Source organism: Schistocerca serialis, chromosome 7 (genome assembly GCF_023864345.2).
Source record: "Schistocerca serialis cubense isolate TAMUIC-IGC-003099 chromosome 7, iqSchSeri2.2, whole genome shotgun sequence".
Lineage (NCBI taxonomy): Eukaryota > Metazoa > Arthropoda > Insecta > Orthoptera > Acrididae > Schistocerca > Schistocerca serialis.
This window is the reverse complement of record NC_064644.1, coordinates 490,373,296-490,893,061: the sequence shown is the minus strand read 5'-3', so window position 1 is coordinate 490,893,061 and position 519,766 is coordinate 490,373,296. Positions and strand designations below refer to the sequence as shown.

Genomic DNA, 519,766 nt, shown 5'->3' with positions numbered 1-519,766 from the left:
GGGGTCAGGGATTTTCTCTGCCTCGTGATGGCTGGGTGTTGTGTGCTGTCCTTAGGTTTGTTAGGTTTAAGTAGTTCTAAGTTCTAGGGGACTGATGACCATAGATGTTAAGTCCCATAGTGCTCAGAGCCATTTGAACCATCTGATTCAAGAGATTGAGAAGATCCAAAGAAGAGCGGCAAGATTCGTGACTGGTACATTTAGCCATCGCGAGAGCGTTACAAATCTCATAGAAAGTTTGAAGTGGGCCACACTTGCAGACAGACGACGCGCTAAACAGAAGGGGCTGCTCACTAAATTCTGAAATCTAATCTTCACCGAGGATGCAGAGCATATATTATTACCACCAACTTTCAAATCGCGTAATTGGACCTCGTACTGAGGCGTTCAGACAATCGTTTTTCCCTCCCGCGATCAGCGAGTGGAACGGGGGGGGAAATACGACTTTGGCGGGAATTGTGCCCTCCGCCACACACCTTACAACTTTTGTTCTTACAAGACATCCTAGGGGAATGGGGAATGTCGAAAACGTTTAATTTCTTTTAGTGACTTTTATGTAACACTACTAGCGTGAACGAAAAGTGCTCAAAGAAGGATGGGGCATACAACAAAAGTTGACAATATGCATCATTAAAATGGGACAGTGGCAGCAGCCTAGAGTCGTTGAATACGCCGACTCTCATCACATCACCGAAGATAAGTGACGTCGAGCAGTACTCATACTTGTACGGGTAACTGCATGGGTACGCCACCTGCTGTTGCCTGCTGTCCTTTTGACTTCACGTCAGACGGGAGGAGGTATGGCGCTGTAGCATTCATGGTCATCGGACGCTGCGTCAATGTACTGCATCCTATTTCAGATCTCTCCAAAGTATCTAATGGAGTAGCGTCACGTGACACTGTTTATGGCGATCTTAACCCATTATGTCCCAGTGTCCTATTTAGACGACACTACATATGTTTATATATGAATCTATAATTAAATGCGATTTTCTTACTCTTACTGCTCTGTGTCATTTATTGGTGTTTTTTACAGCAAATTCATGTTTACTAAAGATGAAAACAGAAGATTATGTCCTTAACTGCTTGTTGAATACTGAGCCACACTGTTCGATATCACAGGTATTTACATTATTGATAATATATGCATATTTAAAAAAAACGTGGCAATGACCTTTTTGTGAGTATTTGTAAGCAGCAGTCTGACTTCTGAACTCCTTGCAGTGTTAGCTTGATACCAGCATTGTAGCAAATTAACGTGTGCTCTAAAAAGGACACATATTTGGCGTCATCATTTCAGTTATTCAGTGATACATGTTGGTGTCTGTTAGTATACCAAGCAATTTGCTGAAACATTTGTAAGACGTGTATATTTCTATTGTCTATTATCAAACCACAATTTATGAAAGATGTTTATATATTATCAATAGGATTAAGTAGGAATAATTAATATTTGTCATGTTGTAAATAATTGTGGTAGCAGGGAACGTCTGCACTAAAGTATTGTTGGCAGGAGAGACCGCACATTGATATAATTTTTAAAAGGGCGGGAGAGACCGCGAATGGATACATTTTAAGAAAAGAGCGGGAAAGACCGCGCATTGATACATTTTGTAATGGTAGCAGGGATTGTCTGCACCAGAAAGCATTGTTGGCGGGAGAGACCGCACTTTAGCGTTCGTAGGAAGTCAGTAGTAAGCGAGAAGTGAAGCGAGTCGGTAGCAGGTCTGAAGCGAGAGGTTGAGAGGGGCGGTGTGCCTGCCAGCCACCAGCTATGATTTACAAGAGATTATAAACGGATGTAAAGAGACATCAGCTAACTATTATCATAAGAGGAACTTTGCTAAGTTTTATGTTGATGGTTTTTGGGATGAATTATAATCAGTAATGCAATATTGCTGGCAAAAATTAATTATATTCTGAATGAAATGACTTTACAAATGGGACTTACTTTTTACAATAATCTCACAACTAGCATTGCTCAAACATACCTTCAGTAGTGTTGAGTTTCTCAAAAAAATAATTCAACAATATTAGTTAGTTATTGTGGTTTGAGAAGACAACAGAAATATACACGTCTTACACATTCACTATATTATTTTCGTGTGTATTACTCGGGCCAGAAAGATTTATGTACTGTATTCATAAGGACATTGCACAGTACATTGAACCAGCACAGACACCGCAATATAGTATTTCTTGCCTAAAAACAAGGCCACGAATTTGATCATTCGTCTATCCGTCTTAGGGTTAACAGTATAACAGTATCTGTGCGGGTATAGGATGCAGGCAAAAGACTGACGTATGAAATTTGTGATCTGTCTGGGGTGCGTGATAAGGAAGCAGAAGGGTTCAAGACGACCACTCGCGTGAAGCGGGAATGGGCGTTCAAGTCCCGGTCTGGCACAAATTTTCACTGTCACCAATAAACTGTGTAGCTGGATTTTCACCATATTCGCAAATATGGTTACAATTCTTGTATCTTCTGATTTATCTCAGACACCTGCGTTACCGTGCAATTGAGACAGAGAGAATCTAGGTGGCGATTTTCCACTTTAGAGATGCAAGTAACTGTAAAGGACAGCTCAAGATGAATATGACTCTCAGTTCTACAGCAATAGTGAGGTCTTATTTGTTAGATGGAACGACACTAAGTGTTTTACATCTGGTACAAATGTTTACAGCGTTGAATCTTTAGTAGCAGCTACCAGATACAATAGACAAGCAAATAAGGAGACACAAGTGCAACAACCTGCTATTTTAAAGTCATATAGTGCGTACAATATAGGAGTTGATCACTATGATTAGTGGGAAAATTGCTATTGGGTCCTACTTATGTTGGAAATGACCCTCATTAATGACTGGCTTCTCTACAGACCAGTGCTTGGAAAAAATGCACTGGCGTTATTTGGTTTCAGACATGGTGTTACAGTTGCATATCTGAATCTAGATACTGGAAGAACAAAATTTGGACATCCATTAGAGTCTCCATCTAGTCTGTTGAGAGTGATACTTGGCGTTAAGTTTGATGGCATTGATCATGTAACTGATCAAAATGGAAATTTGTAGTAAGTTCTATGGGACCAAACTGCTGAGGTCATCGGTCCCTAGGCTTACGCACTACTTAATCTAACTTTAACTTACGCTAAGAACAACACACACGCCCAAGCCCAAGGGAGGAGTCGAACCTCCGACGGAGGGATCCGTGCTAACCGTGCCAAGGCGCCCTAGACCACACGGTTTTCCCGCGCGGCTACTGGCCAAAGAAACACAGACAGGAGACATGTAACAGCTGAATACAAACGGAAACTAAAACCGTATTGCGTTAAATGCCCTTTGACACAGTATGTGAAATATTTTGTGCCGTATCATAAGAAAGGACCAAACGTGAATCCAGTTTAATATGCTAGACCGATACTTATAGATCCCAGTGTCGTATTTGGAGGACAGCCTTTATGTCAGTACGCACAAATACCCTTATGCGATTTTCGTATTTATAGTGATTCATTCGGTATAGGTATTAGAAGTAAGGAACAAAAAAATCTGATTTCAAAAATAGATAATTTGGACTACGTAGGTTGAGCCCGGCCGCCCCAATTGTGCTATTTGATATGGGGTACAGGTTTCACCCTGTACCTTCTCTAATTGTTATCCAACAGAAGCATGATAACACACTGCATGCACATTTTAAAGTCACTACACTCTTCAGATACACTTAAACTCACAATTCTCACATTTAGTGAAAGGAAGGTGCCATTGTACGCGAGATCAGAAGAACATGTCGAGTTAGCTGGCTAAACCTGTCTTGCATAACTCCCAGCCAACAATGCCACACGATTCTACTTTCTAGAAGGAACATTGTGACACATACGTATGCGTTATTGTCAATGATTAGCGAATTATAATTATTTGAGCTGTGTGTGCATATCGCCATACTAATGTTTAGAGCATAAAGATGTTATTTTGTAACAGGACAGAGATTTAGAACTTACTTGATGATGCGCGATGAATTAGGTTGTTTTGTTACATACGTTAAGGCCATTACACCTCTCCACTACATACCTATTTGTAATGTTGCTAAAGTCAAAAAACGCCCATGAAATATGTATGAAAATGTCTGCGAAGATTTTTTTGTAGACTGCAGCCGTGGTCAGGTACACAGTCTTTGTCTGCATGATCAGCAAAATTGACTGCATTTAGCGACTGAGTTGTAACATCAAATTCTCAGTGCGGAAAAGAAAACAATATCTTAATTTACAATCACGTACAGCGTTTCCTTTCCTCATAATTTCAAATGGAGGAAACTGTGAACCCATTGAAAACAGAGTAGTTCTTATTTTCTACGTGGGACGGACGAGCTCTTCTTCGTAAATGTTCGTTTCTTCCCGGCACACGTCATGTACTGAATGGTGTAAACATCCCATGATGGCTGAAAACAGGTGTAGGGAACTATTCCCGAGGTTTTCCTCTAAACTTAGTTATCCAGAATGAATATTTTGCTCTTCAACGGGGAGTGTGCCGCTATAAAACACCTCTTGGCATTAGGTCACTCCGAACAGTTTAGTTATTGTGCAGTTCTCCTACTTTCCAAACTTGAGAGCTGGTGTTTCATTCCTGGGATTTAAATCCTGGATTAAAAGATACAACCAGGAGTTATTATTGCCACAGCTTAGCGAAGTATTCCTAAAATGAATGCTTCACTTAGCAGCCGAATATATGTACATTTGTGTACTTTACACCTCGAGCTGTAGCAACCACCTTTAGAAGTCTAAGGTCTGGTCAATTTTAATACAGTTGGTCATATATCATTAGTGCAATGTTAACGAAGCGTTGTTTATGTATAAGTGACTTCTTGAGACTGACGGAAACCTTCCTTTACTTTCTGAAAACTGTCGTTTGCAGCTTCCAAAACTGGTGCCTTAATTCGCTTCCTCTTCCAGTTATTTCTGGACGTTATTATGGCTATATGGATGTTTCTCGAAACGCTTGAGTTGTTTACATAATTTACGTTTCTTGGAGGACGCTTCTTGATAGTAAAGTGTCTCTCTGCATTAACCATGACACAGAGGCAGGTTTTTTGACCCCCTACATTGTTACAGAGTACAGTTTCATTAATTTGGATGGGTTTTTTAAACGTGGTAGAAATTTAGTAAATTCACTGCGTACAGTCTTACAGTGACTAGATTATACAGTTAATATCGATCCTCACCATCATTAGAGTATCGCATTTCATTGCAAATTGATGTCAGTCACAGAGGTGGACACACACATGGGTCAGCCAGTGAGTACGGTTACTGTCGGCTGACGCCTTCCGCTGGTCACTGATCTTATGGTTTCTACTGCATCAACTGTACAAGATACCAAGTCATTACGTCGGGCCATCTGGAACCAAGTAAATGTTTCTTCGGCCGATGGCAAAGACTTTTGGGACTTGGTTATATATACTAAAGAAGAAGGTTTTGTTCAGGTGAGGATTGCAGATCCAGCAGCACTAGCTGTCCTACAGTTTAAACTTATGTCACAATATAAAGTAGAAGAATATCATTCGACAGTTTTGGCCTGAGTGATGGCACCTACATAGGATAAACTTTTGTAACTTTCATTGAAGACAGAATCGAAGAAACACATCCTCGTTTTAAAAATAAGCACTCAACATCCTTTTAATTCACGTCTTTTGCAAAAACAACTTGCTCATATCGAAACGTAGCAGAACAGATACGAAGGAGAATCGACACTGTCAGGGCCCACAAAGTCTTTAGACATAGAACCAATAGAATACATTTACTGCTGATTAAGCTGCCTCAGGAATGTACTAGAGAGACTTTTTGGGAACACGTTTCTTCCAGATTTTGGACCACGTATTAAAAATAAGAAGCGTGGCACCTTCTACATCTTTCGACCCACAACATCAAGAATCAAGATTTGGGACTTCGCTATCGGATAGACATTTAAAACTCATTTTGTTCTGAACATGAAACAAACCGACGCTTCCCATCGATACTGGGAGGCGCATTAGAGTCGCGATGAGCAGTGATTCTGTAAGCTGACTACAGCTACAAGTCGCCGGATACCTCCTGTAGTGTTAGCATTACGGTATTTAAACGAGAGAAAGATGTTTCCCATACTAGGATATAATATGGGATTAAATAACGCTAAAATATAACGCGAAACAGAATTACGCTACGGTATAAGTGAAAGAAGATGGCCCATATTTATGTTTGAATAGAGAATAAAAAATGATACGAAATCTAAGTAATGGAACTATTTACAAAATAACTTATTCTTGATGTTTTGAGATAATAAATTATATATTTAACCAGCGGGAAGAAGCCAAGCTAGCGTCTTTGACGAGAACCCTTGACCCTGGCTGTGTGCAACGCACTATCGCAGCGACATTATCTAGCCATCATTGCTCTTATAAATGTAGTACAATCGACGGAAAACTGGTTATTGTACGGGTCTTTCGATAGAGAAAATGTGTCATAGCAATTAATACTAAGAACCTCTCATTTCTGCAAATATCGCCAACGAGTAAAAGACAAGTTACATAAATTTGTGAACTAAAGGTGGACATTCATAAAAAAGAAACAATATTTAAAAGATGCAACACATACACAGTTTTGAAGATATGACAATGACACTGTGTACCAAGCTTTACACAAAATTAATACATTTACCGTTAAGTTCCTGGTTTTATATATATTTAATGTTTTTTATGAAATTTAAACATATTATTTTGAAAAAATAATGTGTGCACCATTGTCCCAGAAACTGTTTAAGAGATTTCTGCAAAATTTTTTGTGTTTGATATCTTTGCATGTAGTAAGCTTCTCTTATCCGTTTTTTTATATATCTAATATGATAATTTTGATAATTTTTAATTATAATTCTGTAAGTATAATATAAAATTCAGGCAGAATTCCAAGCACTTTTCCACATGTCACATCTTACACTCATAATTTCAAAATTTACTCTTGAGACAACATTTATTGGGTTTGTAGTAATAAGCATACAAAATTACATAATTATAGCCTTCATAGATTCTGAAAAAAGGCACATAAACTTTACAAAATATAACTTTCAGGAAACGCAACTTAATATTCAACCTAACGTCTTTCCTTATGTCAGCTCTACAGATGGCCTCTTTCCCTTCAAGGTCTCTCTTCTTGTTTCTTTTTTTATGCATTCTGTCGTTTACCAGGTCGTCAGCTGACTTTTGAGCTGCAGAGAAGCACTGTAAATCTTGAGCGAAATGCTTATGTTACATCCCGGTCTATCCAATACTTAGATCCTCCCTAGGGTCTCGTCATTGTTGTTGTTGTGGTCATCAGTCCTGAGACTGGTTTGATGCAGTTCTCCATGCTATTCTATCCTCTGCAGCTTCTTCATCTCCCAGTACCTACTGCAATCTACATCCTTCTGAATCTGTTTAGTGTATTCATCTCTTGGTCTTCCTCTAAGATTTTTACCCTCCACGCTGCCCTCCAATACTAAATTGGTGAACCCTTGATGCCTCAGAATATGACCTACCAACAGATCCCTTCTTCTAGTCAAGTTGTGCCACAAATTTCTCTTCACTCCAATTCCATTCCATACCTCCTCATTAGTTATGTGATCTACGCATCTAATCTTCAGTATTGTTCTGTAGCACCACATTTCGAAAGATTCTATTCTCTTCTTGTCTAAACTATTTATCATCCACGTTTCACTTCCATACATGGCTAAACTCCATACAAATACTTTCAGAAACGACATCCTGACACTTAAATCTATACTCGATGTTAACAAATTTCTCTTCTTCAGAAACGCTTTCCTTGCTATTGCCAGTCTACAGTTTATATCCTCCCTACTTCAACCATCATTAGTTATTTTGCTCCCCAAATAGCAAAACTCATTTACTTCTTCAAGTGTCACATTTCCTAATCTAATTCCCTGAGCATTACCCGATTTAACTCGGCTACATTCCTTTATCCTCGTTTTGCTTTTGTTGATGTTCATCTTACATCCTCCTTTCAAGGCGCTGTCCATTTCGTTCAGCTACTCTTGCAGGTCCTTTGCTGTCTCTGACAGAATTACAATGTCATCGGTGAACCTCGAAGTTTTTATTTCTTTTCCATGGATTTTAATGCCTACTCCGGATTTTCCTTTTGTTTCCTTTACTGCTTGCTCAATATACAGGTTGAATAACATCGGGGATAGGCTACAACCCTGTCTCACTCCCTTCCTAAGCACTGCTTCCCCTTCATGCCCCTCGACTCTTATAACTGCCATCTGGTTTCAGTACAAATTGTAAATAGCCTTTCGCTCCCTGTATTTTACCACTGCCACCTTTAGAATTTGAAAGAGAGTATTCCAGTCAACATTGCCAAAAGTTTTCTCTAAGTCTACAAGTGCTAGAAACGTAGGTTTGGGTTTCCTTAATCCATTTTCTAAGATATGTTGAAGAGTCAGTATTGCCTCACGTGTTCCAACATTTCTACGGAATCCAAACTGCTCTTCCCCAAGGTCGGCTTCTACCAGTTTTTCCATTCGTCTGTAAAGAATTCGTGTTAGTATTTTGCAGCCATGGCTTATTAAACTGACCGTTCGGTAATTTTCACATCTGTCAACACCTGCTTGCTTTGTGATTGCAATTATTATATTCTTCTTGAAGTCTGAGGGTATTTCGCTTCTCTCATACACCTTGCTCGCCAGATGGTAGAGTATTGTCAGGGCTGTCTCTCCCAAGGCTATCAGTAGCTCTAATGGAATGTTGTCTACTCTCGGGGCCTTGTTTCGACTTAGGTCTTTCAGTGTTCTATCAAACTCTTCACGCAGTATCATATCTAACATTTCATCTTCATCTACCTCCTCTTCCATTTCCATAATATTGTCCTCAAGAACATCGCCCTTGTATAGACCCTCTATATACTCCTTCCACCTTTCTGCTTTCCCTTCTTTGCTTAGAACTGGGTTTACATCTGAGCTCTTGATATTCATACAAGTCGCTACTCTTTTCGCCAAAGGTCTCTTTAATTTTCCTGTAGGCAGCATCTATCTTACCCCTAGTGAGATAAGCCTTTACATCCTTACATTTGTCCTCTAGTCATGCCTGCTTAGGCATTCTGCACTTCCTGCCGATCACATTTTTGAGACGTTTGTATTACAATTTAAAACCTGGTTCCTAAATCTGTCTTATCATTATATAATCTATCTGATACCTTCTAGTACATCCAGGCTTCTTCCATGTATTCAACCTTCCTTGACGATTCATGAACCAAGTGTTACCTATGATTAAATTATCCTCTGTGCAAAATTCTACTGGGTGGTTCATTTCTTACCCCCATTCCATATTCACCTACTCTGTTTCCTTCTCTTCCTTTTCCTACTATTGAATTCCAGTTACCCATGACTATTAAATTTTTCTCTCCCTTCACTATCTGAATAGTTTCTTTTATCTCATCATACATTTCATCAATCTCTTCGTCATCTGCAGAACTAGTCGGCATATAAATTTGTACTACTGTGGGTTTCGTATCTATCTTGGCCACAATAAAGTGTTCACTATGCTGTTTGTAGTAGCTTACCCTCATTCCTATTTTTTATTCATTATTAAACCTACTCCTGCATTACCCCTATTTGATTTTGTATGTATCACCCAGTATTCAAATGACTAGAACTCTTGTTCCTCCTGCCACCGAACTTCACTAATTCCCACTATATCTAACTTTAACCTATCCATTTCCCTTTTTAAATTTTCTAACCTACCAGCCCGATTAAGGGATCTGACTTTCCACGCTCCGATCCGTAGAATGCCAGTTTTCTTTCTCCTGATAACGACGGCCTCCTGAGTAGTTCTCGCCCGGAGATCCGAATATGGGACTATTTTACCTCTGGAATATTTTATCCAAGAGGACGCCATCATCATTTAACCATACAGTAAAGCTGCATGCCCTCGGGAAAAATTACGGCTGCAGTTTCTCCTTGCTTTCAGCCGTTCGCAGTACCAGCACAGCAAGGCCGTTTTGGTTAGTGTTACAAGGCCCCTGGGTATATCGAGAAGACAATGGGCCCCTGCAACTACTGAAAAGGCTGCTGCCCCTCTTCAGGAGCCACACGTTTGTCTGGCCTCTCAACAGATACCCCTCCGCTGTGGTTGCAACTTATAAAGGCACATTTGCATGCCGTGCGTGAGTTTCCTCGGAAACGCGAAATCTTAATTAAATAATTAATCTCTGACAAATAAATAAAGCCTATTTCACAGAACTGCAGGTTGAACGGTGCACAGATAACTTAGTCTTGGTACTGACTTCCTTCTTGCAGAAGAGAGTAGATCATAGCTGAGCACTCACTGCATTAGCTTTGCTACACCTCGCTTCCAGTTCTTTCACTATGTTGCCATCCTGTGAGAATATGCATCCTAAGTACTTGAAACCGACACCTGTTCTAACTTTGTTCCTCCTATTTGGCACTCAATCCATTTATATTTCCTTCCCACTGACATTACTTTCGTTTTGGAGATGCTAATCTTCATACCATAGTCCTTACATTTCTGATCTAGCTCTGAAATATTACTTTGCAAACTTTCAATCGAATCTGCCATCACAACTAAGTCATCCGCATATCCAAGACTGTTTATTTTGTGTTCACATATCTTGATCTCACCCAGCCAGTCTATTGCTTTCAACATATGATCCATAAATAATATGAACAACAGTGGAGACAGGTTGCAGCCGTGTCTTACCCCTGACACTACTCTGAACCATGAACTCAATTTACTGTCAACACTAACTGCTGCCTGACTATCCATGTAAAGACCTTTAATTGCTTGCAAAAGTTTGCCTCCTATTCCATAATCTCGTAGAACAGACAATAACTTCCTCCTAGGAATCCGGTCATATTCCTTTTCTATATCTATAAAGCATAGATACAATTCCCTGTTCCACTCATGACACTTCTCCATTATTTGCCGTAAGCTAAAGATCTGGTCCTGACAACCTCTAAGAGGCCTAAACCCACAATGATTTTCATCCAATTTGTCCTCAACTAATACTCGCACTTTCCTTTCAACAATACCTGAGAAGATTTTACGCACAACGCTGATTAAAGAGATACCTCTGTAGTTGTTACAATCTTTTCTGTTGCCATGTTAAAAGATTGGTGTGATTACTGCTTTAGTCCAGTCTGATGGAACCTGTACCGACTCCCACGCCATTTCAATTATCCTGTGTAGCCATTTAAGACCTGACATTCCACTGTATTTGATGAGTTCCGACTTAATTTCATCCACCCCAGCTGCTTTATTGCACTGCAATCTATTGACCATTTTCTCCACTTCCTCAAATGTGATCCTATTTCCATCATCATTCCTATCCCATTCTATCTCGATATCTGAAACATTACTGATCGTATTTTCACCTATATTGAGCAACTCTTCAAAATATTCCCTCCATCTGCCCAAGGCATCCACAGGATTCACCAGCAGTTTTCCTGACCTGTCCAAAATACTTGTCATTTCCTTCTTACCTCCCTTTCGAAGACTGCTAATTACACTCCAGAATGGTTTTCCAGCAGCTTGACCCATAGTCTCCAACCTGTTTCCAAAGTCTTCCCAAGATTTCTTCTTGGATGCTGTAATTATCTGTTTAGCTTTGTTTCTTTCTTCAACATAACTTTCTCTGTCTACCTGAGTTCTAGTATGTACCCATTTATGATACGCCTTCTTTTTCCTTTTACAGGCTGCCTTGACTGTGTCATCCCATCAAGCTGTTTGCTTCATCCTACTTTTACACACTACTGTTCCAAGACATTCTTTAGACACTTCTAGTACTGTGTCCCTGTACCTAGTCCATTCCTTTTCCAGTGACTGTAATTGACTACATTCAACTAACTGGTACCTTCCTGAGGTCGCTGTTATGTACTTGTGCCTGATTTCCTTATCCTGAAGTTTCTCCACTCTTATCCTCCTACATATGGACCTGACCTCCTGCACCTTCGGCCTCAAAATCCCAATTTCACTGCAGATTAAATAATGATCAGTGTCATCAAAGAATCCCCTGAATACACGTGTGTCCCTCACAGCCTTCCTGAATTTCTGATCTGCTATTATATAGTCAATGACAGATCTATTTCCCCTGCCTTCCCAAGTATACCGGTGAATGTTCTTATGTTTAAAAAAGGAGTTTGTGATTACTAAGCCCATACTGGCACAGAAATCCAAGAGTTGTTCCCGTTCCTGTTGGCCACCATATCTTCTCCAAATTTACCCATAACCTTTTCATACCCTTCTGTTCAATTTCCAATCCTGGCACTAAAATCAACCATGAGCAGAACACTGTCCTTGTCCTTTACTCTAACAACGACATCACTGAGTGCCACATAAAAACTATCCATCTTATCTTGATCTGTCCCTTCACAATGCGAATATACTGACACAATCCTAATTTTCTTGCTAGACACTGTCAAATCGCTCCACATCAGTCGTTCGTTTACATACCTTATTGCAACTACACTGGGTTCCATTTCTTTCCTGATGTAAAGCCCTACACCCCATTGTGCTATTCCTGCTTTGACTCCTGACAGGTAGACCTTGTATTCTCCCATTTCCTCTTCTTTCTCACCCCTTACCTGAATGTCACTAACAGCTAAAACGTCCAGCCCAATCTTACTTGCAGCCTCTGCCAGCTCTACCTATGCAATTTGATATACCTATGCAATTTGATACAATTGAAATCTCACCCACTTCTCCCTCTGAAATTAGGAAACTAATAAACTTGCTTAAAAGCAAAAACTCACATGGAATTGATGGCATTTCCAGCAAAATACTAAAAGCTTGTTGTCAACAGATAAGTAAGATTCTCAGCCACCTACGTAATAGCTCTCTGGAACAGGGCATTTTCCCTGATAGACTGAAATATGCTATTGTTATACCTTTGCATAAAAAGGGGGATAGATCTGATGTCAGCAATTACCGTCCAATCTCCCTTCTAACAGCTTTATCCAAAATTTTTGAGAAAGTAATGTATTCAAGAGTAGCTTCACATATCTTCTGTAAAAATGAAGTACTAACAAAATGTCAGTTTGGTTTCCAGAAAGGTTTTTCAACAGAAAATGCCATATATGCCTTCACCAATCAAATTTTGAATGATCTGAATAACCAAACACCACCCATTGGGATTTTTTGTGATCTCTCAAAGGCTTTTGATTGTGTAAATCATGAAATTCTGCTAGACAAGCTCAAATATTGTGGCCTGAGTGGGACAGTGCACAAAAGGTTCAATTTGTACCTAACTGGACGAGTGCAGAAAGTTGAAATAAGCAGTCCTCATAATATGCAAAGATCAGCACATTCCTCAAACTGGGGAACTATCAAGAATGGGGTTCCACAAGGGGCAGTCTTGGGTCCTTTGTTGTTCTTAATATATATTAATGACTTGCCATTCTATATTCATGAAGAGGCAAAGTTAGTTCTCTTTGCTGATGATATAAGTATAGTAATCACACCTGACAAACAAGAATTAACTGATGAAATTGTCAATACTGTTTTTCAGAAAATTACTAAGTGGTTCCTTGTAAACAGACTCTCACTGAATTTTGATAAGACACAGTAGATACAGTTCCGTACAGTGAATGGTATGACGCCATTAATAAATATAGACCTTAATCAGAAGCATATAGCTAAGGTAGAATATTCCAAATTTTTAGGTGTGTCCATTGATGAGAGATTAAATTAGAAGAAACACATTGATGATCTGCTGAAACGTTTGAGTTCAGCTACTTATGCAATAAGGGTCATTGTAAATTTTGGTGATAAACATCTTAGTAAATTAGCTTACTACGTCTATTTTCACTCATTGTTTTCATATAGTATCATATTTTGGGGTAATTCATCACTGAGGAATAAAGTATTTACTGCACAAAAGCGTGTAATCAGAATAACAGCTGGAGTCCACCCAAGATCATCCTGCAGACATTTATTTAAGGATCTAGGGATATTCACAGTAGCTTCTCAGTATATATACTCTCTTATGAAATTTGTTATTAACAACCAAACCCAATTCAAAAGTAATAGCATTGTGCATAACTACAATACTAGGAGAAAGGATGATCTTCACTATTCAAGATTAAATCTAACTTTGGCACAGAAAGGGGTGAATTATACTGCCACTAAAGTCTTTGGTCACTTACCAAATAGTATCAAAAGTCTGGCAGCTAACTAACAAATATTTAAGAAGAAATTAAAAGAATTTCTGAATGACAACTCCTTCTGCTCCATAGAGGAATTTTTAGATATAAATTAAGAAAAAAATATACAAAATGAAAATAAAAAAATAAAAAAACACAAGAAAATAAAAAAGTTGTTATATTAACTTAAGTATGTTGTTAAATTAACTTAATTATGTCATGTATTGGAAAATTTGACTCGTTCCACATCATTACGAAATATCGTATTCATGATCCATGGAACTAGTATTAATCTAATCTAATCTAATCTCATCCCAGAGTAGCTCCCATTGATATTAATAGCTCCCCATCTCATTACCATTTGTTTGCCAAGTCGTAATTTAGGAGTCCCTGGTTTGTCAGTTAGAGGTGGGTCTCCGTCACCTCCAAAGGTCCGAGGCATTTTGCTCTGATTGTTGCCAGCATCATATTTAAAGTACCAGGGAAGCAGGTTGCTAGCCTTACTTGCGCCAAGTCCCATTGGGTTTTACCCCTAACGGTTGAGGGACTAACCGGTGGATTTGGTAGTCTTTACCGTATGAGCACAAAGATGACTACGCCTCAGAATATGTCCGAGATGCCCAGCTTTATTCCAAAGTAACTGGTATCGTGACTGTCGGGACCACTTACTTGGCCACTCATACGTTGCCCGTTGTTCATGAACTAGGACATGACTACAGGAACCCACACCATGAACCACAAGCAAATATTAATTACAACCAATCACTATCATAAATAATTAATAATTAATATTTTATTTTATTTTATTTATTTAGTTTATATTGGCGACTGCGTGTCGGACTTGTTATTTTGTCATTTGTTACATTGTTCTCTTTGTTTCATGTGAAAAATCAACTTTCTGGACCTGGACTTGAATACATGAGAAATAACAAAAATCTGAAGATACTTTCCAATTCAAAAATTTTGCGGGAAGACGCAATGAAGCTTCCAGCAAAATAAGGTAAGACGCAGCATCTTTGCGTTAGCAGGCTTGACCAGACGCATAATTCAGTGTATTAGCTCTTCAGTAGATTCTGTAGTGTTTCTTTCGCGCGTAGCAGTTTTCAGTGATAAATTTCATTCTCAGTACTTTTCCTTAAACAATAACTTCTGCAACAATACCAATACACGAGTGTACAATATGGCCGACTTCTGTATGATACGTTGTAACATGGCCAGCAGCCATTAAGAATAATCCGGTATTCAGTTTAAATTTTTAAATTAACAAACAGCCATTGTTGCTACGAGCGATTCATATTCAACTGCATTTTATTTTAAAACCAGTGTCAAACTTTATTTTCTTGAAGCATATCCTACGTGTGGCACGATCACAACTAGAAAACAATACGCAAAGATGGAACAGCACAGACATACTATTCAGACGCAATCCGACTCGGACGAGAGACAAATGTCAGAAAATGACTCTACGTCAGCAACCGGTAGTGACGATTCATCAAATCTTGACGCAAGTGTTAACGGAAATTTTGACAATAGGCCGTCCACCACAAATATTTCAAAGTCTCAGTCAGAGCCCATGTTAATACATGACGTCACGTCCAATGACGCGGCGGGGGCAGAGACATTGCAAACAGTAAACATTGCCAACATGTTACAAATGGTAATAAAACAAAACGCAGAAAATATGGCAACCTTAAAGACACAAAATGAACAGTTAAAGACACAAAATGAAAAAATTAAATCTGATCTCATAGCAATCAAGACATGTAATGACACTTTATGTAAACGTGTGGAACTTATAGACGCCACACTGACCAAACAGATGACTGAACTCAGTACGAAATTTTCCAAGCTTAATACGATACAAGAAAAGACTACAAATGACGTAGCACTTTTACAGACGCAAGTAAAAAACCTTAATGTCACGTGTGAAGCTCTTACTGAACAAATTCAAACATATTCTTCAGTACATGACAACCTTGAAAAACGAATTATTGACGTGCAGAATAAATTTGACGATGTTGAACAACACCCGACTGACAGATTACAATGTGATGCCGCAGCTCATTTTCAAAATATTAATAAAGAATTTCATGATTGGGTAGAGAACAAAGACAAACATTTTGATAGATGCATACGTGAAAATTTACCAACAATTGTGCACGACTCCGTAGCGGAATACATCACTAATAACTAAACAGCTGATTAGTGACGCAGGACAGTCTGTCACTGCACCAATGAAAGAATTCACGGATGAACCACAGTCTGAATGTAACGAAAATATCAGTCAAAATGTACAGTTTAGAAACCAATATACATACGAGTATGACGCACACATACCGCACACGACAAACACACAAGAACAAAACACACCACGACAACAACAAATACCACGTCGTGCAAACACAAACACAAGCTATTATCATGGTAAACCACAGCAATATTATCGTAATTACTCGCCATCTGAACATTACAGTAATTACAGTGGAACAAATCCATATCATAATGCAAAGGAAGAAGAAAGCTTAATAAAACACAGGCAATTTCAGACTTTTATCCCAGAAAAACTAAACATTCATCCGCTGATTTTTCTTAAATCTTTTAGTAACGCATTTCCACGCACTTGGAGTGACCGGAAAAAGATTTAATATATTGTCGGTTACATCCAAGGCGATGCAGCTGTCTGGGCATACAGTCAAGCTGACATATGTACCACGCACAGTGAGTTTGAGCGTGCCTTTCTGAACAAATTCTGGTCGCAATCCGTCCAGGAGCGACTCAGAAGACAAATTTTAGAACCTGAAACTTTTAACAGTAAAAATGGTAACTTACGCAGATATTTTGAAAAATACTTGAACTTGGGACATTTTTTGGACGAATCAGTCGCAACACGTGATATACTCCATGCGTTGAAGGCCAAATTGCATTTCAACATTAAAGAAAAACTCTTACATACTCCGTATGACGAGCCAGATTATTTTTTTAACAGCTTTAGATTCGGTTGACATGTTACTAGAAGATCAGCGCTTCGCGCGGCAAAACAGCAACCACAATGTTTATATTAGTGGTATGCGAAACATGCAGGCTTGCCAACTCAATTCTGGCGCGCCCACAGTTGGATACGCGGTACAGCAGAAACGGCAAACTCACAGGCCGTCTCAATACGGAAATCAAAATCAACACGCGTATTCCAATACAAACAACAGTTACAACAGTAGTAACACTTCATGCGGCAATCCATACAAAAGGCACCGCGGTAATAACAACAACAACAACGGCAACAACGGATACAAATGTAACAACAAAAACACAAACAGAAATAGAAATGATAATAACTACGAGCTAAGACAGCATCAAGGCTGGACTCGTAGCGATCAATACTTTCATTCAAACACTGCTATAGCACATCAGCCACCAGGACAAAATAGGAGCATACCTTACGACCGACAGGTAAGTCATAATGCGCAACAGCAACAACAACTGCACAAGTTTGGAGATCACAACAGGCAATATCCGAATGTGAACATAATAGAAGTGACACCTGATACACAACCTCAATCTGTGTCAGTACCTAATACAAATGCTAATCCAACAAACTAGAAACAGTCACTTCTATGCCCCGGATCGTGGCTGAAGAATTCATGGGGGGCGACTTCAATGTTAATCAGTTATTTGACACCGCCATTGAGCAACAAAATATTGATATGCCTAATAGTTGTGAACAAAAACTACCTGTTTTGTTTATAAGATACAACCACAATGAGAATATATCAGATGAACTTTTGCAAGGCAGTACACAATGTCGTTCAAACACAAATGAAATTGTTTTAGCGTCTACTACTGGTGTAGTAGGTGGGATTCCAACTACTATTATCTTAGATACAGGTGCAGCTGTGAGCGTTTTGTCTTTTAATTTCTATAAAAAGATGTGTGAATTGGAGCCTGTGCCTGAGTTTCCCGCCCAAAACTGTAAAATAACTACTGCTCTAGGTAATAAGTCATGTAGGGTTAAGAAGCATGTTTTTGTAAACATTAAAATGGGTATGGGAACCGTACAATGGCCATTCCTGGTTGTACAAAACCTTGCAAATTGCATATTAGGATTAGATATTAATAGCGAGAAGGACTGCATTATAGACTTCTCCAAGGGTAAATGTATTTTAAATGATAAAGATAGTATAATTATTTTTGATTTAGACAGGAGAACTCTAAAGCATGACAAACACTGTACAGGGTACAAGGTTCAGTTAGTACTTGACAAAGACATTCAAGACACGCACACACACTCATCTGACACAGAGCTAATGGACTTGAAAACATTGCTTGATCATAAGATAAATGAAGCTACCGCTCTCAGTGTACATGAACGTCTGAAACTACAGGAAGTGTTATCCAAATATTTACAAGTTTTTACCAAACGATTAGGTTTTATCAACACGTATGTGTACAAGATTGAAGTTAAGCCTCACAAGATCTACCACAAGACATATAACGTACCGTTATCTCAACGACCTGCTGTGTGGCAAGAACTAAAACAAATGTTAGACTGGAAAGTCATTGAACCATCCACCTCACCTTACTGTAGTCCTCTACTTGTTGTCAAAAAACCAAATGGTAGCATTAGTCTAGTGTTAGACGCACAAGCAATTAATGAAATAATTTTACCGGTTCACACAAAACCCAAAAATTTAGAAGAGCAATTACAGAAAGTTCTAGATGCAAAATATTTTTCCACAATAGATCTCGCTAATTCATTTTGGCAAGTAGGTATCAACCCTGATTCTCGGAAATATACTGCATTTATATTCGGGGGGCGAACCTATCAGTTTTGTGTTCTACCCTTCGGATTGAATGTCAGTTCTGGAGTATTCATTACAGCCCTGGATGCCGTGCTTGGCGATGATTTAGTTGAGACAGTCACACACTATGTAGATGATATACTGATAGCTACACAGTCTTGGAATGAACACATTGACACACTTCAAAGAATTTTAGAAAAATTTGCACAAGCTGGAGTCACAGCCAATCTTAGAAAATCAAAATTTGGTTGCAGTGAGATAAACTATTTAGGACATATCATTAATTCACAGGGCATACGTCCTGATTCCAGTAAATTAGATGCTATCAGAAACTTTCCTAGCCCTCGAACAAAAAAGCAGTTAAAATCATTCCTTGGGTTATGTTCATTTTTCAGACGTTTTTTTATCACAACCACTTTTGAACAGTAAACATCTGTTAAATCTACACAGGAAGAATCAAGTTTGGATCTGGGCGGAACAGTGCCAGATTGACTTTCATAAAGTTAAACATACATCAGTGAATGCAAACATATTGAGCCATCCAGATTTCAATTTAGATTTTTGTATGACTTGTGACGCTTCATGTTCTGGCTTGGGCTGTTGCCTATTTCAAGTTGTAAAGAATAAAGAAAAGGAACAGATAAGAATTATTGGTTTTGCAAGTCGTACTCTAAGTGAATGTGAGCGTACATACTCCACTACTGAGTTAGAAACACTTTCCATAGTCTGGGCATTCAAGAAATTCAATTATTATTTATTTGGCAAACATACAGTAATTTATACCGATCACCAGGCCCTGGACATTTTGTTAACTTGTAAACTTGTACATCCTAGACTATCACGATGGGCAGTTACTCTTCAGAACTACTCTTTTGAAATTAAGTACATAAAAGCTAAGGACAGCACCATTGCCGACGCTTTGTCTAGACTTCCACAAGGTATGAATGAAACCAACAGGGACTACTATAAATGACTACAGGATTCTCTTAATGCAAGACAAGCAGTATCACCAATATTATATTAATATGTGCAGAAATATGGCTAAATTACAAAAATTTGATCCTCACTGGTATAAGATAATAACATTACTGGTAGAAAAACACAATCATCCTTTGACTAAGTATTACAAGTTACACAATGATGTATTATTTTATTGCCAACATCCAAATGCTACTAACTGGTGTGTATGCATTCCCAAAGAGTCTGAACATAATTTGATTTAGCACACACACTTAGTTTGGGGTCATTACGGGACGAAAAAGTGTTTGGCGAAGCTCAGCACATACTGTTATTTTAGTAATATGAGAAGAAAAATTTACAGAGAACTGAAAACATGTGACGTATGTCAAAAATCAAAACCTCGGAATTTATCCACAAAAACAGATTTACATTCTATTTTACCGAGTAAACCCCTGGAAATTCTGTGTACTGACGAAGTGGACCGCATCCAGCAAGCTATGGAGACGTCAAATATGTCTTAGCTTTTTACGATATATTCTCTAAACACGTAAAACTTTATGCTTTAAAATCCGCCACTGCAAATGCTATAATACGAAGATTCTCAAGTGATTACCTGACGCACGTGGGAAAACCTAAAACAATTCTGTCAGATAATGCAGCACTCTGGGTACAAATGGAGAAATTTCTTGAACGACAATAACATTAAAAGTATATTTATTTCAAGATTTAGTCCACAATGTAACGCGACTGAGAGATTTTTCCGAGAACTAAACCGATTCATGAGGACCTATATTTCATCAAAACATACTAATTGGGTGTCCTACCTAAGTCTTTTCGAAGACGTACACAATAACTTAAATATTTACAATACAAATTACACACCTAACGAAATCAAATTCAATTGCAAACAGAACGACAGAACGATCAATGGATAGAACCATTACCTGAGTTGTCAGACAAGGAAATCACACCTGAACAGAGAACAAAAGAAGCATTGACTACACTGACACATCACGCACAGATACGAAACAAACATCACACAAACACAATAAAAAGAAAACAAAAATTCAAGGCAGGAATGTTTGTACTACTTCGTACTCATCATAAATCTGTAGCACTCAAACGACGCAATGCTAAGTGGCGTCTGCTATATGAAGGACCTTATATTATTGTTAACATACCGCATCCTGGTGCGTATCTGTTACAACATCCTGTAACTAACAAAGTTATTGGGCTATACGCACACCGAGATCTTAGAGTATTTCTTGCTAAAAAATGTCAAAGTCATAGCCATGAAAATATTGCTAAGCAACTCGCAAAACTCTGTTTGCTACAACATAGATAATAAGTAGTATAGAAATGTTCATTTCAGCTGTTCCAGTGACGCAGTTGAAGACAGAAGAACTTTTCTTTCAACGCCGCGGCACTACCAAGAAGACTGAATATTAAGGTAAAATTTATGATTATGTAGCAGTGAATGATATATTTTTCACGGAACATTTGTGACTGTAGGTACCACTGACTTGGTATGACACCTGACGAACCGACAGACGTCATCTGTGAAGTGATCTTTTACTTCGAGAAATAGATTAGACGCACATCTCTCAGCAAGAAAAGCATCTACCAGCAGCCAAGGCCACACAGACACTCTACACACACGCACAAAATGCGAGGAATCTAACAGTTTTCCGTCTTTTATTATTTTGAATATTTATTAAGTAGTGAAAACGCCTGGTCTTGCCTACTGATGTAATGAATGTTGTGTCTAACCTATCTTAATTTCAGATGACATCACAAAAAACATCGATAAAAACCCAGCAAAACCGTTAAAGAGAATGTAAATATCTGCAATTCATGTAATCAAATGTGACATAATGTAATAATTTATAGCTATGTAATGATGATGTAAACATGTTTATGTGTAACTGTATTATGTTTATGCTAAGAAAATATGTTTTTAAAAAAGTGATGCATAATGTAACTGTTACTACATGAAAATTTGAACGATAACGAGTACCAAAATGTTAAAAACTTTAAAAAAAATTGCCTAGTGAACTACTGTTCACGGACATTAACGTACATTGCTAAGTCTGCAACTACGCAGAAAACTATGAGAAAGAAACTGTTAATGATATTCATCATGCATCGTACCTTTGTAAACGTGATGAACTTTTTCTTTGATAAGTAACTACAAACATTTAGGTGAGCTATATTTAGAAATAAAAACTGAAAATGTGAAGTGCATAATTGGTGCATCGTCTAGTGACATTACTACAGTATCTAACTTCAAGATGTTAACTGGATTAAATGGTCACAACGTGCCTGTTCAGAAAACAACACGACGAGTGGAAGAATTTTGGTTGGAACTTCAGGGAATGGAATGTTCTCGAAATGTGACGGACACACGTACCCGGACTTTCCAAGGATCAACGCCAGCTATGTGCCGTCCGAGGTTCTGCAACCAAGCTTCCACGGAATATTGAAAACGAACTGCATTGGACCTATTACTCGACGCGTCACGTCCGACCTGTAATAAACAATGCTTGTTGTCGCAACGAACTACATCACAACGACTATAATGGAAATAGGAAATGGACGTGCTTATGTATCAATTACGTTGTCATACACCGATGTTACTGTTATCAAAAAACTTTACCACGACACTAACCTGTGAAATATTACTGTGCAGCAGATGAATATAAACTGTAATAACGACACGATGTGTATAGGTCAACGCACCTAAAACAAAAAGACTTTTTTTTTTAAGCATTTCAATGCAATACTATGTAACTAAGAATATTCAACAATCTAAAGTTGTATTGATTATAACAAATATCGTAATTTTAAAATTAAGTTACCTGTCGTAGAATGTACTCTTCACATGTAATCTTGGTGGAATATTTTCTTTATGCAACGGCTAAGAAACGCGCGCGCACACGAACAATATGAACTGCAATACTGTGCCGCGTGATCTAAATTTACGATACAAGTCTCTCTGTTTGACTCAATGCCCAGGCGTATCAAGGCCGTTATTACAGCCAGAGGTGGTTGTTCTGGGTACTGATTTCTCATGATCTATGCACCCAAACTGCGTGAAAATGTAATCACATGTCAGTTCTAGTATAATATATTTGTCCAATGAATACCCGTTTATCATCTGCATCCATTCTTGGTATAGCAATTTGAATGGCCAGTAGTGTACATGAAGTGGATCTGAACGAGCCATTTCACCATGAATTCCTCGAACGAATTTTAACAGATCCACCCTCCGGTGTTTCCATGCCTGTGGGAAACGTTTTTAAATTTCATACTTATTGAGCGCCAGCTGGAGTGGCCGAGCGGCTCTAGGCGCTTCAGTCTGGAACGGCACGACTGCCATGGTCGCAGGTTCGAATCCTGCCTCGGGCATGGATGTGTGTGATGGCCATAGGTTAGTTAGGTTTAAATAGTTCTAAGTTCTAGGGGACTGATGACCTCAGATGTTAGGTCCCATAGTGCTCAAAGCCATTCGAACCATTTGATCCTTATTGAGCTTATCATCAGTGTTTTTAGTAGAGAAAAATACGCTCATACAGGTGACGAATGTTAAGAGTGTTGGATGTCTGTGGAGTTTGTTTAATGCTGCTGGAACATCTGAGGCGATGATCACAACACAACAACCCCGCAAGATGTGCATGTGCAGCTAATCGTCATGTGTAGGACTTACAGAAATCATTGGCATGACGGACATATGATCTTAATACAGACAGATCACACAGGCAGCTTGCGGTAGTATAGTGACTACAGAGCGTGCCAAGAGCGTATGCACCGGCTCTACCAGGGCGAATGCGACACGAGAATACCGTAGAAGTAATAGCCTGTCTGTGAAGAACAGACAGACCACAGCTGAATCGGTGCGGAACTTACGGATGGAATGTCGGTCGAACCGCTGGGAACTGGTTACTGGAAGTTGGGTTGATATTGTGGTATAGATAGTTACGATTCCACAACGTAGGTACAAGTTAGTAGGTTGGCACTACGATACCGACACCGACGACGGCTCCCTCTAGCCGGCGCTCCAGATTCAGCCCCATTTGTTCGCGAGCTGGCGACCAAACAACATTGTTTCATCTTCATGGTGGGCGACCCACAACAGATTTTGCCTGTGTTAGCTTTGATACATCCGACTTCGCACCTACGTGCTCATCTTTCCCAAAAATTACGTATATGTCATTGACTAATATTCTCTATTAAATGTACTTTTACGTTAAAAGCAGTACCGAGATTTTTACCTCACCTACTCCTACTCGCTTCTTACATTCGGCCTACGCTTCAGTTTACAGAAGGAAACCCACGCGCCGCCTTCCAGACGGGATACAAAACATATGTAGTCTTGCAATGCGTCGTTTATCATTCGTCATTGACACTTTACCATAGACGAAAGAGACTTGCTTAGCCTAGACACAGAGACTGTCAACTGAGAAATGCAGAACCATTCAGCTGTGTTTGGCGACGAATCCGCTTCTACTTGTCCACATGAGGTCCATAGACCGGCTCATGAAAAGTCTCGAGAAGCAGCGATTCTCGAGTACCCATACCTCTACAACTCCTGTATACATAATACGCGGAGTTGGTGGCTATGGCAATAGGACTCATTTGTCGCAAGAATGGTAAACCCCGTTGTCGTACTGATATGTGCCAGAGCTGAGACTGGTCTCAGATGCTTGACCGCTTCCTACACTATATTCCTGGTTCTCTTTTCTGTTAACAATGGACATAAATTTCACCAGTTTATTTCCATGTCAGCTATCTAATATAAAAATCTGCCTTTTCCCTCCGTGGATCAAAAAATTTGAAAATTTGTGGTAGGATCTTATGGGACCAAACTGCTGAGGTCATCGGTCCCTAAGCTTACGCACTACTTAAACTAACTTACGCTAAGGATAACACACACATACAAGCCCGAGGGAGGACTCGAACCTCCGACGGGGGGCAGTCGCAGGGACCCTGACAAGGCACCTCAGACCGCGTGGCTACCCCGCGTGGTTCCTCCGTGGAGCAAACTCTATGGCCCTTTGTTTATTGTAAACTTACTGGTTGTCATATTGAGTATTTCCTAATTTGTTCTCTGTGGTTCTGGAAGTTAATTACAGTTGAGAGTCAGGTACCACCATTGTACCTGGGGTGAGGGAGAAATCTGAAACATAGATCGTCTATACTGGAAGTACGCTCAGTTTGTTTTGATTTAGAGATTTATCTGGAGTCTGGAAACAGTTTTTTTCTCTGGTAAAGGACAGTAGCGGAGGGAAACGTATCTGCACCAATAAAGCTGAAGTTTCAGCAATAGGCGAGCGCTCTACGAATCGACTGCGACTGCAGTCGTTGGCGATAAGAATTTTGTTACATTTCCATCTTTGAACGTCAGTGCGGCAAACGGCAAATTATTATAGCAACATTGTTAGTTACAAAATCGCCTTGTCGCAATTGTAGTCTATGAAACCAGAAAAATAAATGTTTGTCCTACATAGACATCTGTTTAAGGAAATGTAAGAGAAGTGAGCTATTTTTTTACGTGTAAAAAATACTTATGTGATAGTGCACGACAGTTTCAGGGAACCGCGGTGCCATTTTTCGATGCAACAGTTAAGCAACAAAAGCAGAACGCTATGACCAGAGATATACAGCATCTCAGCCTTACGTAATCTGACGGTGTGCGGCGTGAAAGATATAAATGAGGACAACATGTTTTCAGCAGAAAAAGAAATGAGTAACAACGGTCTGTGAAATTAATTTTTTATGTACTTATGAACCTATCTCTACTGTATGTATAGAAAGGATCGAGCCTGCCGAAAGCATTGGGTATATCGAGAAGACAATGGGCTCTAGACTGGGAACTTGTCAGTGATATGAAGAGCAAAATATCGGGATATGTGAAGGGCACTTGTGGACACAACACAGACTCACAAAGACGATGACAGACACTCTTTAAGTATATTATAACAGGTACATCTGCACATGCAGCTTCAACACGATACCACAATTCATCAAGAGTAGTAGTTCTAAGTTCTAGGGGACTAATGACCTCAGAAGTTGAGTCCCATAGTGCTCAGAGCCATTTTTGAACCATCAAGAGTAGTGACTGGCGTATTGTGACGAGCCAGGTGATCGGCAACCATTGACAAGACGTTTTCAATTGGTGAGAGACTGGAGAATGTGTTGGTCAGGGGAGCACTCGAACATTTTCTGTATCCAGAAAGGCCTGTACTGGACCTGCAACATGCGGTCGTGAATTATCCGGCTGAAATGTAGGGTTTCTCAGGGATCGAATGAGGGGTAGAGACACGGGTCGTAACACATCTGAAATATAAGGTCCACTGTTCAAGGTACCGTCAATGCGAACAAGAGGTGACCGAGACGTGTAACCAATGGCACCCCATACCACCACGCCGGGTCATACGCCAGTATGGCGAGGACGAATACACGCTTCCAATGTGCGTTCATCGCGATGTCGCCAAACACGGATGCGACCATCATGATGCTGTAAACCGAACCTGGATTCATCCGAAAAAATTACGTTTTGCCATTCGTGCACCCAGGTTCGTCGTTGAGTACACCATCGCAGGCACTCCTGTCTATGATGCAGCGTCAAGGGTAACCGCAGCCATGGTCTCCGAGCTGATAGTCCATGCTGCTGCAAACGTCGTCGATCTGTTCGTGCAGATGGTTGTTGTCTCGCCAACGTCCCCATCTGTTGACTCAGGGATCGAGGCGTGGCTGCACGATCCGTTACAGCCATGCGGATAAGATGCCTGTCATCTCGACTGCTAATGATACGAGGCCGTTGCGATCCACCGATTACATATTCTGCTAACAGTCATTAGATCTCGACCAACGCGAGCAGCAAGGTCGCGATATGATAATCCGCAATCGTGATAGGCTACAATCCGACCTTACACGAGGCATCACAACAACGTTTCACCAGGCAACGCCGGTCAACTGCTGTTTGTGTATGAGAAATCGGTTGCTCATTAGAGAACTATTTCACTACTGATCGTTCTTTTATGGGAACCGTTCATTTTTACTCGTTCATCGTTCATTTGTGCTTTGTGTATGGTTCTTACGAAAAACTGAAAACTAGTAGTGTAGGTGACTGAAGGATCGAGGGCACCAAGTTGGGGGCACTTGCCTCCCCCCTGAGTATAGAGTTTTTATTCATTACAGATTACTTACACACTTTTAGAAGTGATTTCTGTGATTCTGCAGAACCTCTCGTATAGCCAACTGTAGACTTGTGCGGCTGATCGCAGGGAAATAATATAGGGGGGCGCACGGAAAACCGGCCCCGAGTACAGACTGCTCGCCAATTACGGACGATGTGTTGCCTGTTACGAGCAGATAGAACAAACAGACAAACATGTAATAATTAGGCAGTGAAGAAATAACTAGCTAATTTAAGCAACAATTGCGAAACAATCGATGACGACGTGTAGAGAGCTGGAGAAGAGAACATGAAAATCTCACGCGACGCGTATCGGCTATAGCTCATGTAGTCTTGTAAACCTGTTGGCGGCTGTTTCCCAACTTCATAGACCACAAGTGTCTTGTATAAAATTCTTCGTTTCGACTTCCACTATGTAGCTATGTTACGATGTAAACAATAATCGTTTACACCCTATATATAATTCATGTTGTCTCTGAGTTCGTAGGCGAAGTAGAGACATTATGGAAGCATAAAATTAAATGTGGTTTTCTCATCATACTTGCGTCACACGCTTAGTAAAAATTAGCTTTTTACGTTGCATTATTAAAGTTAATGCAGCAATAATAATAATAATTAAGTTCGCAGTAATAAAGTTTTTGGTTTGAAAGCTCCTTCTGAACAAATGTTTGTGATAATGAGTAAATACGATTTTATGGCAATCTATGTCTTTTCAAATGGAGAGGCACCGCTTTTCCCACTGAGCCAAAATGACCCACAACCCACATTTTTGTTTTTTTTAGTCGAAGAAACCAAACTAGCAAGTAATGCAAACGACCAAATTTAAAAATAATTATAGCCTTCCTAAATGTAATGTTTTGTATATGAAAGGTACGCGAAAATCGTTATATATGAATTTACTTACACTAAAAATTAAGCAAATTATTGAAAGTCAGCTGCTAAATCAAGTCGATGAAACCAAAAAATATATGAATAACAAAAACACTTGCCTTGTTATAAGTATGTCTTCTGCTGTTCATCGATATAATGAAGTGAGCTGATATGCCCTTTTGTTACCTGAAAAGACGTACCTATTACATACAAAGTAATTTTTATGTAATTTACGTAACCACAAAATACTTTTTGATTACCGGTCGTGGACGCTGAATAGCCAGAACCAAGTGCAAGAACAGTTTGGAACACATGTAAAATAGGGGAGCGCAGTGAACGAAACGAACAACTGGATACGGAACTAACTAGCAGCAGTCGGCAGTGGAACTGAGACAGATGGTCATGCGAATAACGGCGAGTGCGGCCGAGGGAGACCGAGACTGAGACGAGCACGCGACCGAGGCTTGAACGAGAACTGCCGAAGTGACCGCCGCGACCGAAGTGAACTAGTGAACTATGAACCGATCGTTCCTCGTTCCCGGGAACTATAAGTAGACCGCCGCGACCGAAGTGAACTATGAACCGATCGTTCCTTGGAATTCTTCCTCGGTCCTTTCGTTCATCTTGGTGAACCGTTCCTTTGCACCCGTTCGTTCGCGAACTACCCATCTCTATTGCTCATGTCAGCACGTTGTAGGTGTCGCCACCGGCGGCAACATTGTGTGAATGCTCTGAAAAGGTAATCATTTGCATATCACAGCATCTTCTTCGTGTAGGTTAAATTTCGCGTCTGTAGCACGTCATCTTCATGGTGTAGCAATTTTAATGGCCAATAGTGTACGAAAAACTTTTGATTAGAGTAATATCTGAAATCACCATCAACTGCTGCCTGTATCTGATGGTAGCAGTCCCCTTGGATGGGGGGGGAGTTTTTCTACGCGTCTGCTGCAATTATATTTGGCATTTCTCTTACCTCATCTTGCTACGTTTGCCTCCTCGTGCGATTTTGTTGTTGATTTGAGTCTGAAATTTTCGCAGGTGATAGGTGACAGGAATCTGTATGGTGTATGACAGTTTTGCCAACTTGAGGTGGTGTACACAGGAAAGCAGAAAGATTGACCCATGTGGACAGGGCAAACGTGTGTTGTGTGGGGATAACGTTAAGTTGGCAACTGGCAGAAATGTGACTTTCTGTTCGTCTGCTTCCCCCTCCACCTTCTTCAAAGCAGCAGTGCAGAACATCGTCTGGCCCACGTCACTCCTACAGTAGTGGTGGGCAGGTCAGCTGCGTCCTGCAGACGCTCTGTCCTGATATGGAGTCAGATGTTTGAATATTTCATGTATGAGTTATAACTATGTTTATCATTTCTTTTACAGCCTTTGCTGTATTAACTATTGTAACTGCCTTCACATAAATTACGCGTATGAAAGACAGCGATCGATTCCGGAATACCGTGATCAAAACCAAACTACAGTCACATGAAATGCTAGGACAAAGGATCTTGATCTTTCTCAACCGCTCGTAAAGCTATATAAAATGTTCCAGATGATTCATGGGGATTTGTGGTTTATGTGCAAATAATTCAGTTTCCCGTTTTACCGATCTAGAGCTCTTTTTGTGCCGGAGCTTTTGTTTCGGTATCTTAACGCATGGTACATGGAATTGACCGCACCTTCGGCTCTTTCAGTTGAATTAAATGACTTCAACTACAGCGCACTATTGCTATGTGTATGTATTATCCATAGCAGTGTCTCTCTTTCACTAGAAGAGTTTGCCTTTAGTCCAGCACGCGCAACGAAGAGTCCCTCAGACTGTGCACTTGTTCTTGTGTCTTTAGATGCGTATGAGCCGATGTATTCCACGGATAATATGCAGCCTTACCATAGGAACAAATACTTACATGCATGGGTAATTTCCCGGTATTTCGTAAAAATAAATTTAATAATACTAGAAATTCAGTCTCTTGTCTGATAATCACACTTTTATCATGCAATATAACAGTGCCCATATAAAGTTAATATACAGTTTAAACAAGTTTTCTCAATTTCTCACGAATGTTAAGGCGTGAACTTTGAACAAAGAAAGTCACAAAGATAAGATATGCGCTATCACATGATGTCATACATTCGATACATAACTGGCACACGTATGAATGCTGGTGGCAGTCTTTACAACATGACGTTATGCAGTTTCTTACCAGTCGTAGACTGACTTTTTTGGTGTGGTGGTTGGCCTTACAAACCGTATAAGAACCCCGTTATGAACATATTGTGATTTTCGAAACTACAGTTTGGTTTTCAAAACGACTTGGTTAGAGTTTAGTAATTTAAAGGCCTAAATGTTACGATAGTATCTTACCTTGTAATATTTGTAACATTTTTGGAAAATACAAATATGATGGAACACTTTGCTCATCGATGATGGGAACAACACATTTATGAGCACGGTCGGAGTTTTTATAACTATAATCACTGGCGCATATTGATGCAAATTCTTAATTAATGGCTTAACTAATTATTGTAATGTGTCATGTCTTTAGGGAAAAATAAGATAAAAGTACAGTGCTAAATTATGTAATAATCTAACAGATATAATGGTAGAAATGGTGAAAGTACATTTGGGTGCACTGGAACTTTGATTACAAATATTTCTTAAGTTAATTAGTTTCACAGATATTGAAATACAAGATCGGAATGCCATTCTTTCTAAGGAGTATTTCTAATATGCCCAAATCGACTGATTAGCCAATGAAAAGAAAAGTCTGAATAACAAATCCAAGTGAGTTGCAGCCTCAAACATTATAACAAATTTAAGTGCACATCATCGTTAAAGCATCGAAAAATAGAAAAAGAAAAATTATTAGTAGTGGTAAAATACTTACATCTGGTAGGATTCTAGCTTGTGCTGTTTCAACCTCAGTACCTCGTTTCCCTTTATAGCTTCCTCAAAAGACCAACCACGATCTTCTGATATCTACATTTACGTACAAACTACGATCGTGCGCCGATCCATCAAAGAGACTCGTCACAACAGTACAGCAGAAAAAGATGTAGGCAGTAAGTGGCGAAGTGTGGATAGTGACTGCTCTTCCGCTTTCTTGTAAATGAAGTGTCCTACAGGGCAGCGAATGGAATGTACCAGCATTTAATCAGTTCTAAGAATATACTGATTGCTGGTCAGAAAGCGAATTAGACTTCCTGGTACTCACAGAGCAATCCACAGCGACGATATTCAGATAATTATGTATATTTGTTCATTCATAATATAGTGTAAGAAACAATTACGAGGTACTCAAGAAACATTTTTTCAGATTTTTATACGAGTTTGGTGTGTCTGAAGCAGGGGCGATATAAAGACAGCAAATGAAATTAAGTCAGGAGTACTTCAAGCACATTCTTTGATTAAAATTTTAGTTCTGTTGTCAAATATATGCAGGTTATCTGTAAAAAAAAAGGAGTAGATGCGTTGATTTATTTATTTACGTGCAGTAGGAGCAATGGTCAAGTAAAACTCTGATAAATACCAATATTTCTGTTTCATAGTTACATGACTCATCTCCCAGTAAATTACACTATTTCGACATTTCTGTAATCCGAAAAGATTACTTTTCTCGAACAATTTTTGTGTAGAGTGTAATTTTGTACAGGAAATATCGAACAGTCTTCCCGCTGCTGGCAATCTTCCTAATATTCTATTGTCTATGGCCAACTGCATGTACCTTTCTGTCGCTTATGAAAACATCTAAGGCTGTCGTTCGGGTAATGATCGTGAGACAGACCCACACAGAAAGAATCTTCCTCTGGGCCTTAAACTTTTAAATCTGTCTATTTCATTAAGAGCTACTGAGTACATTAGTCTCCACGGCCTTTACTAGTTTCACTTTATCCCTATCAGCTCGATTCCTCTCCATCAAGTTTAAATCTAAGATAGTCCGGTGATTGAGGTGAATGCTCAGGAAAAGCAGCGAACCTTTGAGTGCCAGCCTGTCACAAGCATCCATTGCTAATAACGTATTTATTCCTTTTTTCCTACATGAAGCCGTTTGTGTTATCAGTATACGTTCGTTTACGTCTACTGTAAGAGCGATGATACAGAAATGTAATCCGTTAGATTCATAATGTCATAAACCCACCTGTGGTTTGGGTGATAGAATGGTGTAGCCCCTTGATAACTACACTACTGGCCATTAAAATTTCTACACCAAGAAGAAATGCAGTTGATAAACGGGTATTCATTAACAAATATATTATACTAGAACTGACATGTGATTACATTTTCACGCAGTTTGGGTGCATAGATCCTGAGAAATCAGTACGCAGAACAACCACCTCTGACCGTAATAACGGCCTTGATACGACCTGGGCATTGAGTCAAACAGAGCTTTGATGGCGTGTACAGGTACAGCTGGCCATGCAGCTTCAACTCGATACCACAGTTCATCAAGAGTAGTGACTGGCGTATTGTGACGAGCCAGTTGCTCGGCCACCATTGACCAGACGTTTTCAATTGGTGAGAGATCTGGAGAATGTCCTGACCATGGGCATCAGTCAAGCATTTTCTGTATCCAGAAAGGCCCGCACAGGACCTGCAACATGCGGTCGTGCAGTATGCTGCTGAAATGTAGGGTTTCGCAGGGATCGAATGAAGGGTAGAGCCACGGGTCGTAACACATCTGAAATGTAACGTCCACTGTTCAAAGTGCCGTCAATGCGAACAAGAGGTGACCGAGACGTGTAACCAACGGCACCCCATATCATCACGCCGGGTGATACGCCAGTATGGCGATGACGGATACACGGTTACAATGTGCGTTCACCGCGATGTTGCCAAACACGGAGGCGACCATCATGATGCTGTAAACAGAACCTGGATTCATCCGAAAGATTGACGTTTTGTTATTCGTGGACCCAGGTTCGTCATTGAGTATACCATCGCAGGCGCTCCTGTCTGTGATGTAGCGTCAAGGGTAACCGCAGCCATCGTCTTCGAGCTGATAGTCCGTGCTGCTGCAAACGTCGTCGAACTGTTCGTGCAGATGTCCCGATCTCAGGGATCGAGACGAGTCTGCACGATCCGTTACAGCCATGCGGATAAAATGCCTGTCATCTCGACTGCTAGTGATACGAGGCCGTTGGGATGCAGCACGGCGTTCCGTATTACCCTCCTGAACCCACCGATTACATATTCTGCTAACAGTCATTGGGTCTCGACCAACGTGAGCAGCAATGTCGCGATACGATAAACCGCAATCGCGATAGGCTACAATCCGACCTTTATCGAATTCGGACACGTGATGGTGCGCATTTCTCCTCCTTACACGAGACATCACAGCAACGTTTCACCAGGCAACGCCGGTCAACTGCTGTTTGTGTATGAGAAATCGGTTGGAAACTTTCCTCATGTCAGCACGTTGTAGGTGTCGCCACCGGCACCAACCTTGTGTGAATGCTCTGAAAAGCTAATAATTTGTATATCACAGCATCTTCTTCCCGTCAGTTAAATTTCGCGTCTGTAGCACGTCATCTTCGTGGTGTAGCAATTTTAATGGCCAATAGTGTACAATCTTGTGTGGTGCTTGTTTTGTGGGGTACAACAGTCAAAAGCCTTACAGGATGTCGGGTATAAAACGCAGTGTCAGTGTCGACAGGTGTGATAGAAAGTGCCAGGTCAAGGTATTGGTGAAAATTCCGAGACATAGGACGCGTTCCTTGCACACGAGCGCATAGTTGACTAGGCTAGGAGTAACCATAGAGCAATTGGACTGAAATTTCCCCTTACGTGCGTGACGAAATTTTCGTTGTCACCTATTAGACAGCAGTCACCACACTACTAAATGTATCATTAGTTCGAGGTCTTTCATAATAATACCTAAGCATTTTTCTATTCTTAAACCATTCAGAAAATCAAGACTGAGACGGGAATCGACTCGTTCAAATTCGACGCCGGGGAGACCAGCTGGCTTCCACAGCCTCCCGTTCTGAGAACGGGGGAGATGAATCGGGTGCAGTACACACTGGACTACTTGAAGTCCGCCGCCCAGTTCGGGCCGATGGTAGAGGCTCGCGTCGGCCAACAAAGCCAATAGTTTCCGATCTACATCCGCATGCTCGACAAGGACAGAAGGTGGGGTTTCGACAACGGCCTGGCTTCGCTGGTAACGACGCTGCTGCAGATGAACATGGTGGGCTACCCCTTCGTCCTGCCAGACATGGTGGGCGGCAACGGGTACGGCAGTGACTTCCCCAACAAGGAGCTCTTCATACGCTGGCTGCAGGCCACCGTCTTCATGGCGACCATTCAGTTCTCCTACGCACCCTGGGACTTTGACGGCGAGGTACGTAACTCTTTGCGGACTCTCTCTCTCTCTCTCTCCCTCTTTCTCTCTCTCCCTCCCTCTCTCCCTCTCCGTCTCTCTGTCAGTTCACGAAAATCATTCTACATTACTTTCGACATACATTATGACCGAAGAAACTTGGTCAGAGCTGGAGGCAGATTTATTCTCCAGGAAATTTAACTGCAGTGTGTGAATTTTACTGAAAATAATTGCGTTATGTTTGGGCTCAAATCCTACACAGGCAAAGTAGAAAAACAGAGGCTGACTGTATGCTATCTGACGATAAATATCCGGTCACCCTTAAGGGGGGGTAGGACGTCAAACGGGCCGACTTGGAGCAGGAGAGGCACCACAGGACATTTTATTTTCTACTGTCTATACTTTTACAAACAAATTCGTAAAACTTTGTCAGCATGACCAGGAAGGATTCGGGATTCACACTCACAGCAGTGGAAGTTCAAAAACGCAACAAAATAAATTTTTTTACATGTGAAATTTCATCATTTCTTCGCTCACCATTGCTGCATTTGTTGCTATAGGTACATTTTTCTTCACAAGTGAGAGAGATTCTTTGATGAATTTTGCACAGCATGCAAACCATGCTTACAGGTGTATGAAACTCTAGAATTTTCCAAATCTATTAAAAACTTTGGTAAAAATTGAGATAATTAACTACAAAATTTGATTTTGTTCTAAACAAAGTTTAAAACGTAACATCTCATTCATTTTTTCATAAATTAAATAGATTGTAGAATTTCAGGCACCTGTAAGTATGGTTTGTATGCTGTGCAAAATTCATCGAACAGTCTCTCTTACTTATGAAGAAAAGTGTACCTATAGCAACAAATGCAGCCAATAGTAAGTGGAAAAATGATGAAATTTCACATGTAAAAAAATTATTTTGTTATGCTTCTGAATTTCCGCTGCTACAAGTGTGAATCCTGAATTCTTCCTGGTCACGCTGACAAAGTTTTATGAATTTACTTGTAAAAGTATATAGACAGTGGAAATTAAAATGTCCTGTGGTGCCTCTCCTGCTCCAAGTCGGCCCGTTTGACGTCCTACCCCGCTTAAATAACGCGGAATTGACAAGTATGTGTGGCCAGAGGCAGACACGCCAGAATAAAAGAAGACGGGAAGTATTGTATTGTCATTATAGATGCAGTAACAACAGAACGAGACACCGCAGTGAGTTCGAAGGCTAATCATAGGATTTATAAGGGTAACAAATCCCTCAAAGAGAATTTAACCAACGAGCGAGTTGGTGCATTGGTTAGCACACTGGAATCGCATTCTGTAGGAAGACGGTTCAGACCTGCGTCCAGACCTAGATTTTCCGTGACCTCTAAGTCGCTCCAGGAAACTGCTGGAATGAAAGGACACGGCCGATTTCCTTCCCCATCCTTGACGCAATCCAAGCGTGTGCTCCGTCTCTAATGACTTCGAAGTCGACGGGACAAGAAACCAATCTTCCTTCCTTCCTTTCTGTTAATGACGTTACCATGAATTGGAGACATGAAGGCACAACCAAAGATAAACAGAGACCAGGCAATTCTCCTGAACTGGTGAACAGAAATCTTCGAACATTGTTGAGGGTAGTTGTAAAACTGGTATGAAATCTGCAGGAGAAATCACTCTAAGGTTCCAGAGTGCTTCCAGCAGTCCAGCTAGCTCAGGAACTGTGCGTAAGAAGTTATAATTGCGAACAATGGTCGAGCGACACTTAATAATCCGCATATTTTTGAAGTCAATGCTAAGGATGCTAAGGAACACTCTCATGACAAAGGGTGTCATTGCTACTATTTTAAGAAATATGCAAAAACCTTTCTGTCGATATCTAAAGATGGTAACAGTAATTACCGAAACCGATTATCGACAATAAAGGTTATTATTAGCGAACTTGGAAAAGTAGTTTATCTTCTCTAATAGACTTACTTAACTTGGTGCCATACTTTGTCACAGGATTACTTGAATATCTACCCTGTAATTATCTATTAAAGCATCGCTTGAGTTACATATATATATATATATATATATATATATATATATATATATATATATATATATATATACTCGTATATAGGGTGTTACAAAAAGGTACGGCCAAACTTTCGGGAAACATTCCTCACACACAAAGAAAGAAAATATGTTATGTGGACATGTGTCCGGAAACGCATACTTTCCATGTTAGTGCTCATATTATTACTTCTCTTCAAACCACATTAATCATGGAATGGAAACACACAGCAACAGAACGTACCAGCCTGACTTCAAACACTTTATTACAGGAAATGTTCAAAATGTCCTCCGTTAGCGAGGATACATGCATCCACCCTCCGTCACATGGAATCCCTGATGCGCTGATGCGGCCCTGGAAAGTGGCGTATTGTATCACAGCCGTCCACAATACGAGCACGAAGAGTCTCTACATTTGGTACCGGGGTTGCGTAGACAAGAGCTTTCAAATGCACCCATAAATGATAGTCAAGGGGGTTGACGTCAGGAGAGCGTGGAGGCCATGGAATTGGTCCGCCTCTACCAATCCATCGGTCACCGGATTGTTGTTGAGAAGCGTATGAACACTTCGACTGAAATGTGCAGGAGCCCCATCGTGCATGAACCACATGTTGTGTCGTACTTGTAAAGGCACATGTTCTAGCAGCACAGGTAGAGTATCCCGTATGAAATCATGATAACGTGCTCCATTGAGCGTAGGTGGCAGAACATGGGGCCCAATCAAGACATCACCAACAATGCCTGCCCAAACGTTCACAGAAAATCTGTGTTGATGACGTGATTACACAATTGCATGCGGATTCTCGTCAGCCCACACATGTTGATTGTGAAAATTTACAATTTGATCACGTTGGAATGAAGCCTCATCCGTAAAGAGAACATTTGCACTGAAATGAGGATTGACACATTGTTGCATGAACCATTCGCAGAAGTGTACCCGTGGCCGCCAATCAGCTACTGATAGTGCCTGCACACGCTGTACATGGTACGGAGACAACTGGTTCTCCCGTAGCACTCTCCATACAGTGACGTGGTCAACGTTACCTTGTACAGCAGCAACTTCTCTGACGCTGACATTAGGGTTATCGTGAACTGCACGAAGAATTACCTCGTCCATTGCAGGTGTCCTCGTCGTTCTAGGTCTTCCCCAGTCGCGAGTCATAGGCTGGAATGTTCCGTGCTCCCTAAGACGCCGATCAATTTCTTCGAACGTCTTCTTGTCGGGACACCTTCGTTATGGAAATCTGTCTCGATACAAACGTACCGCGCCACAGCTATTGCCCCGTGCTAATCCATACATCAAATGGGCATCTGCCAACTCCGCATTTGTAAACATTGCACTGACTGCAAAACCACGTTCGTGATGAACACTAACCTGTTGATGCTACGTACTGATGTGCTTGCTGCTAGAACTGTAGAGCAATCAGTCGCATGTCAACACCAGCAACGAAGTCAACATTATCTTCCTTCCATTGGGCCAACTGGCGGTGAATCGAGGAAGTACAGTACATACTGACGAAACTAAAATGAGCTTTAACATGGAAATAAAGCTTTTCCTGACACATGTCCACATAACATCTTTTCTTTATTTGTGTGTGAGGAATGTTTCCTGAAAGTTTGGCCATTTAATTTATCAGCATGAATTTTTCTTTTGTTAGAGCATGATTCTTTGATTCTTTCTCTCGCGGATATTATCTTTTCTTATCACTTTTACTTACGTGCATAAGTAAATATGAAACGGGTTACTGAAGGGCCGCAGTTATTCATGTACCAACTTTAGTTTTTGAACGTGATGACTAAAATATAGTTGCCGTTAACTGAATTGAACGTAATTTCGTTTATTTCTATTTATTGATTGCAAAGCACGGCTCGAGAGAATTTCGATTGTTGTCGTGGAGCGGCCAAGATAAAACTTACTGAACTCATGGAAACAGTATAATTTAAAAAATGAACTTTAACGTAAATTAATTATCTGTTACAATTTAGAAAGGTTCTTACAACGAAATCTCTCGAATTTACAGTTACTGTTAACGCTTTGAAAAATAAATTAATACTTCGGCGCGTAATGGCCGACCAGAGGCTGCATCGGAAGACGAGCTTCCCGCAGCACAAATTACCGAAAACATGCTTATTAAAACTAATTAGCCGCTGCGACCATTTGAGGTGGCAACTATTACAAAGAAATTCATTTTGTGATAACAATAATTAGTTTATTTTAGAAGAATACCGAATAACTTATTTAAATTATGTGTAGCCGCTCAATGGCTGACTTCCGTATCGCGAAACAAAACAGTGTGTGCACCATAAAATACGTCCTTCCTCCTCGGCTCTACAATCGCGTCTCCTTACGATCTTTTTTTTATTTTCGTAGACATGTTTTAAATAAAGATGCTACTTTTAAATCATCGCTGCATATCTGTTGATTCAAGAACATTAACTGTATCTTTTATACTAATTATATTCATAAAATACGTTAACTACGGTTTACAAGCGATACAAATGTCAATATTTATGTGACGTACCGTCAGACCTAGTCGATGGTATTCACTGCTTCAGCTGGGCAGAGCACACCAAAGTTCTGCTTTATATTGACCTCCTTGTGAGGGCGCCTCTGTGCAGAGAGAGGATGCATCTTCTTCAGTCTCTCTCATTCGTCGTTCCAATTAGCAGCGAGACATAGCTAATGTCTTTGATATCGGTGTGGCACCGCGGTCTTTGGGCGACGCCACTGATTTGCGGGTTGACGGAAGGTGCTCGTAGTTGTGAGAGGTCAGGTTCTGTCGACAACCCTTTATCACCCGTGCTGGGACTATATGGCGAAGAACAGAATCTTGCGTGCTACCACTGTGTTGCGCCCAGTTGTACACAGCCTGTTCGAATGCGAAGAGGAAGTTCCGACGAAGCTACGGCTGAAGTGGTCACTCTATTGTGCATACCATCGGTGTAGTACACCTGAATAAAGTCCGCCCCGGTAGCTGAGTGGTCAGCGTGACAGACTGTCAATCCTAAGGGCCCGGGTTCGATTCCCGGCTGGGTCGGAGATTTTATCCGCTCAGGGACTGGGTGTTGTGTTGTCCTAATCATCATCATTTCATCCCCATCGACGCGCAGGTCGCCGAAGTGGCGTCAAATCGAAAGACCTGCACCAGGCGAACGGTCTACCCGACGGGAGGCCCTAGCCACACGACATTTCCATTTTTACCTGAATAAATACGCCAAAACTTACACACAAACACGGGAGCTCATTAGCCACACTTGCTGCCACTCCAAATACTTTCTTTTGCAATGTACCTAGTTAACTGCCATATGCCAGGGCACCTTTCTCTTACGCCTAATGGTGGTCAACCAAACCCCTTGTTGGAACTTTAGGTCCTCCCACACTTTTGACACACATTTTGTTATACTGTTATGCCTGTTGTGCTACACACCACCAACACCCATATATTATTATTATTTTCGATTATTCCCTTTTGAGAGAGCGACTGAACTTGAGTAGTCATAATTTCTTCTTCTTTCTTCGTTCTTTCCAAATTCTCTTCATACGTTCACTGTGTTCTCTCTTGCATGCTTCCGACCATCTTTTTCCCGTTCTGTTCTCCGTGTGTTCTTGTTTAAGTGTGTGTTCCTGTATGATGTTTTTAAACTGTTCTCTATTGTTTATGTTGTCTTGTGTGATCCCCAGTTCTTTAATGTCTTCTTCTGCTTCAGTGATCCACTTTGTCTTGTTTTTGCTCTTTTTTACTATCTCAAAGATTTGTCTTGTGAGCCTGCTTTTGTTCATCCTGCTGATATGTCCGTAAAATTTCATCCTTCTCTTTCTAATAGTGTCCGTTATTGTTTCTATGTCTTTGTAAATCTCTCTAGTTGGCCTCTTCATCCAAATTCCTACCCGTTACACTGATCCATATATTTTCCTGCTTTTCAATCTCTCTGATCTTAGTATGACCATGAATCACTGTAGTTTCTGCAGCATTAAGTGCTCCTGGTAGGACTAGTGTGTTGTAATGCCTTTGTTTTGCATTGACAGAAATAATTTCTTATTATAGTGATTCCGAGTGAGCTTCTATGCTTTTTGTAATCTGGAGATTCTGTCTTTATTGGCTATTAAGTTCAGTCCTGATGGTTGGATTATCTCTCCCGGATATCTGAAGTGTGCAGCTTGTGCCACTTTCCCGTATTGAGTAGTAATGGGGAGATTATCTACAGGTTTGTTTTCCATATACTGTGTTTTCTCGTAGGAGATTTGTAGCCCAGTTTCCTGTGAGATTTCGTGTGGTTTTTCCAATGCTGGTTTGGCTTCCTTTCTATTGTTCGTTAGAATGGAAAAATCGTCCGCGAAAGCCAGACACTTCACCCTAGTTCTCTGTTCTTTTTTAATTCCAAGCTAAGTTCCTTTTATTTCCTTTTCCCATGTCCTCACAATTTTTTCCAGAACCTTATTAAACACAAGGGGGGACATTCCATCTCCCTGGCGAACACCAGTATGGATATGAAATGCTTCTGATGTTTCTCCCATGAATTTAACTTTGGAGGTTGTATCTGTTAATGCCTGTTGAATAACTTTGTTTCCCTGTCGGTCCTGAACTCCTCTAAGGTGTGAAATAAGGTTTGTCTATCTTTTGAATCGTAAGCCTTTTTAAAATCGAGAAAAGTTACCACAGTATTCCTACATTTTTTCATTTACAAAATTGTTTTTAAGTTCCACATCTGTTCGATGCAAGATCGACCTTTGCGAAACCCTGCCTGATACTCCCCTATTAACTGGTCCGCTTGTTCCTCTAGTCTGTTCAACAGGGCCTTTGAAAGAATTTTGTATATTGCAGGGAGCAGTGAAATTCCCCTGTAATTATTTGGATCGGTTTTTGCACCTTTTTTGTTGAGAGGGTGAATTAATGCACATTTCCACTCTGCAGGTATTTGTTCAGTTTCCCAAATATTTGATATAATTCTGTGGGTTGCTTGTGTGAGATTATTGTCATTTAATTTCCTTACTTCTGCTATGATTCCGTCTTCCCCTGGAGACTTGTTGTTCTTCAAAGAGTTGATTATTTTCTTTACCTCTTTAAGTGATGGTGGATTTGAATCGGGATTGGATGTGGGTTTTTCGAAATCTAGTTGTTCTGTCGGAGGCTCGCAGTTGAGAAGTGAGTGAAAATATTTAGCTAAAATTTGACAGTTCTTTTTAGGGTTGGTTTCCAGTGATCCATCGGACCGGCGAAAGCACAGATTAGGTGGTTGATACCCTGTTAGGTTTTCTTTGAAAATTTTGTAAAAATTTCTGGTGTTGTTCTTGATAAAGAACAGAGAGACTGTTAGGCATCTCTCAGTTGAATAGGTGTCGAAGTCTCTGACAGGTAGATTTTTAAAGTGCTCAACGAAGGTTTGTGCATGGCACTGAGGGTGTTGCTGAGCAGGTGTCATAGACGGACCCTCTACCGTTTTATTCAAGGAAATGCCAGTGTTCCACCTTTCTGTGATAACACTGAAGGATGGTGCGAACCACAAGGGCTGAAAAGCGTGACAGGTCCGAAGCTATTCTACTGCATACTTGCAGCCACCACCATTCTCGAGTAAGTCATTCCTTTTACTTAATAGCTGTTATGACGGTCACGGACGTGATGTGAGAGAAAAATACACAAATAGAGATTATGTTCATCTCAGTTGCCTTCCCAGAGAAAGTAGCAGCACTTCAGCAAGAGAATGCATCATATCACATTTATAGAGAGCATTTTAAGGATCTAATAGAAGACAATTGAATGCGTTTCAGACCAACTATACTGTCCCAACTAAAGTGGAAGTGATATGTGAGGGAAAAGTAACTGAAGAAAATAGGATCTATCACAGTTCGACAATTTCTTCAAGAGGACATAGCATTGTACCAAATAGCTTTATTATGCATACTTTGTATTCATGTTCCATTCAACTGAAGAGGCCGGCCGCGGTGGTCTCGCGGTTCTAGGCGCGCAGTCCGGAACCGCGCGGCTGTTACGGTCGCAGGTTCGAATCCTGCCTCGTGCATGGATATGTGTGATGTCCTTAGGTTAGTTAGGTTTAAGTAGTTCTAAGTTCTAGGGGACTGATGACCACAGCTGTTAAGTCCCATAGTGCTCAGAGCCATCAACTGAAGAATTAGATCGTACAGAAGGGTGAATCGCCTGAACTTCCTGTTTCTTACTAGAGTTTCCCTGAGAACTGTACTTATTCCTCCTCTGTGAAGTTTGGGTGAACGGGACAGTCAGTGCTGGGAGTGTTCGCTCTGTTGCAGACGGTGGGGCTGAGCCGGCAGCTGACAGCACCACAGTCTAACATAACAGTCGCGACACTTCGCCTCGATTTTGTTGCCTTCAACGCCAGCAGCGCCCCAAGCGGCCGGTAGGTTGAACTGTGAGTTCGGCGCGATCGTGAAAGCGAATAGTGATTGTTTATTTTGATTTATACAGTGGTTTTTACCATCGGGAGCGTTTGTAGCGCAATAAATTGCAGCAGCAATAGGAGAAAGACACCACAGCTGTCTTTTTTAGGTTTCCTAAGGATCCTGAAAGGTATATACCATCATGTTACTAAACTTATCGTCAGGATTCATTTGCAAATGTATGTGTATAAATCATGAATGTTTCGTTTTAGGAGGAAAAAATGACTAGTTAATAGCAGACGAGAAGACCTTATGAAGAAATACCCGGTTTACCTGTATAATAATATTGGGTTTTGTTCGCTACATTTCGAACAAAACCAGGTCATGAACGCAGACAATAATAAACTCGTGTGGAATGCAGTATCCACACTGTTTGACATTCCAAATAAGCCACCTCAACTGACAATGAAGAAGAAACTGCCACAAAGATTCGACAGTCAATCTAAAGCTGTAAAACAGTCCTATGACACAGAAGCAGCTAGTTCAACTCTCCATTCATTAGTGCCAGATTCGTGAGAATCATCAACACAAGACCTGCTTTGACGATGAAGTGGTTAGATTAAGTGCAGCTGTTCGTGTCTTACAAAAGCGTGTGAAGTGTCAGAATGTGCAGATCGCTAGACTTCGAGCGAAACTACACTCCTGGAAATTGAAATAAGAACACCGTGAATTCATTGTCCCAGGAAGGAGAAACTTTATTGACACATTCCTGGGGTCAGATACATCACATGATCACACTGACAGAACCACAGGCACATAGACACAGGCAACAGAGCATGCACAATGTCGGCACTAGTACAGTGTATATCCACCTTTCGCAGCAATGCAGGCTGCTATTCTCCCATGGAGACGATCGTAGAGATGCTGGATGTAGTCCTGTGGAATGGCTTGCCATGCCATTTCCACCTGGCGCCTCAGTCGGACCAGCGTTCGTGCTGGACGTGCAGACCGCGTGAGACGACGCTTCATCCAGTCCCAAACATGCTCAATGGAGGACAGATCCGGAGATCTTGCTGGCCAGGTAGTTGACTTACACCTTCTAGAGCACGTTGTGTGGCACGGGATACATGCGGACGTGCATTGTCCTGTTGGAACAGCAAGTTCCCTTGCCGGTCTAGGAATGGTAGAACGATGGGTTCGATGACGGTTTGGATGTACCGTGCACTATTCAGTGTCCCCTCGACGATCACCAGTGGTGTACGGCCAGTGTAGGAGATCGCTCCCCACACCATGATGCCGGGTGTTGGCCCTGTGTGCCTCGGTCGTATGCAGTCCTGATTGTGGCGCTCACCTGCACGGCGCCAAACACGCATACGACCATCATTGGCACCAAGGCAGAAGCGACTCTCATCGCTGAAGACGACACGTCTCCATTCGTCCCTCCATTCACGCCTGTCGCGACACCACTGGAGGCGGGCTGCACGATGTTGGGGCATGAGCGGAAGACGGCCTAACGGTGTGCGGGACCGTAGCCCAGCTTCATGGAGACGGTTGCGAATGGTCCTCGCCGATACCCCAGGAGCAACAGTATCTCTAATTTGCTGGGAAGTGGCGGTGCGGTCCCCTACGGCACTGCGTAGGATCCTACGGTCTTGGCGTGCATCCGTGCGTCGCTGCGGTCCGGTCCCAGGTCGACGGGCACGTGCACCTTCCGCCGACCACTGGCGACAACATCGATGTACTGTGGAGACCTCACGCCCCACGTGTTGAGCAATTCGGCGGTACGTCCACCCGGCCTCCCGCATGCCCACTATACGTCCTCGCTCAAAGTCCGTCAACTGCACATACGGTTCACGTCCACGCTGTCGCGGCATGCTACCAGTGTTAAAGACTGCGATGGAGCTCCGTATGCCACGGCAAACTGGCTGACACTGACGGCGGCGGTGCACAAATGCTGCGCAGCTAGCGCCATTCGATGGCAAACACCGCGGTTCCTGGTGTGTCCGCTGTGCCGTGCGTGTGATCATTGCTTGTACAGCCCTCTCGCAGTGTCCGGAGCAAGTATGGTGGGTCTGACACACCGGTGTCAATGTGTTGTTTTTTCCATTTCCAGGAGTGTATTATGGGACAAAGAAAGTGCCTACAGACAGATTGTTTGAAAATTATTCAAATATTTGGTTTTTCGTGAAATGTAATGTAATCAGCTCATTATGTTTTCAGCATATTTCTCCCACTATTTGTCAGTTGCTTGTCCCACTTAGAATAATATAAAGATGAAGGTCGTGGAAACAAGTGACAATGACAAACACAGTAGGCCTACAGGACCATAAACGAGCTGTCCATCGCTTTTGCATGTACAGGTACATGTCTGTGCTTCTTACATGTGAATCTGTGTGTTTATATTCTTTTGATATCAACGTGGTAAGCTGCAATTCTGTCCAATGTCATAAGTGTTTCTTCACGAATGCGTTGTAGCTTGCCACTCTATTCATGGTTTTTGTCCATACTTGCGCTTATTTTAGAATCATTTTTAGAAACATATATGCCTTCTGATACTACACAAACTCTTGGAGGCAAGAAACTAACTCTAATAATTCGGAAATTTCGTAGGAAATGGATGCAAACAAACATTATGCTTACGACGCGTCTGACGTTCACCTTACCTGCCGCTCTGAGCGCTAGTGTCGCTCCATCTGTCAAACGGCACCAACTTTTACAGCAGTGAGTGTCGCGACTGTTATGTTAGACTGTGACAGCACTGCACGCCCGCCACGCCCCGCGCATCATAGACCTGATGAAGAAGGCAGTGAGGGACGGCAGTCCAGTCAACCCCCCAGTCTGGTGGGTCGCCCCCACCGACGAAACGGCCCTCGGCATAAACTCAGGTATGGCGAGAGAGTCCGTCTTTAAACTGCGTGGTGGCCCACTGCTACACTTTCCTGTCTACCATCCTTTCTGCGTCGATTAGACACTACCATACCTCTTGAGTCTGAAAGGAAATGAGTAAATTTTAAGGTGCAACAATATGATCCACAATTTTGAGGGAATTTTTGTTTCCTTTATTGTAGTTCGGCAACGGCCTTGCCGCAGTGGCTACACCGGTTCCCGTGAGATCACCGAAGTTGAGCGCTGTTGGGCGTGGTCGGCACTTGGATGGGTGACCATCCAGGCCGCCATGCGCTGTTGCCATTTTTCGGGGTGCACTCAGCCTCGTGATGCCAATTGAGAAGCTACTCGACCGAACAGTAGCGGCTTCGGTCAAGAATACCATCATAACGACTGGGTGAGCGGTGTGCTGACCCCACGTCCCTCCTATCCGCATCCTCTACTGAGGATGACACGGCGGTCGGATGGTCCCGGTAGACCACTCGTGGCCTGAAGACGGGAGTGCTTTTTTTTACTGTAGTTCAATTCCCCATCTGGGGCTGGATGGCAGCAGCGTAGGCGCTGCTCTTCAGCCATAAGACATCAAGTATATAACAGAAGACATTTAAACCGACATAAAAGAGAAAAATATGGTGGTATATAGATAAAAAAAGGGGGTAAGATAATGGAAGAGAGCATGCAAGAAGGGGGTGAATGTAAAAATGGAGATAAAAATCCAAAAAAGTAAATTACACAAAAAAACACACTGTAAGGATTAAAAGAACACTAGGCGAAGTACGGCCGGGGCATAAAGGTTGCGATTGGTGGCATAGCACAAAACGATCACGGACAGCAGCACTATGTACAAGTCAGGCACACGATTAAAACCATAGCACTTGACGTCGTTGTAGAACAGCACCGAACACAACACTGACGTACCACGCTGATCACGAAGAACAAACTGGGAGGATCTGACCAGGGTAGGGATACGAGGGAGAAGGTAAGAAAAAGGGGGGGGGGGAGGAGAGGAGAGCCGGCCGCGGTGGTCTAGCGGTTCTAGGCGCTCAGTCCGGAACCGCGCGACTGCTACTGTCGCAGGTTCAAATCCTGCCTCGGGCATGGATGTGTGTGATGTCCTTAGGGATCCTTAGAGAAGGTAAGAAAAAGGGGGGGGGGGAGGAGAGGAGAGCCGGCCGCGGTGGTCTAGCGGTTCTAGGCGCTCAGTCCGGAACCGCGCGACTGCTACTGTCGCAGGTTCAAATCCTGCCTCGGGCATGGATGTGTGTGATGTCCTTAGGTTAGTTAGGTTTAAGTAGTTCTAAGTTCTAGGGGACTGATGACCACAGATGTGTTTTGGCACAACAAGATACTAAAATACAAGGGCTCGCTAACAGGGAGGCAGAACTATCATTTTCAAAGGATGCCAAGTAGATTAAAATAATCAAAGTAAAGATACAGTCATTCACCTTTTACAATAACTAACAATTTTAAAGCCACGTAATTTTAAACTTAACCTTTCTAAACAGTGACCAAAAACAATCAGAGTAAAATACAACCATTTAACATTTTACAATAACTAACAACTTTAATACCATGTCCTACCACCAAAATGTCGTGGGATAGAAATAATTAACCGACCGGATGTAAGGGCGGCCACAACTGTCTCCCGAAGGATGCTCAGGCTACAAGCGGACTAACAGACCCACAACGCCTCACATTCAGCAATCACATCGACCTCACGCGAGGCCAGGGGAGGATGAGGAATCAAATCAGGAACCATAATCCCTGACCAAAAATATACTTCCTCCCAGGTAGTACTAATAAGAAGTCAAAAGATCACTGTCTATAATTACACCGGCGACAGGGACAGGAAATCCGAACGCAGGAGGCCACAAGGCAGAAAAAATTTAATTTAAAACAATAATCCCTGCCAAAAATACACTTCCTACTGCGCAATACTAATAAGAAGCGGAAAAGATCACTGTCTATAAATACACGGGCGACAGGGACAGGAAACCCGAACGCAGGAGGCCACAAGGCAGAAAAGACGCTGGTTGCACAAACCAAAATTCTTCGATTAACATCTAAACCTTTAACCAACTTAACTTACAGTTTATCAGAGAAACAGCAGGTGAACTCAGATGCAAAGGTTCCTCACACCCGACCGTGTACACGTGTACCCAACTGGGCACAGTCACGCAGCCACGCGCTCTGTCACCGGAGCCCTCGTCTTCTCTGCACCCACGGCGGCGAAATACCACTCCTCAGGTTAGGCGAGTTACTAGTTCATCATTGCCGCCTCCAGACGGACAATTCAGAGACATCTGTTGCCGCTCCCGCCAAGTAGTGACTCGGAACCACAGCCGTGGCCCCCGGGTGTTCACAGCAAGAGCTTACAGCCTTGTCCCGTCAACTCGTCCCACTCGTCTCGCACCGCCAGGATAGACCACCCGGCTTCCCGGAACAATAGCCAACTCTCCATCGCCACGCCACGCCGCGGTCTCATCGTACGACATTCCCTAATTCGCGATTTTAAAAACCGACCGACCGACTCGTCACCGCTACGCAACCAACCGGCCATCCCCCCAAAGATCTTATTCCCTTACACAAGGCTATCAGGAAGCAACGACTCGAAGATCGATAAGACCAGACACGCCGCCAGAGGGGAATCTCAACAGAATCGCACGCAGCATAGCGATAAATATGAAATAATCAATTAACGATGGAAATAAAGGACTCAGAACAATCTTAACAGCGCGATATATGTTGAGAGCCGACACACGGCTCAATATCTGTGTGGAAGTATTTCAAAAGGACACATTTTAATTATTTATATGAATCCACGGTGTGTTTCCTTTTGGACACGTCTGAATGGACAGACACCATGCCTTTATATAACCGATTTGTCTCAATGTGCAATGAATCCACCACATTCAATGCCGATGCACAATTACGTTCGACTTCCTGTGAGAATCTCAAAGTAGCGAGCATGGAGGACATGCATGGGGACTGCTTATAGGTGGCGCTGAATGGGAATGTGAGTCGGCCTGGAGGAGTGCAGAGAGAGTAGTGACGAACACTGTGTCTGCATGGCACAGTGTTTACGCAACTGCCTAGGAAGCAGGCGATCCCATATTCGAATACTGGTCTGGCACACATTTTCACTCGTCACAGCTGATTCCCGATGAAGCTGACGTTAATAGTTCTTTCCCTTTCCTTTTCTTTCTTCCCCCTACTCCCTCAATTTACACAATATTTCAATTACTATTACATTGTTTGCTTAATTGTATTTCCCGTCATTACTTTAACTTCTGAACATGCTGCTTAAGCGTATTTTTGTGCCCTTGCAGACAAATACAGTGTTAGACTTGAGCTGCTCCTGGCGTATCTCATTTTCACATAACTTTCGGGAATGTAGCTGGATGACGTCGTCGACAACCGCCGAAATTTTGACAGGAGACCAACCTATCATTTTCAATTTTCAAAGCAAAGTTTCAACAGGAAGACGCTGTGCAAGGAAATTTCAAACTTAGATTTGCAGAGAAATTCCGGAAAGATAACATAAATAAACACACACACACACACACACACAGACGCACTGTAAACAGTTTCTTCACCACACAAACTAAAGATAACCGACGCCGGCAGTCATTGAGTACGTTCAAAAGATTCAGTATTTATTATCAGATTCAGCATATCGGTGCTGAGCTCAAGAAAAGAGTTGAGAGAAAGACTGAAATAAAGAAAAATTGCTTGTCGCTGGAGCGTATCAACAGTCGTAACACTTACTGCTCCTTGGTTATATGGCCTTCCGAAGATCCACAAAGAATGAGTTCCTCTTCATCTGATTCTGAGTAATATTGGTGCTCCGACATATCGGTTACCAAAACACCGCCGGCCGGTGTGGCCAAGCGGTTCAAGGCGCTTCAGTTTGCAATCGCATGATGGCTACGGTCGCAGGTTCGAATCCTGCCTCGAGCATGGATGTGTGTGATGTCCTTGGTTAGTTAGGTTTAAGTAGTTCTAAGTTTTAGGGGACTGATGACCTCAGATGTTAAGTCCCACAGTGCTCAGAGCCATTTGAACCATTTTTGAACCAAAACATCTTGCTAATCTGTTGAGCCCACTAGTTAGTCGATGTGAGCATTACGTTAAGGATAAGGCAGATTTCTTGCTTTGATTAGAAGCAATGCGTATGAAATACTCAAGTATTCTATTAAGTTTTGATGTCGACTCTCTCTTCACTCGTGTTCCTCTGTCGTTCGTCGCGGTTCATAGAGGTAGGTTTAATGTTGAATTACTGAAGCTATTTCGACGTCTGTTGACTTTCACTTACGCTTTATTCAGCGACCAGCGCCGTCCGGGGTGGCCGAGCGGTTCTAGGCGCTACAGTCTGGAACCGTGCGACCGCTACGGTCGCAGGTTCGAATCCTGCCTCGGGCATGGATGTGTGTGATGTCCTTAGGTTAGTTAGGTTTAAGTAGTTCTAAGTTCTAGGGGACTGATGACCTTAGAAGTTAAGTACCATAGTGCTCAGAGCCATTTGAACCAATCAACGACCAGCACAATTAGCACACACATGGAGGCGCGATAGCCTGTTGTCACCTTTTATTGAAAATTTCCTTTGACATACGTCGAGGGACATGCCTTGGAATTAGCGGCTTTGAAACATGAGTGGTTTTTTTTGTTTTTTTTTTGTTTTTTTTTTTAGAACACCTGAAATTCCATGGCTCCCTTCTCTTTCTTGATGTGTTGGTCAGAAGGGCAGATCAAACGTGTGTTGCTCTATTGACCAACCGTGCACCAGGTGAGTGATTATAATACACCGATTTGGCAGCGATGTCTGTCTTATGCCTGGAGCATTTCCAGTGAGACTGGTCTTGTTTTGGGGAAATGTCATGTGAAATGTGTTTTCCTACCTCCATCTAGGAGTAGGATCTTTTTAGGTTTCGTTAAGGGTGATCTTGCGCAAGGCACGCGTCTGTGCCATTTCCTGCAGTTGTGGCATGTAGTATATTGGTCAAACTATCAGGACCGCGGGGGACAGATGTACTGAGCATAAATGTCTCACAGGCTTTTACGGTCGAGCAAATCGGCTATTGCTACTGTCTTGGCACCGGTCAGCCAGTGGGATATGACAAGATGGAAATTCTGGCATGCAGTTACTGGGCTAGTTTTATTAAGGATGCAGCTGAAATTAAATCAGGAAGTAACCTTCCAAATAGAGATGCAAATTTGTTCTTAAATTCTGCGTGGAATCCTGCTCTCTCAAATGTCAAAAAACAGAGCGACAATTCTACCTCACCCATTGTTCAGTAACTTTCGCTGTCGATAACTTATGGTGTCGTCATCTTTGGTTGCTGTGTGGCACCAGTGTTAATTATTTATGCACGGGCTATCGTAACGTCAGTCACAAACCAATTTTTCCACGCTTTTTATCTCCATTCTTTGGTCATTAATAATTCTCAGACACTAGTATCTACTGTTAAAAACCCGGATGATTTCGATGGACAAACAGTAATTCCTCCATCACAGATGCAATTTATGCCATAGATCAAGTAGTACTGGGGTCTACACCCACTTGTGACTGATACTTATAATTGTTTTTAATTATGTTGCATGTGGCGATGATTCCTTAGTATCATAATCTGATGGCCGCTGTGGCCGAGCGGTTCTAGGCGCCTTAGTCTGGAACCGCGCGACCACTACGGTCGCAGGCTCAAATCCTGCCTCGGGCATGGATGTGTGTGATCAGGTTAGTTAGGTTTAAGTAGTTCTAAGTTCTAGGGGACTGATGACCTAAGATGTTAAGTCCCATAGTGCTCAGAGCCATTTGAACCATTTGAAGAGTGCTTCACGCGTTGTGTGTAAACATGCGCACGCAGCGCTGAGGCGCTCAGTCTTGGCTTGGCAGCCGTTGAGAAAGGAGCTCCCGTTGGATGTTACCGCCAAGAGCGAATTGCGCGCAGTTATTCGGTTTTTGAACGCAAAGGGCACTGCGCCGATTGAATCCATGGCCAATTGATGGAAGTGGTGAGTCGTGCATGGATGTCAAAAATGTTCGTAACTGGTGTAGAGAGTTTGCAGCTGGTCGGACCGAAATTCACGACGAACAAAGGACCGGGATACCGTCAATTTCTGAGGAGACAGTGTTGAAGATTGAGCAAAGCATGCGTGAAGATCGGCGGATCACCCTGGATGATCGCTGCACGTTCGTTCCTGAGGTTTCCCGACGCGCCACTCACAGAATTTTAACGGAAACATTGAACTACCGGAAGGTGTGCGCAAGATGGATGCCACGCATGCTGACTGAGGACCACATGCAGCAACGATTTCATGCCTCCCGCGCATTTCTTCACCGCCTTGCAGCCGAACAGGACAACTTTCTGTACTCAGTTGTCACGGGTGACGAAACCTAGGCATACCACTTTACATCTGAGACCAAGCAACAGTCACGCCAGTGACGGCCTCCTTCTTCGCCAAAGCCGAAGAAATTCAAACAAACCCAGACTGCCGGTAAAGTCATGACAACCGTATTTTGAGATCGGAAAGGGGTATTGTTGGTCGACTTTATGCCCACTGGGACCACAATTAACGCCGGCAGGTACTGTGAGACTTTGAAGAAACTCAAACGGGCAATTCAGAACCGGAGAAGAGGAATGTTGAGCAAGGGCGTACACATTCTCCATGACAACGCTCACCCACACATCGCTCGGCAAACCGTTGCTCTCCTGCAACTTTTTCAGTGGAACATAATCACCCACCCACTCTATAGTCCTGACTTGGCGCACAGTGACTATCACCATCTAACAATACCACCACTTGCAAAGTAGGTTAGAAATCAGATTGCTGCCCTATCTAACCCAATCAGATTAATAATGTTGCTCACGCAGCATATGTTCGCTTTATCGGGCAACAACAAAGTTATTGACTGTGGATGGTATCGTCAGAATGGAAATAATGCAGTCACTGTAAAAAAATCATTAAGTTTGGCACTTATCTTGAATGGATTCCCACGTAGATTTCGTCGAAGTTGTTATGGCTCATCTTGTTGATTCTAGGGTGATTCCACTTTGACTGCTAGAAGGTCCAGATCTGTATTTTAACAGTAATTGAAGACCTAACAAATGTGTTTTTCAGGAAATTCTTAATGATCAAACAATCCTAGATTAGAACAATGGTACGGTAGAAATAATTTTTGACTTGGTGTTCACGATCCTCATTTTTATTAAACTTCTTGTAAATTCACATATACTTCTTCTTAATTGTCACATCATCAAGAAAACAGTTTTGTATCAATCTTCATATATTTAATTTCCACTTTAACCAAACACAGTACTTGACTGTTCTTTTACAAAGCGAAATAACAACTTAACTTCTGCAAAGTGAAACAAAGACTGCTCTGTGCGCATTCGCGCCAAAACGGTTACAAGTAAGTCAAATATTATGACAGTCTCGCAGAAATGAATACACACAAGAACCATATCACTGTAATATATCGGTACATCGGAGTACCTATACATTAATAAAACCAAATGTGAATATTGTCACAAAAATATGTCTGTTACTTCGCAGAAAAGTAGTACGATATTACTGGTATCGAGAACTGGGGTTGGAGTGCCGTAATGGTCACGTAAATAAAGAGCCACTACAACCTGTTCCCTAGGTTAAAAGAACATTTGGCCAGAAAGCGATTCAGCTCCGACGACGAGGTGAAAGAAGTGGTTCATAACTTTCGGAACAGCATGGCGGCGAGCTGGTATGACATGGGCATACAAAAACTGCCACAGTGTCTACAAAATGCATCGACAGAAATGGTGATTATGTCGAAACATAGCTAAATGTTCAAGCTGTAAACTGATGTAAACCATTGTAGAAATAACCAGGTCTATGTACTTATAAAAAATAGGAGACCTTACTTTTGGGTTACCCTCATAGTGAGAGCAGCGTAAGACTTAGAATGAGTTACCACGGAAAATACAGTGAGATATTTTGTTAAAAATGTCGGAATGAAACAAATATAACACATTATTTTATAGACTGATATGTCAACATCACAGACTGTAGATTACGAAGCTGATCAAATAAACGCACAAACTCAGCACTTAGTAATGAGTCTCGTGTTTCTAGCCATTGCCTCAGTTAGTATTGACCAGTACAGCACTTTATACAGGACATTTTAGAAGAGTGTTAAGCTCATTTTAGGCCATGTTTCTTATCCTTCAGTGAATTTACGTGGATTGCATGTGTCCCTGATCATCATCTTCCAGAATCTATTTCCAACGCCACAAAAATGTTATGTCAAGATTGATGGTTTAGATTTACCCGAGGCCTTAACTTGCTCCGTTATTCTTCTGCCCCTTTTGTGAGTCAGAGGCGTGCGTGTCTAACCCAACGTCAGGAGGACCAGCGGCTCGAGGGAGACGAAGCGACGCGTGTTATGTGATAATGAGCACCAGTGAGACTACCGGAATTGCCTCCAGTAGTAGGAGATACGTTATAATCAACTGAGCACTGTTCTAGCAAGCACGTACGGGTAGTTTTTAATGAGTGCAAAAGGCATCATTACTAATCAATAAAACAATAACCATCTCAGCCGAAATATGACTCAATTTGTACTTCAGCCCTTCCTGGTAGCATGTATACGGCAAAATGTCGTTGCAGTTAGTTAGTTCGATTTGTTGACGCGCCTTATTCATAAACTTTAGTAAAGAGCTGATACTCGCTATTTGCCTTACTGCAGATTTAATGTATCATCGCACCAACTGTTTCATTTCACTAACAATTTAAGTGGTACTTAGGGTAATATTTGTATAATGTATACAGATTCTAACTGAATTTTGTTCTATTCACTCAAAACTTTTTTCTGTCAGCACATGAAAAGCTGGATACCTACTTCCTCCACGGCTTGTGACTTACGTGAAGGTGATGAAGTAGGCAGAGCACAGGAGGCGCTATAACCAACCTCAAATTAAAGATACAATTAGGACTCCAGTAAGAGAACATCAAAAACTGGATTTGAGAATACTGGACTGCGTAGTTTGAGACACTGGGCTGGTAAATGCGAAGGGAGACATATGTTATTTTGTGCCTTCACTATGTCAGACATTTCTACACCGCGCTTTTGATGCTAAAGAGACGGGACTTTGCCAACGTTTGTGACGTGTTCCGTGTTTTCCGCGCAGAGTTCCTGCTGGGAGAGGACCTGTTGGTGGCGCCGGTGCTGGAGGAGGGCGCCGTCAGCCGGGGCATCTGGAGGGACGAGGCGGACCCAAAACACCCAATCATAGACGGCCCTATCTGGCTCACCAACTACTCGGCGCCACTCAGCGTCCTGCCTTACTTCACCCGACTCTCCGGAAGGCATGACTTATAATCTTAAGACCTCTACCTCACGTGAGAAATACAGATTCTTATGAAATGCAACAACATTGCTACAACATTTCTCATAAACTCATTCCGTTTTTCAGGTTACCCTGATCTCCCTGCCAATGGGGGCTCCTCACAGCTTCGACTGTTCATTTCTGCAACAGCTTGTAGTTGGATCACCAACACTGTAGTTTTCTTCATTTGTTTGACTACGTTTCACCTGCTATTTACATAATTCTCTTGTCAGTCTCATTCAATAATATGCTATCAGTATCAATTCTTATCTTTAAAATGATGCTGTGAGTGCTTTAATCATTTTTTTGTGTGAGTTCTGTTGTGTTAGATACTAAGTTTTGAATTTTGGTAATCTGACCACTGACTATCTCACTTACGTTATCTTATGTATGAGTTTGGAGTAATTGAATGTAATCAATAAATGTATTTAATACTTGTTAAGGATTTACGCCATGCAACCCGTAGACACCGTCCACTCTCACAATCTCCTGTGCCACAAGAACAAACAGAAAATACTGCGAAGACGAAGGGATAGAACTGTAGGACACGTGTCGTCAGGGAATAACTTATACGGTAGGGGAGACTGGGTACAGTTGAAACACAGGACGGTTGAAACAAAGCTAATATCTCTGGTACTGTTATTCATGGAGTGGGGGGCCTAATGGAACAAAAGAGCGGACGACAATTCCGAACACGAATCTCAGTGTTGCGCTGCTCCCCGTGCATTGTCGTCGCGTACAGGAGACCGTATTGTTTTTCTACACAGAAAAGTAAGAATTTTTCTTCTGGCTTTTATGCTAATATTGTGTATTTTATTTAAGTCAAACTACTGAGGGTGTGTTTGTGCCTTTAATGAAGCTTGTAGAATTCGGAATAATGACTAGTTTTAATGCGTTATTATTACTGCCGTTCCTATAAACTCTGCTGTTTCAAAGGTGGGGCTGCGGACGGTTGAAACAATTTTTGTGGGTACGGTTGAAACAGTAAACATATTATTTCGTTTTGTTTTGTAGATGCCGAGGGTTAGGGTGAGGAAGACTTCCGGAGGGCAGGTTGATTTGTCGAAGTATAAGGATGCATATGAAGAGGAGAAAGCAGGAATCTCACTACGTAAAGCAGCGGACAAGCATGGAATAAATCTCTGTTCCCTACTCCAGACGAAAGCGAGACGCGATTGGTCAGGACGATGAAGGTATGGGATACAGAGCCCCCAACAAAGCTTTTAAAGAAGAACAAGAACAAGAACTATCAAAATATTTGATGCGATGTGCTGATATATATTTTGGTCTGTCTAAAAAAGAGGTGAGAAAATTGGCTTACGAACTTACAGTTAAGTGTAATTTATCACGACCTCCAACTTGGGACGACAACGAAATGGCTGAGAGGAATGGTTTCGGATGTTTATGAGAAGAAACCCTGAACTGTCCGTACGCGCTGCGCAAGCTACAAGCCTATCAAGGGCGACTAGCTTTAATAAAACTAACGTCGATGCTTTCTATGACGATTTGGCCATTGTCATGGACCGTCATAACTTTGAACCCCAATACACATATAACACCGATGAAACAGGCATAACCACTGCTCAAAAACCAGACAGAGTTGTAGCCAGACGCGGTGCTCGTCAAGTAGGTTCAGTAACTTCAGGTGAAAGGGGTAGTTTAGTGACCTTTGCAGCAAACGCCATTGACAATGTTATTCCTCCATTCTTCGTTTTTCCACGAGTGCGTTACCAAGACCATTTTGTTAGGGGTGGGCCAGTAGGGTCTGCTGGAACTGCAAATCCCTCTGGTTGGATGCAGGATGAATCATATATGAATTTCCTGGAACACTTCAAGAAGCACGCGAATGTATCTCCGTCTCATAAAGTGTTACTCATTCTTGATAACCACTCCTCACACATTCATATTGAGGCACTGGATTTTTGCAAGAACAATGGCATTTTCTTACTGTCTTTCCCTCCCCATTGTTCTCACAAACTCCAGCCACCCGATCGATCTGCATATGGCCCTTTCAAGAAGGCTGTAAACTCGACCTGTGATGCGTGGATGCGAAACCATCCAGGAAAAACAATGTCAATCTACAACATTCCGGGGATTGTAGCGTCTGCTATGCCTCTCGCTCTGACATCTTCCAACATTCAAGCCGGCTTTCGCAAAACGGGAATTTACCCATATAACCGGCAGCTGTTTAGTGAGCTCGATTTTGCTCCTGCATTTGTAACAGATAGGCCCAATCCTGAAAATACAGCCGAGTCTGCAGTTGTTCCTGTAATTAATGAAAATCCACCTGAATATGAAACACCACCATTAGGCCTGTCGCCTTCTCTTTTTAACTGAGTAACTAGGCCTAGTAGCAGAGACAACAGTTCAACAACAGGCTATTAATAGCTCACCAGTTCCATCAAACCAGCAAGAAAACGTTGATGAAAGTCAAGAAACTTCGAATAGACCTAAAACACCTACACTGTGCAGCAGCATTAGGCCTATCAATCAGGAAACTTCACCGAGACCCTCTACAAGCACACAAGCAATTTCTAATGATGCTATTGTATTTACACCGGAAGCAGTGCGGCCTCTACCGAAAGCACCCCCGAGGAAATGTAATAGGCCGAAAGGGTGAAAAACTAGAAAGCCAACAATTTACACTGACACCCCAGAGAAAGAAAATGAAGCAAGATTGAAACGGAGAAAAGCTAAGCAAGTGAGGAAAAGATTGGATGGAAGAAAAGGAAAAAAAATTTTTCAAAACGAAAAAAAAAATTATACTCAGCAGGAAATTTCATCAGAAGAGGAAGACTGCTGCTGTATTGTTTGCTTATCGCCATATTCAGAGAGCAGACCCAGAGAAAAGTGGATTCAGTGTATTACTTGTAAACAGTGGGCTCACGAAGAATGCACAGAAGGTGGACTTAGCTATGTTTGCCATAATTGTGACTCTGAATATTCAGATTGACCCCAAGCAAAAATTTTATTATGTAAGTTTATTTGTTTGAAGAAATGTTTCCTTTTAGTTTTTTCGTAATGTTCATTACTTGTTAAATGTTATTTGGAAATGTCTTTATAGGTATTAAAACCTTGAAGACTGATTAATTTTATCATACTGTGCCATAATTATGCATATCACTAGAATTAGCCTACTTTTAAATAAACCAGGTTGCAATATTAGTCTATATTTTGTGTTATTTGTATGTGTTTCAACTGACCCCAATCACTGTTTCAACCGCACCTGGTATGGGGACGTTTGAAACAAATCGGATATTCTCTTTCTTTAATTTGTATAATGTAAAATATGCTTTCCAGAAAGAAAAGTGCTATAGCCGTTTTGTAGGTAGAACCGCGCTCTTGCATTGGACATATCATTATTGTCGATTGGTTTATAAACAACAATAATATGAACGATAAAAGCCAAATTGTTTCAGCTGTATCCAGTCTCCCCTACTAGAGGGAGCAGTAGCGGGTAAAAACCGTGTGGAAAGACAGAGATTGTATTACATAAACAAATGATAAGGTGCAAATACTACTCTAAATGCTCAAATGTGAGTGAATTCCCAAGGGACCTAACTGATGACGTCATCGGTCCCTAGACTTACACACTACTTAAACCAACTTAAGAACAACAAACAGCCACGCCCGAGGGAGGACTCAAACCTCCGGCGGAAGGGGCCGCGCAATCCGTGACGTGGCGTCTCAAACAGCGCGGCCACTACGCTCGGCCAGATACTGCTCTAAAATTAAGAGATTGGTACAAGAAAGAAATTCATGGGGAACTGCATCAAACCAGTCGGAAGGTTGATGACTCAAAACGCAAGAGAAAAAACAAAATAACAATGGTATATCGGCATAATTGCTTCGGGATGACCTCCTTCGCAAACACTCGAAGCATATATAGCAGTGAACGCTGGACCCGGACAGAGGCAACTGCAGTACTCGGTGAATGCCCCACTCTTGTTTCTTTTCTAGTTGGCCTGTCCAAGTGGTGGACAAGCCTCTCACAACTTCCTGTAACGCTACTCGGCTTTTGCACTCGCCTGAGGCCACGTCTATAAGACTTGCTCAAATTTTTCAAACAGTATCTAACGATCCAAATTGAGATGCCACGTGCAAAACTTTCATGTGCGCATAAATGAGAGGAATCCATCTTGCTACCAGATTCTCTGTGTTAGAATTTCATGAAAGCTACAATACGTGATAAGTGAGTGAGTAGGAAATATTTTAAATCGGTATTTCATTTTCGAGGGATAAAATGTAGTCAATGCTGAGAGAGTTGTGGGAATGTGCACAGTGTGAGTTTACTGCAGAGGTCGAAACCATCGTGTAATGTTTCGTCAGACCGCATGGACTGTTTAGCATCCTCACTAGATCTGGCTCACTAAGTCGCCCTCAGCATGCCAGTAACACGGAGGGTCACTGACGTTAATCTTACGGACATAAAGAAGAAGGTAATTAAGCTACAGTGGTGCTTAATCTCAACGAACTTTCTGTGAATAGCTTCGCACAAAAGTCTGAAACGAAATTAGTAGGAGCACAAAACACAGAACAGTTACTTGCTATTCGCTGGCTATCATGCCCTCGCTTACAGCCGTGAACTTAAACCGAGGGCATAATGAAACGTGTCCGGTTTACTACCCGACTCGTTTGATTGATACATAAACATGACGCCATCATGTGTCACCCAGAGAGGCACCCACTTAGACATGCTGGCATCAGTTGCGCACAGTCTTGAGCAGATCTTTGGTCATGTCAGACGAGTGACTGACACGTCTCGCAGTAATGGCTAAATAATATTGAAAAAGAAAAAAGAAGTCTTACAGGGAGCTCTTAGTTTTTGGCGGCCAATCAGGCGCTTGCCGCCATAAGAATGCACTCTGAACTCGGCCTGGAGTGGTCCCAGATACTCTTGTAGCTCGTCTTGGTTCTGCTCAGTCTAGCAGTCGTCGATTGCTGTTTCACTTCACATTGCTGCAAGTCTGTTACTGAGATTGCTACATGCTATCCGTCTAATAAATGCAAGCCAGATATAACTGGCTGCATTCATGCAAAACGAATTTAGGTTTTGAATGTCACAGTTACAAAAGGCAAACTTTTATTTTTACTTGGCATTCTGACTGAAAACAAAACTTACTTCTTTCTGGATGGGTTTGAGTAGTCTGTGGCCATCCACGAACATGCTACATACTAAAACTCCCTTTCATCCAGCGACAATCTGTTAGATTCCCTGACGTCAATAATGTGTGTGTCCTCCAAACTGATCGACTTCTTTTCTGCTTAGAATGCATTTAGATGTTGGTTAATGACATCATTGGATATCTGTAAAAGGTGTGGTTTTCTAATCGAGAAAGTTTTTAACAAATCTGGTGTGTATGTGATTATTTTTGAGAACCTTCTTTTTTTACTGTAATAGTATGCTTATGTAAGCTCTCTGTCTGCAACAGGGCATACTGCAATTCCATACCCCGTATAATTCTACCAACTCTCACGCATATCCCAAAATTCCCGAACGCCACGGTTATTATTCCATATCTGCTGATGTTTCAGCATTTTTAGGTAGGTAATCAAAATTCAGGGAGAAGAAATAAAACTTTGAGGCTTGCCGGTGACAATGTAATTCTGTCAAGACACAGCAAAGAACTTGGAACGGAAGTCGAGCGGAATGGACAGTCTCTTGAAAGGAGGATATAAGATGAACATCACAAATCATGTCAACTGAAGCGGAACATAGGCGAATTAAATCAGGCGATATGCTAAAACTAGAAGATGAGTTTTGCTATTTCCACTTTAAAATAACCGATGATGCCTGAAGTAAACAGTATATAAAGTGTAGACTGGCTATCGCAAGAAAATCGTTTCCGAAGAGAAGAAATTTATTAACATCGAATATACGAGGGTTATTCCAAAAGTAAGGTCCGATTCGCCGTAACTATTGAAATTTGGCGCCAATGACAAAACACGCATGCGCGCCGACTCCCGGCAAGCCTTGCGCGTCAAACGCCGCCATTCGCTTTGTTACTGTTGCTGAGTGTAGTTCACAGTGTCACTTTACAACGTTTAAGACAATTGATCAGCCCGCCGATTGTGAAGTAAGGGCAGTGATACGGTTTTTGTCTGCAAGAAACAATTCAGCGGCGGAAAACCATCGGCAGATTACTGAAGTGTACGGTCCTAACATAATGAGCGACAGTAAAGTGCGCAAGTGGGTGCGAGCTTTTAATGAAGGACGGGATAATGTGCACGATGAACCACGGTGTGGCCGACCATCAGTGATTTCAGACGATTTGGTCAATGCGGTTGGCAAAAAAATTCGTGAAGATCGCCGATTCACTATTACAGACGTAGACATGCATTTTCCGAATGTGAGTAGAACAACTTTGTACAGAATTATGTCTGAACATTTGAAGTTTCACAAATTGTGTGCCCGTGGGGTTCCCAGGCTGCTTACTGAGCCCCAACGAATGAAAAGAATGGCTTTTGCTCTTGATTTTTTGGAGCGATATCATAAGGAAGGTGACAGTCTTTTAGACAATGTTGTCACAGGGGATGAGACATGGGTTTCTCACATCACTCCAGAGTCTAAACGTCAGTCAATGCAATGGCGTCACACGTCATCGCCAGTCAAGGTCAAGGCAAAGCAGACAATCTCAACACGTAAGGTTATGGCGACTGTGTTCTGGGATAGACCTGGAGTATTGTTAGTCGACTTTATGGAGAGAGGAACAACGATTAATAAAGCCGCCTACTGCGCTACCCTGACTAAACTTCGACGTGCAATCCAGAATAAGCGACGTGGTCTTTTGTCGTCTGGAATCTTGTTGTTGCATGACAATGCCAGACCCCACACTGCAAATGAAACGCAAGCTCTGATCAAGAAATTTGGATGGGAACGGATGGACCATCCTCCTTACAGTCCGGACCTGGCGCCAAGTGATATCCACCTGTTCCGTTACTTAAAGGAGTTTCTCGGCGGAAAGCGCTACGACACAGATGATGAAGTGAAAGAAGCAGTTAAGGACTGGTTATCGTCACAGGCGGCCGATTTCTATAACATGGGCATTCAAAACCTTGTTGAACGATGTGACAAATGTTTAAATAAGTATGGAAGTTATGTAGAAAAATAGATAAAGATGTAAGGAATGTAAATAAAACAATTGGTTTGAAAAAACATTTTAGTTTTGATTTTTTTTTTTATAACCGGACCTTACTTTTGGAATAACCCTCGTATATTTAAGTTTTAGAAAGTCTTTTCTGAATGTATTTCTCTGGAGTACAGAATTGTAAGGAACTGGAACGTGGACAATAAACGGTTCAGACAAGAAGAGAGTGGAGGCTTTTGAAATGTGGCGCTGCAGATAATGCTGTGATTAGAAGGATAGATCATATAACCCATGAGGAGGTACTGAACATAACAGAGAAGAAAAGAAATTTGTGGCTTAACTTGAATAAAAGAAGAGACCGTTTGATACGAAACATTCTAAGACATCATCAAGAGATCACAAGTTTACAACTAGAGGGAAATGTGGATGGTAAAAATGGTAAAAGGAGAACAAGAGATAAACTCAACAAGCAGATTCAGAAGGATGTGGGTTGCAGTAGATATTCGGAGATGAAGAGGCTTGCACACGTTACGTACAGTAGACAGACGGCAAAGGCGGCAGCACGGTCAGTACTTACTGCAGGTCACATTCAATTCTCCGACAAATACTCGCTTTGTGTTCAAAAGTTAGTGTTTGGTATTTCAGTAAGGTTCAAAGACGTTTCAGATTATACAAACTGCAGAAACGTGGATTGCACGGACGATACCCTATAAGCCGACCTCAGTCACACTAACAGTTCATAATCTGTGCACTCCTAGATGACTTACCTCTTTTTGTAGTAATAACTAATCATTTTTCTTTAAACTCACGAGTCTGTTTTCCGGGTCGCTACCAAAGATTAAATGTAGTAGCGACACAAATTACAGCCTGATGTGTCTATGATAGGGCTTGCCGGAAAAAACTGTTGTGAACGCTTATCTGTAATTGAAATTTTTGTTTGAAACATCAAATATATAAAGACGACCGTGAGCGTTAAATGAAGACAGCTGTTAGTTATCAGTATGAAGGACACAAAGAAGAGCATGATGAAGGAAGATGACAGTGAGATTAGGAGTGCTGTCTGCTACCTGATTCCCCTAGAATATAGAGGAGTATTGATCTAAGAAAGAAAAATCATGTGAAAGTATCAAAAGACAGACCCAAAAACATTAGTATTACAAAGTGGTGAGAGTGGAATGAGCTGCACTAACTACAACCGCAAGCTACGTATGGCGAGAAGCAGGAAGGGAAGGCTACACTCCTGGAAATGGAAAAAAGAACACATTGACACCGGTGTGTCAGACCCACCATACTTGCTCCGGACACTGCGAGAGGGCTGTACAAGCAATGATCACACGCACGACACAGCGAACACACCAGGAACCGCGGTGTTGGCCGTCGAATGGCGTTAGCTGCGCAGCATTTGTGCACCGCCGCCGCAGCCAGTTTGCCGTGGCATACGGAGCTCCATCGCAGTCTTTAACACTGGTAGCATGCCGCGACAGCGTGGACGTGAACCGTATGTGCAGTTGACGGACTTTGAGCGAGGGCGTATAGTGGGCATGCGGGAGGCCGGGTGGACGTACCGCCGAATTGCTCAACACGTGGGGCGTGAGGTCTCCACAGTACATCAATGTTGTCGCCAGTGGTCGGCGGAAGGTGCACGTGCCCGTCGACCTGGGACCGGACCGCAGCGACGCACGGATGCACGCCAAGACCGTAGGATCCTATGCAGTGCCGTAGGGGACCGCACCGCCACTTCCCAGCAAATTAGGGATACTGTTGCTCCTGGGGTATCGGCGAGGACCATTCGCAACCGTCTCCATGAAGCTGGGCTACGGTCCCGCACACCGTTAGGCCGCCTTCCGCTCACGCCCCAACTTCGTGCAGCCCGCCTCCAGTGGTGTCGCGACAGGCGTGAATGGAGGGACGAATGGAGACGTGTCGTCTTCAGCGATGAGAGTCGCTTCTGCCTTGGTGCCAATGATGGTCGTATGCGTGTTTGGCGCCGTGCAGGTGAGCGCCACAATCAGGACTGCATACGACCGAGGCACACAGGGCCAACACCCGGCATCATGGTGTGGGGAGTGATCTCCTACACTGGCCGTACACCACTGGTGATCGTCGAGGGGACACTGAATAGTGCACGGTACATCCAAACCGTCATCGAACCCATCGTTCTACCATTCCTAGACCGGCAAGGGAACTTGCTGTTCCAACAGGACAATGCACGTTCGCATGTATCCCGTGCCACACAACGTGCTCTAGAAGGTGTAAGTCAACTACCCTGGCCAGAAAGATCTCCGGATCTGTCCCCCATTGAGCATGTTTGGGACTGGATGAAGCGTCGTCTCACGCGGTCTGCACGTCCAGCACGAACGCTGGTCCAACTGAGGCGCCAGGTGGAAATGGCATGGCAAGCCGTTCCACAGGACTACATCCAGCATCTCTACGATCGTCTCTATGGGAGAATAGCAGCCTGCATTGCTGCGAAAGGTGGATATACACTGTACTAGTGCCGACATTGTGCATGCTCTGTTGCCTGTGTCTATGTGCCTGTGGTTCTGTAAGTGTGATCATGTGATGTATCTGACCCCAGGAATGTGTCAATAAAGTTTCCCCTTCCTGGGACAATGAATTCACGGTGTTCTTATTTCAATTTCCAGGAGTGTATATTAACTGTGAGCTGCCTTTAGTGTCCGATGAAGAGATGGCGAATTTGAGAAGAGCAAGCCGACACCTAATGTTTACGATTCCAATGTGCTGCAGCCACGGAAACTCTGCCATTAAGCTCAACGTCATACAGCGACTTAAATCACAGATTTCTTTCGTATGAGTGATACACTATCAGCAGGTAACTTTGTGCAAAAAGCTTATCAAACTCAGTTACGAATTTCCTGCAGACATTACCACGAGCATAGCGGAAGAAAATTCATCTCTTTTAATGATCATAGACATTTTCACAGAAAGTGACCTGAATTTATACATTTGTAACGAGTCCAACGAAGAGCTGCTGCTGCACACAAAGGGCCATATCTTCGCGCTGCTTCACCTTTTCTTCGTAGAAGTTATCGCACAACGAGATGACAATGTCCCGAACTGCTTCAGACACATGTGTGAATTCCACTGCTCTTCACCTCAGTAATGTAGAACAACAGCAATTTTGTTGCTTGTTATCACGATCTATTACGAGCTACTAAGTGCTCTATATGTATTGACGCAAATTTGTACCACTTACAAGGTGCTGCTTTCAAGCTGTGTTGAGTACTTGCCCATATCAATACGTTCCTTAGAATGCGAGCAGCTGGTACAAGGTGTGAGTAAACGACTGCGTCCTAGGCCGACCGCTGCAGCCATCGCCGTGGAGAAAGCGGGTTGGTTGGCTTCTGATGTGACATTACTGTGGACCATGTGGCTATAACTATTACTCGTAGCCAGAACGTTACAGGTCAACGAGAAATATTTCGAATTAACAGTGAAGAAAAAGAAATGCCAACAATTTGTAGTACATTGTGAGAACGATTACCTCTGATTCTGATTTCATGGTTTCTCAAAAAAGTTTCAGGAACGAGATACCTGATACTGAAAATGTTGAACTGCCTTTCTGTTCAGTTTGTAAAAATGTTTTTATATGCAGAAGCAAAGCGATCACAAGAACACCTTAAACACCACTTTCCCACTGGGCTATAGCCCGCTAAACGATATTTTACCCTAAACAATTAGTTTTTAGGAAGTTCAGGACAATCTTGTGTTCTTTCGAATTCCCTGTAATATATTATGGTCTAAGGTTACAGGTAAACTTCCAAGATATTGGCCTACAAGCATTCTTATGTTGAAGTCTACAAAATCTCTCTACTTGAGTACGTTTCGCATTTATGAGAAAAAAAGCGAACATTGTATCCAACTACATTGTATCCTTCTTCGTCAACAGGCTTATAAGGTTATGTGATGAAATGGTGTAGTTCATAGATAACAGGACTGAATGTTCGGGAGGCTGCGCGTGGGTAAGGAATAGGAACAGGAAAAAGTACTAATCTCTCGGTACTGCAAACACGGTTTAAGACACCTTTACTAGCGGATAACATACGCAAACATACACTCCTGGAAATGGAAAAAAGAACACATTGACACCGGTGTGACAGACCCACCATACTTGCTCCGGACACTGCGAAAGGGCTGTACAAGCAATGATCACACGCACGGCACAGCGGACACACCAGGAACCGCGGTGTTGGCCGTCGAATGGCGCTACCTGCGCAGCATTTGTGCACCGCCGCCGTCAGTGTCAGCCAGTTTGCCGTGGCATACGGAGCTCCATCGCAGTCTTTAACACTGGTAGCATGCCGCGACAGCGTGGACGTGAACCGTATGTGCAGTTGACGGACTTTGAGCGAGGGCGTATAGTGGGCATGCGGGAGGCCGGGTGGACGTACCGCCGAATTGCTCAACACGTGGGGCGTGAGGTCTCCACAGTACATCGATGTTGTCGCCAGTGGTCGGCGGAAGGTGCACGTGCCCGTCGACCTGGGACCGGACCGCAGCGACGCACGGATGCACGCCAAGACCGTAGGATCCTATGCAGTGCCGTAGGGGACCGCACCGCCACTTCCCAGCAAATTAGGGATACTGTTGCTCCTGGGGTATCGGCGAGGACCATTCGCAACCGTCTCCATGAAGCTGGGCTACGGTCCCGCACACCGTTAGGCCGCCTTCCGCTCACGCCCCAACTTCGTGCAGCCCGCCTCCAGTGGTGTCGCGACAGGCGTGAATGGAGGGACGAATGGAGACGTGTCGTCTTCAGCGATGAGAGTCGCTTCTGCCTTGGTGCCAATGATGGTCGTATGCGTGTTTGGCGCCGTGCAGGTGAGCGCCACAATCAGGACTGCATACGACCGAGGCACACAGGGCCAACACCCGGCATCATGGTGTGGGGAGCGATCTCCTACACTGGCCGTACACCACTGGTGATCGTCGAGGGGACACTGAATAGTGCACGGTACATCCAAACCGTCATCGAACCCATCGTTCTACCATTCCTAGACCGGCGAGGGAACGTGCTGTTCCAACAGGACAATGCACGTCCGCATGTATCCCGTGCCACCCAACGTGCTCTAGAAGGTGTAAGTCAACTACCCTGGCCAGCAAGATCTCCGGATCTGTCCCCCATTGAGCATGTTTGGGACTGGATGAAGCATCGTCTCACGCGGTCTGCACGTCCAGCACGAACGCTGGTCCAACTGAGGCGCCAGGTGGAAATGGCATGGCAAGCCGTTCCACAGGACTACATCCAGCATCTCTACGATCGTCTCCATGGGAGAATAGCAGCCTGCATTGCTGCGAAAGGTGGATGTACACTGTACTAGTGCCGACATTGTGCATGCTCTGTTGCCTGTGTCTATGTGCCTGTGGTTCTGTCAGTGTGATCATGTGATGTATCTGACCCCAGGAATGTGTCAATAAAGTTTCCTCTTCCTGGGACAATGAATTCACGGTGTTCTTATTTCAATTTCCAGGAGTGTATTACATAACTTGCAAGGTGGTATGAAGTTGAAGCGAAGTGTCCTGGCTGTCTGCACCTGATCAAATGGGTATAACCTGTAGCGATGCTCGTAGAGCTCTCCAGCGCCGGCTAGAGAGCGCTGTTGTCGGTGTCTGTCGTAGTGCCAACCTAAGCAGTGGCATCGTAGCTATCGATACCACACATGTCGCCATGTCAGTTGTGGTAATTAACTGGACTTACGTAAATCAATGTAAAAAGATTTTCTATACAACTACCAAATTAAATTAATAGGTCTGGCAAGACATACTTCGATCAGTAAAACAATAAGTGAAAATAACTATTTCACAATGAAACAAAAATTAGTTAATATTGAATAATACCAGGTCGTCAGCAGTGGAAGTCGCTGGTCAATAATTATCCATAAAACTCTTTACTCCTTGGGCTGTGAGTAGACCTGCCTACTTTACACGCATAGATTCTAGTTTTCTTACTCTAACACTTAGATTTATGCGAGATATCGTCAAGCGCCCATTCATGGAGCTTGTATGTTCACACAGAATTTGCAATAGTTTATAAATCTTACTTTCCAGTTTTATATTCACAGCACCCTATTAGACGGTGTCGGTAAGGGCTGCAGCTAATCCTCGGTAGGATGACGTGTCTTTAAACTTAAACGTAAACTCGAGTCTGTAATTCTGAAAAGGAAAAGAGGGGGCGTGGGGAACTGTAGCTGGAAGACCCAGACGAATGATGATGAAGTTATGGCATGTTACAGTCTGCTAGAATGTACCTTATATGTTCTTAAAAGCTGCATAAGTTTTCAGTAATAATAATAGTAATAATAATAACAACGCAAGTACACATCTTTCTAATATGTGTAATTTGCGTTGCTGTCTGGCTAATATATATTTCTGTTCTACTTTCATTAGTTTCGATTTTAAGCAGCCTTGAGGTTATGTTCCGCTAGTGGTGTATAAACTGTACTCTTGTAATCAGACGATCTTTAGGAGATTTTCAGAAATGGTGCACTTCATTAACAACTAGTTTAGGGGAGGAGGTGGCGATGCACCATGTTTCACCAGACGCGTTTCGCTTTATTGAGGTAAAGCATCACCAGTGGTCTGTAATTAACTTTTTACATTTTGACTTGATTTTAGATCGAATATTCTGCCTAATGAAATGTGTTCACCAAAGATAACTTTATAAACCAGAACGAACTGAAATTATTGACAAAACATTACAATTACACTATTGTTGTTGTTGTTGTGGTCTTCAGTCCTGAGGCTGGTTTGATGCAGCTCTCCATGCTACTCTATCCTGTGCAAGCTTCTTCATCTCCCAGTACCTACTGCAGCCTACACCCTTCTGAATCTGCTTAGTGTATTCATCTCTTGGTCTCCCTCTACGATTTTTACCCTCCACGCTGCCCTCCAGTACTAAATTGGTGATCCCTTGATGCCTCAGAACATGTCCTACCAACCGATCCCTTCTTCTGGTCAAATTGTGCCACAAACTCCTCCCCAATTCTATTCAATACCTCCTCATTAGTTATGTGATCTACCCATCTAATCTTCAGCATTCTTCTGTAGCACCACATTTCGAAAGCTTCTATTCTCTTCTTGTCTAACCTATTTATCGTCCATGTTTCACTTCCATACATCGCTACACTCCATACAAATACTTTCAGAAACAACTTCCTGACACTTAAATCTATACTCGATGTTAACAAATTTTTCTTCTTCAGAAACGCTTTCCTTGCCATTGCCAGTCTACATTTTATATCCACTCTACTTCGACCATCATCAGTTATTTTGCTCCCCAAATAGCAAAACTCCTGTACTACTTTAAGCATCTCATTTCCTAATCTAATTCCCTCAGCATTACCCGACTTAATTCGACTACATTCCATTATCCTTGTTTTGCTTTTGTTGATGTTCAAGACACTGTCCATTCCGTTCAACTGCTCTTCCAAGTCCTTTGCTGTCTCTGACAGAATGACTATGTCATCGGCGAACCTCAAAGTTTTTATTTCTTCTCCATGGATTTTAATACCTACTTCGAACTTTTCTTTCGTTTCCTTTACTGCTTGTATACAGATTGAATAGCATCTGGGAGAGGCTACAACCCCGCCTCACTCCCTTGCCCACCACTACTTCCGTTTCATGCCCCTCGACCTATTTTACCCCTGCCGCCTTCAGAATTTCAAAGAGAATATTCCAATCAACATTGTCAAAAGCTTTATCTAAGTCTACAAATGCTAGAAACGTAAGTTTGCCTTTCCTTAATCTTTCTTCTAAGATAAGTCGTAGGGTTAGTATTGCCTCACGTGTTCCAACATTTCTACGGAATCCAAACTGATTTCCCCGAGGTCGGCTTATAACAGTTTTTCCATTCGTCTGTAAAGAATTCGCGTTAGTACTTTGCAGGTGTGACTTATTAAACTGATAGTTCGGTAATTTTCACATCTGTCAACACCTGCTCTCTTTGGGATTGGAATTATTATATTCTCCTTGAAGTCTGAGGGAATTTCGCCTGTCTCACACATCTTGCTCACCTGATGGTAGAGTTTTGTCAGGACTGGCTCTCCCAAGGCCGTCAGTAGTTCCAATGGAATATTGTCTACTCCCGGGGCCTTGTTTCGGCTTAGGTCTCAGTGCTCTGTCAAACTCTTCACGCAGTATCATATCTCATCTACCTCCTCTTCCATTTCTATAATATTGTCCTCAAGAACATCGCCCCTGTATAGACTATATACTCATTCCACCTTTTTGCTTTCCCTTCTTTGCTTAGAACTGGGTTTCCATCTGAGCTCTTGATATTCATGCAAGGGGTTCTCTTTTCTCCAAAGGTCTCTTTAATTTTACTGTAGGCAGTATCTATCTTACCCCTCGTGAGATAAGCCTCTAAATCCTTACATTTGTCCTCTAGCCATCCCTGCTTAGCCATTTTGCACTCCCTGTCGATCTCATTTTTGAGACGTTTGTATTCCTTTTTGCCTGCTTCACTTACTGCATTTTTGTATTTTCTCCTTTCATCAGTTAAATTCAGTGTCTCTTCTGTTACCCAAGTATTTCTACTAGCCCTCGTCTATTTACCTACTTGATCCTCATTGTTTCATTCCTCAAAGCTACCCATTCTCCTTCTACTGTATTTCTTTCCCCCATTCCTGCCAATTGTTCCCTTATGCTCTCCCTGAAACTCTGTACAACCTCTGGTTCTTTCATTTTATCCAGGTCCCATCTCCTTAAATTCCCACCTTTTTGCAGTTTTTATCTACAGTTCATAACCAATAGATTGTGGTCAGAGTCCACATCTGCCCCTGGAAATGCCTTACAATTTTAAATCTGGTTCCTAAATCTCTGTCTTACTATTAAATAATTTATCTGAAACCTTCTAATATCTTCAGGGTTCTTCCATGTATACAACCTTCTTTCATGATTGGTGAACCAAGTGTTATGCTCTGTGCAAAATTCTACCAGGCGGCTTCCTCTTGCATTTCTTAGCCCCAATCCATATTCACCTACTATATTTCCTTCTCTTCCTTTTCCTACTGTCGAAATCCAGTCACCCATGACTACTAAATTTTCGTCTCCCTTCACTACCTGAGTAATTGCTTTTATCTCATCATACATTTCATCAATTTCTTCATCATCTGCAGAGGTAGTTGGCATATAAACTTGTACTACGTTGTAGGCGTGGGCTTCGTGTCTATCATGGCCACAATAATGCGTTCACTGTGCTGTTTGTAGTAGCTTACCCGCACTCCTATTTTTTTATTCATTATTAAACCTAGTCCTGCATTACCTCTATCTGATTTTGTATTTACAACCCTGTATTCACCTGACCAAGAGTCTTGTTCCTCCTGCCACCGAACTTCACTAATTCCCACTATATCTAACTTTATCCTATCCATTTCCCTTTTTAAATTTTCTAACCTACCTACCCGATTAAGGGATCTGACATTCCACGCTCCGATCCGTAGAACGCCAGTTTTCTTTCTCCTGATAACGACGTCCTCTTGAGTAGTCCCCGCCCGAAGATCCGAATGGGGGATTATTTCACCTCCGGAATATTTTACCCAAGAGGACGCCATCATCATTCAATCATACAGTAAAGTTGCATGCCGTCGGGAAAAATTACGGCTGTAGTTTCCCCTTGCTTTCAGCCGTTCGCAGTACCAGCACAGCAAGGCCATTTTGGTTATTGTTACACGGCCAGGTCAGTCAATCATCCAGACTTGCCCCTGCAACTACTGAAAAGGCTGCTGCCCCTCTTCAGGACCCACACGTTTGTCTGGCCTCTCAACAGATACCCCTCCGTTGTGGTTGCACTTCTTCTATCTGTATCGTTGAGGCACGCAAGCCTCCCCACCAACGGCAAGGTCCATGGTTCATGGGGGGGGGGGGGAGGGGGGGCGAATCTGAGTAGCCTCGAGAAAGAAAATAAATTCAACAGAGATTATGCTTCCCAGAGAATGAATTCAAGGATAGACGGTCCTTTGATCCAGTGGGAACAAGGAAATATCTGCATTGAATACAGGGAGTATCCAACAATTATCACTTAAATTACCTGTACTACAGTATGATAACTTATATATGGAAAGTCTAAGAGAATTTATTTTGACTGTATTTAGAATGAATGGGAATGTGATGTGTGAAAAATCTATGTGTTGTTTTCATTTTGAGAGATAACTTATTACCAACTAGACTAATTGAAAGTCGTTAGAGACGTTGAATCTTGGAGGAATGTAAAGAATCTTACTTGTGTGATAGAGCAGGAATGGAGATGTTTACAACCAAACAATCAGCTGATCTAAACATGGGCGAGTCAGTTCTTTGATGTAACGAAAAGGAAGCTGAGATGACCGGCAGAAAGACCTTGTGTGGAGTCTTGGTATGATGAAAGGTAATATGCAGTTCCATTAATTTGTTTCCTTTTTTGTTACTCAGTCGAAGGAATCACGTGTCTCTTTCAAGTCAAATGTTTTCCTTACATTATTCGACGCATAAAGACATTCCACGCCTATCAGTAGTAGGAGTAAAGGATACCTGGAATGCTTGATCTTCTTGTAATGGTGCTATTATGTACGGAATCACGTGTTACTTCTGTTTAGCCACCGTAACATGGGTAACTGTAAATTACGATTTCAATTGCATAAACTTTTATGTCAATAACTGAAGATAATTCACGGACTTCTTAATTATCATGCATGTCTGAGAACGTAATCATAAGATGGTTACTGACGAGGGTAATCTGAATTGTTGTGATGGCAAATGCCAATTTCTTGAACAAGAATGCCCCAGAACGCAGAATACCGGTTCTCCTCACGTTTTTGCTGATGTAATGTTTGAGCCTATCTTGAGGTTAGCGCAGGAAGCACGGAGGTCTGTACCATATTAGTGGCACCTATTTATGTAAAGTATTTATATACACTACGCCATCAAAAGTATCCTTTTACCCGGCTGAAAATGAAAGTTCGTGGAGCCCTCCATCGGTAATGCTTGAATTCAGTATGGTGTTGGCCTTGATGACAGCTTACTCTCTCGCAGGCATACGTTCAGTCAGATGCTGGAAGGTTTCTTGGGAAATGGCAGCCCATTCTTCGTGGAGTGCTGCACTGAGAGGCATCGATGCAGGTCGGTGAGGCCTGGCAAGAAGTTGGCGTTCCAAAACATCCCGAAGGTATTCTATAGGATTCAGGTCAGGACTCTGTGCAGGCCAGTCCATCACAGGGATGTTATTGTCGTGTAACCACTCCGCCACAGGCCGTGCATTATCAACAGGTGCTCGAGCATGTTGAAAGATGCAGTCGCCATCTCTGAATTGCTCTTCTATGGTGGGAAGCAATAAGGTGCTTAAACCATCAATGTAGGCCTGTGCTGTGATAGTGGCACGCAAAACAACAAGGGGTGAAAGCCCCCTCGATCAAACACACGACCACGATCAACACCACCGCATCCGAAATTTACTATTGGCACTACGCACGCTGGCAGATGATGTTCACCGCGCATTCGCCGTAACCACACCCTGCCATCAGATCGCCACATCGTGTAACGAAATTCGTCATTCCACACAACGTTTTTCCACTGTTTAATCGTTCAATGTTTACCCTCCTTAAAACTTGCGAGGCGTCATTTGGTATTTACTGGCATGATGTGTGGTTTATGAGCAGCCCTTCGACCATGAAATCCAAGTTTTCTCACCTCTCGCCTAACTGTCATAGTACTTCCAGTGTATCCTGATGCAGTTCTGAATTCCTGTGTGATGATATAAACAGATGTCTGCCTATTACACATTATGACCATCTTCAACTGTCGGCGGTCACTGTCAGTCAACAGACGAGGTCAGTCTGTACGCTTTTTTCCTGTACGTGTCCCTTCACGTTTCCACTTCACTATCACATCAGAAACAGTGGACCTAGAGACATTTAGGAGTGTGGAATTCTCGCGTACAGACGTATGACACAAGTGACACCCAATCACCTGATCACGTTCGAAGTCTGTGATTTCCGCTGAACGCCCCATTCTGCTCTGTCATGGCGTCTAATGATTACTGAGGTCGTTGATGTGGAGTACCTGGCAGTAGGTGACAGCACAATGCGGCTAATATGAAAAACGTATGTTTTTGGGGGTGTCCGGATACTTTTGATCACATAGTGTATATTCAAAAATAATTCAAATGGCTCTGAGCACTATGCGACTTAACTTCTGAGGTCATCAGTCCCCTAGAACTTAGAACTAATTAAACCTAACTAACCTAAGGACATCACACACATCCATGCCCGAGGCAGGATTCGAACCTGCGACCGTAGCGCTCGCTCGGCTCCAGACTGTAGCGCCTAGAACCGCACGGCCACTCCGGCCGGCAGTGTATATTCCTTCTTGGGACCTCAATCATGAGTAAATTCATTTAATGTGGTAGCTAAGGCAATCTTGAGTTACAATATTTGTATGTTAATAGTAGTAAGTTTTGTATAACGTTTCCTCCCGTTTTGTAAAGTCATTTAACAGGAGGTCATTCAATTTTCATTCGTGTAAACTAGCTTAGGATTCTTTGCTGAGTTGATGCTTTTGTTGTCACTGCAAACATCCGTGATAAGTGGCTACGACTTTTAACATTCAGTATGTACTAAGAAGTTTGCGTAAGGAAGTTAGTTCAAGCTTGTGTCCTGATGTCTATGTATGTGTTGTGAAAGGCTCATGCAGCATAAGGGACGACAAGGCGGCTTACGGCGGCAGCTGAAGGGCGCCGGCTCTTAGGCGTGCTACCTGTTCAGAGCAGCCCCGACCATTCATCGACACCCGCTACCTGTTCAGAGCAGCCCCGACCATTCATCGACACCCGCTACCTGTTCAGAGCAGCCCCGACCATTCATCGACACCCGCTACCTGTTCAGAGCAGCCCCGACCATTCATCGACACCCGCTACCTGTTCAGAGCAGCCCCGACCATTCATCGACACCCGCTACCTGTTCAGAGCAGCCCCGACCATTCATCGACACCCGCTACCTGTTCAGAGCAGCCCCAACCATTCATCGACACCCGCTACCTGTTCAGAGCAGCCCCGACCATTCATCGACACCCGCTACCTGTTCAGAGCAGCCCCGACCATTCATCGACACCCGCTACCTGTTCAGAGCAGCCCCGACCATTCATCGACACCCGCTACCTGTTCAGAGCAGCCCCGACCATTCATCGACACCCGCTACCTGTTCAGAGCAGCCCCGACCATTCATCGACACCGGGGGCGTGCGACACATCTCCGCCCCAGGTGGTATTCAGGAGTGAGTGGGAACAGCTGACAGTGGTGTAAATTAACAGTGGTGACGTCAGAGCGCGCCAAAAGGTCCAGCGGCCGCGGGGTGTTATCCGGAGCCACATCTTGCGCGTGGCCAGCCAGCCGCGAGTGTTGGAAGAATTGTGAGAGTGCTGACTGCAGTGCGGGGCACTGGCCTACCCACATGCGCTCACGTCAGCTTGTACCTGAGTCATCTGCAGTTGTCGATTCATACAAAACGTTTATGCTGTAGCTATAAGCTCTAGCACGTCTCATTCTGGTTAGCTGAAAATGTTTCACAGGCTTGTTATAGAAAGAGGCAGAACATTTACAGACATTTGTTTCTGCAGTTGATTTGACAACACAAGACAATTTGTAACTACGAACCTTACGAGTCTTCACTCTATGTGGTTGCAATTTCTTCATATACGATGGTCGTCAGATAAGCAATGCATATTATGACTTTCATTTTGTTGTAGTGCATGTAATTAAGCTGCAAATTAACTGCTACAGAGGTTACGTGGCATAATAACACTACTGGTCACTAAAATTGCTACACCACGAAGATGACGTGCTACAGACGCGAAATTTAAACGACAGAAAGAAGATGCTGTGATACGCAAATGATTAGCTTTCCAGGGTGTTCACACAAGGCTGGCGCTGGTGGCGACATCTACAACGTGCTGACATGAGGAAAGTTTCCAACCGATTTCTCATACACAAACAGCAGTTGACCGACGTTGCCTGGTGAAACGTTGTTGTGAGGCCTCGTGTAAGGAGGAGAAATGCGTACCATCACGTTTTCGACTTTGATAAAGGTCGGTTTTTAACCTACCGCAATTGCGGTTTATCATATCGCGACATTGCTGCTCGCGTTGGTCGAGATCCAATGACTGTTAGCAGGATATGGAATCGGTGAGTTCAGGAGCGTAATCCGGAACGCCGTGCTGGATCCCAACGGACTCGTATCATTAGCAGTCGAGATGACAGGCATCTTATCAGCACGGCTGTAGCGGATCGTGCAGCCACGTCTCGATCCCTGAGTCAACAGATGGAGACGTTTGCAAGACAACAACCATCTGCATGAACAGTTAGACGACGTTTGCAGCAGCATGGACTATCAGCTCGGAGACCACGGCTGCGGTTACCCTTGACGCTGCATCATAGACAGGAACGGCTGCGATGGTGTACTCAACGTCGAACCTGGGTTCGCGAATGGCAAAACGTCATTTTTTCGGATGAATCCAGGTTCTGTTTACAGCATCATGATGGTCGCATCCGTGTTTGGCGACATCGCGATGAACGCACATTGGAAGCGTGTATTCGTCATCGCCATACTGGCGTATCACCTGACGAGATGGTATATGGTTCCATTGGTTACACGTCCGGTCACCTCTTGTTCGCATTGATGGCACTTTGAACAGTTAAGTCCCATAGTGCTCAGAGCCATTTTGAACATTCTCCAGATCTCTCACCAATTGAAAACGTCTGGTCAATGGTGGCCGATCAACTGGCTCGTCACAATACGCCAGTCACTACTCTTGAACTGTGGTATTGTGTTGAAGCTGCATGGGCAGCTATACCTGTACACGTCATCCAAGCTCTGTTTGACTGAATGCCGAGGCGTATCAAGGTCGTTATTACGGCCAGAGGTGGTTGTTCTGGGTACTGATTTCTCAGGATCTATGCACCCAACTTGCGTGAAAATGTCATCACATGTCAGTTCTAGTATAATATATATGTCCAATGAATACCATTTTATCATCTGCAATTCTTCTTTATGTAGCAATTTTAATGGCCAGTAGTGTAGCTACTCATGTACGGGGTTCAGCTCTTGGACAGTGATATATGGGTGACTAAAGAGAACAGTTGAGATGTAATCTTGTCATGATGAACTCACCATAATCTAGATCCATGACGCGTAACAAGCTTATTGAATGTGAAGTGTGTTTACTGTAACATTAGTTAGATGTAGAATCACCATTTAGAGCTCTGTCAAACAATGTTATAGGAACAGTTCTTAATCGGCTTTCCACTGTTGTTTTGATGTTGCATGCTATATCTGGAACACCAATAGTCTTTCAAAATTTTACTTTTCCTTTATTTACAAGTCAAGTTTCATAGGACCAAATTGAGGAGCAAATCTCCAAGGTCATGGAATGTGTCAGTACATGAAATTACAATATAGAAATAATGTTGTTGTTGTGGTCTTCAGCCCTGAGACTCGTTTGATGCAGCTCTCCATGCTAATCCATCCTGTGCAAGCTGCTTCATCTCCCAGTACGTACTGTAGCCTACATCCTTCTGATCTGCTTAGTGTATTCATCTCTTGGTCTCCCTCTAGGATTTTTACCCTCCACGCTGCTCTCCAATAATAAATTTGTGATCCCTTGATGCTTCAGAACATGTCCTACCAACCGATCCCTTCTTGTAGTCAAGTTGTGCCACAAACTCCTCCCCAGTTCTATTCAATACCTCCTCATTAGTTATGTGATCTACCAATCTAATCTTCAGCATTCTTCTGTTGTAAGACCTCGCGGTCTCCTTCATTGCTTACATGTTCCGCCTTCACAATCATATTCTGCACATCAAGATGCTTCATTCGAACCCAAACTCGATAAGGTAAAGTCAATGTTGTATAAATTCATGTACACGATATGCAATTGACAAGTGAGCACACCGTGGTTGAAATACTCGAGGCTGGCGTGCACACATACATACGAGACATGACGGTCACAGAGGCTTTTAGTTTGGGAGAGAGGCCACACAGTGGGACGCCAGGCCCTTCAGAGGACGACCCAGCCCATGTCGGCCGGTGACCACCCGTAGTGGACAGTGCGTGGCCGAGTGAAACGGGGGAACAACCCCGTGTTTGGCTTAAAAGCAAATTCCGCTACACTGTGTGGGAGAGGCCAGCCTACGCATTCTTTACACATAGCACGCAATTTCAGAGATTTTCACAGGGAGACAGCAAACGCCAAACGCCAAAGCTACAAATTTTCGGATTGGTCGTCTTAAACGAAACGTCATTCTCCCGTTTTAGAAGAGCAATGCTGATTGGCGGGCGATATTTCTGATGCCTTGAGCTGAAGGAATAATGGAAGAGACCGAAAGATATACCCCTTACAACTGGTGTGGAGAGGCACCGTTCCGTAGTCGCCCTTGAAGCGAGAACATGTAACAAGAGCATGCGCACTCGTACGTCTACTCGAAAGAGCGAGGAACAAGTCTCTCCTCAGTATTTTACTGGGAGAGCACCTCTGTCGAGAGCGAATCGAAGTGATACTCTATATTGAATCCTTGTGATTAAGCATTGTTCACTGTGTTGGCCGACACACTTCTTGTGCGGTGTGAATGGACAGAGCTATAGTTAAATGCCTGCGAGCGAATTTTGAGTGGCATCTGACAGGTGTACCACGCCAATAGTTACACTAGGGGCTAATAGGAATCCTTGACTTCATCAAGGCATAGGGAGAGTTTGATTGGCGAAGGTCAATCCAGATAGAATGAGAGTTATCTTATTTGGCAGCAACGAGTGGCACAGACAGCAGTCATCGCAGCTTACAGTATTGTGCACTACAGCTATTGCGAGCCCCATATTTCCTCCACAACAGTACACTTCACTGCATTTCACATGCGACAGCCTCGACCGTACCTAACAACATTCTAATTATTCAAGTTGAGTAGGCACGCCTCTCAGCCATTCTGCCAAGGCAACAAGTATCTTAAACTTTGTACAGAAATTTCATTAGCAAATCCTGTCCTTGAAAGGTAACTTCACATTCCGAAAAGAATCAGGATATAACTTATTCAATTCATAACTAAAAGTATCATTGTGATACACGACATCACTCGCCTCAGATTGTGTATCAAATCCGTATGTCTTTGGCCCTTAAGGCAAGAGCTCCTTAAAATGTGCACAACTGAAGGTGAAACCAAGACAGAAGGTAAAAGGGACATTCTTGTTGTAGCAGTGCTGTACCAATTCTTATGCCATGTGTTTGTTGCTCGTTTCTATTCCCATTGTCACTAAAATATCACTGATCGCTTTTCGCATTTCCTATAGTAACGCAATATTTCAAACAAATGCAAATTTTATGAATAAAAATTGCTCTAACGCGGTTTATTTAAAAACGAAAATTTTAGTGCTGCGGCTGACTTTTTTTACTCGGTTATTAGTAAAAAATAAAATACACAAGTTAGAACTGAGACCAAATCAACACCGAAAAAGTCAGCTATTTATAACTAAAATACTGCATCTGTTTCAACTAGGCAGTTTTTCCCATCCATGAAATGCTGCGTCAGATTTATGAATGAAGCAGTTCGTCTAATGGGCTATGACGAAGCTCAGCGTGGAGGACGATAGGCTATTCTGCGTTAAGTCGTACACTAAATGCAGTTTCATCTTTTAAGAAGTTTCTGTGAACCTCAAGAACTGCTTTCAGGATTCCACGAACCCATCGCGCCTTCACGCTTCCCTGTATATTACGTCGAGGAAGTTCCTGGTATGTGAAACGGAACTCCCTAATTATCGATGTGTTAATGTAGGTAATCATATATTTCTACAGTTCACAGCGTTAGTATCCTTTAATACAATGAATAGGTTCCTCTGCCACATCAGACATAATTTGATGAATTACAACTTTTCCTTTTACAAGACATAATCCGAAGAAAATGTCATCAGTTAATAATGTGAGGGTAATACTCGTTTCACAACAATTCCTGCAAACGTGACGTAGTTTTGACGTCACACGCAATGTCAACGACTGTACGATCGCCTATCGACCTTGTTACAAGGAAGAATATGAATATTATTTCTCCTCGATTCACTCTCAGCAGTTTAAACTGTCCTCTTAGGTTCTTGCTTAACCACACCCTCAAAAGTCGCTACACATAGGGAAATAGAGACAAATATGTATGAGAAGCAAAAATACAAATTTTATTGCAGCCAGTTTTAGCCGCAACAATAAAGCTCTACTCTTACCTTCCAGCCTAACCACACACTCATAAATCGCCACACATTCGGAAATAAAGAGCCCAATTTTAGTGAGAAGGAAGAATATGACTTTTGTTGTTATTCGTTTCAACCACAGCAATTTAAGTTGTCCTCTTGGGTTCCTGCCTAGTTAGAAGTAGGGAGACAAACTTCATTCTGGCAGATTGTTGTAATGCTGGTACATGACAGGCAAGAGTACACTCAGGTGCAAACATAGTGTTCTGCTGGATGTCAGCTGATAATACAATGTTCTCTTTTGCTTGACGGGTACTTAGCCTATTGCTATACACCACTTTATATCAAATTGGCATCACATTAATTAAATTATGACAGCTGACTAATTTATGACTCCCTCATCCTCCCCTTCACCTATTGTTCCGCTAAATGGTTTGTGACCCGCTGCAGATAATCCATCCTTCCGAGAACGTCGCCTCCCCTTCACCTCCCCTACTACGCGAACTCCCCTTCGCCGATAAAAGCACACTTTCGCGTCTCAGTTATTCGAGTGACCCTCCCACACTATAATTTGCTTGATAATTAATTAATTAAATTAATTAATCAATCAATTAACCCTCCCCTTCCACCCACCCCCACTCATTTGGTTGGCTATTGGGCGGGAAATCAAATTCCAGTGTATGGAATATTGTCTAAACAATTTCTGATAGACAAGGCAATGAGTGGATAATCGTTTATTTAAACAGTTTATTGAATATATGGTGGTCTTCATCTACATCTACATGGATACTATGCAAACCACACGTAAGTACCTGGCAGAGGGTTCATCGAACCACCTTCACAATTCTCTGTTATTCCAATCTCATGTAGCGTGGAAAGAATGAACACCTACATCTTTCTGTACAAGTTCTGATTTCTCTTATTTTATCATGGTGATCGTTCCTCTCTATATAGGTCGGCATCAACAAAATGTTTTTGCATTAGGAGGAGAAAGTTGATGATGGGAATTTCGTGACAAGATTCCTCCAGAACGAGAACCGCTTCTGTTTTAATGATGTCCACAATAAATCCTGCATCATTTCAGTGACACTCTCTCCCCTGTTTCACGATCATACAAACTGTGCTGCTCCTCTTTGGACTTTTTCGATGTTCTCCATCAATCCTATCTGGTAAGGATCCTATACCTCACAGTACTACTTTAAAAAAAGATGGACAAGTATAGTGTGGGCAGTCTCCTTAGTAGATGTATTACGTTTTCTAAGTGTCCTGCCAATAAAACAGTCTTTGGTTAGCCTTCTCCACAAAATTTTCTATGTGTACCTTCCAATTTAAGTTTTTCATAATTGTAATACCTAGGTATTCAGTTGAATTTACAGCCTTTAGATTTGACTCATTTATCGTGTGATGGAAGTTTAACGAGTTCCTTTTAGCACTCATGTGGATGACCTCATACTTTTCATTATTTAGGGTCAATTGCCAATTTTCACACCACACACATCTTTTCTAAATCGATTTGCAGTTTGTTTTGATCTTCTGATGTCTTAACTAGTCGATAGATGACAGCGTCATCTGAAAACAACCTAAGATGGGTGCTCATATTGTCTCCCAAACCGTTTATATAAATAAAGAATAGCAATGGACATATAACACTAACTTGGGAAACGCCAGCAATCACTTCCGTTTTACTCGACGGCTTTCCATCAGTTGCTTTGAACTGTGACCTCTGACAAGAAATCACGAATCCAGTCACATAACAGACGATATTCCATAAGCAAGCAATTTCACGACAAGACACTGTTGTGTACAGTGTCAAAAGCCCTCCAGAAAAACAGAAATACGGAATCAATTTGAAATCCCTTGCCAATAACACTCAACATTTCATACGAGTAAAGAGCTAGTTGTGTTTCACAAGAACCATGTTTTCTAAATCAGTGTTGACTGTTTGTTAATAGACCGTTTTCTTCGAGGTAACTCATAATGTTCGAACACAACATATGTTTTAAAATCTTGCTCTATATCGTCGTTAATGATATGAGCCTGTAATTCAATGGATTACTCGTACTGCCTTCCTTGAAAATTGATGTGAGCTGTGTAACTTTCCAGTCTTTGGGTACGGATCTTTCGTCGACCGAATGGTTGTATATGATTAAGTATGAAGCTATTGCATCAGCATATTCTGAAAGGAACCTAACTGTTATACAGTCTGGACCAGTACACTTGCTTTTATTAAATGATTGAAATTGCTTCACTACTCAGAGTATATTTGCCTCTACGCGTATGTTGCCAGCTGTTCTTGATTCGAATTCTAGAATATTTACTTCGTGTTCTTTTGTGAAGGCATTTCGGAAGACTGTATTTTGTAACTCTGATTTCGCAGCACTGTCTTCGATAGTATCTGCATTGCTGTCGCGCAGAGAAAGCATTGATTGTGTCTAGCCACTAGCATACTATACATACGACCAGAACCTCTTTGGATTTTCTGCCAGGTTTCAAGACAAAGTTTCGTTGTGGAAACAATTATAAGCATCTCGCATTGAAGTCCACGCTAAATTTTGAGCTTCTGCAAAAGATTGCCCATCTTGGAGATTCTGCGTCTAAGTTTGACATGTGTTTTTCGTTGTATCTACAACAGTGGAAAGAAGAAGGTAATGAGAAGTAGTAGAAATGAGACCAGCGAGAAACTTAACATCAGGATTGATGGTCACGAAGTCAATGAAGTTAAGGAATTCTGCTACCTAGGCAGTAAAATAACCAATGACGGACGGAGCAAGGAGGACATCAAAAGCAGACTCGCTATGGCAAAAAAGGCATTTCTGGCCAAGAGAAGTCTACTAATATCAAATACCTGCCTTAATTTGAGGAAGAACTTTTCTGAGGATGTACGTCTGGAGTACAGCATTGTATGGTAGTGAAACATGGACTGTGGGAAAACCGGAACAGAAGAGAATCGAAGCATTTGAGATGTGGTGCTATAGACGAATGTCGAAAATTAGGTGGACTGATAAGGTAAGGAATGAGGAGGTTCTACGCAGAATCGGAGAGGAAAGGAGTATGTGGAAAACACTGATAAGGAGAAGGGACAGGATGATAGGACATCTGCTAAGACATGAGGGAATGACTTCCATGGTACTAGAGGGAGCTGTAGAGGGCAAAAACTGTAGAGGAAGACAGAGATTGGAATACGTCAAGCAAATAATTGAGGACGTAGATTGCAAGTGCTACTCTGAGATGAAGAGGTTAGCACAGGAAAGAAATTCGTGGCGGGCCGCATCAAACCAGTCAGTAGACTGATGACAAAAAAAAAAGTGGTCTGACCCGTTTTGTGCACCAAGGAGGATCAGCTCCGTCGTTTGTTAATTTTGTGTGGTATAAATCTCTCAATTACCGCCGATACTATTTCTTTAAATTCATGGCCCATCTGGTCTACACTTATATTGTGTTATGGTGTTTGAATATAGTTTACTTATTAATTTAAAAAATTTGTCGAGAAATTGACTGTAGTGAATGGAATATTGTTTATTTAAACATTCTGTGGGAGACAATGCAGTACGGAATATTTAAACAATTGCGGCACTTTTCTTCTGATCGCACAAGGAATACTGTCAGTATAACACCACCCATCATTACACTGTTAAAAATCTTTCACACCAACAGCAGATATATAGTGTTAAGAGATTGGAATACATCAAGCAAGTAATTGAGGACGTAGGTTGCAAGTACTACTTTGAGATGAAGAGGCTGGTAAAGGAGAAGAACTCGTGGCAGGTCACATCAAATCAGTCAGAAGACAGATGACTGAAAAAAAAAGTGTTAAGCTTTCTGGTAGAAATGCTGTCTGCGATTTGGAATCAAGTCTATCCATTCAACCACATGTGTTGAATCCTATGGAGATGTCTTTTAATGATTACAGCCACTGATGAATCATATGCATGGTACTATCTCGAAATGAGTTACCTTTTTCGAACCTATCTCCTAAAAAAGCAAAACTTCAACGAGGATTTAGGCAATCCCTCTGTAGCTTGTGACTGTTCCTCAGTCTCTGCCCCACACTCCCTGCAGCCCTTTCCATTTGATCCTCTCAGTTTAAGTCGAAACTGAGCGGAAGACTCAGAGTGCTGTATCTACCGCCTTATGCATCCCATGCAGAAACACAGTGAGCTGTGTTATCGCGTCAGGACCATCTTTTGACAACTAAGTGGAAATGGGAGCATGTTGTGGTAAGTTCACAAACCATGCACAGCTGGTAAGGCCAGCGCCAATGAAGCTTTCTCCTGCAACACAAGGTAGTAGAAAAGACATTATGATGGTGTTTCTTATCAGGAAGATTAGGAATACCCCACATCATATGAGAACTGGAAAAAGGACGAGAATTTTGCTACCGCATTTCAGCAAATTTCCAGACTACATACAGGTTCTGCAGTCTGAAAGGTCTGTGTTCTTCAGAGTGCATTCATCTCTGTCACACAAACATTTCCTCTATCATTGTTATTGTGTACCATCCAGCAAAGAAAAACTATAAACTGTCCTTAGGCTGGTTAGGTTTAAGTAGTTTTAAGTTCTAGGGGACTGATGACCACAGATGTTAAGTCCCATAGTGCTCAGAGCCATTTGAACCATTTTAAAAACTCCACTAACGTCACCAGGTAGAGAATTCAATAAGTTATTACCACATATCTTTCTTCAGATAGAACGAAAACAAATACAATCTATGTGTTGACATTGAGCTTATGTGGCGATCCTATTAATTATACAGGCAGATGGCCTGTTCAAATGGTTCAAATGGCTCTGAGCACTATGGGACTTAACATCTGAGGTCATCAGTCCCCTAGAACTTAGAACTACTTAAATTTAACTAACCTAAGGACATCACACACATCCATGCCCAAGGCAGGATTTGAACCTGCGACCGTAGCGGTCGCGCGGTTCCAGACTGTAGCGCCTAGAAGTGCTCGGCCACCTCGGCCGGCAGGTGGCCTGTGATCGAAGTCACTTGCACAGACCAGTTCATTCCTACTATAGGAGGATTATATCCCACATACTATCGATTGCAAGAAAGGGTTCCTGTGTTGTTCTTTCATAAGTAGTTTGATACATTGCTTTTCCGCTGTAACACCTACGCACAGAGTATGATTACAACTTTGCACACCATCATACATTTTCTTTTTCCGTAATCACTTCAGGGTCTGTGTCAGGTGCTAAACCGACATTAAATCATTAATCCATATGCTCTCACAGGAAGCTGGAGAATGGAGGGTGTAAACTATGCTGGTTCCACAACACACAGGATAGTTAAAGTAACAGAGAGAGGCGGTGTTTCTTATTTAGAAAAATATGAAAGACATTGCAACAAATGCAAAATGGAAGAGTGTTCTGCATTGTGGAGCGTTTCCAAACAGCTGCCCAAGCTATGACCATTACATTTCATCTCATCGTTCTCAGAAGCGAGGTAACAAAGTCTGAAGTTCCATTTCAAAGAGACCAATAGCACTATATTACAGCCATGTACGTGATCATTGTTTTGGTGCTGGCTATCCCCAGAAGGTGTTGCTTCCACCAACACTCTCTCCACCTCTCCGGGGTTCACCACCTTGAAGTAGCACTGTCCGTGCAGGTGGGGAGTCTTATGTGTTCGCGTGAAGCTGAGAGCTATATCGGCTGTGGGAACCACCTACGGTTAGTAAGGTCTTGGCTGATGGATGTGTGAGGTAACGGGCGAATTGTGGCACCCTGAAAATATTCTAAGCTGGAGTTGGCGTGGCTGCACGGGCCGCTCGGCCAGCCAGGGCCTGGCAGCAAACACATGGTACCGAACGTTAAAAATGGTTCAAATGGCTCTAAGCACTATGGGACTTAACATCTGAGGTCATCAGTCCCCTAGACTTAGAACAACTCAAACCTAACTAACCTAAGGACATCACAAACATCCATGCCCATGGCAGGATTCGAATCTGCGGCCGTAGGAGCAGCGCAGTTCTGGACTGAAGCACCTAGAACTGCTCATCCACAGCGGCTGGTGCCGAATGTTAGCAGAACGAGAGTGGGAGTCCCAGTGCATTGTCCAGCCACATGGCTGAGAATTCTATTGTGATGCTGTGTCGCTGGGAGTGCCAAAGATGGCGGACTTTGTGAAACCTTAATGGCAGACATTTCACAGTTCATATAGAAATTAATAGTGGTCAAATGAATCATGATACCTCAAAAAGAAGCATGTACATTGCTATTATTTGCATGATGATTCTGATGGTGTAATCAGATTTTCAATATATTTAGTAGTTTAAAGTTTAGTATCTCTCGATAAATTAGCCAATACAAGTAACACCCAGCAACGAATTTCCAAAATCTAAGCAGTTCATCTGATTTCGTCGTTATATGTGTCTTTAGAAAGCTATTAGTGTAAACCTAAATTGGTATGATTTACAGGCATGTAATTTAATAGTACATGAATTATTGGAGGTCGAAGTGGCCGATTACTATCAATTGCGTCAGGCCATAAGTACTCCACAGTTACATGAAGAAATGGTAACAGCATGCTTATAAATATATTTATTCATCCATGTCTGTTTATATCCGATTCATGAAGAAATTGGTTAAATATTTACTGTGTTTTAGAAAACACAGAGACATTAGGCTACTGGCCTACCTTTTGTTGCTATTCCTTTGATATATGTTTATTTAATTTGTTTATGTATTTAATAATGTGTGTTAGAGCGTGTTTATGGTCCAGCCATAGGAATATTTATTTAATTTCAAGTTTATTTAATTTCAAGTTTATTTAATTTCAAGTTATTTAAAAGTATATCCAGTATTTCGTATGTGTTTCAATATGTTTGTGAATGCACGGGGCTTGGAGACATGGAGGGAGCGCTGTAGCCAGTCACAATGGTCATTACTAAGAGAGAAATGTGGAGTTTGGGGAGGAGCACCGTTTCCGGAGAGGACACGGGGGAGTTCTGGACAGTACGGCACAGGACACAAGAGTGCTGGACGTGAAGGCACTAGACGCACGGTTGCGAGAGAGACTTGGAGTGTGGAGCGGTTTGCTGGTCAAGGATCCAAATTCAGGAGAGTCTGTCTGGATCACGGTGCTCTTATCTTTATCTGTGAGTGTGAGGGAGTGGGTACAGTGGACTGGCTTAAGGAAAAAGGTACCCCTAATTTCACCACGGGAGGATGTGAAGCTCTGGGTAAAGACAGTAGCTGATCTCTTCAAGACCGCAAAGATGTTAGTCTGGGTGCCAAAACTCCTTAAGGATACCTCTCCAGAGACTGATTGAGAAAATTGGGTCTCAAAACCCGAAAGTCTCAACAGAGGATTGCACAATATTCAACTGGAAGGTTGCAGCAAACGGCCAAACACTTGTGATGGAAGTCGGAGAGAAGTCCCTGAAGGCAGTGCGGAAACAGGACCTGAGACTATTCTTGGGGTTCTTACAGGTTGCTGTCTGGGTAATCAAAGACATAAGAAGTGACATTGGTGGCAATATGGAGACTGAATGTGCTGCAGATAAATCTGCAACACAGTAAAGGAGCCACTGCTTCCCTGAGTTGTCTTTTGGGAAGACAAGAAGTGGATGTGGCCCTGATTCAGGAACCCTATTTGTATAAAGGGGGTGTATTGGGTCTCGGTGGCATGAGATGAAGGCTGGTTTGTGCTAGAAATATAAGAAACTCTAGAATGTGCATTTATGTAAAAAACTGAGTCCCCTTCATGCTGACAGCGGACTTTTGTTCTTGGGACTTAGCGACCATCAGGATGTGGCAGCATGAGGAAGGTATCACAAGGAAGTTTGTAATGGCCTCGGTATGAGGACAGTGCTGCTCCTTTTCTTGAGGTGAAGCGACTGACAGATGCCTGTGCACAACAGGGTGACCAGCTATTGGTTGGATGTGATGCTAATCCCCACAACTTAGTGTGGAGCAGCACTGACACCAATAGTAGAGGTAAGAACCTTCTAGAATTTCTTCTAGCTAATAGCTTAGAGATCCTCAATAGGGGCAAGGAACATACATTTAAGAATATAAGGGAAGAGGTAATTGACATAATGTTCGGTTACACTTTAAAGGGTAGTTATGTCAAAGGGACGTGGTTTTAGAGCTATCCTCACCGGACCACATGCATATTAAGTTCAAAGTTAAAATGGACATTAGACAGACAATGGCCTATAGGAATCCCAGGAAAATGAACTGGGAGGCATATAGGAGGGACCTCAACTCAAGCCTTTCGGGAAGTTAGTACTTTTATAAAGAATCCAGTAGGGTTTAAGGAGGTAGCAGACTCAGTGACCTCTGCCATCATGACCTCATATCATGACAACTGCTCAATCACAAAGAAGTGCACGAACAGGGATCTATCTTGGAGGGAACAATAACCTGGAATCACAGAGGAAACAGGTATGAAGACTGTTTAACCTTGCAAGAAGGAAAAGACAACTGGCAGAATATTGGGAGGTCCTTGTCAAATACAGTCTTGCAGTTAAGCAAGCAAAGTAGGTACCCTGGAAGGTATTCTGTGAGGAGGTAGAGGGTATGGCTGTTCAAGCCAGACTTCACAAAATCCTCACTAGGATACCAACTAATCCAGGAGGAACTTTAAGGAAAGAGCGTGGGGATTATTCAAGGACAGCACATGAAAAGCTGGAATTCCTATTCAAGACTTATTTTCCTCAATGTATTCTGACAGACAACATAGACCAGGCTGAGATCCCTGTGAGATATCGGTTTTCAGGTATTTGAAAGAAGAACTGGGAATCTGCCAGAGAATGTATTGACCATAGTAAAATCCAAAGGGCAGTGGGAATTGTTCCAGTGCTCCTGCAGCAAGCAGGAGGTCAACTTAATAAGATTCCTATGTAGGTTATTTAGTGTTAGCTTAGCAGCAAGAATCATTCCTAACATCTGGCTTCATTCCAAAACCAGGGAGAATTGATCATACCAAGGCCAATGGTATGAGGATATGACCAATCAGCCTGTCCTTTCTTCTTAAAATATTGGAAAAACTGGTCAACATGCATGTTAGGGAGACGAGGTTAACTAGGGACCGTCTACACATAAACCAACATCCATATCAACCACGAAAATCGTGTGAAACTGTACTCCACCAACTTCCTGGAAAGTTGGAGAAAGCACTACACATTCAGGAAATAGACCTCTGCATCTTCTTGGACATTACAGGGACTTTTCATAACATGACCTTCGAATCCATGGTTAAGGCAGCAGAGGTGCATGGCTTGGAGACCACCATTTGCAGGTGGATTAGAACCACACTTAGTGGTGGAAATGTAGAAGCCACCATTAGGCAAGAAAAAATGGTAATCAACACCACCAGAGGCTGTCTACAAGGAGGGCTCCTGTCCCCTCTACTGTGGAACCTAGTGGTGAATGAACTCATTGTAGAAATAAACTGTAGACGGTGCTTTTGCCAGGGATACGTGGATGATCTTGTTGTTGTAATACTTGGCAAATTTTGAAGTACAGTCAGAGCTATGGCACAAGGAGCATTGAGGATTGTGCAAAATTTGTGCAGGAAATAGGATGTAGGAGTCAGTACTAAAACGACTATTGTACTACCATTTACAAGGAAGCAGATCCAACACACATGTTGGAATCTCAATCTTCTTGATGAAAATCTACCAGTGAAAGGGACCATGAAATATCTAGTGGTAACCCCGGAAGATAAACTATCATGGACCCCTCACATAAGCAGCACTTGTTGCAAGGCGAATGGTATGGGTACCAGGAGAGCTTGTGGTAAAAACTGGGGTTCAAGCCCAAAGAGTATGTACTGGATATACACCACGGTAGTAAGAACTATGATCACTTGTGGGGCTACAGTGCGGAGGAAAAAGGTAGAACAGCAATTAACTGCTAAGGATCTTGTTGAGGAGCAGAGATTGGCCTGCTCTGTCATTACACTGCTGGGATGGGAACCATATTGGACATGTCCCCATTACACCTGTGGGTAAAGATGGAGGCAGCAGCTGGAGCACACTAGTCAAAGACTGGTAAAAACTGGAACTCACACAAAAATACTGAGTGAGGTAGACATAGGTATGACTGGGGAAATGCCGGCTGACTATAAAATAACTCCCAGCTGCTTCAACAAGCCTTTCAATGTAATAATTGAAAGTAGAGAGCCATGTGAGAACAAATTTCAACACCATACTTGGGACGTAGCCCGGTTCACTGACGGTTCGTAAACAGAACAAATTGTTGGGGCCAGGGTATATGGGGTGCACCAAGGCTGAAGAGTGCAGTCTCTCTAGGGAAGATTGCCACTGTGTTTCAAGCAGAGATATCTGCTATCAGGGCGTGTGTGGAGGAGAATTTGTGGAGGTGCTATAGAGGTCATAGCATTTTCATTTATTCAGACAGCCAAGAAGCCCTGAAAGGACTGGCAGCCTCCGCAACAAGGGGAAAACAATAGAGTAAACCTATTGTGTGTCCCTGGTCGCTCAGGGATTAATGGTAATGAGCAAGCCAATACATTGGCCAGAATAGGGTGATGACACCATTTATTGATCGGAACCTGTTCTGACAATCACCAAGACTATGATCAAAATAAAAGTAAGAGACTGGACAAGGAGACAGCATGTAGAATATTGGGCTAAGGTCCTAAAGCAAAAACAAGGTACTGATGCCGAAGCCATGTTCTAAGAGAAGTCACTCAATCCTGGGCTTGAACAGGAGAGAAATGAAACTCATTGACAGGCCACAGGAATTTCAAAAAGCACCTACAATTATTACAATGGTAATAACAGAAGACTACCCCAACTGCAGGATGTGTGGTATGAGCGAGGAAACCACATCACATTTGATCTTCGAATGCGAGGCACTGGAGATTAAAAGACACAGAATATTCGGATCAACCAGACCTGAAGAAATTGTGTCTAGCAAAGCACTGGTAAAGGATTACTTTGCACTCTTCAAGGGCATTGGTTGGCTCTACTAGACACACAGGGAACAATACCGAACAATAAACTCTGTTTCAGTGCGGGCAGCAGCGGGGTTGCCCAGTGTTGTTTTTGCTTCCCTGATAAAATCAAATCAAAATCAAATCAAGACTGTCTCCATCTCAAACAAGTGGTATCAGTCAAACATTACATGGTAATAAAAGTATACTAGTGGATGCATGGAGGGAAAAGACATCGTCAACCAAACTGGTCAGGACTTGAAAAGGAGGAATCTTTTTGGAAAAAATTGAGACAAGAAGAAGTTGAGAGTGCTATAGCAACCCTTAATAACAAGATGGAGAAATTGGTTTGTAGGATTTGATTAAGAAGATTTGGGTGTGGGAAGGAAGCACTCCTCACACACGCAGTAACCAGCCAACGTTGACGCAGAACCAACCGACGCCGACACAGTAACCAGCCAACATTGACACAGTAACCAGCCGATGACGGCGCAGTAACCCACCACCGTTGCTGGTTGCCATTTGAGTTGCTGACTTCACACCCGCCGATGCCACGACAAACGTTCGACGCTACCGGTGCTCATGCTATTCACTGGTGCTGATTCTATATTTCACTGACGCAGCTTAGAACTCTATGCCGGATGAGCTAAAGACAATAACTATTTGAAGGTAAAGTAGTGTGGTTATTATTCACAGAGGTGATTTTTTTAATGATCACAAGGTCAAAAAAGAAACCTCTGAACTCTCCATGAGATTTTCTGAAAGGGGTGGGTAGTGTAGGCACAAACATGACTAAAACTAGACACACACATCCCACCTTTCAGACAACCCCACAGACAAGTGTGACTGATTTGTCACCATTTGCTGTTCCATAGGAGTTGCTAAGATCTTTCTTTGGGGACTTCAGATATGAAGGTGAGAATGTCCGTCCATTCTGCAGGAGACGTTTAACATCATACCTCCTCCAGCTTCTCACTCAAGGATCTCACTCCCCCAGATCCTGGGGAAGGGGGGTTGGAAGGGTTTCCTGTCTTTGGGGCTATCTTCTCTCACTTCTTTGATCTTAGCAATCATTTCTATTTTTTCCTTCCTTACTTCTCATTTGAGTACCGGTCTATCTCTCCCTCTTTCCATATGCATACCCCTCTATCGCTGAAGTCGTCCTCAATTTCTGTGCTTTTCTATAAACTTCAACTTATTTTACGTAAGCAGGCTGAAGAATCAGGCTGCACAACTACCCATACACATACACACAATGAAACACAAAGACACAAACAGAAGAGACAATGTGAGAACCATCATGTGTTGGAGGGGAGAAAATTGTGCACATAATGATGGGTATGCACACATGGTTATGTGAGGTGATGGTTCCACATCACATACAGGTATGTACTGGAATATATTTATGTACATAAGAACTAGAAGTATTCATGATTGTTATGATGGTACACATTGTGGTTCATTATGCTACATGGTATACCTAAGTGTACAGAAATATACACTCCTGGAAATGGAAAAAAGAACACATTGACACCGGTGTGTCAGACCCACCATACTTGCTCCGGACACTGCGAGAGGGCTGTACAAGCAATGATCACACGCACGGCACAGCGGACACACCAGGAACCGCGGTGTTGGCCATCGAATGGCGCTACCTGCGCAGCATTTGTGCACCGCCGCCGTCAGTGTCAGCCAGTTTGCCGTGGCATACGGAGCTCCATCGCAGTCTTTAACACTGGTAGCATGCCGCGACAGCGTGGACGTGAACCGTATGTGCAGTTGACGGACTTTGAGCGAGGGCGTATAGTGCACATGCGGGAGGCCGGGTGGACGTACCGCCGAATTGCTCAACACGTGGGGCGTGAGGTCTCCACAGTACATCGATGTTGTCGCCAGTGGTCGGCGGAAGGTGCATGTGCCCGTCGACCAGGGACCGGACCGCAGCGACGCACGGATGCACGCCAAGACCGTAGGATCCTACGCAGTGCCGTAGGGGACCGCACCGCCACTTCCCAGCAAATTAGGGACACTGTTGCTCCTGGGGTATCGGCGAGGACCATTCGCAACCGTCTCCATGAAGCTGGGCTACGGTCCCGCACACCGTTAGGCCGTCTTCCGCTCACGCCTCAACATCGTGCAGCCCGCCTCCAGTGGTGTCGCGACAGGCATGAATGGAGGGACGAATGGAGACGTGTCGTCTTCAGCGATGAGAGTCGCTTCTGCCTTGGTGCCAATGATGGTCGTATGCGTGTTTGGCGCCGTGCAGGTGAGCGCCACAATCAGGACTGCATACGACCGAGGCACACAGGGCCAACACCCGGCATCATGGTGTGGGGAGCGATCTCCTACACTGGCCGTACACCACTGGTGATCGTCGAGGGGACACTGAATAGTGCAAGGTACATCCAAACCGTCATCGAACCCATCGTTCTACCATTCCTAAACTGGCAAGGGAACTTGCTGATCCAACAGGACAATGCACGTCCGCATGTATCCCGTGCCACCCAACGTGCTCTAGAAGGTGTACGTCAACTACCCTGGCCAGCAAGATCTCCGGATCTGTCCCCCATTGAGCATGTTTGGGACGGGATGAAGCGTCGTCTCACGCGGTCTGCACGTCCAGCACGAACGCTGGTCCAACTGAGGCGCCAGGTGGAAATGGCATGGCAAGCCATTCCACAGGACTACATCCAGCATCTCTATGATCGTCTCCATGGGAGAATAGCAGCCTGCATTGCTGCGAAAGGTGGATATACACTGTACTAGTGCCGACATTGTGCATGCTCTGTTGCCTGTGTCTATGTGCCTGTGGGTGTGTCAGTGTGATAATGTGATGTATCTGACCCCAGGAATGTGTCAATGAAGTTTCCCCTTCCTGGGACAATGAATTCACGGTGTTCTTATTTCAATTTCCAGGAGTGTATTTGGATTTGATGTCAGTCTAACAACTATTCTGACAAATAGTAGGATAGTGGGAGAAGTAGAGTATAGGTAAGAGTATATATTAAATAATATTTCCAAGTGTGGTGGCTATTGGAAACTTAGGACTGGAAGAGTAAGGGAGGACTCTAAAGGATTAAAGAAAGTATTGAGAAGCGAGTGGGAGGGGTAAAGTAGAGTTTTAGTTTTTCTAGGAGATAGTTTTGAATTATAGTGTACATAAAGATGTATACTAGGGCAATTGACTATGAAGCCTACTCAGGAAGGAGAAGGAGGGTGCACCCAGCATTGATTGAATGGAAAAAGGCAGGTAGGCAGACCCAAGAATTGCTGACCTATACTGTGCTGGCAGGGGCACCAAGAAGGGGACTGACCTCTACCATAGTATATTAGGAATTTGTTTAAAGGGGCATACCTACCAAAACAGAATGAGGAAATGCATTCATAATATCAACCCGTATGTAAGGTATAGGTGCTGTGCCTAAAAGGAAAAGGGCAGTATCATGACAAAAGTCACACATTTTGTAGAGATGATTCTGGTAAGTTTGAATTCTCTTTTCCACTTGCATTAGGTGTTGTGTGAAGTTAAAAGGGTCAAAAAGAGCATGTTTGTTTACCCAGAGTTCCTCCAGATTGTAATAAGCAAGCAATAAATAGATATTTAGAAAAAGTAGTAAGCAAAGTAAGAGCAAACAAAAGAATATGCGTGGGTCATGCACACTTTGAATTTATGGTCGGAAAAGGGAACGGAAAACAGAAAAATTCTTGTCTTCATGAATTTTAGATTTTGAAAAAGGTTCAAGTTTTATAATTATAGTAAAAGGAGAGCTATAGATTAAGTAGATGATTGTTAAAAGGAATGTCAGGCAATCTGATTGAACTATAAATTAATGTTATATGAATACAATATTGATGTACATAATAAACATGTAAAAATATCGCATGTTCAAGCTAAGGGGAGAATTTTGGGGTAAATATAGAGACACTTGTATTTCCACCATCTCAAACATGCATTATTTTAAAGGTGAGTGTGTGAAAGTGGAACTGTGTCTACTGCACCATGATTATATGTGTGCAGGACTGGTGTGTAATGGACGGTTGATTGGCACAGGCAGGTAGTCGCAGCGCTTACCTCAGAACAATCGCAGCTGGCTATCCTGAAAAGAAGATCAGCGAAACAACTCCACGTAAGCTCAATAATAGAGTGGGAGTGAAAGTCTGGCACACCAGTACCACCCTGCCCCCTCTAGTCACCAGAAACCACCAGAACTCCACGTGTGATCTGTCAGCAAGCTGATATGTGTGCCAAATTTTAACTTAGGCTACAAATATCTTGTGGTTGCCACTCTTTATTTGCTGTAGTGGATATCCTATTTATTGTCACTGTAGTGTCACTATACTACAACATGTGATGTCTTCCCCTTTTACTGTGGGTGGGCACTAAAAGAGTGCTTCGATTTATTCAGGATATTAAAATGATGTAATCAGTTTTTGCAATAATACTTCTGTATTACACTCACAAAGTTTTCACTACACACTTTCATTTAAAATTGTAGGCGATACAGATCTCACAGGTCAGGGGGGACATCTGTTATGTAGCTCAAAGATAGATCATAGTGTGTATCGCTGTACTGATTTGACACATCAGAATGACAGTTCTCCTTTATTCTTCAATTGTCCCCCCCCCCCCCCCCCCCAAGCTTTTCTCCATGGCTTTCAAGGCACTAACAAGTCACAAATACCAACGCATTAGCAGCATTCCGCAGCAGGTGGAGACACTCACTCACCATTACTGCTTATCGATGTTTTGAGCTGATGCCTTTTACACTGAATGTGCAAATATGGCAAACCATAGCGCACACAGTAGGATGTTCCACATGTAACAACTACTTACACAATATTTCCAGTTTCCATGAACATCTTTTGTCAGTCTGTGTGACTAGACATGGAACATGTTATTCCACAGAGTCTACTTGTTACATTAAGAGTGGTATTGGTGTTTGACTAAAAGAAAAACAAAAAAGGATAGTAATTATAAATGATAACACAAAAGAACGTATATAATTGTCCAATGTAACTTGAACTAGTAGCTTTTAAGAAGCAAAGCAAAGTGATATGAATGTTTGAAGTAGAAGGATAATCAATTACTGAAAACATGAATACAAATACAAATTATGTTCAAATTTCTTAATTATAATATTTAATATCTGAATTAGCATTAATTAAGATCCTGTAGAGCCGTGTTCTGCAAAGAAGAAAGGGAGGGGATGTTGTTACAGCTAGTCAGTATCCTCTGCCTACAACACAAATGCACATGTGGATTAATATGGTTCTTTATTTAAGTGAACTGGAAACTTAACTTGAATAGAGTCGATGTGTTGAGGTACTAGCTCATCATAACAGTAGTCCTCTTGCATACTGATGTTAAGTACTGGTCTGCTATAGTTACAAACCCGGTCACTTTGTACTGTTGTAGCCTGTGATGTACTAAGCCCACTCTGTGAGTATAATGACAGACGTCAAACTAGAAGAGTGAGTCAGTGAGTGAGTGAGGTCTCTGGTCAATATCTGTGGACTAAATACATCTGTCAAGAGGGTGTTTGCGGTGTGTTGCTTGTGCGAGTGTCTCTGGCCTCTCTCATGATAGGCAAGCTTGATCCAGCACCTACTACTAGTCGATCTTAACTTTATCTTTGCCAACCTGTGTGCTGGCAACAGCTTACACCAGCTCAGAACCAGTAACTCGCTTACCCATTTATATGAGGTGGCGTGTTTGAAGGTACAGAATCTTTGTATTGTTGAAGTCAGGCTTTTTCTCTTTCAAGTCAAATGTGCAAAGCTCTCTGTACCCTAATAATTGTATTTAAATGAGTAATCATGTTATTTATTAAAGTTATTTTAAAGTCAATGCAATTATAACTTGTTGTTGTTTTTTTTTTTTACATATAATATTACATGTTTTCTCCATTACAAATATTTATTTGTGTTTTCTTATTATTATCTGTTTGAGATACTCCAGTTGGAATTTGCCAACAGTCACCTTTACATCACAGCAAGTGTGGTGCAGCACTATCAATTCTGCATAGATGGCATAAGTACTCCCTCTGAATCAGAAATGGCAAAGCTCATCAATGAAAACTTCATGGAACAATTTATATGTAAAAACTCTAACAGAAAATCTGGTATTTTGTTCCAGTATTGAAGATGCTTCCACAATGACAACATATTACACAAATTCATGCAGTAAATGTATATGGATACACAACCCAGTAGACAATTATTTAAATCATCGAAAAGAAAAATGTAAATTGCTAATACAGTGAAACAGAATATATACTGGTGTGCAAAACTTGAGATGAGCAACATTTGCAGGAAGCATCACTGCCAAGTAAGATACCATGGTGAAACTTGGATCACACATAGAAAGAACTGCTGCAGTATAGTACAGATGGTAACTGGCAAGAGGACGATGTCTACTCATCACACTGATATTGTCCAACTTAATGGAGTATGCAGGGCTTGGCCAGAAATTAAAGTGACAGAAATGGGAACTACAGACAGCCAAGCATTTAAAGAAACTTGCAGTTTTGTCACAGGTCAGGCAAGGTATCTGGCATTTACATTAGAGTAGTTTCCAGGCAGTGGTAGGCACAGTGGGAAAAATGCAAATAAACCTAAACAATATTCAGTCTATAGTATTTATTAATATACTTATAAAAGGTATCAAAAAAAGAGGCAAAGCAAAATGTGTGATTGGAACTAAATTTCCAGTAAGTAATTATAAGGCATATAAGACATCTTTGTAAATGAAATTAGATACTTTTATTATTTTACAGTTAATTGTTTACACATGCTGTGGTGATATTCATCATAAAAACAAAGAAACCAGTAATTTTCTTGGTACCTTGCACACGTTACAAATGCCGCATTTTAGGATTACATGGTTGGCTTAACAACAATGTAGGAAAAGATAGATTGCTACTTACCATAAAGAAGACTCATTAAGCCACAGAGTCGCACATTTAAAATACATTTACATAAAGCTTTCAGCTACAGCCTTCATCAGCAAAAGAGACACTCACACCATTCATACACACAAGCAAGCACACATCACGCACACATGACCACCAGCTCTGGCCTGCCTTCTGGTCCTAGCTGCTGGAGTTCTCTCTTGATGAGATAAGAGCAGTTTTGAACCTTTCTGACTGAATTATTTACCTGATGATAAAAATAAATATCACAGATTTGAACTAGGGGAGTGCATTTTGGGGAAACACATGAATACTTTACAACGGCAATCTTTCATCTTGAAAAATCTCATCATAAAGTACAGGCTTTGTTTGTATTTTCTACAGTAAACTAAAAGATGAAGTGATGGACATTCCCACATTTAACTGTGTACTCATCCACGATTTTCTAAATTGTCGGTCTAAATGAGTCCGTGCTCTCTTGTAGGCATACGTAAACTATTGGCAATGTTTTCCCATATTTTACGGTATATGAGTGGGTTACTTTGTCCATATCTTGGTTTATTTACAGTGCAAGTAATGTAAAAAAAGAAAATTTTAAAAAGTAAACATTCCAACGCATAGGGACTTAGCCCCATCACCCTTGCATTACCTTCTCTCATCTTTCTACTGCACCAACCTCTGGTTGAAAACTGCACTGACAGAAATTCCTGATGCCTCACCTTTCCCATGTGAAAAATGCTGTATTTTTCTAAACACTTAGCCGCCTGGTGCACCCGATGTGATGAAGCAAGCTGCAATAATTTTAATTCTCTTCTTGTTTTGCCATCTGCCTCCTTAAAATTATTGTTTTTAATTTTAACAATTTATCATCAGCATTCATGAATATAATCTGCATTTGCATAATAGAGAAAGATTGGCCCTCAATTTTAAAGAACCAGATCTAATTTTGTGATTAGTTTTATGTATGTAATTGATTTTCTAATTTATTTTGACTATTACTAGTTAGTGTCTTTCATTACATGGTGCAATCAGTAGTTGTTTCATAACTTAAATCCTATTGTTGATATGTAAACAAATGTAAATTCTGCATTAAGTATAAACATTTGGAGAAACAACTATTAGTAATTTTAAAGGACCTATTTGGATCTATTCGAAGACATGTTGGCAAAGACAGCCCTTAATTAATTCCAAAGTAATTAACAGTTTTGTCACAAGTATTGTTTGCATAACTATATATGTTAATTTCATTATTTAAACAAATAATTTTGCTTAACCCTTGTAGTGGAAGAAACTGTTAAAAAGACAATTTATCAACGTATTCCATTAATTTAATGAGTTAAGTTTAAATTGAAATTTCTGTAAATGAAACTTAGAACAATGTGTAGTTTCAGCACCTATTATTGCAAGGCTATATAAGGGTCCAATTCTTGGTCACAAGACATTCAGTCCATGGCCGAGTTTCAGATGAGGAACCTGTGTTGCTTAGAACGACAACAATGCATCCGCTTAACAGTGAAATAGGCCATGTGTTAAAGAAATGACAGTAACTGTTCAGTTTATTTGAAGGACTGTCAACTATGTGGTTATGTTTCTACTGCTTGTAGATATTCAACAGAAAACTATTGTAGCAGTACGTGGAGGTTTGCCTACAAACTATTAATGAAGCTTATGGAAAATTTAAACAATAATGCACTGGCCATACACATATAACTGTGTATTATTGGGGGGGGGGGGGGGGGGGGTTGTGTAAACAGTGGAAGTGAATGAGACAGTGCAACACAACTGTGCATATGTCAGCTACATTATTTACAGTAGTCAGTGTCCAAATTACAAACCCCATTTTTCAGCCAGTGTAGTGATGCAGTACATTGACACCAAGGACAAACAAACGACAAGATAAATAAAGCAGGAGGAACTGCTACACCACTTTTGTCATTTTCATTACTGACCAGATCCCTGCACATACCAGAAATATGGACAAAATTGGTCATGATGCGTACACACACTCACCTTGTGAAAGAATTATGCAATGAGATGCACAGAAATGACACTTTTATTCAAAGACAATAATTATGTTGAAGTCACTGGGATTCATTATGGGTCCCTGGATGTTACAAAAGATGGGATATAGTCCTTAATAGTGTGTGTGATCACCACAGTTGACTGTGAATGCTCTGCAAAGTGCTTCCATGCTGGCTACAAAGTTAGTAAGGAGTTCTCATAGTATGGCATTCCATTATTTCACTAGTGTTGGCCGTGCGGTTCTAGGCACTACAGTCTGGAACCGGGCGACCACTATGGTTGCAGGTTTGAATCCTACCTCGGGCATGGATGTGTGTGATGTCCTTAGGTTAGTTAGGTTTAATTAGTTCTAAGTTCTAGACGACTGATGACCTCAGAAGTTAAGCTGCATAGTGCTCAGAGCCATTTGAAGCATTTCACCAGTGCAGTTGACAACTAGTTAGCTGACTGGGGGTAAGGGAGCAAGTAGTGAGGAGTTGTTCATTTGGAGGCAACAGCAATCACCAGGAATGTGCTCAGGATGGGGAAAGTATGTAGGAGAGGTAAAAGCAATGCACTTAAGAGAATACTGGTATCAAAGCTGGAAGTCCATATACTGAGTATTAAAAATATGTGGATTGGATTGTTATGTAGGTTAGAGCAGACAAATGGTCTCTTTTTGCTCAGCCATGCTAAGAGAAACCCAACCCAATTACAACACCAACCAACCCACTCAACAGTGAAGACAGCTGCAGAGTAAAAGATGCCTCCTGGTTAAGAGATCCAGGACAGTACAAGCAAAAGGGCTAAAAATGTAATGGACATCAGTTCAATTACCAGTAAAAAAACAAGATGAGATACATAGTTAAGGCTGTGCATGAGCATCCGGCTCTGCATGCAAAGAGGGAAGGCAATCTCACCACCATCCCAAGCCCAATCCATCATAGACAGAGTGTTAAAGAGGAGGAAAGCAGCCACTAATCTACAGAGTACCGCTCCTCTAACAGGAAACCAGCTCAAACAAAGGCAAACCTTTTTGTTGTTATGATTACTTCAGTCTCTGACAACACTGTTGACTTGTCAGTAAATTCTCGTTTTGTTTCCATTTTTTTATACCACACACTTTATCTGATGTTTTCTTCTCTTGTACTGTTCACTTTACACATTTCACTAGTAAAACCTTCTGTATCTGTACTTTTAAAGGAACTAGCAAAATTCACTACCACCAGTGCCTGTTAATGGTCAGCATGGACTGTAATTTCACTTTAGGTTGTTCTGTCTGTAACACACAGTGGTTTCTGCTCTGAAATTAAAATTGTGCTTGTCATTACTGTTATATACACTGATCTACACCCACATGATAATGAAATTTGCTTTATTAGGTGTAGCCAGGACATCACTTAATTTTACAACAGATAACCTTCTTGGGAAAATAAAAAGGCTTTTCTCCTGCCCAAAACTTTAGTACCGAAATACGAATATAAAACCTCAATAAAATTTTATAACTAAACTGATTTTACATTCCTTGGTAGTGCTCTCTTGATGCTCTCCCACGGATGCCGAGGAGTTAGACGGGTGCCGCTTCCAGGTTGAAGACTGGTGTATTGAAGACGGGCACCTGGTTGATCCGGCTGCGACAATGTTTCCTCCTGGTGGCAGTCTGTGGCAGGTCTAAAGACGCCTGTTTGCTTTCCTGCCAGCTAATTAACCCGGTGGCTCTAGTCTTCCTCCGTGGATTCTGTCATGAGTATTGGTGGCCATTGGCGATACCCTATTGGAGGATGGTGATGTCATCGTATTACCATCCGCGTCGAAAAAAGGGGTCGCGCGCGTGCGTATTCCGTGGCTGCTTTCATGTTTGGCGGGCAACACCTCTAGTGCCGGCTGGCAGAATGTGCCAGAACTACATTGCAGGTGCGGCTTATTCTGCAGCTGTAGCCGCCCATTGTATTTGCATGGCTGTGCGTGCCACAGCAATTACCATGCCATGTTGATTACCAGCATCAACCATTCAGGGACATATTCCGCACTGAGGTTAAAGCTGAAGCTCAAAGTGTCAACAGCAATCAACAAATGTGAAATTATCAGTTAATCTGTGTCTTACAGAATATGGTCTGATAGCTCACTGCAACAGAAGAAAGTAAAAGTAGCTGTGTAAGGGCTTTTCATTTTTTGTTCCCCTCCCACCATCCCCACTTAAGTGTCTTACATTGTATTCATATTGGATACAGTAATGATTTAATGACAATGAGTAAAGGGAAAAAATATAAACATAGATTGAGCGTTTGTGTTCTTCAGAATCCTGCCTTTTGAGTTTTTCATAGTCTTGTCAGTTCTCTTCTTTTTTATATATATATATATATATATATATATATATATATATATATATATATATATATATATATATATAGAGTTATAATAAAGGGAAACATTCCACGTAGGAAAAATATATCTAAAAACAAAGATGATGTGACTTACCAAATGAAAGTGCTGGCAGGTCGACAGACACACAAACAAACACAAACGTACACACAAAATTCAAGCTTTCGCAACAAACTGTTGCCTCATCAGGAAAGAGGGAAGGAGAGGGAAAGACGAAAGGATGTGGGTTTTAAGGGAGAGGGTAAGGAGTCATTCCAATCCCGGGAGTGGAAAGACTTACCTTAGGGGGGGAAAAAGGATGGGTATACACTCACACACACACACACACACACACACACACATATCCATCCACACATATACAGACACAAGCAGACGTATTTAAAGACAAAGAGTTTGGGCCATATATATATATATATATATATATATATATATATATATATATATATATATATATATATACCTTAATAAAAACTATCAATTACAGTAAGTTTTTTCCTTGTACTATCCAAGGCTAACATATTCTGTTTAATAACATGGCTGAAGAATCACGCTACACATATTGTTCTAACAATTATGTTGCAGCACCCAGATAACCTACCTGGTAGACTGCGAACAGGCATTCCTGATCCTTGAACAGCCCTTACTCTTCATACCTTGGCTCTCCATTTTCCAGCTGGGAGAGCAGTTGGTGGAGGTTCTTGATGTGTCTGAACAGGTATTGGGTGCCATGTAGCACACTGTAATGCTGATATCTCAACTGTGAATTGCTTATGCTTCAAAAATGTTCAACACTGCCCACAATAAGTGCTCTTAGATGAAGAGGAAGTACTGAAATCATGTTTGCATTTAAAAAGTTCCACTTTTTCTCTATGGAGGCAAAGTCCATTTAACCACTGATCATAAGCTGAACAGCCTATTCACTTCAGTGGTGGGCTCTTTTTCTAAGCAGATATAACAATGAGATTGATTACCAAAACACTATTCAGCATGCAAATGCTGATGCCCTTTCATGCTTCCCCATGTGCCCCAATGTGGCATTCAATCAAGATGAGGTATTTTGTTTCTACTTAGATGATGAAGCCCAGCAAGCCATCTACCACTTTCCCATCACCAGATCCTGTATTGCAGGTGTCATGGGCAAGGAAGCAACATTACAGTAAGTGTGCCACTACTTCCTATGGGGATGGCTAGGCCAGATCCTCGGTCAGAACTCAAATGACTTACAACACCATTTTCACCTCCATCATATGATTGTTCTTGTGGATGAAATAATTTTGTTAACAACAGAGCACAGCTGTCCACACATGGTCCTTCCAGAACCCCTTTGGCCATATATTCTGTGTCTCTTACACCATGGACGTTGGGGGGTATCTCATACAAAGATGCTAGCCAGGTGATATGTCTATAAGCCCAGCATTGACAGGCAGATTGAGCACCTCAGTTGGAATTGTCATAAATGTGAAAATGCGAAGCTCAGCAAGTGGCACGTCACTGGTGCATCTCACCCTGGCCAGTGGCCTTGCAACCGACGGAGAGAATTAATCTCGATTTCACAGCCCCTTTCTGAGACTGTTTATAGCCTTTCCACCAGTGTGAAGGCCACTATCAAGGCACTCACTAGAATCTTCACCAAAGAAGATCTTTTCTGCATGACTGTATCAGATAATGGGACACAATTCTGGGCACAGCTTTTTGACACTATCTGCCAGTAGAATGGCATTCAACACATCACATCACCACATTTACACCCCAATCCAAAAGCGAAGCTGAGAGACTTATGCACACTTTCAAAAGACAGATGAAGAAATAGGTCAATGATTAATCTACAGATGACACTTTAACACTTTTATCATGTTCATACAGTGCTACACCAATTCTAGAGAAAAGTGCAGTGGAGCTCCTTCATGGTCACCAACCACACTCACTCCTGCTGTGGATTCAGTTGTGCTGTCTACTCCATTGTTTCCACACTTCTTGCTGGGATCCTGAGTATGCGAATAGGTTTTCAGGAGCCAGGACAAATGGATCCTAGTTGGTCACCTGGCATTAGAGGAAATGCCATATGTTAACAATGGGTGCAGATGACAGGATAATGATCCATCATCAAAATCAAATTTTTTAAGTGTGTTGGGAAGACAAGTCATCCATCCCCAGTCATATTCCAGGGAGCTCCTTGTGGTGACATTCCTCTACTTCCCCACGTCCCCTTTTCCCACTACCACTCAAAAGACTTTCTTTCCTCCTTATCCATAACCCAGCACACTTCCGTCAGCTGTATGCTCATCACTGACCTTTTCTAGGCCAACCAATGATGACCAGATGTCTGTGGCATCACAACAGGGACACTGCCACACCTTTCTGAACAGCACCTCGAGCTGAGGTGCCTTCACCCTTTTGAGCCATATGTGAAAATATAGAGCCCTCCAGCAGCCTCTTACACTTTGCTGCAACTAAGGTGCCACTACCATGCAGGCTTCTTTTGGCTGTATGCCTCCATGCAGGCCAACAAGGAGCTGATCAAGACTGCATGCCTCTTTGGAACTTTCACAGATATCGCTCTTGTCTAGTGTACCCACTAGGTACCGTGCTGCACCACACAATACTGCTCTTCTCCCCTGAAAGGGGGATGGACTGAGGTAACTTGCTACCCCCTCTTCCCCCCTGCCCCTCTTTATAAAAAACCATTGATTCCAATGCTGCATGCTGGTTGCAGTTATGACTTGTCTACTTATTGCTTATTCTGTTCCCCACTAGTATGGGGCTCATCCGACAAAAAGAGGGACTACTGTAAATCTGCCATGCAGCAAGTCTGTAGGTTCTCTGCCTTAGCACCCCCTGCACCAGGCTTCACTACAGCCATATATGTCTGTAGCTGCTGCAGGTACTCAGGCCTTATTGCCTTTGCTCACAATACTATGCACTTAACATTACCTAAATATCAAACTGTATGCTGCTAAACTGGATTATTCTTGTGGCTTGTTCTTTTGGACAGTGTACTACACTTATGAAATTTGTAAAGAACTTGGACCAAAAAATATATCATTGATTGATGTGCCATTCTGTTATTTATGTTGCAAATCACAACAAAAATGTGTGAACTGTGTTGTATTTCAGAATTCCAAAACAAACCCCAATTGCAAAATTTTAACACCATTATTCCTTTGGCATTTTTGTGCCATTAAAATAATACCCAATTTTTGAAAAATCTCTTCTAGAGAAAAGCATACCTAAAATACAAATCTGACGAGAGAATTTATGGAAGAACTTCTGAGTTCAGATTACCTGTACTTGTAAAAGCGAAACCTATGAATTACATTGTTGTTGTTGTTGTTGTTGTTGTTGTTGTGGTCTTCAGTCCTGAGACTGGTTTGATGCAGCTCTCCATGCTACTCTATCCTGTGCAAGCTTCTTCATCTCCCAGTACTTACTGCAACCTACATCCTTCTGAATCTGTTTAGTGTATTCATCTCTTGGTCACCCTCTACGATTTTTACCCTCCATGCTGCCTTCCAATGCTAAATTTGTGATCCCTTGATGCCTCAGAACATGTCCTACCAACCGGTCCCTTCTTCTTGTCAAGTTGTGCCACAAACTCCTCTTCTCCCCAATTCTATTCAATACCTCCTCATTAGTTATGTGATCTACCCATCTAATCTTCAGCATTCTTCTGTAGCACCACATTTTGAAAGCTTCCATTCTCTTCTTGTCCAAACTATTTATCGCCCATGTTTCACTTCCATTCATGGCTACACTCCATACAAATACTTTCAGAAACGACTTCCTGACACTTAAATCTATACTCAATGTTAACAAATTTCTCTTCTTCTGAAACGCCTTCCTTGCCACAGCCAGTCTACATTTTATATCCTCTCTACTTCGACCATCATCAGTTATTTTGCTCCCCAAATAGCAAAACTCCTTTACTACTTTAAGTGTCTCATTTCCTAATCTAATTCCCTCAGCATCACCCGACTTAATTCGACCATGTTCCATTATCCTCGTTTTGCTTTTGTTGATGTTCATCTTATATCTTCCTTTCAAGACACTGTCCATTCCGTTCAATTTCTCTTCCAAGTCCTTTGCTGTCTCTGACAGAATTACAATGTCATCGGCGAATCTCAAAGTTTTTATTTCTTCTCCATGGATTTTAATACCTACTCTGAATTTTTCTTTTGTTTCCTTTACTGCTTGCTCAATATACAGATTGAATAACATCGGGGACAGGCCACAACCCTGTCTCATTCCCTTCCCAACCGCTGCTACCCTTTCATGCCACTCGACTCTTATAACTGCCATCTGGTTTCTGAACAAATTGTAAATAGCCTTTCGCTCCCTGTATTTTACCCCTGCCACCTGCAGAATTTGAAAGAGAGTATTCTAGTCAACATTTTCAAAAGCTTTCTCTAAGTCTACAAATGCTAGAAACATAGGTTTGCCTTTCCTTGATCTATTTTCTAAGATAAGTCGTAGGGTCAGTATTGCCTCACGTGTTCCAACATTTCTACGGAATCCAAACTGATCTTCCCCAAGGTCAGCTTCTACCAGTTTTTCCATTCGTCTGTAAAGAATTTGTGTTAGTATTTTGCAGCTGTGACTTATTAAACTGATAGTTTGGTAATTTACACATCTGTCAACACCTGCTTTAAAAATGGCTCTGAGCCCTATTGGACTTAACATCTGAGGTCATTAGTCCCCTAGAACTTAGAACTACTTAAACCTAACTAATCTAAGGACATCACACACATCCATGCCTCAGGCAGGATTTGAACCTGCGACCGTAGCGGTCGCGCAGTTCCAGAATGTAGCACCTAGAACCGCTCGGCCACCACGGCCGGCAACACCTGCTTTCTTTGGGATTGCAATTATTATATTCTTCCTGAAGTCTGAGGGTATTTCGCCTGTCTCATACATCTTGCTCACCAGATGGTAGAGTTTTGTCAGGACTGGCTCTCCGAAGGCCGTCAGTAGTTCCGATGGAATGTTGTCTACTCCCGGAGCCTTGTTTCGACTCAGGTCTTTCAGTGCTCTGTAAAACTCTTCATGCAGTATCGTATCTCCCATTTTATCTTCATCTACATCCTCTTCCATTTCTGTAATATTGTCCTTAAGTACACCGCCCTTGTATAGACCCTCTATATACTCCTTCCACCTTTCTGCTTTCCCTTCTTTGCTAAGAACTGGGTTTCCATCTGAGCTCTTGATATTCATACAAGTGGCTCTCTTTTCTCCAAAGGTCTCTTTAATTTTCCTGTAGGCAGTATCCATCTTGCCCCTAGTGAGGTAAGCCTCTACATCCTTACATTTGTCCTCTAGCCATCCCTGCTTAGCCATTTTGCACTTCCTGTCGATCTCATTTTTGAGACGTTTGTATTCCTTTTTGCCTGCTTCATTTACTGCATTTTTATATTTTCTCCTTTCATTAATTAAAATCAATATTTCTTCTGTTGCCCAATGATTTCTACTAGCCCTCGTCTTTTTATCTATTTGATCCTCTGCTGCCTTCACTACTTCATCCCTCAGAGAATTACATTACCACATAAAAAATTGATTACATAAATGTGGAACTAGCTAATGGAAAACTATAATATCTGATATGTTATCATTAATATTGTTCTGTTTTAATCATCTGCGTAAGGATCTAAAATGTAATCATTCAATTAGTGTGGGTGGTTATTCCACCATTATGGGGCATTTCTTCTTGACAAATCACAATCTGTTTGGATGTGCTAATGTGCAGACATGGATGTAAAGTCATGATTAAGTACTGCACAACATTATCATTCAATGTGTGATGTATTATCACACTATGCAGAAGTTTTCTACCAGAGAATAAGTAACCATTAGCAACATAATTTTATGGCCAGTGTTTTTATCCCAAGTAAAGTAGTGCATATAAACATAATCTGCACAGATCAAATGAGAATCCTGGGAAAACTGAGATGCACTTCAACATGGAGAAGATCAGCATGACATAAGATAAGTAAAATTTTTTTGGACCATTTGGACATTCTTGAAATTACAGAGTTTGCTGCACTACACTTTTTCTGTTCACATGGTCTGCCTGCTGCTCAGTGCCTACCCTGTGTGCTGAGTACTGACTCATACGTAGAGACATTACTGGCTGCTATGCTGTTGCTTCAGCACAAACATCAAGCTCCTAGACCATTTATTTGATAATTTGTAATTCATTAATTCCATTAAAAAAGATTTTGGTGTGATTGGCTTTAAGTAATACTATTTGAAATTTGTTGCAAATAGCATCATTTTCCATGTGATCTGGGATTCAATCTGATGTGATCTGGGATTCAATCTGATCCACAAACAATGAAATCTGAGCTTTTAAGTACTTCTCCGCCAAAAATGATGTTGAGCTTCAAAGTAAAATGTACTGATCTCTATCATTAATATACCAGTGTTTTACACTATTCCTTTATATTATGTGCATTAGTATCTTTGTGGTTAATGAGGCCATGATAAATTACATGTCACCTACTAAATGACTTTGTACTTTGTATCTACAGAACAGTAAAAGAATGATCCTTCCAGAAGACAAACACAGACTTTAACAGATCAGTGACAGTTTTATAACAGCTAAACAACTAGTCCTGACTTATGCCACCCACTGCATCTAAAGCATGGTCCACAGCACTGTTTTGTTGTCAGTCTTGCATGATCATGCCAGATTTGTCAAATAAAATTTTACATGTGGACAGAAGTTTAACAGTCTTGCATGAACAGAATGAAGTTTGAAAGACTGATTGGCTGGAGCTTTGTGTACATGCAAGTCTGTCAACAAGTCTGTGCATACAGAAGCACATCAGTATTATCACTCAAACCTAGCTCTGCTCCAGTCTACTATCTGTCCATGATAAGACCAAAATAAATGTACCACTGGAACCTGTAAACACATTTAATTGGCACCGCCAACCATGGAAGTGCGACATGAATATACCAATTGATTTGTTTCACCAGAAGGGAAAATCAAATGGTAATACAGATGTGTTTAAATTTTGGACCATTTTTTTTAACGTTACCATAAACATTTTGGTACACTGTATTGAATATTTGAGTGTACAATACGCAGGAGATGATCGAAATTTGCATACAACAGCCTCTGAAAGATTTTAATTTAAGTGAAGACCTCCAATTTTAGTTTATTGACAACGTTTCTTGATAACATGAATAGGTACTCCATTGTATCCATTTCTTCAACCTAATGTTTCTTTATTTCTGTTTCTTTATTGTAGTGTTTCATAACAAATTTTGTTCATTAATAATAATGCAACAAAGTTGGTGACTGCTCTGCTTTGTAAGCATGACACCGTAAACTTCCACTTGTCTATCTCACAACATGACTGTAGTGGAAACACTTCTGCAACTAGTACTTACAGCAAGTTCCTGAAATTAACTTGCTCCAATGGCTTCAAGAAGAAGACCTGAGTAAGTTTCTGTTCTAATATAAACACCTCAGAAAATGCTTGCAGTAGTTATTTGATAGTAGACACAAGCCTTTCAATGTGTACTATGCTTCCAGGGGCATCTTAACGTTGACAGCGCACCCTGCTGGTGCGTTGGCATTGTGGAGGACGGTGTTATAGTGGGGAACTGAGGAATTTTATGAAAAATTGTCACAAGATAGCTTCAAGATTCCGAAAGCAGAGAAAGTTTCAAATCGTAATCAAGTACCTCCCTATGCATTTGTTGGTGATGAAACCTTTGGACTGCAGTCTGATTTTCTTAAACTATATCCTAGAAGCAGCTTAAACCAAGACCCCTGAATTTTTAATCAAAAGCTTGTCAAGAGCTCAATGTGTCATTGAAAACACATTTGGAGAAATGGAATCTCGTTTTTGAACTTTACATACTGCCATTAACTTGGAAGTAAAAAATATTGAAATTGTAGTGATGGCTTGCTGTGTGTTGCACATTTTTTTTAAAGAAGACTTTGTTGTCAAAGCTGTTTATCACCTGAGATACTCGATGAAGGAAATAGTTCTGTATTAGGAGTGAGAGTTAACTCCAAAATTATGCATGATCTGCAACTTAGCAAACATGGCCTGGTTCTAAATGTACAGGAATTGTAAGGGACAACTGTAAAACATACTTCAACAATGAGGGATCAGTACCCTGGCTAGACAAAAATATCGTGTAATTTAAAATGTATGTGAAATGGTGCACTTCAAATGGGTGTTTACATGTCACATTGAAAAAATTTACTTATTTTGCTTTAAACATCCAGGCACTAACTAGGAAAAAAAGAAAAAAACGCTACAGAGATTAATTTTGTCTGCATTTCGTTACTAAATATGCCACATATTATTTTCATTTGCTGAAAATACTCGAGAGCCTCATTGTAACTTATGGGGACGTAGAACCACTGGCTCTACTCCCCAGTAATATTGCTGCCCTACCACAACAAGAACGACTGTAGCTCTGCCAGATCAGTTCTCTGTAGTACAGGCTCTATGCTACACGCATTGTGTTTATGCTGCAAGAATAAAAGTATTCATAATACGTGACCAGAATGTGAGTGATTATTTATCATCCTAATTACCCTCTACCTGCAGTGGTGACCCTGTTATTTTCTTTTAACCGCACTGTGAAAGACCAAGTTATACTCATGCTTGCATGCTGCCGATCACTATGGGATACAAACTTCATGCCACAAAGAATGCACCCCATGAGGGTGCTTCATCACCTGGCATCACTACAGACAATTTATTTGTGCATCTATTTTGTGTTCTCGCTGATTCCCAGATGATATAACCAGTGCAACTGTGGTTCTTGAATGGTCAACAGTGTTCCCATTGGTTAAACAACTGCCAAACCAGGGTGTCATTACCTCTTGCCAAACGGACGAACACACTAAATTGCGAATCAAAGACGATGTTAGCAGTGAAGGTGGTGAGACAAAGTCTGCCACTCCCTTAATTAACTATGCTACATCAACAGTGATCATACACAATGAACAATGGCTGCCTGCTGCCATCTCCACCCCCCCCCCCCCCCCCACCTAACCAGAGCTACTATTATATCGATCAGTGACAATGTTAATGAACTATACTGCACTCATTTTCATTCTAATGACCCAGCATGTATCAAACTTCCTTATGCAATGTATCAAATTATGGACACCTGCCAGAATACCGCAATTGTTGACAAACAATCCGCACTATATATGACGCCTTCCACAGCAGAGAACCAATATTTACAGGTTATTGTGGGCAAATCTGTCCTACAAGTGACCTTCCTGTGCCAGACCATATTTTTTCCATTGTCTATGCCTGAACTTTACGTTCCGTGCAATACCATATGTTATCCAGGTGAATCACATTTGGTACAGCAGTGCTGCAGCCCACGCCACGTCATAACGATGACGTCACATCCACAGTAGCTGTGCTATGCTCTGGGCCATGCCTGCCACATGCCATCACTCAACAAGCAGGCAAAACATGTCTACCTGCAACTGTGCAGGGTTTCCACACCTCATGAGCACATCATATCAATACGGTGAGCCTGATCACAACTACAACCAATGCATCATGGGAACACAAGGAGTACCTAAAACAGCTACCGTGTTGGGTGGCCTAGACTAATGCACCATATGCTATGATTGCCACCAAGCAGGACCTGTCCACCAGACCTTTGTTCCAACATCACAGTAGATAAATTGACTATTAGCATTGACAATTGCCATAAGTACAATGCTTTGAGTGTTTGTGTAATTAAAATAATACAATCCATTATGCTTTGGTGGTATGATTTTTACATGCACCCCATCAATTCCACCAAAGCAATGGGGAAACTGCCATTACATGTTGAAATCTTCAGCTGTGCCGGCCCATACTTTTTCAGTCTTTGGAAACTGAAAACAAAGGCAGACTGGACCAGTCAAACAATAGTGAAAGTTAAACAAATGTTTTATTTTGCTTCTGTTTTGTGGAACATAAAAAATAAACAGATTTGTTTTATTTTAATTAAGAGGAACAAGAATTGGCAATGAAGATGAATCACCAACAGATGTTGAATTTTGCCCTTATCTAGCATCAGGAGAAGGAAGAGTGGAACCTACAAGAAGAAGTGTATCAAGCTGTGACACAGCACTGTGCAGTGACCAATTTTCTGTCAACAAAAAGAGAAATTAGTTTAAAAGCAGTGGGCCAACTACAGATGAACTTAAACTAGCTGGTTAGAAATTGGAAGCTGTTCATTCTGATGATGAATTTGATATTTATGGGAAGTATATAGCACATAAATTATGTGATCTTAAAGGGAACCAACATGTTTTTGTGAGAAAGCTTACTAATTATGATATTTTTTAAGTTGAACTGAAAGCAATGACAAAAGGTTGTGCAGTTGTTAACTAACTATGGTGGTTCTTCCAGAGTGCAGAGTTTAATGCATCAGTTTTTTTCCTTATAATTATCAGTTTAATCTCCCCTGTAGCGCAATGAGCAATTCACAACCCAGTCACACTGTTCAGCCCATTACTAGTTCAAACAGTAATTTAATAAATATAGGCAATTCCTCAAGCTTACCAAGAATTTCTAACTACCTGGCACATTTCAGGAGTGGTACCTAAAATTATTCAGACCCTAATCTAACTATAAAATATTTCCTGAAAATTTTATTTTTTAATTTAATTTTTCAAGCAGTTAATGTTTACTTAAAATTTTTGCTTAAAATTGTAATCTGTTAATGTCATTCTATTTTTGTCTAAACTTCATTTATTTTCATTAAACTCTTTGCTTTCCAAAAGCAAAATATTTGTACCTTTCATTTACTTACCTTCAAATATTCCTTTTTCAGAACATCATATGTAGCTTCACAGGTTCCTGGTATGATGTGGCTCAAAGCTTGTTTTGAAATTATAGTTATATATTCCATGTCCTTGTAGTTCCTGCCAGTCGCTAAGAACCTTAGAACTGAGTCTCTCATGGTGGCTGATAGCTGCCCTCATAACACTGTCTCCTTTTTCCATTTCTGAGGTTACAAAAGATAACAGTTTACAGTCTGTTTCTATGTCCGTTTCTATGTCCATACGTAAGTAATTGTACCAGTCTTCTGTTCCCTGCCATAGTTCTCAGAGAAGATTCACATGGGAGATTGTCCCAATCTTGGGACCATCATGAGTGATGCAGACCTTCTCTTCTTGTTCAGTTTAAGAACACATAGTGCAATTGTCACCACTAGAAGTGTTTTCTCCATGATGATTTTGGAACAACTGAGCAAAAAACTCGGCTGAAGCTTGAACGGTGTAGCTGCATGATTTGTATCAGTCTTGTCATCAGTCTTGTAAGATCATGAAGACTGATGACAAAACATTATGTGTAGACCAAGCTTAAGTGATGTGTAATCTGCTGAATTGTTCTTCTGATTTGAAACTATGGATGGAGGTTATAAATTTTTTGCAATGTTCCTTTATTCATACATTCATTAACTACTTGGCCACCTGCAACAAATGTAGATGTAAAGTAATTTTTTCATTCTACATTTTTATTGAACTCTACAGTTCTGAATCAATACACTTTAATACATTGAGCTGACAAGGTCATGTGATGTGATATGTACATGTGCAGATGGCTGCAGTATCTTGTACAAAAAGTATAAAATTGAATTGAATGGAAAACTGAATTGCCAGAGCTGTCATTTGTACTCAAGTGACTCACGTAAAAAGTTTTCTGGTGTGATTATGGCCACAAAATGGGTATTAACAGACTTTAAACATGAAATTGTAGCCATAACTAGATACATGGGACATTCCATTTTGGAAGTCATTAGGGAATTCAATATTCCAAGATCCACAGTGTAAAAAGTGTGCCAGAAATGCCAAATTTCAGGCATTAGCTCTCACCACAGACAACACATAGCTGACAGCCTTCACTTAATGACAGAGTAGTGGAGTTTGCATAGAAATGTCAGTGCTAACAGACAAGCGACACTGCATCAAATAACTGCAGAAATCCAAGTGGGACTTAAGATGAATGTATCCATTCAGACAGAGTATTGAAATTTGGCATTAATGGGCTGGGGCAGTAGACGACTGATACAAATGCCTCGGCTAATAGCATGACATTGCCTGCAGGGCCTCTCCTGGGCTCATGAAAGTGTTGGTTGGTCCCTGAATAACTGGAAAATTGTGACCTGGTCAGGTGAGTCCTGATTTCAGTTGGTAAAAACTGATGGTAGTGTTTGCGGGTGGTGCAAACCCCATGGCGCTATGGGTTTAAGTTGTCAGCATTGCAGTGTGCATGCTGGTGATGGTCCCATAATGGTGTGTGCTTTGTTTACATGGAATGGACTAGATCCTCTGCTCCAGCTGAACAGATCATTGACTGGAAATTGTTATGTTCAGCTACATGGAGACCATTTGCAGCCATTCATGGACTTCATGTTCACACATAAGATGGAATTTTTATGGTTGACAATGCACTATTTCATGGGGCCGCAACGGTTTGTTTTGCCACCCAGATTGTATGACATGAATCCCATTGAACATTTAGGGACATAATCAAAAGGTCAATTCATGCACAAAATTCTGGACCAGCATGTCTTTCACAATTATCAATGACTATAGAGGCAGCATGGCTCAAAATTTCTGCAGGGGACTTCCAGCCACTTGAGTCCATGCCACATTGATGTGCTGCACTGCACCAGGTGATAGGAGGTGAGACATGCCACTAGGAGGTATCCCATGACTTTGGTCACCTCAGTGTGTAATGTTACTTTATTTACATGTATTTAAAATACTTATGACTGCACACTTGGTGCTACAGCAATAGCTTTGCTTTGAGTGGCTGCCACTTAAAGCAGCTATATCAGTTATCAATGTAGGGATTCAGTGCTACTTATTGGCTCCACTAATTGATTCTTTGTGTATTATAAAACAAATTGTAAAATGAGTTAAAGCCCACTTCTTCTTCTAATTCTTCCACTTTTTCAACTTCATATGATCTAATATTCAGTCATTCACAATTCATAATTGTTTATTTGTTAAGGTATGATATTTTCATGATACAACAAAAAATGTTATCTTATGTGTGTATTCCACTTTAGCAATCTGAACTGAATCTAAAAAATATAAAAAAAATTGAGCTTTACATCACCTCCTGTGATATACAAAATTAATTCAATAGCCTTCAGTTATTTTACTGAAAGCCTTAAACTCTTTTTACCATTAAATTTATGTTGTGTTCAGCTTCACACTATTATGTGGTGTTCTTTATTAATCACAAAATTCAATTATCTGATTGTTTATCACAACACAAACTAGAACCTGCATTCATTATCAAAGTTTGCTAAAATTATTATGAGAATTAACACTGTCATCACCAGATAGGACAGGTGAGTTGGGGTTCACTGTAACTGAATGTATTCTTTGCAAGTATTTTACTTGTGGTCTACTTTTAAGATTTTTATGTTTGCATCCAACCATTTTTATTTTCGGAGGCAGCAAGTAGTATTTGTCAAAAGACATTTTGTTCATAACAAAAAATTAACTATTACACTGATATTAAATACTATCATTGGATACAATGAGGAATGTTAACTGATCTCAGCACTTGGGCAACTGAGCAGCAGCCCACAGCATGAGCAACCTTGACAGTTTGTATGCTTGTTTCCATACAATTCTAGAACATGAACCAACAAAAGTTTGTAACATTTCAAATTCTTTCATAAGCTTCAAGTTACAAAGCCAAGATTAATGATCAAACCAATTAGCTTCTCATTAAGAACAATAAATAAGACATTCCTTCTTAAACTGAAAATTTTACTTTTAGAGAACTTATCTGTGGAGTTGTAGTTATAAAAAACAAAGTAACTGATTTCTTTTATTATAGAGCTGTAGTTCTTGCAATTCCCTTAACATTATAAAGGAGCAATAGTCTTTAAAAGTAAAATTGAGTATCTAATAGTTTAATACTCTCTATACTTGTCAAGAAAACTTCTAAATTCTGATACTTTTGTAAATGCAACATAGTCTTCCAGGTTGCAAGTACCAATTTGACTAGAACCTCCACTTGTGCTAACAATGCCCTGCACAAAATAAAGCTTACTTGAAGGTCCTAATGGATTGAGTTCATGTATGAAGGTGAGCCCTCCACCACTGTCTCCATTACACGCAGTTGTCCCTGTAAAACAGAAAAGATTCATTAACTTGTACACTACAAGACCATCAAGATCAAAATTTCCTTAACAAAATGTTCTGTTACACTACCTATCTCAGAACTTATGAAAACGATAGATTGTTACTCACCAAATAGAGGCTGCACTGACTGGCAGACAGGCATATTGAAAAAGGACTGCAAGATATTATTAGCTATTAGACTAAGTCCTTTCTCAGACGTAGACAAAACACACACACATTCACACATGCATAACACATGCCACAGCTATTGTCATCTCTGGGTGCCAAGTCCTGACTGCAACAGTGTCTCAGGTGAGCAGCAGTCTTTGCTGTGGTGGGTAGTAGGGGTACAGAAGAGAAATGTTGGTAAGTATGGGGAGCGAAAGCAGGTAGGGATTGTTGCCTGTGAAAATGTGCAGGGACATGCTGAGGACATGATGGTAAGCCATCAGGCAAAGCACTGGGTGGCTGCTCTTAGGAGAAATAGGGGAGACGAGAGAAGCAGAGAAGGGGAAAGGATTATGCAAGTGTGCTGGTGAGGTAGAAGGCATGTGTAGCACTGGGACTAATAAAGGTTAAGGCTAGAGGGGTTACAGGAATGGAGGATACTTTGTAGGGAGTGTTTCCAACCACATGATTTAGAAAACCTGTAGTTAGTGTGAAGAACCCAGATGGCATGGGCCATGAAGCAGCCACTGAAGTCAAGCACACAGTGCTCCAGAGCATGCTCGGTAACTGGATGGTCCAGCAGCCTCTCAGTCACTATTTGGCATGGCCTTTAGCATGGAAAAACAGCTTGTTGCTTAGAGACAATGTAAAATGTTGCTCAATAATTTCTGTTAAGTTGGTAGATCACATGGCTTCTTTCACAGGTGGGTAGGGTAGGAGATTTCTGTGGCAAGACTGGAGCTGGCAGTAATGAGAGGATGTAAAGGGCAAGTCTTTCATTTAGATCTACTAAATTGATATGAGGAAGGGGTTGGGAACAGGGATGATATAAGTGTTTACAAGGATACTGCAATACTTGGGCAGATGATGGAGCAACACTGTGGGAGGGATGGGGAGGATGGTGGAGAGATTATTTCTCATTTTAGTGCATGACAGGAGGTGGTGTTGCTCTAGTCTTTGATTGTATTAGGTTGACATAGATACAAGACCTACACACATCCTCCCACTACTCCAGTTCTGTCATGGGCACCTCCTACTGCATCAAAGCTGTGAAAGCAGTCATGTGCTCTACCAACTTAGCTGCACATACTACACTGATGTGACAACCAAAAAGCTCTCTGTCCAGATGAGTGGTCACTGGCAAACTGCAGTCAAGAGACAGGTGGATCACCAAGTTGTGAGCATGCTGTGCAACACAATGTGCTTTACTGCAGTGACTGCTTCACACACTGAGCCATCTGGATTCTTCCTCACAACAGCAGCTTTCTGAATTGTGTGGGTAGAAACTCTCCCTGTAATATATAAATACTTCATTCCTGAACTCCCCTGTCCTCAACCTTCACTAGTCCCTGTCTTACACCTGCCTCTATCCCCTTCCCTGCTCCCACTCCAGACCTACACACATCTTGTAACCCACCAGCACACCTACATAGTCCTTTACCCACCTCTGCTTCTTTCCTCTCTCCTTTTCCCCTTTAACACAGCTCCCAAATTCTACAACTAACAGACCACCATCCTGTCCCTGTCATGTCCCTGCACTCTCCCACAGGCAGCACTAGCATCTACCACCACCCCTACCCCACCCAGCATTCCTCCTCCTCTCCACCTCATGCCACTTCTGTACCCCCTCCACTCGCTCCCACAAAGATTGTTGTTCACCACAGATGCTGTTGCAGTCAAGTCATCACCCAGATCCTACAATGCCCCTGTGTGTATTATGCAGTTGTGAATGTGTGTGTTTTTTGTCTACATCTGATGGAAGGTTAAGTGTTATAGCTCATAGTATCTAGCAGTCATGTTTAATGTGCCTGTCTGCCACTCAATGCCTCTTGTTGTTCTATGCCAGATTTTTCTACTGCTTCATTTTAATAAATGATTCTTAAATAATTGAAGCAACACCAGTTACTAATAGAATGTTTTGTGTTTGAAGCTAATAATGACTTATGATGCTTTAACACTGGACATTGAGTCTTATATCCAAAAAGTAACATCTCAAACAAACAATATGTGAACAATGCCATCGGAAAATTTTTCAACTTGTCAATAAGATAACTATACAACAGAAGGAAATAGCTGCACTAGACAGTCAGCAAATTCAATAAAACATGCCTTGTATAATAATAATAATAACAATAAAACCCACGGAGGCCCGGGAAAAGAATAGGCCTCCAGTATGTTCTGCCAGTCGTAAAAGGTGATGAAAAGAACAAAGCACTAATAGGGCTAACCCTCCTTTTTAGTGTGATTAGTTGGTTCGGGACAAAACTAATGAAGCGCTGTCATGGTTGGAGATGACGCTTGAACCCTATGCCCGTCCACAATGGTAACGACACTGCTAGCCACACGTAAAATGATTTAAATCCAAATGGAGGTGTTTTGCAGGATATGCTTCCTGCAACCACTCTAGAAGGAAAACAAAGACAGAGGATGAGATGGTCAGATGAAGTTAACCGACACCTCATGTTCTGTTATTACCAAGCAACAAACTTAGGAGCCAACACAACAGGATACAGATCACAAGTATACACAACATTTATTACCAGATACCCAGAATTAAAATTTTTAACGGAACAACAACTAGCTTATCAGATCCGTGTAATAATAAAAAATAACAGGATACCCCAGTCAGAATTAGAAAACATCAAACAACAAGTGCAACAAATACTGGAACAAAATAATGTGCAATCAGAAGAAGAAGAAAATACAGTAATGGACTCAAACATCCCAGAGCAAACAAACAAAGAACAACACGCATCAATTAAACAATCAGAGGAAAACAAAATCTTAAGACAGCCACCAGAACAAGCACAAACAGAACACGAAGTGACACACATGTTAGATATAGAAGAAAAATTTCAGCTGACATATATAGAATACAAATACACAAATACAGACATTAGACCATTCTTGCATAGACCACCAAATAACCCACAAGCCGAAACAACAATAACAACTATCAACACAATCATACAAAACAAAATAAATGAAAATACAACTATGGAAGAGTTACAACTACTGGTTTATATAGGAGCACTCACTACACTAAATATACACACTAGGGTGATATCAGAACCAACCAACACACAGAAGAAACCCACAAAACCAGCATGGCAACACAGGCTACAGATCAGAATAGAAAACCTGAGAAAAGACATCAGACAGCTAACACAATTTATAAGAAATGAAATATCAGACAAAAAATGAAAAAGGTTAGGTAAAATCTCACAACAAGAAGCAATAGAGCAATTAGATGAAAAGAAGCAGAAATTACAAACATTGGCATAATGACTTAGAAGATACAAAAAAAGTGAAAATAGAAGGAAACAAAACCAAACATTCAACACAAACAAAAAGAAATTTTAGCAGACAATAGATAACACACACATTAAAATAGACAATCCACCAAACATAACAGACATGGAACACTTCTGGAGCAACATAAGGTCAAACCCAGTACAACATAACTGACATGCACAGTGGATACAAGCAGAAACAGACACATACAAGATGATACCACAAATGCCTGAAGTGATAATTTTGCAACATGAAGTCACCCGAGCAATTAATTCTACGCACAATTGGAAAGCCCCTGGAGAAGATAAAATAGCAAACTTCTGGCTAAAGAAGTTCACCCCAACACATTCACATCTAACTAAATTATTTAACAGTTACATTACAGACCCATACACAGTCCCTGATACACTTACACAAGGAATAACTTATCTGAAACCTAAAGATCAAGTAGACACAGCAAACCCAGCAAAATATCACACCATAACATGCCTACCAACAATATGCAAAATATTAACTTCGGTCATTACATAGAAATTAATGACACATACAACACAGAACAAAATTATAAATGAAGAACAAAAAGGCTGCTGCAAAGGAGCACGAGGATGTAAAGAGCAACTGATAATAGATGCAGAGGTGACATATCAAGCTAAAACTAAACAAAGGTCACTACACTATGCATACATTGATTACCAAATAGCTTTTGATAGTGTACCCCACTCATGGTTACTACAAATATTGGAAATATACAAAGTAGATCCTAAATTGATACAGTTTCTAAACATAGTAATGAAAAACTGGAAAACCACACTTAATATCCAAACAAATTCAAATAATATCACATCACAGCCAATACAGATTAATAAGGAGACTCATTAAGTCCTTTCTGGTTCTGCCTTGCTCTGAACCCACTAGCCAACATGCTACATAATACAAATTATGGATATAATATTACTGGAACATACCAACACAAAATCACACATTTGCTATACATGGATGATCTAAAACTACTGGCAGCAACCAATCAACAACTCAACCAATTACTAAAGATAACAGAAGTATTCAGCAATGATATAAATATGACTTTTGGAACAGACAAATGTAAGAAAAATAGCACAGACGAGGGAAAACACACTAAACAAGAAGATTAAATATTGGATAACCACAGCGATTGCATAGAAGCAATGGAAAAAACAGATGCCTATAAATATCTAGGATACAGACAAAAAATAGGAATAGATAATACAAATATTAAAGAAGAACTAAAAGTAAAATATAGGCAAAGACTAACAAAAATACTGAAAACAGAATTGACAGCAAGAAACAAGCAAAAGCTATAAATACTTATGCTATACCAATATTGACCTACTCATTTGGAGCAGTGAAATGGAGTAACACAGACCTAGAAGCACTCAATACACTTACACGATCACAATGCCACAAATATAGAATACATCACATACATTCAGCAACAGAAAGATTCACATTAAGCAGAAAGGAAGGAGGAAGGGGATTTATTGACATAAAAAACCTACATTTAACCATGATTCAACTACATTATGGACAGGTAGACAATTTAAGAAAATTCTTTATAGAACAAGCAGAAACTAGCAAAATACACAGAGCAATCACTCATATAAATACATCGGCTACACCATTGCAATTTCATAACCACTTCTACAACCCTTTAGATCACATAACATCAACAGATACAAAGGAAGTAAATTGGAAAAAGAAAACACTACATGGCAAGCACCCGTATCATCTAACACAGCCACACATTGAACAAGACGCATCCAACACATGGCTAAGAAAAGGCAATATATACAGTGAGACGGAAGGATTCATGATTGCAGTACAGGTTCAAACAATAAACACCAGATATTACAGCAAGCATATTATTAAAGATCCCAATACCACAACAGATAAATGCAGACTTTTCAAACAACAAATAGAAACAGTAGACCACATCACAAGCAGATGTACAGTACTAGCAAATACAGAATACAACAGAAGACATGACAATGTAGCAAAAATAATACATCAACAGCTTGCCTTACAACATAAACTTATAAAACAACACGTCGTCACATACAAGTATGCACCACAAAATGTACTGGACAATGATGAATACAAATTATACTGGAACAGAACCATTATAACAGATAAAACAACACCACATAACAAACCTGACATCATACTCACAAATAAAAAGAAGAAATTAACACAACTAATCGAAATATCCATACCCAATACAACAAATATACAGAAGAAAACAGGAGAAAAAATTGAAAAATACATCCAACTGGCTGAGGAAGTCAAGGACATGTGGCATCAGGATAAAGTTGACATCATACTAATTACACTATCAACTAGAGGAGTCATACTACACAATATCCACCAGTACATCAATGCAATACAGCTACATCCAAACGTATATATACAACTACAGAAATCTGTAATTATTGATACAGGTTCAATTACCCGAAAGTTCCTAAATGCTATGTAACATATACCGTACAGTTAAAAGGAAGTCACACTTGATCAACATCCACGTCATTTTCCATTTTTAACCAGACATAACGTCTGAGAAAGGAAATAAAATAATCATAATAATAATAATAATAATAATAAATATGTACTGACATATTGCAGTACATCAATGCAATATGTCAGTACATCCAAACTTATATATACAACTTCAGAAATCCATAATTATTGATACATGTTCAATTACCCGAAAGTTCCTAAACGCAATGTAACATATACCGTACAGTTAAAAGGAAGTGACGCTTGATCAAGGTCCGCGTCACTTTCATTCCGAACCAGACCTAAGGTCTGAGAAAGGAAAGATAATAATAATAATAATGATAATGAACCCCGTGGAGGCCTCCGGTATGTTCTGCCAGTCGTAAAAGGCGACGAAAAGAACACACCACTAATAGGGCTAACCCCCCTTTTAGTGTGATTACTTGGTTCAGGACAGAACTAAAGAAGCCTCGGACAAGCGCCGTCATGGTCGGGGACGATGCTTGAACCCTATGCCCGCCCACAATGGTAACGACACTGCTAGCCAACTGGAAAATGATTTAAATCCAAATAGAGGTGTTTTGCAGGATATGCTTCCTGCAACCACCCTAGAAGGAAAACAAAGACAGAGGATGAGATGGTCAGATGAAGTTAATCGACACCTCATGTTCTGTTATTACCAAGCAACAAACCTAGGAACCAACACAACTGGATACAGATCACAAGTATACACAACATTTATTACCAGATACCCGGAATTAAAATTTTTAACAGAACAACGACTAGCTGATCAGATCCGTGTAATAATAAAAAATAACAGGATACCCCAGTCAGAATTAGAGAACATCAAACAACAAGTACAACAAATACTGGAACAAAATAATGTGCAATCAGAAGAAGAAGAAAATGCAGTAATGGACTCAAACATCCCAGAGCAAACAAACAAAGACCAACACGCATCAATTAAACAATCAGAGGAAAACGAAATCTTAAGACAGCCACCAGAACAAGCACAAATAGAACACGAAGAGACACACGTGTTAGATATAGAAGAGAAATTTGAGCTGACATATATAGAATACAAAGACACAAATACAGACATCAGACCATTCTTGCATAGACCGCCAAATAACCCACAAGTCGAAACAACAATAAAAACTATCAACACAATCATACACAAAAAAATAAATGAAAATACAACTATGGAAGAGTTACAACTACTGGTTTATATAGGAGCACTCACTACACTAAATATACACACTAGGCAGAGATCAGAACAAACCAATACACAGAAGAAACCCACAAAACCAGCATGGCAACACAGGCTACAGATCAGAATAGAAAAACTGAGAAAAGACATCGGACAGCTAACACAATTTATAAGAAATGAAATATCAGACAAAAAATGAAAAAGGTTAGGTAAAATCTCACAACAAGAAGCAATAGAGCAATTAGATGAAAAGAAGCAGAAATTACAAGCATTGGCCAAACGACTCAGAAGATACAAAAAAAGTGAAAATAGAAGGAAACAAAACCAAACATTCAACACAAACCAAAAGAGATTTTACCAAACAATAGATAACACACACATTAAAATAGACAATCCACCAAACAAAACAGACATGGAACACTTCTGGAGCAACATAAGGTCAAACCCAGTACAACATAACAGGCATGCACAGTGGATACAAGCAGAAACAGACACATACAAGATGATACCACAAATGCCTGAAGTGATAATTTTGCAACATGAAGTCACCCGAGCAATTAATTCTACACACAATTGGAAAGCCCCTGGAAATGAAAAAATAGCAAATTACTGGCTAAAGAAGTTCACCTCAACACATTCACATCTAACTAAATTATTTAACAGTTACATTGCAGACCCATACACATTCCCTGATATACTTGCACATGGAATAACCTATCTGAAACCTAAAGATCAAGCAGACACAGCAAACCCAGCTAAATATCGCCCCATAACATGCCTACCAACAATCTACAAAATATTAACTTCAGTCATTACACAGAAATTAATGACACATACAACACAGAACAAAATTATAAATGAAGAACAAAAAGGCTGCTGCAAAGGAGCACGAGGATGTAAAGAGCAACTGATAATAGATACAGAGGTGACATATCAAGCTAAAACAAAACAAAGGTCGCTACACTACGCATACATTGATTACCAAAAAGCCTTTGATAGTGTACCCCACTCATGGTTACTACAGATATTGGAAATATACAAAGTAGATCCTAAATTGATACAGTTTCTAAACATAGTAATGAAAAACTGGAAAACCACACTTAATATTCAAACAAATTCAGATAACATCACATCACAGCCAATACAGATTAAGCGTGGAATATACCAAGGAGACTCATTAAGTCCTTTCTGGTTCTGTCTTGCTCTGAACCCACTATCCAACATGCTAAATAATACAAATTATGGATATAATATTACCGGAACATACCCACACAAAATCACACATTTGCTATACATGGATGATCTAAAACTACTGGCAGCAACCAATCAACAACTCAACCAATTACTAAAGATAACAGAAGTATTCAGCAATGATATAAATATGGCTTTTGGAACAGACAAATGTAAGAAAAATAGCATAGTCACGGGAAAACACACTAAACAAGAAGATTACATATTGAATAACCACAGTGACTCCATAGAAGCGATGGAAAAAACAGATGCCTATAAATATCTAGGATACAGACAAAAAATAGGAATAGATTATACAAATATTAAAGAAGAACTAAAAGAAAAATATAGACAAAGGCTAACAAAAATACTGAAAACAGAATTGACAGCAAGAAACAAGACAAAAGCTATAAATACTTACGCTATACCAATATTGACCTACTCATTTGGAGTAGTGAAATGGAGTAACACAGACCTAGAAGCACTCAATACACTTACACGTTCACAATGCCACAAATATAGAATACATCACATACATTCAGCAACAGAAAGATTCACATTAAGCAGAAAGGAAGGAGGAAGGGGATTCATCGACATAAAAAACCTACAGTATGGACAGGTAGACAATTTAAGAAAATTCTTTCTAGAACGAGCAGAAACTAGCAAAATACACAAAGCAATCACTCATATAAATACATCGGCTACACCACTGCAATTTCATAACCACCTTTACAACCCTTTAGATCATGTAACATCAGCAGATACGAAGAAAGTAAATTGGAAAAAGAAAACACTGCATGGCAAGCACCCGTATCATCTAACACAGCCACACATCGATCAAGATGCATCCAACACATGGCTAAGAAAAGGCAATATATACAGTGAGACAGAAGGATTCATGATTGCAATACAGGATCAAACAATAAACACCAGATATTACAGCAAGCATATTATTAAAGATCCCAATACCACAACAGATAAATGCAGACTTTGCAAACAACAAATAGAAACAGTAGACCACATCACAAGTGGATGTACAATACTAGCAAATACAGAATACCCCAGAAGACATGACAATGTAGCAAAAATAATACATCAACAGCTTGCCTTACAACATAAACTTATAAAACAACACGTTCCCACATACAAGTATGCACCACAAAATGTACTGGAGAATGATGAATACAAATTATACTGGAACAGAACCATTACAACAGATAAAACAACACCACATAACAAACCTGACATCATACTCACCAATAAAAAGAAGAAATTAACACAAGTAATCGAAATATCCATACCCAATACAACAAATATACAAAAGAAAACAGGAGAAAAAATTGAAAAATACATCCAACTGGCTGAGGAAGTCAAGGACATGTGGCATCAGAATAAAGTTGACATCATACCAATCATACTATCAACTACAGGAGTCATACCACACAATATCCACCATTACATCAATACAATACAGCTACATCCAAACTTATATATACAATTACAGAAATCCGTAATTATTGATACATGTTCAATTACCCGAAAGTTCCTAAATGCAATATAACATATACCGTACAGTTAAAAGGAAGTGACGCCTGATCAAGGTCCGCGTCACGTCCCATTTTTAACCAGACTTAACGTCTGAGAAAGTAAAGAAATGATAATGATAACTGGAGTGCTGGAAAACAGAACTATTTCTTGGTAAAGAAAATTATGGACAAGTCAACATCAAAAGAGATATTTTTCAATGAGTTCCTTGTGGAGTGGGGGAGTGGTCATGTACATAAAAACAGTATTCTGCTTGAGTACATAGACATATCACGGTGCTGCACTGAACAAATATTTGAATGTTGTGTAGGGGCAGTTGAATTTAGTGAAAGTAAACTTCTAATTGTTGTTGTTTATAGGTCCCCTAACTCTGACTTCAGAGCATGTCTGCTCAAGCTAGAGAATATTCTTGATTCATTTTATAGGAAGAACCAGAAATTCGTTATATGTGGTGACTTCAATATTAATTTTGTAAATGATTGTGCAAGAAAAAGGATGTTGGAAGATGTCCTTAAATCATATGATCTGATGCAGACTGTGCTTTTTCCTACCAGGGTGCAAGAGAACAGTAGCACAGCCATAGACAACATTTTTATTCATTCTTCATTACTAGATGGTCATTTTGGTAGTAAAAGGGTGAATGGCCTTTCGGACCATGATTCACAAATTTTAACACTAAAAGGCTTTTCTATTAAAACAAATGTCACATATAATTACAAACTATGTAGGAAAGCTAAACCAATGACAATAGATGGTTTTTTAAACCTTGTCAAGGAATGAGAGTGGCAGGATTTTTATAGTGCTGATAATACAGATCACAAATATAGTGGTTTCCTTAACAGGTTTCTCATGCTCTTTGAGAGTTGCTTTCCATTAGAATGTTCTAAATTGGGTACTAGAAGTAAAAGGCAGCCTGGGTGTCTGACTAGTAGGATAAGCATATCATGTAGAATGAAGTGGGAATTATATCAAAAAGTTAGAAGTAGTCACAATCAACCTACAGTAGCCCATTACAAACAGTATTGTAAGATGCTTAAAATGTTTCAAGGAAGGCAAAGAGTATGTGGTACACAGAATGGGCATATTAACAGTGAAACTGAACAGTTCTAATTTCTAGATGTTCAGATGATAGTAAACTGTCATGGAAAGCCCATGTGCAGTATATTGTTCAAAGACTTAACGCCGCTGTTTGTACTATTCAAACGGTATCTGAGTAAGTGATTGTTGACATGAAAAATTAATCTACTTTGCTTCTTTTCGTTTGCTTATGTCATATGGTATTATATTTTGGGGAAACTCTTCCCATTCTAAAATTATGTTTTTGGCTAAAAACAGGCAGTTCGGGCAGTAAGTGGCGTAAGTTTGTGAACCTCTTGTTGACCCCTGTTCACTGTCTGGGTATTTTGACATTGGCCTCTCAATATATAAATTCTTTACTGTCATTTCTTGTTAACAATATCAGCTGATTCCCAAGAACAAGCAATTTTCACTCAGTTAATACTCGGCAGAAAACTAACCGGCAGTTGGATCAGACTTCCTTAACTCTTGTGCAGAATGGTGTGCAGCATACTACTGCATCCATTTTCAATAAGCTACCTCAAGAATTAAAAAATCTTACCAAAAATCCACGCACTTTCAAATTGAAACTGAAGAGTTTCCTCATGGGTCACTCCTCCTATTCTGTTGAGGAATTACTTGAAAAATTAAGCTGATTCTTGTGTTATGTTATTGACTGCATTTACTTGAACTTATGGCTTGACATTTTTGGGTTTATAAAGATTTTATTTGTGTCTATTATTACTTTTATGTTGTAATTTCACGTACTGACATGTTCCATGACCTTGGAGATTTGCTTCTCAATTTGGTTCCATGGAACTTGATGTGTAAATACATAAATTAATTCAGGGGGACTCATGCCCATTGTTGTTCATGATCACCTTGATTCCACTGTCAACCATCTTGCAGGAAACAAACATGTGCTATCAAACAGCAAGAAATTCTCAGAAAATATCCAAACTACTATACATAGATAACCTGAAGCTTTATGCACAATTTAAATTGAAATTCAGTCTCTAACAAATACTTTCCAAATCTTTGGCAATGACATCAGAATGGAATTCAACTTAGACAAGTGTGCCACAGGCACACTAAAGGAGAAAATCTCAGAAAATGAAGGCATCAAAATGCCAAATGACAAATCAGCAAGAGTTGTCAATCAGAAGCCTGCAAATAGCTAGGCATTTTGCTGTTGCGCAACATCAAGCATGGATAAGTAAAAAGTGTGGTCAGCAACTTTTACACCCAAATGGTCAGAAAAATTTTGAAAAGCAAACCAAATGATGACAATATCATTAAGGCACTCAACACCTGGACCATACCCATCACCAAACATACTGCCAGCGAGTAGAGCTGGTTAATGCAGACAGTAAAGCAAGACAACTCCTGACAACTGAGACACAGACTCCTTGCTCACAGTTACACTGATAGGCTGTACTTGCCCAGAAAAGCAGGTGGTAGAGGACTCCTGAAAGTGAGACAAAACTGTAAGAAGAGAAGCATGCATTGACAGACTTTGTGAAAGACAGCAAAGAACATCTCTGACTGAAGTCAGCAACAGAAATCTTCTCAGAGTAAATTAAACAGAGAATCAATACTGGAGAGCTGGACTTTAGTACCAGTTGGCACCCCTACACAATAAAGCATTGGACTGGCAGCTTTCAGAGAAGCTTGAAGTCAAAATAGACAAATAACTGATCTTGGCTGATGAATGGAACCCTAAAGAAGGGAACTTAAAGACTGATTTTTGCTGTGGAGAAACAAGCCATCAAAACTGAAGCCATCATAGCCAGAATCAAGAAATCAGCAAAAGAATTCAAGATTCAAGATTCTTTATTAGCCATTGATCATGCAAGATGAAATAGGCTTCGTCAGTACATAAAATAATATTAATATTCCAGACACTATATATAAGGCATAGATATAATTAGCATATGAGTAACTTACAAATAACATAAACCTTAAGCAGGTGACTACAATGCTTAATGCATATTCTTGTTTCAGATACATACAAAGGTACCAAAAATGAGTTACATTGTAGTAGCAAACACAGTAGTTACGTAACACATCATAACACTGGCAAATAAAGTAGTTACCTAACACAGTTGAAATACAAAGGTATTAGATATGAAATATTTTGTAACAGTATATATAGTAGTTAATTAAGTTAATTATGCAATTACAGGTTTATCTCTGTGCTACTCAGATCATAATATTCTTGCATAGAATAAAATGGATTGTCAGATAACCAATTGTACAAATTTTGTTTAAGAATTTTTGTGGGCATGTCCCGAGCAGATTGCGGTAGTTTGTTGAATATTTTTAAGGTATTCACTTTGTGTGAGTTACTACTTTTTGTTAGTCTGTGTCTTGATATATCATAATCTGCCTTCCTTCTAGTGTTGTAGTTATGAATTTCTTCCCTGACAACACCTTCCATACCATTGTTTTTAATGTGTAACACACAGATATAAATATACAAGTTTACAATGGTCAACAGTCTTAGCCTTATAAAGAGAGGACGACAGTGCTCCGTGGGACCGACTTTACACATTATGCGCAGCATTCTTTTCTGCATCAACAAAATTTTGTTACTGTGAGAGCTGTGCCCCCATATGAGAAGGCCATATGTAATATGTGACTGGAAGAGTCCACAGTACATTGTTCTCAGAAAGTTCATGCTAATCATGTCCCTAAGTTTCCAAAGGAGATAGGAGACTCTTGAAAGCTTTTTGCAAACCTGATTTACGTGTTCTTCCCAATTAAGTTTGGAATCAATATGCATTCCTAATAGTTTTACAGTTTTGTTTTCTATGGTTTTGGGTAACCCTAAGAGAAGCTGTTGTGTTTTCTCTGAGTTACACAGTAATTTATTGGATGTGAACCAGTGGATGGCTGATTTGAGTGATTCCTGTGTGTTATTGTCCAAAGCTGAGATGTTCTGATGTGAGGTGAGGAGGGTTGTGTCATCTGCATAGCATATGGTAGTACTATTTATGTGATGAGGTAGGTCATTGATGGCTATGATGAAGAAGAAGGGTCCCAGAACCGAGCCCTGTGGTACACCAGTACTAACTGCTGCTACAGGGGAGTAATTATTTTTAACTGAGACAAACTGTCTTCTATTATGAAGATATGACTCTATTACTGCTAATGCTGGGTTACATACACCATAAAATTCTAGTTTTGCAACCAGGGTGCCAAAGGGAATGCAGTCAAAAGCTTTGCTCAGATCACACAAGACAAGTGACACCATATTCCGGTCTTCAAAGGCTGTTAATGTCTGGTCAACAATTTCCAGGATGGCCGCAGTGGTATTTCTGCCCTGTCGGAATCCGAACTGACTATTGCTCAAAAGGTTGTGTGTCTCAAAATAGCTACTTAATTGAGTGTACATAAGTGACTCAAATACTTTAGAAAATATTGGCACAATTGAGATTGGGCGATAACTTTTAGGAAGATGTTTGTCACCCTTTTTAAACACTGGAATAACTTTGGAAATTTTTAGGGAGTTGGGAAACACTCCTGACTGTAAACATTTATTAAATATGAATGCCAATGGTTTAGCGATCGAGTCTACAGTTTTTTTTACTATGTAATTGGAGAGCCAGTAGCAGTCCATACTTTTAGAATTTGAAAATTTTGTGACTGTTCTTTTAATCTGAGCAGGTGTGATACTATACCAGTTATACAGACCCAGAGTGCAAACTTTGCAAAGAAGCTGACTAAACAGTTGACTATATGTTGAGATGTCACAAAAACATCACTCAAACTGATCACAAGCAGAGGCACAGCAAAGTGGCATAAATGATCCACTGGAACATATGCCAAAATTACCCTGTGCTGGTAATAAGGAACTGGTGGAATCACAAAAGTTGTTGGAAATATATGTGCCAAATTACTGGGGGATTTCTACCTTGAGACATATCAAATGCTAGAGCACAATACACCACACATCCCAGTTATAGAGGAAAAGAATTTGTGGATTACTGACACTGCCATCATCTGTGATAGAACAATCAGTGAGCAACAAGTGTAAAAATTCAACAAATGTGAGTACTCAAAAACTGAATTATAGCCACTAACATAAATCAGTAAAGTGGCATGGAAATTCTGAATACTCTGGGACAAGATCTTATTGATCACTCAAAAACCACTGGCATTGTTTTAAATATCTATTTGCCAATTACAAAAAGTCACTTCACTGAAACCTGCAATAATTATCTGCCAATATGTCATGCAATGCTACTATGCTGTCATAGTGAAGAGAGAGGTGGCAGAATGGGAGGTCCTCATGGGCTGGCCAGACAGCACTGACTAATGCCAAACATCAGGCTTTCTCCAGTGCTTACAGTCTTGGCAGTACCTTGTCCAGTGTGGAACATTGCCAGTCCTAACCCACAGTTTTTTGACTGCCACAAGCAAAGTTCAGCCATAACTACTGCCCGATCCACTGTCATCTCAACAATGTGAGTGGGCTTTTGGATTCTGGGAACCTGCCCTTATGTATCAGAGACTCTGAGAAAGATTGGATACAGACACTGGATTTTTTTTTTTTTTTTTTTTGCAACTTATGACTCAACCACCCTTCTTGAAACCAGCAACTAAAAAGTGTCACCAATGCCTCTGGTATGGACCATGGCAATTTGGAAAACAAGACTCATGGACTAATGTTGCTTTGAGCCACGAAGTTATAGAATCTTTGTAGAAGAAATTGAAAAATGTGTAGTAAAAACTGTTCTGCACTTAGGCACAGGATTTATTGTCAGCACAAAAAGTTTGGTTTCGATTATGGACTTCAGCTCCCCTAACAGCTGAGTCTCTTTGTTACCATAGTGCAAGTAGAATTTACACAATGATGAAAGTATCTGCACTGATCAGTCTACCAAATACAGATGACTCTGAAGGAACAGACACATTCTGGGAGGAACCGGAAAATATCCTCACAACAAACACATCATTTGTCCACTTGGGGATTCTGATGCCCAGCTTGTTGAGGAAAGAAAATATCTGAGGATTCTTGGAAAATACCCAGCTCACAGGAGAATCAACTGTGATTGAGAGAGATTAATGGAGTTACACAAAGCATTCAAACTGATTCTAGAATTAGCTGTTTTCAGACAACAGTCCAGGAAACAGAAGATCTGGACAACTCCAACTTGATGAATTCTAGATTGACTGTGCACCACTACACAGACAGCACACGAAATAAAAGATACAGAACATGCCAACCAAGACTCAGATCATTACATTTTAAAGATGAAAGTTACAATAGTTGCAAGAAATATCAAAAAGGTTACATCTACTAAGAGCTATAAGTTTTACTGTGACAAATTAAGGAGAAAATATGAATTCACTTCCAATATGAAAACTAAATTGGAAGAACAGGTAACAGCTAAAAGAGGTTATAATCAGAGCAGCATAGAAAGCAGCTCACACACAAAATCCAGAAAACATGCTTGGTGGGATAATGAATGTGCTGCAGCAATACAACTAAGATAGGTTGCTTGGCACAAGAGGAACTGCAAGAACAATGAAGTGAACAGGGTCAGCTTCCTCGATGTGAGGAAATCTCCATCAAAAACTGCCCACAGGGTGACAACATGCACATTTGATAAGAATCAGTTTGTACAGATTGAGCAAGATTTCCATGGAAGTAACACATGTATCTTCTGTGAATCCTTCATACACAATCTGAACCAGTAAAACTTCCCGAGCCTGCAGTTCAGATTCACAGCAAACTAGCCCACAGTGACATACATAATTGACAAGTTCTAGCAAGTTATTTTGAATGTCTCCTCAACTGCATGGCTCCTGAGACTGCATTCACTTATGAAAACAATTGAAACATCTACCAAAATTTGCCTCAACCCATGAAGAAGAAATCCAGAAGATGGTCCAAGCTCCGAAAGATAACAAACCACCTGATGACTGCTGAACTCTGGGAGTATGCAGGAGAGAAGGCAATCAGTGAAATTGTTACAGTTATTCGAGAGATTCAGGAAAACAAAAAACTTCCAAGTAGATGAATCTCTGCTGTAATTCATCCACTACTTAAGATTGGGAGAGAACAGATATGAAAAACTACTTGCCATCTCCCTCCTGCTAATAGCTTACAAGATACTCTAAAAAGCTCTACAGAATAGAGGGGAACAACAAATCAGTCCACAATTGTGGGAATATCAAAGGGGTTTCAGGAAGGGACAATCATGTTATGAGCAGATAATGGCGCTGAAAACCACCTTTTCATACACAAAACTGATGAGGAAGAATTTGTTGACATCAGGAAGGCATACAATTCAACTGATCAAATCATACTATTTTAAATTAGAGTTTGGCTTAGATAACAACACAAAACGAATTAGCCAACAAACGTTAACCAACACCACCTCCAAAGTGAAGTCCCAAGGAGAGATGTCTCATCCATTTTGGAAACAGGACAAGAGTAGGATAAAGAGATGGATTATCATATCTGCTCAGCAACTTTGTTTTCGAAAAGGTCATACACAAATGGCAAAAAGAAATGAGCAATTCAAGGGCAAAAATTGGGCAAGGCTAGGCTAAGAGTATATGACTCTTGTTATCAACTGTCTAGCTTTTTCAAATGGCTTAGTAATCTTTCTAGACTCTGTAGATATAACAGCAAAACACCTTAAGCAACTGAAAACAGGGGTGCAAAGGCTGAGCCTCATATCTCCTTTGAGAAGATGCACTTTATGAACCAGCACCAAGAGAGCTAGAGGTCAGACTAGGAAAAATTAAACAGGCAGAAAAGTTTAAATAGCTGGGTGAATGGCTAGAGCCTAACCTATCAATGAAAGAAGCCCTTGTGTTACCCATTAACAAAACAGAAATGACCTTCCAACTAATTTTTACAGTAAGAGATTGATGTCCTTAAATGCCAAAAGCAGACACATGGACTATTGTTTGACTAGAGGCTCTACATGTGGCAGAAACTTTTATAATGAACAAGAAAGGGCTAATAGAGAAGCATAAGGCCAACAAAAAAAAGCTTTTGAGAAAAATCTTGAAACCCATCAAAGAAAACAGTGAGTATGGAATTCATCACAACTGTGAACTATATAAGTATGCAGAGAAGGTAAGTGACCTGATTCAGGAAAGGAAGATTGCCTTTTATGGTCACGAGTTATGAATGAGTCCACAAAGTACATCTAAAAGGATATTAACCTACTTTCAACATAAGGAAATGAAAGCAGCACAATTCACAGAAGCTGAAAAAGATGCAAGAAAGTTGGAAATTTCTTCTAAAAATGTCCAGCAGCATGACCTACTTAAAGAAAAACTATTAAAACACAAATTTGTAAGGAAAGTTCTGGCAGGATGTATATAATTTAAAAGTAAAGTTGGCCAGTCACCAACTAACAGCATTGAGTCATTAACAAGCACCCACTAAAGAGTAAGGAAACCTGCTGGCTTTTGAAATAAATCCTTTCCTGAGGTAGAGTACACTTACACATACCCATAGCCCCCCCCCCCCCCTGCCCCCACCATTTCCCCGCAACTCTACTGTGCGCTGCCTGGTCACGTAAGGCTTGGATTGCACTTCAGCAGGTGTTCTGGGGCAGGATGCAGATTATGTTGGGTGGTGTGAGTTGCGAGAGGAGGGGGTAGGAGGAGAGAGAAGGGAGAGAGAAGGGAGAGAGAGAGAGAGAGAGAGAGAGAGAGAGAGAGAGAGAGAGAGAGACAGAGAGAGAGAGAGAGAGAGAGAGAGAAAGAGAGAGGGGGGGGGGAGGGGGGTGCAGGAGGGGTTGAGGGTGTGCATGTACAGGTACCAGAGGCAGTGAGATGCAGTGCAAGATGATGGTAACATTGGACTTGGATTGGGAGGGATGCAGAAAGAGGAAGGCAGAACAGGCAAAGAGGAAGGCAACAGTGTGGAGACAAGTGGTTAGTGGAGGCTGTGGCCAGGAGGATTATGGAAGTGAAGAGCGTGTTGCAATAACAGCTCATACCTATGTTGTCCATAAAAGCTGGTGCTGGTGGTAAGGATCTGGATGGCTTGTGTTATGAAGCAGCCATTGAACTTGAACGTGTGTTCAAAGCATGTTCCCCCATTGGGTGGTCAACCTGGTACTTAGCCACTATTAGGTGCTCTAATGGGCAGGGGGTTGTTTGTCATACTGACATAAAATGCTTTGCAGTGATTGCAGCAGAGTTGTTATATGATACTGCTGCTTTCACAGGTGGGCCTGCCTATGACACAGTAGGATAAGCCTGTGACAGGATGGAGTAAGAACTGCTGTGTGGGTGTATTGAGCAGTTCTTGCACCTGGATCTTCAACAGCGGTATGAACCCTATGGCAAGGGGTTGTCAGTTGGAGTAGCTTAAGAATGGACTAGGATAATGTGTAGCTTGGATGGGCTACAGAATAATACCTTAGGATTGGTGGGAACGATCTTAGAGAAGATGTCCATAATTTATGGGTATGATGATAGATACACAAAGTTTTGGAAAAAGATGTAGTTCAGTTGTTTCAGTCCATGGTGATACTTGGTGCTAATGCGTTAGTAAGATGATTAATTGTATGTGAGGATATGGCATGGAGAATATTTTTGGACTAAGTTTGGAGAGTCATGGCTGTCTGTGAAGGCCCTCGTGAGACCTTCAGCACACCGGACAATGCAATTCCTGTCGCCGCAGGAATACCATCCATAGGTTGCCAGGTTGAGCGGGAGTAATTTTTTTGTGTGGAAGACATGACAGGTGTTGAAATGCTGGTACTGTTGATGGTTAGTTTGTTCAATATGAACAAAAAAGTGTATGGACATATCAAAGAGGTGGAGGTCAATGTCCATTAAAGTGGCGCATGGTGTTGAGTAGGACCATGGCCTGAACCAGACAAGATGATTGGATTTAAGGGAGGTTAGGAAAGTTTCTTAGAAAGCTCGGCATAGGAGGGTGCCTCACTGGTGCCCCTAGATGTGTCTTAGATTTGTGTGTATACTTTACCCTCAAAGGAAAGGCAGTTGGGTAAGATGGTACGGTCCAGAATCGGGAAGGATGTTGGGAGCGGTATCATGCCACAGTGGCAAAGCCATAGACATGACAGATGTTGGTATATAGAGAGGTGACATTAACAGAAATGAGTTGGGATCTGCTGATAAAGGGGTGGGGATGGTAGAAAGCCATGAACGAACTTCCTAGATTTGATGTGAGAAGCTAGGCTTTGGGCAATTGGTTGATCAACAGGAGTGGAAATTCTTTCAATAGGAGTACAATAACCAGCTACTGTGGGACATCCAGGATTGTTGAGTTTGTGGATTTTGGGAAGCATGCAGAAGGTTTGCATGTGGGGTGTCATTTCAGTGAGAAAGGAGATGAAGACAGGGGAGAGGTTTTGAAATGTGCTTAAGGATTTCAGCAGAGATTGGAGGTTATCTTCGACTTCTAGGATGGGATCACTACAAAAGAGTTTGTAGGTGGAGGACTTGGATGCTTGGCAAAAGCCTTCTGTCAGGCACTCACTGCAGTTCACCACAACTGTGGTGGAGTCTTTGTATGCAGGAATGATGATTAGGTCATGACCTGTTTTGAGGTTGTGAGTGGCTATCCTTTCTTCTGTTGAAAGGGTAGTACTCTTAAGAAGGGACCTGGGAAAGAATGGTGAGCCATGAATCCTGGTTCAGGCTCACTGATGATAACATCATGATCTGGGCTCAGATCCAAGACACCCTATCATGATTCCTCCACAACCTCAGTACCCTCTTCCTCATCTGCTTCAGCTGGTCCTCCTAAGTCAACAATGCCACATTCTTGGAGGCTAGTGGCTCCGCCCACCCTCTCTCTGTGTTAAGCCCACACCACTAACAGTACTTGCATTTTGACACTGTCACTACCCTGTATACACACAAACATCACTCCTATACAGCCCGTTCATCCACAGAGAGCACTTCTGAAGTGACGAGAACTTGCTTGTTCAATAAACTGAATGTCTCATTAGGGCCTTCACAGAGAGGCAATGTACCCCCCCCCCCCCCCCCCACACTCCTCCTCCAAGCCTGGTCTGTAAACAGATTTCCTGTGCCATATTCTCACACACTCCCAAGAATTAGCTACAAAATGTAGCCCCCTTGTCATCCAGTATTATCCTAGACTGAAACATCTGAGCCATACCCTTTGCCAGGATTTTGAGTATCTATTATCATGTCCATAAATCAGGGACATCCTACGCATCACCATTCCCATTTCTCTTGAAGTGGTACCCTGTTGCCTACCCAAGCTACACATCATCCTGGTCCATCACTATGCTACTCCCACTCCCAGTCCATACCAAAAATAGCAAACTAAATATAAATAGTCTGCTATGAACATGAAAGTTGCATCACTACAGGAACTCTAAATGATCAAGAAATACAAATAGTGGCATATAAGAAACAAATCTAAGGAAAATGCAATGGTTTTTGGGAACTGCAGACTTTTCAAAAGTGAAACAGACAAACAAATATTGAAAAATGCACCACTTTTAGGGGTCGCTTTTGCAGTCAAGGGAGATATTCACCTCTGTGAATTCTGTAAACAACAGAATAAGTGCAAATAAAACATGCACACTAATTAATTAAACATACTAGTCAATGCTGAAAATAAAACTAACCATTAATAAGATATCCAGAGACATATTAAGTCTCAGATTTAGCTAGGACAATGAATGCAGGCTGAAGCAACGAAATAAAATTTGTACCAAATTGTGAATCGAGTGTGTATTGGAGTAATTCATAAAGATGTGTTAGCTTTGGTGCCAGGATGGCGCAATGGTTAGTGTGATCAGGACTCCTGGGTTTGAATACTGGCATTGGTATAAATTTTAATTCATTGCTTCAGCCTGTATTCATTATCATAAAACTAACTGGGAAAAGATTGGGAAATCATTGGAAACAATAGAAGAAATAGTATCTAAAAATCCACAAATCCATGTCAAAATCCTGCTAGGTGATTCCAGTGCACAGCTAAGCAAAGAAATAAAGTACAAAAATACACTAGAAAATTCCCAGCACATAAATGAACCAACCAGAATAGATGTAGATTATTTGAACTTTACAGGATATTCAACCTTAAAATCATGTCAGCGCACTTCAAAACGAATCCATCAAAATTTGTGACATGGAAATCACCAAACTGACTCACCAGTGAATTCCATATTGACTGTGTAGCAATCTTTTATTCAAGCCACAGAGAAACTATTGATGTTAAAGTCAGAAAGGGTGCAACCATAGGCTCAGATCATTACCTGACATGTTTAAAACTTCAGAGGGTGACAAAAAAAGAGGACACATTCATGGAAGAACTAGAGAAAAAGCAGTCAAAAATTGACAACAACAGAAAAGCAAATTGATTGACACAGTACAAACACTAATTCCTCTGCAGAAAAGAAAAAAGCATCATTGATGGAATGAGGAACATAAGTAAGCAATTCAGTCTCAACAGGATGCATGCACCTGGAACAGCAGTAAATTAGAAGACAACTGCAAGACATTCCCTATAGTGAAGACAGCAATAGCCAAATTAATCAGAAAGAGCAAAAGAAAATATGAAAAGTAACAACTACATGAAATTGAGAAAGACTTCGAAAGAAAAACCACACAAAAACTCTACAATAACTTCAAAAGTAATCAATAGGCTATCAAACACAAAGTGTTGGTCAGTTTAAAATGGGAAGGGGGGGACCAACACAAAGGGGGGGGGGGGGGGACCAACACAAAGTGTTCACTTCAAGAAAGAAAATGGACAATTGACTCTAAACAACCAACAAAATTTAAAGGACTTTGTCATACATTTCAAAGAACTAGTTAACTCTTCAGAACCAACACAAAAATTCACACCACCTGAGAGCACTAATCCAAAGTCATTACTGCCAGATGAAGAAGAAATAGATGGACAGATCAAAAGACTAAAAAATAACAAAGTCCTGGAGAAAATGGAATTATAGCAGATATCCTCAAATCACTGGCTCAAACACCATAAGAGAAGTCATCAAATTCTTGCAAGGTATTTGACAAACAGAACAAATTCCAGAAGATTGGAAAATTCACTAATTCACACATTACACAAGGAGGGAGAGAGAACAGGTATAAATAACTACAGGAGAATCTCACTAATATCAGCTGCATACAAAGTTCCATCTTATTGTCTTCTTGATAGAGCACAGAAACAACTTCAACCAAAAATAGGATAATATCAGGGCAGGACTCAGGCCAGGACATTCATTTCCAGAGCTAATGTTGAACCTAAGGCTAATCCTTAGATATCAGAGAATTTGTAGGAAAAATTTGTGTCTGCATATTTGTTGATTTCAAAAGAACCAACAACTCAGATAATCATGAATCACTCTTCATAATATTATAAGAACAAAGCCTAGATCTGAAAATACTTCCAATCATAAATCAAACACTGACAAAGTCCAAAGCTAAATTTATGAGGGAATTCTCAGATCCTTTTGAAACCAAAACAGGAATAAGACAGGAATGAATGTTGGCTCTATTACTTTTCAACTGTGTCCTTGAGAACATGATACAGGAAAGGCACAAACAGAAATCAATCCTCAAAACTGACCAATCAATCACTTTAGGCAGAAGAAAGTTATCTACAGATTGCCTAGAATTTGGCAAGGATTCAACACTATTAACTCATGACATTTCGTTAGTCCAAAGTCAGATTGAACTCTTGAAAGAAACAGCAGAAAAACTCCCTCTCCAGATATCTTTTGAAAAGTCAGAATACATTACCTGCAACAAAGAAGCACCAAAGTCCATGCATATGAATGAAAGAAAAAGCAAACAAGTTTTGAAATTTAAATATTTCAATGAAACCACTCAGGAAAATTGAATGTAAACAAAAGCAAACAAAATTTGGTGCAAGAATCTGAACACAGCATATTGACTTGCCCATAATATCTACAACAAGAAACGTATTCCACACACACAAAACTAAGACATTACAATATAGTGATTAAACCAAACTGTCTTTGTGGATTAAAAACACTAATTCTGAACAAAAACAGAAATTGAAAACACTGAGAAAAAGGAAACATTCAGAAAAAGCAATGCAAAATTGCATGACGAATTCTAGGATCAGAACTTGTAGACAAACAGTTCTGACTTAGAAGCAATCAGGAAATCAAATAATACACAAATATCCATAGTGACATTAGAAAATGTAAATTAAGATTCTACAAACACATTAAAAGAATGAACCCAGACAGACACATAAAAAAATAATTGATTTTTATGACAATAGGAGCAAAGCCAATGCAGACACAACCAAATGAGCTGGTGAAATTAAAATTGATCTGAAACTGGCAAGAATTACTTCACAAGATGTCCAAAACCATGATATCTTCTGGTCTAAAATTAGCAAATGGCAGGGTGACTAAGAGGAAAGGACTGGAACAAGACAGTCTGAATAGAGAACAGAATTGTACAGAATTGTCGCCATAATCCTAAAACTCAATTTCTGCACTACTAATATCCAAGAATTTTCTTAAACTGTGTAATGAATTGTTTATTAACCAGTTATATAATCTACTTTTGAAATTATTGAAAAGTGTATTGATAGTGGAATCTGGCAATTTATTAAAAAATTTCAAACATTTCACTTTTTGAGAGTTGCCTGTTATGTCGGCCTATGCCTAGGAATGTCAAGACTCACTTTTAATAATTAATAATAATGCTGATAATAATAATAGTGAAGTTTAGTTTTATTAATATACAAGAACTCTGAAATCAATTAAATGAACTGTAATGAAATTGTATCATTAACACTTTGCATCCATATTCCAGATGTTCTACATTTTCTTCACTCAGATCGTATCCACTCAGAGATACTTTTTTGCTATTAATGATGCAATTCATTCAAAGGGCCTTCAATATTCATAGAGATTAAATTAATGAAAATGCAGTAACATCAGCCATACTGTGACAATGAAGTGCTGCTCAGGTAGTCTAAATGTTAAGGCAATTGCAATTTGGGTTCGAGTCCCAGGCTGTCACTGTGTATACCACTCAGTGACTGCAGTGTTACAATTTACAGGCATTTAGTATTTGTAAATATGTTGCAGAATAAACATCATGTATGAAGTACGAACATTCGAGTTCTTTCAAGGAAAAGGGTATTGTTAATGTAATACTTTGTTACACATTTTACACAAATTTCTAATTATTTTGCATGAAAGAATATAACTCAGAAATGAACAGGATATGGATTGAAGTTCATTGAAGCATGCTTTAATTTGGTACCAGGTAGGGGTATGGTAATGTGTGATTTGTATTTTTGCAAAATCTGTCTTTATGAGTAAAGCTAAATTCATCTGCATAACTGTATTCATGGGTTTTCTGAGTGTGACACACATCTGCAGCTGGTGTCTGCATATATGGTTTCACAACTTTTATGCTCCACATATTTTAATATTGGCCATTGGGAACGTGACAGTGGATCTTCCTAACCATACTGCAATGCATGGCAAATTGCTGGTAGTTATTATTATAAAATATGAAGATAAATGTTTACATAAAAATAATTTTAAGAAATGTTCAGTAATACCATTTCTGTATCCAGCACAAATCTTATCACTTCCAAAGTAGATCTGGTAGTTTGGTTTAATTTTCTTGAGACATTCCCGATATTCAATTACAGGAAATTCTGCAGAAAGGAGTTCTTCACTTGGTTCTCCTTCTTCTGTTATACCCCAACCTGCAACCTACAATATAGTTATACAATAATTACACAAGCATGATAACAGATAGTAGAGATCAAACGGTTAAGAAGTGTGGAAGATATATGGGAACTTTGAACTACTGGAGTATAAAATGGTGTTTTCAGTTATTATTTTACACTGGGACAAATCAAAAAGAAAATGCTGCAGGTAGAGCTAGATTACTGTTAGTCACTTTAAATCATGAAAGCTATCACATGTTTATATTTCTTTTGCATGACCTTACATACTAATATTCCTAAGCATGTGTTGAAGGTAAAACTATTTCATGACACTATACCTATATAAACTACTCAGGAAATGTTTTGCACCTGTTGTATATCTGCAAACATGTGTGGCCTTATATTCAATGTAAGCAGGGAATGAATGAATAAACCTAAAAACACCTTACAGTGAAATAAAATCAAAACAATAACCAATATAAAGGAAGTCAGTTAAAAGTGCACAACTTTGTACATCAGTGAAACCAAAAGCCACTGCAGAGTAACACTGGATACTGTGCCTGTGCACCATAACATGCAGTGATATTCAATGGCAAGCCACAAAATGGGTGAGATGCTGCTGCCCAGTCGTGCAGGACCTGTTCCCTGACATTGCAGCTACACATCTACCCAGGCAAGCCACCTTATAGTGTGTGGTGGATGGTATTTTGTGCGCCACTGTCACCCTCCCCCCCCCCTCCCCCCCCCCCCCCCTCTCCACTTTGCACTTTCACCTTCCAGTCAAGAATGGCCCATATGAAGGACAATTGTTAGTAACACTTGGTGGGAACACAAATTTTACCTTGTGGTCTTTTTGCACGATATACAGAGAAGGAAGCAATATATTGGTTGGCTCTACCAGGAACATACACCCTCAGAATTTTATCAGTAAATTCACTGTGATGCAAAACACCTCTCTTGTAGTACCTGCCATTGAAGATTGATGAGCTTCTCCATGATGCTTCCATGTTTACTAAATGAACCCGCAATGGGCTTTTCTCTGGACCTTCTCTAATTCTTATATCAATCTTACATGGTACAGATCCCAGTCTGAGAAGGAATATTCAAGTATTTGTCAAATGAGGAGCTTGTAAATTATATTTTTTGTGAATGGACTACTCTTCAAATGAATCTCAATCTGACATCTGTCATACTTGTAATTCATTTTATGTTGGATTTCTATTCTAAATCGCTCTGTATGCATACTTCAAGATATTTTATGGATGAGACTGCTTCCAGAGATTGCAATCACATGGTATCTTGCTGTCTATTCATGTGCAGTATGTTACATTTGTTTATGAGCATTTGACTACATTTAAATCATCAGTGAAGCTCTCTCTGATTTTGAGCAGCTTTCTAACACATTTGTCGAACTACACATTTCCACTCTCTCACAATTTTGCTCAGCATGTAGTGGTCTAAAATGAATTATTATGAAACTCTTGAACTTTGGTCATTTATGTTCAAAATTTTAAGACCTGCTGATGAATGCATCATGTTGACTACTCAAGTACTCTCAAATATGTTTCTTGTCACACTTGCTAAGCAGAAATATCTTCCCAATTTTCTTTACATTCCTATCTACAACCATATTCAGTGATGATATAATGGTCTTATGACAATTCATTCCATTAACTTAGTCAGGAAGTTCAGACCTGTTTGTAACCAGGAGATCAAACGGACTTCTGGCATAGATAGTCTGGGAAGGCTGAGGAGCAGACAGAGGTTCTGGGAATCCAGTGGGCCTTAGGATGGAAAATTTACCTTAAAAGGTGGAAGAATCAGTAATGATCAACTGCATGATGATGCGGAAGGCAATGGAAACCACTGGGAAGACACTTAATCTGTATCCACAGTGCATATGGCCAGCAACCAAAAAAGTGTCGTCATGATCTCCATTAGCAGAAGATTCCAGATTAATCCCCCAGTCAGGTCCCTGGGAGTGGACTGCCAAATGGGAGATAACTATGAGTAAAATATTGAATAATCAACGAAAGGGTGGAATTCTACAGGTCAGAAGTCTGAATGTGATAGAAGAGCTAAAAAATCTAAGAAAGGAAATGCAAATCCTCAGTATAGGTATAGTGAAAGGTCACTGAAGTACAGGTTGATCCAAAAAATTTAGGGCAATATCAACAGAAACGTAAATTGTCATCATGAATAGGAAGGTAGTTCAGATAGGAGGTACTCTGAACAGTTTGGTGATATTATCATTCTCATCAGAATCACCAGTAAACCAGTATCAACAACAAGAATTTAGATGTACATGCCAACATCAGAATCAGACAATCAAGAGATACAAAGTTTATATGAAGTCATTGAACAGCTAGCTCAACGTGTAAAGGGAGACAATAACCTAACAACCATAGAGGTGCTGTAGTATGCAAGGAATAGAAGATTACTTCCATTTGACAGATGAAGTCATCCATTTTCAAGGTATGCAACCATTTATATTTGGCATTTAGTAATTCCTTGGAAATGTCTTCACTGCTAAATACTTCATTTATGTTGTGTTTTGAGTAATTATCATCAAATACCTGTGGCCAAAATTGACACAAAAGACAAAATTAGAAATGCTTGTATACTGATACTGCAGAACCAGTGAAACATCAGGTCTGAATGTGTACACTGAGTACAAGCACTTACAACATGCTTAAGAAAACTCATACAGGTGAGCAATACAAAGAAATGTACATTCATCTGCAACTGCCATTAAGCAAATTTTCAAAAGATGTCACTTCAAGATGTCGCATACCAGACTGGAGGCATTGGACCTGAGAACCATTTTACTTTGACTTCATGCAACATGGCACTGATCTCAAAGATTGAAACATATCATCATAAATACCCCTCATTACATTACATCAATGTAAAGTCCATCATTATAAAGGAAGACAATATGCATCTTTAAATATTTTCAAACATAGCAAGCAACTGTCTACCTACTGGGAGCACAGATGGGACATGTCAAAACAAACAAAGCATCCAACATGTTAGGATGGACTGGGGATACATAGGGGAGAGGGTGGATGCTGGGTGGGGGACACTGACGGCAGTGAAGGGGCAAATGAGTTGGAAGTGGGATATAGTTGGGAGGGGGGAGGCGGAATTGAGGAGGAAAATAGGCAAGGGATGGTGGAGGGTAGGGAGAGGGGCTGAAGGAATGAGGAAGTAGAAAGAAGGCTGTAATTACATCTGTGATCTATAGTTTTTAATATCTTCTGTATCTGCTTTGTGTAACTTGCAATACTTGCCCCATATTTTATGAGTTATTTGATGACATTAAAATTACACCTGTGGTCTTTGGTTATTAATGTTTGTCTCTGTAACTTGCAACACCTCCCTCCTTCCTCCTGCTCATGTAAGCTGCATCTCAATATTGAGAAAGATGGACTGTTGGGCTGAGGGGGACCAGATGAAGTGAATGGGGGAGAAGATGCTGAGGTTCTAGAGGAATGTGGACAGAGCTTCTCACCCTTAGTCCTGATCATGAAGATTTCAACAGTAAATCTACATCCACATACACTGATGAGCCAAAACATTATGACCACTGTCCACTGCAAGATAGTATGCCTCCTGGTGGTGTTGCGAGCACATGTTGGAGCAAGGAAGGAATCTAAGGGAAGAGAGAGGAATGAGCAGTCATCATAGTAGAGATATAGACCACAAATGCTGAAATCGATTGATATAAGTTGTTTTAACAAAGGGCACATTGTTGTGGCACTGTGGCTGGAAACAAGAATTTCTGAAACAGTGAAGCTGGTGGGTTGCTTGTGTATTACTGTTGTGAGCACCTATAGAAAGTGATTGAAAGATAATGAGTGGACCATACGGTATTGGATGATCCAGCCTCATCAAAAAATGTAGAGGTCAGAGGAACCCCCACTGTATAGTCCAGGACAGGCAGCAATCTGTGGCAAATCTGACATCAGAGTACAATGCTCATACAGACTCAAGTGTTTTGGAGCACACCACTCAAATGCCATTGTTGAGCATTGAGCACTACATCACACGACCACTACGTGTTTCTGCTGTTGACCCAACAACATCGTTACTTAAATATGCTATTTCCCTTTGTTAAAAATATGGTTCAGACTGTTGTTATCCTGATTGATTACAACATTTAAATAGCATTTACAGCCAGTATTCTCACAAAATATGTGTTATTTTCATGTGATAATAAAACTTGAAAATCATTAAATATCAAGATCTGGTCATATGATTGAAAATGCTCTGTTATTGGCTGATGCACTGGTGATGTCACAGACTAGGAATAAGACGAAGCTATACACTTGCCATAAGAATGTTAATCAAAGTTATGTGGCTTTTACATACTTTTTCTGCAAACAGTTTAGCTATTTAGTGATAGAAGACACAATTACAACTTTTAAATGACAATAGGAAGGAATTTTGTGAACACTGATAGTGGAAACTTCATGAAAGTTGATACATTTATGCTCCACTCATTTACAATGGCAATATTTTGTATGACTGACATTCTTTTTCCCTGCTCCCTGCAACATCATTAAACTGGCTCAAAACTAAGGCAATGTAGAACTTTTGCAAATGGATCCATATATTATAACTAGATTGTCAACTATTACTCATGACCAGTGACCCAAAGTCCAATAAAATTGTTCTTGGCAAAACTTGGAGATGATTTCCTTTGCAGAAGACACTCTGCCGACATCCTGCATCCTGCATCTAGCATTCGGTGGTGCAATGGATAGTGCTTCCAACTACAGATTAAGGGGTCACAAGTTTGAATCCTGAAAGGGTCACATGTTTTTTAAAAGTTTTACATGAAAAAATAAGATAGCATTAGTAAGAACTGATAGTAGCAGTTGTTTCAATTGTGTGATGTATTATATGTAGCTACACACTGGTCTTAGTCTGAAAAATGGACAACAGAGGATATACGCATTTTCATTGCCAACAAACAATTCCCTTTTCTGGAAAGCATTGCTATTAGTGAAGATATCACCATCCACCTACAGTACAACAAGGTGTGGGACAAAGAGGTACAACATGCAGGTGACATAAACATAAGGGCTGTGAGGTTTGAGAGTGTAAACTAATTGAAGAAGTAAACACTTGAAGAGACTTACTTCAGCGTTATGTAAGACGATGAAACTGCGAAAGGTTTAAACAATAAGGATCCTAGCTGGACAATACAAAGGTAAAATCATTGTTTCTAATAAAGTAAAAGCATGTGGTCACATTAACTAGAAAATCTTTTTGAATGTGTTGTGTGAAAGGAAAACACAATAATATTCTGATTCTGACTGGTGTGGTGAAAGTTTTGTAATTTTGATTTGGTTTTCATATGAGAGGACTGTCAAGTCATTTTACAAATAAGTTAAAATGTTCTTTTGGATTTTTTTTGAAAGATTGATCTATAGATATCATCTTATAAAATCGATGGTGTACTGCTCTAACAACTGAGCTACTGAATGGCTGAGGTGAAGTTGGGTAAAATGACAATTTTCTTTAGAAGTGTAATTTTGTTGAGTGATTCTTTTCTTCAATGAAACAGTCAGTTGGTTGGTTGGTTGGGTGGTTGATTTGAGGGAAGGGGACCAAACAGCAAGGTCATCAGTCCCTAACATTGGGAGACCATATCTTGGAGGTAAGTTAATGTTAACTTTACAGTCCAAAATATTTTTAATTAAGTTAGTGAACTTGTGCATTGTTGTGGTAGCAATTTGCCAGTACAGTGCAACCACATTTTACACATCATCTCATTCTCTGGAATGCTCAAAAACAACTTTTCAGGAGCTTTTATAGATGTATTGGTACAGTATGGTACTACACACCATTTGTAACACATTTTCTGAACTGTAAATTCTAAAACAAGGCATCACTGTGAATTAGCATAATGACAGTAGAAGCCGAAAGCCAGCCAGAGACATCACAGGTACCACATGACAAATGGAGCACTTCAGCAGGTTTCAAATTATTCGAATTTCATTTCTGTTCTTATGAAAAAATACTAAAATTCAAGAGCAAAAAAAGAATGTTAGTACCACAAAGTTTTTTAAGACAATTTCCAAAAAAAAGAAAAGAAAAAGAAAAACAGTAAAATGCCCTATTGCAGTGGGCACAGCATCACTGAGTTTTCACTGCCATATGAATCACATTTCTTGTTACACCAGGTCAATGATTGAGTCCTTACACACTGTCTTCCAGGCAAATGGCTACCTGAAACATACACTGAGCCACAGATTCAGGCCAGTGAGAGCTGAATTGTGCTATGGGGTACATTGAGTTGGGCTTCTATGGGACCTATGGTAATACTCGAAGACACCATGACAGCAGTGAACTATGTGAATGTTAATGCGGACCACCTGCATCCCTTCATGATTGAAGTATTCTCTGGTGGTAACATCTTCCAGCAGGATAACTCTCCATGACACACTGCCAGAATCGCACTTCAGTCATTTGAAGAGCTTGATAGTGAACCCACACTGATATCTCAGCCAGTAAATACCCCTGATCTGTACCAACTAGAACACACATCGGGTGACAGGTGCATGTCCACAAATCACTGTCCCATAATTTGTTGGAATTTAGTGACCTGTGAGTAGATATCTGGCGCCATATACTTCTGGAAACCTAGCAGGGACCTGTAGAATCCATGCCAAGCAGAATCACTGCTGTACTTTGTTTGAAAAGTGGACCAACACACTATCAAACAGGTGGTTGTAATGTTTTGGCTCCTTAACATACATGTATACTCCATAAGCCACTGTATGGTGTACATCAGAGAGCACCATGCACCACTACTAGCCATTTCCTTTCCCATTCCACTCACAAACAGAGTGAGGGAAAAATGACTGCCTACATGCCTCCATTTGAGGCCTAATTTTTTTGCTTGTCGTCACAGATGTTATGCAAAGCATCTGTTGGCAGCGGTAGAATAGCTCTGCAGTCAGCTGCAAATGCTGGATCTCTAAATTTCCTTACTAATGTTTCACAAAAGGAATGTCATCTTACTACCAGGGATTCCCTTTTGAACCCACAAAGCATCTCCATAACACTTGCGCGATATTTGACCTACTGGTATCGAGTTTCACAGCACACATCTGAATTGTTTCAAGGTCTTCCTTTAATCCAACACTCTAGCAATACTCAACATTGGGTTGCATAAGCATTCTTACACGCAGTCTCCTTTGTAGATGAGCTTCATTTTCATAAAACTCTGCCAATAAACTTAAGTTAATCATTTGCCTTCCCTGCTACCACCCTTGTATGCTCATACCATTTTATTTCACTCTGCAGTGCTAGACATAGATATGGATGTGATTTTGTCAAAAAGCATATCAGCAACACTGTATATGGGCATTACAGGATTGTTTCTCCTATTAATTTGCATTAACTAACACTTTTCAACATTTAGCTGCCAGTTATCACACAAACGAGAAATTCTGTCTAAGTCATCCTGTATCCTTCTACGGTCACTCAGTTATGATACTTTCCTGTATGTCTCAGCATGATCAGCAAACAGTAACAGATTGCTGCTACTCATCCTATCCATCAAATCATTTATATACAGAGAAAGCACAAGATACTATCAATCTTTGTTGGGGCACTCCTGACAATGCCATTGTCTCTGATTAACACTCAACATCAAGGATAACGAACTGTGCTATACTCTTTAAGAAGTCTCCAGACCACTTAATATCTGGGAAACTATTTGATATGCTTGGACTTTCATTAACAGTCTGCAGTGTGGCACCATGTCCAATGCTTTCCAGAAATCTAGGAATATGGAATCTGCTTGTTGCCCTTCATCCACAGTTTTCAGGATATTGAGCAAGAAAAAGATAAGCTGAATTTAGCAGGAATGATGCTTGTGCAATCTGTGACAGTTTGTGGCCAGAAGCTTCTCTGTCATGGAAATTTACTATATTTGAGCTAGGAATATATTCAAGAATTCTGCAGCAAAGTCATGTTAAGGATGCAGGTCTGTAATTTTGTGGGTCTGTACTTTTCCTTTTCTTACACACAGCAGTCACCTGCACTGTTGTTCCAGTCTCTTGACCACGTTGGGCATTTCAGGGGTCTGTGTGGTTAAGAAGGGCTAGATGGCCGTACGGCAGATTTGTTTTAGGTGATGCCTTCAGAAGAGAAGTAATTATGGGTGATGATATAACATTAAGAGAATTTTTTGTCATATTTGTCAGAACATGGTTGCTGTTGTTGTTGTTGTTGTTGTTGCAGCTCTAATTCAACACTATCCTGTGCAAACCTCTTCATCTCTAAATAACTACTGCAACATACATCCTTCTGAATCTGCTTACTATATTCATCTCTTGTCCCCCCTCTATGATTTTTATCCCCACACTTTCCTCCAGTACTAAATTGGTGATCCCTTGGTGTCTCAGAATCAGAATCTGTCCTGTCAATCAATCCCTTCTTCCACTCAGGTTGTACCATAAATTTCTTTTCTCCCTACTCCTATTCTGAACCTCTTCATTAGTTGATCTACTCATGCACCATATTTCAAAAGCTTCAATTATCTTCTTGTCTAAACTGTTTATCAGCCATGTTTCACTTCCACACACATCTACACTGCATACAGATACTTTGAGAAAAGACTTCCTGACACTTAAATCCATATTCGATGTTAAACAGATTCCTCTTCAGAAATACTTTTCTTGTCATTGCCAATTTACATTTTATATCCTCTCTACTTTGGCCTTTGTAAGTTATTCTGCTGTCCAAATAGCAAAACTCATTTATTATTTTAAGTGTATCTTTTCATAATACAATTTCCTCAGAATCACCTGATTTAATTCAACTACATTCCATTATCCTTGTTTTGCTTTTGTTGATGTTCATCTTACACCCTCCTTTCAACATACTGTCCATTATGTTCAATTGCTCTTCCAAGTCCTTTGCTATCTCTGACAGATTTACAGTGTCACTGGCAAATCTAGAAGTTTCTTATTTCTTCCCTCTGAACTTCCTACTACAAATTTTTCTGTGGTTTGCTTTACTGCTTGCTCAATGTACAGAACAAATAACATTGGGGATAGGTATGACGTTGTCTCACTCCTTTCTCAACCACTGCTTTGATATCTTGCCCATCAACTCTTTTTATCTGCCATCTGGTTTCTGTACAAGCTGTAAATAGCCTTTTAAACCTTGTATTTTACTCCAGCTATTTTCAGAATTTTAAAGAGAGTATTCCAGCCATCATTGTCAAAAGCTTTCTCTAAGTCTACAAATGCTGCAATCATAGGTTTTCCTTTCTTTAACATATCTATTAAGAGAAGTCATAGAGTCAGTACAGCCTCAATGTTTCTGCATTTCTCTGGAATCCAAACTGATCTTCCCTGAGGTTGGCTTCTACAAGTTTTTCCATTCTTCTGTAAAGAATTTGTGTTAGTATTTTGCAACTATGGCTTACTAAACTGATAGTTCAATAATAATCACACTTGTCGGCACCTGATTTCTTTGAAATTGGAAGTATTATATTCTTCTTGAAGTCTGACGGTACTTTACCTGTGTCATACATGTTGCACACTAGTTGGAATAGTTTTTTCATGGCTGGCTGTCCTATGGCTATCAGTAGTTCTGACAGGATGTCGTCTACTCAGGGGTGTTGTTTCAACTTAGGTCTTTCAGTGCTTTGTCAAATTCTTCTCACACTATCATATCTCCCATCTCATCCTTCCTCATCTACATCCTCCTCCATTTCTACAATATTGTCCTCAGATATTTTTTTCTTATATAGACACCCTATATGCTCCTTCCACATTTCTGCTTTCTCTTCTTTGTGGTAGTTTTCCATATGCACTCTTCATATTCATACAGCTGTTTCTCTTTCCTCCAAAGGCCTCTTTAATTTTCCTGTAGGCAATATCTATCTTTCCCCTCATGAAATATGTCTCTATATACTTAAATTTGTCCTCTAGCCATTTCTGCTTAGCCATTTTGCACTTTCTGTCAATCCCATTTTTTAAATATTTGCATTACTTTCCACCTGTTTCATTAACTGCATATTTAAATTTTCTTCTTTTATCAATTAAATTTAATATCTCTTGTATTATCCGAGGATTTCTACCAGGTCTTGCATTTTTACCTATTTGATCATCGTCTTCACGAATTCATCTCTCAAAGCTGCACATTCTTCTTCTACTGTATTCTGTTCCCCTCTTGCTGTCATTTGTGCCCTAATGCTACCTCTGAAACTCTTGAGAACCTATGTGCTTTCAGCTTATTCAGGTCCCATCTTATTAATTTCCTGCAGTTTTGGAATTTCTTCAGTTTTAATCTATTGTTTGTAATCAATAAATTGTGGTCAGAGTCCACATCTGCACCTGGAAATATCTTACAATTTAAAATATGATTCCAAGATCTGTCTTACAATTAAATAATCAATCAGAAACCTTCTGGTGTCTCTAGGTCTCTTCCACATGTACAACCATCTTGTGTAAACCATCTGTTAGTCATGATTAAATTATTCTCTGCACAAAATTCTACAGAGTGGCTTTCTCTTTAATTCCTTTCTCCCAATACCTAGCAGCCAGCAAAACAGCCTTGCTGCATTACTACTGCAATCGGCTGAAATCAAAGGGTAACTACAGGCATAATTTTTCTTGAAAGCATGGAGCTCTACCATATGGTTAAATGATGATGGCTTCCTGTGCAGAAAAATATTCCAGGGGGTAAAGTAGTCCCTCATTCAGATCTCTGGGTGGGGTTGCTCAGGAGAAACAAAACTGGCACTCTATGGTTCAGAGTGTGGAATGTTAGATCCCTTATCAGGCAGGTAGGTTAGAAAATTTAAAAAGAGAAATGGATAGTTTAAAGTTAGATATAGTAGGATTAGTGAAGTTCCATGACAGGATAAACAGATCTTCTGGTCAGGTGGAAACAGGGTTATAAATACAAGACCAAATGGGGTAATGCAGGAATGTGAGTAAGCTACTAGGAACAGCATAGAACATGCATTGCTGAAGCTAAGACAGACACAAAGCCCACATGCACCACAGTAGTAAAAGTCACAACATTATAAGAATATTACACAACAAAGACTTTCCTAAGGTTTTGCAGAAATTACATTTATTTGGTCACAAATCGTCTTTTGGTTTCTTAGATCATTGTCGGGTGACAATTGAAGGTCGTAAACACAGATAATATAGAAATACTTGAGAACTTCTGTTAACTTGAAACCACTCATTAGATTTATAAGGGCTGGTCACAGACCAACATCTCATTGATCATCAAAAATAAAAAAGTACTTGTATCCTCATGGTGCTTGCATGACTGGAAATTGGAAAATGACACTTGAAGGCCTCAGTGAGTCAGTCATCTCTCAGTTGCATTCATCAGTGTCTAAGCAGCAACCAATGGTAAGGTACATTCTGTTATTCCTACAGGCAGAAGTAGTCAATGCTGCTGAGGTTTGCCAACGACTGTGTAGTGTGTACAGGATAGGGTTATCAGTGATGATGGTGTGAGCGAGTGGTGCAGAAAAGTTGAGACTGGTCACATAGCAGCTATGCATGCCAAAAATGATTGACATAGGCATTCAAGTGTGACTGTTGAACTTGTGCAGTGGGTTGAAAACTGTGTGTGCCAGGTGTTCGTTCATAATTTCCAAACTTTCTGATGTGTGCCTAAGGTTTCAAAGACAATAAAGACAGATGACTGTGACCAGACCATATGACAAAAGGAGTTTTAAGAGTAGAGCATATAAGAGATATAGTGGGTAGGGGGGGGGTGGGAGATGGGGGGGAATAGGAGGATAAAAGAGGAAGGTGGAGATGAAGGAGGAGACATGGAGGGGGAAAAGAAAGGGAAAGAGGTGGAAAAGGGAGTGGAAGGGGAAGAGGGTGTGTGTGTGTGTGTGTGTGTGTGTGTGTGTGTGTGTGTGTGTGTGTGTGTCTGTCTGTCTGTCTCTCTCTCTGTGTTTGCGAGAGAGAGAGAGAGAGAGAGAGAGAGAGAGAGAGAGAGAGAGAGAGAGAGAGAGAGAGAGAGAGAGAGAGAGAGAGAGGAGAGGGAGAGGGAGAGGGAGAGGGAGAGAGGAGAGAGAGAGAGAGAGAGAGAGAGAGAGAGAGAGAGAGAGAGAGAGAGACACAAAAATTAGTGGAGGTTTAATTCAACCTGGCCTCGCCATTTCACAGATCCCTCCCCAGTGAATTCAACATCACTCCTACGGAACACACAGCTACCTTTAACCTGAAAACTAATCCACACCTTATAATCCTCTCACAGACAAATGGTCCATCACAGATGTCATTAATCATAGTGGTTATGTGACGAGGGTCTCTGTCAACTTCTTGAAACCTCTGCATACGAAGCCTTATAACCACAATCTCATTCCAGAAGACCAACAAGACAACCAGCAGTTCCTCAAGGCCTTAGGTCCATCGTAAAACCTGACATCTTAATCGATCTCAGTACTCACACTAACAACCTCCTGCACACGTTCCTTTTACCTACTCTGCAAACACCAACCCCACAGGTCTCCCTGCTGGTCATCCCATTGTGTCTGGGTACCATGCTCCCACAGAATAAACCTCTCCCTTTGTTTGTCGAACACCTCCAAATTACTGTCTATAAGCTCCCACCCTACATTCAAGACACTGCTCATTTCCTTCACTGCCTTCCCATAGTTCCTATCCTGTTACCACCAAACCCTTTATTGGTCACTGTGTATGTGACATCCTTATGCGCCAACATCCCCCACGCCCATGGTCTTCTATCCATGGAACACTACCTTTCCCAGTGTCATGATACCAAACTCACCACCTCTTTCTCAATCCTCCTAGCCAACAACACACTGACCCCCATTTATTTCACTTTTGAAAGCCAAATCTATAAACAAATCTATGATATTGTTGTGTGTGCTTGCATGGCACCATCCTATGCCAACTTGTTTATGGGTCATCTGGAGGTATCCTTCCTATCCAGTCAACACCTTAAACCATTGCATGGTTCAGTTTAATTTATGATATTTTCATGATCTGGACTTAATGGTAGGGACAATCTTTGCTCTTTCCTCCATAGGCTTAACACATACTGCCAAACCCAACTGACCTGGTTTGTCTCATCTCAACAAGCCATTTTTGCAGTTTTGATCTCCACCTCTCAGATGCCTGCATAAATATATTTGTTCATATCAATTGCATCAACCACAGACAGTCGTAAATCCACTTTGATGGCTGTCACCTGTTATATGTCAAAAAATCTTTTCCTTACAGTCTCATCACTCATGGGAGCTGCATCTGTAGTGTAAAGCAAAAGTTGTCAAAATATAGCAATAATCTTATCAGAGCCTTTGTTGACAGACATTACCCTGTCCAGCTCATCCATTAACAGATCTCCCATGCCATCTCCACCTTTGACAGCAGCAACGAGCACTTCTCTGATCACCCAGTATCACTCTGACCTTGAAAAGCTCAAACACATCCTCCATCCAGGCTTCGACTACCTCTAAGTGAGTCCTGAGATGAGGGGTATTCTACCCACAACACTGCTCACATCACCCACAGTGGTGTTTTGCTGTCCACTAAAACTACAGAATGTCCTTTTCTATCCCTACTGCAATTCTGAATCCCATAGGTCATACCATTGTGGCTGACTCAGGTGCAAGACTTGTTCCATCCACCCACGCACCACCTCCTACTGAAGTCTGGTCACAGGAATTTTCAATACAAGGAATGGCAGGGGTACACTATATATCTGCTATGCTGCAACTACAGTGCAGCACGTTGGCATAAAAATGTAACCGTCTACACACATATACGGCCACCTCCAAACTGTCGTAAATCACAAACTGGAGCATCAAGTTACCAAACATGCTGGTTTACTCTGTGAGCCATTTGGATAATCCTAGCATAAGTTTCTCTGAAGTATGCAGGTGGGAGTTGTCTTTCCAGCATATCCTGAATTCTCACATGCTCCCTGTTCTCTCTCTCTCTCTCTCTCTCTCTCTCTCTCTCTCTCTCTCTCTCTCTCTCTCCCCCCCCCCCCCCATTTTTCATCTGCCTGTTTCCCTCCCCTGTCCACCTTCCTCTCTCCACCTCTTGGATGCCCTATCCTCTCAGAACCCCTTTCATTTCGTTGCATAGTCACTGCATTATCTGTCTTTCCCACTTCTGCTACCCTTTCCCTCCCTCCTGTGTTGTTCCCTACCCCCACCATCCATCACCCCAGGCAACTGCTTTCTAATAATTAGTGTCACTGTGTTGGTAGTATGTGTGTGTGTGTGTGTGTGTGTGTGTGTGTGTGTGTGTGTGTGTGTGTGTGTGTGTGTGTGCGCGCGCCACAATGTCTAATAGATGTCCACAAAGACTGAAAGAACAGATTCAGCCTTAACATTCTTTCAGTGCTTCCATGAATAGGGGGAAGAATTTCTGAATAGGATCAGGTGACTGGGATGAAACATTGATGCAGTACATGAACTCAAACTTAGGAGCAACCCAAACACTGGATGTACCCTTATTCACCCAATAAGTCCAAAAATGTCAATCAGATATTGCAAAATGATAGTTATAGTTCTTTGGGTCACAAATGAATTTTGACAACAGATTTCATGAGAGTAATGTGTGATGATAGTGTAACATTGCTGGTTTATTTTCATAGTAACACAAAACTCTGAATGTCAATCTAAAACAAATGATGTGGGATGTTTACGAAAGGAATCAGTCTCCTCCACAATGATGTACGACTCCATACTCTGAAGGAACTCAAAGTTTTTGACTGGGAGATTTCTCATCATCCTCCCAAGTCACTTTCATCTCAGCTCCAAGATGAAGGCCTGGCAGGCTACTTGTAACTCACGACCTAGCTCAAGGACTCCATCACTACTGGCTGAAATACATGGTGTCACCATTATTTGTGGAATGGATAAAAGTCCTACTGTCATGGTATGACAAATGCTTGTATTTGGGTGGGGAGTATGTGGAGAAGTAATGTAAACTTATAATTAAAGATTGTATATTAGAAGATTTTAACTAGTTTTTATTTCCTTAATAGTCAATTTGAGATTAATTTTTGAACATTCCCCTTAGATTTTTGAGTTTTACATACTGTTAAAAAAGGGACCCTACTGGAAATACTTGAGATCAATAAAAGTATGACAAAGAATTACAGGTTTCTATTAAACAACCAAACTCAATTTCCTTTCTCCTCTTTCTGTTAAATTAAGTTTTAGTTGTACAAATATAAATTTAAATTATATTTTATGCCAGAGTTAAATTGTAGACATGATCTTGTTGCTAGATTACAAATATTGTAAACTCAGCTTTATTTCTCATATGTTGTTAAATATAATGATATCCACATAAAAACTTTGTTTTCCATTTTTAATTAAATTTATCTATTTCTGCATGATGTAAACATGAAATGCTTTCCTCTGTCAATGCCCTACATGTCATCATTTTTGTTTCTTCTGTATCTTCTTCATAAGTGATACCAGTGTAAGTCATATATTATTTTAACTGTTTTGGCAACATTCAGTAGTCATTTGACAATGGTCTAAGAAGCCAAAAACTGGTTAGTGACCAAAAATATAATTTTGCATAACATCATGAAAGTGCATAAAAAGTTCTCGGTTTACTTGCCGCGTCACATTTGGATAAAATCCCAAGCTTTTGATGACTACCTCCATCATCTTCATCAGGGGTAGAACTGACTGTCATAGACCGGTGAGGCTTTGGCTTTTATAAGCAGTGGACAGCTTCTCATTGGCTGGGTGACATCACAGTGAAAACGGTGCGTATGGAGGTGGCAGCCTCTATGTCCATAGATTTTGTTTGCGCACTTTATCCAGGGTTGCTTGCAGATCCATCCATCACAACAGGCAGAGAACTGTGAGGAATGTAAGAAGTCTCCCTCTGTGCTCTTTCTTTATCAACTGCACGCTTCCATGCATTGCTGAGTGCATATCCTGAGTCTCTGTTGAAATTATTTTCACATAGTCTAACTTCAACTGCTTCCTTGATGACAGAGTCCCAATAGTTTGAAGCGTGGGCAACTGTTCTTATTTCATCAAATAAAATCTTATGTTTATTTAACAAACTGTGCTCAGCCACCACTGATTTTTCTAGATACCTGTATTTCAGGTGACTCTGATGTTCCACACGGAGATCAGCAACAGTTCTTATAGACTGGTCCACATAATTTTTGCCACAGTTGCAAGGAATGCTGTAAATTCCTGGTACTCTGATTTTTCTAGATACCTGTATTTCAGGTGACTCTGATGTTCCACACGGAGATCGGCAACAGTTCTTATAGACTGGTCCACATAATTTTTGCCACACTTGCAAAGAATGCTGTAAATTCCTGGTACTATCAGGCCAAGATTATCTTTCATGGGTCGCAGAATTTCCTTAATCTTCCTGGGTGGCCGGAAGACTGGTCTGATTTCCTGCCGGCTCAGAACTCTACCTATCTTGCTGGTTGTTGCTCTGCAGAATGGTAGCCAAATTTGACGCGGCAAGGATACCAAGAATTTTTTATGCAAGGACTCCATCGCGAAAGACTTCATAGTCATGTCATGAAAGTGTTTCCTATGTAATATTAGTGAGGATATAGTTGGTCATAGTGACCAGGAAGGAGGTGATTGGCTTGAAGTCAATAAAGCTTTCAGTGGCAGCAAGGCCACACATACTGGAGATGCTGGTGTAGAGGGAGGTGGCATCAACAGTGACAAGAAGGGCACTAGGTGGTAAAGGAGTAGAAAATGTGGACAGTTGGTAGAGGAAATGGCTAGTGCCTTTTATATGGGATGGTAGGTTCTGGGTAATAGGGTGCTGGTCCGTGAATATTATCTCTAGGAGGTCATAGTACCCAGCCACAGTGGGGCATACTGTGTAGCTGGGTTTTTTATATTTTAAGAAGCATGTAAAAGGGAGGAGTTCAGCGGGTGATGGGAGTGAGGATAGAGATAGATTCAGGGGAAGTGATCAAGGATGGACAAACAGATTTGAGGAGGAAACAAAGGTCATGCTGCACTTCTGGAATGGGGTCACTGTGGCAGGGATTGTAGGTGGACATGTGTATCGTCTGGAAGAGGCCATCTGTCAGGTTCATTACAACTGCAGCGGAAGCATTGTCAGCAGGCAGGATTATCAGGTCAGGATCTGCTTTTAGGTGGTGGGTTGCAATTCTTTCTGCAGGTGCGAGGTTAATCTCCATATTGAGAGATTTGAGACACAGTGGTGAGGTGAGGTTTAAGGATTGGAAATTCTGTAAAGGGAGGCAGGGGGATAGGGGTGCATCACAATTAGATGGAGTAGTAAACTGAGTAACAGTAGTGTTCAGTATTGGTTTTAGGTTTGAGTCTGATTGTTAAAGTTGGTGATGAAGAAGTGTTTCCATTGTAAGGACACATAGAGGAAATCTTTAACAAGCCCAGCATGATTGAATTTTGGAGTGGGGCAAAAGATGAGACCTTCAGAAAAAGACTGATACTTCTTCAACACCGAGGCTTTTTGAGGAGAGTTTCATAGCTGCATTGTGGGCTTGTTTAGGTTCTGTCTTCTGTAGGATGGAGGATAGAGTTTTATAATGTGTGGCAGATTAGTATATCTGAAAGTTAGAGTTTGGAAGTTATGAGTGGGCTTCTGTAACTTTACCATCAGGCACCATGGTCATCACTTTTGATGTCCCCTCCCTCTGCATCAACATCCCTAATGTCCATGGCATTGCTAACATTGAACAGTAATTTTTCCAACACCCGACTGATTTTAAACCCACAACCTCCTTCCTGGTCACCATGACCAAAAACATCATCACCCAGAGTTACTTCTCTTTTGAAGGTCTCATGTACAAACAAATCCATCATATAGTCACTGGCACCCACATGGCACTATTCTATACCAACCTATTTGTGTGTCATCTGGAGGTATCATTTCCAACAAGTCAGAATCCCAAAATGCCAAACTGGTTCAAATCCGCAGATGACATCTTTGTGATTTGGACTGAGGGTGAGGACTCCCTATCCACATTCCTCCAGAATATCCACATTTCCCCCATACACTTCACTTGTTCCACCTAAGCCCAACAAGCACCTCAAAGATGGCTCCATCAGTATCTTTGTCCATATAAAAACCACTAAACACCAGGAATACATCCATTTCAACAGATGATACCCATTACACACCAAGAAGCACCTTCCATATAGCCTAGCCATCCACAGTTGAATTATGATGAGCATTCACTCTCAAAAATAGCCATGGGCCTTGCTGGGACCTTCACAGACTGAAGTTATCCTCCCACTTTGTACAGGAACAGATTTCTTGCATCTTGACTTCCGGAGCACATGTCAACCTTCCAACATAACCACTGTCCAGTGACTCGGTAGCCTCCAGGACTGGAGTAAGTACATCACATTCCCCACCAGGATTTTGACTATCTCTTGTTGCATCCTGATATTGGAAAAATCCCCTCCACATGTCCCACACAACCTTCACAATATCCTCATCCATCCCTGCCATGCTGCCCTTGCCCCAGGGCTCATATCCTTGTAAAGACCTGGCTGCAAGACCTGTCCCACACATTCTCCCTACTACCGACTCTGTTCAAGAGACCACGGAACCATTGAATTGTAAGGCACACCCTGCAGCATCAGCATGGTGTACTTGACTTCAGTGGCTGCTTCACAGCCCGTATCATCTGGATTCTTCCCTCTGACCCTCCAAAATCAGGTTTTTTTTATTTTATTATTTTTTTTTTTTAATACATCCTTCATTTCAGAAGCAGCCTGGCATCAACATTCGCTAGTCCATCTACCTGTCTATCTTCCCTGCTCCCTCTCCAGACATTTGTCCTTTCTACTCACTGTCACAGCCCTTTCCCTTTTTCTGTTTCTCTCCTATTCATTCCCTCCTCAGCACAGCCTCCTGCTGCTGCACCTATCAGTCCACTACAACCATGTATGCTCCCACAAGAAGGAATACAGCACCTTCCCCATCTCTACCTGACTGCTCTGCACATGGCCCATGCCTCTTCTGTACACCCATTACCACCCCAGTCAAGGTCACCATTCACCCCATTGGAGAAACAGCACTTGCAGATAACAATGGCCATGTGTGTGTGACCTGTGAATGTATGAATGTGTGTATGTGATTCTCCACCTGACAAAGGACTTCATCTGAGAATTAAAACTCAACAGTCTACTATTAAATGTGTCTTTTTGCTGTTCAGTACTTCCTGTCTATGGAAGTAACAATCTTTCCTAATAATCATACTGTTATTTCATCCCAGATTTTGTGTTGTTAGATTTTCCCATTATTAATATAACTTTTCATTAGGCTTTCTTTTTATATACCACAGTTATTAATTTAACAATGTAAGGAAAAGATAGATTGCTACTTATCATAAAGTTGACACATTAATTTGCAGACAGGAACAACTAAAAGTTATTTGCACATTAGCTTTCAGCCATGACCATCATCAGGAAGGAAACACACACATTCTTCACACAAGCAAGCACATCTCAAGCACACATGACTGCCACATCTGGCAGCTCAGATCAGAATTCCCTCCATCCAGTCTGCCAGAGATGGTGGTCATGTGTGCATGAGGTGTGCTTGCTTGTGTGAATGAAAATGGGTGTTTCCTTTTCTGACAAAGGCTGTCACCAAAAGCTAATGTGTAAGCATCTTTTAGTTGTGGCTGTCTGCAGCTTAACAGGTCATCTTTATGGTAAGTAGCAATCTATCTTATCATTACATTGCTGATATTTCAACCTGGAGTTACCATTGTTTGACAGGCATTAATTTGAAGTACTCTGATAGGTGGATTTGTTTATTAATTTTTCTGTCTGTGTTACTAATACAGAACTGTGCAAAGGCATTCTACTATGTTCCTATGGACATGATAGTGTTATACATCTAGTCATAATCTGCACTATTAGGAGAGCCAAATAAACTGATCATGCTATCAAGTAATAATAAATTCATGATGCATATTTAATTTCACTGTCTTACAGCTAAGTAAGACATCACCAGTTCTTTCCTTACTGGGTTCAACATACATGTCCCTTATCACCTGGTCCAACATAGTAAAGATCATCCCAGTCCACGCACACAGGACGAATCATCTCAGTTAGTGGAAATGGGGAATCCATGACCAGTACAGCAATGTCATCATGATAGGCCATAGATGCCCCTTGGAAACTTTGAGGAACATCAATAAACTTTACCTGCAAATATCAGAAACAAACATTATTTCAGTTTATGTGAATACAAACAAAAATTTTCTTTTCTGTCAGCAAATAAGATTTTTACTGATGTTTAACGTTAGTATAAGTAACAAAATGTAGAAGCAAATGACTCTAAAGATATAAAAAAATACAAGCACTCATGTTCATAAATACTGTCAAATATTACATGTAAATAGTATTTATTTTATTTTTTACTGATCTTTGATGTACACACCATACATCTTACTGTAGATCTGATGATTAAAAATATTGCAGTACGGACATATGAAGGACACAACAGATGAAATGGATCACAACATATCATATTAACTGACACCAAATTTAATTCTTTTAGACTGATGGAAACAGGAAATAATTAAAAAATAAAAAACTACACAATCTTTTGGTTATGTGGTTATTTACATTATACAGGCATTAAGCAATATGTAGATACAGCACTATTGCCTGAAGTCCATTGGATAGTACAGAAGATTGTAATTGGTCACCTTCCTCTTGTCTACTACCATTTTGTGTATAAGTAAACATTCTCGACTGTTTAACTGAATGAAATTCATATGATTTTGTATACGATGTGTTATGTTTTTGGCTAAAATATGTAAAAAGAAATTAATGTGTTTGTACTCTGTATGTACAGTTAAAGTTGCTCTTCTTTTAAAAATATTTGAAATTATGAAATTTCTAGTACACTTAAAATTCATATTATTAATTCCACAATCTAATGCTAATTATTAAATTTATTTCCATACTCATTTATATAATAATGTTATATCTTGATGATGATTCTTCTGTTGTCAAGAAAGTTTGTAAACTCTTTTGTTTTGCAAACTCTTTGGATTTTTGTGAGTACTGAAGAATGTTAAGTAGTAGTGGGCATGCCTCTGAGGAAAATGCATGTATATTTCTAACTTTGTCAACAACAATGTGAATTAGTGTTTTGAAGTGAAATTGTGAAGTTGGTGTGATATAAAAGAATGGGATAAAATAAGCAGATATTCCTAGCAGCAGTCAAATCTTGATCAGTTATTCAGTTCAACAAGAAGCCGCAGCATTATAAAACTTACAGCTTCAAGAATGTACCCCTAGACACAACAAGACTTGGAACAACAATGAGATAATGAAAATAAGTAAAAAGTTTTCTTTTATATATATTGTATGCCTCTTCAAGCTTTATAAACTTTTATAGACAGAGAATTTTAATAGTGATAAGTGTGGGAGGGTAAGATTAGAAGATGTACATGGAGACAAACACATGAGTAGGATACAAGCTCCTACAACTTATGGTTCTGCTATTTGTTTTTATTGTCTTATGTGAGGATAGTGGTGTTACTACTGGGAAATTTGTGTTTCACACAGCCCCCAGACACCCCCCCCCCCACCCCCCCCCCCCCACCCCCAGACTCTTGTAGAAAGTGACTATGTTTTTTCTCTCTCTCTCTCTCTCTCTCTCTCTCTCTCTCTCTCTCTCTCTCTCTCTCTCTCTCTCTCTCTGCAGCAGTCTGATGTGGTGGTGGTTGTTGTGATTCCTTTGGGGCTTTGTGGGGCTATGATAGTAAGTATACTTTCTGCTGACAAATGTGAAGATACAGCCACATAGCTGATGATCTTTGGTAATTGATATGTGTGTAGCACGACAAGGAATCTGTCCATCAGCAGTTGCATAACAGTCATCATAGCCATCCACTATCAGGTCATTCTCTACAGACTTCACACTGATGTTCTCTGAATTGAAAAACTGCACGTTACATATGACGATGACCTGTGCCTTGGTGTTTGGGTTGGCTGTCTGCATGTTGATGGGTAAGTGACCACACAAGTTGTCATCTGTATCACACACAGCTGTGTATTTGCAAAGAAGGCTTTAGATGACTTCTTGTGACCATAGTTGATTTTCTGGTGAGTGAAATGTCAAATGTGTGAGAGTCATGTTTTAAATCTTTGTATGGACCTGCTGAGGGTAGCTGTAAAGCTGGCCTGAATCTTAATGTTCCATAGCATTACAAGTTCACAGTTATTCAGTGCTTTGTGCATGAAAACTTTCAGAATGGTATGCAGATTAGGTGGTGAGAACTGTGTGTTGTTGTTATCTTCTTCACCTGCAGGACCAGTGCTGGTAAGTCTCTTAGTTCTAGGGGCTAGGTTGGTAGAACAAATTCTGTTGGAAAGATGAAGGATTCTCCATACAATATTTTTTATAGTGGTTCATGTATGTCTTCTGTGAATGCCATGTGAATGACAAGTAAAACACAAGGTGAATCTTTCATCCACAGCCCTCCGTGGCACACAGGTACTGCCTTGAGAGTTGCAAGCCACCTCTTGACAGGCCTGCTACTCTGAGGGTGGTACACAGTTGTACAATTGCATGTAATGCCTCAGAGGTTGCAGAGCAACTTGAATAGTGCAGATTCAAACTGTCATCCCTGATCCACCATTATCATTTCATGGCTGCCAAATCGAGCTACCCAAGCATCTATAAATGGGCAAACTATTGCCTCTGGTGTTATGGCTTTTATTGGGACTGCTTCTACCCAAAAAACTCTGTCTATAATGGATAGTCAGTATCTGTACCCTTTTGATTCCAGAATGTTACCTACAAGGTCTAGACACATGTGGCAGAAACATGTTCTTGGTATATTTATGTGACCTAGTTGAGCATGTGTATGATCATCAAATTTGCTGCACCGGCACACCAGACAGGCCTGTACCCAGGTCTGACTCTTTTTTTCTTCAGTCAAACGAAATTTTTAGTGATGAACTGTACTGCTTGCCTAACCCTGTGGTGCACCAGGCTGTCAACTGTTTTAAAACTGTGTGGTGCATGGATGTGGGAAATAGTACCCGAATTCTGTTTTGGGACACATCACATAATACCTGTGTGTTAGTCCCTGGAACTGTCTACCACCTTATGCAAAGATTGGTGGAATCTTTTTCCAGTAAGTCTGTAATGGTCATGGCCTGATGCTGTTATTCACATTTGTCATAGTCTAGTTGAAAAGAAATGGCACTGACCCATCAGAGGTAGTCTGCAGCTATAAACAGACGCTAATAAAGCAATTGGATACAGACAAACAAGATGGGAAATAAAAAGAGTAATAGTGGCCATACTGTGCAAACTACACTAGACAAATGGGCCACGAAGTCACAGAGACGAAACACAAACCCCCTGACCCCTCAAAAAGGTCAGGAACCTGAAAGGATCAGTAATGTGATGGTGAACATTATCGAGACATCCCTCCAAAATGTCAATGTGATGCCTCAACAGTGTGAAGTGCATGTGGATACTTTTCAGGCCCACCTGGAAGATGAGATGGCTGCCAAGGACGACCAACAGAACCAGCACAACTGCTCAGAAGTCAACATACCTGGAATACAGTACAATTTAAACTAAAGGTCAGTGACACAGTAAATATGACTTCGAGCCCCCTGACTAAAACCCACTCAGACGTGAAAATCTATTATCACAATGTCCAATCCTTGAGCAACAAAACTGATGACTTAAGCATTTTGCTGACCAGTGAACTCAGTGATATCTCAGTAGTATGCCTAGCAGAGCACTGGCTCTGCACTGATGTGGTTAAGCTAATCTCACTACCCAACTTCAAATTGTGTGAACACTACTCCAGATCAAATGATGGACATGGTGGGGTTGCCATCTTCATCAAACAACACATTGAATATAGCCCACTTCCTACCCTAAAGGAAACAGGAACAGGTAAGATCTTTGAATGTGCAGCCATAAATCTTACAGATCAAAATCTAATTGTAGCTACAATCTACCATCCCCCCTCCAGTAGTATTAATGATTTTCTGTTACAAATGGACTTGTTTCTATCCAAAATAAGTCGGAGGAAACAGGATGTGATTATATGCGGTGACTTTAATATAGACTTTCTCACCCACAACAGAAACAGGGAAACATTGATTAACATTGCAAAAACTTATAATCTGCATGGCCTTGTAAACGAGCCCACTAGAATAACACTCACATCCAAGACAGCTATAGATTAAATGTTTGCAAATATAAATAAACTTAACCCAACTCTAGAAGTATACAATGCAGGATTCAGCAACCACCAAGCTGTCATTCTAAAGGTCGATGTTAGCAAAGATACCTCAAACCCAGTCCCACCTAAAACTTTACGAAGTTTTTTCACCCAAGAGAACTTGAACAAGCTAAATGCCCTCCTTAGTAAAGAAAAGTGGACAGAGCTGTACACAGCCAATGATGTCAACATGAAATTCAACATATTTCTTGACAAAATGATCCACCACTTTGAAGAGGCCTTTCCACAAAAACCAGTAAGAATAAATAATAATAATAATAATAATAATAATAATAATAATAATAATAATAATAATAGAAACAAGAGTTGGATTACACCAGCTATAAAAATCTCTTGCAAACATAAAAGAATACTCCACATGTTATGTAAACAAAGTAGTGACTCCCCCCAACTAACAGAATACTATAAAAACTACACATGTATCCTAAGAAGAGTGATAAGACAAGCAAAAAGGATGCAGAATGATGAGTACATTGACAAATCCAGCAATAAAGTGAAAGCAATGTGGAATATCATAAAAAGGGAAAGAGGGGAAATGAAAGCTTCACACACGAACATAGAAATCAAACTCCACAATGAATCTATATCTAATCCCGAAGTTGTGGTGAACTCATTCAACAATTTCTTTACAAGCATAGCTGAAAAACTGGTCCAAAGTAATCCTAACACAAATTACCAACCAGCAAACCAAAAATATCACACATGTGCAGAGTCAATTTTCATTACCAAAGTCACTGAAAATGATGTTGCAAAAGCCCTCAGAGAGTTAAAAAATTCATATTCAGCTGGAATTTATGGTATCTCAGCAGCTGTAATCAAAAATTTTGAACACACAATTGCTGAACCATTAACTCACCTCTGCGACTGTTCTTTCCAGGCAGGTATCTTCCCTGAAGCTCTGAAACTTTCTAAAGTAATTCCTGTCTTCAAAAAAGGTGATAATAAAGATATGAATAACTACAGGCCTATCTCAACCTCATTCTGCTTTTCTAAAGTTTTTGAAAAAATAATGTCCAAAAAAATGATGGACTTCATTGAAAAAAAAAAGATTTACTAAGTTTAGCTCAACATGGGTTCAGAAGAAACAAATCTACTGAAACTGCAGCATATGATTGCATAAATACGCTCTTAGAACTGTTACATAGAAAACAACCCATAACAGGCATATTTCTGGATCTGTCAAAGGCTTTTGACACTGTTGACCACAAAATATTACTGGAAAAATTAGAACACTACAGTATCAGAGGAATTCCAAACAACTGGATTGCTACATTCCTAACCAATCGGATGCAGAGAGTCAGCATGAAATATACTAATAGACAAAGCAACTCAATAACTGAAATACTATCAAGTAATAAAACTGTAAAGCAAGGTGTTCCACAGGGCTCAGTATTGGGACCCCTACTTTTCCTCCTGTATATTAATGACTTGAGCATGAATGTTGATGCACACAAAACAATAATATTTGCTGATGACACAACTGTACTCCTCAAAGGGGAGAATACAGAGGCTGTGTAAAAAGCTGTGAACTTGGCTACTGATCGACTCAGCAACTGGGCAAAAATCAACAGATTAACTATCAACACCAAAAAGACAGATTCCATGAACTTCCACACAACACAAAATGCAAATTCCTGTCGCTATAAATAACCAGTCAATAGATACCGACACTGTTTTCAAATTCCTAGGTCTGTGGGTTCAAGATAACCTGAAATGGAATACACATACAGGAAAGGTAAATGCCAGGATTTGTACTGGCTGTTATGCATTGAGTGTACTGAAAACATGTGCTAGCCTGAAAACATTAACCAGTGCATACTACGCTTACATACAAGCCCACCTAAAATATGGTGTAATATTCTGGGGAAATGCTCCAACTGCTCTGAGCACATTCAGAATCCAGAAGAGAACAATGAGGATTATTACTGGGAGCAAACCCAGAGACTCCTGCAAACCCATCTTCAGAAAGTTGGAAATCCTTACACTGCCTTGCCTCTACATTCTTGAGACTCTAAAATTCTTCAGAAAACACATAGTGCCAACTGACCCCAGCGTCGTAAAAAATAATGAAATACATGAACACAACACCAGGAAAAACACAAACCTGCATGTTATACGTACAAACACTCAACTGTGTAAAAAGGGAGTTTTCCACATGGGCCTCCAACTGTTCAACAATCTTCCCACTAGTATTAAGTCCATCGAAGACAACATAAAATTTAGCAAAGCCGTGAAGTCATATTTGTTGTGTCACTGTTTTTACTCTGTAAATGAATACTTAGAACAGTAATCTTGCTGTTTGTGTTAAATTGAAAACATTGAGCAATATAATACATTAGGATACTATAGGCTTATGTTAATATATGTTAACAATGTTAAATTATATTTTCCAACATCTGCAACACACTGTGTACCATCAGATCACATGGAATAAATAAATAAATAAATAGCAACATGTAGATGACAAATGTCCATTGTATGTTGTGTTCTGAGATTGAGATGATAACCATTTGGACTGCTAGACAGTGAAATTCTTTTTTTTTTTTTTTTTTCTTTTCTTTTTTTGTAGAAGAAATAAAGTGTTTGTACTTAGCCAGCCATAGCTTCTCGTAAGACCACTCTGAGTGCTTTATCACTAGCGTCTGTTGCAACAGTGAGTTGAGCACTGGATACTGCATGCACCACAGTGATCACTTTACCAACATAATCTTTGGCTACTCTGAATGCTTTCTGCATTTTGACAGTCCATTCTAATGTCCTATTTCTTTGTGTATTCAGCACAGAAAGAACGTCTGTGAGAGCAGCCCTACTGCTGCTGCATGTGCTGATAGAATTTTATAAAGCCTAGAAAGTGGCTTAGTTCTTGGTAATTCTATGGAGGTGGTGACTGCATAAAGAGTTCCACCCATTCTAGGTAGGTTTAATTCTTGTTGCATTCAGTACATGTCTAAAGAAGATCACTTCATTATTTTGTTATTGTGAACATCCTCATTCATGACCATGTCTGTGTCCTGCAGGGCAGGAAGAACTAGTTCCAGATGTCATTTGTGATCATATGGGGTGGCTGAAAATAGCAGAATGGCATCCAGGTAAGCATAACAGAAACTGAATTTGAATATGATCCTGTTGATGAACTGTTACCAAGTTTGAGCTGTATTCTTTAAACCATAAGGAAAGAAAAGGAACTTAAAGAGCCCAAAAGGTATTATTATTGCAGTCTTTGAGACGTCATCTGGAGTAATAGGTATTTGGAGGTGAGCTTTCTTGCAATTAATGATGCTGAAAATAGTGGCACCTTTGAGAGGGTGTGTAATATCTTTAATATCTGGGATAGGATAACTGTCATGCATCATGTATGAGGTAGTTTCTGACAGAAAAGGAGGGAAAGGTGAATTGTCTAGTGTTGTGATGTGGTAGTGCTGCAGTTTTTGAATCAAGTGAAAGGTGAAAGTGCCCCAGGCAGTCAATTCCTCCCACTGGTACACTCACATCTGTAATGAAGAAGTTCCATGGAAATTGTTGGTCGGAGCTTAATTCCAAGGTAAAGTTAGTCGTTCCATGTATGTTGGTAGATGGGTCATTTGCAGTGGAGAATTGTAGGGATGTTGCACCAAATAGTGTTGCATTTGCAGCCTTCAGTACTACACCAATGTCTGACCCTACAGCAACAAGGAAGTATTTACATGTATCAGTAGAGTCTTTCTCCGAATGGAGGAAGTGGTGCAGATGATATTTATTCCATTTGTTGTGGGCATTGGTGGCTTGGTGTGTCAGCATGGGTCAGTGCACTCACTGCATCCTACATTTGGAGCTTGGAGGAGCTGTAGTAGTCGCAGTGGGCTGCCAGTTCCATGCAGTGCCACTAAACTGAGCATGATACCAATAACTCTGTGACCTTGAAGTGGTGCATCATTGCCATCTGGGACAACAGTGGTATGTGTATTGCACAGGTCAGTGTCCTGCCTGGGTGCAGTCACATCACCATCATGCATTTCTGGCACAGGTCAAAGCAGTTTGGTGTGACCGGCATTTGGCTGAGATGCAGCATTTTACTGTTCACAGCATTGATGTGTTGTCTATGCTGTAGCACAGTGAACATTCTGTGTTCGTTGGTTGGTTTGTGGGATTAAAGGGACCAGACTGCTATGGTCATTGGTCCCTTTTTCCAAATACTAAAAACACCCACAGAGAATAAAAACGATTAACAGAATAAATCACAGACGAGACAGAACAAGAGAAACTTAGACAAAGACCAGACAAAACGAACTAAAATCACACAGAGTGTGACGGTGGTTGGCCGACCATAGAAATAAAAAAGGAAAAGCCAACCACTTAGAAACACATTAAAAAATCAGTTTAAAATCGTAGGCCAAAGGCCAGAATCAACACAAAACAATAAAATAAAACAGAAACAGATTAAATGAGAAAAACCCCCTGCCCAAATAAAACGTAAAACTAAGTCAGCCATAGCAGAGTCATCTGTTAAAAGGGCAGGGAGCATGTCAGGCAGTGAGAACGACTGCCTGAGCACAGCTGAAAGTGGACAGTCCAATAAAATGTGGACCACCATCAAAACAGAGACGCAGCGACATAAAGGTGGGTCCTCACGTCGCAATAGGTGGCTGTGCGTCATCCATGTGTGCCCAATGTGCAGCCGGCTGAGGACAACAGACTCCTTGCGAGAGACCCGAGAGGCCCGAAGTTTGTTTTGTGAAGGCAGGGCGCGCCATTCAGTGTCCCAAAGGTCCAGAATTTTGCTGCATAGAAACGCTCACAAATCTGTCTCCGGGAGGCCAATGTCCAGAGATGGTGTACTGGTCACCTCTTTCGCCAGGCAGTCAACATTCTCATTGCCGGGTATCCCAACATGGTCTGGGGTCCACACGAAGACCACAGAACGGCCGCAGCATGCAAGAGTATGCAGGGACTCATGGATAGCCATCACCAGACGAGAATGAGGGAAACACTGGTCGAGAGCTCGTAAACCGCTCAGGGAATCGCTGCAGATCACGCAGGACTCATCTGAGCAGGAGCGGATATACTCTAGGGCTCAAAAGATGGCGACCAGCTCAGCAGTGTAAACGCTGCAGCCAGCCGGCAAGGAACATTGTTCGGAATGGTCCCCTAGAGTGAGCGCATAACCGACACGACCAGCAACCATTGAGCCATCAGTGTAAACAATGCCAGAGCCCTGATACGTTGCGAGGATAGAAAGAAAGCAGTAGCAGAAGGCCTCCGGAGGGACTGACTCCTTTGGGCCCTGTGCCAATTCCAGCTGAAGGCGAGGGCAAGGCACACACCATGGGGGTGTACACAGAGGTGCCCAGAAAGGAGGCAGAAGAGGTAAAGCCCCAAGCCCAGAGAGAAGCTCGCTGACATGGACCGCGATCGTACATCCGGCCCTGGGCCGACATTCTGGCAGATGCCCGAGCAAGCTGAAATCATGGGCAGCATAAGCGGCCAGAGAATGTTGGCGCCGTAACCGCAGGGGAGGGACACCTGCCTCCACTAGTATGCTGTCCACAGGGCTGGCAAGGCGTATCCCACTGTGGAGGATAGGGTCCAGTACCCGCAGCGCAGATGGGGATGCTGAGCCATAAGCCAGGCTCCCATAATCCAGACGAGACTGGATTAACGCCTGGTAGAGCCGTAGGAGAGTAGATCAGTTGGCGCCCCACCTGGTGTGGCTCAGGCATCGCAGAGCGTTCAGATGCCGCTAACACATCTGTTTAAGCTGCCAAATATGAGGCAGCCAAGTCAACCAGGCATCAAAAACTACACCCAAAAACCTGTGTGTCTCAACCACAGCAAGACGTTCGCCATCAAGATAAAGCCGCTGCTCCGGGTGAACAGTGCGTTGCCGGCAGAAATGCATAACGCAGGTCTTGGCAGCCGAAAACTGAAAGCCATGTGCTGCAGACCAAGACTGCGCCTTATGGATAGCGCCCTGTAGCTGACGTTCAGCAGCTGCAATGCCAATAGAGCTGTAGTAAAGGCAGAAGTCATCAGCATACAGGGACGCTGAGACAAACGTCCCCACCACCGCAGCGAGCCCGTTAATGGCTATTAAAAACAGGCAGACACTTAAAACAGATCCCTGGGGCACACCGTTCTCCTGGACTCGGGAGGAACTATGGGAGGGCGCAACTTGCACGTGGAAGGTACGATACGACAGAAAATTGTGGATAAAGATCGGCAGAGGGCCCCGAAGATCCCATCCATGAAGCGTAGAAAGGATGTGATGACGCCATGTCATATCGTACGCCTTCCACATGTCGAAAAAGACAGCGACCAGATGCTGACGGCGGGCAAAGGCAGTACGGATGGCCGACTCCAGGCTCACCAGATTGTTGGCGGCAGAGCAGCCTTTACGGAACCCACCCTGAGATGGAGCCAGAAGGCCCCGTGACTCCAGGACCCAGTTCAACCGCCGGCTCACCATCCGTTCAAGCAACTTGCAAAGAACGTTGGTGAGGCTAATGGGACGGTAGCTGTCCACCTCCAAAGGGTTCTTCCCAGGTTTCAGAATGGGGATAACAATACTTTCCTGCCATGGCGACGGAAACTCACCCTCGACCCAAATGCAGTTGTAAAGGTCGAGGAGGCATTGCTGGCAGTCCACTGAAAGGTGTTTCAGCATCTGACAGTGGATGCGATCTGGCCCAGGAGCGGTATCAGGGCAAGCGGCAAGCGCATTATGAAATTACCACTCACTGAATGGAGCATTGTAGGATTCAGAATGGTGGGTGCAAAAAGAAAGGCTCCAACGTTCCATCTGCTCTTTAATGGGGCAGAAGGCCAGTGGGTAATTGGAAGAAGCAGAACTCAGAGCAAAATGCTCTGCCAAGCTGTTGGCAATTTTGTCGGAGTCTGTATAAACTGCTCCATTCAGTGAGAGTGCAGGGACGCTGACAGGGGTCCGATAGCCAAAGAGGCGTTGGATCTTGGCCCAGACCTGCGATGGAGAGACATGGAGGCCAATGGTGGACACATACCGCTCCCAGCACTCCTGCTTGCTTTGGTGGATAAGGCGCCGGGCTCGCGCACGCAGCTGTTTGAAGGCGATAAGGTTTTCGATGGAGGGATGTCGCTTGTGATGCTGGAGCGCCTGCCGGCGATCTTTAATCGCTTCAGCGATCTCAGGCGACCACCAAGGCACAGTCCGTCGCTGAGGGGACCCAGAAGAACGGGGAATAGCAGATTCAGCGGCAGTAACGATGCCGGTGGTGACCGATGGAACCACCGCATCAATGTCATCACTAGAGAAAGGCTCAATAGCAGCAGTGGAGGAAATCAAGTCCCAGTCAGCCTTATTCATGGCCCATCTGCAAGGCCGCCCAGAAGATTGACGCTGTGGCAGTGACAGAAAGATCGGAAAGTGGTCACTACCATACAGGCCGTCATGCACACTCCAGTCAACAGACGGTAAGAGGCTAGGGCTGCAAATCGAATGGTCGATGGCGGAGTACGTGCCATGCACCATGCTGAAGTGTGTGAAGGAACCATCATTTAAAAGCGAAAGATCGAGCTGTGCCAATAAATGCTCAATGGCGGTGCCTCGACCTGTCGCCACCGACCCACCCCACAGAGGGTTATGGGCGTTGAAGTCGCCCAGTAGCAGGAAAGGGGGCGGCAATTGGGCTCTCAGCACAGCCAGGACATGCTGCGCAACATCATCATCCAGTGGAAGGTAAAGACTGCAGACGGTAACAGCCTGTGGCGACCACACCCGAACAGCGACAGCCTCTAAATGTGTTTGTAGAGGGACATATATGCAAACGCCACCAGACACCCTTTCATAAGCTGCCCGGTTCTTATAATAACCCCGATAGCCATGGAGGGCGCGGGTTCACATTGCTGGAAACCAAGTTTCCTGAATAGGAATGCAGAAGAAAGGGTGAAGTTGGCAGAGCTCAGCTAGATGGTGGAAGAAACCGCTGCAGTTCCACTGGAGGATGATATTGTCCATGGATGGGAAAGGCGTGACGGGACTGGGAAGGCAGATTATGTCGCTCGGTCACCTGCTGCCTCCGATTGAGCACCTGTGCTAGTGCTTTCTATGGCGTCGGAGGGACCGGCGAGATCGAGGTCCTCAGCGGACGCCAGAATCTCCACCTCATCCTCAGACACAGAGTTGGAAGGTAGCGGCAGGACAGGTGCCACCGCAATGTCAGGATGCTTGGGAGCGTTTTTCTTCAACTGCTTTGCATGCTGTGCCTTTGGAGGGTCTGGCTGGGAGGGCCCCACTGGGTCAGTCTCAGGGACGGACGACTGTGAAGACCTATGACCAGTGACTGGTTGTTGTTTCAAAAATTTGCGGGTGTCCGCTTTAGCACTGGGCAAAGCCTGGGATGGGAGGGCCCCAAGGGACCCCTTCCTGGCTAGAGTAGCCAAAGAAGTCTCACACTTCTCCGACTGGGAAGGGGGAACGAATGTCCCCAATGGTTGGGGTGGTGTTGCTCCTGAAGTAGATGGAGCAGGAGCAACAGAGGGGGAAGTGCCCCCCACAACCAAGGGGGCTGGTTCATTCTCACATAGCTGAGAGGGAACAGTATGTGACGACACAGGAGAGGATCGTACCGGTGTTGCAGCAGCGGCATAGGTGGATGACATGGGCACAGGATGGAGCCGTTCATATTTCCGCCTTGCCTCGGTGTAGGTCGCAGTCCAGAGTCTTATATTCCATTATCTTCCTTTCTTTCTGTAAGATCCTACAGTCCGGTGAGCAGGGGGGAATGGTGTTCTCTGCAGTTAACACAAAAAGGAGGCGGGGCACATGGAGTATCGGGATGGGAAGGACGGCCACAATCTCAACAGGTGATGCCAGAAGTACAGTGAGATGACATGTGCCTGAACTTCCAGCACTTAAAACACCGCATCGGTGGAGGGATATATGGCTTCACATCAAAATGGTAAACCATCACCTTAACCTTTTCGGGTAAGACATCACCCTCGAAGGCCAAGATAAAGGCACCGGTGGCTACCTGATTATCCCTCGGACCCTGATGGATGCGCCGGACAAAGTGAACACCTCGTCGTTTGAGGTTGGAGCGTAATTCATCGTCGGACTGCAGAAGAAGATCCCTGTGGAATATAATACCCTGGACCATGTTGAGACTCTTATGCGGCATGATGCTAACTGAAACATCCCCCCAACTTGTCACAATTGAGCAACATCTGTGACTGGGCACAGAATGCCGTTTTGATGAGCACAGAACCAGAGCGCATTTTGGACAAGCCCTCCACCTCCCCAAACTTGTCCTCTAAATGCTCCACAAAAAACTGGGGCTTGGTTGACATAAACGATTCCCCATCAACCCATGTACACACGAGGTACCAGGGTGAATAGTCTCCACTGCCTTCTTTAGCCAGATGTTCCTCCCATGGAGTGGCCAGGGAGGGAAACGATCTCTGATCAAATTTCTTCCCGTTGAGGTTAGACCTCGATTGCTTAGAGACTGCTGGTGGAGGCCCACTAGTGAGAGATGATGTACCACGCTTCATTGTGGGTCATCCGCCCTGATGCCACCCACTCCGACCAGGGGCTCTCCCCATGGGCGCCACCCAGCCGCAGCAAAGACCACCTGGCAGGATGGCCTTTGCTGGGAGTCCCGATGCCCCAGAGGGATAGGCATCCACTCCTCGGCATACATGGGGAGGTAGCAGCTCAGGCATCAGCAGTGTGGTCCCTGTGTAGTCAGGGGGCTACCACCAAGAGGGTACATGACAACCCCACCACAACGGACAGGCTACCGTGCTGGAAGTCGGGAGTCAAAATATCCATGTACATCACGAGGGCAAAGATGGAAGTGCACAATGGAGGGAATGTATGCTACCCGGAACACACTGCAGCCAATGTGGCCGGAAGCTCGATGGAAGTCCAACTCCATGACAATATCGGGTGTGCCAGATCTTAGGGCAAGATGGATATATAATACACCATGTAAGGCGTCCTTCCCCAAATAGTACGCACTAACAGAAAATTTTGAAAGGTAGTGGTCAAACCCCTTAGGGGACCATCACATTAAGGCCGAAATGTTTGAGACTCCTTTTGGTTGCTTCTTACGACAGGCAGGAATACCGCGGGCCTATTCTTACCCCCGAACCCACAGGGGGAGAACATTCTGTGTGCCAGGCATAACGTCTTTTGTAGTGGCTCTGTCTTGTGAGTAGCCATGCCAAGTCATAGGTGCAGTGGAAGCTCAACAATCCATAGAGTCCATAATGCCACATCTGGCAAGAGGTTCCCATTAAATAGCATCTGTAATCAGTGCCATAGCTGGGACGCTGTTTCATTGGCAAGTTGTTCATCACAGATTGCCTGTTTCAGTTGTTGGTCATGGGTGTGGGACAAAAGTTGAAATAGGTGGATTTTGTCACTTCATATTTGTTTCTTTTGGTTGGTGCAAGGATGACATCACTAATAATGTTGGCAAGCTCTGCTAAGAGGCAGATTAATATCATAAAATGAGAGTTATCATCCAAGATACCAAATGAAGTGAATACACAGTCCACTGTTGCGAATCAAAGTGGCAATTATTCTGGGTGGAATGACAGCAGCTCAGGCTGTATGCTGGGACCCTGGCCTGAGGTATGACCCATTTGTGGTTGCACTGATATTGTCAAACCAAATGGTTTAAACAGTGAAGTATCATGAAACACTCGTGGCATGGTTGTAGATCCGGTAGTTGCACTGTGCAATATTTGGTGGTTGTATTTCTGAATAGCATCAGCAATGTGGTTGATATGGGAATCACATTATTGTTCATATTTTCTCTGATTTGTCCTACTGGATTGTGAACTTATCCTGGTCAAAGTACAACAGAAAATCATTTGGTGGTGGCCACTGTCATGGCATGCCACAACATATGTCATTTTGAGAAGCAACACTCATAGTTGTATTTATTTAGTATTTGAGCACTGGTTGAGAGTCATTACACTAGCAACGCTAATGATGCATGTCATTCATGTTAATCCATGAGGCACAATCTCAAGGGGCTGGTGATGTGGTGTAACTGATTCAAGATGGATGTAAAGTTACTGTGTATTATCATGGTATGGAATGAATCATCTGCATTACATTTTTGTCACAGGTCACAAATGTGGTGGATTTGCCTACTGGTTGCAGAGAACATACCAGTAGTATTTGTATAGCATGTGTAGGCGACTTGCCTACAATAAATAATTGCATAGCCATCCAGTATAATGAGTTAATGAAAAAATATTTATTCGTGAAAACTCACAATGAGAAGAAACTGAAAAAAAAAAAAAAAACAAACAGAGAAGTAACAACAACTAGAAGATTCTATAGTCTTACGGCAAAGATAAAAAACAACACATGACCAAAAAAAAAAAAAACTCTCGCGCACTTTTGATATCACTTTGCACCAGACATGAAAAATATCACTGCCACACAGCCACTCCCCCCCTTGAAGTGCGGAGCCCCAGGGATATCTTGATACTTGAATTTTATTTGATGTCCAGCTATGGAGTGCATCGGGTGTCTCGGGGGCGATGACGTTGTTGTTTGTGGTGGTGATTCACCTGTCTCGGACGATGTACTGAGCGGTGTTTCGGTATGCTCTGCATCTATCATGTGTTGATGCACAGGCATGGTGTCAGAGGTTGGAGAGGGTAAAACCCATGCTGGCTTGACACGTTCAATCGATACCTTTGTCAGAACACCATTATATGAGGGTTATTCCAAAAGTAAGGTCCGGTTATAAAAAAAAAAAAATCAAAACTAAAATGTTTTTTCAAAACAATTGTTTTATTTACATTCCTTACATCTTTATCTATTTTTCTACATAACTTCCATACTTATTTAAACATTTGTCACATCGTTCAACAAGCTTTTGAATGCCCATGTTATAGAAATCGGCCGCCTGTGACAATAACCAGTCCTTAACTGCTTCTTTCACTTCATCATCTGTGTCGAAGCGCTTGCCGCCGAGAAACTCCTTTAAGTAACGGAACAGGTGGAAATCACTTGGCGCCAGGTCCGGACTGTAAGGAGGATGGTCCATCTGTTCCCATCCAAATTTCTTGATCAGAGCTTGCGTTTCATTTGCAGTGTCGGGTCTGGCATTGTCATGCAACAACAAGATTCCAGACGACAAAAGACCACGTCGCTTATTCTGGATTGCACGTCGAAGTTTAGTCAGGGTAGCGCAGTAGGCGGCTTTATTAATCGTTGTTCCTCTCTCCATAAAGTCGACTAACAATACTCCACGTCTATCCCAGAACACAGTCGCCATAACCTTACGTGTTGAGATTGTCTGCTTTGCCTTGACCTTGACTGGTGATGACGTGTGACGCCATTGCATTGACTGACGTTTAGACTCTGGAGTGATGTGAGAAACCCATGTCTCATCCCCTGTGACAACATTGTCTAAAAGACTGTCACCTTCCTTATGATATCGCTCCAAAAAATCAAGAGCAAAAGCCATTCTTTTCGTTGGGGCTCAGTAAGCAGCCTGGGAACCCAACGGGCACACAATTTGTGAAACTTCAAATGTTCAGACACAATTCTGTACAAAGTTGTTCTACTCACATTCGGAAAATGCATGTCTACGTCTGTAATAGTGAATCGGCGATCTTCACGAATTTTTTTGTAAACCGCATTGACCAAATCGTCTGAAATCACTGATGGTCGGCCACACCATGGTTCATCGTGCACATTGTCCCGTCCTTCATTAAAAGCTCGCACCCACTTGCGCACTTTACTGTCGCTCATTATGTTAGGACCGTACACTTCAGTAATCTGCCGATGGATTTCCGCCGCTGAATTGTTTCTTGCAGACAAAAACCGTATCACTGCCCTTACTTCACAATCGGCGGGCTGATCAATTGTCTTAAACATTGTAAAGTGACACTGTGAACTACACTCAGCAACAGTAACAAAGCGAATGGCGGCGTTTGACGCGCAAGGCTTGCCGGGAGTCGGCGCGCATGCGTGTTTTATCATTGGCGCCAAATTTCAATAGTTACGGCGAATCGGACCTTACTTTTGGAATAACCCTCGTACATTATGTCAACGGTATGCTTATTTCTACTCAGCACCTGAAATGGGCCCGTATATGGTGGATGTAAAGGAAATTTGACTGAGTCTGTTTGCAACATTACGTGAGAGCAATTGTACAAGACTTTGTGTACAAACACCTTACGGTTGCCATGACGAGAAGGTGGCAGGCAACGTATATTTGTGCAGTGACATTTTAGCTGCTGGACCCAGTGTGTGAGGCCCTCTGATCCAGGTAGTGAGGTTGGGAATAAATAATCTGCAGGAATCCATAGCGACTCACCGTAAACCATCTCGGCAACTGATGCACCAATATCGGGTTTGTGAGCTGTCCGCAGGCCTAACAACACTAACGGTAACTATATATACGAAGACAGTAACTTGTTCTCGAAAGAACAGTTACTGTTGATGACCGTGCAGCTTTTACCCTGGAATAAATTATGACTAACTGACAACCTAAGCTGCCGACAGGTGTTGTTGATATACCTCGATGTGGACAGCAGAAAATGTGTGCCCCGACCGGGACCCAAACCTGGGATCTCCTGCTTACATGGCAGACGCTCTATCCATCTGAGCCACTGATGACACAGATGAATAGCACGACTGCGGGGACTTATCCCTTGCACGCTTCCCGTGAGACTCACATTCCCAACTGTCCACAATTCTCCATATGTATTGTACCTTATAGACATTTGCCCACCCACTCATTACTCGCACTTATAGTTAAAGGCTACCCAGCCATTGACCTTCATCTGTGCAAATGCGCACAGGTTGCCCAAACTCTTACGGGAATCGCCAAAGTGTGCGCGAGTAATGAGTGGGTGGGCAAATGTCTATAAGGTACAACACATAGCGGTCTGTCAGCATCTTGATTGTAGCGTTGGCTCCTGGGTGCACTAGTGTGTGGACACTGTTGAATGCCATCTTGTGCAATATTTCTGAAATGAATGGTCTTGGTCTGCCTTGAGAAAAGTCGTACCACAGCTTCTGCTTGACGTTAGGCACCAGAATTTGCTCGAACTTCAGACCTGTAGACGAGTCGTTTAACAGCTGTCGTAGCTCTGCATCCTTGGTCTGTTCCACTGCAAGTTTATCATAGTCTATAATTTCTGAAATTCCACAAATACGTGAAAAATAGTCAGCCACTAAATTTTCTGCACCTCTTAAATGGCGTATATCTGTCGTGAACTCCCATGTATCGTCGTAGCTCTTGGTAGTTTGTCAGTTTCAGAAGGGCCTGTATCACTGTGATCTTCTCTGGCAGAGGCAATATACCTTCTGATGACACAGTATGGCCGAGGAAAGTGACTTGGTTCTTGTGCATGACGCATTTATTTTTGTTTAAAATGACTCCGTAGTCAGATAAACGCTTGCTAAGTTGACACAGGTGCTGTTCATGTGTTTGACTATCCGGTTGCAATTACGGGCGCCCCCATTCATGCCTTCTCAGCCACACGCATTGTTTGCGATCTACGAAGCAATTCGATACTTCCGCCCACAAATAGAGGCTAGACCAGTGACTGTGTTTACAGACCACAAACCCATAACATCGACTTTTAAAAACACCAGTGATAAGTGCTCACCAAGACAGTTCCATTATATGAGTTCATAAGTCAGTTCACGACAGATATACGCCATTTAAGAGGTGCAGAAAATTTAGTGGCTGACTATTTTTCACGTATTTGCGGGATTTCAGAAATTATAGACAATGATAAACTTGGCAGCATTTTATTGATGAGGTGATAAAGGGATTAACATTTTGCTTTGCTTATTTTGATGACATCTTGGTTTTCTCTCCGGATAGTCAAACACGTGAACAGCATCTGTGTCAACTTCGCAAGCATCTATCTGACCACAGAGTCGTTTTAAACGAAAATAAATGTGTCATTCACAAGAACCAAGTCACTTTCCTTGGCCATACTGTGTCATCAGAAGGTATATTGCCTCTGCCAGAGAAGATCGCAGTGATACAGGCCCTTCTGAAACCGACAAACTACCAAGAACTAGGACGATACATGGGAGTAATAAATTTTTATAGACGACACCTGCCAGCAATGGCTACGGTGCAAGCACCACTCACTGATGCACTCAAGGGATGCAACGCCAAAGGTCAATGAATAATTAAGTGGACACAAGAAATGGACAAAGCATTTAATGATCTTCAAGCAAGCCTCGGCAAAGCAATGTTGCTCGCTCACCCAGTTCACTGCACACAGCTAGCTATTGTGGTCGACGGGAGCCAGTCAGCAACAGGGGTGGTGCTGCACCAGCGTACAGAAGGAGCATATTGTAGACTGAAAGAATAATTTCTCAGTGTGTGAAGTCAGTCGACATCAGAGTCAAACAAGTACTGTACCAAGAGAAACGGGGAGATAGGACCCCGTCAGAATACTGGCGTCATTTACGCAGCCTGGTAGATAGTTTGACAGTCTCTGATAGACTGTTACTCCACGTATGACAACAACAGCTACCAACGCAAGTAATAACTACACTAGCTATATACGACGAATGATCAGTTGACAAACTGCTGCTTGTTGCAGACAGAATCTACGAGATGCATGAGCCTACTGCAACAGTCGCAATGACATCGACAGATGCCACGTATGGTAACTACCATTACCAGCAAGTCCAAACTGATGATATAACAGTAAAATGTGCCGCGGTCGCAACGTGACAAACAACAAAAAGTTCAAACGAAATTAGAGATTTAAAAACTGCAATAGAGGATTTGCGAGTGCAGCTACGCACGCTACACTGACCACAAGTTATCTTTAAGTGCAGGAGATACTGGGCTTGGCGTGCAACACGAAGTCAACAAGAGGACGAGCGTAAGGTGTGTTGGTACCATAAATGTTTTGGGAGAGATGCCACAAGATGTACACCATTGTGCGCCTACTCAGACAACCAAGGTATGTACAGAAACAGTGCAGTGTTTTCATGTCAGTGACAGCAACTGTCAATACAAATGCCTCCTGCTTCAAAAAGATTGTACGTATCAGACGTACTTACGGGTACAAGGGTTTTGGTGGATACCGGGTCAGACATTAGTTCACTTCCTGTCAGCCATGCGCCACACAACGAAAAAGACATACAGCCACGTTTGAAGACAGTGAATAACTCAGTGATTAACATGTACAGATGTGAAGTGTGCAAGATTGATGTGGGTTAGTTCTCTGTTGTTTTTTTAGTTTCTTCTCATTGTGAGTTTTTGGGAATAAATATTTTTTCGTTAACTCATTATACCGAATGGCTATCCAATTATTTGCTGTTGGCAACACTGCCACACATGTTATAGAGCACACCAACCCATTCACAGGTCTAAACTGAACTACCTTGGCTCTGGTTCACATAGAAATGCCACCCATCCACCTCAGTCTCAGTTCAGAGATGTTACTGATTTTGGCATCCACACAATATCAATGTGATGTTCTCAAGAAACATACTTGTCTAATATTACACCAAGGAAAGAAGCTTTGTCATCTAATTTCATTTGTGTTCCACCATCAGCACAATATTCCACCGCATCTTCATCAGGATGGGGGTGTAGTACTTGAAAGTTTTGTTTGTGAATGTTAAAGAGCTTCTAATAATAAATTAAATTGGGAGGAGCACACCACAGAACTGCTGAAGCGTCTTAACAAATCTCTGTTTGCAATGCGAATTTTGTCAGACGTAGGGGATATAAAAATGAAAAAGCTGGCATACTATGCTTACTTTCATTCCATAATGTCATATGGGATTATTTTTTGGGGTAATTCATCAAGCCAAGCTAAAGTTTTCCGGGCACAAAAACGTGCAGTAAGAATTATATGTGGTGTGAACTCAAGAACATCCTGCAGAAGCCTGTTTAGGGAACTAGGGATACTAACTACAGCTTCCCAGTATATTTATTCCTTAATGAAATTTGTCATTAAAAATATATCACTTTTTCAAACCAACAGCTCAATTCATGGAATCAATACTAGAAATAAGAATAATCTTCACAAGAATTTAAAGTCACTTAGTCTTGTACAAAAAGGTGTGCATTATTCAGGAACACACATTTTCAATAACTTGCCAGCAGCCATAAAAAGCTTAACAACCAATGAAATTCAGTTTAAGAGAAGCCTAAAGGATTTATTGGTGGCCAACTCCTTCTACTCCATTGATGAATTTCTTAGTAAAACCAACTGATTTGTATATAAGTACAACATAACTTCTGCACAATTTCAGTGCAGTGATGTGTTCATTGAAAATTTGTGTGTGTGTGTGTAAGTATAATCTGACTTCTGCACCATTTCAGTGCAGTAATGTGTTCATTGTAAATAAGTATTACAGTAGTTGTATTACATGTTTATTACCTTATAAATAAATAAAAAACGTTTTTTATTTTAAATTCAGTGCATTAGTATTTGTAAAATGACTCTTAGTGTTCATTAAAAATGACGATCATTCCACTTGGGACCTGTGGAATGGTACATTAGCTTATTTGTTTTAGTTGTAAATATTTGTCATGTATTGTTGTTTTTCTGACATGTTCCACATCCAGGAGGACCTCCTCACTACGGATCAATTGGAATGAAAGTAAATCTAATCTAATCTAATCTAATAAACAGAAGTGTCTTATATTTTTACTTCCTGTGTGCATTTTAGTCTACCATATTAAATTTATTGCATATTTGTATATCCTTGCAACCACAGTACTGCATTTTAATTACTGTCTGCTATCTGTAGTAAGAATACTGACTGTGATTGTTGTGTTCAGATACAAGCTGATTCAGAAACCCATCACTCAACTCCAGCAGTGCTGATTTTGGTCACATAGCTTGAGGATGTTGCCAATGGGCATCACTGTGAGGGGCTGGACATGAGATACACAGCATGTTCAGCAATTCTACATGTCCTCTAAATCAGTCCACTACTGTGACCACCCTCATTAATGTCTGCATTGAGGATGACCCTTCACCTGTGGTTGAGTGGGATGTTGTTTCAAGGTGTGCCAGGCAGCAAAAGACTTTCCAGAGGGCTGATATAACAGCCTTCCCAGTTTGTGTGATGAGCAGGCTTCAGGCAATATATGTGACTGAAAAAAATTGTGAGCTGGATGTAGTCACTCACCCTCTTCCGGAGTAAGCCTCCCAACCCACAAAGATCTGGGCATTTACTCATAGTTGGGAGCTCAAATGGAGTCTTTTAGTGATGTTGGTGTCAAGAAGAGGAAGAAATCCAGTGTGCATTCAACATGAATACTGAGAAGAGTCATTCCAGATATGGAACAAAAGTTTCTGAATGCCATGAAGAGCACACATGCAGCCAACTGCAAGTGGTGGCTTATGCCACTATTAACAATGTGAGTTGTTTTGGGTCAGAGGAGGCTCTCTCTGGATTCAAGTGGCTAGATGAAGTGTTAATGACTGCCAGTCTTGCTTGCAAGATGAAGGGAAAGGTCACCATTTGTAGCATCATCAACAGGACTGATTGTGGATCTTTGGTACAGAGCTGAGTGGAGGATCTGAATCAAAGACTCAATCAGTTCTGTGACCACATACGTTTCAGAATCTCGACTTGCACCACAGGGTGATGTGGCTTTAGGTTCTGCTTAATCAGTCAGGTGTCCACTACACACAGGAGGCTGGTACATGGGTAGGAAGGGCTGTGTGGCATGGACTGGGCAGTTTTTACATTAGAGAGTCTCTGAAATTGGAGAAAGGGCTTCAGTTTCAAAGGATAAAGGACAGACACTGGAAGAGGGAAACACTCATTAATGTAGTTGTAAGCTGTCATAGCTGTACTGGGGAAGATCCAGAACTCCAACTCTTAATAGAAAGCACTGAAGCTCAAATCGTTATAGACGCTGATAGCTGGCTAAAGCCAGAGATAAGTAAAGCCAAAATTTTCACAAAGGACCTAATGGTTTTCAGAAAGAATAGATTGAACAGAGTTAGTGGTTTATGTTGTAGTAAAACTAAAGTAGGCAGTCCCTTTGCGTTAGAATTGGTCGAGGTTATACTTGACAGCTGGAATAGATTAATAACTGGTTTCTTCCCCCCCCCCCCCTCCCCCCTCCCCCTCACCTTTCCTTCTGGCTCAGATGATTCAGTTGCTGAATTGGACTGATGACCTCTCTGGTCCCCTCCTCCAAATCAGCCAACCAAACAATCAGTTGCTGAACAGCTTAAAGAAAACTTGAGTCTCATTTCAAATAGGTACACATTCATATAATTATAATTACAGTTGGTAGTAACTTCAGTCTACCCTTGATACGTTGCCAAAAATACATGTTCAAAGCTGGTAGTAGAAATAAAATGTCATCAGAAATTGTACTAAATACTTTCTTACAAAAATGTTTTGAGCAGTTAGTTCAGTAGGCCACTCGAAGTGTAAACAGTTGTGAAAACACACTTGACCTCTTAGCGACAAATAATCCTGAGCAAATAGGGAGCATCATGATGGATACAGGGATTAGTAACCACAAGGTGGTCATAGCAAGGCTGACCAGCAAAACACCCCAATATACCAGAAGTAAAAGCAAAATATAAATAAACTTAAAAAATAAATTTAAAAAAGTGCCATGATGTCTCCCTAAGAGACTCTGAACATTTCTTTTGAAATAACTACGAAAGTGCACACCAGATGAGGCTCGAATTCAAAGAAATGGTTGAACAGTTGGTTGGTTGGTTGGTTTAATGATTAAAGGGACCAAACTATGAGGTCACCAGTCTCTCCTACTCAGAACAGGCAAGTCAACAAAACTACACACCAAAGAAGGACCTAATGCGCGAAACCCTTCCAGGGAGCATCCAGAGGACTCCAAAGGCACAAATTGTGATGAGGGACATACCCACCACACCACCCCTTACTCGAAGCACCCCTACAAAAATACCCAGAAAAGACTAGTGACACTCACAGGGTGAGACATGCATAGGAAAACAGAGGAAGAACACCATGTCAGACAGAGCACATGAGAAGATGGTAGAAGAGCAAAAGAGTGGGTTTGGTAATGACTGGGCACACCACCAAGCACAGACAGCCACTGCTCATTCAGGGTAGAGAAGGCAACATGGCATCCTGCCAACCCCACAATGGACTGACAAGGCTGAGGTACCCTCTCTTAGAGAGAATGGTAACCCCCCCCCCCCCCCCCCTTTCATGGATTAAGCATAACCCCAGGTCAGCTGCTGGAGGCATTGTCTAATAATACTAGAGGAAGATTAACAGGGTGGGTAGGTAAGGACAGTCCAGTAAAATGCAAACCACCATAAACCAGACACCACAACAATAGTGGAGCAGATCTTCATGTCAGAGGAGATGACCATGAGTCAGCCACGTATGGTCTATGCAGAGCCGGCAAATGATTGAGACCTTGCTAGAGGCCCACATGTAGGGTCTCCACAAATTTTTGGTCTCCTTTATCATCCATTGTTTGTTTGGCAAAATCAGAGTATGTCACTCTGTACTCCAAATCCTTAGAACTTGATGGCATAATACCAATTGAAAGTCTGAGCCTGGAATACTGATATCAAGAGGCAGCTTGGCAGTAGAGCTTCTGTAAAGTTTGGAAGGTAGGAGACGAGGTACTGGCAGAAGTAAAGCTGTGAGTACTGGGCGTGAGTCGTGCTTCGGTAGCTCAGTTGGTAGAGCACTTGCCCGCGAAAGGCAAAGATCCCGAGTTCGAGTCTCAGTCGGGCACACAGTTTTAATCTGCCAGGAAGTTTCATATCAGCGCACACTCCGCTGCAGAGTGAAAATCTCATTCTGGAATACCTGACATGCCTCTCATCTTTTCTTGTGATGCCACCAACTGGTAATGCATTTATACTTAGTGGATTATTATTTACTTGACTCTTGTGTTCAGCTGGGCTCCACAGTGACCAGCCCAGCTTCCAGAGAAACTCCTGGAAAACAGCTACAGGGCATAAAGAATAGCAATGGGGCTTGCTTGCTGTAGACATACTTCTCTTGCTGCATTCACTGCAACTTCGATAGCCAACAGGAAAATTGTACCTACTTTCGAGTATTTCTCCCTGTGTGGAGCTGGCTAGAGACAGTCCCATCTTCACCAGCCAGTGACTGATGTGCCATCACTGTTTGGACACTGCCTCGGATCAGATGTCGCATTTGCCTTGTGAACGGCTGTGCTCCCATGATCTGTACTCAGAGCTGTGAAGTTCTGAGCTATGGACAACTCATGCTGCTCACAAGGTAGAACTTTGAATACATACATTGTTTTCAAGACAGAGCTTTCATTGATCAAGGGAATGTAATCTATACTTTCAAGGATCTGAAGAACAATTGAAGCGTGCGCACGAATAAAGCTGTATGGCACATTTTGACATTTCGTAGAATCGCGTGGAATAATGCTGTATATGGCAGTCTGCATCACCTGCTGATATAATTGACATGTTCACCATCCGAGGGCAGCACTAAACAGCGATGAGACGTGTACAGTTTTCGCGCCTCTGCGCGAACAATGCTGTATGTTACAAGAATGGCGGAGTGCCGCAAGGTGACGCTTACCGCAAGTGGTTTGAAATGTGCAAATAATGCATGGAAAAGGAAAATTAACATTGGTAGTTGGCAGGATATTAAGAGGAAAGGGCTTCATGATGCTGGACTGGAACATAAATTACGAAAAGGAAAGGTAGTTCCTGCGAAACAGCCTCCAACACAGGTGAGTGGAATAATGCTGTATTGGTTTTGTAAAAAGGTGTATGTCTTTAGAGAAGCATATGTGTGCTGTAAAGGGGCGACATGCCCTGTAGAGTACATGGCTCTAATGACATGTTATGTGTATCTTCTGAAAACATTACAGTAAAAGTATGTAACATGAATGAAATTCACTACAGTTCTGTAGTTATCATTGGTGAAAAAATAGAATACTCAGTCTGAGTAATGCTGTATTATTAAAAAAGAATGTGAAATTTGATAACCTAGTAGAATATTAGGTAGTAATAGTGATTGTTTTCGTGATTCAGGATCGTGTATGCAATGCAGAAGTGTGTTCAAAAGAAGGATGCAAGGACATAAACCTGGAAATGCCTTAACATATCATGCCTTAACATAGAATGAGCAGTCCATATACTTAATAAAATCTATGCAAATAGGCATGCCAGCCAGGCGCAAGAGAGGTAAGACAGACGATACTTCATGGAAACAAGCTACTTTCAAACACAAAGTTTACTCAAAAGAAGTGTGTCAAAAAAACATTGCTTGAGATATTCTCCATCACCCAGTGGCAAATGCAACTGTGCAATGTAAAGTAAAAGGTGGAATAACCACTCCTAAAGACGGTAGAGGAAAACACTGCAGTAGGCCACATTCCATATTCGGCAATACATATCGAGTTTCCCAAAGCAGATGAGCCATTACAGCAGGAATAAATCCTCAAAAGAAAGTCTGCACCCCGATCTCAACCTCTGTAGAATGTATCGGTTATTTACCAAAAAGTTTCCTGATAAGTCAATAAGCAGGTCATACTATCAAAGTGTGTTTCAAACAGATTTTAATCTTCGTTTCGGAACACCTACATCAGATACTTGCAGACTGTGTGATTTTTTGTTTAACAAAATGATTGCAGCTTCAGATGAAATAGAACTGCATAAGATCGAAATTGAGAGTTGCATCATTCAAGGGCAGACCAAGCATACAAAGCCCTAAAAAATGATACGGAAATGGCTAAGAGGAATAATAATATACATGTTATATGTGTTGACCTACAACAGGTTTTACTTTGTCCTACATTGGCTCATTCCACAGTATTCTACCAGAGACAGCTGTCGTCGTATAATTTCACGATTCATGACATTGGTGCTGGAAACATCACCATAAATTTGTGGGATGAATCCACCGCAAGGAGAGGTTCAGCCGAAATAGTTTCCTGTCTGCTTAAATTTGTGATGCACAATTATGATACGCTTGAAGAAGGTATGGAATGAAAACGGATTGTTTGGTCTGAGCACTGTGTCGGGCAGAACAACAACTGGAGAGTTTTTGCGCTTTATTTCTATCTGATCAGCTACAAGTACTTTACAAAAATACATCAGAAGTTTTTATGTTTGGGTCACAGTTTACTACCTTGTGACAGGGATTTTGAAGTCATCGAGAAAAGAAAGAAAATGTCAAAAGTTATGGTTTCTTCAGAATGGAAGCACATCATTGCTGAGGCCTTTGTTGATCCTTCAAAACTGACCATTCATGAGATGATGATGAAAGACTTCAAGGACATAGGATCCATCGAGTTGCTTTTGAAGAAGCCGCCTGCTTTGAAAATTACTGATGTACTTTCATTGAAGCTGTGTAGTGACAATCCTCAAGGCTTAAGCGTGCGCTGTACCCACAACGTGCTTCATCCATGGGAAAGACACTGTATTGTAAAGCATAGTTGTGAACATCAAGTAAAAAATTGTCCATTGCCTTCTGAATTCTGGTTGCTCTATAACGGGACACTGAAAGTTCATAAGCAGAAGAAAAAGGATCTATTGGACATGACGAAATATATGGAACCAAAATAAAGGCAGTTTTATAAAAAACTGCAGTGTGACAACTGACTATAATGTACTAGATTTGAGCCTAAACTTGATAAAGAATTTTTCGGGTTTTTTTTTAAAAAAAAAAAAAGATCAAGCAATTCAGTTTACAATAAATATTATTTAGTATCTTGTTTTAAATCTCTTACTTACTATTTTTGGATTCTAGACACCTTATAATTACAGCAGAGCACTGGCTGATCTGGAATAACACTGTATATCCATTGCCATACAGTCTTATTCCATTTTAAAACTTACTTATTTTCGAAAAATCTGTGCTTAGCGCAATTTTAAAAACCAGAAATTAGTATTTTCCACAGTCTGTATGCACCAACAATACATATCTGCTATTACTTTATTATATCATATTAATTCTCTGGAACTAACAGTTTTTGTCAATTTCCCAACAACTGCAAAATGTGCCATACAACATTATTCATGCACATGCTTCAATTGTTTGTGACAAACTTTTCTTTCACACTACTGAGGAGAATTTTGGGAGAATTTTTATCTTCTTTTGTGGTACTTCATCAGAAACAACAGATTGTTGTGTTTTCAAAGTTTACTTGTTAAAATAAGCAAAGTCTAATTACAACTAGTTGCAATCTTGTGAAAGTACTCTGAGTGGGGCACTTCAGTTGGTGACAAGGTACTTCAAAGACTTTCCAGGTTGTGCTTTTGTGCCATTGTTTTGTCATGGCAACTACTGATGAGCAGGTGTACATTACTCACCCTGTCATCCTTCTGCCGCAGTGTAGCCAGCACACTAATGCACTTCTTATGGAGAGGCTTGCTGTGCTCCCACAGTCAGCACCAGAATTTGTGGGACACCTGGACCAGATCCACTCCTCAGTCCTCAACTTCCAGTTGCCACTACTGCCATTCTGTGAGTTCAGTTGCAGCATGCAATCTTGGTTCTGTTACATAGTGTGGGTGGAGCAACATTTCCTTGTGCACAGAACAACAGATGATATGAAGCAGCACACCTAACTCCTGGCCCTCAATTTATAAACTGATCCAGCGACTATATCATGAGACCGTACCAGACTCTCCTTCTTATACGATGATAAAATCCAGTCTTTTGGACTATTTTGACTTTCAGGTTCATGTGGCAGCTGCATACCACAAATATTTTTGTTGCATTAAAATGCCCAATGAATCTTATTAGGAGAGGATCACACACCTGCAGGGATGCTCATGTGACTGTCACTTCCAGTGCACAAATGCTCAGTGCAAACATTCCTATGCTCTTCACTGGTGTGTGACATGGTGCTGGTACATTTCATAGATGATGCTTTGCCATGACTTTTCCAAAGTGAAAGATTCTGTCCTAGAATCTTGTGTCCTCATTATTCAGGCATTTGAGCAGTGCTTGCACTCGTCCACAACTCTGTAGGACCCATCTTCAGTGTTCACTTCCTAACCCTCTCAAGGGGAACTCTCCTCCCCCTCCAGACTCTGGCAAGGTACAGCAGGGCGGGCACCGCCTGCACCAACTACCCTCATATGGTCAATGTTTCATTCACCATGAACAGCAATAGTGTCACTTTCAACGTGTGAAGTGCACCACATGCGGAAAATAGGACTACAAGATGGAAGTGTGCTGCTCCTCCCAAGCCATGTCAGTCAACTGGGCAATCCCAGATGCCCTCAAATCTGGAGTTCCTTGTGGGGAGGTCACATCACCAGACGTTTATTTTGTCCAATTCATCCTTCCCCATTCAAACAGGTTCATGTCTTTCCTGGTGTTGGTGGACTGTGTCCTCATCCAACTACAAATTGACATAGTCCCATCCACCAGTACCATATATTGGCAGACCTATCAAGCAATTGGGGCCCCACCTCTCCAATAATTCAGCACCTCAATCCATAGCTTCAGAAACAATCTCATTTCTGTGGCAGGTGCCTTCTTTGCCTGCATCCAGTTTAGTGCAACATCAGTCACAGGCCATGTTCTGGTAGTAAACGTTGCTGTAACTTCCAATCTTCTTAGTTTGTTGGTTGAGGGAGGAGGCCAGATAGTGAGGTCATCGGTCTCATCAGATTAGGGAAGAAAGGGAAAGGAAGTCGGTCATGCCCTTTCAAAGGAACCATCCTGGCATTTGCCTGGAGCAATTTAGGGAAATCACAGAAAACCTAAATCAGGATGGCCGGATGCGGGATTGAACTGTCATCCTCCTGAATGTGAGTCCAGTGTGCTAGCCACTGTGCCACCTCACTCTGTAGTCTTCTTTGTCTTCACCTCTCCAATGCCCTAGGATTGGGCTTTCACAGTACTGACCTGCTCAGAGAGCCAGGTGGCAGCCAGTTCCTATGCTTCCGATTTGTTTGCCAATTATCCTGCCGTGTTCTCGGTACCCTTGTCTGGCCCCTGAGGTTTCAAGGCTCATATTACCCTCCTCTCTACTGCTGTTCCTAAGCTCTGAAAAGCTCACACAGTCCTGTTTCCCCTCAGGAACAAGCTGAAGCAGGAACTTCAAGATTTGCAGGACAACAGCATCTTTATGCCTGTGTCCAATAGTCATCGGGCGTTGGGCTACCCCCACTGTCATCGTTGAAGAACCCACTGGAGCATTAAGCTTGTACGGGGATTTTAGCACAACAGTGAATTTTCAGTCTGTCACTGAGTTGTACCCCATTTCAAAAATGGAAGAGATATTGTTCAAAATATGCAGGGGCAAAGTGTTCACCAAAATTGACCTTTGTGTTGCCTACCTCCAGCTTCCTTTAGATGTAGCCTCATGGAAATTGTTGGTGATAAATATGCCATTTGGCCTCTTTCAGTACAATTACCTTCCCTTTAGCACAGCAAGTTTACTGGAAATATGTCAATGATAACTTGAACACTTACTGCGTGGATTTCTGGGATGAACTGTATGAGATATTAGTGACTGGAGCATCTGCAGACGACATTGTACATAATCTTGGCATCTTGTTCTCAGTACTTGATCATGCAGGACTCTGGTGTGACAAAGACAAGTGTGCCTTTTTGTGGAACAAGTGGAATATCTTAGGCATGTGCTCAGTATTTAGGGCATTCATCCTATTCCTCAAGACCTGGAAGCAATACAAAAATTGCCTGTCCCTCAAAACAAATCCCAACTGAAGCCATTGTTGGGGCTCCTAAATTACTACTGGCATTTTATCTCACATCTGGTTGCCATTGCTTCGTGTTTACATCACCTACTTCACAAGAATGTTCAGTGGCAATGGTCCCCACAACTCGGCAGGGTGTTTCAAACTCTAAAACAGGCTCTCCTCCAACCTGTGTGCTTGATGATGTGTGATCCTTCCCTACCTCTCACCCTTGCCATGGATGCATCTGATTATGGAGTAGTGGCAGTACTTTCTCATGTGGTCAATGCTGTGGAATGCTCAATTGCTTTTGTGTCTCTCAATGAAGACCAATGCAGTTATAGTGAGATTGAAAAGAAAACTTTAGCTATCATCTTTGGCATCAAGAAATTTAATGCCTGTCTATGGCTGACCATTGACTTTCCTCACAGATCATAACCCACTGTTACCTCTCCTCAAGTCATCAGCATCAATCCCGTCCAAGACAGTATACTGCCTGCAACAGTGGGCTCTCTTTCTTTCCAGTTACACTTATGGGATAAAGCTTTGGCCCACCACACAGCATTCTAATGCAGACCTACTTTTCAATTTATGAGTGGGGCATGACCCAATGTTTGATACTGAGCCTGAAGTGAACTCTCAGCTGGATCTCAACTCATAAGCTGCCATCACACAGCTTCCCCTCGATGTGGGGCTCATCTGACGGCACATGGCAAATGACATCATTCTCTGTGATGTGTTGCAGCATCTACAGCAGGGTTGGTTGACCAAATGAACAGCCTTGGCACATCCAGATCTACAGGAATTCTGGGCAGGTCAACAGGAGCTCTCCTCATGCGATGGCATCATGCCGGTACAGGGTGATAACAATCACACTCGGGTGGTCATTCCCAGGGGCCTCCACACCTATATCCTCCAGTCGCTACATGAGGGCCACTGGGGGCTTGTCTTCACAAAGTGACTGGTGAGACAGCATGTTTACTGGTGATTTATTGATTGATTGAACAATTGAGGGGGGTTATGGGACTAAATGGTGAGGTCATCAGTCCCGTGATTCCAAAGTTACACACGGAAGACAGAGGGTCCATTAAAAGGGAGTCAAACTATTAAAAAAGGAAGTTAAAATACATGAAGGAGAAGGTATAAAATGATAGCCCAAATCTGAAAACTGGGAGAACAGAGGGGCAAAAGAGTGGTCTTTGCAAGGGGGAGTGGTTATGGGTCCCAGACTGAGAAAACATGAAGAGAGGTCCCAACCTCAACCATACTATCCTTGCTCCAGGAGTAAAGCAAAACCTTATATCTGAGAATAAAAACCACTTTCATGGAGGAAACTGAGGACCTGTTCAATCACCCATGAATCATCTGCTAATATTAAATTTAAGTAATCTGGAAGACTATACATAGTTCAAAGGGCTAAAAGAAGGGGACATTCCACTAACATATGGGGTACTATCAGTCTGGCTCCACAACCATATTGTGTGGGGTGGTTCATTACACAAGAGGAAACAATGAGTGGGTCTGATGTGACCAATGCATAGATAGCAAAAGACAGTGGACTCCTTCTTAAAGGAATGGAAGGAAGAGTGCAAAACCACAGCAGACTCCTTGATTGTGCAGAGTTTATTACTGAGAGCAGTATCACAGCAGATTTCATTCTACTTTTGGGTAAAGAGATTTTGACACAGAGCCATAAATCGGCAACTGGAATCGTGAAAGGGAAAGAGTGAAACAGTCAGCCAGTTCATTCCCTGGGATGACCACATGACTTGGGACCCAGAGAAAGACAACTGAGCAGGCGGCACAACTAAGGGCAGAGAGAAGGTCATGGATAGCAGAGACTGAAGGGCAACAAGAGTAGCATTGGTTGATAGCCTGCAGGCTGCTCATTGAGTCGATACATATTAAAACACTGTGGAGGGAGGCGTGAGATACAAAGTGGAAGGTCCTGTTGATGGCTAGTAGCTCTGCTGTGAATGCACTACATGTTCCCAGCAATAAATGATATTATAAACAAATAGGAGACTTTAAAGTGTATCCTGCCTTATGTATCATCTTAGAACCATCAGTGTAGAAGATGGTGGCATCCCGGAACTCTGCTAGCATGGAACATACAAGACACTACGGAGACCTTAGGTTGGTCCTAATCCATGGTCTAAGTACCATTCAAGAGGGGCTGGATGGGGGGGAGAGTGGGGGGGGTGGGGGGGGGTGGGGGAGGAAAACAAAGGGTACATTCCAGTGAGTGTAGATGTAGATTCCGACAGGGGGAAGTGAGATGCATCCCAACCAGCAATCCTACACATGGGCAGCTATCAGGAGGGAGACATCCCTCATTTGCAAAGAGGACATGAGTGGTGATTGCATAAGAAATCAGGAGTTGGCTCCACCATATTTGTAGGGGGAATGCTCACTTCTACGAAGAGACTGACAATGGGACTAGTGTGAAAGGTGCCCACAGCCAGACACACCTTTTTCAGAGCAGAAGGAGCCACTGAGCCATAAACCTGACTATAATAATCTAGTCTAGACAAGACCAGCACAAGGTAAAGCACAGTCTGCACCACAAGATGTATGGGCCAGGAGATGGAGACCATTAAGCTTCCACATGCACGTAGTCTTCAGGTGGCAAAAATGCAGCAGCCATGCCAGTTTTTTTTATCAAAAATAAGGCCCAGGAAATGGGACTGTGCTACAATATTGAGGACCTGGTCACCTAAATAAAGTTGTGGATTGGGTATCCTGTGGGTCAATGACAAAAATGTATAACTTGCATTTTGGAGGGAGAAATCTGAAAGCCATGAGAGGTGGTCCACGCAGAGGCTCTTTGGATGGCACCTTTGAGCCAGCACTCAGCAGATGCTACTGAATGGGAGCTATACCAGATGAAAAGACCATCGGTGTACAATGCCGGAGTACCCACAGGCCCAACAGAATTAACAAGTTCATTGATGGCGATGAGGAGGAGTGTGATAGTTAATACAGAACCCTGTGGGATACCATTCTCCTGAATCTGAGGAGTGCTGAGTGAAGTGCCAGCTCAAACCTGGAAGAGATGGTGGGATAAACTTTCACAGACAAAAATTGGGAGGGGGCCATAAATCCCCAGTCATGGAGGGTAACTAAAATGGGATGGTGCCAAGCCATGTGATGTGCCATATGAAGGTCAAAGAAGACTGCGACAAGGTGCCAGCAGTTAGTAAAAGCCTGTCAGATATCTGCGTTCAATCTGAGTAAATGTTCAATTGGATGTGGTCCTTCCCAGAAGCCACACTGATACGGGGACAAAAGGTCCCGAGATTCGAGTACCCAACATAATGGGAAGCTAACCGTCCTCTCAAGCAGTTAACAAAATATGTTGATCAGGCTAAGTGGGTGGTAGCTTTCAAGATATGTTGGATTCTTCCTGAGTTTAAGGACAGGGATAACTATACTGTCTCATCATTGTGACAGGAAAGCACTCATGAGCCAAATGTGGTTGAAGACCCTGATTAGGTGTTGCCTCTAGGTAATGTCCAAGTGTTGGATCAACTGGTTGTGGATGTAACCTGGGCCTGTGGCCATGTCATGTCAAGTGGTAAGAACATGCAAGAATTCCCATCCAGCAAAGGGTTCATTATAGGATTCAGCGTGGTGGGGGTTGAAACAGAGATGGGTCTGCGCAACTCAGTGTTTCTGCCGGAGAAAGGCAGCAGGACAGGACGAGAATGCTGATGCCATTGCAAAGTGTGTCACAAGGTGTTCTGAAAGGACCAAAGGACCAGTACAAAGAGCACTTTGGAGGATAAGACCCTGGACATTTGACTGCTGTTGGTAACCCAGAAGGCTATGGGGCATCGACCAAATATGAGGGAAGAGGCACACATCCCCAGGGAAGAAGTATAAAACGTCCAGCATTCCTTTTTACTCTGCTTAATAATGTAATGAGCCTTATCAGGGAGTTACTTAAAAGTGGGGAGGGTGGTCTGCGGAGGGTGTTGTTGAAATTGCTGCAGCACCTGTCAGCAGTCATGGACAGTGACTGCTACATCCTTGGTCCACCACAGTACCGGTCGACGATGGGGGTCATCTGTGGATAGGGGGCAACAGTGCCAGCAGCATGAAGAATAGTGGCAGAGACACCCTGCATGACAGCAACAATGCAATTTGAGAGAGAGGTGTCTAAGTGCACAGCAGAAATATGTATACATACAAAAAAGGCCAATCGGCCCTATGGAATGCCTAATGTGGGAGCCTGTCTGCCTTGTGGTGGCATGGAAATGATAGACTAACCAGAAGGTAGTCACTGTCACAAAGATCATCAAGGGGTGACCAATTCAGTGAAGCCATGAGGGCAGGGGAGAAGTAAAGGTGCCCTGAGCGACACTGAAGTAGGTAGGGGACTGACATTGAGGAAACACAAACCAAAGTCTACAGTAAGTTGGTCAATTAGGAGTCCCTTAATACCCATCAAAGTGGCACTCCCCCACAGAGGGTAGTGTGCACCAAAGTCCCCAAGGAGGTGAAACAGGGGCAGGAGTTGCTGTATTAAGGCAGACAGTTCAACATAAGGAAGTATGCTACCTGGAGGGAGTAGACACTGAAAACGATGATTGCTGGAGTCATTTGCATTCTAACCGCTATTGCTTCCAGGTTGGTACAAAGGGAAAGCCAGTCACTGATGACATTGGAGCAAACCAAAGTGCAGACTCCTGCAGATTATATCCTGAGGCCGGAATGATTCTGACAATATGCCCAATAATCATGAAACATTGAAGAGTAGTCATCATGAAAGTGTTTCTTGAAGAGCAAGATAGAATGCAGAATTGGAAGAAAGAAAGTGTTGTATTTCTGGTAGGTGACAAGAGTATCCATTGCAATTCCACTGGATTATCATGTGGCGAGTGTCCATGTTAGACATAAAGAAGCCGAGAGGAAGTCGTGTCACTCAATCAGCGGTCGTCACTGACAAGAATGGGGTGTCATCCATGACTCAGTATATGAGGGGGGAAATGGCACCTCTGGGGGCATCAGGGGGTGGGGGTGCCTTGTCCTGGGACTTATGTTTAATCCTCTTTTCTTTCAGAGGTGGGGGAGGACAGAACATGGAGGAGATGCAAGCTTCTGCAATATCCAGAACTGAAAGAGAGCGAGCGACCTTGGGGTGCACAGATGGTGCATCTCGTGGCCGAGTTGTGGAGGTAGGCTTCCAGCCTGACAGGTGCCAGGAAGAGGGTCCCCCTTGAATTGCAAGGGTGGGGGAGGGGAGAGTAGGACAGGGCTGAGGTAATGAGGAAGTAGGAGGGGGAAAGGATGGGACAGAGGCAAAAGTTGAAGAAAGTGACAGTTGATGGAGTGTCTCATATTTTTGGTGAGCCTCAGCATAAGACAGGCGACCCAGGGTCTTGTACCAACAGATTTGCTTTTCTCTCTTGTAAGCTGGGCAATATGGTGAGCAAGGAGAGTGGTGGTCATGACAGTTGACACACGCTGGTGGCAGAACACACGATTCCCTTTTGGAGAGGGTGTCCACAGTCACCACACAGAGGGTCTGCCATACAATGGGAAGACATATGCCCAAAATGCCTGCACTGAAAGCACCTCATGGGTGGTGGGATGTACAGCTTCACATCACATCTGTAGCACATAACCTTGGCCTTCTCTGAGAGGGTACCCCCCATGAAAGCCAGAATGAAGGCACTGGTATTAGTATAGTCGTCTTTGCAACCCTTCTGCACACATCAAACAAAACGAATACTGCGTCACTCCAGATTAGCCTGGAGTTTCTCATTAGTTTGCAGGATGAGGTTCCTATGAAAAATCACTCCCTGGACCATATTCAGGGATTGGTGAGGGGTTATAAACACAGGGACATTGCCAAGATGATTACAAGCATGAAGAGCTGCAGACTGTGTGGCAGAAGAAGCTTTCATCATCAGGAGCCCAACCACAGCTTACTGAGGACTGCACTTCACCAAACTTGTCCTCAACATTCTCAAAAAAAAAAAAAAAAATAAATAAATAAATAAATAAATAAATAAAAAGAGGCTTTGTGGCAGTGAATATGTCCCCGTCTGTACTAGAACAGGCAGGGTAGTGGAGAAAATGTTTCATCCCAAGATGGCGAGCTGGGCCCTCCTCCCACAGTGTACCCAGGAAAGGGAAGGATGCTGGGTCATACGAAGCAGCATTCGGAGAGATGGCCATTTGAGAATGGCCAGATTTTTGGAAGACAACCAACCAGTCCCTGGTATACATGGGGTGGGAACAGCTTAGATACCGGTAGTGTGATTCCTGTGGTGCTGGGTGGGTCAGCCAGATGGTTATATAACAGCCTCACCACACAGACTGGCTACATGTGCTCCTGACGTAGCAGGGTGGAGGGGGACTATGGTGGGGAAGGAAGAGTAAAAGGAAGGGAGAAGAGGAATCCACACCACAGATGCTGAGGGGTGGGGGGAGTTCTTCCCCTAATGGGTAAATCTAAAGACAGAAAATTCAGAACTGGAGGTCAAACCTCAAGCGAGGACCTACACACCAAAAAGGATGAAAGAGAACAGGCAGGGGGAACAAAATTGCAAGCAAAACAGGGAACCAGGAGGACAGACAGGTTGACATAAATCAGAACACAGAGACAGGAAGCAGGGGACAGCACGGAAGGGAGTAAGAACAGGGAGGAAAGGGCAGTGTGAAGGAAATGCAGCTGGGGAAGGAAGATTGGACTGCAACAGCTCGGGACCTTGTGTGTTTACTGATGAGGTGGTGAGGTATGAATGCCACCATCACAGTCCCTGTTACAGCCTGCCCTACGTGCCATAGCAAGCAAGCCACTATGAAATGCCAATAATTTCCTTGGCCAAAAACATCTGCCCCCTGCCTCCACCTTGACTTTGCCAGATCGTTCCTTGGTTCCTCATCATGGATGCTGGCATTGGGTTCCAGTTTGTCTTCTGTATGACTTCTACCTCCACCACTCAGATCATTAAGGCTCGCTCTGACACAGAGTTTTTTTCTGGAAGGACTCGTCCAAACTCTGCCATTACCATACCTTCTATGTGGTCATCGCTCTTTTCATAACATCATTCTGAGCCACCCCATAGGATCGATACTCACTCACAGAGAGGCTGCACGACTGACCTCTTTGATCTTTGCCATCCATATTTCACTGTCAGAACAAACCTCACCCTGCCCCTCCCTCCAATTGACACAGGTTCACGCCCAAAGACCCTGTCTGGGCTATGAATTTTTCTGTGGACAGCCACATTGGCTTCCTGGGCATCCAATGCCACAAGAATCTCTATCAAATGTGCCCTTACCATGGTACCTTTCCTCCACCAGAGCATGTTACAATATGCTCCGATTCAGATACATGGGGTACAGTGGGGTCTCCTGCTAACACTGAGGACCTGGTTTTGCCTCCTCCCAATGTGTCACTTTGACAGGCATCACCTCCACTCATTCCAGTGGACATTGACCCTTCAGCACCTCAGTCATGACCCAGCAATAACCACACAGACAGCAATGTCACTGATGACTCAGACGCTTGCCCCCACTTCTCCTCTGTTGCTTTCAAAGGGAGGGAAGAAATGACATTTCTCTCAGTTTCGCCTTCAACACCACCAACCTACAGCACATCTGTACTTATTGGTTTATTGTCAGCTCGACCCCTGCTCTCAGGCTGGTTTCTTCAGTATCCAGCTCAGCCTCCAAGTGCCTCCTGGTAATGAGCCAGAGGGTGCAGAAGACAGCAACAGGTATCACTCCAGACATGCACCTCTTGCTGCATCTGCCTTCCACCACACGAATATTTCCACCCGTGCTGGATAGAGCCAGATCCATCTTTGCCAGCCAGTGACTGATGTACCATCACCATTTGGACACCACCTTCGATTGGACTCACCTTCACCACCTGGACGGCTGTACTTCTGTGACCTGTGCTCAGAGCTCTGTTGCTCTGCACCATGGACAAGTCATGGTGCTCGTATGATAGGACTTTGAATATGTAATTTTGTTTTGAAGACAGACTTTTCATTGGTCAAGAGAATATAATATATACTCTCAATGATATATTTTTGTCTCATTCAAGAGCAAATGTTTGTGATGAACTGTTCCTTCACATTACTAAGAATAATTTCTGGAGAATGTTTATTTTCTTTTATTGTACTGCAGCAGAAACAGCAGATTGTTTTATTTGTGGAGTTTTCTTGTTAAAATAAACAGAGTTTAATTAGACCTACTTGTGATCTTGCGAAAGTGTTCCGAGTGTGGAATACTTCATTGATCATAAGCTTTAAGCAGATTGAAACATACTGCAACTAGGTGTTGATGGCAGGCAAAGGCTGTTTGGATGGCAGACTCTAGGCACACTAAATTATGTGCAGTAAGGCAGCCTCAGCAAAAACCACCCTGGTTTGAAGCCAAAAATTCCCAGGATTCAAAGATTCAATAGAGCCTTTGACTCACCATATGTTCAAGTAACTTACACAGGACATTGATTAAACTGATCAAAAAAACAGCTGTCCATCTGAAGAGATGGTTTATCCAATTTTGAAACTGGAATAATGACACTTTCTTGCCATTGGGAAGAGAATTCCCCCTAGCTCCAGAGACAGTTAAAAAGTGATGACGTTGGCTAGCCATTGGTAAGTACTGAAGCACTTGGTTGTGATCCTGGTCTGGTGCAAGAGCCATTTCAAGGCAGAGAGAGTGCAATGGTGAATTCCCACTTCCTTTATAAGGCTCCAGACAGTGGGGAATGAAAAATAGAGTGAGTCATTCCAAGTGATGTTTGAGAAGATGCTGCTGAGGCCCATGTGAAATGTTGAGCAAAATGCTCAGTGATAAAGTCTGGGTTGGTGAAAAGAACACTTCAGGGAAATTACTGGGACACATACAGAAGGACGGCAGCCAAAAATTCAACTAATCTTAGCCCAGACCTGTGAAGATGGAGTATGTGGCCCTATGGCAGTGACATATTGTTCCCAAAAAATCTGTTTGTGGCATTTAAGAAGATTACAGGCTGAGGCATGAAGCCGTTTAAAGGGCAGTAGGTGGTCAAGACATGGATGCCATTTGTAGCATCAGAGGGCATGATGGCAGTCTTAAATAGCTGCAGCAATTTCAGAGGTCCACCAAGGGACAGTCTTTCAATGGGGAGAACTCAAGAAAGAAGGAATCATCAAATTAGCTGCTGAAAGGATTGTGTCAGTCAAACTCTGTACAGACTCATCAATGCTGTTGTGTAGTGGAGCAGACAGGATGACAGCTGAGAAAAGGCATCCCAATCTGCATTAGTAAATACCACCTTAAAGGGCATCCAGGCAAGTGATGCTGAAGAAAAGATAACAAACAGCCCCACCACATGGGCTGGCTACATATACTGGTAACCAACTGAAAAGGGGGTGGGGGGTGAGGGGGGGGGGGGGGGTGGGGAGGAACCCACAGAAATGCTAGGGATTGAATTCTTCCCCAAATGGCTCACACTACAGAAACAGAATTTAGAAAGGAAGGTAAAAAAGCAGATAGGATGGGGTAGAAGAGTGGGAACATGAGGCACAAGGCTGAAAAGGAATACTGGAATAAAAGGAATAGCCAGATTGGGAAGGAAATACAGACCAGGAGAGAACAAAGGCTGCAGTAACTCAAAGCCCTGTGCACACCACACATGTACCCACAAAAGAGCTGTGGCCCCTCAGGGAGGTGTGGGGGGTGGGGGAGGAGGGGCAGAAATAGTATCTGAGTCAATTGAGAGATTTATACCAAATAAATTAATACAATATGGTACTGAGCCCCCATGGTACACATAACGGGCCAGAACACTATTGCAGAAGCAATGATGAAAGCACACCAAATATAAAAGAACATGAGATCTCCAAGATTGGTTATGTTTTACTCAAGCACAAATCTTAGCACATACTTCAATGTGAGGTGCCGTTAATAGCTTCCGCATAAAAACTCTGTCTCGAAATCTGGCAGAAAATCCAATGAGATTCATATATAAAGCACACCAATGGCAAGACACATCAATATCTTCACTGCATGATATCAACAATTGTATTACCTATGACAGTGCAACTAAAGCAGTGTTATTGAACACAGTTTTCCAAAATTCTTTCACTGAAGACACATTCATTATTCCAGAATTAAAATCACAAACACCTGCCAACACAAGTAACTTAGCAGCAGATATCTTCAGTGTAGTGAGGCAGCTTAAAGCACTTATTTAAATGCAAGTCTTTTGGTCAGATAGAACACCAATTAGGTTACCTTCGAGTATATTGATACAACAGAAGCCCACTTAGCAATCATATACAACCACTCACTCAACAAAATATCCATGCGAAAATCCTGGGAAATTGCACATGTCACACCAGTATTCAAGAAAGGAAATAGGAGTCATTAGTTGAATTACAGACCCATTTTGTGGTGTTGTGTGAAGAGCAAGGCTGGTACCTCACAGTGTAGCTACAAGAGAAGGTAGCTACTGCAAGCAGCATTAACAAATGAGTGATGCAGTTGTGAATACTCATAACATTGCTGTGGAAAGAGTATTGTTTAAAGTTAAACGATTCTACTTATATATGTTGTAATAAAGTGAACCAATATCTTATGTGTTATAGTATCCTCTGTGTCTCCTCCTGATGCAAACCAGAAAACTCACTGTTGTATCAACAAGTGTATTTTGAAGCAGGATTTTGAAACATACACATTGTCTGAACATTATGAATTACTTCAAGGGTAGTGGGATATTGACACATATCAGCATGGGTTCAGAAAACATCATTATTATGAAACACAACTAAATCTTTATTCACAAGAAGTGATGAGTGCTATCGACAGGGGATCTCAAATTAGTATCAACAATGTATGGCAACTCATTTGCTCAGAAATTGAAAAGTATTCCTATTCCTAATGACACAGAGCATAGAAGAATTTCAGATGTTTCTGATTATTTACTTGAGGAGTTAATGATAAACAGTATAACAGTTTTGCATTTCCAGTGGACAAAGTGACAGTCCTCGAGTGAAACATAACTGATTTCTGGCATTCTCCAAAGTAGTGTTATAGGCCCTTTGCTGTTCCTTATCTAGATAAACGATTTGAGAGACAATTTGAACAGTTGTCTTAGGTTGTTTGTAGATGATGCTGTTGTTTATTGACTAGTAAAGTCATCAAAAGATCAAAACAAATTTAGAAAAGATATCTGTATGGTTCAAAAATTGGCAATTGACCCTAAATAATGAAAAGTGTGAGATCATTCACATGAGTGCTAAAAGGAATCCATTAAACTTTGATTACATGATAAATCAGTCAAATCTAAAGGTTGTAAATTCAACTAAATACCTAGGAATTACAATTACATACAACTTAAATTGGAAGGAACACATAGAAAACGTTGTGGAGAAGGCTATACAAAGACTGCATTTTATTGGCAGGACACTTAAAAAATGTAACAGTTCTACTAAAGAGACTGCTTACACTATGCTTGTCCATCCTCTTTTAGAATATTGCTGTGTGGTATGGGATCCTTACTGGATAGGACTGACAGGGTACATTGAGGAAGCTCAAAGAGGGATAAGCACATTTTGTATTATTGCCAAATAGGGGAGAGAGAGTCACTGAAATGATAAAGGATTTGTGGTGAACATCTTTAAAACAAAGGCAGTTTTTGTTGCAGCGGCTTCTGCTCACAAAATTTCAACCATCAATTTTCTCCTCCCAATGTGAAAATATTTTATTGACACCAACCTACATGGGATAAATGATCATCATCATAAAATATGGGAAAATAGGGCTCACACAGGAAGATACAGGTGTTTGTTTCTTCTGCACATTATACAAGATTGGAATAATAGTGAATTACTGTGAAAGTGATTCAATGAACACTCTCCCAGGCACTTAAATGTGATTTGCAGAGTATCCACGTAACTGTAGATGTAGAATGATATTCATTGTTGTTGTTGTTGTGGTCTTCAGTCCTGAGACTGGTTTGATGCAGCTCTCCATGCTACTCTATCCTGTGCAAGCTTTTTCATCTCCCAGTACCTACTGCAACCTACATCCTTCTGAATCTGCTTAGTGTATTCATCTCTTGGTCTCCCTCTACGATTTTTACCCTCCACGCTGCCCTCCAATACTAAATTGGTGATCCCTTGATGCCTCACAACATGTCCTACCAACCGATCCCTTCTTCTGGTCAAGTTGTGCCACAAACTTCTCTTCTCCCCAATCATGTTCAATACTTCCTCATTAGTTATGTGATCTACCCATCTAATCTTCAGCATTCTTCTGTAGCACCACATTTCGAAAGCTTCTATTCTCTTCTTGTCCAAACTATTTATCGTCCATGTTTCACTTCCATACATGGCTACACTCCATACAAATACTGTCAGAAATGACTTCCTGACACTTAAATCAATACTGGATGTTAACAAATTTCTCTTCTTCAGAAACGCTTTCCTTGCCATTGCCAGCCTACATTTTATATCCTCTCTACTTCGACCATCATCAGTTATTTTGCTCCCCAAATAGCAAAACTCCTTTACTACTTTAAGTGCCTCATTTCCTAATCTAATTCCCTCAGCATCACCCGACTTAATTAGACTACATTCCATTATCCTTGTTTTGCTTTTGTTGATGTTCATCTTATATCCTCCTTTCAAGACACTGTCCATTCCATTCAACTGCTCTTCCAAGTCCTTTGCTGTCTCTGACAGAATTACAATGTCATCGGCGAACCTCAAAGTTTTTATTTCTTCTCCATGAATTTTAATACCTACTCCGAATTTTTCTTTTGTTTCCTTTACTGCTTGCTCAATATACAGATTGAACAACATCGGGGAGAGGCTACAACCCTGTCTTACTCCCTTCCCAACCACTGCTTCCCTTTCATGTCCCTCGACTCTTATAACTGCCATCTGGTTTCTGTACAAATTGTAAATAGCCTTTCGCTCCCTGTATTTTACCCCTGCCACCTTTAGAATTTGAAAGAGAGTATTCCAGTCAACATTGTCAAAAGCTTTCTCTAAGTCTACAAATGCTAGAAACGTAGGTTTGCCTTTCCTTAATCTTTCTTCTAAGATAAGTCGTAAGGTCAGTATTGCCTCACGTGTTCCAGTGTTTCTACGGAATCCAAACTGATCTTCCCCGAGGTTGGCTTCTACTAGTTTTTCCATTCGTCTGTAAAGAATTCGTGTTAGTATTTTGCAGCTGTGACTTATTAAGCTGATAGTTCGGTAATTTTCACATCTGTCAACACCTGCTTTCTTTGGGATTGGAATTATTATATTCTTCTTGAAGTCTGAGGGTATTTCACCAGTTTCATAAATCTTGCTCACCAGATGGTAGAGTTTTGTCAGGACTGGCTCTCCCACGGCCGTCAGTAGTTCCAATGGAATATTGTCTACTCCGGGGGCCTTGTTTCGACTCAGGTCTTTCAGTGCTCTGTCAAACTCTTCACGCAGTATCTTATCTCCCATTTCATCTTCATCTACATCCTCTTCCATTTCCATAATATTGTCCTCAAGTACATCACCCTTGTATAGACCCTCTATATACTCCTTCCACCTTTCTGCTTTCCCTTCTTTGCTTAGAGCTGGGTTTCCATCTGAGCTCTTGATATTCATACAAGTGGTTCTCTTATCTCCAAAGGTCTCTTTAATTTTCCTGTAGGCGGTATCTATCTTACCCCTAGTGAGATAGGCCTCTACATTCTTACATTTGTCCTCTAGCCATCCCTGCTTAGCCATTTTGCACTTCCTGTCGATCTCATTTTTGAGACGTTTGTATTCCTTTTTGCCTGTTTCACTTACGGCATTTTTATATTTTCTCCTTTCATCAATTAAATTCAATATTTCTTCTGTTACCCAAGGATTTCTACTAGCCCTCGTCTTTTTACCTACTTGATCCTCTGCTGCCTTCACTACTTCATCCCTCAAAGCTACCCATTCTTCTTCTACTGTATTTATTTCCCCCATTCCTGTCAATTGCTCCCTTATGCTCTCCCTGAATCTCTGTACAACCTCTGGTTCTTTTAGTTTATCCAGGTCCCATCTCCTTAAATTCCCACCTTTTTGCAGTTTCTTCAGTTTTAATCTACAGGTCATAACCAATAGATTGTGGTCAGAGTCCACATCTGCCCCTGGAAATGTCTTACAATTTAAAACCTGGTTCCTAAATCTCTGTCTTACCATTATATAATCTATCTGATACCTTTTAGTATCTCCAGGGTTCTTCCATGTATACAACCTTCTTTCATGATTCTTAAACCAAGTGTTACTTATGATTATGTTGTGCTCTGTGCAAAATTCTACCAGACGGCTTCCTCTTTCATTTCTGTCCCCCAATCCATATTCACCTACTATGTTTCCTTCTCTCCCTTTTCCTACACTCGAATTCCAGTCACCCATGACTATTAAATTTTCGTCTCCCTTCACAATCTGAATAATTTCTTTTATTTCATCATACATTTCTTCAATTTCTTCGTCATCTGCAGAGCTAGTTGGCATATAAACTTGTACTACTGTAGTAGGTGTGGGCTTCGTATCTATCTTGGCCACAATAATGCGTTCACTATGCTGTTTGTAGTAGCTTACCCGCATTCCTATTTTCCTATTCATTATTAAACCTACTCCTGCATTACCCCTATTTGATTTTGTGTTTATAACCCTGTAGTCACCTGACCAGAAGTCTTGTTCCTCCTGCCACCGAACTTCACTAATTCCCACTATATCTAACTTCAACCTATCCATTTCCCTTTTTAAATTTTCTAACCTACCTGCCCGATTAAGGGATCTGACATTCCACGCTCCGATCCGTAGAACGCCAGTTTTCTTTCTCCTGATAACGACATCCTCTTGAGTAGTCCCCGCCCGGAGATCCGAATGGGGGACTATTTTACCTCCGGAATATTTTACCCAAGAGGACGCCATCATCATTGAATCATACAGTAAAGCTGCATGCCCTCGGGAAAAATTACGGCTGTAGTTTCCCCTTGCTTTCAGCCGTTCGCAGTACCAGCACAGCAAGGCCGTTTTGGTTATTGTTACAAGGCCAGATCAGTCAATCATCCAGACTGTTGCCCTTGCAACTACTGAAAAGGCTGCTGCCCCTCTTCAGGAACCACACGTTTGTCTGGCCTCTCAACAGATACCCCTCCGTTGTGGTTGCACCTACGGTACGGCTATCTGTATCGCTGAGGCACGCAAGCCTCCCCACCAACGGCAAGGTCCATGGTTCATGGGGGGGGATGATATTCATAAAGATGCTCATTGATGACTTGTACTCATTTTGTTGAGGAGTAAAACATTCTGTGTGAATGGGCACACTTTGCCCAAATGCTTACGGGAATCATCACCTTAGTTGGCATGAGTAATGAGTGAATGGGCAAATATCCTTTAGGAATGTTACGAATGTAGGTTATGGACAGTTGGGATTGTGTATCTCATGGGAAGCATTCAAGTGGTAAGTCCCTGCAGTCACACTGTCCTCTGTGCCCTCAGTGGCTCAGATGGATAGAGAATCTGCCATGTAAGCAGGAGATCCCAGGTTTGAGTCCCGGTCGGGGCACACATTTTCAGCTGCCCCCATTGAGGTATATAAACAACACCTGTTGGCAGCTAGGGTTTCAATTAACTATCATTTCTTTCTAAAGAAGCTGCATGGTACCTGAATGTCATCATTGGTATCTGTTCTTTTGGAATAGTTACTATTCTTCAAATAGTTAAAAAGGCTACCCAGACATTGACCTTTTGTGCGAATGCGCACACTTTTCTCAACTCTTACGGGAATTGTCACCTTAGTTGGGGTGAGTAATGAGTGAATGGGCAAATATCTTTGGGAACATTACGAATGTAGGTTATGGACAGTTGGAAATGTGGGTCTCATGTGAATACAGTGTCTGCCATATAAGCAGGGGATCCCGGGTTTGATTCCCTGTTGGGGCACACATTTTCAGCTGTCCCCATTGAGGTATATCAACAACACCTGTTGGCAGCTGAGGGTTTTGATTAATTATCATTTCTTTCTAGAGAAGCTGCATGGTCATCATTGGTATCTGTTCTTTCAGAACAGTTACTATTCTTCATATACATTCAAGAGGAATTTCTTTTCTGAGAGCCAGTACTGAGAACAGCTACAGCTCAAAGCTTTTCTGATATGATAGATACTTTTTTGGATCAAAACGGGTATCATGAAATAGCTGCATTAGAGTATACACAGATGGAGCTCATTCAGTGAACGTAATTCATGGTGGATTACAAGTGGAAGTTAAAGTTGTAGCTCCTGATGCAATATGGACACTCTGCATGCTACATTTGAGGCTTTAGCCACCTTCATGAAGCACTGCAAGCGGTTATAGAAAGAGTTAACATTACCAATGGAAAATCTATACATTCAACAATTTTTAAGGTGACATGTGGGGAGATGGGTGCTGAGTGCACAGAATTACTGTTTCCAGTGATGCTTCATGGCTTTCAAGGAGTAAAGAACTAGAAAGAGTGTCTGAGTTGAGGTATTCTGTTTCTTAAAAGAGGAAAGTCACTCTCCGGCAGGCTACATAAGCAACGAATATTTTCTATTTAAAATGATTTACTTTACTGACATTTTTGAGAAAATTAATACTCTTAACAATTCACTTCAAGGTAATCATGCTACCGTACTAACTTAGGGTGAAAAAGTAAAGGGAACATAAATTAGTTAAAGCTGTGATAAAACCAAATGGGAAGTGGCATGCTAGATACGTCCCTACTCTAGTGTCACTGTTATGGGGCAGAAGTAATCCAATACTTCCAGTTGAGATAAAAGCCTGCCTCCTCCATTATCTTACAACACTAAATGTTCACTTCAAAAATTATTTCAGTGATGATTTTGAAAATATTAATTGGATTAAAAATCCATTCAAAAATGCTCCTGGGCTTTCATGTGCAAATACATAAGAGCAAGAACAATTTATTAGTCTTACTTGTGATACTTCGCTTAGAGTGAGTTTAATGAAGTGACTTTGTTGGAGTTTTGGATACATGTTAGCAAGGAATTCCCAATGCTAAGCCAAAATGCAATGAAGATCCTGATTCCATTTGCAAAAACATACTTGGGCAAGACTGGCTTTTCAGCTTTGGCAGCTATGAAGTCTAACTAATGTTCAAAGCTAACTCTAAGTGAAAAACTTTTGAGTTACTGTTTCTATTAGTACACCATGCTGTGAGAAACTTTCTTCCAAAAAGCTAGCTCACCATCAAACAGAGCTTTGTAATTTAAATATTTAATGCTCTTGTAATAACACTGGACTCACATTTGGGAGGACGGCAGTTCAATCCCGCGTCCGGCCATCCTGATTTAGGTTTTCCGTGATTTCCCTAAATCACTCCAGGCAAATGCCGGGATGGTTCCTGTGAAAGGGCACGGCCGACGTCCTTCCCATGCTTCCCTAATCCAATGAGACCGATGACCACGCTGTCTGGTCTCCTTCCCCAAAACAACCAACCAACCAATCTTGTGATAATTGTTTTCTGAATTGTAAATACTGTTAATTTCATAGTTTTTTAAAAATGAAAATGTGATAAAGACAAGCAATTTGTTCTGTATTTTTATTATAATAACTCACCTAGTTCTGATTTCTGTTACATAAAGTCCTAGATTCAATTTGTTGAAACTGGGAATAAGGTAAAGAAAATATAAAAAGATGACTAGTTTCATTAATAAAGTAGGCTGGGGAGAGTGGAGCTTATACTATTTTGTTATTGTGAAGGGGGGCCCAGAGGAAATAGGTTTGAGAACCACTGGTCTAGTAAAGTCACCAGAAGATCAAAGCCAACTGCAAAATGACTTAGACATGATATCTCTGTGGCACAAAAAGTGGCAACTGTCCGTAAATAAGGAAAAGTGTGAAATCATCCACATGAGTATGAAAAGAAATCTTAAATTTTGGTTGGTTACACAATAAACCACACAAATATGAAGGCTGTCAATTCAGCTAAATACCACGGAATTACAATTGCAGATAACTGAAACTGGAATAATCACATAGATAATGTTGTTGGGAAGGCAAACCAAAGCAGAGACTACATTTTATTGGTAGAATACTTAGAAAATGCAACAGGTCTACTAAAGAGACTGCCTTCACTGCATCTGTCCATCTTCTGCTAGAGTATTGCTCTGTAGTATGGGATCTTTATCAGATAGGACTGACAGAATACATCAAATATGTCCAAAGAAGGACAGCTAGTTTTGTATTATCACAAAATAGGGGGGAGAGTATGACAGATATGATAAGCAAGTTGGGGTAGCAATAATTAAAACAAAAGCATTTTTTGTTGCAGTGAGATCTTTTTATGAAGTTTCAGTCACCAGCTTTCTCTTCAGAGTGTGAAAATATTTTACTGTTCTCAGTCTACATAAGGAGAAAGAGAACTCACACAGAAAAATTTAATTGTCATTTTTCTCATACACGTTAAGACGGTGGAACAGTACAGAAATAGTCCAAAGGTGGTTAGAAGAAATCTATGTCAGGGACTGGTGTGTGAATTGCAGAGCTGTGATGGTGACATTGATATAGACTTATTTTACTAAGGTTTATGCTTAAGCAATTGTTTTGGAAGTAATTCTTCAAGCCAAGTAAGACACCAGAATAATTTAGTGTCGCACTGCTGCCATTGTGTTCCCAGTTAACAACTGTTGTGTGATCTGCATAGTTAAGTACCTTGCTGTTGTGCACTGTAGGTAGATATCTAATATATGATATGAACAACAAAGGCCCCACAAGTGAACCTTGGGGGCACAACACACTTTACTATAGTTGAACTGGAGCTGCACTTCTTAATAATGTTACCCACTTTGTGTGACATTTGTGCTATCTGACATCTGTCTTGTAGTATGACTGCAAAAGACTTTAGCTATTCTTCACAAATTTTAAGTTTCCAGTTTATCATGATATGCACATAACAGATCTAGGAAGAAACATAACTACCCTTTCTTTCTCATCTTATTTCATTAATATTGTATCCACTACATCACATTTGGCAGATTTTAAGTAGATTTTTCTAAAACCATGTTGGGTTTCTCTTAACAGTTCTTCAACATTAAAATTTCCTAATCTTGGTGCAATAATTTTTTCTACTACTTTGCTTATGATTAGAATTACACAGATTATTTGTGAGTTTCCCAGTTTGTTGGTAATACCTTTTAGCACTGACTTGACTTACAAACTTCAATTCAAATGGAAACACACTGCCGCCGCCACCACCACCACCACCACCACCACCACCACCACCACCACCACCTTCTCCTCCTCCTCCTCCTCCTCCTCCTCCTCCTCCTCCAAATTAGGCCAACTACAGACAGTGGATGACCTAACGCTTCTTGGTCTTTCTTTTTCCTCTCTTCCTTTTTATTCTTTTACTTCTTTTCTTTCTCATCATCTCAGAAATGTAATGCATGGACATAATTTTTAGTGATTTCACTTCAAATGATCTTATGCTGTTGACTTGGCTTCTGAGTGTTTCTCTGTTTTGGATTATCTCTAATGCTGCATTATCTTCTTGTACATCTCTTTTGACATTTTCTAGTCACTTAATAGGTGAACTTCAATGTTATGATGTAATTGAAGATCTTTTTGCTATGACAGTTTTCTTCCATTCTTAAAAGGTGTCCATAACATTTCAAACATCATTTCCACAATGTGTTCATGGCCTTTTTGGTGTACTTGCAGAGCATGTATTTTCCTTTTTTTTTTTACAAGTCCATTAGTACTCTTCCAGGAGCCCCAGAATTTTCCTGAGAATCTAAAAATTTTAAATAAGACACTCCAAAGAATGGGGTCCTTCTGACTTAGTAACTTAGTGCCAGATTTTGGCCTTGTAGGATATCACTGGGTTTTTCTACCTGTTCTGCATTGGTTTGTAAGTGAGGTCTCATTTTCTGATTCTGATTGCCTCTTTATCCAATCATTGGTTGGATTCATTCTTTTAAGTATTTGAATTGAACTGTCCTTTTAATCTTCCCATATCCACTTGGTGTCTGTGTCCCATAATTTTGTCTTTTCATGTGAGACTTTGAGACTCATTTTTCCAGTGACTTCATGCAAGATTTCCAGTATTCTTTGTGCAGCATTCCAGTTACTGGCCAAAAGCAGAATGTGGTCTTCAAAAGGTACACATCTCATTTCCATTTATTTCTGTTCTTCTCATGGTGTATTCCACTTACACATCTTTATTTAAACTTTCATTGAAAAGGTGAACCAGAACATGACTGAATTAGTGTTTGCATCTTTTTAAGATAATGCACAAAAATTTAGTCCACCAAGTAGAGGCTTTGTTCTGCATTTTATTTACAATTATCTGTATTTCAGTTACACCTGTTTTATAAATAGACACTACTTTTTGTTCCTGATAAGGGGTTCTATTCAGAAGAATCAGAGTTCACATAGCATGCCTGGATGTTCAGTTGGTAAAGGTATTATCTGTGAAAGGAAAGGGTTCACATTTCAGTCCCTGTTTAAAATTTAATTTTAATCTTTCAGGAAGTTTCAAAACATTGCAAACTCCACTACTTATTTGGATGACAATGATTCTGATGAGTGTTGTTAATCCTGTGGCAGCCAGGCTGAAGATAATTATGCCAGTGGGTGCGTGCGGCACTCAGTGCCACATAACATCAAATACCATTTAACTGACAATCTGTTTAGTTTTCTGGTAGAATTTATACAAGGGGTTTTGAACTACAAATAAGATCATTATAACCACAGATTTCAATGCTATTATAGGTCTTCATCAAAGCAAGTTTTACAAAAATGCACAGTATAGAGAAATGGGAATACTGTATAGTCGAAATAAAGAACAAGACATCCATTTAAGGAAAAAATATCATGGACATACATCAATAATCACATATTTCATTCCTCTTGAAAAGCTTTGTAGTCATTACAAGTCACTATGTTGTGGCTGTGTTGCTTGCAAACAGGCAACTAAATCACCCCTTGCCAAGCACTGTCTGCAACTCAATTATTCCATGAACTATGATGAAATTAGGATTATGACACAGACCTCCAGGTACTTGGATATTGTTATAAGAGAGTTTACAAAGGTGACATTAAACCTCATGAACCAAGACTCCAGGCACCAACACAATAGAGCCTGGGATCCTGCACTGGAGTACCTGAAAACACAATGGAGGCAGCAGAAGCACTCCACAAAAGATGAACTGAGTGTGCGGACATGAGGAACAAAGCCCAGTCAGAGCACCAGGTGCAATGGACTAAAGACAGAACATGGTAGGATATTTCTAGAGGGAGAGGGCCACAGAGAGAACACCTGGAACTGCACCAGATCAAAGACAGAATGCCACCACACAACCTGGCACACTGGTCTGAAAATGGAATGCCTAAGGATGCAGCTATTAGGAGTGGACTGCAGATGGAAGGTGAGAACCAACTAAGGAGGGGGGTGGGGTGTGGGGGGGGGGGGGGGGGGGTGTTAGGTATTAATACTGGATCCTTCCACTTGATGAACAATTTCATGTAGCACCTGATGAAGACAATGAGTCATATTGTTGAGATATCTAGCAAGAATATCCATATTCTGAAAACCATATGAAGTGTATGGCAAAAGATATTTCTCATTATACTAGTTATTAGGTCTATTTGACCTTCATCACATATGAAACACGGAGAGAATGAGAGCTTAAACACCAGTGTGCACACAGGAATTAGTCTAAGATTGTTTTTGTAATCTGTGTGAAATCAAAAAATAGGGGACTGTTGTATATTCCTAGATTCATCACTTAAAGTAAGCTCTTGGAACTGTGTAAGTAGACTTTCACAGGATGGTTCATGTAGTTTTAAGTGTCTGCCAGTTTATTTTTTTGCAACATTTTCATGATGCTCTTATGTGGTTCAAACAAACCTGTGTTCATTTGTGGTGCTTTTCTTTGTATTGATTCAATATCCCTTGTGAGTCCTATTTGATATGGGTTGCCTGTATTAGTGAGGTGTGCTCTGATGATGTTTGCATCTGGTATGCACTGTCGTAGTTGTCTGACCATTGGCAAAATATATTATAAAATTGTGTAGTCCCAGCTCATCTTTCACATTGCTCATTAGTTCACTTATTTTGGTAGGTGGACAGGACACACACTTGATGTTATGGTTCCTGAGACTCCTGGTGATTTTGGCAGAAATAGATCCCACATAGGGCAGATATGCCACAGTCTTTGCTTCATGTTGCTGTTCTTCCAGGTCATGTGACAGAGTGGCTGATTGAAGGCCCTCCTGAATCTGTTTGGCTGTATATCCATTCTTTCTGACCACTGATTGTAGATACTCTCTTTCTGCTGCCAAACTATCTGGATCTGACAAGGTGTGTGCCCTGGGGATCAGTGTCTACAGAACTCGATTCTTCTGATCTGTGAGGTGACAGCTGCTGGCTTGCATGCATAAATCATTGTATGTAGGTTTGCAATACACACTGTGGCCAAATGACCTATCTGCTCCTCTTTTGACAAGTACATCCAGAAATGGCATCCCTTTTTTAAAAAAAAATATTTGGGTAGCATGAGTTAAGAAGTTCTAGAAACTCACTCAGCCTCTCCCTGCATGAGTGCTCGTCACAAATATATCAATCACATCTCTTCTTGAACATATAGTTAACCACTGGAGACAAAAGGTTGCCCATGGCTGCACCTTCTGTTACTCCTAATATTGGCTCCCTTGCTGAAAATAAGTTGAGATGAGTGTATGCCTGTACAGGTTCAACAGAGCATCAGCAAATTTCTCTGCAATCAGCAGCAGCCTGGTGAGCTGGGGTACCACACCAAAATGGACCATTATATCAGATCCTATGATATGTATTTGCTGGAGACATTGCAAGAAGCTTTCTGAGTTGCAAATGTGGTGAATGCACTTGCCCACATATAGGGAACAGCAGTTTCTTCAAGAACTTGGCAGTTGGGTATATTGATTGACCAATGTTGCTGACAACTGGGTGCAGCTGCACAACCTCTTTGTTCATTTTCAACAGCCCAAATAGTCCGGGTGGAACTGGCACTCTCGAATGTAGTTGTTTGATGACCTTGTCACATATACCAGTTTCCTTTATGAGAATGTTGGTGTCATGTCAAATTTGTCTGTAGAATCACATTGCAAAAATATGTGTTCATGGTCTTGCAGAAGTTGATGCACTTTTTCATCATAATCAGCCAGCTGCAAACCAGCTGTGGAATTACCTTTGTCTGCTGGCAACACCGCAATGCTTCTGTCTTCCCAGAACCACTGGAGTGCAAGGCTTTGTCCTGGTGAGTGCCATGCAGGTCTCCCATTAATTTTTTCTGCCATATTTGGTGGAAGTGTGTTGGCTTTCTCCATTGCACTGATGAAACTTTAAATGGGCACATTTCTAGGAGTCACCATGAAGTTAGATCCCTGCTGAATACAAACCATATATGTTGATGATACCTTTGTAATTTGAGCCAGTGGTAGTAAGAGGATCAATGAGTTTCTGGAACTTCTTAACCTATGATACCCAAATATTAAATTCACCATGGAACTGGGAAAGTGTGGTCAGCTGCCATTTCTGGATGTACTTGTTAAAAGGAGTGCATATGGGTTGTTAGGCCACAGTATGTATTGAAAACCTCCACCTATTGATTAATTTCTGCAATCCAGCAGTTGTCACTACACAGGACAGAGGAATGGAGTTTTGAAGATATTGGTCCACAGGGCACACCTTGTCAGACCCAGATAGATTAACAGCAGAAAGAGAGCATCTATGACCAGTGTTTTGCAAGAATGGATACACAGTGAATCAGACTGAGAAGGCCCTTCAACCAGCCACTCTGCCATATGATCTAGAAGAACTGCAAGATGAAGCGAAGACTGGTGTATCTGCCCATGCAGGATCTATTTCTGCCAAAATCATCAAGATTCTCAGGAAGCATAACATCAAATGTTTATGTTCTGTTCACCTAACAAGATAAGAGGACTACAGGAAAATGTGAAAGATAACCTAGGAATATGAAAATCAGGGATTTATAATAAGTAATGCTAATGTGGGGAGTCATACACTGGCCAAACTACTAGGGCAGAGGACATCAGATGCAAACAACATCAGAGGCACACCAGACTAAGACAGGCAACTAAATCAGCTCTTGCCAAGTATTGCCTGGTACTCAATCTTTCCATGAATATGGTAAAATGAGGATTCTGACAGAGACATCCAGATACTGGGACAGTGCTATAACAGAGCCTATGGAGGTAAGAATGTTAAAAAACCTTATGAACTGTGACACTGAGCACCATCTCAGTAGAGCATGGGATTCTACATCTGAGTTGCTGAAAACACAATGGAGGTAGCAGTAGCAGCAGAGCTCTAAAAAACACCACAGAGTGCACAGTGTAGACATGTGGAATGAACCATAAAAGAGGTAACATCTAGAAACACACCAGACTAAAAATGTAATGCCAGCATATGGACAGGTGTACTAGACTGAAGACAAAACACCAGCACACTGTCTGGAGCACTAGACAAAAATGTGAATGCCTATGGAAGCTTCTAGTATGAGAGGACCGCAGACGGAATGCCTGAAACCAACCATGGTAGGGGAATGCCACAGGTATGAATACTAGCCTTTAACTCACGAGGTGTGGTGCCTCAGACCACAAATTTTTGAACTTGCTCTCCAAGGCCAGTTGTGGTGGAATGCTTCTATACTCCGCCTATCCTCCTTAAACGGCCAAGCCTATGATGGTTTGTTGTTGGTTGCATTATTGCTTTCCTTGTTTATTGTTGAAATGTTTTATTGATAGGTGTTGGAGTTAAAATCGTTCAAATGGCTCTGAGCACTATGGGACTTAACAACTGAGGTCATCAGTCCCCTAGAACTTAGAACTACTTAAACCTAACTAACCTAAAGACATCACACACCCATGCCTGAGGCAGGATTCGAACCTGCAACTGTAGCGGTCACGTGGTTCCAGACTGAAGTGCCTAGAACGCTCAGCCACACAGGCTGGTGGTGTTGGAGTCTCCTAGACAGTGCCTCATGAACTACATATGTTTTCTTTAGTATGGTTCCATATAGCTCAAAATGTGTTCACACGAATGTGTCAGTTCTAACTTCCCTGAGTTTGATGACATTTTAGTCGGTCTACGGAAGAAGTTCCCAGTGATATAGGTCAAAAAATAAATGAAAAAGACAAAGATTTTACATTATCCAGTGATCACAGCTCTGCTATCGAACAAGAATATCATTCAGAGGATGAACTTCAGGAAAGTTGTGATGGGGACCTGTTGGTTTCTTCAATGAAATACTTAAAGTGTCTGTTAAAATTGAATGTGTTCAGAGTTCTGATAAGAAAAATGTAGTTCCCAGCAATCCATGTGAATTTGACAGAGTTTCTTTTTGTAGCTATCGGGTGGAATTTTTATGTGTCAATTTAAACCCTGGAATTTAGTTCTATATGGAAATTTATTTGCTACAGAGATTGTATAATTTTTCAGAATGTAAAACTCAGTACTCTAACAGTCTATTTATGTGTACTATTTAAAATAACCACAAAAAATTAAGTGTTTTTGTGTGATAAATAGTGAAATGCTGCAGGCTTTGTTTAGTGCAACAAAATAAACTAGAAGCAGTTGAACAACACTTAAATAATTGTGGAAATAAATGTTACATAGCATAAATTAAAAAATTCATATGAGTTTTGCCTTAAATCTTGGTTTAAACATAGGGATCCCAGAGAGACCACCTCGTGGTATAACTTACAGAAAAGTCATCTCACGGGTTAAGGACTAGAACTGTTCCACCTGACGAGCAGTTTCAGGTAGCACCTGATGTAGATAAGAAGTCATCTTGTGGAAATATCATGCATGAATGAAGCTGATATTCAGTGGAATGCCTAATTTAAAAGTTACAAATTAATAATTGAACTCATTACTCCAGTACGGAATAACAGATTTTGAGTAAAATTTAAAGTTTGGAAAGACGTACACTTTTCATTGCAGATTTTGCCATTGTACTAATTAGATTCCAGATCCTGCTGCTCAACTTCTGTTTCCTTAATTTTTATGAAGTGAATGACACTAATTAATTAATTAAGCTACTGATTGAGAATTTTCTGAAATTAACATAAATTATAGTAAGTCTAAATATGTCTGCCATACTCGTACACATGTAATTCATAGTGCAGACACACAAAATAGTTCTGCAAGCTTTAGTACATTCTGCAAGCTTTTGTACATTACTAACTGTTCATTTTATATAATGAGTCATTATTCTAACATGTAACTCAGTCCAATCGTAAAATCTAATGAAGCAGTTTTTCAAACCATTACATAGTTTCAGAAATAGCAGTATGTTCATATGCCATCTTTATGTAGTCAGTTGAGGCCTAAAAATGTTGGAGGAACAGCATACAAGCATCTATCACATGTGGAAACCAGTAATCAGTTCAAGATTAGAGTCAACTTGTAATTTTTTAACTGCTCTTTCATTTCTGTGCATTTTTGTCAGTCATTATGAAACTGTGTCCACTGTGTAGTTTGATACCTACTTTGGAATGTCCATCTATCAGAATTCATGTATAAAAAGGCACCATTTTTTCCATTGTCACTCTGGTTAGCATGATATTGAAAGTTCCTGCCTGTGGAAAACAACTTATGTGAGAGGTGGAATTAGTCATCATAGGGTTAATAGTGATGATAACTGTGGAACATGTCATGTTGATCAGAAGTTGTGCAGTGCACATTAGCAAACTATTTCCAATAAAGCCAGTTTTAGAGCAATCCTATGAACTTCCATTCATAAGATACCAAGAGAAGAATATAAATCACAGGTAGGTAACCTTTCAGGATCATGTGAGTGTTTTGTCAGCTATCTCCTGTGTAAACTGATTGTGTGTCTCTAATATTCTGTCAACGAATTGAAGTCTGCTAACTTGAAGAGCTTTTCTTCCACTGTAGCACTTATTTCCCCTCTGCTCTAAACTGTTACCCTTCAAATGTTTCTGTGTATTGTACCCCAGATGGAGCCACATTACTAGGTGATTCCACCAGACATATGGACAAAATCACAGACCAGCATTCTGTGATTCCCCGGCACAAATAACAACATTTTCCACAGAGGTGACAGTAGAACTTTATGTTATGGTTGTCATGCAAGTGTCGGCATGAAGGGGCTCCACTTCTTCAAAGGAAAAAATTGCTTTATCTAAGACTGAGCCTATGTGATCATTTCATGTAACTAGAAATTGATATAACCCTGTTACTTGTATGAGTTTACCAGTGCTAACAGTAAGCCACTAATATTTTAGTCAAATGACACCACATTTTATTTTGTTTTGTTTTGTGAAATGCACAATTTCAAATTTTTGAATATTTTTAAATCTTATCAAGATTTGACTGAATACATGTGTACCTTTTCAGAGATGGTGCTTCATTATAGATAACTGTATTATCAGGAAGAAGTCATAGATTACTATTAATATTGTCTGCATGAGCATTAATAAACAATGTGAATATCAAGAGTCCCAAGATGACTCTCCCTCCAAGATAACATGCTGCGACCTCCCTACCAAGAAATCCTCAGTCCAGTCACAAATTTTGCTCGATATCTCATGTTTTCAGAACCTGTGCTGGTTGGCATGGAGAAAGTCATCAAGATATCTCATTATTTTTTAGGTCAGAGTATGTTCTAAGATTTTATAATGAATTGATTTCAAAGATATAGGATGGCAGTTTTGTCGTGTACTTCTGCCAGCCTTTTGTACAAGAGGTATGACCTGCACTTTTGTCCACACAGTGCATAGTTTCTTGTTCAAGGGATGTGCAATATATTATTGTTACAATAGGGCTAACTCAGCTCCAAATTTGTTTTAGAATGTCAGAGCTATTTCACCAGGCCCTGGAACTTCACTGAACTTAAACGATTCCAGCTGTTTCTCAATGCAATAAGATTTTCTAACACCTCATATAACAGTGACAGTGAATGTTTTCACCATTAACTTACTGCTCGTTCTTCTTGGCCAGGATCTTTAGTGGTGTAGCTCTTGTGAATTTTTCCAGCTATTACTCTGAAAAGGTCCTCAGGAAATTTCTCATTTTTTGCGTTGTTCCAGAAGCAGTGAGCAGCTGAAGAAAATAAAAAATCAGATTATTTCACTAAATCAAGAAAAATATCCCAGTAATCTCAGTAAGCATGATTTATTAATTAAAAATATTGTCAAAATGTTACATCCATGATCATCATCAGCAGCAGCAGCAGCAGCAGCCGCCGCCACTGCCATCACACATGCCACCATCAGAAACCATTGAGTATTTTCATAACAAAATTTAAAGTTCTTGCTAGTTACAAAAGATTTTACGTAAATTTTTACTTGTATACAGGTTAGTAACAATAATTAACACTCATGTAAACAAACAGCTGCACTAAGAATGACAGAGAAATAAAAGAAAATGGAGGAAAACAATGGGTAAGTAGGATGCAGGCTCAAGAGACTGTAGTTGGATGGTTGAGGGGGGGGGGGGGGGGGGGGGGGAGGGGAGATGGAAAGTGAGAAAACAGGATAAAAATGGCAGATACAGTGGAAATGACAAACAATGGGAAAGTGGGCATATAACGAGTAAGAACAATAAAATCAAACACCTAAAGTAACAGCTAAATTAAAATACATAGATAAGACACATCTGTACTGCAGGAAAAGTAGAGTTATACCAAATCCTGGTGGAGAACAGGCACAAAAAGTGTAAGAAGTACAGTGTGGAAAATAATTCATACTAAAAATAAGAAAATATTAGAATCACCAATACGTACCTGATAGTACAAATGTAAGAGAAATCAAAGAACCTCCACAAATGTTTGCATAAATATCTCCTACATTTTTATATATTCCCACATGCCATGGAAATTCTCCACCTTTTACATTTGTACCATGAGCTAGAAGAGGGGTATTTCCAGACCGGTCCTTTCCACATGCTAAACATAGAAATTATGCATATTAAAAAGTAGAAGAAATTATACATAATTTTCCATATGATTTGAAGCTAATTACAATTTCATTTTTCTGAATATCAATTTATATCCATTAGAAGTGTGTGGTGATGTTCCATAGTTTTTATAACAATACTAATATTTAGTTTTGTAGTAAAGGTTATTTTGTGCTTTTTTTTAAATTCTGAAAGCTTCCTTCTGTAAAAAAAAAAAAAAAAAAAAAAAAAAAAAAAAAAAAAAAAAAAAAAAAAAAAAATTGGTGGATACATATGGGGTATGGGGGCACGCAGGGCACCCCCCCACTCCCCTTGCGGGGCTGCCCACATTGCCACTCGCACTGCCCCTGCCAGTCAGCCCGCACGCTATTCGATCATTTCTTTTGTCAGTTGACTCGTTTGAATCAAGTTATCGAGTAGTTGTACTTTCTTACATAGCAAGTGTGTCCACGTCACTGTTTTTATACATTTCTGTCTGGCACATAGATAGCTAATACATATCTACGAGAAAAGCTGTGGCCATTCTAGTGATCTTGATATCATAAGATGGCACTGTCTTGTATATGTGTATAATCAGTTTCAATAAATCTTTCTTAAACTTTGCATGTGATTTGATTATTTTTTATTATGGTAAACGTAAAGGTAGCTCAAGACATCTTTAGCGCCCCCTCCTTGACGTTTTTCTATATCCGCCACTGGACAAGGGCATGGAAAGTTTTGCTCATTCTTGTTATATTTTGTTTTTAGGGAATATAACATACAAAATAAATATGAATAAATAGTAAAACACCACACAATTGAAAGTATTTCTAGAATGACTGTCTGACAAAAAAGGTGAAGCATCCAGAGGGGAAGGAGGAAACATAATGAAACTTGTAAAGTTATTTCAGTGATTAGAAAAGCAAACCAAATTTACAAAGAACTCAGAAGTATGAACGCCCTTATTATTATGATGTTGCACCATATCTGGCATTGAAGCAAATACTGATTTGGTCATAAACCGATATATCCTCTCCTGAAGCAAGCTCATCCACAACTGTTGTCGCTGGTCCTCAATATCCTGCATATTGGCACTGGCATTGCTGCGGAGCTGATGTCAAAGCTGGTGCCAGACATTTCCCATCAGAGACAGACCTGGATATCTTGCTGGTCAGGGAAGTCGCACAACAGTTTGCAGACAGTTCCCAAAGACATGTGCCGTGTGTGGAAGAGCACCGTCCAATTGAAAAATGGCACCACAATGCTGTTGCATGAGGGGTAGCACACGATGACTTACAATGTCTATGATGTTGCATTGTGCCACAAGAGTACTACCAGCCATCCCCTGATGTCATTTCTGAGTGTGCCCCCATACCGTGACACCACTGTACTTCTCCCAAATATTGGAAGGATGGGACCCCTGCCCAGGTCGCCATCATACTCGCTGATGATGATCGTCTGGGATAGTGTGATGAGGCAGCTTAGAAATTCTGATAGTTGTTGGAAACACCATCTCATATAGGTGCACAGCATCTCTGTGACCTTCACGATGATCACTCAACATCTGATGCTGTTCGTGTCCATTATATACACTATCTGCCCTGGCAACAACACTAAACACAAACAACACTAATCTGTTGTAGTGGCTGCTCTACCTGTAACATTAAACTCTAAGTTCAATCAAAAATCTAGGAAAAGACAGATTGCCACTTTCCATAAAGAACACACATCAAGCTGCAGGCAGGCACAATTAAAACATAATTGTGTCTGTCTGCAACTTGACATGTCGTCTTTACAATAAGTAACAATCTGTCTTTTCCTGCATTGCTGATATTCATATTTGGAATTTCCATTGTTTGTAACTCTAATCATTTACATCCCCATCCATAGTATGCATATGTATGAAGTTACATTCACATCAGACCATGTCTTCTAGTTGCTCCATTGTTTTTTCTGTGGTATCTGGAAAGAACTTTCAAAAACTGACTTCACCAACATAACATGCATACAACTTGTTCAATAGGAACAATAATAACACTGCAAACCAGCATTCCATTAACAGGAAAAAAAGGGTCAACAAATGTGTACCATACTGGTTTAAAAAGTTCTCAGTTTACTTGCCACCTCAAATTCAGATACAACCCCAAGCTTCTGATGATTGTCTACATCAGTGTCACTGGGGGCTACGTCTGACTGTCATGAAACTGGCAAGGTTTCCATTTAAATGCCCATATGATTGCATCTAATTGGCTAGCTTATGCCATGATGACATCACGGAAATGGTGTGTACTGAGAAGGCACTCTCTACATTCATAGATTATGTTTATGTTCTCTGTCCAGTGTTGCTTGCAGCACCATCCCTTGCATTGGGTGGTGAACTGTGAGAACTTTCCTCTGTGCTCTTTCTTTCTCAAATGCATGCTTCTGTGCTAGGTGTATCTATTAAAGTTGTTTACCCATAGTCTACTTTCAGCTGCTTGCCCAATCACATGGTCCCAATAGTTTGAAACATGAGCAAGAAACCTAATTAGTTCAAACAAAACCTTAAATTTATTTAACAGGCTGTGCTTAACCACTGCTGATTTTCGTAAGTTCCTACAGTAAAGGCAATGGTGATGCTCAACACAGTGATCAGCAACAGTCTGTACAACCTGGACCACATAACTAATGCCACTATCATGATGAATATTATAAATCCTTCATACTACCCATCTGAGATTATCTTTAATGGGTCCCAACAGATCTTTAATTTTCCCAGGTGGCCAAAAGACTTGTGTGATTCCCTGCCTGTTTAGGACACTTCCTTTCTTACTGGTTGTTGCACCACAGAACGCAAGTCATTCTATGTGTTGCTCCCTGCCTCAGTTGAATGGTTTACTCAATATCATGGTTTACTCAATATCATGGTTTACTCAATATCATGATTTACTCAATATCATGATTTGAATAGCATTTCTTCTTAACACCATTATCAGATGGTTAATCTCAGAGCTTGCATGGCCTTTGTCAGAAATAGTCCTGGCTCTGTGTAAATAGCATTTCTTCTTAACACCATTATCAGATGGTTAATCTCAGAGCTTGCATGGCCTTTGTCAGAAATAGTCCTGGCTCTGTGTACCAGAGCATTCAGCCTAGCTCTTTTCCGAGCTGAACAGTGAAAGCTATACCCCTGTAATACAGGACAGAATGCCTTTGTTTTCTGTACATGTAATGACTGAATCATTCATTTGATTTCTGTTTGACCAACACATCTAAGAAAGGTAACTTCCCACTGTAAATCTTATGATAGGATGTATACCATTCATATGGTGATACTGAAAATGTGTTGTCAATGTATGGGAAAGAGTAGAATGGACAGAAGGGAGCACTTATCATTGCTTGTTCTTCAAAATCCTCCATGAAAAATTCAGCTATGACTGGTGACATTGGTGAAATCATGGCTGTTTGATCAGCCATTACATAACAATTTTAACCATACAAAAAAAAGTGCTTCTCACAGTGTGCTCAACTAAATTTAAAATTTCAGGGGAGAAATGGCAGGGCCAATAGTTTTATTGTGCATGCCACTGGTGCTTCCATAAAAAGAGAGATCATGTCAAGGCTAGCCAAGATTTCAACTGAGTGTCTATCCTGATCTGTTTTATAACACCAACAAATATTTCTGAGTTTGTAGTATGGCGTCTGCAGTGGCAAACTATAGGTGCCAGTAATTTAATTATGTTTTCTGCTTGTGATATTAAGTTACCACCATGGAGGAAAACAAGATGCAACACTGTTAAACTCAGCCAGGGTGATCAACACATAGTGCAGATTGCATTCTACTGTGCAACACCTAGTAAGAGGGGTAAAATGCAACAACTAATAAGGTAGGTAGAATCCTAAACAGGCAAGGAATTGGTTCAGTGTTGTAGCCACCCAGTAAAATTAAAGAAATGTATTGACCCATTAAAGATAATCTCAGCCTGAAAGTACCAGGAATTTATAATATTCCTTGTGAGTGTGGCAGCAGTTATATGGGCCAGTCTGTAAGAATTACCATTGATCACTGTGTTCATCAGTATCACCTCAAATAATAATAATAAAGATTTTATTGTCTTTAGGCCATTACAGCAATTGACAACGTCAAATGAAGTTACAATTTATAATACAGTGTGATAAGGTACTGACTACTGAAATATTTTAGCTTATATTATAATAAATGTACAGTGGGTCATCTGTTGGATTACTGCATTTTACAGTTGAAGAATCCATTGATATCATAGAACGGGTGGGCAATAAACCATTCATGCAGTCTTTCTTTGAATGTACGTTCAGGAAGATCCTGTATGGCATGTGGCAGCTTATTAAATAGCTTGTGCCCTGTGACTTCATAGCTATTTATTGATTTTGATAGTCTGTGGTAAGGCGTGTATATGTGTTTGATGCTTCTTGTGTTGTAACAATGTACATTTTCTCTACGTTTCACATCTTGTAGGTTCTTCTTTGTAAAGATTAAGACATTGTATATATAGAGGTTTATTACAGTCATAATTTTTTGTTTAGTAAATAAGGGTTTGCAGTGAGCCTTATGTGAAGAATTTGTAATTATCCTAATGGCTTTCTTCTGCAATAATAGGATGTCATGTATATGACTACAGTTACCCCACAAGATAATGCCATAGGATATTATACTCTGGAAAAATGCAAAATAAGATGATCTGATGTATGTTTCAGGTACACAATTTCTGAGTTGTCTTAATAAATAAATTACTCTAGATAGGTTACTACTAATATAGTTTACATGTTGGCCACAGGATAACTTTTCGTCTAAATAAACTCCCAGGAATTTAACAGAAATAGTGTCATCAGATAGTGGCTTGTCTCTTAGAGTGAAGATTATCTGCTGAGTTTTATTTTCATTTAGCAGGAAACTATTTGCTCTGAACCAATATGCTGCATGAGTGAGTGTATTTTCAGCACAGGTTTTAAGATCATTAAGACTGTTACTGCTATGGAGAAAAGTCGTATCATCTGCATACAATACAGTGGTGCATCTAATAAATGAGGGGAGGTCATTGATCATTATCAGAAACAGGAAGGGCCCCAGTACAGATCCCTGATGCACACCTACTTTAACATTTTCTATGTTTGACATTTCCTTACCAACACAAACTACCTGTTTACAGTTGTTGAGATAAGCTTTTAATAGTCTGAGACTGTTTTCTTTGACGCCGTAGAATTCTAGTTTCTCTAGTAGTGGCATGTGCTCAACACAGTCGAAGGCCTTGCTTAGGTCACAGAATGAGACCTGAGCAAAGCCTTTGTTCTCAAAAACTTTGAGGATGTAACTGACTACCGTGTTGATTGCATCAATGGTCGACAGATTCTTCCTAAACCCGTATTGTGTAGCATTAATTATTCCTAGATTCTCAAAGTGAGATGATAATTGTTGGTACATGATGCATTCTATTACCTTGGAGAATGTGGGTACTATTGAAATAGGCCTGTAGCTAGATGGAGAGTCTTTATCTCCCTTTTTGTATACTGGGACGATCCTAGACAGTTTTAAGGTTTTCAGAAATTACTGCAACCAGTCGCCTTTTATGTAGATGTATTTTATTTAACCATGACCGGTTTCGAGCTGCCTAGCAACTCATCATCAGATGGTATATACATTTAGTGCTTTTTTGTACCCATTGTGTGGGTGGTTGAGTATCTGTGGCTAGACAGAAACGAGAACAAATAATCGCTACATGTGGTACAGTAACACGAAATATTTACAGCATAATTTATGTTTAACGTATAAGAGCAAATAATCACTACATGTGGTACAGTTACCTGCAGAAAGATTTATCTGTAAGTAACACCTCAAAACGTAAATTAAACTGTAAATATTTCGTGTAACTGTACCACATGTAGTGATTATTTGCTCTTATACGTTAAACATAAATTATGCTGTAAATATTTCGTGTTATTGTACCACATGTAGCGATTATTTGTTCTCGTTTCTGTCTAGCCACAGATACTCAACCACCCACACAATGGGTACAAAAAAGCACTAAATGTATATACCATCTGATGATGAGTTGCTAGGCAGCTCGAAACCGGTCATGGTTAAATAAAATACATCTACATAAAAGGCGACTGGTTGCAGTAATTTCTGAAAACCTTTTCACACCACAGTCGCAGTGTTCCACATCCACAATGGATAAAAGTCCTAGACAGTTTTAACTCATCAGGAAAATATCCCTCAAGTAAGCACTTGTTTATGCAATGGGTTAAGGGGTAGAGAATGCAGTCACACACTTTTTTTAGCAGGTTGGATGATATGCCATATATATCTAAGCTATCAGATGATTTCAGTTGTTTTATAACCCCTTGTACATATCTAGGCGATACTTCGGAGAAGGTTACCATGCTTGTATTTAGTGACTGTCTACCCCAATTTTGGGAGAGTAACTCTGATGGACTAATGTCTGGTTTGATAATTGCGTCTCCTATTTCTTTCACTGAATTAATAAAAAACTCATTGAGTGTTTGTGGTGGGATATTAATTTTGTCTTTTTTAGTATCTCTGGCAGCACTGTTAATTACTTTCCAAGCAGTTTTGCATTTATTGGTGGAATTATGTATGCTGTTGGCATTGTAGGTTTTTTTGGCTTGCAGGATGGCTTTTTTGTATTCATTCCTGCATTCCACATAGGTTGATTTGGCACAGTCAGACTTCATACTATTGTATATGTTGTACAGTAACAAAACTTGTTTCTTTAGATCTGTCAGCTGTTTAGTGTACCATATATTTTGTCTGTTTTGAGATCTGGATTTGTGGCTGCTGTCCATTATTTTGATTTTCTTTATGGGAATAGTATGGTTAAATAGAGTCAAGAATGCATTAAAAAATCTATCAAATATTATTTTGGCTGGCAGATCATTACTTGATGTGTAATGTCCATCGACACTACAATTGCCAAACCAGTCTCTGTCAGCAAGGGAATTACGAAATGTGTTAATTTTATCCTCAGTTATGGGTCTGGTAATCACAACTGTTGGGACAGGTCTGTTTGCATTGCTCCTATTGAGGGGAATTTTACTTGCATAATTTAGAGATACGGAGTCATGATCAGAGAATGGGAACACTACAACTTCGCATGTGTTTTCAGTGGTCTTGAAGTTTACAAAGATGTTATCTAAACATGCTTTGTTTCTTGTGGGCCTGTTATTAACATGATATAAATTGTATTGTCTTAGCAAGTTTTCCAGATCTGCAACACTACCCTTACATTTAGTAACATCAAAATCAGCATTCAAATCACCTCCTATTGCAATATCATAATGTAGCCATTTAATATTACTTAATTCACTCAATAGCATGTCCATTTTTTCTAAAAATATGTTAATGCTTCCCTTTGGTGATCTGTACGTGGATACTACTATTAGCTTATGACTATTAATGATTATACCCGTAACTTCAAAGTGCTGTTCATCACACAAGGAATTTAGGTCTAGTTTGGTTATTGTGCAATTGAGTGACTGGTTGGAATAAATTGCCACACCACCTCTAATGTGCTTTTTCCTACAGTAGCTATTTACTATACTAAAATTGTCAAATTTGGCAACTGCAAGTTCATTCTCATTAGCCCAGTGTTCACTCAGACAAAAAATATCAAACTGGTTATCAAGTCCAAACTCATTTATGATAAGTTCTTTATCTTTCAGTCCTTGAACGTTAAGGTAACATATTTTAAGATCCATATTCTTATTGCTAACACACTGAACACTATGGTGATTGGTTTTCAAACGTTTTTCAGGGCTTATCTTTTGGATTTCTGCCTCTTGTTGCCTTTTACTAAAAAATTGTTCACTTGGAGTGGTAGCACATCTACTGTCGTATACCTACCCTTCCCTCCTTGTGATGATATTGTAGATGAAGCTGCTACTAGAGGAATTGATGTAACTGCTGTTATGGTGTCTGGAGACACTGTTGTGGCATCTGGTGACTGAGGAGATAAGGTGGTTGCTTCTTCTTATGCTGCTGTTGAATCTTGCTGGTGAAGTGTGGTAGGTACTACTGCTGCTGCTGCTGCTGCTGCTGCTGCTGCTGTAGGCATTGTTGTGGCAACTGGTGACAGTGGAGATTTGGATGTTGCTTCATCTTCTGCTGCTGTTGAATCCTGTTGATGAAGTGTGGTAGGTATTGCTGCTGCAGTATTTGTTATGTGTGTAAGTACAATTGCTGCTTCCACCTCTACTTCTACTGCTGCAATAGAAGTAACCATTTCTTCAGGCTCTGCTTGTGTCAAGCAAGGAACTGGAAGAGCAGCAATTACTTCTTGGTTGTCAGATGTTTTCAGTATCATGCTGATGTTTTTGCACAGAATCTTCTTGCCTCTGTTATTAAGGTGCATGCCATGTCTCGTGTAACAGTGTCTTTGCAAGGAGTCCATACTTATAAAATATGCATTTTGGTAGGCCCTGCAAATCTTTGAGTATTGCCTGTTTGCTTTTATGATTTCCACGTTCACACATGACCATTCCGAAAGGTCATGCCTATGTGGAATTCCGACTACAAAAACTGATTTCTCTCCTGTTGAATTTAGTATTCCTTTAAGGTTTTGTGTTGCACTGTGGAGGTCGTTTTTATATACATTATTGGCTCCTGCTATGACGACAATATGACGATCATTTTCAGTTTCTATGTTTCTAACGAGTTCTTGGATGGGAGCACCTGGTTTGACAATACTAGTTGCTTGTATACAATGACTGTAACATAGTATTTTTGCGATCTCACGTCCATGGCTATCAGAGAATATTTTCACTTTGAGTTTGTCTTCACCTTTATTGCGGAAGTTTCTGCTCATGTGCTTGTCACTATATAGATTCGGCATGTTGTTGTCGTCACAGTTTTCCGTGGATTCCACATTTATATCTGAATCTAGTGCATGAAAACGGTTTTTTGTTACCACAGTAATTCTACAGTCACTGAGTTTCACATGACCAACCCTTTTTGGCCTAGTAAACATATGTTGCCTTGTTGTTTCTGCCTTTAGGCCTATATCCACTTCAGAGCACTCTTTTATTGTAGGTAGGACACTGAAACTGCTTTTATTGCCGCAGTTCATTCCATTTGTTGTATTTATCACCTTTTCGCTTCTCTCTTCTGTGATCATGCTAGTCCTGTGCTCCCAGTTCCGTGTTTTACTTGCTTTGGCGATTGGGATATTACGCGCCTTTTTCAGTTCAGCATTTTCATTTTCTAAATGCGCAGTGTCCCGCCTTAGTACATCTACAATTAATTGCAGGCTTGATACACGTTCATTTAGCTTCACTATTTCACTGTTATAATTTATGTATGTTCCGTTTTTCACCACACAACTATAACTTTTGTTCACTTTCTCACTATAAACAACTGAACCGGACGCCATGTGGAAAGTTTAAGAGACAGGAATTTCAAAAATTCAGCAGTATCTGGGCACAGGCTATTAAAAAACACAAGCTTTTGTTTGGATTAGAGAGAATCTTGCTCACACATCAAGTTATTGGGACTCTGTGATTGGGGAAGCAGCTGAAGTTAGACTATATGACAACAACTTTAATGGACACCCAGCTATGCACTTAGCAACACATGGAGAAGTGAGTGATGGCAGTGCAAGTGACACTGGATAGAGTGTGCAAATGTAATCTATGGATGCAGTGGGCACCACCTCTGTGTGTACCATTTTCATGATATCATGATGCAGTCCAGGCCCACAGATCTTGTCCTCTATGCACAAAAGTGGGAGCTGTGCAAATTTCATGGCAGTCAGACAAATCCCATGATAATGATAATGGTTATGATGTAGGCAGTCATCAAAAGCCTGGGATATTATCTGAATTTGATGCAGCAAGTAAACCAAGAACTTCTTATCTAAGGACTCTGTTGCAAAAGACATTGTAACCACATCCGTCATACTGTAGCAAATATAAGTAAACATGTAACTTGGGCATGGTTCATGTATCTAATATTATGACCACCATATCAGTTCTCTAAATGTTGACCTTGAGCACCAAGACTTCCATGAAGTGATTCCATACAGACAGTAATCCTCAATAAATTTCATCTGGGCTTATTACAGCACATGACTGTTTTAATTGGCATTAATTGTCTTTGGGAGTCTGTGTTTCCTTGTAGACTCATTGTTTTAATTTTTCAATTTTTCCCACACACAGGAGTCCAGAGATATTAAATCTTGTGAGTTTGTAGAGCATTTTTCCATTTTGTGTTTCACAAACAACTGATCCAACAAGCCCCAAATATTTTGTTAAGAAGGTCTGTAATTATCTGTGCAAAATTGGTGGGACATCCATCATGTCAGTACAACATCAATTTGTTTATGGCCAATGGGATGTCTTTCAAAAACTACAGATGTGTATCTGTTATTAACTGAAGATATTATGGCAATTCAGAGTCCTATCAATAAAAACAAGGATAAACGATACAATTGTTGAAAAGGCCATGCCTGTGTTGATAGGCCAATTTTACTATTTACTCATTTCTCTCAGCCTGCATGGATTTTCAACTGTCCAGTAGTGCATACTGCAAAGATTATGTCACCCATCGTTCTTTAATGATGATTCATTAAAAAATCTTACATAGAAATGTGCATCATATGCACTGTTTGGAGAACTTTAACTGATTTTGAAAGTCATTGCCACCAAGTTGTTAATGGAGAAAAATGTGGAAAGGATGAAGTGCCATGCAATGCAATATTTACAGAACAATCTTTCAGCTGGTTACAGTCCCACACATGAGCCGCCTCATAGTGAAATAAAGTTGCTGGTTACTACTATTGAAATGTTGGATGCCTTCTTTCATCAATTGCTGTTCTTTTTGAGTGGAAAATTTTATTCTTCACACTGACATTTTCTCAGATTTCTTTTACAGTATTTGCAAAGATAGATCATGAGGGCTCAATATGATCAGGATGCTTTTTGGAATACAACTGTGCTGTTGCTCTAACTGTTTGGTAACATTTACAATAAAGAGATATCTTATCTACTTTATTGACTGAAGTTATGAAAGCCTGAATAGCTTCAGGAGTGACTTTTCTGATCACTATGACAGCAGAGCACTTGACTGATGGGCTTGAAATACAGAAATAAATGTACCTGAGTCACTTGCCTGCTTACATTTTGTACAGAAGAACAGATGTCTGTGGGACCTCCTCTCCTGAGGGTGGAAAACTGTTTGCAGTGATGTTATCTTGTTACTGTTTGATTTAGCTCCACCAGTTACTGTCTAAGTTCTTTTGTAATGATCTTTCCAATGCAACAGTTAAAAGAGTACATAGTTCCATTAGCAAGGTTGGCATTACATTGGTAGCCATTAATGTTAAAAGTTACGTTGTACATCAGAAAATCTGCCACAATGTCCACTATTGCTTAGCTACAATTGCACCTAAATGTATTTACTTGTGGATATAGTCTGTCCTCGCTGCCTCACCTTATCAAACATGAAACTGAATACAGTGTTCATAACTTCCTGAAATACCGGCTCCTTCTTCAAGTTAGAAAGAGGAAATAACTGGTGGAGGTTTGAAAGGTTAACCCTCAAGATGGCTTAGCCCAGTGTGGATGACAAAGTACACAATGCCAGCTACGAGGTCATTACAACCTGCTTTCTGTCAAACTCATTTGAATCAGCAACTTTTCCTCATTCTCAGTACATTATGTTAAACAAATTATTTCTTTTTATACTATACCTACTCTTACTCTGTTCTTAGATATGAGTTTTAAAAAAAATGAAAAGCACAAAGCTTGCAATACAGTTTTAAATAACAAAAAAGGACCATAACAATAATAATTAGAAATAGTAGTCATGCTCATTGGAGAGAACTATTTAAAAAAACTGGGTACCCTTACTGCAGCAACCAACTACATCTACCAATCTTGTTCACTTTTTACAATTGGCATAGAATTTTTTAAAGCGCATCATATTTGCTATTTACTGTAGAAATTAATTATTTCCAAACTGCAGTTTCATCATCAACGCCATTATCAGGTGGTACTGCAAAAAATTTTGCTACATGACATGTGGTAAAGAAAAATCTTTTGCAGTAGCACTTGAAAATGTCCATAAGGCCAAAATTGCAATTGTGAATAAATAATCTCTACAGTCAGTGGTGAATATGATGTCCTTTAAAAAAGCAATCAGTCCGTCCGTTGTCCATATCAGGGAAAACATTAATATTTCATAAATAGTTCTACACATAATCAAAGAACAGGATCCAGTTTTAAGTTACATTTATCAAGCAAAATAAAAAAAACTTAGAACAGCATTTTATATCAAAGAATAAAATTGTATAATACATTGCCCAAGGAGATCAAAAAGATTACTAAAATACGTCTGTGTAAGATGGCAGCTAAAACAGACTTGATAAGCAACAATACCATGGAAGGAAAGTTGCTGCTCACCATATAGCAGAGATGCTGAGTCATAATAGGCACAATAAAAAGAAGATTTACACACTCATAGCTTTTGGCCATTAAGGCCTTTATCAGCATTACACACACATACACACACGCACGCATACACACACTCACGCAAACGCAACTTGCACACACATCTGCAGTCTCAAAGAACTGAAACTACACTGTGGGCAGCAGCACCAGTGCATGATGGGAGTGGTGACTGGGTGGGGGTAAGGAGGAGGCTGGGGTGGGGAGGGGGAGGGATAGTATGGTGGCAGTGGCAGACAGTGCAGTGTTGTAGTTTAGACAGAGGGCAGGAGAAAAGGTGTGGAGAGGGGAGGGGATAAGTAGCGGAAAGGTGAGAAATAAAAATAAATTAAAAGACTGGGTGTGGCAGTGAAATGATGGCTGTTTAGTGCTGGAATAGGAACAGGGAGGGGGCTGGATGGGTGAGGGAGTGACTAACGAAGGTTGAGGCCAGGAGGCTTACAGGAAACTAGGATGTATTGCAGGGAAAGTTCCCACTTGCGCAATTCAGAAAAGCTGGTGTTCATGGGAAGGCACAGGCTGTGAATCAGTCATTGAGATGAGGGGTATCATGTCTGGCAGTGTGTTCAGCAACAGGGTGGTCCACTTGTTTTTAGGCCACAGTTTTTCGGTGGCCGTTCGTGCGGACAGACAGCTTGTTGGTTGTAGTGCCTACATAGAATGCAGCACAGTGGTTGCAGCTTAGCTTATAAATCACATGACTGGTTTCACAGGTAGCCCTGCCTTTGATGGGTAGGTGATGACAGTGAGCAGACTGGAGTAGGTGGTGGTAGGAGGATGTATGGGGCAGGTCTTGCATCTAGGTCTATTACAGGGGTATGAGCCATGAGGTGAGGAACTGGGAGCAGGGGTTGTGTAAGAATAGACGAGTATATTGGTAGGTTTGGTGGATGGTAGGAGGGGTGGGAAGGATAGTAGGTAGGACATTTCGCATTTCAGGGCACAGTGAGAGGTAATCGAAACCCTGGCAGAGAATGTAATTCAGTTGCTCCAGTCCTGGATGGTACTGAGTTACGAGGGGAATGCTCCTCTGTGGCTGGACTGTGGGACTTTGGGAGGTGGTAGAAGACTGGAAAGATAAGGCACAGGAGATTTGTTTTTGTACAAGGATGGGAGGATAATTACGGTCAGTGAAAGTTTCAGTGAGATCCTCGGTATATTTAGAGAAGGCCTTAATGGCCAAAAGCTATGAGTAGGTAAATCTTTATTGTGCTTATCATGACTCAGCATCTCCACTATATTGTGAGCAGCAACTTTCCTTTTCTGGTATTGTTACATCCCATCTGGATTTTCCATTGTTTGATTTTGCCTGACGGCTTTTCTTCGATCCTAGCCCTGTGCTGTTTTTCTTTGTAACTACTTCCTTTCGTATCGCTATACTCAATGTCAAACCTTCTTTCTTTCTTTTCCTGTGTTTCTCTTGTTGCCTTACGAACAGCACTGCACCCTCTACTTATGAGCCACACTGTATCAACCGACTTGGCCGTGTGCAACAGACGGCCTCAAGACCACGCTGATTGTTGGTGCAGCATCTTATGTCCCTCATTACTCCCACCAATATAATTAAGCCTGTACCTTCAAACTGATCACGCCCCTTGTGTCAGTTCCCATATTTCTTCGAGTTATCTCCCACATTTTTTCAGTGCCACATGATCTTACATCTCTAACTATGAACCCCTTTGCACCCCCCACACTTTCTCCATTCTATCCCTGTTCGCACCCACTAAATCCACCTCATCCAGTCACATCTGCCATCCCACTTCTTTATGCTTACCTGCCCTCAAACCGGTTACCCACAGTAATATATATTATTTATTACTGATTAATTATTCTCTACTGTGACCTTTGTGACTTCTCGCCAATTTTAGTGAGTATTCGCCTTCTACTATCATCGTCTTCCTCAGACTGCCTCTCTTTTCTAACACCTGTGCATCCATTTCGCCCTTTTCACATGTATTTAGGTGTATTTTTGCGTAATTTTTCAGACATAATACTACTTTCTTATGTAATTTTTCGCATTTTTGCACCACCATGGATCCTTGCTCCTTCCATCTACATTAATACAGAAAATTTCCTTATCCCTAACCAGATCCCAGCCCCACGTACTGTTCCTGCATTGTTGCTTGGCTCATGAAATCCCCCCTAATGGCCTTACCATCAAATTACCCATCTCTGGGTGCCACCCCTCCTTCCACAATGACCTCCACCTGTTCAGATTCTGCCAATACTTAGCCCTCACCAACATAGTCCTGCAAAACAACATCAACCAAGCCCAATCCTACCAGCAATACCTTATCTCCATCCACGAAATTCTCCTGCTGTGTAATCTCAAATTCTTGGAACCCATAACACACACTGAAACTCTTGCCCTGCAGGAATTTGAGCAACATGCACAACGCCACCTCAGAAAGCTCTCCATTCTGCTCACTTCCTGCTACCGCCTTGGAGTACCACTACCTACCACTTCTACAACAACCTCCAAAACTCCTTCCCACCACCTCACAGAACCCAAAACCTAATCAGACCCGCAACACAGTCATGAACCTTTCCTCCAGAAGCCTTAGTCCGACAGAAATATCAGTCCTTTCCAAAGGCATCACCTTTTGCCCCACTCCCAAATTCAACAATGCAGGACTAGTTAAAGACCTCTCCTTCTCCCAGTCCCTACTTTTTTGCCACCAACCCGACCAATGAGACTCAACCAAAGACCAATATTGAACCTTGCCTAACTCAGTTCACTCCTCTATCCAACCGTGATCCACCCCCACTGCCTACAAACCACCCCCTGTTAACTCTTCAGAATTTCTTATCCTCGAACCTTGCCTCACCATCATTTCCCAAATCCCTCAACATGCATACTAACCTTACATCTGCAGAAAGAAAAACTGATCCCAATCTTATAATCCTACCTTCAGACAAAGACTCCACCATCATTGTTTTGAACCGTAAGGATTACATGACGGAAGGACTCTGTCAGCTGTCAGATACTTCCACCTACAAACTATGCCACAGTGATCCCATTCCAGCAATCCAGCAGGATCTCCAGTCACTACTCAACTCCTTAGGCCCTTCCCAGAACCTCTCCATAGAGTCCATCTCTCTACCCACCCCTACCACAATCCCCGCACGCCCACCTTCTACATGCTCCCTAAAGTTCATAAACCCAATCACCCAGGACACCTCATTGTGGCCGGTTACTGTGCCCCTACTGAGAGAATCTCTGCTCTTGTAGACCAACACCATCAACCTATTATCCAGAACCTATCCTCCTATATAAAAGATACCAACCATTTCCTCGACCAACTCTCCACAGTACCTTTCCCTTTACCACACGGCGCCCTGCTCGTCACTATTGATTCCACCTCCCTGTACACTAACATTCCTAATGCCCATGGCCTTACTGCTATCAAACACTACCTTTCCAGATGCTCTATGGATTCCAAACCAACAACCTCCTTCCTAGTCTCCATGACCAACTATATCCTCACCCACAATTACATCTCCTTTGAAGGCACTACCTACAAACAAATCCACGGTACAGCTATGGGCACCTGCATGGCACCATCCTATGCTAACCTATTTGTGGACCATCTACAGGAATCCTTCCTAAAAACCAAGAATCCTAAACCTCTCACCTAATTCAGATTCATTGATGACATTCTTGCTATCTGGATTGAAGGTGAGGACACCTTATTCACATTCCTCCAGAACCTCAACAACTTCTCCCCCATTTGCTTCACCTGGTCCTCTCAACCCAACAAGCCACCTTCCCAGATATTGACCTCCACCTCAGATATGGCTACATCAGTACCTTCGTCCAAATCAAACCTACTAAACACCAGCAATACCTCTACTTCGACGGCTGCCACCCATTCCATACCAAGAAGTCCCTTCCATACAGCCTAGCCACCCATGGTTGTCGCATCTCCAGTGACAAGCAGTCCTTCTCTAAATATACCGAGGGTCTCACTGAAGCCTTCACTGACCATAATTATCCTCCCATTCTTGTACAAAAACAAATCTCCTGTGCCTTATCTTTTCAATCTCCTTCTATCGCGATTCAACATCTCCGCTATATTAATTACTTTTGAATACATTATGGGAGTGGCAGTGATAAATGTCTTACAAATACTTACTATTAAAAACAGTCTTGGTCACGACTTATTTATCAAGATGACCGGTTTTGACCACTTCTGTGGTCATCTTCAGACCTACAAGTTGTATACAAAGCTTTAATTAGGGGGCTACATACATTAAAGAAAATACATAAAGTTATAAAGCTATAAAACGATGAATTACCATTGAGTAGGAACCTCTTTCTGTTGGAGAATCACTACTGGAGAAACCTGTGCACGTCTTACTATATATATAATGGAGGCTCTGCCCACTTATGATGGCATGATGTCATTACTAACCAATGAGATATAAAATTTTTTAGTTAAAAGAACATTGTCAAGAATTAAAAATAAACACACACTAAACTTCGCTTATTAATCAGCTATTGTCAATTAAAAAATATTTAAATATGTAGGATAAATGAACTTCGGTTTGGCAGTACATGGGTTGCCCTCTCAAGGCCTGTTAGTGAACCATTTGGAACCACTGGTTTCCATGGTGAAGTTGGACGCCATTCCAAAGATGAGGCAGCAGCCTTCTTTCCACTGAAGTTGTTCTTCTACATTAAAACAGATAGCAGTTGCTAACAATTATAATTCTGTTGTGTACATAGTTCCGCGTAGTCAGCATGTACACAACTTTCCCACTAGAGCATGCCCTGCTAAGCACAACAGCGCAGGCACAGCGCTCATCCATCTCCGCACTACGAGATGGCGCTGTTATAGCGACAGACCAAATTCTGCTTCCGTCGATCCACGTATTAATATGTAACGCAGCCAATGATATTGCTGCTAATGTAGAACCTTTTCTCCTCGCAGATCACACTCGCGCAGTGATACCTGAACGCTCGAGGTATTGTAACGAGTGTACAGACCTTCGATTAGTCAGTCTGCATTAGTCTGCATTTGTCTGTACCAGTCTATAGTCAAGTTTCAGTCTGTGCCTAATAAGATTATCATATTCCTGTACATATCCCTGAAGATAAATGTATAGACACTTTGTCAAGTATCAGAGATATGTGAGAATAAGATTAATGTACCAAGACCCAAGGAACTTCAGATTGTCAGTTGTAAATAGCATCCAGAATCAAGTTAAGTAAGGTTTATGATTTTTATTATTTTAATAAATGTGTGTGAAAATTAATCAAGTTCTGTTTAAAGTTGGCCCCGTCAATCTGCTACTCTAAGCATGCAAGTGGCATTTCTATCGTCTGACCTAACAGCAGAAGATAAACATGCCACGATAAGACCACGAGACATATTGCTGACACTCGCCTACTTCGTTAGAGTGACAAGTCAAATAATCTGATGGTGTGTGTACCGAATGTCTTACAGTACGCACACCACAAATTCCCATCAGGTTGATCTGTTATATCAATAATTACAAGAAACTAATGGTGCTGTTATAAATTCTAAGAAGAGATTTACAAAAATGACATACATGGGACCTATTTCAGATAAAATAAATAATTTATTTAAGAATACAAGTGTGACAATAGCATTTAAAACTAATAACCCCCTACAGATGAAACTGAAACACCAAGAGTCAGGCGTTTACAAAATAATATGTAATGACTGTGAGAAACAGTATATTGGCCAAACTGGCCGTAACTTTCTAACACGTTTTAAAGAACATACTACTGGTTCTGCATGTACCAAATCAATATTTGATCAACATCTTGATGGATACAATCATTCTGAGGGTTGCATTTCTAACAATTTGAAAATATTACATACTGTGCCAAAAGGACCACTGCTAAATACTTTAGAAGAAATTGAAATCTTTTCACTTCACAAAAGTAATCCATTATCTGTTTTAAACGAGCAACTTCAATTCAAAGACAAACATTTCTTTGAGCTTTTCGATGATCTGCTTTAGAATGTTTACTCTTCTGTTTTTTCTAAATTATAAATACTTTTAGGAAATATTTTTATCCTTACATTGTAATTTTATTTCAACAAACATTATTTTATGACTGACTACCTGTTTTAGAATTTTTGCTTACATGCTTTTAGACTGCATATTGCTAATTCACATCCTTTTATTTTTGACACTATGGCTCATCGTATTATAATTTAAAATTCCATCCATTTGCATTATTTTTATTTGTTTATAAGACTGGCATATAACTTAAGGAATAGCAATGCCTTTTAAAAATTGTCACATTTAATTTACATACGAACTTCATAGACTATATTTCATATATATGTACAACTTCTTTGTATTGTATTTGTGCAGCATGTAGTATACATGTCAGCCTACTCATTGAAAATCATTTCAATAAAGATATGTTGCTGCTCAACAATACATTGTCTGACGTGACAGTCTTTGCCATTCCACTTTCGCAAGAACTTCATTAGAGAGTAGCCTGCTGCCACATCTTTGCACTGGTGTTTGTCCTCATCATGGCAACCACTAGTTCGCCTATCAACTTTACAACAACTTCAGTGGAAAGAAGCCTGCTGCCTCATCTTTGGAATGGCGTCCAACTTCACCAGGGCAACCAGTGGTTCCAAATGGTTCACTAACAGGCCTTGTGAGGGCAACCCATGTTCTGCCAAACCGAAGTTCATTTATCCTACATATTTAAATATTTATTAATTGATAATAGCTGTTTAATAAGCTAAGTTTAGTATTATTTTAATCCTTGACAATGTTCTTTTAACTAAGAAATTTTAAATTGTTATTCAACTTATAACTCACTGGTTAGTAATGACATCATGCCGTCAGAAGTGGGCGGAGCCTCCATTATATATAGTAAGACGTGCACTGATTTCTCCAGTAGTGATTCTCCAACAGAAAGAGGTTCCTACTCAATGGTAATTCATCGTTTTATAGCTTTATAACTTTATGTATTTTCTTTAATGTATGTAGCCCTCTAATTAAAGCTTTGTATACAACTTGTAGGTCTGAAGATGACCACAGAGGTGGTCGAAACTGGTCACCTTGATAAATAAATCGTGATCAAGACTGTTTTTAATAGTAAATATCTCTGCTGAATGGTGAGCAGCAACATTCCTTCTCTGGTATTGTTACATTCCATCCAGATTTTCCATTGTTAGACTTCATAAGTAAAGCATACTACAAAATTAAAGATTACTTAGAGGACTTAGAGTCATGGTGAATAATGAAAGGGGACAGCTACAACACCCTGTCACATTACTGAGCAAAATGCAATTCTTTTACAAACATGTCCCCAGCTCTATAGTGTATGACAGTAATGTCTGTCATTTTTGTAAACTCAGCATCTGACTCACTCATGGGGCATTGAAGCATGTTAAGGACCTGGAGTCACCTTTCCAAATAGATGCAAGTTCTTGCCTCAAGAGTCACCAGTGGTGTCCAAAGTGTGTGTACATTTTATAATATAAATTATTGTATGAGCATTCTGTCTCAGTTCTGCAAGCACCACTGTAACATTTCTGTTTAGTGCAAAACCAGAGTGATCAAAACTTAACAGTATATATGATTCACTTTGATCTTTAACTTTCTTGTCACAAAAATTATCTTGGAGTTCATAAGCAATTCATGCTAAAATCTTGTATGTGGTCCCCTTTGCAGATTTTTTCATACAGTAACTGTGTTTACACAAAAAATATGGTGCTTCATGCCCACCCCAATGACTTAAAAAATTAATAATATAACCTTATGTGTTCATTTCATTCCATGTTCCACAAACAGTCAGAAATGACTACTCATTAGCACTTAGCATGTGTTTAAATTACTTGGGACACTTTGTTGTATTAGAGATTATCAATAAACAGAAACTAAGAGACTATTTTCAGAGCTTTTTATAATTGAACATAAGAAATTTTTCTAGGGTATGATTTCTTATTTGTTTTTAAGTGTTTCAATTTCAAACATTCTAGGCCAGCTGAGAGACCATCTATATGCATTTAGCACAACACATCAACAAGAAAAGTGCTTGAGCTCTTGAAGTGGTTGTTTCTGTTGACTGCTCGCTTGTACCACTTTCTGGCTTCTACCCTGTGGTTATAGCAATGATGTCTGGAAGTGACTTGTGAAGTGTGTATTCAACATATTTTGATTCTTCTACAATGTTAGAATGATTAGTTTAGTTTCACCCATTTACAAGCTTGAACATCAGTGAAACAGTGATAGAAAGTATATCACTGTATTAAAAAACTCTTAAATGAGGAACTGCTTATTTTGTCTTTTTCCTCCTGTTTTGGCATGACCTTCATCATTTGCTTGGTTTAAGTTTTTAATGTACAGGGAAATTTGGTGGGGGGCAGAGGGGTGGGAGACAAGAATTTTCTAGCAGTCTGACACAGTACACTATGTTCTGACTGTGGAAGTTTCGTTGATCTCAATCACAACTCTTTTTAGAAATATGTAACAAGCTAATACTCTTGACTTTCAGTCTTCCAAAATCTCTTTAACACAAACTGGACAATAATCTACTTTTTAGCACCCTACAAGAGTTAATAATTAACCACAATGTGTACTTTCAGTATTTCATGCCTTATTTCATACAAATTTAACAAGGGAATAATGTTCTGATGTGAAACATAACATAGTATCTTTATCACCTTGATTCATTATTACCAGAAGAAGAGGGAAAATGATTTTTATTAAAGAGGAATCAATAGGAGAAGAAAATTATGCAAGGCTTCAGCACATGATGAATGAAAATGTTGAAAAGAGATCTGCTATAACTAGGGAGAGCATTTTTTCCTAGAGACAATGAGGTTGCACTGAAAACTACACTTTTTTGTTGAAGATGATCTGGAAAAATACATAATACATCAACAAGATGTTCCAGGTAATTGTCCCAAAGTTAAAGGAATTTTGGATTTTAGTACACAAAGAAAATCCAAATGTGTGATGTTTAAATATTTGGAAATATAATGTCCTGCAATTCCAAAGTCAATTAATTTATCAAAACTGGATGCACTTCTCTGTAAATAGTGATTCACAATCTTTATTTCTAGAAAAAAAATTCTTGTCTGTCTACTGATTGCTGTTTATTATTTTATGATCACTGTATTCAGCCACTGTCACCATTTTCTGGTCACATTTGTAGTTACACAATGACCCATCTCACAGAAACACTTATGGTTTCACTGTCATAAAAATTATTAGCTTATAAATAATTTAAGAGCAAAAGTAACAGATGTTCAAACAGTGGAGGAGCTTAGATGCCAACGTATACATAACAAGTCTGAATACTTGCCAGCAGTCAGACAAACACTTATATGAGGTAGAGTGCCTACTCCGTTTTTTGTGGTCAAAGGCATATCAGGGGCCGAAATTCGTCAAAGACTTTTGGTACAGTACAGGAACAGTGTTTTGCCGCAACACTGTGTCTATGAATGGATTGAAAAATTCTGACATAGTCGCACAAGTGTTATGCACGATAAAGGAGCCAGACAACCGTTTACCGCCACAAATGAAGAAATTGTTGAGCATTCATGTGAAATGATTCTCTTAGGCGGGCAATTAACTACTGATGAAGTGGCACATCATCTGCAAATTAGCCAGAGTTCTGTCTACAGGATCATTCACAGCAGACTTGGATTTCATAAAGTTTGTGCAAGATGGGTTCCAAAACAACTGACAGTTGCTTAAACAAATGTGCTTGGACATCTGCAAAAAAGATTTGGATCATTATGGTAATGAAGGGGACAACTTCTTAGACAGGATCATTACTGGTGATGAAACATGGATCCATCATTACGAGCTGGAGAGTAAAGGCAGAGTATGGAATGGAAACATCCAAATTTGCCATGCAAGAAAAAGTTCAAGACCCAACCATCCACAGGAAAACTGATGCTTAAGGTTTTTTGGGGTACACAAGGTCCAGTACTGGAACATTATGGGGAAAGGGCCACAACAATAAACAGTGTATGTTACACTGAGATGCTTACTGCTAGGCTAAAGCCTGCAATTTGAATCAAACACTGAGGATTGCTGTCAAAAGGTGTTGTGTGTTGTGATGTTGCTCAACAATGCCCGTCCACATACTGCAGCCCACACTACTGAAATGCTCCAGAAAGTCAAATTTGAAGTACTGGATCATCCTCCATATAGTCCTGATCTTGCCCCTTCTGACTACCACTTGTTTGGTCCACTCAAACAGGCATTAAGGGGCCATTGATTTACCTCAGGTGAAGCAGTGAAAGTAGCGGTGCATTCCTGGCTTGCAGCTCAACTGAGAACCTTCTTTTATGAGGGCATCAGGAAGCTTGTACAATGATAGACCAAGTGCGTTGAAACACAAGGAGACTATGTCAAAAAATGATGTTCTAGTAAGTTTCCTATTTGATTACAATAAAGTTTTATAACTACTTTGTGGATAATAATGGACTTGCCCTCGTATATCTGGCAATAACAACGTAATTTGTAGTGTTACAGAAGTGAAAATAGTAAAGATGGCATGATAGTGAAAAAATGTGACAAAAAATAAAATTCAAGAGAGACACAGGCAAATCTTCAAACATTATTATGTCAACTGGAACCACAAAGTTATTAATTTTTTTGCCTCAAGAATCTACCCTAGACCTGACTGCAGCCAACAATGAGAAAATGAAGATAAGTAAAAAAGTTTTTCATTATCTTACTCCCCTTGAAGCTTTTGAAGCTAATGAAGAGACTAAGAAAAATTTAATGGTGATGTGTGGGAGGGCAAGATTACAAACTGCCCACCCAATCTAAACAATATCCTGGTCAATTCTTATGCCACAACTACTTCCAACTCTTGCTCACATGGCTGATATTATTGCGAAAGACCTAAGTGCAAGACCTAACCATCCAACATGTTCTCCAGACCCAGCACAGCCTTATCCTATCCCATCAGAGGCACAGCCATCTATGAAAGCAGCCACATAATATACAAGCTCTGGTGCCATTTCTGCACAGTGTTTTATGTGCCCACAACCACAGACCAGCCGCCCACCCATGCAAATGACCACTGCCAAACTGTGGCTGAGAGGAGAGCTGACCACCAGGTGGCTGAACATACTGCTGAACATGGTGTGCCAGATTTCAATGCCTGCTTTGGGACCTATTATGTATGAATGCTTCCTCCCGACAACAGCTTCTCTGAACCATGGAGATGGGAGCTATCCCTGCAACATATCCTTCATTCCTTTAGCCCTTCTGGCCTAAATTTACACTAGCCCCATGCTTCACAACCACTACCATCCTGCCCCAGAACCCTCGCTTCATTCACCTTACACCCATACCCTCTTCCCCAATCTTACAAGTTACTCCTTCCTACGCTGTCTATCTGCTGCTCTCTCCACTGCACAAACTCACCTGTGCCTATGTCCGTGCCTGTGTCATATTTCTGTCTTGTGTGCACCTGCTGCCTCCCTCTGGACCATCAGCCACTGTTTCCCAGCCTTCCCTCTCTGTCCCTGCATCTGTGTATGTTCAAGGGAAAGATCAAATGTGATATAGAATTGTTTTCTGTAAGCTTTTTTGAATCTAAAAAATTACACCCACTTCATATTTTTACATGTCTTCTGACATTGCTACATATTTTTCCCATGGAATTGGCAACTTTTTGGATGCCATCCTTGAAGAAAACAGAGATACATGTGTGCAGCAACTTGCACACCAACTCTTCTACCACTGTGTTGTCATCAAACCTTTGTCCTCCAAGTTGTTCTTTCAGCAGTCCAGACATATGGTAGTTGCAGGATGATCAGTCTAGACTGTAATGTCCCAGAGTTGGACAATGAATTTCCTCCAGTTTTTGCCTCTTTAAAGCAACAGACTGTGGCCTTTCATTGTCACACAGAAGAATCATGTTTCAGATTGCGTGCTGGCTCTTCCTACCACCGAAGCAATTTCAGATGTTATCTGATATGATGCTTGTCCATAGTCATCTTTGGTGGGGTAATTTTCCCACAGCTACTCATTCTGCCACAAATTTTTTATGCTATTCATACACTTGGGTCTTCGAAAGAACTTCTTCCCAAACTGTGCACAGAGCCTCTTCAAATATTCCACAAGTTAGGTTCCCCTTCTTTTGCAAGAAACTTGGGGATTATGTACTGTGCAAGGGACTTGCGTACCTCTTGCACACTAACTGGAGCACCACAATGCTATTCCAGACACCCCCCCTCCCCAACATTCTGTCAATGTTGTGCCCATTTCCATGCACTACCACAGACACCACAGCTAAATCTGGTTCATATTTGAAAAGCCTTTGTATGTGTACTCTACATATATGAATGATTCATCTAATAGCTAGCAAGTTTTCAATCTTGGTTATTACCTTGTTGAGGACTTTCAGTTAGGACTTCCCACTTATTTATACTAGTAACTTATTTCAAATGGAGATGCACTGTAAGGTCTTTGATGCATTTTTACCTGGATAGCATTTCTTGACTACACTATTCCACTGACCATCAAGTCCACATGTCAGACTTTGTTTTAGTCTAGTTGCTGATGTATAATACAATTTGCAATCCACAACTGCTTTTGTTCCTGGAAGAACTGGATAGTCACAAGTGAACCTCGATTCACCATAGAAGCAGTCAGCATAAATTGATTCTGATGTGAGTCTAGGACACTTTCCTGAAATACAAAATGAAGATGTACATAATATACCACTCTCAGTTTTACATACTAAATGAATTATATCAAGTCAGATTACAGCATTCACAGCTCAGCTATATCATGTAAATTAGTGAATGTCCTATTTATAACAAAATATTGAGCCACTTCCTGAAAATACCTTCAAGACAGCTTAGTATGGGTTTTGTAAAGGCTTCTTTACAGAGAAATAAATGTATGATCTCACTATCTCTGTCATGGTAGAACTAAATAACAAAAGTTACAGTGTTAGCATTTTCTATGGTCTTTCCAAGGCCTTTGTGTAGATTTTCTATGTAAACTAAAATGTTATGGCATTAAAGAACATAGAAAATAGAGGGTCACTTTAACAAATGATACTGCAGGAATTAAAATAAATTCTGAGTGAAGATACAAACACAGTGTCCTGCAAGGTTCAGCACACATTCTGGTCCTGCTTTTGACATACATAAATTATTTACTAACCTCAAAAACTCTGCACTATATTATCACTGCTATTAATTACTAATTAATGTTAAAACAGCAGTACCATGTAATAACATAACAGTGAAAAGTTGTATGATTAATATTCATTCATTATGAAAATGTCTTGTTGCAGAGCATGGAACAATTAGATAACAGTAATAGAAACCTCAAAGGAGAGACAGACTACAGCTACAATATCAAAATAACATAATGATGAAGGATGAAAATTTGTACTCGACTGTGACTTGAACCTGGATCTCCTGCTTAATACAAACAATTGCCTTAACCGTCTCAGCCATCCGGAGACACTTCTTGTCCGACCCAAATTCTCTACTTGCCATGTACTAGTAGGTCCACTGTCCATTCATTTACTTTCATGCAGCAAGTCCTGTATTCCCCCCAAGAGACACAGGCCCTGTTGTGCATTCACACTGAAGTTATCAAGGCAGCCATGCCAACAGATATACTACACTGCACAACAGAATTGAAGCATTACTTTTTCAAAACCACATAAATCCAATCCAATGTGAAGCTTAAGTTTGAAATTTGGCTCAAAGGTGTTTACAACCTTTCCTTGTAATGGTGCAAAAGCGTGGTATCCTGCAACATTGCTCTTGGGCTCAACAATGCTTTGAACAGCAAGGTGTTCAAATGTGTGAAAAAATGTCTACAGCTCAGAAGTTCACATGATGGGTAAGTTGGGTTAGTGATGTCACATTTGCACCACATTTCTATGATATTTGTACATACTCCAAAGCAGAAAAAGGTGCCTGCAGGCATGCTTTGCTACTGCTGTTTTGCTGCCAGACTGTTGCTCTTGTGTCTGATAGCAGGCCATCCAGAATCTGAGAGCTTCAAAGCAGTTGCCAGTCTGTAAGCACACAGGACTTCTTGATGGCTTCTGCCTGTACAGCTCCATTTTTAAAGTTGACAACAAAGGTAGGCAGGTGTCACCAAGAGTTGTCAAACTGGGGAAGGTCTTAGGGAGAGACCGTTTGCCATTTTCTTCACCTGTGTGTCAATATTGCATCCCTCCATGATAACACGAAAGGCAAACATGAAATAGCAGTGCTGAAAAAGCATAACCATTTTCTTCACCTGTGTGTCAATATTGCATCCCTCAATGATAACACGAAAGGCAAACATGAAATAGCAGTGCTGAAAAAGCATAACCACCCTTTCCTGCTCTGGATCACATTCAAATTTCATTTAGTGGTTTTAAGTGGAGTCTAGTGGTTCCAATCTGTACATGAGAGCAAAAATTGCAGTCACACTGCACTCCAAACGTGAGTGATCATGTTTTATTGGGATACAGCACCACAATGTCCTTAGAGAAGGATTGAATGCCTGAGGGTGTCAGCAGTGTCAGAGGTTGTAAAGAACATCTTCCTGATGCTCACTGCACAGCAAACTGTAGTTTTTGACCACAAAATGTGTGGTAATCAACAGCCTAAGGAAAGGGGAGATTTCATTGATGTCCTTTATGCCACCCCATGCACCTTTTTTGTGTTGATTCTGAGTGCCAATGTGTCTGAAATGTTTTCCTCAGCCACTCATAAGAAAATAGTGTGATTTCAACACTGGGCATCATGGTTCTGACCTCCTTTGCAAAGGCGTTAAAAGATTGGATGAAATGTAGGTTAAGAGGGGGCATGACAATTATCCTGTCATGTGACACATCCATGGCAACACCAGGCAGAATTGTGTGAAATTTAGTGCCAATGCGACATCATTAACTCACCTTACACACCACGTGAACTTCTGAGCTGTAGCCTTTTTACAGAACGTGTAAACACTTAGCTGTTTGATTATTTTTGTTGTTGTTGTTGTTGGTGGTGGTGGTGGTGGTGGTGGTGCTGCATCTGGAGGGCATTCACCATCACACTCATCAGCACCCTTATGCTGACTGTGTGAGGTGAATGGGGCTATAGCATGCAAAAAGAGGATAGCCTAAAATAGAACATAAGACCAAATATGCTCCCTTGTACTCTTTTTTACATGAACACACATGACTCCTCTGAAGGCTGCAATGGAGCAAGCAAGTAAAGGCAGACCACTACAATCAATGATATATAATCTGGATAGCCACTAAGAGACAAGTCCAGAAAAGAAGACTAGTGGATCATAAAAATAGTAACTACTTGAGCCAGTTGTTCTCTAACATAGTAAATGCTTCAACCTAAGAGCTTAGGTAGAAGGGAAAATAAAACACAAAAGCGTAAAACACATGCCACATTTTGCTCATTATCATCTAAAATTGAGTGCAGGCCTTTTGGTAAACCAGCTTGAACCCTCTTGTCATTATATAAAATACAGTCAGTTAAAATGAGGAGAACCATAATCAGTACACCACATGAATCACAAACAGGCAGTTCTTCACATCTTGGCAGGAAGCCATGGGTCAGGAGGCTGTGACATATTCAAAGTCATGTTAAACAGACTTCTTCAATTTTAACTGTCTGGAAGGAAGTGTGCCATGGCCTTACAGTCTCTTTTATTGATTGAAACTTATTTTCCATCACACCCAACCACTCTTTCTCCCAAAGACATATGACAGACCTTTACAACAATGACAGGGCATTGCGGAGACAGATAACACAGTCAGTTACATTGGGAAGGGTAAATGCCTCCATGGCCATGGTATTGGTCAACTCATTCCCACAGATACCCAAATGTCCTCATATTCAGAATGAGAACTCCATTCCTTGTCATTGCAAGTGCAGGTTGGTGTCGCAGATGTTCTGGAGAGTTCTGTATGCTGGGTACATAGACTGAATTGTACACAGCACACTAAGCGAGTCAGAGCATATGAAGAATTTGGATTGACGTTCACATTTCATTGAACCCAAGAGTGACATTGCTGGGTGCCTCACTTTTGCACCATTAGAGAAGAAGGGTGTACACACCTTTGAGCCAAATTTGACACTTAAGCCTCTCACTGGGTGGGAATTATGGGGTTTCGAAAAAGTGATCGACGTTTCCAACCACACTAAATAATGGGTCCATTGGGGCCTTTATTGCTATTAGAAACTAGATTCAAAGTAATTTATACTAAAAATTACAAGACAAAACTCTACACTGATGATATCTGTTGTGAAGCCACAGAGCAACTGTATCACAATGTCAGTATAGAGATTGTGACACATCAGTTACTGATAAGTGTGATTTATTTCATTTAAAACACATGTTGTGTTTTCCTGACTAAATGAATCACATGTTTGGACACCTGTTGTGTCAAAATATCCATGCTACACAGATGAGTCTAATACTGTGCCTCAGTGGTATTGTTGCATTTTATGAGTTAACATTAATCATACAAGCTTATACTGAAATTCATACAAAAAAACAATACAGCATACAAAAAACATACATCTCATCATCAGATGAAAGACTGAACAGGCCCCCAGTTACTTTATGAGTAGCCTATTGTTAGAACTAGTGCAATCAGAAATTGGGGATGGGGGATACCGAAAGAAGTGTTTATATTGTTATGTGTATCAATTTCCAGATTTCCCAGCTCAGTTTTGGAGAATACAGTCACAGAAAAACTAAGTGTCTTGAGAATGGCAGATGAATCGTAGGAATTAAACAAGGATATGAAAATGTCAGACAACCTATGGCTCCTCAATGGGGCCATTTTGAATGACAAATTCGGCCTTGTAAGATTAACCAAAGTGGCTGTGAAGATGGGCAATGGTTACAATTGTTGCAGAGTGCTCTACAGCATGGACACACTTTAGATGCTTGAAAGACTGTCTGGCAAAGACAACAGAGACAGTGGCCACTTATCAATACATTTACACAGGCAACAAAAATTCATATGTGGGAGAGTGCACATCTACACACATTCATTCATACCCTTTCCTCATGCTTAAATATAACTATAATACAGTAATGATGCACAGTATTAAATGAAAGACAAATAGTTGAAGAAAGTCCTAAAATTTATTCTCCAGTACATGAGGCTTGCTGATCACTAATAAATGCAGGGAAAGAACCAGCCACTGTGAGAAGTAGTAAATGTTGGATAACAGGCCTATACATGGATGTTAAAAGTGCTTAAATAAAAACTATTCAAGGAGAAATTTAAACAGCCAAAACTGCAAGACTGGTTCATATTAGCATGGGTGGCTTGACCACTAACTAAAAAAGGATGAAGCAGCCACTCTTACATAAATGAAAATAACCTACACAATAACTGGGGCAGGAACCCTTGCAATGCAGAAAATTTTTTACACTCATCTCTGTTATTTTAAACAGCGGGCAGGTCGTTACGAAGAAAAATCTATATCCTCTCATACAATCTACAAAATATAATTGAGTAATATGTGGCAGTGTGACACTGGTATGCCTTGACACAAGTGCCACACAATGGTGGGTGCTCCCACAAGATGATGTGCCTGTGTTGTGTGTCAGAACAGCAGAATGCTCTCAGCAAGCCAAGGCGACTCCTTTATATCTGTGTGACTCTAGCAATGACCACTGTGGCAAAACTGCAGGTTTCACTAGCAGTAATTTGTTATTTTGTACCTCCAGCCACACATTCTCTCACTGCCAAGTCTCCTCCTCAACAACAAGGTAATGGTACTGGAGGGGAGAGCACAGAGTAACATTTTCCTCCCATGCATCCATTGCTGTCACATCAGTTTCTCATTTACCAGGATACCCACATGGCTGGTACCCAGCAGATTCTTACTTCCTCCTTTGACAATTCGGTATGTTAAGTGTGTCTTGTATGTATTGGACAACATTGCTGCGTACATTTGCCAACTCATATATAGTGTACTTACAGAATCAGAGCAGATGAGAAAGTTATTCCAGTGATAGCTCCCCATCTACTCCAGTGCCTTTAAAACTGCGTAGAGATCTCAAACCTGAAAATTCATTTGTAAGTCTAATCCTAGAGACACCATGAGTGGAAACTGCTGGGCAGCTGACAGAATGCCCCTGTATAGGCCCAACTGTATAAACAATTGATACATTTCAGTGCACCTCCAAAAACTTGTAAACATCTTGTTTTTTAAAAAGAATCTGGTGCACAAGGTTTGATGTACTTTTTCAAATTTAATCCTTCAAACATAACAATGAAATACACATAAGTATGTACTCTTTGGGAATAGCAATAAATGAACCTGCTCAAGTTTTACATCCATCACAAGGTATGGGGGTGGTACACACACACACACACACACACACACACACACACACACACAAAGTTTTGCATCACCTCGGTTCCCAGAACTCTGGAAGATAAATGTTGACTGTGGGTATTGTATCACAGACACAGTCCCTTTGACTGTTCAGAGATGTCACTAAGGCCGTCCAAAGATGTAAACAACCATGCATGAGTAGTGCCTATTAGACGGAGGGAGTCTGACAGCCAATCAGTTCCAGTTATTCTAGCAGGAAGGAGGTACATGGCTTGTGTTGTGTGTAGTTCAACCACACATAGATGGTCAGTACCACGGTTTGATCATGTCCACATTGTTCCTTTGTGCCAGGAAGGGCTCTCAACAAGGGAAGTGTCCAGGCATCTCAGAGTGAACCAAAGCAATGCTGTTCGGGCGGAGATACAAAGAGACAGGAACAGTCGATGACATGCCTCACTCAGGCCACCAGAGGGCTACTACTGTAGTGGATGATCACTACCTACAGATTACGGTTCAGAGGAACCCTGACAGCAACGCCACCATGTTCAATAATGCTTTTTGGGCAGTCACAGGACATCATGTTATGACTCAAACTGTGCGCAATAGGCTGCATGATGTGCAACTTCACTCCTGATGTCCATGGCGAGGTCCATCTCTGCAACCAAAACACTATGCAGCACAGTACAGATGGGCCCAACAACATGCTGAATGGACCGCTCAGGATTGGCATAACGTTCTCTTCACCAATGAGTGTCACATATGCCTTCAACGAGACAATTGTTGGAGACGTGTTTGGAGGCAACCCGGTCAGGCTAAAAGCCTTAGATACACTGTTCAGTGAGTGCAGCAAGGTGGAGATTCGCTGCTGTTTTGGGGTGTCGTTATGCTGCTGGTGGTCATGGAGGGCACCGTAACAGCTGTATGATATGTGAATGCCATCCCACGACCAATAATGCAACCACATCAGCAGTATATTGGCAAGGCATTCATCTTCATGGGCGACAATTCACACCCCCTTCAAGCACATATTGTCGATGACTTCCTTCAAAATTACGACATCACTCGATTAAAGTGGCCAGCATGTTCCCCAGATATGAAGCCTATCGAACATGCCTGGGATGGATTGAAAAGGGCCGTTTACAGATAACGTGACCTACCAACCACTCTGAGGGATCTACCTACAGTGAATCGCTGTTGAGGAGTGGGTCAATCTTGAAAAACAGTGCCTTGATGAAATTGTGCATAATGAGGATAGGAACCCAGTATGTGTATGTATATATGCATAGTGATTCAGTGATGATGTTACAAACTTTCAGGGATGATGGAGAAGGATAAATTTATCAGTTTGAGATATCAAACCCTGGTCCAGAAATGAATGAGCCAAAGGTTACAAGCGAATATCATTCTGATAGTGGAGTATATGTACGGGTAGGGCTGTAGCTATGACTGTAGGATAGTCAACTTTCAGAGGCAGTAGTATAGAAAAAGAAAAAGAAAAAGTCTAGTAAACATATTCTCTAAAATACATACCTTAAGAGCTATGAATGATCAACAGCATGAGTATGCAAAAGGCAGTGAAAGCTACTGCATTAAAGAGACACTACATCTATCCTCAGGCCTGTAATTGAAGAAGTGTCATGATGATCTCTCCATTGGCAAAAGATTCCGGAATAGTCATCCATTCAGGTCTCTAGGAGGGGACTGCCAAGGGGGAGGTGACCATGAGAAACAAATTGAATAATCAAAAAGCATAACGTTCTATGAGTTGGGGTGCAGAATATCAGAAGCTTGAATGTAGTAGGGAATCTAGAAAATCTGAAAAAGGAAATGCAAAATCTCAATCTAGATACTGTAGGGGTCAGTGAAGTGAAATAGAAAGAAGAAAAGGATTTCTGGTCAGATGATTATAGGGTATATCAACAGCAGCAGAAAATTGTATAACGTAAGTAGCATTCATTATGAATAGCAAGGTAGGATATAGCTTCTTTTCTGTGTTTACTTCGTAGATTCTTACTTAAACTGTGTGTGAGTTTCGTATAGGAGGTGTAATTTCGAGTTTTAGTTATTATAATCATAAATTCAGGCAGATTGTAGCATAGTCGTTAGGCATTTGTACAGGTTAGTTCATACATTCTTTGCGTGTTTCCCTTGCGTTATCTAGGCACGGACTCGTGTTTCAGTAACTGTGGTTCAACATCATTTAGAATGGACAGGAACTGTGATTGCTGTGTTCGTATGAGGGCTGAGTTGGCATCCCTTCGCTCACAGCTGCAGGCGGCGCTGACTTCGGGCGCGCAGCTTGAGGCTGTTGCCAATGGGCACCACTGTGGGGAGCCAGACTTGGGTGTCATGGGGATGTCAACCTCGTCCTGTCTATCCCCAGATCGGTCTGCCACTGTGGTTGCCCCAGTTGCTGCCCTCAGTGGGACTGAGCCCTCACCTGTGGTTGATTGGGAAGTTGTTCCAAGGCATGGCGGGCAGCGAAAGACATCCCCGGAGGCTGATCAAAAGGCCTCCCCGGTGCGTCTGACAAACAGGCTCCAAGTACTGTCTCTGGCTGAGCCAGATGCAGCTGCCTGCCCTGTTTCAGAGGATGATTTTCAGCCTTCAAGGTCTGGGCAATCGCAGAGGGTGGGCTTATTGTTAGTTGGGAGCTCCAATGTTAGGCGTGTAATGGGGCTCCTTAGGGATATGGCGGCTAAGGAGGGGAAGAAATCCAGTGTGCACTCCATGTGCATTCCAGGTGGAGTCATCCCTGATGTGGAAAGTGTCCTTCCAGATGCCATGAAGAGCACAGGATGCAGCCAGCTGCAGGTGGTGGCTCATGTCGGCACTAATGACGTGTGTTGCTTTGGATCTGAGGAAATTCTCTCTAGATTCCAGTGGCTATCTGATTTGGTGAAGGCTGCTGGTCTTGCTTACGAGATGAAGGCAGAGCTCACCATCTGCAGCATTGTTTACAGAACCGACTGTGGACCTTTGGTGCAGAGCCGGGTGGAGGGTCTGAATCAGAGGCTCAGACGGTTTTGCGGCCGTGTTGGCTGCAGATTCCTTGACTTGCGCCATAGGGTGGTGGGGTTTCGGGTTCCACTGAATAGGTCAGGAGTTCACTACACTCAGCTGGCGGCTACATGGGTAGTGGAGGCTGTGTGGCGTGGACTGGGCCATTTTTTAGATTAGATGGCCTCGGGAAAGTACGGGGTGGGCTGCAATCTGAAAGGGTGCATGGCAAATACAGGATGTGCTTGGGTCAAGGAACAGTCAGAATTGTAGTTGTAAATTGTTGTAGTTGTGCTGGGAAAGTCCCTGAGCTTCAAGCACTAATAGAAAGCACAGAAGCTGAAATCGTTATAGGTACAGAAAGCTTGCTAAAGCCTGAAAAAAGTTCTGCAGAAATTTTTACAAAGTCTCAGACGCTGTTCAGGAAAGATAGATTAGGCAGAATTGGTGGTGAAGTGTTTGTGTCTGTCAGTAGTGGTTTATCTTGTAGTGAAGTCGAAGTAGATACTCCGTGCGAATTGGTATGGGTGGAGGTTATACTTAACAGCCAAACTAAGTTAATAATTGGCTCCTTCTACCGACCCCCAGACTCCGATGATATAGTTGCTGAACAGTTCAGAGAAAATTTTAGTCTCGTAACAAATAAATACCCCACTCATACGGTTATAGTTGGTGGGTACTTCAACCTTCCCTCGATATATTGGCAAAAATACTTGTTCAAAACCAGTGGTAGGCAGAAAACATCTTCCGAGATTGTCCTAAATGCTTTCTCCGAAAATTATTTCGAGCAGTTAGTCGACAAACCCATGCGAATTGTAAATGGTTGTGAAAACACACTTGACCTCTTAGCCACAAATAATCCAGAGCTAATAGAGAGCATCATGACTGAAACAGGGGTTAGTGATCACAAGGTCGTTGTAGCTAGGCTCAATACCATTTCTTCCAAATCCACCAGAAACAAACGCAAAATAATTTTATTTAAAAAAACAGATAAAGTGTCACTAGAAGCCTTCCTGAGAGACAATCTCCATTCCTTCCGAACTGACTATGCAAATGTAGACGAGATGTGGCTCAAATTCAAAGATATAGTAGCAACAGCAATTGAGAGATTCATACCTCATAAATTGGTAAGAGATGGAACTGATACCCCATGGTACACAAAACAGGTCCAAACGCTGTTGCAGAGGAAACAGAAAAAGCATGCGAAGTTCAGAAGAATGCGAAATCCCGAAGATTGGCTAAAATTTACAGACGCGCGAAATTTGGCACGGACTTCAATGCGAGATGCCTTTAATAGGTTCCACAACAAAACATTGTCTCGAAATTTGGTATAAAATCCAAGAAATTCTGGTCATATGTAAAGTACACAAGCGGCAAGACACAGTCAACACCTTCGCTGCACAGTGCCAATGGTACTGTTACCGATGACTGTGCCGCTAAAGTGGAGTTATTGAACGCAGTTTTCTGAAATTCCTTCACCAGGGAAGACAAATGGAATATTCCAGAATTTGAAACACAAACAGCTGCTAGCATGAGTTTCTTAGAAGTAGATACCTTAGGGGTTGCGAAGCAACTCAAATTGCTTGATACGGGCAAGTCTTCAGGTCCAGATTGTATACCGATTAGGTTCCTTTCAGATTACGCTGATACAATAGCTCCCTACTTAGCAATCAAATACAACCGCTCGCTCACCAATAGATCTGTGCCTACACATTGGAAAATTGCGCAGGTCGCACAAGTGTTTAAGAAGGGTAGTAGGAGTAAGCCATCGAACTACAGACCTATATCATTGACGTCGGTTTGCAGTAAGGTTTTGGAGCATATATTGTATTCAAACATTATGAATCACCTCGAAGGGAACAATCTATTGATACGTAATCAGCATGGTTTCAGAAAACATTGTTCTTGTGCAACGCAGCTAGCTCTTTATTCGCACGAAGTAATGGCCTCTATCGACAGGGGATCTCAAGTTGATTCCGTATTTCTAGATTTCTGGAAAGCTTTTGAGACCATTCCTCACAAGCGACTTCTAATCAAGCTGCGGGCCTATGGGGTATCATCTCAGTTGTGTGACTGAATTCGTGATTTCCTGTCAGAAAGGTCGCAGTTCGTAGTAATAAACGGCAAATCATCGAGTAAAATTGAAGTGATATCAGGTGTTCCACAGGGAAGCGTCCTGGGACCTCTGCTGTTCCTGATCTATATAAATGACCTGGGTGACAATCTGAGCAGTTCTCTTAGGTTGTTTGCAGATGATGCTGTAATTTACCGTCTAGTAAGGTCATCTGAAGACCAGTATCAGTTGCAAAGCGATTTATAAAAGATTGCTGTATGCTGTGGCAGGTGGCAGTTGATGCTAAATAACAAAAAGTGTGAGGTGATCCACATCAGTTCCAAAAGAAATCTGTTGGAATTCGATTACTCGATAAATAGTACAATTCTCAAGGCTGTCAATTCAACTAAGTACCAGGGTGTTAAAATTATGAACAACTTCAGTTGGAAAGACCACATAGATAATATTGTGGGGAAGGCGAGCCAAAGGTTGCGTTTCATTGGCAGGACACTTAGAAGATGCAACAAGTCCACTAAAGAGACAGCTTACACTACACTCGTTCATCCTCTGTTAGAATATTGCTGCGCGGTGTGAGATCCTTACCAGGTGGGATTGACGGAGGACATCGAAAGGGTGCAAAACAGGGCAGCTCGTTTTCTATTATCACGTAATAGGGGAGAGAGTGTGGCAGATATGATACGCGAGTTGGGATGGAAGTCATTAAAGCAAAGACGTTTTTCGTCGCGGCGAGATCTATTTACGAAATTTCAGTCACCAACTTTCTCTTCCAAATGCGAAAATATTTTGTTGAGCCCAACCTACATAGGTAGGAATGATCATCAAAATAAACTCAAACAGAAAGAGTTTAGGTGTTCGTTTTTCCTGTGTGCTGTTTGGGAGTGGAATGGTAGAGAGATAGTATGATTGTGGTTTGATGAACCCTCTTCCAAGTACTTAAATGTGAATTGTAGAGTAATCATGTAGATGTAGATGTAGGATAGAGAGTGTGTTGTTATGAACGGTTCAGTGATAGGGCTGTTTTATCAGAATCAACAGTAAACCAACACCAACAATGGTAGTTCAGGTATATATTCTGACATCACAAGGTGAAGATAAAGAGAGAGAGAATGGATATGAGGATACTGAAAGAGTAATACAGTATGTAAAGGGAGATGAAAATCTAATAGTCATGGGGGACTGGAATACAGTTGTAGGGGAAGGAGTAGAAAAAAGGTTAGAGGAGAATATGGGTTTGGGATAAGGAATGAGAGAGGAGAAAGACTAATTGAGTTCTGTAACAAAATTCAGCTAGTAATAGCAAATACTCTGTTCAAGAATCACAAGAGGAGGCTGGATGATGTGGGAAGACTTCAGTTAGAGTACATCATAGTCAGACAGAGATTCCAAAATCATATACTCAATTGTAAGGTGTACCCAGGAGCAAACATAGACTCAAAACACCGTGTAGCAATGATGAAAAGTAGGCTGAACTTCAAGAGATTAGTCAGGAAGAAGCAATATACAAAGAAGTGGGATACAGAACTACTAAGAAATGACAAGTTACACTTGAAGTTCTCTAAGCACTATAGATACAGCAGTAAGGAATAGTTCAGTAGGCACTACAGTTGAAGTGGAATTGACATCTCCAAAAAGGGCAATAACCCAAGTTGGAAAAAAAAAACATAGGTACAAAGAAGGTAACTGTGAAGAAACCGTGGGTAACGGAGGAAATACTTCAATTGGTCAATGAAAGAAGGATGTATAAAAATGTTCAGGGAAATTAAGAAATACAGAAATACAAGTCACTGAGGAATGAAATAAATAGGAAGTGCAGGGAAACTAAGACAAAATGGCTATATGAAAAATGTATTAAAAATCGAAAAAGTAATGATTGTCGGAAGGACTGACTCAGTACATAGGAAAGTCAAATCAGCCTTCAGTAAAACATAAAGCTAGAGAGGTAACATTAATAGTGCAATGTAATTTCCACTGTTAAATGCAGAGGAGACAGTGGAAATTTGGAAATAGTATATTGAAGGCTCTATGATGGGGAACATTTGTCTGATGTGACAGAAGGAGAAATGGGAGTCAATTTAAAAGAGATAGGGGATAGAATAATCAGAATTTAAGAAAGCTTTAGAGGACTTAAGATCAAATAAGACAGAAGGGATGGATAACATTCCACCAGAATTTCTAAAATCATAGAGGGAAGTGGCAAGAAAATGACTATTAATGATGGTGTGTAGAATGTATGAGTCTGGTAACACACCATCTGACTTTTGGAAAAATATCATTCACACAATTCCACAGACAGCAAGAGATGAAAAATGTGAGAATTATCATACAATCAGCTTAACAGCTCATGCATCAAAGTTACTTATAAGCGTAATATACAGAAGAACGGAAAAGAAAATTGGGGATGTGTCAGATGATGATCCGTTCGGATTTAGGAAAGGTAAAGGCACCAGAGAGGCAATTCTCACATTGCAGTGGAAAATGGAAGCAAGACTAAAGAAAAATCTAGACATATTCATAGGATCTGTCATCTCATAAAAAGCATTTGACAATGTAAAATGGTGCAAGACGTCCGAAATTCTGAGAAAAATTGGGGTAAGTTGTAGGAAGAAATATGTAGTATACAGTATGTACAAGAGCCAATAATAAGAGTGGATGGCCAAGAATAAAGTGCTTGGATTAAAAAGGGTGTAAAATGGAGATGTATTCTTTTGCCGCTACAGTTCAATCTGTACAGCGAAGAAGAAATGATGGAAATAAAATAAAGGTTCAGGACTGGAATTAAAATTCGAGATGAAAGGATGATATGATTTGCTGATGACATTGCTATCCTGAGTGAAAGTGAAGAAGAATTAAAGGATTAATGGTCACAAAGTAGATGAATTTAAGGAATTCTGTTACCTAGGTAGCAAAATAACCAATGATGAACGGAGAATTTTTCCCCCCCTCTACAGCTACCTCTAGTACCATGGACATCATTCCCTGATGTATAACAGATGTCCTGTATCAGTCCACCTAATTTTCAATACTTGCCCTTAGCACCACATCTCAAATGCTTCAATTCTCCTCTGTTCTTGTTTTCACACAGTCCATGTTTCACTACCATACAATGCTGTACTCCGAACTTACATTCTCAGAAATTTCTTCCTCAAATTAAGGCCTATGTTTGATACTAGTAGATCTCTCTTGGCCAGGAATGCCCTTTTTACCAGAGCTAGTCTGCTTCTGATGTCCTCCTTGCTCTGTCCATTATTGGTTATTTTGCTGCCTAGGTAGCAGAATTCCTTAACTTCATCTACTTTGTGACCATCAATCCCGATGTTAAGTTTCTTGCTCTTCTCGTTTCTGCTACTTCTCATTATTTTATTCTTTCTTTGATTTACTCTCAATCCATATTCTGTACTCATTAGATTATTCATTCTGAAGTATTTCTTCTGTTACCCATGGTTTCTTCACAGTTACCTTCTTTGTACCTAGGTTTTTCTTTCCAACTTGTATCATTGCCCTTTTTAGAGATGCCCATTCCTCTTAAACTGTAGTGCCTACTGATCTATTCTTTATTGCTGTATCTATAGCGATTAGAGAACTTCAAGAATAACTCATCATTTCTTAGTATTTCTGTATCCCACTTCTTTGCATATTGATTCTTGCTGGCTAATCTCTTGAACTTCAGACTCCACTTCATCACTACTATATGGTGATCTGAGTCTATGTTTGCTCCTGGGTACACCTTACATTTGAGTATATGATTTCAGAATCTCTGTCTGACCATGATGTAATCTAAATGAAAGCTTTCCATATCACACAGCCTTTTCCAAGTATACCTCCTTCTCTTGTGATTCCTTAACAGGGTATTCACTATTACTAGCTGAAACTTATTACAGAACTCAATTAGTCTTTCTCCTCTCTCATTCTCTGTCTCAAGCCTATTTTGTCCTCTAACCTTTCCTCTACTCCTTCCTCTATAACTGCATTCCAGTGCCCCATAACTATTAGATTTTCTTCTCCCTTTACGTACTGTATTACTCTTTCAGTATCCTCTTATATGTTCTCTCTCTCTTCATCTTCAGCTTGTGATGTCACAATACACACCTGAAATATCGTTGTTGGTGTTGTTTTACTGTCAATTCTGATAAGAACAACCCTATCACTGAAATGTTCATAGTAACAGACTCTCTGGCCTGTCTTGGTTTTCATAATGAATGCTACTCCCATTATACCATTTTCTGCTGCTGTTGATATACCCTATAATCATCTGACCAGAAATCTTTTTCTTCTTTCTGTTTCACTTCACTGACCCTTACTATATCTAGATTGTGCCTTTGCATTTCCCTTTCCAGATTTTCTAGCTTCCCTACCACATTCAAGCTTCTGATATTCCATACCCCAACTCATAGAACATTACCCTTTCATTGATTATTCAATCTTTTTTTCATGGTCACCTTCCCCTTGGTAGCCCCTCCCGAGGATCAGAATTGAGGACTATTCTGGAATCCTTTGCCAATAGAGAGATCATCATGACACTTTTTCAATTACAGCCCACATGTCCTGAGGATTCACATTATGTGTCTTTAATGCAGTGATTTCCATTTCCCTTCTGCATCATTGTGCCATCAACCATTGCTGTTCCCTTTGCCTTTAGGGGCAGTTTCCCACCCCCAAGGAAAAGAGAGTGTCCTCAACATCTGCCTGCTACTCTGCTCTCTTTAACAAGGCCATTGGCAGAATGCGGATGACTTCTTATTCCAGATGTCCTCGGCTACCAATGCTAATTATCAATCAAAATTTAAGCGGTTGTGGGTATCGAACCCAGGACTGAGGACGTTTTGATTACTAATCAAAGATGCTATCCCTCGACACAAAGCAGACTAGCAGTGGCAAAAAGGGCATTCCTGATCAACAGAAGTCTACTAGCATCAAACATAGGCCTTAATTTGAGGAAGGGATTTCTGAGAATGTTCATTTGGAGCACAGCATTGCATGGTAGTGAAATATGGACTATGGGAAACCAGAACAGAAGAAAATTGAAGAATTTGAGATGTAGTGCTAAAGGCAAATATTGAAAATTAGGTGGACTGATAAGGTAAGGAATGAGGAGGATCTCTGCAGAATCAGAGAGGAAAGGAATATGTGGAAAACACCGATAAGGAGAAGGGGACAGGATGTTAGGACATCTGTTGAGGCATCAGGGAATTACTTCCCTGGTACTACAGGGAGCTGTAGAGGGCAGAAACTGCAGAGGAAGACAGATTGGAATGCATCCAGCAAACAATTGAGGATGCAAGTTGCAAGTGCTACTCTGAGATGGAGAGGTTGGCACAAGAGAGGAATTTGTGGCACATCACATCAAACCAGTCAGAAGACTGAAGACTCAAAAAAAGAAAAAAAAGAGCTATTAACACCCATCAGTAGCTAAATGAGCAAGTGCTCATATTTTCTCAAGAAAGTTGCCTACCCTACAGTCCTAGCAACAACAGTACTAGTGCATGTATTGCACTGTCAGAGATATCAGACCGATTTTTGCTAATAACTTTTGACTCTTTCATTTCTGGACCAGGGTCCTTCACCTCAAACTGCTACAGTCTGATACATTTATCCTTTTCCATCATCCCTGGAAGTTTGTAGCATCATCACTGATTCACCCCGTACATATACATATATATAAAGATAACTTTGAGACCCTATAGCATCACTGGCTGACATTTCCAGACACAGGTTCCTATCATCATTTTGTTACTCGAGAGACTTTTTACATCTTGAAGTTTGTTAGTGTGATTTTGAAACACTCTGTATTTACTGACATCATTTAAAGGGCAAAAAACAGCTTCTGTCTTGAATGATCAATGTTAGGGTGCAAGGGTTAAAATAAAGTGGCAAAGTTGCATTGGAAAGACGCTACTTGAGTCTCAGGCTATGTTCGATACAGAGACTGTAGCCATTAGTCGCCTTGAGATAAGTCGGCATGGAGACTGTAGTTTCCAATCACTATCCAGTTTCTGTGTTGAATGGTCAATGTTAGGGTGCAAGATGCTCCAATCCTTTGTTAAAACATTCAGATCTGCTACATGAAGCTCTGCAAGCTGTTCCTTTTCTCTAATTACAAGTGATCTTGTTACTCCAAGAGCAATAAAATGAGAAGTCACTGATGAGTTCACTACATGCACATGGCCAGCACATCCATGTGAACAGTATGGGCAGACCCAAAAAATGCATGACGGGCACACTATGTGAAAAACTGTCAGTAAACAAGTTTCAAAATACAAAATCACAATGTTGTTCTCCCTGTGGCGTAAACCACAAAAGAGAGAATTGCTTTTATCAAAACACATGTTGTAGTTGAGTTGCTGAAGAAGGACAAGCATAGGGCTGAAGTGTGCAAAATGATGCACAACTGACAAAAAAAGCAGCCACTTAAAACACACAGCTGTGGTTAATAATAAAAAGTCAAGTAATGTTCATGACAGACTTGTGGAAATTCTAAACCTTTTACAGATGAAACATATTATGAATGCTGTCTTTTCTGTGAATAACAACTCATTTATTACCTGTAACTCTTTCAGTTTTCAAATTGAGATAAGTCATCAATTTCAATTGTTAATCTGCAGGTGTACCAGAAGTGAGGATTACCAAAGTTAACAAAATTTCTATCTGTACTGTTCAGTTACACCAATCATGAGTTTCTAATAAAAGGGCAATTTTCAACAGATGTGACATATAAGCAATTTACAAAAAAGGCTACATTTGCAGTTGCAAAAAGAAGAAATTTACTGTGACTGGACCTCTCAAATACTTTGGGCTTCACCATGCATGAATGAGTAAATCAAGTTCAAATTGACATTCTGAATGGAAAATTAAATCAACTGTTGCAAAAAGATGGTGGTATTTTTTTCCAAAGCAATGAGAAGAATCCAAGGCTACAAGACACAGTTTACACTTAAGTCAAATACAGCAAAAAAATTTTGCAAAGCACACAATATCCATTTAACATTAAAAGATAAAGTGAAGCAGGAACTGTATCATCCTGAACAGAATGAGTTATCAAAGTTGTAACCAGCAGCCAAAAGCAATGCTGCACATAGTTGTACAGAAACCAAATGGCTCACTTCACATTTGCATAAATTTCAGTGCAATGGTTAATTCTTGATTTATTATTGATTCACATCCTGTTCTCAAGCCTGCAGAACTGGTGCCAAAATTAGCTGCTGGTATGTAATCCCTTTGGATGACAGTACACAACCAATTTATGGTGATAAATACTCTATTTGATCTCTACCATTACAAAAGGTTGCCCATTCAGAGGTATTCAGAACAATCAATTCAGAGAGCTCTGAATGCTGTGAACTATCTTGATGTCATAATCATCACAGGCACAGCTTCACAGAATTTTAAATACGTTTTCAAGATTCTACAAGTGGCAAATTTGAAACATAACAATGACAAGTGCATCTTCTTTCAAAGCAAAGTTAAACACTTCGAGTACACACAGTTTGCACATAGCATCAAGCTGACGCCACAATATATCATTACCATTAAAAGCATTTATGCTCCCAAGGACATCATGCAATTACTTTCTGCATTATGAGAAATAAACTATTACTAGAAGGTTCTCCTTCATGGAGCTTCCATCAGCAAACCAAAGCACAAGTTTTTATGAAAAGACACCAAATGGAACTGGAACAGAGTATGCCAATGCACATATAACAAATTAAAACAATGTTTGCTTGATGCCAGATGTATTACAACATACAAGCTGAATTAGATGCACACAACTGTTGTGGATGCTTCAGATTATGGCATAGGTGCCATTCTGTTACAGTGATATCATGGTTCTGAACAAACAGTTGTGTTTATTCAAAGACTTTGACAGTGGCACAAAGAAATGACAGATTGAGGAGGAGCCTCTTGTGATTATATTTTTAGTCAACAAATTTCATTAGACACAGATTTGTCCTCCTCATAGACCACAAGTCTTTAGTGTCTACATTTGGACCAAACAACAATGTTCCTACATTGACAACTCAATAACTGCAGTGCTGGGTGCTATTTCTGTTGAATTATGACTATGAAATTACATTCAGGTCCACAGTACAACATGTGAATTTGGGTTTGCTTTCATGTTTTCCAGTAGGGCAAGACAAAAAATTTCACTCATTGGCAGATGTTTCTTTTGCAGTAGACATTAATAAAGACACTGTGGAAGTTTTCACAGTAAACTAAAAGTTAACTGTCAGACTTGTGCCTAAAGATCCTATTTTACCTACGATCAAACAGTATATTCAAATAGAATGGACTAGTGATAAGAAGTCACTTAATCAACCAAAGACTAAATGTACTTGTAGTGTACAAAGATGTCATTATTATGTATTCAGAATCTGGCAAGACAGGTGTGGTTACTCCTGCAGTGCTTAAGTCAAAAGTACAACAGATCAATGCCACAGAGTTGTAGTTTCTACCAAGCACATTGCCAGAGAGTGTTGATACTAGAAAAATATAGAAAAGACAATGAAAAAAAATTTTGCTAAATGCCCTGTATGTCAAAAATACCAGTCAGCTCTATATCAAAAATATTCTCCAGGCATCAGAACTCTGGTCACATCGGTATATTGACTTTGGAGAACTGTTTCTCAAAAGCTACTGACTCATCCTGTAACATGCAATAAGCTGTTTAGATCATGTATATTCTCAAATGTATGATCTTGTCCTCTTTTCAATCTTATTTGAAATGTTTTAAACTCCAACTATATAGTAGTATATGTCATGCTAACACAATTATAAAATTTTGTCTGACACCTATAAAATTAATTTATCTAAAAAATTCACAAGGGAAAAATACATTTACAATCTGGTACTTAATACTAAACTCATTCAACAAACTACAAATGCCTAGTAAAAAAGGGAAATACAAAAAATAATTATTTTGTAAAAATCTTGCAAAATTGAACTCCTGTGATTAAAAAACAAATTTCATAAAATTACTGTAATGCAAAAAGATAAATTTTTGTTTATGTGAATATATGTTATCATAATTGTTCTATTGTGCTGCTGAGTGAATTTCATTTTCTGTAAATATGAATGTTCTATGTTTCAATTTTAGTATGACTATATCTTTACTGATGTACTTTGGAACGATGTTAACTGGGGGTGAGTTGTGTGTTTTCTGGTGGAAAGGTAGGAGGGATGTATAGCTTTTTTTCTGTTGTGCTCAGTAATTGGACAAATTGTAAATTCGAGTTGCGTGCAAATGGAATGTATTTCACTGAATGAACATTGTAATTGATGGCAGCAAGGCATCTAGGACAATTAAACATGAAAATTAAATATGAATAATCTTGTTGTCTATGTTATTCAAGAAACACAGCAATCTATTAGGTTTCCATACCTACAAAAGAATCTGGGTACCAGACAGAAGAAACTCAAGCAACGGATTGGATTGAAGGAGATCCCTAAAAAAAAAAAAAAAAAAAAGATGAGTATTTTTTCTGTAAAACTACCACTAGACCCAGGGAAGAATTTTTCCTACTCCATGAATATTTATTACAATCACAATTATGAGCCATCCTATTGTGTATAAAAAACGAGGTTGTTAAACTGATGCCTTTATGACTTATATGTTTGGATTTTTGACAGTGTTTGTGCTTCAGGTGATTAAAAAGCATGAACATGTGCTACAGAGTGGAATGATTTTAAATCAAATATAATTTGACATAGTACACATGGAGAAGTGTTGGAAGGACGCAACACTATGGACATACATGGTTGTAAAGGTTGAAGTTGATGCCACCTACCCAATCTAGGACAATGATAAGCTAAGTACCAATTAAAACACTTATTTTTGTGTTTTCTCAGTGCAGTGTTGTGTGAACATTTTTTCCAGGTTTGTTTTTAGCACTGATAAATTATAAACAAATTTACAAACAATGGATCATGATCAGAACAGTGAAATAAATATGCCAAACCTACCAGCTTCAATTAGTGATTTTAAGCAGGACATAGCCGATAAAGACATGCTTCAGGGTGTTAGACAACAGCCCACCAAAACAGTCAAATGAAATCAGTGCAAAACTCAGGATTTCTAGACGTAGTGTGTTAGATTCAAGTCCTGAGCGTGAGAAACAAGTAAGTAAAACAATGCTGAGTGAAAAACACAAACAGTTAAATTTAGAACACATGTTTATGGCATTAATGTCATCAATGGAATAAATGGTGAAAAACTTGCAAAAAAAAAAAAAACTGTCATCAATGGAAAAAATAGTGAAAGACTTGAGAAGTCAGTAGTCTCATAATGTAATCTCATTAGAGGAGAGCTTAATGCATAAATTTCAAATGTTAAAAAAGACTTAGTTGGTGAGTTTTCTCAAATGAAAGCTACAGGTGAAAGTGTGAAAAAAAAGTAGAGGGGAGGGTAGAGGCATGAGAATCTAAAATACAGACATTAGAGACAAAAATAGTGACAGTAGACAAGGTTCTCAGATCTGAGATAGGTACTGTTGAAGTTAGATGTAAAGATGCTGTTGGAGACACTAGTCAACAAACTGTAACCTTCATAAATAAGCTAATTGAACAAATAGACATTGTTGCCTTGGATGAAGATGAAAAAGTTCAGAAGATAGCTGTGAGACTTGCATAGTGATGTCACTATTATCAAAAAACAAGTACAACAGTTACAAGATGGGGCTTATCTAAAAACATTCTGTAATGTAGGACACCCAAGCTTTCCTACTATGCCACTAAAGAGTTTCCCCAGTGACAAGTATTTTTGTCCAGTTGATTTTATACAATATTGCCGTAATAGTTTTCTCCCTCATATGAGTGATGAATTAAAAATTAAGTTTATTAAAAGAAGGGGAAGTCTTGTCATGGGCCAACCAACTTTACTGTAGAAATTTATCCAAAGATGAATTTGAAAAGTGTTTATTGAAAAAGTTTTGGTCTGATACTGAACAGGCAAGGATAAAGAGTGAGTTTTTAAATGGTTCAATGTACAGGGAGCAGAGAGGAGATAAGAAAGAGTTTTGCAAAAACCAGACCATTAAACTTGCACACTTATACCAACTTTTTGATGAATTTATTAAAACATTTGTGAGCTATACTCATGAAAGCTATGAACGTTTTGGTGCACAAAAATGTTTACAAAAATTACGAGAAAACTTTTATTTTTATACAAGGTGTACAACTTTGCTTCTGCTATTTTTCCCCCAATATTTGAGGCTTTAATGAAACAAATTCGTTACACATGTATCATTCAAAGTATTTTCCATCACTGGCCACTACTTTCTCTCATCTTTCAGGTAGTGTACGAATCCCGCGTCGAAAAAATTGTTCATCTTTTGAAGCAGTCCATGAATTGATCCAATTTGCGACTTCTTCATGAGATCGGAAGTGTTGGTCAGCCAGGCCATGTGCCATTGATCTAAACAGGTAACTAATAGAGAGAGCAATGTCTGGAGAATACAGTGGGTGGGGTAGGACTTCCCATTTGGTCCCACCAAATGCAGAGCATAATCTTGGAGCCGTGAATATTCAGTTTGGCTGTCAATGTGGAAGCATGGCTGGAATATCCCCATAACTTTTTTTTTTTTGTTTGTGGTTTTAGGGCGCAAAACTTCTATGGTCATTAGCGCCCAGCCCATGACTTAGGAAACAGGAAAAAACCGAAATCTAAAACCAGCAGCAATGGGAACAAAGTCAGAAAATTTGAGAAACTAAAAGCAGAAGGAATGCTTAAAAATCCACTACAGAAAGGGGTTGGTTGTCCCCAAAAAAAGCTTCAAATGACTGACATCATTTCACTGTCACTAATAAACTGGAGAACGCGGTTGGCTGAGCGCGTGTCATCTGCTAAAATCGACGATAGATCAGGCGATAGCTGTAGACGGGAGCATGACGGATTAAAATAGGGCCATTCAATTAAAAGGTGTCTGACCGTCCACAGCTGAGAGCAGTGGGGACAGAGTGGGGGAGGATCGCCGCTTAAAAGATGTCGATGGCTAAAAAGACAGTGCCCTATCCGGAGTCTAGCTAAAATTACCTCATCCCGACGACGCGTTCGGGAGGAAGAGGTCCAAGCGCAAGGAAGGGCTTTCACTTCCCGCAATTTATTATGGGGAAGTGTTGACCAATGCGCATGCCATAAATGAGCAATTTGGCGACATAAACCGCTCCGTAGATCGGTGAAGGGAAGCGACTGAATAGCTGGCCGAGGAAGAGAGACTGCAGCCTTGGCCGCTATATCGGCCGCCTCATTCCCACAGATACCAGCGTGTCCCGGGAGCCAGAGGAACGCCACCAAGACGCCCCCCAGGTGGAGCAAGCGCAGACAGTCCTGAATCCGGGGGACCAGAGGGTGCACAGGGTAAAGAGCTTGGAGACTGAGGAGAGAGCTGAGAGAATCTGAGCAGATTACATACTGCATCCGCTGATGGCGGCAGATGTAGTGGACAGCCTGGAGAACAGCGTAAAGCTCCGCAGTATAAACTGAACACTGGTCGGGAAGCCGAAAGTGATTTGGGGTGTCGCCAACAATATAGGCATTCCCTACACCTAACGATGTTTTCGAGCCGTCGGTGTAAATAAATGTGGCGTCCGTCATTTGTGCACATAGAGCAGCAAATGCCCGACGGTAAACAAGTGTAGGGGTACCATCCTTGGGAAATTGACATAGGTCACGGAGCAAGTAGATCTGGGGACGGAGCCAAGGCGGTGCTGTACCCCACGTTGTCAAGAAGGTTTTAGGAAAGCGGAAGGAAAGAGAATGGAGCAGTTGACGGAAGCGGACTCCCAGGGGTAGTAGGGAGGAGGAGCGGCCTGCATACCCTACATCAAAGGAGGCGTCGAAAAAAATGTCATGGGCTGGATTAGCAGGCATGGAAGACAGATGGCTAGCATAACGACTCAGAAGGACTGCCCGCCGATTGGACAGCGGAGGTTCAGCAGTCTCAGCATAAAGGCTTTCCACAGGGCTGGTGTAAAAAGCTCCAGACACTAAACGTAATCCACGGTGGTGGATAGAGTCGAGATGCCGAAGAATAGACGGCCGAGCAGAGGAGTAGACTATGCTTCCATAATCCAATTTCGAGCGCACTAAGGCGCGATGGAGGCGGAGAAGGACCACTCGGTCCGCTCCCCAGGAGGTACCATTCAGGACACGGAGGGTGTTAAGGGAACGTAGACAGCGAGCCGAAAGATAGGAAACGTGGGAGGACCAGCACAGTTTTCTGTCAAACATAAGACCCAAGAATTTAGCAACGTCGGAAAACGGAAGGTTGACAGGACCTAGATGTAAGGAGGGCGGAAGAAACTCCTTACGTCGCCAAAAATTTACACAAACGGTCTTACTGGGTGAGAAACGGAAGCGTGTTTCGATGCTCCACGAGTGGAGGCGACTGAGACATCCTTGAAGACGTCTTTCAAGAAGGCTGGTCCATTGAGAGCTGTAGTAGATCACAAAATCGTCCACGAAGAGGGAGCCCGAGACATCAGGAAGGAGACAATCCATAATTGGATTTATGGCGATGGCAAACAGTACAACACTCAGCACGGAGCCCTGGGGTACCCTGTTTTCTTGGGAGAAAGTACGGGAGAGAGTAGTGTTCACCCGCACCCTAAATGTGCGCTCTGCCATAAATTGGCGAAGAAAAAGGGGCAGCCGGCCTCGAAAGCCCCAAGAGAACAGTGTGCGGAGGATGCCTGTCCTCCAACAGGCATCGTATGCTCTCTCCAGATCAAAAAATATTGCTACCGTTTGGTGTTTCCGGAGAAAATTGTTCATGATATAAGTGGAGAGAGCAACAAGATGGTCAACTGCAGAACGATGCTTTCGGAATCCGCATTGGGCTGGTGTTAAAAGACTGTGGGATTCCAGCCACCAAGCTAAACGGTAATTCACCATATGCTCCAAAACCTTACAGACACTACTCGTGAGAGAAATGGGGCGATAGCTAGAGGGGAGATGTTTGTCCTTTCCAGGTTTCGGAACGGGAACGACAACAGCTTCCCGCCATCGTCTGGGAAAGGTACTGTCGGTCCAAATTCGATTATAAAGGCGAAGGAGGTAACGCAGACTATGGGTTGATAAATGCAGCAACATTTGGACATGGATACCATCCGGTCCTGGGGTGGAGGAGCGAGAAGAAGAGAGGGCATGTTGGAGTTCCCGCATGGAGAAAACAGTATTGTAGCTTTCGTGATTTTGAGAGGAGAAAGCAAGATGTCGTACTTCCGCTGCACGTTTCTTCGGGAGAAATGCTGGAGGGTAATTTGAAGAGCTCGAAATCTCAGCAAAGTGCTGAGCCAATGAGTTATAAATTGCGACAGGGTCCACTAAGGTATCATGCACGACAGTGAGCACAGAGACCGGGGAGAAACTAGGCGCGCCTGAGAACCGTCGAAGCCGACTCCAAACTTCCGAGGAGGGAGTGAAGGTGTTAAAGGAGCTAATAAAGAATTTCCAGCTTGCTTTCTTGCTATCGCGGATGACACGACGGCATCGCGCACAGAGCTGCTTATATCGGATACAGTTGGCCAAAGTTGTATGGTGACGGAAAATGCAAAGAGCACGTCGCCGCTCACGTATTGCGTCACGGCGTGCCTCGTTCCACCAAGGAACTGGGGGACGCCGGGGCAATTCGGAGGTGCGTGGTATTGAACGTTCCGCAGCTGTAAGAATAACGTCGGTAATATGGGTGACCTCATCGTCGACGCTGGGAAAGCGACGGTCATCGAATGTCGTTAGAGACGAAAAAAGTGTCCAATCAGCTTGGGCAAACTTCCAGCGTCGCGAGCGCATATATGGCAGTTGAGGCTGCAGTCTAAGAACACATGGAAAGTGGTCACTCGAGAGTGTATCATCGAGGGCGAACCATTCGAAGCGCCGAGCTAGCGGAACAGTACCGACCGCAAGGTCCAAATGAGATAAATTTGTCGTGGAGGCAGACAAAAATGTGGGGACCCCAGTGTTGAGGCAAACTAGATCCGCTTGGTGGAAGACGTCTAGCAATAGTGAGCCACGTGGACAAGGATGTGGAGATCCCCAAAGCGGGTGGTGGGCATTTAAGTCCCCAACCAGCAAATAGGGGGTGGAAGCTGACCAAGAAGATGAAGGAGATCAGCTCGTGCCATTGGTGTGGACGATGGAATGTATACCGTACAAAGAGAGAACGTGTATCCAGAAAGGGAAAGACGGACGGCGACAGCTTGGAAGGAACTGTTTAAGGGGATTGGGTGATAATGGAGAGTATCATGGAGAAGAATCATGAGTCCTCCATGGGCTGGAGTGCCTTCAACAGAGGGAAGGTCATATCGGACGGACTGAAAATGAGGGAGAACAAAGCGGTCATGGGGATGCAGCTTTGTTTCCTGAAGACAGAAGATGACAGGCGAGTAGGATCGTAAGAGGATCGACAATTCATCCCGATTGGCTCGAATGCTGCAGATATTCCAGTGGATAATGGACATAGGGTGAACAGAAAATGGAGGAATATGACCAAGGGTGCTGTCAACTCAACGACTGCTCAGAGCTTGCGACCGACAGCATGGAATGGTATTCAGTCGAAGGCAGAAGATCCTGATCCATAGGTTGGTCAGGAGCAGCTCCTGCCACCAGCGATCGGCCGGTTGACTGACCACCAGCAGTGCGCCTCGGCGACACAGAAGACAGCCGAGGGCGATTTCCGCCAGGTGGTGCTGTAGATGGGACACGCCTTGGCAGAGAAGGAGAGGAACTGTGTTTCTTCGTAGCCTTCTTGGAAGTATGATGTTTAGATGAAGGAGGAACTGATGGTTGTGAAGTTGCGATACGTAAAAACTCTTCACGAGTATGCTCTTTTTTCGAAGACTTGGCATCTGACTTTTGGGCTCGAGATTTAGCAGAACCCGACGAAGGGTGAGCCATAGAGTGGGCAGGCGAAAGTGGTGAGGTTGAACGGGCGTTCTTTGCGCTGGCCGATCTGACGACCGTGGTACTAAAGGTGAGGTCGCAAGTCTGCATGGCCGCCTCCTTTGTTGGCCGAGGAGAAGCAAGGACAGTGCTGTATTTTCCTTTCTGAGGCACGGTGGGCTGTCGACTGGCGAGTAACTTTCGAGCAGCAAAGGTCGACACCTTTTCTTTCACTCTTATTTCCTGGATGAGCTTTTCGTCCTTAAAAACGGGGCAATCTCGAGAGGAAGCAGCGTGGTCACCCATACAGTTGATGCAGCGAGGGGATGGAGGTGGCCAAGCACCCTCATGGGCATCCTTGCCACACGTAACACATTTGGCCGGATTGGAACAGGACTGGCTGGTGTGATTGAACCGCTGACACCGATAGAAATGCATAGGGTTTGGGACGTAAGGGCGAATGGAAATTATCTCATAGCCTGCTTTGATTTTTGATGGGAGTTGAACTTTGTCAAATGTCAAGAAGACAGTGCGGGTTGGAATGATGTTCGTGTCAACCCTTTTCATAACCCTATGAACAGCTGTTACGCCCTGGTCAGACAGGTAGTGCTGAATTTCTTCGTCAGACAATCCATCGAGGGAGCGTGTATAAACGACTCCACGCGAGGAATTTAAGGTACGGTGCGGTTCCACCCAGACAGGGAAGGTGTGGAGCAGAGAAAAGTACGCAGCAATTTTTGAGCCTGGAGGGCACTGTGTGTTTCTAACAACAGGGTGCCATTCTGTAATCTGGAACAAGACTTTACAGGACCTGCAATTGCGTCGACACCTTTCTGAATAATGAAAGGGTTGACCGTGGAGAAGTCGTGACCTTCGTCAGACCGAGAAACAACAAGGAACTGTGGCAACGATGGAAGAACCGTCTGTGGCTGAGACTCAGTGAACTTACGTTTGTGAGCAGACATAGTGGAAGGTGAGGAAACCATTGCGGAAGAATCCCCCATGATTACCGGCGTCTCTGATGGCGCGCTCCTCCCTTGTGGGGGCCCTCACCGAGGGCACACCCGCCTTAGGTGATTGTTCACACCTCCCGACAAACGGACGGAGGGACCAATCAGCACTTTCGGAAGGTATCAGCTCGGATAATCACCCCTCCCTGGACCTGGCCGTTACCAGGGGGTACGTACGTGTCCTACCTGTCTACCCGGGGCGGGGAATTACGCGTTACCCCGTCACTGGCTACGCATGGAAGTGCGTGGGTCGGCCTTCAGACATGCACAGGGAGGAAAAAAGAGAAAGGGAAAGGAAAGAAGAGGGGGTCTCAAACGCCGCAGCGGAGAAAAGGGCAAGGAGAAGAGGGAAGGAAAAGAGAAGGACAGAGGAAGGACGAGGACTTGCAAGTGTAGAAAGCAAGGAATTTGGAACAGTTTCGAGCGTCCGTCTCCGGATGTAGGCACAAACCATACTCCCAGAGGGGAAGAAAGGGAAGGAAAGAGCCTGAGGTGAGGGGGGGGGGGGGGGGGGGGGCGAAGATGGGGGACGGGGAAGGATGCGGAAAGGGAAGGGAAGGTATGCAGCCCGGAAAGGAAGGAGGGCCACATTAGCTCGGGGTCCCGTGCTCGCTACGCACGTGTCCACAAAAGAGTTGTGGACCCCCTGGGGGGCCATAACTTTTTGTGTTTAGGGTTATCATAATGAACCCATTTTTCATCTCTGGTCACAGTCTGATGAAGAGATCCCTTCCATTTCTGCCTCTGAAGCAACTATTCACAAACACACAAATGCTGTTCAACATCTCTTGGTTTCAGCTCACACGGGACCAAGTTCCTTCTTTCTGAATCATTCCCATAGCCTTGAGATGTTTTGAAATGGCTTGCTGTGTCACTCCCACTAATCAAGCCAATTCTTCTTGAGTTTGACATGAGTCTTCACTCAGCAGTGTCTCCAATTCTGCATCTTTGAAAACATTCTCTCTTCCACCACTATGCCAGTTTATGACATTAAAATCACCATTCTTGAAGGGTTGAAACCACTCAAGACACGTTCTTTCACTAATAGCATCCTTACCATATGTACTTGAGAGCATTCGATGAGACTCAGCTGCTGATTTCTTCATATTAGAATAAAACAGTAACAACTCCCACAAATGATGAGAATTAGGCTTTTAAACTGACATTTTCAGTTAAGAACAACTTTATTATGCAGACACAAACTGACTAATGTTTGAATGAGATTATGTTGAAGAAGGTCCAAGCTAATTGCCTGATGTCTGCGATCTGTTTCTTTCTACCGCTACTTACCATTGATACCACCTATCGGCAAATGGCACAAGCAAAGTTGTACACCTTGTAGTATGTCAAAACATGTTAAGAAAATTATTGCCAATTGTGACACACACCAAAGAGTAAAGGTGAGCAACCAAACTAGTCAAGGTTCGAATGCACCTGAAAAACTATTAAGTCTCATGGCTGTTGATCTTTATGGAACCTCCCACCACATCAAAACAGGATACAATTACATTTTGGTGATGGTAGAAATTTTCTCAAAATTTATTAAACTCCTATTGGGAAAGTCACTAGCCATGTAATTGCATGACTAGTTGAAAACAAGTATATCCCTACAGTAGGTAAACATGAAGCCATATTATCAGATAATGGGTCACAATTCATTGCAAATAATTGGAGGTATATTATAACAGTACAGACTCCCCCTAGGACTCATATGAAATGTCTGGTACCACCTTTTTTTATATGCATCCGGATAGTTATCGGACAATTCAGCGCTTCCTAAGGCCTTGTATCTGTATCTTTATATGTATCATTTTGTCCTATTTGATAAAAAGCTTGATATCCATTGCAAAGGTATGTGGAATGTTCTAGAAGGACATGCATTGTCGTAATTATCAGTGGATTGTTGTCATTGATAAAATTATGTACATATACTAAATTAAGTAATCAATCAAGAAACTGGAGTAATAAGTCCTCAGCAATAAATAACTAGAGACTGCAGAGACGTTAGCATGAAATCAATGCTTCTAATTAACAAAATGGTGATCTAAAAATCCAGTAACGGAAGACCTCACTATCTTGAGAAACAGCTTAAAAGTTATTACCAAGCAATGTATTTTCATTTGTTATTTATTTTTATGTCTCCCTCTGTAATTAATATTCTTTGTAATTATATTTCTAATTATCTGTCCAACTGTTTACATCTCACAGTTTTCCAATTTCCAGAATTTGAGGCCTTATTAGTGCATTTTATGTATATAATTGGATAAAGCATGAGCTCTGTAATACAATTGTATGTTAGTAACCAAATGCAAACTGTAATTAATTACATAACTAAAATAATACAAGAGACAGTATTGTAATTAAAGTTCAGAATGATTTTCTTATGGAAAACTAAAGAGATTACTATAAAAGATTGTCATTCAATATTGTATTTTATACCTTATTTGGCTGTAACATCAGTTTCTTTACATTTTGTAAATTTTGATTGTAACATCAAAATTGTACAAAATTAATAATGCTTTATTTTGGAATTTATTGTCAAAATTCTATATAAAGCTATGCAGTGATGCTGCGATCAGTCAGTCTTGAAGTTACTTTTGGAAGTCAAAGAGATCAGTGAAGTCTGTCTGTGTTTTGTTTACATGATGAGTGTGCAGTTTGGATGTCAATGTGAATAAATTTTGTGAAGCATGAAAATTTCGCATTCATTCATCAATGGACCAGGCAGAAGAAACTTAAGTTAAGTAACATTCAACATGAATCATTACAATATGATTCAAAGAACAAAAATTAAACACATTTTAATATCTGCCTACAATTCATCCAGTAACCCAGCAGAGAGAAGCATGTGAGAGATTGGGAGATTGTGTAGAATATACTGTAGCCATAAACATACATCTGGGATTGAAAAAACTGCAGATTTTGAAGATGCTATAAATAGTTTACAACACTCACATACAGGTTTTCCCCCTTTCAAAGTTATGTTTAATAGGAAGCCACCAAATTTCATAAATGAATCCATAGATTTCCCAACTTTTACACCAATTTCAACCAAGGAAATGAGGCTAGGAAAAAGAGACATGTCAAGAAAGTGAAAAACACTCAGATAAATCTTGGTGACTTGGTCTTTGTTAAGACTCATGAACAATCAACTTAAGAAATTCTTCCATATTTACATTGGACGCTTTGAAGTAGTTGAAATTCCCCAGACCAATGCATACAGATTGGTATACCCTAAGTCCAGAAAACTCCTAGGTTTGAGAAATATTACTGCCTTGAAAGCTTACATCCAAAAAACTTAGTTTTCAAATTTTGCAGAGGACAAGTAGGGAGTCCCAAGATTTGTCTGGAACACATCAGTGGTGACATCACTTACTCTTCTTTCTATCCTGCCATTAGTGTGCAAAAAGTTAGGTAGTATCTTCAACTGCTTTAGATTTTGGCTAATGTATGGTTAACATTTTGAGTAGAAATGTTGGTTAACAGTCGTTTTTGACAGTAAATGGGAACATAAAGCCTATGCAACACTGATTATGTAAAATTTCAGAGATTTAACACTTATTTGATTATTTTCTGAGTGTAAAAGTAATGCAGGAGGATGTTATTCTGTTTGTAGTGAAAAAAAGGGTTTTTCGATTATACCAAAAAAGGTAAGGTAATGGAATTTTACAAAATGTACAAGTATATCAAATCAAGTAAGTCACCTCGTATGAAAGAAGTGGGAAGTTTGTGCATCTACTTCTCACTTTAAATCACCATCAAAAATGTTAGAACATGGCAACTTGTGTGAAAGGACCTGATAAAATGGGAAATTTAAGTCAAAAACTATAGAAGTAGTTATGTGTTGTCCTATCAACCATACATAACACGACAAGGGATTTACTCTGAGACATTGGAATATGTTCAAATATCCAATGAAGCAAAATTTGAATGAAAAATGGTGAAGACATGGAAAATTCACAGCTTTACTAGTGCTGACCTGCCGCTGCATCTTCTCACCTACACAATGAACCTTCTACGCCGGGTGAGCGTGAAACCAAACTTCATTACTTTAGTTGAAGTGGTACATACTGTCGATTGAAGTTTTATTTATGTAATTATCATATTTAAAGTTATTTTTAAATGATTACGAGAGCTAAGGCATTTAAGAGTATGGAAAATTTACAAGAAGTTGGAGAAACTCAAGACCCAGCTACAGCTATGAGACTTAGCAAAGAAACACCTGACTGGGCTGAGTTGGTAAATTTAATCAAAGATCAAAGTGTGACTCTAAGTAAAGAACTAGGCTTGGTAAATTCTCAATTAAGTACCCAGAGTGAAGCTTTAAATAGTCAAGCGACAAATCTAGGTTACCTAAATGCCAAAGTTGACTCACAAAGCAAAGAATTTAGTAATCTATGTGAGGGCATGGGTGCTCTTAAGACTGAATTTTATGCTTTAAATAGTAGAGTAGAGAATTTAAAAATAGATTTAAAGAATGAATTGACTAATTCCTTGACTATTCATGTAAATCAAATGTTTACTGACCTTAGACAGAAACAGAATGACAATTTCAAAGACTTATCAAAAAGGTTAGATTTTAACACTGAGGACAGATGTAATAACATGGAATCCGAAATTAATGAAAAGTAGGATCTTCTGAAAACGTGTGCAATGTTAAGTTTAATTCTGTAAAGCAGGTATTGAATATTTTGAAAGAGAGTGTAGATAAGAATAATGAATTAACACCGATTATTCAATTGCAAATTACAGGTGTCAGTACATGAGTAGATGATGTAGAAAGAAATTTCAAACAGAAAATAATGAACTATCATAAATGTAAGTAGCTTGGAGGAACAATTTGAAGAAATTATAGATCGAAAAGTTAACGAGAGAATAACATCTGGGTACGTATCGCCTATTCTGTCTTCTGAACTTAGTGATACCAGGAAGGGTATAGACGACTTGTGGAGAGAATTCAAGCTTACCCAGGACAAAGTAGAAAAAAGGGTAACTTCACCTAATGTGGTATTAACTAGTGAAGCTGTGACTGATTTACAATGGGGAACTAATTTAGGGTTATCTAGACAATTCCCTAAATTTAAGCTGGATGGAGGGTATATCCGTCCCATTTCTTAGAAAGGTTTAACCAAGCACTACCAAAAAAATTGGGAAGATTCTAAAAAAATAGAATTTGCTGTGGGGTACCTTCTTGGGGAGGCCTGAGAATGGATTACAGTAAATATTGAGAATTTTTACTCTTTGGAGGACTTTCAAAAGAAATTTAAAGAAAATTACTGGTCTTTCAGTGCAAAAGAAAAGTTAATATCAGATCCATGGGTCCTGGGTAGAGTCATCTAGCCCCCAGGGACATTAACATTTTGAGTTAACAGGCGGAGTGACAACCATCAGATCCCGAGTTGTTTTCTGTGTTTCTTCCAAAATAGTCTTCCTGCACCGAATCCCTTTAAAATTTTAAACTATTCTGTCATGTATCCTTTAAAATCTAGAACTATCCTGCTTATAAAACCAAATATGACTATAAAATAGATAACAACTTAAGAAAATCACCAAAAAGAAGTGATTTCTAGACAAAATAAACTGAATAGATTATTATATTTATGCAAAATGCAATAAGATGTGACTAGCTGAACAATTGTTATATTGTAGTGTATTCATTTTTCTATTTTGTATAGAGTATTTTATACCTTTTATGAGATGTGATACAGAGGGGAGGGTTTGTATAAAACTTTGAATGGGGTGGGTATTATAGATAAGATTTACATGAACAGATAAATCATGATTAACACAAAACACACAGCACACCTTTCAAACAACCATCTCAAACAAGTGTGCCTGATTCTTCATCATTTGGCGTTTCCATAGGGTTGCTAGGATTTACTTCGGGGACTTCGATGGTGAAGGTGGGACAAGTCCGTTCTGTAGGAGATAATTTAACACCAAACCACCTCCGCCATCTCACGCAAGTACCTGAGAGGTATGGATCCTGGGGAATGATGGTGGAAAGGGTTTCATGTCTTCAGGGCTATCTTCTTTCTCTTCTTTGATCCTAGCATCCATATCTATTTTTTCCTTTCTTACTTCTCATTTGAGGACCTGTCCATTTTTCCCTCTTTCCATATTCATAAACTTGTCACTGAAGTCCTTCTTTATTAGCATGGTTTCTAATAATCTACATATTACTTTAGATAAGAAGGCCAAAGAATCAGACTACACAAACATACAATTACAGACTAGAAAGCCTGTCATGATGTGAGAAACATTAAGTGTTGTAGGGGAAAATGTGGGTACATCTAGAAATATTCACTTGTATATAGGAAGTTATGACTGTTCTAAATCAAATATACATAAGGAAAATGTGTATATAAACTATGAAAGAGGCATGAGCAAAGAGAGAAAATGAAAATAGGAGAGAACGTTAACCATGGTGATCAATAAGAAATGTCAGTATAATAAATACTCTAATGAATTGAAGGACAGTGGGACATGAATAGTATATGTTAACATAATACCTATTGAAAGTATAAAAGTTGATAAGTAGATGAGGACTCTGGGGAGTAAATGATGTATTAAAGAATAAATGTCAAGCTTAAGATATAAATCTATCTTTACCAGAAAATACTTAATTATGTTATACACAGAAATGTATACTAGGGTAATGAACCGTGAGGCCTACTCAGAAATGATAATGGGGGCGTACTGAGCATTCACTAAGTATAAAGGGCAGGTGTACCTATGTGGAGATAGAATGACCTGTGGCCTAAAAAATAGGGGTGTTTTATAAGTGGCGTTCCTCCCAGAATGGAAAGAGGAAGTGCTCTCATTAGGTCAACCAACAAGTAAGGAATAGGTACTGATCCCAGGAGAAGGTGACAGTATTGTGACAAAAATCACAAATTTCATAGGATTTATTCTGCAAAGTATAAATTCTATGAATGACTAGCATTATTATGTTTTGTAGAAATAAATGAGTGTCCAAAAGAACACTTTCAGTTCACCCAGTGTTCCTCCAAACTACAAAAAAATGAAAATAGTGAAAATAGAACATACTAGGAAAAAGGTAGTACAGAAAGATAAGAATAGAAAATATATCACTCTTGTGTCATAAACACCTGAAGTTTTCGATTGAAAAGCAAAATAAAGAAAAGAGAAACAGTCCTCACAATTCCTAAATATTAGAAAAGCTGACTAAAACCACAGGTCAAAGTAAAATAAGAATGAATAGCGAAACAGGAAGTGAAAGATCATTCACAGTTATTGAAAGAAAGCACATGTATACTGATGAAATATAAAGTGTTATTATGTGCAATATTAGTTGCATAATGATTATGTATAAAATATTGTTTGTTTAATCTGGGGTGGGGGATATGTAGTGATTCGAGAATTTCTGTGTGAATTCTAGAACCACTCAGGCTTCTACCATCTCGAACACACGATGTTCTAGATATGAGTGTGGGATGGTAAAATCCTACCTACTGCACATCACATATTTGTGTGTGCTGGTTTAAAGTCAATAACGAGAAGAAAGTAGATGTGGCAGTTGAACGGCACCAACAAGTACTTGTCAGGCAATCCATAGATGTTTTAGAGGAAGAACCATGGAGTTTTTATGCATCTCTGTGCCTACTGTGACATTGACTATTGTTATGTGAAAGCAGAACAGATGAAAAAAGTAATATTGAAAACTCTTAATCTAGTCTTGGTAGAGGCAAGACCTATTTTATGATTCATGTGAAGCAGAGTTGTGGTTATTAAGCCAGCTCTTTTATAAATCTAATTAAATTTGTTTCTGACATTGGATGGAGCGAGTGACTTACTGGAAGTCATATATGTATGTGGAAAGTAAGGATTTTATTCCGTATGGAGTCCAAATATACTGTGGGTTGATGAAAAGTAAAGTTTGCATATCTACTTATTTCACAAGTAGAGAGAGAGGCTTAAATATTCCCATACCTAGCATCAGTCTACAGAGATGAAGTCAAGAGATTTTTCCAGCTGCCAGCTAGCCAGCAAAGAAGATCGGCTGCGAATCTCAAGTAAGTCACCTCGTATAAAAGAAGTGGGAAGTTTGTATGTCTACTTCTCACTTTAAATCATCTTTAAAAATAGAAGCTATAACCAGATGGAGCAATCTGAAGGAGGGCAGTGAAGGGGGAGGGATAGCAGGGTAGATGTGGGGGAAGAGAAGAGTGCCTGATGGGATGTGCAGGGCTAGAGACTGCCAGCTGCAACATCGGAAATTGGGCTGTGGTGGGGAGGGGAGGGGGGGGGGGAGAGGGAGCAGAGAAGTAGAGTAGCAGGGAAGGGGAAAGGATGGATTGATACATTGGCAGAGGATGCCATACAAAAGATGCGGGGAGAGGGGGGGGGGGGGGGGGGGGGAGGGGACAGCAACTGTTGGGTGAATGGTGTAGGTGTGCGGGGACATTAGGTTACCATACATAGGTTGAAGCTGAGATAATTTCAGGGGTGGAGAATATGTTGTAAGGACAATTCCTGTCTGTATAGTTCAGAAAAGCTGGTGGTGGAAGGGAGGATCCATATGGCTCAGATTGTAAAGCAGCCATTGAAATCTAGCATGCTATGTTCAGCTGCATGTTGTGCCAGAGGGGGGTGGGTCTACTTTGCTCTTGGTTCCAGTTTGGTGGCTATTCATTCTGATGACAGCTTGTTGGGTTTAGTGATATATGGTGAGATTATTAAGACATTTTGATACTAAAATAGTCTGAGATGAATGTGATTAATGCATAATTATAATTTAATACACTCCCAGTTTCACACATATCTGACCTGCCCATCAGGCTAAAACATTCACAATAGACTGTGCATCTGATCTTCTTAGTAAAACCTGCTGAAATATAACTGGATCATCACTTTCATAATACCTGGATGAGCCAGTTACTCAACAAATCCCTTAAAATTTCATTCCTAATAACACAAGAAATAGGGCAGATGTTTCACCAAACTTAGGAAGTTGTGCCACATCCATACTTTCATCAAACAGAAAGTAGATTTGCAAGTAACCTAGCATTTATCCTCTTGTTCAAATGTAAAATACAATCAGTTTAAATGGGGCAATCTGAAACCTGTATTCCACAGGCACCGTATATTGGAGGGTACTCTCATTGGAGTATGCTATACATCTCACTGGATTATGCCCTCTTCTTAGCTGAGTGAGGAGTTTGATCTCATTTGAGTGGCTAAGGCGAGGCACAGTAAGAACAAGTATCTGGTTTAGTCAGCCAGGACTTTCTGATAGTCACTCCCAGCAAACCTTTTTCCCATCAGTGCGTGTCTATTTACATTACAGTAAGGTGATGACATATAGGGGCCCAACACAGAGTCACTCGATTTTTGGTAAATGCACGTCTAGCTGACACTTGTGATTTTTTAAGTAATCCTCAAGTGCTCTGGTACCGAGAAGAATGAAACTATCTTCCCCACCCTTTGTAGTTGGATAAGGGATATTCTTGGCACTATCCCAGAAGACCATTCCATAAAAGAACAGTGAGTGAAAGGACATTAAATTAGTCAGCACCCTGGTCTTCAAACTGACAAATGAATGAAAGATTCTCCAAAGTGCTGAACAACCTATTCTTTATTAATTAATCAGTGTGTTGATTCAATTACCCCAAGGAGTTTTACACATATTGTCTTATAAGGTGCATGACTATAATGTTTATTTCTAGCAATAATCATGTCACTTTCATTTGTTTGAAATTATATTAAACGAATCTTTGTGAGTTTAAGACAAATTATTATTTGGTGTGAATTGGACTGTACAGTTATCATTTGAGCTCTGCACAATATGACAGATTGTGGCCCTGATTAGTTGTTGTTGTTGTGGTCTTCAGTCCTGAGACTGGTTTGATGCAGCTCTCCATGCTACTCTATCCTGTGCAAGCTTTTTCATCTCCCAGTACCTACTGCAACCTACATCCTTCTGAATCTGCTTAGTGTATTCATCTCTTGGTCTCCCTCTACGATTTTTACCCTCCACACTGCCCTCCAATACTAAATTGGTGATCCCTTGATGCCTCAGAACATGTCCTACCAACCGATCCCTTCTTCTGGTCAAGTTGTGCCACAAACTTCTCTTCTCCCCAATCCTATTCAATACTTCCTCATTAGTTATGTGATCTACCCATCTAATCTTCAGCATTCTTCTGTAGCACCACATTTCGAAAGCTTCTATTCTCTTCTTGTCCAAACTATTTATCGTCCATGTTTCACTTCCATACATGGCTACACTCCATACGAATACTTTCAGAAATGACTTCCTGACACTTAACTCAATACTGGATGTTAACAAATTTCTCTTCTTCAGAAACGCTTTCCTTGCCATTGCCAGCCTACATTTTATATCCTCTCTACTTCGACCATCATCAGTTATTTTGCTCCCCAAATAGCAAAACTCCTTTACTACTTTAAGTGCCTCATTTCCTAATCTAATTCCCTCAGCATCACCCGACTTAATTAGACTACATTCCATTATCCTTGTTTTGCTTTTGTTGATGTTCATCTTATATCCTCCTTTCAAGACACTGTCCATTCCATTCAACTGCTCTTCCAAGTCCTTTGCTGTCTCTGACAGAATTACAATGTCATCGGCGAACCTCAAAGTTTTTATTTCTTCTCCATGAATTTTAATACCTACTCCGAATTTTTCTTTTGTTTCCTTTACTGCTTGCTCAATATACAGATTGAACAACATCGGGGAGAGGCTACAACCCTGTCTTACTCCCTTCCCAACCACTGCTTCCCTTTCATGTCCCTCGACTCTTATAACTGCCATCTGGTTTCTGTACAAATTGTAAATAGCCTTTCGCTCCCTGTATTTTACCCCTGCCACCTTTAGAATTTGAAAGAGAGTATTCCAGTCAACATTGTCAAAAGCTTTCTCTAAGTCTACAAATGCTAGAAACGTAGGTTTGCCTTTCCTTAATCTTTCTTCTAAGATAAGTCGTAAGGTCAGTATTGCCTCACGTGTTCCAGTGTTTCTACGGAATCCAAACTGATCTTCCCCGAGGTTGGCTTCTACTAGTTTTTCCATTCGTCTGTAAAGAATTCGTGTTAGTATTTTGCAGCTTTGACTTATTAAGCTGATAGTTCGGTAATTTTCACATCTGTCAACACCTGCTTTCTTTGGGATTGGAATTATTATATTCTTCTTGAAGTCTGAGGGTATTTCGCCTGTCTCATACATCTTCCTCACCAGATGGTAGAGTTTTGTCAGGACTGGCTCTCCCACGGCCGTCAGTAGTTCCAATGGAATATTGTCTACTCCGGGGGCTTTGTTTCGACTCAGGTCTTTCAGTGCTCTGTCAAACTCTTCACACAGTATCATATCTCCCATTTCATCTTCATCTACATCCTCTTCCATTTCCATAAAATTGTCCTCAAGTACATCGCCCTTGTATAGACCCTCTATATACTCCTTCCACCTTTCTGCTTTCCCTTCTTTGCTTAGAACTGGATTTCCATCTGAGCTCTTGATATTCATACAAGTCGTTCTCTTATCTCCAAAGGTCTCTTTAATTTTCCTGTAGGCAGTATCTATCTTACCCCTAGTGAGATAGGCCTCTACATCCTTACATTTGTCCTCTAGCCATCCCTGCTTAGCCATTTTGCACTTCCTGTCAATCTCATTTTTGAGACGTTTGTATTCCTTTTTGCCTGTTTCACTTACTGCATTTTTATATTTTCTCCTTTCATCAATTAAATTCAATATTTCTTCTGTTACCCAAGGATTTCTACTAGCCCTCGTCTTTTTACCTACTTGATCCTCTGCTGCCTTCACTACTTCATCCCTCAAAGCTACCCATTCTTCTTCTACTGTATTTCTTTCCCCCCCTGATTAGTATGTTTGCATTAAGTAATGTTACCATTTTTGAGCTATTAATCAAAGTGAATGGGTGTCATTTATGTAGATTAGGAACAGGTTAGAACTCAGTATCAAATTATGTGGGTCTTCACATTCTATATTTCCCAGTTCTGAGTTTAGTTTTACTTTTTGAGTTCCAGTTTGTCAACATGACCATCTGATTTCCATTTAGAAGTCCAGTGTTCATCCATGCAAGAAGGCTGCCATTAAAGACAATACTTTTCAATTTCATAATTATAATTTTATGAACCAAAACAACCAAAAGCAGGTTTGTTCAGGCCACTAAGGATCTGAAACACAACCCAAGACTGCTCTTCAGGTCACTAAGTAGTCAAGAGTACAGACCAAAGTTGATGGAGATCTGTCAGTGTGCTCTGAAGCATTACTTACGTTGTTCACATGTTGGTGTATTTTTATTCCATTGCCCATTGCGACAAAAAAGAATATTTTCACCCTTAAGTTCATATCCAGGATCACAAGTGTACCGCAAGATAGTTGTACCCTCCTGTATAGGTTTACCAGGATCAGGTGTACATGACTCACATCCCAAGACTGTATATGTTCCATGTTCAGTGGTTGCTGGATACAAGCAGGGTCTATTGGAACATGTGAAAAAGATTATGATAGTTAGGTGCAGTACAGTATGTGGAAATAATTCTTAAAACATAAATGAATTATTACCTGTCACCATCAATGCCACTGCCACAAAGAGCACGTGCTTCATCACTCCCATCATTGCAGTGACGTCTTCCATCACAAACACTTGATGATGCAATACAAGACCCAGACTTACACTGGAACTCATCAGCACTGAAACAGAAATTTATTTGTCTTACAGAAGCATCTAAATTGAGTTTATTAAAGTCACTGCAAACAAATTTCTTGTATCACTATGGTAACATACAATGAACAACTTACAGTAAAAAAGAAAACAAAAAATGTTCATATTCATGTACTACTTACAACTGTCAACACGATGTGACTCAAACAGATTCAAGCAGTCTAAAAACAAATATACTTGTCTTGAATTTTTCTTTTTTAGTCATATTTGCTTATACTCATTTTTGAAATTTGCCATTTATTAAGTCTTTTTTCCCAGCCAAATATTTGGCCACTACATTCAATTAATTCTTCCTAACTGTCACTAAAAACACAGGGGTAAAAAGAAAAGAATGAACCACTGCAAGCAGACCCACTTATTTATGTAGGCAAGTACTGCTTACTCCACCACCAGACATCACTTATACCAGATCAGCTGTCAAAGAGCACAGAAATTGTTAGGGTACTGATAAGCAGTAACTTTTTTGGATATAATGATAATCCAACCAATGTACCGAAATCTTATCCAAACTTTAAAATCCCACAACCCCACCCCATAGGTTTCCTTCCAGTTAATTGATGTGATGAGTTAAGGTTTATTTCCTGACAGTTTGGAATGTGCAGTACCAATTTTCATTGACAAAGGCGGCAATAAGCGAGTGAACTTTAATTATAGTCCCACATAACTCCTCTCCATTTTTTTCAAATATTTTTGAGAATCTAGCTTATAACACAATATTGGATCACCTTTCTGAAAGGAAAGAAGTGCCAGCTTCTGTACTCTTGTAAAAATAAGTTGTTTAGATTGTAATATTAGTTCATTTAGTGCAGATTTCTCAGTAGTTAAATGTAATACTGTGTTTTTATGCTTACTATCAAATGTCTCACTTTTCTTTGTGCATTGTTCCAGACAACTTGAAAATATCATAAAGTTTTGTTGTAGTCTTATTTTTGTTTACAATTTCACACATTAAACTTGGAGAATCTCATTTATTTGTTATTTTTTATATCCAGAAATTTCACTAGAGTGTATCCCTTCTTTATTTACTTTATATTTCTGGAATGTAGCATAAATTTAAATTGTCTGACTCAGAAACTTTGCACTAGTAGTTTGTTTACACACAATTGCACGTAGGTCTAATTTTTGTAAATATCTTTTCTTGTTTATCATTAGTTTAACTGGCTTAATCATCCTAAAGTACTATTTTTATCATGGGTGAGAAGTGAACAACTTGCAATAGAATTGTTAGTTCTGGGGTTGAGTGTGACAGGTGCTGTAGATTTGTCCATTGGGGTGACTCTAGTGGTGTGGGAATTGGGGAAGTAAATGAGGCTGATCTGTGGTTTTGTTGGCTGTGTAGTAGACAGGGGAAGATAATGAAACAGGAGGGGGAAACTGCAGTCCTTCAGGCTGAATTATGTGGGGTAGGAAAGATCTGGACAGAAAGGGAGTCGGGAAGTGGCAATAGGTATCATAAGGAATTGACCTTGAAGTTCATCTGAGAGCTTTATGGTGGATGTGAAAGGTTAGTTTGACTTGTTGCTTCAATAAGAAACTGATGAGCCTCAGATATATGTAGGTATGGACAGCGCAAACAAATTTTCAGCAGCAAATTGGAAAGTATGAATGCAGCGAATTCAGTAAAGATAAAAAGTTTTTTTTTTATGTTGTTCTCATGCTAGAAGTGTAGACCAACTTTTGTAGGATAACCTAGGATCAGAATACTGAGTCATCAACTTGTTATTCCTATTGCTGGTCTGGGGCATGTGACAGAGAAGTTAGGATCAAAATTATTGAGGTTTTGGGGCCACTTGTTGACATACTGCCTGATAGCAACACTGGATAGAGAACACGAACATAATCTATGGATGTATAGAGTGCCTTCTCAGTACACACCATTTCCGTGATGTCATCATGATATAAGCTAGCCAATCAGATGCCATCATATGGGCATTAAAATGGAAGCCTTGCCAGTTTCATGACAGTCAGACGTAGCCCCCAATGACACTGATGTAGACAATCATTAGAAGCTTGGGGTTGTATCTGAATTTGAGGTGGCAAGTAAACTGAGAACTTTTTAAACCATTATGGTAAACATTTGTTGACCCTTTTTATCCTGGTAGTGGAATGCTGGTTTGCAATGTTGTTATTGTTACTATTGAACAAGTTGTATGCATGTTATGTTGGTGAAGTCAATTTTTGAAAATTCTTTCCAAATACCACAGAAAAAACAGTGGAGCACCTAGAAAACATGGTCTGATGTGAATGTAATTTCGTAAATATGCATACTATGGGTGGGTATGTAAATGATTGGAGTTACAAACAATGGAAGTTCCAGAAAGGAATATCAACATTGCAGCTAAATTGTAGAAGGAGAGTATAATGAAGTATTCTTGTACTTTGTTTTCAAATATTTGGGATTTTCCTGCTTGATACCACCAGCAACATGTTACAGACTTTTTACAAGATTATAAGATTCCAATTCAAGCTGTAGAGAGGAGAGTATTGTCTACGTGGAAATTATTTATACTTCTGGTTGTGAATAGCTGAGTCCATCCTAAATTCAGTCCTGTTATTAACCACCTTTAGGAAGAATGTGTGTTGGCATGTAAGTGTAACAACCCATAGGTCCCAGAAGAGGCTTCTGCACAATGTTCTACTGTCAACTTTATACAATATTCTCATTCCACACTTCTGTAAAATAAACGCTTTCTGTATCTACATCTACACTCTGCAATCCACCTTATGGTGTGTGGCATAGGGTACTTTCTGTACCTCCATCAGTTCTCCCCTTTCCAGTTCCAATTGTAAACAATTACTCGGAAGAATGAATGTCAGTAAGCCTCCATGTGAGCTTCAATCTCTCTCATTTTACATTTGTGATCTTTTTGTGAGATATACATAGGAGGAATCTATTTATGGGTGATTCTTCCTGGAACATAGAGACTCAGAACTAATGATAAACAACACCGTAATGCACAACACCTCTCTTGTAGTATCTCCTACTGGAGTTTGATGAGCATCTCTATGACACTTTTGTGCTTTTTAAATTGACCTGTAACTAAATGTGCTGCTCTTCTTTGGATCTTATCAATTTCTTCTATTCCTTCTATCTGGTTCTGTTCCTAGACTGTCAAGTGGTATGGGTACTGCTCAAATGAGGGTTTTGTGAGTTATCTCCTTTGTGGGTGGACTACACTTACTAAGGATTTTTCCAATGAATCTCAGTCTGACATGTGCCATACCTGTTATTAGTTTGTTATCATTCCACTTTAAATCTACCCATATCCATACTCATACATATTTTGTGGATGTGACTGCTTCCAATGATCATGTACTCATTCAATAATGCATCTTTCTGCCTACCTATGCACCATACATTACATTTGTTTTTCCTCATTATCTGAAATAACCCAGAAGATAATGCCATAGGACAGAACTGAATGAAAGGACGCTAGCAGTCCCTCCTGCAGGTCAACACAGTGAGACATTTATGAGAGCAAAGCGGTCAGAACTGAGTATTTTAGTTATCTGTTCCACATGCTGATGCCACCTATGTTTATTATCTACATGGATACTCAAAAACTTCAGACATGGGCCCTCATACAGTGTATACCCATTGATCTCTACTTCTTGTTGCTATAAGTCATTTGTAATTGTATGAAATTTCATAAGACAGGTTTTTGCAGGATAGAGGTTATGGGGTTTTCTATGAACCAGTTGTAAGTCCGTTCCATTATTCTCCTGGGTGTATCTGGTATGGACGTACTTGGACCTTGTAATGCATCTAAGATATGGGAGTTCATTTCTGTGTTCAATTTGACATTTTGCATACATAAAATTTTGATAAATCAATTTAATAAAATATCAACTTTGTTGAAGTTTCAAGAACATACCTTCACCAAGGAGTCAAGCAGTATATTGCTCCCTCCTATGTATGTCTCGCAAAGAGACCATGAGGATAAAATCAGAGAGATTAGAGCCTACACAGAGGCATACCGACAATCTTTCTTTCCACGAACAATACGATACTGGAATAGAAGGGAGAACCGATAGAGGTACTCAAGGTACCCTCCACCATACACTGTCAGGTGGCTTGCGGAGTATGGATGTAGATGTAGATTTACTTTTGAATAGGGATGCCATCAATAATGAATTATGTGTGTGGTCTTGTTGCACCCATAAAACCAGTTATTAGCCCTTTTATTTTATTATTTTTTATTTAACTATTTGACAAGAATACAGAACAGTTATTTTATTTTGAAAGTATAATTTCTTGATTTCAGTTTAATATAAAAAGTACATATATTATTTTTATTCAAATAAATCTTTGGAATGTATTGTCTCTGAATCTTAATATCTTCAACTTGGTGTTGAGACCTTACTGCTGTGAAATTATTAAATGATGATGACTATGAGGTTGTGAGTAGACTCTGTAAGGATTTGTTGATTGGTCAGGATAGTGAAGTGTTCTAACTTATGAAAAGTCTCTATAATTGTATGATGAAAGATGATGTGAACACAGAGAAAAGTGAATAAAGCTAGGAATTGTTAGTTCAGTCATTTGCTTTATGATAACCTGAGACCCATGTATTAATGCCAAGATTAAAAATGAATATGGAGACTTCCTGCAGATAATGGAACGACTTTGAACAACAGTAAAGTAGATGATCCAGGCATAAAAAAGTTAGTATTTCCTACCCTTGAGAAACTAAAATATATTGCAAAAATACTCATAAATTATCTTGAATAAACAAAAATTCCATTTGATTCCTATGTAGTATCTATGTTACAAGGGGGAATACCCATATATCATTCTCTGATTCTTGGCATGGTGAAGTAAAGCTGATAAAGGTGCAGGTGCCAACACTCAATAGCTTTTGTGAAAATGACAGTCAAACTTTTGATGCAACATCATCAGTCCACTTGTGCATTGTAAAACCAAGTCAGTTTGTAGCACAGTAGTTAAGAGCACAGTTTAGAAATTTTGCACCACATGTTCGAATCCAATCTCATGTTTCATTGTTCTTTTGTTGTCGCAGATGTACATCACATTATTATCTCTTGTGACATTGTGAAATACAATGGAATTACCAACAAAAGAAATAAGCATTTCAAATCTTATTCAAAACAGAGTGTATCATCACAAATCATATACAATACAATATAATTAACAGTAACTGAAAATGAAAAACATAAAAATTTTAGTATGTAAGTTTTTACTTTTACTTTTACTTTCATACTTCAAGAGAATCAGTACATTTGTAGAAACATTCAAAGCATAAAAATTCAGCATATCACAAGCAATGTGTGAAGGCACAAATATCAGTGTCCCTTTTTTTGTGAGAATATCATTTGAAAACAACTTCACTACTTTGTGATGATTTTGTAGCAAACTACCCATATCTAAGCATTTTCTCAAAAGCAGCTGGAGCCCGGTATTGATTATGGATCAAGATTTGTATTTTAATTGCATCACTTCTACTTGTGATTTCTCCTTGCTGTGTGATGAGAGTAGGGCACTTCTGCAATCAGCTAACGTAATTCTTTAACTCTCAGTAGAAGTATATGTCACACGGCTAATATAATGGCATACACTAAGGAGAAGCTACTTTCAATGAATACTTCAGTATCTTGATTTCATTGACAAACAGCCTATCATATAAGGAGGGATTGTTTTGCCCAACCCACAAGTCAATAATGTACGGAAATGGCTGTATTTTTACTTAAAGTTGCTTTACTTTGTCCACTAACTGGTGATGGGTTTCGTTTGTAAGCTTTCCAGATTTTGTGGCTGTTGTGTGCACATTGCAGTGTAATTCCATTGATTGGTTTACATTGTGATGGACTTGAGGACCAAATTTATCACTAACTTCTGGAGACAAATGAAAATTGTTGGTCTTTCTGGAAAGTGTCAGTCCATGTCAACAGTGATGATAAAATATGTTTTTAATAAGAACTGAAGTTTTTATTTCTTTTGCCATTAACTCCATTTTATTTAATGATATCATAAAAAGTACTAGTGTTGCATACTTCTGTAAAAACTGAAGAAAAACAGAATGTAAGATTGAATCTGAACACAGGGCACAAAATTCCAAAACTGTGCACTTAGCCACTGCACTACCAACATACTTTGTTTTATGCCACACGAGTAGCCTGATGAAGTCACATTGAAACTTTTACCATAATTTTCTCACAAACTATTGTGTGCTTGCACCTACGCCAAAAGAGGTGCCCCTCTATTTTTATCCTTCTGTCACCATGCCAGGTTTTGATTGCATCAGAAAGTGACCAATGGCAGGTTACCCTTTGTTGCATTATTGCCTTACTCTCATTATTCACTAACAACTTTTTATCAATACACTTGTGTCATTAGCAAACACAGTTTTTGAAGAATCCTACACTGTCTCCAATAAATCATTGACATGGACTAAGATCAGGGGTGGGTCAAGCTTCAAACCTTGTGGTACACAAATTTAATGTTTCCTCACTTTGAATTCAGTCTCATTCCTGTCATACAGGTCATTTTTTAATGATCTTCTGTTATCTACTGTTAAAATAAGATTCCATTTGTGCAAGGCGAAGACCTTTAATTCCATACCATTTTAGTTCCCATAGTACAGTTTTGTGATCTACACATTTAAAGTGCTTGTAAAGATAACAGAAAATTCCAACAGGGTAGATTTTGTTCTTTACTAGAACTGAATTTGTGAAACTATACAAAAGCCTTTACATAGCCAAACGTATCTGCCATTTCAAGGTTATTTTCAGAAATATGGTTCAGTATCCTGTGGTAAGCTAACAAGAATGAGCGAAATTGGCTTATAATTAGAGTTCAGTTGCTTAACTCCTCTTACACATATTTGTGTTACTACTGTGTGCTGCATATTTCAGTCTTTTAGGAAATATTCCTTGGTGCATTTATCAATTATATAGGTAATTCTTGATCTATGTAAATGATATTAAATACTGTACTATAAATTCCAAAATTGTTCTGTATGCCAATGACACGTCCATTGTATGTAAAAAGGAATCATGTAATGAACTAGAGGTCGAGTGTAATAATGTGACAAAAGAAATTTTTCAGTTTTTTAATGAAAGCCACTTAAATGTAAGCACCAGTAAAACATGTTTGATGGAGTTTAACAAAAGTAGTTTGAATAATGAAATTAAATTATACATGGGCAACGAATTGGTAAAGAAAGAGTCTAGTGTAAAATTCCTTGGTATAACAATCCAAAGCAACCTGAAATGGGACACACATATTGACTCTCTAGCAACTAAGTTGTCAAAAAATATATTTGCAATCAGTACTATTAGCAAGTTCTGTAGAGACACCGTAGTTCTAAAGACTGCATACCATGCTCTTTTCTCCTCTCACGGACTACGGTATTGAAATTTGGGGGGCAACAACCAAAGCTAATCTAGATAAGCTACTCATTCTTCAAAAAAGGGGTGTGAGAATAATTTGTGGAGCAAAATATAGGGAATCTTGTCACAACTTGTTTCCAAAAACAGAGGTGTTAACTGTTATAAACACATACATTCTAAAAGCCATATTGTTTGTGAAAAGACTGCACCCAAACACTTATTCCGATTTCCACCAGTACAATACTAGAAATAAAGAAAGATTTTACATTGGCAGCCACAGAACAGCACTTTACAAAAAGGGGCCTCAGTATGCAGGTATAAAATTAGCTAATGCACTGCCTAGAGCAGTCATGGCTCTTCCTACAGTTAAACTGAAACATCAGCTTAAGAAATTTTTAGTAAAACACCCTTTCTACAGATTAGAAGAGTACCATACTTATATGAAGAACAACAAATGCTTTGAGAAATTATGTGAATAGAAATAAGTAAACACCTTATTGTAATTTTGTTGTAAATTAATGATGTATTCAGAAGAATGTGTCTCATGTATTGAACAAATAACTTTAATCATTACTGTTTCTTTGTGCATGTGCAGTGTACCATTCGGTGTTGAATAAAGCTAATATTATTATTATTATTAATTCATGGTTGGTGCTACTGAGTCAGCACATGATTTTAGTACTTAAGCTGTGATACTATCACAGCCAAAATTATTTCTACTTTTTTAGTGACCTAATGATCTTTGTCATCTCTCTAACAAATGAGTTGGCAAAACTGATGGTAAACTACCTGTATAATTAAGTTTATTGGTTCTGCTGTTGACAAACAACTTTTTGTCCCTGTGGTTTCAGCTATTGTTAGGAAGAATTCTTTGAATTTAGTAGCCAATGATTTTAATTCAACATCATCTGTCTGCTGCTACTACCATCTGGGAATTCAGTATCAGTAGCACTGCAAAATTGATTCATTTCATGATTAATAATACTCCAATCTGTCCTCAGATCATTCTCAGAATTAAGAATGTTTTGCACTTTACAAAATCAGAGAGATTGTTTAGTGCTATATACAGGGTGTTTATAAGAAGTATCCTATCCACCAATGCCAAAACAAAACTTTTGCATTGCTTATGATTGCTCAGGGATTTGCATCTGTCAACATGTGATTACTGTGGTAATCTACTATCCCACCTCATGTGAATCCTGTTTCATGTATTAAAATGCAAGCTGTGAACTACAGATCTTCAGCACTCCTCTTTCGAATCCATTGGCAGAACTGTAATATGGCATGATGAGGTGGTCTTGCAACCTGAGGGCTTGCTCACACTGAGAGGGTACAGTAACTACGTGTGCAGAACTGACCACATAGGAATGTGGTTTATAATGTTATCACCACCAGTTCTTTACACACTTACTTCAGAATCATTATCTACTCATCAAAACACTCACTCCTCATTTCTGGTCCACCAACTGTGTGAGGTCTACTGTGATTTTTTGTCATAATCAGAAATGACCCTGCATCTCCAGTTGATGAAAGCATGCAGACGTTTTTTTTCGACAAAATATGTCATTGATGACATGATTTGGCATAAGCAATGTAGGACTGTCAATTAACACCACTGGTTTGACTGTAGCAGAATACTGAGTCTGCCACATGGAATAATGGGACTGTATTTCCCTTTTTACATTGTTCATACCCCATGAAAATACTCACTGATCTTGTTCTTGTGTCAGCACAATTTCTACACACACACACACACACACACATTTTCAAAGAAACAGTGCACCTTGAATGACTAGAGATGGGCAGGACATGTACGTTAGTACATTCTGCAGAAATGAACAGCATTTGAGTTCAGCATGTGATCACTCACATAGGTCAAGCTGATCACAGTGCCCTGGACACACATCAACTGTGGTTTGTGGTTGTACCTAATAGCATCCCACACCATAAGGTGTTGAGCTGGTGCTGCATGTCTTGTGTGAATGCAGTCACTGTGATGCAACTCCCCCAGTATGTATCAGACCAAAATGTGGCCATCATTTTCACACAAACAAAACCTGGATTTGTCTGAAAACATTATCTGATGCCATTCTGGTTCCCAGTGACATCGTTCCATACATCATTGGCATCTAGCATCTTTCTGCACATTTGTCAAAGGTAGGTGAAGAGGTGGACAACATGCATGTAACTCATGCCATTATAAACACCAATGGACTGTCAGCCCTGATAGTGTATGATGTGTTACATGGTTCCACTGCTGTGCCAGAGTAAAGGAGGATGCAGATGTGTCCTACAACACCATTCAGATGAGGTGTCAGTCTTCTTGGGGGGTGGTGACCTGACCCATCTCATCGTGTTCTACAGCTTTCCGTGAACCATTCTGCACACACCTGTTGCACTGCCGAAACACTTCATCGCACACGAGCATCATTTTCCAGATGGTAGCATCACATTTTCTCATGCCAATAATATGCCCTCTTCAGACTCACTGGTTTGATGGTACAGTTTGTGCATATGTCTTTGAGGCATCCAGTATGTCTGCTCAAGTCACACCAATCCATTACCCCCAGTTCATAGGAACAATAGGAGCTACAGCAAATTTTAACGGTAGGTGGTGTTGTGCCACAATTTCAATTTTGACTTAGGACCTGTGGGCCAACATAGTTCAAATGTTAATTATTTCTACAAAAACACTAATGTACAAGTTCTGTGAACATCAACATCCTATCTCTAGTCTTTTAAGGTTATCTGTTTATCTGAACATGAGTGTGCATATAACCTTTTTCCTAGTTTTATCTCGTAAAAATTTGATGCATTTCTTTTTTTAATCACCCTGTTTAGAACCTTGGCTGGGACACTAAAATAACCAGCTTTTCTGCCTAGAATATTTGCTCAGTGATGGTAAATGAATAATATTTAAATACTATACTTACTTGCAGCTAGGAATTTTAGATCGGCATTCTGGAAGACGTTCATCAGCACCGTCTGGACAGTCATTTCTGCCATTACATTTCAGTTGAGAATTAATACATTCTCCAGTGGGACACTGGAACTCTTCTTCTGTACAAGGAACTGAAGGCTGGAGCACATTACTTGCAATGAAATTAGTAACTGCAGGCCTGTTCCAACATAAAAAAAAAGTTAAGTGCAAGAAAAATTTCAACATGCAAGAGAAAAATAATTAGTCTTTTTATGCCAAATAAGCAATCTGTAATACATCACAAACACAGAAGATAATTTTTGCATGTAATTTAGTATCTCCACATTTCACTGAAATTGTATAGTAGTGCTTTATGTTATGACATGTACGTTCAGTTGTCTTGTCATTTCATATTTGGATAAATTATTAAGATCTTTATCAAAGTTTGATTTCAACAGAACAATTGTCCACAGTGACTGTAATACATTTTCAAAAAAGGAAAAGGAACTCAGCAGTCAGTTGCAGATCCAACCTGTATTTTTATTGCAGATCTAGATTTCACCTATTGCATTGCTATCTTCAGTGCTTTTAAATTGAGTCATATAAACTTGTTAAGTTTTTGACAATACATGTTGTCTGGTCAGGTATGCCTTAAAATCTTATGGTAATATGTGTTGTCAAAAGCTTGACAAATCTATAAGACTTGATTCAAATGCACTGAAGATAGCTATGCAATAGGCAAAATCTAGATCTGCAATAAAAATATAGGTTGGATTTGCGATTGATTGCTGAATTCCTTTTCCTTGTTGTAAGATCTTTATGACAGCTTCCATTTATCTTCAACAGTAGTAAGCAACTGATCACTGAAATTGTAACTGGGTCTTTTTTCTTGCTCATTAGTGAACTAGAAACATGGACTTCAATGAGGGGGAGGGGGCAGGGGGGGGGGGGGGGGGGAGGGAGGGTTGCGAGGGGAAGGTTGTTGCATCCTTCAATTATACAGATAGCTGCACTATATGTGTAACCACAATGGAGGGGTATCTGCATAGAGACCAGACAACTCTGTGATGCCTGAAGAGGGGCAGCAGAACAGTCTGTTTGGTAATTGCAAGGCGACATACCTGGGTTGGTTGTGGGTTAAAATTCACCCATAACCTCTGCCTGTCATAAAAGGTGACTAATAGGGGACTGACTGGCCACCAGTCTAAGTGTGCCTCCCCCCCATTTATGTCAACAGCAACAGCTTCCTCAGAGGATGGATAAGCAAATCAAGGTCAGGATATGTGAATGCAGAGGAACTGATGCATCTCAGTCAGTAGTATAGAATGGGGAAGGCAAAAGGGAACCACTCTATTAAAGATGCAAAATACAACAATGGAAGTTGACATTAATGAGGAATCAATTACTGATCTTGGGTTTTGGAACCCTAAATGTGGCAGGACAGTTAGAGAGCTTCTCAAGATATTATCAAGAAGAAGGAAGTGCGGACTGCATGAATGCCATTAAAAGCAGGAAAACTGGATGGAGTGAAAGACCACATGAGGAAGAATCAGATAGGTGTATTAGGTCTATGTGAGAAAAGACAGGAAGAAAATAGGGATTTCTGCAGTTATGAGTTTAGAATAATTTATAGTGGTGGTGAGAACACAGAAAAGCATGGAGTGGCAACTGTAACAGGAGGAAAATTGTCAAGTAATCTTTGCAATACTTATGTCAGTAGCCAGTTAATGATGGTAAAAATAAATAGTACGCTTGTGTACTTGGTAATAATTCAGACATATTTCCCAAAACTAGCTCATGACTTGGAAGAAGTGTGGACTGTGTAAGATGATACTGAAGATCTGTAACTAAAGGAAAAGACAGTGTTGCAATAATGGACATTTTTTAATGTGGTAGTGGGATCCCATACAGGCAAAAAGACAGAAGGAAGTTGGGCTTGGGAAAAACAAATGAAACATTTGGTAGATTTCAGCAATCAAAATGATATATTCACTACAAACATGTCATTTGAAATTCCTCTTAGAAGAAAGTACACATGGAAGGTGCCAAACAAAAGACCATTTCAGTTAGATTATATGAAGCAATGGTGTAAGAACCAGATAAAATCATGTCACAGCTATTCAGGTCCAGACACTGATAGTGACTATAAACTTGTGTTGGCCAAGTGCCACATTAGATTTAAAAGAACCAAGAGATCTGTGGAAAAGAAATGAGAGTAGGAGGATGGAAAGAAGAGAAACAAATATAGCTTTTGAAGAAAGGACCAATAAAATATATAATGGAAGTGATGAGCCGATGCACTGGAATAACATTACGGTTTTTGGAGAAAAGGAAACTGGAGCCCAGAAATCCTTTAATGACACAAGAAATTCCAAACCCAATTCAGGAATGGAATAAGTACAGGAAGGACAACAAGAGAAAGAGAAATGGAATAAAATCTCTAGTAAAGAGATGGAAGAAGGTCAGAAAAAAGGAAGACAAGATCAACTTTATAAGAAAATCAAAGCCCTTCAATGCAAACCTAGAACAAAATCTATAGTAGTAAAAAATAAACAAAGGGATATCACTTGTCACTGGCATTGATTTGAAGTGCATGTCCAGTGAAACAATATTGTGTTTATATACAGAAGAAGACTGCATACACAATTAATCTCAACACTTCACTTCTAATGACACATAGTGTGGCACACTTCTAACACTGTAAAAGAAAAAAAAATAATGTTCAGTTAAGTGTAACCAGTATTAACCATACAATCTCCATCAACAACTGATCAAAAGTAAAAAAGTAAGAAGCAACAAAAAGTTCACTGTGTGGAACATCTGTACATCAGCAAAGAGCAGTCAACTGCCAGCACTCCTTGTGGCTGGCTCAGCTGACATTTTGCAATCAGATGATCGCTAGCTGTCAAACACGAGCCAATCATAACCTCCCACAATCTCCACACACTGACAGACAATGATGAGATACGAGTTCATTGTAAAGAATATGTAGAAGAACTGTACAATGACAAGAAATACGATGATGAAAATAATCCAATTGAAGACATCAATGAGTTTGAAAGAGAAATGCAAGGTCCTATAATCATGAGACATGAATTTGATGATGCCCTTTGGTGTGTCAAAGAAGAGCAGTGTTGATGGCATCCCTGCAGAGTCGCTGAAAAATTTATCTAATAAAATGAAACACCAATTATTCAAATAAATGACTGCTACAAAAGAGGAATCATGCCAGAAAACTTCACAAAATGTTTAATATGATTGTACCTAAAACAGGAAAGGCACCAAAGCAACTACACCAGTTATAGAACACTATCAATGTTATCACTTGCCTCCCAAATACTAATTACTACAGTTAAAAGCAGAATACAAGGAAAAGTAGATAGGTATATTGGAGAAGACCAATTTCGATTTAGAGAAGGCAGAGGAGCAAGAGAAGTAATTTGGCCTTGCGCATGCTATTGGTGAAAAGGAAGGTATGAACATAAGACATTATCTTACATTCATTGACTCAGAATAAGCTTTTGACAATGTGAACTGGAAACTACTCTTTAGAACATGGGGGGGGAAACAGGACTTGAATGAAACGATACAAGTATTATTAGTCAACTGCATCAAATCCAAAGCACAAAAATGAACATCGATAAGGTAGAGGAAGATACCACAATAGAAAAGGAGTTGGACAAGGGTGTCTATTATCTCAGTACAGGGTGTACATGAATCCTGGGAACACTTTCAATTATTTATTGCACAAGAACCAAACATTGTACAGATATCATACATATGTCATATTGAAGAGAAACCCTGAAAGTTTTCTTTTTTTTTTTTTTTCCCCTCATGTACACCGCTACAGTGTAGTTTGGTAATTTGCCAATAGTCAGCATTAGCTGCAAACATGGCTGTGCTACATAAGGGGACAGCTGAAATGGCCTTCCTGATCACCAGATCTCACTCCGTGTGACTTTTTTCTGTGGGGACACCTTAAAGATCTCTACCACTTGATGTAGCAGAGCTCCAGGAGAGAATACAGGAAGCAACTTCCACAGTCAACGATGCCATGCTGGGATGGGTATGGCAAGAATTCAATTATCGTATTGACGTATGCTGAGTCACTCATGGTTCGCATATCGAATGTTTGTAAAAAAACTTTCAGAGTTTCTCTTCAAAATGCAATATGTATTACATCTGTACAATGTTTAGTTCTTGTTGTTGTGGTCTTCAGTCCTGAGACTGGTTCGGTGCAGCTCTCCACGCTACTCTATCCTGTGCAAGCTTCTTCATCTCCCAGTACCTACTGTAGCCTACAGCCCTCTGAATCTGCTTAGTGTATTCATCTCTTGGTCTCCCTCTATGATTTTTACCCTCCATGCTGCCCTACAATACTAAATTTGTGATCCCTTGATGCCTCAGAACATGTCCTACCAACCGATCCCTTCTTCTAGTCAAGTTGTGCCACAAACTCCTCTTCTCCCCAATCCTATTCAGTACCTCCTCATTAGTTACGTGATCTACCCATCTAATCTTCAGCATTCTTCTGTAGCACCACATTTCAAAAGCTTCTATTCTCTTCTTGTCCAAACTAGTTATTGTCCATGTTTCACTTCAATACATGGCTACACTCCATACATATACTTTCAGAAACGACTTCCTGACACTTAAATCTATACTCGATGTTAACAAATTTCTCTTCTTCAGAAACGCTTTCCTTGCCATTGCCAGTCTACATTTTATATCTCTGCTTTGACCATCATCAGTTATTTTGCTCCCCAAATAGCAAAACTCCTTTACTACTTTAAGTGTCTCATTTCCTAATCTAATTCCCTCAGCATCACCCGATGTAATTCGACTATATTCCATTATCCTCATTTTGTTTTTGTTGATGTTCATCTTATATCCTCTTTTCAAGACACTGTCCATTCTGTTCAACTGCTCTTCCAAGTCCTTTGCTGTCTCTGACAGAATTACAATGTCATCGGCGAACCTCAAAGTTTTTATTTCCTCTCCATGAATTTTAATACCTACCCCGAATTTTTCTTTTGTTTCCTTTACTGCTTGCTCAATATACAGATTGAACAACATCGGGGAGAGGCTACAACCCTGTCTCACTCCCTTCCCAACCACTGCTTCCCTTTCATGTCCCTCGACTCTTATAACTTCCATCTGGTTTCTGTACAAATTGTAAATAGCCTTTCGCTCCCTATATTTTACCCCTGCCACCTTCAGAATTTGAAAGAGAGTATTCCAGTCAACATTGTCAAAAGCTTTTTCTAAGTCTACAAATGCTAGAAACGTAGGTTTGTCTTTCCTTAATCTAGCTCCTAAAATAAGTCGTAGGGTCAGTATTGCCTCATGTGTTCCCATATTTCTACAGAATCCAAACTGATCTTCCCCAAGGTCAGCTTCTACCAGTTTTTCCATTCGGTTTGTAAAGAATTCACGTTAGTATTTTGCAGCTGTGACTTATTAAACTGATAGTTTGGTAATTTTCTCATCTGTCAATGCCTGCTTTCTTTGGGATTGGAATTATTATATTCTTCTTGAAGTCTGAGGGTATTTCGCCTGTATCATACATTTTGCTCACCATATGGTAGAGTTTTGTCAGGACTGGCTTTCCCAAGGCTGTCAGTAGTTCTAATGGAATGTTGTCTACTCCCAGGGCCTTGTTTCAACTCAGGTCCTTCAGTGCTCTATCAAACTCTTCATGCAGTATCATATCTCCCATTTCATCTTCACTCTTCCATTTCTATAACATTGCCCTCAAGTACATCTCCCTTGTATAGACCCTCTATATACTCCTTCCACCTTTCTGCTTTCCCTTCTTTGCTTAGAACTGGGTTTCCATCTGAGCCCTTGATATTCATACAAGTGGTTCTCTTTTCTCCAAAGCTATCTTTAATTTTCCTGTAGGCAGTATCTATCTTACCCGTAGTGAGATAACCATCTACATCCTTACATTTGTCCTCTACCCATCCCTGCTTAGCCATTTTTTACTTCCAGTCGATCTCATTTTTGAGACGTTTGTATTCCTTTTTGCCTGCTTCATTTACTGCATTTTTATATTTTCTCCTTTCATTAATTAAATTCAATATTTCTTCTGTCACCCAAGGATTTCTACTTGCCCTCATCTTCTTTCCTACTTGATCCTCTGCTGCCTTCACTACTTTATCCCTCAAAGCTACCCATTCTTCTTCTACTGTATTTCTTTCCCCCATTCTTGTCAATTTTTCCCTTATGCTCTCCCTGAAACTCTGTACAACCTCTGGTTTAGTCAGCTTATCCAGGTCCCACCTCCTTAAATTCCCACCATTTTCCAGTTTCTTCAGTTTTAATCTACAGTTCATAACCAGAGTCCACATCTGCCCCTGGAAATGTCTTACAATTTAAAACCTTCCTAAATCTCTGTCTTACCATTATATAATCGATCTGAAACCTGTCAGTATCTCCTGGCTTCTTCCATGTATACAACCTTCTTTAATGATTCTTGAACCAAGTGTTAGCTATGATTAAGTTGTGTTCTGTGCAAAATTCCACCAGGCGGCTTCCTCTTTCATTTCTTACCCCCAATCCATATTCACCTACTATGTTTCCTTCTCTCCCTTTTCCTACTTTCGGATTCCAGTCGCCCATGACTATTAAATTTTTGTCTCCCTCCACTATCTGAACAATTTCTTTTATCTCATCATACATTTCTTCAATTTCTTTGTCATCTGCAGAACTAGTTGGCATATAGACTTGTACTACCGTCATAGGTGTGGGCTTCGTGTCTATCTTGGCCACAACAATGCGTTTGCTGTGCTGTTTGTAGGAGCTTACCCACATTCCTATTGTTTTATTCATTATTAAACCTACTCCTGCATTACCCCTATTTGATTTTGTATTTATAACCCTGTATTCACCTGACCAGAAGTCTTGTTCCTCCTGCCACCGAACTTCACTAATTCCCACTATATCCAACTTTAACCTATCCACTTCCCTTTATAAATTTTCTAACCTACTTGCCCAATTAAGGGATCTGACATTCCACGCTCCGATCCGTAGAATGCCAGTTTTCTTTCCCCTGGTAACAACGTCCTCCTGAGTAGTCTCGCCCGGAGACCCGAATGGGGGACTATTTTACCTCCAGAATATTTTACCCAAGAGGATGCCATCATCATTCATCCATACAGTAGAGCTGCATGCCCTTGGGAAAAATTACGGCCATAGTTTTCCCTTGCTTTCAGCTGTTTGCAGTACCAGCACAGTGAGGCCATTTTGGTTAATGTTACAAGGCCAGATCAATCAATCATCCAGACTGTTGCCCCTGCAACTACTGAAAAGGCTGCTGCCCCTCTTCAGGAACCACACATTTGTCTGGCCTCTCCACAAATACCCCTCCATTGTGGTTGCACTTACAGTATGGCTATCTGTATTGCTGAGGCACACAAGACTCCCCACCAACGGCAAGGTCTATGGTTCATGGGGAGGTTTAGTTCTTATGCAATAAATAATTGAAAGTGTTCACAGACTTAATGTACACCCTTTATTTATTTAATGTCTTTATTGAGGATGTTTTTCGGGTCATGCAGAAAAAGACAAAGGGAATAACAGCCAATGATGAAGGCCATTGATTCAGATTTGCTGATGACATAACCATTGCAGACTCTGAAGGAAAAAAACAAAAATTAAAACTGATCGGGTGAAAATTTTGTTACCTCGGCAGTATAATCATAGAGGACAATAGATGCTTAATGAAAGTGAAGAGAAGGGTTGGATCAGTAATACAGGCATTTATGTCTAAGAAAAACATTGTAATCAGCAAACATATGAATATAGAGGTCAGAAAATCCTTTGTGAAATCATTTGCATGGACTACACTGCTCTATGGACATGAAAGTTGGATAAGACAGACATAAACTTTACGTTACTTAAATGTGGATATGGTGGAAAATGGCTAGATTTGTTCTGGATGGATAGAAAAATCAACCTGGAAGTCTTGAAGGAAGTCAATGAAGAGAGGAAATTATTAAAGGAAATGGAAAAAAAAAAATTGCCGAACTTTTCCTAAGACATAACATATTCATCATTAACATTTTTGAAGGGGAAGTGCTGGGAAAGAAAGGAAGAGGACAGCCTAGGATGAAGTATTTGGAAGACACCTAGAAGAGGATCAGATATGATAACTACATAAAACTGAAGTGAATAGCCAATGACAGAAGAGAGTGGTTGCATCGACAAGACGTTAGTCTATAGAATATGTGTGTATAAGTATAGGCACAAGTCTGGATGACTCAAGCCATGTAACACTACCCTCTATGGCCTTGCTATGTTGGTACTGCAACCAGCCAAAAACAGGGGGAACTATATCTTTTAAAATATGTGTGTGCAAGAATTTGTTTAGAATATCATCACTATGTACAACATACTAAAAACCCAAATAGATAGAAACTGCAGTGAAGAGACTGCAACCCCCATTGTTGGCATGACAATTTAGATGAAAGATGAGTATTATTTTTACTTTATTAACTTACAACTATCAATTTCATAAAACCAGTGAAGCACTTTGTTCATATAACTTTAAAGAAGCTAAACACAAAACTATAAACTATAAATTATAATTTCTGCTGTGGCACTGGTAGTTTGTAATGTTATAATATGTACATTACAGCAACACTTGTGAACCAAAAGTATGTGAAAGCAATTGTTTCCTCCAGTCCCAATCCACTGTCTGCCTTTTGCTTTATTATGGACCTTCTAGTTAATTTATGTCGATCATCTTTACAAACTCAAATTTGATGATCTTTGTGAAATTAATGATATAAAGCACTTTACTGAGTATTTACAGGGTGTTTCAAAAAGACCGGTATATTTGAAACGGTAATAAAAACTAAACGAGCAGCGATAGAAATACACCGTTTGTCGCAATATGCTTGGGCCAACAGTACATTTTCAGGCAGACAAACTTTCGAAATTACAGTAGTTACAATTGTCAACAACAGATGGCGCTGCGGTCTGGGAAACTCTATAGTACGATATTTTCCACATATCCACCATGCGTAGCAATAATATGGCGTAGTCTCTGAATGAAATTACCCGAAACCTTTGACAATGTGTCTGGCGGAATGGCTTCACATGCAGATGAGATGTGATGTGTCGACAGATGTGCCGGCACAGTGTTATTTTGAGGGGGCCGATAGGCACGCTATCTAACGCAGACGGGCGTGAAGTCTGGAACAGGATAACTATTGAATGGTAGCAAGAAAAGTACGTAGCTGGAATATACTTAACTTTATTCACTCCTTGTGATACATCTCTCTTGACTATACAAATGAGACTCATAAGATACATGCACTGTTACAATTGGCGCCTTGCTAGGTCGTAGCCATGGACTTAGCAGAAGGCTATTCTAACTGACTCTCGGCAAATAAGAGGAAGACTTCGTCCGTATTGTCGCTAGCAATGTCGTCCGTACAACTGGGGCGAGTGCTCTATCGTATATCGAGACCTGCCTTGTGGTGGCGCTAGGTCTGCGATCACACAGTGGCAACACCCGGGTCCGACATGTACTAAATGGACCGCGGCCGATTTAAGCTACCACCTAGCAAGTGTGGTGTCTGGCGGTGACACCACAAGATGTACTGCTTCAGCTGTTCAATTGTTTCTGGATTCTGGCGGTACACCTGGTCTTTCAAGTGTCCCCACAGAAAGAAGTCACAGGGGTTCATGTCTGGCGAATAGGGAGGCCAATCCACGCCGCCTCCTGTATGTTTCGGATAGCCCAAAGCAATCACACGATCATCGAAATATTCATTCAGGAAATTAAAGACGTCGGCCATGCGATGTGGCTGGGCACTATCTTGCATAAACCACGAGGTGTTCGCAGTGTCATCTAAGGCAGTTTGTACCGCCACAAATTCACGAAGAATGTCCAGATAGCGTGATGCAGTAATCGTTTCAGATCTGAAAAATCGGCCAATGATTCCTTTGGAAGAAATGGCGGGCCAGACCAGTACTTTTTGAGGATGCAGGGACGATGGGACTGCAACATAGAGCTTTTCGGTTCCCCATATGTGCCAGTTCTGTTTATTGACGAAGCCGTCCAGGTAAAAATAAGCTTCGTCACTAAACCAAATGCTGCCCACATGCATATCGCCGTCATCAATCCTGTGCACTATATCGTTAGCGAATGTCTCTCGTGCAGCAATGGTAGCGGTGCTGAGGGGTTGCCGCGTTTGAATTTTGTATGGATAGAGGTGCAAACTCTGGCGCATGAGACGATACGTGGACGTTGGCGTCATTTGGACCGCAGCTGCAACACGGCGAACGGAAACCTGAGGCCGCTGTTGGATCACCTGCTGCACTAGCTGCGCGTTGCCCTCTGTGGTTGCCGTACGCGGTCGCCTACCTTTCCAGCACGTTCATCCTTCACGTTCCCAGTCCGTTGAAATTTTTCAAACAGATCCTTTATTGTATCGCTTTTCGGTCCTTTGGTTACATTAAACCTCTGTTGACAACTTTGTCTTGTTGCAACAACACTGTGTTCTAGGCGGTGGAATTCCAACACCAGAAAAATCCTCTGTTCTAAGGAATAAACCATGTTGTCCACAGCACACTTGCACGTTGTGAACAGCACACGCTTACAGCAGAAAGACGACGTACAGAATGGCGCACCCACAGACTGCGTTGTCTTCTATATCTTTCACATCACTTGCAGCGCCATCTGTTGTTGAAAATTGTAACTACTGTAATTTCGAAAGTTTGTCCGCCTGAAAATGTACTGTTGTCCCAAGCATATTGCAACAAACGGTGTATTGCTATTGCTGCTCATTTAGTTTTTATTGCCGTTTCAAATATACCGGTCATTTTTGAAACACCCTGTAAATACCCTATGTCTAATCATTACCTTAGTTTCATGATGGGTCATTACTGTTTTAATGGAAAATACATGGGTTGATAGTATTTCAACTGGGTGCGGTGTTCTTGCAAACAGTTCATCTGCTTTTCAAATACAATACAGGTACCAGTTCTTGGACTTACTTGATCTTGTGGCAGAACTGCCAGAAAACTATAATATCTTTGCTTTTTTGTACTTTGTTTCACTTACTTTGGTTATTGACTAGTTGGTGTGAGACATTCATCATGATGGTTACCGTGATTGTCGAAAACTATTTCTTTGTGTTTTGATTTATCTTGTGCCAATAAAAATATTACATAGTCAAAGTAAATGGTGTTTTCTGTGTTATAAGTATAACAATGCCATACTGGTGACCTCCGACACGCAACATACGTCCAATTCGACAATGTGGCCGTTTACTTCGAGATCTCCATATCGCTCACCTTCCGCTCCTTTTGGACTACAACATGATACTAATGGTGCCTCTACACTGCCTTTCCACAGTTTCCTACGCACAATGCCACCAACAACTGGGATAAAATTGGAAGATAAGTACAACGCCGTGGAGTTTTCTCCGTCATCAACAATGCCGTTGTGGACTCTTTCAACATCGTCAGTGATGTCACCTGCTATGAAATCTTTTTCTACGTTCGTCTATAACAAACCAATCATGAGTGCTGTGCCTAAGTTTGTGACTCACAGTGCGTTGTATGTAAAACCTCCTGTGACATGTAGTGTGCAACAGTGCCCCAACATTATGAACTTCACAGACTTTTCGAGCCCACAAATCACTTGAAGCTCCCCATATATTGCTGATAAATCGGTTTGGGACACATTCTCTCCCCACCCACTACAAGACTCACTACAAAAACATATGGGTACAAATTTCAGTGACAACAATTACTGGTTGGACAGTCGTCCCGCGCCCCGATTGTTTCCGCAGCCCCGGCTGCGCCTGCCACGCCTCCCGCACCAGCCGTGTTTAAACCAGCCACTGTAAACGCCATGAGTGACAGCTTCATAAACACTCCACCACTCCCGTCCACTGTGCTATCAAATCTGTTACACCCACAACACAAGAGTGAGAAAATTCCTAAATTATCAAGGTTCACGATGGACAATCTGCATACATGGTTTATTTTGGCAGAGACTACATTCACCACCCTAAACATTGATTCAGACAGTGCCAAATTTATTGCACTTATTAATGCCCTAGAGGACCATGCTGAGTGGGTACAGGGCTTAGTGCTGTCGGCGGCCCCCGCAAATCGTTACGCACTGATACATACTGCAAGATGTACATTTCAAAGACTCGACTCCTTCACAACTGTGGCAGCGTATCAGAGTAGTCTTTGATAGCAAAACTATGCCAGATGAAGCTTTACTTTCTTTCTGGGTTGCAAAGCTGCCGCAAGCTATCCAACTGCAGCTTCTATCATACGATCAGGAACCTCTCCAAGCGAAATTATTGCTGGCCGACGCCGCATATAAGATAATCAACAGAAGAAAGTTTTCTACGTGTGCTCCCCTCAATATTACACCTCCCCTGTGTGGCAGAGGCCGATCTTTCCAAAACAACAGACAGAGTACACTGGCTGAGCACCAGGTTCCACACCGTCCTTCACCATCCCATACCACAGCTACAAGTGACGTCCTTCACCCGGTAACAACACAGGACCAGCAAGTTTATCCTCTCTGCTGGTATCACTCCATTTATGGTAATACAGCCAGGAACTGCTGCTCACCCTGTGCAATGAACCCAAACATGCATGGCGGGCTGCTATAGGTGCACCGGTCCACACTGTGACGTCAAGTCGCCTAACAGATCACAAGCTAGTACTTCTGAATTATTCTCTCAGATATTGTATATCCAGGATATAGCTTCTCAGAGATGGTTTTTAGTGGACACTGGTGCCGATGTGAACGTCATTCCATGTTCAATGGTCACTTCTACAATCACACATTCGCCTCACCAAATCGGAGCAGCCAACAATTCGTCATTAAAGGTTTATGGTGTAACGCAACTTCGCATTTACTTCGATGATACACATAATTATGAATGGATATTTTCAGTAGTAGAAATCGATGAGCCAGTATTAGGATTGGACTTCTTTACTGCTCATAACTTTCCTTTGGACTTAACTACACCTGCCCTCTGCTCAGTGGATTTTAAACAAAAATTTTCGGCGAGATTTTCCCCATCCACACCAACAGAATGCAGCTTGAATACGTCCTGTCAACAAGACAAAGAGAGAGTTTCTATTCTATCTGAGGAGATCAAAGCTGCTGTAGTGAACTTAGTTACACAATGCCTTGAAATCGACCAACTGTCCGAAGACAATGCAAAGCTACTTCAACGTTGTGATGTCCTATCTGATGAATTGCGCGGGTTTAGAGAGGAGATCAAGATTAAAAGTAATAACGCACACAAAACTACACGGGACCTGCATACCGTACCGCTGTTTATACATAGCCACAGCAGCGCCTGTCATGACCTGGACAGCGGAGACGGCAGACGGCAACCCAGCCAGCAACCCCCCACCCACCCGTCCCCTTCACCGTCCGCCTTTCATCAAAACACAGAGGCGACAGCTGACAGCTGTTACAGGCAACGCCGGGCATGCGTGAGCAATGATTCCTTTGTGCAGTAACACCATAGTCAATGGAACCCCGCTGGCTGTCACACAGCGCAGCTCCGTGGACAACAATGCAGCTTTCACTGAACTACCATTCAATGATAACGTATTTCAGGTTAGTTCCCTTTCATACTTACCGCACACCGATGATAACGTGGCTCCTTCCTGCATCCCTCCATGTATTTCAGCCACACCTATTCACAAAATCAAGGCCATTACTATGGGCCTCTGTCACAGGCTTAACACAACTGCCAAAGAATGTATTAAAGAACTTTTATGCTTGGCTATAGTCCACCCCGTGGACAGTGCGTGGTCTTCCCCAATACATGTTGTTCCCAAAAAGGACAATTCCTTTTGACTCTGTGGAGACTATAGGCATTTAAACGCCAGAACAATACTTGATAACTACCCTGTCCCACACCTCCATGATTTTTCACAATCCATGTTCAGTGCCAATTTTTTCTCTGTGTTAGACTGCAAAAAGGCATACCATCAGATTCCGATGCACCCAGAATATATCCCCAAAACCGCTTTCATCACCCCATTTGGACTATACGAATATTTGTATATGCCTTATGGATTGAAGAATGCCGCCCAGACCTGGAAAAGATTCATTCACAGCATTCTACATGGCCTTAATTTTTGCTATGCCTACCTAGACGACATTATTATTTTCTCCGCAACTGCTGAGGAACACAAACAACATCTCCAAGAGGTTTTTGATAGATTGGAACGACATGGAGTTGAGATTAATCATGACAAATCCCAACTGGAGAAGCCAAAGGTTATTTTCCTGGGACATTTGGTCAATAATGAGGGCATGCACCCCACCTCAGATAGAGTACAACAAATACTTGACCTTCCCCTCCCTCAAACCTATAAAGAGTTACATAGATACCTCGGTATGGTAAATTTTTTTAGACTCCACATTCCACATGCGGGATCTCTTCATGCCCCTCTCACTGAGGCCTTATAGGGAAAGAATACCAGAGGTGACAGACACATAGAATGGGATCAGACCATGCAGTGAGCCATGGACTTGCGTAAGTATGCCTTGGTGAACGCTATTACCCTGTCTCACCCTCACCCTGACGCCTCCCTGACAATAACCACAGATGCTAGCGATAATGCCATTCGCGCAGTTTTGCAACAGATCCTACCAACAGGTACTACACCCCTGCGCTTCTTTTCAAAAAAGCTCACCGAAACGCAAAGAAAGTGGTCCACATTTGATCGTGAACTTTATGCCATTTATGAGGCTGTAAAGCACTTTCGTACAGATATTGAAGCCCGACTTGTGGCAGTTTACACAGATCACAAGCCCCTCATCGAGGCTCTCCACAAACCAGCATTAGATGTACTACCCAGAAGGTTTTGCCATATGGATTTGGTAATACAATATGTTTCAGACTTTCAATATATCAGGGGTAATGACAATGTTGAAGCAGACTACCTGTCATGCCTGTCCTCCCTGAAGACAGCTATTGATCCTCACCGTTTACACAAGCTCCAGCTTTCCGACCCAGAAATTCAGCACCTTGTCTCTGACTCTGATACTTCCTTACAAATTGCTCCCCTTCCCTAATGATGATTGCTCTTTGTATTATGACATTGAAACAGGTCATCCTTGTCCTATAGTCCCTAAAGCTCTTAGGAAAGACATTTTCGACACAATCCACAATCTCCCTCACCCGAGTATTCACGCAACTACGCACCTCATTACAGAGAGATACATTTGGCCTAATGTAAAAAGAGATTGTAATCAGTGGGCGAGAGCATGCATACCTTGCCAGAGAGCCAAAATACACAAACATACTAAGCCCCCATTAGGCAAATTTACTGTGCCCTCAGGTAGATTCTGTCATGTCCATTTGGACATCGTCGGTCCGTTACCAATATCTAACAACTTCCATTACTTACTGACCATGATAGATCATACCACACGTTGGGCTGAGACTATCCCCATCATGGACATTACAGCCGACACTGTAGCTAACGCTTTTGTCCACCATTGGCTTTCTCGTTTTGGTTGCCCTACTTTACTTACCACAGACCAGGGGAGACAGTTTGAATCTAATCTGTTTAATCGCCTCTGTCAACTGTGTGGTATCAACAAATTCAGAACTACAGGCTATCACCCGCAATCTAACAGCCAATAGAACGATGGCACCGTACCCTGAAGGTCGCTTTCACGTGTCATTCTTCCTCTTGGACTGAGGCACTCCCCTGGGTCCTTTTAGGTTAGAGGATGGTTTTCAAAGAAGACCTTAAAGCATCAGTTGCTGAGATAGTATACGGAGAAAACCTCCCACTTCCGGCGGATTTTCTTGATGATCCTCCTCTACTTCCCAATGATCAACTTCCCAAGTTGGTATGACAGGTTCAACAGCATATCACCAAGTTACGTTTTCCGCAACCTCGATCGCATGCTACCCCTCCGGTTTTCATTCACCCACACCTCAATTCTTGTAACTATGTGATGCTTAGAGAAGACGCCATGTGTCCACCCCTTGCTCCACCCTACACTGGCCCATAGCGGGTCCTGTCATGCTCTGAAAATACTTATACGATCTTCTTTAAGAACAAACCATCTGTCATGTCCATTGAGCACTTGAAACCAGCCTGGATCCTTAATGACACTGACATACACGATAATGAATTTGTTTTGCAGGAAACTTCATAGGCCTGTCCTCTCCCTTCTCCATAAGCTAATCAAACACTCTCTGCAAGTCAAGGCCCCCCTCTTTTATACTTCACGCCTCTGAGTGCCAGCAGTAATGAAGTAGTGTTTCAAGTGAACTTGAGTGACTATGATGTGGACTCTATAAAAATAAAACTTGTGGACACTTCTTTTTTTATTTGAAATTCAAAACAATTATGTGCCATCTGACCAGAAAGACATTAAGTTATTACAGGGCTTCAATGTGGCTCCTGGTACTTCGCAAAATGACATTTCAGTCTATATAGACTCCAATAATGTTTTATTTATAAGAGTAACCACCACTTCTCCTTCGTCTTCCCCGAATCCTCCTACCCCTATTGCTATCACCCATGCTGGCCGCACCGTATGGCCACCTCTCAGACTTCAAGATTACGTCATGCCTTACATGTTTACCTTCCCTTTATCACTTACTCCTCATCCTATGTGCTCTGCACTCCTCGAGGGGGGGAGGGGGGGGGGGGGTTCTCTGTGGCAGAACTGCCAGAAAATATTAATATCTTTGCTTTTTTGTACTTCGTTTTACTTACTTTGGTTGTTGACTAGTTGGTGTGAGACATTCGTCATGACGGTTACCGTGATTGTCGAAAACTATTTCTTTGTGTTTTGATTTATCTTGTGCCAATAAAAATATTACATAGTGAAAGTAAATGGTGTTTTCTGTGTTATAAGTATAACACATGCCATAATCTCATATGATTATGATATCATCTTCCAAATGATCATATTTGTTCTATTAACACTTTTCTTTTTGCATTTGGTGATGTTTTATTATATGTCTTACCCACAGAGGTATGTATGTGATCATGTTCTTCAATGGATCCCCAAAACCACTGTTTAGGTCTCATTCCAATAAAAATAATGAAATAAATATCCTGTTTCTCTGCAACATTTGCTATTCCATCTGCTCAAAGCTGATGGCTCAAATCTACACAGAGTTTAGTCTAACAGAAAACCAATAGCACTGGAATAGTGTAAGCTGGTTAACCCCAAGTCATATACAGCAAGGCTTTGAACACCATACAAACTCAGATCTTTTGCACAATATACAGCATGTGAAGTTTGTGGAACACCACAAATAGCTAAAGTTCTGTGTGTCTACAGAATGCAGATCCTGCTCTATTTGCATTAACTGCTTGTTCTCACTTGCAATTCTGTTCATTTTTCTGTCACATGTATGATACTTTTATGTGCAAGTTAAGTTATGCAATCTTTCTCAATTAAAAAGGATGGAGCTCAGAGATTGATAATTTGCAATTTTTAGAGAATTTTGTGGCTTTTTTCTAAATGACACAAATGACATACTTTTTAGCATTGACTTCAGCTCATAGCAACTGTTGAACATATGATCACAAGTCTCAAGACATACATTATGTACAAAATTGCACAAATGTTTGCTGTAGTCTCACCATATGCCTGTGTTTTCCACTGTGATATGCAGCTAGAACCCAGACAACCAGTCCCTCTTCAGTCTGTGCTTCAATACTCTTCCAAGTGTGCCTTCCATGGGCAAATTGACACGGGCTTATTGTCCTCTTCTCACTAACATTTCATCACCAACTCAGATTTAAATGAATATATAATTCTCTGTCAAGATCCTCGGCTAGCTATCTGTGCCTTGAATGATCCAGTTTTTCATATGTCTCTATCCAAAACAATATTTTTTTTTCTTCCAACAAGGGCAATGCCTGTTGTAAAAGTTCTCTCTGCACACCCATCAAGCTTTCGAAGCTCCACATTCATCTGTACCATTCACTGTATGCACATCTACCTGTCCTTTACTATGAAACACAAACAGTTTATGAACACAAGCCTCACTCACCTCCCACTGCCTCTGTTGGTTCCTTTCTTGTGATTTTACCCAAATGTAGTGGAAATTTAAGATTATATTCTGTTGGTAAAATGAAAAACAACGAGTACTTGAGGTGGGTGAAGAGTGAAGAGTGTTCTAACTGCCATACAGGATGATAAAGAGTGAGTGTCCAGTGCAGTGCAGTGTGTGGTGATTTATGTGGATTCTGTTGATGTGTGCTCTTTTCTTTAGTTATATTAGTTCCTAATTTCTGTATTCCATAACTTGTTAAGACATTTACTGGAAAGTGAACAATCCCATTTAAAAGGCATACTGAAGAAGGGCCACTATAACATTGGAAAATGGCATATAGGAGCTCCTCGTGATGTAGTTGTGTAGAGAGAGTGGGAACTCGCCTGCTTGTCTCTTTAGTTTACTTGCAGATTGTACCGTGATTTCTTATTTCTGTTTCATATTGTGAACACATTTTGAAATTATATCTAACCATTTGCATTCTATTTTCATGAGAAAAATTATATGTAATGTTAATACAATATATCTTACTGTATGTATTTTTCAAGCATGTGCTTGTATTGAAAAAAGTTAATAATCACCAAAGAAAATTGATGGAATAATTATAATAAATGATGCTTACACTAACACCTTGAAGCATGAATCTTGGTCTTCATCAGAGCCATCGGCACAGTCTCTAACACCATCACAGACAGATTCATTATTTATGCAGGCTTCATCTTTACACTGAAATTTGCTCTTTCTGAAAAAATGCAATACTTAGTAATGAACAGTATATTTACCAGTAGACCAATGTAATCGAAATATGCATTACCCATAAGAATTTGCTTCAGAAGTTACATAACTTTTTTTATTATCATCATTTGTTGTTATAAGAAACAAAGAGAACAAAATAAGTTCACTACTTAACAAGAACACATTTCTTGTGACAATAGCAACAACCAAAAACATGATATGAGCAGGAGAAATGTCTCTAACATATATTTTGAACTTTATTAAATCAGTGCATAAAAAGTAGCAGCATAAGACTATCACATAAATAGTAATCACATTGTGATATTTTTCACAAAGCAAATGTACCCATAGGCCTGCCTAGCCACACACTATTGTCAAAGATTACAATTGTGATCCTCAGGAAATGCAAATAAATAATTAAAATACTGTACATAAAAGGCATCCAGTGAAGGAGCCCTGGATTTCAAAATTAAATATCTCAAAAACTATGACTGATAGATGCAACAAATGGTATGTTTATCGTAAAAAGCTGTAATCATTTTATATGGAAGTTTCAAAATAGTTCAAAAAGCTGCTAACAGATGTCACAGTAATCACGATATATACTCCCCACAAATCATATGCTGAAGCTCAGAGTGGTTGCTTCTACCATTGCAACATGTAAGGTGGTCAGCATACTGACGGAAAAGGTGAAATTATGTATTCCATAGAACAACATGTTTTTCTGGTACTGGAACACCACCAGTTATAATACAACAAGGTACAGTTTTCAAACGTCATTTAAAGTTCCAGAAGGACCTGAAGTGAAAACCATCAGTAAGTTCTTCACCAAATTCCAATGGACAGGCAGTGTTGGTTGATGATTCAGCATGGACTGCTGGCCCTAGGCAAACTGTAGTTACTCCTGAAAATGTAATCATTGTTCCTCAAATTATTCAGCAAAATACACAGAAATCCTTTTTTTCCATAGTGAATAAATCTGCTCAAGTTGTAATTGACAAGTCTTCTGTTTGGATAAAATGGTTACACACAATCTGGGTTTTGGGATGTAAATCTCTTTTTCAAGTGACTGCAGATGGGGTTTACATCCTGAAACCCAAGTTATGTGTATGATTTTATCCAAATAAATGAGTAGTCAAGTACAGCTGGAGAGGATTTATTCCTCATTAAAAATTTAACAATAGTTGTGGATGTCCCACAAAGAGTGTATTATACAAGGAAATCTGTCTGAAGAATTGAAGCAGAGACTGGTTTGAAGCATTCCAGCATACAGAAAATACTGGGACACAGCCCTCACACATTTCCATTCAAAATACAAAGCTACCAGCTTGTATCAGTATGAGCTGTGTGACAGAGGGCTGACTATGTGAACCAGATTCTCACAAATACTGATAATGAGGGATTGATGTTAGTGGCATCTGTCTCAGATGACACTTCCATCAGAATAGAGTCATGAATAAACAAAACAAGCAATTTTGGGGTTCCAAATGTCCCCAGTTGTGTGAAGCAAAGCCACTGTATGCTCCCAGAGTTACTGTTTGGCCTACAGTATGCAGAAGAGGCATTGCTGCCCCTTATTTCATGTGAAAAACTATCACTAGTGAACATTACATTCTAATTAGGGAACAGTTTGTCACCACACCATTGGAGAATCAACCAGCCACCACACTGCATAAAACACAGGTTTCAATTTCTTGATGAATACTTCAGGAACAGAATCATTGCATTGTATTATTGCAACTTTACTGGTGCAGGCATGGATTGGTCTCCATATTCACCTGATCTGATTCCTTATGACTCTTTTTGTGGAACACATTTATAGACACTGTCTACCGGAATCACCCCACCCTGGTGCCCGAGCTTGAATTGGCAGTCTGTGTGCATCTGAGTCTGTTTCCATCAAGAGACTACATGATGTGATGTTAAATTTTATTGTTCATTTGCACCACCTCTGTACTTTGAGTGGTGGACATCAGAAAAGATTGTGATGTGATGCAAAGGCTGCTTGGAGAATATGAGTTTAATTATACATGCTGATATTGTATGAACTGCATAGCATACAGCACCCTCTGTTGGTAGCCTTTCAAAACTATTTTGAAACTTCTGTATAAAATTCTTATAGCTTTCACAATAAACATACCTGTTCTTGTGCTCATCTATTGATCTTAGTTTTCAAGATATTTAATTTTGAAATCAAGGACTCCTTTGCTGGACATGCTGTACTGTTGAGTTTTCTAGAAAGATAGTTCATTCCAGAGCAGCTGCTAAAAATTACAAAATAACATTGTTAGGCACTACTGTTTGAAAGGGAATATTATAAAACTTTATTTGTTGTACAATTTCAGTGGTAGAAGTCCTTGTATGTAAAGAAATATGACACAGCAGTGATAAATTTCTAACTACAGTCTCAGGAACACATTTTTTACACAGCTGTAACTATTTTTTATTATTTTATTTACCACACAATCATTAATTGCATATCATCTATCTGAGTAACTCACCAGTACTAAGAATTTTTTTCCAACAAACAATTTTCATTTAACATGATCATCTAGTAACAGCGAGAGCATTTTAAATTATGAAAATGATATCCTTTACTGAATAAAGATTTAGCGGCCCACCTGGCTTTGCATGGGCAGCATTAAGTATCTATGGCCAGACAACTTACTACTTCTTTGTAATATGTAGTCAGGAGTAAGATAATTATTTGTCAGAGTCACATTTTGCCTCACTTTCAGGAGGAGTGTCCAAAGAGCAAGTTAAAGCATTATATTCTTGAGCTGCTGTAAGTCTCACTTGATGATCTTTTTGGATTCTTGAAATCCTGCAGTTTCTTAGCTGGTCTAATGTATCAAAAAGAATTTACCATTTTCTAGGCATTTTTATTCATAAACAAAACAAAATCAAAATGTAATAAGTAGGTACCCAAATCACAAAGCAAATTCAGTAAATTCATTTTTTCTAGCCAACAGCTCAAATATAAATAAAACCTGTCAAAAGAGGCAAAGCAATTTCATTACACTTTCAATACACAAAGCAAAATCAGTAAATTTGTATATCTAAACCAAGTCACTTCAGTGTTAGATTGCATTTGTAAACATATGAGTTTGCTTACTTCTGTCACTGACAAACTTCTGAAAATACTTCTGTCATTGAAGTAACAAATACTAACAGTGTAAACTATTCATTCTTTGGTATACCATGAAACTAACAGCACCATCTATGGACTCCATGAGGATTGTATCACATCCAAACTACTAAGTTGAGTAGACCCTAAAATTTTAAATGAAGATACTTTTTTTCCATGATCCAAATTTTATCAAATAAAACCTATATGTTGCCCCAAGCTACACTCAAGTTACCTGTGGAAACACTACAAAAATTCGTCTAGTTTCATACTTCACTGTGTTCAGACAGAACAAGGTTTTTTTTTTTTTTTATTAGTCTTATTATATGCTGTTACACTCCTGACATCACCTGCAACCAGTTTTTGGTAAATATTTTAATGCAAAAACAATAGTTTTAAAGTTTTATTTTAGTACAGAAGAAAACTTTTGCTACATTTCAGGTCTCCATTTATTCGTTAACTTGTATGAACTCTGTACGCATTTGATGTGACTGTTTCTACAGCATGTCAGATGCACTGTCCGTTTCTGCTTATTGTTTCTCAGTGGCTTTCTTGGCATCACTGAATTACTATCTACACATAGTTTGTGTACTTTCATTTCTGTGCCCCACTACTGTTCAAATAAAAGCTGTACCACATCAGTGCATATTCTCCTGTGAGCTAAAGTAAACTGTGAGGATTGCGTTTTTCAGTGAGCATAGGACTGCAGGATATCCTCCTTTCTGTGCTTTCAAATTACATTGGCCTGGAAAGTGGACATTGGCAATAAGACAAATCTTTCAGCTTTCATTACAATGCAGTAGGGCAACATAACATGCCTTAATGGTACATATCAGGATCTTTGTCAAGAGTTGCAGCTATTTGTAGCAACCCTTATCTCCTAATAGTCACCTCTTTCAGTGAAAAATGAAAAAAATATTTATGTACCTGCACAATTCCATTGAAATACAGGATGAGCACAAAGTCTTGCCCTGATAATAACAATTTATTACAGAATAACCTTTTGACATAATAATTTACATTTGATGCAATTACATAGGTTAGTGTTACTAGTTGTTTTTTTTTTTGCTCCCTTGGTAGCTCAGAGAATGTTGAGGCAGTATTCCAGTTCCCGCCAGGTGTTTCATAACATGTGTTCTGTCACAGTACCCACAGCAGCTTGTATCCTAGCCTTCAGTTTGTCGATATCAGCAAGTGGTGTGATGAAGACTCTGTCCTTGATATAGCCCCAGAAAAGAAAAGTCAGGGGCTTAATGTCTGGAGAGCGGGATGGCCAGGGTGTTGGACTGTTCCTTCTAATCCACTGATTCAGAAATGTTTCATTCAGGAAATTACACACTTTCAAAGTCCAGTGGGTGGGTGCCCCATCTTGCTGGAAAATTATCCATGGCTGATATTCTTCTAACTGTGGGGCAATGAACTGTTGCAAAATGTCTAAGTAACTGTTAGCAGTAATGGATTTTTCTGTGAAGAAAAATGGTCCAAAAACCTTGTTATGCATGAGGCCCCAACAAACATTTACTTTTTCACTTTCTCGCTGTAACTGTAAAGTAGCATGTGGAGACTCTGAACCCAATATATGGACATTATGCCTATTTACCATTCCACTGACATGAAAGGTGGATTCATCAGTAAAGCATATACGATTTAAGTAATTGTTGCACCAACAATCCTGTTGAGAATCTCAGTTGCAAATTCAGCATGTGTCAGCAAATCATTTGCTTGCAAGGCCTGCATGATTTGCACTTTGTAAACACTAAACCTAAGCCTTTCATGAAGAATCTTCAGCACGCTTGCTTGCAGTATTTGAAGTTCACATAATGAAATGATTGCCAAACATGATCAACAGTTGCATCACTCACACAAGGCCTGCCACTTTAAGGACAACCTTCAACGCTGCCTGTTTTGTTAGACTTTGCATACCATCACTTTATTGATTTAATGCCAGGACTTTTTTGTTCTTATTTATCTCTTATTTCTAATTTCCTTACTTTTTATGTGGTATTTATTTCATGACCACCCACACACACCCCTGACAGATTTGACATTGACACTGACACTGACAGAATCATTGAGATGCTGTAAGGTGCCTTGTATCCAAGGTCAGCAACTAACTCAGTAGGGTGTCTATTGCATGTTACCATCATTGGCAAAGAGTGTAATGTGATTGATGTCTTCTTGTTCCCACACTACACAATATGGTGAGTCCATCCTCCCAGTACATAGATGGCACTAAAATTTCTGCTCATTCTGCTTCCACAATTGATTTTACTGCAGGCATTTAATGTAACTGTGTGTTTCCCTCTCAAGGTAGAATCTATGAATGAACAGCACATATCTTTGGTGGCCTTTGACCTGTATAAATATTATCCTGCCAACTACTGTAATACTCCATTCACGTGGCCTCATGTGCTGTTATATAGTCAGGTAACATTCACAGATTTAAGTGTGATCAATTATAGCTCAAACGTATTCTCTTAGTACAGTAACTTTGTTAAATGTATCTTATTGTTAAGATTTTTAACCTCCATATAAACTAAGATTAGAGGGCAGTGCTATTTTGTTTACCCCTTTTCTACCTGTATACTTTTACTTAAACTTTTAAAATGGTGGTGTTTCACCAAGCTCATTATTTCAGTCAGCATATAGTCTTTATGGCAACATGAGTTCTTTTAATATACAATGCATAATCTCATATGTACACAATTTGTAGCAAAGAGGGCGTACTTGGCAGGGAAGCTATTAGATCTCATTGAAAATTATGGACATCCATACCTATTACAGAAGTAGAAGTACTTGTATGTATGTATGTATGTATGTATGTATGTATGGACGGATAGAGGAAGGTGGGGGTGAGGTCAGACGGACAGAGGTGGGGGGGGAGGTCAGACGGACAGAGGTGGGGGGGACGTCAGACGGACCGAGGGGGGGGGGGGAGGCCAGACGGGCAGAGGGTGGGGGAGGCCAGACGGGCCGAGGGTGGGGGAGGCCAGACGGGCCGAGGGGGGGGGAGCACAGACGGGCCGAGGGGGGGGAGGACAGACGGGCCGAGGGGAGGGGGGAACAGACGGGCCGAGGGGGGGAGGACAGACGGGCCGAGGGGTGGGAGGACAGACGGGCCGAGGGGGGGGAGGACAGACGGGCCGAGGGGGGGGAGGACAGACGGGCCGAGGGGGGGTGGAGGCCAGACGGGCTGAGGGGGGGGAGGCCAGACGGGCCGATGGGGGGGAGGCCAGACGGGCCGATGGGGGGGAGGCCAGATGGGCCGATGGGGGGGAGGTCAGACGGGCCGATGGGGGGGAGGTCAGACGGGCCGATGGGGGGGAGGTCAGACGGACCGATGAGGGGGAGGTCTCTGGTGGACAGAGGGGGGGAGGTCTCTGGTGGACAGAGGGGGGGAGGTCTCTGGTGGACAGAGGGGGGGAGGTCTCTGGTGGACAGAGGGGGGGAGGTCTCTGGTGGACAGAGGGGGGGAGGTCTCTGGTGGACAGAGGGGGGGAGGTCTATGGTGGACAGAGGGGGGGAGGTCTGGCGGACAGAGGGGGGGAGGTCTGGCGGACAGAGGGGGGGAGCTCTGGCGGACAGAGGGGGGGAGGTCTGGCGGACAGAGGGGCGGGATATCAGGTGGACAGAGGGGTGGGAGATCAGGTGGACAGAGGGGTGGGAGATCAGGTGGACAGAGGGGTGGGATATCAGGTGGACAGAGGGGTGAGAGATCAGGTGGACAGAGGGGTGGGAGATCAGGTGGACAGAGGGGGGGAGAGATCAGGTGGACAGAGGGGGGGAGAGATCAGGTGGACAGAGGGGGGGAGAGATCAGGTGGACAGAGGGGGGGAGATCAGGTGGACAGAGGGGGGGGGGGAGATCAGGTGGACGGGAGGGGGGGGGAGATCAGGTGGACGGAGGGGGGGGGGAGATCAGGTGGACGGAGGGGGGGGGGAGATCAGGTGGGGAGATCAGGTGGACGGAGGGGGGGAGATCAGGTGGACGGAGGGGGGGGAGATCAGGTGGACGGAGGGGGGAGATCGGGTGGACGGAAAGGGGGAGATCGGGTGGACGGAAAGGGGGAGATCGGGTGGACGGAAAGGGGGAGATCGGGTGGACGGAAAGGGGGAGATCGGGTGGACGGAGGGGGGGGGAGATCGGGTGGATGGAGGGGGAGGAGATCAGGTGGGGAGATCAGGTGGACGGAGGGGGGGAGATCAGGTGGACAGAGGGGGGGAGATCAGGTGGACAGAGGGGGGGAGATCAGGTGGACAGAGTGGGGGGAGATCAGGTGGACAGAGGGGGGGAGATCAGGTGGACAGAGGGGGGGGGGGGAGATCAGGTGGACAGAGTGGGGGGGAGATCAGGTGGACAGAGTGGGGGGGAAGATCAGGTGGACAGAGGGGGGGAGATCAGGTGGACAGAGGGGGGGAGATCAGGTGGACAGAGGGGGGGAGATCAGGTGGACAGAGGGGGGGAGATCAGGTGGACAGAGGGGGGAGATCAGGTGGACAGAGGGGGGAGATCAGGTGGACAGAGGGGGGGGAGATCAGTTGGACAGAGGGGGGGAGATCAGGTGGACAGAGGGGGGGGAGATCAGGTGGACAGAGGGGGGGAGATCAGGTGGACAGTAGGGGGGGAGATCAGGTGGGCAGTGGGGGGGGGGGGAGATCAGGTGGACAGAGGGGGGGAGATCAGGTGGACAGTGGGGGGGGAGATCAGGTGGACAGAGGGGGGGAGATCAGGTGGACAGAGGGGGGGGGGAGATCAGGTGGACAGAGGGGGGGGAGATCAGGTGGACAGAGGGGGGGGGGGGAGATCAGGTGGACAGAGGGAGGAAATGCCAATGAGCAAAGAGACAGGGTGAAGGAGTGGACAGAGAGACTGACTAATAGAAGACTGGAATAAATACATACCTGTGCAGTGCCAGCTACTATACAGCAACAAAACAGATTTCTTAAGTCACATCCACATAAACTTATAATCCTTTGAGTATCCCGACTATCTTGGTGAACAAGTTGCAAAGGCGCACCCTCCCCCCTACCCCTCCTTAAAGTACCAAATATCATCTTGAACTGGAACAACTTCACTACATCCTTCATCAGAGGCTTGATTACTTATTGTCATTCTGAAACCACAATTCTTCCTACCCCTCCAGAATGATATCCTGCTGTCCACCCAATCCATGGAATATCGTAGTCCACCCCTTTGCCACAACTATTCTCAACTCTTTGTTATTTGGGTGGTACTGATATACCACATATACACTTACCGGCTTTGCTGTGATATCTACTCCAAATTTCACATGGCCAAGGCTATCAACCAGGTGCCCATCCAAATGTATGGCAAGTTGTAAAACTGTGGTGAAGAGCAGAGTTCACATCCCAGACAGGTTGCAGAGCAGAGCATGCTCTAAATCAAATAGCTGCTTCACAACTCTTGCCATCCAGGTTCTTACCCCTTGTATCAACCACTCTGAATCAATCTCTGCTAGCCCTCTCCCTCCCCCACATCACTAATCTTGTGCTCATACCATCTTTTGACACATCTCTCTTCCTCTGTTCAACCTTCTCCTCCAAATTTACACTTCTGCATCATTGCACATTTGACATTACAAACAATTCCCCTGTCTCTGCTCACAGTGAGCTCGCTGCTGCTAATTCCTATACCATGAGCTTACTGCTCGTCCCTCCCAGCTGTTGGCTAATCTTCCCCAACTCTCCCTCCTGCTTCCCCTCTCCTTTTTCATCTCATCCAACATAACCATGCATGCTACTCAAGCATCAATGATTGTCCACTGTAGTTGGCCAGAACCTCACAACCATGCAGAGGCAGGTGTGTGTGTGTGTGTGTGTGTGTGTGTGTGTGTGTGTGTGTGTGTGTGTGTGTGTGTGTGTGTGTGTTGCACATGGCATTTTCAATAGCAGTGCATTTTATAACTTTTTATTACGCATTCCTTGATTGTCTGGTTCATAAAAATACTACAAAATAGCAGTAAACTTTATCACTCTAAATAATCTCTAGATACCTCGGTCGAAACCAATACATAAAAAAAATGGGCATTTTAATTTCTATTTACAAATATTGCTTTACCATATGTGAGAGAACTTCAAAAAGTATTCTAGATATGTAATCCCATGCTGAGCTCATTGGGCAACATGAGTGGCACATTGTCAGAAAAGTGTATATGTTCTGGGCTTCCTGCAGACAGTTCTGCTGTGGTGTGGTACAGGTAACAGGTGCATCACAGTGGCTGGTGTGAAATGCCATTGCTACTGGAAACATCCTCTGAATGTGAAGTATACTGGACTGTATAATTATTGTGAGTACAATGTCTAAACTGCACATAGGTTCACTGTGAAGTTCTGTGGGATGCAGACCAAACACAGTGTTTCCCTAAAAGATTGTCCCAGTTTCAATGATATATTGTAACAGTTTAACTTAGCCTATTTACAATACATAATACATCAAACTGATCATAAATTAACTTAGTTTTTCTTACAAATGTTCAATATGTGCACCTTTAGTTACAATGCACACCTCCATCCTAAAATCAAATTATTCCCACACTTTGGTTAACATGTTCAGATTGAAACTTCCTGGCAAATTAAGACTGTGTGCCACATTGAGACTCAAACTCAGGACCTTTGCCTGTCACAGACAAGAGCTCTATCAACTGAGCTACCCAAGGTTGGGTAGTTCAGTTGCTAGAGCACTTGTCTGCAAAAGGCAAAGGTCCCGAGTTTGAGTCTCAACCCAGCACACAGTTTTAATCTGCCAGGAAGTTTCATAACAGTGCACACTCCGCTGCAGAGTGAAAATTTCATTCAGGTTGAGATTAATCAAACATTAGCCTCACCAGTTCTGTGACCCAACCCTGGCAAATCATTTGATGTTGATGGAACGTAGACACAGTCTTTCATAAAGTCCCAAAGGAAAAAAAGTCACATGGTATGAAGTCAGGTGAACATGGAGACCAAGGAAAAACCATGAGCAATCCAGTGCCCTGGGACTTTAACTTTCAATCACTTTTGCAAAAAGAAATGCCTAAGATAAGTTTTGTAACAATGAAAACAATTAATTACTGACAAATTTTTTAATTGGATAGATTAAGAAAGTCTACTCACTAAGTGGTGGCAGAACACACACATATAACACTGTTGTAACTGGCAAGCTTTCAGAGCCACTGGCTCCTTCTCCAGACAGAATGGTTGAAGGGGAAGGAAGAGGGGTGAAGGAAAAGCACTGGAGAGGTGTAGGAAAATGTGTAGATTTTGGGAAAGTCACCCAGAACCACAGGTCAGGGGAGACTTACTGCACAGGATAAGAGGGGAAAGAGTGATTATTGGGAACTGCATCGGACGAGATTTTGAAACCTGAGAGCTTAAAGGTGGAAGACAGGGTAATATGCAGACAGAGATTACTACATAAAAATCATACATGAGTTAATAAGAATGGAAAGCTACGTGCATTGTACGTGACAGAGGTGGTAGGGTAGTGGTGAAAAATAGATGCGTAAGACAATGAAAAATGCAGAAAACTAAAATGGAGTGAAGCAAAGAGTAGTTACAGTGAATAAATGCTGAGACAGAAGAAATTAACATAAATTAAGGCCAGGTGTGTGGCGAGAATCAAGAACATGTTGTAGTGCTAGTTTTCACCTACAGAGTTCTGTGAAACTGGTGTCTGGGGAAAGAATCCAAATGGCATGTTTGGTGAAACAGGCACCAAGGTCACGAACATCATGTTGTAGAGCATGCACTGCACCAAGTTATTGCAAGTTACTAATATACACCCACTGCCTCTACCCATTCATCCTAATTGATAATTGGGTGGTAGTCATGCTGATGTAGAAGGCCGAACAGTGTTTACATAACGGCTGGTATATGAGGTGTCATTTTGCAGGTGGCTCTCCCTTTGATAGTATATGTTTTGCCAGTTACAGGGCTATTATAGGTGGCGGTAGGAGGTTGCATAGGGTAAGTCTTACAGCAGGGATGGTCACAGAGGTAGGAACCATAGGGTAGGAAGATGGATGCAGAAGGAGCATAAGGTCTGACAATAATATTGCAGGGATTGGGAGGGCAACAGAAACCTGTTCTAGGTGTAGTGGGCAAATTTCAGACAGAACTGATCTTATTTCAGGGTATGATTTTAGGAAGTCATGGGCCTGTCAAAGTAGCTGATTAACACATTCCAGACGACAATAATACTGAGTCACCAAAGGTGTGCTCCGAAGCTGTTTTTTCGAGGGATCAGCACTACCAGGATTCAAAGTGATGGCCCAGGAAATCTGCTTTTTAACTATGCTGGTGGGGTAATTAAGTGCAATGAAGGCTGAGTGAGAATAGTGATTTGTTGCTGTAAAGAGTCTGAATTCCAACAAATATGTTCGCCTCAGATGTCTAGGCTGTACAGGAGGGAATGTTTGACATGAGAAGGATGGCAACTGTCAAAATGTAAGTACTGTAATTTGTTGGTAGGTTCAATGTGGATGGAAGTGTGTAGCTGGCCTTCAGTGAGGATGAAATCAACATCAAAGAAAGTGGTGTGGGATTCGGAATATGACAATGTGAAATTTCACATCGAATCCTGGTACTGCTAATCCCACTAGAAAACAACTTCGAAATACACCATTGGTAACTCAGTATTATCCTCATTAGGAATGTGTTAATCAGCTACTTTGACAGGCCCACGACTTCCTAAAATCATGTCCTGAAATGAGATCCATTCTGTCTGAAATGTTGCCCACCACACCTAGAACAGCTTTCTGTAACCTGTACATGTCATTTACCAGTGGCTATGTAAACACCGTTTGGCCTTCTGCATCGGCATGACTGCCACCAAATTACCAATTAGGATGAATGAGCAGAGGCAGAGGGTGTATACTGGCAACTCGCAATATCCAGTTGCAGAGGATGCTCTTCAACATGACAATCGTGGCCTTGGCCCCTGTTTCACCACACGTGCCATCTTCCCCCAGACACCATTTCTCAGAACTCCGAAGGTAAAAATTAGCACTACAACATGTCCTTGGTTCTCGCCACCCATCTGGCCTTAATTTACATTAATTTCTTCCATCTTGGCGTTTTTTCACTGTAACTACTCTTTGCTTCACTCCGTTTTACTTTTCTACATCTTTCATTGTATTACCCATCTATTTTTCACCACCCACCTCCCACCTCTGTTACATGCAATGCACTTAGCTTTTCACTCCTATTAACTCATGCATGATGTTTATGCAGTAATCTCTGTCTGCCTTTTACCCTGTATTCCACCTTTAAGCTCTCATGTTTTCAAATCTCATCTGATGCAGTCCACAACAATCAGTTTTTCCTTCTTGTCCCATACTGTAAGTCTCCTGACCTGCGGTTCAGGGTAACTTTCCCAAAATCTACCCCTTTTCCTAGAGCTCTTCCGTCCTTTTCCTTCGCCCCTCTTCCTTCCCCTTCAACCTTTCTGACTGAAGAAGGCGCCACTGCCTCTGAAAGCTTGCAGTTATAACCATCTTTTATGTGTGTGTTCTGCCCCCACTTGGTGAGTAGATTTTTTTTATCCATCCAATTAAACAAATACAAGTTTTAGGTTCACCTTCAAATTGGACAAAGAGCTGTTCTTGGAACATATCCAGGTAAGCCACATCCGCTATAGTAGCTTCAGCAGAAAATATATATATTGGTGGGTACACTTAATGTCAGGAAACAGCACAGAAAACAAATAGTAGAAAAGCAGATGCCAGACAGAGTCATAAGAAGAATCTAAAGGAAATGTAATTCAGCCACTAAAGAAGCAGCTTATAAAGTGATTGTTCACCCAATTCTTGAGTATTCTGCATCAGTTTAGATAGAGGAGATTCAATGAAGAGCAGTGTGCTTCACCACAGGATTGTTTAGCCTGTATGAGAGCACTATAGAGATGCTCAAAAGATTCTAGTGCCAGATGCTACAAGAGAGGCAGCTTGCATCATAGAGATGCTTACTACTGAAATTTGGAGAGAGTACTTTCCAGGAAGAGTCCAATAACATTTTACTTCCTCCCAGATATGTGTCATGAAATGACCACAAGGAGAAAATTCAAGACATTAGAGCTGGTTGGTTGATTGTGGGGGTAAGGAACTAAATGAGGTCATCAGTCCCTTGATCTATTAGTGGTGCATCCAGAAGTAGAGACATCCACTGAGAACATTTTCTGATGTAGTCAGGAGATTCATAACAGTGAAAGTAAGAAGTCTAAATGTTCTGTACAATCAATAATAAAAGCAAAAGGAGATAGGGAAGTCAGCAGGTGGGCATCCCCAGGGCTCTGCATATGACAGGAAATGTCCCATCCACCCAAAGCTGTTCCATCCAGTCCACTACAGTCAAGAGAGCCCACTATTCAACAAAGTGCAACACCCAGATTACACAGAACAACTGCTGGGATAGAAACTGAGAAATAAAAATTGATAGAGGGTCTTGAAAGCCCCAGTCATGGATGGTGAGAAACCTGATGTCACCAAACAATGTCATACGTCTGTGACAAGGTGTTGGCTTTTAGGAAAAGCCTGTCAGATTGCTGTTTACAGCTTAAGCAGATGGTCATTTGTGGTTCATCCCTCCCAGAAACTGCACTGACAGGGAGACAAAAGTTCCCAAAATTCAAGAATCCAGCATAATGTGGGCAACCATCCTGTCAAGCAGCTAACAGAGTATGTTGATCATGACAATCAGCCAGTAATTGTCAAAAGATATTGGATTTTTGCCTGGCTTAAGGATTGGGACAATTATGCTACCTTGCCATTGTGAGAGGAAGGGCCCTTTGAGCCAAAGATGGTTGAAGACCTGAGGAGATAATGCTTTTGAGGAACATCTAGGTACTGAATCATCTGATTGTGAATTGAATCAGGGCCTGGGAGTGTGTTGTGGGCCAAAGTAAGAGCTGGAAGTAGTTTCCTGTCAGCTCATTGTTCAGTATAGAATTCAGCTTGATGGGGAGTGAAACATAAGGGGATGTCGTTAACATGTCACTTCTGCAACAGAAAGGTAGTTGGATATGTATAGGAAGACAATGACAATGCTGTCACAGATTGGGTCACAAGGTGTTCTGCAAGACCTAATGAACTGATACAAAGGCTCAGTGTGATGGTTGATTTGTCTGGTGGTGGCAAGGAAATGACAGGAACACTGGAAAGTGGTCACTGTCACATAGGTCATCATGTAGTGACAAATGTAGCAATGCTACAAGATTAAGGTATGAGATCATTAAAGTGAGAGCAGAAAAGGTACCAGGAGTTTCACTGAATTGGGTAGAAGAACCATCACTGAGGAAGCACAGGTAATGATCTGTGAGAAGCTTGTCAATCAGAAGGCCCTTATCAGATGAAGTGGTACTCCCTCACAGGGAGTAGTGTATGCTGAGGTCTCCAAGCAAGAGAAAAGGGGAGCTGGTCATGGGAAGTACTTGGATTAATATGGACCCATACCAGACAGGATTAACAGGGGATATTGAAAGTATTCAGACAGGGGCAGCACAAATGGTCACAGTTTTATTTCATCCATGGGAGAGTGTCACAGACATACTGAAGGAATTGAACTGGAAGGCCCCTGAAGATAGACAAACTATCCCGAGAAAGTCTATTAACAAACTTTCAAGAACCAACTTTAAATGATTACTCTAGGAATATATTGCAATCCCCTAGCCTATGTAACACTCACATAGAGATCATGAGGCTAAGATTACAATAATTACTGTATGCACAGAGGCATCATTCTTCCATGATCCATAAGTGAATGGAACAGGAGAAACCCTAATAACTCTTGCAATGAGACACACCCTCTGCCATGCATATCACAGTGGTTTGCAGAGTATAGATGTAGATGTAGATGTTATGATCCCCAGATACAAGTATTATGGGTATTTACCTTATCACTTAGATGAAAAGTTGCCTCATCACTGAAGTCATCTTCCCCCTGCAACATTCCACTTACGCTGTTGTACCACCTGTACCCAGTTCGGATATACTTGTGTAAAGGTTCTGTTAAAACTTTCCACACTGTCATCTTTGGCAGCTGAACTTCAAGACTTGCTTTCCAAATAGACTTCTTAGGACAACTAAGGTACGATGCTCTGACATGGCCAACATCCTCTTCAGACCAATAGACTCCTTGGTCACTCCATGCTTTTCTCTTTACATACACATCCAGTCATTTCAAACTGACTATACCACCAGTAGACGTTTTTGTCACATTGGGGATCACAATTAAACTTTAAATGAAATGCATGCTGAACTGAAATTACAGGTTCACTTTCCGTAAACTGCATAACATGAAACACTTTATACTCAGAAGTACCCATTTTGTGTAGGTGGTGCTAGCAGGAGAACATCATATGAGTACTTGTAGATTTGCTTATCTAAAACTGTGAGTAACTCATAAATTGTGACATTTAACCAAAACTCTACAATGCTTACAGTTGCTACTATTAAAATTTATAACTTGCACATTCTTTCATGGGCACACTGTACAATGTCACGACCACCCAAAGCAAAACAGTGCCAACAACTCCTTCAAGGCTTCAAAACACAGGTGACACTGATTGGGAAGAAAGGCCATCAAAATTGACAACACACAGTGGTGTACACATAATCGAGGAATTGATTCATAGCTATCGCAGATTTTCTGATAATGAGGGTTATCACACAGAATTTCTCTAATAGCTTTGCCAGTGAGGAGCAGATTTCTATCATCAAGGAACTGAAAGATTGGTAGTCTGTTTGCAGAAACTAGGTGACTGTGTTGCAAAATTGTGTCTTGTATCATTTTGAAGTGTACAGCAGTATTCAATAGAAGTTGCTTAGACTGCCATAATACAGTGTAACCTACTTTTAGAAGTCACCCCGTACATAATCTATCTAAATTACACACACTATTGTTCCAGGGTGTCCATATTTAACTATTTTTTTAAGAACTAATGCTCAAAATATCCATCATTATACTTCCAACTTCCAGTTCATTCATATTCTAAATATTACAGGGCAACCAAACCAGGTTCTTAGTTTCAGTCTCCTCTCTATACTTTAAAAAAAGTCCATTGAGTAAATTTAAAGTTCAAATTTCATATAAAAACTGGATACACCAATTTGTTGTATCAAAATACTAACCCACAATTTGTTGCTCTCTTTATGTGTGTTGTGGCCGCGTCAGACACATGCATGTAAGCTGTAAGAAATTGAGAAACATTCTCAGTGGCAAATCAATACAAAGTTTTCGTAGCATGACAAATGGAAACTTGCACAAGTTATCTTATACACAAACTTACTTCCTGGGAAAACTGGTACATTTAAAGAAATTTAGGCAACAAAAAGGCCAAAGGCAAACACAAACCACACTACAACTCCAGTTTCCTTCAACAGATGTTTGAAGTCTATAACATTGAAACAGTTGGTACAAGACAATGATTTGTGTATGATTTCAGGATTGGCAACAAGAGGAGAAAAGCTGACAGGAAATTGTCTGTGGTAACTACAACCGTGTGTACAAGGAAGAAAATAAAATAAAAATCATTTTATCCTCTAATCAGTCTGTGCTTGATTAAAGTCATATAATATTCTGATAAAGTGAATACAATAAAAAAAGCTTTCACTACTCAACCAAATAAAACATGGTGAATAAAGAAACCATTCAATCTCCTCATAAAACTTCTAAAAACATATAGCTTTGCTACACACACACACACACACACACACACACACACACACACACACACACACACACACCTACACACACACGCACACACACACACACACACACACACACACACACACACACACACACACACACACAAAATCACATTTCCATTGAAGTTATTGGTAGGAAGGAAGACTAGTGTTTAATGTCCTACTTACAATGGGGTCATTAAAAATGGTGAACATTGTGAGATTGAGGACTGACAGGAATGGATATTGTCCATTTCTTTTCGAAGGAATTACCCCAGCACTTTCTTTGAGCGATATGCAGAAACCACACAAAACCCAAATACAGATGGCCAGACAGTTACTGAACCCTAATTGCCCTCAATATGAATGCAGCATGTTAACAAATGTGAAGACATTAGAGAGATCAAAATATCAAACATACAGCAGTGAAAGAATTCACTGCATGTGGATTTTCTACCAAGGAAATCCCCTAAAACTGCTTAAGTCCATGGGATGAAGAGGACAGAAGTAAATTTGTAAATGACTGTCAGGTAAGTGGGTTTTTTGGCAGACAACAGCTTCCCCTATTTTCCAGACCCTCAATGTGTAATTTCTTGCTATGTCTTCACCGAAGACAAAGTTTCGATCCCAGAGGTGCTGCACCAAAGTTCTGGCTGTCTATTTGCTGAAAAGTATCTCTAACAGTGTTAAAAGCAAGTTAAGTTATAGTCAGCCCAACTTTTCTTGAGATGTGAGCTGTTCAGAATGTGGAGAGGGAAGGGGTTAGCAATTTTAGAGCCCTGGGATGTGGAATGTTGCAACAGGCAATGAGCGAAGACCTTACTCAGTGCTGACAAAATTTGCAGCAAGTGATATGTTCTGACTTCTTCCTGTGTTAGAAATGATGCACGGAGAAACATAAGGTAGAGAAGGAAACTTAGTAGGTGAATGTGGATTGGGGGTAAGAAAATAAGGAGGAAGCCGCCTGGTATAATTTTGCACAGAGCACAACTTAATCATAGCTAACACTTGGTTCAAGAATCACAAAAGAAGGTTGTACACATGGAAGAAGCCTGGAGATACTGATAGGTTTCAGATAGATTATATAATGGTAAGACAGAGATTTAGGAACCAGGTTTTAAATTGTAAGACATTTCCAGGGGCAGATGTGGACACTGACCACAATCTATTGGTTATGAACTGTAGGTTAAAACTGAAGAAATTGCAAAAAGGTGGAAATTTAAGGAGATGGGACCTGGATAAACTGACTAAACCAGAGGCTGTACAGAGTTTCAGGGAGAGCATAAGGGAACAAGTGACAGGAATGGGAGAAAGAAATAGTAGAAGAAGAATGGATAGCTTTGAGGGATGAAATAGTGAAGGCAGCAGAGAATCAAGTAGGTAAAAAGACGAGGGCTAGTAGAAATCCTTGGGTAACAGAAGAAATATTGAATTTCATTGATGAAAGGAGAAAATATAAAAATGCAGTAAATGAAGCAGGCAAAAAGGAATACAAACGTCTCAAACATGAGATCAACAGAAAGTGGAAAATGGCTGAGCAGGGATGGCTAGAGGACAAATGTAAGGATGTAGATGGTTATCTCACTAGGGGTAAGATAGATACTGCCTACAGGAAAATTAAAGATAGCTTTGGAGAAAAGAGAACAACTTGTATGAATATCAAGAGCTCAGATGGAAACCCAGTTCTAAGCAAAGAAGGGAAAGCAGAAAGGTGGAAGGAGAATATAGAGGGTCTATACAAGGGTGGTGTACTTAAGGACAATATTATGGAAATGGAAGAGGATGTAGATGAAGATGAAAGGGGAGATATGATGCTGCGAGAAGAGTGTGACAGAGCTCTGAAAGAACTAAGTTTAAACAAGGCCCTGGGAGTAGACAACATTCCATTAGAACTACTGGCACCCTTGGGAGAGCCAGTGCTGACAAAACTCTACCATCTGGTGAGATGTATGAGACAGGCGAAATACCCTCAGACTTCAAGAAGGATATAATAATTTCAATCCCAAAGAAATCAGGTGTTGACAGATGTGAAAATTACCAAACTATCAGTTTAATAAGTCACAGCTGCAAAATACTGACATGAATTCTTTACAGACAAATGGAAAAACTGGTGGAAGCAGACCTCGGGAAAGATCGGTTTGGATTCCGTAGAAATGTTGGAACACATGAGGCAATACTGACCCTGAGACTTACTTTAAAAAATAGATTAAGGAAAGGCAAACCTACGTTTCTAGCATTTGTAGGCTTAGAGAAAGCTTTTGACAATATTGACTGGAATACTCTCTTTCAAATTCTGAAGGTGGCAGGGGTAAAATACAGAGAACAAAAGGCTATTTACAATTTGTACAGAAACCAGATGGCAGTTTTAAGGGTCGACGGGCATGAAAGGGAAACTGTGTTTGGGAAGGGTGTGAGACAAGGTTGTAGCCTCTCCCCGATGTTATTCGATCTGTATATTGAGCAAGCAGTAAAGGAAACAAAAGAAAAATTCAGAGTAGGTATTAAAATCCATGGAGAAGAAATAAAAACTTTGAGGTTCGCTGATGACATGGTAATTCTGTCAGAGACAACAAAGGACCTGGTAGATCAGCTGAATGGAATGGCCAGTGTCTTGAAAGGAGGATGTAAGATGAACAACAACAAAAGCAAAATGAGGATAATGGAATGTAGTCAAATCAAATCAGGTGATGCTGAGGGTATTAGATTAGGAAATGAAACGCTTAAAGTAGTAAATGAGTTTTGCTATTTGAAGAGCAAAATAACTGATGATGGTCGAAGTAGAGAGGGTATAAAACGTAGGCTGGCAATGGTAAGGAAAGCGTTTCTGAAGAAGAGGAATTTGTTAACATCGAGTATAGATTTGAGTGTCAGGAAGTCGTTTCTGAAAGTATTTGTATGGAGTGAAACATGGATGATAAATAATTTGGACAAGAAGAGAATAGAAGCTTTCGAAATGTGGTGCTACAGAAGAATGCTGAAGATTAGATGGGTACATCACATAACTAATGATGAGATATTGAATAGAATTGAGGAGAAGAGGAGTTTGTGGCACAGCTTGACTAGAAGAAGGGATCGGTTGGTAGGACATGTTCTGAGGCATCAAGGGATCACCAATTTAGCATTAGAGGGCAGCGTGGAAGTTAAAAATCGTAGAGGGAGACCAAGAGATGAATACACTAAGCAGATTCAGAAGGATGTAGGTTGCAGTAGGTACTGGGAGATGAAGAAGCTTCCACAGGACAGAGTAGCATGGAGAGCTGCATCAAACCAGTCTCAGGACTGAAGACCACAACAACAACAATTATATCAAGCCCACAGCACAAGATTAAACAATAAGCAGTTCAATGCATATTGGCTACTGCAGTATACATTGGCAGCATTAGCTCTCATCATGAAGACTTTTGAATTCTATTGACAAGTTTGTATATGGGCACCCTCCTGTAGCATTACCTTTCCTCAACAGAAGCAGTCGATACCGGAAATATTTTCGAATTTTGAACAGGATAATATTATCTCAGCTGTGTTTCTAAAAAATTTCATATGATTTTGTACACTCTGTGTTATATTACACACTAAAATGTATAAAAATTAATTACTCTATTTTCGTTGCTATGATTGAGATGTACTTGCTCTGTATGTACAGTTTTTTTTTAGAAACATTTGAAGTTAAGAAGTATTTGGCACACTTAAAATTTCTATTATTAATTATGCAATCTGATGCTATTTATTATGTTTTTTCTGGATTCATTTATAAAATAATAATATAAATTAATAGAAATTCACTTGTCAAGAAAATTTGTAAACCCTTTGGAACATCATTACTACCGCAGAATGAAGTAGTAGTGGGCATGCCTCCTATGTGATCGGATGTGTTTTTATATTTGGCAAGAACAATATAATTTTGGCTTTGTTAATGTGAAAATTCAAAAGACAGTGTGATACAGAATAATGTGAGAGAATAAAATATTTGTGAAAAAAAAATACAGTGTAAGCAATTCTTCAAAGTTAATTATGTCAATTGCAACCATGAGATCCCAAAATGTGAAATTTTCAGCTTCAAGAATCAGGCCCTAGACGTGAAGAACTGGAGCCAACTATGAGAAATGAAGATAAGTAAAAAGTTTATTGTAAATCTTACTCCTCTCATAACTTATTACAAGAGTTAACCATAAAGACAGTGATAACAACAAATTGTGGGAGGGGTGATTACAAGTTCCAAGCAGTATTACAGGACTCAGACCTCAAGAAATGTTAGACTATATATCAGCCATATTGCTTGTTGATAGCAACAATCGATCTTAGGCAACATAGAAGGAAATCCTATGGATTTCCCATCTGTTCTCCAAGTGTATTCTCTCTAAAATGCATGTTTTTAGGTATATGAAATTACAGGTTTGGCACAAAAAAGCTACAAAAATTAAAATATATTTTACGTAAACAGTACAAAAGTTTGATTTTGATTGAATTCACACTGCATAAAGGACAGATATTCAAAAATTTTAAACCCAATGTTATTAAAGTTTTAAACTTGTCCTTTCATAAAACCTTACTAAAATATTTCTCCATAAGAAAGAAAGCAGACTTTCTGTGTGTTGGACATGGAATTTCTAACAATTCATAACACTCATTAAACAGAATATTTTGAGCCTTAATTTAAAAAATTAGTACAAATTATATAAACGTGCCATATAATATATTTGTTGCAGTATTGCCACCATTACTTCTTTAAGAAAAGCTATACATCTGATTCCATTATCAGTTGTGGGAGATTATTTTGGGTGATCCTCCAATGACACCAAAACTGCGCTAATGCTGGTGGTTAATAGAGAATCTGTATGACTGTTGAATTTACAGTTTGTCACAGGCATTATTTTCGACACATGCCACCCCATAATAGTTATGCATTATTCTGTGAAACAATCACAGATATTCCAGAAAGTGTGTCTCAGACATATCCATGAGAGAATGCTGTGACAAAGCAACAGTCTGTGATTTATCAACCATCCCTGTATTTCAGAAAGTGTCTCTCACAAATATCCATGAGAGAACACTGTGACAAAGTAACAGACTATGATTTATCAACCATCCCTATAGGTAATTGTATACCAGTGAAAATGTACACCTGTTGTCGTCGTTTCAGTGATTAATTTTAATTCTTTTCTTCCTTTTACAGCCATGGTGATTTTTCTCTAGCTATTTTCATATAGTATGATACTGAGAGAGATGTCACTTATCCTTGAACCAATGGTGAGGAAAAACTGAAAGCATTAAAAGAGCTTTGGGCCCCACCAAACACTTTCAAGTTTCCAATCACTGGCAAGAAGCAGCTTTCTTTTCAGCATCATTTGACTACCAGACACTTATGGCTTGCATACTGAAACATCATGCAGGGAGCATTTTGAAAAGTATGTATTTACTTTTAAAAATGCACAGTGGTTGTGGTCTTCAAGTCCTTGGAGACTTTATTAGTAAACCATTTACTAAATGGAAGAGAGCTTCAGAGAGCTTTGATTAGACTGCAATAAGAAATATCAAAAATCAGCTGTCAAACAGGCAGCAAATTTTGAAGTTTGTGGAGGGTGAGGCTCTCCATGTTATGGAGATGATCAATGTAGAAAATAGTAAAGTCACTGCAAAGAACAGAAAAAGATTAATAACTATTGTGAAAACAATTCTTCTGTGCTGAAGACAAGAAATTGTCCAAAGAGAATGCTGGGATTCTGGAGAAGTTGGAATAAATGAACCTGCACATATTATTGTTGTCGTTGTGGTCTTCTGTTCCACCACTGGTTTGATGCAGCTCTCCATATTACTCTATCCTGTGCAAGCCTCTTCATATCTGAACAACTACTGCAGCCAACATCATTCTGAATCTGCTTACTGCATTAATCTCTTGTCTCCCTCTTCAATTTTCCCCCCTACATTTCCCTCCATCACTAAACTGGTGATCCCTTGATGTCTTAGAATGTGTCCTACCAACCAATCCCTTCTTCTAGCCAGGTAGTGCCACATATTTCTTTTCTTCCAAGTTCTATTCAGTATCTCCTCATTAGTTACATGATCAACCCATCTACTCCTCAGCATTCCTCTGTAGCACCACATTTCAAAAGCTTCTATTGTCTTCTTGTCTGATCTCTTTATCATCCACATTTCATTTCCACTCATTGCTACACACCGAATACTTTCAGAAAAGACTTCCTAAATCTTAAATCTATATTCAATGTTAACAAACTATTCTTCTTCAGAAACACATCTTTTACCATTGCCAGTCAACATTTTATACCATCTCTACTTCAGCCACCATCAGTTATTTTGCTGCCCCAATAACAAAGCTCATCTACTACTTTAAGTACATGATTTCCTAATTTAAATCCCTCAGCATCACCTGATTTAATTTGACCAAATTCCATTATTCTTCTTTTATTTTTGTTAATGCTCATCTTATCTCCTCCTTTCAAAACACTATCCAATCCGTTCAACTGCTCTTCCAAGTCCTTTACTGTCTGACAGAATTACAATGTTATCAGTAAACCTCAAAGTTTTTATCTCTTCTCCCTCAACTTTAGTTCCTACTCCAAATTTTTCTTCGGTTTCCTTTACTGCTTGCTCAGTATGCAGAATGAGTAATATTGGTGATAGGCAACAATACTGTCTTACTCCCTTCTCAACCACTGCTTCCGTATCTTGTACCTCAACTCTTCTAACTGCTGTATGGTTTCTGTACAAGTTGCAAACAGTCTTTTGCTCCCTGTATTTACTCCTGCCACTTACAGAATTTCAGAACCCTCCAGTAAACACTGTCAATAGCTTTCTCAAAGTATACAAATGCTATAAACATAGGTTTGCTCTTCCTTAACCTATGTTCTAAGAGAAGTCGTAGAATCAGTGTTGCCTCTGGTGTTCCTACATTTATTCCAAACTGATCTTCTTTGAGGTTGGTTTCTAACACATTTTCGATAATAATGATAATTTTACAGCATTATTCCATTTTCATGCTCAGAACGGCTAATAAAGTCTAATACATACTACAGCAAAAACAACTAGCATTATGCTTATCATATGAAGACTGCTCATCTGGAAAACAAATTGTTAGTGATGATTTTCTTGACTTTATCTGTGTATAAGAAGTTTCAGCTCAGTCATTGTCAATGAAGACTGTAACCACCTCTCATGAGATTTATTTGGACAAACTGGCTGTGCAAGGCTCTGATGGCACTGTAGCGATTAGCAGCTGGTTAGAGCCAAACAACAGCAATAGCAGAACAATACACAAGAGCATGATTCGCACAGTATGTGGTGCATATTCTTAATTTAGGTTCTAATGCATTCATGTGAGACAATGATGATACAGAACTGTATCATAATCTTAAATAGTGTAGTAAACCTCTCTGATGATCTCCGCTTCTGGACTACCTACTGAAGAAATTTGTGGATGAAATTAATTCACCTCATTCAATGCTGATCTCCCTTTGTGAGAGACAGTGGACTGAAATGTGAATGGCTGTAAAAAGATTTTGAGAAATGCTTCCTGCAGTAACCACAATACTTGGGGCACTTCAAGTCACTGCTAGTAGAGATGTCACAGCTGAAGCATACCAACTGTTGACAACCTTGGAAAGTAGCCAGTTTATCATGTCCCTACTTATACCAATGAAAGTTTTTTCATTGACAGCAAAACTAAACAAAACAATGCAGAAGGTAAATGAACAACACTTGCAGCAATGCAGGAAAAAGAAAAAGAAAAGAGATGGTTGGTTGGTTGGTTTGGAGAGAAAGGGACTAAACTACAGGGCTATCAATCCCAATGGGGGTGAAGCAGATGCTCAGAGAGAGATGGGAGAGGAGCAAATGGTTGGGGTAAAGGGTAGGAGGAGATGGGCTTACAGAAGAGTGTAATAAATACATACCCAGGCAATGCCAGATATTCACCTAGTTAGAAATAAAATGGGAAATTAAAGACTTATTGGTCTCGTTCTAATGACTGTTCATTGTGATCTTGCAGTGCAACTAGATTCTGAAGAAATTATAAGTAAATTAGCAATTAGACATATAACAGCAAATTTATTAATACTTAAACTTAAAGATGTTACTGTTATTTGTTAAATTACATTCACTTATGACCTGAAGTTACAGCGAAATGACAAAGAGTCACAAAATTAGGTACAAACGAAGAATAATAAAATAATATTTCATCATATAATTATTTGTATAATCTACTAACATACCTACAGTTTTCACTTTGTTACCTTTGTCATAAATAAGTATCTTAATATCTACATTACAAATGTTTTTTTTAAAAAAAGGTGCTTGGATTAATTAGTGTTTCCATCAGCTTTACTTGGAGGTGATATGGTTCCTAGTTTGTTATGGGATTTTTAATTTCCAATGGATTGACTTTATTGGGGTTAACAGCATTCCTTTTTATGGCATGAATGAAGTTATGGGTAAACTCTGGTTTAACTCACTAAAGGTCAATGTTGGACACAGTCTTTGCAAAAGCTTTAGGTATGTCAGTGATGGTGATACTTGTTAGTTTCACATTCTAAACCCAAATGAAGGATCTCCAGACAAATATTGCAGGAACTATAATAGTTATATATGTGGGAATAAATTTATTTTGTAGCAATAGTGAGGGAAAAGTTGTCAGTGAAGCAATAAATATTGTTCGTATGGCCACAAACTTATACATTGCATTTAGACTTGTAATTAGTGGCACAATATACAGAATGTCTGTTACTGGCAAGGTGTAAGAAGATGTGTAATAATTGTATGCAGCTCATTTGGCAACTCTTATGTCCCTTATCTATCCCAGTTATTCAAAATGGGAAAGAGGAACTATAGTTTAATGTGGATTCCAAACCACATGACATTCCTGGTGAGTCCACACATCATTGAGAGGTGAAGACTAGATTATGGCACATTGAAAATTTTGTATGGTCCAACTGGAATCTAGTTTCATGACCTCTCAGTTTCCATGCACATGCTATACCATTAAATCGTCAGGCCCGATTATCTAGTGCAGGGCAAGTCAGGGTGTGCCAAAATTCATGCCTGCCGCATGTGTGGGCCACTGACGGGACAAGCTGTGGCCTGTCTTTAGGCTTTGCTTGGTCCTTCTTGGAAGTAGCTGTAACAGTGCAACATTTCATTTAGCATTACTGTGTGGCATTTTTTGGTCAGCACAACTTTGAGTTTGGGACAGTTGTTGCTGTTTACCCTTTGCTGTTTGTTAATGGTATGAAAGACATTCATGGGTCCAGTGACCGTCTGCATATAAAAATGCAGTCTAGTGACTTATTGTTGCAATTCTTAAAAATGAAGTGGAATACCAGAAGAAAGGGATGAGAATTTGCAAGTTGCATAAGCAACAAGTACTGCAAGTTTGCTATAGGACAACATTACAGTACAAAGCACAAGGAATTTAAAGATTTAGTTGACAGTGGAAGAGCAAAAAATTATAACAATAGATGGACAAGATTCATTGTTCCGTACATCAGAAAGCACTTTTGTGCTGTATTTGCAGGCCTGGAGCACATCAAGAAATTGATGGTACATATAGTAAAATTTATGAAGTTGCACGCATTATTCCATTGTCAGTTGCACAGTTTTCAATGGGACCAAATGAAGAGTATAGAGACTTCATATATTACTGCCAAGTACATTGGTTAAGTCAAGGGGCATGCTTGGAATGATGTTTCAATTTAAAACTCAAAATTTTTAAATTTATGAAGGGAATAGGAGTGCAGGAATGAAAATTAAAACATCCTGAATGAAGTGCAGACTTCACATTTTAGGTGGACTTGACTGCACATTGCCCATAATGAGACATTGCAAGGTACATAATTTCTTTATGATTTGACGAGGATGCATTTAAAAACAAAATCACATTATAGGAGGGACACATTCTGACAAAGGCAGTCCAGTTCCCTAAGATCACCGACATTAAAGAAAACATGATGTTTGAAGAATTCATTGTGGCCTTGAAAGAACTACGGGGATAGTTTTATAAAGATTTTGAGGACACTGTCAATCCTACATGTGTTTCCAACCTGTTTTTAAGACCATTTGCATTTCAGTTGAAAGCACACCTGTGCATGAGCAGATGTAACTGATTGACCTGCAAGTTAATTCCTGTTTCAATGACAAATCTTTTTATATTAAATCTATCCAGGAAGTCTACATTACTTTCCTCTGGAAGAGCTTCCAAGTCTCCAAATTGAGGTTGCAAAAGTGCTACACTATTTTGATTGACATTTGTGAAGAGCCTTTTTTTGATTATGAAATTAAAAGAGCTAGGATTATATGGCAGCTTGAATGCAAAACTCTGAAACTGTCTGCATCTATCTGTATGCCAACAGTTTGTGCTAGGTAAAAACTGTGTCTTCAGCATGCCAAAAATAATTAAATAATATTGAAAAGGAGAGAAATAAAAAGACTGGGTGTGATGGTAGAATGACAGCTGTCCAGTGCTGGAATGGGAACAGGGAGGATGCTGGATGGGTGAGGACACTGACTAACGAAGGTTGAGGCCAGGATGTTTACAGGAATGTAGGATGTATTGAAGGGAAAGTTCCCACCTGTTCTATTCAGAAAAGCTGGTGTTGGTGAGAAGGATCCATATGGCACAGGCTGTGAAGCAGTCATTGAAATGAAGGATATCATGTTGGCAGTGTGTTCGTCCACAGGGTGGTCCACTTGTTTCTTGGCTATAGTTTGTCAGTGGCCATACATGCGGACAGACAGCTTGTTGGCTGTCATACCTACATATAATTCAGTACAGTGGTTACAGCTAAGCTTGTAGATTACATGATAGGTTTCACAGGTAGCCCAACCTTTGATGTGATAGGTGATGTTAGTGAATGGATGGGAGTAGGTGGTGGTGGAAGGATGTATGGGACAGGTCTTGGATATAGGTATATTACACGAGTGTGAGCCGTAACATACAGTATTGGTTTGATCGCTTGGCAAAGGGTAGTCAAGATCTGCAAGTAATATTGGGCATTCACCGTTGTCCTGTGCTGCAGAAAGTTAATCAGACGGGGTCCATCTTGGTCAAAGAAGAACATCAGTATAACCTTTCCTGCACTCATGTGGATGGCCTTGGCTTTTTTTGGTGGTGGTGACCCTGGATGCTTCCATTGGAGACTTTGTCGTTTTGATTCTGGTTCAAAGTGATGACACCATGACTCATCTCCAGCCACCACTCGTGCCAGGAACGCATTCCCTTCCTGAGCATAGCACTGCAGATGAACAAGACAGTGGGCCATTAGACATGCTTCCTGGTGTGGTTGAAGACTGTGGGACACCCATTGTGCACACACTTTGTGAATGTGCAGTTGTTCCTTTGCGATCGTGTGAACACTTCCAACACCCAATCCGACCACGTCGGCTATGGCTTTCACTTTCACTCAGCGGTTCTGGGTAATGAGTGCATCCACCAGCTGAATGATGTCATCGGTAATGCAGTGTGGTGCTCCAGACCATGCATCATCGGCTAACGACACCTTTCCTTCCCTGAAGCACTTGTGCCATGCCTTGACTCTTGCAAGGGACATGCAACGTTCACCATACACTTGTGAATTCATCGATGAATGTCCGTTCCTTCTACTCTGCCACTGTCAGAAAACGAACAACACCTCTTTGCTCTTCTTTTGACACCTCCATGTCACTGTTTGCAATGTGACTGGCAGCATTGGACGATTGATGGATGCTGTTGCTAGCTCTGTATAGTCATGTGATATGCACCCGTGCCCTCTAGCAACGGGCTGTGAACTTCCACACTCTGGTCGGAAGCACACCTCATTACACAAGCCACAATATTACCCTCCTGTCACTGGTTTGTGCATTCCAGACTCCAGTTCATTTCTTTCTCAATGTCCCTTATATATCTATTATAACATTCTGCACAAACACGTTTCACACTTGTCTCAAATCTACAGTTTTATCATAGCCCGCTTTTCAGTTAAGTTCAATTCAAAAATGTCTTCCCTCATTTCTGTGAAAATGTTCAATAGCTGTAGTTTTTGTTTTGTTTTTACCAGGATTAACAACACATTTCAGTCACACTCAGCAACAACATCACTTTGTCATTGCTACAATCCCTTTGGCTATTCGATTCAACAGTAGGTCATTTTTAATTTTTCTTGGTATCCTTTTGCATTCATACTGACTTAATGAGAATATGTAATGGTCTCTGCAGCCTTTTTCTCCCTGCTTTTATCAGCTCTGCACTGATTCTTTCATTCTACATCTATATTTATGTCCACAGTCTGCAAAGCACTGTGCTGTAAAGGGCAGAGGTTACCTGGAGTCTATCTCTATATTTTAACTTTCCAATTGTTGCTCACATCATCAAATCAAATTCAACTAATGTGTTTACTATGAGGCAGATGTGGGAGAAATACTGGCATTTAAAGGAAGCCAAGTTGTCAAAACTGAGGATTTCCCCCAAATGCCTGATGCTATCCACAGACTAGGCCTCTACAAGATCCTGAAGGATTATGGGGCATTAAGGAAGTTTATCAGTATGATGACAGCATACAAAATAGAGATAAATGCAAAGCTGAAATACTGGATGAGGTCCAGCAAACTTAATATATTTCTATGTTTGCAACAATATAATGATATTTTGCCAATATTATTATGCATTGCACTGAAGAGATTTGAAGCCTATAGCAAAAAAACTTCAACAACTACGCAAAAAAAAAAACACGTATCCTTGCATTGCATGTATTTGAAATCATCATCTTTTTACTCAGTAATCTTAGTTAACAGAAGAAAACTATTTCAAACATATTTACAACACTGAACACAATGTCTCCTGTGTCCAACACATCATTTAAAACTCCGCCAACAGACACCCAAGCACATGGGAATGAAAGGCTACAATAAACTCGAGGGTAGAGATGTCCTGAGCATGGACACAGGTTCAGTGGAGAGAAAACTATACGATCTCCGGGTGGAAAACCGCAACTACTCAATTGAGGAATTTATAAATGACGAGATGATCATTAGAACAGTTTAATGATTTAATGTTATAGTGTTGTGTACAATACTGTATGTATAAAATAATTCCTGGAAAATTTAGACACTGTTTGCTGGTAAATAACGAGAAAAACATGTAATAATATTATTGTGTTTGACATAAACTTATGTGGGTAAAATCAGTGTTAGAAAACGATGTAACTATGTACATCATAAGCAAAAACTTGACGTGTCTCCTGTACAATACAATCACATGATCCGAATAAAATCTGTTTTCAAGCCGCGTCAGTTCGAATAAAATTCTCGAGCTTTCGATGGCTATCTGCACCATCGTCGTCAGGAGTAACTGCTGACTGCCAAGGATGGCACGGTTTTCCGCTTATCTACTCAGAACTGCAGCCTCTGGCACCAATCAGAGTGGGCCAAAATGACTCATGTGCGGAAGGCGAGTTGGGCAGCTCATAGCAGCTAAGGCCTAGCGCAGACACTGCGGCGCATACGTCACGAATGTAGGAGTGAACTCGCTTACTCACTTAATTCAACAGACAAAATGCATTTCTAAACCTATTAACTCGCAACTGGACATGTACGTACGAAAGAGAATTGCATCTCCTACTGGAATCTGTTATGAAGTCTTACTAACAGTACTACAACAAAATTTAGTTTATGATCAATTCCTGGTACAAATGGTATAACGGGTTGTTTATAGCATTTAGTCTCTTCTGCGAAACAGTCCTCATTTCAGACAAAAAGTTGTGCCTTATGCAACTGATAATCATTGTGGAAAGAATTTAATTTTATTGTACTCCAGTACAGCCGTAACAAATTATAAGTACGCCTATGGACTTCCAATCACTGTAGGACTAATAACAGTAAGACCCTATAATAGCGGATTCCAGTAGAATATGCAGTTCTGCATTTGGACGTACACACGTAGACACGAATTAACAGGTGTAGAAATGTATAGTTTGTCTGCTGAGTTGAGCGAGAGAGCGACTGCAGGCCTACTTTCATGACGTATGTGCCGCTGCCTGTAGGCCTCGCGGGGGGACGGAGTGACGTCAGAGGCCTGCGCCACGTTTGAAACTGCCGGTCCTGCCTCACTACAAGGGTTAAGCATCCGTTGTTGCTTCCTTTCGATATCCAAAGCCCGCCCCCACGTCCTACTAAGTGTGTACTCGTGGCTCTGTTACAATTGTTGCTGTTCATTCTGATCTCAGCCACCTCTTTTATAACGGAATCCCAGAATGTTGACGCATGAGCAAAAACTCTTGTGTTTTTAAGCCGTATGTTGTGTCCATCTTCCAGGCAATGCTCAGCTATGGTCGATCTGTCAATCTCCCTCTGTTTAATTTGTCGCTTGTGCCCAGTATAAGGCTCTGCAACTGTGTGAATTGTCCGACCTATATAGATGCTGCCGCATTTTCAGGGGACACTACACATACCGAACAAATGAAGAGCTATGTCGCCTTTAGCAGGGCGCGGCATATATCTTAGGAGTGGGCCGGAACACTTGTCTCAGTTCATTTTTCTACAGCACACGTCCTAACTTGCTGCTCGTTGCCCCACAGTTTGGCAGGGAAGCAGCTGACATGCCGATTCGCAAGATGTCCACTTTCGGTGGCACCTGAAAACTTTTGCAAAGTCTCTCTTGCTATAATAATTCTCTCTGAACACGTATCTTAGGTACTGCAACTCAGACCATATGTTATTGTCGTCAGAAATAACTTATGCACTGTGTATTAGCGTGTTCAGGATCGCTTTCTTGTGTACAGGATTGCAAAAACGATCACCGTTCGAGTATCGATCATTGTTTGTCGATTTCTTGTACGCTGAATGATCGTGCAGGCCTCCTGCCTCCCGCTCAACAAAACATGCAAAAGTAGCTTGCCATCCTTCCCCATCTCTATCGTAAATTTAACTTTGGGATGTACACTTGACAGAAAAAAAAAAAAAAAAAGTGGGAGACTGCTGAATACAACCAACATAACGTAGCTGTGTCGCAGAGCCTCTAAACGCCCATACCCTGTAGGGTACAGTCGTTTGACTATACACAATGGTTACCACTGCAGAACACTGTTCTTCTTCTTCTTCTGCTTTTACGGCCTCATTGGACCACTTCAGTCAATCATTTCTGGTCCTCTTCTTTGGTATTTTCCCCTTCCGAGTGGCCCAGTATATCTTCATTCGTTCCGATGCTTTTCGTCGTTCCTTATCTGTAAATACCCTTTTCATTGTATGTTGTTTGTCAATTTTTGGTTTAAATCTTATTTCTGTGTCCCTCAACTTCTTTAAATTTGGCGTTTTGTTCTGCAAATCATCCAGAGTTATTTCCAGTTCTTCCATATCCTCTCTTATTTCCTTAAGCCATCCTCCTTGTTGTTTCAAATTCCAGAGTTTCTCAATAATTTTCCTTGATAATCTGGTTTCTGGTGTCCTTAGAATGTGACCACAAAAAGAGATCCTTTTCTTTCGTATAGTATCAGTGATGGGCTCCAGTTCTCTGTATACCACTTCATTTGGAACTATCCGCCATTGCCCAGCTTTTTGATATTTCTTATTTATGCATGTTCTAGCAATTCTTCTCTCTACTTTTAAAATTTTGTCAATTCTGTTTTTCTGGGTGACTTTAAAAAGAGTTTCACTTCCGTATGTAACCTCTGGTTGAACCACTGTCTTGTAATGTTTTAATTTTGTTTTACTTGATAGACATTTTTTATTGTACGTAGACCATGTTAGTTTTTGAGCTTTTATCATTTTATTAGTTCTTGCTCGCCATGCAGGTTTCTCGTTCAATTTATGTGTTATAATTTCACCCAGGTATTTAAATTGTTTCACTATTTTAATTTCCCTATTGTTCACTGTGATGTGATCTATTACAAGTGGATCCATTACCATTATTTCAGTCTTTTCAAATGATATCTGGAGTCCTAATTTTTGTGCTATATTTTGTAAGCTTGTTATTTGTTTCGTGGCTTCCTGAATATTATTAGCTAGTAATGCTAGGTCATCAGCAAATCCCAAGCAATTTAGGTTTATTTCATCTTTCTTAGTTCCAATTTTAATATTCATAGGATTTTCCTTGTACCATTCTCTCATTACATATTCAAGAGCACAATTGAATAGCAATGGTGATAAACAATCTCCCTGTCTCAACCCTGTTTTAATCGTAAATGGTTCAGATATTTCTCCTCTAAATTTTACTTTGGATTTGGTGTTTGTTAAGGTTAACTGTATCATTTTTATTAATTTAGGATGAAGTCCAAAATTCCTTAATATTTTCATCATTGAAGATCTATGGATGCAATCATACGCCTTTTTGAAATCTATAAAGGTTATGACTAGTTGTTTTTGCCTTCTTTTGTAGACGTCCATAACTAACTTCAAGGTGATTATCTGCTCTGGGCAGCTTCTCCAGGATCTAAATCCTCCTTGATATTCTCCCAGTTCCAGTTCTAATTGATCTTTACAGCGGTTGTATAGTATTCTTGACATGATCTTATACGTGCAGTCCAAAAGGGAAATTCCTCTATAGTTGTCTGGATTTGATTTTTCTCCTTTCTTATGTAATGGATGTATTATAGCAGTAGTCCAATTTTCTGGTAATTTCTCTTCATTCCAGATTTTTACTATGCATTGGTGTAATGCTATCTTTACTGGTTCTGCTGCATATTTCCAAAGTTCAGCAAACATTTGATCTTCTCCACTTGCTTTGTAGTTTTTGAGTTCTTTCAAAGCTCTGTAGACCTCATTAATTGTAGGTGGATTTATATTTTCTGCTGGTGTTTTAATTGGGGTTTCTGTGTTTATCTGAAGAAGTTCTGGGGGATCTTCACAATTTAGTAACTTGTTAAATGTTTCTGCTAGAATTTCTGTATTTTTACTATTGCTATGGGCTAGGTTATTATCTTTATCTTTTAACATTAATGTTGGAGGATCATATCTTTGTAATTGTCTGCCAAATATTTTGTAATAGTCTCTTGAGTTTGTTTTTTCACTATTTGTTTCTATCATTAGAAGTATATCTTTTTGGTACTGACGTTTAACTCTCCTTATTATTTTTTGTGTTGTCTTCCTTTGTTTTGTGAGTTCCAAATATGATTTTTCTGTTTTTTCATTTTGATGCCTTAACCAGGCTTGGTGTCGATCCAACACTGCTTCATCACATTCATCGTTCCACCACTGGTGTTTTTTCCTTGAATTTATAGGGGCAACTTGTTCAGCTATTTGTTTCAATTTGGGAATTATTTCTTCCAGATCATCTGTTATTTTTATATCCCTGGTTTGTGCTTCATAATCCTCATTTTGTATCAGTTTATGAGGGTCATAGGTTCTCTTCTTCTTCTGGTGGGATTTTTTCTTTGCTAATGGGGTTAATTTAATTTTAATTTTTATCATGTAATGATCTGATCCGGTATCTGTCCCTCTCAGTACTTTCACATTGTAAATTTCCTTGTGGTAATTCTTATCCAAGCAGACATGGTCCAGTTGCCATTCTCCTTTTTTCCAGTCTGGATGTTTCCAAGTTTTTAGTTTACTTGGTCTTCTCTTAAAATACGTCGAATTTGAGATCATGTCATGGTTCCTGCAAAATTCCACTAGTCTTATGCCATTTTTGTTTGTTCTTCTTTGTGCTGTCCATTTCCCTATTATGTCTCTATATCTCTTTTTCCCTTCCTAACTGGGCATTGAAGTCTCCAATTAAAATTTTGATGTGATTTTTATTAATGTTATTTGTCGTTTGATCTAAGAGCTCCCAAAATTTTTCTACCTCTTCTCTGTGTTCTTTTTTATTATTTTTATCATTTGTCGAGGCATGGGCATTTATTATTGTGTACATTTTATTTGCAGCTTTTAGGATTAATGTTGAGAGCCTGGGAGATTGTGCTTTAAATTCTATTATGGACTCTATTATTTTCAGACTCACCACGAATCCTGTTCCAAATTGTGGACACTGTTTCATGACTCTTTTCCCTGGTATTCCCTTATAAATCCTATATCCTTGTGATTCTATCGGCTCCTGATCAGTATTTCTCATTTCTTGAAGTCTGGTTATGAGAATCCCCTTGCGATCCATTTCATCCGTCAGAATTTTGAGTTTGCCTGGTTGTATGAGGGAATTTATATTGTGTGTCGTAATGTAGTTTATTTGTCCTGTCTTGAGTTTTGGTCGTCTGTCCGTTTTGGGTATTTTCAGATGCTCCGACTCATCCAAGTTATCTTTCAGGTGACTGCCCACCGTATCCGAGTGCAGTCTTCCTTGGTTATTGCCAAGCAGTGGATTATTCCTTGAAAGATTTCCTTCCATGTTTGAGTTTCAAAGGTAGTCAACCTTGTATGGAGCAAGCTCCGAGTTACAACTACGGTTGTTAGCCATAGAGGTTGTTTAGTGTTTGGTCCGCGAGAGCTATTTTATTTCGCTCAAGTCCGCCGGTAAACCGGTGAGGACCCCCCTATCCGCCACCTGGGATGTGCCACGTTGGAGTATCACCTCTCCGCCTGCTACGACACCGTAGTAGGTTCGTTATGGCATTCCGTTCAGATTTAAACTAATACTGCAATACAACAAATACACATTGTTAGAGATGAGACGGCCCCTAACGCTTGTGAATTAAACTTCATTAAAATAAATGACACTTCGGAAGTCTTACCACACCCATTAAATTACATGACGAGTTTTTGTCCGTGATCTGAATTTCAACCCATTGTTAACCAAACAAAGCTTGTGAGTCAGATCGAGACTTGACTAGGCATAGAGAGAATAAAATATCGAAGTTTTCTCCAGTATCAGTTTACAAGGCCGAATATCCGAACCTGTAGATAAATGACGGTACGTTTAGCACTGCACCGGGAACCCCATGAAGCTTATACTGCCTCTGAGAAGTATGTAATAAAGTGCGACGCACAAGTATGAAACACCATGAAGTAAAGTTGTGGTGATGGACGGGGATTAGAACCCAGTACCTGTATCAATTGCTACCTAAGCACAATGAGATGTCAGATATTTTAGGAAATTTGTGGTAAGTTCCTATGGGACCAAACTGCTGAGGTCATCGCCCCTAGGCTTCCACACTACTTAATCTAATGTCAGATGTTAAATAAGTTCACCAATAGCGTGATATTGGAATCTGAAATGATGATACAAATGATTTTTGCCCGGCAGGGATTCGAACCCAGAGCCTTTTCCTAATTTCTTATAGCTATGAATAAACATGAAATATTTATTGTTCCTGCACCAGTACCGAGGTGTGCACATGTTCAGATAGAGGTAACGCAAAAAATAGTTCTATGCAGCATGGGACTCCAAACCCATGCATACGTCGTCGTCGTCGTCATTGTTGTTGTTGTTGTTGTTGTTGTTGTTCCCAAATGATGAGGTGTCAACCATCAAGTTCTCTTTACTAGTAGTCAGGATTGCGCCATTCGTAGAGACCTGGAGGAGTTTGGCATCGCGAGGAAACAACGAAATGATGGGACAGCATCATCTCTAAGGGTATAAATCCGAGAAAAATTGGATTCGGCAGTCCAGTGCCAATATTTTCAAAATCTTATAGCCACTTAAAATAAGAAATGAAGGTACATGACGACTGGTTAGTGATCTAAAATAACATTTCTAGTGTAAAAAAGTTTACTAGTGACAGAGTGCCTGCAAGCGGCGACTTCTGCCTCTGATAGCCAAAACTAACCCAACTCTGTTCCAGTCAGAAGTGAATGGACATGTTCCGTGTTGATTTCGAGCCAAGGCACAGTCCTGCATTCTTTGCTTGGCGTTACTGGAGGTGAAGAGGGTATGTTTGTGGCTGTTAAAAACTGGTATCCCCAGCGGGAATCGAAGCCGCACCTTAGCCATAACAAGCTAGTCTCAGTCCAACCAACCACCGAATTTCACATGTGTTAGCATCATGTTTTTTGTCATAATGGGGTACACAACACATGGTACGAGAAGTGTTGACTTCCATTTGAGCTGCTGTTGTAAATAGGCCAAACCTGTTCCTGCTCTAGTAGTCAACGTCACTATACGGGAACTTTTGCTCTTTTTGGCTCAGTGCAGGGTTCAACGCCTGACGCAGTTGTAGGCCCCTGTCTTTGTTAAGTGGATTTTTTTATACCTTAACTTCAATGATCTCTTTTATCACACAATCCCAGGAAGAGAAAACTTGCCTGTGTATCACTGTTTTGTTGTGACCTAACGAATGGACAGCTCTTATGCTGTGGTTGGCCACAGCTGAATTGTTGATCTGAAGTAATACAGTGTGACGCCTATTTCATGTGCTCTCTCTTCTAGCATTTTACAGTTTCACCAATGTATGCCTTGTCGCATTGGAAGAGGATTTTATAGACCCCTGGTTGGCCAAGGCTTAGATCGTCCTTTACTGAGCCTATTAGTATTAAGGTGTCAGGAGATGTGCGAGATCAGTAACTGAGTTCTAGACCAATTTATTTGCATTTGTTATGTCCAAAGTCACACCACCTTATCTATGACATCATAATCATGACCTAACAAGCCACGTAACATTTTCAATTACGTCGTCAAGATGATGAATCACAGGAAATTTAAAAATCAAAGATGATCGTAGGTAGGAAATTTAAAAATTAGACAGTGAAAGGAGGGAAATTTAAAAATGAAAGGTAGCGGGAAATTTAAAAACGAAAGACGGTAAATTTAAAAACATGTCAAGATAGCACTGGCGAGAAAGTTTTTATAGCCAATCACTGTACAGTATGCACTTAGTTTTTTTCCAATGATCGCCATGTTCAAATGTTCCCTTAGCACGCATCTAATTTATCTTTGGAAATAATGTAGCGGTTTTTGTTGCTTTTACTGATGATGACGATGATGCAGTACACTGAACAGGCAGGATTTTATGTGCTCATGTGTATCTGGTAAATAATACATGTGCTTGCGTGTGTGTACTTACGTAAATCTTTGATAAAATTACGTAAGTACGTGCCCGCAAGCACGTGTATTATTTACCAGATACACATGAGCACCAAAAATTCTGCCTCTTCAGTGTACCGTACCATCATCATCACCAGTAAAAAGCAACAAAAACCACTACATTATTTCCAAAAAAAATTAATTAGATAAGCTTCTCACCATTATCCTGACCGTTAACCTCCGTTGCCTACCATTACCCCGAATGCATGGTGGGTACTACTGAGGAAAGGGTGGCTGTCATCACCCCAGTAATGGTGACCACCATTACCCCGAATCTCAGATGTTCATTAGAAACTCGTTGGCAGGAATCGGTCAAATTCGGCTAGTCCAGAGCTAGGGAGTCTTGTTCAGGAAGTTGTGAACAAGTAGCAGATAAACCTGGTACAACATTCTTACTGTCATATTAACACCACAACATGTGGAAATTAAATGTAAAATCACATGCTCCTATGCCTCATGAAACAGCATTATCAGTCGATATTAACGGATTTTAAAGTAATGAAGACAAATTGAGAAACTCTCGAGAGCTGCGTGAAACTTATAAAGGTGCCAGCCAAGAAAATGGATGGAGAAATATCCTGCGAAATATTGATTAACTGCCTACTTGTAGACTATGAGAATAAGTATGACGACATTCACACACTGCACTTAATCACCTGACGATTAGTGAGCAATAAATACTTTCTGTTTATGCTCCTAACAATCTAATCTGGCAACTTCTGTGCCGGTGATAATCTCAACCACCTCAGATCAGAAGTTCTACCATGTCACTCACATGTCGACGTCATTGACGTCTTTCAATCGTCATTTCCACTGAGATGACAAACGTCGTAGGATACCCCCAAATATCGCGTCGGACCTCCTTTTTCCCGGCGCAGTGCATCAATTCGACGTTGCATGGACTCAACAAGTCGTTAGAAATCCCCTGCAGAAATATTGAACCATGCTGCCTCTATAGCCGTCCATAACTGCAAGAGCTGCTGGTGCAGGATTTTGTGCACGACCTAACCTCTCGGCTACGTCTCGTAAGTGCTCGATGGGTTTCATGTCGAACGATCTGTGTGGCCAAATCATTCGCTCGAACTGTCCAGAATGTTCTTTAAACAAACTGCAAATAATTGTGAATTGATAACATGGTGCATTTTCATCAGTAAAAATGAAGTCCATGAAAGTCTGCAAATGGTCAACAAGGAGTCGAACGTAACCGTCTCCAGTCAACGATCGGTTCAGTTTGCCTAGGTCCATGTGAACACAGCTCACACACCATTATGGAGCCATCATCAGCTTGCACAGTGCCATATTGACAACCTGGGTCCATAGTACTGCGGGGTCCTTGCCACTCTCAAACCTTACCATCAGTTCTTACAAACAGAAATTGGGAAACATCTGACCAGGCCTCTGTTTTACCGCCGTCTAGCGTCCAACAGGTACGGCCACGAACTCAGGTGTGGCGCTGCAGGCGATATCATGCTGTTAGCAAATGCACTCATGTCGGTCGTCTGCTGCCATAGCTATAACGCCAAATGCCGCCACACTGTCCTAACAGATCCGTTCGTCGTACGTCCCACATTGATTACTGCAGTTATTTCACGCAGTGTTACTTATCTGTTAGCACTGACAACACCATGCAAACGCCATTGCTCTCGATCGTTAAGTGAAAGTCGGGGCCACTGCGTTGTTTGTGGTGAGAGGTAATGCCTGAAATTTGGTTCTTCGGCACACACGTGACACTGTGGACCACGGAATATTGAATTCCCAACGATTTCCCAAATGGAATTTTCCATGCATCTAGCTCCAACTACCATCCCACGTTCATTACCGTCGTGAGGCCAGAATCACGTTGGAAACCTTTTCATGTGTATCATCTGAGTACAGTCCGCCCCCGGTAGCTGAGTGGTCAGCGCGACAGAATGTCAATCCTAATGGCCCGGGTTCGATTCCCAGCTTGGTCGGAGGTTTTCTCCGTTCAGGGACTGGGTGTTGTGCTGTCCTAATCATCATCATTTCATCCCCATCGACGCGCAAGTCCCCGAAGTGGCGTCAAATCGAAAGACTTGCACCCAGCGAACGGACTATCCGACGAGAGGCCCTAGTCACACGACATTTATTAATTATCTGAGTACAAATGATAGTTCTGCCAATGCACTGCCCTTTTGTACCCTGAATAAGCGATACTACCGCCATCCGTAAATGTGCATGAGAATCGTGATTCATATTTGCTCGACGAATAGGTGTGTTCTGAAGTCTCCTGTAATTATCAGAAACCTAATCCGAATCCCGCAGGAAAATTAAGTCACTGCGTAGATGTGTAATAGGTAATGTACCTTTTATGCCACCAAGATCCGTCAGTTTATAAACCGTGTATGCGTGGAGTCAAGTAGAATTTTTTGGTCACAGTAATAGGTGGTTTACTTCATACACATTTATGCGATGTGAGATACACTCACAACCCGGCCCTTCCTTCTTTTCTTCGCTTCTTTTATCGCTTGTCTGTTAGCAGAAAGAGGAACTGTTAATTCGTGTGGCAGTATCGTTTAGTGTGTTGTAACGTACAGTACATTTGCGGACAGTCTTTGGTTAGTAAGTATGGTGCTATTGCTTATCCTAATCAGTTAGTGTATAATTCATATGAGTTTCATTTCTGGTGTGAGAGACTCGAAATGGAATCTCATCGTGTGAGGAAGTTTGGCAGTGGTCCCAGCAACAGGAAAGAACAGAAAGAGGCAGCTGAACTTTTTTAAGAAACTGCCAAAAGTGACTTCGTATTTTACGAAGAAAGATAACCTCCTGCGTGTGCCTACTTCTTCTAAGGAATCTTTGACAAGTTCCGGTGAATCTGAAATTCTTGTGGAGCAGTTACTCTGAAAGTGAGGCGGTCTTAAATGAGATTGTTAAACTACGCGATCACAAAATCTAAATTGTTAACAGAACTGACAGTGAAATAGTTAAGTCACCAATATTGGAAAAAGATCCGCTGAAAGGGGGAAAAAATGTGAAAAACGTTTCGGGGAACTATGTTTATCGAAAGGTTATAACTATTTTAAGAACAGTTTAGACGATTTAAGGAAATCTAAATGTATCTACATATCACAAAAAGGAAAGATTCCAAAAATTAGTTCTTAATAAAAACTGCTAAATGGAGAGAAAAAAGAAAGGCTGTTTTATTCCAAATCTACAGGAATTGTATTTTGTTTCTCTGTAAATTATTCAGTGACAGTATGGAGTTGGACAACATGCGTGTTGCATTTTCAGCCTGTGGATTTTCTGGCGGGGAAAAGGGGGAACAAAAAGTGGTTTCTTATGAAAACAAATAGCGCGGATCATCGCAAAAATTCAGTGACATGGCTTCTGCGATCTAAGAAAGAGTGAACTGCAACACGTGTTAGTTAGTTAGATGTTCCATGGATCATTTTGCATGATAGATCGTAATGAAGCGTAACGTGTCATTTTACATTTACATCGCAAATTAATTTGTATATAAAGTTACATTTTGAACATTTTTAAGGTTTTTTTCACATTACAGTAATGGAAATTCTTCTGCGGAATAGAAGAAGTTGTCAAGAAGAAACATTTTATATCACTGGGTATGTGATCAAATATTTTTGTTGCAGCACTGTGGACCTCTTTTTGTGCTAAAGAGAAACTTACTGTGGAGTAATGACTGTCATTTTTCCTTCTGGTATTGTAATTCCGTTTCTCATTGTTCCTTTTCATCTGTGGTGGATTAACACCTAACACCTTAAACAGATGTGTACAAGATGATCGTGGGTGAGCACCACACATTTTTACAGCATGTTTTTGCGCAATAAAGACTTTCTTTCTTAAAGATGAACTACCACAGAACATTATTCTGTATGACATTATTGTATCAAAGTATGTAAAATATGTCAACCTATTGATTTGTCTCTCCCCAAGATCTTCAATGACTAAGCGCAAATGTTGCTGAACTAAGCCGTTTTAGGAGTACAATTTTTTTTATTTAAATTCTCATCAAGATGGGAGTTTCCACCATATTTATTATTTATTATTACCATTGGTGCAGTACCTCTAGATCTGCCGAACTGCGAATATCGTGTCTTTTAAAAATTTAAGAACTTTGTTTAGCATTTCTTCTGTTTCTGTACGTATTCTTGGTTTGATTACAATGTTAGTGTTGCCTTCAAAAAGAACAAATACTGCTTGTTGTATACTACATGGAAGATCGCTTTCATACATGAGGAACGGTAGTGGACCTAAGATTGTACCTGGGGGAACTCCATATGTGATTTCTCCCCAGTCAGAATTATGTCCCTGATCTAATTGCTTGAATTACTAAGTGCAACTTTCTGCTTTCTTTTGGCTAGATGTGGCTATACCATCAGCCCCATAAAATGTCTATTTATCTAGGAGAATACTGTGATTCGCACAGTCAAATGCCTTAGAGACGTCGCAGAAAATACCAACTGGCGCTATTTTATTGTTAAGTGTTTGTAAAATCTGATGAGTGAATGCGTAAATGGTATTCTCAGTAGAGCAACCCTTCTGAAACGCAGACTGTGATTTTCTAAGGATACTATTGTTGTTAAAGTGAGGTGGTATTTGAGAATACATAACTTCTCAAAAATTTTGAAGAATGGTGTCAGCACTGAAATAGGTTGGTAGTTATTGCCATATCGTTTATCACCCTTCTTAAATAGGTGTTTAACAACGGCATATTTCAGTCTCTACGGAAAAATGCCTTGAGTTAGTGCTCATCATATATTTCGGGTAAGACTGGGCTTATTACATGGAAACAAATCTTTACTACTCTATTGAACACGCAATCAAAACCAGATGAGCCTTTATTTTTGAGAGAATGTATAATTTTCTTAATTTCTGAAGGAGAAGATTGAATTTTATGAAAGTTACATTTACGACATACTGATGTGATTTTGTTCTTGAAATGTTTGTCCCTATGCTTTCTATTATATTTAAAAAATGATTATTACATGCATTTGCTACCTGCGACTCATCATCTATTTCCCTTCCATTCAGTTCAATAGTGATGTCTTGTTCTCTGGCTGGTTGTCCTGCCTTCCACTTCACTACATTCCATATAGTCTTAAGTCTGTTGTCGGAAGTACTGATTCATTATATGCATGTTCCTTGACAGATTAAAACAGATGAAACTTACTGGCAAGAAGTGCTTCAGCACGTGGTAGAAGTCGTTAAACATGTGGCAATAACGAAATTTTTAGATCCCCAAGTAATTGTGACTATTTAGGTTCTCTGGAACCCATTGCTTATTTTGACCCATCTTTGAAACAACATCAGCCAAGAGCATGGCTCTAAAGGTCGAAACTACCCGTTATATTTGCCCAACACTACCAGTGAAGAATTCATCAGTCCTATCGGAAACAACATATTATGTAAAATAGTTGCAGATTCAACAGTAGACACGACACATGAAGATCAGCTAGCTGTTGTAGCAAGGTATTGTTTTGACGGAAGAACTCAAGAAAGAATGTCTTATGAAGGATATCCTAGACCTCTTTGTAAAATGCAATATTAGGATAGAAGACTGCCGTACGCAGTCCTATGACAATGCGAATAACATGAGTGGAAAGTATTCAGATTTAAATGCTAAGGTAAAGGAACTGAATTCATTAGCGTTTTGTGTGTCCTGTGTTGTGCACTCTGTGAACCTCGTGGCCCAAAGTAGTGTAGCGGAAATCTTCAGAATCAGTCGATATTTTCCAAGTTTTGCTACGACTGTATGTCTTTCATGTAGCTTCTACTCATCGTTGGCACACTCTTGTGAAGAATAATGGGCGACGTTAGGCATTTAAGATATTGTTCGATACTGGATAGTCGCGCCGTACGGAAGCAAGATCAACCACTCGACGAAATTTCGATGCCGTTTACGTGTCACTTGAAGAACAAAGAAATGAGGCAAAGAATCGCTTCTGAAAAACTAAGAGAATGGAGGCAGCTACAAGGTCTGCTAAGAGTCCGTTAACATTTGAAGATTCAGTACGGAATAATACAGGTAGAGAAGTAAAAATTGATACAGATGCTTCAAATGACATGGAGTTTTACTTAAATAAAAAAAGATGCACGAAATGATCAACAGATGGCACTTCATATGATACAAAAGCAATGATTAACGTAACAATTTTTAGCAACGACGTTGCTCCACGTTATCTGTCATCATTCGCCAACAATACCTATAGTAGAGGGACAATGTTGTGGACAGCACTGTACAGCATATCAGTAGGTATGGTGAGAAATTGCTGTCGGATGTTGTCCTTTATCATCCCTAAGGATGCTGGACGATCACGGTAGACTTGCGATTTCAGGTAACCCCACAACCAATAATCACACAGTAATTTCATTGTATCTTAATTCATAATGTCATGTCCAAAAGAACCCCCCCCCCCTCCCCCCAATTACACACACGGGTGATCAAAAAGTCAGTATAAATTTGAAAACTGAATGAATCACGGAATAATGTAGGTAGAGAGATACAAATTGACACACATGGGGTTTTATTAGAACCAAAAACATACAAACGTTCATAAATGTCCGACAGATGGCGCTTCATCTGATCAGAACAGCAATAATTAGCATAACAAAGTAAGACAAAGCAAAGATGATGTTCTTTACAGGAAATGTCCACCATCATTCCTCAACAACAGCTGTAGTCGAGATTCCTCAACAATAGCTGTAGTCGAGGAATAATGTTGTGAACAGCACTGTAAAGCATGTCTGGAGTTATGGTGAGGCATTGGCGTCGGATGTTGTCTTTCAGCATCCCTAGAGATGTCGGTCGATCGCGATACATTTGCGACTTCAGGTAACCCCAAAGCCAATAATCGCACGGACTGAGGTCTGGGGACCTGGGAGGCCAAGCATGACGATAGTGGCGGCTGAGCATACGATCATCACAAAACGATGCGCGCAAGAGATCTTTCACGCGTCTAGCAATATGGGGTGGAGCGCCATCCTGCATGAACATCGTTACGTTCCAGCAGGTGTTTATCAGCCAGGTTGGAAATGATGCGATTCTGTAACATATCTGCGTACCTCTCACCCGTCACGGTAGCAGTTTTGCTGTCCAGCGCCATCTGTCGGACATTTTTTGAGCCTTTCTTCTATTTTTATTTTATTTTTTTTATTTTAATAAAACCGCATGTCATTCCAAGCTTGTGTGTCAATTTTTGCCTCCCTATCTACATTATTCCGTGGTTTATTAGGTTTTGAAATTTATAGTGACTTTTTGATCATCCCGTATATATTGTTGCAAAAAGGTACGGCCAAACTTTCAAGAAACATTCCTCACACACAAAGAAAGAAAATATGTTATGTGGACATGTGTCCGGAAACGCTTACTTTCCATGTTAGAGCTCATTTTATTACTTCTCTTCAGATCACAATAATCATGGAATGGAAACACACAGCAACAGAACGTACCAGAGTGACTTCAAACACTTTGTTACAGGAAATGTTCAAAATGTCCTGCGTTAGCGAGGATACATGCATCCACCCTCCGTCGCATGGAATCCCCGAAGCACTGATGCAGCCCTGGAGAATGGCGTATTGTATCACAGCCGTCCACAATATGAGCACGAAGAGTCTCTAAATTTGCACCGGGGTTGCGTAGACAAGAGCTTTCAAATGCCCCCGTAAATGAAAGTCAAGAGGGTTGAGGTCAGGAGAGCATGGAGGCCATGAAATTGGTCCGCCTCTACCAATCCATCGGCCACCGAATCTGTTGTTCAGAAGCGCACGAACACTTCGACTGAAATGTGCAGAAGCTCCATCATGCATGAACCACATGTTGTGTCGTACTTGTAAAAGCGCATGTTCTAGCAGCACAGGTAGAGTATCCCATATGAAATCATGATAACGTGCTCCATTGAGCGTAGGTGGAACAACATGGGGCCCAATCAAGACATCACCAACAACGTCTGCCCAAACGTTCACAGAAAATCTGTGTTGATGACGTGATTGCACAATTGCGTGCGGATTCTCGTCAGCCCACACATGTTGATTGTCAAAATTTACAATTTGATCACGTTGGAATGAAGCCTCATCCGTAAAGAGAACATTTGCACTGAAATGAGGATTGACAGATTGTTGGATGAACCATTCGCAGAAGTGTACCGTGGAGGCCAATCAGCTGCTGATAGTGCCTGCACACGCTGTACATGGTACGGAAACAACTGGTTCTCCCGTAGTACTCTCCATACAGTGACGTGGTCAACGTTACCTTGTACAGCAGCAACTTCTCTGACGCTGACGTTGGGGTTATCGTCAACTGCACAAAAAATTGCCTCGTCCATTGCAGGTGTCCTCGTCGTTCTAGGTCTTCCCCAGTCGCGAGTCATAGGCTTAATGTTCCGTGCTCCCCAAGACGCGGATCAATTGCTTCGAACGTCTTCCTGTCGGGACACCTTCGTTCTGGAAACCTGTCTCGATACAAACGTACCGCGCCACGGCTATTGCCCTGTGCTAATCCATACATCAAATAGGCATCTGCCAACTCCGCATTTGCAAACATTGCACTGACTGTAAAACCACGTTCGTGATGAACACTAACCTGTTGATGCTACGTACTGATGTGCTTGATGCTAGAACTGTAGAGCAATGAGTCGCATGTCAACACAAGCACCGAAGTCAACATTATCTTCCTTCCATTGGGCCAACTGGCGGTGAATCGAGGAAGTACAGTACATACTGACGAAACTAAAATGAGCTCTAACATGGAAATCAAGTGTTTCCGGACACATGTCCACATAACATCTTTTCTTTATTTGTGTGTGAAAGATGTTTCCTGAAAATTTGGCCGTACCTTTTTGTAACACCCTATATATATATATATAATTGGGGTTTTCACTTAAAGAGCGCATTTGGACTAAACTACATGGCCAGTTCCTTTTGTTGCCTTCCTTGCTGCCCAAACTTCCCTCATTCGCTCGCTGTGTTTCTGTTTCCGGCCCTCTGTCCATGCTTCTTGTCGTCTTCGGCTTCATCTTGATTGTCTTTTTGGTTGCCCATCTTTCTTTCATCTTCCGGCTGTGATATCACGTGAGATGGCCAATGATCTCTTCTGCGCAGATTCACACCAGGCTCGAACTCTCAAAGGAAACAGCGAAATGCCGCAAGTAATGAGGATAATGGGCAAAGGACACTACGTTAGTAGTGTGTGGATAAGTTGAGAATTTGGAACTGACAGGAGGCGTTCTAAGCTAGTCCGTGCAATAGCAATGACCACTGTGTCCCAGTGGCAGCCGGCACGGTAACTCAGCGTGTTCGGTCAGAGGGTTAGCTGCCCTCTGTAATAAAAAAAACTGAGTAAATGGATCAACGACGAACTGAAACGGGTGTCTTGCGACGTCCGCCCCGAGCAGATGCAACGAACAAAAACGAACGAAATGAGATTTAAAAAAAAAGAAGGTGGCTTAGTGGTCAGAGCTTTTGCCTAGTAAGCAGGAGACCTGGGTTCGAGTCCCAGTGCAGCACAAATTTTCAGCTTTCCCCATTGATTTCAATCACTGCCTGCTCGCAGTCAAAGTCTGTAATTCTTTTGTGTAGTAATCACAAGGGTTGAGGTCTGGGGCCCTGTGAGGCCAATCATGACCGAAGTACAGCTCAGCACGCGATCCTCACCAAACGATGTGCGAAAGAGATCTTTCACACACGTAGTAATATTGAGTGGAGTTTCACCCTGCATAAAAGTTGTGCCTTCCAGCAAGTGTTTATCATCTGGGTTATGGATGATTTAACATATCGGCGTACCTCACACCCTTCTTATTGGTCGACTGAAATGTAGCACACTGCATTTTCTCGAAGAAAAAGGGTCCGAGCACGACTGAAATGGTAAATCCACGCCACGCCGTGACTTTCTCGCCATGAAGTGGTGTTTCCACGACAGTTCTAGGATTTTCGTTAGTCCAAATTCTGCAGTTGTGTGTGTTGACAGTCTACAACTCGTTAGGCATCTAATCGTCATCATCCCCAAGTGTTTTGAGTGCCCGCACCGTAAATGCTCTCTGCGTCACAATATTGGTGGCTAACAGCTTATAATGACGCTAAATTTTGTAAGGATAGCATTGGAGGGTACGCATTAGAGCTCTCCAAACAGTAGTGCGTGGAACGCAGATCCAACGTCATGAGCGCTGACTTCACCATGCGGAGATGAGTACACTAAAGTCTCCATTTCTTTTTGCGCTGTCCGAGCACCAGTAGCCTACTACGGGACCGATTTTCTAATTCTAAACAACCCGTGGCTTCGAACTTCGTGATCATTTTTTTTCACAGTGACTCTTGTCACTGGACCTTTACCCATTCGAATACCCTTCATAAGGTGATAGGATCGTAAAGCTGCAGTAGCGGATTCTACATTCTGACAATAAAGCATCGCCGGCCGGTGTGGCCGTGCGGTTCTAGGCGCGTCAGTCCGGAACCGCGGGACCGCTACGGCCGCAGGTTCGAATCCTGCCTCGGGCATGGATGTGTGTGATGTCCTTAGGTTAGTTAGGTTTAAGTAGTTCTAAGTTCTAGGGGACTGATGACCTAAGATGTTAAGTCTCATAGTGCTCAGAACCATTTGTTATCCAGCGTCAATTGTTGGTCGGTTCCTGCATTCGATTTTGGTTTTAAAAAAAAAGTCATTTCAGGCATGTACTTCAACTTTTACCTCTCTACGTACTTTCTTCCGTAAATTAGAGAATTTTCAAATTTTAACGGACTTTTGGGCCACACTGTACATTTGTTGAATTCTTGGATGACGTGTTGTCACGAATGGAGAAAACTAACAAATACTTGCAAAAATTCTGGACTGGACTTTATCAGCAGGTATTTAGCGTTTAGATCATTGATTCCGTTTTTCAGCTCTGCTGCTGAAAATTCTGATCATCGGAAAAATATTCCTGTCGGAGCACAAAAAAGGGAATATGTACTTTTTTAAAAGAAAAAAGAGAGAGAGTGTGAGAGAGACTGACAGAAAAGTGGGAAACAAGTTGCATCAGTTCTCATTCTCTCTTTGTCATGCCAATATATTCGCTCTCATTTAACACAGATCAAACTAAATCCCTGTACCCATTCTCCCTTTGTAGTTAAGCTTTCACTCTCACTATCTCCTCCTCACTGCTAGTGTGTGTGTGTGTGTGTGTGTGTGTGTGTGTGTGTGTGTGTGTGTGTGTCCCTCCCCTTGATTTACGGTATATCCCACTGCCACTGTCTCCTTTTGCCTTTCTCTCTCTGCCATATCTTAACACCTCATTAAATTCTGAGGGAGGGATCAACTTATGTTTTTCTTATACCCATGTGTTTAAAATTTCCACCGAAAATGCGCCCTCCCCTACACCTACATGTTAAAGTTCGCCGGTCATTAAGGATCCAGACACCCCAAGCCTCTGCTTTTTTCATTTTCACTGTCTCCTCTCTTCTGTTTCCACTGCTTTTATCTTCATCCACCCCTCTTTTTCCTTTACTGCCTGCCTCTCACTAACCATCAATATCACCTCCATTTGGCTGCCATTACTATTGACTTCATCTATCATTCTCTCCCTCCCTCTCTCTCTCTCTCTCTCTCTCTCTCTCTCTCTCTCTCTTTCACTGCCACTTTTTCCCTTCCACAGTCACAATCTTCTCTCTCTTTCTCTTCTACTGAACTGTTTCCTCTCTCTTCCACCTCCATTGCCTCTCTGTTACTCTCTTTCAGCACAAGAAAGGCTCGAATATGTTCACATGCCATATTTCTTGGAGTGGAAGGCTGAGTATTTTTTCGACGGTTCCCTTCTTTTTTCCTACTACAGCAAGGTGTGCTGCTTGTATAAAACTAATTTATAGGTCAGTAAAATTTTGACAATTTATTGATATAGTTCGACACATACATTTGCTTCGACTCATATAAACAACAAATAAATACGTATGGTATAAGGTTAACACAAAATTGTTTGCTTTAAATTTTTCTGGATACTTTGTTCATCGATCGCAATTCATTGAAAATGACCGGCTTGTGATTTATATAGATAAAAGCATAAAAATATTATAAAAAATATTTAAACGAATTTGCAGTCCTACCAGTTTTACATAAGTTTTTGCAGTCATTTCAAGTTATTTGCAGGCATGTTAAAACCATTTTTGTTATGACGTAAAGTCAAGCACCAGCACGCCAGTTGGGAACGAAAGAGAAGAGACGGCTGTGAGAAGTAGTCAGCCAATCGCACGTTGACCGACACCCTTCCAGGACGACAACATGACAGCAGCGGCCCCTAGAGGAAGAATACGTGTAAGTGCCACGCCCGACTGGTGACGGCCCACTTGGAAGCAGCTTCAAAATTAGCCACTTCGATAGCAGTTCAGGGCAGACTTTTGTCGGTTGGAGGTCAGCAGTCACTGCAGACTGATTATTTCGTATGTCAACCTTTGCTTGCGACGCATCTGTGCAGTTAAGTATTGTATTTGATTAATTGTAATAAAACTCATTAGTACGAGTTATTTCATTGACTGTCTAGCGAATCGAGTAGGCAGAATACCTAGACAACTCTTTTTAGCCCATATTTTGTCACTGCAGTGCCGCTTTGGGCATATTTGTAAATGTGTGAAGTGTCCATTCCACATATAGTGCGTTAAACTTTTACTGGAGAAAAATGCTGACTACAAACCCTCGCGATGACCCTACAACCCTTCCATGTGTTCACTACCCCATTTAAAGCTACATTTAGGCCTCAGACCAGATATTACGTGTAATTTACGTGCGCAAGTTCGTTAACTTTAAACCTCTGGATCACGGTGATGGATAATAATATCGAAAAAGGTTTCAAGAATCTATGAGATCGTCATCTTTACGAACACTGGTAAAAACATCGATGATATGCCATGAACAGAAATCCTCACAACTGGTACTCTGGTACCCAAAAGTCACTGTTTTTCTTATGTATGTTGATGATGGATATACACTACTGGCCATTAAAATTGCTACCAAAAAAAGAAATGCAGATGATAAACGGGTATTCATTGGACAAATATATTATACTAGAACTGACATGTGATTACATTTTCACGCAATTTGGGTGAATAGAGTCAAACAGAGCTTGGATGGCGTGTACAGGTACAGTTGCCCATGCAGCTTCAACACGATACCACAGTTCATCGAGAGTAGTGACTGGCATATTGTGACGAGCCAGTTGCTCAACCACCATTGACCAGACTTTTTCAATTGGGGAGAGATCTGGAGAATGTGCTGGCCAGGGCAGCAGTCGAACATTTTCTGTATCCAGAAAGGCCCGTACAGGACTTGCAACATGCGGTCGTGCATTATCCTGCTGAAATGTAGGGTTTCACAGTGATCGAATGAAGGGTAGAGCCACGTTTCGTAACACATCTGAAATGTAACGTTCTCTGTTCAAAGTGCCGTCAATGCGAACAAGAGGTGATCGAGACGTGTAACCAGTGGCACCCCATACCATCACGCCGGGTGATACGCCAGTGCGGCGATGATGAATACACGCTTCCAATGTGCGTTCACCGCGATGTCGCCAAACACGGATGCGACCATCATGATGCTGTAAACAGAACCTGGATTCATCCGAAAAAATGACGTTTTGCCATTCGTGCACCCAGGTTCGTCGTTGAGTACACCATATCAGGCGCTCCTGTCTGTGATGCAGCGTCAAGGGTAACCGCAGCATGATCTCCGAGCTGATAGTCCATGCTGCTGCAAACGTCGTCGAACTGTTCGTGCAGATGGTTGTTGTCTTGCAAACGTCGCCATCTGTTGACTGAGAGATCGAGACGTGGCTGCTCGATCCGTTACAGCCATGCGGATAAGATGCCTGTCACCTCGATTGCTAGTGATACGAGGCCGTTGGGACCCTGCACGGCGTTCCGTATGACCCTCCTGAATCCACAGATTCCATATTCTGCTAACAGTCATTGGATCTCGACCAACACGAGCAGCAATGTCGCGATACGATAAACTGCAATCGCGATAGGCTACAATCCGACCTTTATCAATGTCGGAAACGTGATTTTACGCATTTCTCATCCTTACACGAGGCATCACAACAACGTTTCACCAGGCAACACCGGTCAACTGCTGTTTGTGTATGAGAAATCGGTTGGAAACTTTCCTCATGTCAGCACATTGTAGGTGTCGCCACCGGCGCCAACCTTGTGTGAATGCTCTGAAAAGCTAATCATTTGCGTATCACTACATCTTCTTCCTGTCGGTTAAATTTCGCGTCTGAAGCACGTCATCTCCGTGTTGTAGCAATTTTAATGTAGAGTAATGTATTATTACTTTTCTGATGTTAATTTCATGTACTGACTCGTCGATGATCATGGAAATTTGCTCCTCCGTTTTGTTATACTAAACTAGATGTATAAAATATAAATAAAACCGCAAACACAGCCGGGAAGTCACAGTCAGCTGCAGGTGGAACGTTCCTGATGGCATTTCTGTTATTTGTAAACAAGTGAAGGCAATGCTCCTAGCGACCTTAAGAGTTGAACGAGCGGGAAAAACCGCATGCTACTTTTAAAAATTTTCGCACAAGCACGGGCCGGATAAAATCTCTACGCGGGACAACCCTCTCGTACAAAATACTCATTTGAGCAACAGCTGTGTGAAGCTGTTGGTAGAGTCGGCGTAGGAATACGGTGGCTGACCAGGTTTCGTCTAAAGGGCTGGGTGAGTTTATTCGTTTGTTCGGAAGTGACGGCCACCAAGTGTTCAAGTCCCATAGTGCTCAGAGCCATTTGAACCATTTTTGTAAAGAAACTTCCAAGTAAACTTTCATATTATTGCGCTTTGGAGTAATGTTCTTTCAGAGAGTTAATATTTAACAGTGTTGTGTATAGGATTATTTCACTTTTTGATGTTGGCGAGATGTGTTATCCGTTGCGCTGTTTTTATGTCGTCGAGTTGAAAACTGTGTAAAAACTGTAGTTTTTGTGCTAAAATTTGCGACTTTAAACTTGTCATTTCAACTTACACAGTTGTTCTCAATTCTAGAGTAAACACCCACATTACAACTTGTGTGACTGGGGCCAACGAGAAATATGGGCTCTGCAAAAAACGTGTGATGTCACACTAGTCGCCTTGTCCGCCACACTTGGGGAATGCTGGGCTTTGTGCAGGACCCACGGGAAATCAATATTTCATTGAAAAGGTGCCCAACAATGGTCTTAACTTTGTTGTGTAATATCGAGAACTCCCATGCTTTTAAACACGGAAGTCAAGACTTACTAAATTTGTCTGACGTACTTACCCGCTCCCAGCCGGAGATGTCTGCTGGCACTATAAGACCTGTAGTGTCACGTGCTGTGACGTACGCGTCTCGGCGTGTCTTTCTCGTGGGCCTAGAGCGTGACTCATATCACTTCCACGCGTGATTGCGTGGGAGCAACGTGCGGATCAATTGCAACAGCAGCAAGAAAATTAATGTCTCTTCTTCGGTCGTCTCTTGTTCCCTTGTGTTACGTTGTCTAGGTGTTACACCACCACTTCCACGTGACTGACTGAAGTGGCTGATAAATAACTGCCGCGATGGTTGGTGTCTATACACGAACAAATTGCATTCTTCCTACACTCTTCATATATGATGACCATGTAGGCTTTTTCTGCATCCGTAAATCTCGTCCTTCACTCACGACCTACTGCCTGGATAGACACACTAACTGACTAGCAAGTAGCAATGCACTCAAGGAGCACACTGTAAGCAGACATAACATAGTACCTAGCAACTACGCAGTTTGAATGACACAAACAAGTGTCAATGAGGAAACTTCTCAAAAAACGCTATCTCATAAACGAGTCTCACGAGAACCCTGCAACAAACACCACTGACATTCCAACTACCCCACTTTTAGTTTGTCAATGTAAATAGGCAGTGTTCTATTTAGGAAACTGGATGTCTGCCTAAAAAGTAGACTTTCAAAGTACTGTTGCAGTCTGTTGTTCGACTAACAATCCGAGCAGTGACTACCAGTCCATTCTGTGAAACCTGCACATCAATAGCACTTTCCGTTTCTGCAATATATTTGCGGTGCTAGTGATTCACCCTGTATATTGCGCCTATTTTAACGTAGTCATAATAGAAAGTTACACTACCAACGCGTATGATATGGAGAACGATTATGTGCAGTTAGTATTATAGTCACACTAAGGACGAATCCATATTATATATATATATATATATATATATATATACACTCCTGGAAATTGAAATAAGAACACCGTGAATTCATTGTCCCAGGAAGGGGAAACTTTATTGACACATTCCTGGGGTCAGATACATCACATGATCACACTGACAGAACCACAGGCACATAGACACAGGCAACAGAGCATGCACAATGTCGGCACTAGTACAGTGTATACCCACCTTTCGCAGCAATGCAGGCTGCTATTCTCCCATGGAGACGATCGTAGAGATGCTGGATATAGTCCTGTGGAACGGCTTGCCATGCCATTTCCACCTGGCGCCTCAGTTGGACCAGCGTTCGTGCTGGACGTGCAGACCGCGTGAGACGACGCTTCATCCAGTCCCAAACATGCTCAATGGGGGACAGATCCGGAGACCTTGCTGGCCAGGGTAGTTGACTTACACCTTCTAGAGCACGTTGGGTGGCACGGGATACATGCGGACGTGCATTGTCCTGTTGGAACAGCAAGTTCCCTTGCCGGTCTAGGAATGGTAGAACGATGGGTTCGATGACGGTTTGGATGTACCGTGCACTATTCAGTGTCCCCTCGACGATCACCAGTGGTGTACGGCCAGCGTAGGAGATCGCTCCCCACACCATGATGCTGGGTGTTGGCCCTGTGTGCCTCGGTCGTATGCAGTCCTGATTGTGGCGCTCACCTGCACGGCGCCAAACACGCATACGACCATCATTGGCACCAAGGCAGAAGCGACTCTCATCGCTGAAGACGACACGTCTCCATTCGTCCCTCCATTCACGCCTGTCGCGACACCACTGGAGGCGGGCTGCACGATGTTGGGGCGTGAGCGGAAGACGGCCTAACGGTGTGCGGGACCGTAGTCCAGCTTCATGGAGACGGTTGCGAATGGTCCTCGCCGATACCTCAGGAGCAACAGTGTCCCTAATTTGCTGGGAAGTGGCGGTGCGGTCCCCTACGGCACTGCGTAGGCTCCTACGGTCTTGGCGTGCATCCGTGCGTCGCTGCGGTCCGGTCCCAGGTCGACGGGCACGTGCACCTTCCGCCGACCACTGGCGACAACATCGATGTACTGTGGAGACCTCACGCCCCACGTGTTGAGCAATTCGGCGGTACGTCCACCCGGCCTCCCGCATGCCCACTATACGCCCTCGCTCAAAGTCCGTCAACTGCACATACGGTTCACGTCCACGCTGTCGCGGCATGCTACCAGTGTTAAAGACTGCGTTGGAGCTCCGTATGCCACGGCAAACTGGCTGACACTGACGGCGGCGGTGCACAAATGCTGCGCAGCTAGCGCCATTCGACGGCCAACACCGCGGTTCCTGGTGTGTCCGCTGTGCCGTGCGTGTGATCATTGCTTGTACAGCCCTCTCGCAGTGTCCGGAGCAAGTATGGTGGGTCTGACACACCGGTGTCAATGTGTTTTTTTTTTCCATTTCCAGGAGTGTATATATATATAAGTTTTTCCTCGGCCAATATCGTCTGAAAAAATTGGAATTTGTTTGTGAGATTGTGAAACATTCCCACTTCAGCCCCTATAGTTTCATGAAGTGTCGGCGCTGTACGTAGCCTTCAAAATGGCGTCTGTAATGGAGGTGTGTTCCAAGCAGAGAGCTGTCATTGATTTCTTTTGGCGGAAAACCAAAGCATCGCGGATATGATGTATACAGAGACCTAGCAGTGAACAAAAGCACGCTGAGTCGTTGGTTGAGGCGTATGCCATCAACGCAACACAGTCGCACAAATCTGTCTGGTCCCCCACATGCCACCTGACCGCACACAGCTGTGACTCCTGCAGTATTGAAAAGTACGGACACTCTCATTCGACGTGATCGAAGAACACAACCAAATATCTCGCTGCAGAACTGTACTCTCTGTTGATAGCGTTGATACACTCGTCCACCGTTTGGGGTACTTAATGGCGTGAGTCCGCTAGCATTCTCGCCGCCTGACGGAAGACGAAGGATCATCTGTGCAGAACTGCTTGCGCATTAGCAGCATCCCAAGAACTGGTGCCACAAAACATCTCCTCTAAAGAAAAAGTTCAAAGCCACTCCCTCAGCTGGTAAAGCCATGGCGACTGTCTCTTGGGAGTCTGAAGGCGTTATTCTGTTTGATGTCCTACCTCACTGTGAAACGATCAAGTTTGAATTGTATTGTGTTACCCTCAGGAAACTGAAGAAACTACATCAGCGTGTTAGTTGCCATAAAAATGCAAACGAACTTCACCTTCTCCATGACAAGGCAAGGCCTCACACAGGTATGAGGACCAGAGAGCAGCTCACAACACTTCACTGGACTGTTCTTCCTCATTCTGTCCTACAGTCCGAATCTCTCCCCCTTCCATCTATTTGGCCCTATGAAGAGTGCACTCTGCGGGAAGCAGTACGTGATTAGGGGGAGCTCTGATAAAGCAAGACTTGGCTGCGACGTCGACCAATAGAGTGGTACCATGCGGGCATACAGATCCTCCTAGTAAGGTGGTCTAAAACAACCGCATTGAATGAAGATTATGTCGAAAAATAGGATTTTGTAGCCAAAAGAGTGAGGAATAATGTGGTGTGTTGGAATCCTCAATAAAAACCAACCTGCTTTTCCGTCATGCAGTGTTTGAGAGCACTTAGAAACTTGCAAGAAACTTTACATATAATTTCGAACCTTCACGAAACTTTTTCTCGCTGACGACACCCACAAAACCATGGAATCAAAAAAGTTTATCGCTTACTGTATTTCTGCTGCTCATGCACAAAATTACTGCATGAAGCATGACATTTTAATTTATTACTTATTACCACTGACTATATTCGTAACATTTTGCAGACAGTATTCCCTTATACCACTGAATGTACCAGAAAAATTACATCATTGTACGATAATTAGGTCGGGAGATATGATGTCAAATACTGAGGTGCGTGAAAAAGTGCTGCATCATACTAGAAGTTAAATATTTAACTTCGTTGCTACTAAATATTCGCAGCAATTTTCGCAGACAGTATCCACGTCTGCCGTCGAATGTACCTACAAAAATATGTCATTGTACGACACACATTTCAGGAATACGACGTCGTAAACGTTGAGCTGCATGAAAATGAAACTGCTGGGCGAAATTCGCTTGAGATACGGATGAAATTAGTGTACAAAAACGTGGGAAATATTTTAAATATATGTGAAATATATCTGAGGCGTGTGTATTCGGGAAAAGCCACAAGTAAAAAGCTCAAACTAAACCACTGCAACGATATCAATCAAATTTGGTACACATATTATTTACGATCTGGAAAGAAATACTGTAGAAGTAAGGACCACCAGCCTCCTACAGGGGAGAGGATGATAACCTGGAGACAGAAGGGGGAGAAGGAGATGAACATCTAACAAAGGCAAAGGAGGAGAGAGGCACAGATAGGAGGAGGAGGAGGAGGAGGAGGGGGAGGGGGAGACATACAGCGTAATGAGAGGGGGAAATGGACGGAGAGAGGTGAAGGAGGGGATAGTCACAGCAAGGGAAGAGGAGGAGATAGGCAGAGACCGAGGGAGGAGGAGCAGGAGGAGATGAACAGACAGCACAGAAAGAGGAAATGGACAGAGAAAGGGAAGAAGGGGAGATGGACACACAAAAGGAAAGGGGAGGAGATGAACAGGGACAGGATGAGGAGGACGTGGAATTAGAGGGGGAGGAGAGGATGGACAGAGGGGGAAGGAGCAGACGGACAGAGCTAGGAGCAGCAGATTGACAGATATAGGGGAAGAGGTAGTGGACAGAGAGAGAGGCAAGTTGAGATCGACAGAGATAGGGGTTGTAGGAGGTGGACGGAGAGGAAGGAATTGAATAGAGAGAGTGGGAAGGAGGACATGGTGCAATAGAAGACTACAATAAATACATACTCAGGTAATGCAAGCTACTCAGCTAGCTTTAAAACATGGTACCAGAAAGTAAAAAATGACGAATATCATCCATAGAAATGCCTTCAAAACACTTCATAAACGACTTTTTGGATAGGGAAGGTATGTGGGGGTGGGGGGAGAGGGTGGGGAGGAGGAAGGAGGGGGGGGGGGGAGGGCATACTCATGTGTGCGTGTATTTATTGTTGTCTTGCCAAGTTTAATACAGAAGAATGAATAAAGAAAAGCCGATAAAAATAATAGGGTACAACTCACTAATTTGCTTCTCATAATATTCCAAGTTCAGTGCCTTTCTGAACACTTTCAGTTCAACATACGCTGAAGCCCTTTTGGAAAGGGTCACAACAGACTCAGAAATACGATCAAGTACAGTACAGCTCCTAATAACAAAACCACAATACAGACAGATTTGAACTGTGCAAAATCTTTTAAACAAGCGAACTGCCCTTTCATTTGTCTCTTTAAAGCTGTAAGGGCTCTCCCCCCCCCCCTCCCCCGTCGGAGGTTCGAGTCCTCCATAGGGCATGGGTGTGTGTGTGTTGTTCTTAGCGTAATGTAGCTTAAATGAAATTAAGTAGTGTGTAAGCTTAGGGACCGATGACCTCAGCAGTGTGGTCATATAGGTCTTACAACAAATTTCCAAAAAAACTGTAAGCGCAATTCATTCTAGTTATCCAATACAGATTGTTCAGATGACTACAATATAGTGGTACAAATTCAATGGGAATTTTGAACTGGATCCACCTGTGCTAGCGGTTTAACGACATTCAAACACTGCAGTGCGCTTACCAGCAAATCTGACGCTTGCCCAAGTTACGTGACTTGGGTGGTAACTCCTGCTCTGCGCATCCAATATGTTTCCCTATTCTGTGGCCACACCACCAATGGCATGCCAACATATATACACATTACATACACAAAGACAAACACAAAGAGAACCATCCTGGCCGTCCCATTGTAGCAGGCTTCAAAGCCCCAACCGAACGTATCTCAGCTCTGGTAGACCAGCACCTCCAACCTATCACCCGCAGACTCCCATCCTACATCAAAGACACAAACCACTTCCTAGAACGCCTCAAATCCATTCCCACTCCTCTTCCACCTGAAACCTTTCTTGTCACCATAGATGCTACATCTCTTTACACAAACATCCCACATACCCATGGTCTCTCTGCCCTTGAGCACTACCTCTCCCAACACCCACCCGAAGATCTTTCAAAAACCTCGTTCCTTATCACACTTACCATCTTCATCCTCACCCATAATTACTTCACTTTTGAAGGCCAGACCTACAAACAAATCAGGGGAACGGTCATGGGAACCAGGATGGCTCCGTCCTATGCCAACCTCTTCATGGGCCGCATGGAGGAGGCTTTCCTGAAGACCCAACAGCTGCTTCCCCTGGCCTGGTATATGTTTATAGTGATATCTTTGTGGTCTGGACTCATGGTGAAGAAACACTCCTTAATTTCCTCCATAACCTCAACTCCTTTTCGAATCTGAATTTCACCTGGTACTTCTCCAAAACCAAAGCCACCTTCCTGGATGTTGAGCTTCATCTTGTTGAAGCTCACATCCACACCTCTGTCCATATCAAACCCACAAACAAACAACAGTACCTTCACTTTGATAGCTGCCATCCTTTCCACATCAAACGCTCCCTCCCTACAGCCTAGGTATTCATGGCAAACGTATCTGCTCCATTGACGAATCCCTCAACAATTACACCAATAACCTGACCAGTGCTTTCCTCTCCCGCAACTATCCTGCAGACCTTGTCCACAAACAGATTTCCCGAGCAATACATTCCTCCCCGTCCAACAACAATGTTCCTACCCCCAGACCATACAGAAGCATCCCCCTTGTCACTCAATATTATCCTGGCCTCGAAAACATCAACAAATTACTCCGCCAGGGATATGACTTTCTCAAGTCAACCCCTGAAATGAGATCATCCCTTGACAAAATTCTCCCCACACCACCCAGAGTTGCCTTTCGTCGCCCCCCTAACCTCCGTAACATCCTTGTTAAACCCTACAATATTCCCAGACTACCTTCTCTACCCAGCGGTTCCTACCCCTGTAACCGACCCCGCTGCAAAACCTGCCCCATGCATACAGCCACAACCACCTACTCCAGCCCCGCTACTGGTAAAACATACACAATTCAAGGCAGCGCCACGTGTGATACTACACATGTTATTTATCAACTGACATGCCTGCACTGCACAGCCTTTTACATCGGCATGACAACAACTAAACTGGCTGAGCGCATGAACGGACACAGACGAACTGTCCGCCTAGGAGATGTCCAATACCCAGTAGCGGAGCATGCCCTCCAGCATAATTCTAGGGACCTAGGGACCTGCTACACCGTATGTGCCATTTGGCTCCTCCCACCCAACACCAGTCCCTCTGAACTGCGGAGATGGGAACTTGCACTCCAACACATCCTTTCATCCCGCCATCCCCCTGGACTGAACCTACGTTAAACAACCTCACTCCCATTTACTCTTCAGTCTTCTCCTCTTTCCCTTTCCTCTTTAGCCATTCACGCATCTTTTCATCCTACATAGTTGTGTTTATCTTTATACTATATACCTCTTCTGTATGCATTGTCTTTGGTTTGAAGCTGGCACAGTACTTACAGTAGAATATCTTTGGCTTCCCTCTGACAACCATGCCTCCATCCTTGCTACCCTCCCTATTTTCCTTTCCCTGTTGCTTCATAACCTGGGTTGTGAGTAACTGAATCTCCTTTCCCTTCTTCCCTTTCTTTCCCCTCTCTCCTCCCCGATGAAGGAACATTTGTTCCGAAAGCTAGGAACGTAAATTTTCGGTTCTGTTTTATGTGTATCTATCGACTGTACTGAGCTGAGGTAAGTACTGGCCAGCCCCCCTATCTCTTTGTTAGTATTTGTTTCACATTATATACACTCACTGACAATAACACGCAAAAAGCTCAGATATTTGGTGGGTGTAAGGTTTTTCATACACCACTCATCATTGCCCAAGGAACGGAATCCCTACGCAGACGTCCAAACCATTCTTACGTGAAGAAACGTCTATGGAAACAGGACTGTAGCGCGATCTTTGAGAGTTACTCACAGCAACGGCCGAATTCTATGCCTGGATCAAAAACAGTAGCTCAAGGCTTAAACACGCACCCTCACTGAGATGCTCGAATGGACTTTACTATTTTGGTATTCAGTTTCAAGAGAAGGAATCGAAAATTGTCTCGCGATGGACTCACATCGGAAAAGAGGTTTCAGCCTATACAAATTATAGAATTCCGTCGTGACTTTCATTACATCTTACTGATGTCGCTTCAGTATTGGTTCCAGCGAAGAGCGTACGTACAGAGGCAAGGTATGTAGAACACATTTTCCGACACACACACACACACACACACACACACACACACACACACCAAACATCGTTAGAATGTCATTAAGATCGAAAGCTACAGCGATAATGCTTGAAAACGTCTCTTAGGCAGACTAAATAAGAAACTGGAAGTTTGTTTACAGGTAAGAGAGGGTATATTCGCTTCCCTAAAATGTCTGGATAAAATGTCTGTCTGCTCTATGCTGCGAGTGATACACGAAACATGAGTTGCGATTTCGAATTGGCTCTTAAGCACTGGTCGTTCAATTAGTTCAACGGCACAGAGCTTGGCTTTTACGTGCGAGTCCCACCCACAGTTTTAAGTATGAGAGTGTGACAACTATGAAGATTTATTATTCAGATTAGCACAAAAAGCTATAATATTATAAAACTGTGATGATGTTGCGCTGGGAAACAGAGAAAGAATACAAACCAGGTCAATGAAAAGTCTCAGATAACGCTCTAAGTGTCTGAAGTTAACAGTCTTGCTTCACTAGTTGCAGAACTCGCCAATATGAAGCAAATGAAGTGGAATTTTTCATTCTTGGGACAACATCAAGCCAATGAAATTTGTACTACAGGCGTTAGCTGTGGAGCAAATGTTAAGGGAGAAATGTTAGGGTTTAACGAGCCGTCCATGTCGAAGAAATCAGATATGGAGTTCTACCTTACTTGGTCATAGCTCGGGTAAATATCTAACATAATTTTCTCCTTCAAAAACCTCGAGAAACTATGGAAGACTGAAATTAATAGGATTTGTCGGAGATTTTGCACTTCACTTCTACTGAAGAAGAATCGTCCGTCTTTAAAATTGCCTCTTCTTTTCCTCATTTTTTGTGAACGGCGTGAGCCAAAATGGCCATGCAATGCCACTTGCTAATGAAACGGCTGTTATTGTCAAAGGAAATAATCCTACCCAGGCAGTCCTCGAATGACAAAATGTCACTTCTGCACTTAGTACCCGTCCCTTTCTTACGCCAATGTGGAAGTAAGCAGCCTTCACCAAAGGTCATCATTTTCAGATCTCCTTCTGCGAAGGAATTTCAGAAGAGCTGGTGTCAGATAAGATGTGTAGCGTGAGTTTTTCATTGTTGTCCATCCAAGCTTTGTGGTCTTATTGGTGGTTCTCTCACTCTTGGTGTTGTTGTAAAACAGCAAAACATCGTGTTTTTTGCCAGTGTTGTCGAACGCTACGCATACGAGTTCGAAGTATTTTAAGGGTTGCCACAAACCCGTCAAAAATTATTCTGGTTCCGTATGGCATGATATTTACAAACGATGGTCCTTCTGAATACAAAAAAATATTCCTGCTGAAGGAGCACTTTTGTATTTCTCCTTCTTCGGCGAGTTTGCACACTGCCATTCCATCGATTACAGTTTTGTCTCCGGTTAAAGGTGATGCAACCAGATTTCATCTCCCTTCAACAATTCTTGCAAGGAAGTCATCTCCAGAATTCTCGCACTGTTCCAAAAATTGGCTGCACACTGTCTTCCGTGTTTCTTCGTGGGCATCCCTCAACATTTTCGGAAACCATCTGGCGCAAACCCTTTTCAACTTCCACTGTCTCCATGTTCCGTACACACTCGCTCCTCCGACTCCCACACGGACTGACAGTTCGCTCACAGTTGAGTGTATCTAAGGCAAAATCAGATTACGAATAACCTATACGTTGACAGAAGCCTTCGCAGTGCTCGCTTGGCCATTGGGCGGGAGGTCCCGAGTAATGTCCTGCCACATTCTCCAGGCAATCTGCTTGCCTAACGACTAACTGTACTGCGATCAACAACGTCATCTCCACACACCTTCTTCAGTCTCTTGTGATTGTTACAAGTATAGATCACACAACACAGGAACTGTGTATAACAGCACGTTGCTTCCCGCGATCGTAAGGTGCAGCAGCCATCTTGAAGTGCTACAACAGCGCAGCTTGCAGAAACAGGTTGAATTAAATCCGGTAATAGCGAACATGTAGAACAAAAAATATATTTTTAAAAATATGTTGCGCATTTATTTTGGAGAGACCCTTCTACATTCGGCAACTTGCGTAAGATAAACAACCACTATACTCGAAAGAAGGAAACCACAAACTTACGAAGTTGTTGACTCTCGAAAATAAGACACAGCTTTGAGACAATTGCCTTAAGAATGTTCAGTTCACAACTAATGGAACTGCAGACGTTAGTGCCGGAGAAAGTCAAGAAAAAAATTACAGAAGAACTAAAACTACACATAATACACTCAGTACATGAACTGTCTGTGGCTGATGACAGTAAATGGTTCTACTGAACTTTCTCCAGATTTCGCAAATTTATTGATGAAATTGGCTGATTATCCAGATTTGCCTGGGTACGTATTTATGCCAGCCATCTACTAGTCCATCTCCACCTTCACTTCCTCTCTGTCCACCTCTACCATTCTCTCTCTCTTTCCACCTCCTCCACCCCCTTCTCTGTCTGCCTCCTCTTCTTGTCAATCTCTCTATCCATCCACTCCTTTCCCATCTATCGATCTTTTCCTCTCCCTCTCTTTATCCATCTCCTTACCCATTTTCCCCTGCCCATCTCTGTCCAATTCTTCCTCTTCTTATCTGTGCCTATCTCCTGCTTCCCCCTTACTGTCTGTCCATTTCCCCCTCCCACACTTTTCCCTCCTGGTTATAGCACGCTCGCACCAATAGGAGGTTTGTTGCTCTTACCTCAACAGTATTTCTTTCTAGATAGTAACTAAAATCTGTAGCAAATTTGATTGAAATTGTTCCAGGGGTAGAGGATGCGTTTCTACCTGTGGCTTTGCCTGCATACGCACGTCTCAAATATATTTCACAGGTGTTTAACATACGTATTACTCTGAGAGATAGATTTTAGGGTTGGCATCAAGTGACAGAAATAAGAGCTCAACAGTAAAAAGTAATCCACAGAACCAATGTTCATAGCAGCCTCTTCTGCCATATGTAATACAATGATAAATTGTGTATACGTATATTTGTATTATGAATTTCTTAAGTATATCCTGTTTTTCCATTATAAATGATGCATATATATGTGTATAATAACGACATCTATATAGATAAATAAATATAAGAAGATATCGCTTGAAAAAGCCCACTTACGAGTGAAATGGGATCCCTTTACACTTTAGATTGTGTTCAGAATGACGCAATCTGGCATTTCTGATAAAACACTTACACCAGAAGCCAATGTTCGGTGCGACTGACATTGCGGACGTTGTCTAGAGGGTGGCGTCGTGACAACTGTCGTTGTAAGTCGGTGGCGAGCGTTCCAGCCAGCGTTGCAAATAGTCTTACAAGGGGAGGCCGCCCATTGTGAAATTCAGATTCGATTCATACTGCGCATAATAAAAGCTCATGGCCAGAGGTGTAATGTGGAAAAGCACCAAGATGCACTTCTCAGCCGTTGTCGAGAAAATCGACAGTTAAAAGAAACCGTTGCGGTGAAATACTCTCTACGATTAATTAATTTCTACAGCGTCGTGGCGCAGTGGTAAACGCTCGGGTTCGTAATCCGAAGGTCGCCGGATCGAATCTCGCGCCATGCAATTTTTTTATTATTAGTTTATATATATAAACTATTAATGAATTGCTTATGCATGTTGGTGAAGGCGGGTCGCTCTCCAATTGTACCGCCTCCATTTTTCCGTTTGTTTAACAGGGTGTACCAAAGCTCTCCCGCCCGCACTGATTTTCGACGCTGTTATAAGTTGCGCTAGGGACCGCATCTACCTTCTTTCGAAATTAGCAGGCAGCTACGCTGTTATGCGGCGGCTCGTTTCGGCCCATTCAACATCTGTCCTTCAAGTGTAACGAGCGAGTAACGGAGTTTATATTTCATACCTGCCACAGCAAATTTGTATTCGTGGGGTCTCTATTCTAATTCGAACGTTTGACTTACGCTATACGTATTCGTTTCGGAATATCGTTTCTACGTCTTCCGTTAACTATACGTGGTTAACATTGTGAAGACAATTAATAACATTTGTGAAATACAACTTTGTTTGCGGAAAACATAATGATGTTCGAAGTCGCCAGTTTTTCTACGACAAACGACTTTCAACAACTTATTATATGCATAATTGTTGCAACTGATTGCGGGGAATTTATATATATATATATATATATATATATATATATATATATATATATATAATTACAAAAAACAAATACTAAAAAAAAAGGTTGCATAGCGCGAGATTCGATCCGGTGACTTTCGGTTTACGAACCAGAGCGCTTACCGCTGCACCACGACGCTGTAGAAAATTATTAATCGTAGAGAGTATTTCACCGCAACGGTTTCTTTTAACTGTCGATTTTCTCGACAACGGCTGAGAAGTGCATATTGGTGCTTTTCCACATTAAACCTCTGGCCATGAGCTTTTATTATGCGCAGTATGAATCGAATCTGAATTTCACAATTGGCGGCCTCCCCTTGTTAATTAAAGGGTAAGGGGAGGGTGCATGTACTGAAACTGATAACACCACTGGAAACAACACTCGCACAAACCTGTTCTGTTCCTTTAGACTTACAGAATCGTTACGATCGAAAACCGGAGCAGACATTGACAAGGAAAGCATGGCTGTCATACGTGCTTAATCTGCCGCCATACTGTGTAAACGGCTACCGCGCAATCTGTCACCAAACTCTGTGATAAGCCTACCGTAACATCTCTAGTCCGTTGCACGAGCTCATTACAGCTGTGTAACCATAGGATAAGGCTCGCAAGACGATGGGTTCGCTTAGAATCAACATTCAATGAACATTGAAGTACAGAAATTCTCGGAATTAGCTTTTGACAAAATCATCATTTGTATCTGTCGTTACGTGGGGGTAAACCTATTTGCTAAACGCAAGGAAACGTTTTCCCATTTTGCTTTATTTGTGAGAAGATGCCGATTGCTCTGTTTATAAGTAAATGATCCATGCGAGACATTAGTCAAGTGGTCTTGACTACCAACAATTCCCTGAACACTAACATATATTCGCCTGATTTTCAATGTTTTTTTAAATTTTTATCTGTTGGCGATAGCTTGAGGAAGCATAAGCTCAAAAATTTCAAACCATTTGTCGTCTTTCCGTTCCACTTCCTCACCATTACGGTGTTCCTACCAGGGGAGTTGGGGCGGCCTCGTGAAAGCTAATGATACGGCCCTTATGTGGATTAGGAACTTAGATATTGACAATTAGTTTTATATGTAGCTTTTCACTTACATATTCCTATTACATATAGTATTACTAATGTTATATACCAATATTATGAAAAGGAAAGTTGCTACTCACCATGTAACGGAGATGCTGAGTCGCAGATAGGCACAACAAAGACTCTCACAATATAAGCTTTCGGCCATCAAGGCCTTTGTCGAAAATAGGCGACAGACACACACGCAAACACAACTCTCACTCACATGACTGCAGCCTCTGGCAGCTGAAGTAGTAGTGTGGCTTCAGCTGCGACAAAGACCTTGATGGCCGAAAGCTTATAGTGAGACAGTCTTTTTGTTGTGCCTATCTGCGACTCAGCATCTCCGCTATATGGTAACAACTTTCCTTTTCATAATATTGTTACATTCCATCCAGGATTTTCCATTGTTTGATGTTATATACCTGGATTTTTAAATTTGCATGTGAGCCTTACGAATAAATAAATAATAAAACTTCCTCGTCAGAAGAAATTGTAAAAAATTATAAAGGAATAAACCAGTCATGTTTAATTCTCATTCTGTCTTTGTTCACTCATGGGACTAATCACGATAAAGATGCCTGTAATTGTTCATGAAACAAATGTGATTAACTATTTAATTTCGTATATCAGCCTCCATTATTCGAAAGCTGACCCTAATACCTATTACGAAAAATACACTGACGGAAAAAAATCGCATCGCCATAAAAATAATGTAGAGTAACGAAATTTGGGGAATATTTTTGTCTAAGTAATAGATTAACGTTGCAAGATCACAGGTGAATGTGAGTGCGAGATAAGCCACTGCAAATGTGAAATGCTGGTACATTAGTAGCCAGTGTGACCACCTGAATGGTGAATGCAAACGTGCAGGCATTTTGCTGTACAGGTGTTTGGAATTGAAGTCATCGGAACATTTATATCTCTGATTAATGACACTCTTTGTAAGACATAACATGTAGTAAACTCTTCTGCTATATTTACGTTCTGTGACTGTTAAATAAAGTGTTGTGTTACACTGTAAATCGCTGCTTTACTACTGTGATTCACAGGCTAAGGATTGGTGCCGGAACCCGGGAACTGATTGCCACGTTAGCTGTTGTGAACCACGAATTTAGGACGCACGTCACGCAACAATACCACGAGGGGTCTGCTGCAGCGATTTGTCACGCCGCGCAACAAACTCTGAAGACAACCGTCCGCGTACACAAGTTCTACTGTATTATCACGCCACGTATTTTTGGTGCCATTTGTAAAGGTAAGTGATTACATTATTGTCCCTCTATACTGCTATTGTAGCTGTTCGATTGGCACTTTAAAGGATTGTCAGATCTTATACTACGCCTGTAGATTGCTTATGACTGGTGCTGTCATCTGTTAGTTGTTCGCTAAACTACGGTCTGTCAAGATGCGTTTGGACAACTGCCATCACTTCACAATGTCTGACACGGAAAATGCTGGTATCGACAATCAAGTACAACGTTTGAAAAGAGTACGGGCGAGAGCAACAGCTAATATTACCCGTAACGAAGTACACAACTTTAGTGACACAACTACCATTGAAGATTATGAATATTTCAATGATCGATTGCAGGAACTATTGTGTACACTAACAGATCTTGATAACAAAATACACCATCTTCTCGATAACGCTGATTACGCTGTTGATGTGTTCAATGTGACTAACATCATGCAGCCAAGCGCGCTACTGTATGAACGTCGCGTGGAATACAGAGGAAACTTACTAATTCCACTACCGTCAGTGATAAACAACCTACTACGACCGTCATTTCAGTTGTTCCACCACATAATATCAGAGTGCCGACTATGGAACTTGAGGCGTTTTCTGGAAATGTTGCGAATTGGGCTTGTTTTTGGGAACGATTCCAGTAATCAATTGATCAAGATACCGCCATGTCCACCATACATAAACACTCATTTCTGCGTGGTTGCTTAGAAGGGGAACCAAATTATTTTGCCGGTGGTATCTGTCGTCCGATTATGTCTCATATGTGCTCTATTGGAGACAGATCGGGTAATCGAGTAGGCCAAGGCAACATGTCGACTCTGTGCAGAGCCTGCTGGGTTACAACAGCAGTATGTGATCGAACGTTATCCTATTGGAAAATACTCCCTGGAATGCTGTTTGTGAATAGCAGCAAAACAGGTAGAATCACCAGATTGATGTACAATTTTGGAGTCAGGGGTCCGCAGCTCGTGGTCGTGCGGTAGCGTTCTCGCTTCCCGCGCCCGGGTTCCCGGGTTCGATTCCCGGCGGGGTCAGGGATTTTCTCTGCCTCGTGATGACTGGGTGTTGTGTGATGTCCTTAGGTTAGTTAGGTTTAAGTAGTTCTAGGGGACTGATGACCATAGATGTTAAGTCCCATAGTGCTCAGAGCCATTTTAACCAGCCATTGAAGTCAGGGTGCGTGGGATAAATACGCCAGCGCTCCTGCTGCCACTTGAAATCGCGCCCTGGACCATAACTTCAGGATTGGGTCCAGTGTGTCTAGCACACAGATTGGTTACAAGCCCTCAACTGGCCTCCTCCTAGCCAACACACGGCCATCTCTGGCACCTAGGCAGAAACAACTTCCGTCAGAAAATCACAACAGATCTTCACCGTTTCCTTGAACGAGTTCTCGCTTGACACCACTGAAGTCGCAAATGGCGGTGATTTGGGGATAGTGCAAGGTAAGCTACAGGGTGACTGGTTTGAAGCTGTCCTCGAGGTAACAACTCGTTCTGTCACTGTGGTGCCAACAGCTGCTCCAATTGCTGTTGTAGATGCAGTAGATGAGCCAGACGCCGAACACGATGGTCTTCCCTCTAGGTTGTGCCATGTGGTCATCCGGGGCCCAGTCTTCTTGTGATTGCACATTCCCGTGACCATCGCTGCTAGCAATCAGTGGCTACATTCCTGCCAAATCTTCCTGCAGTATTGCAGAAGGAACAGCCAGATTCTTGTAGCCCTGTTACACGACCTCGTTCAAATTCAATGAGGTACTGGTAACGGCAGCTCTGTCGCCTTAAAGGCATTCTTGACTAACGTCAGCTCACCAAGTCCAATGTCAAAGGTAATTAACGCTCACGACCGTTACAGCGTGCATTTAAAGCAAATTTGATTTACATCCTCGTAGTGGGGCTACTAGCAATTGGCGCAAAATTTGAAGAGACATCTTTCAGATGTAGAAACACGTTTGTGGTTGGTTGGTTGGCTGGATGATTAATGGGACCAAACTACTAGGCCATCAGTCCCTTTTTGCTCGAACAGACAGGTCTATATGACTGTAGATCAGAGAGCCTAACGCGTAAAATCCAGAGGAAGAAAACCCCGTCTACCAAAGGTCAACGAAGCTGGGATAAGGGACAGAAAGAAGAAAGGGAGACAGAGGAGGAAAGGCAGAAATGGTGCCCCATCTAGGGAGCTGCCAAAAAACCCCAAAAGCAGAGTGCAATTAAGTGACATACATCCCCAGCCCCGCCACTTAGGAGAGATAGTCCACCCATGAACTGCCAGGAAAAACTGTAAACACGGACTGACCAAGACAAGCACACAGAGAAAGGATGAACAAGTCTAACTACACGAGAGGGAGGAAGAAGAGTACACGAGTAGGTAGGGCTGGACCACCAATCCCAGACAGCTGCAGCCCTGACTGGGCAGAGCAGGCAGCGGAACGGTGTTCTACCAACCCCTCAATGGACCGCTAAGGTTAAGTTGCCCTCCCTTAAAGGGAGTGGTAAAAGCCCGCTTCACAAATAAAACATAAAACTAAGTCAGCTTCTGAGATCGTCTCCTAACACTAAGGATAGTGAATCAGGAAGATGAAGAGTCTGCCCCAGAACAGCTAGGTTGAGACAGTCTAGCAAAACGTGGACCACCGACAAACGGGACCCGCAACAACAGTGGTGCAGGTCTTGGCGATGGAGGAGATGACCACGAATCAGCCAGGTATACCCGATGTGGAGCTGGCAAAGGACAGTAGATTCTTTGCAAGAAGCCTGCATGGAGGACCTCACCTGTAGCTTGTTTGGTTAAGTCTGAATGAGACATTCTGTATTCCAAATTCCTAAAACTTGATGGCCTAATACCGATCTGAAGAGTCAGTTTACTGGTAGCCAATTTGGCCAGGCTATCACCGAGCTCATTTCCCGTGATCCTGATGTGGCCCAGGGTCCACACGAAGCTCACTGAGCATCTGCATTGTTTGAAGGCATACAGGGAATCCTGGATAGCAATGACCAAGGGATGGGGAGGGTAACACTGGACAAGAGCTTGCAAATCGCCTAACAGCTAAGATTGGAGCGCTTCTTAGCTATATTAAGATTGATTTAGGTTTAAGAAAGCCTGGCGTTTACAAAATACCATGTGAGAGCGGTAAAATATACATACACTATTCATACCGTCACTTACAGATGTGTTGAACATCATCGCCATACGCGATTAATACAACCTGACAAATCTACGGTGGCTGAGCACTGTCTTACAGAGGGACTTAGAATGTTATACAATGATACAAAAGAGGTTACAAACGTCTCACGTTACTGGGATCGTGTTTTAAAACAATCTCTAGAAATCACTCAAACAGATAATGTCATTTACTGTAGGTAAAACTTGGAATCCTGTTTTATAAGTTATGAAGAAACAGCGGCATCTGAATCGGCCGACTATGACAAATAATTTTTAACATATCGTTTTTCGACAGTATTCACCAGTGGAGGCGCTGCAACACTCTTTGCACCAGAGGGCAGCAGCAACGATTGAGCGTTTGCACTTTACCTTAGCGCATGCACTTTTGTATTTTCACTGTATTTATAGGTTCCATCGGTCATGGTTTGAATCAGTTATTGGCGAGAGTGACTCAGCTGTTCTCACCTGATGATGGTGGCCAAGTGGGCTGTGGAAATATTGTGTGCTAATGACAGTTTCATCCAGCTGAAGGCCCAACAAGAATTTGATGTGCTCAAGGAGTCGATGCAGATGAGAAAGGGCAGAAACGCATATGCTCAATAGTACGAGAGATGGCTACCAACTCCACAGTGAAAACATTACAGCCAACCGGCAAGGGGTGCAGTTCAGTGTGAGTCATATGAGTATAAGCAAAAAAAAACCCACATGACCAGAAACTATCGAGCCATCAGTTTAGACTACTTCTGAACCCCGGGATACACCAAGGATGGGGAAAACCAGTTGCGGGACCAAGTCTTTTGGACGTTGCGATAGGTCAAGACGAAGCTGTGGCTGAGGGATGCGCCATGGAGGTGTACGTGAGTGCGTCCGGAGTAGAGGTGGAAGAGGAAACAACTGGACGTCACAGAGAATAGACCAGATGCTGATTGCGATCGTATTTACCGATCTGTGCCGTCGTTGTAGGAGATGTATTTCAGTGCTTGAGAAGAGAAGATGGTAGTTCGGATGCTTAGGAGAGCTGCTAACATGGGTAGCGTATTTGACAAGCTGTCGTTGGCGCCTGATCAACAATGGAGGGACCTCAGCCTCCACGAGTAAGCTGTTCACAGGGCTGGTTAGAAAATCTCCTGTCGCAAGTCGAACCCTGCAGTGGTGTACCGGTGCAGTGGTGTATCCACAATGCTGAGAGCAATGCCTAACCATATGCCAGACTCCCATAATCAAGACATGATTGTATCAGTGCTTTGTAAAGCTGCAGAAGGGTAGTGCGATCTGCACCCCAATTGCTGTTACTCAGGCAGTGAAGTGAACTAAGGTATAGCCAGCACTTTTGCTTAAGCTGGCAAAGATGGGGAAAACACATCAATCAAGAATCGAAGAGTCGAAGACGACTTCTAGAAAGTGACAATTCTCCAGCACATTTAGTAGTTGGTCATCAAGGTAAAGTTCTGGTTGTGGGTGAATGGTACGATGTCGACAGAAGTGCGGCTGAAAACCAAAAGACATGATGAGGGCCCATGCCCGTGCCTTTCCTATGGCACCTTGCAGTAGACATTCAGCGATACCCACACTAGAAGAGCAATAGCAGACGCAAAAGTCGTCAGAACACAAGGAGGGTGTCACTGAAGACCCCACAGCTGCTGCTAGACCATTGATGGCTACTGAAGAGAGGGGGACACTCAGTACAGAACCCTGAAATTCTCTTGGATGGGGAGGTGTGGGTGGAGGGGGTAGTACTATGGGAAGCACCAATTCGAATGCAGAACGTACAGTATGACAGGAAATTCTGGACAAAAATCAAGAGTAGACCAGAGAGACCCCCCTCCTGTAAGGTAGCAAGGATGTGGTGTCGCCATGTGGTGTCATAAGACTTTTGCAGGTTGGAGAAGCCAGCTATAAGGTGTTGATGTTGGGTAAATGCTGTTTGGATGGCAGACTCCAAAACCAAACCAAACTATCAGTAGTGGAATGGCCTCAGAAAAACCACTCTGGGACAGAGCCAAAAGACCCTGAGACTCGGGGAATCAACACAGCCACTGGGTCAGCATGCATTCAAGCAACTTACAAAAAACATCTCTAGGTTGTCCATCTCTAGGTTTCAGAACTGGGATGCTGATGCTTCCTCGCCATTGCGATGGGAACTCGTCTCCGCTTCATATTTGGTTAAAGATGGCAAGGACATGACGTTGACAGTACCCCAGTAGCTGCTTGATCATTTGGTTGTGGATATGGTTCGGCCCTGAGGCTGTATCAGGCCCGTGCAATGCTTTCCACCCACTGATTTAGAGCATGAAAGGCTGGTTGATAATTCTCAGCCGCTGAGGCTGTAGCATAATGCAGAGGAAAATGTTCAGCGACGGTTCAAAAAATGGTGCAAATGGCTCTGAGCACTATGGCATCTAACATCTGAGGTCATCAGTCCCCTAGATCTTAGAACCACTTAAACCTAACTAACCTAAGGACATCACACACATCCATGCCCGAGGCAGGATTTGAACCTGCGACCGAAGCGGTCGCATCAGCAACAGTGTCTGGGCCTGTGTAGAAAGTGCCATTCAAGGTAATACCAGGTTCACCAGCACGTCTGCTATCCATAGAGACGTTTGATATTAGCCCAAACCTGTGAAGGAGAGAAACGTGGTCCATTGCTTGAAACAAACCATTCCCAGCCCTCTCGCTTTCTTAGGTGGCGGACCCAGGTATGGAGCCACTTACAGCTAATTAGGTGCTCCATCAACGGGGGCCGCTTATGGCGTTGGAGAGGCCACCTACGATCTATGGTCTCTGCGATTTCTGACGACCACCAAAGTGTCTTCCGTCATGGTGGGCACGATGAACAGGGGATCGCTAAATCAGCTGCCAAAATTATGGCTCCAGTCGTGTTCTGGACTGCCTCATTGATATCTCCATGCAGTGGGGAGCCATGGGCGACAGCAGAGGCGAACGCGTCCCCGTTAACACTCTTTAGAGCCCATCTGGGCAAGCACCCAGGAGAATGACCCTGAGGGAGGAACAGGAGGAGCGGGAAGTGGTCTCTATTACACAGATCATCGTGGGCTCTCCAGAGGATGGCTGGGAGACAAGCGCTGCAAATGGAAAGTTCAATAGACAAGAAAGTTCCATGAACAACACTGAATTGTGTGGGGGTACCAGTACTTGAGAGGTGAAGGTGAAGTTGTGCCAGTAAGTACCCCGGCTAGTGATCATAGTTCCACCCCATGAAGAGTTACGGGCGTTGAAAACACCCAATATTAGGAAAGGTGGGAGGAGCAGCGCAAACAGTATGGTCTGAGCCACGTCAGCATCGGGAGGGAGGTGAATATTGCAGATGGTAATACCACGAGCCGCCCTTACCCGAACAGCCACAGCCTCCAAAGAGGTCTATTAAGAGGCAAAAGTAAGCTATACGAAGTGTCCAGGACATATGTGCAAACTCCGGCCAACGCCCTGTCATAGGTAGTAGAGTAGTGCAGAGCGGCCCGCCGTGCCGCACTCAAGAGGCCGCCGGCCAGGCTCTGGGCTGCCTCAACCCACCGCGCGGGCGACGCTAGATGGTCATATGGCAGAAACACTTAATACATCTAACTGGACAGACACAGATTCAAAGTTTTGTGTTCGGACAGATGCTATACCATGCTCGAGAAAAGTCGAAACGGTAGTCGATTTCAAGACACACGAATCTATTAAAGTGATGACTTCAACAATTCGATTTCTCAGCTTTTGAAGAGTAGCTGTCATAGGTAGGACAAAGATAGTGTCTATTATCTATCCTCGCAGACAAAAATCGCAAGGGGTGAGGTCTGGTGACCTGGGAGACCAAAAGTGCTGAACAAGATCTTATTGTCCACCTCTTCCAACCTAACGTTGTCGGATGGTATTGATAACGCCAAGGTGAAAGTGAGACGCGGCGCCGTCATACAAAAAACAATATCATTAGAATCATCGTGATTTTGACAAAATAACTAATTTTGCAGCATGTCCAGGTACGACATTCCTGTCACAGTTTCCTCCACAAAAAAGAGGGGTCCAGAAACGGCACAATTCTGTTTCGGTGAGTCATATTCGACGACGATGCCACGAGTCTGTGACTTCCAGATTCTTACATTATGGCGGTTTATTTTACCAGATAAATGATACGTCGATTCGTCTGAAAAGACGAGCCGTTCGGAAGAAGTGTCCTCTGCCATACGCTGGAGAACTGAAACGCAAAATTCGTACCTCGTGTTATGGTCGCCGGGACGCAGTTGCTGCCGTAGCTTTTAAGGCTTCATATGCAGGCGATGTTTCTGAAACATTCTATACCGTTGTTTGAGGAAGTTAATTTTCCTGGTCTAGCGGTACTGGGGCCTTCCGATGATTCCGTGTGAACATATCTAGGATACGCTCGACATTTTCGGAGGCACGTATCCGATCAGTGTTCTTCCCTTGGTACATACACACATCAAAAAATGTTTTGCATCACCTCGGTTCCCAGAACTCCTGAAGATAGACGTTGACAGTGAATATTGTATCACAGACACAGTCCCTTTGACAGTTCAGAGATTTCACTAAACCCGCGCAAAGATGTAAACAACTATGCATGAGCAGTGCCTTTTAGACGAAGGCGGTCCGACAGCCGATCAGTTCCAGTCATTCCACCAGGAAGGAGGTACACGGCTCGTGTTGTCTGTGGTTCAATCATTTAGACGGTCAATAAGGCTGTTCGATCGCGTCCGCATTGTTCCTTTGTGCCAGAAAGGGCTCCCAACAAGGGAAGGGTCCAGGCGTCTCGGAGTGAACCAAAGCGATGTTGTTCGGACATGGAGGAGATACAGAGAGACAGGAACTGTCGATGACATGCCTCGATCAGGCCGCCCAAAGGCTGCTACTGCAGTGGATGACCGCTATCAACGGATTATGGCTTGGAGGAACCCTGGCAGCAACGCCGCCATTTTGAATAATAATTTTCGTGCAGCCACAGGACATCGTGTTACGGCTCAAACTGTGCGCTTTAAGCTGCATGATCCCTAACTTCACTCCCGACGTTCAAGAGGATGTCCATCTTTGAAACCACGACACCATGCAGCGCGGTACAGACGGGCCCAATAACATTCCGAATGGAGCGCTCACGTTCTCATCACCGATGAGTGTCGCATGTGCCTTCAACCAGACAATCGTCGGAGACGTGTTTGAAGGCAACCCGGCCAGGCCGAACGCCTTAGACACACTGTCCAGCGAGTCCAGCAAGGTGGAGGTTCCCTGCTGTTTTGGGGCGGCATTATGTGGGGCCGACGTACGCCGCTGGAGGTCATGGAAGGCGCCGTAACGGCTGTACGATAAGTGAATACCGTCCTCCGACCGACAGTGGAACCATATCGGCAACATATTGGCGAGGCATTCGTCTTCATGGAAGACGATTCGCTCTCCCGTCGTGCACCTTGACAGTGGCCAGCATGCTCTTCAGACATGAACCTTATCGAAAATGCCTGGGATAGATCGAAAAGGGCTATTTATGGACGACCTAACCATCAACCACTCCGAGGGATCTACGCCGAATCGCCGTTGAGGAGTGGGACAATTTGGACCAACAGTGCCTTGGTGAACTTGTGGATAGTATGCCAAGACGAATACAGGCATGAATCAATGCAAGAGGACGTGCTACTGAGTATTAGGGGCACCGATGTGTACAGCATTCTGGACCACGACCTCTGAAGGTCTCGCTGTACGGTGGTACAACATGCAATGTGTGGTTTTCATGAGCAATAAAAAGGGCGGAAATGATATTTATGTTCATCTCTATTCCATTTTTCTGCACAGGTTCCGGAACTCTCGGAACCGAGGTCATGCGAAACCTTCTTTGATGTGTGTACAACCAACTTCCAAGATTTTTGTATGCCAGTCATAAGTATGCTTGTGCAGAGGCGGCTTCTTGCTGAACCGACGGTGGAATGCGCGTTGCACTTGAGCGATGGATTGACTCCAGTCAAATTCCAACACACAAAAAGATCTCTCTTGTGGTGCAGTCGTGATGTTGCTTCAAACAAGCAACAGTGCAGTTCTGGCGAACTTTGAACCTTCTTCTATCCTGTGACGCGAGCAACGTGTTTATCTTTTATAATTTGTAATAAACAACTGAAATCTGTTCTTTATTTCACAATCACTATATATATGACTGTGTGTGCTGCATATCGCACCTTTTGTAAATAAGATCTGTTGTCAACGTAGAAATTACAAACATTACAAAATTATTGTCCCCGCTGTAACCAAGCAAAATATGTTCTTATTTTGTATTTCTTTCCTTTTACCCTTTTTTTGGTTACAGATTTATTTAGTGAAGAAAACGTAGGTCATTTACTGGTAACGAAGTAATTCGGAAACTTGTACTCACTCACTCGTGACGCAAGACGCAAGTGTTTTGTTGTACTGTACTTTGCAATAAACCATCGTGGACCACGAGATCGCCAAGTGATATAATAAATACTACATCAAACTAAACACGTAATTGTCTAACCAAATAAAGTACTTCCAGCCACATACAAAATTCGAACCCCAAGCCTCACACGCTATAGTCGTGCACTCCGGCCCGAAGACACATCGACGCGAGCACTTGACTCTGTAGCGGTATGCAGCACTGCCCCCTGCCGGCGAGGGTAGGATCAACAAGCACAACCGCTGCACGTGCGGCAAGGTACTTCATCTATTGACGTTGAATAACGCACAAGGCCAATATGATGGCATGCGTAACGGCTCTACTGTCCTATTGTCTGTTAGCGACCCCTTATGTATATGACGGAAAAAGCGTACACCCCTTCGCTCCAGGTTAGCCTGTAGCTCATCACATTGTAAGAGCAGGTCTCTGCGAAAAATGACGTCCTGAACCATATTAACACTACCATGAGGAGTGACAGTCACCGGTATGTCAACCAGCTTGTTACAAGCAAGCAGCGCCCATGACTGCGCAGGGGATGCTGTTTTGATGAAATTGATCCACTCTTCATTTTGGAGATGGCTGCAACTTCTCCAAACATGTCCTCTGTAGGTTCTACAAAGAATAAAGTCTTTGTGGCCTAGGAGGACTCCCCATCAGTCCCTGTGCAAACTAAGTTTTGGGGGAATGTTTCTCTGCTCGCCACTTAACTCTACATTCCTCCCATGGCGTAGTCAGGGAAGTTAACATTTTAGGGCCATAGCTCTCTGCACTGAAAGAAGACTGTCCTTCCACAGACAGTAATGGGGCCATGTGGCCACCAGCGTGAGATAACTTCATCTGCTTCATTTGCAGCTCAGCCGCCACAGTGACTCTGGACAGGGGCTCTCTCCACGAGCGCTACCCAGCCTCAGCAACGGCTACCTGGGAAGTAATTCATTGCTCGGAGTCGCCGTGCACCAGTCATGATGGGCACATACACCTTGGCATACACGGGGAGTTTTCAGCGCAGGCACCAACTGTGCGATCCCTGTTTGGTCGGGGGGGCTACCACCATGCAGGTACCTGACGACCCCCTCCCCCCTTACAACAGGATGGCTACTATTCTGGGTTTTGGGTATATTACCTTCTTAAAGGAAAGGGTGGAAAGACGGAAAAGCACAAAGGTGGAGCATGCACCACATTGGGTGACCTTCCCTGTACAACCACACTTCTAGAGTATTTTGAAAATTGGTGGCAGGTCAAATCCAACAACGAGGACCATGTGTTTATTTAATGAAAAGTTGTAGTAAATGCTGTAAATTGAAACTCGAGTCACAATCATAAATAAGGTCCAAGAATGGTCTGCATCAAGAAAACCATCCGATGGAAGGGGGGTAGGGATAGTGGAAGTTTAAGCTTGCAGCATGGAAAGGAACTAATGCTGCAAAAGTTGGAGCCCTGTGGTAGCCAAGCACGAACTCACAAGAGTTGTGAGTCCCCTGTGGGTAGAGACACGTCCACCAACTTTAGTTTATGTCACACAACTCCTGCTTGATATTTAGAGTTTTCTTCCGTCAGTGTAGTATGGCAGATGGTCAAAGAATGATTAGTGGTAAAAATTATAGTGTGTGATGTAATCAAGCATTTGTCTGAAAAGGCTAATAAGAGTGACGGTGTACAGTCACTTGTATACGGCGATAATTCGAACCTGCATCTTCGTGTGATGCTTCAAAGACTAAATTCTTTTTTCGTTTACAAAAAAAATTAATTTGCTTTACGTCTTGAACCACCATATAGAATGTGCGACTCTAGCACCATTTATCTTTACTTACGAATACGCCACACGTTATAAAATGAGCCACCATTGCCCTACTCAGTAGGACAATCATTCCTCCAATCTCCTTTCTTATGTGGATAAATCTTTTAAATCTCTAGTCTGTACTTAGTACTGCATAAGCAAACACACGCAATTTGAAAATTTTCGAAATTTGGAATCATTTATAAAGTCTCCTGTGTACTACAAGCAAAGCTATATAGATTTCCGAATCTTTCCAGCGCCTCTTTTGAGATCATTTGTAAAAGACTTTCACTCCTAACCAGGAAGCACAGCCACCAAATAAGCATGTGACAGTTTTCAAAGCAAGGCACGACAGTAAAACATTAACATCCATGTAATTTGTAATGCAGTATCTTGTAAAGTTCTGATATTGTAGTATTCTCCCTGTCTAATTCGAGCCCGTTAACTGAGGAATCAAAACTGTGCGAAGCGCTGGCCAGAGATCCGTTCCTTTCCCGGAGATTTGAAACGCGGAGGATGTGGTAAATTCGGTCGGCCATTTCCGACATTCGAACTTAGGTCAACTATCTTTCTGTGGTGGCATAATTCAATTATGCAGTTCGAACTGGTGCCTCTTCTCCGGTTAGTAGATAATTAATACAAGGCTGTTACTGCAAAAACTATTACTGTGGTTCCAACAACTGTGAAAGAAGAAATGGAACTGAATGGTAAGTCTCCAAATGCCTCATACTTCAGTACCATTCATTCTGTGGTAATGTAGAAGCAGAGCAATATTAGAGTCTCAAACACTCAGGTACTATTCGACACCCAAGAAAGCGAAGTGCTAAAACTCCATCGATGCTTAATAACATTTTTAGAAAATTGTTTAAGTAGCGAGTCCTTTTACAGCTGCATCGAACTATCAAAAACGTTACCCATAATAAACAAGCAGTATGTATGAATTTTCACGTCTCCTCCCAAACCACTGTACCCATTTCAATCAAACTTTGTACACTTACCTCGAAAAGGGGCGGGGTGAAAAGGCAGTGCTGTCTACGACTCGCGAACACCGATACCTCATTCATACAGTATTTGAGAATGAAAGCAATTAGTGACTAGTAACAAATTTTGCACATAATTTCAAACTATCATGAAACTTTTCCTCGCTGATAACCTCCACAAAATGATGGAAGGAATAAAGTTTATTGCTGGCTGTATCGTCGCTGTTCATGAAGTAAAACCGTCGCATCATCAATGACGTTTTAATTTATTACTCCTTCGCTACCAATTCTATTTGCAGCACATTTCGCAGACAGTAGCCACATATACCACTGGATGTACCTGCAAAATTGATCATGACTCAAACATTGAGCTGCGTCAAAACAAAATTACAGGACGAAATTCGCTAGAGATACAAGTCAAATATGTGTAATCGTACGAATACGTGTGAAATATGTTAAACATATGTTATAAAACAGGGAAAAAAGTAGCTCCGAAACCCCTGTATAGATTTCAACCAAATTTGGTACACATATTACTTCCCAGCTGGAAAGAAGTCATGTGGGATTTAAGAACCAGCAACGTCCTGCTGGGGCAGCCGTGATAACGTGGAGAGTGAAAGTAAGAGGAGGAAACACACGCAGAAAGGAACAAAGAAATCTACAGAGGCAGTCGGAAGTTCAGTGGCTTATAGAAACAACTAGAAAAACGAGCACTAACAGAAACAATGCTTGAAATTCTCAATGTGTTCCTCGTAATTTCCTTGTGTATGAACATCATGAAACTGCTGCTCTTTTCGATCATTGTTTGAAATACAAGTGAGACTGACATAAGAATAATTACAAACGTTCAACAAAACAACATGTATACCATAGTGTAGGGGAAAAACTTCGTTTCTGGAGCTTTTCTCCCGACATCTGCAACGTATCCATTACCTTTTTTTTCCCTAGTTATCTCGTAACTAGTCGGTGGTTTTTGCATTTGGATTGCACATATTAAATTGTAAGTGCATATGCACCAATACGTATTATAAAAATGTATGTATGTATCTCTATAGTGACTGCCGTTCTCCTTGCCTAATGGAATGAAGTATGATTTATGGCAGAAAGTATCATCCGGTATATGACATTTAGGTGACATTGATATCCCCAGACTGCATTGGGCTTTCATCAAATGCATTTCCGTTCCTTAACAAAATATTTGTTAAGTCAGACCATAGTTTGCTACTTAAATATGTAGACGCATTTATCTTGTTAACTACTAGTTCCGAAATGTGTTAAAGTAGTCACTGCATCCATGCAGTTAGTCTCACTGCTTATCATCTTAATCTTTGTGGCTTGGCAATATTTACCATGATCCACACTGTACTTTAATAATTCTGCCTCCACCGTCAAAGACGAATTGGAATCTCTCAGAGGAAAGGTCAATTGCAGCATTCCTTTCCTGGAGAAACTTCCACATCCCAGTACAGCAACTATCACCAACTTGCACAAGGGTGTGCCCTGTGTAGCGCAATCAGGATGTTGTCGACAATGTGGCCTGAGGTCTACACTGTCACCAAAGGGAGAAAGGCTCCTATCATGCTAAGAGTAGATGATTTTTGAACAGATAGGAGAAATTGTGAGTCATCGGAAGTGAATAATGATGCAATCACATTTCCCAGTTATTTAACTTTCTCTGGAGAGGTGTCCTGCAGTGGCTGTATATATTTTCAGATCATTGAGTACACCAGACACTCTTTATGTTAGGAATTTCCTGCAACTTCCCGATTCCTGAGTTCTGCCTTTTGTTTTCAGAGATGGATTCTGCTTGCAACTCATTCCATTAACAAACAAATACCTTAACCACAAATGGAAACAAGTGCAAAGCAGCACTTGTTCCTGCCTATCCTCTGACGCAGAGAAAGTATCAAATATTAACTGTGATGACAGAGAAATGCGAGTCAGAGCTTATTTCTCTGTATATTCTAACAAACAGAAAATATGGAATTCTACTCATGGTTGCTAGAGAAAAGCTCCTGTAGTGATTATTGTTCTTTAATAGGCTTGTCACATTTTAAAGCATCCATATCTCGGTTGAGGATAAACATAATCCATATAAAATGGTAAAATTTAAATTATAGTTATCTGTAGTTTCATTATTTACTGTCAAAAGTAGAGTTCTGTCGTCTCCCGCTTTCATTTCACCATTCGACAGCATACAAGGTTCTGTAACAGTGCGAGATTTTAAAGACATTTTCAGGACACAACTATGTGACCACATCAGGTGAACAGTGTACTTCCTTTATTTCCATAAACATCTCTTTCTTAATCTTTAGTCGGAGGACAGGACAAATTTGGCACAAAATCCTTTTTATGCATTTATTAAAGGACTATCTGAGCAGCTGACATTGCTGGCATATGAATTTATTCCAGTTCTAGCAATACATTTCTTCCTCCCCCCTCCCCCCTTTCTCCATATCCTCCACCATCCTCTCTGTCCACCTGCTTCTCCCAAAACTTTGTCCATCTGCTCCTTTCCCCTCTGTCCTTCTCTCCCATCTCTCTCTCCAATGTCCATCTCCTCCACTTCCTTTTCTCTGTCCATTACCTCATTCTCAGTCTGTCCCCTCCATGTCCTCCTTCCCCCTCCCTGTCGCCCGTCTCCTCCTGCTCCCTTCTCTCTCTCTCTCTCTCTCTCTCTCTCTCTCTCTCTCTCTCTCTCTCTCTCCCCTCCTCCTCCTCTCTCTCCCTCTTCCCTCCCCTCCCTCCACGTTATCACCATCACCCCATTAGGACGTTGCAGGTTCTTCAGTCTACAGAATTTCTTTTGAGACAGTAATGTGTACCAAGTTTGGTACATCCAGAGGCTTAGGGTAGTTTTATACCCTCAGCTTTGCCCGCATATACACGTCACATGTACGTCACATACATTTAATAAATTTGATACATATTCTTACTCACATTTCTCCAGTATCTCTAGTGAACTTCATCCTCCAGTTTAGTTTTCATGCAACTCAATTTTTATGACGTCATATTTGCTGAAATGTGTGTCGTACAATGATATGATTCTGTAGGTACATTCAGCGGTACATGTGGATACTATCTACCAAATGTGATGGGAATGGAGATAGCAGCAAAAAAATAATAAACTAAAACGTCATGTCTGATGCGATAATATTACTACATGAACAACGAAAATGTAGTAAACGAAAACGTTTTCCTTTTGTGGGGTCTGTCAGCGAGAAAAAGTTTGAAATTATGTGTATAGTTGGTTGCAAGTCTGTAAGTGCTCTCATTCTCAAATACTGAATCAATAAAGCCTTGGTATTCACGCACTGTACTCTACACTGTCTTTTCAATCCCACTCCCACACCATTGATAGGCAGCTAGTCTTATCCCCAACAGCGATTCTGTATGGACAGTAAGTACTAAGTGTTCGAAGTTTGGTTGAAATCGGTCTAGTGGTTTAGGACGAGATGTTGGAGTGGAATGTTGTTGAAGCCACCTATGAGTCTGTACTGCAGCCCACTGCTAGTAGTATCAAATTTTTAGGACATATAATTCCACCACATTAAATCCTTCCAGGTGAGGAAAAATTCGTTTAATAAAGAATTTTCCTATGCACCAAATAATGAAACGGCTAAAATGCTTAATCTGATTAGTATAATTTTAAGAGCGATTTGTTCTTGATCAGCTACTAAACTGCAAATTAGTGCCGAATTTGTTAAGGAAACCGTTCGTGTGGTACTGGTCCAGAGACTACCATGCAATCATTGAGAAAATCAAATAGGTTTTAACATGCTTTACCATCCAGACACAGCTATTGAATTCTGCCTTGCAACTGACGCCCCTTCGATATGTATTGGTACTTGTTCATTCCAAGTACAGACTGTTAACAGTGAGCCCACAGTGTGCTCTGTAGCGTTAACAAGCCGTATGAAACGATTGTGAGAGGTGGTACTAAACTACAGAATTAGTGGTCTAGGGAGTCAAGAAAATTGACCAATATGTTGCTGTAAATCACACTAAGGTGTACTGCAACCATTGGCCATTAAGTTTGCTGCTGAGCTGTAAGTTATCAAAGCCTCTATTGGTCTGGTGTTCACTGGCCCTTCAAGAATATGATTTTGAAACTATTTACATCAAAGGCAAAAAACATGTGGTGATGGAGACTTTCACATGCTTATTAGAAGATTTACAGGAGGTACCAAAAAGTGAAGAACAACCTGTGGAATTTAAAGTTCTGCTAATGCAGGATACGACTTCGACAAAATATTATCTTCACGTGTGTAAAAATATGAGTCAACTTCACGACAAGAATTGAAAAGTGAAACTCCAGTCATCGACAGATCTTACGGATAGACTCATGAGCAACTATATGATTCATGATGGACTATTATTTTAACATCGAGATCTCAAGTCTGATAACTGGTGTGTGTACATACTAGCGAATTGTCATGAAAAGTTAATAGGGTACAGGCACCAGATTTGAGGGCACTTCGGTGTCGTCAAGTGTGCAAATGAAATCAATTCGTATTGTTATTTCCTGAATATGAGGAGGAAAGTGCAGCGAACTGTGAAGAAAATGGTTCAAATGGCTCTGAGCACTATGGGACTTAACATCTGTGGTCATCAGTCCCCTAGAACTTAGAACTACTTAAACCTACCTAACCTAAGGACATCACACACATCCATGCCCGAGGCAGGATTCGAACCTGCTACCGTAGCAGTCGCGCGGTTCCGGACTGAGCGCCTACAACCGCTAGACCACCGCGGCCGGCAACTGTGAAGACATGCGTGCTCTGTCAGGAGGTTAAACCCCTTACAAGTGTTGTAACAGCGAGTGCGTTCTATCCTAACTCAAACTCTGACAAATCATTCCAACTTACATGATGGACCTTTCAGCCATCCATGTGATGTGGCAAGGTATATAGTGGCCTTATATGACCACTTCTCCATGCACATAAAACTATGAACATGGGGAAAATGAGACAACAGTATACCCCGGGAAATGATGTTATGAGAGAATGATATAAGACGAACACTTATTTCAAAATATCACTCTGAGACAAACCGCACTGGGCTGGTGAAAATGAAAATGTTACCTTGATTTATCCCCAGAAAGCTACTGTTTAATACACTGAAGAGACAAATAATCTGTTATACCTGCTTAACATCGTGTAGGGTGCCCGCTAGCACGCAGAAGTGCCGCAACACGACGTGGAATGGACTGGACTAATGTCTGAAGTAGTGCTAGAGGGAACTGACACCAATAATCCTCCAGAGCTGTTCATAAATCCATAAGAGTACGAGGGCGTTCTTTCAGTTTATACAGGTGCCAAAGAAGGTAAAGCAGATAGGTGGGAGGAGTATATAGAGGGTCTATACAAGGGCGATGTACTTGAAGACAATATTATGTAAATGGAAGAGAATATAGATGAAGATGAAATGGGAGATATGATACTGCGTGAAGAGTTTGACATAGCACTGAAAGACCTGAGTCGAAACAAGGCCCCCGGAGTAGACAACGTTCCATTAGAACTACTGACAGTCTTGGGAGAGCCAGTCCTGACAAAACTCTACCATCTGGTGAGCAAGATGTATGAGACAGGCGAAATACCCTCAGACACTGATAGAGCCGACCACGGGGAAGATCAGTTTGGATTCCGTAGAAATGTTGGAACACATGAGGCAATACTTACCCTACGATTTATCTTAGAAGTAAGATTAAGGAAAGGCAAACCTACGTTTCTAGCATTTGTAGACTTACAGAAAGCTTTTGACAATGTTGATTGGAATACTCTCTTTCAAATTCTGAAGCTGGCAGGGATAAAATACAGGGAGCGAAAGGCTATTTAAAATTTCTACAGAAAGCAGATGGCAGTTATAAGAGTCGAGGGACATGAAAGGGAAGCAGTGGTTGGGAAGGGAGGGAGATAGGGTTGTTGCAGCCTCTTCCCAATGTTATTCAATTTCTATATTGAGCAGGCAGTAAAGGAAACAAAAGAAAAATTCGGAATAGGTATTAAAATCCATGGAGAAGAAATAAAAACGTTGAGGTTCGCCGATGACATTGTAATTCTGCCAGAGACAGCAAAGGACTTGGAAGAGCAGTTGAACGGAATGGACAGTGTCTTGAAAGGAGGGTATAAGATGAACATCAAGAAAAGCAAAACGAGGATAATGGAATGCAGTCGAATTAAGTCGGGTTATGCTGAGGGAATTAGATTAGGAAATGAGACACTTAAAGTAGTAAAGGAGTTTTGCTATTTGGGGAGCAAAATAACTGATGATTGTCGAAGTAGAGAGGATATAAAACGTAGACTGGCAATGGCAAGGAAAGCGTTTCTGAAGAAGAGAAATTTGTTAACATCGAATATACATTTAAGTGTAAGGAAGTCGTTTCTGAAAGTATTTGTGGGCAGTGTAGCCATATATCTAAGTGAAACATGGACGATAAATAGTTAAGACAAGAAGAGAATAGAAGCTTTCGAAATGTGGTGCTACAGAAGAATGCTGAAGATTAGATGGCTAGATCACATAACTAATGAGGAGGTATTGAATAGAATTGGGGAGGAGCTTGTGGCACAACTTGAGTAGAAGAAGGGATCGGTTGGTAGCACATGTTCTGAGACATCGAGGGATCACCAATTTAGTATTGGAGGGTAGCGTGGAGGGTAAAAATCGTAGAGGGAGACCAAGAGATGAATACACTAAGCACATTCAGAAGGATGTAGGCTGCAGTAGGTACTGGGAGATGAAGAAGCTTGCACAGGATGGAGTAGCATGGAGAGCTGCATCAAACCAGTCTCAGGACTGAAGAACACAACAACAACAACGAGGAGGTGGAGATCTCTTCTGAACAACACGTTGCAAGACATCGTCAATAACGTTCATGTCTGGGGAGTTTAAACTCAGAACAGTGTTCCTGGAACCACTCTGCAGCAATTCTGGACGTGTGGGGTGTCACATTGTGCTGCTGGAATTGCCCAAGTTCGTCGGAATGCACAATGGACATGAATAGTTGAGGGTGATTAGACAGGACGCTGACGTATGTGTCACCGGTCACAGTCCTATCTGGACGTATCAGGGGTCTCATATCACTTCAACTGCACACGCCCATTACAGAGCCGCCACCAGCTTGAACAATCCCCTGCTGACATACAGGGTCCGTGGATTCATAAGGCCGTCTCCATACCCCTACACGTCCATCCACTCGATACAATGTGAAACGAGTCTCGTCCGACCAGGCAACATATTTCCAGTCATCAACAGTTGGTGTTGACGGACCCAGGCGAGGCGTTGTGCAGTCATCAAAGATACACGAGTGGGCATTCGGCTTAGAAAGCCCATATCGATGATGTTTCGTTGAACGGTTCGCACGCTGACTCTTGTCGATGACCCGACATTGCAACCTGCAACAATTTTCAGAATGGTTGCACTTCTGTCACATTGAACGATTCTCTTCACTCGTCGTTGGTGCCGTTCTTGCAGGATCTCTTTCCGGTCGCAGCGATATCTGACATTTGATGTTTTACCGGATTTCTGATGTTCACGGTGCACTTGTGAAACTATCATACGGGAAAATCCCCACTTCATCGCTATCCCAGAGATGCTGTGTCCCATGGCTCGTGTGCCGACTATAACACCACGTTCAAACTCACTTAAATCTTGATAACCTCCCATTGTAGCAACAGTAACGGATCTAACAACTGCGCCATAGACTTTTTGCCCAACCGCAGCGCCGTATTTTGCCCGTTTACATGTCTCTGTATTTGAATACGCATGCCTATACCAGTTTCTTTGGCACTTCAGTGTAGTATATCTTCGATACATATATAAAACTATTTCGTGTATTTCTGCCATCCGATCCTGGATGGCATTTATGCAAGTTGTAACATATCTCATCCAGAGGCTCCTGAGCTAATACCACCCCACTACACGCTTTGCTGAACAATGAGACACTGCTGCACAGAGGAACACAGATGTCATCAATTTACCATTGTTAACCAAAGAAAATTTTCTATACATCACCTTTGTAATTATCTAATGCTGACAGAAACAAGCTTCCGAGTCAGGAAACATTTAATATTACACTTCGAAAGGAAACCATAAGTAAATTCATGTTCCTCCACTTAATAATAGAAGAGCCTATACTAAAACGATAACTAACCAAAGAAAGCAGCTCTCACTATCAGATTGTAAAACAACGACAAGTAATGGTGCAGCGAACTTTTATTGGTATGAATGACATTATGTTGTAGAAGAAAAAACTCATGATTTTTCAACTTTACCTGTAAACAAAAAAAAATGTGAAGAAAGGTATTATATGTAACAGATTGAGTGTCTCATAAGTCTGAAAGTCCTATGGAACATGACTGAATGGTGTCCAAAATAAGAAAATAATCCAGAATAAAATTCAACATCACCAGTAGCAAGAGTAATGTCAATGATGATCGTCATAGTATGCTGTTAAAAATCAAACAGATTTTAATTACACGTTTTTGTCCTTTGAACATACATAATACCATGTGAAACCCACCTTCATTATTTCACCTCCTAATATTGCAAATTACGCCCATACTCAACGTTGATATGGATGTAAGCTAAATAGTCAACCAAAATACTGCTTCTAACGATGATCTTGTCCACTCATTCCCAATGTCAACCAAAGATAATTAGAATTACCCGTGAAAGAAAATGTTATACACTATGTTTTTTATCTCATTAGCACTGGGGTAATACAACCTGAGGACAGATAGATGGGGAGTGGGGGAAGTGGAGGGAACTGCAGTGCAGCGTAAGCACGGGAACGGCAGGGGAAGTTCCGAGGTGACTCACGGTGGGGTCCCATGCTCGCCACGCACTACGCATACTCATACAAAGAGTTGGGGAGGGACGGGAGCAAAGAACACGTTGTACAGGCAGTGCTCCACAGCTCTTACACGATTCAGTGTTCCTAGATAAATATCAGAATTCTTGAACTCCGGTAAACTCTATAAAGCCATCCACAACTCCATGTGGCTAAGTAGACGCAAAGGCTGTTAACGAATAGGCCTACTTACTGCAGGCAAAACTCAGCTGGGCCAGTCAAAACAGCGCACCAGAACACACATCGACTCTACGTGTGATCTTTCGACATACATCCAGAGCCACATTTGCACTGCACTATGGTCCACGGGCACCCACAACTTGTTTATATGGTGTCAACAAGTTTAACTATATGGAAAAACCAGGATACTTAACACAGAGGAATAGCCCATTGTCTCTCCACATTTGTTTTCTTCGCATGTCATTTTAATGATGTTTGTCGACCTGATTACTTAAAATCTAAACTATTAGAAAACAATGAAAATAATGATAATTTAACAGCATTTGGTGATTTTGAGTTGACTTTTCTGGGAGAGAAGACGCTGCTCAACAGAAATTTCTTTAAAACCCTGTATCTTCACTGGAACTACAAGAAGCATTATCTCCTTAACTAGTCACCAAGATATTTCGTTGCGTTATTTGTATCTGCGTTATTGGTCTGGAAGCCTTGGTCTGTAGATAAATTAAAAAACTAAGCAACTGATCAACTCCACAAATTAAGACATTCGCTGTAACGGGCCTGTTGAAATTAAGTTTGTAAAACAACCACCAATCTCAATTCTTTTACTGGCCGGTTTCGCTCAACTTAACGAGAGCATCGTCAGAAACTGTAAATTCCACAGATCCTAACGATCGTCTTGTTAAGCTGAGCGATAAATATTAATACAGCGACTTGCGGCTGTCCTACAAGCTTAACGTTGTACATGATGGGCTTTATTCGTATCAGCTGATAGTTCCACAATAAACCGAGAAATGCAGCTCTATTTTTAATTTCAGATTCTCACTAGTGGCAACTTTGTTGGGCTATGTGCAAGTAGACAGTGGTAAGTGCGAAAAACGAGGCTGCTAGTAATAATAACAGCGTGTGTAGTTTTCGAGCAAGGAAAATGCTTTTGAGAGATGATGTGGGCCACTCTGAGGTTGAGGAGGATAACTGCGACTCAAGTAATGTTCCTGAATATGTTCCTGAACGCCAATCGAGCGAGATGGTGCAGCTGTTAGCACACTGGGCTCGCATTCGGGAGGACGACAGGTTCGAACCCGCGTTCAGCCATCCTGATTTAAGTTTTCCGTGATTTCTCCAAATCGTTTCAGGAAAATGCCGGGATGGTTCCCTTGAAAGGGCACGGCTGACTTCCTTCCACATCCTTTCCTAATCTCAAGGGACCGATGACCTCGCTGTTTGGTTCCCTCCCCCCCGGATCTACCAACCAAGCAACCTGAACGCAAATTCGCTTCAAAAGCTGTTGCTCATCAAGTAAATGTGAATAATTCTTTAAGCATGTAAACAATGTTAAGCTGTATCCCTTAACATTGTTTCTGTGAATTTACGAGACAGTGTGATGGCATAAATGTTACGGGTCAGCTTTAATACCATAGAGAGCCTTTGCGGTTGTTATATTTCATTATTTCAAAAAGTGGTAATGCAAATCTCAGTATAAAAATCTGAAACAATTTAGACCTTTGAAACTTTGTATTTTTGAGATGTTTCACAGTAATGTTTTTAACGTTATTTACTCAGTTACGTATATTTAGGAATAAAATTTTGGACGGAATTTACTGTTACACAGCAGTATAGTAATGAAGCGTAGGAATAAAAATGTTTTAGAACTGTCTGGGATGCCGCTAAGCTAAACACGTCTGCCAGATATGCAACGGTAACATAACAATGTTAATATTCAGAAGAACGGAAATACGGACAGGGAGTTTATTGCCTTGTAGTGTGTGAGACGCCAGAAAACTGTGATTCTGCACTAAGGCAACAGCGTAGAGCAGACACAACCTTCTTCTGTAACAAGGCCACATGTAGTAACTCCACCTAGGGATGGCACAGGAACGCCTTTCAGACCGCAAACCTTGCATAAAGGAATGCTTTAAAGCCCTGGGGAGAGCGCTGACACGCTCAGAAAATGGGACCACATTCAGGCATCCGTACGGAAGAATTACACTACTGGCCATTAAAATTGCTACACCACGAAGATGACGTCCGCAGCTCGTTGCCGTGCGGCAGCGTTCTCGCTTCCCGCGCCCGGGTTCCCGGGTTCGATTCCCGGCGGGGTCACGGATTTTCTCTGCCTCGTGATGACTGGGTGTTGTGTGATGTCCTTAGGTTAGTTAGGTTTAAGTAGTTCTAAGTTCTAGGGGACTGATGACCGTAGCAGTTAAGTCCCATAGTGCTCAGAGCCATTTTTGAAGATGACGTGCAACAGACGCGAAATTTAACCGACAGGAAGAAGATGCTGTGATATGCAAATGATTAGCTTTTCAGAGCATTCACACAATGTTGGCGCCGGTGGCGACACCTACAACGTGCTGACATGAGGAAAGTTTCCAACCGATTTCTCATACACAAATAGCAGTTGACCGGCGTTGTCTGGTGAAACGTTGTGATGCCTCGTGTAAGGAGGAGAAATGCGTACCATCACGTTTTCGACTTTGATAACGTTTGGATTGTAGCCTATCGTGATTGCGGTTTATCGTATCGCGACATTGGTGCTCGCGTTGGTCGAGATCCAATGACTTCAGTAGAATATGGTATCGGTGGGTTCAGGAGGGTAATACGGAACGCCGTGCTGGATCCCAACGGCCTCGTATCACTATCAGTCGAGATGACAGGCATCTTATCTGCATGGCTGTAACGGATCGTGCAGCCACGTCTCGATCCCTGAGTCAACAGATGGGGACGTTTGCAAGACAACAACCATCTGCACGAACAGTTCGACGACGCTTGCAGCAGCATGGACCATCAGCTCGGAGACCATACCTGCGATTAGACCTTGACGCTGCATCACAGGCAGGAGCGCCTGCGATGGTGTACTCAACGACAAACCTGGGTGCACGAATGGTAAAACGTCATTTTTTCAGATGAATCCAGGTTCTGTTTACAGCACCATGATGGTCGCATCCATGTTTGGCGACATCGCGGTGAACGCACATTGGAAGCGTGTATTCGTCATCGCCATACTGGCGTATCACCTGGCGTGATGGTATGGGGTGCCATTGGTTACAAGTCTCGGTCATCTCTTGTTCGCATTGACGGCACTTTGAACAGTGGACGTTACATTTCAGATGTGTTACGACCCGTGGTTCTACCCTTCATTCGATCCCTGCGAAACCTTACATTTCAGCACGATAATGCACGACCGCATGTTGCAGGTCCTGTACGGGCCTTTCTGAATACAGAAAATGTTCGACTGCTGCCCTGGCCAGCACATTCTCCAGATCTCACACCAACTGAAAACGTCTGGTCAATGGTGGCCGAGCAACTGGCTTGTCACACTACGCCAGTCACTATTCTTGAAGAACTGTGGTATCGTGTTGAACCTGCATGGGCAGCTGTACCTGTACACGCCATCCAACTCAATGCCTAGGCGTATCGAGGCCGTTATTACGGCCTGAGGTGGTTGTTGTGGGTACTGATTTCTCAGGTTCTATGCATCCAAATTGCGTGAAAATGTACACATTTCAGTTCTAGTATATTTGTCCAGTGAATACCCGTTAATCATCTGCATTTCTTCTTGGTGTAGAAATTGTAATGGCCAGTTGTTTCGTACGCATTGACAGAGAGCGTGTGTTCTGGCCTGTGGGCCAGGTCGCGCCTGCACTTATCCTGCCGACTAGGTGCAGCGCGACTTGGCCACTGCGATAGAGCGGGCGCGCCAGACGACTTTCTCGGCCAACGGAAAGCACAGACCTACCACAAGCCGAAACTGCCCTGTCTCAAGAAATACTAAAATTTCTTATGGTGGATAACGGTTAAACTGCGTTTAAATTTTATCTTCGGGTTCGATGGAAGTAGGATCGTTGCAATCTCTTGTTTCGAGATGCTTCAGATGTGGCAGCCAGTTAAGTTTCTCATCAAATGTAAGGCCCAGAGGCTTATTCCTTAAACCCTGGAGTGATGTCCGCCAACCACAGTTCGAGTTGTTTGAAAACACATACACACACACACTATATATGTGACGGTCCAATTCTCCTGACTATGTCTGTCAGAGTACACTGCTATACCTGAACCTAAAATACCACACTGAGAAGAAGACTCACAGTATAACGGGAAGGCAACTCTGGAAGGCCCATTCACAGATTTGGAATATTTTCTATCTCCGTGTACTGTCACAGATCTGTCGAGTACCAAAAAATATTTATATCAGGTACTTTCCCCGCAGAAAAAACCTCGTGTATTGGTAGCTCGAGGAGTTTTAGATTGTTGAGTGCAGAATAGCCGTTATAAAAGCACGCTGAAGGCGACTGAGGAGTATTCTGGTTTATAGTGCACATATTAAACGACCGCTGATCATTCGATCGATTGTCTTCCGTATAGCCACTGGTACTTGCTATACTGCGATAATTACTTGAACTGGTGCAGTCTCTCCCACGTTTCTTGCTTCCCTGCAAGAATAAAGGTGCTGTTCTCTCACCATATTCTACACTCCTGGAAATGGAAAAAAGAACACATTGACACCGGTGTGTCAGACCCACCATACTTGCTCCGGACACTGCGAGAGGGCTGTACAAGCAATGATCACACGCACGGCACAGCGGACACACCAGGAACCGCGGTGTTGGCCGTCGAATGGCGCTAGCTGCGCAGCATTTGTGCACCGCCGCCGTCAGTGTCAAGCCAGTTTGCCGTGGCATACGGAGCTCCATCGCAGTCTTTAACACTGGTAGCATGCCGCGACAGCGTGGACGTGAACCGTATGTGCAGTTGACGGACTTTGAGCGATGGCGTATAGTGGGCATGCGGGAGGCCGGGTGGACGTACCGCCGAATTGCTCAACACGTGGGGCGTGAGGTCTCCACAGTACATCGATGTTGTCGCCAGTGGTCGGCGGAAGGTGCACGTGCCCGTCGACCTGGGACCGGACCGCAGCGACGCACGGATGCACGCCAAGACCGTAGGATCCTACGCAGTGCCGTAGGGGACCGCTCCGCCACTTCCCAGTAAATTAGGGACACTGTTGCTCCTGGGGTATCGGCGAGGACCATTCGCAACCGTCTCCATGAAGCTGGGCTACGGCCCCGCACACCGTTAGGCCGTCTTCCGCTCACGCCCCAACATCGTGCAGCCCGCCTCCAGTGGTGTCGCGACAGGCGTGAATGGAGGGACGAATGGAGACGTGTCGTCTTCAGCGATGAGAGTCGCTTCTGCCTTGGTGCCAATGATGGTCGTATGCGTGTTTGGCGCCGTGCAGGTGAGCGCCACAATCAGGACTGCATACGACCGAGGCACACAGGGCCAACACCCGGCATCATGGTGTGGGGAGCGATCTCCTACACTGGCCGTACACCACTGGTGATCGTCGAGGGGACACTGAATAGTGCACGGTACATCCAAACCGTCATCGAACCCATCGTTCTACCATTCCTAGACCGGCAAGGGAACTTGCTGTTCCAACAGGACAATGCACGTCCGCATGTATCCCGTGCCACCCAACGTGCTCTAGAAGGTGTAAGTCAACTACCCTGGCCAGCAAGATCTCCGGACCTGTCCCCCATTGAGCATGTTTGGGACTGGATGAAGCGTCGTCTCACGCGGTCTGCACGTCCAGCACGAACGCTGGTCCAACTGAGGCGCCAGGTGGAAAAGGCATGGCAAGCCGTTCCACAGGACTACATCCAGCATCTCTACGATCGTCTCCATGGGAGAATAGCAGCCTGCATTGCTGCGAAAGGTGGATATACACTGTACTAGTGCCGACATTGTGCATGCTCTGTTGCCTGTGTCTATGTGCCTGTGGTTCTGTCAGTGTGATCATGTGATGTATCTGACCCCAGGAATGTGTCAATAAAGTTTCCCCTTCCTGGGACAATGAATTCACGGTGTTCTTATTTCAATTTCCAGGAGTGTATAAAAGAACACGAGAAGGCAACTCTTCGAGTCAGTATTCAAATGTTGCATCGTGTTGCAGTGCATTTTGTTTGGCCGCAGTTACATACTGCAAGTCACAGGTAGTGCACGTTCTAACTCCTTCGTACAAAAGGCGTGGGGCGATCGTACTCGCCAGCTGGTATTGGTGCTGGTGCTGAAGACCAGCAGTGTCTTTTCAGTTGAGTCCTGCGAGTGGAGGAAAGGGGGATCTTGCTTTGCACTGATCTTTCTCACCGAGTCCCTCAGCTGATGTGGAACGGTTAATAGGTCGCACAAATTCTTGCCACGACCGCCATTTGCTGTCTCTCAGGAGACGCCGAGCTGTTGGCCGAGCAATGAGAAAAGGCTGCACGGTTGTCAGCAGTTGGATTGCGGTGGAATTTTTGTTGCGCAATCCGCCTCTCCGTGACGACTAAATGACACTCGTCGCTCCTCCGCGGGAGTGGGGGAGCCAATTTTAACAGACAAATGCAGGACAGACACATCGACTGCCCTGTGGATGGTGCTAATCAAATATTCCAACATGTCATGAGTGTTGGTTTTATGTTTGAATACAGATAATTTGCTATAAAGAATACACTTGGATTTGTCTAACATCCGTTTATGTGACTTGGTCACGGGTGCTAGCGTAGCTAACAGGTGGATCCAAAGAGGGTAAGTGGTTACTACAGTGCAAACCCTCCGTCCAAAAAAATGGTTCAAATGGCTCTGAGCACTATGGGACTTAACATCTATGGTCATCAGTCCCCTAGAACTTAGAACTACTTAAACCTAACTAACCTAAGGACAGCACACAACACCCAGCCATCACGAGGCAGAGAAAATCCCTGACCCCGCCGGGAATCGAACCCGGGAACCCGGGCGTGGGAAGCGAGAACGCTACCGCACGACCACGAGATGCGGGCAAACCCTCCGTCCCTTCCGGAAGGACTGTATTAGCTAGCGTGGGAAAGCAAAGTGAGAGGTCATTGATTGCGAACAAACGGTTGCCGTGCTGTGAAGTGTAGCTTTCTGTAGATTTCGCAGGCAGATCTCACTGAAGGACGCGAAAGTTCGTACATTGAGCTCTAAAGGACCTCATTATCATTATGTTCATGAGATGGGAGATACAGGAACGACACAGTTGTTCATAACAGTCTCAAAAGTTGAATAGCTGCAGCTTGAAAGTGGCTGGTGGGAGTACTATGTACAGAACGATCTAAATCGTGGACAAATATTGCCACTCCACCCTTGGGCCTCTACCCACCTATCTCATTCTTCCAGTGGATGGTATGGATTTAGTCAAAGAGTTGAGATACACCTCTAGTGTTAAAAGCTTTGCTTCTTCCACGCGTGTCCTCAAGCCGCTCAAATTCTTTTGCGGTAGAGGAACCTATAGATGGGAAGGGTTTCCTTTCACTCCGTCTCTTCTGTGCGGGCCAGTGAGTGGAGAAGACTTACCGTCTGGAGGCTTCGTGCCAGATTTCTTTGGATTTTCACTGTTTACAGGCGCCAATCTCGCTTTTTTTGTGTCTGATGCAGACAGTTTGGATAAGTTTGACTACTTTGAAGATGTAGCTTTGTGGTTGAAGGTTGTCTGTACAGCTTTGTAGCAACCTTTGTTGGAACTGGTTTAGCACTAGCTGCAGGCTTAGTGGCATCGTCATTGTGTATACATTTACGAGGCACACGTGTTTATTCAAGCATCTATTGGCCGTGATGTGGCAGCACGGACTTCGACTATAGCTTTTCTCAGAGTGCAAGCAAGCAAAGTTGGCAAAACAGGAGGTTACTGGACCTTGAATCCTTTCTATTACCGCAATGTATGAAACACTCTCAGGCACTCTAAATTCCCACTACAGCGAGTTTATCAGAGCACTTTATACACAAGCCTGGCATTGTGCTGTGATCGTATTTTTAGTACTTATAGCAACGAATAGAATTGGGCACATAAGACCTTAACTTCATTTGAGTAAATTTAGCCTTGATGTAATCTGGAAGAATAGGCGAATTGAAAGTTAGGATGAAAGTGGCACGCCTTTGCAGTGCAATATTCCCTCTCTTCGTCATATTTCAAACTTGTTACGCTTTTCATTTCCCATTCCTTTTGCAGTTCAACTGTTCACTCGACCTTGGCATCTCAAACTAATGACGTCAGTATTGAAGATGAGTGTGGTGGCTTTTCTACTGCAACGGCACACTGATCAAATCCCGTTGTTCAGTAGTGTGGTTGTTTCGCGTTACAACACAGTCTCAACCAAAAGTGTTCCATTGCGAAGTAGTTTGAATGATTTTCCGGTTTTAGTTGTGCTACATACGTCAAAAGTGCTTTAAAGTGAAAGCATATTTTTTGTGTGTTTTTTAAGAAAGTAAGGATTTTTTAAGTAATTTTTTGTGTGAGAAATGACTAATTCCGCATGGCATATTGAGCAGATCGGTGACTAAAAACTGAGTGCATTAGACACCGTAAACCTATGCTCATAAATTAAGGATAATTGCAGAATGTGCTGCCACACAACGTGGCGCTACACAAAACTGGCGCTAATAGCATAGGCACATAGGAAACACACACGACACAGATCTGTAATTCCACGGTATTGGTGATAAGTTGAGAAAACCGTCCAGAAACACATGTGCTACAAAACGCCACTGTTTCCTGCGCATGTACCCCAGCACCAATATGGGATATGATCACCATGCACACGTACACAGGCCGCACAACGGGTTGGTATACTCTGGATCAAATGGTTCTGAGCACTATGCGACTTAACTTCTGAGGTCATCAGTCGCCTAGAACTTAGAACTAATTAAACCTAACTAACCTAAGGACATCACGCACATCCATGACCGAGGCTGGATTCGAACCTGCGACCGTAGCGGTCGCTCGGCTCCAGACTGTAGCGCCCAGAACCGCACGGCCACTCCGGCCGGCACTCTGGATCAGGTGGTCGGGTAGATGCTGGGGTTTAGCCTCCCATTCTTGCACCAGTGCCTGTCAGAGCTCTGGAAGTGCCCTAGGGATTTGAAGGTGTGCAGCGTTACGTCGACCGAGAGCATCCCAGACGTGCTCGATGGGGTTTAGGTCTGGAGAATAGGAAGGCCACTCTATTCGCCTGATATCTTCTGTTTCAAGGTACTCCTCCACGATGGCAGCTCGGTGGGGCGGACATACTGGTGCAAAATGATGTCCCAATACACCTGACCTGTTACACTTCCTCTGTCAAAGACATGCAGGGGTGAACGTGCACCTATCATAATCCCACCCCACACCATCAAACCACGACCTCCATATAGGTCCCTTTCAAGGACATTAAGGGGTTGGTATCTGGTTCGTGGTTCACGCCAGATGAAAAGCCAGCGAGAATCACGGTTCTGACTATACCTGGACTCGTCCGTGAACCTGCGACCACTGTTCCAATGACCATAAACTGTGTTCTTGTCACCAGGCTTTAAGGGGCTCTCCTGTGACCAGGGAGGGAGGGGTGGGCGATGGAATACACCTTGCAGGTCTCCAGGCGAATAAACCATGTCTGTTCAGTCGTCTGTAGACTGTGTGTCTGGAGACAACTGTTCCCGTGGCTGCGGTAAGGTCCCGAACAAGTCTACCTGCAGTACTCCGTGGCCGTCTGTGGACACTGATGGTGAGATATCGGTCTTCTTGTGGCGTTGTACACTGGACGTCCCGTACTGTAGCGCCTGGACACGTTTCCTGTCTGCTGGAATCGTTGCCATAATCTTGAGATCACAATTTGTAGCACACAGAGGACCCGTGCTACGACCTGCTGTGTTTCAATGGTTCAAATGGCTCTCAGCATTATGGGACTTAACTTCTGAGGTCATCAGTCCCCTAGAACTTAGAACTACTTAAACCTTACTAACCTAAGGACATCACACACATCCATGCCCGAGGCAGGATTCGAACCTGCGACCGTAGCGGTCGCGCGGTTCCAGACTGCAGCGCCTAGAACCGCTCGGCCACCCCTGCCGGCTGCTGTGTTTGACCAGCCTCCAGTCACCCTAGTATTCTACCCCTCATAACATCATCAATATGTGTTCTTTGAGCCATTTTCAACACACAGTCACCATTAGCACGTCTAAAAACGTCTGCACACTTACTCGCTGCACCGTGCTCTGACATGCACCAACACACCTCTGCGTATGTGGACTGCTGCCAGCGCCACCGTGCGACGACCGCAGGTCAAATGCACTGCATGCCCATACGCCGTGGTGATTTAAACCCACAAACTGCACACCAGAACGTAGTTTCACCATGTATCAGCATTATCCTTAATTTATGAGCATGAGTGTACCTGCTAACGTGAATGAAAGGGTTTGTGGATGACTGTGTTATGATTAGCATGGGCGTGCAGTGAACGTGTAATTCTCGAATTCAGAATGTACCGAAGTTTTGGCAATATTTTCACCTTTCATTCAAAATTAAGACCTTTTCCCAATTCTTGGAATAGTTACGTTGTATGCAGTCTGGTGCGAGTTGCGGTACGGTAGGTTTCTGCTCGGCTTTCCTACCGGCAGTGCCGAGCGGTTCTAGGCGCTTCAGTCCGGAACCACGCGGCTGCTACGGTCGCAGGTTCGAATCCTGCCTCGGTCATGGATGTGTGTGATGTCCTTAGGTTAGTTAGGTTTAAGTAGTTCTAAGTCTAGGGTACTGATGACCTCAGATGCTAAGTCCCATAGTGCTTAGAGCCATATGAACCTACCGGCAGTCTACTGCAACGAGTTCACAGGTAGGTGCAGGTAAAAGGACGAATGGATCCGCGCCGCCGCACATTGAATTTCTACTTAAAAACTGGTATCAAGTATTTAAAAAAAGGTCTTGCTGTTAAGTGTAGTTCCATGAGCAGGAATAAAATGATGTGTTCTATTCCATTGGATGTCTACTTAAAAACTGGTAGCCAGAAAAAGAGCCTTGTTTTTAAGTGCAGTTGCATGAGCAGGAATAAAATGATGCGTTCATTATTGTTAACAATAATCATTTACACATTCCTGTAAAGTTACGTGTTCCACATCATTTCCACAAAAGAATCGTTCAAACGGTCTATGGAACATGTAACTAACTAACTACTGTCCTCGCGAGCAGGATAGATAAGTGAAGAGCCCGCTCTGGGGAACACACGAGTGTTCAAGCGTCACGCCCTACACATGCAACATATGCAGAGTTGACGGTAACAGCAGGGTACCGAGCGGGGTGGCGCAGTGATTAGCACACTGGACTCACGTACGTTTCCGCCCATCCTGATTTAGGTTTTCCCTGATTTCCCTAAATCGCTTCAGTCAGATGTCGGGATGGTCCCTTTGAAAGGGAAGGACCGACTTCCTTTCCCATCCTTCCTAATCTGATGGGACCGATGACTTCGCTGTTTGGTCCCCTCCCCCTTATCAATCAACAACCAACCAATCAATCAACCAACCAATCAATCAACCAACCAACAGCTAGGTGGAGGTCTCTACTGGACCACAGCTCAGGAACGACACAACTGCCGTGCCCACAGCCGGCCATCACTGGCTGTACAGAAAGTGTACAAGAAAGCCAGAGGCTCGGCTTGCAGAGCAGAAAGGGAAACAGTAGCCTTCTCACCCGGGCGGTTCTATAAAGAATCTAAATACTGTGCAAATCACTATCTCCCGAACTACGCGCTGTACAGTAATAATTTTAAAGATACAGTCAGTGGCATATGTGGATGCTGCGTATTGCGAATAGAGTTAGCAGTAAAGACGTAATAAAACGTAATGCCCGATGGTGCCGTTTTACAACACGAACAACGAAAATCTAGTAAGCGATACAGTTTTCTCCTTTCATTATTTTATGGCGAGTGTCAGCGATAGATTTAGCTAAAGCCTATGACACGGTTCCTAGAGGAACTGCGGGAAGCTTTGAAAGATTTAGATATGGATGCCTGCCATCTTTTACAGATTATTATTGAAATATACAGACTAGACGCTTCAGTCTGGAATCGCGCGACCGCTAAGGTCACCCACTTTTAAATTGTGCTTTATTATCTCTATATTAAAAAAAAAAAATGGTTCAAATGGCTCTGAGCACTATGGGACTTAACATCTGAGGTCATCAGTCCCCTAGAACTTAGAACTACTTAAACCTAACTAACCTAAGGACATCACACATATCCAAGCCCGAGGCAGGATTCGAACCTGCGACCGTAGCGGTCGCGAGTCGCCCTAATATTCTACCCCTCAAACGTCATCAATACGTGTTTTAGAGCCATTTTCAACACACAGTCACCATTATCACGTCTGCACACTTACTCGCTGCACCGTACTCTGACATGGACCAACACACCTCTGTGTATGTGGACTGCTGCCAGCGCCAGCGTGCAACGACCAGAGGCCAAATGCACCGCATGGTCATACCCCGAGGTGATTTAAACCCGTAAATTGCCCACCAGAGCATTGTTTCACCATGTATCAGCGTTATCCTTAATTTATGAGCATATAGTAGACAGGCGTATTTTCTCGGGTGTCAGCAGATATTTGCAGTTAAGTTTTTGCACTGTGTAGTTGGACTCAGTGCAAACAAACAGTGCTCGTTCCTTCTTTCATGCGAAACTCTTAAGAGTAAACAGCAATCCAGGGGTGGCGGTAGCAATTAGTGCGGGCCAGCGCAGTGCTGCTACTGTTGGAGTACTGGCTATTCTTCGAGTTTCGCTGTCTATTAATGTAGATAGATAAAATAAATATCACACTAGTCTAATCTCTGACAGCTCTATCGAGTGGCCACGTAAAATTCCGCTCTAAAAAAATCACTGTTTGTAGCGGGAAGCAATCTGACGCCTTCCATCGACACTGGGCATCGCAGAAAGATGTGATGAGAGCACTTCAATTACAGAGTGCGAACAGGAAATTGCAAATACCTGCTGAAGCACCAGAGGAAAGGCGCCTAACGACTGGTAGGACAGACGCCGTATATATACAGGGTATTCGGAAATTCTCATTACAGACTTCTAGGACTTGTAGACGGGAGTGAGTACATAATATTTTGAATAGGAAGCCATGTTCGGACACATACCGTTTCCGTTCCGTGCTACAGCCGTTTGGAAACATGTTTGCTAGATAGGTATGAAAGAGGGTAGTCATGGTGGAGTGGGCGCGTGGGGTAGTTACGTCAGATCGGCTGATGTCATTTGATGTCTCTCATATCTCTGGTTTGGTTTCAGCCTGATTCAAGTGTGTGTGAATGTTAGAGCCACATGGTTGAGTACACGTTTGCAGAATACACCGACACAATCCCTCTGAATGGCGAAGCTCAGGTTAATGGAAGAGTTGCTCTTCGCCTTTATCAAGATCGCTTTCCACAACGTCCTGCTCCATCGCGCGCGTACACTTTTAGCCACATTTACGCAACGGCTTCGGAAAAGGGTATCTTCCTTCAACGTCAGCATGCGTGAGTGTGGTGCTCCAAGGAGACGCCGCACACGAGAATGGGAAGAGGCCGTGCTGCATCGCGTTGAAGGGTACGCGACAAATAGTACACGAGCAATTTCTTTGGCTAATGAGTAGAATTGTAAAACAAGTGATGTACTGCGTCACGCGTTACCAGCACGTTTTCAAATGATTGCAGCACAAAAACGGTACGTTTCCGGATGTGGGTTGCAATTCAAAACATTATCTAGACACTCCATTTTACAACTCCTACAAGATTAGCCTTGTAGACCTGTGCACCGATTCCGATTTTCCTAGGCGGAATTTTCGAAAGAGTTATTCCCATTCCCAAAGTAGTAAGAGTGAGAAAATACCAGCCATTCTGTGAGAAATTAAACTGCCAGATGGCGGTAAGAAAGGGTATTAAAGAATGGTGTGTGTGTGTGTGTGTGTGTGTGTGTGTGTGTGTGTGTGTGTGTGTAACAAAAATTAAAAATCCGAAGTTCGGATCTGATAAAGATACGTCACTGTATAACATTGTGCAACGATAGTCAATCAACCCTTCAAGTATAAGCAACAGAGCAGGTCCTAATAAAAATAAATGAAAAAGACTCGTGATGTACAATAAAGAATTTAACTATATGAATAATTATGGTGCTATAACACCGTAGAACAAGTATATTTTTTCATATTACGTAAATAATCATGTATATGTGAAAAACAAAAGTATACGATAACAATATGCGTATTCCTATGACAAATCTGCACTCAAAAAATCATAAACGAATGGGTTAAAACGACAAGCAGTCGGTCAAGCTCTGGACGGACGCCGAGCCTACCGTGAGATCGCTTACCAAAATACGGACCACTCAGGTGACTTTATCTGTCCAACATAAATGTGTCGGTCCATTAGCACTTAACGCCGGCCGGAGTGGCCGAGCGGTTCTAGGCGCTACAGTCTGGAGCCGCGCGACCGCTACGGTCGCAGGTTCGAATCCTGCCTCGGGCATGGATGTGTGTGACGTCCTTAGGTTACTTAGGTTTAACTAGTTCTAAGTTCTAGGGGACTCATGACCTCAGATGTTAAGTCCCATAGTGCTCAGAGCCATTTGAACCATTTGATTTAGCACTTAACTTTCGCAAGCAATTTCTGCAAGTACTTGCTGAAGCGTTCGCATGAGAGTAAAAACTTGTGCAAGTTTACTTCTGCAAGTCGCTGCGGCAAGTTCATTTCAGGGATTGCTGCAGGTACTTGGAAAAGTGTTTCCGCAAATGTTGCGCCGTGTGATAGGCAAGTGGGAGTTTACAATGTCGTGGTTAAAAACAGAGCAGCCGCAACTACTGTCGCATTGCTTTTATTGAAGAAAAATCGTCACGAAAATCAAAGTTAACGAAAAGAAATAAATCTGTGGGCGAAGAAATGGAGACAGGCGTATGTAAATAAGTTATCAAAAAACACTATTGAATGAAATGAAACCAGAGAACTTTGCACAAATTAAAAGCTTTCTGAGAATGTCGTATGCTAGTTTCGATCATCTCTTGTCTATTGTAAAATCAAATATTCGATAACAGGATGCAAAAACGCGGCGAGCTATAGCACCAAGAGATTATCTTTTAAATACTCTTCGATTTTTGCATGCAGTATTAATTACTTTCAATATTAATGCAAAGCATTATGTTTATTGTAACGTTAAAAAAATATCAGCTAAAATTTGAAGACTTCTCACGGTCGCTCAACTTCCCCTTCTGGTGAAACAAAGTAATTTTCTAAATTAATTCCGCACTTCATTGGCCTTGGTGGCTAATTAAATACACTATTGGCCATTAAAATTGCTAGACCAAGAAGAAATGCAGATGATAAACGGGTATTCATTGGACAAACATATTATACTGGAACTAACATGTGATTACATTTTCACGCAATTTGGGTGCATAGATCCTAAGAAAACAGTACCCACAACAACCACCTCTGGCCGTAATAACGGCCTTGATACGCCCGGGTATTGAGTCAGAGCTTGGATGGCGTGTACAGGTACAGCTGCCCATGCAGCTTCAACACGATACCACAGTTCATCAAGAGCAGTGACTGGCGTATTGTCACGAGCCAGTTGCTCGGCCACCATTGACCAGACGTTTTTAATTGGTGTGAGATCTGGAGAATGTGCTGGCCAGGGCAGCAGTCGAACATTTTCCGTATCCAGAAAGGCCCGTACAGGAACTGCAACATGCGGCCGTGCATTATCCTGCTGAAATGTAGGGTTCCGCAGGGATCGAATGAAGGGTAGAGCCACGGATCGCAACACATCTGAAATTAACGTCCACTGTTCAAAGTGCCGTCAGTGCGAACAAGAGGTGACCGAGACGTGTAACCAATGGCACCCCATACCTTCACGCCGGGTGATACGCCAGTATGGCGATGACGAATACACGCTTCCAATGTGCGTTCACCGCGATGTCGCCAAACACGGATGCGACCATCATGGTGCTGTAAACAGAACCTGGATTCATCCGAAAAAATGACGTTTTGCCATTCGTGCACCCAGGTTCGTCGTTGAGTACAACGTCGCTGGCGCTCCTGTCTGTGATGCAGCGTCAAGGGTAACCGCAGCCATGGTCTCCGAGCTGATAGTCCATGCTGCTGCAAACGTCGTCGAACTGTTCGTGCAGATGGTTGTTGTCTTGCAAACGTCCCCATCTGTTGGCTCAGGGATCGAGACGTGGCTGCACGATCCGTTACAGCCATGCGGATAAGATGCCTTTCATCTCGACTGCTAGTAATACGAGGCCGTTGGGGTCCAGCACGGCGTTCCGTATTATCCTCCTGAACCACCGATTCCATATTCTGCTAATAGTCATTGGATCTCGACCAACGCGAGCACCAATGTCACGATACGATAAACAGCAATCCCGATAGGCTACAATCCAACCTTTATCAAAGTCGGAAACGTGATGGCATGCATTTCTCCTCCTTACTCCAGGCATCACAACAACGTTTCACCAGGCAACGCCGGTCAACTGCTGTTTGTGTATGAGAAATCGGTTGGAAACTTACCTCATGTCAGCACGTTGTAGGTGTCACCACCGGCGCCAACCTTGTGTGAATGCTCTGAAAAGCTAATCGTTTGCATATCACAGCATCTTCTTCCTGTCGGTTAAATTTCACGTCTGTAGCACGTCATCTTCGTCGTGTAGCAATTTTAATGGCCAGTAGTGTATGTTTAGGGGCTCCAATGATACATTTGTTACGGCCTGCCTGTCTTTGCGCCATTTTGCTTTTCGACAATGATATTTTCGCATCGGAATTGAACATACAAAACTTGTACAAGTTTGAGAATAACTTTCAGCACTCGACAAGTTTGGCAAGTACTCGCAGTAAGAGGCAACAAACTGTTTCCACTAACTGGAGGAAGCTACTTCTGCAAGCTGACGGAACTTGTGAAAGGCGACTTTCCAGGGGTGTTTCCAGGCCAAAGAACTTGCAGAAATAGTTTCTGTAACCGACTTGAGGAAGTTTACTTCCAAGTGGAGACACATCATAAGAAAACCTTCGGCCACAAGAGGCTCGCCAGTGGCAGCAGGTAGCACCGACCGTCCGGCGACACAGCTTGCCTCTGTGCTTCGTTCATCATAAGAATAAACCTGATGTAAACAAAGTCAGCAGCTGTAGCACACGTGGAGTCTGCGCAGAATACCGTGGCCAGCAGCAGTCGGTAGGTGTGTGAAGAACGGTAGTGGTGCGGGTTACAGTCAGGTGCTGTACGAGAAATGCCGAGCGCTGGAGGAGAAGTGCCGTTCTAAACTGAAGCTTTTACTTTCGCTTGGCTTACTAACCGTTAACAGCTTTCGGAGAAGAGTCACGAGTGGCGAATCTTGAATGAAACCTACAGATTTCTCTTGCCAAAACACAGCGGAGTTTCTAAAATGTCACCTCACTAACATGTTGTGCAGACAATTGCGAGAGAATTCTGAAACAGTGGTTTATTAAGTGAGGACCTGAGGAACAGTGAGATCAGCAGCTTACGAAAAAGAGCATCTTTGGTACAAAATGAGTGTCTAATATCTTCAATTATGTTGTTCTCAAACCCATAGCATTTTTCGTTACACCATGTATCGATGCCCTTAAAATTTAAATTCTGTCATTAAAAAAGTCTGTTGTTAGTGCAATAATACGGTAGATAATGGAGTGTGGCATAATAAAACATGGCAAAATACTCTCCTCTTTCTGCGTTATCATTTGCCAAAATCTCTTTTCTATATCACAAATAGTTTATTGAATATGAAGAATGTTGTGGATATTTCACTCTGTTTTTATTACTGGTGCGGCGCGATCGCAAACGAGTGTGCTGCATAAGATCAATTTACATTTTAACTAAAGTTCAGTCTTGATCACAACACTTATGTCTCAATAACATAGGTGACCGGTTTCGGTTATGTTTGTAAAACCATCTTCAGACCCATGGCTTCCTTGGACGATGGTAGGCGGAGCTCTCCTCAGCTGCTACGAAGTCAAGATCAGTTTCCTTGAGGTTGGTGACAGACTCAGTCCTCCATCCAAGTATAAAGAAAAATTCCATGTGTAGTTAAATTTCATATCGGCAACATTATGTAATATGCACCAAACCCAGAATCATAGCGACCCCTATTTTTCAGTGCAAACTTTTTCAAATTTCTTACTTCCATGTATATATCACAGTAACTATGACCATTAACGAAATGATGGTCACACCATCATGATTGATTGGTTTAAAGGCGGGAGAAGGTACCAAACTATGAAATCACCGGCCCCTTGTTCCTAATAAAACATTGCCACAGCTGTGAGGATAAAACGGACGAAACATCTAACACAAAACGGAAAGAAAGGAAAAACCGCAAGAACGAAGGGTAGGCAACGAACACTAAAAGGAACGAAAGAGGACAGGAAAACAAAGAGATGCTAGAAACGGAAGAGAGTAAAACATGAAAGCAGATTACAGTGGCTGGCCAACCACGAGAATACAAAGGGAAAGCCAGCCACTCTGCAACACATTAAAACCTACACCCTAAAAGCACTAGGCTGGAGGACACAGTGGGACAAAGGACATGCGCTAAAACCTACATAGAAGTATAAAACCCCCTCTCACGGATAAAACAGAAAACTAAAGCTACTGTGAAGGCATTGTTGCCCAACACCGATGGCAGGGTACTGGGAAAGTTTGCCGCAGAGCGGCTAAAAGTGGGCAGTCCAGGAAGAGGTGGACGACTGTCATCTGGGAGTCACAGCGACACTGAGGCAGGACCTCGCGACGGAGTAGGTAACCATGCGTTAGCCACGTATGGCCAATGCGGAGCCGGCAGAGGACAACTGATTCCCTGCGATAGGCTTATACAGAAGACTTCCACACATTCATAGTCTCCTTAATGACATGCAGTTTGTTGTGCGTGCTGTTATGTCATTCCGTCGGAATACTCTGCGGTGTAAGACAGAATGCAGGTCAGCTTCGGAGATGCCTATCTCCGGAAGCGGTTTCCGCGTCGCCTGTTTGGCCAGCCTGTCAGTAAGTTCGTTGCCGGGGATTCCGCCGTGTCCTGGGGTCCACACAAACAACACGGAACGGCGGGACTGTTCCAGGGCACAGATGGACTCCTGAATGGACGCTACCAGAGGGTGGCGAGGGTAGCACTGGTCGATAACTTGTAGGCCGCGCAGTGAGCCAGTACACAGAAGAAATGACTCGACAGGGCATGAGCGGATGCACTCAAGAGCACGAGATATGGCCGCCAGCTCCGCAGTGAAAACACTGCAGCCAACTGGCAAGGACTGGTGCTCAATATTTCCTCCAGGAACATATGCGAAGCCTACGTGACCATCGGCTATTGAGCCGTCGGTGTTACCCGCTTCAGAGCCCCGGAACACGTCAAGAATCGAGAGGAAGTGAGAGCGCAGAGTGGCGGGGTTAACGGAGTCCTTAGGGCCATGCAAAAGGTCCAGACGAAGTTGCGGTCGAGGCGTATGTGAACGGGCCGCAAGCAGAGTTGGTAAAAGGAAGGACTCCAGTTCGGAGAGAAGGGACCGCACGCGAACCGCAATCGTTAGCCCCGATCTGGGCCGCCGATAAGAAAGATGGACTGCCGCAAGCGGGAAAAGGTGATGGTAATTCGGATGCTCAGGGGAACTATGAATGTGTGCTGCATAACTGGCGAGCACTCGCGCACGTCTGATCTGCAGTGGAGGGACGCCAGCCTCCTCCAGTACGCTGGTCACTGGACTCGTCCTAAAAGCTTCTGTCGCTAATCTAACCCCACACTGGTGCACAGGGTCGAGGTAATGCAATGCTGAAGGTGCTGCCGAACCATAAACCTAACTGCCATAGTCAATTCGGGGTTGGACAAGGTCTCTGTAGAGCTGCAACAGCGTAGAGCGATCTGCACCCCAATTGGTGTTGCTCAGGCAACGGAGGGCATTGAGGCGCTGCCAGCACTTCTGCTTAAGCTGACGAAGATGAGGGAAGCATGTCAATCGAGCGTCGAATACCAGTCCTAGGAATTGATATGTCTCCACTACGGTGAGTGGATCGTCATTAAGGTAAAGTGTGGGTTCCGGATGAACGGTAGGACGCCGACAGAAGTGCATGACACACGACTTTGCGGCTTAAAACTGGAAGCCGTGGGCTAGAGCCCATGACTGTGCCTTGTGAATGGCTCCCTGGAGGCGCCGCTCAGCAACAACAGTACTGGAGCAGCAGTACGAAATGCAGAAGTCGTCTGCATACAGAGAAGGTGAGACGGGGGGCCCGACGGCTGCTGCTAGACCGTTAATAGCCACTAAAAATATACGCTCAATATAGAGCCCTGCAGGACTCCATTCTTCAGAATATGGATGGAACTATGAGAGTGACAGGAAGTTTTGGATAAAAATCTGGAATGGTCCCCAGAGACCCCACTCATACAATGTGGCAAGGATATAGTGTCGCCAAGTCGTGTCGTATGCTTTACATAAGTCAAAAAAGATGTCAATCAGATGTTGCCGTCTGGAAAAGGCTGTTGGGATGGCAGACTCGATGGTAGAGCGACCCTGGCGGAAGGATCCCTGACATGGAGCCAGCAAGCCACGTGACTCCAGGACCCAACTCAACTGCCGACATACTATACGTTCCAGCAGCTAACAAAGAACGTTAGTGAGGCTGATGGGCCGATAGCTATCCACATCATGTGGGTTTTTACCGGGTTTGAGCACCGGAATGATGGTACTCTCCCACCACTGCGATGAAAATACGCCATCGCACAAGATCCGGTTGAAGATGATGAGAAGATGTCGCTTATAGTCAGATAAGAGATGTTTAATCATCTGGCTGTGGATCCGATCTGGCCCAGGAGCTGTGTCGGGGCAATGTGCAAGGGCACTGAGGAGCTCCCACTCCGTAAATGGGCGTTATAGGATTCACTGCAGAGTGTGGTGAATGAGGGGACGTTCCCTTCCAGCTGACATTTGAGTGTGCGAAAGGCTGGGGGGTAATTCCCCAACGCAGAGGCTCGAGCAAAGTGCTCAGCAAAGCGCTTGGCAATCGCGTTTGCACCGCTACATATCTTGCCATTTATGGCAACACCGGGGACAGCTGTTGGGGCCTGGTACCTGAAAAGACGTTTGATCTTTGCCTAGACTTTGGAAGGTGCCATGTGGCACGCAATGGTGGAGACGTATCTCTCCCAACACTCCTTCTTCAGTTGTTTGATAAGGTTGCGATCACGGGCACGGAACCATTTAAATACTATGAGGAGCTCCAGGGAAGGGTGCAGCTTATGCCGCTCTAGAGCTCGAAGACGCTCCTTAATTGCTTCAGCGACTTCCGGCAAACACCAAGAGAATGCCTTACGCCTCGGGCACCCTAAAGAGCGATGGATCGCGTTTTCTGCTGTAGAAACAATTATGCTAGTCACCTGCTCAACCATCACATCGATGTTACCCTGTGGGGGAGATTCAGCGGCGACAGCAGAGGTGAAAGGTCCCCAGTCCGCCTTGTTCAAAGCCCATCTGGGCAGGCGTCCGTGCGCCTGACGCTGGGGCAGTGACAGGAAGATGGGGAAGTGACTACGAAGTCTTTCGCGACGGAGTCCTTGCATAAAAAGTTCTCGGTTTACTTGCCGCGTCAAATTTGGATAAAATCCCAAGCTTTCGATGACTACGTCCGTCGTCAGGGGCAAAACTGACTGTCGTGGACCGGTAAGGCTTCCGCTTTTATAAGCAGTGGACGGCTTCTCATTGGTTAGATGACGTCAGGGTGAAAACGGCGCGTACCGAGGTGGCAGCCTCTATATCCATAGATTTTGTTTGCGCGCTTTATCCAGCGTTGCTTGCAGCGCCATCCATCGCAACAGGCGGAGAACTGCGAGGAATGTAAGAAGTCTCCCTCTGCGCTCTTTCTTTATCAATTGCGCGCTTCCATGCATTGCTGAGTGCATATCCGGAATCTCTGTTGAAATTATTGTCACAGAGTCTAATTTCAACTGCTTCCCCGATGACAGAGTCCCAATAGTTTGAAGCGTGACCAAGTATTCTGGTTTCATCGAATAAAATCTTATGTTTATTTAACAAACTGTGCTCAGCCACCGCTGATTTTTGTAGATACCTGTATTTCAGGTGACGCTGATGTTCCACACAGCGATCGGCAACAGTTATTATAGACTGGCCCACATAATTTTTGCCACACTCGCAAGGAATGCTGTAAATTCGCGGTACTCTCAGGCCGAGACTATCTTTCACGGGGCGCAACATTTTCTTAATCTTCCTGGGTGGCCGGAAGACTGGTCTGATTCCCTACCGGCTCAGGACTCTGCCGATCTTGCTGGTCGTTGCACCGCAGAATGGTGTCCGTGCGATGTGTCGGTCCTCTTGATCTGTTCGAACAGCCTCCTTCCTAGGTTTCTTCGCCAGAGTAGATCAGATATCACGATCAGAATATCCATTTTTTCTGAATACCGTCGTCAGATGGTTAATCTCGGAGCCGAGATGATCCTTGTCCGAAATAGTCCTTGCTCTGTGTACCAAGGTATTCAGCATAGCTCTCTTCTGAGCTGGGTGGTGAAAACTACGCGCATTTAGATATAAATCTGTATGCGACGGTTTTCTGTACACAGGATGTCCGAGACGTCCATCTGATTTTCGCTCCACCAGCACATCTAAGAAGGGTAACTTCCCATCCTTCTCCACCTCCACTGTAAATCTTATGTTATGATGTATCCCATTCAAATGATCAACAAACTGCTGCAGTGCTTCATTGTCATGTGGCCAGATTAAAAATGTATCGTCAACATACATGAAGAATCAGGATGGACGTTAGGGAGCACTGTTCAACGCTCGTTCTTCGAAATCCTCTATGAAAAAGTTAGCTATGGTTGGTGACAGTGGCGAACCCATGGCTGTTCCGTCAGTCATTTCGTAATATTTTCCACCATACAAAAAACAGGTGGTCGTCAAAGTGTGTCGAAATAACTTCAGTATTTCAGGAGAGAAATGAGCAGCCAGCAGTTTTAACGTATCTTCCACCGGTACCTTTGTAGACAAAGAGACCACATCTAGGATGATCATGATGTCATTCGGACCTATCCTCATCTGCTTTAGGATGTCAACAAACATTTTTGAGCTATTAATATGATGGCTACAGTGACCGACTGTTGTTGTTGTGGTCTTCAGTCCTGAGACTGGTTTGATGCAGCTCTCCATGCTACTCTATCCTGTGCAAGCTTTTTCATCTCCCAGTACCTACTGCAACCTACATCCTTCTGAATCTGCTTAGTGTATTCATCTCTTGGTCTCCATCTACGATTTTTACCCTCCACGCTGCCCTCCAATACTAAATTGGTGATCCCTTGATGCCTCAGAACATGTCCTACCAACCGATCCCTTCTTCTGGTCAAGTTGTGCCACAAACTTCTCTTCTCCCCAATCCTATTCAATACTTCCTCATTAGTTATGTGATCTACCCATCTAATCTTCAGCATTCTTCTGTAGCACCACATTTCGAAAGCTTCTATTCTCTTCTTGTCCAAACTATTTATCGTCCATGTTTCACTTCCATACATGGCTACACTCCATACAAATACTTTCATAAATGACTTCCTGACACTTAAATCTATACTCGATGTTAACAAATTTCTTTTCTTCAGAAATGCTTTCCTTGCCATTGCCAGTCTACATTTTATATCCTCTCTACTTCGACCATCATCAGTTATTTTGCTCCCCAAATAGCAAAACTCCTTTACTACTTTAAGTGTCTCATTTCCTAATCTAATTCCCTCAGCATAACCCGACTTAATTCGACTGCATTCCATTATCCTCGTTTTGCTTTTCTTGATGTTCATCTTATACCCTCCTTTCAAGACACTGTCCATTCCGTTCAACTGCTCTTCCAAGTCCTTTGCTGTCTCTGACAGAATTACAATGTCATCGGCGAACCTCAAAGTTTTTATTTCTTCTCCATGAATTTTAATACCTACCCCGAATTTTTCTTTTGTTTCCTTTACTGCTTGCTCAATATACAGATTGAACAACATCGGGGAGAGGCTACAACCCTGTCTTACTCCCTTCCCAACCACTGCTTCCCTTTCATGTCCCTCGACTCTTATAACTGCCATCTGGTTTCTGTACAAATTGTAAATAGCCTTTCGCTCCCTGTATTTTACCCCTGCCACCTTTAGAATTTGAAAGAGATTATTCCAGTCAACATTGTCAAAAGCTTTCTCTAAGTCTACAAATGCTAGAAACGTAGGTTTGCCTTTCCTTAATCTTTCTTCTAAGATAACTCGTAAGACCAGTATAGCCTCACGTGTTCCAGTGTTTCTACGGAATCCAAACTGATCTTCCCCGAGGTTGGCTTCTACTAGTTTTTCCATTCGTCTGTAAAGAATTCCTGTTAGTATTTTGCAGCTGTGACTTATTAAACTGATAGTTCGGTAATTTTCACATCTGTCAACACCTGCTTTTTTGGGATTGGAATTATTATATTCTTCTTGAAGTCTGAGGGTATTTCGCATGTTTCATACATCTTGCTCACCAGATGGTAGAGTTTTGTCAGGACTGGCTCTCCCAAGGCCGTCAGTAGTTCCAATGGAATGTTGTCTACTCCGGGGGCCTTGTTTCGACTCAGGTCTTTCAGTGCTCTGTCAAACTCTTCACGCAGTATCATATCTCCCATTTCATCTTCATCCACATCCTCTTCCATTTCCATAATATTGTCCTCAAGTACATCGCCCTTGTATAGACCCTCTATATACTCCTTCCACCTTTCTGCTTTCCCTTCTTTGCTTAGAACTGGGTTTCCGTCTGAGCTCTTGATATTCATACAAGTGGCTCTCTTTTCTCCAAAGGTCTCTTTAATTTTCCTGTAGGCAGTATCTATCTTACCCCTAGTGAGATAGGCCTCTACATCCTTACATTTGTCCTCTAGCCATCTCTGCTTAGCCATTTTGCACTTCCTGTCGATCTCATTTTTGAGACGTTTGTATTCCTTTTTGCCTGCTTCATTTACTGCATTTTTATATTTTCTCCTTTCATCAATTAAATTCAATATTTCTTCTGTTACCCAAGGATTTCTACTAGCCCTCGTCTTTTTACCTACTTGATCCTCTGCTGCTTTCGCTACTTCATCCCTCAAAGCTACCCATTCTTCTTCTACTGTATTTCTTTCCCCCATTCCTGTCAATTGTTCCCTTATGCTCTCCCTGAAACTCTGTACAACCTCTGGTTGTTTCAGTTTATCCAGGTCCCATCTCCTTAAATTCCCACCTTTTTGCAGTTTCTTCAGTTTTAATCTACAGGTCATAACCAATAGATTGTGGTCAGAGTCCACATCTGCCCCTGGAAATGTCTTACAATTTAAAACCTGGTTCCTAAATCTCTGTCTTACCATTATATAATCTATCTGATACCTTTTAGTATCTCCAGGGTTCTTCCATGTATACAACCTTCTTTCATGATTCTTAAACCAAGTGTTAGCTATAGTGACCGACTATAGATGCTAATAACTTGGTTAAGTATTTTGCCAACCGATATGTAGGAGACCCAATAGCACTAACAATAGGTCTCAACGGGACCCCATCCTTATGGACCTTGGGTAGACCGCATAACCTGTGTGGCCTTGGTGCTCTTGGTCGTAGATTCTTGACTAGTTCTTCTGGGAGGGCAGAGTTCTTCAGTAGCTCCCCTGTCTTCCTGCTAAGTGCTGCTGAGGGATCCCGTTTATGAATCCGGTGTGTGGCATCTTCCAATAACAGGGTCACTTTTTTATGATAATCGGTAGCATTGAGGATAACTGTGGCATTCTAGTATGGAAATACTGTGTAATCGTTGGATAGGTGGTTCAAATCCCGCATTGGTCTTTCGTTTCTTCAATCAATTTGAAATACACCTTTAAATGTAAAATTAATCAAATACATTCTAATTAACATAAATCTAATCGTCTTTTTTTAATAAAAAAATACACATCTTCTTGTCTCTAATATCACATTGCACACAAAATTCCATTTTTCATTGCAAATATAAATTCTTATCTGTCGATATTCTATAAAAGACTGTTAATAAAAGTTGTTTATCTTGAGAAAACATAACAAGTCAGACTTTTTCAAACAAAAATGAAAAATCAAATATTTTTTATTTCGACTGTGTGAGAGCAGAGTGATAAGCGTCGTCGAAACATGGAATACAATTTTCACAACCTACATATACTGCATTTTTACAGTCGCCATCGTAGCACTGCAATATGAACCCAACACAACTGCTCTGGAACCAAGTTAACGGATTTGTCGCGAGAAATAACATGGAATATAAACTGTCAGACTGGGACTGCTTCATACATACTGTTGTTGATCGACTCGTTATCAATGTAGCAGATGACAGTTGCAGTACTGAAATGTACAGGGCTATTACAAATGATTGAAGCGACTTCATAAATTCACTGTAGCTCCATTCATTGACATATAGTCACGACGCACTACAGATACGTAGAAAAACCCATAAAGTTTTTTTCGGCTGAAGCCGCACTTCAGGTTTCTGCCGCCAGAGCGCTCGAGAGCGCAGTGAGACAAAATGGCGACAGGAGCTGAGAAAGCGTATGTCGTGCTTGAAATGAAATGCACTCACATCAGTCAGTCATAACAGTGCAACGACACTTCAGGACGAAGTTCAACAAAGATCCACCAACTGCTAACTCCATTCGGCGATGGTATGCGCAGTTTAAAGCTTCTGGATGCCTCTGTAAGGGGAAATCAACAGGTCGGCCTGCAGTGAGCGAAGAAATGGTTGAAAGCGTGCGGGCAAGTTTCACGCGTAGCCCGCGGAAGTCGACGAATAAAGCAAGCAGGGAGCTAAACGTACCACAGCCGACGGTTTGGAAAATCTTACGGAAAAGGCAAAAGCAGAAGCCTTACCGTTTACAATTGCTACAAGCCCTGACACCCGATGACAAAGTCAAACGCTTTGAATTTTCGGCGCAGTTGCAACAGCTCATGGAAGAGGATGCGTTCAGTGCGAAACTTGTTTTCAGTGATGAAGCAACATTTTTTCTTAATGGTGAAGTGAACAGACACAATGTGCGAATCTGGGCGATGGAGAATCCTCACGCATTCGTGCAGCAAATTCGCAATTCACCAAAAGTTAACGTGTTTTGTGCAATCTCACGGTTTAAAGTTTACGGCCCCTTTTTCTTCTGCAAAAAAAAACGCTACAGGACACGTGTATCTGGACACGCTGGAAAATTGGCTCATGCCACAACTGGAGACCGACAACGCTGACTTCATCTTTCAACAGGATGGTGCTCCACCGCACTTCCATCATGATGTTCGGCATTTCTTAAACAGGAGATTGGAAAACCGATGGATCGGTCGTGGTGGAGATCATGATCAGCAATTCATGTCATGGCCTCCACGCTCTCCCGACTTAACCCCATGCGATTTCTTTCTGTGGGGTTATGTGAAAGATTCAGTGTTTAAATCTCCTCTACCAAGAAACGTGCCAGAACTGCGAGCTCGCATGAACGATGCTTTCGAAGTCATTGATGGGGACATGCTGCGCCAAGTGTGGGAGGAACTTGATTATCGGCTTGATGTCTGCCGAATCACTAAAGGGGCACATAGCGAACATTTGTGTAGGCCTAAAAAAACTTTTTGAGTTTTTGTATGTGTGTGCAAAGCATTGTGAAAATATCTCAAATAATAAAGTTATTGTAGAGCTGTGAAATCGCTTCAATCATTTGTAATAACCCTGTATTTCTCGGATTCGGATATGGAAGGAGTTCGTAGATTACCAGACGACTGACTGAAGTAATACCTCAGTGGCTCCTGTATTTAACAATACAGTAAAATTCCTCCAACACGCTTTTGCGTCACGCATATCTCCCGCAGAAAATTACTCTGTGTTTAACTTAGCAATTTTCACCATTCTTGTTGTTAATTACAATTCTGCCTTATCTAAAAACGTTGTTATGCTTTCCGTCTGGTCCCATAAGAAGCGTGCGGTATCGCTGGTGTATTACCGAAAATTATTTCATTCCCTTTTTACGTCTGAACTGCAACTGCTCATATCATTGCTGGTTAGTTGGACCAGCTGGCTGACCAGTACTGTTCAAGTTGAATGCGCCGGTAAGGCTGTTATCCTGTATTAAGGCCCTACACATGTGCCAACGCATTTAACAGCTGCGGAAGATCAACATACCATCCTTAACGAAACAGAATTCAATCATGAGAGAGGCTATAAACTATGAAGAGACGCTGTTAGTTATAATACGGTTTCTAACCAGTGGAAGAAATTAAGACGGCCTCACATTCACTGCTGTTGTATCCCCACAATTACTAGCAAAAATGATTCCTCAAACCTGTAACGTGATTTATAGTTGGAAAGAATTTTTTTTGTGCCAATGACTGTACAATTTTATTTATTCTCCACCTGTTTCGGTACTGGCTACCATCTTCACAGGACTTGATTCTGTGCATCAACTGGTCAAAAGTACGTCTCTGCCAAATACGACAACATCAAGTGTAAAAAGTGACGAATTAAGAGTAAGAGTGCACACATTTCGATTCTGTAAATCTACTACAGTCGAAATTTAGTGAAACAACTATTGTGACAATTCTTCACATTCGTCATGACCCTGTTTGACAGAGATGTAATTTTGACAAATTGATGTACATTATCATCTCCGGTGAAGATAATAACCAGAACATAAATCGGCAGGGAATAAATAAAATTGTATAGCTGCTGGCACAAAAAAAAATATTTTTTCCGAATATTTATCGGCTGTAAACAACGAAGAACTCTTGATTTATGATCCACTGAGGAAATACACCATGGTAAAACAAAACAAAAGATGTTCATGTAAACTTCATTAATTTGTCTATGTATGTAGCAAAAATAATGATGTGTAAGTTTAAGAAAGTCGTTTCAAATTCGAAGAAGAAAGACTAGGCGTGGTGGCGGGTAAATCATCTACTAAATACAACAGAGAGGTAAGGAATGAAGAATTTAGCAATTTTAGAACTGTGAAAAAAATCCCACGCTTTGCTTTTCATAGCAAAGAGCTTGTATATAGACTGGACTTTTTAAACTCTTAACAACGAAGCAAGCATATTTTATGAATTAAAATCAACTGAATATTTATTTAGATTTTTAGATTTCATTTCAAACAGGTACCGGAAATAAAATCTAAAAGGAGAAATACAGAAGGTCCACGGATTTCTATTCTATCTACGTTCCACACGAAACAATTATGGATTCGTTAAACAAAAAAAAAAAAAAAAAAAAAAAAGATTATTCCTGTCTTGCATCTATATTGCTATACTCCTCACATGACATGTCCCACAAACAACTGCAATCTTGAAATATTTACAGAAATTCTGTGAAAGTTTCGTCCGCCTTGTACCCTGTCACGTATAACAACATTTAATGACGCACGCATTGACAAAAGACGAACATTTGTCGGGCGGTTGGTAAGACAGCTCTACACACGGCACAATGTGTTGGGTGGAGCGACTGGAAGGGGTGGATCGCGTCTGTCGGTCGAGCAAAACGCATACACACGTCCCATTTGTGGGTCGGTCGGTAAGTGGGTGCGTGTGTAGGGCCCTTTACCGCCCAGTCGTCATGGGCGTAACCCACAGCACACAGCGTGTCCTTATTATCGCACTTGGCCAGGCCCAGGGCCAGATCTGGGGGGGGGGGGGGGGGGGGGGATGGGGCAAACAGGGGTATCTACCCCGTGCGGCACTTTCAGTGAGGAGCCAAATCCATGTTCTTCAAGAAAAAAAATCTTGTTTCACAGAAGTACCTAGCATCCAGCACACGTTGGTTAATCGAATATTCATATCACTTTGAAACGCATCCTTGTTGGTTTTTGAACATTTTTTAACACATTCTGATTTCTGAACGAATCATAAGTTGACTTTTGAATGCGTGCATAATGTACTTGATGTCTCTGCCAGGGGAATCCGCGTCGCATCAAGAAGAAATAAACTTTCATAAACGAAATCCATAGATTCATACTACCAGAGAGGAAATAAACACCTAATAAGAATAAAAAGGTAAGAAAGACTGCATATTATCTTCTCGGTGTCTCCAAGAAAATGAAATTTTAACAGAAAATTTTTGCCAGGTCGCTACATTATTAACGGCCAGTTGTACAGTCCCCAGTAAGTAACCTCAGAAGTTCTATTCTCGGAAAAATGCGGAAAACTTCTCGTGCAAAGACGTAATAACGCCTAACCTAAGAGAATAAATGCGAGGTAGCGGAACGGTGATTCTGGCAGGGTTAGTTAAGTTATCCGGAGAATATGTTTTGACAATGCCAGGAATGGTTACAGAATTAGTGATTGCAGGATTGTTTGAGAGAACAAGGAAGTTGAAGAAACGGGGACATCATACAAATTATGTGGAACAATATGACGATTCCAAATTTATGTACAAGATTCGTATTACTGCTATTTTTCGATCTCATACTTGAAGAACTGGATCGTATGATTGAAACATGAAACTATTTCCTCACACAAAATATTTTGCTTGTAATAAGCATAATAGGCATTTGATATTGGTACTTCGTGCATTATGTTCTGTCATGTTGTTTCTGTAAATGAGGCAAAACAGTCTCGCTTGTTTGGCGTGTGTTACAACTGGTGCAATATTAGGAAGACCCATTTCGTTTTATCTAGCAGACAGTGACAAAATAGACGTAATCAAATTGAGAAACCACACCAGCCTTGGTTACTATTCATATTAACAGCTTTTTTCCGGCCGCTGTGGCCGAGCGGTTCTAGGCGCTGCAGTCCGGAACCGCACTGATCCTACGGTCGCAGGTTCGAATCCTGCCTCGGACATGGATGTGTGTGATGTCCTTAGGTTAGTTAGGTTTAAGTAGTTCTAAGTCTAGGGGTCTGGTGACATCAGATAAGTCCCATAGTGCTTAGAGCCATTTGAACCATATTAACAGCTATTTTCAGTATTAGACAACGACATTTTCATTTTTCATGTAGAAAAATGTTTGACGGACTTTGATAACAGATTCTTTCGCAGAAAGGAAAGCACACCGTGTAAAGCTGTGGCAACAGTAGAGAGAAAAAAATGTGAGGACCTAATGACTGAAGAAATATGTAGTCTTGCTTACCTTTCCTATATTCAATTTCATGTCACACCAAAGAGAAAGCTATTAGCTAATAGGCAATAAAGAGTGCAAATTTTCTGTAGAGTTGTTATTCTCCTGGTCACAAGTAATCCCACCCAGTATTATTTGTTTGTTTCAAGAGGGTTGGGATGTCAAAGCGGCCGAATGGGAATAGGAGAGGCACTACAGGATATTTTAATTTCCACTGTCCTGAATATAGGTTTGCTGGCTTCCATTACAAAATATACACATTTGAATTCCACAGAGTGAAATATTGTGACGTGCGATAGAAGAATGCTGTGTGAAGAGGCGTGGTTCTGCACCTTGGCACATTTAAGACAAAATAACATGTCTTACATTTCCTGGAACATATGTTTCATATATCAAAATCTTCAGAAAGATGTTCGCAACAAAATTTCTAAATTTTTGACTTCTCATCTCAAACGCTTGAGTGTGCGGAAGGAGAGGGGTGGGGGTGGGGGGAGGGGTGGGGGGACACTATCAAGTTTTTGCCCTGGTTCGGAAATATCGAAGATCCGGGGATGAACTTGACTGTACTCGAGACAGATTGGCTTCCGCTCCATGTTAACGAAATCCAACGAGATTCCTGCAAACGCGGAAGAATTCGTGTTGTAATGTTAATATGTTGTTGTGAACACAGTATAGTGGCAGGTGGAGCCAGGCTCGCACAGCGCGGCGTATCTCTCAGTCGCTGGAGCCAAATCTCGAAGCGTCCTTGACGCGCACCTCTGATGACCCGCGCAGAGCTGCCGACCTTCGGCAGAAGCGGCAGACCTGGAGCGGGGAGAAACTCGCGGGTATTCCCCGCAACCGCTGCGGTACCTACAACGCGTCGACATTTCCTTAAGCCGTCGGCACACGGACCGAGCATCCGAACGTTGAGCGTTGAGCGTGCACGTTCGGGAGCCTTTCCGAACGTGCAGAGCAATATCTGGCATCTCAGATATTCCGAGCTTGCATCTGAGCGTTGACCAATGAGATGGCACAATGCCACTACGTCACACGCAAGCCGTCTCCCTTCAGTACAGAGTCGTGAGGCGCCATATTGGCATTCATTTCAAGCCTATATGTATATATGCCATTTCTGAGCACCAGCAAATTGAGAATCACTGGAAAACCCGTTGTTAACTGTGTGATTCGTTCCAATAAAATAATGAGAAACATCATATCCGTGGCAAAAGAATTATTGTAACTTGCGTATTATGTGAGTAGGCTATTTGAAGGCTGCAACACACTGAAGATCCAACCAAAACGTATTGTTCTTGGTACAATTCGTTATAATTAAATTTCAATTAATAACATAATTATCTACGATTATCTTTTTAGCAAGGCGTAAGACAATATGATTAGATACCTAGCGTGTGTTCTTGGTATAGCGTAATGAGTAGCGTCAGTGTCCACTGATGCATTCGTAATTGGGGCAGTGGTTTACGTCCAAACACTACCAAATTTTTTTTCCCTAACATTCTCGTTTTTATTAGGTTCTGATACATTATTATTAGTTTAATATTAGTATATGCTATAATATTTGATGTTATGTAAACATAAGTTCACCTTTTTTGAGGGGGACTTTGTTCGATTGGCTTAATTTACAGGACAGCTTGCGCTACTTGTATAGAAATATTTTGCTCCTTTTTCTTTTACGCTTCGTAATTCACATGTTGCAAAGATTCTGCTACTGGGTAGGAATAGTGATCAAGTAAGACTGACCTTGGGGTTTTACTAAAATGTGGGAATGATGAAATAATGTTTATCTTATGTGGAGAAATATTCCAAATTTGTACAGCACTGTTTGTAGTGGAACTTTTATCAACTTGTGCCCTCACTGATTGGACATGGTACTTTCCTTTTCGTGGACGTTGGAGGAAATGTGCGTTTTAATAGAGCGAACGTGGGAATTTTACGCGCGCCCCTTGAGTAAACAGCGTGATTTACGAACTACAAACATCCCTCAAGTGCCGCTGGAGTCGTTGCAATCGCGTATACCACGTTGGGCTCCACGTTCCGTGTGCACAAGTCGCATCGCTCTTGAGCGTTCAGCAGCACGTTGAACTCGGCACGCTCCACGTTAACGTTCGGCTGCACGGTCCGTGTGCCGGCGGCTTTAGGCAACAAACGCTCCTCGAGGAACCTAATAATTGTTATCTACAGACCTACCTCATTTCGAGATGCGGAAAAAGAAATTTAATAAAAAGCGGAAGACAGCTCTCGAAATGGAAGAAGAGACATCACGGTTTAACGTCCTGTCGACTTCGAGATTATTATGGACTCTGATCACAAAACCCGGATACGGCAGGACCTGGCAGGAAAACGGCTGTCTTTTAACCGTCAGTCTTCTCACGCAGGTCTGAGAGGCATTAAAACGACTTCGGCCACGTTAAGTTACAACACGAACGGTCTCCGCAACTGAGTAAGGAGCACAGTTTATGACAAATGTATGACGTAACTGATTGTTTCCGAGCTACTCAGGTTTTTCTGCGACGCACCTCGCACGGTTTCTATGTTCATTACTTTTATTTCTTACTGTACGCTGGAGCATACTGTGGGGCATCCCAGTGTATTCAGAAGGTCAAGCATACAAGGCAGTTACCACAACTGCATAGGTATTTGCCAGAGAAGGAAGAGAGCGTTTAAGATCTTCTGAATGTAAGTCAGAGCTGCTGCCTGTGTCTGAAGCTAGATTATCACCTGCTGCTTCACTCGCGTACACTGAATGGTCTGCACAGGTATTTTTTTGTTTTTCTTTAATCGAATTTTTATGTTGTTCACAAATTGCAACACCTGCTAAACATTTCACGCTAATTCAGGCAATAGAAGCATGGTCTTTTCCGAATGTACTTCTGAGAAACAAAGCTATTCTGCTAGATCGAATCCAAGGTTTCAGTTAACCATGCCTTTTGCGTTCTTGTAGCGAGATTTCATAGAAACTTTCGTCCCGTAACACATGTTTGTTTATATCTAACCGGGACGTCAAATACCAACTTTCATAGATTTCGCTTCAAAACTTTAATGTAATGAAACATTTCTTAAAAATTTTCATCCCCTGTTTCACTCCACTCACGGGCTGAATGTCCAAGAACAGTGAAACAATTTTTTAAAATTTCTAACAAGGAAGCCAAATCCAAATTTTCATCGATTTAGCTTTGAAAATACTTTCTTAATGAAATAATTTCATTAAACTTTTCATTCCCTCTTTCACTCTTAGCTTGTCCAGTCTCCAAAAACACTGAAACATCTATTTTTTTATTTCCAACTTAGAAGTCAAATATCAGTTTTTATAAATGTAGCTTTGCAAATGTTTTAGTAGTTCTTTAATCATGATTTATTTTCAAAAAAATCTTTCACAAAGTATCTCACTCTCATAGGCGATAATTTCCAGAAATACTGAAACGTGTGTTTCTTTATTTCTGATCGAGAAAGCGATTACCAATTTCCGCAGGTCTAGCTTCAAAATTGCCTTAATAGCGCCTTATTTTCAAAAATTCGTCCCTTATTTCACCCCCTTAGGGACGGAATATCGAAAAATGGCTCCTTAATCGACACCTGCAGTATAAGATCAACGCCCTCTGGAAATTTCAAGTTTGTGGTTTGGGCTGGGCGATGAGTCCGTGAGTGAGACAGTCCGCACATTGCCGTTTATATACAGCGATTATTGTTAACTAGTGGCAAGCTCCACAAAGTGACGATTTCACACCTTTTACGAAGTTGCACGAAGGAAGGTTTGAAACTTAGGGTTAAACATCCCATCGACGACAAAGTTACTAAAGATGGAACGCAAGTATACAAGGAAACCATACCAGTAATCAGTGTTATTCACTGAGCAAGTACTACATCATAGAAAAATCAGAAAATTTAATAAATTTCATGGAGAAGGACTAATAACTTTTTTTCTTCTGACTCTGTAATTCTATCAGAGATGGCAAAGATTTTGCAACATCATTTGAACAGAATAGATAGTTCCCTGAAAATGTTAATAGCATGAATATCAACAAAACTGAAAGAAGGGTTGTGGGCATGTATTCGAATTAAGTCTGATGTTACTGAGGAATCAGATTAAGAAATTACAGTTAAGCTATTTGCACAGCAGAATAATTGATGAGGACAGAAAGCGCAGTCTGACAACAGCAGAAAAGCTTCCCTGGAAAAAAAAAATTCTTAACGTCGAATAAAAAAGTCAAGTGTTAGGAAGTCTTTTGGGAAAGTATTTGTCTGGACTACAGTCTTCTACGAATGTCAAACTTAGATGATAAGCAGTTGAGACAAAAAGATATTTGAAGCTTTTTGAAATTTGGTGCTTCACAAGATTAGATAGACAGGCTCTGAATCGAACCGGGGAAACAAGAAATTTCATGTACAACTTATCTAAAGGAAGGGATAGTTTCATATGATATTTCCCGTGGCATCAAGGAATTATCAGTTTGGTGATAGAAGAGAGGGAGGGAGGGAGGGAGAGAGGGAGGGAGGGAGGGTGGGAGGGAGGGAGGGAGGGGGGGAGAGGGGGGGGAGAGAGAGAGAGAGAGAGAGAGAGAGAGAGAGAGAGAGAGAGAGAGTGTGTGTGTGTGTGTGTGTGTGTGTGTGTGTGTGTGTGTAAGGGGGGGGGGGTGCTGTACAGGGGTACCATGGATTGACTAGGCTAACCAGGTTCAAATGGACGTAGGTTGCAGTTTTTATGCAGAGATGAAGAGGTTTGCACAGAACAGATTAGCGCTAATAGCTGAAATAAAACGTTCAGTTCGTAGACGACGGCAACAACAACGACGACGACGACAAAAACAACGTAACAACATAGATACAGTCTGGAAGAAGGATTACAAGCGCAAACACGACAAATTTGTTACTCTGTTGATAATGTATCTGGTATAACATACTAACCAAGAAATTGTTATATGTGGTATACCATGTTGCTAAACGTTGAAAACTTGTATTCGACGTGTTATAGACCTTAATTTCTTCCCACAAATTTTGCAGTAATGAGTAACCGATGAAAGACGGACACAGTGTTTCAAGAGCGCAACCTTTATTAACTCTAGTAGTTTGCTGACACCAGCAGTGGCGTAAAGATTATGCCTCCGACTAATGGAATAAAATTCCTAATACGACATTTGCTGTCATTCTTCATTAAGTCAATGGAATGGGAAAGTCACATATAGGTGCACTTAAAATACGGAAGAATTTAATTTGTTAATGTCTGTGAAAACATAAAAAGAGCAAGAACTTTATAAAGTGGATATTTATGCTGATACAGGCTTTATTAGATACACGGTGCAATATATGATTACGGGTAATTACAAGTTCAAAAAATTGAATGGCTAACATACTCACCTGTGCTGAGATGACAGTGGATTCACGAGCTATTTTTCATGCTCAAAAATTTGTTTGAGACAATTTCGCAAGTTACATAATGCGAATTTCATTTAGTTTTATTAGCTTAATGTCGATTGTGGACTATTTATTGTGTCTGCACACTGAGCGAGGAAACCACAGAGTAATTGCCGGCCGAGGTGGCCGAGCGGTTCTAGGCGCTACAGTCTGGAACCGCGCGACCGCTACGGTCGCAGGTTCGAATCCTGCCTCGGGCATGGATGTGTGTGATGTCCTTAGGTTAGTTAGGTTTAAGTAGTTCTAAGTTCTAGGGGACTGATGACCTCAGAAGTTAAGTCCCATAGTGCTCAGAGCCACCGAGTAATTTGTAAACATAAATAAATTTCAGGGAGAAGAAATAAAATCTTTAAGGTTTGCTGATGACATTGCAGTTCTGTAAGAAACCGCAAAGAACTTGGAAGATCGGTGGAACTAAATGGATAGTTCCTTGGAAAGAGATCAAAGGAATATTAACAGATGTAAAACAGAGGTAATATAGTGCAGGCGATGCTGAGGGGATTAGAAAAGGAAATGAGACAGTAAAAGTGGATGAGTTTTGTTCAAATGTATGTGAAATCTTATGGGACTTAACTGTTAAGGTCATCAGTCCCTAAGCTTACACACTATTTAACCTAAATTATGCTAAGGACAAACACACACACCCATGCCCGAGGGAGGACTCGAACCTCCGCCGGGACCAGCCGCACAGTCCATGATTGCAGTGCCTCGACCGCTCGGCTAATCCCGCGTGGCAGATGAGTTTTGCTGTTCGGGCAGAAAAATAACTGACGATGGCCAGAGAGGAAATGCAGACGGGATATAGAAGGAAAATCAGTTCCGAAAATGAGATATTTGTTAACATCTAATAAAAAGTTACGTGTAAGAAGTATTTTGTGGAGGTATTTGCCTGGAGCGTAGCCGTGTACGAATGTGAAACGTGACAGATACGAAGCAATGGAAAATCCACGATGGAGTGTTGACAATATTATGTTGTGCCTATCTGCGACTGAAGATCTCCACTATATGGTGGGTAGCAATCTATCCTTTTCATAATATTGCCAAACGTCGAAAAATAGGCACTTCTGAGAAGGAGTACGAGCATTTGAAATATGGTGCTACAGAAGAATATTAATGAATAAATGTGTAGATCGTATAACTAATGGCTCACGTTGATTACAAGAAGGGATCAATTGATAGTACACATCCCGAGACATCAAGGAATCGTAATATGGAGGGGAGAGTAGGGGTAACGTGGTAATGTAGAGGGCGACAAAATCGTGACTACAGTAAACAGGTTCTGGTGGATGCAGGTGCAGTAGTTGGCCAGAGATGAAGAGGCTAGCACAGGAGAGACTCGTCTTCTAACTCAACAACAGTTATTGATAAACTGGCATTTTTCGTATCATCTGTTGAGATTCGCACGCCTTTTCTACGCCAAGTGAGTTGTGCAGTCCGAAGGTCGAAGCGAACCGAGAGACCGTTGCTAAACCCTGGAGGTTCAGGATGTTAAACCTGGCTGACGGACATTAAGCACGTAAAAACAGACGACACGAATCTGAACTCACCCAGAAGCGAGCAGAGCGCCAAGTGCAGCAGCCACGACCACGACGACGACCTCATCTTCGCCCGCTGCCAGCTGCGGCTCTACTGGCTGGCGGCGAGGCCCGCCGTCCACCGCAAATGCCGCTACTTGCCGACTGGCCGGATGACGTCACAGCCCCCAGGCGGTCGTCAACACGGAAGTTCCTGTCCTCTCCGCGTTTTCTCCGAAGCGAGGTGTGCTATCCACATCGAAGTAATAGGCGGTTGCACTCTTGGACTACGGTAACCACCGAATTCCCTTGCGTTATAGGAGCCGTGTTTTTTAAGTAAGTAACGTTTCGAAATTTAAAAAAAGATGTGCTAAGATATCTCAATTTTTTTTTTTTTACATGAAAGCCTGTACCTTAATCTACACACTGACGCCATTACAGTCTGATTCTTCATTGTTTACGTCGTGTACTGAGTGTTTAAGATGCCTCCGATAATCGTGCGTCCCGCCGACTGTGAAGCACAGGGTGTTATAATATTTCTTAGTGCTACAGGTCTAAAAGCGATCGATATTCATCGTGAGATCTGTGCAGATTACGGAGAAATCATTACAAGTGATGGACTGGTAAGAAAGTGGGTGAGAGAATTTAAAGATGGCAGCACAAATGTGCATGATGAACAACGGAGTGGGCGTCCTTCGGTCGTTAATGAAAGTTTAGTGGAGGAAGTGGACAATAAGGTGAGAGAAAACAGACGCTTTACGATTTCCTCCTTGCGGGATCTACATCTACATCTACATCTACATCCATACTCTGCAAGCCACCTGACGGTGTGTGGCGGAGGGTACCTTGAGTACCTCTATCGGTTCTCCCTCCTATTCCAGTCTCGTATTGTTCTTGGAAAGAAGGATTGTCGGTATGCCTCTGTGTGGGCTCTAATCTCTCTGATTTTATCCTCATGGTCTCTTCGTGAGATATACGTAGGAAGGAGCAATATACTGCTTGACTCCTTGGTGAAGGTATGTTCTCGAAACTTCAACAAAAGCCCGTACCGAGCTACTGAGCGTCTCTCCTGCAGAGTCTTCCACTGGAGTTTATCTATCATTTACGTAACGCTTTCGCGATTACTAAATGATCCTGTAACGAAGCGCGCCGCTCTCCGTTGGATCTTCTCTATCTCTTCTATCAACCTTATCTGGTACGGATCCCACACTGCTAAGCAGTATTCAAGCAGTGGGCGAACAAGCGTACTGTAACCTACTTCGGATTGCATTTCCTTAGGATTCTTCCACCGAATCTCAGTCTGGCATCTGCTTTACAGACGATCAACTTTATATGATCATTCTATTTTAAATCACTCCTAATTCGCACTCCCAGATAATTTATGGAATTAACTGCTTCCAGTTGCTGACCTGCTATATTGTAGCTAAATGATAAGGGATCTTTCTTTCTATGTATTCGCAGCACATTACACTTGTCTACATTGAGATTCAATTGCCATTCCCTGTACCATGCGTCAATTCGCTGCAGATCCTCCTGCATTTCAGTACAATTTTCCATTGTTACAACCTCTCGATATACCACAGCATCATCAGCAAAAAGCCTCAGTGAACTTCCGATGTCATCCACAAGGTCCTTTCCTAATGTTTCTCGTAGTGTTTTGTATGGCATTGTGACCGAGCACTTGAATTACCGAAAATTGTGCGCACGTTAGGTACTGAAAATGTTGACGGATGTGCACAAAACCAAACGTTTAGACAGTGCATTGACTTTCCTTGAGCGGTACCACAACGACGGTGATGATTTCTTAAGCCAAATTGTTACGGGCGATGAAACATGGGTGGCCTACGTCACACTTGAATCAAAGCAACAGTCCATGGAAGTTGAGCAAGGGCATCGTTTTGCTGCATGTGGCGAATCAGACCAAAGATCTCATCACATCTTTTCGATGAGAAACTCTAGATCATTCTCCGTACAGCCCCGATCTTGCGCCCAGTGTCTACCATCTGTTCCTGCACTTGAAGGAACACCTGGGCGGTCAGCGTCTTCAAGACGATGAAGAAGTCAAAACGGTGGTGATGCAGTGGTTAACAAGTCAGGCGGCAGACTTCTATGAGGAGGGTATTCAAAAACTGGTACAACATTATGACAAGGGCCTCAATATTGACGGAAAATATGTAGAAAAGTAGATTAAGGTACGGGCTTTCATGTAAAAATAAAATTATTGAGATATCTTAGCACGCCATTTTTTAGTTTAAAAACGGTACTTATTTAAAAAACACGCCACGTAATATTTGAGAAAAGAAGTAAAATAGTCTGAAGTTACACGTAGGGACTTCAGAAAGTAAGTTACACATGTCGTTCCACGCTAAGACCATTACGCAACAAGAGCAACGCGTTGTCTGAGAAGAGCAAACGTTCCGGGAGTCCAACAGGCATAATTCTGCTGCAGTACTGGCAACAGATGCACGGCAGCGTCTAAGAGAAATAGCGCAGCAACTGGAAACGTACATCAGAGCTGAATTACGCGGGACAGCACAGTTCTTGTAGACAAACCGTCAAAATTGCACGCACATTCACAGTGAAATTTTGGCAGTGTACGGACAAAATGCTATGTCGCGTCGAGTCGTGGTGAAGTGGAGCCAACAAGTTGGCCGAGGCCGCTCAGACGAGTGTGTTGCTGATGTGCCACAGAGTCCAGATACAGAGGGGTCCAAAAAATGTATCCACTGTTTAAAAGTCCATAACTTGCAAACTAATAGACGGAGTTGTCTCATTTTTGGTGAAAGTTTAGCTTAAAGTCCAACTTAAAAATATCACTGTAGGTGTTCGAAATGGTCACCATTAACAACCACACACGAACGATGCGCCGAACTGTAGCACGAACTACTGACTGCAACATGTTCAGTTGGATATTTGCACATGAATGTACGATGGATTCTCGAAGTTCGTCCAATGTGCGTGGCTTTTATCGATAAACGACGTCCTTTAGTGTTCCCCGCAGGTAAAAGTCCAGAGGAGTTAGGTCTGGGAAAAGTGGTGGATACTCCACAGCACCTCTACGGCCTATCCATCTTCCTGGTAGATTTTCGTCGAGATACGCCCTAACACGATTTTGGTGGTGGGCTGGGGCACCATCTTGTTGAAAGCAAACTCTTCCGTCTCCATACAAGTCTCGGATGGGAGCTAAAATGGATGTCTGAAGCTTCTGAAGGTACACCTCACCGGTAACTGTGCCGTCAAAGAAAAATGGCCCAATCAAGCCCCGGTAAGACAACCAACACCACACATTTACTCCTGGCAAATTCACGGCTTTGTCTACATGGACGTTCGGATTTTCGGCGGCCCAGTAGATCCAATTGTGGCGATTTACTGTACCATTGAGTTTGAACTGTGCCTCATCAGACCAAACAATCATCTCTGCAAACTCTCCATCGTTGCGCACCATGTTAGTAAACCCCTCGCAGTACTCCATTCTACGATGTGGGTCGCCCTCGTTCATTGCGTGTGGCAATCGTGGGATGTAGTACATCCACTTTGCTGTCTTCAAAATCGCCGCACACTTGAGAGACTCACTCCAGTTTCACGGGCACACTGTCTCATAGACTTCTGTGGTGAGCGAGTGAATTGTTGTAACACACGACGGGTGTTAGCTGGACTTGTTACTGTTACAGGATGTCCAGATCGTTGTTTGTGTACATCTTTAACACAGCCTTCGGCTTCAAATTTGTCTCGAACACGACGAATCGTTAAACGTGTCGGAGGCTCTGTTTGATACTCATTTCGCCATTGCGAATGTTTTCCTACTTAAAATACTACTTCAAAACTGACTTCCTTTCATCGAATGTAAGCCTTGCGCCAGCCATGTTTACTCGAGTAACTAGGTGCAACTAAGAACAAAACACTGACTATCTGGCGACTGTCATCTGACAAAACAAAACAACGCAATACAACGCTTGTGTGGCGATTGCCGGAACTACAAAATATTACACTACCAAAGATGACACCGTCAGTTATTTTGCCAGTTATGAACTTTAAACAGTGGATACATTTTTTTGGATCCCTCTGTATTACAACATGTCATTTCCAACTCTTCGGCAAGCTGAAAGAACATCTGGGGGTCCATCTAACATCAATCCGCGTAGCTACATCTGTACTTCCATTAACCTATCACACTTCCACTCTAGCCTGTTCCCTAAGCTAATCTTTCCCCTCGTTCTCAAGTAATCTGCAATATGCGTTTCACCGTTATTCCACGAGCAACGTACAATTTTGGAATGGTTTTCTGCACTGGGCCGGTCAGAGTGGCCGAGCGGTTCTAGGCGCTACAGTCTGGAACCGCGCGACCGCTACGGTCGCAGGTTCGAATCCTGCCTCGGGCACGGATGTGTGTGATGTCCTTAGGGTAGTTAGGTTTAAGTAGAGAACTAAGTTCTAGGGGACTGATGACCTCAGCAATTAAGTCCCATAGTGCTCAGAGCCATTTGAACTATTTTTTTCTGCACTGGGCGTCCATTTTTCACTGTCAGACCGGTACATAGGATGTATTCGCAGTTACGAATATGGACACCCATCAGCTGTATAGTGGAATGACGACACTGAAAACTTGTGCCGTTCTGGGACTCGAACCCGGATTCCCCGTTTGCCACGAACGGTCGCCTCACCATTTGGCTATCCGTGCACGACCCACGGCCAGGCCTCAATTTCCATATGTCATTAACCATGTGTCTACAACCTGTAACTCGTACATCCATTATGTACACTCCTGGAAATGGAAAACAGAACACATTGACACCGGTGTGTCAGACCCACCATACTTGCTCCGGACACTGCGAGAGGGCTGTACAAGCAATGATCACACGCACGGCACAGCGGACACACCAGGAACCGCGGTGTTGGCCGTCGAATGGCGCTAGCTGCGCAGCATTTGTGCACCGCCGCCGTCAGTGTCAGCCAGTTTGTCGTGGCATACGGAGCTCCATCGCAGTCTTTAACACTGGTAGCATGCCGCGACAGCGTGGACGTGAACCGTATGTGCAGTTGACGAACTTTGAGCGAGGGCGTATAGTGGGCACGCTGGAGGCCGGGTGGACGTACCGCCGAATTGCTCAACACGTGGGGCGTGAGGTCTCCACAGTACATCGATGTTGTCGCCAGTGGTCGGCGGAAGGTGCACGTGCCCGTCAACCTGGGACCGGACCGCAGCGACGCACGGATGCACGCCAAGACCGTGGGATCCTACGCAGTGCCGTAGGGGACCGCACCGCCACTTCCCAGCAAATTAGGGACACTGTTGCTCCTGGGGTATCGGCGAGGACCATTCGCAACCGTCTCCATGAAGCTGGGCTACGGTCCCGCACACCGTTAGGCCGTCTTCCGCTCACGCCCCAACATCGTGCAGCCCGCCTCCAGTGGTGTCGCGACAGGCGTGAACGGAGGGACGAATGGAGACGTGTCGTCTTCAGCGATGAGAGTCGCTTCTGCCTTGGTGCCAATGATGGTCGTATGCGTGTTTGGCGCCGTGCAGGTGAGCGCCACAATCAGGACTGCATACGACCGAGGCACACAGGGCCAACACCCGGCATCATGGTGTGGGGAGCGATCTCCTACACTGGCCGTACACCACTGGTGATCGTCGAGGGGACACTGAATAGTGCACGGTACATCCAAACCGTCATCGAACCCATCGTTCTACCATTCCTAGACCGGCAAGGGAACTTGCTGTTCCAACAGGACAATGCACGTCCGCATGTATCCCGTGCCACCCAACGTGCTCTAGAAGGTGTAAGTCAACTACCCTGGCCAGCAAGATCTCCGGATCTGTCCCCCATTGAGCATGTTTGGGACTGGATGAAGCGTCGTCTCACGCGGTCTGCACGTCCAGCACGAACGCTGGTCCAACTGAGGCGCCAGGTGGAAATGGCATGGCAAGCCGTTCCACAGGACTACATCCAGCATCTCTACGATCGTCTCCATGGGAGAATAGCAGCCTGCATTGCTGCGAAAGGTGGATATACACTGTACTAGTGCCGACATTGTGCATGCTCTGTTGCCTGTGTCTATGTGCCTGTGGTTCTGTCAGTGTGATCATGTGATGTATCTGACCCCAGGAATGTGTCAATAAAGTTTCCCCTTCCTGGGACAATGAATTCACGGTGTTCTTATTTCAATTTCCAGGAGTGTATATTCCCGTACCGTGAAAGTCGCATGCCCAGTATCGAAATTGCAGTGCCTGTGTTATTCCGAATTACAATGCAATGTTGTTTTGGACATGCATGCATGCATTTCGTATCGTACACTATAGCATTAGGTCAAACCTGATAATATACAAGACACAATGCTCTCAACGACACACACTAAGCTTCTTTATTTTATTGTCCGTTCATCAAGTCATTCTGTGAATTCATTTGAAGTTTGCATTATTATCTTTCGACGTCTCGATTATGCATTACCAGCGGAACAAATTCTCCTATCGGAGCAAAAAGAAATGCGAATATATTTCTTTTCATTTTAATAGACTCAAACGTGACTACCAGCTACCTCATTCTACCTTCCTCCACAACTTTAAAATTTTCTCTAAAATTTTGGCACTTGAACATATTCGCGCCTTTTTTAGTATGCAACTTATCTCAAACTCCCACAAGCTCCCTTAAGTGTAACTAATTCACACTCACTAGTCCATCGCTGTAAGTCACTCATACCGATGCACTCCAAGTTTTCCTTTCTCACTCACTCATTCAGCCGAACTCATTGTTACTACACCCTACAAGTGCGTCTACATAGACACACGGCAAGTGGCAAGCCACCGTACGGTGCGTGGCGGAGGGCACCCTGTACTACTACTAGTAATTTCCTTCCCTGTAACACTCACAAATAGAGCAAAGGACCTGGAGGAGCAGTTGAACGGGATGGACAGTGTCTTGAAAGGAGGATATAAGATGAACATCAACAAAAGCAAAATGACAATAATGGAATGTAGTCGAATTAAGTCGGGTGATGCTGAGGGAATTAGATTAGGAAATGAGACACTTGAAGTAGTAAAGGAGTTTTGCTATTTGGGGAGCAAAATAACTAATGATGGTCGAAGTAGAGAGGATATAAAACGTAGACTGGCAATGGCAAGGAAAGCGTTTCTGAAGAAGAGAAATTTGTTAACATCGAATATACATTTAAGTGTAAGGAAATCGTTTCTGAAAGTATTTGTGGGCAGTGTAGCCATATATCTAAGTGAAACATGGACGATAAATAGTTAAGACAAGAAGAGAATAGAAGCTTTCGAAATGTGGTGCTACAGAAGAATGCTGAAGATAAGATGGGTAGATCACATAACTAATGAGGAGGTATTGAATAGAATTGGGGTGAAGAGGAGTTTGTGGCACAACTTGACTAGAAGAAGGGATCGGTTGGTAGGACATGTTCTGAGGCATCAAGGGATCACCTATTTGGTACTGGAGGGCAGCGTGGAAGGTAAAAATCGTAGAGGGAGACCAAGAGATGAATACACTAAGCAGATTCAGAAGGATGTAGGTCGCAACAGGTAGTGGGAGATGAAGAACCTTGCACAGGATAGAGTAGCGTGGAGGGCTGCATCAAATCAGTCTCAGGACTGAAGACCGCAACAACAACAACATATGTCTCCGTATGAGCCCCAATTTCTTGTATGTTACCTTTGTTGTCCTTACGCGCAATGTATATGTTGGCGGCATAAGAATCGTTCGGCAGTCAGCTTCAAATGCTGGTTCCAATTTCACAACAGTGTTTTTCGAAAGAAACGTCGCCTTCCATCCAGGAATACTCATTTGAGCTCCCGTAGCATCTCCATAACATTTACGTGTTGTTCGCACCTGCCCGTGACAAATCTAGCAGCCCGCCTCTGAATTACTTCGATGTTTTCCTTTAGTCTGATCTGGTACGAATGTCAAACACTCGAGCAGTACTCAAGAATAAGTCGCACCAGCGTTCTACATGCGATCTCCTTTACAGATGAACCGCTCTTTTCTAAAATTCTCCCAATAAACCGATGTCGATCATTCACCTTCCCTACCGCTGTTCTCAAATGCTCCTTCTATATCATATCGCTTTGCAACGTTACGCCCAGATATTTAAACGATTTGACCCTGTCAAGCAATACATTAGCAATACGAGGTGCATTCAAGTTCTAAGGCCTCCGATTTTTTTTCTAATTAACTATTCACCCGATGAAACTGGCGTTACTTCTCGACGTAATCACCCTGCAGACGTACACATTTTTCACAACGCTGACGCCATGATTCCATGGCAGCGGCGAAGGCTTCTTTAGGAGTCTGTTTTGACCACTGGAAAATCGCTGAAGCAATAGCAGCCGGAGAGTGTCTTTCATTGTTGGAAAAAGCCTAAAGTCACTAGGAGCCAGGTCAGGTGAGTAGGGAGCATGAGGAATCACTTCAAAGTTGTTATCACGAAGAAACTGTTGCGTAACGTTAGCTTGATGTGCGGGTGTGTTGTCTTGGTGAAACAGCACACGTGCAGCCCTTCCCGGACGTTTTTGTTGCAGTGCAGAAAGAAATTTGTTCTTCAAAATATTTTCGTAGGATGCACCTGTTACCGTAGTGTCCTTTGGAACGCTATGGGTAAGGATTACGCCCTCGCTGTCCCAGAACATGGACGCCATCTTTTTTTCAGCACTGGCGGTTACCCGAAATTTTTTTGGTGGCGGTGAATCTGTGTGCTTCCATTGAGCTGACTGGCGCTTTGTTTCTGGATTGAAAAATGGCATCCACGTCTCATCCATTGTCACAACCGACGAAAAGAAAGTCCCATTCATGCTGTCGTTGCGCGTCAACATTGCTTGGCAACGTGCCACACGGGCAGCCATGTGGTCGTTCATCAGCATTCGTGGCACCCACCTGGATGACACTTTTCGCATTTTCAGGTCGTCATGCAGGATTGTGTGCACAGAACCCACAGAAATGCCAACTCTGGAGGCGATCTGTTCAACAGTCATTCGGCGATCCCCCAAAACAATTCTCTCCACTTTCTCGATCATGTCGTCAGACCGGCTTGTGCGAGCCCGAGGTTGTTTCGGTTTGTTGTCACACTATGTTCTGCCTTCATTAAACTGTCGCACCCCCGAACGCACTTTCGACACATCCATAACTCCATCACCACATGTCTCCTTCAACTGTCAATGAATTTCAATTGGTTTCACACCACGCAAATTCAGAAAACGAATGATTGCACGCTGTTCAAGAAAGGAAAACGTCGCCATTTTAAGTATTTAAAACAGTTCTCATTCTCGCCGCTGGCGGTAAAATTCCATCTGCCGTACGGTGCTGCCATCTCTGGGACGTATTGACAATGAACGCGGCCTCATTTTAAAACAATGCGCATGTTTCTATCTCTTTCCAGTCCGGAGAAAAAAATCGGAGGCCTTAAAACTTGAATGCACCTCGTACTGTATCCGAACGTTACACGTTTGTACTTCCTACTCATCCTCATTAGCTGCCATTTTTCCACATTTATAGCTAGCTGCCAATTAGAAATTTTGTCTAAGTCGTCTTGTATCTTCCTACAGTCAATCAACTTCGATACCTTACCGTACACCACAGCATTATCAGCAGACAACCGATGATTGCTGCCCAGTCTGTCCGCCAAGTCAGTTATGTATATAGAGAAGAACAGCGGTCCTATCACACTTCCCTGGCGCACTCCTGGCGATACCCTTGCCTCTTATGAACACTCGCCGGCGAGGACAACATACTGGGTTCTATCTTCTGGTAAACCTTGCGGGATGTAAGGTCGTGGTCCATGAAACTCTTTAGCTCCTAACGTTTTGTCCAGAGCTGCGCTGAACGTCTTCAGAGGGGTGTTTCTCCTCCAGTGAGTCTTGCCGACCGGAGGAGAAACACCCCTCTGAAGACGTCCAGCGCAGCTCTGGACGAAACGTTAGGAGCTGAAGAGTTTCATGGACCACGACCTTACATCCCACAGGGTTTACCAGAAGATATGTCTTCCGGTCGTGAAAGCTTTCATACTGGGTTCTGTTACCTAAGAAGTCATCGAGCTACTGTGATCTTGTTCCACAAGCTCGTAGCTCCGTTAACAGTCTGCAACGAGTCACCGTGTCAAACGCCTTCCGGAAATCTAGAAATATGGCATCTGCCTGTTGCCCGTCATGCATAGTTCTCAGTATATGATGAGAGGAAAGGGCAAACTGAGATTCACACGAACGATGCTTTCTAAAATCATGCTGATTCGTGGACATAAGCTTCTCAGACTCAAGGAAGTTAGTATATTCCAACTGCGAATATGTTCAAGGAACCTGCAGCAAAACGAACTTAAGGACATTGGTCTGTAATTTTGCACGTCTGTTCTTCTACACTTCTCATATAGTGGAGTCAAGTGTACTTTATTCTAGTCGCTTGGGACTTTGTGCTGGGCGAGAGATTCACGATAAATGCAGGCTAGATAATAGGCTAATGCCATAGAGTACTCTTTGTAAAATCAAACTGGGATTCCATTCGGACCTAGTGATTTATTTACTTTCAAATCTTTCAGTTGTTTCTCTATGCCAGGTGTGCTTATTACGGGAGTCTGTCCAATGGTCAAACGATGGTATGTTTGTACGGTTCTCCTGCACGAACGATTTCTTGAAGGTGAAATTCTAACCTCCGGCTTTCGTTTTGCTATCTTCAGCTGCCACATCAGAGTGGTCAACAAGGGACTGAATGAAAGCCTTAGACATTTTACATAGGATCAGAATTTTCTCGGGTTCTCTGCCAGATCTTTCGCTGAGGTGTGAGGTGGTAGCGGTTTATGCTTCGCGCGTAGATTTTTTCACAGACGAACGTCTTACTTGTCGTTACTTGTACGTTCTCTCTTGAACCGAGAGTGCAGCAACATCTGCTTCCTCAGCATCTTTAGATTTCGTTATTAAACCATCGTGGGTCTTTTTCATCCTCACATAACTCTCCAGATCACAATTTACAATCTGCTTAACTTTGCCCACAATCCCTCTATGTCCATCTTACCGGAAGTACATGACGTCAATTCACTGTCCAAGTGAGATTCTGACAACTGCTTATCTGCTCTGTCTAGTAGAAACACTCACCTAGCCTTCTTGTCTGATTTATTAACTTTCGTAACCTTAGTTGTTATAAGGACAACATGCTCGCCAATCCTCGTTTCTATACTGACTTTTTCGGTAAGGTCCGGCCTATTTGTAGCTAAAAGGTCTAGAATATTTTCTTTGTGTGTGAGCTGCTTTTCAGAAAAAGTATTCAAAAGTATTTCGCATGACTATATGCTGTACCACTCGCAATGAATCCATAGACATCTCAGTCGATACTCGGTAGGTCAAACTCGCCTCCAACAAGTATTGCATGATCTGGGTGGGTATTTAAGCGCTACTGGCCGTAGACTTATTTTGAATGACTCTAGAACCGTCACAGTGCATTCGGGTGGCCGGTAAAAACATCCAGCAGTTAACTTAGGTTCACCTACATCTGTTACACGAGACCAGATAACTTCAATGTCACACTCAACTTCGACCTCAACAGAGACTACAATTTTGTGAACTGTAATGAGCACTCCGCCTCCTACTGCCTCTAATCTGTCTTTACGATAGACGATCCACAACTCGTTAAATACCTCAAGCTTTCCACTTCGGGTTTCAGCCGAGATCTTTCCTGGAGGGTAGTAAATTCGGAAACTTTATTACGAATATTTCGATAGTTTACTGATAAAATTTGAGAGTCGAAGTGTTATTTTTCTGAACACTGTCTGTGTATCGACTGGCGAATGTTCATTAGAGCACCTCAAATTACCATCTACCCTAAAAAACCCTCACGTGCACTCCACAAGTGCTTTGCTACCTGAGTAGCTGCTTCCTTTGTCTAGCGCATCCCTGTTCTATCAAGGAGAGCCCTATAAATCGCCGCACGATATCGCAGGTCTAGAAATATACAGCCAATAGTGTCACAGAGTTGACGAAGACTTTGGTTGAGACGTCCAATACGACTCCAAACAAAAGGACCCCAATCAACCCGGGGAACAATGCTGCAAATTGCGAGTTGTGCTTGCACGTGGTGCGCGGCGCCAGCAGTCTTCACCACCTCCACCAGCCGCCTGTGTGAACTGAGGGTGGCATCAAACCCATGCGACAGGAGTCGTTGGTGCCGACGTGAGCCATAACTTGCAGTCAGCTGCACCCAGCACGCTCGATACCGCAGGCAAGGCCGCCTCCACATCTCAGATGACCCCCCTTCCCCCCCCCCCCCCCCCTCCTCAGCAGAGATACTGAGTGCACATTGGGTTTCTTTCCAGTCCTGAACGCTATCTGACTAAGGGGCCCCATAACGCGCATAACGTTGGAGCTCCCAATAACTGATAAATCCCTCTCCGCCCCTGTGTCTGCTTGGAGCCTGCGGAAGGAGAGGCCACATGTCCACTCTCAGGGTGAATGGGCGAGGACAGTCTCCAAATTGGCCCTCTGCCTTGAGTAACGCGAACGTGTTACCACCCGCCGCTCGCCCTGTGGTGAGGTCGAATCCATCGTGGCAGTTACAGTAGGAGGTGCCTCGGAAGCAGCGCCCATGGGAAAAACAAGCGAAACCTGAGATGTTCCACGTGATGTGCCAGATTCTCTGCCAACGCTACACCCCGAGGCAGCAACCAGAAGGTGACTGATCGTAGCCAAAAGCACTTTCAGTTGTTCGCGAACTGCGGCCATCTCCTCCTGCATCCGCACACAGCATGCACACATCCTAACCGTGCTAACTGAAGAAGTAAACTATAAAAGCAGATAGAATCGTAGATACGCAACTTGCTACCCTCCTGATATGCCACCAATAGACGCTGATGCGTTAATGAGCTGTGTAGCTCGCTCTTCGGTGAACAACTATTGCACTACAGACTGAATGAATTCACCATTACAAAAACGCGAGATTGAACCTCTTAAACAGAAAAACACACACAAAATTTAATAAATGTACTACGAGGAAAGAAATAGAAAGATAAACATCTTTCGGCCGAGAGCTGCGGTTTGACTGACTGGCTTACTAAACGAACGGACAGCCTTCAAAACAGCACAAATGAGCGTCTACTGCGCTACTGGCTGAATGAACTTACACTTACAGAAACGCGAGATTAAACCTCATGAACAGAAAAACACGACTAAATTTAACAAAGATACTATGAGGAAAACAGAAAAAGATAAACACTTAATTTGCCTCTCTGTAGATTTACATCAGCCGAGAGGTGGAGCCTGGCTTTTGTCTCTGTCTCCTAGTCTGCCCTACTACTACAGTCTATCCTCGCTCTCACTGACTCCCTCTTGCTCTCTCTCTCTCTTACTGCCAATAGTTCATTCTTTCCTTTCAGTTACTGCTGTCACTATCTCCCTCTTCCTCGTTGTCGCTGTCATACACTCTGTCTCTCACTATCACTGGCTCCCAAGCACTTCCACTATAGTTTAAACTTGGCTGTTTGGCTCAGTGACGGTTGCAACCTGTGGCTGTACAGCTATTAGCAGCCCTTAGAAGCTCGCCTTCACACATTCCTTTTGAATTTTTGTGACTAAAGCCCTTCTGGCTTGTTATTTATGTTATACTTGACATGTGAGTACTGTCTCTGACTAGTATTGTTAATCAGCACTTACACTTTTTTGTATATTAAAAAAGTTTCTTCCATTAATTTGCAATTATTAAACTACTTTGTATGTGTAAATTCTGATGAAGGCACTCTTAGAAGTGTTGAAACCTGGTCAGTAAGACTAAAAAAAAGTGTGACCGAGGGCTCTGAGCCGTAGTTAAAATTGCTGTTTTGAAGAGCGCGCCGCAGCGCGTTGTGTAAAGCAGTCGCCCTCCGTTGCTGGCGGTGGCGCCGCTGTGGCAATCGCAGCTTTGGTGTCTCCCTCTAGTGGGAAGGGGGAAAAGTTGCCTGTTCACGTGCGCTTAAGGGGCGCTATGAGGTCGGCAGTTGGTCAGTCGGAGTGAGGCTGGGTCAGTCAGTCTGAGAAGTGTCAGTCTGTAAGACTCGGCGAGTCTGGTTAGTTGGTCAGCCGGATCAGTGTGGGACAATCAGTGTCTGTTGTCCGGAGTGCTAGTATGTGTTAGGCCACCAGTCTGCTCGAGTTTGCTCAGGCAATGGGCTTTGGCAGTTGGATCGATCGGTTGGTCGGTCGTGCACTGGGACACAAGACGACTTGTCCGCCTGGAGCGTGGGCGCATGTGAGGTCGCCACGTGGGTCCAGTGGCCGCGCCGTACAGCGAGGCGTAGTGGCTTCGCGGCCGACACGAGAGCGACAGCAGTCAACCCACGACATCGGTCTGGCCGGGGCGAGCTGCGACGCCGTGAGACGGGAGATCGGCGCGCCTTCCTGCGTCCGTTGAAGTGGCTGGCAGCGGACGGTTCGGAAGAGCGTTTTGGGGGTGTCTTTGCCAGAAATCGTAGTTATTAGAAGTTAAGTGAGTAGTGATATGTTGTTTCAGTTACTTGTTAAATTCTACTTGTGTTTCTGGTCAGTCTCCCGTCCCCAGCTTGCTCGCCTGTCTCTCGTCCGCATTTGTTAGGCAATTAGTGTCTGTCTGCCGTACGTTAATAGCTGCCTCTGTCATGTTGGTCGGATTCGGTTTTAACGAATTTATTGCTTAAATGCCGAATTCTTGAAATATGTTTGTATCTTGCTTATCATCTCTCGAGGTGGTATATGTGTAATGTTGAGCATGTTGTACATTTTATGTAAGTCTGCATTTTATTGGTTTTATTTAAATAGTCATTTTAGGTTATAAGATTGCCACCCTTCCACCGTAAAAGTCCTTTAAAAAAATTTTAAAAATTGCACTTTCGGTGGCAAATAATTTGAGGGTTGTACCATTTCCATTCTTCTTACGGGATGCATAGTTTACGTGTTTGTGTGAGTTGTTAAAAATATTTTTTGTTTAAAGTAATCTGGTGTGTTGCAGATTTGCACCAGTGTACTCTTTCAGAGGTTGTTGTGAGCGGGCATGACTACGGCCATGTTGAAAGGGAGCAAGCAAGCTTCTCAGCCCGAAGGCTCCTACTGTTAATATTGTTCTTTGCCTCTAAATAAAACTGTAACTTGATATTTCGAGGGTGCTTTTCTGCTTATAATTTTAAATCTGTTTTGAAAAGGCTTTTAGGAATAAATGCATGTTTGTTAAAAGTATTTTCCATCAGTTACTTCCTGGCAACTACTTCCACGCTCACCTAGTGTGATTAAATGTCTCAACGTTCTTGATGAATCTCCAGTAAATAAAGTAAATTCTAAAAAAAATAAAATAAATAAATAAAAAAATGGAAGTAAATTCACGGTTCAGGTTTCACTTTACCTTATCATCCCCCAACCCCCAGGGCACTATCTTCGTCATTCTTTTCCTAGTACTGTTCTGGCACTGTCAACCATGTTCCACTGCCGTTGCGTCTATCTCTTTGTCTCACACAGCCATTTTCTCCTTCGCTCTTTCTACAACGCAGCCACTATTTATCACTTTTCCGTCTCTCTGTCACTGCTAATGTCTTCTTCTCTCTTGACATAAAAAGGCGCGAATATGCAAAAATGCCAAATTTTTAGGCGGCTGGTACCCCACTTTCCAGTCACTCCTTTTTTGTGCTCTTTTAGGAGCATTTTTCCGCTAGTTCCCTTCTTTTCCCCGCTGCACATATGGAAGACAATGTACTGCTCAGTAAAATTTGAATGGTTTACTTACGTGAAACTGAATTAACGCAAAACTAATTTTACACCTCAGACCCGAGTTTGGGTGGGAAAAAATTGCATATGTTTCAGCACTAAAAATTGGTTCCCGGGTGATAGCAGAGACACTTTATAGTACATTTCTCCGTGCTACGTCACTTTACAGACTACGTTTTCGTATGGGAACGGATAAAAATATCAAGAAAAATTTGGAAGTCTTTCAAGATCGTGATCTTGGGAATACATTGTAAAAGTTACAGCCATGTGCTGTGCATAGCCGTCTCAGAACCCGCGACTGGGTTTCTGTTCCCAAAAAACAAGTTTATGTGGTATTTCTCGATAACGGATAAAGACATTTGAAAACGGACAGATGGATCTTCTAAAGAAGCGCCTAGAGAATATGCCGTTAAAATTCGGGCAATTTGCTGCAGATATTTATTGTTTAGATATACCGCATTTTACGTCTACAAGTAGGATACCTTTGAATCTCTGTTTCTTGGAAACAGATAGAGAGATCAAGAAAACTTTTAAGGGTGTACGACATCGTGATCTTAGGAACACGTCGTAAAAATTTCAGCCGTTTGCTGTGCATATGTCTGTGTGCTTAAACTAAACAATGGTACTTTTATAATTGTAGGTGTGTATAGATCCCCACTGGGAAATTTTCAGCTGTTTCTGGAAAAATTGGATTCATTGTTGTGGGATTTCACTGTAGATTTTCTGAAAGAGTCTGATAGAAGGAATGACCTTGAAGTGCTTTGCGCTTTCTATTTGACATCAGTTATTGATTTTTCTACTCAGGTAGTACAGGAAAGCCACATACTGATAGATAACGTTTTTGTATACCAAGATAAATTTAGTAAATAAAAACTTTTCCTGTCAAGAGTAGCCTTTCTTATCACGATGCACAGCTAGTTACAGTACATGACATACCTCAATACAGTGATGCAAAACAGTCCTCCAAAATGGGTCATTCAATTTTCGATTTAACAATTGCGAATTTTAGGAAAAGCTCGCTACAATTAGACTGGGATGAGATGTACAGGAAACCTGATGTTAATTTAAAATTTAACATGTCTCATGATACTTTTGTGAGTTTATTTGAACACAGTTTCCCTAAGAAAACAGTGAAGCATAATTGTCAGAAACCATCTAAAAATCCATGGCTTCGTAAAGGGATAAAAATATCTTGTAAACAGAGAAGGGACATGTATCTAATGACTATGAGAAGTAAGGATCTAGAAACAGACAAATTTTATAAAAACTACTGCACTGTATAAAGAAATGTTATTAAAAAGTCCAGAAATATGTGCATTATGTCTGAGATTAACACCTCTGATAATAAAATTAAAACACTGTGGAATAGTTTTAAAAGGGAAACAAGGCAACTGAGAGCACAGGAAGACTGTACTTCTAACAAACTCAATGAAAAGTTTGTTAACAAAAGCTCATAAGTAGGAAACATTTTTAACAGTCATTTTTAAGTATTTTAGAGAAAACAAGATCTAGATGATCGTTAGAAAATGCGAGGGTGTATATCCAAGAGGCAATACCTATGCAAATAGAAATTCAATCCACCTCTGCTACTGAAATTAGGAAAGTAATCAATCCCCTCAAAAGTAAAAGTTTGTGTGAACTGATGGCATTTCCAACAGAATACTAAAAGCTTGTTCCCAACAGATAGGTAGGATTCTCAGCCACATATGTAGTAGCTCACTGAAGGAGTGCATTTTTTCAGATAGACTGAAATATGCTATTGTTAAACCATTGCATAAAAAGAGCGATAGGTCTGATGCTGACAACTACTGCCCTACCTCACTTCTGACAGCTTTACCCAAATATCTTGAAAAAGTTGTATATTCAAGAGTAGCTTCACATATGTGTAAAAATAAATTACTAACAAAATGTCAGTTTGGTTTTCAGAGAGGCTTTTCAATAGAAAATGCTATATATGCTTTCACTGACCAAATATTAAATGCTCTGAATAAGCAAACATCACCTGTTGGAATTTTTTGTGATCTCTCAAAGGCTTTTGACTGCATGAGTCATGATATTCCTCTAGATAAGGTTAAGTATTATAGCAGTGGGGCAATGCCCAAATAGTTTAATTCATTTTTAACTAGAAGAATACAGATGTTTGAAATTAACAGTACAGATAGCCTGCAAAAACCAGTAGAGTCCACTGGTATCAAGAATGGGTTAAAATGAACAGTCAACATCGCAATAATATTTGTTTATTAACCAGTTTTGGCTTATGCAAAAGCTGTCTTCAGACAAAGGTCGTGGTATCACGAGAAAAGCGAGGAGCCTCCAGAACTGGCTATAGGGGGACACAAATTCTGGAGATGGCTTTCACATAAGCCAAAACCAGTTAATAAACAAATTTTGTTGCTACCTTGACTGTTCATTTTAACTGAAATATAGCATCAGGTCGCTATTCTCCATGGATTATGTTGTCTATATTTATGTATCAAGAATGGTGTCCCACAGGGTTCAGTCTTGGGTCCCATATTGTTCTTAACATATATTAATGTCTTGGCAATCTACATTTGCGAAGATGCAAAGTTAGTTTGTGTTGCTGATGATACAAGTATAGTAACCACATCCAAAAAACAAGAACACTCAAAATTTCATAGTGTGTGCATTGATGAGAAAATGGATTAAAAGAAACACATTGATGATCTTCTGAAACGTTTGTGTTCAACTACTTATGATATTAGGGTCATTACAAATTTTGATGATAAACATATCAGTAAATTAGCCTACTATGCCTGTTTTCATTAGCTGCTTTCGCTTGGCAACATGTGTTGGGGTAATTTAACACTAAGAGAAAAAGCATTCACTACACAAAAGCATGTAATCAGAATAATAGCTAGAGCCCTTCCAAGACCACCTTGCACAAATTTATTAAAGGAGCTAGGGATATTCAAAGTAGCTTCTCAATAAATATATTCGCTTATAAAATTTGTTATTAATAACTCACACCAATTAAAAAGTAATAGTGAAGTGCTTAGCTACAACATTGAAGAAAGGATGATCTTCTTCACTATTCTGGGTTAAATCCGACTTGGGTTCAGAAAGGTGTGAATTATGCTGTCACAATAGTCTTTGGTCATTTACCAAATTGCATTAAAACTCTGACAGATAGCCAACCAGCATTTAAAAACAAAAGAATTTCTGAATGCAAGCTTTTACTTAATAGATAAGTTTTTAGATATGAAGCACTAATTGTAAAAAAAGAAATAAAAATAAAAGTTTAATGAATTATGTCATGTAAAGAAACCTTACGTTAAACTGACAAAATCCACATCATTATGAAATTGTCATTTTTGTGATCTATGGAACAAGTATTAATATAATGTAATGTAATGATATGTTAGTTATTGTATGTGCTTCAGTCACTTAATCACAAATGCTGATTTACTGCAAATTGTATTGGTAGTATAGTAAGGAGAGTTCTGACTAAAAATGTTTCACTAATGATGTCACTGATGACATCATTAATGATATGATCAATGAGTCACGGGATTTCCTAACCCCCAACCCCTCCATCTCTGATAAAGCTCAGTTCCCCAATGTAAAAATGATGGTGATTCAAATTTTAGCAGGACTTTCAAAATATTCTGGGAAAATTCAAAAAATAGCTCAAGTGCACTAGTGTGTTTCCTATGGAATCAGTTTTATCCTAAGAGGAAATTGGCAGGAAATTGAAAATGGTGTAGTGTCATGCTGAGCGACATTAAATACCGGCCTGGTTCTATGGTGTCATAATCTGAGACTTAGGATATGAGTACCAGCCTCTGACGTTAGAATCCAATATGGCTGACCTGAAACACAAGATGCCAGTCGAATATGGCGACTAGGGCATACTGGCACAGCTCTAGGATGCAGCAATCCAGCTCAGACCAGTCAGGCTATATATAACAGCATAAAATTCTGACACACTGCACAGACTTGAGATACTGGGCTGTACTGGCCTAGAGCTGGAATACTGGCCCTGGCTCTATGGTGTCAGAATCTAACTAAGACCTGTTGACCTATTTATAAGAGTGTGTAATTCTAGCATACTGGCCCAGACTTGAGACACTGACACAGCTCTACTCTGACGTCACAATCCGTTATGAATGACTTGAAACACAAGATAGCGATTAAACATGGTGACTGGAGCACACTGGGACAGGCTCCAACTTCTAGAAAACTGGCCCTAGCTCTATGACGTTAGAGACAAAGGACATTTGTGCAGTTCCAGCCCTGTCTGCTAACCTACTTGACAGTAAGGTACTATTCACTCAGAGGTCACTGCAAACTGTGTCTCCTAAGTCCGGATGTGTCTTTAAATAAACGAATACCGGTTATGGAAAGGACCCCGTGCCTCCACCCCTTTAATGTACACAAGAAAGCGCAATGGACCTAAGATGGAACCTTGAGGGACACTATATATAATTATTTGCTAGTCAGAAGACTGACTGCTTACTGCACTGGTATTTCGCAATCACATCCTTTGCTTCCTTTTAGTTAGACAACCATTGTGCACCACAGCTGGTGGCACCATAATATTCTAATTTACTAAAGAGACTGCTATGATTCAGGTGGTCAAAGGCTTTTGACTGGACACAAAAAATGCCAGTAGCCTCTCATTTGTTATCTAATGCATTAAGTACATTTTCAGTGTACGTGTGGTCTGGTGACTGAAACTGGTGGCTGTTTAACTTAAGTTTAAACTGTACGCTCAAACACAGGGAGGCTAAGAGTCTTCCGCACACACCCTTGTACTGCCGTCCAGAGTCATTCCTCTGCCCTGCAGTAGCGACCAGCACTGAGCTGTAGCAACTCCAGCACACACACTGGGCCACGAATCTCAGGGGCCCGACATCCCTCGCACCATCCATGAACACTGGCCAAGTAACAGCTTCGTCATGCTAATAAGACAGGAGACAGAAAGCTACATGCATCTGTAAACACATCATGATCGTATGATTCCTTATGAACCTACATCAACCAGCCATGCAACTAGTCGGGAGCTGGGCGTCGTCGCAGGCATGGCTGCTACGATTTTCGCTGTAAGTATGCCTTGGTGTGATGTAAATTTCGACAACACTGAACTTCCATTTCAATTTTATGGTGAAATCAACGAAAAACGTATCAAAATCGATGAACTTTCTATCTAAAGTGGATATTATATAGAGAACACTAAACTTTATGTAGAAACAGAAAATATCCCTTGAATTATCGCGTTAAGGTGTACCTTTTGGGAGGACAAAGAATTGTGGTTACGTGTATGTTCAGTGCTATATTTGGTATCATGCTGCATGTACTGGACTATGTTTACACTGACTCAATTCAAAAGAATGTGAACGTTTATTCCGTGAAACATTAATGCTAAAAATTACAGAATCTATTCGGGAAAAAGTGGCAAGTTCAATACCATGTATAGCCCTCGCTGATAAAATTTAGAAGTGAGAGTGTAGAATTGATCATACTAGCGTCTTCTATAAATAGCTCACAACAGTGACCCATTTCACATCAGTTAGGAAGAGTGAAGAAGTTTAAGGAGTGTATGCACAGGCGTTCTTTTCGCGAGACGTTATTGAGAACGATTAGATATTAAACTGACATAGTCGACAGCTGTACCTAAGTAATGCTACTTCACATCTGCCACTATTACAAATTGTCCAATAACATCGATGTGGGAAGCAAGAACACAGCACTACAGAAACCTTATTCGCTCATCCAGCACACATCAAAGGCAGATCATCGAACTTTGTGCTTAAATCGACGAAAATTTTACCAAAGAAGTGAATTTCGCGTCATACTCCTACACTTCGGTCTCGACCATTCATAAATGTCATGATCTTTACATGATGTCTGTTATTTCGTTCGATATCTGTTTGACATACACTCTAAAATTGATCATACTAGTACTCTTCTTTACAGAACATGTCATCACTGGTGTGTGTGTGTGTGTGTGTGTGTGTGTGTGTGTGTGTGTGTGTGTGTGTGTGTGAGTGTGTGCTGCAGGACAGAATAGGGCAAGATTTGTATTCAGTTTTGTATTCAGTACAAGTAACTGCAATATTCTTCTCTCAAGAGATGATACGGTTACAGGATTACAGTGTGTAAGAACCATCCAAGGACAGTAAAAATATACAAGAACAACGAGAATACCATGCAATGAGTGAACACATCTTATGTAAGGACCTCGCTAAAGTATCGTTACTCCATGGTTTGGTATGTTTTAGGCAAAGTATAGTGACATCAGACGTTTCCACTGAATATACGACATCAGAATCGAGGATGGCAATGCAAGATGGCTGCCCTGGAAACTGGCTCTATGACATTGGGATCCAAGACTTGGAATACTGGGACAAGCTCTATGTCCTTCGGAATTCAAGATGGTGACCAAATATGTAGACTGGGGCATAATGGCGCAGACTTATGACGTCAGGATCCAAGACAGAATACTGGCACTGGATCTATTACGCCACAATCCAACTCAGACCTGTCAGGATTTTATAACGGTGTAGAATTCCGAAATATGGGCTACTCAGAAGTGTATGATCACTGCATACTGCTTCTCCTAACTCAATTTTGGATATCTCTACTTCACATCTTAAACAAGCATTGGGGAGAGAAAGGTTCCTCTGCCTCATGCCATCTCGTGTCTCTCACACTAAGTTCACTTGTGCTATGTTCCAACAACCCTCCACATCCTGCAATCATCTGCAATCATAGTGTGTGAAACTTGCTAGCTGAATGTAGGTTATTCCTTTCCCCCAACTACATACAACAGTGAAGAGTATTTGTAAACCATACAGACTGCATCAGTGGGCTATTCAGTTTCAAAGTTAGAAAAGTGCTCTATAGTTTGACAGTCGGCAGACTTCTCATTATTTTAAGCTTGGGGTAAGCGAATTTTCTGACCATTTGAACTCCACACGAGCTACCATAAGTTCAAATGGTCAGTAAATCCGCTTACCCTGGCGAAGATAGAGTTAGGCAAGCACGAAGACATGCAGCCGAAACTCTTGCCCTGTGTGGACGGGCAATATCTTGCTGAAATGTAAGCCTAGGATGGCTTGCCATGAAGGGCAATAGTGCAGTGCGCAAAATGTCGTCGACGTACCACTGTGCCGTAAGGGTGCCTTGGTGACAACCAACAAGGAGAAAGCAGCCCATATCATCATTCCTAGTTGTCAGGCTGCATGGTGGGCGGCAATCAGGTTGGTATTCCACCGCTGTCCAGAACGCCTCCAGATACGGCTTCAGCCTGGACTCTCATTGACTGTAATATACGAGGTGCATTCAAGTCCTAAGGCCTTTGATTTTTTTTTTCCGGACTGGAAAGAGATAGAAACATGTGCATTGTTTTAAAATGAGGCCGAGTTCATTGTCAATACGTCCCAGAGATGGGAGCACCGTACGGCAGATGGAATTTTACTGCCAGCGGCTGAATGAGAACTGTTTTAAATACTTAAAATGGCGACGTTTCCCTTACTTGAACAGCATGCAATCATTCGTTTTCTGAATTTGCGTGGTGTGAAACCAATTTAAATTCATCGACAGTTGAAGGAGACATGTGGTGATGGAGTTATGGATGTGTCGAAAGTGCGTTCGGGGGTGCGACAGTTTAATGAAGGCAGAACATCATGTGACAACAATCCAAAACAACCTCGGGCTCGCACAAGCCGGTCTGACGACATGATTGAGAAAGTGGAGAGAATTGTTTTGGGGGATCACCGAATGACTGTTGAACAGATTGCCTGCAGAGTTGGCATTTCTGTGGGTTCTGTGCACACAATCCTGCATGACGACCTGAAAATGCGAAAAGTGTCATCCAGGTGGGTGCCACGAATGCTGACGGACGACCACATGGCTGCCCGTGTGGCATGTTGCCAAGCAATGTTGACGCGCAACGACAGCATGAATGGGACTTTCTTTTCGTCGGTTGTGACAATGGATGAGACGTGGATGCAGTTTTTCAATCCAGAAACAAAGCGCCAGTCAGCTCAATGGAAGCGCACAGATTCACCGCCACCAAAAAAATTTCGGGTAACCGCCAGTGCTGAAAAAATGATGGTGTCCATGTTCTGGGACAGCGAGGGCGTAATCCTTACCCATTGCGTTCCAAAGGGCACTACGGTAACAGGTGCATCCTACGAAAATATTTTGAAAAACAAATTCCTTCCTGCACTGCAACAAAAACGTCCGGGAAGGGCTGTGCGTGTGCTGTTTCACCAAGACAACGCACCCGCACATCGAGCTAACGTTACGCAACAGTTTCTTTGTGATAACAACTTTGAAGTGATTCCTCATGCTCCCTACTCACCTGACCTGGCTGCTAGTGACTTCTGACTTTTTCCAACAATGAAAGACACTCTCCGTGGCCGCAAATTCACCAGCCGTACTGCTATTGCCTCAGCGATTTTCCAGTGCTCAAAACAGACTCCTAAAGAAGCCTTCGCCGCTGCTATGGAATCATGGTGTCAGCATTGTGAAAAATGTGTACGTCTGCAGGGCGATTACGTCGAGAAGTAACGCCAGTTTCATCGATTTCGGGTGAGTAGTTAATTAGAAAAAAAATCGGAGGCCTTAGAACTTGAATGCACCTCGTATTTGTCTTAAGTGTGAGTCCAGCTTAGAATTGAGCCCCGATGACAAGCAGGGACGTGTCTGAAGACTTCGTGGGCAGCGGTGGGATACGAACATGATTGTCCCCCGCCATATGGCCCACGGTGATTGTCTGGGGTGTCATTTCATTTCATGGCAGGACTGTTTCGTTGCCGCCCACGGCACCCTTATAGCACAACATACGTCGATGGTATTTTATGTTCCGTTTTGTCGTCCTTCATGCCATCCTGGGCTTACATTCCAGTAAGAGAAGCCAGTGCAGACACGGCGAGAGTTTCTACTGTTTGTCTTCATGCTTGCCAAGTCCTACCTTGGTCAGTGAGGTAGCCGGATCTATCCCCAGTTGAGAACGTTTGGATCATCATGGGCAGGCCCCGCCAACCGGCGCGAGATTTAGACGATCAAGCGCTCCATTTAAAATTTGGCACGGCATCTCTCAGGATGACATCCAACAACTCTGTCAGTCAATGCCAAACCGAATAACTCCTTGCAAGAGCACAGATGGACCAACGTATTATTGATTTGCTCGATTTGTGAAGCTCTTTCTCTTGAATAAATCGTCGAGTTTTTAGGAAATTGTAGTCAGTTGTTTGACTGTACATGCACATCACATCCACCGATTTTTGTCCCATTCGGGTAATTTCTTTTTTTTCTTTTTGTCTTAGATTGTATAATCTCTAGAGCCGCCTTCTCGTTCTGGCTGTAATTTCTTAATGCCACTTTCAAAGTCTTTGTAGCGGAAACAATTGGTCGTTCGGAACCATGATGCCGATGTGACACAACGGCACCTGTGTCATAGTCTGGAGTATCTGCAGCAGTTGTGAGCATTTTATTCAGACCATGTGTCGTAAGACATCTAACGTCAGGCAGACACTGTTTCTGTTTGTTAAATGTGTATTGCCACTGGGTCGGTCGATGTGACCGAGCGGTTATAGGCGCTTCAGTCCGGATCCGCGCTGCTGGTACGGTCACAGGTTCGAATCCTGCCTCGAGCATGGATGTGTGCGTTAGATTTACGTAGTTCTAAGTCTACGGCACTGATGACCTCAGATGTTAAGTTCCATAGTGCTTAGAGCCATTTGAACCATTTTGTATTGCCATTCATCGTTCCAGTTCCATAAGGTGCGTTTTGGTAACAACTTGTGCGGCGGTTGACTGATAGCAGCTGCATGAGGGAGAAACTTCAGATAATAATTTATTTGCCCTGGTACGAAACGCAATTGCTTGATATCCTTGGGACCCGGATGGTTTGTAATGACTTCAGTAAGTGGCAGTGGCAGTTTGATGCCGCAAGCAGCCACCTTGTGTCCTAAGTAAAAACTACGTGCTGAAAGAAGATGCACTTGCCTTTGTTGCATTTCAACTTTACTGTTGTAGAATTTTTTAAACAGATTTCAAATTCTGTAAGAGCTACTGTGGAGTTGTGCCAGAGACAGTTTGTCGTCAAGGTAGGTAGGTAGTTCACAGTGTTCGGACCTTTCCGAAGTAGTTGTTCAAAATACCACTGGAACAAACTGCGCTAGCTATTCCGAAGGGTAAAGTTTTGTAATGATAGAGAACAAATAGAAGAATTATCACCATTAATCTCTGGGTGTCTTCGACTAAAGAAATTTGCAAATATGCTTCTTAAAAATCCAATTTTCTTGTCATCAATCCTTCCAGCTTGGGAACAGGATATGAAACAATAGTAGACAGAAATAATTTTCACTCTGAAATCTCTGCAGATGCGAAGTGAGCCGTTCGGTTACTGTACAGCTACAATTCGCGTTGCGCACTGGCCACTGGTTAAGGATTCGGTAACTGCAGTCCCTTCAAGACAATAGAATTCCTGCATTACTCTAACATTTAACACAAAATGAAAGTTACGTGCTTTGCAAAATTTCGGCACCGCACTCAGCGCATTTTGTGACTTGTAAACTTTGATACTGCTTGTTGCTTTAGAAAAAAAAATATCATCACATTTTTGCAACAGCTGATTTTATTTTCCACTGGGATGTCAGTTTGAACTTCATTCACTTCCTCATGAGTGGCGAAGCCCAAAGGATTGAAGAGATCCAGTCCTAGTAAATTCGTCGCCTTATTTGAATTTAGAACTACGAATATAGCCTGTTTCGAGAGCTGTTGATACTAACATTAGTTGAATATTGTCCTTTTACTGGTATCTCCTGCCGGCTGCTGTGGCCCAGCGGTTCTAAGCGCTTCAGTCCGGAACCGCGCTGCTGCTACGGTCGCAGGTTCGAATCCTGCCCCTGGCATGGATGTGTGTGATGCCATTACTTTAGTTAGGTTTAAGTAGTTCTAAGTCTAGGGGACTGATGACCTCAGATGTTAAGTCCCTTAGTGCTTAGAGCCATTTGAACCATTTTTTTGGAATCTCATGACTGCTGTAACTGATCAACGAACTGTTAAAAATCAATTAACTGTGGCATTCGCAACTTTCGATACGTCTGTGGGTTATCGATTGAAACTGACGACCCTGTGTCAGTTTAAAAATTCATCGGCACCTTGTTAACTGGAAGAGTTACAGCTAACGACTTCTTACTGCCATCTGTGAAAGTTTTTTTAATTGGCACATGTTTGGAATGACTAGAACTTGAATTTTCACTGTGAAGGATGTGGCATGCTTGAGTGCCTACAGTTTTTGTCAGTTGTACTTCGTTTTGCACATCTCAGTCCTTCGCCCGGGCTTTTTATACTAATTACAACGTGCGTCGCGATGAAATTAGTCGTCTCTTTTGTGGTTTACGCCACAGCGTGAACAAGATTGTAATTTAGTATTTCGAAACTTGTTTACTGACTGTCTCTGTCGAGGAGCGTACGCTCTCTGTGTTTTCTGGATCTGGCCCTGATGTTTCTTTGGTCGCACCGGCTGTCGAAGTGTAACAAATACGTCACCGTTCCGTACTGTATTGCTCCAGCAGATACACCGAGGCCGGCGTGGCGCAGCAAATCTACGTAGCATTGACCCAACAAGTCGTTGGATGTCCACTGCAGAAAAACTGAGCCATGCTGCCTCGATAGCCATCCATAATTGCGAAAGCGTTGCCGGTGCAGGATGTTGTGCACGAATCGATCTCTCGATTACGCCCCATAAATGTTCGATGGGAGTCATGTCCGGTGATCTGGATGGCCAAACCATTCACTCGAACAGACCAGAATGTTCTCTTAACCAGCGGCAAACAACTGAGCCCATAGACATGGCGAATTGTCATCCATAAAATTTCTACATCTACATCTACATTTATACTCCGCAAGCCACCCAACGGTGTGTGGCGGAGGGCACTTTACGTGCCACTGTCATTACCTCCCTTTCCTGTTCCAGTCGCGTATGGTTCGTGGGAAGAACGACTGTCTGAAAGCCTCCGTGCGCGCTCTAATCTCTTTAATTTTACATTCGTGATCTCCTCGGGAGTTATAAGTAGGGGGAAGCAATATATTCGATACCTCATCCAGAAACGCACTCTCTCGAAACCTGGCGAGCAATCTACACCGCGATGCAGAGCGCCTCTCTTGCAGAGTCTGCCACTTGAGTTTATTAAACATCTCCGTAACGCTATCACGGTTACCAAATAACCCTGTGACGAAACGCGCCGCTCTTCTTTGGATCTTCTCTATCTCCTCCGTCAAACCGATCTGGTACGGATCCCACACTGATGAGCAACACTCAAGTATAGGTCGAACGAGTGTTTTGTAAGCCACCTCCTTTGTTGATGGACTACATTTTCTAAGCACTCTCCCAATGAATCTCAACCTGGTACCCGCCTTACCAACAATTAATTTTATATGATCATTCCACCTCAAATCGTTCCGCACACATACTCCCAGATATTTTACAGAAGTAACTGCTACCAGTATTTGTTCCGCTATCTTATAATCATACAATAAAGGATCCTTCTTTCTATGTATTCGCAATACATTACATTTGTCTATGTTAAGGGACAGTTGCCACTCCCTGCACCAAGTGCCTATCCGCTGCAGATCTTCCTGCATTTCGCTACAATTTTCTAATGCTGCAACTTCTCTGTATACTACAGCATCATCCGCGAAAATCCGCATGGAACTTCCGACACTATCTACTAGGTCATTTATATATATTGTGAAAAGCAATGGTCCCATAACACTCCCCTGTGGCACGCCAGAGATTACTTTAACGTCTGTAGACGTCTCTCCATTGATAACAACATGCTGTGTTCTGTTTGCTAAAAACTCTTCAATCCAGCCACACAGCTGGTCTGATATTCCGTAGGCTCTTACTTTGTTTATCAGGCGACAGTGCGGAACTGTAACGAACGCCTTCCGGAAGTCAAGAAAAATAGCATCTACCTGGGAGCCTGTATCTAATATTTTCTGGGTCTCATGAACAAATAAAGCGAGTTGGGTTTCACACGATCGCTGTTTCCGGAATCCATGTTGATTCCTACATAGTAGATTCTGGGTTTCCAAAAACGACATGATACTCGAGCAAAAAACATGTTCTAAAATTCTACAACAGATCGACGTCAGAGATATAGGTCTATAGTTTTGCGCATCTGCTCGACGACCCTTCTTGAAGACTGGGACTACCTGTGCTCTTTTCCAATCATTTGGAACCCTCCGTTCCTCTACAGACTTGCGGTACACGGCTGTTAGAAGGGGGGCAAGTTCTTTCGCGTACTCTGTGTAGAATCGAATTGGTATCCCGTCAGGTCCAGTGGACTTTCCATCGCTGCTTGGGAACATAAAGTACACGAATGGCTGAATATGGCCTCCAAGTAGCGGAACATAACAGAGGACCCGATCCATTTCTTGTTAACATTTTGGAGCCTCAATCAGCTTGTACAGTGCCTTGTTGACAATCTGGGTCCTTGACTTCGTGAGATCTGTACCACAGTCGAATCCTACCCTCATCTGCTACCAACTGAAATCAGGACTCATCTGACCAGGCCACGGTTTTCCAGTTGTCCAGGGTCCAACCGATTTGGTCTCGAGCTCAGGAGAGGCGCTGCAGGCGATGTCGTGCGTTAGCAAAGGCAATCGCGTCGGTCGCTCTCTGCCATACCCCATTAACGCCTCATTTCGCCGCACTGTCTCAGAAGATACGTCCGTCGTATGTCCCACATTGATTTCTGCGGGTATTTCACGCAGAGTTGCTTGTCTACGTGGCTGCTCTCGATCGTTAAATGAAGGCCGTCGGCCATTGCGTTGTCCGACGCCTAAGGTAACACCTGAAATTTAGAATTCTCGGCAAACTCTTGACACTGTGGATCTCGGAATATATTTCCGAAATGGAATGTCCCACGAGTCTAGCTCCAACTACCATTCCGCGTTCAAAGTCTGCTAATTCCCGTCGTGCGGCCATAATCCAGTAGGAAACCTTTTGACATAAACCACTTGCATACAAACGACAGCTCCACCAATGCACTACCCTTTTATACTTTGTGTACGTGATACTACTGCCATCTGCAAATGTCCGTATCGCTATCCCTCGACTTTCGTCACCTCAGTATGAATGCGTTTGTCCTTGCGTCCAAATAGGCAGCACACATTGTAAATGCGGGTTTGTTAGACTATACAGATTCTTTTTTAACTTATCGTCAGTAAGTGTATGGTAAGCGTTTCGCGCATTAGTGAGTCTACATAAGATTTATTACACTGATCATTTTCACAACAAATGGTTCAAATGGCTCTTAGCACTATGGGACTTAACTTCTGAGGTCATCAGTCCCCTAGACTTACAACTACTTAAACCTAACTAACCTAAGGACAACACACACATCCATACCCGAGGCAGGATTCGAACATGCGACCGTAGCAGCCGCGTGGTTTCGGACTAAAGCTCCTAGAACCGCTCGGCCACAGCAGCCGGCTTTTTCACAACAGAAATGACATTCTAGAGTCAGGCCTTCACAAATGAGTAATCTCCTCATTATAGTTTTGACTTGATTTCTTGAAACACTGGAATAATCTACGTCTGCGAGTAGCGACATCAACTTGCTAGCCAAAACATTTCGTAAGACTTTCTTCAATGTCAGAATATTATAGAGTCAGTTGTTCACAGGTAGGTGACACTTTCTGAAGAAGCTGAAATACAGTGGGACCTGAAAATGCTAATAGAAATTACTTTCGTTCCACATCACATGATACCTGATGCATGAGATCATGCTGTTCAAGACTCAGCACACAGTTGTTGTGGGACTGAACTTTCCGATCTAACGGCGGAAAGGGTGAAGATGGGATTTCAAATTGTAGTAGTTGGTTTTGTAGTTCGCCGTTCCTTTCTTCACGTTCGCCCATGTGCGCCACCATGAGCTCCTGGGTTGCCAACAGTTGTAGTAACTGCAGAATCTGCAGCAGGACAGTCAGTTCTGGTTGAGCAATGTTTAAAGAATGTGTTCAGAACAGTTTAACAAATTCTTAAAAATCTTTCTGGAACGTAAACAGGTTAGCAGTCCTAGAATGTAATATGCACAGAGCAATTCAAAGCTACATAATGTTGCCAACATGCTAGGTGGCGCAGTGGTTAGCACACTGGACTCACATTCGGGACGACGACCGTTCAAACCCGTGTCTGGCCATCCTGATTTAGGTTTTCCGTGATTTCACTAAATCGCTTCCTGCAAATGCCGGGATGGTACAGCCGAATTCCTTCCCCATCCTGTCCTAAACTGATGGGACCGATGACCTCGCTGTTTGGTGGTCCCCTCTACCAAACCAACCAACAGTGTTGCCACGAACATCAAAGTAATGCATTCACTCAAAGGAAAGATTGGAAATGGAAATGAGCGTTTGGCGTCATTGGCCGGGAGGCCCCTTATGGGGCAGGTCCGGCCGCCTTGGTGCAGATCTTATTACATTCGGCGCCACATTGGGCGACCTGCGCACCGTATGGGTAATGAAATGATGATGAAGACAATACAACACCATGTCTCTGAGCGGAGAAAATCTCCGGCCTAGCCGGGAATCAAACCCGGGCCCGTAGGACGGCAATACGTCACGCTAACCACTCAGCTGTCGGGGCGGACAAAGGAAAATTTGGAAATAAAATTGCCCTAGTTCCATAAATGGTTTATCTAGAATTGGTTCTTTTCGCTTGCCGCCCCTGTTGACGAGAATGCTGTGGTTCAAATGGCTCTGAGCACTATGCGACTTAACTTCGGAGGTCATCAGTCTCCTAGAACTTAGAACTAGTTAAACCTAGCTAACCTAAGGACATCACACACATCCATGCCCGAGGCAGGATTCGAACCCGCGACCGTAGCGGTCGCTCGGCTCCAGACTGTAGCGCCCAGAAACGCACGGCCACTCCGGCCGGCGAGAATGCTGTGGTGTGCACAGTCTCGCTATCAGTGTTGGAAATGGTGAAAATATCATTAATCTCGACTTTGTCTTGTTGCCAGCGCTGGGTTATTGGAACTGAAATTAAGATCAATTCAGCGCACACATGCACGGTAGCAGAAACGTTATTTCCGACTATAGGTCAATAAAAAGGATGACAGTACGCGCACTTCTTATTACCAACTAAACATTTATTTGACAGGGCCGCACTAGAACAAAAATGCGACAAAAAATTAGAAGTAATTAGTAACATTTACTATCAGTTATGATACAAAACTTTACTTAACTACTGTGACAGTTCGGTGCATGGCACTTGATGTCCTGTACCGAATACAATGAAATCGAAATAATTCTCGTCTCTTGTCAGTCTATGATATTGTCACTATGACAAAGTATTCTGCAAACACTCGGTTCACTGTCCTTGTTCTCCGCAAACAGTAGCTACTAAGTCGGAATGTAGTCTTCTGAAGGGAGCTCGTGGAACTTTTCTCCACAGCGGAGTTCCAGAAAATGTTGACCATGTCAGTACCAGGAGTTGCAGGAAGTGAACTCATAGACTGTCGGTGACTCTTCGTCTTTTCTGTCTGTTGGCGGAAGAATCTACATCTCCGCCAGTACTAGGCGGAAAGAAAGCAGTTCCGCTCTTTGTGGCGTTTGGGAACACTATCGACGGACGAATACGACTCGCTGATGGACGTGGAGGCGTGAGTAGAAAAAGGTCCCGAACAGTGTGCTCCAACTGAGAGTGGTTGCTCAGTAGTAAGAGGATGCTTTGCGGGTGATGTGCTTTTGTTGTGTACCTCATGAGCCACGTACAAAACATGTGTATTGAAGCATCATACTTTTTCGACGCATTGGAAGGCTAACGCTTGTGAAAGAATTTAATTGTGCCGAATTTGTGGACACAAATTCTATTAAAAAAAACTTCCTAACATTTCCAGGAACACTTTATTATTATGGAATAGAGAGTTTGAGATTAGATAGTGCAACATTCGAAAAATAGAAGATTCAATTCGAAAAAGAAACTACACACATCAAAAAAAGTTTTGCATCACCTCGGTGTCCAAGAGTTCCGGAACCTGTACAGAAAATTGGAATAGAGATCAATATAAACATCATTTCCTTCCTTTTTATTGCTCATGAAAACCACACATTACATGTTGTACCACCCTACAGCGAGACCGTCAGAGGTGGTCGACCAGACTGCTGTACACACCCGTACTTCTAATACCCAGTAGCACCTCTTGCATTGATGCATGCATGTATTCGTCGTGGCATACTATCCACAAGTTCATCAAGGCACTGTAGGTCCAAATTGTCCCACTCCTCAACGGCGATTCGGCGTAGATCCCTCTGAGTGGTTGGTGGGTCACGTCGTCCATAAACAGTCATTTTCAATCCATCCCAGGCATGTTCGATAGGGTTCATGTCTGGAGAACATGCTGGCCAATCTAGTCGAACGATGTCGTTATCCTGAAGGAAGTCATTCACAAGATGTGCACGATGGGGGCGCGAATTGTCGTCCATGAAGACGAATGCCTCGCCAATATCCTGCCGACATGGTTGCACTATGTCGGAGCATGGCATTCGCGTATCGTACAGCCGTTACGGCGCCTTCCATGACCACCAGCGGCGTACGTCGGCCCCACATAATGCCACCCCAAAACATCAGGGAACCTCCACCTTGCTGCATTCGCTGGAAGTGTGTCTAAGGCGTTCAGCCTGACCGGTTTGCCTGCAAACACATCTCCGACGATTGTCTGGTTGAAGGCATATGCGACACTCAACGGTGAAGAGAACGTGATGCCAATCCTGAGTGGTCCATTCGGCATGTTGTTGGGCCCATCTGTACCACGCTGCATGGTGTCGTAGTTGCAAAGATGGACCTCTCCATGGACGTCGGGAGTAAAGTTGCGCATCATGCAGCCTATTGCGCAAGGTTTGACTCTTAACACGACGTCCTGTGGCTGCACGAAAAGCATTATTCAACACGGTGGCGTTGCTGTCAGGGTTCCTCCGAGCCATAATCCGTAGGTAGCGGTCATCCATTGCAGGCGGCCTGAGCGAGGTATGTCATCGACAGTTCCTGCCTCTCTGTATCTCCTCCATGTTCGAACAACATCGCTTTGGTTCACTCTGAGACGCCTGGACACTTCGCTTGATGAGAGCCCTTCGTGGCACAAAGTAACAATGCGGACGCGATCGAACCGCAGTATTGATCATCTAGGCGTGATTGAACCATAGACAACACGAGCCGTGTACCTCCTTCCCGGTGGAATGACTGGAACTGATCTGCTGTCGGACCCCCGCTGTCTAATAATCGCTGCTCATGCATGGTTGTTTACATCTTTGGGCGGGTTTAGTGACATCTCAAAAATGTTCAAATGTGTGTGAAATCTTATGGGACTTAACTACTAAGGTCATCAGTCCCTAAGCTTACACACTACTTATCCTAAATTATCCTAAGGACAAACACACACACACCCATGCCCGAGGGAGGACTCGAACCTCCGCCGGGACGAGCCGCACAGTCCATGACTGCAGCGCCTTCAGACCGCTCGGCTAATCCCGCGCGGCTCAGTGACATCTATGAACGGTCAAAGGGACTGTCCACAGTCAACGTCAGTCTTCAGGAGTTCTGGGAACCGGGGTGATGTAAAACTTTTTTGATGTGTGTAATTCCAGATTTTTAAACAAGATTCTACAAAAACTATTAAAGACAGTGTCTACAAAACGAGACTGCTTACAAAACTCTCGTTCATCTTATTCTACAACACTGCTCAGATTAGTCATACGCATACCAGATGTTACTAAGAGAGAGTACTGAACGCATACAAAGAAGGTAGGCACAGATGGTCTCAGGTTTGTTTAACTTGTGGAAGAGCATTACCAAAATGTTAAAAACACGAATTGTCAGACATTTGCCGGTCGGTGTGGCCGTGCGGTTCTAGGCGCTTCAGTCTGGAACCGCGTGAACGTTACGGTCGCAGGTTCGAACCCTGCCTCGGGCATGGATGTGTGTGATGTCCTTAGGTTAGTTAGGTTTAATTAGTTCTAAGTTCTAGGCGACTGATGACCTCAGAAGTTAAGTCGCATAGTGCTCAGAGCCATTTTTTTTTGTCAGACATTTGAAGAGAGAGACGCCAATTATCCTGCAATAGCCTACTTACAAAGGTTCAAGAACGCATATTAAGTGAAGAGTCTACAGGTGATCTTCAATGCAGAAAGTATCATTAGCGTAGAGACGGTTAAGATATGAGCACACACATTCAGGTGTGTTTAAGCAGCCATTCTTCCCGTGCTCCACTCGTGAATGAAATAGGAAGAAACACCATTCTGTGGTACAGTGGGAGACACCCACTGCCTTAAATTTCACAATGATTTACAAAATAAGGATGTACTAAGAGAGAGAACCGCAATATAATTTAGTCATCCAGTCTCTGAAAATGAGAGCACTTAGTGACTTGCAACAAACTTTACATATAATTTCAAATCATTAAGAAACTTCTGCTCTCCGTTAACCCCAGAAAATGATGAAAAGAAAAAAAAAATTGCCGCTTAGTACATTTTCGCTGTTCATGCAGTAAAACTGCCACATGAAGCACGACGTTTTAATTTATTACTTCTTTACTACTAACTGTATTTGCAACACGTTTCGCAGACAGTATCCACATGTGCCGCTGAGTGTACCTACAAAGCCGGCCGCGGTGGACAAGCGGTTCTAGGCGGTTCAGTCCGGAACCGCGCGACCACTACGGTAACAGGTTCGAATCCTGCCTCGGGCATGGATGTGTGTGATGTCCTTAGGTTAGTTAGGTTTAAGTTAAGTCCCATAGTGCTCAGAGCCATTTGAACCTTTTTTTTTTTTTTTTTTTTTTTTGTACCTAAAGACTGACATGTTTGAAAAACACCCGCATCATTTGTGACATTTTAATTTATTACCTCTTTACAACTTTATTCACAAAACATTTCGCAGATAGTAGCCACACATACCATTGGATGTTTCTGCCAAATTGTATCAGTGTACGAAACTTATATCACGAGCTACGAAGTCATGAACATTGAGCTAGGTGAAAATTAAACTGCGGAGCGAAATTCACAAGAGATACAGATGAAATACGTAGACATTACGTGTGAAAAATTGAAGTATGTCTATGAAACATATCTGACATGTACATACACAGATAAAGCTGTGGGTAAAAAGCTCATCCTAAACCCCTGGAAAGGTTTCAAGCAAATTTGGCACACATATAATTTACGATCTGGAAAGAAATAGTGTCAGGATAGAACCACAAGCCAACTATTGCGATGATAGTGACAACGTAGAGAGAGAGAGCGGGGAGGTGACGATGAACAGACGCATGAAAGCGGAGATGGACCCAGGTAGGGGGGAGGAGGATATGGACAGAGAGAGAGGAGAGGTAGAGATGGACAGAGAAAGCAAAGAGGAAGAGATGGACAGAGACAGGGGGGGGGGAGAAAATGGACAGAGAAAGGGAAGAGTGGAGATGGACAGAGACAGGGGAGAGGAGGAGATGGACAGAGAAAGAAAAAGGAGGAGAGAGACAGAGGAGGGGTGTAAGGAGGGGAGGAGATGGACATAGAGAGGGGGAGGGGGAGATGGACAGAAGAGAGGGTGGAGGGGCTGGATAAGAGAGGGGCAGGAGGAGATGCACTGAAAGAGAGGCAGGTAGAGATGGAGCAAAGTTGGCAGATTCTCTCTATCAAAGAAAGAAAAGGTAGCAATGACTTCCAAAATGCAATTGAAGTCAAGAAGATACACTATGTGACACCCTCAAAAACATACATTTTTCATTTCAGGTGCATTGTGCTGCCACCTTCTGATAGGTACTTCATATCAGCGACCTCAGAGGTTATTAGACATCGTGACAGAGCAGAATGGGGCGCTCCGAGGAATCATGGACAGGTGGTCAGGTGATTAGGTGTCACTTGTGTAATACATCTGTATGCGACATTTCCACACTTCTAAACACCCCTAGGTCCACTGTTTCCGATAAGATAGTGAAGTGAAAACGTGAAGGGACAGGTACAGCACAAAAACGCACACGCCGACCTCGTCTGTTGGCTGAAAGAGACTACCGACAGCTGAAGAGGGTTGTAATGTGTAATAGGCAGACATCTATGCAGACCATCACACAGGAATTCCAAACTGCACCAGGATCCACTGCAGGTACTATGACAGTTAGGATATAGATGATAAAACTTGGATTTCATGGTCGAGCTGCTGCCCATAACCCAAACATCACGCTGGTAAATGCCAAACGACTCCTCGCTTGGTGTAAGAAGCTTAAACATTGGTTGATTGAACAGTGGAAAAATGTCGTGTGGAGTGATGAATCACGGTACACAATGTGGCGATCCAATGGCAGTGTGTGGGTATGGCGAATGCCCGGTGAACGTCATCTGCCAGCCTGTGTAGTGCTAACAGTTGAAACGTCCCCTTAGAAAAATTTATGAATGTCTGTGCTGATAAACCTCTTAAATTATTTGATTTTCAAACAGCTGAGCAAAACTGAACGTACTAAGACATTTTGCTCTTTACTTATTCTGATCAACACTAAACTGACAAACAATACTTTTAACACAACGCAATCTGACTTTCAATAATCCCTACAAAAGAATGGCCCTGACTAACAATAACTTATACTTTTCATGAATTTCTTACCTCACAAAAATCTTAGTTACTCGAACTACTGCAATACAGCAAGCGCCAATACTGCCAGCTAAATAAAAGATTCTAACTACTGAAGGCACTAACTACTCATAGGCAAATGAAAGATTTTGATAGAGAACAAACAATGTATTTACCTTAATGTTCAAAAGTCATAATATACAGGGTGTTACAAAAAGGTACGGCCAAACTTTCAGGAAACATTCCTCACACACAAAGAAAGAAAATATGTTATGTGGACATGTGTCCGGAAACGCTTACTTTCCATGTTAGAGCTCATTTTATTACTTCTCTTCAAATCACATTAATCATGGAATGGAAACACACAGCAACAGAACGTACCAGCGTGACTTCAAACACTTTGTTAGAGGAAATGTTCAAACTATCCTCCGTTAGCGAGGATACATGCATCCATCCTCCGTCGCATGGAATCCCTGATGCGCTGATGCAGCCCTGGAGAATGGCGTATTGTATCACAGCCGTCCACGATACGAGCACGAAGAGTCTCTACATTTGGTACCGGGGTTGCGTAGACAAGAGCTTTCAAATGCCCCCATAAATGAAAGTCAAGAGGGTTGAGGTCAGGAGAGCGTGGAGGCCATGGAATTGGTCCGCCTCTACCAATCCATCGGTCACCGAATCTGTTGTTGAGAAGCGTACGAACACTTCGACTGAAATGTGCAGGAGCTCCATCGTGCATGAACCACATGTTGTGTCGTACTTGTGAAGGCACATGTTCTAGCAGCACAGGTAGAGTATCCCGTATGAAATCATGATAACGTGCTCCATTGAGCGTAGGTGGACGAAAGTAAAATGAGCTCTAACATGGAAATTAAGCGTTTCCGGACACATGTCCACATAACACCTTTTCTTTATTTGTGTGTGAGGAATGGGTCAAATGGTTCAAATGGCTCTGAGCACGGTGCGACTCAACTGCTGAGGTCATCAGTCGCCTAGAACTTAGAACTAATTAAACCTAACTAACCTAAGGACATCACACACATCCATGCCCGAGGCAGGATTCGAACCTGCGACCGTAGCGGTCGCTCGGCTCCAGACTGTAGCGCCCAGAACCGCACGGCCACTCCGGCCGGCTGTGAGGAATGTTTCCTGAAAGTTTGGCCGTACCTTTTTGTAACACCCTGTATATATCAGTTCATGATATCCAATATTACAAATTTACTCTTTCTGGCGGACACACGTCCAGATCGTCCGCTCTTAAAATTCTGCCATCTCTCTTCCCACATCCACCACTGCTGGCGGCTCACCTCCAACTGCGCAACGCTACGCGCTGTTAACAGCCAACTGCCCAACACTACAATAGCAAATTCCAACAATGCAAACCAGCCACAGACTGCACACAGCACAGTCAGTGATTTTCATATAGACCCCTACGTGGCGTTACCAACATAAAAACCTAAACAGCCTACTTACACAGTAAAATTGGGAGGCGGTGGTGTTATGGCATGGTCGTGTTTTTTATGGAGGGGGCTTGCACCCGTTGTTGTTTTGCGTGGCACTATCACAAAAGTGGCCTAGATTGATGTTTAGGCACTTTCTTGCCTCCCCCTGTTGAAGAGCAATTTGGGGATGGCGACTGCATGTTTCAACACGATAGAGCACCTGTTTATAATGTAGGGCCTGTGGCGGAGTGGTTACACGACAATAACATCCCTGTAATGGACTGGCCTGCACAGAGCCCTGACCTGAATCCTATAGAACACCTTTGGGATATTTCGGAACGCCGACTTCGTACCAGGCCTCACCGACCGACATGGATACCGCTCCTCAGTGCAGCACTCCGTGAAGAATGGGCTGCCATTCCCCAAGAAACCTTCCAGCACCAACGTAGGTCTGAGAGAGTGGAAGCTGTCATCAAGGCTAAGGGTACGCCAACAACATATTGAACGCCAGCATTTCATCTACATCTACATCTACATCCATACTCCGCAAGCCACCTGACGGTGTGTGGCGGAGGTTTCCTTGAGTACCTTTTTCGGTTCTCCCTTCTATTCCAGTCTCGTATTGTTCGTGGAAGGAAGGATTGTCGGTATGCTTCTGTGTGGGCTCTAATCTCTCTGATTTTATCCTCGTGGTCCCTTCGCGAGATATACGTAGGAGGGAGCAATATACTGCTTGACTCTTCGGTGAAGATATGTTCTCGAAACTTTAACAAAAGCCCGTACCGAGCTACTGAGCGTCTCTCCTGCAGAGTCTTCCACTGGAGTTTATCTATCATATCTGTAACGCTTTCGCGATTACTAAATGATCCTGTAACGAAGCGCGCTGCTCTCCGTTGGATCTTCTCTATCTCTTCTATCAACCCTATCTGGTACGGATCCCACACTGCTGAGCAGTATTCAAGCAGTGGGTATCAATCGGGTATGAAGCATTACCGATGTAGGGCGCAACGAACTTGTAAGTTATTTTCAGTCAGGTATCCGGATACTTTTGATCACACAGTGCCACTGTTCTAATACGTCTGGCAGAATGGCTGCTACAGTTTAGAACGACGATGCCGTGGCAACAGAGACATCTATAGGTGCCTTCGGAAGTCCAGCAAAAAAAATAAAGAGGTGGAGCCCCTCCACCCCACACCAGCATGACGGCCAACTCAAAAGGTCGACTGCCATCTTTGCATAAGAGTTACTTTTCACTAAAGTGAGATGTCGCAGGATGTGGGTATTGCGATGTCTGCGTATGTCTGGTTAAGTATAACCATTTATTCACGCTCATCTGGAGATAGATTGGGTCGAAAGTCAAACGAAGGGTAACGGTTTGAAGGGCAGAGGGAAAAAAGTGCCAAGGCAAGCGCCAAGGTTCAAATGGCTCTGAGCACTATGGGACTTAACATCTGAGGTCATCACAAGAACTACTTAAACCTAACTAACCTAAGGACATCACACACATCCATGCCCAAAGCAGGATTCGAGCCTGCGACTGTAGCAGTCGCGCGGTTCCAGACTGACGCGCCTATGACTGCTCGGTCAAACCGGCCGGCTAAGAACCAAGGAAAAAAAACAAAACTCTGCGGTAGTTGGGTCGGGGAGTAACAGCAGTAGCGGATGTCTTGCTGACCGCAACAGTTCATGCAAGGGTAGGTTATGTTAAGAGCGGGTATTGTGCAAGAAGATACCGTGTCAGTGCCATTGGTCGTTACAATAAAAGGAGTCCGGTGTGGCAACGCAGTGCGTTGCCTTGCGCCCTCTGCTGTGCTGTGTCATCAGTGACTTGGTACAGCATCATCAGGCTGGTGCTGAACGGCGGCAGCTCGCTGTTGGCCGGCGTCCCCTGTTACTGCGTGGCGCAGTTCTGCAGCAGCTCTGCTTGCTCGGCGTACTGCACCCCAGATTCATCAGAGAACTGCAGGCCGTTCTCTCACGCATGCTCGATGTAGGCTCCCCTTTTCTCGATCCCTTGCGGGGATACCCCCACTACCGTCGGGGCGACGATTGTCGTCTTGGAACCCTGCCCCTGCGGCGCTGCTAAAGGGGCTGGTGGGGCAGGCACGCGAACACCCTTCTGCGAGGCTGCAGGAGCGTTCGATGGGGTTCGATCTCCTTCTGCTAGACGCAGACCTAGGGCAAGGACTGCACGCAGCTGCCTCAAGGCCTCTTCCTTCTCTGCGGCCACGGCGGCTGCGAAGGCAGCCCTCTCTGCCGCCATGACAGCTTTGAAGGCTGTTGTGACTTCCTCCGTGGCGGTACTGATGTAGACGCCACTGCTCTTCTCAGGGGCGCGAGCTGCATCCCGACCGACCGCCTCGTCACAGCGCCGAGGCTACCCGCTTAGGAGTGCCTTATCGTAATCCTGTCTGTGAGTCAACTGATAAATTATCCGGATACTGAGCCAGTAATTTTAAAATCGTCTCTGGTGCTTAGCTGCAGAAACTGTGGCTTTAACTTTGTTTGATGACAATGTTCCATCAAAAGTCAGGTCAAATATAGCTACAGCTATTTCGGAATTTAAAAAAACGTGAAGAGGAAAATTAAAAAGTCAAGGAAAAAGGTACATTATACACAAAAATTACTTTCTTCTTTTACGAATATTGACTTTCATCTTTTTTTAGCACATTTTGAGAGGTGGCATACCTTTAGATGCACACAGTGACTTGCCCCCTCTCATGTTTATACCTTATTCTGAGTAATTCGATATGGGGAAGTATGGCCGAGTATTGTCATTACAAGGCTAGTATTGAGAACTCATAAGATATGAATATTCTCCTCTCTAATTGCATGCGGTGAAAAGTTGCTATTCCTTCACACACGGACTTCCCACGCAGCGTCTCTCGTCACCCAGGTGATCCGGTGACAGGCGGGTTCTGTTGATCTTGAAAGGGTTAAGCCGACAGGTGTGAGGGAGTCAAATGGATGCTTTCCAGACACTGACATTGTCATAAGAGCGGGGGCGACACGCCCACAGGGGCCTGACGGAGCAACTGGGGCTAGAGATTCCGTTACTTCGCAGAAACTTATTGAAGACACTTTCTGACAGGCTACCAGTGAGGTGTGGGATTGACTTGTGGTCCCAGGCAGTCTTGGCGGGCAAATTCCCGCGTTTTCTGCAAAATCATAATTGTGATTGGCTTGCTCAGGGGATAGCTCCGTAATGTAGAAAAATTGGCGCAGAAATTGCCGCCAAATATCTCCATTGGTGGAATAGTAGTGCTTCGGGAATAGAGTGGAATTTTCCGCCGGTTTTCGAGTTGCTAAATGGCACGTTTAACCACGGCCACTGTCGTGGGGGTGGGAATGTTCTGCGTTCGGCTTGTACGGGTGCTCCTGAGGGAGTCGGCTCTCGCCTTTCGGTCAGAGTAGGCTACAAGACTGAGCTCTCGCTGCTTTGGCCAGCCTGCCTTCCGTTGCCTGTCTAATATACTTTCATTTAATTGTAACTGTTTGACGAAGTTGCTGAAGTTTCGGCTTCAGCGTAACTTTCCGAGTACAGTTGGCAATTGAGCGTTCTGCGTACAAGCGGCCTATATTGTCTGTCTTGAACAGTTTTGGCTAAAGTTGACTGTACCAGAGTTACTGTGTGACTTCGCTTGTTAAAATCAATCACTGTACCGTCAGTAATTGTGTAGCGACCCTTCTTCGTCTCCCTCAGAGGCTTATTTGTGTTGCTAGGAAGTCTTTCGTCTGGAACAACCAGACCAGGATAATTTATTTCTGGCCATACTCACGACATTATCATCTCCACGACGGGACGTCGAAGCAAGCAGCCATTGCTTCCGGTATGCCAGATCGTGTCCTTTCATTTAAGAAGACAGCTTGGTAATGTACGTCCTCAGCACCGGCGGATTAGGGAATTTAGCTATGTGACAATCAGAGCTCAGCAGAGCGCGCCTGTTCCCATCTTTTCTAATGTGGTTCTGTCTTGGGTGTTCATTGTCTGAGTTCTCACTACAGTAGCAGCAATTAATCTTGGGTTGGCTGGGTGTTTCTCTTAAGATTTGAGTTACAAGGAATTGGCTTCACATAACACTTGGTCATAAATGTCACAATCTAGTTCATGGACACCTTCACCTTCACAGCATTTATTTGAGTATCCAATTTGACGTATTGTAAATGTTTCATGTGTTTTGTTTATTATTTTGAGTTTAGTCATAATAAATCAAATTGCTATTTTGGACAGAACTTTCATTCTGTTGATCGGTAGAGCAACCCTTTCATTTCTCACTATGTTAGTGAAACTTCCCTTTATCAAATTAATTTCTATCAAATTAAATTGTTGCAGGTGCCAAACTCATTTCTCTTCCACTTGCAGGGTCGATTACAGTCAGTTCGCGTTTCTTCTTAATCCATGTGCAACAGGAAAAGTCGGAGTTAGAAAAGGGGGGGGGGGACTTAGAGCATCATTTCCATATGAAGATTCTAGAAGAATTTAGTGTTAAATACACTGCTAGATCCGGCACATCGCAATGTTACAAAAAATTTCTTCATGATGTTTTCTGTCAATACCGATTTTCTCCACAAAGACGCTTCAACTTGTAAAGATAACTACCCTTACAAAAGATGGTTGTTGTGAATTATGTTGCAGAGAAAGGTGCCAGGACTACAACAACAGACGATGCAGAATACCCTGCATGATGATGATGATGTTTGGTTCGTGGGGCGCTCAACTGTGCTGCTATCAGCGCCCGTACAAATTCTCAACCGTTGCTCAGTCCAATCTCGCCACTTTAATGAACGAGGATGAAATGATAAGGACAACACAAACTCCCAGTCATCTCGAGGCAGGTGAAAATCCCTGACCCCGCCGGGAATCGAACCCGGGACCCCGTGCTCGGGTAGCAAAAACGCGACCGCGAGACCACAAGCTGCGGACGAATACCCTGGCACCAATAATATTTGTGGTATCACGTATCGATACCACCCTGTTGGCGTTTCACAGTTAGTGAGGAAATTGCAAGTTTCCGTCCGATGCCGATAGCAGCCACGTGGGATGTGGCGTACGAAACTCCTCTAACAGCTCTGAACACCGAGCGCCCTCTGTCGCTGCGATACAGGACGGCAGGCGGCAGTGACTCAGCCCAACTTAACTTGAAAACTCTTCGCAACGACATCATTGTTTGTGCTTAGTACAGCGAGCCTCAGCGTAGTTGCCATTGTATGAGCTGGACTAATTCTTGTTGTGTTATTTGTAATGCGTCTTCCATCACTCGAAGGAATACAAGTTAAGTAAATATATATTCTGTTTTCCGTATTAACTTGTCCGCTCATCATTTCTGTTCCTGTCCATCTTTAGTGTGACAACAGTCACCATACCACTCTGTAGTCCACTCTCATTACCGTTGTGTACGATGTCGTACACAACAATTTTCAGTTTTTATTCAATCAACTTATCTTTTGATTCTGCAGAAACGAATGTTATAAAACGATTATTGTCAATAACAAGCTTTCCCAAATTTAAAATATGTGCATTTCTTAAATTTTTAGTGTTGTTTTTTGTATTCCTTAAATTTCTTTTTTCAGTAATATGAAACAAAATTATATTAAACAATTGCTGGGTTTGCATGATGTGTCATATACGAGGGCTATCCACAAAGTACATTACGTTTTGGAATTAAAAATAAATAATTGGAAAAAATTTTTATTATATACAGATGAAAGCCACACTTAAATACTACTTTTCTACTTAGTTACCATTTAAATTAAGGGACTTATCGTAGCGATGGACGAGCTCGGAAATTCCTTCGTCGTAAAATTCGGCCGCCTGCGCCTTCAACCACGTGGTTACCTCTTCTTTGTGCGTCGTCATCAAAACGCTGCATAGCCAACCACTTCCTCATTGCTGGGAATAAGTGGAAGTCGCTCGGTACCAGGTCGGGACTGTACGGCGGATGAGGAAACAACTCCCACTTCAAAGATTCGAGAACTTCACGAGTGGCATTTGCCGTGTGGGCCCAGGCGTTGTCGCGAATCAGCAAGATCTTTGAGCCCAACTTTCCCCTGCGCTTGTTTTGTATTGCTCTTCTGACGTTCTGCAGAGTTTGGCAATACCTTTGAGTGTTTATTGTAGTGCCTCTTTCCAGGAAATCCACAAAAATCACACCTTTTCTGTCCCAAAAGATAGTCGCCATCACCTTCCTTGCCGACATTGTCTGCATGCATTTCTTGGGTTTTGGGGGGGAATTTGTGTGCCCCCACAGCATTGACTGCAATTTTGTCTCGCAGTTCACATGCTTAACCCATGTTTCATCTTGCACAAAACTTGTAACCAAGCTTTTCGATAATGATTTCGTGCAACAAACTTCGTGAAATTTGTGGAAAACTCATAGAGAGTTCCGTTATTGTGAAATTACGGTTTTCACGGACCGCGGCATCGACTTTTTCGACAAGTTCGGCAGTCACTATGCTGGGTCTTCCACTTCGCTCTTCGTCGTGAACGTTAGTTCGGCCATTTTTAAATTTTATGACCCATTGACGCACTCCACCTCCAGTGATTATGTTGTCCCCATACACTTCACAAAGCTGCCGATAGATTTCTATCGGTATACAGTTTTTTGCAGTCAGAAACCTTATTACAGCACGCACTTCACACTTCGCGGCATTTTCAATTAACGCTGACATTTCAAACTGTCACAGTAACTCAACGGAGTACAGCACGAACCTCTCACTAGCACGGCAGGGCCGGCCGCGGTGGTCTCGTGGTTCTAGGCGCGCAGTCCGGAACCGCGCGACTGCTACGATCGAAGGTTCGAATCCTGCCTCGGGCATGGATGTGTGTGATGTCCTTAGGTTAGTTAGGTTTAAGTAGTTCTAAGCTCTAGGGGACTGATGACCACAGATGTTAAGTCCCATAGTGCTCAGAACCATTTGAACCATTTTTAGCACTGCAGGATGCCGACTGAGCGGCGAAATGCCATGACACCAAGATGGCCGCACTAGCCCCGCCCCTAACGGACACAAAAGAAAACGTAATGTACTTTGTGGATAGCCCTCGTACATTACTCTCAAGAAAGACAAGTATTCAGTGCAGATGTTGTTGTTGTTGTGGCCTTCAGTCCTGACACTGGTTTGATGCAGCTCTCCATGCTACTCTATCCTGTGCAAGCTTCTTCATCTCCCAGTACCTACTGCAGCCTACATCCTTCTGAATCTGCTTAGTGTATTCATCTCTTGGTCTCCCTCTACAATTTTTACCCTCCACGCTGCCGTCCAATACTAAATTGGTGATCCCTCGATGTCTCAGAACATGTCCTACCAACCGATCCCTTCTTCTAGTCAAGTTGTGCCACAAGCTCCTGTTCTCCCCAATTCTATTCAATACCTCCTCATTAATTAAGTGACCTACCCACATAATCTTCAGCATTCTTCTGTAGCACCACATTTCGAAAGCTTCTATTCTCTTCTTGCCCAAACTATTTATCCTCAATGTTTCACTTCCACACATGGCTACACTCCATACAAATACTTTCAGAAACAACTTCCCTACGCTTAAATCTATACTCGATGTTAACAAATTTCTGCCGGCCAGTGTGGCCGAGCGGTTCTAGGTGCTTCAGTCTGGAACTGCGCGACCGCTCCGGTTGCAGGTTCGAATCCTTAGGTTAGTTAGGTTGAAGTAGTTCTAAGTTTTAGGGGACTGATGACCTCCGCTGTTAAGTCCCATAGTGCTTAGAGCCATTTTGAACAAATTACTCTTCTTCAGAAACGCTTCCCTTGCCATTGCCAGTCTACATTTTATATCCTCTTCGACCAGCATCAGTAATTTTGCTCCCCAAATAGCAAAACTCCTTTACTGCTTTAAGTGTCTCATTTCCTAATCTAATTCCCTCAGCATCACCCGACTTAATTCGACTACATTCCATTATCCTCGTTTTGCTTTTGTTGATGTTCATATTATATCCTCCTTTAAAGACCCTGTCCATTCCGTTCAGCTGCTCTTCCAAGTCCTTTGCTGTCTCTGACAGAATTACAATGTCATCGGCGAACCTCAAAGTTTTTATTTCTTCTCCATGGATTTTAGTTCCTACTCCAAATTTTTCTTTTGTTTCCTTTACTGCTTGCTCATGCCCCTCGACTCTTATAACTGCCATCTGGTTTCTGTACAAATTGTAAATAGCCTTTTGCTCCCTGTATTTTACCCCTGCCACCATTAGAATTTGAAAGAGAGTATTCCAGTCAACATTGTCAAAAGCTAGAAACGTAGGTTTGCCTTTCCTTAATCTATCTTCTAAGATAAGTCATAGAGTCAGTATTGCCTCAAGTGTTCCAGTATGTCTACGGAATCGAAACTGATGTTCCCCGAGGTCGGCTTCTACCAGTTTTTCTATTCATCTGTAAAGAATTCGCGATAGTGGAGATAAGGAAGTATAGAATATGTTTAATGGAAATTGTTTTGGTAATTGAAGAAAACCTCATAAGCTAAGATTGCTCAAAAAAGCACTTTATTGGATGATTAGTTTCCACACTATTATGCTGTCGTCATCGGATTTTGTGCTTTGAAATGTTTACAATGTAAAATGCTTTCTTAGTGATTTCTGCTTGTGAAGTTTTGCTGCAGTTGCCTTGCATTGCAGATTAATCCCAGACTGACCATTTAAGGAATATGTAAGGAAATGGGTCTTGAGGATGCTATGTTCCAATTTCAAGGCGCTTGAGGGTCGCCTGGATTTTGTTAGATTGAGATGAAATTTTTCACCGAGTGGGGGATGGAGGTCAACGGCCTTGCCGCAGTGGATACACCGGTTCCCGTCAGATCACCGAAGTTACGCGCTGTCGGGCGTGGCCGGCACTTGGATGGATGAGCATCCGGGCCGCCATGCACTGTTGCCATTTTTCGGGGTTTACTCAGCCTCGTGATGCCAACTGAGGAGCTACTCGACCGAATAGTAGTGGCTACGGTCACAGAAAACCATCATAACGACCAGGAGAGCGGTGTGCTGGCCACACGTCCCTCCTATCCGCATCCTCAGCTGAGGATGACACGGCGGTCGGATGGTCCCTATGGGACACTTGTGGCCTGAAGAGGGAGTGCTTTTGGGGGATGATGGGGTGGAGGGGGGTAAGCAAGATTTCAACTTTCAGAAATTTCCGTATAGCTAGAGGCCACTCTAGAGTGCAGGCGCAGAAATCTCCCCAGCCCAGACAGAGCGACACGTCCAACAGTGTCGGGAGACTGTCAGCGGTTCTCTCCGTTTGGTACTTTGTTTCCTACGTCTCACTGTCGAAAGATATTGCCTTTGCGTTAGCACATTGACTGAGCGGTCTAACAAGAAACACGAGGAATCTCAAAAGTACGAACGTCCGTTTCCTTGTTTGTAGTTGGTTAATTGCACAGATTTTAAAAACAGGCTGAAATGAAATGACTGTCTACAGCTACTCACTTACAACAAACACGAACCTGACGAATACAAAAAAACTTCTTTCGCACTTCCAATGAATATGTACTGAAGAAGAGATTCATTCTGTACCCCTCTATATGTAACAGCCGTCCTCATTTCTCTTCCGGTTGCTTTGATTCACAGATGCATTGCCTGAAAAAAGAAGTGAAGCATCCAGAACGGCAGGAATGAACAGAATGGAACTTCACAGGGTAAGAGCGTGTTGCTACTTCACCCATTACAAAATCGAGTAACATTTACAAAGAAAGAAGATGTTACATACACTCTGGCCTGGATGCATGCACCCATTCAGCTGGGGAGGGTGTCATGAAGTTGTCGTATCTACCCCTGAGTCAAACCGGCCTACATCTGCTGTAACTGGTCCTCCATATCTCTGATACTGGCTCTGGGACGAAGTCGACATCCGAGCTGTTCCCACACGTTCTACGAGGGTCAGATCTATGGATCTTGCTGGTCATGGAAATACCTCACATCACGAGGACAGTTCATAGACTCTCATGTCACGTATGGACGAGCATTCTCCTGCCGGAAAATGGCACCACGATACTATCGCATGAGAGGTAACAGATGGGGACGTAGGGATGGCCGTGACGTTCCATTGTGCTTCAGGAGTCCTGAAGTGACGCCTGATGGCTCACTACACCATGACTAGCCTTTCATACTCCCTGATAGCGCCATCTGACATAAATATTTTTAAATTATATGTTCTTGTCGTTGTTGTTGTGGTCTTCAGTCCAAAGACAAGTTTGATGCAGCTCTATCCTGTGCAGACCTCTTCATCTCCGAGTAACTACTGCAACATACATCCTTCTGAATCTGCTTACTGTACATCCCTTGGTCTCCCTCTACGATTTTAACCCCCCCCCCCCCCCCCCTCCACGCTTCTAATACTAAACTGATGATCCCTTAATGCCTCAGAATGTGTCCTGCCAACCGATCCTTTCTACTCAGGTTGTGTCACAAATTTCTTTCTCCTCAATTCTATTCAATACCTCCCCAACAGTTACTTGATTGACTCATCTAATCTTCAGTATTCTTCAGTAGCACCACATTTCAAAAGCTTCTATTCTCTTCTTGTCTAAACTGTTTATCGTACATGTTTCACTTTCATACTTGACTACATACAAATACTTTCAGAAAGGACTTCCTGACACTTACATCTATACTCGATGTTAACAAGTTTCTCTTCTTCAGAAACTCTTTCTTTCCCACTGTCAGTCTACAATTTATATCCTCCCTACTTCGACCATCATCCGTTATTTTGCTTCCCAGATAGCAAAACTCGTTTACTACTTTAAGTCTCTCGTTTCCTAAGCAAATTCCCTCGGTATCACCTGATTTAATTCGACTACATTCCATTATCCTCGTTTTGCTTTTGTTGATGTTCATCTTATATCCTCCTTTCAAGACACTATCCATTCCGTTCAACTGCTCTTCCAAGTCCTGACACAGTTATTATGTCATCAGCAAACCGCAAAGTTTTTATTTCTTCTCCCTGGACCTTAATTCCTATACCAAATTTTTCTTTTGTTTCCTTTACTGCTTGCTCAATATACAGACTGCATAACATCGAAGATAGGCTACAACCTTGTCTCACCCCCTTCTCAATCACTGCTTCCTTTTCGCGCCCGTCGACACTTATAACTGACATCAAGTTTCTGTACAAATTGAAAATAGCCTTTAGTTCCCTGTATTTTGCCCCTGCCACATTTAGTGGCTGAAAGAGAGTGTTCCAGTCAACATCGTCAAATGCTTTCTCTAAGTCTACAAATGCTATAACAATAGGTTTGCCTTTCCTTAACCTGTCTTCTATGAGAAGTCGTAGGGTCAGTATTGCCTCGCGTGTTCCTACACTTTTCCGTGACCCAAACTGATCCTCCCCCTGGTCGGCTTCGACCAGTTTTTCCATTCTTCTGTAAAGAATTCGCGTTAGTATTTTGCAATAGTGACTTATTAAACTGATAGTTCGGCCATTTTCGCACCTGTCGGTACCTGCTTTCTTTGGAATTGGGATTATTACATTCTTCTTCAAGTCTGAGGGTATTTGACCTATCTCATACATCTTGCTCACCAGATGGAAGAGTTTTGTCATGGCTGGCTCTCCCAAGGCTATTAACTGCTCTAACGAAATGATGTCTACTCCCGGGGCCTTGTTTCTACTTAAGTCTTTCAATGTTTTGTCAAATTCTTCACGCAGTATCATATCTCCTTCTCGTCTTCCTCTACAGCCTCTTCCATTTCCATACTATTGCCCTCAAGTAAATCTCCCTTGTACAGACCCTCCATATACCCCTTCAAACTTTCTGCTTCCTTTTCTTTGCTTAGGACTGGTTTCCCATCTGAGCTCTCGAGATTCGTACGGGTGGTTCCCTTTTCTCCGAAGGTCTCTTTAACTCTCCTGTAAGCAGTATCTATCTTACCCCTAGTGATATATGCTTCTACATTCTTACATTTGCCCTCTAATCACTCTTGCTTAGCCATTTTGCACTTCCTACCGATTTCATTTTTTACACGTTTGTATTCCCTTTCGCCCGATTCCTTTATTGCATTTTTAGATTTACTCCTTTCATCGATTAAATTCAATATCTTCTGTGTTACCCAAGGACTTCTACTAGCCTTCGTCTTTCTACCTACTTGATCCTCTGCTGCCTTCACTATTTCATCTCTCAAAGCTACCCATTCTTCTCCTACCGTATTCATTTCTCCTGTTCTTGTCAACCATTCCTTAATACTCTCTCTGAAACCCTTTACAGCCTCTAGTTCTTTCAGTTTACCCAGGTCCCATCTCCTTAAATTCCTGCCTTTTTGCAGTTTCTTCATTTTTAATCTGCAGTCCATAACCAATGAATTGTGGTTAGAGTCCACATCTGCCCCTGAAAATATCTTACAAATTAAAATCTGGTTCCTAAATCTCTGTCTAACAATTAAATAATAATCAATCTGAAACCTTTCGGTGTCTCCAGGTCTCTTCCAGGTACACAGCCTTCTCTCGTGATTCTTAAACCAAGCGTTAGCTATGACTAAATTAAGTTCTGTGCGAAATTCTTCCAGGCGGCTTCCTCTTCCATTCCTCTCCTCTAGTCCATATTCACCAACTACATTTCCTTTTCTTCCTTTTCCTGCTATCGAATTCCATTCCCCCATGATTATTAAATGTTCAACTCCCTTAACTATCTGAATAATTTCTTTTATTTCATCATACATTTCTTTATTCTTTTCATCATCTGCAGAGCTGATTGGCATATAAACTTGTACTTCTGTGATCGGTGTGGGCTTCATGTCTATCTGGGCTACGATAATGCATTCACTATGCTGTTCATAGTAGCTTGCCCACATTCCTCTTTTCTTATTCATTAGTAAGCCAACTCCTGCATTATCCCTATTTAATTTTGTGTTTATAACCCTGTATTCACTTGACCAGACGTCCTGTTCCTCCCGCCACCGAACTTCACTAATTTCCAACATATCTAGCTTTAACCTATCCATTTCCCTTTTTAAGTTTTCTAACCTACCTGCCAGAGTAAGGTATCTGACATTACACAATTCGATCCGTAGAAATCCAGTCCTGTTGCTCCTGATAACGACGTCCTCCTGAGTAGTCCTCGGCCAGATTTCCGAAGGGGGTGTAACGACAACTGTACATATAATAATTTTTTTCTTTATGAATTTAGATAAATTAATGTAAACAATGTTTTGAACTTTTTTTTCGGTTCGTATCGTTATGTTAAAGAGACTGTGAGCAACTTTTGAAATGAATATTATTATTTATGTTAGATTTCAAATAATGTGGTAATCAAAGGGAAGTGTATTTAATGTTAAAACTATTGTAAGATGTGAAAATTGTAATTTATACACTTGGTCCATACGTAGGTAATGCATTAGGATATGTGTAGTAGAAAACCTGTGGTGAATACCCTACCTGTAGGGGAGCGGGAAAAGGCGAGGCGGGAAAACGCACACTGGCGCGGTTCGGCACAACGGGCACAGTATTACAGTCGGAGGCGAGCAACAGTCGGAAGTACACGTACTGTACCGAGGAGGCTACCCAGGAGAACTGGATTCCATTGAGCCTCGGATGAACCGATTCCGACGACTACTTGGCATGGCTATATTCTGAGGCACAAAATTGGAAAGATTACGACGCTAAGAAGATGGAAAGTGCCGATGTTGTGTGAGCCTTAGCCGTGCTTGTATGTGTGCCGTGCTGCCCGCTATCTCGCTGCCCGCCAACCGCCGCACCGACTTGCACAGGTCAAACATTTATTTCATCTTTAGAAGTGTATCTGTGTGGACCAGTGTCGAAACTGTTTCTAACTGTTCAATAATAACGTGACTTTTACCAGAATTGCCTTAGCCATTACTCATCCTGATCACTGACCTAGACAGGATCCTTACCTCGTATTGTGCAATCCGAGTATCCTGAACTGAAAGTTTAATGTTAGTGTTAATGAAAATTATCAGCAGATTAATCTATGCCATAAAGGAGCCTAAAATTTCTATGTGTTATTGCAAATGTTGAGAAAGAACAAAAGTGTGACTAAATTGGAAGAGAGTTTTTGTTGGATTGAGTTAGCGATGTTATTTAATTAATCTGAGACAGAAATAATGACAGTTAAATAATTCAGAAGTGAGACAAAAGAGTAGTTATCCAGAGATTGATAATTTTGGGTGTTAATTTGCATTCAGTACTTAATAGTTTCAGTATAACGACCATCACAGTTTCAGGCCCCCCCCCCCCCTTCTCTTGTCCATTCTTTCAAACCTTGAAATGTGTTGATCAGATTTGACCAGTAAAGCTAAATTATATATTAATCCTAAGTGTATTAGTGTTTTTCCATCCTTAATAGTGACATAGTGTGTGTACTTTCGAGATTGCTAATGCTAGGGCAATCTATGCCCGATTTCAGTCTGATCAATATACAAAATGTAGTTCGTAGTAATCATTGCTGTGTGGTGTTGTGTAAATGTAGTTCATCCAAATTAGTACAAAGGGAGAAAACTTTAGTTCAGTGGATTTTTCCGGTTTCAAACTTTGCCATATAACGCTTCATTATTACGAGTTACTATGCTTGTACATGCACCCACTTGTACAAGGAAAAACTCACTCATTGCCTAAGTAGGCTGGCGACCGAATTATTAATTATAGGTGACATCTACTGTGTGTACTTCTTGTCCATGCGAAAGAGTAATTATACTTTACATTTGCTTGACTGCATCACTGTAGTTATTGACTGAGTATAAGTACGATCTTGCTTCTATTAGGTACACGCGGTCAACTAATGTACTAAAATCCTTGTTTATAAGGTGAAGCCCGTGAACTTATTACAGTACAGGCTTTATAGAGCTAACGTACGTCCGAGTAGGGCGGAAGCGTTACAGGGGGACTATTTTACCTCCGGAATACTTTACCCAAGAGGATGCCATCATCATATAAGTACACAGCAGAGCTGCATGCCCTCGGGAAAAATTACGGCTGTAGTTGCTCCTTCCTTTCAGCAATTATATACACATTATATTCTCGTGAGTCACTCCACATGTTACTGAAAACCATATCATAATTTCTAGAGTAGTTCCTGAGATTTTTGATCAATTACAAACGCAATGTAGGTTTGCAATGACAAAAAGGCCTTTTTACAGAGATATAATTGTAAATTAACAATTTTCGGATTTTTCTTTACTTGTAGTGTGAAATCTTGCGTATTGACCAATTTCATGATTATAGGTTTCGATGAGTGAATTTGCGAGTATGAAAAGGATGCCCATATCTTTTGATTACATTCGCTTAGAAGCTTAAAATTTTTACACCGCGAAAGGACCCTAATATAAATTTAAACTTGATACATCTGCCCGTTCGTGGGGAAGAGGAGCCATAACAGACAAACAGACAGCTGCGACCCAACCCGATGCGAAAGTGAAGGGTACGTGGCACAGGAGGAGCTGTGTCGAGGGACCGAACACCAGTCCCTTTCTGTTCGCAGGGCACAGACCAGCAGGTTCTCTGCATGCCAGCGATCTCGTTTGTTGGCGTGGCGCGAGTCGGCAAGGGTGCTTCGCCGCGCCCCTGGGTAACCGGGGCGTATTCTGCCAAACCCAGGAGGTGGTGACATCGTCTGGGCCAGGTTAGATGGGTCCAGACCGCCGAACGTCTGGGGGACCGGCCCGCCACCTGAGTAGGAGTGGGTCCTTGGCTGAGAGGTGGAAACTCGGGCAAGTAGGCGGCGAAGGGCGAGAGGTGCATCCGCCTCTCCGGAGTGCGGGGTGCAGTTGCCGAGGAGCGTCGCGTGAAATCGTCGATGACGGAGTCACCGAGGGGGACCAGTGCACTGGCGACGGTGCGCTGAACCCAGCAGTTCGGAAGTGCCCTTGACCTAGGGGCGAAGTCGGTGGGCGAGCTGCAGAAGCCCACCCCCCCCCCCCCCCCCCACATGCCAGAGGAGCCGGTCCGGGATAAGAGACGGGCTCCCACCTCTTTTTTATCACTCGTACAAAATGGCGACACCAGAGTGATACTAGTGCGCTTTCGAGAACTTCTCTTGCGCCTGATCCCTCTCCACAGGACGAGGTGGGACAGGCTGAGGAGGATTACTCAGTGATGAAGAGACACGCAAAAATTACGCTGCTCCTGGAGCAAAGCATAAAAAATGGAAAAATAAACCAGGCAGCAATCTCGAAAATAAAAAAATGAATTGGCTGCATGGGCAATCGCTCACGCAAAATTGGATGGACGTGTAGAGGAGCTGGAGAAAGAGAATACCCATTTGAGACAACAGCAACAACAACCGAGCAAGACCTGGGCGGCGGTGGCTGCACAAGCCCCCACCAGACAAAACAACACGAAAGAGACAGTAGACAGGGTGACTAAGAAACAAGAGACGGCGGTCTTTCTTAGGACCTTGCCTGGACAAGACACGAGCGTCAAAGGATCCAGGAAGTTTTAACCACCACAATCGACCCTGTGAAAGATAAGATAAAGATTAAGCGAGTTAAACCAAGCCGCAACTCGGTGATTGTAGAAGTTGCGTCTGAGGAGGATAAAAACAAGCTGCTTGAAAACTCGAAATTGAACGCAGTTGTAAAGTGCGAACCGCCAAAAAAGAGGAACCCCTGGTCATACTGTACGATGTTCCTACAGTAATGACAAACGAGGAACTACGTGAGGCAATCAGGAAGCAAAAATTTGAGGGCATGAACTAAAATGATTTCCAAAACAGCTTCAAATTGAGATTTAAGACGGGTCCTAGGGACCGTGATGTCGTACAACATGTTGCCGAGGTCTCCGTAACAATGTGGAGACAAATAACAATAATGGGCAGACTATACGTGGGATTCCACGCAATAAACACTAGAGACTACATTGTGGTACCTCGTTGTCACAATTGCGGCGACTTGGACCACATTCTGAGGCACTGCACCAGGGGGTCGGCCTAATCCAAATGCAGTGATAGCGGTCACACCCGAGAAGATTGCAGGGCCACAGCCCCTGCAAGAGAAGTGGCAAAAAGTCTTGTGGAGCCACAGGACGGAACTGCCCTAGCTACAGGATGCTTGAACAAAGATTAATATCGCGAATTGATTATGGCTGAAAACGGCATACCAAGCAGGATGCGAAAGCAAAAGGAGGAGGGATGCTATGAGAGCAAGTAGATTCAGGAATTTCCTGAAGTCGCTCACCAGCGCCGACGTACCAACAGTCGACAAACCAATACAAACAGAGTCCCCCACTAGGGACATTGACATTCAAACTGAGCTCCCCTCAGTGGTCAGAGCACCTTCCTCCCAATGCCGGGACACGCTACCGACTAAAAATCCACAACGGCAAGAGCATCCAGTGGTAGCGACAGATAAAGCTGCAAAACCTGTTCAAGAAAACACGATAACAAGCTCCACCGCCAACTCCGTCACAAAAGACAGCCCGGTGGTCAGGTTGCCACCCGTAGACCCGGTGAGGGTGTACCCGAATCTCGAGTACACCATGCAACTAGCTAGGCTGGAGCAGCCGACTACCCTGACCACTGCCTTACGACACGTCGTCCGAGTAGGACATGAGAACGGACAGAGGGTAACCTTCTCGGTGATGGAGGCTGTGGACAGAATACAATTAAAGTCAGTGAACCTCCCCACTGACTTCGGAGCACTGCGTGACCTACTCAAAAAAGTGTTTGAAAGACGAGGAGAAAAATTTGACCTAGATGAAATCTACCATCAATCAGTGATGGCAAACGAACGACTAGCATATGACTGAAACAAAACCTGGCCACATGACCACATGCACACTTACTTTCCATGACGACCAAAATAAAAATAGGACAACTCAATACTCATAACAGTCGACTAGTAATGCAGGAGCTCCGTAAGGAAGTGGTGGAAAAGAGACTGGACATACTCTGTTTACAGGAGCCGTACTCTCTGGCTGGAAAAGTTGCGTTCACTGCCGCAACATGACAAACCGTTAGCAGTGGGGACACCCCCAGAGCGGCCATCCTGGTAATAAACACTGCACTGCGTGCAACGCCTCTGTCACAGTACTCCAATAGTCACTGCAACGTCGTGGAGATACAATTTCCTGCTGGAATTGTAATCATCATTAATATGTACTTCCAGTACGGAGACAGAATTGAACAGCACATAGACCATCTAGTGAGTGCGTCCACGGCGTTGCGGGGACGCAAAATCATTATAACTGCTGACATAAACGCCAAATCCCCCCTATGGTACAGTGGCACAAGGGATGAAAATGGTGCTAAAGCAGAGGAAATGATTATGGCTCTTCAACTAGTGGTGGCAAACAGACCAGGCAATCCCCCCACCTACGTGGCCGGAGAGGGACAGGGTACCAACATTGACGTGACGTTGGTAAATATGCTCCAAGAGTGGAGAGTGGTAGACAATGCCACCACTATTGATCACAATCTAATTACCTTTATTGTAGGAGATAGAGAGTGCCACTGGGCCATGGGGTGGGAGGTGCAAAGAAATTTTAGGAAAACAGACTGGGAACGCCTAGCCAGAGAGTGCGACATTCCTCCATTACCAGAAGAGGACGCACGACAGGACTTTAACGTGGACGACAAGAGCCGAGGGGCTGGTACGTGCAATAACAAGGGCGATTAAGGCGGCCGTACTAACCAGGAGGAGGGCCGTGGCGGCCACACCGTCACCATGGTCAGCCGAGCTACAAGAACTGCGTCAGTCTGTCAGGAGACTGAGAAAGCACTACCAGCGCAGTGTCGTCTGGTGGGAAAAGCAAAGATGGCTGCAGTTATACCGGGAGGCAAAAATAACTTTCAAAAAGAGCTACAGAAGACCAGAATAAAAAGTTGGGAAAATTTTGTAACCAACCAGCTGGCCCTCGACCCTTGGGGTGTGCCATATAGATTGGTGAGGGAGAAGATCCGCTCCCCAACGATGATATCAACGCTCAGGCACGGGAACGGGATGACGGAATCCTGGCAGGAAACTGCCGAGGTCCTCCTCCGGTCCCTGTTGCCTGACGATGACAGGAATGACGACACCGAAGAGCAGCGTCAATTACGAAATGAAGACCTTGCTAGGTATGTAAATGACGAAGCGGTCCTCCCCTTCTCTGAGGAGGAGGTTGCTGCTCTCATCAAGTCCCTAAAGAAAGGAAAAGCCCCCAGGCCAGACGGCATTGTGGCAGAGGTGGTGCAGTTCTTAGCCCCACAGCTAGTTGCGCCGCTCACACATCTCTTTATCGGATGCCTCAGGCAGGGCAGATTTCCAAAAATATGGAAAACCGCAAATGTGGTAATCATTAAGAAAGGCCCTGAGAAGGACCCTGCTGAGGCCAAATCCTACAGGCCCATCTGCCTGCTGGACGGCTTTGTCAAACTTCTCGAAAAGTTATTAGCTGACAGACTGACTGCTCACCGCATGCTGCAAGGGATGAGCGGCAGGCAATTCGGTTTCAGGCCGGGACGATCAGCATCTGATGCAATCGCCCTGGCAGCCGAGGTCTGCGGCTCAGCCCCATGTAAGTATGTTGTTGGCATCATGGTGGATATCAGTGGCGCCTTTGACAACCTGTGGTGGCCTTTGGTCTTCTCCTGCCTTAGGGAGAAGGAGTGCCCAGGGCTACTATATGGCTGTTTGAGGAGCTATTGTGAAGATCAGGAGGTTTGGTTATCATCCCCTAGCGGGAAAGTCCGGAAAACTACCACCAAGGGTTGCCCCCAGGGCTCCGTGTTGGGTCCCCTTTTCTGGGACATCCACATGGAGCCTCTTCTGGACAGCCTGCAACAGAGCGAAGAGGTGCCAGAGGTGATAGCCTACGCTGACGGCCTCCTCCTGTTGGTCGGCGGCCGAAGTCGCGAGGACATAGAACCGAAAACAGAGAGAGCAATAGACAAACTACAACTATGGTGCCGCAACACCAAGATGACTATCTCACCAACGAAGTCGACTTACCTATTACTCAAAGGACAGCTAATGAGAAACCCGACCGTGAGAATTGACGGTACGCCGGTTCTTCGGAGACGAGAAACGCGCTACTTGGGAATCATCATCGATGAAAGGTGGAACTTTGCAAGGCACATTGAAACTGTAACCCAGAAAGCACTACAACTACTAAATAACCTGATTTCCATCGGGCATAAGAGATTCCACCTTCCGCCTCATCTAATTAAGCTCTATCATAATAGTATACTGACGTCAATAGTGGGTTACAGCTCGGGAGTCTGGGCTCACAGGCTCACGAGGGTGGTGCCTGCCGTGACGGTGAGAAGAGTACAAAGGAACATGATACTAAGGTCCGTGGGAGCATATAGAACATCTCCAGGAGGAGCCCTGTTAATTATAATGGGGCTCTGTCCCCCCTGGATGTAAAGATAAGGGAACAGGCTGCATGGTACTGGGCCAAAATAGATAATATCATCAAAGTAGAGGAAATTATGGGGGCACCAGTCAGGGAAAAAGGGGAGATACGGGGAAGGGGTGAAGATCTATGGCAGGAGATATGGGAGTCAGATGAAACTGGTAGAAGAACCTTTCAGTTCCTACCAGATGTTAAGGAAAGATTGAAAATTAAATACTTCGAGCCAACTCGGGGATTGTTCCACTTTCTCACTGGTCATGGCCCCTATCCGACTTATCTATGTCGCTTTGGGAAAAGGGCGACGCCTCCGTGCGATTGTGGCGCACCGGAGGGTACTCCTGACCATGTGGTTTACGAGTGCCCCCTTTTCGATGATGTAGCCGAAACACTGAGACGACAACTACCAAGTACAAACACTTATGACCTTCTAAGACAAAAGGAGACCTTTCAGAGACTGAACACGCTAGCCAACGAGGTATCACAAAAAGTATTAAAAACTTTTCTGAGAGACCTTCATGACTAGATAAATAGAAATCACCGATTGTGACCACTGCCCCAATCCCGTAGCGCCTGTTCGTGGATAGGTCGACTTTACAGTTGGAATCCGCCACGTGCAGGACCAGGGGGACTGGGGTGATCCTGAACTGAGACAACGCACCGATTATGACGTAGAATAGGAAGTAGATTTAGTTAATTAGAATAGGATAGTAAGTTAGGAACCTGCAGCGATAAATAACTTCTTGCCTGCCCTGTGCCAGGGGTATGCTCATAGGGATCAGCTCTATGAGCGAGGCATCCAAGTAGGTTTATATTATTAACACTGACACAACTGTAACGCTGCAGTCAGTTAATACTAACCTTTCGTAGTAACTAGAAATTATGCTAACACTGGTAAAATTAGAAGCAGTCTGCCTAGTAATAATTATAGAACTGTCTGTAGTCAAGTAGAATGTAGAAGCTGCTATTATAAAAACTAGAAACATAGGACCCACTAATCATTAAGGTGGTGGGTCATATTGTATAATTATTATGTTATGAAATAAAGAATTTTAAAAAAAAAGGCAGGTAGATAGAGTGACGGGCCGTCTGTCATCGCTCAGCGCCTAACACACACACACACACACACACACACACACACACACACACACACACACAAAGGATTTGACCGACGTAAAAGAAAACGGCTTATCCTTTCAGCGCTACCTTCCCATGTTCATCTACAGTGTTGTATGTTTAGAACTAAACAGATATTCTCAGACTATTGACTGCAAACGTTGAGCATTAAATACCCTGAACAGCTAAAGAAACTGGTACACCTGGCACACCGTGTAGGGCCCCCGTGAGCACGCAGAAGTGGCATGGGCTCTATTGTCTGAAGTAGTGCTGGAGGGAACTGACACCACGAATCCTGCAGGGAGATGGAGATCTCTTCTGAACAGCACGTTTCAAGGCATGCCAGATACGCTCAATAATATTCATGTCTGGGGAATTCGGAGGCCAGTGGAATTATTTAAATTTAGAAGAGTGTTCCTGGATCCAATCCCAAGTCAGTTGGAATGCAGAATGGAGATCAATGGATGCAGGTGATCAGACAGAATGCTTACGTACGTGCCACCTGTCCGAGTCGTATCTAGAAGTATCAGGGGTCCCACATCATTCCAACTGCACATGCCCCACAGCATTAAGAGCCTCCACCAGCTTGAACAGTCTCCTGCTGACATGCTGGGTCCATGGATTCGTGAGCTTTTCTCCATACCCGTACACGTCCATCCTCCCGATAAAATCTGAAACGAGATTCGTCAGACCAGGCAACATGCTTCCAGGCATCAACAGTCCAATATTGGTGATGACGGGCACAGGGGAGGCGTAAAGCTTTGTGTCGTACAGTATCAAGGATACACGAGTGGGCCTTCGGCTCCGAAAGCCTACATCGACATCTACATGGATACTCTGCAAATCACATTTAAGTGCCTGGCAGAGGGTTCATCGAACCACCTTCACAATTCTCTATTATTCCAATCTCGTATAGCGCGCGGAAAGAATGAACACCTGTATCTTTCCGTGCGAGCTCTGATTTCCCTTATTTTATCTTGGTGATCGTTCCTCCCTATGTAAGTTGGTGCCAACTAAATATTTTCCCATTCGGAGGAGAAAGTTGGTGATTTGAATTTCGTGAGAAGATTCTGTCGCAACGAAAAACACCTTTCTTTTAATGATGTCCATCCCAAATCCAGTATCATTTCTGTGACACTCTCTCCCATATTTCGCGATAATACAAAACGTGCTGCCTTTCTTTAAACTTTTTCGATGAACTTCGTCAGTCCTATCTGGTAAGGATCCCACACCGCGCAGCAGTATTCTAAAAGAGGACGGACAAGCGTAGCGTGGCCAGTCTCTTTAGCGGATCTGTTACATTTTCTAAGTGTCCTGCCAATAAAACGCAGTCTTTGGTTAGCCTTCCCTAAAACATTTTCTATGCGTTCTAATTTCAGCTGTTCGTAATTGTAAGACCTAGGTATTTAGTTGAATTTACGGCTTTTAGATTAGACTGATTTGTCGTGTAACCGAAGTTTTAGCACTCATGTGGATGACCTCACACTGTTCGTTATTTAAGGTCAACTGCCACTTCTCGCACCATTCCGATATTTCTTCTAAATCGTTTTGCAGTTTGTTTTGATCTTCTGATGACTTTATTAGTCGATAAACGACAGCGTCATCTGCAAACAACTGAAGACGGCTGCTCAGAATGTCTCCCAAATCGTTTATATAGATAAGGAACAGCAAAGGGCCTATAACACTACCTTGGGGAACGCCAGAAATCACTTCTGTTTTACTCGATGACTTTCCATCAATTACTACGAACTGTGACCTCTCTGACAGGAAATCACAGATCCACTCACATAACTGAGACGATATTACATAAGCACACAATTTCACTACGAGCCGCTTGTGTGGTACAGTGTTAAAAGCCTTCCGGAAATCGATCTGATATCCCTTGTCAATAGCACTCAGCACTTCATCGATGATGTTTCGCTGAATGGTTCGCACGCTAACATTGTCGATGGCCTAGCATCGAAATCTGCAGCAATTTGCGGAAGCGTTGCACTTTTGTCACGTTGAACGATTCTCTTCAGTCGTCGTTGGCCCCTTTCTTGCAGGATCTTTTTCCGGCCGCAGCGATTTCGGAGATTTTATGTTCCTGATATTCACGGTACACTCGTGAAATGGACGTACGGGAAAGTCCCCACTTCATCACTACCCTTGAGACGCTGTGTCCCATTGCTCGTGAGCCGAATATAACACCACGTTCACACTCACTTAAATCTTGATAACCTGCCATGGTAACAGCAGTAACCGATCTAACAACTGCGCCAGACAGTTATTGTCGTTTATAGGCTTTGCCGACCGCTGTGCCGTATTCTGTTTATTTTACATATCTCTGTATTTAAATACGCATGCCTATACCAGCTTCTTTGGCCCTTCAGTATAAGAGTTCCGTTTTCCGGAGAAAAACCCGCTAAGAGCTCATCAGGCAGAATTAATGTAGTTTTCCATGCATTTCCGCAGAGCCTGGGACATTTCTTGGTTGCTCTTACATTTCGATGTAGCAGATAACTCGAACTGGAACTTCAAACTACTTTAACGGTTCCCGATAACAAGAATACGAAGTGTCAGAACTAACTTAGTCGCTACAGATATAGCGACTCCGTATTTTTTATTTTCTGTTGTAGCCAAACAGGATGAAATATTACTTCGAAATCACGACTGCAGTTACTAAATACGGTAGTCCTTGTCATCTTTATGTCTTCCAGCAGGCTCACACACGTATTAAGTGAAAAGTGTTAAATACACAATCACACGGCCTCACTTTTACGATTTCTTCTTCGTCTCGGAATACACAGGCTGTGGCGACAGCCTTCTGCCAAAGCGAATATACAGGGCGGTCCATTGATCTTGACCGGGCCAAATATCTCACGAAATAAGCGTCAAACGAAAAAACTACAAGAACGAAACTTGTCTAGCTTCAAGAAGGAAAGCAGATGGCGCTATGGTTGGCCCGCTAGATGGCGCCCCCATAGGTCAAACGGACATCAACTGCGTTTTTTAAATAGGAACCCCGATTTTTTATTACATATTCGTGTAGTACGTAAAGAAATATGAATGTTTTAGTTAGACCGCTTTTTTCGCTTTGTGTTAGGTGGCACTGTAATAGTCACAAACATATGGCTCATAGTTTTAGACGAACAGTTGGTAACAGGTAGGTTTTTTAAATTAAAATACAGAACGTAGGTACGTTTGCACATTTTATTTCGGTTGTTCCAATGTGATACATGTACCTTTGTGAACTTATCATTTCTGAGAACGCATGCTGTTACAGCGCCATTACCTGTAAATACCACATTAATGTAATAAATGCTCAAAATGATGTCCGTCAACCTCAATGCATTTGGCAGTACGTGTAACGACATTCCTGTCAACAGCGAGTAGTTCGCCTTCCGTAATGTTCGCACATGGATTGACAATGCGCTGACGCATGTTGTCAGGCGTTATCGGTGGACCCCACAGAAAGAAAGCCGGGGGCATCAGATCTGGTGAACGTGCGGGCCATGGTATGGTGCTTCGACGACCAATCCTCCTGTCATAAAATATGCTATTCAATACCGCTTCAACCGCACGCGAGCTACGTGCCGGACATCCATCTAGTTGGAAGTACACCGCCATTCTGTCATGCAGTGAAACATCTTGTAGTAACATCGGTAGAACATTACGAAGGAAATCAGCATACATTGCACCATTTAGATTGCCATCGATAAAATGGGGGCCAATTATCCTTCCTCCCATAATGCCGCACCATACATTAACCCGCCAAGGTCGCTGATTTTCCACTTGTCGCAGCCATCGTGGATTTTCCGTTGCCCAATAGTGCATATTATGCCGATTTACGTTACCGCTGTTGGTGAATGACGCTTCGTCGCCAAATAGAACGCGTGCAAAAAATCTGTCATCGTCCCGTAATTTCTCTTGTGCCCAGTGGCAGAACTGTACACGGCGTTCAGAGTCGTCACCATGCAGTTCCTGGTGCATAGAAATATGGTACGGGTGCAATCGATGTTGATGTAGCATTCTCAACACCAACGTTTTTGAGATTCCCGATTCTCGCGCAATTTGTCTGCTACTGATGTGCGGATTAGCCGCGGCAGCAGCTAAAACACCTACTTGGGCAGCATCATTTGTTGCAGGTCGTGGTTGACGTTTCACATGTGGATGAACACTTCCTGTTTCCTTAAATAACGTAACTATCCGGCGAACGGTCCGGACACTTGGACGATGTCGTCCAGGATACCGAGCGTCAAACATAGCACACGCCCGATGAGCATTTTGATCACAATAGCCACACATCAACACGATGTCGACCTTTTCCGCAGTTGGTAAACGGTCCATTTTAACACGGGTAATGTATCACGAAACAAATACCGTCCGCACTGGCGGAATGTTACGTGATACCACGTACTTATACGTTTGTGATTATTACAGCGCCACCTATCACAAAGCGAAAACAGTGGTCCGACTAAAACATTCATATTTCTTTACGTACTACACGAATATGTACTAAAAATGGGGATTCCCATTTTTTAAAAAACGCAGTTGATATCCGTTTGACCTATGGCAATGCCATCTAGCGGGCCAACCATAGTGCCATCTGGTTTCCCCCTAAAAGCTAGACAAGTTTCGTTCTTTGTAGTTTTTTCGTATGACGCTTATTTCGTGAGATATTTGGTCCGGTCATGATCAATAGACCACCCTGTATTGGCCATTGGAACAGCGCGAGTGGTTCCATCTAAGTGCGAATGTGTGAATTGAATCGCGCTTGCGCACCTGTCGAGAAAGAGGAGTGGACGTTCACGCATGCATCTTCTTGCGTGTGTGGCGAACACAGGCACAGGGCAACTAGGCGCAAGGCGCACAGGTGTGAAGGAACCGCCGGCAGCTTCCCAGACAAGATAACCTGGTGCCGAGCCCCTGCTGGCCTGTCACTATTGTATATTCAGCCTACGGCGGCAGAACTCGGCAGGCCGCGGGGCATGTGTATATCTGGGATACCACATCCGCATCCACATCCGCTTCCAGGCAAGTCGTCGTGCCGCTTCTTCCTATTATTCACAGGAGCGAGAGGTTTCACGTATCAGCCTCCACAGTCTACTGCCCGGAAGACAACAGAAAAGCTACGCTGACAAAATGCGACTAGTCTTATGACGTATGTGTTAGGTAGCTGCGTGGATGTGATCGCCAACTGCTTACCCTACTTCCATTTCTAGCAATACTCCACATATTTGAAAAACGTCACGTTGAATTGGGCTTCAGAATCCTACGTCCGCCAAAACTACCTGCTTTCCACTTCCCGACAGCAGACTAAATTAATGGTTCAAATGGCTCTGAGCACTATGCGACTTAACATCTGAGGTCATCAGTCCCCTAGACTTACAACTATTTAAACCTAACTAACCTAAGGACATCACACACATCCATGTCCGAGGCAAGATTCGAATCTGCGACCGTAGCAGTCGCCCGGTTCCGGACTGAAGCGCTTAGAACCGCGCGGCCACCACGGCCGGCAGACTGGTAAGTACTTTGTCCTAACTGTGCAGTATAAACTCTTACCCGAATGGTCTTAAGTGCCACATAAGTTGATCGTGGCCGACAGCATATGAATCCGCCACAGAAAAATAATGGATGCTAAACCCAGGATGTGTGGATGTGCGTTACTTGAAGCCCCTAACAAGTGTGATTTATTTTCTTTCGTAATTTTCTCTACGTTGCGTTCCACAGCCTCTAAGAATTTTTTTAATGAACTTCCTTCAAATTAAAATGTTATTAACATCCACTGCAGTGCTGTTTCGGCTTCTAAGTGGGCTTTGCACACAGACGCGAATCGTGTATGTTAGTACTACCTGACAACAGCTTAAAATCCAAACCAGGCCGGTTGTGGATGTTAATAAACTTTTGATTTGGACAAAGCCTTTCAACATTCCGGAGAGATGTATTTTCCTCCTGAAGCAAAGTGAAATAAGAACAACACGGGAAGGTGAAGCAGCTTTCGAAAAAGTACAAAACGGTGCAACACAGAGATCGATCGTATTCAGACAGTCGCGGAATCCACAGAAATTCGAAACGGAGGGTTATTCGGGAAGAATCAGCAGGAACTGAGACATCACATATACATAAAGAACTTGCTAAATCGCGATAAAAAGACAGAAGAAGAGCGACAGTTTGCCAAGCTTTAGGGAAAAAAGTAGAGTAATTAAAAAATACCGAGCACACAAAACCCCAAATGCAAATAGATAAAAGAACAAGCTCCTGAAATATACAGAGAGCTAAACAAAGCTACGATCAAAATAAGATGATAAATGAATGTTGTCATTTAATAAATGGTTACCTACATTACGACATACACTACTGGCCATTAAAATTGCTACATCACGAACATGACGTACTACAGACGCGAAATTTAACTGACAGGAAGAAGATGCTGTGATATGCTTTTCAGAGCATTCACATAAGGCGACACCTACAACGTGCTGACATGAGGAAAGTTTCCAACCGATTTCTCATACACAAACAGCAGTTGACCGGCGTTCCCTGATGAAACGTTGTTGTGATGCCTCGTGTAAGGAGGAGAAATGCGTACCATCACGTTTCCGACTTTGATAAAGGTCGGATTGTAGCCTATCGCGTTTGCGGTTTATCGTATCGCGACATTGCTGCTCGCGTTGGTCGAGATACAACGACTGTTAGCAGAATATGGAATCGGTGGATTCAGGAGGGTAATACGGAACGCCGTGCTGGATCCCAACGACCCCGTATCACCAGCAGTCGAGATGACAGGCATCTTATCCGCATGGCTGTAACGGATCGTGCAGCCACGTCTCGATCCCTGAGTCAACCGATGAGGACGTTTGCAAGACAAAAACCATCTGCACGCACAGTTCGACGACGTTTGCAGCAGCATGGACTATCAGCTCGAAGACCATGGCTGTGGTTACCCTTGACGCTGCATCACAGACAGGAGCGCCTGCGATGGTGTACTCAACGACGAACCTGGGTGCACGAATGGCAAAACGTCATTTTTTCGCGTGAATCCAGGTTCTGTTTACAGCATCATGATGGTCGCATCCGTGTTTGGCGACATCGCGGTGAACGCACATTGGAAGCGTGTATTCGTCATCGCCATACTGGCGTATCACGCGGCGTAATGGTATGGGGTGCCATTGGTTACACGTCTCGGTCGCCTCTTGTTCGAATTGACGGCACTTTGAACAGTGGACGTTACATTTCACATGTGTTACGACCCGTGGCTCTACCCTTCATTCGATCCCTGCGAAACCCTACGTTTCAGCAGGATAATGCACGACCGCATGCTGCAGGTCCTGTACGGGCCTTTCTGGATACGGAAAATGTTCGACTGCTGCCCTAGCCAGCACATTCTCGAGATCTCTCACCAATTGAAAACGCCTGGTCAATGGTGGCCGAGCAACTGGCTCGTCACAATACGCCAATCACTACTCTTGATGAACTGTGGTATGGTGTTGAAGCTGCATGGGCAGCTCTACCTATACACACCATCCAACCTCTGTTTGACTCAATGCCCAGTCGTATCAAGGCCTTTTTTACGGCCAGAGGTGGTTGTTCTGAGTACTGATTTCTCAGGATCTATGCACCCAAACTGCATGAAAATGTAATCACATCTCAGTTCTAGTATAATATATTTGTCCAATGAATACCCGTTTATCATCTGCATTTCTTCTTGATGTAGGAATTTTAATGGCCAGTAGTGTAATAAGGGAGAGACGGGAATAGTGAAACTATTGTTGCTTCATGGGCAATGCAATCACTTAAATCTTTGAAGGGACCGTTGCCCACACTAAGTGAGGAGCACGCACGCTCAGACAGAATGCAGCAGCGTGGAGTATAGCACAGCTGGTCAGCTTCAGTTGCCAGCAGAACCCGACAACCCCCGATCATCAAGCTTCACTGTTGATTCCGAGGCGTTCATGTAGAGGCAGTCGACGGTGTGTGTGATTCCCCTTTAACTTTCTTCGTCATCAGGCTGAAAATTTGTTACACAGACAGTCGCAACATAGTTCAAAACATTTGTCAAGTTTTGCTCAACAACAACGAAAATGGTTGTTTCATTGACACAGTTCACGTCTGTGTGCTAACGGTCTTAGAAAGATGGACTGGAAAACCACAACAGCATAAAATCTATAATAGCTGAGAATAGGACTGTCTTTAGCGATGAGTCATGACGAAAATCCGGCTGCGAGTAAGTGTTGGGTGCATAATAATTAACAGCGAAAATTGACACAGGTAGAAGTATGCGACAATACATTAACAAACTTGCTATTTAATGCGGGTCTGCAAGCGAGCCATTTTCGAAATAACTGCGAATGCGTGGTAACCAGCCAGCACTTACTTCAGCACGAATTTTTATGCCTGTTAGTGCAAATGTATTTGAAACGTAAACTTTTCGATTAAGTCGCCTCTAATTGGGCTCAAATTTCACCCATGCCTCTTGTGCCACTTTGAGGAATGTGGTATGCGCATGATGGTGCACCTTGCAGCAGGATCCTGCAAAGCGGCCCGTGTCATGATGGGTGCCACACTGCAGGGCACTGGGCTTCAGAAGTCTCGGACGAAACGAGCCTGTGACGTCACCGCACAGGCCAGGGTGCCTATTCTGTATCATTCCTCCATTGTGCCGATCGTTTCGGTACTCAATAGCACCGAACGGTCTAGTACTCGAATTAGAGTCCCTGCATTATTCAGTATGCATTTCGGTAGCGATACCGTTCGGGTCTAGAGAACTGAAGCACTGTTGTCGGTTCGTGTCGCGCAAGCCAATCAAAAGCAAGCGGTCGCAGATCCGCGCATGCGCACTGCAGCGCGCACAGCGCCACGAACACAAAGCGGCTAGCCGACGACACAGGCGCGCTTTTGTTCCAAGAACCGAAAATTGCGTTTACGTTGGCGTAACGCATGACGCCGCATTCCATCGAGCTGACATGAACGCCTTCATCGCCCTTGCCGCCTCCTCAACAGTATCAGGCGCAGTATATCCATTTCCATGATTTTCAGCTGAAATGCAAAAAAATTTTTACAGTTTCTCTGACTGCATGTTTCCATGCATTCATGAGTTGGGTCTGTGAACCGAGTGCTGTGGGCTGCGGCAGCCGCCTCGTGTCAGTCCCACACGAGCCGACACTGCACTGCTCCGCACTGGCCAATAGACTGTCAGACAAAGAGAGACCACGTTGTCACTGCACAGGTCAGGCTGCTCCACACAGTATTTTACCTCTTATTCCCACCACTGGCAACACTTATTTCATTTTATCGTTAATTTACGTAATTCTATTTCACTAATAAAATTTTACTCTAACAACTTAATCAAACCTACATGTCGTGAGCGTCGCCTCATCTAGTATTGATTAGAGCTGTATTGGAAAGAACATTTCAGTCATCACATGCAGCATCTACACGCTGCTGCCACGTCGTAAGGCTCAGTTTAGATTATATTAGCGTCATCTACTAGATTTATTTTTTTTTACTTTTAGCGTACCACGGTTTCTAAAACTATGTATAGTTTCCGTAGTGTCTAAAGCTGGAATATGACAAACTTGATTGCAAGAAATCCCAGTGTGACGTCTTACGTGTATCTGGATCGAAAAAAAAAACCGTAGTCTACTTTCCCATTACTGATGTTTGTCCTTGTGCACTTGCCTCTGTTGGCGAAAATTGTAGGACTGGCCCCATTTGTACATAGGACTTCAAATTTTTCCAAAGCTGTATGCATTATGGGAAAAGAAAAAACAATGGTACGACTCAGGACATAAGAAGACTTAACACGTAATCAAATATTTAACATACGAAATATCGCATGGAATATGAAACAAAGATAATCTGACAACAATTCAATAGTGAAGTTGCCCGTGGTTAATGTTAATGGAAGTCGAGTACATATGAAGGGCTTATTTCAATAGTGGTATGTTGTATGTTGTATGTTAACTGGAGACCTAGAAACGACGGAGAGGCTCCGTCCCCGTCACAGCTGCAGTGATCCACAACCCCATGATGACTGCTGCAGTCCACTTCACCCCTCCACCGCCCCACACCAAACCCAGGATTATTGTGCGGTTCGGCCCCCGGTGAACCCCCCCCCCACACACCCCCTCAACCCCCCCCCCCCCCCCCCGGGAACGTCTCACACCAGAGACGAGTGTAACCCCTATGTTTCTGTGGTAGACTAATGATGGTGTACGCGTACATGGAGAATTTGTTTGCGCAGCAATCGCCGACATAGTTTAGCTGAGGCAGAATAAGGGGAACCAGTCCGCATTCGCCGAGGCAGATGGAAAACCACCTAAAAACCATCCACAGACTGGCCAGCTCACCCGACCTCGACACAGGTCCACCAGGCGGATACGTGCTGGGTACCAGGCGCTCTCATGGACTGTGCGGCTGGTCCTGGTGGAGGTTCGAGTCCTCCCTCAGGTATGGGTGTGTGTGTTTGTCTTAGGATGATTTAGGTTAAGTAGTGCGTAAGCTTAGGGACTGATGACCTTAGCAGTTAAGTCTCATAAGATTTCACACACATTTGAACATTTTTGACCAGGCCCTCCTTCCTGCTCCGGAAATCCGTACATTAGACCACTCGACCAACCAGGCGGGCTTAATAGTGGTACAAGACCATTTTGGTTCATTCTGAGATACAGAGTCCTAAAGTTAAATGAGCACTGAAAAATCTGTAGTTGAGATACCAGAAATATTCAAGTATATATACTCATATATACTTATACAAGTATATATACTTGAATATTTCTGGTATCTCAATTGCAGATTTTTCAGCGCTCATTTAACTTTAGGAGTCTGTATCTCAGAATGAACAAAAATGGACTTGTACCACTACTGAAATGAGCCCTTCCTATAAGTTGACAAATTCTTGTTTAAAAAAAATAGAGGCAAATACGTTAGGTCAGGAAACAAGGACTCAAAGATTGGCTTTAGTTGTGAATTTAGGGTGCAGGCATGAGATTTGATTCGGTATTTACCAAAGGAAATTACTTTTATTAACGACTCCGCGTCAAAACATCGACAAATTTAGTAGGATGTGTGTTTACTTACCTTCCTACTATAGCGTTGAACTATTATTAATTTCATTAGATGCATTTGCATCTGTCATTCAATTATAAGTCAACTGCTTTTATTACTTCGATGTACACAGTCATACAATAATACGTTTGTGTCTTTTCTCGATTTTCGTTTCTTTGAGGCCGTTTTCTTCCCGTATCTAGACCTATTCATATTATTTCACTTGCACTCTACACTGAAGAGCCAATGAAACTGGTATATCTCCCTAATATCGTATAGGAACCCTGCGAGCACGTAGAAATGCCGCAACAAGACGTGACATGGACTCAACTACTGTTTGAAGTATTGCTGGAGGGAAGTGACACAACGAATCCTGCAGGGCTGTCCATAAATCCGTAAGACTATGAGGGATTCGAGATCTCTTCTGAACAACACGTTCCAAGGCATGCCAGATTTTCATGTCTGGGGAGTTAGGTGGCCAGCGGAAGTGTTTAAACTCAGAATAGTGTTCCTGGAGTCACTCTGAAGCAATTCTGGGCGTTTGGGGTGTCACATTGTCTTGCTGGAATTGCCCAAGTCCGTCGGAATGCGCAATGGTCATGAATGGATGCAGGTGATCAGACAGGATGCTTACGTACGTGCCACCTGTCAGAGTCGTACCTAGACGTATCAGGGGTCCCATATCACTCCAACTGCATACGCCTCATAACGTTACAGAGCCTCCACCAGCTTGGACAGGCCCGCTCCTGACACGCAGGGTCCATGGATTCATGAGGTTGTCTCCATACTCGTACATGTTCATCCTCTCGATACAATTTAAAACGAGACCCGTCAGGCCAGACTACATGTTTCCAGTCATCAGCGATTCGATGTCGGTGTCGACGGGCCTAGGAGAGGCGTAAAGCTTTGTGTCGTGTAGCCATCAAGGGTACAGTTTCGTTGAATGTTTCGCATGCTGACACTTGTTGATGGCCCAGCATTGAAATCTGCAGCAATTTGCGGAATGGCTGCATTTCTGTCACACTGAACGATTCTCTTCAGTCGTCGTTGGTCCCGTTATTTGCAGGATCTATTTCCGGCCGCAGTGATATCGGAGGTTTGATGTTTTACCGGATTCCTGATATTCACGGTACACTCGTGAAATGGTTGTAAGGGAAAATCTCCACTTCATCACTATCTCGGAGATGCTGTGTCCCATCGCTCGTGCGCCGACTATAACACCACGTTCAAATTCATTTAAAGCTTGGTAACGTAACCGAGCTAACAGCTGCGCCAGACACATAGTCTTATATAGGCGTTGCCGACCGTAGCGCCGTATTCTGCCTGTTTACATATCTCTGTATTTAAGTACGCACGCCTCGCAGTATTAGCCGAGCGCCGGCACGGTAGCTCAGCGTGTTCGGTCAGAGGGTTAGCAGCCCTCTGTAATAAAAAAACTGAGTTAATCCATCAACAAAGAACTTAAACAGATGTCTTACGACGTCCGCCCCGAGCAGATGCAAAGTACGAGAGCGAACGGAAATGAGATTAAAAAAAAAAAAAATGGCGGTCTAAGGCGCTGCAGCCATGGACTGCGCGGCTGGTCCCGGCGGAGGTCCGAGTCCTCCCTCGGGCATGGGTGTGTGTGTTTGTCCTTACGATAATTTAGCTTAAGTAGTGTGGAAGCTTAGGGACTGATGTCCTTAGCAGTTAAGTCCCAGAATATTTTACACACGTTTGAACATTTTTTTGAATACGCACGCCTATAGCAGTTTCTCTGGCACTTCAGTGTAGATCGTTATCAGAGAGAGACCATCTTCCTCTCTAAATGTATCGTGATTTTTGTTATCTTACCCACAAACACGTATTGTGTCTGAAATTTTGGAGTCTAACTTTTAGAGTTTAATCCAAAGGAGCATTCGACTTTGCAGAAGCACTCGCAGAAAGATTGGCATTTTGTATTTTTGCAACATATTGCTTCTTAGTTCGTTGCCATAATTTCTCACATCGGCTAATTAGGTGCCTTACCTAATGACACTCATCACCTCGGCTGTTTTCATGCACACAGCTTAAGCTGTTTTAATTTGTATAATTAGGATGGCGGCAGCTGTACAACATTGTGACGTCTCCATACTTCTAAAATGGTTGCCTTGTAACACAGCGGGTCCAACACAATTAATAGCAGTCGTACTGCGACGGACACATAAATGAGTCGCGAATCGTTAATAAATTCTAGGATATTGAGGATATTGTTTACGAAAGTCCGTATTTAATCTTTTGCAAAGATACTTTGTCTTATTATGTGCCAAACAGAAGTGATGGTATAAGAGACTTTCATGTTTTCTCAGTATATAGAAGATGATTGCGGAAACTGCAAGTGCTTCGAAAAGAAAGCAAAGATATCAAGAAACGGAAAATAAAACGAAAACTAATGGCTGGTGGCTACAGAACCAAAGAGCCTGATTCAAATCTCAGAAGTTCAATTTGATCAATGTTTAAGCCTGTAGCGGCTGATGGTGGCAACAGTGGTAACTGTACTTGTTGTATGGGGTGCACTGACTTTACTTGCATGCTTAAGTGTCATCTGGTAATTCGCATATTTGACGACATTCGTGTGTGTCTAACAAACAAGTGGCATGTGTTGACCAGAAACGACTTCTTCAAAGCTGCCGAGGGCAGGATTACTGACAAATGGGTTTTTGGATCTGGCGCAGAGATTTGTCGACACCAATGCGACTTACGGAAAAGTATCCGCAAAACCTATTATGCCTCACCCCACAACTGTCTCACCCAACACATAACAGAAAAAGTGAAAAATCTTAGAAAGGAAATTAGACCTAAGTATGTGTCGTGTGACTAGGGCCTCCCGTCGGGTAGACCGTTCGCCAGGTGCAAGTCTTTAGATTTGACGCAACTTTGGTGCCTTGCGCGTCGATGGGGATGAAACGGTGATGATTAGAACAGCACAACACGCAGTCCCTAAGCGGAGAAAATGACCGACCCAGTCGGGAATCGAACGTGTGCTCTTACGATTGGCATTTTGTCGCGCTGACTACTCAGCTACCAGGGGCGGACAGCCTGAAGTAACAATGCAAGGCGACACAGATATGTGGGTTAGTAGCGCAAAGAGGGTTCATTACCTGACAGTTCCTTATTTTGTTAATTGGGACCTCAGACCACGCTTCTTGTTTACGGCCCGGTTTGCAGATGAGTCTAAAAGAGATGAAAATATCAGAAAGGAATTTTTGAGACGATTTATCTCAAAATATGTAGCTTTTACGACTGACCAAGGTGCCAACACTATCACTGCTCTCGTGGATATTCTGGACTGTATTGTTCCTGTCACATGCTAAACACATTGCTAAGAAACGCTTTTAATGTGCGGTGTATGTCATACAATTTCCCGCAACTTCATTTTGTTCCTACTGCAGTGAAGGAACTTGTGACATTTCCATAGCAAATAGGCCTTGTTGATAGCCTAGAGAGAACACTGGAGCAGTCGCACGATACTCGCTGGAAACACGATTGACCAAATCGGTCAAAAGGCAGTCTTTGGTATTGTGTAAAGGCTCTCTGAGAAAGGAGAAATAGAGAGAATAGAAGGATTAACATCACGCTGACGGACGAATTGATTTTTGTTCTTACGGTGTTTCTGTCGTTGTGTTTTTATATTAAACTAGTATTCATTAGCACGCAAATTATTCGAGGAATTGTAAAGCAGGGATATTTCATAGATTCCTTCAAGGAGATCTCAAAAGAACTGGGAGCGGAAAGATCACCTACACTGCACCTCCTGTTGCCATGGAAGGTGAAGCTACTGAAGCACAAGCAAAGAACCTCAGGACGGAGAACCTTCTGAAATAAATATTGCGAACCCGCCTGAAAAAATTATGCTAGAGGGAAAGGCACCATTTCGCCATCTGAAAATAATGTCTGGATCTCAAATGGGTGAAGATATGGGAGAGGTAAAGCATACAATTCAGTAACTATTACATCAATAATTTCGAGTGACCACTCACAAAAGGACGCTCCCTCATGAAGAGTTGTCTGCCAAATAGAACTAAATTCGGCCACAGAAAAGACTGTTCTCTCAGGTATATTATCACATAAATAGTAGCCAAATATACGTGAACTGTTCGTCAGACTGCCCACGTAGAATCTGAGATCAACTTTGACGAAGTCCTCAAATGCTGGAAAATAATTCCAGTGTTTTTAAGAACGGAAAATTTATCTGTTTCTTTTTCTTTTGTTTTGGTTTTTGCTTTCTTCCAGTAGTTCTTCTACATTCTGATGATTTGCCAAACGGTATATTGTTTTACCACCATGAACAAAAGCACAGAAGTTTGCTTTGTGGCCAGATATCGACGACAATCCGACTCCCACTGAAAAGTTAGATAAGTATTTTTTTACCAGAATTGGAAATTGGTCAAAAATGTAGTTTATGGTTGGAACTAAAACGCACAAATGTTTCTGATTTTCCAGGAGATAGCCAGAAAAATTTTGTGTGTATAATCATCCAGCTTCGCATCAGAGAAAAATTTTAGTTCTGCAAGTTTCATTTTAAGTGCGCGACCGGAAGTTCTGGATCCGGACAATGTTAATGCTCTTCTCTTTCTTAATATCAAACCCAGTATCAGAGAAAATGAATGAAGGAATATGTTGGAAATGTTTTTCACGCCACGAGTGCCAATTATTGTATATGTTTGTCTTGTAGCTTTCATTTACGCAAATTGTTCTCAAATTAGTATTGATTTATTGCATCCAAATAAACGTAACTCTTTTTTTGTGAATTATTATTGCATTGCAGACCTTATGTTGGCTGTCTTATCGCATCCTAAGTCGTCATGTTTTGATGTTAGAGCAGTGACAATCGTCGAACATGAAAACCTTTAATTTAAATAATCCGTTGATGTGAAATAGTACTGCGGAACCGGCGTAATGACATAATCAGTTTTCCTTTAACACGAAACAAAATGGTCTGACACCACAATAATCCGCTTCTCAGTAAAATCATATATTCAGTGCATACTTTGTGCAGTTGCATCAACTCTCAGAAATGTTGTTCTTATTTTTGACCGAGCGAGGTGGCACAATGGTTAGCACACTGGACTCGCATTCGGGAGGACGACGGTTCAATCCCGCTTCCGGCCATCCTGATTTAGGTTTTCCGTGATTTCCCTAGATCACTTCAGGCAAATGCCGGGATGGTTCCTTCGAAAGGGCACGGCAGATTTCCTTCCCCATGCTTCCCTAATCCGAGCTTGTGCTCCGTCTCTA

General features: G+C 41.9%; 1 protein-coding gene and 1 pseudogene across 1 annotated transcript; one reads left to right on the top strand and one right to left on the bottom strand.

Moving 5' to 3' along the window:
* Positions 1–45,761: 45,761 nt before the first annotated feature.
* Positions 45,762–45,879, top strand: LOC126413564 (5S ribosomal RNA; annotated as a pseudogene).
* A 69,524-nt stretch (positions 45,880–115,403) lies between these two features.
* Positions 115,404–443,520, bottom strand: LOC126412178 (modular serine protease-like). Its single transcript, XM_050081661.1, has 12 exons — positions 443,398–443,520; positions 332,833–332,890; positions 316,470–316,589; positions 297,814–297,999; positions 287,371–287,499; positions 287,080–287,285; positions 247,014–247,220; positions 221,929–222,090; positions 221,125–221,246; positions 162,302–162,469; positions 142,150–142,306; positions 115,404–116,567 (listed from the first exon to the last, which is right to left on the bottom strand). Exons 1-12 carry the CDS (start codon positions 443,450–443,452, stop codon positions 116,353–116,355), a joined length of 1,785 nt encoding a protein of 594 aa, XP_049937618.1. The 5' UTR covers positions 443,453–443,520; the 3' UTR covers positions 115,404–116,352.
* Between the last annotated feature and the right edge of the window lie 76,246 nt (positions 443,521–519,766).

Excerpts from the sequence above, each read along its gene's own strand:
- LOC126412178 (XM_050081661.1), bottom strand. The coding sequence starts at position 443,452 with ATGAGGTCGTCGTCGTGGTCGTGGCTGCTGCACTTGGCGCTCTGCTCG. Across the intron at positions 287,500-297,813 it reads TCTAAAATTCCTAGCTGCAA|TGCTGATGAGTTCCAGTGTA; the intron begins GTAAGTATAGTA and ends TTTCTGTTTCAG. Across the intron at positions 221,247-221,928 it reads TCTTACATTTGTACTATCAG|CTGCTCACTGCTTCTGGAAC; the intron begins GTACGTATTGGT and ends TATTTTCTTCAG.